At 43.5% G+C, this 576,716-nt stretch overlaps 3 protein-coding genes across 32 annotated transcripts; 2 read left to right on the forward strand and 1 right to left on the reverse strand.

Annotated features, from left to right (window-relative positions):
- Positions 1-9,924: 9,924 nt before the first annotated feature.
- Positions 9,925-467,461, forward strand: CADPS (calcium dependent secretion activator). 17 transcript variants are annotated; one of them, XM_036331680.1, is made up of 31 exons: positions 9,925-10,495; positions 118,148-118,261; positions 127,564-127,896; positions 205,451-205,531; positions 223,603-223,836; positions 228,507-228,628; positions 284,512-284,623; positions 291,795-291,934; positions 302,436-302,502; positions 313,179-313,287; positions 319,430-319,642; positions 333,165-333,301; positions 336,797-336,984; positions 352,058-352,159; positions 353,839-353,902; positions 354,468-354,591; positions 356,935-357,003; positions 357,872-357,889; positions 370,113-370,219; positions 375,161-375,181; positions 376,403-376,559; positions 377,337-377,478; positions 384,930-385,076; positions 388,372-388,527; positions 392,198-392,345; positions 398,831-398,905; positions 399,784-399,867; positions 422,286-422,318; positions 428,902-429,009; positions 463,045-463,149; positions 466,272-467,461. In XM_036331680.1, exons 1-31 carry the CDS (start codon positions 10,055-10,057, stop codon positions 466,449-466,451), a joined length of 4,131 nt encoding a protein of 1,376 aa, XP_036187573.1. In that variant the 5' UTR covers positions 9,925-10,054; the 3' UTR covers positions 466,452-467,461. The 17 variants fall into 17 exon arrangements, with proteins under 17 accessions (XP_036187573.1, XP_036187591.1, XP_036187574.1 ...); XM_036331681.1 differs by lacking the exon at positions 375,161-375,181 and adding an exon at positions 371,185-371,193 and having other exon boundaries at positions 10,055-10,495; XM_036331685.1 differs by lacking the exon at positions 356,935-357,003 and adding an exon at positions 324,426-324,437 and having other exon boundaries at positions 10,055-10,495; positions 466,272-466,451.
- Positions 467,462-490,381: 22,920 nt separating this feature from the next.
- FEZF2 (FEZ family zinc finger 2) lies at positions 490,382-494,196 on the forward strand. The gene is made up of 5 exons (XM_036333834.1): positions 490,382-490,631; positions 490,999-491,880; positions 492,217-492,351; positions 492,551-492,683; positions 493,548-494,196. The coding sequence occupies exons 2-5, from the start codon at positions 491,056-491,058 to the stop codon at positions 493,805-493,807; spliced, it is 1,353 nt and encodes a 450-aa protein (XP_036189727.1). The 5' UTR covers positions 490,382-490,631; positions 490,999-491,055; the 3' UTR covers positions 493,808-494,196.
- A 38,074-nt stretch (positions 494,197-532,270) lies between these two features.
- Positions 532,271-545,108, reverse strand: CUNH3orf14 (chromosome unknown C3orf14 homolog). Of its 14 annotated transcripts, none has more exons than XM_036331699.1 (6): positions 544,960-545,107; positions 544,274-544,352; positions 543,504-543,584; positions 541,743-541,866; positions 534,529-534,603; positions 532,271-532,668 (listed from the first exon to the last, which is right to left on the reverse strand). In XM_036331699.1, exons 3-6 carry the CDS (start codon positions 543,554-543,556, stop codon positions 532,537-532,539), a joined length of 384 nt encoding a protein of 127 aa, XP_036187592.1. In that variant the 5' UTR covers positions 543,557-543,584; positions 544,274-544,352; positions 544,960-545,107; the 3' UTR covers positions 532,271-532,536. The 14 variants fall into 14 exon arrangements, with proteins under 14 accessions (XP_036187592.1, XP_036187593.1, XP_036187594.1 ...); XM_036331700.1 differs by having other exon boundaries at positions 543,504-543,587; XM_036331701.1 differs by having other exon boundaries at positions 544,228-544,352.
- Positions 545,109-576,716: the final 31,608 nt, after the last annotated feature.

The raw sequence follows: 576,716 nt of genomic DNA on the forward strand, positions 1-576,716 counted from the left end.
GAATCAAATAATCCAGGAACATGAAAACATAGATTATTGTTTTCCTTCCCCTTTCCTCTCAAGTTGATTTGTTTTGCTTTTGCAAAAGAAAATAAGGTCAGGTGGCAGGAAAATTACTTTGGGGGATTTAAATCTACAGAATCATAGCAAAAGGAAATTTGTTCTCTCTGACTCAGTCACACCATCCACGTGCATAACTCTTCTCTGGTGTCCTTAGAATTGCAGACAGATTATTTAATAATTTTAAGCCCTCTTTTATGTTAAAAAAATCACCTTGCTTGATCCCCCCCAAATACCTCTGCGGATGAGGTAAATTCCTTAGGAAGCACCTCTTTGAAATATTCATAGTAAAATGTAGACAGTTTAAAAAGAATTCCTAATTCAGAACAATTAGAGGTGACAGCAGACTTCCTTTTAAGTTTCTGAAGTGAAATAAAAAAGCTTAGCTTTTATGGCATCTTTTTGTAGTAATCTGAAGCATGGGTTTTGTTATGTTAATGAAACACGTTACTATTTGAGGACTCACTATATTTTCCTTTCGTACAAAAGCACATTCAGAATCCAGACAGATTAGGTTAGGGCAAGACTACCTTTCTTTCCCATCACCATTTTATAAGCAAATCTACCCACATCCACCATATGTTAGTTGAGTTAATGAGAGCAATAAACAAAGAAACCCAGATTAGTGATGAACACAATCAACAGAAAACTTCACTTTGCTCTGAAATCTTCCCTTGTTTTTGTTATTTGAATGTTATTGCTAAACATAAGATGAGAATGCTTTCTTGTGTACTTCCCTTTATGTTCACAGACTTTCTGACTCACCGCTATTCATGATCAAACACAAATTTCACAAAAGGTTTAATTGCATCTAGACTTTAATAAATATTCTATTTGGGATCTGCAAGTAAGACTATAGGAAGGTGGGGGGATCTTTTTGTTATGCAAATGCAAGCCAGTGGAAGCTCTTTCTGAAAGCTATTTAGCTGAGCTCTCAGAGAGCTATGTTTGAAAGGCCTTTTCTTTCTTTTTTCTCCTAGGAATGTCAACCTCATTACAAGTCTGGTTATAACATCTTTATTTCATGGACATTTGGCAAATCAGTTCTTTTTGAGATGACTTTTGATAAAATATGTAATGATAACTTCATGTATTTTTATAAGCTATCTCAAATGCAGTTCTTTATTCAGGGATGGAAGGTCAAGTTCTTGATAACAGGATTTTTGCAGAAGTTTCTCCAAAGGACTTATCTCTCTGCAGAAGGCAATGTACATATATCTCTTTTTTTAGTGTTCCCATTCAGCAGGACACAAATTCATAGCCTCTATTTCCTGAACTTGTGCCAGACATTGTGCTAAGCATTTTAGATGGAGCATGAACTTGATTCACCTTTATAAAAACTCTATGCATTGTTGGTATGTTCATTGCCAGTTTCGAGGTTGAACTGAGAATCAAAGAATGAACTATCTTTTTTTCCAACTCACACAACTGGTAGAATCAATATTTGAACCTTAGTCTGTCTGACTCCAAAGGCACAACTCATAGCCTTTATGAAAATTAACTGATTTGATTTTCAGCTTGAGTATTTTTTTCTTGAAACAACTAAATGAATAAAACAATAGGTACAGAGACACATTTTATCCAGTGAGTCATGTCTATAAGAATAAGAAAATAAGCAAACAATGGCAATAACAAGGGTAATTGAGAGGACAAATAATGATTATTTGACCTTGGGACTTAATAATTATGGAATATAAGGTTGATATGGGGATGTCAGAAATTTGCTAATATCACCTAGAGGCCAAATAACCTGGGAAAACTTAGGGGGGAGAAACTCACAACAACAGGATACAATTTCTCTTATTTTTAAAAGAGTTACTCCTGTGAAAATTAATTTTAAAGTTACGTATTTTGTACCATGAATTTGGGCACAATTTTAATATTCATTACTTTTTATCACCCAATTGAAAATGTCAACAAGGAATTGAAGACTCAGTTGCCCTCAATAACCCTGAGTAGGTCATTGAGCCCCACAATGAAGTTACTCCATGAGTAGTCATTCCTGCCACCTATGACGTCTCCAGAGATTATGCATATGTTTGGGTGGGAAAGAAAAATGATGACTGGGTTTTATGGGATTAGTCAACTGACTGCCTGAAGGCATCATCACACATGTAAGGTTTTTCCTTTTCCTCAGATATTCTGAAGTAATCAAATGGGTAATGGCCACTGCATGGAAAATGTGCTGTTTTAAGGGTTAACAGTGCAAATGACTTGATGACTCATAGGCGGCTCGTTTTGTTGTGCAGTATAAATAATGATGTAAGGAGAGTTGAGGCCTTATCATTTAGGTCTAGCTTTTTGCAGTCTCTCTGCTGTGAGTTGACTTCCAGTGCATCATTTACTGCATTTTCTGTGATGAGTTGATTAAAATGTAGATGGACTTTCTCCAATCCAAGGAAAGTCTGTATACTGGTCTTTTTAGGGCATAAAATAACGTATTTTCCTCTGCAAGGAAAGTATTTCTATGGCAGTTGATGTGCCTGCTCAGATGTGCTCCATGGGTTCCCCTTAGAGTCCTCGCCAACTCTTCCAGCTTTCCTACTTTGCCCCTTTCCTTCATTTAACTCTCCTCTTTATGCTGATGTACCTTCTCAAAGTATAAAAGTGGACCAAGATATCAGAGTGGGTGAAGAAGGGGTGGTTATTACATCTGAACTGAAAGAACACAAGATCCACTACTTCCAAGACCTGTGCTGTGCCTCTGATGTTGACTGTCTTGGCTACTGCAGGTGTCTAGTCTTAAGCTGTCTTTCTTTTAAGGGGCAAGAGGTTTGTCACTGGCCTCAGTTAACTGTGTCCTCTTCCCCCGCAAATAGGCCCTCGACTTATTATTCACAATAAAAGTTTCATAGTAGTTAACTGCATCTCCACTAGCATACCAGAAGCTTACTATGGGCTAGAGTTTATTCTAAGCACATACATGCATTATCTCCTCCAAAGATATTGCTAAAGTAGTGCCAAAAATTCCAAATAAGTACAACTGGTGAAGAGAGATCCGCTCTTGAGGAACAAGTACAGGGCCCATCTGGATTCTTGGTTGCAGGACAATTAGGGGTATGACAGCCTGACCCTCTGGTGAAAGGTGGTAGCTTGAGTTATGATCTTGTATGGCAGCAATTTTCAACCTTTTTAATTTTCATTGCACATATACATTTTAGTTAATAAAATTCTGTAGCACATCATTTGTTATATTTTTTGCTGATCTAACAACAACAACAAAAAGGTATAATTCTGATTCATTCACACCAGATGGCTATTGTTGTATTGGTTGTTGTCATTTTCTTATCTGACTAAGGGAAAAGAGGTCAGTGCCCCTGACTAAATAGTCAGGTATTGCGTGTTTTAAAAATTCTCATGGCACACCAGTTGAAAATCGCTGCTGTAGAGAGAAAGGCAAGCTTCTAGCTCTCTCTGCCAGCCTGCTTTGCTACTCTTCTCTCTCCTCCCCTAGAAGAGCGCATAGTAATCAGATTAATCAGGTGATGTTTGCCAGTTGGGGCATGTTTATGCCAGTTGGGGCATGTTTATGAGCGGTCAGGTCACCATGCAATAAAGTACTCTGGCACCAGGTATATATTTTCGGCTTTCTTTTTCCATGTGGCTGAGCTGAGTGGATTCAGGGCTGGCAATCCTGGGCAGGCCCTTCTATCTCTCTCTTTTTGCAGGCATGCCTAAATGTACTAACTGTTATTTCCGTTTCCTGTACCTTAGCACTGAGAAGAAAGTGATACAATATCAAGAAATGAATTCTGGATAGGAAAGGCTGAGATTTTGTTTAGATACAAAGCCTAAAATATATGTGTAAGTCTATAAAGCCCTGGCCCTGTTGTCCTCATAATGGCATTGTGATTTTAATCTGCAACTGATCCTTGTATATCTCTCAGGAGCCACATGGATGAAAGAATGAAAAGACAGGAGTTACACTGGTTGAAATAAACCAAAACCCCATCATAATACAATCCAAGGTTTTCATAGAAGTCCCTTGCTCCTCACCATAAATTCTTAGGTAGGACTTAAAATGAAAAATAACAGTATGTCAGTATCTTCCTAAATATGCTTTTGAATCGGCTTCGGCTGAAATTTCTTATTGATGATAGGAGAGTAATGGCATTCTTACAAGCACTGGGCTGGAAGAGTGGGCTCCACTAAGAAGACTCAGTGTCACCCTAAGAAGAAGAGGAAGATGAAGAGGTACACTTAGGAGCAGAGCCCAGGCCATAAACTGAGATTCCTTTTTGCTAGTTTGGTTTGGCACTTAGGTGACTATACCTTGCTTAGAGTATTTTCTCCAATATGTTCACACCTATTGGCCCCTGACTCAGATGGTAGTGTTTTCTGGACCCATCCTTACTTTCACTTACGTTTCCTTTATTCATCAAGCTTCTCTGGATTTCTTACTCCCACTCACTTCCTTCCTCCAAAAGATTAAGACTCATATTTTTTGAATAGCCTAAGTTGAAAGAACTCTCCGTTTTCAGTTCTATAAAACTGAAACTTAATCATATGAAATGCTGATTTCATCATCCCCATTTACAATCTGCAGAAATCCTCCTAATCAAAAGCCACCATAGTTTGTGAAAATAAATACAACTGAGACAATCAACCCAGAAAACTATTTTGAGGTGGAGATGTAATGGCAACATTTACTCAGGTAAGCCAAACTGAAGAATTGGGGTAAGCAAAGCATTTACCTAATATATTATCATGTGGGAATAGCTATTTGGGTATGGATTTCAATGTATACCACATCTAGCTACTCACTTCTATTCAAATAAATTGTGTAGGCAAGAAATTTGGTTACCCTTGTGAATAGTTGATTTTCAGAATTCAAGTTAAATATTTATTGTAAAATACATTGTTCCATTTTTCCTTTTTATCTTTTTAAATTGATTTTTGAGGGAGAGCGCACACGTGAGAGAGAAACATCAATTTGTTGTTCCACTCATGTATGCATTCATTGGTTGATTCTTGTATGTGCCTTGACCCGAGATCGAACCCCACAACCTTGATGTATAGGGATGACGTTCTAACCAACTGAGCTATTCTGCCAAGGCTCTTTTATATCTTCTTAACTAGGAAAACCTTAATAAGGTGGTTTTCCAAGACCAATTTCTGTAATTATCATTATTTATTATTCCAAAGCATGTCTTACTGCTTGCAGTGAAAGATATTTTTGTGTGACTTGATTTTATTATTTTTAGTTTTATGATTATCCTTTAATTCCATCCTAACCCAATTCCTTTCACATCAGCAAGCATCACCAGATGATAGAGTAATGATGAAGAGAACATTTCAAAAACAAATAAACCACCTTCTAAGTCCCTGAAAATACTATCTAAAATAAGACAAGATCAATTAAATAAATTAGCAAGTGAACATTGTTTTACTCAGGAATCTATTTCTAGATTATTTGATTTTTTTAAATTTTAAAGTTTTAATTTTTTATCTTCACCCAAATATATTTTATTGATAGAGAGAGAAAGAGAAATATTGATCTGAAAGAGATACATCAATTAGTGATTAGTTGATTCCCTGGCAGGGAATCACACCAGCAACCTTTTTTCTTTGATGGATGGGATGATGCTCCAACCAACTGATCCACCCAGCCGGGACTTAATTTTTTGAATGTTGCTTTTCCATTCAATTAATTATGTCCAATTTTGGTCATCTCACTTATTACAAGTTCCTCTTCTACTAGTTGAAAAAAATATTTAAGCCTAAAATCTGTTGAAACATATTTTTAATATAACATTTAATTTAATTTTCATGTCATCCCATAGTAAATACTATTATCCCTTATTTTACATGAGGAATTTATATCTAAGTCATTAAATAATTTTCTCAGAATAACTCTGCTATTGGGATTGAGAGACCAAGAATTTAACCAACATAGGCATACCATAAGGTTCAAATTACCATTTTGGTGCTTGTGAGTTATTCTTTAAATTATAAATAAAATATTGATTGGATGAGATTATTACCCTCTAGATAACATAAACTTTATTGTGAGACTAAAAAAATTTCACTTGGCCAAACTCTTTTAGTAACAAACACACAAAAACATTAAAATAGGCATTAAACTCAGTTTTATTTCACTGAACCATGTTATATGAGTAATGTAAAGATGTGATTGTTTTTCACCAAAGTGTCTATCAATTGCCAAAGAGTTAGACATCCCCTCATACTTGTGGTCTTTTACATAATCACATCAAACACTTCAGAGGAGAATGGTGATAATCTAGGTCTAGATTAGAAAACCTTGGTTTAGTGTCTTATTTCCATTTCCTCTAGACTTTGCTCCTAGTTGGTGGGATTAAAAAAGCAATGCTATAACTACTACTTTCATGATATGGTCTCCAGATGGCTGACTAAAATTTATTCCATCACCTTGAGGTTATTCAAGTTATTCCAAGCAGAACTGGAGGAGGTGGGGTCAAACATGCAGACATAAAAGAGCTTATTTGAGGATATAAATACTTGTGCATATTGGAATCTTTGGTAGAATTGTATTTTTCTAAAATAAGAATATGGATGTTAACAAAAGGTAGATGTTAAAAGACTTTGAATGTGTTCTGGGGTTATTTTCTTTCTTGTTTATCAGAATTTGAATCTAGGAAAGCCGTATTTCTTGGTTAGATGCCTGAGTCCTGCTTGGTATATATGATCTTCAGTGGTAGAAAAGGGTTATGATAGCTCCAAGAACATTAACTTGTAAATGTAAAAGTATCTTTGAAAGGATATACATTTTAATAGACATCAAATAGACATTAAAAATTATAAAAGTATTTATTTTACAATATGTTAATGTCTATTTGAATATTTAATGTCTATTTGAATATATTAAATATAACATAGACAAATATAACGTTTTATTAAAGAGCATTATATTTGTCTAGTTTATGTTATATTTAATAACCAAAGCAGAGATTTATATGACTAACAAAGGTAGATACAGAGATTATATTTTAATTAGTTTAATAGGCAAAAAAACCCCACAAATCTAAAGGAACTTGTAAAAATATAAACTCATCCAGTCGGCAGATGTGGCTCAGTGGTTGAGCATCGGCCTATGAACCAGGAGGTCACAGTTCCATTCCCAGTCAGGGCACATGCCTGGGTTGCAGGCTGGATCCCCAATGTGGGGCATGCAGGAGGCAGCTTATCAATGATTCTCTCTCATCATTGATTTTCTCTCTCTTTCTCCCTCTCCCTTCCTCTCTGAAATCTATCTATCTATATATATAATCACACAACAAAACCTTATTATAGCATTTAAGAAGTTCCAAATGGTTCTGAAGACAGAAGTCATGATCACTCTCTATCTGTGTCTAAAAAAGATATGTTTGATAAATGGCCTTTTTCTGACCTTCAAGAGCACCCCTTCCACAAATCATCACATGCTTCCTATCTAACTAAATTCATTTGTGTCTTAAACATGATCCCTCCTTTTGGCCAAATGGGTTATTATTTCAGTTTTTTTTTTTCTTCTTCTTTGTTTCCCCCTTACCTGCCCACACCCCATCTCCATAACAATTTGTACCTCATTGGGTCCCTTGTTCTATCACTATGGCTTTGCAAATCACTTTTCCCATTTGTAATATCTTCCCTTTGCACCATCCATGCATATGGTTCCTTCCTTTAAAATGTAGCTCTCTTTTTTGAGAAATATGTGATTCTGTTTCTTTTTTTTTTTTTAAATATATTTTATTGATTTTTTACAGAGAGGAAGGGAGAGAGATAGAGAGAGTTAGAAACATCGATGAGAGAGAAACATCGATCAGCTGCCTCCTGCACATCTCCTATTGGGGATGTGCCCGCAACCCAGGTACATGCCCTTGACCGGAATCGAACCTGGGACCTTTCAGTCCGCAGGCCGACGCTCTATCCACTGAGCCAAACCGGTTTCGGCGATTCTGTTTCATTCTCAGTTACTTTGTCCATGCAAGCTTTTAGCAGTGTACTAACTTGGGTTTGTTGGTATGTTGCCTTGAAGTATGTGCTATCAGTTTTTTCACCTGTTTATGTTGTGTCTCCTAAAGGAGATTATAGACTCTAAGACAATGTCTTCTAAATATTGCGTCCACCCTAAGTGCCTAGAACAATGTTCACCCCATAAAAAGTGCTGAAAAAAAAGTTATTGCTCAGTTGTTTGGCTTGCTACATTTTCTGTTCCAGGGGAACCAGTACAACATACTTTGAACATCTTTTATGTCTTTAAAATTATTATAACGTGAAGACTGCCAATTGTAACCATTTCCACGTCACTGGATTATTTATTTTAAATTGGTAGAGAATGAATGATGACCACAAAAGTTATGCCCTTGAAGAGAGTATGGTGGTAACGTCAAATATATTACTTAACTTAAAAAACCAAACAGGGGTGGTTAGGGTTAAGTGGAAACTTAGGTTTATTTTTAGTTCTCAAAGAGACTAGTTAGGGCGCTTCACTTGAATATCAAAGCCTCTAGCGGACTCGTGAAGCATTTGAAGGCACATAAAGACAGATGTGATGTAAACTTTAAATTCCCACTACACATTTACAACAACTCCCATCAGTACCTACGAATAATTAGATCATTAGAAAATACATAAATATAGCCCATGGGGTGGAAGGAGGGGGATGGAGAGAAGTCTCTAGTCTAGATAGCTTAAGATCCAAGGGTGGGGAGTGTTGGTTTGTTTTCAATCCATCTGCGGGTCGCTGATTAGATTCAGCACGCTGGCCAGCTCCGCTCTCGGCGGATTTATTGGCCTCAGAGAGGAAGGAGCACAAGGAGGAAGGCACCATCTGCTGCTTTTGAATTAATAGATAACTGGGAGCCAGGGATGAAGACAGTGCGACAGAGTCATCATATTAGATGTTGATGCCAACGAGTTCTCTTTCTTTTTTTGAGGGAGGGGACTTTGTCTAATCTCGGGGTCCCCAGGCCTCTACCCAGATCCTCCAGCGAGCTAGAATGGAGAAAGGGCTGAGCAACCAGAAACCCTTCTCTTTCTCTGCTTGGCTCATCACGGCAAGAAAGTGTTCCCAGTTCTTGGAAATGAAGGATGTTCATCATAGCTTTTTTCGGGTTAGGCAAGACGGGGATTCTACTTAAATGAGTTGAGCTGCAAGGCCGATACACAGATCCGCTCTCCTCTGATCACTGTTATTTTAACGAGAGTGGGCGTATGCAAAGCAAATTGCTGGAGTCCGAGTTTACACAGGTGGGACCCATACGCTGCCCACGCCCCAGGTGCGAAGAAGACGGGAAAGGAGGTAGACTCTTTACCATACGGCATCTCGCTGGCTTTCTCTTAGTGAGAGCTCTGGATTTAGCCTCCTCGCCAACAAGTCATCACTGGGTAGCGCATTTCTTCCTCCCCCAAGAACTTTTGTCCGCGGGAGGGGGAGAGAGGTCGAAGCAGTGAGAGCTGAGGATCAAGGAGGAAATGGCCCACAAAAGGAAGGGGGAGAAGAGGGTAGGAGAGCGTTAGGGTCAGTGCTGAAGCTCTGAGACTCTGGGGTCGCTTGCGCTCTCCGCCTCCAGCCCTCTGCAGCCACCCTTTCCGCCACGGACACTGGAGAGTTAAGCCAATAAACACGTAAGCGCCGCTCCCTCCCCAATCGGCAAGTTGCCTCTTCGGCTCTTGGCTGCATCGACAGCTTGCAACACTCGGCATCTTTTCTGCAGGCGCCTCCTTCAGCGGCTGCAGATGGCATCCGGCTGCGGGCTCCGGGCTGGCCAGTGACTGTCCCCTTTGCCCACCGCGGGCCCACGGACGCACCTCTCTCTTCCCTTCCTCCCCTCGCGCTCCTGGGTTAGAGCGCAGCTCCGGATCGCCGGGCGAAGGAAGCAGTCGCGGCGGCCGAGGCTGAGCTGTAGGGCGCTCGCTCCCTGATTTGGGGAGAAGCGCCCATCCGGGAGAGCCGACCCCCGGCTGCCTCCAGCGCCCCCCATCTTTTGCACCCCAAGTCGGGGCTCCAGGGACCCCCTCTCCAGGCGGCACCATGCTGGACCCTTCGTCCAGCGAAGAGGAATCGGATGAGATCGTGGAGGAGGAGAGCGGCAAGGAGGTGCTGGGCTCGGCCGCGTCCGGCGCGCGCCTGTCTCCCAGCCGCACCAGCGAGGGCTCGGGCGGCGGCGCCGGGCTGGGGGGCGGCGGCGGTGCGGGCGCCGGGGCCGGGATGGGCGCCGGCGGCGGGGGCAGCGGCGCGAGCAGCGGCGGCGGGGCCGGGGGGCTGCAGCCCAGCAGCCGCGCCGGCGGCGGCCGGCCCTCCAGCCCCAGCCCGTCGGTGGTGAGCGAGAAGGAGAAGGAGGAGTTGGAGCGGCTGCAGAAGGAGGAAGAAGAGAGGAAGAAGCGGCTGCAGCTCTACGTGTTCGTGATGCGCTGCATCGCCTACCCCTTCAACGCCAAGCAGCCCACCGACATGGCTCGCCGGCAGCAGAAGGTAGGTGCGCCCGGAGGCCCAGCAGCCGCGCCGGGAAGTGGCCGGGCGGGCGGGCGGGGCGAACAATGGGAGCTGGCGGCGCAGCGGGCGGGGAGGAGCCGGGGTGGAGACCGCGCGCTGGGGAAGGGGCTGCGAGGCCCCCTTTCCGCGGCCGGGACCCCGGAGGGGCCTGGGGTGCAGCGCCGCGCTCCGGGCCTCCCCGGGAGCGCGGGATGCGAGCCTGGCAGGTCCTGCTCCGTGGCCGGGGAGGCGCTGGGAGTGACTTGCAGCCTGCGGCGCCCACAGAGGCCTGGCTGGCTCGCGGGCTCCCGGCTCTCCCCGGCGGGCGGCGGCTCTCCGCTCCAGGCCCGCCCTCCTGGGCGTGCGCTCGCCCGTTGGGGGCACCCGGCAGGTGGGGGCGCCCGAGTGGAGCCAGCCGAGCGCCTCTGTGCAGCGCTTGGCTCTCGGAAGCAGAGAGCTACCGCCGGGCCCGGCGAGAGGAAGCCAGCTCGGAAGGCGAAGCTTCCAGTCTCACCGGGAAGGGCACCCTCCTCCCTCCACCGGGTCAGCAGATCGCGACTGGGGTCGCCTAAGGGCCGTGGGGCACCGCTTCCCGGGGTGCCCTCCGATCTCCCGTCTTCTTCCTCACTAACCCCAAAGCAGGGCACCCTCTGTGGTCCTTCTGCCCGGGTCAGGCCTTCTACCTTCCTCCCTATGACCCTCTTTTCCTCCCAAGGTGACTTCGCCGCGACCTTCTGGCTTTCCGAGGCCCTCGATGCTCAGCAAAAAGCCTCGCAATTATGAGCTTGAGAAGCTTTCTGTGTCTGGGGCAAGGCTGCGGGCCGCCTTTGATGTGAAAAAAGCGCCTATTTCTATCTGTTGTTCTCCAGCCAGAGAAAGGAGGGGGGTGGCGCCTGCAGGAGGAGGGGCAAGAAGGGAGGGAAGGGGTCAGTACTCAGGTGGAGCGAGTCAGTGAAGAAAGTCAGGGATGTGTTTTGTCTCCTCCCTCCGTGAATGTGCAGCACGTGAGCTATCAGAGCAGCCAGTGAGGGCCCCGGGGGCGGTGTGCGCAGCCAGCTCCAGCCCCATCGAGGTTGTGAGACCAGTTTCTTAAAATAGTGAATTTCTGGTTGCTGCCAGTTAACGCTGAATTTTATGTTGCTGTAGTAGAGTCTGAGGTTTTCCTATATTTATCCACCCTTATCTTGAGTGAGCCCAGGTTTCTGTTTGCTTTGCTTACATATGTACACACACCCGCCAGCACTGATGATTTATTTCAGCTAGCTCAAGCTTGCCTACCAGTTTCATTAAAAATAAAACTCATTTCCTGGTTGAGAAATAGCAGGTGGACTACACACTCCATTCTTCGCCCCCATCACTAGCTCCTTGCTTTTTCCACCGGTATTTTGGACTACAGTAGAGCAAAAGTATCCTCAGAACAGTCAAAGTTTCTTGGATATTCTTTTAACATGGGGTGATAGGTCCACACATGGGGCCTGATATTTCAGGTTTCAGTTTGGAATTATTATGGTAACTGTCTTTATAGCAGGGGAAACGCCCTCTTTAAAATCTATCCCATTAATAAATCACCAACAACAACCAAAGATGTCCTGGTTATTTGGCAAAGAAAACTGTTGTGATTTACAGAAAAAATAAGAAACAAACTTCCCTTTATCAACCAAAAGGCTCTCGGGCTGTCCTTTAAATAGATGCTGACATCCAGCACTGGAAGGAGAGAAATCTGTTCTCCCAGAGACCCAGTTCTAAACAGCAGTCAGCCACCGGGGAAAGATTATCAGGAGGCTGGAGTCTTCTCATCTGATTGTACCTTTTATCTGAATCCATTCAAAGCTGTGCTTTTGAGGAGCAGTGGGTTTTGTTTTTACACATGACCTTAACATCAGAGAGACCACAAAACGGATTGGTAACACTGGTATTTGGTCAAACTATTTTTAGTTATTGCAACAAATTAGTGCTGATACACATCCTAGCAAAGCTGCCTCAGGACTGTTGGCTGACTTAGGAAGCTGGGTATCTATCTTCTTATTACAAGAAAAGCCAAACTTTTCCATTGCTAGAGTCTTTCTGGAATAGGATGTGTTGCCATTTTTTTCTCCCAGTAGAAAGCTTGGAACTTTGAATGAAATAATAATAAAAAAAGGACGCCAGCCAGTGGTGCTCAGTGGTTGAACGTTGACCCATGAACCAGGAGGTCCCCAGTTTGACTCTTGGTCAGGGCACATGCCCATGTTGCAGGCTTGATTCTCCAGTAGGGGACTTAGGGGAGGCAGGTGATTGATGTTTCTCTCTCAACCATGTTTCCATCTCTCTATCCTGCTCCCTTTCTCTCTAAAATCAATTAAAAAAATATTTAAAAATTTTTAAAATGACCCATCATTGAAAGTAACTAAAAAATTGGCATAATTACTGTGGTAAAATTCCAAGCCAACAGATAAGATTGATGAACTGAAATTAGTCTTGGAGAAATATAAACAAGTTGTAAACTAATTATGAGTTTGCAGTAGACTGGACATGGATGAACTAGAAATAGCTATGAAGAATGATGTAGAGAAAGAGAACAGAGTGACATGGAGGGAGAGAAAGAAAACTGCCTGTGAAAAAGAGTTGCTGAATTGGGGAAAAGAAGAGATCGTATCAAATCATCATACTATGTGCCTTCAACTTAGACAGTGTTATATGTCAATTATCTCAAAAAGCTGAGGATAAAAATAAGATCATATTATACTGCGTATGGTACACATTGCAAAACCAAAGAGTCTGTATTTATGATACTGGCAACCACTTCCCAAGCACCTACTACGTGCAGGGCACTTCACTTAGATCATATTTAAAATAGACTGCATTTTTTTTAGAAGTTTTAGATTTACTTAAAAATTGAGAAAATGGTACAGAAAGTTCTGATATACCCCTCACCTAGTTTCTCCCCATTTTTGACATCTTTCTGTAATATGGTACATCTGTTACAATAAAGAACCATATTGATACTTACTATTAACTAAAATATATAGTTTAGTCCGCTCTTCTTAATTTTTACCTAAATTTCCTTTTCTGTGCTGAAGTCATTTTAAATTCTCCTAATAACCCTAACAGCATAAGGGTAGCCATGCTCATTTTTAGAAGGAAAACAGACTCAGAGAGGTTTTGTAATTTTCCTAAAGCACTGTGCAAATAGGTGAAAGAGTGGGGACTGAAGCACAGGGCATTCTGATTCCAAATCCTATCTTTTTAATGAGCAACACCGGCCAGAGATATTCTAAAGTGAAAAACAGAACCCTAGCATCCTGAGGACATAAGTGTACTTCTTACCCAGGGTTATTTCTGTTTGAGTTGAGAGAGGCCTGCATCCCTTACGGCATCTATCAAGTCCGGTGATCCTCTCTGATCCACAACACAAGTTCCAAGCTTCCAGGGGACGCCTGAAACCATTTATGGTACCAAACCCTATATGTAATTTGTTTTTCCTATACATACATTCCTATGGTAAAATTTAATTTATAAGTTAGGCACAGTAAAGATTAACAGCAATAAATAAAAATAAAGTAGAACAATTTTAAGTTATGCAAATGGCTTTGGGGTCATTATTAAGTAAAAGTATTACTTGAACGTAAGCACTGTGATACCGTGACTGTCAGTCTGATAACCTAGGCACTACTAAATGACTAATGGAGAGGTGGCATATACAGCCTGGACACGCCGGACAAGGGGCGATTTACAAGGGATGGAAGGGGGTGGCATGAAGTCAACATGCTAACTCAGAAAGGCACATGATTTAAAACATGAATTATTTATTTCTGGAATTTTCCATTTAATATTTTTGGAGCATGGTTGACCACAGGTAGCTAAACTGCAGACAAGGGGGGCGTACGTGGGCAATATATACATTTAGGCACTAACCTCATAAAGATATGAAGGAGAGACATGTGAGCTGATACATCTGAGTGCCAGAGTGTTCACAGTCTTTCTATGTGGTTCCAGCTGAAAAAAAAAAAAGTATTTTAGCTCAGAAGACCAACAGGGAAGGAGCAGAGGCCGAAGGTGCCGTTGCTGGATAATTCTGATAGTTAATTACTTTGGTTTTACTTTTACTGGAAAAAAAGAGTTCCTGGGCATTCCAACAATTGTCCCAGTTAAAAGATGAGGCTTTAAGTGGACTATGTGAAGACATAGTGTATTATTTATAGGTGTATTTTTCTGGTACTGCTGTGAATCTAAATATAACATGTTGGTAGTGATAATTTATGACCAAAATCAAAACCTGACCATCATACTGGCACAGTGTACCATGTTTCAGGAGCTCATAAATGATGTCTGAAAGACAGTTCTGTACTTAGCTTTCTTCTTTTGTCAAAATGCAGAGTGACTACCTAGAAGTTGGCATGGCAAAGTGACACCATATGTTTGCAAATTCTGTAGTGGTGGTGATGGGCGGCTGCCTCCTGTGAAGTAGCTACTATAGATATTACCAAGGGAATGTAAAAGAAGGCACTGTAAGCAGTTGTGTACTGTTTAGAAGGACATAACCCACTTTTTAAAAAGTGGATAGGAATTATTTATAATGTCTGGATTACAAATGTCCAAAATGAATATTGTGTGCATGTGTAGGTTTGTGTACGTGTGCCTGTGTGTGTATGTATGTATGTGCTGAGAAAAAGAGGCAACCCTAAAATTGTGCCTGTTATATATGAACTCCCATATCACTTAGGAGGACTTTCAACCAGGTGAGTAGTAAGTTCAAGCTACTCACTTCCATGTAATTCAACTTATATCTTGCCATGAAAGTATGACTAATATTGACTCACTGTTAGCCATAGAAATTCATCTTTATTCACTTACTTGACATTGTTAGTTGGTCATGACTCAAGAGCCTATACCTTTCATAAAATTTAAGACCTACTGCTAGTTAACTATATATATATATTAGAGGCCTGGTGCATAAAATTTGTGCACTGAGGGGGGGGGATGTCCCTCAGCCCAGACTGCATCCTCTCCAATCTGGGACCCCTCAGGGGATGTCCGACTGCTGGTTTAGGCATCCCTCTCACAATCCGAGACCGCTGGCTCCCAACCACTCTCCTGCCTGACTGCCTGATTGCCCCTAACCACTTCTGCCTGCCAGCCTGATCACCCCCTAACCACTCCCCTGCCAGCCTGATTGATGCCTAAACTGCTCCCCTGCCGGCCTAGTTGCCCCCAACTGCCCTCCCCAGCTGGCCTATCCCCCCCCCCCCCGCAACTACCCTCCCCTGCTGGCCTGGTCGTCCCTAACTGCCCTCCCCTGCTGGCCATCGTGTGACTGTGGGCGCTGCCATATTTGAGGGCATGGCAGTCAATTAGCATATTCCCTCATTGGCTGTGGGTGCTACCATCTTTGCGACAGCATGAGGGTCAATTAGCATATTCCCTCTTTATTAGATAGGATATATATATATATAGTTTTTTTAAAATTAAGTTTATTAGGGTGCCATTGGTCAACATGATCATATTGTATTTTAAGTCAATACTAGTGATTCATCCATTCAGATATGTTTTGAGGCATTTGGATTAGCTCCACTACTCAGAATTCTTAAGGGTTGCTTAGTCAGTGCAATATATGATTTGCATTTCAGAAAATAAATATTTTAATTTTGAGAAAACGAAGTAACTATTAAACCAGATTACTTTTAAAATAATTACATGTTTCTCTCTTCATCAAGGAAAAGATGCATTCTTTAAATATGCTTTTTGGCAACCCTGCCCCGCACACCTCCTTGGTGCAATAGGCAGGAACCGTTATGCACTGGTAGCAGCAGAGGCAGTCTGAAGGTGCGAAACACTGCAAAAGTAATAAGAGAGGTTCTTGCCTCATTACACATTTGGAATAGCCGTCTGCTTCTCTAAAAACTAGACTGAAGAACAAAGGAAATTAAATATTTTATTCCAGAAGGATTTTACTGTGTAAAGTGGTAAAAGTCAAATGATTCAGAGATCTTTCCCCTCTAAAGGCAAATTTAATCCTATATAATAAAAGCCTAATATGCAAATTAACCAAACGGGGGAACAACTGGTGGAACAACCAGTATGATGCTCACTGACCACCAGGGGGCAGATGCTCACTGCAGGAGCTGCCCCCAGCCTGCAGGCCCCAGGCCAGCCAAGGCAGGTGCTGGCGGGGTCCCCTTCCCTGGCCAGTCGCCCCGCCAGTTGCCCCGCAGATTGGCCCTGATCGCCGGCCAGGCCTAGGGACCCTACCCATGCACGAATTTCGTGCGTTGGGCCTCTAGTACACAATAATAGGCTAGCCATGAAAATGTACTCGGTACTTGTGACTTGGGGCTAGGTGTTTTTACAACTTAAGCTGGGATGACCAGGAGAGTTCTATTAACTTAGAACTAAGTTTTAAGTACATGTTTTCCTTGCACTAAGCACTCTCCCAGGCTTGGTGGCTGAACTAGAAGATACCTGTGAGATATGCATCTGAATTGGGAATCTATGTTCTAGTTTGGAAGATAACATATATACATTGTCAAATAAGTTGATAATAAGAAAGTGTTTAATTAAGATGCTGATGACAATGCAAAAGTAGTGGAGAGATATGCATGCACACACAAGGTTGGATTTAATAGTAGGAACATATTAATTGAGGAAGTTAGATCTTAAAGAATTTGTATGACTTGTAAGCATAAGGAAGGACAGGTATTCCAGTCTGGAGAAGAGCATGAGATAGCAGAAGTATGGAAAGGAGTCGTTGCTTGTGGGACACTATTAGTCTGACTCTTTTAGCTCCAAGTGACAAAAACCTAACTCAAATGGTTAAATCAAGAAGAAAATAATGGGAAGGGGACAGATTTATTAGTGCATGTAATTAGAAAATCCAGTACAGAGGTGTCTGCCGGAATGGCTGGATCTAGGAGTTCAAATTACTTCTTCAACAGAAAAAGAAAGCTGGCTGATGATGGAAAATGATATATGTTAAAACCTGTGTCTGAGCTCAAACTCTGCAACTTGATTGTAGGCGAGTCATCTTCTGTCTCTGGTGTCATGTGTCATGTAGAATTGAGGGATGGAGAAGCTTCAGATATTATCTAATGTCCCCTTTATATATAAAAACTGATCATTTTTTTTCTGGATAATGAGGTTATTTATTACCAAGACTTATAATTTCATTCAAACTTGTATTTGGTATGTTTTTACATTACAAAATAAGGCAGTGTCTTCAAAGAATCTGAGGGGGGTTAGAAATAAAGTTAGAGTTCCCTTTGTCCAACTATCTGAATTTTCAGACAAGGAGGTGAGACCTTAAAAAGTTATAAGACCACAGACTAAATGAAAGATTGTAAGCTGTGGCCTGTGGCCTGAAAGTGACCCACAATTGTATTTTGTTTTTGTACAATGAATTTATTTTTTTTATTTTATTGATTTTTTTACAGAGAGGAAGGGGGAGAGAGAGTTAGAAACATTGACGAGAGAGAAACACTTATCAGCTGCCTCTTGCACACTCCCTACTGGGGATGTACCTGCAACCAAGGTATATGCCCTTGACTGGAATCGAACCTGGGACCTTTCAGTCTGCAGGCTGATGCTCTATCCACTGAGCCAAACTGGTTAGGGCTACAATGAATTTTTTAATTTTTAAAATTAGTTCTTGGAATTTAAAACTATTAAAATATTTCACATTTTAAAAATCTGTATTTCTGGCTACTCTTATAACTGGAAGATGTAGCAAAGCTGGGCCTAAGCTTTTATGAGTTTGCAAAAAGCAATAGAAATAAGATTACCAAGACATTACTTAAATAATGGCAAGTTGATCATTTTTAACTAAAACTATGCTTGTTCTAAGAGGGATACCACATAGATGGATGGATGGATGGATAGATAGATAGATAGATAGATAGATAGATAGATAGATAGATAGATAGATAGATGATAGATAGATAGATAGATAGATGCTAGGACTATCTGGTTCTTGCCAACATCTCTTCTCGCCACTGCTGCACAGATATTGACAGTCTGACCTTGGCACCTATAAGGCATCCAAAAAAAGAAACTGGAATTTGGAACTCTATGTTCCTGTTTCTGGCAACAGTTTCCATGTTAGGATCAGATTTATCATTTCTGCAGAATCAGAGAGCTTATGATCAGAATTACTTTGTTACTTTTTCACTTCTCAGTCCAAGCATGTGATAGGATTACTTCTCTGTCAATAGCAGGTGAAGAAAGGGGAATGAGGTTGGTCAATGGGTTGAGTTCTGATCATTGTTTTTGACAGACAATGGACAGTGAAGAACAGTAGCTAAGAGCATAGACTGTGAAACTCAAATGCCTAGGCTTGCTTCTTGGCTATCCTAACTGGCTGTGTGATACTGGCCAACTTACCCTCTCTAGGACTCAGTTTACTCAATAAAATGGAGATAGTAGTGGTGTCTTCATCACCGGGTACTTGTGAAAATTCAGTAAGATAATACAGTAAAGCTCTTAAAGCAATATCTGGCATGCGGTAAATGTTATGTGTTGTTATTGCTAAGTTGGTATGCACAATGCTGTTTTATTTTTATTGGTGAAAGGATTAAAACGTGTAATATATGTGGCCTACGGACCATAGCGAGCCTTGTTTATTACTGCCGCCACCATTGTAATCATCATTATTATTGCTATAATAAGCAGACATACAAGGCAGTGGATATGATTATAGCATTGGCTATGAACAAATAAGGTAGAAGGTACAATGCACCCCTATTCTTCTTTTGTTGAGACATTTCACTAACTCTGCAGTCTCTGGTGCAAATCCCTGGTCAGTTTTGTGACCTGGAGGCTATGTGACCTTGGACATATTTTCCAATCTCTTCAAGTCTTAGTTTCCCGACCTGTAAAATGGGGGGAAATAATGTTGAGTGTCACAAGAAAAAAAGCATGTTAATTGCTTAACAAGTCCTTAATATGGGGTAAATGTTGAGCAAATGTTATCAGCAACAGTTGAAATAGTCTTCTTGCATTTTTGTCCATCAATGCCCCAATGCTATTTTATACTACAGTACCTTTTCTCACCTTCTTCACCTGCCTTGCTCTTGTGTGTCCTTTAATTAACTCAGGTATAATCTCCTTCAAAAACCTTACCAAATCTTTATATTGGACTAAAAGTTCCCATAACTCCCTGGTTCATGCCCATGTTACACTGTACACTGTACATCCTGTACACTGTAATTAACTACCCTTTTGTGTGGATTCATCTCTTCCGCGACTGTAACAACCTCACAGACATGGACCACACTTTATTACTTCTTGATTCCTCATCTCCCCAAACAGTGCCTGGCACATAGTAGGTGCTTGTAAACATTCCAACTGTTTAAACTCTGCTGCTTTATTTCCCAGGGGAGATTCCAGGAGAGGAAGTGAAGGAGTCATAAATACAATCCGCCTCTATTAAAGAAAAATGACTTGCCCTGACAGGTTTGGCTCAGTGGATAGAGCATCGGCCTGCGGACTGAAAGGTCCCAGGTTCGATTCCCGTCAAGGGCATGTACCTTGGTTGCGGGCACATCTCCAGTAGGGGGTGTGCAGGAGGCAGCTGATTGATGTTTCTCTCTCATCGATGCTTCTAACTCTCTATTCCTCTCCCTTCCTCTCTGTAAAAAATCAATAAAAAATATATTTAAAAAAAGAAAAATGACTTATTTACTTTTATCAAAACTTCTCAGTGGAAAACATGAAGGGTAAATAAATTACCAAATGATTTCAAAATTATTTATGTTGCAGAAACATACCATCAATCACTTCCCCTTAGCTTCTTTATACCAACAACTGATAAATTTCTAGATTCATTTCAAAAAAGAAGTCTTCTTTCAAAAACCATAAGCGATTATGAATTTCTTGCAATGGCTGAATCCCAGTTGAACTTGAATCACTATAGTGCATTTTAAGTGGCCAATGTTAAGTCAGGAAGAGCCCAGGGGAGAACTGAATCTCTATATTGTAAATATGTTCTTTAGGATGTTTTATTTGCTTTAGTTTTTTATGAAGGAAAAAAGGGCAGTCACAGTATTATATTGAAAGTTAGGTGTTTTTAATATTATCAGTCTCAGTGTTGCCAAAGTTATAGAATAGAACCTACAAGTTCTATGTATTAAGATATAAGTAAATATGCTGCTTTTCTCTAGTTTTATTCTCTGTAGGGTCTTGGCACTATTTTATCTCTTATAAGCTGTTCTTACATTGGAGGTCTTTTATGATTTTAGTTAGGATATAAATAAATAATAACTATGGCATACTGTATTGGATAGAGGAATAAGAATATGATGGGTGTGAAATAGGATTTTGGCAAACATGTGGAGTGGTACAGTGAATCTACTGTGCCACTTAGGAAAGCAAATGATAAACATTGAAATTTTTTTGCAAATAATTATGCCTTCTGTTGCCCATGCAGGAAAACAGCCTTTTGGTGTGGATGATAGGCATGGAGTTGTTTAAGCAAATGAGTTAAAACATAGCTTGAACGTCTACTTTGGCGATTTTTCTGACAAGTACAGCAACTGTTGTCTATATGGCAGTGTCATAACATACTCTGTTCAAAACATTTCTTCGGGGCTCTTCCATATTCAATTTTTGTTTGTTACACATCATCGGACAACATTGTTTTGAGCTACTTATATATATAAGAAACTCACTCAATCCTGTAGGCAGAATATGCAAAGGCACTTTAGACAATCTTCCTGATCTCCAAAAACCTATCCATCTGGTTGAGAAGTTGAGGTGCACCAATTTAGAACATACCTTGTACTGTAAGTCAGAGTGCGATGAGTGTCTCAATCTTAAATATTGGTGTTCTTCGGGTCTCCATCCTTGGCTCTTGTTATGAGTTGTTTGTGTGTCCCCCCTGCCCCACCCTCCTCCAGATCCATATGTCTAAGCCTTAACATCCTTACTTCAAAATGTGACCTTATATGGAAACAAGTTCTTGGCAGATGTAATTGTTAAAGAAAAGTTTGTTAGGACCCTAATCCATTATGCCTGGCGTCCTTATTGAATAGGAAAATTTAAAGTAGACATGCACATAGGGAGAACACCGTGGGAAAAAGAAGGCAGACATTGGAGTGACACTTCTACAAGCAAGGGACACAAAAGATGGCCAGAAAACCACCAGAAGCTAAGGGAGAGGATACGGGATATATTCTTCCTCATAGCCTCCAGAAGGAACCAACCCTGCCTACACCTTGACCTCACATTTCTAGGCTCCAGAACTGTAAGAAAATAAATTGCTGTTGTTAAAATCACCTGGTCTGCGGCACTTGGTTACCTCAGCCCTAGTAAACCAATACAGCCCTCTTTTCATCTCTATACGGTCTCTCAGCAACCTCACCTCTGAACAATGTTGGTAGCTACTAATATTTCTACATTTCCATTCTCAGTGATCTCCAGCACAGGCCTCTCATGAGACCTCAAACCCATATATTTAGTCATTTACATCAGTGCTGCTGAAGGTGTGATCTCAGACTGGTCCTAGTCAGTGAACTGTTTCTCATGGGTCTATAAGAAGGTAAGGAACTTGCATTCAAATGCAAATCAACTCTGCTCTCTTCAGGAAAGTCTCCCTACAACAAAATCATCAGTTGAATAGTTTAGTGATGAAGTTGATGTAATTCCCAGCACTAGAACTTTATCTTGGTGAGGACCAATAAAAACAGTTCACAGACTGCACAGGTCTACAGACTAGGAAGCGCCCTGACCTCTAGGACACCTCCCCATGGAAGTCTTCAGACCACTCAATAATAGAATTTCTCACCAAGACTCCTGCCCCCTCTCTTTTCTAATTCAGTGAAGACAAACATATTGCCTTATGGTTGTGGAGTACCGTTCTGGTGCTACTATATAAGGAAGGCAGACATGTAAAACTCAACTTCAAACCTTTGCTGTTGCTCATCCTCACCACCAAAGGGTGCACATGTCCTGTTGATGTTCCTGCTCGGAAAATTGTCTTCTCTTTCTCCTCTTCTTCGCCACTGGTGTCCTGCTTTGGATCCTTATGACTATTTACATGGACTTTTGAGATAACCTTCTAACTGTTCTCCCTGCCTCCTTTCTTGACTACATTCCATCTAGCTTCCAGAGTGATCATTCTGAAGCAAAGATTTAATCGTGACCTTTCTCTGCTCAGAGTTCTTATGTAGCTTTTAGTTGCATGCACAGGACAAACTCTAAACTCATTTGCATAGTATAATTGTATCCTAGTACACCATCCAGCCTCAACTCCTGCAATTCTGTACACAACCTCAGCTTCAGCCCATTAAATCACTTCACATTCCTACACTGTGTATACTGTTTTGTGTGCCTCAGTGTCTTTGCACGTATTGTTTCTCCTGCTTGAAAAGCCCTTCCTACCTTGCCTTCCATCACTCTCCTAGGTAGACAATGGCACTCATTCATTATAAAGAACAGGACTAAATAGTGAGTATTGGATGTTTACTTAGATAGGTATTATTCTATTCATAAGTCTTAGCTCATTTAACCCTCACAGTAATCCTATAAGATAGGTATTAATAATCTCAATTCTCCAGATAAAAACAAAACAAAATAAGAGGCAAAGCAGTTAAACCTGCCTCAGACACACATTTAGTCAGTGGCAGAGCTGAGTTGGGGCCCAGGCAGTCTCAAGCCAGCATGCATTCTTAACCATGTGCTATACTTACTACATTAGGGCACTGAACACACCTTACTTCATTGTATACTTGTTTCTTTCTCCTGACTCTACAGAGATTTCATTTAGTATCCCCTGGTGACTGGTGGATAGCATATCACCTAATAGATGCTCCAAAAAATACTTGGTGCACAAATTCATGACTATTTAGAGAACAGTAATTTCTCACCATTTAGGTATGTTCATTAAGATGATCTCATTTCTTCTTTAAAGCAACATTTTTTAGTAGATGGAGCAGGAACTCTAAAATCATGTTTTGTTACAGGCAAAAGTCAGAAGGTCCAGAGAGGTCCCACTGGCTGGACAGAACTACTGAACTTCCACCTGGGCGTCCTAAATGCATGTAGGGCTCCCTACTGTGCAGTCAGGCCCAGATTCACACTAAGTATGGCCAGGCCACTGCTGACTTTTGAAGCTCAGACTCACACTTTCAGAAGGTCCACCTCAGCTCGTAGCAAACATGTACCTCACATCTCACATCCACTATCTTTTTTGTTATGAAAAAATTTGGGAATTTTCTGTAATCTTTGGAAACTATTTGACTACATAACTTGGTTAATAAATGACTATGATATCTGAGGAATCATGGTGTATTCACAGGAATCCTTGTGAGCTAAAAAAAGATCTCACCAACTGTTTTCAATTATTCCTACTAAATTTAACGATTAGTGAACTTGACATATGTTTTAAAGTCATTTAATTGAACATTTAGTAATTTCAATTTTCCAATTTTAGTTTTCCATTTGGGAAACAATACATTTTATTTAAGATCTTGGGCTTTTTACGGCCCTGGGAAGTTTGATGTCGCTGGTCGCCATGCATCTGTTGCTTAAGCCTTTGACGAGGATTAATGGGAGAAGTGGTTATTTGAGGTAAGTCTCAAACTGGGAAGATCAAAGGATAGAGATATGATACGTTTTGAGAAGAAAGATACTTTCAAGTATTCAGAGATGAGATCATGCAAAGCAAGTTTGAAGACCTCTGAACAAATACAATTGTATAAGATTCCAAAATGGGAGATAAAAGAAAAAAGAACAGAGGTTGGCTCCTGATGGTGGATGAACTCCAGAGTAAAAGGGCTGGTGGAAGGGGTGGGGGCTTTATCTTGTAGGCAGTGGAGAACCACTGAAGAATTCAGAGAGAGCAGCGACCTGACTAGTGTAGTGTTTGGAGATTGATCCAAGTGAAGTGTGTGGAGAGTATGGAGAAGGGAGAGAAAGAAGGAGCATATCCGTCTCCACATTATGAAAAAGGTCACAAATTATGCTGGAATGTTTTAGCCAGCCCAGGTTATCTTTACCATTTTGTGGGGAAATTTGTGGAAAATCTCAGAAAATTAATGCTATATGTAAAAGTGTCTTGAATTACTAGTTCAAAGTCATTTCATTAGAACAATTGTCGATTCTTGTTTTTGTTTTATTATAGTATTTTTTATGTATTTGTCATAATGTGTAAGGCATGATTGTTCCTTTCTCTTCTTATAATCTTAAAAATGCGAAGCACGGTGCCTGCCCTCTAAATTATACTTAATTTCAGTGCCCAATGTTCTGGTGCCTTCCTGTGCAGGTGCAAAAACATTCCTGCATAACATTGTGGAGAACATAATGTTTCTTGGACAAAGATCATAGAGCCAGACGTGGTGTAATTTCAGAAATGGTATATGTGATTCCATTCCAGGTTCCAGCTGACCTAGAGGATTCATATGGCGCTTAATATGGGCCCAAAAGGGAATGAGCCTCACAGTAAGCCCAGGTTTATATCAAGCTCACAGGAGGATAGAGGAGGGAGCCTGGCTGATGGTATTAGTAAGGAATCTGGAGCGATAATTTCAAGGTGTGCCCAACCAGACCAGAAGAGAAACTTGGACTTGTCCCTACCACTACAAACTGATGAGGTTTGCATAAAGAACCAGGGCATTGGGTACATTTTTCATCCCTGCCCTTCCTCATTCCTCAAGTAGAAAGATTTTGACCTTAGCGATGATTGGAGAAAAGTTATTGGATCACATTTATTAGTGGTATGAGTCACATCAAAAGGGTAGCATAAGGTTCCCAATAATGTTTCTGTTCTTGCACATCCTTGGGTACCATTATCTTTTCTGTCTTTCATCTGTTAATAGAAATGGTATGATTTGGAGGTGGGCATTCCGGGAGAGAAAGGTTATACACTCCAGCCCAGTCTCCTAAAGTTCTAATAATAAAGAGGGTTTTTATTTTCCTTTTGTCATTGCTAGGTGTGTGTGTAGCTCTCCTGAGAAGATAGGTACTTCTGAGTTACCATGTCATCACGCCATCTTTAAGGCCTCAGGACACCACATGACTTACCAGAGGTTGCATTGTATCTGAAGAATAGATACTATTTGAACATGAGGAGGCAGGAAAATAGGTACTCTAGGGACAGCATGAGCAAAGACAGAAGCCACACAAAGCTAGAATAAAGAGCATGAACCAGGCATGAGATTAGAAAGGAGGGCTGGAACCCGGTAGTGGTAAACATTGACTACTACTAGACTTTGTCAGTTGTCCTTTATTTAGGCAGCTGGAAGCCTTTAAAAATGACCAGTACCCCTGTGTAGCCCCACTGGAAATACCACTGAACTGAGCCATAAGGCCTATCAAAGATAATACAGCTATGGGTGACTGCCAAATGGCAGGGTGATTGGTCTTGCCATTATCTTGAAGTGATGAGTTTTTCTATGAGGCACTTGGAAGATTAAAATTTTTCAAAGAATATTGTCAACACAAGCAAAATGTCTATTTGCAAAGGACATGATTTGCTCCAGCATTTTCGCATGGCCAGGTTAGAAACAGCTTCCTATGAGCATGGAAAAATGGCCCCACATAATCTGCCAGTTTTCCTGTTTACCTGGCAGTGGAGAAAAGAAAAGGATTCTTTTCTTCTACTTACTCTCCACAGGCAGCCTATATACTGCTGTGTATTATGATTCAGCATTAACAGACCTTCAAAGGGAACAGACACTGGGTAAGATTTGTACTTGTTTTAATTAATCAGAAATACCTTCCCCAACCCTCCCCAGAAAGCAGCAGTTCTAAACCATTGTCAATCTGTCATTTAGTCCAAAGAGCTTTTCATATTTCCCCCTTCATTTCTATGCACTAAGAGCTCAAAAACTATCTTTTAGTCAATATTCAGTTAGGAGTTAAGTCGGAAGGCCGTGTTGAGTTCTTATAAAGAGGCATAATGTAGCCACTTCCTCTCGCCTCCATTTGCTTGTGTAGAAAACAAACCATAGTTTTTCACTTGTAGGTCTGATCCAACATAAGTTAAACATTATGCCAAATTAAGTGTTTACTTCCTTATAACTTCGTAGTAAATGACAATGTCAGAAAAGAGTTTTTGGAAAAGAAAACCAAATTCAACATTATATGTTGTGTATATGCCAAAACTTAGGAGGATTTATGACCTAGAACATTTCCTTCTCTGTTCACAGTAAGAACTCTGCATTTCTGTTTTGTATATCAGCCAAATGCCTTATATAATGCTTTCTCTAATCACGGTCCTTTGACCTATTCTTTTGTTTTCAGCACAATCGATTACTCAAGATTATTTTTGTCACTGAGCTATGGTGTCAGAAATAAAAATAATTTACTCCTAAGATTTAACAAAGATTTTCTACAAATATGATAGCAACAAAGATATTTAGAGGATACATTCTTTTTAAAAAATTTGATTTAAGCTAAATTTACCTGCCTACTTTAAATGCCTTATCTTTGAGAACAACCATCAATATGAGACATTTAAGTTGGATGAAAAGTTATACTTGTTCCATGACCTCAGATTTATATAAGCAACACATAGCATTCAAGTGATGTGGATAACTCCCCAAATTACAAAGTAAATTTAACCAATATAGCCAACCAATTGAAATAGTCTAATAAATAAAACTTTCAATTGTATCTTGTAAACATATATAGATATAAATTTATATGTCCTATTTTTAGTGGAAACTATTGGTATCTACCTATTATTTACACCCCAATCCTAAACAGAATTGCAGTTTTTTAGTTAATCCTCCCCATCCCCAATGTTAGAAATAAATGCAGATTAGTCCAAGCCAATCAACACATAGCATTGTACTGAATGTACAGTCAGCTCATGGGTGACCATGTGCCCTAAGTGGGTAGTGGATTCACTCATACTGAAGGAAAATCTTGTATTTTATGCTTGGGAGAAAAGTTTCACTCCTCCCTTGATGGACAGACCAAGGAAGCATGTGCCATCAGTGCTATTGCAGCCATCTTAGAACCATGAGGAGACACGATTTTGGCTGGAGTTGAGATTGAAGATAGAGAAGTAGTTGAGATTTGGTAATAACTTGAGTTCCTGGTGACTATATTGGGCCATTTTCTTATGTGTAAATCATTTTATGGTAAAGTTTTCTTTCCTTTTTTTTTTTCTATGAGGCTAGCATTACTCAATTTCCAAAACCATATAAAGACACTACAAAAAAAGAGAATTACAGGCCAATATCTCTGATGAACATAGATGCTAAAATCCTCAACAAAATATTAGCAAACAGATCCAACAATACATTAAAAAGATTATAAACCATGACCAAGTGGGATTTATTCCAGGGCTGCAAGGCTGGTACAACATTCACGAATCAATAAATGTGATACATCACATAGATTGCAAGACAAAAATCACATGATCATATCAATTGATGCGGAAAAAGCCTTTAACAAAATCCAATGCTCTTTTTTTTGATAAAAACTCTTAGCAAAGTGGGAATGGAGGGATCATACCTCAACATAATAAAAGCCATATATGACAAACCTACAGCCAACATCATACTCAATGGGCAAAAACTAAAACCATTTCCACTAAGAACAGGAACAAGACAGGGATGACTGCTTTCACCACTCTTTTTCAACATAGTATTGAAAACCCTAGCCATAGTGATCACACAAGAAGAAAAAAGAAGCATCCAAATTGAAAAGGTAGAAGTAAAACTGTCATTATTCACAGATGACATGATATTGTACCTAGAAAACCCTAAAGACTCCACCAAAAATCTACTGGATTTAATAAATGAATTTGGCAACATAGCAGGATACAAAATAAAAACCCAGAAATCAATGGCATTTTTATACACCAATAATGAACTCTCAGAATAAGAAACTAAAAACAAAATTTAATTTACGATTGCAACAAAAATATTAAGATACTTAGGAATAAACTTAACCAAGGAGGTAAAAGACCTGTACTCAGAAAACTACAAGACATTGGAAAAAGAGATAGAGGAAGATATAAACAAGTGGAAGAATATACCATGTTCATGGATCGGTAGATTCCACATCATTAAAATGTTCATACTTCCAAAGCATTCTATAGATTCAATGCAATCCCCATTAAAATACCAACAGCATATTTCACAGATCTAGAACAAATATTCCAAAAACTTATATAGAACCAAAAAAAAGACCCTTAATAGGTGCAGCAACCTTGAGAAAGAAGAGCAAAATTGGAGGAATCACAATAACAGATATCAAGTTATACTACAAAGCCACTGTACTCAAAACAGTCTGATAATGGCAGAAGAACAGGACAGGCATACAGATAAATGGAATAGAACAGAGAACCCAAAATGGACTCAAGTCATTATGTTCAATTAATATTTGACAAAGGAAGTAAGAGCATACAATGGAGTAAAGACAGTCTCTTCAATAAATGGTGTTGGGAAAATTAGACAGGTACATGCAAAAAAAAAAAGAAAGAAAGAAAGAAAGAAAGAAAGAAAGAAAGAAAGAAAGAAAGAAAGAAAGAAAGAAACTAGATCACCAACTTATACCATACACAATAATAAACTCAAAATGGACAAAAGAGTTAGATGTAAGTCATGAAACCATAAAAATCTTAGAAGAAACCATAGGAAGCAAAATCTCAGACATCTCTCACAGTAATACATTTACAGATACATCTAGGGCAAAGGAACCTAAGGAGAAAATAAACAAATGGGAGTACATAAAAATAAAAAGCTTCTGTATAGCAAAAATACCATCAAGATGAAAAGGGAGGGGGATGGTGGGAGAGGGGTAATTAACCAAGGGCCTCATATGCATATATGCATAACCCATGGACATAGACAATAGAGTGGTGAAGGCCTGGGAAGAGTGGGTCCAAGTGGAGGGGGTCAAAGGAAAAAAACAAAACACAAAGGGGACCTCTGTAATACTTTCAATAATAAAGATACATTTAAAAAATATTTTTATTGATTTTTAGAGAGAGAGAATGGGAGAGGGAGAGAGAGAAACATCAATGTAAGAGTGAAGCATTCATGGGCTGCCTCCTGCACCCTCTACTGGGGGATTGAGCTCCCAACTGCGCACGTGCTCTGACCAAGAATTGAACCAGCACCCTTTTGGTGTATGAGATGGCCCTCAACCAACTGAGCTACACTGGTCAGGGCTAAGGTAGAATTTTTTTTTACTTACATTCAAAATTATTCTACCCAGGCTTTTCAGAATAGGAATTCTGGAACTTGACTTAACTATGTAATTTATTTTGCATATTTAGATTCAGACATAAGTAGAAATAAAATCTTATTTACTGTGTAAGAATTAAAAAAACAAAAATAAAAATGAATTTTTTCCTTCTAACTCTATAATTTGACCAAAAAATTTGTTAATAAGGTATTAATCATGTATTACCACAAGGTTATTTTTTTATTATAACTAAGAGGCTAAAGTGAATTCAATAAAATATTCTTCCTCACTGTCTTAAATTGATTATTTTAAATATTTTTCAATAAACAATATAAAACATGTTTATTACAGAAAAATCAAGTAATATGGAAACATATAAAGTAGAATTAAAAGTAATCCCCTAGCACTAACTGGTTTGGCTCAGTGGATAGAGTGTCCACCTGTGGACTGAAGGGTCCCAGGTTCCATTCCAGTCAAGGGCACATGCCCAGAGTTGCAGGCTCTATCCCCAGTAGGGGGTGTGCAGGAGGCAGCCAATCGATGATTCTCTCTCATTATTGATGTTTCTATCTCTCCCTCTCCCTCTCTGAAATCAATAAAAATATATTTTCAAAAAGTAATCCCCTAATCCCACCACCCAAAGACATACACTCTACAAGTAAAATATATTTTTATCTTCATGGATATATATATATAGATAGATAGAAAGATAGATATAGATATAGATATATCTATATACATACATAAATATATAAATATGTAGATAGAAAGATCAATATTATATATACTTTTATATGAAAGTAATAATCCTATAAGTATACTTTTACATCCTGCTTCTTTGCACAAAAATAATTTTTTTTTCATGTTAGTAAATATAAAAAAATACAAGTCTTCTAAGTGGCTTGTAGCAATTTAGTTTATGAATGTACCATAACTTAACCAGTTGTCTGTTGATTTTTGTTCCTTACCACAGTATGTACTCTATAATGAGCATCTTTGTGTACGTATTTTTGTACACCTCTACAAATGTGTATGCCCTTAAATATAAAGAGTATGTTTATTTAAAATTTTGTTACTAATTTCCACAGCATCTGCTAATAGTTACACTCCCACTAGTGGGACATGAGACTGTCTGGTTCTCTACATTAAACCTAGACATCTTTTTTTTTTTTTTTCCAACCTTGCCAACCTGTGTGATGGCTTTACAATTTTGTATTGCATTTCCTTTTTTTCATGTTTATTGCCTCTTTTGATTTTTTTCTTTTATAAATTTCCTGTTTCTTCCCATCCATTTTCTATGTTAGCGGTATTAGCACTTGGTCATATCTGTATAATTTATGTTCTGTAATTTGTTGTTGGATATTGTTTTCTGTTTGTTATTTTGTTGACCTATATACATTTACCTGGACAAAGTTTCTTAATGCAGTGAAAGCTATCCACTTTCCCCCTTTGTGGCTTATGGGTTTCATGCAATGAAATACCTTTCCCACCTGAAGATTATAAAACTGTTCATACATATTTCTTCATGGTTTCATTTTTACCTTTATATTTTTGATTCATCTGATATTTATAATGGTGTAATGAATGAAGTATGAAAGCAACTTTTCTTTCCAAACAACTAGCCAGTTTTTTCAACATCATAGATTAAATAACCTATTTGCTCTCCAGTTATGTTAAATGTCTCCTGGTCAAATATGCTGAATTCTTATTAATAGTTGATTTTATTTTTGAGTTCTGGGTAGAAAGCCATTAACCTAACTTTACCTTCCTGTTCCAAAATTACTATGATTTTATTACTATACATTATGATAGGTTTTAGGGTATTTTAATAGGGAAGTTTCTTTTATTACCCTTCTTGAAAATACCCCTGATTCTTCTTCCATTTTTTTATTCTTTGAGGGAAATTTTTTTTTAATGATTCTCTCAGTCTAAATTAAAACCTGTTTGGATTTTGATTGAAATTCCATTGCACCTGTAGGGTAATGTAGGGAAAGCTGACATTTTTGTGACATTTATGACTAATCCTAAGAACTAAGACTATCTCTGCATTAATTCAAATATTTTTTAATATACCTTAGTTTATTTTTTATCTTCCAAAATATATGCTCTAAATATTTATTATTAAATTTATTTCTAAGTAAACTATAACATTTATTATATGTGTGCCCTTTCCTGCATTAACCAAAACCCCCCATTCCGTTTGCAAAGCATGGGTGCTCAGGGCTAATGGGCTGCTTCCTAATCCACCTGGCACTTCCGCTGCATCAGCTGAGATGCATGCTCAAGAGTAATTGTGTTTCCCAAATCTGATGAAGCTCGTTTCAGCAGTTATTATAATTTCATAATTTAATATTACGTAACTTAATAAGATATGATTGTGAAAGCAAAAATTGTGTTTATGTTAACCAAATTAATTGCTTTGAGAAGATTCAATTACATCTAAAAATGTCTTATTTTGTAGCTGAGCAAAACAGTACAATTTTGATGGAAAAGTAATAAAATCTAAAAATTCTTTGGTCAGATTACTTCACAATTTTTACAAATTTTTACTCCTCTTTAAGCAAATTAAAACTGAAAACTAGAGACCTGTTGCACAAAGAGATTCGTGCAATAGGCCTTCCTTCCCCTGGCTGCCGGCACCGGTTTTCCTCTGGCACCCGGGACCCAGGCCTTTGCTCCGGTTGCAGCGGAGAAGCCAAGTCTGGAGGCTTCTCCGCTCCGACCGCAGCCGAGAAGGCAAGCCTCTTCAGTCTTCAATCTTCAGTCGTCTTCAGTCTTTCAGCGGAGTCTTCAGTCTTCACTCCCTCCTGCATATGCAAATTAATCAGCATCTTTGTTGGGTTATTTTGCATACTCATCCTGATTGGCTGATGGGCATAGCAGAGTGACACCAATTTGCATGTTTCTCTTTTATTAGTGTAGATACTATGGGTGTGAATGAGGTTGTGGAACTTTAATCAGTGCCAGGGTGTAACCCTACATAAAAAAATCAGAAAATGAATAATTATAAAATTTTAAGTAAAATTAGATATTTGTTACCTTGTGTGCTAAGATTCTCTATTTCACTAATTTTTAAAAAATTAACCCACAATAATTGCATTGAGAAGAATTCTACGGTTGTTGTTTTTTGTTGGCATGTACTAGTACAAAAAATATAAACTTAAAAGTATTTTTTGCTTGTCATTCTAAATAATTTTAAGGTATTTTTCATGTTTCTTGATCCTGAATTGTTTCAAATTAAAATAATTTTCCTTGTTTTCCTACATGTTTACCTTTTCTTATAATTTCATTGGCTAACATTGACTTCTCTGTCACTACTATATATGACAAGATAAAATGGTGCGTACACTTTGGTGTACATATATTTTGAAACACTTAAAATCAGGACAATTCATTTTATTAGGGTTTATAGATTTCTTTGAAAATATTAGAACTTATATCTAGTAAAAATTCAGTTTTCCCCAAGAAAGAGAAATCCAGTTTTCATGCGGGGAGATCTGTTTATTGTGAATAGTGCTCATTCTTAAAAAGCTCATACTAGAATAAAAGCTTAATTAAATTCATTTGTATTAAATAAATATTTCCAGTTTTGAAAAGTTAAATAACTAGCATCTCATCTCCATTTAAATTTCACTATTATTCTACGGAAGATTTTATCATGCATTCATAGGGAAGTATTTTCAGGCTCAGGTAGGAGCTTTGTATTGGGAAGAAGATGTGCACCATTTTACTATGACTGCACAGTCCTAGACAGTCAAACGATATATGTCATCTTTTGCAAGGTGGACTTTTCCCACCTGTTCATATTTCTCACCCACAACCATGCAGAAAAGCTACATTTAAACTCCTGAGATAGGAGTTAATACTTGTATTGGTTTCCATATTCCTTGATAGTTGAGAACACTCAATCCTTATAGGCATTTCCCAAAAAATCCCCTTTGTCATTAATGAGTATTCTCCCTCAGAAAGGGATGATTTGAAGCTTGAAATTACACTCTTTGTATTAGAGACTCTAGAATAAAATTCCCTGCACCAGAAAAGAAATGATGAATGTGCCTGCCACCAGGTCCATGGATAGCTTGCTATGACCTTCACAGGGCAAAACTATGAAAGAAATGTACGGAGCAAGACTTATTGCTTTAACAGGGAGATTAGTAATTTTATTCTATAAATCCCAACCAAATAGTTTCTATCTCTAGTTTGCATACTTAAAGAAGTATTGAACTGTGGACTGGAGTTTTTAACAAGCAAGTAATTTTTAAAACTTTCTGAGCTGTGATTTTGATATTTTTGTTCATTCCAAATATTTTTTTTGAACAAATGGTCTTGAAAATGCTGAGATACATGACACCAAGAGAGAATTCAACCTTTCCACTTACTTCCTTTGTCACCTGTATTGTAGATGCTGTCTCACAACATCACTATATCCTTGACTACAGACCAAAGTCCTGAAAACAGTGTGACCGAGTGTGATGGTAGAATTGTGTTTTATTTTCTAGAGGTTCTTTCTTCTTTTTAGCCTGCCTATAGAAAAAAGGCGATAAAAGTGGCAGTGATCACTGTGATGTTTTTCTATTTAATTGGCAGTTCCTTTAGGAATTCAGTTCATTCTGTTTGTGCAAAATTAATATGTCAAGTGTAAGATAAAGTGTTTGAACCACTGCTCAGGCAGACTTCCTAGGGCTTGCAGCTCATTTACATATCACTGGAGAATTGGGGAAAAGATGCTAGAAGATATCAATCTGATATATTTTTTAAAATTTATCTTTATTGTTGAAGATATTACATATGTCCCCTTGTTTCCCCCATTGACCTCTTCTAGCCTCGCCTCCTCCTTCAGGCCTTCACCACAGTATTGTCTGTGTCCATGGGTTATGCATATATGCATATACTAGTAAGTTCTTTGGTTAATCTCTTCCCATCCACTGACCCTCACCCTCCTTCCCTCTGAGATTCCTCAGTCTGTTCCATGCTTCTGTGTCTCTGGATCTATTTTGTTCATCAGTATATTTTGTTTTTTAGATTCTACATGAGTGAGGTCATGTGCTACTTGTCTTTCTCTGTCAGTCTGATTTCTTTTAAACATTTTTTTAAAAAAAGTAACGATGGGATATAAAAAATATCAGTAACATAGCTCTGATCTGAGTATTTTAAGTTTGTAGTTATTTATTCATTTGATGCTGTGTAGATATGTGGATAAATACCTAAAATGTGAAATGTTAAATATAAAAATGTCATAGGGAAGAGACCAAGATGGTTTATGGCTTGTAAAAACTCCCAGAAGGAGGTGGCTTCTAACCTGTGTCCTGAAATATTCTGGAATTTCAAAAAGTGGAAATTATGATTAGCTTAGGCAAAGTCATGAGGTAGAGAAGTGCAGGGAATTTTTAAAGAATTGGGGTGATGTCGTTTGCTGGGGCATAGGAGATGCTTCAGGAAATTCAAAGTAAAATGGGGCTAATGAGTTAAATCAGGTGACCCTCAAAACTCAATGAATTCAGAATTAATATATGGTTAATGAGGATGAGTTACTAAATATTTCAAAATATGGGTAAACTGCTTACTCATATTTTAAAATATTTAAAATATTTTGGTAAACCTATGGAGTGTGGCTGAGGAGAGATTAGAGAAAAAAGGTCAAGTTAAGGAGTAAATGTTAACAATCTGTTGATGGGGCCATTATGAATTGAACTTGCCCCTGGCAGAAAAAAGAGACAGAAAGGATGGGAAAGTCATCTCACAGGCCGCTGGTGGGATTTTGTAACTGGAAGTGGTGGGTTGGGAACATTTTGTTATGTCAAAAAGCAAAGGCGTTACCAACAAAGCCACAAGACAATGAGGACCCTGCCAGAAGGATCCAGGAGTTACACTCTGATAGGCCAGAGGTGGGCCACAGAAGCATTAGTAAGGACAATAACTGAAACCGTTTGAACCTATTAAATGTATTCAAATTCATACGATTATGATAATACTAGGAAAAATAATTGTCACTTTTGGAAGATGCTAGAACACCAATTTTTGTAAAAACTGATAAATGAAGGTAAAAAGAAGCATTTATCCCGCCCTTCCTTATGACTATATTTTTGGGCAACCAGAGAAGGGAAAGTTTGTTCTTACAGAGTATTTCAAGTAACATATTGCAACTCCTAATTAATGAACAGGTCTAGGCAATGACCTAAGTGTTGACAAAAAAAGAAGACAAATAACTAGACATTATGTATCTTCTGATAGAAGCACAACACCCTGCTTATGGAGAAGTCTTGCCAGAAAATTGAACTTGAGTCTGATCAGTCATCTACATCTAACTATCAAAGTACAGAAAGTCCAAGTGAGGGAGGACTGTGCCCCATGCCAGATGGGGATGAAATCAGGAGAATTTGGGCTGTCAGAAACTCTTCAGAATAATATATCAGGTCTCCTTCACCACAATAACAAAATTGGAGGAAGAGATAGATGAGAGTAAGAGAAAGGGGAAGGAAGCAGAAGAGGAGGAAATTTTGATAGATTAAAAGAAATTTAAGATACATATCAACCAATTACATCAATACTTTAGGGCAGTGGTTGGCAAACTGCGGCTCAGCAAACTGCAGCTTGCGAGCAACATGCGGCTCTTTGGTCCCTTCAGTGTGGCTCTTCCACAAAAGACCAGCTCTTCCACAAAATACCGACTTCTGCGCATGGGCCACGAATTTTCAATGGCACTGTACATGCGCACACCCACGTGGTATTTTGCGGAAGAGCCACACTGAAGGGGTCAAAGAGCTGCATGTGGCTCGCGAGCCGCGGTTTGCCGACCACGACTTTAGGGCATCACAGATGAAATGGAGTTTGGAATTTAAATTCTCAAAATCCAGTTATGATGACAATAACAATCAAGAAAATTGTTAATGTTGATGAAATCAATACTTTTCCTCACAGCTGCATGTTAGGTCATTGAATGCTTACTATGGGCCTCAAAACTTAGAATTACATGTATCACCTCATTTGAGCTTCAAAACGACCCTAGATACGCATTAATTATCTCTTTTATAGAGGTAATGTGTTCGAGTCCCTGAAAGCTTATGTAACTTGCTCATGATCACAGATCTGACAAGTTGCAGTTTCTATGTGCACAGCTACATTTTCACTGCCCAACATCTGGACACTCCTATTTGGGGGACATAACAAAAATGTGAGTCTTGGGATATGGGGCTGTCTTCTACACCAAAATCTCAAAAGACCAGACTTCTGACAAGGCCTGAATACCTGGCCCAAGACCAATCTGATGGACATTTCTTTCTGAGCTGAAAAGTGTGGAACAGTTGAAGCAGAGGAATAGGAAGCACTCAGAATGCATTCTCCCCACAGTAATAGCATCCTGTATCCAGTGGGAATAATGGTGTCAGAGTTACAAGCTACCCTGCCTGTGACGGCGAGCGTCCATGACTGTCTCCAACTATGATCTGGCTCTTTTCTCAGGAGCCCAGCATTGGTTCGAGCCTGTTTTCCAAACCCATTCTGCCTTCCTAAAGACCCTGCAGCCTGCCCAATTGTTTCCAGTTAGTTCTTTTCTTGATTAAATTAACAGAATTAGTTTTTCTTATTTTCAATCAAGAACCCTGATTAGTTTGGCCAGAGTTTGACCACATGTTTGTATGAGGCTGAGCCTGTGACTTTGCCACATAACTAAATAAGATGAACAGTCAGAGAGCAGTCAGGTATTTTTCCTAGTTTATATATTATACAAAGAATCCATTTTTTCACTTGCATTAGTATGTTGAATAATCTCCTTGAGATTAATTTTTTTTTTATTTCAGAGAGGGAGAGAGAGAAACAACAATGGTGAGAACCATTGATCAGCTGCCTCTTGCATGCACCCCACTGGGGATCGAGCCTGTAATCCGGGCATGTGCCCTGACAGAGAATCAAATTGTGACCTCCTGGTTCACAGGTTGACACTCAATCACTGAACCACACTGGCCAGGCTCCCTGGAAATTTTTAAGTTTCTAGTTTTAGTCATTAAATTTAGTTCCAAGGTCATGGTAACTATAGATCCTTATGACGTCCTTAAATTTATACTTTAGGTTATTTGCTGTTCCCCTCCAACTTGGGTGCTGTGTGTCCTTGGCTTTGACAAGCCATTCGGAAGAGGGGGTTGGTCCTTAGTACAGGATAGTGAAAAAGATAAAGCGGAAAGGACAGGGGAATCTTCCCATGAATTGAACATGAAAAAAATCTGAAATAACCCACAGGCACAGGCAGTTAGTTATGTCAAAGCAGGTATTATCGGTCTGAATCAGATTTCCTTTGGTCACACATTTTAGCTTGAATTCTTGTTCTCAACAAGATGGTTTTGCTGTTTTATATTTCCCCTTTTATTACAGTTTTGCCAAGTCTAAGATTTCTGTCGTTTGTTAGCCTGGTGAGTTTTATACCTGATGAACCACAGTTGGGCTAATGGATGACAGGCTTGTTAACATTATCAGAAGAGGTCTAACCAGAACTCAGTGGTCTGGTGCTCCCCCTCCTTTCCTAGGCTGTGGAGGTAGAGGCTCAATAAAAGACATTTTAAAAGAGTATCGCAACAACAGCCACTCCTACGTAGAAAATGTCGACATTTGGCCCTGGGTCACCCAATCCCAGTTAAGATTGTATAGAGTTGCCAGGGCCTAGGTTTGGGCCTGAGAGGGGAAAATATGTACAAAGATCAAAGGTAATGCTTATTTAAAAGGAAAGAGTATTAATATATTCGTATTAATATATTAATAAAAGGAGTATTAATATATTTTTATATTCGTAAGCTCTGATAGAGACTTTTAATTGCCTTATAACATCCATTCTCCTCTTCTTCCTAAAAGCAGGGTCTTAATTTTCAGCTGAGGACAAAATACACTTCCCAGTCTCCCTCTTGTAACTGGATATGGCCTTGAACTAAGTTCTGGTCAATCAGATGAAAGCACAGGTTTCTGTGTGATTTCCAGGACATGGCATTAAGGAGGGGCCCTCCCGTCCTCCCCCTCCTTCCTGCCTGCTGTCTGGAGAGCAGACCTGATGGCTAGAGTTTGAGCAGCCATTTGGGACCATCAGGTGGAAATATTGCTTTGAAAATGGTGGAGCAACAAAATGGAAGTGACTGGGGCTCAGATGCAGTTGAGTCCAACTATGTACCACTCTTCCCAGCTTTAGTTTGCATGTGTGTGCACACAAGTACACACACACACACACACCCCTGCTATACGTTTACTAGTATGTCACTGTTATTTGGGGTCATTTAATAATTCAATTGTATTTCCATTAGAAATATAAGCATGAGATGTTGTCTGTCTATAATGTAGAAACATCAGATATATCTGTGTCATGGATGGCCATGAGTCTTCATTATTTACTAGAGGCCCGATGCATGAAAATTCGTGCAAGAGTAGGCCTTTCTTCCACTGGCTTCACTCTGGCACCCGGGACCCAGACTGCTTCCCTCTTCCGTACACCGGCAGGCACCTGGGACCTGGGCTGGCTTCCCTTTGGCCCCAGGTTTGTCAGGAAGGACGTTCAGAATGACATCTGGAAGATGTCCGGTCTAATTAGCATATTACATTTTTATTATTGGAGATTGATTTTACTAATAATGCAAGATACATGTGGTTTTAGACATAAACAGAATAAGGAAATAATGTAGACTTCTGTTTAATAATCACTGAAATGAATATTTGCCTTTAATACTTGGAAGATTAATTTACTTTAACTTGAAACAGCATCATTTGTCTCATGGAAAAGATCATTTTGATAGAATTACCTGATAATGTTTTTGCAGTTTAAAAAAATCGGAAATTAATTATCCCATGGAAAATGGATAAAAAACATTTCATTATACCAGAGTGATAGTGACACTAAACTTGATGATTAATCATCTTTTTATTTAAACACATTTGTCATGTATTTTACAAAGTGCCATGCCTTCCATGGCTAGGAAGAACATGAGTTCTCAACCAGGCTCCTTGGCTAAAGCTCAAAGAAACTTTGAAGCAAACTTTGGTTAAGTAGTGTGACCTATTGCAGTGCACACATATGTATGCCTAGTCCTGTCCATTACGAAGGGGAGTATAAAATTTTATCATAACTCTAAGCCAAAGCTATGTCTATCGAGTGAGATGGAAGCAATATATCATTATCAGAGGCCATGGCCATGAGGTCTACATTCCCAGCTAGCTCTTTAACTTTTTGTTTTTGACCTTGGGAAAGGCACTTAACTTCCAGAAGCCACAATGTTCTTATCTATGATATGAGTCACATATCTGCTTTGGTAGAATTTTTATAAAAAATCAGTTAAATGAGATAATGTAGGCAATGTACCTATTGTAATGCTAGGCACATCATTGGCATGCAATAAAAGGCTCTTATGATCATTATTATTTATATGGTGATGATGATTAACTAGATAATTGAGGTGGTCATGCAGAAAATTAAACACACAGTCTTGTTGTGAAATAAAAAACAGAATTATCTTGATTGGCTGTATATTGGACAGACTTAAAAAATCCTCAAAGTGGTTTAAAGTACAGATTCTGGCACTAGATTAACTGGATTCTAATCTCATCCCTACCACTTACCAGCTGTGTGACTTTGGGCAAGTTACCTGACCTCCCTGTGTCTCAGTTTTTTCATCTGAAAAATAGGGATGATAGTACTTTATTGGGGCCTAGTGAAATTAGATGAGATACTATTTGTGAAGCTCTTGGAACACTGCCTGGGCACTGCGAGGTGCTATAGTAGTGCCTGCTCTTGTTATTGCCAAGTAGATGTGCCAAGTAGACCTATCAACATTATGCCCTTTCGATCCAGGATGGACGAGGTCCATGTAGATTTTATCTTCTGTATAAAACTATCCTAAATATTTTGCTTTATTTCAAATAGGATTATCTGCTTCTTGGATGTGGTTTCATCTGAGGATATATGATGTCTAAATCTACATTCATGGCTAAAAGTCCATGAATATGAGAACTGTCATGGAAACATTTTTAGAAATGAACAATGGCTTTCATTTAAAGGAAATAAATCGGAAATTAATTATCCCAACTTTAATTTGTAGGGGGAGAGAATCATCAGGCAGAAGGACATAATATATTGATGTATTTGAGAGAGAACAGTATAGTTAGCAGACAGTTTCAAAGCTCCTTCTTAGGGAAGACCCAGTATTACAAGAGGATGCCATGTGACCATAGGATTTTCTATCTTCTATTCTTCTGAGAGGAATTATTTTATGTATTGGAGACCCATGTGCCAACATGAGTGCTTAATAGATAAGGATTTCCTCCTCTCCAATGAGATAGTAAGGTATTTGTGAGAGAAACTCATACAGACACTTTTTATTGCTGTTGTTAATCCTCACCTGAAGATATTTTTTCCATTGATTTTTAGAGAGAACAGAAGGGAGGGAAAGAGGGGGAAAGAGAGAGAAACATCAATGTGAGTGAGACACATCGATTGGTTGGCTCTCATACATGCCCCGACCCGGCCTGAGGATTGAACCTGCAACCCAGGTATGTGCCCTGGACTGGGAATTGAACCCACAACCCTTTGGTGCATGGGCCAAGGCTCTAACCACTGAGAAACACTGACCAGGCAACAAATTCATACAGTGTTTCAATGTGCCAATGTCCTCTCCACATGTCACTCTGAGGATTATACAATGAAAATCTCAGCTAGTGGCTTTCCTTTTGTTTGTTTTGGATGGAAAGTTTTTTTCTTCTTACTTACTCATTAGTTGATAATTTTCTCTCTCAACATTTTGTGCTGGTTGGTGCCTAATAGTGGATTTAGATGAGACTCAGAGGATATATTTGCTGGCAATAAGGGCTATTAGAGAATAGAATGTGTTACAAGGAGAAATTTCAGAATATCACTTAGTGCTTGGAGATGGGAATGGAGTAAATAAGGTTCCTTTTGCTCAAAAGTAAGTGGACTTTCAGATAAATGAATGCAAAGACTGCCTGGTGACAGTCAAGATTGGAGACACCAAGATTATTAGCTTTACAAACAGGGCTTCAACTAACTGATTCTACTGTGAGTTCCTGACATGGCCAGCATATCATAAAGAGTTAACATTAATCCAGAAAATTAGATATGCAAACACAAATGTGCATTATTTGGGACCCAGACTTTTCCAAATACCTTGGAAAATTGTCAGTCCTTAATTTGGACTTTTCAATATTTCCTATGAGTCAGTTCTGCTGGTAAGGATGTAAGAGTTCATATTAAAGTGTAAAAACTTAGTATAAAAAGTATTACTTCCTCAGCTTTGGTTTACCAACCAATTCCAGGGAGCCAGGCTATTAACTATATTAATTGTTTATTTACAATCTGTACACGTGAAGGCTACACACTTCTAGGCACACACACACAATATACACACACAAAAACAGGTTTTTGCTTTCTGGAAAGGAGTCTTTAAAGTAGATAGATGAGTAATAGGAAAATTAAGTTTTCACTCATATGATTACAAATATGTTGGCGATCTGGCTGTGGTGTTAAACCATGCGTTTCAGAGGTGTGACTGTCTTGTTAAATATTATGGAAAATTATTATTATACACTGTCTGATCTCTTGGAATTTAATGCCATTTAATAATATTATATTAGATTTATGTGTCTTTCCCACAAAGAAGTTAATGTTTCATAGGCAATTTCATTTTATACTCATTCCCATTGAGTTGGATGGAAAATTTAAGGCTGAGAGAGGTTAAATAAGAACTTGTGAGGCTCAGGCTATAAGCTAAAGGCAATAGTAATGCAGATAATTAGCCTTTTGTAGTTTACAAAGTAATCCATGTGCATCATCTAATTTAATCTTTATTAGTGACCTAGTCAGGACTCACTTAATACATTCTACTCAATTTGCTCCATCTCACTATGTCCCATACTGAGCCCATGATTCCCCCAAACATATCATTAGCTTGTGCTCACTTTCTTAATTTCAGAATCACCACACACCTAGTCACCCAAACCAGAAATCTCAATGGTTATACTTGAATGCTTCTTCCTTGCATCTCATGTATAATCTATCTTCAAGTCATTGAGATGTTTCATGTATCTTTCTTCCCGGTAGTATCTTCTCATCTAAGAACCTAGTTCATGCTTGGGCCTTTGTTCTGGCCATCCTTGTTTCTCTCTTTGTATATTTCAAAACCCTTCAGTCCCCACTCTCTTCTACCCATTCTTCACACGCACTGCCAGATTCACACCTCCATGGGAACCCTATAATGTTCCCTATGGGACAAGTCTTAGCTCCTCCCACCACTTCTCGTCCCTTAGTGTGGACTCTAGTACGATGAATCCACCTCAGCCCTTCACACTTTGCATTGGTGAACTCATCTCTTGGCCTTTGCTGATACTCTCTGCATATAAGACCTTTGCCATTCCCTTCCCCTAAAACACCACAGCTTTAAGCAAAGCTTTTCAGACATGTTGAAAGTCATCTCTTCCTGCAACTGAATTAGCATCTCTCATATATGTCCCCATAAGGCTCTGAATGTAGCTCTGTTGTTGAACTTATCAGCTAATTATAATTATCTCTGCTTATTTTGTACTTATCTACCCATCTCAGACCACCAGTTACTCCAGGGAGAAAGCATTATCGTACCTTTGTATTTAGAGGGCTCACCCAGTGCCTAGTACAAAGCAGGCCTTGAATGCTGAGCTATTAGAGCTGAGAGGCATCCCATTTGATATATTGGACATTTGGTGCCCAGGTTTCTCAAGTGGCTTGTTCATTCATTTGAGGGCAAGGTTTATTCAGGACCCAGGGATAAGCAGGTCCTTCTACATCCACGATTATGATGATGATGGTGAATGAACACTAACTATGTCCCAGGCACTTTTCTGAGTGCCTTATAAATGTTAACACATTTAATTATCTTAGCAGCAGTAGGGGGTACATTTTATTAGTATTCCCAGAGAGATTAAGCAACTTTCATAGCAATCACACAGTTGGAAATTAGGAGAGCCGGGATTTGAGCAGAGTCTGTGCCCTTAACCCTTTTGAAAACACACTCTACCAGGTACACAGTCATAGGGTTTTCATAGACTCCCTGAGGACCATCTGAGAATCCCTTGTTTGACGATCCCAGCTGAACAACCCTAATGTTGGATTTTCCTACTTAGGATATCTGAAAGCTATTTGATCTTCAAAGTATTGCATGGTTTATACTCTTTCCCTCCTGCCCCATGACTTTGATCTTTAAATTTATCTTCTAAAAACCAACTGTTTTCCCTCCATCACATTTTAAATTGTGCGCCCCGCCTCTGTCCATCCAGGGACATGTTTCTGAGGCATCTCCAAGTCTCATCATTCCATTTCCTGTTTGTTAGTGAGGACAGTAGTATGCACAGCCAATGAGACCAGTCCCTGGGCGGACCTCCAGGTGCCCCACAGGTATCATGTCTTCTCAAGTCCTCATAGATGCTGGCTCTCAGAACCCGCTCCTTGGTTATACACTTAAGGGAGCACGAGGATTTCTCACCTGTATCAGAAAACGACATCTGCTTTCCTGAAAGCTAGACCATTCATGCAAAGCCAATCCTCTCTGTCCACTTTAGCATGTCCATTTTGGAGGCTGTTTCACTAATGCCTGATTAATCCATCTTTAATCACTGCAGAAGCAAAGTCTACAGTTGTTGAGGGCTCATTATGTGACAGGACCTTGACTTTCATGCGTTATGTGGGCCACAGTTTCCCAGCATTTCACAGATGATGAAACTGAGACCCAGAGCAGCTAAGTCTTTTGTCCCGAGTCAACTCAGTTAGTAAGTGGTAAAGCAGACATTTACATTTATATTTGACAAAGTCCATACTCTTTGCTCTATAATAGCTTGCTCTGTGTTCTGCTCATGTTAATAAATATTTATTACTTAGTTATATCCTCATATACTGGCATTGAGTCACCAGATAATTCATTGTGAAACATGATGTAGGGAAGCTCAAACAATAAAAAATAATGCAACAAGTGTAAAGAGGTTGGAATATTGAGTAACCCACGCCATGAATCAGGGGCTATTGCACATTTTGCTTTGGCTATTGCACATTGCTTCTGGAAGATACATCCGGCACATAAAACTCCCCAGATTATTCCCCAGGCCTGGGCCCTAATTAGCACTCCTGAGGCTCTGACGTTGTAACTGAAAGAAACTGGCCGTACTCTCCACATCTTCCCTTTCAGGCTGATCTTCACATCAGGGCTGTTATCAGTGCCTTGGCCCATGGCTAATGCTGTGGTTTCTCCGCCTATTGGCAGGTGATGGGGAGCAGGGGGCGATGTTCTCTCTGTGGTCTGGGAACTGAAATGTGTGAGAGGAAAGAGCCCTAACTTCACAGTCAGATGTGAGTTCTCACCCAGCTCAGTCACATACAAGCTGTGTGATCTTGGGCAAGTTACTGAACCTCACTGAGCTTCCGTTTCACCATGTGTAATATTATTATTACTGTTGTATTACCTGGAAGAGGAGTTTTAGTATCTTTCAAATACTAAAAAATGATGAAGGGCTTCCCCTTGCATGGAAACAAGTTACCTACAAAAATATTTAATAAATTCAGGCTGAGCAGCCGGGTGTCCACATTGGCATAAAGATGGGCAGAGAAATTGAGTACTGTAGAGATCTTGGCATGAACAAATTTGTCCCTGATTCCTTTTTGTATCAAAAGAAGGTTCTAGGATTTGCCTCAAACCCTGGATTTCACTAGTTTCAGGTCCTACAGAGCTTCTCCACAGCCGTCAGGGCCCAGCTCCAACTCCTGGGTCTGGCAAACAATACTTTCTTATAATCTCACTCTAGCTTCTCCGATTATGCTCCCAAATGTACCTTTTACTTCAGTCCCATTGACAAACCCATGGCTCCAAAGATGCACAGCCTTCTCTATGCCTTTTTGCACATGCTGTTCCCTTTGACTATAATGCCCTTGATATAATATATGTATGCACACCTATGTATTCACAAGTGCACACATATATGTATGGGCTAACGCCAGCGCCACCAGGAACATTCTGGTCAGGTCACATATTACCTCCTTAAAAAGTCTGCTCCCTAAACCTACGTTCTGGGTGGCCAAAGGGCTTCCTTTTGAGATCCCTTTGAATTCAGTGCTTACCTTTCTCCTCACCTTATTTTTTTTGTAATTTTCTTTTTATTGATTTCAGAGAGGAAGGGAGAGATAGAAACACCAACGATGAGAGAGAATCATTGATTGGCTGCCTCCTGCATGGCCCACATTGGGGATTGAGCCCACAACCCAGGCATGTGCCCTGACTGGGAATTGAACCATCACCTCCTGATTCATAGGTCAACTCTCAATCACTGTGCCATGCCAGCTGGGCCTCCTCACCTTATTTTGATTGCCCTTGTTCCCCACCAGATTGTGCACTCTTGGGGCTTAGGGCAGTGCTCTGTTGCTTCAGTTTCTGTCATATAATAAAGACTCAATACATATTTGAATAGAAGGAAGGAAGGACTGATGTAGGACATTTTTTTGCTTAGTTTTTGTTTGTTTATTTGGGTCTGATTTAGGCTGATAATTTAGTAAGTTACTAGAGAGGGAAAATGCCTGATTTATCTTTGATAAATCCCATATATTTAGAGCAGCTATTCTCAAACTTTTACACACTAAATTAACCCAGGATCTGTAAAAGATGCAGATACTCTCGCCTCAGTACATCTGATAATCTCCCAGGTGATTCCAATGTGCATCCGGGTGAAGAAACACTAGATCAACCAGGAGGTGCTCAATAAGTGTACAGTGATTGAATCATCCAATCAATAAAGCTCACCTGGGCAATGTGTCCAAATACAGTTGTAGATAAATAAGGGCAAGAGAAGAATGGAGAGGAAGGGAAAGAGAAAAGGGCACCATTAGCTTTTGATTGAGTCACCTAATGAGTTTGACTCCTCCTCAGGAATATAAAATATTCTCAAAAATAATTTAATGTAGATGGTTTCAGTTTCTTCTTTCTCTTTCATTTCTAATTCCCTTGGGCATGGTCAAGTCTAGGTTTGGGATAGGGCAGCTGAGTGTCCCTGAAATGCTATGAGTGTACCTTGATAAACATCACAGTGAACAGGAGGTACCTGGCAGTTCCTCCTGTGAAGACCACAGGGCTCAATTTTGCTCCTTCTGCGACTTCCATGTCCCCCTCTGTGAGGTCTGTGCAGCTGCTCTCTCTTATAATAGGACAGCTAATGCCAACCTGCATAATTCATGATTACAGGTGTATACTGGTGATGATAAAGGATACTGATGTTTAATTTACATGGCCCGGATTTTCTCTTAAAGAGCCAAGCACAAACAAATCACAGCCTCAGAAATGAAAAGTAACAAGGAGGATGTGTTTGGGTGTCTTTTACAGAGATGATATAGGAAAATTGAATTTCAAGATGATATAAATGCTGTATCAAAATAGGGTTTTCAAAAATTCTACTCCTGTGGCATTTTACATGGAATTTTCTGGATTAGACATACCAATCTCTTTACCATTTTCTGATTATGTTAATTTGCTGCAAAGAAGCCTGTAATATCAGTTCTTTTTGTTTTTATTTCAAGATAGAACTTAATGGGAAAAGAAACTCTACTATCTTGTATATCTTTCTCTATTTCCATAAAACTAAAAAAAATGTGCTTTAACTTTCTTTTTACAGTTCGAAACCTACATTGTTTCTTATAAAATGGATTTACATTTTGCAAAGATTTAGAAAACTTTGAAATTAAATTATATAAAGATCTCTGCTTCATCAGACTTTATAATTTGTGTTCCAAACAGTGAGCCTTGCTCCTCCAAATATTATCCACTCTTCCAAGCAAATGGAAAATGGAGGTAAAATTCCATATTTGAATTTGATGACAGACTGGATATGATGCTAATCATTGTTACCCATTACCTGGGCAGCATATTTGTGTAAGTGGATTGTAATTGGGAGAGCATTGCAGTCTCTTGCCTTATTTTCCCACATGTCAGGGATGCCCCTTACCTAAACCTATGTTGTATCATCCTCCATAAGTTGGCTGAACTTACAATCTAATACAATGTTGATGCTCCCAGGGAAAGCAGATAGATGGAGGAGTAAAAGAAATACGATGATGATATTTATTGTACTAGTAGAATTTGGTGAGCCCTGACCAGGTCCAGCCCTGTGTTAGCCAACATGCATGAGAACTTGGAGCTACACCTTATAGGGACTCTACACACTACTATCATGACCCAATGTTTCAGTGGGGAAAGCTGAGGCATGGAGGAGGTAGATGGCCTTTGAAGCTGATTAGGGGTGGAGCCAAGATTTGACAGATGGTCTGACCCCAAAGTTGGTGCCTTTAACTCTATGCTTCTGACTCAGTTTGTCACTGAAGAAGGAATAACAACCAGTTGACTGAGAGGACCTCAAGAGAACCAGGATCAAGTCCGGACTTTCTGGAACCAGTGTGTGGTGGGCATCAGCAGTCACGTCTCTGTCCTCTTGTCTATAAAACCAGGGCATCTGCTCAAATGCATTATACTGCTCTTTAAATCTGAATGGCCCGCTATTGGATATCCCATCGCCATTAGGTGGGAAATGGTGGTTCTATAGGGTGGTGGGTGGGGTCAATGGAAAGCCAGCAGTGTGCCCCATTTATGGATGTGGGAGCTTCAGAGATGCCCAGGGCAGGTGCTTCCACACAAGAAGCAGGGCGTTTCCCTCAAGTGGCATTTCTAGGAGTGCCCAACCACAGGTGGTACCCAACCACACCTTCATGCTGCTGAGGAGTCCTCAAAGGCTCAAATGTGTTGGAAACATGACTTTTCTTTTTTAACTACTCTAGTGATTCTTGTTTCTCCTCACAAATCCCATGAGAGAGAATTCAGAAAATCCAAGTAAGCAGAACAGTGAAAATATGAATCGTTACTAATTGCATCAGTAAGAGATAATTCAGTGCACCTATTTCTAGTATGCTTTTTTCTGATCATTATAAACACACACATATATTGTGAAAAGTTAGATTATCCTATACACATGGTTGATAATCTTTTCTTTAATACTTTTTAATAACTGAAATAGTTTTCTAAAAAGCAATCTTATACATAACCCCACTATTAAACAGATAAAAATGAAAATGATCTTTTCGGGGAAGGGGTGCAGAGGAAGAGGAGTGAACCCACACTCAGCACCAACTTCTCTTTCTGTCTCCCTAATGCCCTCACAGGGGGATCGCGAAGCACCAGAGGCCAAAGCCCAGAACTTAGATAATGAACATCTCCTCCAGGATAAAATTAGTAAAAGGTAGTAGTCCTGGCAAGTGTGGCTCAGTTGGTTGGGTGTCATCCTGTGCACCAAAAGGTTGCCAGTGCAATTCCTGGTCAGGGCACATGCCCGGGTTGTGGGCTTGAGCCCTAAGGGGCATGCAGGAGGCAGCCAATTGATGTTTCACTCTCACATTGATGTTTCTCTCTCTCCCTCTCCTTCTTCTCTCTCTAAAAATGAACAAAGACATTTTATTTAAAAAGGTACTAGTGTGCATCATAGTTGAAACTATCATTTGTCCCAAATTTCAGAATAATAAGAAAAATCTGTGCTATGTTCTCCCAGGTTAGAAAAGTAGTCTAGACTCGCCCTAAGCCTAAACCATTAAAGAAGAAATGGGGACAGAAAGTACCGAGTGGTTTTCACATTCTTTTCTAATTGTAGACATACAGACATATTGAAAACACTCCCTACCTAGAAGCAGTGTCTCCAAAAATGAACAAGAAGTTGTTGGTTGTGTTGCTTCTTCTGAAAAGGTGGAGGTGCTCTTTCGTCTATCCAAGCGCGGATGCATCTGTAGCCCGCGAGAAGCAGATGGCCTGCTCCCTGTCCTTCAGTTCTGTGACTGTGAGGCTGGAAGAGTTTTCAGCAGTTGCGGTAGTTGGCTTCATCGATCATACAAGCCTTAGTGGCAGCAGCTTGTCTCTTTGCATTTAGGATCTATAGATACGAACTAAGCTTTGGGCTTTCACATCACAAATGATGATGAGCGGCGTGAGGAGAGACAGTCAAACGGATTCTGCCCCCTCTCCATTTCTTAGTCCTATGGGTGACACGGAGCTTCAAGCTGAATTTATGGAGCTAGGCGAAAGCTCTGCTCCAAAGGTGAAATTGATTCTCTAAACGTCCTCTGATAGAATGAAATCACCCTCCTGGCCACATTTTATGCCATCTACGGTAGCAACAGCATCTTTATCTCATGAATGCTTCTAAGACCCAGGCCCAGGGTTTCTGGAATCTGTTCTAACTCTGACATATTACAGTGTGTGTGGCCTTGGGCAAGTCATTTACACTTTCTGCTCTTCTGAGATCATGTGCTACCTTACTTATCCCTTACAGCTTAACATAAGGCACTTTTTGAAGAGATTTGCGTGGATTGGTGGCTCTCAACTATAGCTATACACTAGGATCACCTGGAGTATTTTTAAAAATTACTAGTACAAGCATACCTTCTTTTATTGTGCTTTGCTTTGTTGTGCTTCACAGATGTTGATTTTTATCTTTTATTTTTACAAATTGAAGGCAAGACTTTTCACCAGCAAAAAGGTTAGGCTCTGCTTTATTGCAGTGGTCTGGAACCAGTCCCACAGTACCTCGGAGGTGTGGTGTACCACGCTCCAATGATCCTACAGTACAGCCAGGATTCAGCAACACTAGCCTGACCAACCCATTCACAATTACACTCCCGTGTTTGCTGTTTTTCTTGTATAACTCTTAACCCAATAGATCCCCATTTTTTCTTTCTGCAAATAGCTTGCGTATGAATGAACTACAGGCTTCCTGAGAAGAGACCGATGCGTGCTTCACTTTGCATTGCCCTCATATCTTCACCAGAGGGAATCTGGGTTCAATAATTAGCTCTAAGACTTATTAGCCGTGCAATCTTGGACAAGATCCTTAGCTCTTCTGCATCTCTTTCCTTACCTGTTTCATGAGTGAGATACAAGTTCCCACGTTGAAGGGTGTTCTTGGGACCCAATGAAATTATGTAGATTAGGTTGTAGCACCTAAAAGGTAGTCAACTCAGATCAGCTGTGCAATAAATGTTTGTTTAATTTAATGCCTTTGGTGTAGTGACTTTTCCTTAGTTGCATCAACCATTTATTCACTCAACTAAAAATTTTTAGCACTTCCTACTGTAACTCTAGGTGTTTGGGATACAGTGGGATTTAGATTCTAGAACAGTGGTTCTCAACCTGTGGGTCACGACTCCTTAGGGGGTCGAACGACCCTTTCACAGGGGTCACCTAAGACCATCGGAAAACACATATATAATTACATATTGTTTTTGTGATTAATCACTATGCTTTAACTATGTTTAATTTGTAACAATGAAATTGGGGGTCACCACAACATGAGGAACTGTATTAAAGGGTCGCGGCATTAGGAAGGTTGAGAACCACTGTTCTAGAAGGTCATATCTGTGACCTTATTTAATTTTTACAAGCTCCTGTGTTTTCTTATGCTTTAATCAAATGAGACTCTGAAGGTTAAGGAGATGAAATGATTTCTCTAAGGCCTCACAGCGATTTGGTGAAAGAGCCTGCCTGCAATCCAGGTTTTAAGACATTTACCCCTGCTCATCCCCAAGGACAAAATCACCGTCTAACCAGTGACTGTGCCAATGTGGCTGTTGTCACAGAAATAACCGTATGTAGGAGATGAATTCGAGGTTGGCCCAAGTGTGACTAGTGACTCACTTTTTAGCTGTGTGAGTTTGGAAATTTTTTTTTTAACCTTTGCATTTCAGTTTCTTCATCTGGAAAATGGGAAGAATAAAATTTACTTCAGAGTTTTTGTGAGGATTAGGTATAAATAGTGTTGCCTGTTGCCTAGTGCCTGGCACATGGCACGGAGTAGATGTCAGCTATTATGATACTTATTATCATATCTACAGTTAAAAGTGAATTGTCTCTGTTTCAAAGCTGTCCAGGACTTTAGAGACGCTCCATAGCCTGCTAGCCTTAAAACGGTGGGTGTTTGTTATTAAGCAAATATCCTGGTTATAATCTTTGAAATGTACATACTTTTATACAGTTATGTCTAGGAAATGCACTGCCACTTGTGCATGTGAAGGAATAAATCCTCCCCAGGAAATTGGAACTGTTCCATGGCTGACAGTTGGTAAAGTCCACAGCTTGCATGAGCGTATATGAGGCTGTTATATATCCATTTACTGAAAGACTGACTGGATAATAAAAATGTCCTCCTGCATCTACAGCCTGGGCTTGGATGAGAGGACCTCTTGTGTGTGTTTGTGTTCTCCTAATGTAAGAATAATCTAATTGAGTCACCGCAGAACATGGGGAATATTATCTTAGGAGATTCACATTCAGCCCAGCACACCACATCAGTCAGCGTAATAGCTTTAACATCATCGGAAAGGCCATGGATTGAAAGATTTCTTAAATCATGCCTGTGCTGCTATAGACCCAATTTCCTGTCGGGAGACTTTGTTTATGACTGAGTGGAGTTGTGGGGTTTCTAATTAATTTAGCTTCTAGCACTCAGCATAGCCATTATCCCTTCACCCTGTCCTTCCTGTATTTACTCTTCTAGGGAAAAAACAAGGGGGGTGTGTGACAAAGACAAAAAGCACAAGTATTTTCAGCATTTCTCTCACTTAATGTACCAATTTGGTTGAAAAGCATATTCCAGGGGGTGGGGGTGGGAGGGAAGATGGCTAGCAAATGATTAAGATTAAAGAGGCCTGAGAGAAAGCTTTTAACTCAGATGGGGGTAATATTCTCTTTTATGTTAAGATGATCCTGATTTGTAAAAATGTCAGCACTTTGGTGACTTGCTGTGTGCTAGAATGGAGGGAGAATAATTTTCAAAGATGAGCTCTAGATGGTTCTTTCAACAGGTTTCAAAGATGAGGACCTACTAAGTGCCAGACCTCCACCAGAGCCATGGCTTTGTGTGAAGATGCTTATGTTCTTTTGTAATGAAATGATTGCAATAGAATGTGATAGGTTCTTTGAGAGAGCTCAGCACAGGATACTGTAGGAGAAAAGAAAGGGGAACCCATCCACCTGGTGGTTGTAGACAAGAGAGGAATGACATTTCAGTGGAGGAGATGCCCTTTTTTATTGACAACAGGTTGGCTATTGGGCAGAAATAGCTCCTGAAACTTACAATTAAATGATAGCTGAAAGTCTCCTTCTTGCATGAACTATTATTTGGTCCTATATGAAGAGCTGGCTGTCAGTAATGAGTAGAGTACTCTTTAATGTTGAGTTTGAAGCCTAAAGAGCTAATACCAGCTCCGTGAAGTTTTGACTTGTTCATTATTCTTGGCCCAAAACCCAAGAACCAAGAGTGTCTAGTAAATTGTAGGCACTTGGTAAATAGTTTGTGGATGGGTAGATGTTGTTCTTTGAGATTCAAAGTGTTTTCATATTTATCTGTTAATTCAATCTTCATGTGATATGGGTGAATTTATCATTTATCATAAGTACTTTTTTTATGCTTGGAAACTAAGGTCTCAGAAGGTGAAAACCTGTATAATTTTAAACTATTAGCCATTAGGTCCCTAAGATGCTGGGCTGAGGGACACACCCCTACCCTCATGCACAAATTTCATGCACTGGGCCTCTAGTGACTTATAAAAGTGTGACCCCCATCCCAATCTCCGCCACATATCATGCTCTCCATAGGATGTGGGGTTCAACTCCCCTAGAGCACATTTGAAAATGTGGTTGGATGGGGTGTGGTTGTGACAACAACTAGGCAGAGCTCTTGCCATTTAATGGGTGGGAGCCCAGGACTTCACTGGACAGTGATCTGGACAGCCCCACACAATGAAGCAGTGACCTGGACAAAACTTACAAGTTCTCTCTTTGAGAAACTGTGCTCTAGGCAATTTATTTACCCTCTGTGGACCTCCTTTTCCTCATTTGTGAAATGTTCTACTGAGCTTATAGGATTATAATGATCAAATGAGATAATATATGTGAAAGTGCTTTGTAAGCCCTAAAGCATTGTGTGCGTGGGAAGTGTTAGGGTAATTTCTCTAAGTAGCAGAGAGGCAAAGCTCTTTACAGAAAATTCTGAACTGTACGGCCCCATAATCTCCCTTTTTATTTTAACATGGCTTAATCTGGACCATCTGGGCCCAAAATGGTTGCTTTGATCCATTAAGACCTTTTGGTTCTCTTTATTCTTAGGAAAATCACTCAGTTTACCAGATGTGTTTATTTTTAATAGTGTCAACTATAGTGGTCATTTACCGGTAGCTAACATCAAAGCTATTCAAAATTCGAAAGAATTGTTTCCAGGTCATTTATGAAAAATGCACAATTGGAAAGTCTACATGGTGTGTACAGCTTAACTGCAAGGAGTATGAATTTAGTATCCAAAGGCAGCCAGTTTGAGGCCCGACCCCATCACATTCCTACTGACTAGGGGATCTTGGCAAATTAATTCACTTTTCTAATTCTCAGTTATCTATAAAATGGGGGTTTAAATACGTAGCTCAAGGGTGTTGTAAGGATTAAGTCATGTATCTTTAGCATAACGAATATGTCCAATGAAAATATATTTTCATCTTTTCAATCCTCAACATTTGCTTGAAAAGTGGCCATCCTGCCTGTTTTCACACCTCACTACTGATGAAAGCATTCATTCCACTTTTAGACTTCTGGTTAGGGACTACATTGTATGTCTGGTCAAGGGATGGTGAGATTCCTTCGTAAAACTGGAGGAAAAAAATAGGAAATAGCTTCCACCTTGCTCTGCAGTACACTGTTTGATCTCTGCTATCAAATTATGTAGTGGAATGTGAGCATGTCACATCAAGCCTCTCATCCAAACCATTAACAGCAGATAGGCAGTCAGTTGATGTGTCATTCTTGGCTCCCAACAACAGCTTAGGTGTATTTTTAAATACTCCGTCTGGCAGCTCGGGTTGGGGGTGGGGAGGTAGGGTGTGTGTGTGGGGGGAACGGAATAGGCAGCAACCAGCAGGTTTCATTCTAACAAAGATTCTTTCCCCACAACATGTCCACCCCTTTCCAGGAAGGAATGGGTTGAGATATGCTATACCAATGTAGCAGAGTGGCCATGTTACCTAGCAACCACGCCCAGGGTAGGTGCTAGACGTGCCCACCAATTGCTAGATCAAGGAGACCCTCCCTCAGAGTGTGACTTCAACGTGAGCAGAAGCATCTGGTCTCAGCAACTCTGTGAAAGGGTGAGATGATGTGAGAGCCTCTCTTTCAGCTGCTTGGGAGCAACAAGGACTTGAAGGCCCAGAAAGAATGACAGCTAAGGATCTAAGATAGTATGTCCCCAGGTTACTCTCCCCAGACCACACTTCCTGCTCTTCTTGCCATGACACCAATTTTTTTGGTACCAACTCTATTGAAGTATGATTGACAATTAAAGAGTATCTATATTCAGGTTGTATGTACATTCTTTTTAAATGTGTATGATGTGATGACTTGATATCTGTATACGCTGTGAACTGATTACCACAATCAAGTTAATTAACCCAACTAGTTTTTTACCTTTTGTATATATGTGTGGTAAAATAACTATAGCCACTATGCTATATGTTAGATGTCCAGAACTTATAACTGAAAATTTGTACTCTTTGATCAATATCTCTACATTTCCCCCATCTCCTAAGATGACACCAATTTTGTATATTTTTTTATTTTGAGATAATAGTAAATTCACATGCAGTTATGACAATACCAAGAGGTTCTATACACCCCCATTCCAAAACCACACCCAGCTTCTCCTAACCGTAGCACCTTGCACAGTTATGCTACAATATCACCACCAGAAAATCAATACAATTCATCAACCTTATTCAAATATCACAAGTGTTACCTGTACTATGATGCCACTTCTAAGGAAAATATAAACCTAGTGTCACAAATCCCATTTTAAATGAGTTTTTTATGATAACTCCGATTAATGGAAAACATGGCCAGAACAAAATGGTCTCAGAAAGGTCTCAGTAGCTCCACAGAATTTGTCTGTCTCTCTTGCTCTGTCTTCTACCTCAGTGTGTGTTCTATCACCTGGTTCAGAATTCTTGGGATGGAGTGAAGTGTTATGCCTCAAGGTCACATTAGGATGTAAGATAAGGCTTAGCAGCCCATGTTTCAGTTACTTAAGTCCATGGCCCGCATGTAGTCAGGATGCTGAAGTCTGAATTCTGTGAGGTTAAGAAATTTGAAAATCTGTTTGTCACCCTGAACTACTACTCTGCTGTTCATGTGCTGAGGGGTTCGGATTCTGGTCTGTCAGGCAGAGCTGCGGTAAAGGAAGGATTTTAACTGCAGGTGTACACATAGGAAGCACCATTACACCTTCATGCCTGGCAAACTGCTTCATTTCTGGGCAATGAAGCTATTTTCTTTAGTCAACAGTGGCCAAATATTGGAGGCTGCATGGGAAGGGTTCAAGGTTAGAAGCCTGAACAATTGGAGTTTCAAGTCCCAGTCCCATCATTGACCGGCTATGCAACAAATGACCTCACCTCTCAGCTTTGCTTTCCTCATCCATTGCAAATTGGAGATGGAGATGACAGTTTGTCCTCATAAGGCAGTGATGGGGCTTAAATGCTCTAAAGCCGGGGTTCTCAAGCTTGTGCACGCTTTCAAATCACCTGACGCTTTCAAATCACCTCAAGTCTGATCCCGTAGGTCCTGGGGGAGGCCTGAGAGTATGCATTTCTAACAAGTTTCTAGGTGCTGCTGGTTTGGGGGATCACACTTTGGGGAACCCTATGATTCCTTTGGGACCCCACTTTGGGAACCCCTAATATAAGGGATGTAAAGTGCCTAATAACATACCTGGCCATTGGTATTCACCCAGGGGAAGCTAGTTCCCCTCCAAACCAATAAGGAATGAGATACCCTCCACCCCTGCCCCCGCAAAAAAACCTCCAAAACTGAGTTCTTTGAATTTCTTGAAACTGACCCTCTGGTTAATTTGTAAACAAGCAATGTATCTCAAAAGGCTATGAAATTATCAAGCATATTTGACAAGAGTGCACAGCCATTTTTTAAATTTCCCAGTTTAGAAGGGCCTTTCCAGCTAAAAGCAAATTTGGGGTTAGGGGCTTCATGCTGGAGGTATGTGCACATGTGTGTGCCAGCATGTGTGTATGCACACACACTTCCTGGATATTTATGTGCCAGCCTCACCCAATACATACTGTTTAACCCCGTCAGGGCCCACCCTGCATGCCAGTTTTTGCCATGTGTATGTGGGAGAGAATGTGGGAGAAGGAAGCTGGGAAAACAAGTGTTCTTAGAAGAATTGCAAAGAACCTCTCATTAGAGCTGCAAGTTAAAATATTTCAGTCTCTGGGATATTCTCTAAATACGCCAGATTACATCAGTTCTTGATAGAATAAACTGTAGGCTATGGAATTGTCTTCTGAAAAAAAAAATAGTGACATAATTCACTTGTGCTATGAGTGCAAACAAATCACTCTAAATGTTATTTTCTTTGCCATCACTGATGTTTTTTATAAAGAGAGGGAACCCCAGGTGTGAACTGAGGGATTACTTTAATAATCTTCTGCGCCCTGTATCTCCTGACATCGCCTGCAACCGTTGGTCTCTTTTTACTAATTCGTCTTCCAGACTCCTTGTGTGCTCTGACTTCAGCATCGAAGAGGACACTCTCACAGTCTGTGATAAAACTCGGATTTATTGTGTGAGACTCAAACTGATGTCCAGATTCTAGGTGCTATTGAACCTATTGCTGCAAGAAATGGTATAATTGACTCCATTTTTAGCAGGTATTAGCTGTTGAATAGCCATGCATTATACAAACATCAGTAACTTCAGCTTTTTGTCCAATAATTGGCTGGGTTTTGAAATGTATCTATGAGGATAGACTGTATTTTTCTGAGGTTACAGCAACAGGTACCAAAACACAAGCTGCAAAATGTTTCAGAATCAGGAGATTTAAATGGCAATGCGAGCTCGGCTTTGGATGTCAGTTTGGATTTGGTTCTTTGTCCAAGTCCTCCTAATCACAGATTATTTCGGGCCATTTCCCCTGGTACATTATGTAATGTCTGCAAAGAGAAGTCGGATGGAGAACAGCAGCACAGCCATGGCAGAGAACAGTGGCAGGGTCACCGCAGGCCATCACTCAACTTTAAACCTGCCACCCCCTGAGGGCCAGCAAAGATGGAATTGCCTGATCCCCAGTCGGTTCATTCCTAGGAAAGGCAACCAGCAGAAATTGAAATCGTAATTGCTTTCCTTTATTCAAAGAAATCATGGATGAAACAATTAGTCAGATGAAGGCTCACCTCCTTCAGTGCACTAGAATAAATGTAGTCTTATTTTCTGATAAGACTGTGGTGCCAGTCAAAGGGATAGGCCTTTAGGGGGTGGAGAAAAGGGACGGCCTTAAAATGTATTCAAATTTTTAAACTGCAGCTGTGTGTTTTAATCTGGAGGTGCACATTAATCTTGCCCCCTCTTGACATCTGCTTTTCTACTAGCTACAGGCTCTCTGCCCCCAACCATTTTTCTTACATTATGGATGGGCTTGGAGAGCATTATGCTAAGTGAAATAAGCCAATCAGAGGAAGTCAAGTACCATATGATTTTACTCATATGTGGAATCTAACAAACAAACTAACAAACAAAATAGAAACATTCATAAATAGAGAACACACTGACAGCTGTTGGGGGCGGGGCTGGTGGATACTGGGTGAAAAAGGGAAGGGATTAAGAAAAAAATTCATAGTCACAAACAACAGTATGGTGATTATAAGAGTAAAAGGGGGGTGGGAAGAGGTAGGAGAGGGTGTAGGGGGATAAATGATGATGGAAGGAGACTTGACTTGGGGGGTTGAACATATGATATAATATACAGATGATGTATTACAGAATTATACACCTGAAACCTGTATGATTTTATTGACTATTGTTACCCCAATAAATTCAATAACAAGGGAAAAAATTAAAAAACAAAATAAATAAAATTTTAAAAACCCAGTTAAAAATAGTACTGCACTGAGTCACCGGAAGGGGAGATATAATTAAATGTAACCATTTGTATTTCCCTCAGCGAGGACAAGCTTCAGAAGTGTGCATAACTGTGGAATAGATGAGTCTGGTTATTTCATCAGAGATGCAGCATTGTATATTTACAATGTTTTTCCAGCCTGTTTGGGATTTTGTACTTAGGCTGTTCATTGATTTAGCAATGCAGCTGAGGGCGAAGTATAGGCTTTTAATCTTAGCAGCACAAGTATGCCTGTGGTTGAAGTTGCATCAGCTGAGTTAGTACAGCTGCAAAAGGCACATACTGTTTTCGCACAAGCTGTCATAGAATTGTCAGCAGCTATTAATTTTTTGAAAAGGTAATAGATATCCCTGGAGAAACCAAGAAAAAGTGGCAGAGTAAGTGGCAGGTCATTCCTCATGTGGTGACAGAACGTAAGCTTTTGTAAGTTTCTTTCTGACTGTCATCAGTCACAGTCTTGGGTTCATTATCTCAACCTTGACACTGGGATTCTTAATCTGCAAACCCAACTTCTTCCCACCATTTTCCTGCCTGAAAACAAAAGTCCCACTAGTCAAGACTGTATTTCTTAATGTTTCTATATCAAATGAACAAGCTAATGGGTCAGCTACTATACTGATAGAAATTTATCTATCTTTCCATCTGCCAGTGTATCCATCCATTCATCCATCCATCCACCTACCCACTCACCAATTTGTTGATTGATTCATTCAACAACAGCCTTCTCAGTCTCATGCTTGGTTCTCAAGACACCAGTTGTGAATAATAAGCACTTATTTCCTACCCTCATGAAGCTTACATTCTAACATGGAAGATGAATTTTAAATAAGGAATTAGACATTTTAGGGAATCTGCTAAAGAGACTGGCAAAGAAGATATGGTGGGCAGAATTCCAAGTGACATCCAGGGCCACTCATCGTGGTATAATTCTCTCTGTGTTTTATGTGGGTAGAACCTATGAATGTGAAAAGATACCACTCTTTGCTTATGTTAGATTATGGGGCAAGAGGGATATTGTTCCAGCGGGCCTGATCTAATTACATGAGCCCTTTGGACCAGAGCATTTTCTCCAGCTGGAGAGCAGAAGAGGAAGTCAGAGAGATTTCAGTCCTGGGAGGATTCGATGCTCCATGACTGGCTTGAAGATGGAGGTGGCCATGTGATGAAGGGTGTTGGTGGCCTCTAGGAGCTGAGAGCAGTCCCTGGCTGGTAATCAGAGAGGATAAACAGAGATCTCTTTTCTTCCTCTCCCTTCCTCTCTGAAATTAATAAAAATATATTAAAGAAAAAGTTAGGGTTCTACTCTATAATTTCTTCATACTGATTTGCAGAGCATGTTGAACAAGCTATCAGCACAAGGGCCTCAATGTAACCTCAAAAGAAAAGATTAGCAAAGAATTCTACCAAATTATTTAATAAGCCCCGGCCATTTTCTCTTTAAAGGAAACTCCAGATTTGGAAGTTGTTTTGACCCTTGCTTCATGATCCTAGGGTTAAAGGAGTAAAGAATCAGAGTATTTCAGGAGTCAAAAAGTTTCTACAAACATAGGCGTCTGAAAATGTACCTGTTGATTGGTTCTTTCCCAGGATGCTCTACTGCTTTAACACGCTAATAGAAAGATGACATGCAGTTTGCATCTGATATGAAAATGCCGAGTGATGTGGTTTCACAGAAAGTCATGCCGAGGCCCTTCCCTGTTCCTTAGGAAAGTGGGAAGCAGCTGATTGGCAATGCCCACCATCCCTGAGCAATAAAGCATCTTTTTCAATACTGTATACTTGGCCTTTCAAGATATGAGGTTCTGAAGTTAGCCAGAGAGCAAAGAGCAAACAAATTATGCAGTGTCTATTAAATATTCTGTTACCACAATGTTTAAAAAGGCTCATCAATCAACCTTTGATTTTCCATGTGAGTGGTAGCAGATATTTTAAATCCTCAGGAAGGAAGATGTTCAAATCCTCAGAGGCTCTAGGGACCTTCCCTGTCTTTTGTTTTTATTTCTGGACCGTGGACTATTTTGTGTTATTCTTAGTAGGTCAAGGTTGAGAAAGACCAAGGAAAGTTCAACCCAGATCCTTCGCTTCATTTGCAGCTCTGGCTGGAACATTTTGCTGAGGAGAAGGCCAAGGACAAACTGAGCTGCCTGCAGCTTCTGGGTCACTAGTAGATTTCCGTTAGCCTCTCACTGCAGACTGTGGAGATTTGAAAGCTGGGGGATTAGCACAACGTGCTGAGACGTGAAAGGAGTGATGACTATGTGTCAGCTCTGTTCGATGTACTCCAGGAGAAACCGCATTTTAAAAGCTCTCCTGTGTAAAACACGAGGCTTTCTGAATGCCCAGCGTCAGGTTCCTGCAGATAGCCGGGTCATCTTTCCCAGCAGTACCAGGAAGGCTTCAGTTAGCCATGCCTGTATTTTATTTATCTTTTTAAAAACATATATATTTTTATTGATTTCAAAGGGGAAGAGAGGAGAGAGAGATAGAAGCATTAATGATGAGAGAGAATTCTTGATCGGCTGCCTCCTGCCAATCCCCTACTAGGGATTGAGCCTGCAACCTGGGCATATGCCTGACTGGGAATCCAACTGTGACCTCTTGGTTTATAGGACAATGCTCAACCACTTACTCACACCGGCCAGGCTCTCTCTTTTAATTTATTTTTTTCAAGTTGCCACCAAGGGAAAAATTTACTCTCTTTTCTCACCCTGGAGTAACGTGCTTGCTCTAAATGACTGCCCTAAGCTGTGAATAGATTTTTTTAAGTTCTCTCATCACATTGTTTTGTCCTTTTGGCCATGCCTATATTTCTTATAAATTTGCTAAATGTTCATAGCAGGACAGGGTCTGAAGTCTATCATGTAATTGTTAAATGTATGGCTTTAAAAAAAATAGATTCATCTCCCATAGTCACTCTCCATGGGAGCTAGATGGGTGGAGAAAAATTGATCTCTTGTCCTGCTCAAAATGAAAAATGAAATGAGAAATGAACAGTAAATATTTTAACTATTCAAGTTCCACACGTCACCATCACAAGATAAATTTGAAGCTTTCAGAGACAGATGTCAGCTGTTCTGATTCAATCCAAAGAATTAAGTTATGACTAATCTCGCCTTTGTCAGTGAATTTGCCCACCTGAAGAAGACAGTAGGCCCAGGAGAGAGAAACAGTCAGACAGAAAGGGAGAAAACAAAAGACACAGATACACAGAGAGAACATGCCTTTTATGTAAAAGCCACATAAGTTGTTTTATTTCCTTAGAAATTCAAAAAGCAGAAGCATGAGGCAGCATAAGGTGACCAATCTTTAATAGAAACACATGTGGCAGGAGTATATGTCACCAGGCTTCTCTCTTACATATCTAGTTATTATTTTTTCTTTTTTTGTTGTTGGTTTTTTACTAAAATTTATCTTTATTGTTTAAAATATAACAGATGTTCCCCTTTCCCCTCCACCTTACTCCACCTATCCCCAGGCCTTCACTCACTATTGTCTGTCCATGAGCTATGCATGTCCTATATAATAAAAAGCTAATATGCTAATGGTCGTGACACCCTCATGCTGTAACAACCGATCAGCAGGAGGCTGCATGCGCATGCGCATGCGCGGTGGGGCGGAGCCGCCGCTTTGCTCCGGAGACAGGGTGGAAGCGGGGGGCACCCAGAGGAGGTGGGACCATCTTGTGGAGGGGAGGGCGGGGGTGAGAGTCTGTAGTGACCGCCTACCAGTCCTTTGCCACCCACCGCTCGCACTCAGAGCACCCGCTGCCCACCTGCCAGGAGAAGAGTGCAGCACAGCAGGCGGGAGGCTCCCACGCTCTCCTCCGGTGCTGTGATGGGGCAGAGCCGCTGCATTGCTTCGGAGATGGGGCTGAAACAGGGAGGCGCCTGGAGGAGGCGGGACCAGGCCGAGGTGACTCGCAGGACTGAGGGTGGGGCTTGAAGCGGCCAGAGAAGGCCAGAGGGGTCAGTGGCAGGGCCAGGTGCACTTGAGCTCTGGGTGGAGAGGTTAGGGTGTCAAGGCGGGGCAGCGGGTGGGTGGGTGGGGCGCGCATGGGTGGGCAGGATTGCACAATTTTGTGCGCCAGGTCACTAGTCTATATATTTATATAAAACCCTAATATGCAAATAGACCGAACAGTGGAACAACTAAACAGCCAAACAACTGAACAACAAGTCACTGTGACATGCGCTGACCACCAGGGGGTGTGTGAGGAACATGGTGGGCATTGGCCTTGGTGTGATGGTGGAACAGGTGAACAGGGGCACCAGACCAAGGCAGGGCACCAGTCGCTGTCATCGGGGCGAGCCTCTGGTGGTTACTGAAAATTCTTTGCTCCCATGCCTGCCCGGCACTTGCACCTGCTGCCAGTGCTAGCCCTGCTCACACCCACTGCCAGCGCCGGAGCCACCGCTCACTCAGTGTCATCAGTGGGTGCGAGCGGTGGCTGCTGGCTCCGATCACCCTCCAGGGCTTCTCCACCTCCCTGTGCTCCTAAGGGGTGATAGGGGAGGCAGCCGCCACTTGCACCCGCTGACGACACTGGCCCTGCTCGCATCCACTGCTGGCACTGGCCCCAATCGCTCAGCGGGTACGAGCAGTGCTGGTGCTGTCAGCACATGGGAGTGGCAGTGGCAGGAGTAGGGCTGCCAGCAGAGAGGGGACCAGGGTCCACGGCGGGAGGGGCCGGGTGGGGGCGTGGAGGATGGGCCGAGACCCACCCCATGCCTACTGCAGCTTCATGGTCCACAGTTCCTTTCAAGGTGCACAAATTTGTGCACTGGGCTTATAGTATGTATATAAGTTCTTTGGCTAATCTCTTCCCTCTCCCCACCTTTCCTTCTGAAATACGTCAGTCTGTTCTATGCTTCAATGTCTCTGGATCTATTTTGTTCATCAGTTCATTTTGTTCATTAGATTCCACATATGAGTGGGATCATGTGATACTTGTCTTTCTCTGACTAGCTTAGTTTGCTTAGCATAATACTCTGTAAATGCTATCAAAGGATAATGAATGTACAGAACATTACACAGATCTTACATGTACACACCTGTGTTATCTGCTGCATTCAGATCAAGAAGCAGATGTTACCTGTCCCCGCAACCCCCTCTCAATCACTTTCTCCACTGCAGGTCACCACTGTTCTGAGTTCTGGCATCATGGATTCCTTTTGCCTGTTGTTGGACTTTATATAAATGAAGCAAACAGGTGACATCTCCTTGTCTGGCTGGCTTCTGCCGCTTGCTGATTAGTTTGTGAGGTTCCTCTGTGTTGTTGCTTGCAGCAGAAGTAGACTAATTTACATTCTGTGTATATTCCATTAACTATGCCACATATGTTTAGCCATTCTACTGGTAATGGCCATTCAGCTATGAAATGTAATGTCCTTTCGTATCTGTTGTTGCTAACTAAAAAAAAATCAGAGAGGGTTTTGCTTTTATGAAAAAGGGCAGAAATTGAGAATAGCACTCAGTGTTTGTCAGGGAGTCATTATGAAGACAGGGTACCCCCAGCAGCAAGAGTGTCCCTGCCGGGTCCTGCCCAGGAGCTACACTCTGCATCACAGCATTAACGCAGCGTAGCTTTGAACTGTGTCTATGAGCACCTGTGCTTTATCTCCATTTACTCTGTGCATCCTTTAGCAAAATGTGACTTGGGTATCAGAAAAGCTTAAGAGAACTTGTAAGGGCATTACACTTAGCATAAAACTGGATGGAATTCAGTGTTTCGATCATGGTCTATGAAATAAAGACATTGTGGGTGCACTGAAGGTACAAGCATCCACTATCCATATTATTTTCACACAGAGAAAAAGAATCTCGACAGCTGCGGAGTTACTATTGGTTCTGCTAATAGCAAAGTGGTCCTGTAGTAGGCAGGCAATTGTTTCTTCACTTTATGCTATTTAGGCTTTGAAAACGTTTCATAGGATTTCACCACCTTTGTATAGCAAGGGCTGTACATATCTTTTGGTGAATATATACATACATATTTTTGTATGTTTTTATTGACTTCAGAGAGAGAGGAAAGGAGAGGGAGAGAGAGAGAAAAAACATCAATCACTAACTCCTTCATGCCCCCTACTGGGGCTGGAGTCTGAAACCCGGGCATACGCCCTGATCCGGAATCAACTGATGACCTCTTGGTTCATGGGACAACTCTCAGCCAAATGTGCAACATCTGCTATTTTTTCACCATTTATCTTAAGAACTATAGTCTTACAAAAATCTAAGAAACAGAAATTTAAGTGTTTTGTTTTCTTTACTTAAAAAATGTATAAATCTTCACTGGAAGCTATGTTTTTATTGATTTTTTGAGAGAAAGGAAGGGAGAGGGAGAGAGAGAGATATCAATATGAGAGCAAAACATTGATTGGTTGCCTCCCATATGCATCCCAATCGGGGATTGAACCCACAACCTGGGTATGTGCCCTGACCAAGAATCAAGCCCAGAACCTTTTGGTGTCTGGGACAACATTCCAACCAACTGAGCCACACCCACCAGGGCTAAGTGTTTTTTGTTTTGTTAAACTGTATACTTCAGAAGTGCAACAGAACAATTTTAAAAGGGTTGACTAGCTTTGCTAAGGGATAGAGCAAAAATAAGATAGAAGTAAATGCTTGACTGGCATAGTTTAGTGGTTGACCATCAACCTATGAACTAGGAGGTCACAGTTCAGTTCCCCGTCAGGACACATGCCCTGGTTTCGGGCTCTATCCCCAGTGTGGGGTGAGCAGGAGGCAGCCAATCAATGATTTTCTCTCATCTTTGATGTTTCTATCTCTCTTTCTCTCTCTCTCCCTTTCTCTCTGAAATCAATAAAAATATATTTAAAAAATAAAAGATAGAAGAAAAGCAAAACCTGTTTTGTGAAGTTTGTATTTCTGTGGAGCCCTCAGAATTGAGTTTGCTTTTGAAATGTTAAAATGTTTAGTGACTTATATTTTTGACTAATTGCTTTGATCTTTAAAGTAATGAAAACAGTTGAAAGAGGAAGAGAGTGGGTACTTTACGTGCTCAACACTTAAGTTTCTTGGAAATTACCCCTAATGATGGCAGAACACACAGAATATACTCCAGCCTCTTTGGAAACATATTCTCCCAGTAACAAATTCACATTGACATTTTCAGAATACGGCCTGCCAGTGTCAAAAAAATTGAAATTTGAGAACACCATAGTATAGGTCCTTTCATAGTATAATTTCTTCCTGAGAATGGATTAGACACTTTGGAAACTTATAGTCCTATATTGTGTAAAATACAGATTTAGAAGAATCAGAAAAAAAAAGTCATATAAATAACATTTTATATTGGTTACATTTTAAAATAATAATATTGTAGATATATTGGATTAAATATATTGTTGAAGTAAATTTTCTCTATTCCTTATTAAGATAGCTACTAGAAAATTTAAATTTACACATGTGGCCCACATTACATTTATATTGTATTTTTAACCTTCACATCACCAAAAACTAGTGGTTTGGCCCAGAAAATATTGGGTTTTGGTGGGATTAGAGAAGTGAGTTTTTCAAATGTGCTTGCTTTCGAAGTGCTTGCTTTCTACATCTACACAAAGATCCATGGCATGTGTGGACTTAGTTTGGTTGCAACTATATTTTGCCTTGTTATTTCATAGTTTTTATCCTAACCTTAGTAGACATCTAGTAAGGGCCAATTGTGTGTAGAGGTAAGAGAGCTGTGTTATATAGTCAGTGCCTCTGGTTGAAAATAAAAGTCCCACGTGTTTGTTTAATTCATTCATTAATTAATTCATTACATATTTATTAAGCTCCTGCTGGCAACAGGCAAAGCATGGGGATTGGTGATAAACAAAGCACAGCTTCTATTGGAAAGGAGCTTAGAGTCCAAGGGAAGAGAAAGACAAGAACACAGAATGAGTGTATGGCCAGTAGAGACCCTGGATGGAGTAGGGCAGCATTATGGACTCTGCCCTGTTTTAGATACTTCTACTCTCCTGTCTCTCCCCCTCCCCAAACAAGCCTGTTTAATTTCTACCAGCAAATCAGAAAACGTAGAGGGTCACCAACCAAGAGTGAGTGATCTGGGAAGGGGTTCTTACATATAGGTACATAAGCCAGTTGCCTGGAGAACCGTGCCTTTGGGCTGATGCTTTGGGGCACTGCCTCAAATAGAGTGATGGAGAATTCACTCCATCTCTTACACTTTACAGACGAGTTCAACATCAGTTCCCTAAAAGAATGTGTGTATGTTCTTTCAGAGATGGAGTGGTCACATTTTCTTGCCCCTGTGACTGCCTTGCATAATGCCTACAGGACCATCAAGGCAGCATGAGTGACTGGAGGCAGGGCATGACAATTGTTTTCTCTGCTGCCTTTACAATGAGATTGCGTTCATATCTGAAGCTGAGAGACGTGCCTTATGATTGCATCTTACACTGATCTCGAATATAAAAGAAGGCTTTTTGTTGATTCATTTCTAGCAGGAAGGAATTATTTCAAATTTCAGTTTGATGTTTCTAGATTCAGTTTTCAGCTCTGATTCACACTAGCTGATTAACATTGAGCATATTAGCTAGACGGTCTGGGCATCATCATCTCAGAGTTCAAGGTTAACTTACAAATGAAAGGACTTTTAAAAAGAAATTTAAAAAGTGAAGATAGCTTATGGGAACTATGAGATATCAAGCAGAATATCATTTGTATTATAGTGATCCATGAAGGAGAAGAGAAAGAAAAGGGGTCAAAATTATTTGAATAGTGGTTGAAAACTTCTCCAACCTGGAGGAAGAAACCAATGTCCAGATCCAGAAAGTCCATAAAGTTCCAAGGAAATTGAATCCAAAGAAATCCACACAGAGGCACATTAAAATGTCAAAAGTAATGATAAAGAGAGAATCTTAAAGCAGTAAGAGAAAAATAATCTGTTCCCTCAAGGAAATACCAATGAGACCACTAGCATATTTCTCAACCAAAACTTTACAGACCAAAAGAGGTTGGTGTAATATATTCAAAGTGTTGCAAGGAAAAAACCAAAACAAAACAAAACAAAACAAAAAAACAAGCAAAAAAAACCTTCCAACCAAGAATATTCTACTGGCAAGGTTATAATTCAGAATTGGAGATGACTTTTCTATATAAGTAAAACATAAAGGAGTTCATCATCACTAATCCAGCCTCACAAGAAATGTTCAAGATTATTTAATCTGAAAAGGAAGAGCAATAATTATTAACAGGAAAACATATGAAAGTAAAAGTGTCAATGGTAAAGGTAAATATATAGTAAAGGTAGTGGGTTAATACTTACAAAGCTATTGTGAGGGTCAAAGATAAAAGTAGTCAAAATAACTATAACTGCAATAATTAGTTAAGGGCTACACAAATAAAAAGATGTAAATTGTCACATCAAAATATGAATGGTGTAGGAGGGAGTAAAAATGAAGAGTTTTAGAATGCATTCAAACTTAACTTGCATTCAACTTAAAATACTGTTATATATGTTGTCTGTGTGAGCCTCATGGTAACCACAAAACAAAATCCTATAGTAGATACACAAATGCTAATGAGAAAGGAATCTAAGCATAATACTATGGAAAGTTATTAAGCCATGTGGGAAGAAAGCAAGGGAAGAAGAAAGTAACAGAGAATAACTACAAACAACAAAATGATAAGTAAGTACTCATCAGTAATTAAGTGTAAACAGACTGAAGTCTTTAATTAAAATATATAGAGTGGCTGAATGAATAAAAATATCAAGACCCATGTATATACTGCCTATAAGAGACTCACTTCAGATCAAAGACATACAGAGACTGAAAGTAAAGGAATGGAAAAATGTTTTATGCAAATGTAAACCAATGGTAAGCTAGGGTAGCTAGACCTATATTAGGCAAAATGGCATTGCATAATGATAAAGGGGTCAATCTAATGGGACGATACAACATTTGGAAATATTTGTGTAACCAACATAGGAGCACCTGAATATGTAAAATACTAACATATCTAAAGGAATATGTAATAATAGTAGGGAACTGTAATACCCCTTACATCAGTAGATAGATCACCCAGACAGAACATCAATAATATTGCTCTTAAGTAATACTTTACACCAAGTGAACTTGATAGTTATATACAGAACATTCCATGCAAAAGCAGCAGAGTACACATTCTTCTCAAGTTCATACAGGACATTCTCCAGACTAGATCACAAGTTAGGCCACAAAACAAGTCTCAATAAATGTAAACAGAATGTAATCATATCAATCATCTTTTTCAATGACAGTGGATACATCTAGAAATCAACTACAAGAAGAAAACCAGAAAAGTCACAATTACATGAAAATTAAACAACATGCTACCAAACAAACAGGTCAATGAAGAAATCAATGAGATATCACAAGAAAAAATATTTTTGTAACCATCTATGGTGGTTCACAATGAATAAACTTATTGTGCTGATTATTTTGCAATATATACATATAAAACTCATTATGAAACTTCATAAAATGTTCTGTGTTAATATCTCAATTTTAAAAAGAAGTGTATATCTTTTTTTTTTCTCTCTCAGAGAATCACTTTATTTTTTTTAGAAGTGTGTATCTTATCTGTGTATATCACATAAATTATCCTCATTTTAGAGAGAAAGTTACTTTCCAACAAAAATCAACTGTTGAACATTTAATAAACATTGGTCCTTGCTCTGTATGAAAAATCATGAGTTACCAACTACAGTATGATGCAACTGTTCAATTGCTTGAGCAAAAATACTTGTCATACCTATGAGAGAGGAAAGAGAGGTGGTCACTGGAGAAGGTTTCAGGGAGAGGTAGGTGAGCCATCCTTCTCAGCTGGGGTTTGAAGGATGGGATAGGATTGAAATAAGTCTCTGTAGTGCAGGGCTTTTAACAGTCACATGGCATATCCCTTTATCTACAAATATTGTTTTTTGTAATTATCCTATATAATAAAAGGCTAATATGCAAATTGTCCCCTCGAGAGTTCGACCACTCTCTATGACGTGCACTGACCACCAGGAGGCGGTGCGGAATGAAGGAAGGCCCCAACCGGCAGCCAGTAGCCAGGGGAAGGAAGGCCTTGATTGGCCCTGATTGTCGGCCAGGCCTAGGAACCCTACACGTGCACAAATTTCATGCACCGGGCGCCTCTAGTTTATTATATACATTAATACAACAGATGTAAATCCATACTGCCTCATGCATGCATTTTCTTGAAACTTGCAGGGTGGACAATGTGTACTTTTGAGAGAGGAAAATGCCACACAGCTGAGTCTAGTGCTGATTAGGCCATGCACAGCACCAGAGAAGTACAGGAGAAGGTCATTGTATCAAGTTGCCTGGTAAAAGTGGGTGGAATATGCAGAAGAAGGAGAGAGAAATTAGGTAAAAATGCCAAATAGTAAAGATCTTGTGGTGAGTTTGACTTGATTCAAGGGTGCTTTACATCCAACTCTTTCTGTAATTCCCATCTGTGATTCCTAGCTTTGGTTGGGTCATCAGCCTCCTTGAAAGCTAATGGAAACTAAAACTCCCCTCTCTCCATCCAAAAAAAAATAGATTGTGTGCATTCATATTTCAACATCTACCTTTTTACTTACAATGTCATGGGCTCTAGGTGAAGAAGGGCTGGTATATAAGCAATATGTAGTAATATAAATACCATACCCCATGTCTGGGTTTGGTTTTCCCCTCTAATTTCTTTGGTTTTCTTACTCAGGATCATTAGAAGTGAAAGGAGAGAAGGGAACTGGGCTTTCCTGTGTCCCTCCACCCCCAGCACTGTGCTTGGCACCCAACACATTCTGGGGTCCTGAGTCCTTCCAATAGCTTTCCGTGGGCAGGTTGCATCTGTACCTAAGGTCAGGGCGTGGAGTAGAGATTTATGTTTATCCTACTTAGAAATACTTGGAGAAAGCAAGACTTGCTGTAATAAAAGACAAAGATGGGCATTGCATAATGATAAAGGGGCCAATCTAATGGGAAGATAGAACATTTGGAAATATTTGTGTACCCAACGTAGGAGGATACCTAAAACTGCACATGAGAAAATGTCATATTGCCTAAGAACTTATGAGAAATAACATCTTGATAACACTGAGATTTTGCAGAAGTTGGTCGAGGAAAATGAGCTTTGGTAGAAAGAATGGCCAATGAGAAAACTCACTGTGGCAAAAAATCTTTGAAGTCATTGTGAATAAAATTGGGTAGATGAAACAAATGCTCATTAAAATTTTTCTAAAGGAATGAGCTCCCTCCTATGAAAATAATTTTGTTAAAGTAAAAATGAAAATGGAAAAATTAGAGATGATTCACTTGTGCTGAAAAGAAATTTGATTAAGGAATTCAATTGGCTTAATAACATTTACCTGAGAAACTCCAGCCTTGATGAAGATTCTGCAGTGTTGATTTAAATCTGATTAATGTTTGTAATCAAAACATTTGTGGCATTGAAATGGCAGGGTCAAACTCAGGGGCCAAAATGTCTTGTTTCCTGCGAGGTCCATTTTGTACAATAATGCACTGTGAGCTCTACTGTCTCTAAGGTGGAAGCATTAATAACTGTTTCAGATATTAAGGCCCATAGAAGTAATTCTTAATTTCAAAGTCCTTGACCAAAAAAGTGAATGAGCCCAGCTGGTGTGGATCAGTAATTGGGCATTGACCCATGAACCAGGAGGTCATGGTTCTATTCTTGGTCAGGGCACATGCCCTGGTTCCGGGCTTGATCCCCAGCTGGGGGCCTGCAGGAGGCAACCAATGGATGATTCTCTCATCACTGATGTTTCTATTTCCCTCTCCCTCTTCCTTCCTCTCTCTGAAATCAATAAAAACAAATCTTTAAAAAAAGTGACCAATTTTGGACTGCAGTCTTTGCTGTTGCAGTTAAGACTGTAAATGTTCAAGAAGAAATAATTGTGCTAGAATCTTATTCAGGAAGAGAGCAGATTCCTTGCCTGAGCAAGGACAATTTCTGAATTAGCATCATCTGAATTAGCGCCTTTTCAACTGGAGACAATTCTCTCTAAAATACTTGATAGTTCTTATGCTTGTTTTCTTTAAATTGCATTTGGTTGCAGTTGAGGTTAATATTAGTCAAATTTGACTCTACTTTGATTGCTAAATTCAGTAGCAGGCTCTGCCTTTTCCTGAATGTGTGGCCTTAAACAAGTTACTTAATCTCTCTAATTTAGTTTCCTCAACCTTAAATGGGAGCACACACACGCACACACACCCATGTGGTTATTGTAAGACTCATGAGAGGAAGACTTCAAGTACCTTGTTTTGAAGTAAATGCTCAATAAATTGTAGTCTTTACTATCACCACTGTTACTAGTATTGCACATTTTCCATGCTCACAATGTGCTTACCTGCTTGGTTTGATGATTTGTTCTCCGATTTGGTTGAAAAATTTCCAAGACAAGGGTTAGGCTCTGTTCCTTTATTAGCTCCTTTCATTCCTCTGTGTCAGTCTTCAGAATCCTAGTAAAAAACTCAGCTGGCTCACCCAAACTGGCAACTGAGGTATGCTGAAAGAAAGGGTTATTTAAGAAGAGTGGTTGCCTTGGCTGGTTGCTCAGTGGTTAGAACGTCAGCCTGCTGATCAAAGGGTCAAAGGTTCAATTCCAGGTCAAGGGCATGTACCTTGGTTGCAGGTTCCCCAGCCCCTGTAGGGGCATGCCAGGGAGGCAACCAATCAATGTGTCTCTCACCTCGATATTTCTCTCTCCTCTCCCTTCCACTCTTTCTAGAATCAATTAAGAAAATATCCTCCAAGAAGATTTCAAAAAAGAAGAAGAAGAAGAGTGGGCAGAGTAAGGGAAACCCTTAAGGCATGAACACGCTCCCTGGGGCTAGCAACAGCAGGGAGTCCATAGCACCCGTGGCTTGACAGGACAGGAGAGGAGGGCCACCCAATAGGAGGTGTGGCTTTAGATAAGGAAGCAGCAAACTGCTGACAGAAAGGGAGCCAGTAAGCAAATACTCCTACCTCCCTCTCATCCCATCAGAGGGCTCTCCCTCTGGAGCCTCTCACTAGCTGAGCCCAACAGAAAGCTAGGAGACAAGGACACTGGGTAAGACAGTCTGCAGAAATCAACATTCCTAAATGCAGGGGAAGGGAGGTGATTGGGTCTGAGACGTAAACCCAGATGAAGCTGCAGAGCCTCCTCTAGCCCAGTGGATTGATAGAGCTGCCGTCTATGTGGCAGGTGCTGATAAATGTTTGTGGAAGGAAAGGAAAGGAAAGCGCTTCATAAAATGTCGAAAAATCATCTGTAAATATAAATCAAGAAAGACTTTTCCTAGTAGCATGGAAGTTCGAAGGTAAGGTTTGGAAGCAGACCAACACAGGTTTGAATCCTGCCTTTACCACTTCTTTAGTGATCAAGGGCAGTGACTAAATAAGTTTAGTTCCGTCCTTAGAGAAAAGGACATAAGATTAATATCTACTTCATAGGCTGCTTTTGAGGAGTGAATGTGATGTATATAGTATGCCTGGTACAGAAAGAAGTGCTGAAGAAATGTTAGCAAATAAATTATGGTTCTCAACTGGGGGCAGTTTTGACCCCAGAGGACGTTCTGCAACATCAAGAGATATTTTTGGTTGTAACAACCAAGGAGGTGCTATTGGAATCCAGTGGGTAAAAGCCATGGCGCCTACTTGGCCATTTTAGCATGCCCGCCTAGGTTAATCCTCCACAACAAAGAATCATCTGGCCCACAATGCCAGCAGTGCCAAGTTTGAGAAACCCTGGCCTAGAATGTTTCCATCTCACATCTTCATCCTGGTTATTAGGGGATACTCATGTTTAAGACCCATGATTACTACTCCTTTTTCACTCTCAGTAAATCTGAGATTTCTGTCCTCCCCTCCCATAAAAAACATGAGGTGGTATTACATATATAACACTTCAACGCTTTGTGACATTTCCTTCACTATGTTAAATAAATGAATCCATAAATAAGGGAAACAGAAATCACTGTGAGCTGTTATAATCCGAGTTACAACTACTCAATATGAAAGCACTTGGGTCAAATACATACTATAGATTTCTAAGGAAGAGCAACGCAGAGCTATTTTAGGGGCATTTCAAACCACCAGGGAGCGATATGTTGGAACCCATTGTTGTGTCTGCAGCTGTAATCTCTGGTGAGGCCCTAAAGCCACAACTCTTAACAGTCATGGATCTGCAATAGGTCAGTGGAAGTAAACATCAATTTAAATAAGAATCACCCTGAAAATCACTTGGTTGTGTGTTTTCCTCTCTCTACCCAGAGTTGTTACCCATAACAACAGTAGACTTTACTCTTGAGAAAGTTGAGGTTATTAAAGCAGAATGTCTCTTCACCTCAAGGTGGCTCTGGGCCTTCACTATTTGCTTCATTTCCTCCAGCCTCAAAGGAAGAGTGCTCCTCCCAGTTATCCAATTCGTTTGTTCATTCATCAAATATTTACTCCAGGCCTTGGCCAGGGCAGAATGGTCCCTGTCCTCCTGGAGCATGGGGACATTAATCAATTAAGCAAACACATTAATAAGGTCTGCTTGTGACCAGGGCTGTGAAAGAAGCAGGGGTGATGATAGAAAACAAAATCTAGTCCTACTTGGGTAGTCTGAACAAGAAAGATCTCTTTGACGGGGCAACATTTAAGGCAAGGCAAGGCAAGAAGGAAGAGAGGTATTTCCAACTACAAGGCAGGGGAAGAGCCCTCTAGGAAAAGGCTAGAATGTGCAGGAAAGAGTTGGATGTGTTCAGGAAATAGACAGTGGGGAGTGAAGTTTCAGTGGTGAGAGGAAATGGGACAAAATCAGCTGGAGAAGAGAGAGCAGAGTCAGTGAAGATCTTTGAAGTTATTCTGAAAGGAGTGGGAAAATGGAATTATGTTAAGCTGAGCATCGACTTAATATTTGCTGTTTTTCCTTTATTTTTTTAAAAAGTCTGAGTAATGTTATTTTTATTTTATTTATTTTATTATTTCTTAATCCTCACCTGAGGACATGCTTAGAGAAAGGAAGAGAGAGAGAGAGAGAGAGAGAGAGAGAGAGAGAGAATGGTTGCCTTCTATACATGCTCTGACTAGAGATTGAACTCGCAACCCAGGTATGTGCCCTGACCAGGAATCAAACCAGCAACCTTTGGTGTACAGGATGATGCTCAGCCAACTGAACCACTCCAGCTGGGCAATCTATAGCATTTATTGTGCATTTCCTACTAGTACGGGTTGAGAGAACTTAAGTGATGGTAACTCCTTTAATACTCACTCCACCTTGTGAGATAAGTATTATTATACCCACTTTTACAGATGAAAAAAGAGGCACCAGAAGGTTATAAAACCCAAAGTTACATAGCTATATATCCAGGTTTCTCAACCTCTCAGGTGGGCAGGGGCAGGGTGTTTAGCAGCAATACTGCCCTCTGCCCTCTACATGCCAGTAGCAATTTGCCTCTTCCCCCAGTTGTGACTACTGAAAGTCAAGTGTCTGGCAGCTGTCCTGGGGGTAGGGATAGGAGGATAAAATCATCCTGGTTGAGAATCCCTGCTGAATAGAAAGATAAAAAATTTAAAACCCCTCAAACCCCCTCACCCAGTAATGACTATACTGATGTCTTCCAGGCTCCTTTCTAAGCTTTTTCTGTGTTTGTTTCAAAATATGGTTCTTGCAAAGATCCACCTCTGAGCAATGGCCCCCTCCTTCCCCAGCTAGTGGGTACTCGACCCCCACTCATCAATCACCCAGCGAGAGTAGTGATATGAAGGTGTGTGGCTGGGCTCTCCTGAGCGTTAAAATAGATCTTGAGCCTAACTGGTTTGGCTCAGTGGATAGAGCTTCAGCCTGCAGACTGAAGGGTCCCAGGTTTGATTCTGGTCAAGGGCATGTACCTTGGTTGCGGGTACATCCCCAGTAGGGGGTGTGCAGGAGGCAGCTGATCGATGTTTCTCTCTCATCGATATTTCTAACTCTCCCTCTCCCTTCCTCTCTGTAAAAAAAGTCAATTATATATATTTTTTCTCTCTCATGGATATTTCTAACTCTCCCTCTCCCTTCTAACTCTCTATCCCTCTCCCTTCCTCTCTGTAAAAAAGTCAATTATATATATTTTTTCTCTCTCATCGATATTTCTAACTCTCCCTCTCCCTTCTAACTCTCTATCCCTCTCCCTTCCTCTCTGTAAAAAAAGTCAATTATATGTATCTTGAATGTGGAAGAGTGGAGGAGATGTGCAGGCAGGTTAAGAAGCAGGCCAGTGTTCTCTGCCTCATGCCCTCGCCATCCATGAGGGTTCTTGCTCATCTCAGAAGCCCATTCAGCTCTAGCTGGTACCCTGAGGCAGTGCCACCTCTGAGTCAAAACTAGTGCCTCTTAGCAGTGCAGGGTTCTGGTTGATGATGATGATCTAGTTTGAGGACACAGAAGAGTGTATCCTTCTCTGGATCCGCGCCCAGGGCCAGAGCACAGAGGGAAAGGATGGCTGTGGTGTACTTTTGGGGAAAATGACATACCATAATGAGCTTGCTTCAGATTATTGATTTGAAAAATGTGAAGGTGCCTAACATTATGAGTGTCACTTAATAAATACCCATAAATGTTGGTTTATTCATTCAACACCTGGGATGTCAAGAGGGTGTGTTGAGATCTTTTCATTTCAAAACCTCCCCCTTCACCCAAGGTCTCTAACTCTACCACCTTCAAAGTTCATCAGCCAAAGATTTCCTAACTCATTCATGAAAATGTATTTGGTGTGTATCGTGTGCTAGGCAACATCGTGGAGTTCACGATATATTAGAGGAGGAAGAAATCAAAGAAGCACATGAGTAAATGTCAAATGACAACTCTGACCACCACTTCGAAGGGGTGCTTGGTACCTGTTATGGGGGTTGAGGGGGTTTGATCTAGCCTTGGAGCAGGGGAGTAGAAGGTGCTCAGTGGGTGTGAAGGCTGTTCATGAAGAATGAGCAGACATGAATTAGATGAGGAAGGTAGAGACAAAGCATGCACTCCAGGGCGTGAGTACTGCATATTCAAAGGCCCAGCAGACAGGCTGACTTTACCTCAGGAAGCCCAGCAGTGTGTCTTACAGGTTTGTGAGTACATACATACATGTGTGTTTTAATCTGCCATCACAGGCCGCTGCCCACACTGCATAATAGTAGGCTATAATCAAAACTCATGTGTCCTGTGGTTCAGTCAGGTTTAGTTTTCATGGACATATATTAGTTGCTACGCAGAATTGACTTTTGCTGTTTAGCTCGGCTTTGGAAGGCAAGTTTCCAATCTGAATGTCTGTCTTTATGAAAGCCTTACAGGATAGAAACCATACAATAACCAGTCAACACAAACATAGCGAACAGAGGAATGATGCATACAACATTGTGTCCAAAAAAACAAATAACTATTAAAAAAGGAGACATATATACTACTATTTGTAATACTTTAAACAATAGATAAAATTAAAAACAAAAACCCCACAACTAACTATAAAAAGAAAATCAGGACCCAGAAACATCCAGATAGGAAAGATGGTTAACACTGGAAGTACTATGACATTGTGGAAAGAACATAAATTTTGAAGTCTGAATTAGCTGCATTCAACCCTCAGCTTCACCTCCCATGGAAGCCTGAACAAATTGCTTGACTTGTCTGAGCCTGTTTTCTTATCTGTAAAATGGGCTAATGACACCTACTTCAGAGGGTCAGTGTGAGAAGTAAAGATGACTTATGAAAATCGCTGGCACATGGTTATGCTCAATAAACGGTAGCTGCCATTACTCTGAGTCATAATTTAAAGTTGGTACAGCTGGATTTCAATCATTGAACCACAGATTTCACTCAGAGCTTCCTGGTGTCCATAGCAAAACAGGAAAGTTTCAGGACTGACAGTGTTAATGAAGTAAAGGCATAGGAATTCCTCTTAAGACAAAATTGTCTGGGGAGTTAAGCATGAAAGAAATGTTTTACCCATATCTTCACTGAGGCCTCCCTGAACAACACAGGGACAATATCTTTTACATCATCCCTGTGTAGCAAAGAAATATAAATCCTATGCATTTATTTCTTTTTTAATCTTTCAGAGTAAGCCAAGGAGCAGTTGTTGGCAGGAATTATTTTTAATTCAATGTTATATATCTGCTAAAAAACATTCTTGCATTTTGTGGCATTTAATATGCAGATCATATATTTTTATTTTATTTTATATGCATGCATTTAAATAGTGTTTATAAAGCACTATCTCTCAAACTTCAAGTAAGTCTCAGAGACATGTGATAATGCCATTTTACAGATGAGGAAATTGGGGTTTAGAGTTCAAGGTTAGTCACAGAGATGGATCCAGGACTTGGACCAAGGACCATTTACCGTATTCTGTTCCATCCTGTCTTCTACCCCAGCCTGCCACCTTCACAAATAGAGCTGGACCGCATGCTCCCGACAGGGAAATAAAGGGCTTTGTATAAAAATAGAATGAAGGAACATTAAAGTGGGAGCTCTTGGCATAAAATTGTTTTATTACTAAGACATCAAAGAAGAATGTTTTGTAAATGAGTTTTCTGGGAGCAATGTTTTAATCTTTTTGTGTTTTTTTTCTGGCCTATTCCAAACCATTTAACTAAAATGACATAGATAAAAAAGATATCAAGAAACATTCTGGGAGATCATAGCAGCACAATATAGATACCAAAATGAATGGCTATTTTGAACTCTTAGCCTTCAAAGCAAGCAGAAATTTTAAAAAAAACACACAAAAAAACACCTGTTTAAATTCGCAAGGAATATGCTAACCTGCAATTTGTAACTTAAATGTAATTCTCTATTTAATTAATCAGCTTAACTCATACCCAGTAAATACAGTCAAATTTAACTGGAATTTAAAATATCTTCCAAGTTCATTTAATTTTTCTACATGATCCTTAGTGAGAGTATAATGAGTAACCCATGGTACATGTATTAAAGTAAATAATTAGTGCCTTCTAAGGGAGCAGTACTCCTGAATCATCCAAGGAGTTTCGCTTTCAATAAAAACTTTACTATTTGCTTTCAACATTTTTTTTCACTTAAAAGAATGATGATGATGTTGATGATGATCAAGAACTATGGAGGGCCTGAGATTTTACTCCACTTGCTGGCTAACAAGCTAACTTGCCAGAGATTCATAGATGCTGCAGGTGACCCAAACTCTTATATCCACGAAGAAGGACTTGCCTACTCCTGGCAGAGCAGGTGGCATGTGCTTCCTGTTGATACCAGTTCCTCTCGCTCCCCAAGTCTCACGGGGGTGACATGGAGGTGTCCTGGTAGATACTGCATAGTCAGTGGGTCTGTGTCATAGCTGAGGCAGCCTGCGTGTAGGAAACCTCAGACATCGTTGCTAGCAAATCTGCCCAACTTTTGTCCTTGAGGGAGACGGCACCTGTATTATCCTCATCAGGAAGCAAATCCTTCCTCCGCCCTGCAGAGAAACCCTAGCCCCATCTTCCAAAATATAAACATCCTTGAAATGATAGTCAAGAATAAAAGCTGTTACAAGAATTGTACAAACACCACGAGGACTCACTGCCCAACAACGATGATGGTGCTGCTGCTGGGGTAACATTTATTGAGCTCCTATTTTTCAGACATTGAGTCAAACCCTTTGTATAAATACTCTCATCTGACCCTCCTTACAATCCTAAGAGTAGACAGTATTATCCGCATTTAAATAGAAACATGGCGGAGACTCAGAGGGGTTTAGCAACTTTCTCAGGGTCACATATGCAGGAAGTGGCAGACCCAACACTTGAGGGCAGGTCTGTTTGACTCCAGAATCTGTGCCCTTATTCCTGACATTATCTCACTACTTAACAAAATATACTTCTACTGAATATTTGTTACAGAGGAAACAAGTTGCTGTATTGAAGAAGAAAGAATTTCGATTGGGTCCATGAAGGTCTTATCTTTCTTTTCACCAGTATGTCAAGGGAGAGTGCTTCACAGGGGAACTTATTGGGAGAGTAGGTGACAGAGCCCAGATCTGAGTGTGGGAAGTCTGTCTCCAGAGATGGAGCATTTCACAGGCTAATTAGCAGACCCTGGACAGATGAACCCTCAGTCACAAAAGCAAGAGTCCCGAGTCTGGGTAACTAGTCTCCTTATTTGATGCTTTAAACATCCATTTAAGAAATGCGCAGTCTTTCAAAACACAGAGATAAGTGTTGTCAACAAGGGTGTACTAGCTGTGAAGTGCTGCTCTTCTCCTGGGGAATGTGGGCAATTTAGAAGCACATGACTCACATGGGCTGTGCAGAGAGGGACCATTGCGACAGGAGCTGGAAAATGACAAGCAGCCAAAACTCGGGTGAACAGTTCTAGAGGGTAACGCCAGCAGTGTCTAGGGACTCGTGGCAGTGAATTCTCCATCAGCACATGGAGATTCTGAAATTTTAAGAGCCAGGTCAGATCATTCATTCATTCAACAATCTCTTATAGACCATCTACTTTGTGTGAGACCTTTGTTCCCGGTCTGGCCCTGAGAAGGCATTAGGGGCGAGTTAATTAAATGTTGGACCAAAAATAGCAGGCCAATTTTTGAGTTGATAATCTTGTTTGGCCTATGAATGATGTTATAGATATCCAAATGGCCCTTGGCAGAAAAAAGGTTCCTCACCCCTACAGAGGTGCTAGAGAATGTTTTATGCAGGAGAGTGAAATCTCCAGGGGAGTTGTTAAGTTCTTTAGATTTTTAAGAAACAACCTCAAAGCTTTCTTTCCTTGAGCTCCTGAAGAGCAGCAGTTTGCACTTGGTCAAATTAAGGGAAGGGGTGATGAAGTCCACGGAGGAGTTATATAAGAAGACAAATGCTGTGTTTAAAAGTCATTACATCTTTTTCTGCAGAAGACCTAAAGCAGAGTTTAGGCATGGGTATAATGGCAACTCTTTTTTTTTTATACTGGCATCATTTTCTCAAACTAAGAGATGATTTCCTTCTGATTAGAAACCATTTCTGACTCAACTTTAATGACCTTCATAAATATTTTATAACCACTCTGCATCGGCATATTTGAGAATAAGCTAGACTACATAATAAACTTGTATGTGTTAGTGCTGCAGAAAAAAAGTAAAATTTGAGTAAATGTAGGGAATCTATATATATAAAAGCCTAAGCGACTGTAACAACTGGGACTGAGTGACCAGTTGCTATGATGTGCACTGACCACGCTCAACACAGGAGCTGCCCCCTGGTGGTCAGTGTGCTCCCACAGCCAACCTCCCGCAGCTGGCCAACCTCCCGTGGTCCTTCCCCCTGGCTGGCCGGCCCTGATCAGCCCTGATTATGACTTGGCAAGATGGCCCCAATCAGCCCTGATTGCCAGCCAGGCCTAGAGATGCCACCTGTGCATTAATTTGTGCACTAGGCCTCTAGTGTTGGAATAAACAAGATGTTGACAGAAATTCTTTGGGTCAACAAAACATTGATAGGAAAACACTGGTCCCCATTAATTTAGTTTTAGTAATCGCCTACTAATTAAATAAATCCTAGGATATTTCTAAGCAATCTGCAGATGGCTGCTGCTTGGGTTGTGGTAGGGAGTGGCCAAGATGTGAACCTTGGCAAGCTGCTGATAGTGTCAGGCGTGGTCCACTTATCCAGAGATATGGGACACACTGAGTCCAGCTGCTACTTGTTTGAGAGATTTTAGGGGAGTCTGAAGCTTGAGCCAGAACAGAAAAGATGCTGCAAACAGCTTGGGTGGGGTTTCAAATTGGGTGGGGTGGGATCAGCTCTGAGGTGGGTAGGTCCCAGCACTTTTGCCTTGGAGAAAACTGTCCCTGAGTTCTTGCTCTGATGCCAGACAATTTAGTTCCTCCCATAGGTCCCTAGATCAGTGGTTCTCAACCTTCTGGCCCTTTAAATACAGTTCCTCATGTTGTGACCCAACCATAAAATTATTTTTGTTACTACTTCATAACTGTAATGTTGCTATTGTTATGAATCGTAATGTAAATGTCTGATATGCAGGATGGTCTTAGGTGACCCCTGTGAAAGGGTCGTTCGACTGCCAAAGGGGTCACGACCCACAGGTTGAGAACCGCTTCCCTAGATCCTTTCAAGCTGCTGCCCCAGCACTGGAGCTGAGAGGGAGTGTCTGAGTGAGTCCGTGCACAGGCCCTTTAAGAGGAACTGCCTGGGTCTCCAGCAGCCTCCCTGTCACTCAGCTACAATCCCCACTGAGTTTTATAGCCTGAAGTTATGGGGATTTCTCTTCCTGGTATTGGAACCCTGGGCAGTCTGTTGTGGGGCTGGGACCCCTCGCTCCTTAGGGAAACCTCCATAGCTGAGATATCCCTCCCGATTAAAAACACACCACATGTGTGAGTGTCAGACCAGCCCCTTCCAAGTCTCTGCCCCTCCTACCAGTATCAATGTGCTTTTTTTCTTTAATTCTCTAATTGTAGGGTTTCCATTCAGCCAGATTTCAGGCAGTTCGGAATGATCGTTGTTCTATATTTTAGTTGTAATTTTGATGCAGTTGTGGGAGGATGTGAGTACCACGTTTACGTACATTGCCATCTTGGATCCCCCTATAATAATGATTTTGAGGAAGAAAGTCATCAAACACACTCATGTACACACACACACACAACACATCAACACCCAATACACACACACACACACACATTCATGTTCAGGATTGTTTTCATTTTTCCTTTAATTTTCTTTGAGAATTGGATATCCATAAACATATCCATTTAAATTCTCTAAAAACCAGATTAACTCTTCTCAGTGTGAGAGAACCAAGTTTCCTGTAGCGAGGGTTAGGATGCATCAGGGGAACGGACCCCAGTTATTTGGAGCACTCACTTTCTAGCAGTGGTTTCTATCAAAACATCTGTGTTCTGGGTTAACAGTCATGCTGGAAAGGAGAAAGGGTGTTTAATGGGATGGTGCACTGCATATATTAGCTCAACTGCTGAATTTGTTTTTCCAAACTCTTCCACAATGTTTAACAGTTCATGGGTACATTTGGCAGCACCACTAAACCAGAATTTGCATAATTCAGCTGTGTTGGAGTCTTTCCAAGAAGACTTGGTTATAGACAATGCCAATGGAATTCTGCCTCACATAGATAACTCGGCTCTATCGCTAACAGAAACATTGGCTCCCAAAGATGCCAGGATAAAAAGCTACCAAGTAATGTCCTTGTTCCGAGAAATCATATAAGTAGTGATGCCGTAATGTACACGACAAAATTGCTTTTTGTCACTTGGCGTTCACAAGTGCTTGCCACATTTAGTTTGAAAGCTGAGTAAAACTGGGCAGGACTAGTTTGTAAGGAAAAGACTACTTCCAAACACTTTTTAGGCTGAAAACCTTTAGTCAGGTTTTTTGGGTTGTTTGTTTGTTGTTGTTGTTGTTGTTTTGTCACTTTGCTGAGTAGTTTTTTAAAGGCGCATGTATATTTTTATTTCATTCGCTAGTGGTGTCTTTCTAGTTTGTATTTACTGAGATACTAAGTACCTGCCACTCCACTGAGTACTATAAGTGTTCAATTCATTTCATCTTTACACATCCCTGTGAGGTTGATATTACTATTATTCCCATTTTACAGGTGAAGAGGAAATTTTGCTAGTAGGCAGCAGAGTGGGTAGCTTGGGTCCAGAATCCATGCTCTAAATCTCCGCTGCCTCCCCAAATTAGGTTATCAAAGTATTTGTTAAGTAAATGAATCACTGTGTATTTTAATTGGTCCTATGGCAGAGGATATGACCTTTAAAAATTAAACAATACACTATTATTCCAATACATTGATTACCTTATGCCATTTTACTTAATGAAAAATGTATCTATGTCCAGAGGCTCTGCCTCTTCCTACATGCTGAGTTTGGTGAGAATGACATTCCTTGAGAAGGTAGCATCCTTTCAGCATGGGCTCTCGTCTGCCGCACGGTCCATCTGAACAACTGGTCTTCAGAGCTGTGGCAGCTGCATTCTAAGAGCCTTGATAAATAAAACAGCAGCTTGCTGTGTGCTAGACATGTGCTAAGCACTTAATGTGTATTATCTCAATCTTCACACATGGTTTCTGTTGAAAGGGTGGGGAGGCACTCTCGGAGAAGTAGAATAACTTGCTCCTGGTACATGTTTAGAAAGGGGTGTTGTCAGAACAACTTGACCCACACTCATGCTCCTATCTTCATATTCTACTGCCCAGTGCCCATGATTGATACCTTCTTTATTTTCCCTGCTGTGCCTAATCCAGTGACTGGCACCATGGACAGATCCTGGTACCTGGCAAGGGAGCAGTTCTAATTAGCTGACTCATTGAAAGATCAGTTGGTTGCTTGATTAACTGATGGAATATAATGGAAAGTTGAACAGCCACAAGAGTCGTGCCTCTCATGTGTTATTTTGCATGTGAATCACCCAGGGATCTCGCCAAAGTGCAGATTCTGGATCAGTAAGCTCCAGGTAGGGAATGAGATTCCACATCTCTAACAAGCCCCTAGGTAATTGCTGCTGCTGGTCCATGGACCACACACTTCGCATTGCAAGGCTCTAACCTGAGCTGTCTAATGAGGAAACCACATGTTTCTAGTTATTTTTTAAAATTTTAAGTCGTTTTAAATTATAGTGACATTCAATATTATATGAGTTTCAGGTGTACAGCATAATGGTTAAATATTTATATAACTTACAATGTAATCCCCCCATAAGGCTAGTACCCACATGGTTATTACAATACTAGAGGCCCAGTGCACACGCTCCCGCTTGCCTCAGCTGGCCGCCCTCCCCATCCCATCATCACCCTTAGCTCTCGCCCTGCCCTCCGCTGCTCATAGCTCTCCGCTGTTAGTAGCTCTCCGCTGCTAGTAGATTGCGCCCCACCCTCCACAAGAGCCACTACTCATTTGGTCTTGATGCTATTACGGCATCACAACCACAGGCCTTTTACAATATAGATTATTGACTATACTAGAGGCCCAGTGCCCAAAATTTGTGCACTCAGGAAGAGGGGGGTCTCTCAGCCCAGCCTGTGCCCTCTCTCAGTCCAGGAGCCCTCAAGGTATGTCTGACTGCTGGCTCAGGGAGTGGCAGTCAGACATTCTTAGCACGGCTGTGGAGGCGGGAGAGGTTCCTGCCACCATTACTGAGCTCGCCAGCCATGAGCCCAGCTTCTGGCTGAGCAGCGCTCCCCCTGTGGGAATGCACTGACCACCAGGGCACAGCTCCTGCATTGAGTGTCTGCCCCCTGGTGGTGCATATCATAGCGAATGGTTGTTCCACTGTTTGGTCGATTTGCATATTAGCCTTTTATTATATAGGATTCCCTTTGCTATACTTTATCTCCCCCAAAGGTGAAGGGATTAAGAAGTACAAATTGACAGGTACAAAGTAGCCCCATGTAGCTATTTAGATTTAAAACAATTAAAATTCAATTTCTCATTCACACTAGTCACATTTCAAGTGCTAAATGGCCACATGTGGCTCTTGTCCTCATATTAGACAGACAGGTCAGCACTGCCATCAGCACGTTGGTTGGACTGTGCTTCTGGGGAAGATGCAGTTACTATAGAAAAAGAATCTATTATGAGAATCCCAAATACATTCTTATCTTAGTTCTTTGGCCTGAAAAGGAGTATCTTTTCTCTTCATCTCTTAGGTTATTGAATATTGCCCAAAGGGTACTGAGAAATATATTTATTTTGTTTAGGATTCAGTACATGTGCTTGAGAAAAAAAGTCACGGTTTTTCAAACAGGCAACCACAGGATTGTCCTGACTCCAAAGGCAACGTGTTCTCATTGGAATCCGAGCACCACGAGTGCTGCAAACCCAGCACTCGTTGGTGCTTTCTAGTCATAACTATGCCCTTTCCCCACACACAGCTGTGTCAGGGACTGAACCTCCATGGATGCCGAGGGGTCTAAAGGCCATGGTCATTGCCAAACTGAGTAAGGAAATCTTTTGATCATCAACAATTTCCTTAAAAATCATCTTGTCCAGTCCTGCCATTTGCAGGTGGGTAAACAAAGGCTCAAATAGGAGATGGAATTTGCAGTTAGGGCTGGTTAGAGCTGCTCTTAAGTGCATGGTGATATTTGCTGAACTGATGTGAATCAAGTCACCCCCCTTCCCACCACCCTTCCACCTCCCCCCCCCCCCGCCTCCTACCCACCCCCCTGCCACCACCAACTGGATTATCTGAATGACAGTGAGCAGTGAAAATAATGCTTTTACTTCTATTTCTTTGCATTCTGTCAAATATATACATGGAGACGTTGGAGTCAAAACAGATGGTCTGGAATGAAAATGAATAGGGCTATAATATTTGTAAACTAATTTCTTTTTTGTGTCAATGGTACTATTCATTTTAGGAATTTAGAAAATAGAATAAGAAAAACTTTTAAATCACCTATAGCAAAGCTATTCAGAGATACTACTATAAATGTGATGGTTATGTAGCTTTTTATTTTTTTGTGTGTTATTTATAAAAATAGATAATGTACTCTTTTTCATTATCATGAACCTTTTCCCAAGTCATTTTATAAGATTCTAAGTCTTTTGCAGTGGCTGACGTAATATTCCATTGTATGGTAATATCAAAATGTATCCACTTGAATCACAAATATTTCCTTTTGTTTATCATAAACAACCTTGTCATGAGCATAATTGTAGGAAACATTGACATAACTTTCTGTAGGATAAATCTGTAAAATTAAAATTGTTCATTCAAAATTTAAAAACAGATTTAAGCCTTCAGTGAAAGTTTTCAAACTTCCCTCCCAAAAGCTTATACTCATGTATCCCAAATAAAACATAAAAGTAAACTCCTGGAGCATATGAGCTATGGCTATTTTATTCAAGACTCTATCTATAGAGCCTAGAATAGTATATAAAACATAGTAGAACCTCAATAAATAATTATCAGCCCAGAGCCTGGCATGTAATGATGCTTCATAAATGTTAATTACAAGTATTACTTTCTTTAAAGTTGTTATAATTCTTCTCATTGCACACACAGTCTCAGTGCATGGAAACATTTTTATAGGTTTAGTTGGAATTATGTCTGAGAATAAACATAAAACTTCTGAAAAACTCCAACCTATTTCTTTTATACTCTCATGTGGATTGCTTCCTTTGTTGAATATCTCTAAAACACGTTCAGCTGGTTGCTGTCTTTTTTATTTTGTTTTGTTTTTCAGAAGCCTCTTTCGTGATAGCCAGCGTATTTTTCTGCCAGCGTATTTTCCTTGCTGTCACTGGATGTCTGCTCAGGCTCAAAGAATACAATCCCTGGGGCAAATGAGCTCAAGAAAAATACTATTGAATTTATGAAAAACAAGAAAATGATAACAATCATGCCATCTCCAATATGGTGCTTTGTAGAGTATCTGTTGATTGGCCTCACACAGTCCTCCCCCTTTAGGGGATGGATATAATGGGCTTATTAAAAACATTGGCTTTGGTTGGAACTTGGAGTCTGCTCTCCTGGTTCTGTGTCTCTCTGTCTTGGTTTCCTCAGTTGTCATAGCAGTGCCTACTTCTCAGGTTGTCAGGAACAGCCCATGAGACAGGGCACATAAAGCTGTTAACACCAAGTCTAGATCAGAGTCACATTCAGGAAGCGGTGGCTGCTGATACCAGAGCTGCCTCCCTAGCGGCGATGGAGAACGGAATGGACTTGACATTGGCTTCCAAATTCTAAGAGATTAATAGGCTAGATTTTGCTGAGCCAACCACTTGGGGAAATCTTGGCAAATTTTATCGAGCCCATTTTCCACTTGGAGAAAATGGGACCCAAAGTTGCATAACAAATGCTTCTGGCATGCCAGGAATCCAGAAAAATGTTGGAACTGGAACTTTAACCAAAGTGTCTCTATTCCTATGTCAAATTGCCTTATGTCTCCATGATCATCTTACTAAAGTGCTGGTGATATCATGATCATCAGGATGTTGACGAAAGTTTGCATAAAATGAGCACTTATTTTTGGCCAGGCAAGTGTGCGTTTATATAGTTTGTCATTTACTCTCATTTAATTGTCACAACCACCACCTATAGGTGCTATTATTCCCAGAAGCTGAGAAAATTTATTAATTTGACCAAGGTCACATAGCTGGGAACTGTATAGTTCTATCAATTCTATATGGAACCATAACCTGTGTTTTAACCAACACACTCTGCCCCGTAACACCAACCATCCAGAAACTAGTCTGCTCTCAGCGGAAATCAGTGAGAACATTGTTTCTGATCATTGAAATGACTGCCAAAGCACCAGGATTGACTATTAGCCAGATCAGATCAATATCAGAATTTCAGCTCTGTTACCCATCTGCAGTCCTGTTTAAGTACCGTGAAAAATAGACTAAACCACTAGCCTTTCAAACCTGAAGTTCTGTGGAATTTATCTTCAAAGGCTTCTTGGGAAAATGTCTGTGTGGAATCCTGCTTTTCTGTGTAAGAAGAGGTTTATTTTGCCTGCATTCATTAGCTTTCTGGTTGAGCACACGCAGCGGCAAGACAGCAGATTATTCAAACAAACAAGTTGTGCTGGCGAGCACAGTAATAACCTCGTGATTTAGATGAGGCCTGGCTGTGGGGAAGGCTCTAGTAGCAAGGCCTGCCACTGATTCAGGAGCTAGATCTGGACCGAGTGCACATGTGGTAGCTTTGCAGAAGGATAACACCCAGCTCTGTGGGTCTCCCAGGCCATTCTGATGGGTCTTTAAAACACATGGATTAAAGGCATAAATCCTAGTGAAGCAGACACTGAGAAATGAGTAACTTTCTATGAGTCAGCAACTTCCTGGGTATCCCCAGGGTACAGTGCATTCTTATCTCAACTTCCTCCTAACTCTGTTCTCACCTGAGGAAACCTAGGGATACAGATGCTGCATCGTGCAGCTGTACACGCAGAGCCTGAAAGGAAGCTGGAGAAAGAAATGTGGGGTGACAGGTGCTGGCACTGAACCTCATCTCATTTCTCCCAAGAGCCTCTTTTTTTTTTTAATTTGAAAACAAATGAAGGAAGGTAACTAGTAAGGAGAGGTATTGTGTGCTCTGCCCTTCAGTTATTTCAGAGTTGAATGTGTGTGGACAAACCATGTCATTCAAACTAGCCATGCCTTTAATAAAACTGCCAAAATAAGTTATGGCATTTCTTACACAACTGTGAGGATCCCACAAAGATGCACTAGAGACTACTTGAATTTTATTATTTAGGACATACAGCATGGATAGTAGAGACTAGACAGCTGGACTGTATCATGATGATGACAATGACAGGGATGCTAACCATGATGATGATGATGATGATGATGATGATGATGATGATGATGATAGTACCTAACATTTTGGTGTACCTACCATTGTGCCAAGGACAGAGCTACAACTTCATACATTACCTCATTTAGTCTTTGCAACACTTATAATGAAGACACTATTAATATATCTATTTTATAGACCAACAAACTGAGGCTTAGAGAAGCCAAGTTTTTGTCCCAAGGCCACAGAGCTAGGGAGCAATAAATCTAGAGTTCAAACTCAGACAATCTGACTCCAAAATGAAGACCTTTAATATTCTTGGTCTTCAAATATTTTTGAACACATATCCCATCAATAAAACTTTTTGAGGACACCCCCTCTTTATAGTTATTTATAACTAATATTATACTAATATACTATGTACACAATCATATATATAAAGTATAAATTTAAAAGAATGAACCACATTCTATATAATAATATAATAAAACCAAACAGATGAAATAATGTTTGGTTTTATTATATTTATCAATGAAAGAACAGTATTTTTGATCTCATAAAAGTAATTATAATTAATGTTTTGATGTCAGGAGTATGTATAAATATGCTTCAGTAGTTTTGAAAAATTTTATTTAATATTTATGGAATAATAATGCAAAGGTCCAGTTTTGAGTTTTTTTCCTTATTTGACCATGACTGAAGTAAATGCTTTAGAAAGGTCTTTAGGTCCAAATGGGAGGTAGGTGTCATTGGCTGCACTTTTTTTTTTCCTTTAACATATTCCATTGATCTTTCACAGAGAGGAAGGGAGAGGGATAGAGAGTTAGAAACATCGATGAGAGAGAATCATTGATCAGCTGCCTCTTGCACACCCCCTACTGAGGATGTGCCCGCAACCAAGGTGCATGCCCTTGACCGGAATCGAACCCAGGACCCTTCAGTCCGCAGGCTGACACTCTACCCACTGAGCCAAACTGGTTAGGGCTGGCTGCATTTTTTAAATCAAGATTTTTGTGTTTTGGTTCCACCTACCTGTTATGCAGAGGTTTTTGTTGAAATCCAGCTAGTAAGTTGCTGTCTTTCCCGATGACAATCTATTGTTATTTAATAAATATTGAGTCTTTATATCTTTTAAGAATTTGTGCAAAACTTACTAATACTCTTTGTTCAGAACCTCTAATAACTGACTAATCAGTTTTATAACATTGTTTCCAACCTTTTAAAGATATTTTATAGGTACATCAAGTTTATGGACTCACCCTGACATCACACAATAAAAGAATCATTTCCAAAAACAGTTCTGCTTTCAAATTGCTCTCTCTCCACTGAAGTAAAAAAACAAAAAAAAGTTTATCTTCATGTTCTAGCTGCTTGGTATTATGTGGCTGACCAGTGTGATGGCTTCAAACCGTCATTAGCATACGTCTCAAGACAGTATGCGAGGAAGGGCATGTTCAGTATTGGTGGTGATTAACCATATTTCAAATATTTTCCTCATAATCTTACATTGAGAAGAAGCTCGTCTTTGTTTTTACCTTGTAATGTGGCCGATGAGGAGTAAAGCAGAAGTGTTGATTCAGCCGTTTTCCTACTCACTTGTGCTTGTCTTATGGTCATGAACTTAACCTCCATAGGCAGAGAAGGAAGGTGAAAGCTGACAGGCCTCTGATGGCAGCACAGTGCATTCTTCTCTTGCATTTTCTTAGTTTGGAGAATGGCCAGAGATCTCCCCATTAGGAACTGGGTGGATACTGCACTTCTTTAAGAAGACTACCTTGTGCCAAAACCGGTTTGGCTCAGTGGATAGAGCGTCGGCCTGCGGACTGAAGGGTCCCAGGTTCGATTCCGGTCAAGGGCGTGTACCTGGGTTGCGGGCACATCTCCAGTAGGAGATGTGCGGGAGGCAGCTGATCGATGTTCCTCTCTCATCGATGTTTCTAACTCTCTATCTCTCTCCCTCCCTCTCTGTAAAAAAATCAATAAAATATATTAAAAAAAAAAAAAAAGAAAAAGAAAAAAAAAAAAAGAAGACTACCTTGCTATCAACCAGAAAAAAAATTGCTGGATAGCAAAAGCAAGGCTCAAGGTGTATGACATTTTAAAACCCAGTTTTTCAAAATGTTCAAAAACAGTATAAGCAAATGAAACTCATGGTGGTAGGAAGCTGGGTCTCAACCATATCATGGTGGAAAAGTTAAATTGCTTTAACTAACCCTGGTCATTGACATTCCCTGCCCCTGCCCCAACCACCAGAGTTAGAGCATGCACTAACTTAAAAAAAAGAAACCTGTTTCTAACTTATGAAAATATCAAAGGCATATGTATAAGTAGAGAGGTTAGTGTAATAAACCCTCATGTACCCAACACCCAGCTTGTTAATTGTTACTTCATGGTCATGAAGTTCCCCAGGCTTCCCTACTGAATTATATAAAAGGAAATCTCAGACATATTACTGTATCCATAAACATTTTAGTATGAATCTTAAAATATAAGAACCTGTTTTTAAATATAACCTATGGTACCATTACTATACCTGCTACATTAACAATGTCTCCTAATATCAACTACCAAGTCAGTTTTCAACTTTCCTAAAAGTCCCACACATATTTTGTAGTTTGTTCATTGAAATCAGATTCCAAAAATGGGAATTACATTGTAATTGACTGATACAGCACTTTTGTTTTGTTTTGTTTTTTTTGTTTGTTCGCCTGTTTGGTTTTTCCTCCAACATTTTGTAGAAGATCCCCGGTCTCAGAGAGTTTCCATATTCTTCGTTTTGCTGATTGCTCGCTCCCTGTTGGAATGATTTCACATGGTCCTCTGCATTCCCCATAAACTGGTAACATGACCCAGTGGATTATCACACTAAGATTTGACTCTTCTACCAGAATACCTCAGAGGTACTATTGTACTTCTCTCAGTAGTCACATAGTGACTAATTCCCTTTGGGGAATGTTATTAGCCCTCGATGACAATTGCTTAAGTGCATTATTTTATTGGGGGTTCCTACAGGGTGACAGTTTTCCACTATTTTTCATGTATCAGCTAGAACAAGTATCGAAAGGGAAAGTTTCCTCCATCAATTATTTGTTTACTCTGAGGTACAGATCATACAGGAAAGACAAAAAAAAAAAGAATATTTGATACTTACTCTTTATTTACATGATCAAAATAATGGTTGGTTTCTTAGCATCCTTGGAAGGTCACCAATTACATTTTTTGTTCTGTTCTGTCTTGTGTATTTTAGTACTATTGTGCTTTAAACATATGTGACATCACATCCTGTGTAGTCATTTTTTCTATCGAATCTCAAATCACCTATGGCCAGTGTGAGCCTTCTCTAACTGGTTTCTGAGTCCTTTTAACAAGAGCCCATAAGTCTTTGATGACTTCCTTAATTTCTGGTAAGACAAGGTTCATTGTGTATATTTCATGCCTTGGACAGGGAATCAGCTGAGGAACCCTCATTGGTTTTCATGGGAAATGGTATTTATAGGTCTCAACTCGAAACCATTTTCTTTTAAGCGTTGGCTTATTCCCCATTTAAAAAATAAAGTTGATCCTTGAACAACACAGTGGTTAGGGGCACCAAACCTCTGAGCAGTTGAAAATTCACATATAACTTTTGATTCCCTCAAAACGTAACTACTAATAGCCTGCTGGTGACTGGAAGCCTTACTGATAACATAAATAGTAGATTAACACATATTTTATATGTTACATGTATCATAGGCTGTATTTTTATAATAAAGTAGGCGAAGAAAAGAAAGTGTTATTAAGAAACTCATAAGGAAGAGAAAATGCATCTACAGGCTTTATACATATAAGTAGAGCCATGCAGTTCAAATCTGTGTTGTTCAAAGGTAAACTATATAAATGTGTGTGTGTGTGTGTGTGTGTGTGTATTTCTCTCCCTTTCTCTTAGATTAATGGTACCATATTTTACACACATTTCTCTGACTTATTTTTTTTCAAATAATAATATGTATTGGAAGTCATTTCACATCAGCATCTAAAACTATTCCTCACTCCTTTTTTATAATTATATAGTACTCCATTGTATGGTATGGTGATATAATATTCAACCAGCCCCAAATAATGGATATTTGCTATTATAAATAATGCAAATAAATAGATGTGCATATATCTTTTTTTAATGCATTTTATTGATATTTTACAGAGAGGAAAGGAGAGGGATAGAGAGTTAGAAACATCGATGAGAGAGAAACATCGATGAGCTGCCTCCTGCACACCACCTACTGGGAATGTGCCCGCAACCAAGGTACATGCCCTTAACCGGAATCGAACCTGGGACCCTTGAGTCCGCGGGCCGACGCTCTATCCACTGAGCCAAACCGGTTAGGGCTGCATATATCTTTTTTTAATTTGTCTCACCTACCTTTACCACCATGCCTAGTAGGTTAAGTTCATTACTCATGTCACACAACTAATAAGTGCTGAGCTGGGATTCAAACCCCAGGTTGCTGTTCAGATCCAGAACCCAGGTTTGTATTTGCTGTGTCTTTATTATCCCAAGACTAAATCACTGGACCTGGACTTATATCAGCTCAATGCAGAGGTACTGATGACTGCAGTTTAAAATTTACCCTGCCTTTGATTAGTAAAAGTAAGTGGAGGCGGGGCTAAGTTTTAAGAAGGAGACAAAACTTAGATCCACAGGGGAAAATAGAAGTTCCTGGGGGTGGAAAAACTTAAGGTGCACCATTCTTGGCTGTACTTGAAACTGGGGCACAGGCCAGAAGCACACAGTAATGAGACAGCTCACCCAGGCCTCAAACTGGCCACTTCAGTCATCTCTGTTCAAGGAAAGCCATACATTTTGTTGTTTGTTTTCTTTCTGAAACCATAGGAATATTCTGGATGGGGTGGCAGATGACATTATTAAAAAGATAATAGTCTAGATTATATTCAAAACTGTTGGAATAAAATACTTCAATACCAGACAGTTTCTGAGGCCCTTTTTCCTCTTGTCTAGAGTTTGGCCCCCAGGTAACATACTATCTCTGCTCTTTAAATGTGCATGTCTTTCTAGAGCAGTGGTTCTCAACCTTCCTAATGCCGCGACCCTTTAATACAGTTCCTCATGTTGTGGTGACCCCCAATTTCATTGTTACAAATTAAACATAATGAAAGCATAGTGATTAATCACAAAACAATATGTAATTATATATGTGTTTTCCGATGGTCTTAGGCGACCCCTGTGAAAGGGTCGTTCGACCCCCAAAGGGGTTGCGACCCACAGGTTGAGAGCTGCTGTTCTAGAGAGAGAAATTTAACGATCCTTTATGGCCAAACTTGGCCCATGAAGACATTTTTCCTTTGTTGACTACATGGAAACTTGTGAGTCAGAATTTACCTGTTCTTTTATTATACACTAAGAAATGGACATGAACGTGTGCCATCTATTGGGCATCCTGAAGATCAACTAGAATAGTGGCTCCAAAAGGGGAAGGTTTTCTGCTCTTTTTAAATCACTGTTGAATCCTTAGTGCCTAGAACAGTGATTGATACGTAGTGGCGCTCAATTAATAACTGAATGAATGAATACATGGATGAATGAATTTGGGCTCTGGAAATTTGAACAGTAAGTGCTCATGTTAAACTTTACAGATACTTCATTAGTCTGCCTTGTGCAAAAATTACCAAGGAGGAAAAATGTTTTTCCCCCTCAGTCTCCTGCCTTTGGATATCCTCTCCTTTCTCCAAAGATTTCCAACTTGTTCTAGAATGATGCTTCTCTTCTTCCCTGCCCTCACCACCAGGCCAGATCTTTCAATAGAGCCTATATCAGCTTAGTATCGGCAGGTCGGGGGCAGTGGTGGGTGGGAGAGTGCTTAGAGCATTAGGGTATGAATGACTAGAAATAGATATTTAGATTTTTGAAAGAGTTTCTTAGAACTAAAAAAAATCTCAAATTGTGAGGGTTCTGGGGAATCAAAAGGAGATGAAGTGTTTCAGTGAAGTGGATGCACAACCTTCTCTGGTCTCTTCTTGTTAATTTTTAAAATCAAAGAGGGCAGCCTTCCGAAAGGTGGTCTCTGAGATACAGAGACTTGGAGTCCCAGCCTCTGCATCCCCTTCCCTCTCGGGGCCTACTTGGCTTTGGGTCCCGGCTGCTATGGGGCGCCCTTGCTCACTCTGCTGCCATCTGCTCCCCACACAAATGCAGCATGTCTCGGCTCCCAGCAGTAGTTTCCCCCGAAGTCTGGTCCTCTGTGCCCTCTTCCATGGAATTGACATTGCTCTTTCCAGAAGCCTTGTCCCACATGGTCCCCTTTCTATTTCTGCTCCAAAATTCTCAGCTGCCCACGCTTGTTGTCAAGTGTGCCATTGTCCCTTCATCCTGGTCTGTCAGAGGCCCAGGAGGCCGAGCCAGCACCTCTGCTCTTCTCTGGGCTTCCACACCCAACTTCACAGCTGCTTGCTCTTTGAAAGAAGCAGGCCTGTGTAGGAACGGCTTCTCTTCTTCTAAATGGGAGTGTGTCAGTGGGGTGCCTGTCCTCGCAAACGCCCAAATTTCTCCTGCCCACAGATTCACTGCTCTTGTGTTTGGCAGCAGCCAACTCAGCAAGGGCTGATGGCTTTGTCTGCTGTGAGTCCTCAGAGCAGTAAACACTGCTGAGAGGGACTGTGGAGTCCCCCTCCTGGTTATGTGCTATGTGAGTGCAGTAGTGTGTCCTCTCACCCCCAGGAAAACACATCTGCTACAACGCAAGGTTCCCTGTCTCCAAAATGCCTCGTTTACATCAGTAGCCAGAGTCCCAGATCATGAAGCAAATTGGACCCTATTAAGCACCAACCAACTTTTTCTTTTCATAAATGTAGAAACTGAGTCCTGGAGAGAGTGATCAGGACTAACCCTCACTGGGTAGCACTAACTGCCAAGTCCTATGGTAGCCTTTATATATTATAAAAGCACTAGAGGCCCGGTGCACAAAAATTTGTGCACTCGGGGGGGCGGGGGTGGTACCTCAACCCGGCCTGTGCCCTCTCGCAGTCTGGGACCCCTCAGGAGATAATGACCTGCTGGCTTAGGCCTGCTCCTGGGTGGCAGAGGGCAGGCCCAATCCCTAGGTGCAGCCCCTGGTCGGGTTAAGAGCAGGGCCAATTGGGGAGTTGGGGTGCTGCCCCCTGTCAAGCACAGAGCAGGGCAGATTGGGAGGTTGCGATGCCACCCTCAGTCATGCTCAGGGTAGGGCCGATTGGGGGGTTGGAGCACCACCCCCTGTCACGCACAGAGCAGGGCCAATAAGGGGGTTGGGGTGCTGCCCCCTGTCACGCACAGAACAGGGGCCATCAGGGGGGTTGGGGCTCCATACCCTATCACCCACAGAGCAGGGCCAATCAGGGGGTTGGGGTGCCGCCACTCTCACACTCAGGGCAGGGCCGATGGGGAGGTTATGGCTCTACCCCGTCACATACAGAGCAGGGCCCGTGGGGGGGGGGGGTGTTGGGGCACCGCACCCTGTCACACAGAGAGCAGGGCTGATCAGGGGGTTGGGGAGCTCCCCCATATCAGGCACAGAGTAGGGCTGATCAGAGGGTTGGGGCACCTTCCCCTGTCATGAACAGAGCAGGGCGGATAGGGAGGTTGTGGCCCCAACCCGTGTCACACACAGAGCCGCAGGGCGATCAGGGGGTTTGGGCGCTGCCCCCTGTCACGCTGATCCTGGTGCCAGGAGGCCTCTCGGCTCCGCTGATCCCGGTGCTGGGAGGCATATTACCCTTTTACTATATAGGATAGAGGCCTGGTGCATGGGTGGGGCCAGCTGGTTTGCCCTGAAGGGTGTCCTGGATCAGGGTGGGGGTCCCCACTGGGGTGCCTGGCCAGTCTGGGTGAGGGGCTGAGGGCTGTTTTCAGGCTGGCGGGTGACTGAAGCTCCCAACTGCTCCTTTTTTTCTTTTTATTCTGGGCCAGCTTTAGCTCTGGCTCCAGCTCTGAGGCCTCTGCTGCTGAAAGCAGGTATCTGGTTTGTTTGGGTTCTATAATCGAAACACTGTATCAACTCCAGCTCTGAGATCCTGGCTGGCTGGCTGAAAGCAGGTTTCTGGGGTTTTGTTTAGCTTCTATATTTGTAACAATGTTTCAAACTGCAAGCTCAGAGGCCTGGCAAGGCAGACGGGGAATGTTGGTTTCCTCCGTCACTGAAGCAAGCAAGCCTTATGTTAGCTTCAAGCAGCCTGGCTGCCGGCCGCCATCTTGGCTGGCAGTTAATTTGCATATCTCCCTGATTAGCCAATGGGAAGGGTAGCAGACGTATGCTAATTACCATGCTTCTCTTTTATTAGATAGGATGTTTTCCAAGTTCAGAACATGGTTCGCATGCAAATACACAATAAGCATTTATCAGCGATTTCTTTAACTCATTGTTGAAAGTACCAGCAGGAGGGAACTGCTGGTTCAAAGAGCACTAGAGGATACAGGATTTATGAAGTCAGCCAGCAAAGGAATGCTAAAATAAGTTTGTTAAGTTATATGAAGAACTGGATACTGTCCTACAGGCCAATCGAACTGTAACTTCTCAGGTTATCTTTTTCTACCAGATGGAAGTCATTTGCAACTTATCAATATTCTACAAGTTAATCTCTAGGTTCACAGAGTCTGGACCCTCGTCAATAGAAACAAGTCAAACAAACTTAGAGTTCTTCTGAGAATGAGGTGACCTCTGCATAGGTATGGTAGACAATGCCCTGCACAAAAACAAAAAAGGTGACAGTCATCGTTTATCTTTATTTCCAAGTTTCAGGTATTTTTTTCTTAATAAATACCCAATTTAATCTCCAAGAATTTGAGATGTAAATATCAGCATCTCTATTAGACAAGCAAACTTAGAGGACATAGGTAAAATGCCCAGTCACACAGCTCCACGGGGCGAGAGCCAGGGGGAGCACCTGGTTCATCTTCGTTCCCCACCAGGGATTTTCAAAATACTGTGTCCCGTTGTATCTTACGGTATCCATTTACCTAACAGATATTGAATAAAGAACTTCTCTGTATCAGGCCCTGTGCTAGTGCACAAAACCGAGTGGAACAAACTCAGTCCTGCCTTTATAGGCACATTACAGTAGGGAGGGTGCATGTTCACAGATGATTGCAAGGGTGCTGAGAATCACAAATCCAAGCAGCCACAGGAGTAGAGAGCCATATCTGGGTGCTCGAAGGCAGATTCCTGGAAAAGGCGACGCTTCACTTGAATTTAGTATTAAAATTGGGATGGGCGATGGGAGGTAAAGCAGTTCAGGTAATACACTGCTGCACTGAGACAGTTTGTAGCTGGATGAATGCCTCCCAGTTTAAAAGTCTAGATTTTAAAGGCCTGAGATCTAGTTGTTCGACCTTTATCAGAACATCACTGAGCTTCCCCAGGAGGACATTCAAAGCCAACAGTTTGTTTATCCTGTTCAGAGAGGATAATGCACTGCTCCTTATCTCCACTGATCAGGCATTTCTAAGATTAGAAAATGCCTCCGTAGAATAAAGTGCCATAAACTCTGTGGGCTGTGGCCACCACAGACTCCAGTTCTTAGTTCAGCAATGAATCCCCTCCAAACAAGCAAATACTCTCAATGACAGAAACTCTGCACTGAAGGGAAATCTCATTCACTGTTTTAATTTACAAATAATTGGAAGTCTGTCTTGATGTTGCCCCTAAATCGGCTTCCCTGTGCCTTCTACCCAGTCCTAGTTTAACCTTCTGGAGCTGCCCAGACAAACCTAGTCTCTATTTCACATGAAATTGCTGAATAGTTAAACCATGCTAAAGAGAATAGCAAACTATCTGTAGTCCTTTACAAAAACACACCATAGTCTGTTCAGTTCTTAAACTTGCCTTGCAGTGACTCTGAACTTGGGCCGCGCATCAGGAGTGCTTGTGAAGTTCCTAAACTTGTTCATGCCTAAGTCTCCTCCCCCAGCAGCTGAGTGAGTGGGTCTGTGGTGGGACCACAAGCATTGATGTTTTCTACAAGCTTCATGGGTAATGCTGACATTAATAGCGAACCCCCAAATTTATTGAGTCTCTTGGCTACTACTGGGACTTGGAGTTCAGTGATTTAAATAAAAAAGGTTTCTCTCCTTAGGAGCAGTGGAGCAGGAAAGACAGACAGAGTCCATGCCTTACATTAACTTTAGAATAAATGCCAGGGGTCGGGAGGAAGGAGTCAGAGATGGGGCTTCTAGCTCAGGGGCGGGAGGAGCCATCACAGAGGAGTGGCCTTTAACAGCATTTGATAGGCAAGTAAGCTTTAGCCAAGTGAGGAAAGTGAAGGTAGAAGACAGCAGGAAAGGCCTTTAAATGACATTAATAGCCAACAAGGAATAAGAAATAAGTGCAACCGTGAGCACATGTAGAAAAATGGAATTTAAATTATTGTTAACAAATCATAGGGGCCATCTTCTAGACATAGTATAAAAGTCTGTTGTTTCCCAATTGTAGACAAATATTACAAAGAGTAAAAAAGTTTCCTCAAGGAGATTTCAGTAATATTCCATGCAGACTACCCATGTGCTCACCAGAGCATTAAATAAACACTGCTTGGCCTGGCCAGCGTGGCTCAGTCATTGAGCATTGACCTTTGAATCAGGAGGTCACGATTCGATTCCCTGTCGGGGCACATGCCCGGGTTGCGGGCTCGATCCTCAGTAAGGGGAATGCAGGAAGCAACTGATCAATGATTCTCTCCCATCATTGATGTTTCTATCTCCCTCTCCCTCTCCCTTCCTCTCTGAAATCAATAAAAAAATACTAAAAAATCATTGCTTGTCCATTATTAGGACAAATGACATCACTCAGGAAGAAAGTTCACCCTCTAGGCTGCTTCCCCAAACTACTTCTCGGTCAGGTGGAGCAAGATTAGATCACCGATGCCTTTAAAATATCAGTAACACAACATCTTGGGGGAGGACTGAGCCCTGATAAATACCATTTTGTGGAGCCAGAACTCATGTGTGAGTGCATAAAGGTCCCCGAAACGCCTGCACAGCCCCACTGGTTCCCACTGCCACGACGTGTAAGGAGATGGAACTCAGAAACGCTGGTGGCTTTTTATTCTTTCCTGCCTCTGACTTTCAGGACTAGCTCCAGCGGGAGGATTTCTGTTTTCCCCTGTCCAGGCTTAGGTCTGCATTACATATGCTGTTATGCTTGGCTCCCTTTTTATATAAACTCTGTGTGTTTCATTAGTATACTTTATTTGTTAGAGCAGAAAGTACAGAGTTCCCACATTCTGAGTATCCCCTTCCCCCAACACAGTTTTTCCTATTCTTAACATCTTGCATTCATGTGGTACATCTATATAGATAAAAGCCTAATATGAAAATTGCCCTCTTAGGCAGAAGTTCAACCTACCAGGTGCTCGACCTCTCACTATGACGTGCGCTGACCACTAGGGTGTTGTGTGGAATGAAGGAAGGCCCCGGGGAAGGGAGGCCCCAGCCAGCAGCTGGCAGCCACTAGGGACCCTGCCCATGCCTGAATTTCGTGCACTGGGCCTCTAGTTTGTTATAAATAGTGACCCAATATTGGTACATTCTTGTTAACTGAATCATTTGCATTAGGGTTTACACGGTGGTTCTAGTGTTTCCCAGTTCCAGGGCACCTTCTGACTTTGTCCCCTTTTCTTTGCCCCTCTGGATCACGAATCGAGATTGTTGGAGCAGGGTAAGGCCTCCACATCCCTCCCAGTTCCCCAGCAGCCTGAAGAGTGACCGCTGATCAATTCTATCCTCTCTCACCGTTCATGATGGACAGGACAGGTTCTTACCTAAATCAGTTTCAGTAACTCCATGTCACAGTTTGAAAGGTGATATATTAAAGTGGGGGTAGGAATGTCCGGCCCGAGAAATCATTTGGTCTGGCCCTGCCAAGGCATTAGGGGTAAGTTAATTAAGTGTTTGACCAAATATAGCAGGCTAATTTTTTTGTGGTTGTTGTTAATACTCACCTACGATATATTTTTTTCCCCCATTGATTTTTAGAGAGAGTGGAAGGGAAGGGATCTATGTGAGGGAGACATACATCAATTAGTTTCCTGACCCTCTGGTCTGCAGGCCAACACTCTAACCACTGAGCAAAACTGCCAGGGCCAGCAGGCTAATTGCCAACTGAGATTCTCAACACCACTCAAGACCCTTCTCTGCTCAGATGTCACAGCTAGCATGAAATGTTCTCCCGATTCTACGCTGAACTCGAGAGCTCATTACTGTTCCCTGACCCTGCATGCGCTCAAATCATGTCGCTCTCTCGGCTAAAACATCTCAGTGGTTGCCCATCCTACTCTGAACTAAATCCTGACTCCTCTCTCTGGCATGCAGGCCCTGCACCCCACTCTGTTCCCTGCCTCTCCGACATCGCTGGACCACTCTCCTGCTTCTGCAGCATCAATAGCTGGTCAAGTTTGTTTACTCACTAGGTCAGTGGTTCTCAAAGTGTGGTCCACCAACCCCTGGAGTGGTTTTCCTAGTAATACTGAGGCTTTATTTTCTTTTTGCCCAACTGTGTTGACAGTTGCATTCATGGTGCAAAAGGAATGGTGAGGAAAACTGTGTGTCAGCACAAAGCCAGGCAGCGCTGGCAGACTGCACTGGTCATTGCATCCCTCCTGCCATGCACTCGTTGTTTGAAAACTGCCAGGACACACTCTTGTAGTATTTTATATAACGAAATGCTAAGTAAACATCAAGTACGTAACAAAGGGCAACGGTTGTCTTCTGGACAGGAGCTTGTGTGACTGAGTTGTCAACTGAACATTTTTTCTTAAAAGATCTTTTTAAAAATATTTTTTTATTTGATTTCAGAGAGGAAGGGAGAGGGAGAAAGAGAAAGACACATCAATAATGGGAGAGAATCATTGATTGGCTGCCTCTTGCACGCCCCACACTGGGATCAAACCCGCAACCTGGGCATGTGCCCTGACCGGGAATCAAACCGTGACCTCCTAGTTCATAGGTCAGTGCTCAACCACTGAGCTACCCCAGCCAGGCGTCAACTGAACTTTTTAATGGAGCATCAGCTTTACTTGAAAGAACTACTGACAGACAAACTAAGGTCGTCAAACTTAGGTAGTTGGTAGATGTTTTCCAGAAATAAATGGAGGAAGCCCATTGCTTCAGCATAAACCAACTTATAGTATTTTTTTGCCGATGATAAAATTTGAACTATGAAACTCTGACGACTTTTTGTGATACCAATGGTGATATTAAGTAATATGATCATTTACATAGTGTATAATGAAATGTTTCAGTATTTTGAATATTTGTATAACTCAATAAACTACTGTTTTCCATATGCCCAATGTATGATATACATTTTTTAAACCATCCGTGGGTAAAAAAATTCTTTCAAAGAGCTGAGATATAGCAATAAGTTTTAATGTAATAGAGGACAAAAAGTTCATTGATGTGGTTTACAGTTTTACATTGCAACTAACATTTAAGAAAATGCCACTGGTTGAACGTTTATTTACTATCAAAGAAAACTACCCACGTGTCCTGGAAGGGCATTAAATTTCTCCCTTTTCCAACAACATATCTGCGGGGGCCATATTTTCTTCACACTCTTCAACCACAACAGCATATCACAGCAGACTGGATGTGGAAATGATATGCAAACCTAGCTCTCCTCTCTTAATCTCTAGAAGAGACTTGCAATACTGTAACAATGATGCCAGGCATTTCACTAACTTTTGCTTCAGCAAATACAGTGATTTTCATAAAAGCCCATTGTTTAGGTTAATAGGCAATGAATTTAATGTTATTTTAATTAATTAGTAAATATTTCAAACTCTAATTTTACTATCAATAGAGTACATATCAATAGACATGACATAACTTGCAAAACAAAGTAAATTTTAAGAGTATAAAGAGACTTGAAACCAAAATGTTTGAGAACCAAGGCAATTAGAATAACTCTTAATGAAGCCTCCAGGTCTAAAATCTATATCTGACCACCTGTCGGTGGTGAACTATATGTACTTCATTCAGGGGTGAACTATATGTACTTCATTCAGGGGTCGGACATTTGATCCATCTCTTAAACTGCTTTGCTGTGTACACCAGTGTGTAGGGCATTTTCTCCTAATCTTTTCCTCCTCTCATCCCATCTTCAATTAAACCATTAGCCCTACTCATTTTTTTTCTCTTGTACTGAGTAATTGTTTACTAAGAGAATTCCAGCTTCATCGATGTTTACATTTTGTTTCCAAGTTCACTGTCCTTTAGGACATAGAACCCTTTGTATTTTCTCACCTGCCCAAGTAAGTCTGTAGGAATAACATGACTAGTTGGTCTTTCTATCTATACTAATAAGAGGGTAATATGCTAATTAGACTGGACATCTTCTGGACATCCATCTGGACATCCTTCCAGACAAAGCCATGGTGGCAGGGGCCAAGGCAGAGGTGGTTAGGGGCGATCAGGCCAGCAGGGGAGGGCAGTTAGGGGTGACCAGGCTGGCAGGGGAGGCCAGTTGGGGGCAACCAGGTCTGCAGGGGAGGGCAGTTAGGGGCAATCAGGCAGGCAGACAGGTGAGAGGTTAGGAGCCAGCTGTCCCGGATTGCAAGAGGGATGTCCAACTGCTGGTTTAGGCCTGATCGGGCAGTCGGACATCCTCCCTCCCCCAAGGAATCCCGGATTGGAGAGGGTGCAGGCTGAGCTGAGGGACCACCCCCATGCACAAATTTCGTGCACAGAGCCTCTAATTTTCTAATGATTTAAAAATGTAGAGTTGGTTTTCTAAAAGTAAAGATATTCAGCTGCTGCTACCCTATTTTTTTTTTTTTCAATTAGCAAGAGCTTTTATAACAGATTTTAAATTTTTTTCTAAATAGCTCTTCCTAAAATGTGGTAGATGATCATACTTACTATTTTAATGATAATACATAAAGCCTATGATTTCACAGATGTCATTGCTTAAAACAAGTTTCAGCTTTTAAAAATATCATGTTATTTGAAATGTATTGAAGGCAAAATATAAAGGAAATAGTAGTACATTGGGATATGGAAAGGGCATACTCATGACGATGTTACGTGAATTGTTGAATTGGGGGAAACTGTGTTCCAAAGAGCAGTCCAGGGACACAGGCCATCAGCAGTCCCACCTGTAATACTTTGCCCCTCAACTTTCATTTCCGAATTAGTCAGTCATGATTTTCCATAAAGAGGGCTTTCAAACTGATTTTTATTTGCTCAAGCCAAATGAATAAAACTCACTTAAAATACCTTTTCAGAATAGGTTATATAAATGGATGTAATGTAGAAGGTGAGGAGAATTTTATGTAATTAAGTAATATTTGGTTAACGTGATACAATTTCTAAATTTCCCAGAAGTACGACTTCATTTAGGGTAGAACATATTTTAATCTAATTGTAGGAAGAGGAAATTTTAATTATTAAAAACTAGAGGCCCGGTGCACAAAAATTTGTGCACTCGGGGGGGAGGGGGGGTCCCTCAGCCCGGCCTGTGCCCTCTCGCAGTCTGGGACCCCTCGGGAGATAACGACCTGCTGGCTTAGGCCTGCTCCCGGGTGGCAGAGGGCAGGCCCAATCCCTAGGTGCAGACCCTGGTTGGGCTCAGAGCAGGGCCGATTGGGGAGTTGGGGCGCCGCCCCGTCATGCACAGAGCAGGGCAGATTGGGAGGTTGTGATGCCACCCTCAGTCACGCTCAGGGTAGGGCCGATTGGGGGGTTGGGGCACTGCCCCCTGTCACACTCAAGGCAGGGTCGATGGGGAGGTTGCGGCGCCACCCCCAGTCACGCACAGAGCAGGGCCAATCAGGGGGTTGGGGCACCGCCCTCTATCACCCACAGAGCAGGGCCAATCAGGGGGTTGGGGTGCCACCACTCTCACCCTCAGGGCAGGGCCGATGGGGAGGTTATGGCTCTACCCCATCACACACAGAGCAGGGCCCTTGGGGGGGGGGGGCGTTGGGGAGCTCCCCCCTATCAGGCACAGAGCAGGGCTGCTCAGGGGGTTGGGGCCCCACTCCCTGTCACACACAGAGCCACAGGGCGATCAGGGGGTTTGGGCGCTGCCCCCTGTCACGCTGATCCCGGTGCCGGGAGGCATATTACCCTTTTACTATATAGGGTAGAGGCCTGGTGCATGGGTGGGGCCAGCTGGTTTGCCCTGAAGGGTGTCCTGGATCAGGGTGGGGGTCCCCACTGGGGTGCCTGGCCAGTCTGAGTGAGGGGCTGAGGGCTGTTTTCAGGCTGGGAGTGACTGAAGGTCCCAACCGCTCCTTTTTTTCTTTTTTCTTTTTTATTCTGGGCCAGCTTTACCTTGAGGCTTGGCTCCAGCTCTTAGGCCTCTGCGGCTCAAAGTAGGTTTCTGGCCTTTGCTTACAATGTTGCGAATCTGCTGGCTGAAGTCCTGCGGTATTTGTTACAGAGTTTCTTAAACTGCCTGCTCAGAGGCCTGCAGCCGCAGTGGGGGAACATTGGTTTCCTCCAATGATCCTCCGTCACTGAAGCAAGCAAGCCTCATGTTAGTTTCAAGCTGCCTGGCTGCCGGCCGCCATCTTGGCTGACAGTTAATTTGCATATCTCACTGATTAGCCAATGAAAAGGGTAGCGGTCGTACGCCAATTACCATGTTTCTCTTTTATTAGTGTAGATTGAATGGACCGATATCAATTTTTGATAACCTTCAAGGAAAGGAAACAACCTAAGCATTGCTCTCAAACTTATGGCTTTTAAAAAAACTTCACATTTTTGCCATCTTTCTATAGTGAAGAAGAGCTTAAAAAACTGTTTTTCCCCAAATAATGATTTTTTTTTTTTTAAAAAGAAAAGGCATAGCTCATATTGTTTTGGTTGTAATACATAATGCTGACTTATACTTTAGAGAAGGACTTTATAATTGGAACATCTCCTTATATCCAAAAACAACTTATATTATTGATTGCCTATGCTTACCATGCTACCATTTTAGATTCATTCCCTTGGGACAAACATCGCTTCCCCCTCTTCTATAATACAGTTGCTGCTGTGATAGGAGGCATATTAACCAATAAAAACCTTAGTAAGTATGCTTTCTTTCTTGTCTAGAGAAAACCACATATATCCATTAGGCAAGAATCTGGCTGCAAGTAAGAGAAAACACTTGAACAAATGACTTGAACAAACAGTGATCTATATTTTCTCACTGATGAGAAGGCCAGAGATGGGTGTTTACAGACATGTGTTCAGCTCCTCAAATATAAAAGGACCAAGATCCCTGTGATGCTCTTGGCCTTTCCTTTGTGGTCACACACTGGACACCAGAGATCTAGACAATGTAGCTGTATTCTCAGCAGAAGGAAGGGCAGCAAGAAGGAAAAGGGTTATACCACCGGAAATGTTTGTTGTATGAGAATTTCAAAGTTTCTCTAAAAGACCCTCGACAGCTTTCTGCCTCTGCCGCATGGCTACTCATAGATGCATAGGCGATGGGAAAGAAGTTGGCTCTAAAATGGGAGGACCTAAGAAGAAGGGGGTAAAAAATGCCACATAAGAGTAAGTGCAAAAGACTAAATAAATGAGTAAAAGGAGCATTGAAAGAAGGTAAAATATTAATGAAAGTAAAAAGGAAAAATTAAGTCATAACAAAAATCTTCTTGTTATTTTTACTAATTGCGTCCTAACTCTGTTCTGTAGACAGTGCTATGTACCTTACATAAATCATCTCTTCTAGTCCTCATGGACATCCTATGAGGTAGATGAGAGTAGCTCCTAAGTACAGGGAAGGAAACCAGAGTTAACTGCTTGCCCAAGGACTTGTATCAAAGACACACTTTGGCCTGAGCTGGCTCTGCTTCCCCATCGCCTCTCCTGGGACCGGCACTGCAAACGTGCAGTTGTCTTCACTATGGGTTGGTCCTATTTCAAGCTGCTTGCTCCAGATGCTGCAGTTAATGGCAAACTGCCTGCAATTCAGTGAGACTTTCCGGGCCTTGCCTAATGGGTGGGTTGAACCACGAACGCCTGAGTAGACCTAGCAAACACTGCTGCAGCACTTCCTTCTGCAATGGTTACCTTTCATTTGTTCAGGTTTTCTGCTCCTGGGACTCATTAGTTCAAATCTGAGTTCTGATCTGAGGCTCCGTGGTTTCTATACATATTGAATGCTTGCAAATGGACTTCTATTTCAGGAGGTTCTGTTTGTAAACAGCTCGTAGAAGCCCGGTTGTCTTCTTAGCGTTGTGCCGTCAGCTACTCCGGGCCAATTATCTCTGAGTGTCCATGTAAGGTCACCTTCAGGGTTCAAGATTGTCTAGGTCAGTTAACTTTTACCTGGAGATAAATTCTATCCCAGAGTTATGTTCTTAGACTGATTATTTATGGGAGCTCCTAGGAGAGATTTCCATTCCCTCATGCAGTCAGCAGAAGTGTGGTAAGGAATCAAAGAGAGCATGTGATCTCTGACTATACCATAAGGAAGTTGAGGACTTTAAGATTGTACCTTGATGATTTTATATTTCCAGAACCTAACACTGTGCCTGGTGTATATTAAACACAGTAAATTTATGTATTCATTCAACAAATATTAGTTTAGAGGCCATTATGTGCTAGATACTAGAAGACATAGTTCTTGAACATGTGAAATATATGCTCTTACAGGGAGACAAGTAATGAAAAGTAAGCACAATTTTAAAATAAAAAACAAAGGCCCAAATGTCCATCAATTGGAGGACAGATACATTTTGGTAGAGTCATACAATGGAATACTGCTCAGTATGAGGATGAACAACTGTGGCTACCCCCAACCACATGGCAGAATCTGATAATGCATGACTGCATAAACATCAAGTTCAAAAATAGGCGAGACGAACCTATGATGGCTAGAAGTCAGGCTACTGGGCACCTTTGGAGAGGACCTTGGAGACATGCAGGAGCTTCAGGGGTCCAGCTTATGTTCTTTATCTTAAAGAAGAGCTGGTTCCATGGGAAAATTTACTTTGTGAAAATTCCTCAAACTCTGTGCTTATGACATATATTTTTCGAAATCATGTTATAATTCAGTTAACTAAATTGATATTAGAGAAAAGTGCTGACTATGATGATGGCTGTGAAGGCAATGCCTAGGGTCCAGGGCAACATGATAGGGATTAGCTTGGGGGACACTCCTGTAGGCAGGGTGGTCAGGGAAGACCTTCCTGGGAGATGCTGGGTAAGCTGAACCCCAAGAGTGAGCGGGTTGCAGCCATGGGGAGAGGCAGGTGAAGAGCATCCCAGGCAAGTGCTAGGGCACCCAGGCAAGCAAGGTTGGGGACACTTGAGAATAGAAAAAAGCCAGTTTGGCTGAAGCCGAGTAAGTGGAGAGCAGAGTGGGATGAGACGAAGCCAGGAGCCAGCAGAGGCCACATCATGCGGGGCCACTGGGCCCTTATCACTTGACGCTTCTTTGGTGCCAGGCAGTGTGCTACGATCCTTAAGTACATCATCTCATTTCCTTTTCATCTTTACAGCAGCCCTGGTCTAACAACTCCCATTTTATACATGAAGAAGCAAGGCTTAGGGAAAGCAGCTTGCCAAGGCCACCCAGCTTGGAAGTATGTGGTATCCCCAAAACTTGAACCCACATCCCTTTGAACACAAGCCTGTGTTCTCCTGACCCTGCCTCTGAGCACTGGTGTCTAGATAGCTACTTCCCAGCATGATCCATGTACCTTTAAGGTTGTGAAAAAAGCACTGATTAAGTTGCACACTCCACCTGGGAAGGTCTTGGAAGGAGCACATGGGCTAGATTTTGAAAACACAAATAGAATTTAACACAGGCATGCTTTCTTGAGGGAACAGTATGTGCAAAGACTCAAAGATGAGAATTAATCATGACAACAGCTAGTGTTTATTGAGATTTCATGTTGTTCCAGGTTCTGCAATGAATATTTTACTTATCTAGGTTAACCTCACAACAATCCTGTGAAGTCAGTATTGGCCCCATTTTACAGATGGAAAAACTGAGGTGTGGAGAGCTTAGTTTGCCCAGTGAACCACAGCTAGTAAGGTGACTACATAAACTGCGCTGGTTTAATCAGTGGTGAGAAAAGTAGGGAATGTGGACGGTTAGGTATCCAAACCTAGGCATGGACAGAGATCTGCCTCTAGAGTCTGTGGCCCCACTTCTCCCTCTGAGAGCTTGAGGTGTCCAGGGAAGTGGGGGATATTTGTGGGGCTTCATGATAGGCGTTCTTGAACCTGACTGAAATGATATTGCTGAAGGTCCCCTCTTTTTGAGACTTTTATGTTCTGCAATCTCTCCCTTCTGAATTTTCAAAACATTCCTTTGTGCAGTTTTTACCTGCTTTTTCCTCTCCTCTAGACAACAAGTTCCCTGAGGACAATCCCTTATGGCTTTGATTCCGCTGGGCCTGGGCCTGGCCAGTGAGATCAGAGATTGAGTGTGTTTTGATGATCGTTAAACCCCCAGGGCCCAGGCAGGTGATAGGTGCTCTGTAAATATTTCTTGAAAAATGATCACTTTGCTTATCGAACAAAAGGTTAGAGTGAGAATGGATTTGGTCTGAGTGAACAATCAATCGTCATCATTCAGAGGGTGTGCACTTAATTTTATTTCCATTGCTTAAGTATTTAGGAAAGCAAGGTTTATTGGTTTCCCTTCCCTCTCCTGCCCCATCACCCCATTCCATCTCACCCCCCAAATCACATGAAATTTATATTGACCCAGTCTTGGAAGGAATTCTGAGCAAGAAATTCTGTGAGGCACCTTAGTTGGTACTACACAGTAAAGATTTATAATCTAAGCCGGTTAAAGCTGGCCTGCTTAAAAGAAATTCATGGTAGGGTGTCACTTTTATGAGCAAATCAACTTCTGCTCAATATTTCAGTTTAAATGGTTTCAAGTACATACAAAATAACTATGAGTTTTCCATCCAGCTCCAATATTCCTGGTGAGAACACAAAAGCTCAAGTAGCTTAGAAGTGGGTTCATTCTGTGCCGTTGGCTCGTGCTGTCTAGTACGGTAGCCACTAGCACATGTGATACTGACCACTCGCAAGGTGGTTATTCTGTCCGGGATGTTCTGTCAGTGGCACATATACAGATTGCAGACATTGCATAGAAACAGAATGTAAGATAGCTCATTAATAATTTGTATAATGATTTTGGATATACCAGGTTCAATAAAGTATATTAAAATTCATTTCAACTGTTTCCTTTTACTTTTTAAAATGTGACTACAAGAAAATATAAAATTATACATGTGGTTAACAAATATGACTCTGATAAAAGCCTAACTCCTGGCCGGCTCAGTGGTTAAGCATTGACCTATGAACCAGGAGGTCACAGTTCGAATCCTGGTCAGGGTACATGCTTGGGTTGTGGGCTCAATCCCCAGTGTGGGTCATGCAAGAGGCAGCCGATCAATGATTCTCTCTCATCATCATCGATGTTTCTCTCTCTCTCTCCCTCTTCCTTCCTCTTTGAAATCAAGGAGTTGGGCTTGAGTTCATTTATATGGCTTTAAAGATGAAAGCATTTTCAATTGATATAGAAACTCATAATTTTTAAAAAGACCTCACATTATGTCATTGAATAGCTATTAGAATTATCACCATTTTCCAATGAAAGGTTATCTGCTTTCTAAGTGAGAAGACTGAGGAGGAAATGACACTTATTTATTTAAGCCCAGCCTCTTTCAGAAAGGCATTTCACTCTGGCCAATTCAGAGAACAGACACGGAGGTGGGTAGAACGGGGACTGGAATTGTCCTCCTCCTTCTACTGAAGTATCCCGTTCTCAGACAGTATCCCGTTCTTGTTATGAAGGGCAACTTTATAAACAATGGTGGAAAGAGCAAAGTTTTTAGCTGACTTTTTTATGTAAATTGGAGCTAATGAAAGGATATTGAAAGGAATTTATCTTTTGTGCACTTCATTCACTTATTTATTTAACGAGCACTTCATTTAGTGCCTGTCATGTGTAAAGCATAAGTTGGCCCTGGGGAAACATTGCTGAACAAAATAGTAAGACAAGACAGATCATCTAACAAATTCAGCCATAACTGACAAGTATTATGGACACATAATATATTTAAGTTAAAGGTGTACAATGTAATGATTTGATACGTGTATATTTTGTAAAATGATTATCACATTAAGATTCATTAACATCTCCATCCCCTGACATAATTACCATTTAGTATATTAGCTATAATCACCATGCTGTGTATTAGATCCCTAGAGCATGTTAATCTTTTACTGGATGTTATACCCTTTGACAATATCTCCCCATTTCCTCTACCCCGACCCCAGCTCCTGGCAAATACCACTCCCCTCTGCTTCTCTGAGTCCAGCTTTTTGTTTTTGTTTGTTTGTTTGTTTTGTTGTTGTTGTTGTTGTTGTTGTTGTTGTGTGTGTGTGTGTTTTGTTAATCCTTGCCCAAGGATATTTTCCCATTGATTTTTAGGGAGGGTGGAAGAGAGAGGAAAAGACAGAGAGAAACATTGATGTGAGAGCAACATATCAATTGGTTGCCTCTTTTATTAGCCCTTGATTGGGGAGGAGCCTGCAACCAAGTTACGTGCCCTTGACCTGAATCAAACCTGGGACCCTTGGGTCCGCAGGCCGACGCTCTATCCACTGAGCCAAACCGGCTAGGGCTGAGTCCAGTTTTTTCTAGTTTCTACATGTAAATGATATCATCCTGTATTTCCTATTCTCTGGCTTTTTTTAACTTAGCATAAGGCCCTCAAGTTTCATCCAAGTTGTGGAAGCAGCAGGATTCCCTTCCTTCTCGTGGCTGAATAACATCGACTTGTATATATAACCACATCTTCTTTATGTATTCATCTGTCGACGGACACTTAGGTTGTTTCCATATCCTGACGATTGTGAATAATGCTGCACTGAACATAGGGCTGCCACAATCTCTTTTTGGAACTGAGACCCATTTTCATTTACTTTGGCTATAGACCCAGACGTGGGATTGCTGGACCATGTGGTAGTTCTATTTTTAATTTTCGAGGAGCCACCATGCTGTTTTCCATCGTGGCTGCACCAATTTACATTCCCACCAGTAGCGCACAGGAGTTCCCTTTTCTCCACATGCAGGACAACACTTGTTATTTCTTGCCTTTTTAATACTAGCCATTCTAACAGATGTGAGGTGATATCCTCTGGTGGTCTCGATTTACACTTCCCAGACAATGTTGAATACCTTGTCAAGTACCCGTTAGCCATTTGTATGTCTCCTTTAGGGTCCTCCTCATTTTTAATCCGATTGTTTTTATTATACAGTGTATGAGTTCCTTATGTATTTTAGATAATAACTCCTTATCAGATAGTTTGCAAATATTTTCTCTCATTCCATAAGCTGCCTTTTCATGTGGCTGGTGGTGTGGTTTCTTTTGCTGTGCAGAAGCCTTTTTAAAAAAGTTGAACATGTAAAGGCTTTGCATTTATTTAAAATTTATTTTTAATTTTTGTTGACATGTAATATGACAAGTAATATTACATTAGTTTCATGTGTATAACATAGTGATTCAACGTTTATATACCTTACAAAATGATCACCACAATAAGTTTAGTAACCATCTGTTACCATATATAGTTATTATGATATTATAGACTCTGTTTCCCAAGCTGTGGATTACATTCCTGTGACTTATTTTGTAACTGGAGTCTTATACTTCTTAATACTTCTTAATACATCCCTTCCCTTTTTCCAGCCATCCCTCCAATCTCCTTCCCTCTGACAAACATTAGTTTGTTCTTTGTATCTGTGAGTTTGTTTCTGTTTTGTTTTGTTTGTCCATTGTTTTGTTTTTTAGATTCCATATATAAATGAAATTATGCAGTGTCTATCTTTCTCAATCTGACTTATTTCACGTAGCACAATACCTTCTAGGTCCATCAGTGATGTTGCCTTTTAATTGGATTCCTTTCTCTTCAGATTTTGTGTATTTTTATTTAGTTTTGGTTATGGTTACCATAAGGTTCATATACATCCATCTATATCTATAGCAATCTACTTAAAGCTGATAGGCATGTAAGTTCAATCACATCCCAAAAGCACTACATTTTTTCTCCCCCTCCACTCTTTATGTTTTTGATGGCATGTTTTATATCTTGTTTTGTGTATCCCATGATTATTTATTGTAGTTATAGCTAATTTTGCTACTACTGTCTTTTAACCTTCATATTAGTTTCTTAAGTGGTTAATTCACTGTGATTATTATATACTAGAGGCCCGGTGCACAAAAATTTGTGCACTCGGGGGGCGGGGGGGGGGGGGCTCAGCCCAGCCTGTGCCCTCTCGCAGTCTGGGACCCCTCGGGAGATAACGACCTGCTGGCTTAGGCCTGCTCCTGGGTGCAGCCCCTAGGTGCAGGCCCTGGTCGGGCTCAGAGCAGGGCCGATTGGGGAGTTGGGGCGCCTTCCCCTGTCATGCACAGAGCAGGGCAGATTGGGAGGTTGCGATGCCACCCTCAGTCACGCTCAGGGTAGGGCCGATTGGGGGGTTGGGGCACCACCCCGTCACACCCAAGGTGGGGTCGATGGGGAGGTTGCAGCGCCACCCCCTGTCACGCACAGAGCAGGGCCCATCAGGGGGGTTGGGGCTCCGTACCCTGTCACGCACAGAGCAGGTTCAATCAAGGGGTTGGGGAGCTCCCCCCTGTCACTCACAGAGTAGGGCCGATAGGGGAATTGGGGCACCGCCCCCTGTCACACTCAGGGCAGGGCGGATCAGGGGGTTGGGGCGCCGCCCTCTATCACCCACAGAGCAGGGCTGATCAGGGGGTTGGGATGCCGCCACTGTCACACTCAGGACAGGGCCAATGGGGAGGTTATGGCTCTACCCCGTCACACACAGAGCAGGGCCCGTGGGGGGGGGGGGGTGTTGGGGTGCCGCACCCTGTCACACAGAGAGCAGGAGGGCCGATCAGGGGGTTTGGGCGCTGCCCCCTGTCACGCTGATCCCGGTGCCGGGAGGCCTCTTGGCTCCGCTGATGCCGGTGCTGGGAGGCATATTACCCTTTTACTATATAGGATAGAGGCCTGGTGCATGGGTGGGGCTGGCTGGTTTGCCCTGAAGGGTGTCCTGGATCAGGGTGGGCGTCTCCAGTAGGGTGCCTGGCCAGCCTGTGTGAGGGGATGATGGCTGTTTGCAGCTGGTCAAACACCCTTCAGGGTGGGGGTCTCCACTGGGGTGCCTGGCCAGCCTGGGTGAGGGGATGATGGCTGTTTGCAGCTGGTCAAACACCCTTCAGGGTGGGGGTCCCCACTGGGGTGCCTGGCCAGTCTGGGTGAGGGGCTGAGGGCTGTTTTCAGGCAGACTGAAGCTCCCAACTGCTCCTTTTTTTCTTTTTTTTTATTCTGGGCCAGCTTTAGCTCTGGCTCCAGCTCTGAGGCTTCTGCTGCTGAAAGAAGGTATCTGTTTTGTTTCGGTTCTATAATCAAAACACTGTATAACTCCAGCTCTGAGATCCTGGCCTCACTGAAAGCAGGTTTCTGGGGTTTTGTTTAGCTTCTGTATTTGTTACAATGTTTCTTGGAAGGCAGCTATGCTCACCACTATACCACCAACGCAACCTCAATGTTTCTTAAACTGCAGGCTCAGAGGCCGGCAAAGCAGGCGGGGAACGTTGGTTTCCTCCATCACTGAAGCAAGCAAGCCTCATGTTAGTTTCAAGCTGCCTGGCTGCCGGCCGCCATCTTGCCTGGCAGTTAATTTGCATATCTCACTGATTAGTCAATGGGAAGGGTAGCGGTCATATGCCAATCACCATGTTTCTCTTTTATTAGATAGGATTAGAGGCCTGGTGCATTAAATTTGTGCATGGGGGAGGGAGTCCCTCAGCCCGACCTGCACCCTCTCATAATCCGGGACTCCTAGGGGGATGTCTGACTGCCTGTTTAGGTCTGATCATTCCTGCGGGATCAGGCCTAAGCTGGCAATCGGACACCCCTCTCGCAATCTGGGACCGCTGGCTCCTAACCGCTTACCTGCCTGCCTGCCTCATCGCCCCTAACTCCTCTGCCTGCCTGCCTGATCACCCCTAACCACTCACCTGCCTGCGTGATCACCCCTAACTGCTCACCTGCCTGCCTGATTGCCCCTAACCACTCTGCCTGCCTGCCTGATTGCCCCTAATCACTTTGTCTGTCTGCCTGATCACCCCTAACTGCCTCTACCTTGGCCCCCACCACTGCAGCTTCATCCGGAAGGATGTCTGGAATGACATCCAGGAGGTTGTTTGGCTATCCGGTCTAATTAACGTATTACGCTTTTATCATTATAGATTTGCCTTTATCAGTGAGATTTTTTCCCCCCTTTTCTGTATTTTTTTCTTTTTTTTATGTCTGGCTATGGCCCTTTTTTTTCCCCCTGGATAAAGAAGATCGTTTAACATTTCTTGTAAAGCCAGCTTAGTGATTTGGAACTCCTTTAGTTTTTACTTGTCTGGGACAATCTCCTTCAATTCTGAATGATAACCTTGCTGGATAAAATATTCTAGGTTGTAGATTCCTTTCTTTCAGCACTATCAACCACCACTCCCTTCTGATAAATCAGCTGATAGCCTTAAAGGGTTTCCCTCATATGTGACTTGTTTCATTCTTGCTGCCTTTAACATGGTCTCTTTATCCTTAACATTTGCCATTTTAATCACAAAATTGGTGTGGGTCTCTTTAGGTTCATCTTCTTTGGAAATTTCTGTGCTTCCTAGACCAAGATATTTGTTCCCTTTCCCAGATTATTAAAGTTTTCAAACATTATTTGTTCAACTATTCTTTCTACCCCTTTCTCTTTCTCTTCTCTTCCTGGAATCCCTATTATGTGAAATGTTAGGTCATGTGATGTTATCCTAGAGATCTCTTATACTATCCTCATTTTTTAAAAATTCTCTTTTTATTTTCCTGTTCTGATTGGGTGATCCCCACTAATCTGTCTACAAGGTCACTAATCCATTCTTCCATATTAACTAATCTGCTATTGATTCTTTTTAATATATTCTCCATTTTAGATATTGTTTTCTTTTGATTAGTTCTTTATTACATTTTTTATCTCTTTGTACTCTTCTATGTACTCTCAAGTTTTTTGAACATTCTTATGACCATTTCTTTGAACTCTTTATTACTTATCTCCTTTGCATTGGGTTTTTTTCTTGTTTTTTTCTTGTTTCTTCATTTGGGGCATACTCTTCTGTCTCCCTATTGTTTGAGTTTCTCTGATGTGGCTAAAATAGCTGAGAAAGTGGTCCTGAAAAAGTGGCCTCTGTGTAGGCTCTGATTTGGACAGTTTGGGCAAGCTGGATAGTTGGAATGGGTGCTGGAGGTGCCTGATATGACTTCTGGTCTAAAGGAGTGGGTTCCAGGTGGGGCACCCTGGAGTGTTTTGCTTCCTTTCCCTTCTAATCTGGGTGGGGCTACCTGATGTAGAGGGGGCTGCTAGGTGTGTTCTTAGCATGCCCTGTTGCTTTAACTGTCTGTGATCAGGGCAGGGTCTGGGCAGGGCTACTTTTTTAGCTCAATGTTCCACCAGCTTTGTCTTCCCTGGGTGGGACAGGTCTGTTCTGTGTGCATGGCTGTACTTCACTAGTCCTGTTCCCTCTCTAGGGAGTACAGCTCCTCATGTACTCAGTCATGCCCCTCATTCAACATGGCCATCCCTGTCTGTGTGCCCTGTGGCTTTAATTGTCCGCAGTCAGAGCATGGTCTGGGTGCACTACTGCATACCTGCTTCTCAGTACCCTACTAGCTCTGCCCTTTCTCCCCAGGGGCAGCCTTGTGTGTGCACAGCAACACCCCACTTACTCCACAGAGGGCACCCCTGAGTGTGGGTCCCACAAGGTTTTGCTAGCTCCACGCTTTCTTTGGGCAGGAAAGCTCCGCATGGCACGCAGCAGTGCCCACTACCTCAGCATTTGCTCTGGATGAGGAAGCCTGCAGCTGTGCACCACAGCATTGTGTCAGCGCTCCACTTTTTTCAGGTGGGGGAGCCCCTTGTGTGTGCATCTCAGTGCTATGGTGCCCCCTTATTTCTGCTTGTTCTGGTTCCAAGAGGGGTGCCTGGGGACATGCCACAGTGCTCTGCCAATCAGCCAGAGAAGCTGGAGGGACTCCCACCCACTATCCACATTCAGAAAAAATGTAAATAATGGCGCGCACCAGTCCCTCTTGTTCTGGGTTGTTCCCTCAGCTCCCGGAGAGCTCTCATGGTTTCCTGACCTTCTCTATGCAGTCCCTCTCTCTTGCTTGTTGTGCAGAAGCTGTTTGGTTGGCTCATAGTTGTCTGTCAGGAAGAATTGCTCAAAATGTAGGCATATGTTTAATATGGTCTTGGGAGAGGGTGAGCTCAGCACCCACCTACACCACCATTTTGGACCCACCTCCTATGCTGTCGCTTTTTAGTTAGATGTAGTTCCACTTGTTTGTTTTTCCCTTTTGTTCCAGAAAACCACTAACAAGACAATGTTAAGAAGCTTTTTTCCTGTTTTCTTCCAGTAGTTTTCCAGATTTGGGGGGATTAATTAATTAAGTCTTTAATCTATTTTGCGTTAATTTTTGTGAGTGGTTAAGATAGGGACCCAATTTTATTCTTCTGCATGTGAATATTCAGTTTTTACAAACCATTTATTGAAGAGACCATCTTTTACCCATTGAGTATCCTGGCTCCCTTTTCAAATATTAGTTGACCATATGTGCATGGGTTTACCTCTGGGCTCTCAGTGCGGTTCCGTTGGGTTACGTGTCTGTTTTAATGCCACCATTATACTTTTTGGCCGCTATCACTTTGTAAAGCAGGGCATTTCAGACCACCCGAGGTGCCTGTGCAGTGGTGTGTGGAACAGCCATCTCTAAAACAAACAAACAGCCCTGACTTGCTGCGGTTGCCAGTTTCCATGCTGTAATTACTCCCACCTTGGCTGATCTCTAGCTTCCAATAACATGTCACTGAATGTGGAGTTGAGGAGAGACATGGGCTAGAAGCCCATATATATCATCTCTACAATACACACCATACATGTAAATAACCCCAAAAGTACAGATCATAGTAAAATGTGATAACATAATAAAAAAGCAATGAATGTTGAGTATGTATTAACTTTGACTTTAATATGTTTATTTAACTGTAACTTATATTAATGTTTAGAAATGGCTGTGTTTAACAACTGCCTCACAAAATTCCTGCAAACTTAGCATTCAGCTCTCACATGCCTGTGCAGGCCGGTTCCGGCCTACCAACGGGCCTGGCATCTTCAGTGTAAAGAACCATGGTCCTTGGGTGGAACAAGTGCTCACTCTGGCTCTCCCTCTTTTTCTTCCAGATCAGCAAACAGCAGCTGCAGACCGTCAAGGACCGCTTTCAGGCTTTCCTCAACGGAGAAACCCAGATCGTGGCTGACGAGGCCTTCATGAACGCTGTCCAGAGTTACTATGAGGTAAGGCACCATGAGGAAGGATGGTGGGGCTGCTCAGGCCTGCAGCCCAGGCTCAGTGGGAACAACAGCCTTGGCCTTCCATAGGACCACTGATCCTGAGGCAAAGCGGTGGGTGATTGGTTACAGTGTTAAGGAATAATTGTATTTTATTTGGGGAGAACTGTAAAAGAAGCAACTGTTTACCAGCTGATTTTTACATCCAGCCCTGTGCTGAGTGCTGCACATGCAATTTCTTGCTTAATCCTTATAGCAATCTTCAGAGTTAGGTCCTGATATTATTTCCATTTTACTGATGAAGAGACTGAGGTTCAGGGAGGCCATGTCAATTACTCAAGGTCACACTCTTTAAATGCCACAGCTATAACTTGAAGTGAGTCAGGAGCCTGTTCCCTCCACATACAGCCTTTCTGAAGGATGTTAACATCTCCTAAGGACAGTGCATTCACTACCTTACTCTCCTCACTATTAAGATGGTGCTGTGAGTTCTTTTTGCAAGTTAGGACACTGTCCAAAATGCACCACTATTCTCAGGAGAAAACCGAGATGTGAGAGAATATATCTTGAGTATATATTACAAGTAATTTTTCACCTTTAAACCTCAGTGGTTTATTTATTAGTAAAGAGAATTTGGAATTCCACTAGTACATTATTTTAGCATTAAATATTTATTTACTTGTAAATTTAAGAATGGCAGTTGTCAGTGGTTACAAGGGAATGAATGGAAGATGTTGGTCAAGGGTACAGACTTTCTGTTTTCAGGTGAGTAAGTTCTGAGGAACTAGTGTACAGCATGATGACTGAGGTAATGACACTATTATAACTTGACATTTGCTGAGAGAGTAGATCTTAAATAAAAAGAAAATGTTAACTGAGGTGATGGGTAGGTATGTTAATTAGCTTGGTCATGGTAATCATTTCACTATATATGTGCATAAAATAATCACATTGTAATCTAAAAAAATCATGTGTACAATTTAAATATATATAATTTTACTTTAAATTTAGTAATTATTCTTAATGTGAATAATTGAATATTGTGAATATTGGCTATCATTGGTACATCATTAATGGCAAGTGGACATGCCATGCCTTCCTATTGGCAATGTTTAACTGACATACACATTTTCAAAAATGATTATTTGGTCATTGAAAGACATTTTACTTTATATTAATCTATTTCATATGATCCAAATATTCTCTGTGTTTGGAATCCTGTGCCTCAAATGTCTTACCCATTGTCAAGACTAGCTTAAAAGCATTACAAACTATCCTCTAAGCATGGAAAAACTTATGGGATGTTGTCATATGCAATTCGAAGTAATAACAATAAACTCTAAAATAAGTGTAAGGAAATCCAACAAACTGAATTTTTCACAATGGATTACTTTCTTTTTAAAATTATTAGGGAGCAAATTATTTCAGATCAGAAACATTGGTGCTCTTCCTTCCACTCCTATTAGAGCACGTGACTCCTCCTTTCACGGGGAGTGGAGCAAGACCACAATTAGACCCTGGGAAAACGTTATTGATTAGCTTGCCAATTAGTTTTTCATAGTAAACAGCCTTTGTCTTTATGATATTTGCTGAGTCTGGCCACAGACACATTTTACATGTCATTTCCTCAGTGAAATTTCTATGCGAATCTATTTTAGAAGTTGGGTTCATTTTTATACTTGTCAAATTTAAGTTTTTCCTTTACATTTTATAAGCAGTATCAATTATTGGCAATAAGGGCCAAACTTACTGCTTTACCTGATGTGATGTAATTTTTCGGTTGCATTTAATGGAAAGTGGAAATGAGATTTGGAATCACGATGAGGGTATGGCAGTGAATAACTTGAATATATTTTATAAAATTTCTGTCTAGAAACTGCCAGGAAATGAAATGAATCCCTGCCCACCCCCTACCCCACCCCCCCGCCACACACACACACACATACACACCCTTTCTTCAAGTCCTGAAAGCCAGTCCTGACCAGACAGAACCTTATCGATAGTTCATGTTTAAAGTCATTCACCAGTTTATAAATTTCAAGAATGCTCATCTTAATTAGAAAGCTCATTTGACTAATGACATAAATGAAAAGAAAGTGCCATTTCTATTCATTAATTAAATTTGAAAATTAGAAGTCATCAGCATGCTAACAAGTCTCTGTCAATTACCATTATATCTACAGTGACCCTATATTTTCTTCTGTACTGGCCAGTTTGTTTGAAATCACTTTTTTTTTAGTCTGATGAGAATCTAGGCTTGGAGAAATTATTGACTGTTTAATGTTGAAATTTGGGTGACAGGAATAAGGTGAGGTATGAATTGTTCACCACAGTCCTCAGTAAAGTTTGCAAGCCTTTGGGTCACATTTCCTGGGACCCCCTGCAGCACAGACCCCCAGGCAGGGGACAGGGCCTGTCTGCTCCCCTTCTCCCTTCCCTTTCCCTTTGCTCTTGGTGACGGAGAAGCTAATGTCTCTTCCTCTGCCCTAATCTGAAATGCAATTACTTTTCTGTCAGTGTCTGTCTTGGTCATGAGTCTTTGGATTACAGATGACAGACACCTACTTCAAACGGCTTCAAAATGAGCTTTATCTGCTCCAGCCTCTTGAAGGCCCAGGAGGCCTGGCTTAGCTGTGGCTCCGTCCTGAGACGCAAAGGCGCAGCAGCACAAGCATTTTCCTCCACACACTCGGCTTTGCTCTCGTCCATCGGCTTCCTGCTTAGGCAGGTTCGTTCCCTGCAGTCCCAGGAACACAGAGAACCTCTTTACTGAAAGTCCCAGCAAGAGGCCAGGTGACTTGGATGGAGTGACATGGGTCAGGCGTCTTTTCTGAAGCCGATCACAGTAGAAGCGGGGGGAGCAGACCTGGACGCAGGCCTAGGACACACAGCACCTCTGAGCCCGATGCAGGCTCAGTCCCAGCAGAGCCATCTGTATTGAAAATGCAATGGTTTCCCAATGAGAAATGAGGGTGACTTTTACCAGGAGAAGGGGGGATGTATGCTCGCCAGAAAAACTTCACAGGTATTCTCTTTCTAAACTCTTTCTCAAACACACACACACTTTCTCACACACATCTACTCTCACTCACATACACACACACACTCACACTCACACACACACTCTTGCTCACACACTCTGTCACTCACACACACTCACTAACACACACATACATCACACACTCACTCAAACACATATACTCACATGCACACTTGCACTCACACACTCACACACTTTCTCACACATACACTTTCTCTCACACATACACTCACTCACACACACTCACTCACATGCGTACTCACACACATACACTCACACATACTCTCACGCACTCAATCACTCACACACCCTCTCAGACACTCTCACTCACACACACTCACATACACAAATATACACTCACACATTCTCATATATACACTCTCACTCTTATACACACTCTCTGACATATACACTCTCACTCACACACATTCTCACATACACACACTCACACACACATACTCTCACACCTACCCCACCCACCATATCGCCTCTCCAGTTTACCAAGGTAATGTCATTAAGAAAAAATCTTTACTCAAAAAGTCCTGAGATTATTGCACTAGGCAAAGTCAAAGTCAGCGTCAGGCGTTGGCCTTGGGGTACTACAGAGTAACCGTTTGTCACACACTAGAGGAGTAAAGACAGTTTCCACCTGTGCCCATTTGCCCAGCGTGGCCCCGGCTGGCCAGCACTAACCGGCAAGCTGGGGGGCCTGGGCATGAGCGGGGCCAGGAGAGAGGGAGGCGCGGTTCTCTGAGGCTCTCCAGAGCATGCCGGCTTACTTTATCCTCTCCTGGTGGCCCTGACTGCCAAAGCCGATCACACAGCACAGCAGGTTAATCCTTAATCTCTTCCATTAGGGCTTTGAGGGCTGGCACTCTGAGATCTGCCCAGCAGCCCCAGCCTGTTCCCACAGCCACAGCCACAGCCACAGCCACAGCCACAGCCACAGCCACAGCCACAGCCACAGCCTAAGACACCGGAGAGCCACCCATTCCTCCAGGGGCCCCACGTCTTTTCTAACCCTCAGCTCCAGCCGCACTGACACCACCCACCTCCTTGGTTCCCTCACACGCTGGGCCTGGGCCTCAGAGAAGAGAGGCGGTGGAAGAGCTTTACAAAGCCGTCCCATTCGGATCCCACCTGGAAGGAAACGTGGGGTGTGGTGGGAAGTGAGGGCGGAGATCGGTGGAGACGCACAGGCACTCGGAGCACCGCAGCTGACATCGGGCGTCAGCCATGCCACTGCTCTGACTTCTGCTTGTTGTATCTTCTTTTTAGCCGATCTCCTCTAGCAAAGGCCTGGGTAGCGCTTGTCGAACTGCCTTTAATGTGTATCACAGAATTCTCCAGTTGCTAGCAACAGAAACGGACTGTGGTTAAATTAAGCCTTAATAATAATAACAACAAGAACAAGTGTTTGTTGTTTTTGCTATTAAAAGAAATAACCAAGCATAAGAAAAAATGGAACCGGAGCAGACTGACCTAGGAAGCCAGGGACAGAATATAACAGGCGCCCTGTCACTGGTATGAATCTACTCCTACCCCATTCCATCCGGTGGTACCCCACTCTGAATCTGAACCCCACCATCTACCACAGGTCATGGCCCCAGATGTGCATCTGAAGTTTGCACCAGGATCCCTTAATTTTTGGGAGGGATCTCTTTAAGATCCAAAGGTGCATTTTATTTTAGAAATTAACATTCATCGTGCCTCAACAAAGGTAAATTTTGTATTTTTTTCCATATAGAAAGACTTATTTTAAGTAATTATGGAAGTAAAGCATGCCAATTATAAAACTAGACAGTGTAAGAAAAAACCTAAAGGAAAATGGCTAGAAAAATACCTGTAATTCCATCATCCTAAACAATTACTATTAAATTGGGGTATATATCTCTTCAGATATTTTTATATGTCTGTGCACATGCCAATAGCTATTTAATTTCTGTATTAAGATATAAAATTACTATGATATATTAATAATCCACTTGTTTATTAGCACAGTAGTTTTCAAAAATCACACCTCTGCAAAAATCACACATATGACACCCTCATCAGTAGAAGGTTTTATTACCTATGATGTTCTTGACCCAGGGTCATGCTCCCATCCTCCTAGCCCACCTCACCCCTACCATTGAAATCTCCAGGTTAACATCATGGACATCTTAGATGCCAGTGGGAAAAATAGCTTATTTCATGGCTGCATGGTAATCTGTTAAAAAAAAATAGGTAACTTTAGTTACATTCTTACAGCAGACACCATGCTCACCGGTTGACACTCATTGTCTGGTTGAATTCTTTCCCATGTCCTACCAGGTCGGTAGCTATGATTCCCATTTGAGAGTTAAGGAAACTGAAGGCCCCAAAGATTAGGCTGCTTGCTTAGGAGCAAAGCTAGCAACTAGTAGAGTCAGGATTTGAACTCAAGTCCTCTAACTAGAACCTGCTCCTCTTGTTATTCAGCCATTCCCTAGTAGTAAGCAGGTTGTTGTGTGTGTATAGACCTTGTTTACTTTAACATCTAGGTCTTTTTGCTCTTTATTTTGGATAATGTGCTTTTATAGAGCAGGAAAGGGTCTCTCTTGGTTCCTCAGCCTGTCAGCAAGGAAGTGGGTGCTGGGCCAGCTTTGCCCCGCATCGGGGACAGTCATTAAAGTACCAGTGTGCTTGTGGGTTTCTAAAACAACCTTGAGGTTGCTTGGCTCTGGCGAGGGAGGGAGGGACTGATGGATGAGGGCGAGTCACTGAATTGATTGCCCTTCACCATTCCATATTTATTTGTTCATCTTCTGTCTCCCATTATGACCTCTCTGGAAGCTGGCAGAGAGGAGGGAGGATTTATGGATGTGCCGCATAGAACTGTGCCTGGGGTTGAAGTCCCTTGGAACAGCCGAAAACAAAACAAAATGAAAACACCAGGTAGCGCTCCCAGTACAAATGAGCATCAAGGGTGGTTTAGAGACACACGCGCATCGGTGCTCAGTGGCTGTACTCAAGACAGGGCGAGGCTGGCCCAGGCTCACGTCCCTTCTGATGGACTGAGAAGCCAAGACAGAGGATGTGCCTGGAAAATTAGTTTTCTGCTGCCACCCCTCTGCCCCTGGCTGTCTCGCATTTCATCTTCGCTGTCTCCTCAATCTTCAGCCTCCTTCCTCACACTCTTGATGTTCCACTCGTCTCCCCTCCTTCCCGGCCTGGCCATCATATCTCACCTCTGGACAGATGGAGCCCTCTACTTTCCAAAGTCCTTTCAGAAAGTTTTATCCTCATCCAAGAAGGCTGGCTGCATGAACACTGTGTGACAGGGAAGGAGAGTGGGGTTCATAGAGGTTAAGTGACACATATTTATTGAGTGGCCACAGGGACGAAGGAAGGGACTGTGTCAAGCCGATGATGTGTGCAGGATCCAGGCATCACCACTAATTATGGCTGCCAGCTGGGGCCATTTTCTTCCATTGTTAGCAGCTCCCCCAGATAGCTAACTTCAGTCCATTGTTGCAGGGACCAATATATTGTGCTCGCTGGTTTCGCCTTTACCTTCCTGCCCCATCCAGATAGGCTCTCAATAGGGTCTCTGCTTCGAGAAGTCTGCTTTGTTCTTATTCATTCACTCATTCAACGTAGTACCAACTGTGTGCTAGACACTGTCTTAGACACTTGAAGAAAAAAAATAGGAAAAAGCAGTTACAACTCCTGCCTTCCTCACACTCAGATATTAACCAAGAGTCACAAAGACAGATGACAAATGGCACCTATGGAAGGGTTTGGGGGCCAGGAAGATGGTGCTGAGGGCTTATGACTGGCCCAGTTTTATGGGACCCTGGTATGAACAGATGAAGAGGAGAGTGTGACTTCATTGTTCATTGTTTCCAAGTCACCTCTCATGCTCATTAGAGCTGAAACAAAGAATTAACCCCAGCCCCTTTGTGTCCAGGTGACCTCCACTGCCAGTCTCCTGGAGTTCTACAAAGCTTCCTGCCAGTTCCCTTGGCCCCTTTCAGGTCTGTTTTCCACATTAAAGACAGAAAATGTGAACTTGATTTTATGTCTTAGCTTAAAACCTCCAATGGCCTCTCAGTGCCCTTCAAATGAAGACCAACATACTGAATGGGGCCTCCCATGCTTGTGGCCACCTGACCCCTTCCTGCCCATCTTACATCGGTCATCCCTTCACCCCTCACAGCCATAGCCACACTGGATTCTTCTGTCCTCAGACACTTGGGGTCTTTACACATATTGTTCCCTGTCTCTGAAATACTATCTCACCCTCACTTCACTTAACATCTTTCACATGTCATTTCCAGGAAGCCTTTCCTGACCACACACTAGAACAGACTCCTGGGTTTAGGCCGGACCCCTGTACTTTCCCTGATAACACTTGTCCCAACTTGTAACGCTCTTTGGGTGGGATTATTAAGATGATGTCATGGAGGCTTGCGGGATGGGTCTGCATCTGTCTTGCTCACCATCGTTTCCCTGGCACCTGGCACAGTGCTTCCCACCTTCTAAGTGCTCAAAGAAAGAACACCAGGTTCATAAAGAAGAGTGTAGATATCACAGCTGGAAGGACAAACCCCCAAATAATATAGTTCAACTCCCTCAGTGTACAGATTAGAAACGGGAGATTCAGAGAGGGGAGGTGATTCACCCAATATCACACAGCAAGCTAGTGGCAGACCTGGCCTGGGACTGTGGTTTACAGCTCCTGCCTCCCCACAACATCTCTCTATTTGCCTCAAAATTTGTAAGGTCTTTAAGATCTAGATCTAAAACCAAGACACTGTGTGTTAGTTGGAGAAACCATCTGTATTAACCATTACAGAGTTTCAGGTGAATTCTTCAGCTCTTTACGGGTTATAAGGCCTAAGGACTCATTTGAACATTTTTTCTAAAGTTGATTTTTAAATGAACTCTAAGGTCTCAGCTGAGGACCAGTACTGGGGTGCAGGCAAGTGGTCTGTGGCCTCTAGCCCATGAAGCAAACCCGCAGCCCTCCTTTCTCAGTGAGAGCAGGGAGTCACACACAGTGAGCGCAGGCCCCCTGGCTGACAGCTTGCCACCAAGGGAGCCCTGGTGATGAAGCAGCAGCAATGAAAGGTGCCCCAAGCAATGCCAACTCGTGGCCAACAAGGGCGATTCCTGAACCCAGATGAGGAGTGAATGTTTGTTCTGCCTCTGACAAGGCACGTATGCTCCTCCAAAGGGTGACCAGGACACAGCTCACAGACGTCAGGAGGTGTTCCCCCACCTCCCCCTCACCCCCTGTGGATAGGAAGCAGCCGCTTCTCCACCTGTCTACACCCCAGAACCATGTGGCTGTGCTGGGCCCTGGAGTTAAAGCAAACTGATCTTAATGAATGTCTCGGTCCCAAGACCCAGGCAGCACCAACAGAACAATCCAGGGTTCCCCACCAGGCAGGGGAGCCCCTTAGGGAAGGAAAGAACCACAAGGCCGTGCATTTATAGTCAGCCAGTGTGAGTTACCAAGAGCAAGTCCCTTCCCCTCCCTGGAGTCTCAGTTTTCTGTCTGCAAAATGGACTTAATGTAACACCTGCTTTCTATGTGCACTTGCTCTCAAAGTGCCCGGTTCTGTACTGGGGACACATGACCTTGGGGGAACAAGAAGGACACAGTCCTTGCGCACAGGCGTTTACATTTTGGCAAGGGAGATGGACATTAAATACAGATTTGCTTAATATTTGTTCCATTTCAACAGTGATCAGGATCACTGAGAGGCTAAAATGAGCTGTAAGTAGTGGTTAGCATTTAAGTGCTATGTGGGGACATCGGGCGGATTGATTTACATATTATTATAATAACAACCACAACCCATTAGGCATTAATATGGGCTATTTTAAAAAGTGCTTATCATATATTAACTCATTTAATCCTCATTTTAAAATACCTGTGATGTAGGAGAACTATTATCCCCAGTTTAGAGATGAGAAAACTGAGGTACAAGAGATTAACGTGCTGAAAGAAACATAGCCACTAAATAGCAGAGAAAGAACCTAGGCAGCCTGGACTCAGAGTCTATATGCTTTATGCTGCCTCCCAGAATGTCACTGTCTCATTGATCCTTGCTAAGTTCTGCTAAGTACTGTTGTTATTCTCATTTTCCACATTTGAACCCCAAGCCAAACGTGTGACTTCTGAGTTTGCACAGCTGAGAGATGGTGGGGCTGTAACCACACGGGCCTCCTGTGACGCCTGTGAGCTGGTCTCCAGGACAGACTTTCTGATGTCTTTCCTGGCCCTGTTCTCGCTCAGGTGTTCCTGAAGAGCGACCGCGTGGCCCGCATGGTGCAGAGTGGGGGCTGCTCCGCCAACGACTCTCGGGAGGTCTTCAAGAAGCACATCGAGAAGAGGGTGCGCAGCCTCCCCGAGATCGATGGCCTCAGCAAGGAGACGGTGCTGAGCTCCTGGATGGCCAAGTTCGATGCCATCTACCGCGGGGAAGAGGACCCCAGGAAGCAGCAGGCCCGGATGACCGCCAGCGCAGCCTCTGAGCTGATTCTGAGCAAAGAGCAACTCTACGAGATGTTCCAGAACATTCTCGGGATCAAGAAGTTTGAACATCAGCTCTTGTACAACGCCTGCCAGGTAAGCTGCCTATCACCTGGGCGCAGAGTGGTGAGTAAGCAGGGCCACGTGATGACTTCCGTGTGCTCTAGACACCATTGCCTTCTTGGGACATTTCTTGATTTAAAAAAAACAACAACAATTAAAAATTATATTTTACAACTGCATTGGTAAAAGTTGAATGTAATTCAGGCTAAAACAGGATAGGATGGTTTTCTTCTGACTTTAAAAGGAATTAAAACATTTTGTGAGCCCCTAGAAGTCTCATGGGCCTTAGGTACTATGCTTAATGTATCTAAGGGTGAATCAGCCCTATGAGTAAGACCTAGCTCCCATGTGTCAGAAATTCAACAAGATCAAATTAATTGATTTTTAAGAAAAGATTGTTTTGCTTTAAAAACAGTCCTCTTGCGGAGCTTGTACATCCTCAGCTAGGGAGACAGTGGACCTCCCGCCTGGTCATCAAGAGTAATTATTTGCAATAGAAAGCTTCCAGAGGCCTGAGTATGCCAGGCCCCTGTGCTAGTTACACCAGTAATCTCTGCGTGGATCTGAAGGGGCTAGCTGAGGCTCTGCTTGGGCCCAGCTCAAAATGGGCTTCTGTTTTCTCTGAATCGGGGGTTGGGGGAGTGAGGTACCTCTCCATTATATTCCTGCATTCATACAACCAATATTTATTGAGTGGCAGCTTTGCAATCTCTGCAGATTTTAGTGCTTGGCACTTGGGAGCATTTGTTAAATGCACACGTCCAAGCCCCAGCCCTGGAAATGCTGCTTCTGCATTCTCAGAGCAGGGCCATGGAATCTGCATTCTAAACACAAGCCCCCCTCCCTGGTTATTTTGCTGCCCTCCCCTTCTGAGAACCATTAGAGAAACTGAGCCATGGCCTGGTTCACCTGCGCCAACGCTGCCCCTAAGGTAGGTTAAATGGAGACACTAGCGTATTGGCTAAGATTTGTGCCTTGCGCAGAATCAGACAGACCTTGGTAAATCTTAATATGACCCCCTCACTAGCTTATGGCTTTAGGGAGATAGTTAACCTCCCCACACATGAGCTTGGGATGGAATTATTATAAGGAATCAATGTGTACAAAGCCTAGAGCAGCACGGGGCACTTTATAAATGATAGTGGTTAAATTATTTTGTAGTCCATCGGAAGAGACAAAAAGTCAATGCAGTATCAGAACAGTGCCACAGATGATTGACATAAGAGCTACAGGATGTTGAGGCTTACTTTTTTTTTGCCTCCATGGCTACCTCCTAGTTCAAGGCACCAACATCTCTTGCCTGGACAACCACAGTGTCTACCCAACTGGTAATACTGCCTCCTCCCTTGCCCATGGTAACGTACCCACCAAACACAGCTGGGGTGAGCTTCTGGATCATGCCAGCCCTGTCCCCAAATCTTCCAGTGGCATCCTATCACCCGTAGAAGGCACCCCAACTCCTCTCTAAGGCCTGAGACAGTACATGAGCCAGGGCTGCTCACACCACTTTCCCCACATGCTTGCTCACGGGCCTTCCCATTTCCTTAGCACTTCACATTCATCTGGGCCTTTGCATTTGCTCTCCCCTCAGCTTACAATGCTCTTGCCAACACCTTTGCACACTGGCACAGCTTAAATGCCAACTTCTCCAAGAGGCCTTCCAAGGCCACCCATCTAAAGTTCTCCCGTGCCTCACACCTCACTGAGTCACTCCATCCCGTACACCGGTCCTATTTCCATCATCGCCTTTACCACTATTTTCCATTTCTTATTCATCAGTTTTTGCCTGTTTATTATCTGTTTTCCTCTCCCTGCTCATTTTTTCACCAGTTAGCCTCATTCACCTTTTTATTGTTTGCTAATATTTTCAGTACATGAAACAATTCTTGCACATAGCAAGTGATCAATAATTGCCTACTGAATTAGTAAATGGATGACAGCAGATTATTTTAACTGGTAAATAAGGTCTTGTTGTCCGTCCTATGGCTTACCCAGAACTTTCTGGGTATGTTAGTAAGTAGGAATCTATTTATCATTTCATAATATAATATGTACATTACATTTAAAGATTTTCTGACATCCTGTTTTCTCCTTGGCCACATTAATTCAGAGCACTGATTGCCAACCCAAAGGTAGAGGGTTTCATTGATGGGTCAAGAAGTATTTTAAAATTCTCCTCAATATATAATTAAATTGTTTTTTAATTTAAAATATTACTGCATCCCTCATGGTGTAGGCAGGTGGTATTACCATCTAGCGCCACCACTAACTCCACTGCTACCTTCTCCACCACAAGGAGGTGGGTTCTCAGAGCTCCAGAAAGATTGACAATCCCCCACCCGGGTGGTAAGTAAGATTAGAAATTACAGAGATAGTCAAGTGCTCCTAACCCTGACAGGCAAACAGCTATCCTAAGGATTAACTTTTCTTCTAATTGCAACAGTGTGTTATGTGTGTTTTCAGTTCTTGCTCAAATGTTAGCATCATTGGAATGAATCCATTGCTATACCATTTCTTATCTCAGTATTTTTGAACTTGTTGAATAGGGCTATGTGGGTAGACATAGTTTGTTGTATTCTCCTAAAATATGAATTAATTTGACTCATATTTTCAAAATCTTTCCCATGAGTTAGAAAAAAATACAATAAAAACTAATGGCCTCTATCCCAAGAATAATGATTGTCTTTAGCTAAAAGAGAATTGTGAGAAACGTACAGTACTTCTTGGGACAGGAATACTTAAGGCATTTAGTACTATATTCTAGTCTCACACCTAAGTCTGATTATTACTTCAGGGCTTCACATAAATAGAAATTAAGATAAAGGGCATATGCAGGTAATTCACACAAAAATAAATGAATCCTAAATATCTTATTAATTGTATGTTCCATGTCTTTAATAATCTGAATTATGTAAGTATATTGGCAAATAATACAAGTATTTTAAAAGAAAGATAACAGTGGTAGTGATAATGCATTGCAAATGTTTTAGAAATAGGTATTCTCATCACTGACTATTGGAATAATTTATTATTTTAACCTTTTTGTAGAGTAATCTGTTAATTTTCAGCCAACCACATTTATAAAGGGCAAACCTGTTGACCTAGCTGTTCTACCTCTAGGAACTGGTTATAAGCAAATACTCCGAGGTGTGTACAAGAGTGTTGAGTTAACCACATAAAAGAATACTTTTCAGCCAGTAAAATAGTTGTTGAAGAAGGAGGCTTACCACATGGGAAACATTCTCTGGCTCTTTTAAAATGGAAAACAAGACTATGACACAGAGTATGAAGGCTTGATTTTTCTTTTATGGTTAAAGAATTGGATGGTGAAAAACAAAATCCTAACTGCTTGTTTTTAGGGGTAGCATTGTGGTTGGTTTCTATTATTTTCATTTGTGCTTTTCTGTGTTTCTGAATTTTCTGCCTTAACCATATAAGTATTTTGTAAATGGAACCAAATAGCAAAGATCTCGGCAAAGACGCTATCAAAACAATGGGATAAGAAGAAAACAATCTGCATTGTTTTCTAGACTTCAGCCATTAATATACCGCTTCATACTTGTTGTCATTTCCAAGTCCTACCTGTATGATTACTTATTTAATTTTTCTAATTAAACCAACTCCTAAGTCACTTTTTAAGCCTATCTTTCTCTTCAAAAGTAATGAATGTAAGTAAAATCACAGCTTTGAAGTATTAGTTTAAAAAGCAGCCAATATGCATTAAAGCGACACCTAACCAGTGAAACAGAAGCTCTTCATTAGTCTGCCCTCATGTATCATCCACACACCAGTGATGTGGGAGGCATGGCTGGGGCGACCAGTGCCCTGACATGCTGAGGTTGCTGAGCCCCTGAGGCCATCCTTGAAAGTAGCCCCAGACTGACCAGAACAGCATTCATGTAAGTCTGCATTTCTCATGACCTGCAATCAGCTTTCAAAAATTATAGATTTGAGGCCCAGGCTAGGTAGCTCAGTTGGTTTGAGCATCGTCCCAATACATCAAGGTTGCAGGATCGATCCCCAGTCAGGGCATATAGAGGAAGCAACCAATGAATTCATAAATAAATGTAACAACAAATCAATCTCTCTCTCTCACTCTTTCTCTCTCTTAAGTCAATAATTAATTTAGAAAATAAATTATAGATTCATTTCCTCGCTTTCTCATATATCACACTGAACTCAGCAGAACTCTCTTAACACAGGGGAGCAAAGCTATAGAAGAGAAAATCACATGGCTTTCATTCTCACTCTGTTTAAATTGTTTTTTTTGTTTCGTTTTGTTTTGTATTTTCTGGACAAAGAAATTTCTAGGTGCTTCCAAAACCAGAAATGTACACATTTTCTTCTCACGCACGTTGCATTCCAGGAGAAGCTGTCATCTGACTTCTGCTGCTTCTGAAGGTTCTCCTGATCTCTGTAAGGTTCTTCCAGGAATTACAGTTTGCATCTCAAATGAGAAATGATGTTTATCACAGAGAAATTATCTCAGTTATATTCTACTTTCTATTGTAACTCGAACCATGTCTATCAAAACTTGTTAAAAAGTGAGGAGGCTTAACAAAGTCTTCATATTTGCATATGGGAGTTTTTACAGTCTATCTGGCTTATTTGAGAATGCTTGGTCCTATCTCATAGAAGCATTTGCTTATACTCAACATATAATCAATGTAAAATAACTGGAAACTCTTATTATGAAATCAGTGTTGTTTTTATTTTCCTAGACTCTGGGAGGAAGCAGTTAATTATGTCCCTATTGGGGCATTTGAGTTAAATTCTAAACCTAACAAAAAAAATAGGCTAGCCTCTTTGAGAATGACTAGAACACCTGGGAAATGAGACTAGGATCTTCTTGCGATCTTCATAAAAGGCAAAGTTAATGATGATGATGGTGATGATGATAATGATGATGGTATGTTTTTAAAGTTTTAAAAATGCCATGCACCATCCCTCCCATTCCTTTTAGCGGCCTGAAAATGAGTTGATTTGATGTCCAGTTGTACCAAGTATCTGCTACTTCTGACCCCTCTGCTTAACTGGACAAGTTATTCTTTTTAAAAATATATATATTTTTATTGATTTCAGAGAGGAAGGGAGAGGGAGAGAGATAGAAACATCAATGATGAGAGAGAATCATTGATTGGTTGCCTCCTGCACACCCCACACTGGGAATCAAGTCTACAACCCGGGCAGATGTCCTGACCAGGAATCGAACCATGACCTCCTGGTTCATAAGTCAGTGCTCAACCACTGAGCCACACCGGCTGGGCTCCGTTTGCTTCTTCTTCTCCTTGAAGCACATTTATCTTCCGAGATCAGATGAGATCGGGCGCGTTCAGGGTGGTATGGCCGTAGACAAAGCGCATTTATCTTGACCTGTGATCAGATCACGGTTCAATTCCCAGGCAGGACACATGCCTGCTGGGCTGGATGGGTTATTCTTAAGTGCTTCATTCTCAGCCGTGCACACATGTTCTCTTGAAAAACATTGCTGAGCTGTATTTTATAAGAAGGCAGGTCTACATCTCCATATGTTTTTAAATGCACATAAACTCTTCTTAGGGGAGCAACCCAGCTCATTTCCAAGGGGGTTTGTTTCTTCTTGTTTGGCATTTCTGATTGTCTTGTTATTGATCTCACCTGTGGCGCCTCGAAACATCAGCTGTATGACGCTGACCTTCTGCTCAGCCAGCATTTGTGCCTACGGGGCAGCAGGGATAACACGCTAATAGAAGATGGCAGCATTCTCTTCATTTATCTTCATGGAATCTCTAGAGATTTTTCACATAATCTTGGAGACTTCACTAGAGACACATGAGTTACAATTTTCCCCTCTACAAACACCTTTGCATTTTCAAAATTGAATTCCCCATCATTATTGATCTACTAATTTTCTTAACGTTTTATTTCCTTTCCCCCACACCATCATCAGTGTGGCCTTTGATGATGTGGTTATCTTATTACAGTGCCATCTTCCTTTGACTTGATAAGCACTTGGCAGATTTTCAGAGTGTTTATTAGACTCTGAAGAGAAACCTCAAATTAGCAGGCGTTCAACTGTGACCCAGATTACTGGGTTGTATCCATGCCTCATTGTAGAGTCTGTAATCCAAAAATGTCCAGGAGATCTATTTGTTGGCTGAGATTTTGCCACTTGGACTGGCCTCTATTTCTTAATCACTTTCCTTAGCCCTCTAAAACCAATACAGTTCTTTGCATGTAATGGTTTTTTAATTAATATATCACTGAAAAATGGGTTAAAATCACAGGGGGCTGGCAATGAGAGTCTAGTATTAACACTTTAATTTAACGAACCTTTCATTAGTCATAAATTCACCCACTCATTGAATATATATTTAAGCACCTACTAGACACTAGGCACCGAATGTCAAATGCTGGAGATGAAGCCTAAACCTCCCTACTCATCATAGAATGCCCCATGACCTAGCTTCTGACCATCTTTCTCTTTGCTAACCACAAGACACCTCCCAATGACCTTACAGCTTTTGTCCAGCTTAGATATTGTATTTGTATTGGTTGTATTGCTGTGTTACTAATGATCACAAACTCAGTGGCTTAAGAGAATACCCGTTTGCTATCTGACAGTTTTTTTTTAGGTCAGAAGTCCAGGCACAACTTAGTTAGGTTCTCCACTCGGGGACACAGAAAGTTAAAGCTAGAAGGATGGTTCTGTAGGCTGTCTTCTCATCTGTAGGCTCAACCAGGAAGGACCCACTTCAAGCTCCCTTACAGCTCATGTCCTTACAGCTGTAGAATTTTTCAAAGCCAGCAAGAGACAGAGAGAGGGAGGGAGGGAGGGTGAGAGAGAGACTCCAGTGCTTCAAATATCTGATTTCTAGATCCTCTTTTAAAAGAATCACCTGATTAAGTCAGGCCCACTCAGAATAATTACCCTTTTCTATTAAAGTCATCTGATTCAAGACTTCAATAACATCTGAAAAATCTCTTCACTCTTCTCATATACTATTGATCAGAAGCAAGACACAAGCTCTACCCAGAAAGGAGGAGAGACTATAATAGGGTGTGACTCACTGGACATTGTCTTAGGGTTTCTGCCACAAGTGTTCTTCCCCCATCTCGACGTTCTTTATATGGCTGGCTTCTTCAAGCATCAATTTAAAATGTGTCCTTTTTAGAGAAGCACACTTTCATCACTTTGCCTAAAGTAGGCTTCTCCTTGTTTGTTCTGTGACAGTGACTTGTTTATTACCATCATAAAACTTCACATAATATGAAATTACTTGCATATTATATTACTTATTCATTCTCTTATTACCTATCGCCGCTCCCGCCCTCCACCCGTGCACACACACACATCCATGACTATCTCTTTAAGAGAAAGACTCTGTTGCATTCACAACTATATGGCCAACACTCAGCACAATGCTTGCCACAAAATAGATTTTCAACTAAATCAGTAATGCAGAGGCCAAGGCATTTATGGCCTCCTTGGGCTTACATACCCACATTATATTCCACAAAGGTGTGTGTTGTTTGGCCATTTGTTTCTGGTAAGATAAAGTGCAGCAATGGGACAGGCATGTCAATCTGAGACCTGGATCCACCTGCCAATACTCCTATAGTATAGTGTGGATTTCACCTGAGGTTCACGGTATGTCTTCAGCCATGAGCTTTCCCTCTGGTCACACTCCACTTGTTTCTCCCAAAACAGGGTTGAAAAAAAATTAAATCTTGCTTTCCAAAATCACGCACAGCCTCTAACAGTCATTAGATATTTGATGGATTGCTGGTTTTCATTGGCTTTGCTTGCCAAGTGTACTTTAATTTTAGTATTCTTGGGATGTGGAAAGAGGCCAAAGGCATATACCCCATGAACATGTTCGCTTCTGTTCTGAGAGACAAAATTGGAGGGCATTAAAGATGTGGAGGGGACAGGGCCAGATAGAGTATTTAATTTCCCAGAGCAACAATTCTCTGAAGGCCCCATCATGATTTTTTTATGATGGGTCATCAGGAAATTCTTCTCTATAAGTTCTTCCTGGGACACGTGGCCAGATATTTCCATCTGGCTGCGCCTGCTGTTGCTGAAAAACTAACTGCAATGGGAAGTTGAAATTGAATGGCGGTGGGTATTCCTGCATCTGAGGAACACGGAAGTGGGTATTTTTATGCAGCCTTCAAAACTGCTATAGACATTTTAGCAATCTTCCCTTTGTTGCCAAAGTGGAGCCATCAATGTGCTCTTTTATTCCAAGTCTGTTCATAAGCAGTGAACCACAAAATTGTAATCAGAGGTGTTAAAGAGGTGTGCTTTCAGAAAAAGACATACAGAAATGGTATTTTCTATGCTTGCCATCTCTCACTTAATGATGGAAGCTATTATAAACCATCTAACACAGCTTTGCAAATAGAGATGTTTTCTAAGCTTTGTGACGTGTGCCACCCAGACCTCCCATTGCTAATGATTTGAATTTACCTTCTTCTCCCAACATGTAGCCTTCTGCTTCTCCAGTGACTCAGACCTAAAGTTTACAGAGACTTGGGGGGAATTGGGGTGTAGTAGACTGCTTACATGCTGTTGTTAAATGTTTCGCTTTGAACCCTTTCTGAGAATAAGCATACGCTCTCTGAGTTCTGTGTCCTTCCTGGCTAGAGAGTGGTCCTCATGGACCACTCGGGGAGGCTCTGTGACCTGTGCTTTGACCTCCAGTTTGAACATTAATGCTGCCCACCAAGTGGGAGCACTTACTATGTGCCAGGCAGTAAGTATAATCCTTTACTTATATTATCATATTTAAGCCTTATAATACATTTGTAAGCTAGATATTTTACCCATATTTTAGCAAGGAAAAAATAAAGACAGAGAAAAGTGGAAGAATTTTCCAAGGTCAGGCAGCTGTCAGCAGCAAAATCAGAATTTAGCTCAAGGTTGCATGACTCTAAAATAAAATCTTCAGCTCAATTGCTGAAAACTGTAGTGTTTTTCATCGATATAGGAAGTTCGGGAGAGTAAGTCGAAATTTTACTCATCCTGCCTATACGAATATGTGTGTGTTACTAAATTCTGAAAGCCTGGTCCTGTTTTTTCTAAAATCTATTGGGGTAAAAGGAAGATCAGTGGAAGACTCAATTCTGTGTATTAACTGATTATGATTTTAGTGGGAGTGTCTTCACTCAGTGGAGACCAATTAGGTTTGTGCTTGTTTCATTCATGTAGGTTTTATCTTATTAATGCTAGTGTTTTCTGGTTTAAGTTTTGAAGACAGACATAAAGCCCCACAGTATTTGGAGGATGGTTAAGATCAGATGTGTTTGTCTCTCTTGTCTTGTCCTTGCACATGTGGGATCCCGCCAACTCTGACTTTAAAAAGTAGCTACATGGCGGTTCACAGCATGAGCCCCTTCCTGGCAGGCCCAGGGACCCAGAATAAAAGCAAAGTTGCTCTCCGGAGGCATACCCACAAAAGCACACGTGAAAATTCAAATTACAAAGGTTTTAAATTAAGAATTAAGCCAGGGTGATCAATAGGTTAGGCTTTGTGGATCCTACAGTCTTTGTAGCAAAAGCAGCTCTAGGAAATATATAAGGAATGGGCATGTCTGAGATCCAGTAAAACTTTCTTTCCCAAACAGGCGGCTGGTAAAGATCTGATGCAAAGGCGGCAGTGTGTGGACCCCTGGATTAAATAAATATCACATTATAACACAGAACTTTTTATTTTCCATAAACTTACCCTTTGGATATAAGATGTGTTACCTTTTCAATCCAAAAGGTTTTAACATAAAACTTAGCTCATCATTGTGTAAAGAGTGGGAAGTGACGATTGTCTACAATGTCGGAACTGAAGACAATCGTTATAGAACACAGGAGCCAAGTACGTTCTGTCAGGTTCTTCATACACCAGACTCATTGCAGGCTCTGCTCCTTAGCGCTGTACACCTTGGACAAGCCACTTAGCACCCCTAAGGTCAGTGTGCTTGTCTGTAAAATGGGAAAAATAACAGGTTGTGTTTTACTGAATTTATTGTGAGACTATGATAAGTTAACAAATGAATCACTTAGCACCAAGCTTGGGCATATGCACATTAAAAAAAAATAGAATAATCATCCTTTATATTACTGCTACTTGAACCAAGACTTGGCCCATGATTGAGCATTTACCAAGTGTTGGTCTTTGTAGAGTTTCACAGCTAAAACCTTCAGCATAGTTATAATTTAACTCTAATATTGTACAGAAATTGAACACTGAACACCAGTCGTAGAAAATAGGACCCTAAAATTGCAGACATTTGCATTTGCATTCTGCCTCTACTACTTACTCTGTGTTCATGTGCCAGTTGGCTCACCTCTCTGAGCCTCATGTTTTGCATATACAAAATCAGATAATGATAGCTCCCACCTAAAATCAAATTCCTATGTCTTGGGAAAATTCCACTCTGTTGAATAATGATGTTTAGGACTGGGCTGGTTCTCTGGAATCAGTTCTTGAAATCAAACCATCAAATTGTGCTAGGGAAAAATCTTGCCTTCAAGAAGTATACAATGTAGTTGCAAGGGACAAAATTAATATGCAAGCAAAATCCATCCACAATACAAAGCCAATTTATAACATTGTAGACAGCTGTAATGTATAAGGGTAGCATAATATAGTAGTAGAGATAATGTTTGTAGAAATATCTAGGTATGAATCTAGGCTCAGTTATTTATAATCTATTTAACCTTTAGTGGGTTCATTAACTTTTCTATAAAACATAGATTAATAGCTACTGAGTAGAAATAAGAGTCACATGATAGAGATTCAGTAAACGTAGCCTGAGTTGGTCATGGTAGTTAGTTGCAATGGTGATGGTAGTAGTGGGGATGGTGATACAGTGATGTGAGCTTCAACATTTGGAGGGCTTTAGAAATCTCAGATAACAATGGCATTTGCTTGGTCAGTAGTCTCTAAATAGAGGAAATACTAGTTGAGCCGGGTTTAAATGATGAGTTTGCAGTTTAAGCTAAACGAAGAGAGATTATTTGAGATGCCTGCTATCCTCTTTTGCCCAGTGATGGAACAGAACATTTCCATCCTTACACAGTTCTTTGGGGCTGTTCTTTATCTTGAGCTGGGTGGTGTCTGCTTGGTACACATATGTCAAAATTAATCAAGGTGTATGCTTGAAATGTGTATGTTTACAGTGCCTGTGCCTCATGAATAAAATGTACTTCAAAATAAATATGCTATGCCTCATAAACTAAGGGGAAAGGGCACAGAGAAGAAATAGGAAAGAGAAGAAAAGGGGGGAAATCTTATAAATAAGAGCTATTCAAATTTGAATTTTAAATGTAATATGTAATGTGAACTCAGAAGGAAAAAAAGCACAAAATTCTGTATAAAAATAGCAAATTAGCATGACTTTAAAAGGAGATTATTTATCATTGCCTTTAAATTAGCTCCTTCTAGTTTGCAGGTTTAGAAAATTATCGAAACTGAAATAAAAACCTGAGCTCTCAAGCAAGTTTCCTCAAATTGGGAAGCATCCATGGATACTCTGGCTCACTGTCCTTGTTACATTTCTACGTAACTAATCTATGCTGCTAATTAGATTCCTCCATGAAGCTTGGTTTCAATCCTTTTCTGTTCAGCACCAGCATCTTTGTCTGTGTAGTGATGTGTGACCCCAACCATGGGCATATGTATGCAGAGTAATGAGTTAGATTAGAGTGGTCTGATTTCTGTTTTATGAAAGTTAATTGGAAGTGTAATGTTAATCTTTGTCGCAGAGCCCTGATTAACCCGTTGCCTATCTTGCATTTGCAATAGAGGATTCTTTTTAACATGGATTTGGTTTAAGATTATCAAGAAGCATAAGAGATAAGCAGTCTGAGAATTGTAGATTGAAATAGACGGTCGTACACTGGAGATAAACACATGTCCTCCATCATGTCTGGACAGAGCAGAGTGAATCGGAAGAGCTGTGTGACCTTAGGCAACTTCTTACCTTCCTTGAGCCTCAGTGTCCTTACTTCCTGCCTTTGCTGACTTCCAGGAGGAGTTGTTGTCTCTCTATCTGTTCCCACCATGAGTCAGGGCAGCCACTAGGACAGCACAGAGCACAGTTGTCCGACAACCCATTACCAGGCTCATCGTCTCCCTCTGCAAGACTGTGAGCATCTGAGGACTGTGAAGTGCATCTTGTTTCCTTAGCACTTAGGCCACTGCCTGGCTGCAGCATATCTCAAAAAGATTTACTGAATAAGTGAGACAGTGAGTGAATGAATGAATGCTGTAATATCTATTGCTATGTAACATATAACTCCAAATTTATACACATCTATTATCTCACTAGGGGCTCCGTGCATGAATTCATGCACCTTGAAAGGAACTGTGGGCCACGAGGCTATGGTGGGCATAGGGGCGGGTCTTGGCCCATCCTCTGTGCCCCTGCCCAGCCCCGCCCACCATGGCCCCCAGTCCGCTGTTTGGCAGCAGCCCCATTCCCACTGCCGCTGCTCCCACATGCTAATGGTGCTGGTCCCGCTCACACCTGCTGATGGTGCAGAGTGATTGAGGCCAGCGCCATCAGTGGGTCTGAATGGTGGCTACCAGCCCCGATCACCCCTCAGGAGCAGGGGGAGGTGGAAAAGCCCTGAGGGGCAATCTGGGCCGGCAGCCTCTGCTCACACCTGCTGACAGTGCCGAGCGATCGAGGCCGGTGCCGGCAGCAGGTGCAAGCTCCCAGCAGGACCATCGCATGCGGGAGCAAAGAATTTTCAGTAACCACCAGAGTCTCACCCCAATGACAGCAACCAGTGCCCTGCCTTGGTCTGGCACCCCTGCTCACCTGCTCCACCATCCCACTGCAGCTGACACCTGCCATGTTTCACACTCTGCTGCCTGCTGCAGATACCCGCTATGTCCCGCGCTCGTGCTTTCTGGTGGTCAGTGCACGTCATAGTGACCGATTGGTTGGTTGTTCGGTTGTCCTGCCATTCAATCTATTTGCATATTAGCCTTTTATTATATAGGATAGTTCCTGAGAGTCAGAAAGCTGGGCAGAGCTTAGGTGGGCCCCCTGTTCCAGGGTCTCTCACAGGCTACAGTTAAGGTATTAACTGGAGGCATAATCTTCCCAACAGGGGCTGGATCTGCTTCTAAACACTCTTGGTGGTTGTAGGAAGGATTCAGTCCTTGAAGGCTGTGGGACTGAGGCTTCACGTTCTTGCCACGTGGGACTGTCCAGCATGGCAGCTTGCACCAGCCAGAGAGAAAGTCTGCTAGGAAGACAGGAGTCGTAATCTTTACTAATGTGATCGTGGAGTGACATGCTGTGGCTTTAGCTGTTTGATTTGTGAGAACCAAGACACTAAGCCCAGACCTCACACAAGATGGAGGAATTACACAAGGGTATGGACACCAAGGTGGGGGTCATTGGGGGCCATGTCGGAAGTGCCCACTTCACAGGACTGTGAGGGAGCCCAGAGTGAGACAATGTCTATGGAGGACGATGTGCTCACTGCTTCCTCCTCCTGGATGGCCTGTCCCCTAGAATTCACTTCTCCCACATTCTCATCTTTCATGTTTCAGCTTAAATGCCACCACCTCCAAGTGGCATATTAAAGTCTGATCCCTAGGCCATTCTTTGAACCCAGCACCTGATTTGTTTCATTTCCAGCACAAATGACCACCCAGAATTATTTTATTTTATTATTTTTTAAAAAATGTATTTTATTGATTTTACAGAGAGGAAGGGAGAGAGATAGAGAGTTAGAAACATCGTTGAGAGAGAAACATCAATCAGCTGCCTCCTGCACACCTCCTACTGGGGATGTGCCCGCAACCAAGGTACATGCCCTTGACCAGAATCGAACCTGGGACCTTTCAACCCACAGGCCGACACTCTATCCACTGAGCCAAACCGCTTATGGCTAGAATTACTTTATTTTCTTATTGTTGTCTCCTAGTGAGCTCCATGAGGCCAGGAACCCGCCTGATCATCTCACTCGTTCTTATCTTACCAGTGTCCCCCACAGGGGAGGACACAATAAATATGTGTTTAAAAAACCATGTAATTTATTTACTTTGTAAAATTGGTGCCAGTAGGAGTCATCGTACCTGTAATAGTTTCCAGAGGTTTAGACTCTGAACAGTGCTGTCCTGGGGAAGGGGGCTCTTTACTGCACTGAGATTTGAGAGTGTGCATCCCAACCAAGCAAAGCAACTTCGGGTGCAAGTTATTAATAAGCTGCAACGACAAACTGGGATTCCCTCTGTTTGGGAGGTAAGACAATATTAAGACACTATCATACAAATGATACTGACATTTGTGTTCGGTTTCTGCCAACTCCCTTCCCTGCCTCTCCTCCAGGTTTCTTCATACCTTTAAAGCAACCAACAGCCTACACCCCTCTGGGGCATCCCTCTCAGGGCTGCATTTGGCAATGCTGTAATAAGTAACTACATGCCAGGCATTGCACTAACATTTTACATATGTTCTTCTCAACTCGCACTAAACTGTTATATAGAACACTGAAGGGCAAATAAGTTAAAATACAAAACTCAGGGCAACCAGATGTTGAAGGCCAAGCTAGTTGCACCATGAGTGTATCACTACCCACTCACCAGCCCTCTCCCCTCCCTTACATGTATTAACAACAAAAGGACAAAAGACTTGGGAGTGAACAGGAAGTCTGAGTCTCGTCTTGGCTATGCCACTAGCCTTCTTACCTTGGACGTGTCATTTTAAAACTCCTGTCGAATATGGCATCAATCTCTCTGAAGGAGCCCTATTAGAATTCAAGCTCAGGTATTGCCCAAAGGTATTTGACTGTCAGAGGCCTTAATCCAAATGGACATCTCATACCTATGTCAAATTCTCTTTCCTTCCAAGCTTTTAAACTGCAATGTTTAATGATCCGGAATATGATTTTTCTGTAACTTTTCCAGAGGACATCAGGGACTTGTATAACTTGGTGGCAAAGGAGGCAGCTTGCAGTGGAAAGACAGAGAGAAAGATGCTTGTTCCTGGACGCAGGGCAGGGCCAGGGATGGTCTGCAGAATCCTCGTGACGGAATGCTCATTGGCCCTAACATTGAACAGGGTCGCGGGTCACACTGTGCAGTGAGAAATGAGCTTGGTCCCCGTGGTGTGCACAGGCAGTATGGGAGCGGGACCTGGTGGGCGTGGCGTCACAGGGTGAGGAGTATGAGGGAAGCTCAGTGTTAGACCGCAGTAGTACTGACATTTCTGCTACGTAATTTGTTCTTATGGGGGCTGTGCATTTTAGGATGTTTGGCAGCATCCCTGGCCTCTAATCACTAGATACCAGTAGCACACACACCTCTTCGTTTGTGAAAACCAAAATGACCCCAGACATTTCCAAATGTCCCACCAGCTAAAAACCACAGCACCATCAGTAGGGATGTGGTAGGGCCAGGACTAGCGAGATGGATTACAGTAACAAAGAGCCCAGCTTCTCAGTAGATAAAAAAAGCAAAAGCTTGTTTCTTGCTCATACACCATGGCCACTGAGGGGTGACAAAGACCCTAGACTTCCCAGTTACTCAGAGGCTCAGGCTGATGGAGCAGCCAACATTTACAGTGTCTTAAGTTGCCATGTAAGAGGGAAAAGAGGACTGTTGAGTCTCACACCAGAAATCAAATGCTCATCCCAGTATTTATCTCACAATCCAGTGGGCAGAACTAGTCTCCCCAACTGCAGGGACATAAGGAAATGTAGCCTTCCCAGGGGCCCAGCAGAGAGAACTGGAAGTATTTGCCAAGTAGCATCAATGAGCACCACAGGTGCAAAGGAGGGCTCTCTCTTCCCTGCTGATGCAGAATGAGAAAGTGTTAAAGGCAGGACATACAAGGTTGCCCAGTACTTCCAGAAAACAACCACAAGAACAACACTAATGTAATATTAATTACAATTTGAATTGTGCTTATTATATGTAAGAATTTTAATTGTCATGCAATAACTCATTGTTGGCCCTTGAAAAATGCGAGGGTTCGGGCACCAACCCTGTGCTACCAGAAATCCACATATGACTTTTGACTTCCCAAAAACTTAACTATGAATAGCCTACTGTTGACAGAACGAAAGCCTTACTGATGACATAACCAGTCACTTAACACATATTTTGCATGTTATGTGTATTACATACTTTATTCGTATAATAAAGTAAGCTGGAGAAAAGAATTTGTTATTAAGAAAATTATAAGGAAGAGAAAATACATTTATAGTACTCTAGGTATTTATTGAAAAATACCCACATATAAGTGAACCTGTACAAATCAAACCTGTATTGTTCAAGGGTCAACTGTACTTTCATTCTTTTTATTTTACAGAATGAACCTGAGACACGGTGCTTCAGTAACTTGCCTAGAATCACATCACACAGCCAGTAGGCAGCAGGCCAGAGATTTGATCCAAGATCTCTCTGACACTGAAGGCTGAGCACTTAAACCTCACTTTATAAATCAATTCAACTGTTGTGCAAATCACTTCCTCTCACTGTTGAGTGGAAGGAGCAAGTTGCCTTTCCTGTAGCTTCTCCTCATCTTTGTGGTTTAAGTTACAGGTGTGATTGAGATGGATTTGCAGAATGTTGCATCCTTTCATTCCCTGATCATGCTCAGAGAAATAAGTAGAATGTTTCCAGACATTTGGAGGCAGCACTGAGCTCTGCATCCACTTGGGTACTAAGCAATCAGCCTCCTACACTAACTCACTCAGCAACGTGAACACGTAGGATGCTGGGACCACTCCACCTGAAGCAGGCCCAGGGCCACTCATTGTTTCCAGAGCCCAGAGGCTGAGGCCCAGATGCTTTTGATCCCAGATGCAAAAGGCAATAATAAAAATGACTAGCATTTGTGCTGGGGATTGTTATAGGTCTGCATTTTCTCATGCGGACAAATACTATTCACTCACCTATAACCATTTTAGAGATGTGAAACCTGAAGCTAACTAAGCAAGGCCACAGAGCAGGTTTTTGGAGAGATTCAAGACTTGATTCCAAATTTCAAGCATCTATCCACCCTGGTGGACTCATGAAGTTGCTTAACATTTTAATCACACACACACACACATGCACACACATGCATGCACGCCCCCATTTCTTCTAGTGTCTTTCCCATTCTCAAGTCAAACTTATAATATTTATTCCAAAGATAAAGGAGAATAAAAGATACAGATATATTTCACTTTCTTTTCCCTTGGTCTAAAACAGTGGTTCTCAACATTCTGGCCCTTTAAATACAGTTCCTCATGTTGTGACCCAACCATAAAATTATTTTTGTTGCCCTCAAGGGCATTTAGGGCCAGCAGCTGCCGCTCACACCCGCTGATGGCGTCAAGCGATTGGGACCGGCACTGGGCACCGGCAGCAGGTGCGAGCGGTGGCTCCAGCACCAGCTGTGGGTGCGAGCGGCGCCAGCGCTAGCAGTGGGTGTGCGTGGCAGCTCTGGCGCTGGCAATGGGTACAAGCAGGGCTGGCGCCAGCAGCAGGTGCAAGCACCGGGTGGGATCTCGGCACATGGGAGCAAAGAATTTTCAGTAACCACCAGAGGCTCACCCCGATGACAGTGACCAGTGCCGGCCTTGGTCTGGCACCCCCGCTCACCTGCTCCACCATCCTGTCATGGCCAACGCCTGCCATGTTCCGCACACGCTCCCTGGTTGTCAGTGCACGTCATAGTGACTGGTTGTTTGGTGGTTCCACTGTTTGGTCTATTTGCATAGTAGCCTTTTATTGTATAGGATTATGACTATGTAACCTGGGCTGTACATTGCATACCAATGACATTTATTTTATAAGTGAAAGTTGTGCCTCCTAATCTCCAACTTTTTCGCTCATCCCTCACCCTACCCAGCCTCTGGCAAACATCAGTTTGTTCTTCGTGTCTATGAGTCACTTTGTTTTGTTTTATTTGTATTTTGTTTTGTTTTAGGTTCCACATATAAGTGAAATCATATAGTCCTTGTCTTTCTCTGTCTGACTTATTTCATTTAGCATAATGCCCTCAAGATCCATCCATGTTTTCACAAATGGCAAGATTACATTATTTTTTAGGTCAAATAATATGCCATTGTATATATGTACCCCATCTTTTTTATCCATTCATCTATCAGGTTGCTTCCATGTCTTGGCTATTATAAGAAACTAGTGGCCCGGTACACAAAATTCGTGCAAGGGGGGTGTCCCTCAGCCTGGCCTGCACCCTCTCCAATCTGAGACCCCTTGGGGGATGTCCAACTGCTGGTTTAGGTCCAATCCCATAGGGCTCCTAACCATTCACCTTCTTGCCAGCCTGATCGCCCCTAACCACTCTGCCTGCCAGCCTTCTCGCCCCCAACTGCCCCCCCTGTTGGCCTGCTTGCCCCCAACTGCCTCTCCCTGCAGACCTGATCGCCCCCAACTGCCCCCCACTGCCAGGCTGCTTGCTCCCAACTGCCCCACCTGCCAGCCTGCTTGCCCCCAACTGCCCTCCCCTCCTGGCCTAACCACCTCTGCCTTGGCCCCACCACCATGGCTTTGTCTGGAAGGTCTCCCAGTCTAATTAGCATATTATCCTTTTATTAGTACAGATACTGTACTGAACTCAGGTGTGCATATATACTTTTGAGTTAGTGTACTTGTACTCTTCAGATAAATATCCAGAAGTGAAATTGCTGGATCATATAGTAATTCTATTTTTAAATTTTTGAGGAACCTCCATACTGTTTTCTATGGTGGCTGCACCAACTTACACTCCCACTGACAGTACACGAAGGTTCCTTTTTTTCCACACCCTCACCAACACTTATTTGTTGTCATTTTGATAATAGCCAGACAGACAAGTGTGAGGTTATATCTCATTGGGGTTTTGATTTTTATTTCCCTGATTTATTAGTGATGCTGAGCATCTTTTGATGCATCTGTTGCCATCAGTCTATCTTCTTTGGAGAAATGTCTATTCAGGTTCTCTGTCTATTTCTTTAGTCAGATTTTAAAAAATATAGAGAGTTCTTTACATATTTTAGATAGTAACCTCTTATTGGTTATATCCTTTGGAAATATTTTCTCCCATTCAGTAGGCTGCCTTTTCATTTTGTTGATGGTTTCCTTTGCTGTGTCAAACTTTAGTTTTCAATCCATATTTGAACGAACTATTAAAGGTCTTTGGTAATAATTATTGGTAAAGGAATGAGGATACAGTAGGAAAAGACAATGAGATGTGGCTCTTAATATTCCAAAAAATTTAAATGACTTTATTTAAGGAAAAAGGGATATGGGTGTTACATTGAAGAAAAAGGTTTCTCCAATTAAGCTAGCAACATATTGTTCAAGGTAATAAGGGAGCATATATCACCTCCCACCCTGTAGAAGTCTGAGAGTCCAAGCCCTGCTACATGAAAATAGCCAGAATGGCAAAAGGAACATGGACTTTGCAGGTAGCACATTCTGGGTCTGAATTCCAGCCTTATCATTCACTAGCTGTGTGAGTTTGAGCTGTGACTTCACCTTACTGAGCCTCAATTTCCCCATCTGCAAAATAAAACAGTAAAATGTACTCTCTTGGCCTTGTAGGGTTATCTACATAATTGAAGGACACAGAGCCTTCAATTATAAATTTATAAATTGATGAGTTATACAAGCACAAGATGATCCAAAATTGAGTGTATGCCACTTCTTAAAACCTACCCTTGCTATAGAATGTCCAGAAAAAGAGCCAGTCCAGCAGCTAGAATAATCTCTAATTTTAGTTTCACTCCAGGTATAGTCACACTAAGTATTTGGGGGAATTTTCTTTAGGATTTCCAGCAGATGAGTCACAGGCTCCCAGGACTGAAACAACAATGTTTGCTTCTAAATGCATGTTAGTCCTGTCCCTCACGACAATGCTTATAAAGGCCTCCATGGTATTTCAAACTCATGTTAATATCATCACTTGCAAAACCTTTCTCTAATGGAAAGGAGCGTAGGAAGCCCACATCCTTGAAGGTGCCACTTGAACAGGGCACTGGCAACTTTCTCAGGCAGCTGGTGAGGATGACAATGTCTCTTTTGTTTAAGAGGCTGTCCATTTTAGAGTCTGTGACTATTGCTATGGAGACAAATGTGAAATCAGAAAAAACTAGGTATTGGGCTTTAAAAATCAAAATTTCTTCCCAGATGTCCCACCAACTGAAACTGTTCTTATAGACCAGTTTTGCTGTTTGAACTTCCCTATAAATGAAATTATATATGTAATATATATTCTTGGGTATGCCTTCTTTTTCTCAGCTTAATGCCTATGAGATTTATTTTGACTATTGCAGGTTACAGTGGCTCATTCACATTCATTGCTCTGTAGTATTCCAGTATGTGAATGTACCAAATTTGATCTATTCTACTGTTGATGAAGATTTGGGTTGCTTCTGTTTGGAGCTATTAGGAATAAAGCTGTTCTGATCACTCCTATACATGTTATTTAATGGGTGTTGGGACTCATTTCTTTTGGTAGCTACCCAGGAGTGGGCTTCTGGATCATGAGACTGATACATGTATGCGGATGTTTATCTTCAGTGGATATTGCCCAACTGTTTTCCAAAGTGGTTTCACCAATAAGCTCTGCTACCAGCAATAAAAGGGAATCTGGTACTTCCCATTTTCACCCACAATTGGTTCTTACCAATGTCTTTATTTTTATTTTACTTTAAATTTTATTATGAAGATATAATATTAGCAAATGAAGTTGAGTTTGATGAAGGACTTGGCCAAATAACCAATGTTTTACATTTTGCCAGCTTTGACATAAGGCACTTAGAAATGATTAATTTAGAGCATAAAGGACCTTTTAGAAAAAAAGGACATAAAAATGATCCAGCTGAGTATTTTTCAAGTTTCTTTAAGCTGTAGAATATCTTCCTGATAGATACTTACCAATATTTTTAAAGCAACACCTTTAAAAAAAAAAAAAAGATTTGCCTTTGAAAATCTGTCCCAAGTCCTCATAACACTCCCGAATGCCTATCAGTACAGATAGAACCTGACTCTCTTGTGGGTGGTGTTTCTGATCTTACTGTGCCATTAAGAAAGAAAGAGAATTTTTATTTGAGAGTTTGGTTGTTGGTCATTATGAAAAACATAAAGGAAGCAGAAGGTTAATTACTTTGAGTGAAGGGTTGTTTTTGCTTTCTTTTGCCAGAATCCAGGATTATTTATCATTAGCTATTGATCAATATGCTTAATGGGTCACTTAAAGATATTGCACATCCCCTACATAACTAGAAACTGAGCAATCTTAGATCCTGTAATTAATAATGAAGCAAATTAGCCTTCCCGGCAGAGTGACCTCATGTTGTAAGTTGACTGCACGTCTCCTCCAGTGCAGACTGGGTCGATGGCTCCTGTCCTCCCGGTATTTGTGGCTAAGATCCGGTCTAAAAACCTCAAGGTTGTTTTTGTTTAGTCCAAGGAATGTGACTCTTTAATTTCAAATTTGAACATAGACAAGTCAAGAGCTTAAGTTTGGGAAAAGAGGTGTAAATGCATTACTTATGCTGTGAAGCGCTATGAAAGAAAATAATGTAATTATTCTTCCAACAGAATGAATTCAAATGCACCTCCGTGGACCCAAAGAGGTCACTTCTCTCCCTGTCCCCTCGCCTCATCAGGGTGGGCAGGCAGAGTTCCTTCCAATAGCTGCGGACAGTTGCTGCTCAGCAGCTCCATCCTGTTACCCCAGGAGAGAGCTTTAAAACACTGCACCGCCACTCCCTCGGCCTGTTTCTGTCCCCTGTCCATTCCTGGTTCTGTGCCTTTCATGTGGAGAGCCTGGCGCTCAAGTCCAGCTTCCACGTTCCAGCAGCCCGGCCTGGGAGACTGTCTCTCCGCCTCGGGGACCCTCTCTCAGAGACGGGGAGTGGGCACAGCACCTCCTAGTGGGGCAGTAAGTTTCAGGGAGGGATTCACAGTGCCTCCGCTGCTGCCCACGAGGGGCGATGGCCTGTGTCTGGGTTGACGCCTCCAGAGTATCTATTTAGGAGCAGGCTAGAGTCTGGTCCTCAGCAGCTCGTCCACCCTTAGCCACGCGGCTTCACACATGGTCTGAACTCCGTCATCATGGCAAACATGCCAGTGCTTCCTCCATGCCAGGCAGTAGCTAAGCATTTAAAACCTATTATTTAACTCATTTCATCATCAACCAACCCTGTGAGGTGGGTACTATTGTTATTCCTGCTTTACAGCGAGGAAACTGAGGCACAGAGTGAAAGCTTGCTCACGGTCACTTAGCCAACTAGTGCTGGAGTTACTGTTCAAACCCCAGAGTCCGGCTCCCGTTCAGGATATGTTCCCTTTGGACATTTGTAGAATAATTTATCTGGGCTCCAGGTTAAGAATGAAACTCACAGGGAAAGGTCCAGACTTGTACTGTCCCATGCAGTAGCCACTAGTTGCCAGTAGCTGTTAGAATTTACTAACAATAAAATTCAGTGCCTTGGTCACATGGCCCCATGTAGGTGCTCACCGGCCCCACGGGGCTACTAGCTACCATCTTGGATGCACAGCTGTGGAGCCATTCCCATCCTAGCCGTTCTGTTAGACTTCCGATTTGGAAAGAAAACAAGAAGGTTTTGAGGACACGATCAAGAATTTGGGTGTTGGGAGTCCACGAGATGGGAAGTAAAGGGAGACGAGTGGAACCTTCCAGGGACCGCCAGAGGGAGCCATCTCTGGAGCATGTGCTGGCTGATAGCACCGTCTGCAGGCGTGCGAGCCCTGGGTTCTAACCCAGGCTCCCCACAGAACTGGGGCCTCGGGCAAGTCATCCGGCTCCCCGGGTTTCCCAGAGTGCTTCACCCCATCCTGAGGATGCCAGAGGCTTCCAGAGGGTCAGCAGTGGAGTGCTGTGGTGAGATTTGCCTCTTAAGAAGGCGTCTTTTGGAGGTTCCATGGACCCGACAGACAGATGAACGAGAAAGATTAGTCAGGACAATAAGTTAGGATGCTGGTTTCCACACGCGGGCCTATGGCTTGGTGACAGCTCTTAGCAGAGTTTTCACTGATCCATCGAAAAGTGAGGCCGGTAAAGTGGTGTGTGTGTGTGTGTGTGTGTGTGTGGTGTGTGCTTGTGTGGTGTGTGCCTGACTATATATATACAGGCAGTCCTCGGGTTACGTGGAGCACTACGTACATCGTTTCGTGGTTATGTCGCCATCTCCCATTTATTTATTAAAAAAAAAAGTTCCGTCATTTCGACATATGTACATATGTGCTTTATGTTTTTTATTATTTATTTACCACAAATAAAGGTCAGGAATTATCTTTCTTTTAATTCTTTTTTACTGTTTCACTTCATTACTGCTGTGTATGTGCTCCATGTGAGTGTTGTAGGTGCTTATGTAGGTGGGTTCTGACTTATGGTGAAAATTGCGTTACGGCGCACCAAAGGAACAGATCTCCAACGTAACCCGAGAACCTACTGTATGTGGAGATTTTAACCATTCTAACTACTTTCTTGAGAATGCCTTATTCTTTGGAGATGACTGCTTTTCTACTTTTTCAGTGTTAGAATGCCTTTTGTTTATGGATATACTGCTCATCCTGTATAATAAAACCCTAATATGCAAATTGAACAGCAGAATGACCGGTCGCTATGATGTGCACTGACCACTAGGGGGCAGACACTCAACTCAGGAGCTGCCCCCTGGTGGTCAGTGCACTCCCACAGGGCTCCCAGAAGCCGGGCTCATGGCTGGTGAGCACAGCGGCAGTGGTGGGAGCCTCTCACACCTCTGCTTTAGGCGGGTGGTAAGGAGCAAGGGGTCTCAGACTGCAAGACCCCCGGGCTGCAAGATTAATGTCTGACTGCCAGCTTAGGCCCGATCCCACCTGGATCGGTCCTTAGCCAGCAGGCGGACATCCCCCAAGGGGTCCTGGGTTGCAAGAGGGTGCAGGCCGGGCTGAGGGATCCCCCCTGCAGTGCACGCATTTCATGCACCGGGCCTCTAGTAGTGTTATAATAGATGGTAGGAATTCTTTGTAGGTCCTTAGCAGAAAAAATAAGATGTACATCTATGCCTTGATTTACTTATTTTAAATTATTACTTTTAGTGCATGAGTCTCCAAACCTGGGAAGTGCTCAGTGGTGCCCATCACAGCAGAGCCAGGTGAAAGCTGACCTGTTAGGAAAGGAGTAGCCAGGTTTGAGAGACAGATAAGCTAGTGGAACTGTAGATGGGGGGAAAATCAAGGAGAATTCTCGAAGAGCCTGTGGTTTCTCCCTGCCCCTAAATGAAGCAGGGGTGTGAGGATTGATCTGAAGCCCCACTACAGGGCGTCCACTTCTTTGGTTTCGCCCCTGATCCTGGGCCCTCCTGAGCATGCGTCCTGAGCACACCCAGCAAGGTCAAGTGCACGCAGGGGAACAGCTGGCTTCCATCTCACGACCAGGAAACCTCAGGACCCAAATGAGGCCGCCTGACCTGTGATACTCTCTACCCCGAGCCCTTCCTCTGCCTGTTCCAGACACATGGCCCCTGGAGAAGCTCTCCAGAGCACCCCGAGAAATTGCGCCCTCCCTGAGACCACGGCTCCCACAGTGCCTCTCAGATGGAGCCCACAGAGGTGGCAAAGGGCTGCCAGACCCAGGAGCAGCCAGGCTTCCAGCAGCAGGCATTTGAGCAACACCTGCAAATTAAATTAGCAAGGGTTCCACTTCATCTCCTGAGCAGCTCAGCCACACCCCCAACCATCCCCAAGCCAAACTGACCCAGTTTGAAATTAAAATCAGGTTTATTTTTAGAGGGATATATTTTCCGCTTGCCTCAGTCTCCGTGGATGCTTTTACCATCTGGCCCCATAAACATCGGAGAACATTATCCCCAGAGCTGCTGAGCCCTTCAGAGGGCCACTTGAGAGATGGAGGCCCAGTAGAGTCTCGCTCATGCGATGCAGAGGCCGCCCCCCACCTCTCCTTACATTGCCAAAGCAGGGCTGGGGACAGCTGTGTCCCTTTTCCTCTTCTGTCTGCTGGCCTTGAGGCTGGCATTAGGGTTCCTTGGCCTGGAAAAACCTTCAAATTGAAGGTGCTTTACAGCCTGGTCACATTCGGGTTTAGCAGAATCTGCTGGCATTCACTGGAGACCTATAACATCTTCTCCTGATAAAAATCCAGCCGATATGAATGGCCTCTTTGCAGCCAGACTCAAGCATATTTGTCATCGTAACTGAAGGCTCTGTAATTTTCCTTTGTAGCACCTTCTGCAAGGCAATTTTTCACAGGACTGACTGGATAACATCTGGCTCTTTTCTCAAAAGTGTAAGCTTCCTTAAGGCCCCAGCCACCTCTCACATGCCCTTCACCAGCCCAGAGCCCAGTACTATAGTCAGTCCTCAGCAAATGAGTGAAGTCAGCTGCTAGACCAGTGGTTCTCTGCTGGGGAGTGTGACACCTATTGCCCACACCTCCGGGACATTTTCAGTGTCTGGTGAGATTTTTTGGTTCATCTCAGGGAGGGAGGGAAAGAGTACTACTGAAATCTGGTAGAAGCAAAATAACGCAATGCTGTTCAACATTCCACAGGACACAGGACAGCCCCACAACAAAACGACCAGCCCCACGTGTCATTAGTGCTGAGGTTGAGAAGCCTGTGCTGGATGAATCTGGTCCCAGTGGCTGTGCCTGCCCTGGTTGGCCTGCCCTCTCTGTGATTAACATCCTACGGCTGGGAGTAAGGCTGAATCAGACTCCCCTCTCACAAACAGGCTGGCGTTGCACGTTGATCTGACCTCCCTGAGCCTCATTTCTCCATCTGTCAACTGAGAATGAAAATATGACTCCCTTATACTGTTCTTGCAAGTTTGCTATCAGATCATTCCTATAAAACTTATAGAACCATATGTGACATATGTTTTGTTGGGTGCTGGGGCTGTCCAGCAGCTCCTGAGCAACAAATGAATGGATTATTCCAACACAATATTAGCTGTCAAAGAGAGGGCTAAGGGATGGCCTGGCCAAAAGAACCAGGCAGCCTCTATTGCCTGCCTCATTAGCCTTTTATTGTAATAGCAGTTTGATATAAAGTTTATCTTTTAGATACAATCAATAGGATGAGTAATCTTGGGAGGACACATGTGTTTACATTGTCCTCTAGGCAAGGTCATCCAGGGATTAAGCATAAGGATTCCAGTAAACACCCGGAGGTCTGCACATGCACAGACTTGTTTGGGGAGGTCAAGGAATAATTATGGGCGCTGCCTTTGACACTTTCCTAAGTCTTCCTTAAGTCAGAATTCTGATAAACAGGGTAGGCGGCCTTCCACACACTTCCCTTTTCTCAGAATATCCTCCTTACAACTTTCCAACCAAGTCTCATGCTTCCCCACAGTTGGGTTGTTGTCATTCTTATTTTTTCTCCTGTTACTATTTGAGCAAGGATGTTTGGATTTAGCTCTTACATCAGTCAGGATAAGCTACATTGTGCTGTAGTAACAAACAGTCCCAAATCACAGTGGCTTGAAAGACAATGGCTATTTTCTCTTTTGGGTTGTGTCCATCTTCGGTTGGCAAGGGGGCCCTGTTCATGATACTTACTCAGTAATTGTTGGCACAGCCCCATTTCAAATTATGTGTCCACTATGCCAGCACAAAGGAAAGCTCTGGAGGGTCTTGCACCAGCGAATAAAGGTTCTATCCTGGAAGAGACACACAGCACATGTGCTCCCAACTCAGTGGCCAGAACTAGTCACATAACTCCACCCAATCCTGACAGCTATAGGAAGTTGAGTGCTGCCATGTTAGCAGAAGGTAGGATGCTGGAAATGTTTGCTAATAGGACAAATGACCATTAGCATAACAGTAGGATACATTTTTTCTTTTGGCATTGGCTGCATTTTTCAGGATGTGTATTTTCCAGGAATGCAGCACCCTAATTTACAGATTACCCAATTACTTATAATTAACAAATACTTACTAATGGTGGGCCCTGTGCTAGGCACTGGGAATATAATGGTAAGCAAACCCAGATAAAAATCCCTGTACCCATGTACCTTACAGACCAAATTAATTGAAAGGTCTCAGCAAGGAGTTCATACTTATTAAGAACTCTGAAGGAAAGAAACGGAGCTCTGTGGGGAATGAGATATAGACTAGGAGTCAGGGGTAGCCTGTCTTCCCTCATGTTTGAGCTGTGTGTAAAGGCTGGGTAGGCATTCACAGGCGAAGCAGGGAGGGAGGGAGGAAATTTCAGGAGAGGGGACAGCACATGCAGAGGCCCCGGCCAGGCCAGGAAGGCATGAAGGGCTGAAAGCAGGGCTGTGTGACTAGAGCAGGATTGAGGAGGGCAGATGGGGCTGGAAGGGCAGACAGGGACCAGGTCATACAGATCTTTCATGGCCTGCTTCTGTATCTCCACCAGGAGCTGAAGCCTTTGAGGGACTTAGTGCACAGGACTAGTGTCCAAACCTAGATGGTGCCCATGAACTCCAAAGTGGCAAAGGAGTCCTTGTGTTTGGAAGGCTCCTGACTCCTGTCCCTCACCAGACGTGTTCTGAAATCACAGGCCCGTACCTCACCGGCAGCCTTGTACAGCAAGTACTCTGAGTCTCTCCCCAAGCCTGAAGCCCCGAGCCACCTTCTGTATAACAAGCATCCCCTTGTAAGTGCCCTTCTCGCAGTTAGAGAGGCCCCCCACAGACACTGAGGAGGAGGCTACACATCACTCATAGCAGGGCACCTGCCTGCGGGCAGCAAACGCCCCCCACAGGGCTGATGTACTTGTTCCCTCCTGTGAGTGTGAGGTGTACCCAGCCTGTCAGACATGCGGGATTGGAATGTGTTATCTCCTTGACCTTGGAGGGTTGGAGTTTCCAGATCTGCTGTCCAAACTGGTTCACTCACTGAGCCCAGCCCATCTCACATCACATCTGAACATGGACAAAAAGATGTGAGCAAGTCACTCCTCTGGGAAGCAACCAGGACTGGCAAAGTCGTAGCCTAAGCATCTCACCTGGCCATGCTTATCTGAGAGGAGAGGAGACACACAGCCTGGATGTTGCCCTTCAGCCTGGGACAGAAAGACAGCAAGCTCCCGGCCATTTCCCTTTGGGTTGAAAAATATAGTTTGGAAACTCTCTAATGGTGGAAATTGTTTAACCTCTACACCCTCAGAAAAAGTTCCTGGTTTAATGGGCTCTCAAACATTGAAATGGACAGGGTTGTTGTGTGTGCTTTTTTCAATGCACTAATTCATTTCCTAGCAGGGCCATCGCCCATTGAGTACCTGCAATGAGCCAGACACTGTGCTGGGCCCTGGCAAGGTGACAGGTGGGACAGGACCGATGACTTCTCTCTTCTGGGAAGCTTTCATTCTGGTGAGACAAGATGAATGAAAATCATGTAAATAAATATGATAATGTAGGGTCACGGAGGGGATGGGGCAATTTCTTTAGCTGGAGTGGCCAGGAGAAAAATCACTCTAGGGAGGTTAGGTTTGGCCTAAGAACTAATAATGAGGAGTCAGCCATGAGCTGGGCGGAGACCAGGCAGAGGGAACAGCAGGGAGAAAATGGGTGTGAGGTGCTGTGGCATATGGAGGACAGAGAGGAAGGCTGTAAGAAGTGAAGTCAGAGAGGTGGGCAGGACCCTGATCTCACAGGACCTGGTAGGCCATGATAACGAGTTTGGATTTTATCCCTTGGCAACAGGACACCATGGGTGACGTTTAAGCAAGGAAGTAGTAAGATTGTCTCTATGCCTGGATAAGGTCACTCTGGCTGCTGTGGGGAGACCGAGCTGAAGAGTGAACAAGCATGGATGTAGGGAGAGTAGGTGGGAATCTGAGCAGTGGTCACACGAGAGATGATGGTGGTTTGGAGATACAGAGAAGCTATCAGATTCAGCAGAAAATACAGAGAAGGGACCAAGAAGAATTGCTGCTAGACTGGACATGAGTATGAGAGCAAAGGAAATAAGGGTGGTCATTGGGTTTCTAAATATGAGTAACGGGGTAGATAGAGGTGTTATTTTCAAAGAGGAGAAAAGAGCAGACTTGGTGTAGGTGGAGCTAAAATGTCTCTGCTGTGTAAGTCAACTTTGATACTTTTATTAGGTATCTGAGTGGACATGTTTAGGAGGCATACAATTATGCCTGGAGTTCAGGGCTGGAGATACACTTGGCATAGTCTGTTGTATAATAAATGCCAAATACGACAGAACTAATTTGCATTGTTTTATCAGAACATTTGGCTTTGTTCTATTTTTTCAGTCAACAAATAATGTATTTACTAGGACAATATGTGATACTCTGTACTGAACTCTAGCAGATCTGATCTCATTTCATTTTTGATGGGCAAGTAATAGAACTCGTCATTCATCATTCTATCTGTCTAGTCTTGAGTGTAATGGGTCTGTTGAAAGAGAGCTGAATGAATTGGAGATATTGGCATATAGTAGAAGAAGAAAAATCAGTCAGTTCCAATGCATAGACTTTCTCTGGCTACATCTACAGAGTAGATGGCCCTGCTCCTGAGAAGTACTGAAACAACCTAAGATGGAAGAGCTGGCTTGTAGGCTTCCCCTGTGGACGTCACTGTCTCTGAATTATCTCTGCCTGCCCAGAGGTGGTCCGTGAACCACCAAGGTTGCTAGAATCTGCATTTATTCCACCAGGAGATTGGAAAAATAGGATCATTTGAAATAAGAACACTCAATTTTCAAGACTTTGTGATGCAAAATATCCACCAATTCAGCTTAAAAGTTAATCAAGCTATATGATAGAATTTAGATAGCAGATGATGAGGGACCACTGTACTCTTCAGATAATTGTAATAACCTATAAGTCTAATGTTAAAGGTAAAGATCATATCATCTCTCTGCCCCAATACTGTCAGTTTTAAAGGTTTTGGTACAGACAAGTGGTAGAAATAGCAGCCAAGTCTTCCCATTTGGGTGACAGTATCTAATGTAATTCCATTTTCAGAAAATGGCAAAGTGCTTTGATCTGTCAAGCCATGTAGCCAGCAAGAGATATAGAATGTTTCAATTTGGCATAAAGGTCTGACTTCACAATTAAATACCTATGATTCAATGAACTAGATCCAAAGCTTTCTGGAGTTTTCTAGAAAGTCTCCTCCCATGTTCTACTGGGTCTAGATTTACAATAATATAAATTGAAATGTTGTACCACCCATAGTAATCTATTGTTTTCTTATCTATGAACAAGAGATAAATGTGAATATGCATAGTCTGATAGTATTCTCAATGCTACACTGAATTTTAAATTACTACACAGAATATATTTTCCTGGCCAGTGTGGCTCAGTTGGTCGGGCATCATCCCAACAATATCATTCGCCAGCCATACAAAATTATCAACTTAAATTAGCCTGCTATATTTGGTCAAACATTTCATTAATTCAGTCCTAATGCCTTGGCAGGGCCAGACCAAATGATTTTGCGGGCCTCATAAGGCTCACAGGCCAACATTCCCCACCCCTGTCGTAAAGGAAAGTGTTGTCCTTTACCAGGAGAAAGAGACTTGGTCTGGGCAACAACACAACAACAACAACAACATGCCCGTCTCATTATCTCACAGAGTGTTAATAGGATTAAAGAATATAACACACAAAATTCCCAGCATCTGGCATTTGGGAAAGTTTCAGTAAATGGTGACCAGTATTATTATTGCAGTATAAAAGAAAATGAGCAACAATCCAGCCATGATACAAGGCTGTAGAATTCTCAGCATTGGCCAGGTTTGATGTTGGCTTCTTTGCACCCATTAACTTTATGACTGTACATCTTAACATTTTGGCCAGTTCCTCCTTGTACATAACGGTGATGATAATAACACGTTATGTCAGAGAACTGCCGAAGAGCACAATTTCTGACCAACTGTCCAGGACTCAGGGAGAGAGAGAAGGGGATTTTAGTGCCAGATATCTCCAGTGGAGTCCACAAAGGGAACTGAGGTAAGCTGCATACAACTCTAGTTTACACATTAAAAAGTGGTTTTTATTTATAATTCTATCTCATTCCAAGAGAATTTTTGCCTGCTCATATTTTATATAAGTAGCAATGATTCATCTTTAATAACATTAAAGATGAAAGCTTGTGAAAAGAAATTCAGAGGTGAGCAATAAGGTTTTGTTTTAATTCATCATCTAAGAAACATGTTTATAATCCAAACAGGGAAATGAGTAAAGAGCATAAACACTGAATAAATATAAACATACAATAAATATGTGAAAAAAGTTTCAACATTGCTAATCATTGAAGAAGTTAACAGTGTCGGATTTTTTTTTTTTTTTTACCAATTATATAAATATCAAATTATTATGCTGTACACAAGAAACTACCTAATGTTATATGTTTAATGTTTAATTAGTAACTTCTTTGCCCTGATAATTCACTTATTAAGATTAATCACATTATTTCCTATCCTCTATCACCTCAGGAAGAAATTGCCCAAAGACCAGTTCACCAATGTGGTGGAAGAGGTTAGAGATGGCAAGTCCAATGCTCTAGGATCTGAGTCAGTGATTCTCAAACCTACCTGTACGTTACAATCACCTGAGAGCCTTCACAAGACTATCAGTGGGGATGGGGGCCGGGGGGGGGGGCTAGAGGTCATGTGTGTTACTGACTGAGGGGGCCTTCTAGATAGCTGAAAATATTTCAGGTCTTGATCTGGGGGTGGTTAAATGGGTGTACCTTAATATAAAAACTAGTGGCCTGGTGTACGAAATTCGTGCACATTAAAAGGGAATTAATTAGAGGAAATATTTTAATATTGCTATTTGCCCTTTCTCTATAATAGAAGTGTCAGAGTTGTAAGAAAATTAATAAAATGTATATGAAAATCTCCCTCCTGTCAGAGTCTGGGGCACTCTGCGGGACCCAGAGTCAAGTCTCCGCACACCCGCTCACACCTCAAAATCGCATGAGACCCAGAGCCAGCCGGCCCCACCCCCATCAAGACCTGCAGGGTGTGGGGGCGGGGGGAGGGCCTCAGGTCCCCCAGCCCCAGTGTGAGGGCACATGGGCATGATGACCATTTGCATATTAGCTCTTTATTATATAGGATTCACTGAGCTGTAGATTTAAGATTTGTGCAGTTATACCTTTTTCTTAAAAAAAAAATCATTTCTGTTCTCAACTTTTTCATTAAGTGAAATAAAGTACAGGTGATAATTGTCACTATTGCGATGCTAGCATGTAACCTAAGAGGTTGTGCAGCTTTAGTGCCCATCCTCAGAATCACCTGAGGAGTGTGTTGAAAATAACGTTCCCAGGTTGCACCCCAGAGATGCTGATTCATCAGGTGTGGCCTGGGGCCTAAAGAATCTGCTTAAGGAACAATAAATAACGCAAGGTCTGGAACATAGTAGGTGAACAAACAGTAAATAGCTATTGGAAGCATGAGTAATTGGACCAAGCACTTCATATACAGTTTAATAATAAGCATCTAGTTTAATAATAAGCAACAATTCACCTGGCTGGTTGAGCCTGGACCTATGAACCAAAAGGTCATGGTTCGATTCCTGATCAGGGCACATGCCTGAATTGCAGGCTGGATTCCCAGTAGGGGGAGTGCAGAAGGCAGCCGGTCATTGATCCTCTCTCATCACTAATGTTTCTATCTCTCTCTCTCTCCCTCTCTCCTCTCTTCTCTTCTCCTCTCCTCTCCTCTCCTCTCTGAAATCAATAAAGATATTTAAAATAATAATGATAATAAGCAACAACTCTCTAACATTATGTATTCAATAGCACTCAGTTCTACACAGAAGAAAATGGCAAATTGGAGATGTGAAACAATTCATCAGGGTCCAATAGCAAGGGACTGGGGAGTCAGCTGTCTCTCACAATGACCTCAAGTCTGAATGTAGCTCAAGAAAAAATGTAGTTTTGTTTTTCACCCTGGAGGGACTGGTGTGATGGGAAGAGATGGGAGAGGAGGAAGTGCCCTGATTAATCAGAATATTTGACCCTCACCCCTCTGTGGGAGCAGGAGCTGGAGACAACCTAAAGAATGAAAGCCAGTGTTAACTGAGATGCTGGAAGACAGACTCTGGAAACTCTGAGTCAGCACTTGCAAGCCCTTCAGACGCTGGTGCAGTGAAAGGCAAGGTGTTCTGGCATCGGAGCCGGTTCCTCTCATCCCACAGAGCTTTCTCCTGGGGCGGAGCCCTGGCAAAGAGAGAGGCTGTTAGCTAGCTCTTCTGTCCACACTTGCTTTCTGCCCCACATCAGTCCCTCGGGCTTCCCTGAAAGTCAAAACCTACTTTCCACGCCCTTGCCCCTTTCTGTGTCCTGTTCAGCTTCTGCAGGTGCCACAGCTGCTTGGCTTGGCTGCATCACTGATCCAGCTGTGGAGGCATTACAGCAGGTCAGAGTGACTCAGCTGGGTTCTTCGTTATGTCTGCTTAGGCTCAGGCCTAGCAAAGACTGGGCAGGAGGTTCCATTTTCCTATGGGGCTCTACGTGCCCGACCCAGGCATTGGTGCCTCTCCGTGCTTTGGCTCTCCAAATAGATAACTTTCTCCTGAAAAGGAAGCAGTGTGTGAGGGAGGCAGTGGGCTCTGGGGCAGGATGGCGGGATTTAAATCACCACCTATTGACGTTGGGCAAGTTACCTGGCTTCTGGGTAGCTCACCTTCCTCCTCTGTGAAACGAAGATGATAATAATAATAGTGATAATAACACCCATCACATCACATCATGAAGATTAAATAAGATTTTGCACATACAGTACTTAGCACAATGATGGATGCATAATACACACAGAATATATACATCAAAAGTATGCGTGTATGTGTGTGAATGTATGTGTGAATGAATGTATACACACACATACACACACACACACACACACTGAGTGGCCAGATTATTATGGCCACCCCATCAATACTTCGTTGGGCCACCTTTTGCCTTCAATGCTGTGGCGATTCTTCTTGGCATTGACTCTACGAGCTGTTAAAAGGTGATGCGAGGAATCTGACACCATGCCTGATGAATAGCACTGTCCAGCTCTGTGAGATTTGATGGTTGTGGAACCAGCTGCCTGATGGCTCTTTTAACTTCGTCCCACAAATGCCCAATTGGATTGAGATCTGGTGATTGTGGGGGCCACCTGAGCAAGGTAAAGTCTCCCTCATGTTCTTGAAACCACTCCTGCACAATACGAGCTCTGTGGCATGGCGCATTGTCTTGCTGGAAGAAGCCATCTGCATTGGGATACGCCATCAGCATGATAGGATGAACTTGATCAGCAACAATACTTAGGGATGTTGTGCTATTCAGACGTTTATAATAATCTGGCCCTCTAGCAACTTCAGTGTGAAATTATAGCTAATTTGCCTACAAACATCAGGTGGTCATAATAATCTGGCCACTCAGAGTGTGTGCGTGTGTGTGTGTGTGTGTGTGTATCAATACACACACCAATATGCACTCAACAGCTAGAATTACTGTGCTGGCTACTTTTTCCTTCCTCTCCTCATCTTGACACTGTCTCTGTGCTCTCAGCTCTACTTATATCCAGTGCTGTTCAATATAAATCTAATGCATGCTAATGCATATTAAATAAAGTAAAAATAAGCAGGTAAAATTAATTGTAAGAATACATTTTATTTTACCCAATATAACCAAAACATTATTATCTCAACATATAATGAATATAGAAATTATTAAGATATCTTACCATTTTTTATGAAGTCTTTGAAATCTGGAATGCATTTTTCAGTTGTAACACAACTGAATTGGGACTAGTGTGATATTTCAAGTGCTCAATAGCCACGTGGGGTTGAGGCTAATGTAATGGACAGCAAAGCTTTACCCTATCACCATCCTTTATGAAAACTTACCAATCCAGTATTTCTCCTTCAGGGCCCATTATCAGCTTCTGATTCTTTCAAGAAGAGTTTATTAAGTGCCTATTATGAGTCAGACACTGTATTGAATGTTATGGAGGCAAAGGGACAAGTGTGTTGCTTTGGGGATAGTGTCCCCCGGAAACTCGTGTTTTGAAGGCCTAACCACCCGGGAATATAACCCTATTGGAGACAGAGTCTCCACAGAGGTAATCAAATGAAAACGAGGTCACTAGAGTGGGGTGGTGTTTTTATAAGAAAGGGACATCTGAACAGACACACAGGACACTACCATGTGGAGACAGACATTCTGCTGAGGGCAGAATGGGTAGGAGGCGATCTAGGAGGCCCCCTTCCATGCAAGGGAGGCTGATCTTACCAGTTTTCTCCCAAGCAACTCCTCATCTTAGTCACAGGAATAAGAGTTTTGTCACAGATTATTTTTAGCACCAATCTGGAGTCCAAAGCATCATCAAAGTATGAGTTTCTGGGCTTGATTAACTTAAGTGGGAATATTTTTTTTCTGTGTTCTTGGTCCTTCTACTTTACTGACTCTGTTGGGAGTGTTTTCCTCTCCAATGGGCTTTCAGAAGTGGAACAATGAAGAGAGAAAAGTCATCTTTCTGTACTGCAGTTTGTTAATTGATTAAAAGATTGCCAGTCTAGAGAACACCTACAAAGGCTGTAAAAAACAGGTGCTATTGGGTGCTATTTAATTCTGGATCCTTCTATGCCTTCTGAATTTTATGGCATCTTCTTAGAATTTCAGGAGTGCTGTGTCTAGTTGGTATTGGTTTTACACAAGCAAACCACACTCAGTAACCCCAGCACTTGTTAATGATGACAACTTCAATTTCCAGGTACAAGTCTGTCTTCATTAGCATTCGCTCCAGTTCAGAGTGCGCAGATGAAGGAAAATCCGCCAGACCTAATTAGGGATTTTAGTTGGAGGCAAAAAGTGAAAAAAGAAAACAGTAGTTGAAATAAATAGAACCCCAAAAGATACCAGCAAAACTCTTAGATGTCATTACATCATATGTGAGTCCAGTGAAAAATGGAATGAATGAAATTCAATGTACACACACACGAGCATAGCACAGACAAGTATCTTGCAGCTACAGTTTACCAGGAGTGTCTGGTAGGAAAGACTCAAAGACCAGGGAGTAAAAAAGCTTTATCACTCAGGCCAAGAGAAATGTCCTAAGCAACTAGACCAGTGATGGCGAACCTATGACACGTGTGTCAGAGGTGACACGCGAACTCATTTTTTTGGTTGATTTTTCTTTGTTAAATGGCATTTAAATATATAAAATAAATATCAAAAATATAAATCTTTGTTTTACTATGGTTGCAAATATCAAAAATTTTCTACATGTGACACGGCACCAGAGTTAAGTTAGGGTTTTTCAAAATGCTGACACGCCGAGCTCAAAAGGTTTGCCATCACTGAACTAGACCATGGTCTCAAAGCATCCTGTTTTCTTTCCTGCACCTCAGGTACAATGATCTGAAATGGTCCTCTTTGTTTCATTTTCTTGCTTATTGCCTTCTTTCCCCACTAGAATGTTCGTGCCAAGTGAGTAGAGACCTTTTTTGATTCATTCAGTGCTGCGTCCTTAGTACCGAAAATCTTGCCTAACATGGAGTAGGTGTCCAATATATGGGTGGAAGCAATGAACAGAGTCAATCAAATCCTGCTGCATGATGACCTAGTGTCGAATAGCCACAAGTTCCTCATGTTGCCAGGAAGTCCCTTGTGGACACCTTACTCTAGAGATGAAGGACTTGCCAAAGAAGATGCTTTGCTCTAATGATGGGTCAACTGGATTGAATAGTGTGTCATATGCAGCGACTAGGTCATGGGGAATCTTCACTCATCTTTCAGAATCATACCTTTTGCAACAAAGGGAAAATATGATCTGGCATTTCACCTCAGTATGATTTGCCTGCTTTTCAGCTTGGTGTTAACACGTTATGGGACCTCCGCTGGTATCCTGTCGCTGTGCCCTCGTACCCTGCAGCCACAGGTTCAAACCTATTGTAGAGCCCCCTAGTTCCTTTGGACTCTCCCTGGGGTCTGCTACTTCTATGAATTTTCTCTTCAATTTACCATTAATTCTACTGAAGAAAAAAATTGGTATCAGAATTCAATTTCAGCTTCCTAGCGGGGCAGGCCAAATGTCAGCCATCTTTGAGGACAGTGGAAAGATGTTCCCTGGAGATTTCTCAAACTCACACAACAGAGTTTCCAGCTGTGCGCTCTAATGCTACTTCTGTACCGCAAGTCAAAAAATGCCCAGCAATTTCCCTGAGATTAACCACAGAACCGTCCCCCATTCCCACCAAGAGGTCCCTCCTGGATTGAGTGACTTCTGGTAGAAAAGACCTACGCAGTTTACTACATTTTCAGAAATAATTATGTAGGGTCACTTAGTTGGAGGTGTGAACCATCTTAGCAAATTCCTAATAATATATTTAAAAAAAGTTCAATCAGGGTGTTTACACACATGGATTCATTTAAAGAACAAGCTGTCTTAATACCTTATAAATACTTCTATTGTCAAAATTTTGCAACCTTTTAATATGTTTGTGAAGTAATGGGGATTACCTCTACAGAGAGATTAGTGTGAGCAGAATGCTGACATCATAATGGAGTGACTGGGAGCATGGGCTCTGGGGCCAGGGTGTCTCAGCTCAGATTCCACTTGCTGACCATGTCATCCTGCTCAAGTGACTTCCCCTCTCTGTGCCTCAGTTTCTTCATCCATGAAATGAGGCTGTGTGGTACCTATTGCATAGGATTATTGTGAGAATTAAGTGAGGTAATTCGTTTAAAGTGTTTTAAATTTACATTAATTAAAATGCATAAAAGTTAAATCAATCACCTGCAGTAGCCATATTTTGGGTGTTCAATAGCTGTGTGTGACTAGTAGCTACAATGCAGACAAAACAGGTTCTTCATCTCAGAAAGTTGTGTGGGATAGGGATGGTCAGAAACAGACTTAAATCCTCTCAGTAACTCCTGCACTTCCTTTGCTTTCTTCCAGTCAGTCAGCACGTACTCTTGAATTGGAATTGTTATGTTCCCTTTTCTCTGTTCTCATCATTTACAATCCATTTATTCCTTGATGATACAGGTCAACTGGTCTCCCAATGACTCTCCTCTGTGGCATCCTCTAGAGCAGTGGTTCTCAACCTTCCTAATGCCGCGACCCTTTAATACAGTTCCTCATGTTGTGGTGACCCCCAATTTCATTGTTACAAATTGAACATAATTAAAGCATAGTGATTAATCACAAAAACAATATGTAATTATATATGTGTTTTCCGATGGTCTTAGGCGACCCCTGTGAAAGGGTCATTTGACCCCCAAAGGGGTCGCGACCCACAGGTTGAGAACCGCTGCTCTAGAGCTTCCCCAGGCTGAGCCCACAGCACTTGCTTCTTTCCTCCTCTGCTGGGCTCAGTCCACAGCATTGTGACTGGTCCCTTGGACCTTAGTCTCCACAATCCTCAAAAGCAGAAACCATGTTTTGTTTATTTGTGTGCCTCCCACAACCCTTGTCATGTAACAGGCATTCAGATGTTTGCATGAATGGATGAGTCTGTGAGTAAATGAACAAACCTCCTCTGCCAGGGACCAGGAGGCTATATCTAGTTCTTAGTCACTCTGCAAGGCACCCTGCTCTGAACTGCACCTGTGCCCGAGGCAGCGCCTACAGGCGTGAGCCTGGGAGCACCCGCTGTGAAAGCAGATGACAAGCAGGGCATCTCCTCCAAATATCACCTTCCCTTGGCTTTTCAGAGAGACTCCCCAGGAGTCTCATGGTCCCCTCAGAGAGCCCGGGAGCTATGCTCCTAGCCACATTCTGTTCATACCTGCACCTTTAAGTTTAAAGGGGCAGCTCTGGGCCCCTTTACTGGGATCTTTAAGTGCTGGAACCCCACCCCTCACAACCACCAAAACCAATAATAACTTTTCCCCAAAGTAGCTGCTCTCTCTCTTGTCCTAGAAGAATAATGTGAGAGAGAATGCAGTTTCTAGGATCCGATTATGGGTTCCCATGCTGCCTCTATCACTTACTAGCTGTGAAGCCTTGGGGACATTACTTAAAATCTGTGCTATGTTTTCCTAACCATAAACTGAGGATAATGATAGTAGATCCCTTATAGAGTTAGCATGAGAGTCGAGGGAGACAAAGCATGTGAAGTTCAAGCACATTGCCTGAGGCCTGGTAAAAGCTAAGTAGAGATTATAGTGTTAGTCCTAGAATTCCAGTTTAATGACACCAATGAATCATAGAACTAGCTCCCCAATTCTTCCCTTTAATTCAAAAAAAAAAAAAAAAAATCCCTAGTAGAAGTGGGCCACTATCAGGGATCGAGCGTTGATAATTATAATAATGAGAACTAAGATTTATGAAAGGAGCGTTTACTATGTACCAGACACTATACCAAATGCCTGGCCTGTATCATCTAATTTCATCCTTGGAGGAATCTAAGAAAGAGCAAGCAGGATGAAAACCACAATGCCCTTTCAAGCCCTGGTCCTAAAATCACAGAAGATCACTTCTGCTGAATTCTATTTTTCAAAAGCATGTCATTAAGTCCAGCCCACACTCAAGTAGTAGGTGGAGAATTAGGCTCCACCTCCTAAAGGGAAGACTTGCAGGGACTTTGTGGATGTATTTTTAAAACCAACACAGGCATAAGATGTGTCTGACTCTAGGTTGCGGTCTAAAAAGTGCAAAAGTCACTTCTCTGGGTTGACTATACTGCCCAATTTATCAGCTAGGAATCATGGGTAGAGATAGAAGACCCACCAAGATCACGTGGACCTTAGAAAAGGGTGGCAAACTTTTCCTCTGAAGGGTCAGTTAGTAACTATTTCAGGCTTTGCAGGCATGCAGTTTCTGTAGCAATGACTCGGCTCTGCTGCGATAGTGCAACATCAGCCACTGGCAATATGCACACTACCAGGTGTGTCTGTGTCCCAACAGAACTTTACAAAACAGACCATTGGCCAGATTTGTCCCATGGGTTATAGTTTGCCAACCCCTGGCCAGGACACTATTTATCAACCCTGGCTTTACAATAGACTAAAGTGGATTATTTTCTTAATGACCAATGTTTAGGCCACATCTCAATTAAATCAGAATCTCTAGGCATGAGAACCCAGATATCAGTATTTTCTTGAAAAGCTTCCCAGCCTGGGCCGATGTGGCTCAGCGGTTGAGCATTGACACAGGAACCAAGAAGTCTCCAGTTAGATTACTGGTCTGGGCACGTGCCCGGGTTGTAGGCTCCATCCCCAGGAGGGGGCGTGCAAGAGGCAGCCAAATGATGATGTTTCTCTCTCATTGATGTTTCTATCTCTCTATCCCTCTCCCTTCCTAACTCTCTAAAAATCAATACAAACATATTTTTAAAAGCTTCCCAGGTGATGCCAAAGCACACCAGCATTAAGAAGCTCCACTGCTGTGGGGGTGATCACTCCACTTGAGGAAATTGAGGCCCAGCAGGGAGAAACGCCAAACCCCAGATCACAGCCACAGAGAATGCCAGAGCCAGGATGAGCCAGTACTTGCCAGGAGAAGGGCTCCCAGGTTGCTGTGTTCATGTAGTTACTCACCATCGGAAACTCAGTGTGAGATGTGGCCTGCACAGGACACACCTGGGGTGGGGGAGATAGGGAGGAGGACCAGGGCTTCCAGAAGAATTGTGCTGCTAATGAGAAAGTGTGAAGGAACTTGAATGCAAAGACAAGAGGGAGGCCTGTATTCATCCCTTAATAACCCTGGGCAAGTAAATTCCCTTTCCAGTGCTCTCTCCTCTGTCCATGACATAATAGCAAGCATTTCTGAACAGCCATTGCATAACACAGGAGGCTAAGTGCTCTATGTACCTTCTCTTTCCTGACCATTGGAATAGCTCTATGAGGTGGCAATGTCAGGGTGTCCATTTTTGAAACTATTTAAGTAACTTGTCCAAGATCCCATAGGTAGGAAGTGATTGAGCCGGGATTCAAACTCATCTTTCTGTCTCTAAAGTCCATGTGCTTAACTGCCTATATCTCTCAATGTTCTTGTAAGGATGGAATCAGATAATCTGTGGAAATGTATGAAAAGCTCTGAAGCACTGTGCATATGGCAGGCATCAGAATAGAAGGTTGGTTTTCACATTCCAGGTGCTCTGAAAACGTTAGCGTCGTTTCCCCACGCAGAGTCCTGCTCTGGTCCACTAGCGCCACGGTCCCTGGTGGACGGGGAAGCTCTCCAGACCAAGGCCCCACTGAGACACAGGTGTGGCCACACCCATGAGTCCAGGCCACTGGGCATCTGTCTTCCCACTCCTGCCACCGGACACATTAATAGGATTGGCACCCCATCTCCATGTTGTTTGGGGTGGCCTGTTAGTTAAATGGAATGGCTCCCTTTGCCAACAGGCTTTTCCTCTGGCTGTGTCACCTCCCCTCCTAACAAGGTTGGGACCTGCTCTTTTAGGCTGTGGCAGTGCCCACGGCTGCCAGTCTGTCTGCCTGGACTAGTCAGGGCCAGTTAGGAGACACACTGGTTATTTGAAGAGAAGACTTACTATGAAAGATTGTTAGCTAGTTATAAAGTTGTTAACTAAGTAACTCAGAGGTGAAAAGAGAACGTGAAGGTTCCATGGAAGCTGCAGGAGGCAGCCATTGTCCCAGGATTTGGGGGCAGAAGGACAGCCAGCTATGAGCCAGGAAGCGGACACTCACCAGACATGGAATCTGCTGTTGCCTTGATTTTGGGCTTCCCAGCTCCCAGAACTGGGAGGAATAAGTGTCAGCTGTTTAAAAACTGCCCAATTTATAGCAGCTCCCATGGCTAAGAAACCCCTAAATTTCCTGGGTATTATGATTATCTACCATAAAAAGAATTTAACAATAAATTACAACTGCCTTTTTCCCTCACTGTGGTGAACACAATAGGGAATGGTGAGGACTGTGACCAACCGGAGAATGAACACCTCCCCTAACAGGGCAGCTCCTCTTGGGCACCAGCTCCAGCAGGATCATAGGCCCACTCTTCACAGGTCCTCTGGAGTTTCAACAGAAGCTAAAATCTCAACTGAAAAACATGTTATGGAACAATCAGAGCACATCTTCACTCTAAACATGGCAAATGAGGTACCTGCGTGGGCCTTTAGTCTGAAGAAGACTCGTACTCTTCCCTGATAAAATGCTCACTCCTCTTCTCCACCAGTGCTGCTCTTGGTCAAACAGACGTCATCTTTCTAAATTTGCTTTGAGCTTTCCTATCACCATACTTCGCTTCTGCTGTTTCCTTCACCTTGAATGCCCTCTCTTCTCATCTCCCATTGCCACGTTTTGAAATCCCATGCATTCTGTCCATCTCAGGAGCTACTTCTTCCTAGCAGCTTTTCTAGTTATTAATGGGGAAATGTATTTCATGGAAGAGAAACCCAAGAAGGTACTAGCACATTTGTGTGAACTGATTTATCAACGAGAAGAAGAATTTAAGGATTTGAAAGATTAGGAAATGGATCTGATACCTTTTGGTGACTTGGCAAAAAGAAATTCTTTTTGTCACGTTTCATGTTCAAAGGATTATACAAACACATCATCCAAATACAAATTAGTATGTTGTTTTTGTTCCAAGCCTTATAACTCTTCAAACTGAGAATGATGGGGAATTGACTACCTTTAAAAAACAGCGATTCAGTTACCACTCACGCAGCCCTGGGGCACTGACATTCAAGTCCAGTCTTGGCTGGTGCCCAGCCTGCATTTCTAGGCATCGGTTTTCTTCTCCTTTCACACTTTCACTGCAGTTAGAGGTCATTATCTCAAGGTGACATTCTATTCTCTTGGCATTATATCTTAATTATGTTTACATTATGATTTAAAGTTCATTGTGTAGTCTCTTTAGTCATAGTTCATACTATTCAAGTGTTTATAAGCCACCTTATAAACAAAAAAGATGTAATGGAGGATGCAATTTTTTTCCAGCTCAGGTGCAGTGTGGAAAAATAATTGTACTGCTTTGCCTAGAGAAAACACTTTACTGCTCAGATGAAGTCAAATGTCAGGCCTTTCTTATTCAAGATGTGGTCATTCTTAGGACCTGGACATTTTTCTATAAATAAAAATCATGAAGACTCTTGAAACCTGTCAAATCATAGCCTAGTACAAAGGAAGTCAAAAGAAGCTTTAGTTGTCATACTATTATTCTTATTCGCATTCTGAAAAGATTTTTTTTTCCTGAGACTCATTTGGAGAAAATTGCTGACCATGTCAACTCAATTCTTCTCTTCCTCTTTTTCACATCACCTCTCACTGCTACCATGGACTCCTTGGGGTCAGTCTTCCCAGGTCCCTCTGATGCTAGCCATTCTGAGGGCTGTGTGACCCACCTGCAGGCTGTTCATGAGAACAGGGCCCACCATGACATGGGGCCTCTGAGGTAGCCAGTTTCTACACTATCAGCCTGAGAAATGCCTTTCTGAAACCTGCAAGCTTCCCTACAACTAGATGACAAGAGATGATGACAAACTAGCACAGGACTACGTTACAGACAGCTAGGGAAGGAATTAAATGAGCCTTTTGGCTCGCTGGAGGCCCAGAAGAGTTGCCAGGGCTGGAGCCATGGAGCACCGCATACGGAAGGCAGGCCTGGAGGTGAGGGCCTGGATCTGCCTCCACCTTCCTGTTAGTAGGCGCTCCATAACCCTGGGTGGCCTGAATAAGACTGATAACCCAGCAACAGCTGCCACTTACTGGTCACTTCTTGTCAAGTCATTAGCCACAGCAATGCTGTTAGGCAGAGACTGTGATACCCATTTTTTATGAACTGATGGAAGCTTTAGATTAAATCCTAATCTCTCCTCCTAAATAGTCTCCTAACCACAGTGCTTTACGCCTCATCAATGTAATGTAATGGTGCACATAGCACAGTGCACAGTGCGTGCTCACTAAATAGTTATTGAATGGATGCATAATGGGGTTAGAGAAATGATAGACTGGCGTTTTTCTGTACTTTCCTGGGACTCAGTTTCCTCAAATGTAAAATGGGTTTGACTTACTTCAGTTGTACCCACTTCACAAATAGAATGCCCACACCTACCACACATCAGACAGTTCAGGTGAGATATAGTGTCTTTGAAAGTTCTTTATAATTAAAAAAAAGTATAATAATATAATAATACCTTATACATGTTCAGGTAGAAGTGAAAAAATGAGAAGGGTAACCAGGAAGATGCAGGAAAAACTTTTAACGCACAACATTGAAATTTAAGGACAAGATTTCAAAATGTACAATCTATATATATAAAAGGCTAAGTGTCCATCTGTCCATCAGACCGTTAGCTATGATGCACACTGACCACCAGGGGGCAGACACTCAATGCGGGAGCTGCCATGATGCAACTGGCCATTTAAAAATAAATGGCACCACAGGTCTGGCGCCGACAAACCAACACTCAGCTTCCCCCAAGTGGGACACAGGCCCCGCCACCACCCTGGAACAACACCCCACCAAATTGCAGCCAACGCTGTCAAGACCCCAATGCACAAAATGCAGCCCACAGCCCAGCCCAGAAACGGTTGCTGTGGGCACCCAGTAATGACGTCACATAGCAACATCTGGCTTCCTCTTCCTAGCAACTAACCTCCATGGAGTTTCTTCAACCCAGGAACAGGACTTGCTTTATAGCCAGGTAGAAACCTTTTACACTTTAACCAAATGTCTGTGAAGCGTTTTCACATGCCTCATCTCATTTGATCCTCACAGATCACGGAAGTCCTGGAGTAAGTAGATAGGAGACTCGGTAGAATCCTATTTTCTTTTCATTAGCTGGAAAACAGAGATTTAGAAAGTTTAGAAACTTAACCCAACTGAAAAGAAGTAAGAAATGGTGGAACTTGAAAATGATTTCAGATTTTCTCACTGTAAAGAATATAGTGAAACACTGCTACAGTTAAATATTTTACCTTTAATTCTCCCTGTGTGATCTACAATAATACTCTGCTTCTTGTTGATATTTACTGCTGTGCTGCTAACAATTACCTGAAAGAGAAGGTGAGGTGCTTCACTGGGCTGGAAAAAGTTTAGCTAAATCAGAAAGCGGGTCTAATTAAGCAAGTTTATTCTGTGTATATACAAGACTAAGTTGACTCGCGCATGCGCAATACATATACAGCTCTCACTGGTGCCAATCACATGCGTGTGTTTTGATCTGTCATTGTCAATCATGAATTTGGTTGACACTTCTATTATAGAGAAAGGGTGAATAGCAATATTAAAATATTTTTTCTAATTAATTTCCTTTCAATGTGCATGAGTCCGTGTACCGGGACACTAGTAGATAATATTAACAGAAGAAGTGGTCAGGATACCACTGAAAATTGAAAATGTTTAAGCCAATCCATCCTAGTCCTATCCTGGTACCCTGGGGTCTCACAGGCCTCCTTTCTTATTATTTACCTGCTTGCTACTTAATTTAAAAAGAAAGAAAGAAATTCCTTTAGTTGGCAGCGGTTAAGTGCTTTTTCTTAGAATTTGTAAACAGTATTCTAACAAGATACCTCTGGCTCTTGGAGGAAATCATTTCCACTGGAATCTGATGGCACTTTGCAGCATTTACTGGCCCGTATGGGACTTTTTCACAAACTCCCCAAGGAAGTCAGTGTGAACTTACAAACTATAAACTGATATTGAGGGCAGTGAGTGGGAACTTTAGCCATTTTAAATTGTCCACTGACATCAGCCCTTTAGAAAACATGAGCAGATGGGAGAGATTTGTGTCCCCTTGTAGGTGCCCCCTTAACCCTAATCCACAAACAAGACTGTTGATCCCTCTTCTCTGTCATAAACAAAGCCCCTGCTGCTTGAGCCGCAAGCCTTTGGCCATAAAGGAAGCAACATTCCTGATGGAAGTTCTCAAGCTGTAGTGACAGCTGCCGCTGTCCTGCTTGGTGGCACTCACAGCGAACACCACCACCCCATCCTGTTATTAAGAACTAGCATGAGGTCGACATCTTCTGGGCATCACTGTGTAGGAAGGAGCACGAGACCAAAGGGCATATGTGGTACAGCAATGGCAGATTCTCTAGTCCCTGGTGGCTTACAGTACATCCCTGCCTAATTCCCCAGTATGTTCCGGGACATCCCTAAGTGGAAGCTAGTCTCAAAATGCATGATGTTAAGTAAGTGGTGCATTTTGACACGTCCACTAAAATACAAATAAGTTGGACCTCATCTATTTTGAGCCGACAAGACAAGCTAGGCAAAGGACCATCTATAGTCCATTAACAGGACATTCAAAAAGGCAAACACAGAAAGAATAAAAGGATAAATCCTCAAGCAAATGCCATTTTGACCTGAGATTTCACTTGCTTCTGCTTGTCTGCAGACTAGTCAATTTTTATTACATTGTGACTTATAATGTACATGAACTGCAATTGCTAAGATAGAGAGAAAAAAAACGCTTCAGAAAATCAAGGGAAAGTCTCTCAGGTTCACAGTTAACACATACGTGTTTCTGTTGTTGGGACCAAACACACTTTCCTGCCCACTGAAGTCAGCTGACCCATTGCATCCTCCTCAGCCTCACTTTCTGAAATAACTTTAAATATAATTTTGTATTATTATTTTCTCTCTAGAAAGGCCATGTATTTTTTGCGCCTAAAATGTTATGTCAAGAAAAGTAAAATGCTCTTTTGTTAGTTAAACACATGTAGGGTGCAGGGTTTTTTCATTCACTCCATGCAGTTAACTTGTGTCCTCCCCCCATCTCCCCCCTGCACGCACCACCCCCCCCACCCCCACCCCCGCCCCCGCACTGCTCCCCATCTGTAGGCTTCTCACTGCCACCTTCAGGCCTGGTGACCAGGTCACTTCACACTAGGCTTCAGTTCACTAACTGCCGGGAGCCGGTCCATCCTTGCTGTTTCAAGGGACCTGGCATATATGGCATACTGTTCTTAATATGTTTGCTCACCTTCTTGGCACTATGTGTTTTAACCAAGGTCTCTGAGAAAGGTTGTTTCCCCAGGTAGGGATTTTCCCCTGAAGTTAGGGAGGGAATAAAACCTCTTAACTAAGTGCCAGGCGGGTAATTAAACACTTTAACTATGAACAATCATGCTTAAGCTACATAATCTTTACTCCCTGGAATGGAGATAAGAAACGCCCTAACCTTTGTAATAGAGATTGATAGGATTGAAAACTGGTATAAATACAGATGTAACAAGACAGCAAGACTCAGAACTTAGAATACAGAGCTTAGAAGACAGAACTTAGAAGACAGAACCTACACAGAACCTAGAGACAGAAGAACTTTGCTGGAGAGAACATGGCAAAAGATCCTGGACAGAAACTGGCCTCAGAACCTAGAGACAGAACCTAGCGAGAGAACATGGCAAAAGATCCTGGACTGAACCTGACTACAGAAATTGACAAAAGAACCTGACTAGAACCTGGTGACTGAACCTGGCTGGAGAACCTGGACAGAACCTGGCTGGAGAACCTAGCGAGGGAACATGGCTACAGAACCTGGCTGGAGAACCTGGAGAACCTAGCAAGAGAACATGGACACAGAACATGGCTGGAGATCCTAAGCAGAACATCTCTGGAGATCCAGACCAGAACTTGGCTGGAGATCCTGGCTGGAGATCCTGGCTAGGCTGCTGATCAACTGAACACTGTCTCCGTGTCCTTCCTTCTTCGCCGACTCCGTCCACACCTTTGGGGACCCCTAGACCTGCTGGGGTTGGACCCCAGCAACTAACCTTTAAGCTGAAATGTTAGGGTGAGATAATTTTGAGCCCCTTCTCTTCCAAATATTAGCATCATTATCACCACTCTTTGATTTATATGGTATATTTATACTCCACCAAATGCCCCCATAGAAAGTTTATTGATTGTTTGATCATGTATTCCTTTAAGTCTTTTATTTTTATTGATTAAGTTTAGAGAGAGAGAGGAAGGAAGAGAGAGATTTGTTGTTCCATTTATTTATACATTCATTGGTTGCTTCTTGTATGTGCTCTGATCGGATTTCAAACCTGCAGCCTTGGCATATCAGGATAATGCTCTAACCAACTGAGCCACCCGACCAGGGCTGTATTCCTTTAGTTTTGATCACTTGTGTTAAGAATATGTGTGTGTGTGTGTGTGTGTGTGTGTGTATGCGTGTATAAGTGTGTGTAAGCATGTCAAGTTTCACACCTGTGAGAAATGGTTAGCTTTGTTCTGCTCCATAACCACATCAAACCTTGGTGACCATCTTGCATTATAAGAACTGAACACAAGAAGTATTCATAGAGGCAAAAAACATCACTTCTCTACTTATCCATTTTTATAGTTTATTATTATGTATAACTAGTTTATGTTAAAATATTATTTTAAAAATCAGAAAACCACATTGAAGGAAAACAAACAGGCCCTAAAATTGTTCTTTTGTAATTTTCTGTCACTAATAACAAACAATCCCAAAACTTTGGCTTAAAATGCAACCACTTTATCATTTCCCCTGATTCTATAGGTTGGCTGGGCTTGGTTGGCTGGTTCTTCTGCTCTGTGGGGTAACAGCTGGGATTGCTGTGTCCTACAGCGCCCCCTGAGCTGGTACCTCACAGACGGCTTCTCTCATGGCGGCAGTTGGTGCTGTCCATCCTTACAGAGAGCTTCAGTTCACTACACACCTCTCCATGCATGGCAGCTGGGCCTGAAGAGGCAGGAAATAGAAGCTTTCAGCCCACTTAAGGTTTGGCCTCAGGACTTCCAGAACATAACTGAGCTACATCCTGTTGGCCAAGGCCAATCACAAAGCCAGCCCAAACTCAAGGGGCTGGGAATAGATTCCACCTCCTGACACCAGGAGTGGCCCATGACTGCAGGGAGGAGGCTTGCTAGAGGTGATTTTGGAGACTATTCCCTACTGTCACAGTTTTACATCTATGTGTCCACTACTTCTCTGCCCTCATGCATGCACATAGTTATGTTTCAGTGTCAAATGTAGATTTTTTTAAAAAGTACCACGGCAGAAGAAACCATCAATAAAACAACAAGAAAGTCCACTGCATGGGAGAACATATTTGCCAATGTTATCACTGATAAGGGTTTAATCTCCAACATTTACAGGGAACTCACAACTTAACAAAAGGAAGATAAACAATCCAATCAAAAAATGGGCAAAGGACCTAAACAGACACTTTTCAAAAGAGGACATTCAGGAAGCCAAGAGACATATGAAAACATGCTCAACTTCACTAATCATCCGAGAGATGCAAATCAAAACAACAATGAGGTACCATCTCACACCTCCCAGAATGGCTATCATCAACAAATCAACAAATGACAAGTGCTGGCAAGGATGTGGAGAAAAAGGAACCTTTCTTCACTGCTGTTGGGAATGCAGACTAGTGCAGCCACTGTGGAGAACAGTATGGAGTTTCCTCAAAAAGTTAAAAATGGAACTCCCATTTGACCCAGTGATCCCACTACTAGGAATATATCCCAAGAATCCAGAAACACCAATCAGAAAGGATTTATGCACCCCAATGTTCATGGCAGCACAATTTACAATAGCTAAGATTTGGAAACAGCCTAAATGCCCATCAGCAGATGAGTGGATTAGAAAACTATGGCACATCTACACAATGGAAAACTACACTGCTATAAAAAAGAAGGAATTCTTACCATTTGCAATGGCATGGATGGAACTGGAGAGCATTATGCTAAGTGAAATAAGCCAGTCAATGAAGGAAAAATACCACATGATCTCATTCATTCATGGATAATAAAGGACATTATAACCTGATGAACAAAAAGATAGATACAGAGGCAGACAAACATGGACAGACAAATTACAGTGGGAAGGCCGGGGAGGGTTACAGGGTGGGGAGGGGAGGTAAGAGATCAATGGAAGGACTTGTATGAATGCATATAAGCATAACCAATGGACGCAAGTCACTGCGGGGGATGGGGGGAGGGCATGTGCGGTGGGGGGAGAGGGGAGTCTGCAGGAAGGTCAATGGGAAAAAAAGGAGACATATCTACTACTATTTGTAATACTTTAAGCAGTAAAATAAAACTTAAAATAAAATAAAATAAAAAAGTGCCATGGCAGTTGCATTGAACAGCAGAAAATCTAGATCGGCTCTTCCTGAGGTGGTGGTGGACAACCTGCCCTCTATGCAGACTTCGCTGTGGCCGTGAAGTACCCCCCCACCCAGGGAACCCCAGACTCAGTAGAACACAATTCAGAAAACACCGACTCCAGATGGTGGACAGAACACATGTAAATACCATGAATCCCTTCAGTAGCCTCTCCAAACTAATAAGAACAAAGTGATGTAAGTTGGTTAATAAAATAGAGGTAAATGATTTAGCAACATCAAAGAAGCATAATCCTAAACCAGCAATAAGGAAATCTGAGTGCCCTTTTATACATGTATCCTTAAATGGCTCAGGAATTGGTGCCACTATGCAGCTCTGAAAATGGGGGTTAAAGAGAGAGCTACAAATAAGGACTTGTTGAAAGTCTAAGAAGCATTGCTACCCTCAAAAACCAGCCTCACCCTGCCGGGGAAAGGATTGGAGAGGGTAGCCACAGGGTCTCTGGATGGGTACACCAGGCATAGTTGACTGTAGATAAAATGGTGAATGGGGAATAACTGGGCAGATGCAAACTGGATGTTGAGATCTTCAGTTTTCTTCTGCTGCATAGCAACCGGATGCTGTAATTAGGTCTTTATCCTCTAAGCAGGAGACAGGAAGCATCATCCTGGGGACTCTGTGGCATTCAATAAGGTATATATGGAGATAGCAACATTGGAGATTGCCCCCAAGTAAGCCCCTCGATCATCCTAAGTGAAGCTCTGTTCCCAATACTTCTAACTAGATTTTTAGCTCCCAGTTCCCTTCTTAAAGGCAATCAGAAACTAATGGTTACCATGCATCTGAGCAAAGCCTCTAGCATGCAAGATAGAGACCAAAATGAAAATCAAAGGCAACTTGGAGGAAACATAGACCACAAGAGAGAAGAAAATGTCAACAGATGTGAACATCCTTGGTAGGATCAGAGAAGACATTGCAACCATGGAACAAGAACAGTGTGCTACAGAAAAAGGAGCATTTGGAGATCAATAAAGGACTCTTGGAAATAAAATTAAAAACAACTTTAGGCCGAAACCGGTTTGGCTCAGTGGATAGAGCGTCGGCCTGTGGACTGAAGGGTCCCAGGTTCGATTCCGGTCAAGGGCATGTACCTGGGTTGCAGGCACATCCCCAGTGGGAGATGTGCAGGAGGCAGCTGATCGATGTTTCTCTCTCATCGATGTTTCTAACTCTCTATCTCTCTCCCTTCCTCTCTGTAAAAAATCAATAAAATATATTTTAAAAAAATAAAAAATAAAAAAACTTTAGTAACATCAGTTAAAAACTCAATAGAAGAATTGTAATACAAATTGAGAAAATTTTCTAAAATATGAAGCAATGACTTAAAAAGATTTTCAAAATAGGAAAGAAATCATAAGAAAATAAGAGAATCAGTTGAGATTCATCATCTAAATGAGAGAAGTTCCAGAAATAGAGAACAGAGGAAATGAAGGTGAACAAGTCATCAGTGAAATAATTCAAGGAAGTTTCAAATTAAAAATTTTAGATTAAAAGGTTCCGCTAAGGGACCAGCACAATGGATGAAAACAAAGCGGTACCAGAGTGCTTCAGAGTGACAGTCAGAACATGTAGCTTCAGGAGAGGTGGGTGTGGACAGGCGGAGGGGAATAGACTTAAATAACTAAGGGTAATGTAGTAAGTGGGGCTTTTTGACAGTAACACTATAAGCTACAAAGCAAGGGAGTAAAGCTTTCAAATTGCTGGAAATAAATAGTTTCCTTTTTTAAATTTAATCCTCACCCAAGTATATATTTTGAGAGAGAGAGAGAGAGAGAGAGAGAGAGAGAGAGAGAGAGAGAGAGAGAGAGAGAGAGAAACTTCAATGGGTTGTCTCCTATACATGCCCCGACTGAGGATCAAACCTGAAACTTAAGGCCTTGACTGGGAATTGAACTGGTAACCTTTTGGTGCATGGATGACTTTCCAACCAACTGAGCCATCCAGCCAGGGTGAAAATAATAATTTTTAACCTTAAAAGCTACATACCCAGTCAAACTATCAATAAAGTTTAAAGAAAGAAGAAGGTATTTTCAGAAATGCAAGGTCTTAACAAAAACTTATGTCCCATGTATCCATTCTTTAAAAGCTGCTGAAGGGAGTATTCACAAAATAGGGAAGTAAACCAAGAAATAGGAATATTTAACATAGAGGACAAGGAGAACTAATACGGGGCAGGAGAGAAGTGAGGGGAATCCCCTCCTCAGATGAAATACAGGGAGATCCCAGGAGGAAATCTACGTATCAGTTGTAGAAGACAATTAGCCCTCAAAGAGCAGGTCAGAGAACTCAAAGAAAGGTTTCCTTAGGAAGATAAAACATGGGTTAACTGATGAATCTGAACATTTGCACGTCTCCAGAGGAAGGTTAGGTTCAGTGGAGAATCTGGGATTGAATAAGCAGGAAGTACATAGAAGCAATTATTTCCAAGGAACACAAAAAGTTGCTCAAGAAAAGTAATCCTAGTTCCCTAAGCTTCAGGTGTGAATAGCCATCACATAGGCATATTAATGCAAATCCCAACCAAGTCTGACTCGAGTCAGAATTCTTAACTATGCTATACTGAACTCAAAACCAGTTTTCATTTCCCTATCATCTGCTATGCATCTCCAGTTAAACATGAAACCAAGCCCTGGCCTGTTGATCAATGGTTAGAGCATCAGCCCACCGACCAAAGGGCCTCAGCTTCGATTCCTGGTCAAGGGCACGTACCTCTGTTGAAGGTTCCCCAGCCCCAGTGGGGGTGCGTGGGAGGCAATCAATCAAAGTGTGGTTATGAAAACAAAGTAATTTGTCATGTTCCTCATTTTGCCTTTGGTGATTAGGAATTCACAGTCCTGTTTTTGCTCAATTTCAGTGAGCTTCCTTAGCCTAAGTGTTTCAGTGAAATTCCCATTGCCACTTTTTCAACCAGTTCATGTCCTTTGCAGCCTTGTCCATAGAGGTTTGATGCATTCATGCCTTGTTGGAAACCACCTACTTCTTTTCTGGAGGTAAAGTAGGTGTATTGTAAATTAAAGGTAAATGAATGGGTGAATCACTTACCGTCTTTAATTGGTAGCAGAATTTTCAATATGATCTTGTGTTCTACTTTTATTGTAAACTACTGGGTTCAGGGACACAGGGCACTGAATAATCTTATCCTGCAATAGATTCATCTCACAGTTCCATCCACATCCAGCAGGAAGACAGAATTCCCCCCAACATCTCTCTCAGAAGAGTGAGAAAGTCTCTTACATGGAAAGCCTGTAGGAAATGCCATCTTGTGTCTTATTGATGCATATACTTTACATCAAAGTATGGTGTCTGTGATGCAATCACTGTGGCCAGGTGACTGGGAATCTGCTAAATGGCTTAAGCCAGGGAGAACCCTCACCTGGGGCTGAGGATAGTATTAGCTTCCTCCAAAGTGCATGGGCCAACTAGGAAAATTATGGGTATGGAATGAAGTTTAGAGTATTTTGACAAAGAAGCATTGAGGAAAGGAGGTTTGGTTGACACTTAGCTATGTTCTTTACTTGAGCAAGTGACTTAACTTTTCTAATCATCAGTGTGAATTGAAGATACGAATCCTTCTTTCCCCAGCAGCAGTGAGCCCATGAAATGCCCATATCTTGATTTCTAATACCATTTTCCTGTAAAAGTCACTAGGGCTCCTCAGAGAAATGACGAATTCTAGGGCTAGGGTAGGCAATATGCAGGAGAAACCTGGACTATCGAGGACTATCAAAAAGTAAGGGAGTGCTTAAAGCAAAGCTCCAACAATGGACATATGTAAAAGGGACACAGGAGCTAACAGAAAGAACTCCCAGTGGCCAAATATATAGCAATTATGACACAATAAATAATGCATTGGGTTGTTATAATATAAACCATATAATAAGTATCCTTATAATAAACAAATGACTTATTAAATAAATGGAGGATAAGAGACAAATCCCCCACACAGAAGAATTTCAAATAATTTATGTAGATACTACTCAAGGAGCTGGAGCATAGTCCACCCACTAAGTTTGGTTACACTTAGTGACTTACTTCCAATGAGAGGAGGATAAAGGGGAGAGAGAAGGAAGGTCACCGGACAGTGGAAAAACCTGGAAAATGTGACCTTAGCCAGGTTGATCGAGGTTGATCAATAAAGAGTCCCGTTGATAGCATGTACCCTCAATATAATATGCTTAGGATGGCTCTTCACTTCTGTGGTCTTCATCTTCAAAACCCATAAACACAGAATCCACTAGAAAACCTGGAATGGCCCAAATCTAAGATGTTCTAAAAATATCTAACCAGTACCGCTCAAAGCTGTAAGGGTCATCAAAAACAAGGAAAGCATGGGAAACTCTCACAGCCCACAGAAGTCTGAGACATAATGACAAATGTGACATGGTGTCCTTTAAGGGACCCTATAAGCAGAAAAACTAAGGAAATCCACATACAGCATGGAGTTTAGTTAATAATAATATATTGATACTGGTTCATTCATTTTGACAAATATACCATGGTAAAGTAAGATATTAACAATAGGGGGTCCTGGATATGGGGTACATGGGAACTCTCTGTATTGTCTTTGTAACTTTTCTGTAAATCTAAAACTAGCCTAAAAGAAAAAGTTTATCCTATATAATAAAAGGCTAATATATGCAAATTGACTGAACAGTGGAACGACTGGTCACTATGACGTGCACTGACCACCAGGGGGCAGACACTCAATGCAGGAGCTTCCCCCTGGCGGTCAGTGTGCTCGCATGGGGAGCGCTGCTCAGCCAGAAGCCGGGTTCACGGCTGGCTAGCACAGCAGGTGGTGGGAGCCTCTCCTGCTTCCATGGCAGTGCTAAGGGTGTCTGACTGCTGGCTTAGGCCCACTCCCCACCTAAACTGGCAGTAGGACATTCCCTGAGGGCTCCCGGATTGCAAGAGGGCAGACTGAGGGCCCGCCACCCCCCTGCCAGAGTGCACAAATTTCATGCACCAGGCCTCTAGTTTAAATATAAAAGACCTTTATGGGATTGTAGTCTCAATTAACTGAGTGCATGTGCACTAGAAAGCACCTAGCCCAATGTAGGCACTTGGTATGTTTAGTTGACTGGCCACTATCAGCAGGATTCACCCTTAATCCTTTCCATCTGTTTTCCATATAAGCCATATGAAACGCTAATGTAAGCTTCTCATCCCTCCTTCCCACATTTCCCATCCTACCTCCATCTTTAACCTTTCCAGTGGGTTCCTATTGCTTCTAGGATAAAGATAAATAACCTTCCCATAACCCACAAGACCCTCTGCAGAGACTTTTCATGACTCCAGGCACAGCTTGACCCTGCCTATCTCCCAGCCTTATCTCATAGAACTCACCCCTTGCCCTATACTCCAGCCACACCAACCTTCTCCCACATTCCCTCTGCCACAGGCCCTCTTCACATACAATTTCTGTCTGAAACGTGCTTCCCCACTTTATCCCTAGTTAACTTCTACTTATCTTTAATTCTCAGTTCAAGAGCCAGTGGGTCAGACTTCTTTGCAGAATCATGTTCTCATCCTTTGGAATAATTATCTACTTGTAATTTACATGCATGTGCATGGTTACTTGGTTGTTTGCATCCCTCACTGTTGTATACATTCCACGAGGGAAGGACCAGTTCAGCTATGCTCATCACTGGATGCCTAGCATCGAGCACCTTGCTTGGCACAATCTACATTTAATAAATGTTTGTGGAAAGGTGGAAGAGACAGAAGAAGGAATGAACTGCTTCTGTTACAATCCCTTTTATTTTTTAAATATATTTTTATTGGTTTCAGAGATAGAGAGAGGGATAGTTAGAAACATCAATGAAAGAGAAACATCATCTACCTGCTGCCTCCTGCATGCCCCCTACTGGTTTGAGCCCACAACCTGGGCATATGCCCTGACCAGGACTTATGAACTACCTGGTTCATAAGTCAACGTTCAACCACTGAGCCACACTGGCCAGGCATAATCCCTTTTAAAAACATTTTCTTCTCCAAAGATACAGATGTCTTTTTTTTTTTTTTTTTACCTTTTCATATTCTGTTTTATTCTACTTAAATGATGTTTGCCTTGGGCCTAAAATAATGAGCAAAGTGTAAAATTTACTTTGAAATTATAATCTGAATATTTTAAACATTTCATTAGCAAATAACTTGCCTTCTATTTCAATATGCCATTTTTAAGTTTTGCTCAGTTAACCTCTTAAAAATGGGTGCACATATGTAATAAAATCACTTAACTGATACTGACATCTTAAACCAGAATTTTGAAATGTTAAAACTAGTTTTCTGACCTCTCAGCTTCCAACACTGGTGAATGGCAAAGTGAGTGAGACTATTAATGGACTAGTTTGGCCTGGCCAGTGTGGTTCAGTGGTTGAGTGTTGACCTATGAACCAGGAGGTCACAGTTTGGAATTGTAGTCTCAATGAAATGAGATTAGGCCACATGCCCTGGTTACGGGCTCGATCCCAGTAAGAGGTGTGCAGGAGGCAGCAGATAGATAATGTTTCTCTTTCATTGGTATTTCTATATCTCTCTCCCTCTCCCTCTATCTCTCAAAAAATCAATTAAAAATGTACAAAAATAAAAATAAAACAGACTAGTTTGAAAGTCCTGTGACTTGCTGGGCGCTCAGCTGCCAGCCCCGGTTTGTGAAGCACTAACATCGAACGCGGGAAAGAAGTGCAGCTGGGCAGGTGCACACGGCAGTCACGAAGCTCTGGCGTCGCTGGGGCTGGGGCTGCGAGCGAGGATTCCCAGTTAAGCTCCTTGAGCATTGAAGTGTCTCACATCACGGAGACCGAGGGGTCCGTTTCTGGTCATTCACAGGCTTCCTTGGGGTATCGGTTCCTTGTGTTAAAATGGAAGAAAGAGTGGAAAAATAGCTCCTGTACTTATCTTTAAAGTGAGAGGGAAAAAGCTGAACTCTTCCCTTGATTCCAGAAAACTTTTATTGTGGTATCAAGGCATAGCCACAAAATCTGTGGACTGTGAAATAGGATTTCAATTATTAAAGAGGGAAGCCTCCACCTTTCCAAATGCCCTTCGTCTCATGTGCTGCTGAAAATAGCTCACTGCCCCCTTCTCATTGTCTTCTGCCTTTGAACTGCCAGTTAATGAGGCAGCCCTGCGATACATACTTTTCAATTCCTCTACAGGTGCAAACATGGGTGTCTCCTTCAATATGATTTTTCCCCGGCTAGGTCCTCTGGAGAACAAAAGGCCCACAATGTCATTCTCCCCTCTGTTTGTCCCTTCTTACCCATTACATGTCAGGCAGGACAGAAATCAGGGTCAAGCAGAGAAATTTTGTAGCTTGTGGACATATTGAAATGATCGTGAATCATTGAGTTGTGACTGAAGAATCAGAATTCTTCAAAACAAGACTGTGTATCAGGGGATCCAAGGGTAAGTGTTGGCTAAAAAGAATCCAGTGTAGGTTTTGTTCATGAAATCCATGGAGAAACCAGATACAGTTCCTGCCCTCAGCAGTGTCTTCTCTTATAGGAGCACTAGAGGCCCGATGCATGAAATTTGTGCAAGGGGCTCAGGCCTCACAGCCCTGACTTCATCCAGAAGGTCGTCCAGAAGGACGTCCGGAAGGTTGTTCATCTGTCTGGTCTAATCAGCATATTATGCTTTTATTAGTATAGATTAGATGTGTGTGCAATAATAGTAATACCAAGTTCCCCAGTGCTAAATGCTCTGAGAGGGGCCATCAGGAAAGCTACACACAGGAGGCTCATTTCCTTCTTTCTTTCCACAAGAATTTATTAAAGCACTAAGTCAGGCTCTGTGATGGTCGGCATACATCTGACAGGTGTTAGAGAAGCATGCTTCCTGGGCTCGGCTGCAGCTTTTCTCTGGAACAAGGGAGCTACAGCAGGCCAGGCATGGAACAGAGTGAATGGCTCCTGGCAAGGTGCCAGTTGAATCCCCACACCTCCGTGAAATGGCCTCTAAAACAGTGTTCCACAAATACCTGCCCAGAGTATTCTTGCAAATCTGGCACCTTCTTGAACAAATTTCTTAGCCACAGTATGGACTTCTGAAATTCCCATTCTTATCTCTTTCTTTCCTCAAAGTATTTCAGATCTCAGCCCGGCCGGTCATCTGGGGAAGAGTCTGGCCGTGAGGGGATTAGCATGCAGAAGTTAAGCCGTGTCAGCTCAGCAGCGTGCTCTAGGCCCCACCAACAAATACCGTGGCGAACAGACTGCTTGCCCACGGTCGCATCTGCAGCAGAGTCTCTCGCCCTCGGCACTGTTGACCGTCGGGGCTGGATAAATGCCTCCTGAGAGGCTGGCCTGTGCATGGAGGGTGTTTAGCAGCTTCCCTGGCCTCTTACCCACTAGATGCCAGTAGATCTTTCTCCTTCAACTCTGACAACCAAAAATGTTTCCAAACTTTACGAAATGCTCCCAGGAGAGGGGGTAAAAATCACATGTCTCTCTTCATCTGGTTAAAAACCAATTGCCTTGCCCTAGCCTGTTTGGCTCAGTGGGTAGAGGATTGGCCTGCGGACTGAAGGGTCCCGGGTTTGATTCCGGTCAAGGGCATATGCCCAGGTTGCAGGTACAATCCCTAGTAGGGGGCATGCAGAAGGCAGCCGATCAATGATTCGCTTTCATCATTGATGTTTCTATCCCTCCCTTTCTCTTCCTTCCGCTCTAAAATCAATAAAAACATATTTTTTTTAAAAAAACAACAATTTCCTATGGAGATCATAGTATTTTGTCAGAAAAATCTCAATCTGAGTCTTTTTTGAATTTAAGCCTATTACTGGGAGGAGACTATGGGCAAGGAAATATCTGATGCAGCCATCTCGTACATTATGGTGCCTAATATTCCAGTTTATGTTGAAGATTGTCTCCTGCAGTTCTGACAAGAAATTGTAGGTCCCCATAAAAATAACTGCTTCAGAGGGGTTTGCAGAGGAAGGGGTAGCAGCTCCAGTCCTTGGCTGTTCCCCAGCACTGACTAGCATAAACTGCCAGTACATATTGACTTAGAGATTAATTATTAATGGTAGGGGAGCTTATGAATTTTTCAGAATTTTTCCTTGTTGGGTGCAGCAGTCTGACTTCCTATCAGGAGCCTAAGATCCCTCCTACTGTCCTACATCAAAGCCACCGGCTGTCACCCAGGGCGTTATCTTGTTCTGTGCAGGCTGCCTGCATATGTTGACTCTAAATTTTTTAATCAGCCATTTCCAACTCAACTGCACACGTCAAACTGCAGAGACAGAATCCATTAAGCAGCATCTGAAACCCAGGGGCTGTGGCATCATGATGTGATATCTCTATGGCAAAATTTCACAGTCAGAAATTACAGGAACATATAGTTTGCTGAAATGTCAGCAAAATGCCTGCAGGAATTAAAAGGAGGTAAAACACCATCAATAATAATATTTCTGTACACTCATTTCAACTTTTTAGAGGATTTTTATACCTATTTAAATATCTCATTTTCTCTAAATCCTGTACTTTTACACACTCTCTTATTTTTATCAAGTAAAATTAATAGGTAACTGATTCAATAATCACTGAATCATTAGAGTTGATGATAATGACCATTATAGGTTGAATAATAAAAACATAGAGAAAATGTTTTAAAATTCTAAAACATATATATACCACATAGGCCAGCTTCAAATACTGAGGTTCCCTATTACATGGAGGATAAAATTGCTCGCTCTCTCTCTCTCTCTCTCTCTCTCTCTCTCTCTCTATATATATATATATATATATATATATATATATATATATATATATTGTGTCAGAAACTAGCTAAGCAGTTAACCTGAAAACTATCTGGGTTTCATTTCATGTTAAAACCATTTCTCAAAAATGTATTTTTCCACTCTCCTGCCTTCACAGACAACAAACATCTCGATTAAAGTTAACACTTTGCAAGTCAAATCTGTGTCAGGTATGCATGAAAAAGGCAGGGTATTAACCTGACACATGCAATTTGTATTGCTTTTTTTTTCTTTATTGATTAAGGTATTACATATGTGTCCATGTCCCCCTATAGCCCCCCACCCCCCTCCTTTTTAAAAACAGAATCCCCATTATGAATTTACTTTTTTTTAAAGTAAATTTTAAAGGGATTATTTAAATCTCTGACTAATTTTTTTTCATTTGATATTTTATAGTAATTTAAAAGACAGAAGGATATTTGCTATAATTGCTACAGTTTTTGCTCTGAAGGCCTAAAAAGCATGTCCTTGGCTAAGAAAATTCAACTTAGGTGCTTTTGAAAATATCAGCAAATTAAATATCCAGTCTTAACAGTTTCTTCTGAATTGCAAATAAATTTTAAAAAGAGGAGAAATAATCAGTCTTGATGGTGGCCTACCCCTCAAAGTGTTTCGTAGCCTGGGCAATTGACATATATTAGAAATAGACTGGATTGCGAGGAGATCCTCGGGCCATCTTGATTTGAACCTCTCCAGCACCAGATTGTGTATTTCAGTCACGACTGTTTTCATTTATGCTGCTTAAAATACTGTTTATTTGCAGGTTTCTCTCTCAGAGGGGTCGTTCTTTCCTTAATGTCTCTCCTTTAATGTCTTTCTTAATGTCTCTATATTCACCTTTCACAATGGAAATTTAATTATAACATGTTCTCTTGGGTTAATTTGAATTGTTGTAGAGTTGTCCACACAGGTCAGGTAAAATAGAGAATAGAACAATTTTCATATACTTAAGACAGACTTTATATTATAAGCACTCTAATCAGTATTTTTATGGCAGAGACTGCCGGGCTTCTTGTTCCAGTATCTAGAAGGGTTCAGCAATCTGGAGAAGGGCTGTGTGTAACTTAAATAACAGTCCAGAGACGAAACATAATTTTGAAAGGCATTATAGGGAATCAGAGGAGCCTAGCTAAAGAAACTAAGATCTTCTCCTCTCAGGACCCCTTGCTATTTATTAACACAAATTGTCCTAAGGCAAGGTGGAGATATACACTTCAAAGGGTAGGGTTAGGAGGTACAGAATCCATTGTCAGATTGGAAGAATTTGCCTACGGCTGTTCAGATGTTTGGCCAGTAGGAGGCAATAACATGTAGATTAAGATGCCCTGAGCTGTCTGGCAGCAAGCAATCATCCCTTTTCAGGTTTGGGGAAATGCCTTTAGCCATTCCCAACAGGCAATAACATATGTGATTCAGCCCTTGTTGAGTCCCCAAGTTCCATCAACCTTTTGATGAAACTCTTGCAATTATGGCATGCTGGAATTGGCTTCCGGCAAGAGCCAGTAATGCTCACAAAATGTTTTATGTCCCCTTACTTTTTCTAGCTCCCCCTACAGTTAGGTTAGGGCTGTATGACTGGTTCTACCCAACAGGCTGTGAGTTTCCCATGCTCTATGTTCCCCTGTCACAGTGACCCGGGAAGCCACATACTGAGATGGCAGGGTCACAAAATCGTGGTGCTTCCATCTTCCCAAGTCCCCCAGTGAGTGAAACGCAGTCCCTCATGATCCCATTGGACATGTAGAATAAGCAAGAAATAAACCATTGTTGTCTTAAGACACTGAGATTTCAGGTTTAATTTGTTACCATGGAATAAATTAGCCAATCCTGATGAATTTGTCCCCCTTTTGACTTTACTTTAAAAAATATTAATTTATATTTTTAGGGTAACACATGGCTATCCTTGCTTATGACCGACTGGGATTAATGACCTCAAGTTCATCGAAAACACAAAATCTACTTCTGAACACCCCCCCAACTATTTCTAACTTGCTGAATATGGCAAGAGCAGCAGTCATTGATATATTCCCACGAATAAGTGAAGAACTGTTGCCTGTATTAGAATAGATGACATCCTGATACCTTTGCTGATCTGTAGCACATGAGTGTATTGTGGGCAGGAAGCATTTGACATGTGCTGGCAATGTAACTTGGGGTATGCTTTGTCATTTCCTTTTTCTCATCTATTGGGAAATTTGGAATCTCATTTTTTAAAAAATCCTCATTTGAGGATATGGTTTTTATTGATTTTAGAAAGAGAGGAGGGGAGAGGGACAGAGAGAGATAAGTGAGAAAGAAACATTGATCAGTTGACTGCCGTACACACCATAGCCTGGGTATGTGCCCTGATGGGGAATCAAACTCTACAACCTTTGGTGTACTGGATGACGTAGCAACCAAGTGAGCCACACCAGCCAGGGTGGGACCTCATTCTTTTTAATACTACCTGTTCTTCTTGCCCACAGACTCTTTTAAAATAACTAGTAAATATATGTATATAATTGACCCAGCCAGTGTGGCTCTGTGATTGAGTGTTGATCCATGAACCAAGACGTCCCTGGTTTGATTCCCAGTCAGGGCACATGCCAGGGTTGCTGGCTCGATCCCCAATAGGAGTCATTCAGGAGTCAGCCAATCGATGTCTCTCATCGATGTTTCTATCTCTCTACCCCTCTCCCTTCCTCTCTCTCTAAAATCAATAAAACCATATAAAAATAATTTTTAAAAATATATTGCTACTTGGTTATGGATTTGACACCAGGAATTAATGTTCCTTTGACAGGTCTTAACCAAGGTGAAACACACCCTTTATAAATATTTTTGATTTGAACAATGGTATCACCAATGTAGACACACTCTTCAGGGCAGAAAAAAATGAGATAATGATATATGTGGGAAGACTTGTGAATACACCCAGTTTCTACCAGCTACTTATGTAATGATCAGCCTGGGACTAGAAATTAAGCATGTCTTGTATTTGTGACATGCCGCTCAAAGGTAACAGAGGTGCCTGTGACAGTTCTCACATACCCTGGAAATTATACTACTTGCCTTAATTTTAGTTGATGTCGGCAGCTCTATAATTTAGAGCTCTGCAAGTTTTCTACTGCCTGAGGTCTCTGTTACTTACACACACACACACACACACACACACACACACACACACACACCTGCATGCACATAGACATTCACTAAACCATAATTGTAGAAGCTGCAAAACTTGGTTTCACTTTGACCTTGTGAATAACTTTTATATTGCATCATAAATATTTGAAAATGAAGGTCACTTCCTCTTAAACAGCAGGCATTTTTAGCAAAAGCGTTCGATTTTATTAGTGTATAGAGGTGTTTTAGATATTATCAGCTGTTTCTGGATTTCCCCTGGGGCACATTATTTTTGCCAGTTACAAATTGCTTCTCACCATGACTTGATGCTGCTGAGATACAAATGTTGTTCAACAGCACAAAAAGGCATTTTATTTTTTACAAAATGTCAAAATCAGCTGCCTGAACAGAATTTCAGAAATTAGTAGTGATTAAATCCAAAACTAATGGCAATAAAAATAATAATTTACATTTGTTCAACATGATAATTTTGAAAAATAACACTTCTTTTCTGTTTTTTGAAGGGATTCTAAAAGTTATCCCTACTGGCTGTAGTAATAGTGAGATGGTTAAAAGCGTGCACTCTGGACTCAGAACTGAGTTCATACCCCAGCTCGACCACTTCCTTTAGATGTTACTCTCATCCCTCTGAGCCTCGGTTTCCCCATCTGTAAAGTGGTATTGATTGTGATAGGAATACCTAACACACGGATTAAACGAGACCGTGAATGAAGCACTCGCTATGATGCCAGGCTGCAGTCAATACTCAATATTCAATATTCAGTACATGTGAAGATGGACCAGCAGTGCATAGCAGGCATGTTCTGTGTTTATCCTGCTCTCACAGCTCATAGTACAATGCTGAGTACAAAGCAAGTGTTTAATGAATATTGTAAAGGGCGAGCTGAGTGTTAATATTTTCAGTTTCCAGATGAGGAAACTGAGGCTCCCAGAGTGTAATTGCCTCACACCCCTGTTCTTCACACCCCTGTTCTTCACACCCCCGTTCTTCACACCCCTGTTCTTCACACCTCTGTTCTTCACGCCCCTGTTCTTCACACCTCTGTTCTTCACACCCCTGTTCTTCACACCCCTGTTCTTCACACCCCTGTTCTTCACACCCCTGTTCTTCACACCCCTTGAGTCAATTACTCTGTTCCCTTTGCACCTAAATACTCAATGTCTGTGATACACCCAACGAGGATTTATTAAGCTTAAAGCATTTCCATTCAGATTTCTATGTAGGTCATGATTTGAGCACCTATTAAGTGTCAGATGCCGTGCTAAGTGCTTGGGAACATTTTTCTCATTAACTCATCAAAACAGCCCAGCAGCCCAGCAGATATCATTATCTTCATCTTAAATTTAATTTTGCCAATATCCTTGCTCAGCTGCCATGCCTCAGTCACTGGAGATTCTATAGGATAAAACAGACAAGGCCCCTGTCCTCCAGGCAGGCGCAGTCTTACAGAGAACATGCCCGGGAGCACATAACGCCAATGTGATGGGAGTGGTGAAAAAGGAAGTTTGGGATGCTATGGGGACCTAGAGAATGCGGCCTTGGCTGGGGCCAGGCAGCCTCTTAGGGGAGCAATATTGAGGCTGGAAGTCAGGTTAATGAGTACGTGTTTGCCAGACGAAGATGGCAAAGGAGGGCAGAGCGTGAGCATCAGCTGGGGGCCCTGAATGAATGTCATGTTTGAGGTCCAGAGGTACAGAGTGGCCTGAGCCTGGAAGGCAAGACCCAGTAGCGGGCGATAAGGCTGGAAAGCGGAGCAGGGCCAAATGGCAACAGCTCCCTCAGCTTTGATAATATCCTGGGACCGGGGCTTCTATTGCCAAGGAAAATGGAGCATGATCGAGGGGTCTTCAGCAGGAGAGTAACATGAGCAAATGCACGTTCAGAAAGATGAGCAGAATGCAGCGCTGAGCGTGGATTTGGCCCTTGCTCTCAAAATGTGGTTCGCAGCATCAGCAAACCCAGGAACTTGTTAGAAGGGCGAATTCTTGCATCTTACCCCAGACCCACTGAGTCAAAGCTCTCCCGGGCTGAGGCCATGATGTGTGAGAACCACCAGCTTTTGGTAGCGGTTCTCATTTTTTGCTGCGCATTGGAATCACGAAAACAGTTTTTAAAAATACCGATGCCCGGGCCCCAACTGATTTAGTTGGTCTGGGTGCAGCTGGGATGTAGGGATTTTCTTTCATTTCCCCAGGTGGTTGCACTGTGTAGCAGGATTGAGAACCGCTGTATCAGAGAGGATACAGGTAAACAGGTCAGTGCTCCAGGATAGAGACCATGGCAGTCGGGCCCAGGGAAGTAGATACACAGAAGAGATGGCTTCAAAAGATATTTAGAGGCGACTCACAGTAACGCGAGGATAAACCGACCTGGTCCCAGCATCCTGTCTTCACAAACCTCCTGCTTCTGCACATCCTGGACTTCAGTTGCCACACTCTAACCCAGAAAGGCAGTGCCCACTCTCTTCTTTGAATGAATGGCTCCAGTTCCCCGTGTCCCCAAGATAGTGTGGGTGAATCGGACCATCGCCCACCCCAGCTGTGAAGATCATTAAGATGACCCCCAAAAAACACAGCTGTGTCCTGCATGCTGGATCAACTGCAGAGACCGACAGCAACATCACTAAATGATAGCCTTGGCTCCGTGGACCCGCTCCGCGCTTGACGAGTATTGCCTCCATTCATTCTCATAACAAGCCTCTGCTCTTGGCATTGTTACTCTTAGCACTCCCACTCTGCAGAGGAGGCCGCAGACAGAGGTCATATATTGTCCAGTGTCATGGGTCTGTCTGGTAAGGGGCTGAGTAAAGACTTGAGCTCAGATATGACTGTTTCCAGTTCCTGGGTCCGTGACCACTATGCCCTACAGCTATTCTGGCCCAGAAGGGAGATCTAAGACATGTGACACTTGGAAGGTTTCCATACTGGACTGGCCAGCAATGTCTATAAAAGCAAGATGATACATCGCTAAAGAAATCAAGGGGGCTTCCCTGAAAAAAGGGAGTCTCAAACCAGCCCCTGAATGATATGGAAGATGGGGAATGGTGGGAAGGAGAGAAGAGGTCACTCCAGGGCTGGGGTGGGAAGGGAGAAAGCCTGGTTGAAAACTACAGGGTCATAAAGAAATGGATTGGTTTTCTGTTTGAGGTGTTTTTTATGTTTATTTGCTTCTTTCTCCGAGAATTACTGCCTTTGGAGCTCTTGTGTTCTATTTACTGCATAGCCAGAAGCCAGCAAAGACATAAAAGCAGTGACTCAAATGCAGAGGATGTTCTTATTGGCTGGCACACTCTGGAGCTCAAGCCTGCATTTTGCAATCAAAGAGACATAACACCCTTTAGAATGGAAACTTTGACCTGCTCAAGGTCTTCTCCTGGAGAGAAATTAAGGCATAATAAAAAAAGACACAAATAAAAAAAGATCTTATTTTAACTCTTCCACAAATGAGGTGGAAAATCCTTGGGGGATTTTTATAAAAACAGAAGGTAGCTGAGTGGGAATAGGGCACCAAACCACATTTTCACGACAGATACCCCTGGAGCAGAGCCCTGATGGAGACTCAGAGGGGGGCAAGGCTGCAGGTTACAGCAGATTCACCCCAGTTGTAATAATCTATACTAATAAAAGGGCAATATGCTAATTAGACCAGACATCTTCTGGACAAAGCCATGGTGGCAGGGGCCGAGGCAGAGGTGGTTAGGGGTGATCAGGCCGGCAGGGAAGAGCGGTTAGGGGTGATCAGGCCGGCAGGGAAGAGCGGTTAGGGAGTGATCAGGCCGGCAGAGGAGGGCAGTTAGGGGCGATCAGGCCACCAAGGGGGACAGTTAGGGATGATCAGGCCAGCAGGGGAGCAGTTAGGAGGCAATCAGGCCGGCAGGCAGAGGCAGTTAGAGGCGATCATGCTGACAGGCAGGTGAGCGGTTAGGAGCCAGTGGTTCCAGATTGTGAGAGGGATGTCCTAAACTGGCAGTTGGACATCCCCCAAGGGGTCCTGGACTGTAGAGGGTGCAGGCCGGGCTGAGGGGCCCACCTCCCGTGCATGAATTTCATGCACCAGGCCTCTAGTATTGAGCCCCTACAGTGTGAAAATGTCTATTATTATCACCATTGCAATAGTCCTGAGAGGGTATTATTTTAGAGCTACAGGTACAATTGCTCAGAGAGGTTGAGTACCCTGGCCCTAGTCACACTGTGAGGATGTGAAAGAAGTAGGGTTTGATTTCAAGGTTTTCTGATTCTAAAATCCATGCTCTTTGCTCTAAGGGCCATCCCTTCAGTGCAGGGCCAACTATCTCTGGACTACTGGCAAACTATTTATTCTTGTTTGTTTGTTTGTTTGTTTGTGGTTAGTAATCTTCACCCGAGGATATTTTTCCCATTGATTTGTAGAGAGAGCGGAAGGAAAGGAGTGAGGGAGAGACAGAAACATCAATGTGAGAGAGACACATCGACTGGTTGCCTCCCACACCTACCCAAACCGGGGCTGGGGATTGAGTCTGCAACCTAGGTACATGCCCTTGACCAGAATTGAACCTGCGACCCTTCAGTCCATCAGCTGTTCTAAGCACTGAGCAAAACCGCTTGGGGCAAACTATTTAATCTTTTGAAGCTTGGTGTCTTGCCTTTAAGTGGGGGACGCCTGTCCTGCCACTTTGTGTTATTATGATCTGAATTTGCACCAGTATGCAGGCAGCAGAACGCCAAGTGCTAATCTAATGGCTGTAAGATTGACAGAAAGCACTGTCCTCTGCTAAGTTCATGCACACACCATCTCATTTAACCTCTTACCAATCCTGCAAGGTAGTGATTACCATTCTTGTACCCATTTAGAGTTAAGGGAGTTGGGAAAAAGTTGGAAGCTAAGACTCAGAAAGATCTAATAACTTACTCAGCGTCCCTCAGCTTCCAAGGGGACAGGCACCTCTACAAGGGATTTGAACTCCTACAATCTCCACAGTGGAGGTGGACAAGGGGGAGACAGGCAGTAAGAGAGGGAGGAAAGGGATTGGAGGGGGCCCCCTTCATTGAATGCAGTAATGCAGCCACAGTCCCAACTTCAGCACGTTCTGGACAGGAGCGTGGGCAGCCACCGCCTGGCCAGGGACTGACACTGTCCCGGCTGTAACTTTCCACACTGCAGTGCAGCAGGCAGGCAGCATGCCCTGGAGCTGAAGGAGGGCAAAAAGGTGGAGCTGTGGATAGGAGTGACTTACAGGGAGGCGCCTCCCCCTCTGCAGTAGCTCTGGGCAGCCTCCTTCTGACACTGATCCCTGGGACCTGAGGGGCCGAGCTGGGAATGGAAAGGAAACCAGGGGAACAGATGGAGCTAAACCCAGGTGGGCAGGTGGCTTGCAATGCAGCTGCTTGGGCACACCTGCCTCAGCCCCAAGGCCCAGAATTAAGGGTGTGTTATCAGGATCGGGCCTGCTTACATGCCAGCAAAGTTTCGTTTTTTCCAGTTTCTGCACAGAATGGCATTTCCCGGGACACAGCCCCTGAACTGCAAGACAGTAGCAGCTTGGGAGTTTGGTCCCAGCTCTCTCACTGATGATTGTGTGACTGTGAGCAGGTCACTTTCCCTCTTTAGGTCACGGTTCATTAGCAGGTGAGGCAGTCATCAGAGCCTGCTATGCATTTGACACCAGGCTAAGTCACACCTATCACTGCCCTCGTGGAGCTGACAGCTAATAGGTAAATGCCAATAACGAGGGGAATGCATGTAAAGTTACAACCGTGGCAAGTGCTAACCAAGGAGAGGTGCATGGTGCCTGGGAAGCAGGTGACAGGAGCAACTCACCAGTTTGGAGGTGTCAGAGAGGCATGTAAAGCTGGGGGTGAAGGAGAAGTGATTAGCAGTCAAGGGGACACAAGAGAGTGCTCTGGGTGTGGGGAGCAGCAGGTGCAAAGGCTTGGCAGCAGGAGGGAGGGACCCAGTGGATCACCCCGAAAGGGGTGAGACGCCCCACAGGCCGCAGAGCTCGGCAGCGCCTACCCCCCAGCTTGAAGTTACTGCATCATTTCTAAAGCTGCTTCCAGACACAACTCTGGACCATTTTCACTTTAGTCCTTATGCTGAAGTGGGTCTGTTTGCTCTGAGGCTGAGTATCACAGACTTTTCCAGGAAGCAGAACAATTATGCAAATAATGCATAATCTGCCTATTTCTGCTTAAATTCTCTACACATTTGAATCATGCCTTCTCTTGGCTTGACCAACGGCTGCCTCACAGCCATAAAATGATGACTTTGAAAGAGTCTAGCGCAGGCCTCACCTCCATGTCATTGAAACATGTGAGCTCGGGGAATTCAGGCATTCCTCAGGAAAGCCCCCTGCCTCACTGTCCAGGTAAATCCTCCAGGGCTGGAGGTAAATGAGGGGGCGCTGCCCCTGGGCCCTGTGATGACTTCTCCATCACCCTAGAGGTCAGACAGGGCATTCACAAGTAGCTGCCTTTTTCCTGAGATATAGACCCATTTGCATAGCAGGGTTGCTCTCCTCCGCCCCTCACTCCCCTCCCCCCCCGGCCCTCACCCTCTACCCAGCCACAACTTCTGTCCATGGACACAAGAAAAGTGAAATACACACGAGAATTGCATAGATGAGCATATGCCCAAATGTGCTGTTGGGCTGCTCAAATGTACTGCACTTGGTCAGATGAGTTTGGGGGATGTGGGCCACTGGAGGCTGCCTGGTGTAGGCTCGTGGCTCTCCGGGAAGAGGGGAGGCCCAGCAGACTTTATCTGGCTACAGAACCCTTTCTCATTGAGCATCCGCAGGACTGATGTGCCCCCGAATATAACTTTGAGAAATGCTCATCTAGGTTTCAGACTCCTGGGACATCACCTCAGATGAAGGGATAGTGACAGAGAGGTCCTGACTCTGGCCCAAGATGCTCCAGCATGTCCACTCCAGGCTCCCCGGTTCCTGTATCTGCTTTCGTCCCTAAATCACAAACATCAGGGAGAGGAATTGGTACCTGATGAGTGCCACCCTAAAATAGGGCTAAACCTAGAAACTATTTGCTGAAGTATAGGACCTGCTATGTGCCAGGACCATGCTAGGTGCTTAGCACATGTATCTCATTTCATTCTCCTAGCAGCATGCTGAGGTAGGTGTCTTATCCCCGTTTTATAGACGAGGAAACTGAGGCTTACGAAACTTCCCCGTGACTTGTTCGATCCCTTTAAGTAAGGAAACCTCAGAGCCAAGACTCGACCCAAGTCAGCCTGATGTGCCTCGACGCACGCCTCGCGTGGTATCCTTTAGTCCTCTCAACAGCCGTGCGAGATAAACATGATTCCCACTTTGCAGCTGAGGAAACTGAGGCTCCGAGAGGTGAAGAAGCTTGACAAGGTCATGGCGCCAGGGAGTGAAATAGCTGGGCCCAGGCTCCGCTTCGCCGGTTCCCAGGCCGTGAGCTCTGCCACACGGTGTCCCTGCAGGTGCTGGCCTGCATTTTTGTCTTTGCACTGACTGAAGGGCAGAGCCGTAACCTGCAGGGATTCCCAAGCCTTGGGGCGGCTTGAACGGGTAGTTTAGGTGATACCTGTCCGTACTTGGGCAGCGCTAAATCAGTTCCCCGGGACTTTAAAAGAAAAGCCCAGCAAATAGGAGAGATCTGTAATACTATCAACAACAAAACGTATATTTTTAAAAAATAAAGTAAAATAAAGGAAAGGAAAGAAGCCCAGGGAGAGAGTTCCCTCTGTTTGGCTGCAAATCAAAACAACCAGACTGCCTCCGCCTGACCTGTGCTAGTGGGAAGATTATTTGCCTAATTAGGTAAAGAGCCTTAATGCCCATGTCCATGCTTTAACCCTAATGAGCTGGTAATGGGAAAGGCTTGCCCTTGGCCTGGCTCGCCAGCCGACCTTCCCCGCGGGGTGGAAAGGACCAGTGCAGCAGACGGAATCTTGTTTCCATGGAAGCGTGTTCTCTGGCTTTCTTGCCAGCACTTGAGAAGATAATTACTTGATTTCTCTTTATATTTTTGGATTTCATGCAGTGGGGCTGTCAAGCCCTTGGCTGAGGATGTCCTCTATCATGCCAGGCTATTTCAGGGAACTTGGGCTGCATGTCCGTTGTCATCTTCCCTTCAGATGGTTAGCGTCAGGCCGCAGTGTCCGCCTTCCACTCGTTCCTGCTAATTAAAGTCTAGGAGCAAAGGGGCTTGGCCTGGAGAACGTGAAAGAGAAACCAGGGAAATTTGTCAAGAAATAGGAGCCCCTGATCGCCTTCCTTTCCTGCGCAGACTCTCACAGGAAGACTTCAGATCTACATCAGGGGGTGCTCAGTCCCTTCTGACCTATTCTCCTCTGAATCTTTGACGCCCCATTGTGGCCCATGTCAGAAGCACAGCCAACATGAGCGGTCTAATAACACCAGGGCAGCCACCATTTCCCGAGGGTTTGCTGCAGGCTGAGCAGTGGGCTGAGCCCTTTAATATATCCATGTCTCAGTGAATTCTCTTGACAGCCTTAAGTAGAGTTATTATCCTGATCACTCAGATGAAGCACAGAGAGGTTAAGTAACTGCCCAAGATCACACAGCTACTAAGTGGCAGAGCCAGGATAAGGACACACCCATTGCTATCATTTCTTGGAAGTGGGGTAGGGATCTCTTACAGCTGCCCCAGAAACCAGGAGAGATCAGCCAGTCATGATAGGTGGCAAAGGGTAGATAATTTATATGTCTCCCCCGTCCTGCCCCCCAGTGGAGGCTCTGTGTGTGAAATCGGCCCATGTGTACAGGGAACAAAGTGAGAGCTTTGGGTTAGTTCATTGTCAGGACCAATTAGAACCAAACAGGGCATCTGAGAAGGAAGCCCCTGTAGCACAGAGCAAAGAGCTCCACTTCGAGGAGGGCAGAGCCCCTTTTAAATGGCTCATATCACTTTCCCAGCGGTGGGACCTGGGGCACGCTCCTGAACCTGACTGGGGCTCAGGCTCCTCATCTGTAAAATGGGGTACTAATCATACCTGCCTCATGAAGTTTGTGGGATTTCCCAAACTGCTCTGTGGGATATTTGTTTTCAGTGCTATAATTGTGTAAAAGGCAAAGCTACATGCAGTTAAATAGTTTTATTTACTCTAGAATTTCCCAGAATCTTTATTTTACTGACGTGTATTATAAATGTGCAGGAGGGAGCAGCATTTCCTGACCCCAGAGTCCTCTTCTTTGGAGAATTAACATTAACATCTGTTTCTTGGGATCCTTTAGAAAAGGCTGAAATATAGGTCATGGGGTACCTGGGCTTGATGTAAGCATCAATAAATACTAATCCGCTCTCTTTGTGCCTGAATTGTTCAATAGCCATATCTGTTCTTGATGGATTTAAAGTGTCCCAGAGGCAGGGTCTGGGTCTGCTTTGTTCTTTTTGGATTCCAGTGTCTTGGCATATCAAGACATTCAATAGACATCTGATGAATGAATGAGTAAATGAGTGAACCAATGAATTAATGAATGAAGTTTAGTGTAGACCTAGCATGCTCGTCTTCAATGCCGTCATTCTCTGCTGTTTTCTAGTTGCATCCGATGGGGCCGGTGGGAGAATTCATATGCCTCTGCAAAAGTTAGTAATGGGGATTGTTCTATTATGCTGTTTTTTCCTTTTAAGTTTTTAAATCATTTTTTTATTGTTGACACTAGAGGCCCAATGCAGGAAATTCGTGCAAGGGGCTCAGCCCTCACAGCCCTAGCTGCCTTGGCCCTCACTGCCCCGGCTTCGCCTGGAAGGTCGTCCAGATAGTGGTTTTGTGTTTGGTCTAATTAGCATATTAACTCTTCATTATATAGGATTCTAACAGATGTTCCATTTACCCCCTTTGCCCACCTCTACCCAGCTCCTGTCCCCCCTCACTCTAGCCATCTCCACACTGTTGTCTGTGTCCATGGGTTATGCATATATGTTCTTTGATTAAACCCTTCATCTTCTTTCATCCAGTCCCTCCCTCCTCCTCTCTTCTGATAGCTGTCAGTCTGTTCCTGTATTCATGCCTCTTTTTCTATTTTGTTCATCAGTTTATTTTGTTCATTAGAATCTACATATAAGTAAGATCATATGGTATTTTTCTTTCCAATGGGCTTATTTCACTTAGCATAACTACCTCCAGGTCCATGCATGTTGTAAAATATAAGATTTCCTTGATTTTTTATGGCTGTGTAGTATTCCATTGTGTAAATGAACCACATCTTTTTATCCACTCATCTACTGATGGGCACTTGGGCTATTTCCAGATCTTGGCTATTGTAAATAACATTACTATGAACATAGAGGTTCATGTATTCTTTCTGATTGGTGTTTGAGATTCTTAAGATATAGTCCTAGAAGTGAGATCACTGGGTCAAATGGGAGTTCCAGTTTTAATTTTTTGAGGAAACTCCATACTGTTTCCCACAGTGGCTGCACCAGTCTGCATTCCCACCAGCAGTGCACGAGGGTTCCCTTTTCTCCACATCCTTGCCAGCACTTGTTGTTTGTTGATTTGTTGATGGTAGCCATTCTGACAGGTGTGAGGTGATATTGTGGTTTTAATTTGCATCTCTGATGATTAGTGACATTGAGCATTTTTTCATATGTCTATTGGCCACCTATATGACATCTTTGGAGAAGTGTCTATTCAGGTCCTTTGCCCATTTTTTAATTGGATTGTTTGTCTTCCTGGTGTTGAGTTGTATAAGTTCTATCTATATTTTAGAAATTAACCCCTTATCTGATGTATCATTGGCAAATATGTTCTCCCATAGAATGGGTTGCCTTTTCATTTTTTATGATTTCTTATGCTGTGCAGAAGCTTTTTAGTTTGATGTAGCTCCATTTATTTATTTTTTTCTTTGTTTCCCTTGCCTTAAAGGTATATCAGCAAAAACATTGCTACAAGAGATGTCTGAGATTTTATTGCTTATGTTTTCTTCTAGGATTTTTATGGTTTCATGACTTACATTTAAGTCTTTTATCCATTTTGAGTTTATTCTTGTGTGTGGTATAGGTTGGTGGTCTGGTTTCATTTTATTGCATGTACCTGTCCAATTTTCCCAGTACCATTTTAATCTTTATTCTTGAAAGTATTACATATGTCCCCTTTTCCCCCATTCCAGTACCATTTATTAAAGAGGCTATTTTTTACTCCATGCTCTTGCCTCCTTTGTCAAATATTAATTGATCATATAGATGTGGGTTGATTTTTGGTCTCTGTTCTGTGCCATTGATCTATATGTCTATTCTTATGCCAGTACCAGGCTGTTTTGACTACAATGGCCTTGTGTAAGTATTGTGATACTTTCAACTTTGTTCTTTCTCATGATTGCTGAAGCTATTTGGGCACTTTGTGGGGGGGAGGGGGTGGATTACAGATAAATCTTTGGAGTGTTTGTTCTATATGTGTGAAATTGGTATTTTAATGGAAATTCATTGAATCTATAGGTTGCTTTGGGTTGTTTAGATATTTTAATGATATTCTCCCAACCCATGAATGCAGTTTATGCTTCCACTTATTCATATCTTGCTTTATTTCTTTCTTCAATGTACTATAGTTTTCCGAGTACAGGCCTTTTACCTCCTTGATTAAATTTATTTCTAGGTACCTTATCTTTTTGTTGCAATAGTAAATGGGATTGTTTTCTTAGTTTCTCTTTCTGATAGTTCATTATTGGTTTATAAAAATGCCACCAATTTCTGAATATTAATTTTGTATCCTGCTATTTTGCCAAATTCATTTAGTAGATCTAGTAGATTTTTGGTGGAGTCTTTAGGTTTTTCTATGTATAATATCATGTTATCTGAGAATAATGACAGTTTTACTTCCTCCTTTCCAATTTGGATGCATTTTATTTTTTCTTCTTGTCTGATTGCTGTGAATAGGACTTCCAGTACTATGTTGTGAATAGGACTTCCAGAACACTGAAAGGGGACATCTCTGTCTTGTTCCTGATCTTAATGGAAATGCTTTAATTTTTGCCCATTGAGTATGATGTTGGCTGTAGGTTTACCATATATGGCCTTTCTTACATTGAGGTATATTCCCTCTATTCCCACTTTACTGAGGGTTATTTTCCTTTTTCATAAATGGGTGCTGGATTTTGTCAAATGCTTTTTCTGCATCTATTGATATGATCCTGTGGTTTTTATCCTTCATTTTGTTTATGTGGTGTATCACATTTATTGACTTGTGTATATTGTACCAACCTGGAATAAATTCCAGTTGACCATGGTGTATGATATTTTCAATGTATTGCTGGACCCAATTTGCTAATGTTTTGTTGAGGATTTTAGCATTTATGTCTGACAGAATTCTCAACTTTAGCCCCTAACCAAGTCACATTGCTGCCTCTCAGTGAAGTGGTCAGATGCTTCCTTTGCATATGTATTTTGAACAAGACGTTTCTGAGTGTTCCCAGTGGATTTGCAACTGGTTCTAAAGAACTGTTGGGGTTCAGGGGGAATCAAATAGAAACAGCTCATTGGAGCTTAAAAACAACATCAAGGATATATTGTTTTCCACATGTATCTAATGGCAAGCAGAGACCAGTGGACCACTGGTCAGCAATGTGACTGTTTACAGAAGGTTCTCTTTATTGAGAACAGAATTTACAACTCCTGTTCTCTGGACATTATGCAAAAACACACAAAATTTAAGTTAGAAAAATCTTAGTTGGTCAAAGTCTAACAGATATCCTTACTGCAGAACTTCTCAGACACTTTATGCATTTCAACTGAGAATTTCCCCAAATGTTTTGGCCATTTTTCTGGAGCCTTCTAGAACCCTTTTTTCTGGAGTATCCAATAACACTGATGTTTAGTAGAACACCCTTTTGGAAATGCTACCATAGAATATATTGCCAAAAGTTGCAGTTTTGTGTTCTATGACATAGTCCTGCTCCTCAAAACTGTGGGAAGGAGAATGGAATAGAGTGATAAAAAAAAATACACAGCATAGCCTTGGCCTGTGTTCTTAGTGGTTAGAGCATCGGCCCATGCTCTGAAGGGTCTGGGCTTGATTCCCGGTCAAGGGCAGGTACCTGGGTTGTAGGTTTAATCCCCTGCCTGGTCAGGCCATGTGCACGTGGCAACCAATCGATGTGTCTCTCTCACATCAATCTCTCTCTCTCTCTCTCTAAAAAAAGTTAATGGAAAAATATTCTTGGGTGAGGATTTTTAAAAATGCACAGCATAAAGGCAGATGGGTTTCTATGTGTTTTGTAAAACAAAGACTAGCCATGATGCTTCAAAAGTATGACCAGACATTTTCTAGTGTTCTTCTTAGCAGCTGCCTCTTGGTACAAATAACTTCTTTCCTATACCATTTTACAGCATAGATGACATTATTTCTTTAGCATGAAACTGGGTTTTCATTTTCAAATTTCTGAATAAAAATATCATCATTTTCAAGTTTATGAATAAAAGTAGCTTTTGAAAGAAAGGAACTTAGAAAACATACAGACTTCCTATGCTACTTTTTGTTGTGAGTTAATATTACTAAAAAGAAGAATAAAGCCCATCCTGGTTGAATGTTATTCTTCCCTACTTATGAACTTTTACTCTGGTTAAAATAAGTAATAAATTACTGAACAAAGCAGACTCAATTATGGTGTGAAGGATGACACTAGGCTCATTTAGAAATAAAGGGAAAACTTCAATTCACAGGGCAGAGGTGAGCAGCTCTGGCCTGCCACCGGTTGTTGTACATAAAATTTTATTGGAGCACAGCAGTGCTCATTTACTAGTATTTACATACTAGAGGCTCAGTGCATGGAATTCATGCACTGGTAGGGTCCCTAGCAGCTGCCGGCTGCCAGCTGCCGGCCAGGGCCTCCTTCCCTCCCTCCCCGCCGCCGGCCTCACCCCCTGGTGGAACTTCCAGTCAAAGGGATAATTTGCATACTATGCTTTTATTATAGATAGGATTGTCTATGGCTGTTTTCACACTTCATTAGTCATTGCAATAGAGATATATCTATGGTCCTCAAAGCCTACAATATTAACTATATGGCCCTGTACAGAAATGGTTGCCAATCTCTTTCATAGATTCATAGAAAGATGTGGAAAAGATGGAGATTATATAACCACCCCCTCCATTCTATAGATGGGAAAATTGAAACTAGAGATAATAAGGAATTTTCCGGATTTATTTATGCTTGCATGTTCTAATCCTTACAGCATAATAGCTCTAACAACCATGGAAGACAAAAGATAGATTTCAGCTTAGACAGCAACCCCAGCTGAGTGGTAGTGGCCCTCGGGAGTGCTGGTTGGGAAGACTCAGTGAGAAGGAAAGCAATGGCTGACTGATGTTGCATGGTCCATCGGCGGGAGAGCAGAAGAATTTGTGCCATGGAGGCACTATGGAGGCACACTCTGCTCCACACATTATAGCAGTTCATCTCTTTCCTTGTATATCTGCTGTGTAAGCACTTTCTTCATTGGGCCAAAACAGAGGTGCTGCATGGGGCCTCCTTGAAAACACAGCTGCTTAGCAGTTCACACGTGATTCTTGTACAAGCTCATTCCGATATCTTTCTTAGCAACTGCCAACCACTTCATGCTCTGCCTAAAAGAATGTAACGTGGGATTTCATTGACACTGGACTTGTCTATTACAGGAATTTTTACTTTTAGTGAAACATGTCCATGGAGCACAGAGTGGGGGTGTGAGCTGGAAAGCCTTGAGTGTATTGGCTTTTGTGACACAGACTGAAAGTCTCCATGTTTGTGTTTCTCGCAGCTGGACAATCCGGATGAGCAGGCAGCACAGATCCGACGGGAGCTGGATGGACGACTCCAAATGGCAGACCAAATAGCCAGGGTAAGGACACTGGGGACATGTGCTGGGGGACCAGGCCGAAGTCCCCCACGGGAAGACACATTATGAAGAGTCATCAAGAGATAAAACTGAGGATGACCACGCTGGGCCTCCACCCTCCTTTCTCAGGGCAACTCTCCCAGACTTAGCACATGTATTTCCCAGACTCTATTCGTTACCCAAACTCCAGCCTCACCTTTCTGCTGAGTCCCAGATTGCTATTTCCACTGGCTAGTGAACATTTCAACCTGGACAGTGCCCTGGTATTTCAAATGGAATGTGTTCAAACTCTGACTCCATTCTTCTTCCTTTGACCACATGCATACACCTACATTTATCCCCCTTGCTAGTCTCTGTCAGGTACTATGGATGAAACCTCCTAATCATTCTCAACTTCTCCTTCCTCCCCACAGCACTCCCCACTCAACCACCCACCCAGTTCATTGTCTCCGCCTCCTAAATGTGGCCCCGATCTTGTACTGCTTTCTAGCACCACAGCTAGCACTTTGATTCAGACCCTCATCTTCTATTCCTGAATCTTAAAAATGGCCTCCTAATGGGTATCCTTGCCTCCAGTCCCTCCCCCTCTCCTGTCCATTCTTTATGCAGTTGCCATTATAAAACTTATATATGAACATTTCAAAACAGAGCCTCAAAAATCATTCCATAGCACCCCCTATTGTCCCCAAAACAAAACATTACCTCTTTAGAATGATATCCAAGGGTCTTAATTCATGGATTATATCCTTCCTTATTAACATCACCTCCCACATCCTTCCCACTAGACATCCCCATTCCAACTACGGAGAATGTCTCCCTCTGAAAATTCCAGGCCTTTCCCAGCCTTATTGCCTTGGTACCCACTGGTATTTCAACCTGAAATGACTTTCTTCTCTCCTCCAACTCAGCCTCCAGTACTCAACTTAAAACCCCTCGCTAAGAGCTTAGCAGTTGGTTCTTCCTACTTTTGTGCTTTATTCATGCCACATATGAACCTTTATTATAACAGTGCATTGAATGGTGGTGATCCGTTTACGTGTCTGAGCATCCCAGTAGATTGGGTTTTCCAGGATTGGGATTATATCTTACTATTGATGACTGTTTGCCTAAGTATTATCCCTATCCCTGCCATTTGTGTTATTATTAACAGTAGATATGCTAGCAGTGTGTATTGATTGCTGACTCTGTGTCAAGTATACTAAGTGCTTTACATGTACTATCTCATTAAATTCTCAAAGCTACCTTATGAGGACATTTCAGTTATCACTCCTATTTAGAGATGGGAAATTCAGACTGAGGAACTGTTAAGAGGCTACACTGCACCCTTAACTCAAATCTGAGTTGGGAAAAGGGTGAGGTTCTCAGCCCAGGAGCAAAATTTGAAAGTGGGAGACAAATGCATTCATAAAAATATATAATATTTTAATGCAATATTTATACTTATAATTAATACAGAAAACATCTATGAAAAAAACCAAAATACCAAAATATTAAATAACCTATCTTACTGGTTCTATGGTGGCAACAGGCATGTGTGCATGTGAGGGTAGGAGCTGTGGGAGAGGGAAGGGAGGATGGGCAGAGAGTGGAGCCTGGCATTCAACCTTTCTCTGTGAAAAGAAATATCTCAGGACGTGGACACAAGGAAAGGAATTCTACTGGAAGAGAAACTGAAGAGAGGTTCCAAGAAGCATGCAAAGCCCATTTGTGCTCACACAGTTTTATTGAAATGTTTTGTGTCTTGTTTTTGGACACCTTCAAAGTTTATATACAGTCAGTCTGGTGGTTAAAAATAGTATGCAGTTATGGATTTGGCTAAACGTAGTATAAAAGGCTCTTATGTTTGAAAATCCTGCTTAACATGGGAGTAAATATCAATAAGGCTTTAGAATTTACTTCTGCAAACTCAGTGTCTCCACAACAAATTATGTTGAAAATGGAGGTCATTTGCTCCATTCCCTGCCTTTAGGTAGCAATTACACCCAAGTATTCATCCCATTTAAAGAAAATCACGCACACACATACACACTTCAAAAACAAGATCATGGCACCTTTATTTTAGTTGTTTTGTTTACTTTGAGGTTTCACATGATAGTTTCAGAACCTAGTGTAGGCTAATTTTAATGTTTCAAAGACCATGGATGAACAACAGTGATCCAAGTTGCTCATCTCTGCACAGTAGATCAAAGAACTCTCTCTCCAGCCCACACCATCAGATATTCTGATACCAAGTAGAATATTAACAACTTAGAATTAGACTTTCTTAGGTAATGAAATAGGCAATTAAAGCGAATCTTGGTCATTAGTTATAGAGCACGGAGAGTAATTTCAAAGTAGATGGAAGCCCCCCCAACCGTTTAGGGTACAGAGGATTTGTATGAAAATCTGCCCACCGCAATCTCCTGTTCTGCTCGAAACAGACTGCCCTCTTCAGGGCTCATTCATGCCAGTGGCCCCTTGGCACAGTTAGTTGGTCCTGGAAGTGAGCTCTTCATCTAAGTGGAACCAGTCACATTTCTCAGCCTGCCCTGGCCATAGTAATTGGCCCAGCACTGGATGCCTGCCCAATGCAACTAAACCAATGAGTCCTTTCCCTGGGCTATGGACTACATGCCAACAGGGCTGTGCCTTTCAGGGGTAGGAAGATGTCTGCAGCTATTTTTAATTCTCTTATGTGGGGACAAGAAGAGGGGAGAGTGAGGCCAACATAGAGAAAGAAGCCGAGACAGGGACTATACTGAAATTCTCAGGATGGTCAAGTCCCTGTTTCTACTTATTCTTGAGACTCAGCTGCGGAACTGCTTTTCCCTCAGTTTAGTTGGATTCCAAGAAAAATACATTCTGTTTTTGCCTTAAACAAGCTCATCTCCTAAACATTGAATAAAATATCAAGATCTCAGATATTGGCTAATTCATGAAGAGATACTGAAACGGGCACCCTGCTCTCTTTCAGCACGCCTAGATTTTCCTATCTCCGGCTTCCCACTGGATTTTAGCGAGGGTGTGCAGCTCAACCCATATGGCTGAACATCAGCTCCTGTATATTTCATAACCAGAAATTCCTGGATGAGGATGTCATCCATGTAATTCACTCTGTTCTCTGAATTAAAAATGGGTAGAGCATTTTGATTGAAAGTTAGAGGCACCAACTAGAGGAAGCTTATGGAACAAGAGTGGATGAACTCTAGGGATTAGGAGTGTCTCACAGAGCTCATGGGCAAGATGCAGCCAAAACCCAGAAAGGAACTAGAACCAGGGCCTGCCAAGTGGTCAGGACTTCCCTCATCTCTTAAGTCTGTGTGTCCTGTTCATCATCCCTTCTTTCTCTGCAAACCAGCCTTCTTTGCTTCTCAGATGGGAACGTGGCTGCTACACAGCTCTCCGTGTTTCCAGTGTGGCCAAATAGGAAATCATTTAGCCAATCAACCTCTCTCTCAAATCTTCTCCCTATCTCCCTTTCCCCTCTTCTTACTACCACCTTCAATGTCATAATTTCAAGAGGCAGGCCTCTGATTGGCTGGCTTTGTTCAAGGGCCAACCCCTGGAGCCATTAATAATCCACTGTGGAAAGAGAATGAGGGCCTCACCAAACACTTGGATGCTGGAAATACGCCACTGAGGATGAGAGTGGTACCTAAGAGGTCAGGCTGTTGAGTGAAGTGGTCATTATAAATTGGGAGACACCTCAAGATATGCCCCAAATAAAAAAACTATGACTTACATGGTATTTACTATGTACCAGACTCTCTTCTAAGCATTTTGTATTTATAGACCATCTGACCCCCCAATAACCTTATGAAAACGATGCTATCATTATCCCCATTTCATAGAGGAGGCTGAGCAGAGATAGCAGAGGACTTGGCCAAGGTCAGCCGATGACCAGAATCTGCAGTCTTAACCACTGTGCATACATTACCATTATGATAAGCCTTCCCAAATTCAGGCCCTCAGTCTCCTCATCACCCCAGGCCACGGCTCCAACATGCCCTTCACCCAGGCCTTCATCTTACCTCATCCTGACATATCTCTCTCTCTCTCTCTCTCTCTCTCTCTCTCTCTCTCTCTCTCTCTCTCTCTCTCTCCCCCCCCCCCCCCCTCTCTCTCTGGTAACCAGTCCTTTATTAAATGTGTCAGGCTATCCGATTTCGCCTATACTTGAGAGTAGCTTTTGACCTGGGGCAAACAGTCCTGGAAGTTACAGTAATTCTCCCACTTTTGGCACATTGAGGAGTTTGTGATGTGCCCAAGCTCACTCAGCTGGTAGGGAGGAAGCTGAGTGCTTTAATGCCAAGTTTCATGCTCCTCTTCTGGGCGATCAGGTGACAACAGGAAGTTATGCCAGGACAGGCCTGCCCCAGGTCCTCTCTCCCTAGGGGTTGCCCCTCCAGGAAACTGCTTTCTCCCTTCCACTAAACTTAGCTGTGTATTCTCCTCAGCTTATCCAGAGGCCGAATGAAGCCACAGCAACAGGCAGAACTGGCTCCTGGAATTCTGAGTCCTTTCTACTTTGATTTCTTTGGAATCTGGAAAGGAGGTTGAAGGACCCAAGGTTGTTCTGCCCCCAGCATTCTCATCATCGCACACGTATGAAAGGCTCATGTTTGCCTTTTCTTCTTAGGAGAGAAGAACGCAAGGTGGCTTTCCCCTACCCACAGTCCTGACACAGTACCTATCAATTCCATCACACCAGCGCCCCACGAATTCTCAGGCAGGAACCGCTGCCCTCACCCGCACTGTGAACACCAGACATATGCTGCCTGCAAAGTTCCATGAGCACTAAATGTATTTTTTTTTAATCTTGTAGAAAAGACTTCTTAATCCCTATTCAAACGTTTTCCCAAATCCTCTCAGGTTGATAATAAAGGGTCCCCAAATTTCACCCAGGGATTAAGTCTAAGTTATTTAAACTGTGTGATCAGTAAATGACACTGGAGTTTAAACAGGCAGGTTGTGCATTGGTGCTGCTATGATATTTGTCAGTCCTTTTGGCCACATTTTAGGGTAAAATTCCAACACTCTTGGGCTAATTAGATAAGACAAACAATACAGCTTTTGTAGTATTAGTGGCAGAGGTCTGGATGCAAAATAGCATTGTTTTTTCAGGCTATCATTTAAATGTGAAGTTGCCATTTAGACCCCTATTCTCTGCAGAGAAAAATTTCCATCTCATTCCATGGTCCTGTTGCAAACATTGATGAGACTATGCCCCCAGGAAAGAAATAATATCCAAACATTTCCCTGATGGAAAAGTTCTGCTTCATACATTGCCAAAACTCAGACAATGGATTCCTCCCCTACCAGAGAAGGATGCTGCTCCTAGCTAATACATTAATTTTGCTGTACCCGGCATCCTCCCTGCGTCAGGAAGTGGTACAGTATCCGTGAGCACAGAGGGGCTGAGCTCAGTGTTTTTCCTGAAAGAATTGTATAGGGAGCATCTCCCCGACCCTGGCCTTTGTCAGGGAGCTAAGAACCCAGGGAGATCTGAGTTTAAGGAAAAGTCTAAATGCCAAGAGGTCGTCTGAAGTTTATTCCAGTGACGGGAAGTCCATCCAATTCATAAAAGCTGAGGAAGTAAGACCAAGCCACTCAAAGAAAGGTTTCAGTAAAGAAGCCAACCCAGGAAACTGTGGTACCTTTACTGCCAAGACCTTCGTTTTCTTTCTTAACACACTCCCCCCCCCGCCCCCTTAATTCACCCCTGCCCACCATCCACATGCACTGGTAATAGTGGAGTGGCCACACGCCTGCCCACCACCCACATTCACTGGTAATAGTGGAGTGGCCACACCCCTGCCCACCACCCACATTCACTGGTAATAGTGGAGCGGCCACACCCCTGCCCACCACCCACATTCACTGGTAATTGTGGAGCGGCCACTGCTGCGGAGGACAAGCTGTCACAGCTCTGTGCTGAATGCTGGGACGTGAGGCGATGCTTGGAGGGTCACTGTGCTGAGAGCCCCATCATGCTTACCTCAGCTCTTCCCTACTGTGTGGTAGCTAAGAACATGGTCTCTGGGTTTCAAATGCAATTCTACTAATGACTGATTTAACTTCTAAGCCTCGTTTTCCTCTAGAAAGTAGAAATAAATAATAGCACTAGACTCAGTGGGTTGTTTGACAAATTAAATAAGGTAACGTAACTTCTTAGACTAGTGCCCAGTACAGTTACCACTCAGGAAATGCCAACTAGTATCATGACCTTTACTACAGTCACCATCATTATTAGTGGTATTGTTGGCATTGTTGGTGGTAGCATGGTGCCTGATGTATATGGATATGCATATATGTATATGTGTATATGCTTATATGTATGTATATATGTATATGTGCATGTACATATGCATATGTATATGTGCATATGTGTATGTGGATATATATATGAGTATGACTATATGTGTATATGTATACATATATGGATACATGATATATATATACATGGACTCACACACATGCACACAGTCAGTGGTCAAAGGAATTAAAGTTATTATTTCTTACTCTTCACAATAACTTTATGAGATTTATTATATCCCCATTTTTAATGTGGAAACTAAATTTCAGACAGATTGAGAAAGCTATCTAAAGTCACACAGCTAGTAAGTAGCAGACCCAAGATTCAAAGGAGGTGAAATCATTTTTGCTGATGTGGCTGGGATATGGTTCCCTGGTGGCTTTTGTACCCCGCACATCCTCTGTTACCTCATGTGTCACACGGTGTCTGATTGGTTGCTTTCTGCCATGGCCCCTCATACCATTGCCTCTCTGCTGACTCCTTTGTCCCCCACAGCAACCATACTACCCGACACATGACAGGAAGCGCTTTAGAGATGGAATTGAATGACTGCACCACTGTTGGTGAGCTCCCGCGTCTAGGAAGTGTTCTTCTGCCACTTCCTTTCTTCTGATTGTCCACCAGGACATGTCATTTGAGCCCTTGGGGTCTCGGGATCCGCTAGAGTGGAGTACACTTGTTAGCTTTTACACATACCCACTTCATCCTCTGTGGGCAAAAATGCAAAGGCAGAAAAGCAAAGCAAATGGCCGACAGCTGTTAGCACTTTCAAATGCCATTTTTCAAGATGTTCCCCAAATCCCTCCATGTTGCCGAGCACACACTCGCCTGTGGGAACTGTCCTTGGGAGGCCTCCCCACTGAGGAATGTTATCAGCCCAAAACAAAAATAAATGTCCAGCTAACATTTTCCCTGGAAGACTGTTCACCCGTATGCTCTGTCTTTTATAGCGCAGAATGAAAAAGCAATCCTTTCGTTGAGGCTAATTTACTCTTACGCGTGGGAAAGTACAATCAAGATGGATGACTCTGTTTTCCTTATTTTGGCACAACTTCACGTTGAAATGTGTTTGTGATGGGTCTGCTGCTCAAAACTCCCCTCAAGAACCTCAGCTTAGGTTGACAGGATGCTATTTCTTCTCCAGGCTTACGTACTCAGGGTAGAAAAATGACCTTGTTGCCCCTTGCACACTTCTGTTTTCTGTGCCTTGTTTTATGATGTCATTGGGGACTGTCTAACTTCTGAGAGGAGTGTCATTCTTTGGATTTTTCCAATATTCTGCTGCATGGAAGTTTGGGGGATGCTAACTCCAGGCCACAGTGATATTGTCAGTGACCACTGGGTCTTCTTCCTAAGCTGCCAGACTGTAGAGTTAAAAGGCCTTGAGTAGTCTCGGAAGATGCTTGTGACAAAAGGACTGCACTTGATGGTAAGGTCTCTCAAGGTTGATTAGAAGGAAAGCACACACTTTGTAGACATGATGGCTTTTTCGCTATCTCCATGGCGACTTGAAGGCCAGCAGCTGCCAGTAGAAATCAGAGGTACCCAGCTGTCCAAGAATCCCAGGTAGTTAGGAGGTTTGTGCTCCAATATGAAGAGAAAAGAGAGAGGTCAGTGTAACAGCCCTCAGGCTGTTAGGATGTAGCCTTTGCTGTTTGGCCTCCTTTAACATAGCCCTCGAGACTATGAATTAACCTACCTCATTTTTCCCTTTACTCTCACAAGTGCCATCTTCGAAAAGAAATGGAAAATATTTTGTGGCCACGTACAGTTATGTACACCTTCTGAGGTTCATGGTTGCCCACTGTGTTTCCCATGGAAAGGAGAAAATAGCAGTGGCCCGGTCTCAACTAACTCATCCTGGTGGAAAGCTCTTCTTTGTCGATCAGATCTTAGCCCAAGGGTCACCTCCTCTGGAAGCCACCCGATTCTCTCAGGAAGCATTCACACCTCGGAGACTTCCATTACCACATCAGCTTTGCTGCTTCCTCGTAGATATTTCCCCCCACTCGCTGCAACCTCCAGGAGAACAGTCTGTATCCTTACATCACAATCATCTTGTGCCTAGTATTGGGCCAGGATGGCATTAAATGTTTTCCAAGTGATGATGGCCCAGCAGCCAAGTCCTCACATTTCCATCTCCTTCCATAAAGGGTACCCAAGTTTTTGAGGTGTCCTGATGAATCCAAGAATGATGAAACTCAAGCCCACCATGCAGAAATTTTAGAGAAATAAGACCTTTGCATTGAATCATGACGAGCTCCTGTTGAGCTCATCTGCCTATCATCTCATTTCAGAGCATCCATCCTGCTTCTCCCCTCACTTCTTCACTCACAGAATGTTCAGAAAGCACCACACAGTGGGCTGAGCCCAACCGTAAAGCAGGAAACAATTGCACCAAGAGGTTCCAGAAGGAATCGGTACTCTAAGGCTGCTGGGTTGGTTTCAGATCCTTTAGTCATTTACATGGAAAAGCAGAATCTCAGTGTTCTTCCAGATGTAGTTCATCATCTCTTCACCTGCTTCTCACTGATGAGTTTTAGCTGCATTGGTATTTACCATGGACATTTTGACAAGCCATCATTCATTTATTCAACTCATATGTATTGAATATCTACTGTGTGCCAAGCATCATTCTAGATATCAGGAATTCAGCAGAGGTATCAAGAGAGGTATGGTCCTGCCTTGTGGCCCAGAAGGACATACAAACATTGAACAAGTAAATTTTATAATATTAATTAATTATCATAATGTTACCAAGAAGGTAAGCTAAGAAATACAATAAAAATACAATAAAGGACCCAACCCCAGGGAAGTTAAGTTTTGAGGCTGAAACATGCAAGGTGACAAGAAGGCTGAGAATTACCTAGGGAGGAAAGGAAAGGGAAACACTATGACGGTCTCTGTAGGAAGAAGACTGACAGCAAAAATGTGCCTCTGAGTCTATATAGAGAAGCCCCTGTGTGAATCTGAGTGAAGCTTTATAGTGTCAAGGAAGACATACCCTTCTAGCTAACTAGGGAGCAGGGGGAATTATTGAAAGCAAAATTAGAGACTCTCAAGGAACTAGAGTGGAAAAGGAATAACTAGACTTTGTGGGAATTACAACACCAGTGGAAGTCAAAGCTCCTTTCCTGTGACTCTAGACATCTTATTCCCCACTCTTCTCTTCCCGCCTCCTCCTCTTCTTCTCTTCCTCTCTCTCTACATCTTTCTCTCTCTCCTTTGCCAGGGGTCTTATTCTGCTTCCACCAGGTCCAATATGGCAGCCACTCATGAATCTGCATAATCTACTGTTTCAGCTCCACCACTCACTGAAAACTCAATATCTCTCAGTTCAATTGTTGAGAGAATAAATCTGGTTGATCATTGGCCTTTTAATAGTACTGATTGGTTGACTTTGAATCAGTTACCCATGTAATAGACATATTATTTTTTGCCACCCAGAATTGGCAAACCTATTCAGATTCCTGTGATCTAGGTAGAGTTCTACCCCCAGCCTCGGGGATGGAGGACATAACTCATGCCCAAGCAATTCAGCACAGCATGCTTCTGGCCTTTGGTTCCCAGTATATACATAAGTCAGACTTTTTGGGAGAGAATTCTCAAATTAAAGACTCTCATCTTCCAGGGGCATTACAAGAGGAGATATTCACTCTTCCTTTTGTGATGGGGTGTTGTGAGGTCTGGATCTTTAGCAACCTTTTTGTGACATTAAGAGGAGCAAGATTGAGCATGGAGCCAACCCAGAGGAACCCAAACCAAGATGTGGAGTCAAAACTCATTCAGTTGTGGTGATGCCACCTGAGCGCTGATTACAGCTGGGTCTACCCCAGGACATTTTCAAGCCAATAGATTCCTTTTATTGTTCAAGCCAATTTAAATTGGATTTTTCTGTTCCTGGCAAAAAATAAATAAGTAAACAAATAAATAAATAAAAATTATCAAACTGATTTGTCTTGCCCCTCACCTGATCAGTTATAGAGCGTGGCTAGGGAGGGCTATTTGATGTTTCAAGTAGGAAATTATTATTTGAGAAGGTGATAAATCCAAAGTATATTCAAGGCACCTGGACAACCCTAGAGGCACGAACACACAAATAAATAGCACAACTAAGGCATATTACTGTTACAACTGAATCCATAAGCAAGGAAGTGAAAAATGATCTGTTTTGATACTGAATTGCTTTATATTCTTTTCTAAATAATATTACTCATGCTTTTCATTGCTTCATTAATTTTTTCAATTTTTTTTTTTGAGAAAAGTAACTATTCTTTCAGAAATAGCCACAGGTTACATTTGAAACATCTTAAATGAGCTCCTTTTGAATTATTTATGTGAGAACATTTCTATAAATATCCGGAAATAAGGTGTCTTTCTTTTTTTTTTTTTTTTTTTTCAGTTATCCTTTTTTTTTTATTATTATTAATTAAGGTATTACAAATGTGTCCTCATCCCCCCCATTAACCCCCAACCTCCCCCCCACACACACTCATGCTCCCATCCCCCTGTTGTCCATGTCCATTGGTATGGCTTATATACATGTATACAAGTCCTTCGGTTGATCTCTTCCCCTTACCCCCGCCCTCCCCTACTTTCCTTCTGGGGATTGATAGCCTGATTGCTGTTTCTCAGTCTTTGAGTCTGTCCCTTTTCATCAGTCTATGTTGTTCTCTATAATCCACAAATGAGTGAGATCATGTGGTATTTATCTTTCTCTGACTGGCTTATTTCACTTAGCATAATGGTCTCCAGTTCCATCCATGCTGTTGCAAAAGGCAAGAGTTCCTTTTTTTTTACCGCAGCATAGTATTCCATTGTGTATATGTACCACAGTTTTCTAATCCACTCATCTGCTGATGGGCACTTAGGCTGTTTCCAAATCTTAGCTATGGTGAATTGTGCTGCTATGAACATAGGGGTGCATATATCCTTTCTGATTGGTGTTTCTGGTTTCTTGGGATATATTCCTAGTAGTGGGATCACTGGGTCAAATGGGAGTTCCATTTTTAGTCTTCTGAGGTAGCTCCATACTGTTCTCCACAGTGGCTGCACCAGTCTGCATTCCCACCAGCAGTGCAGAAGGGTTCCTTTTTCTCCACATCCTCTCCAACACTTGTTGTTTGTTGATTTGTTGATGATAGCCATTCTGACAGGTGTGAGATGATAACGCATTGTCGTTTTGATTTGCATCTCTTGTATAATTAGTGACTTTGAGCAGGTTTTCATATGTCTTTCGGCCTTCTGTATGTCCTCTTTCGAAAAGTGTCTATCTAGGTCCGTTGCCCATTTTTTTATTGGATTGTTTATCTTCCTTTTGTTAAGTTTCATGAGATCCCTGTAAATGTTGGAAATTAAACCCTTATCGGTGGTATCATTGGCAAATATGTTCTCCCATGTAGTGGGTCTTCTTGTTGTTTTGTTGATGGTTTCCTTTGCTGTGCAAAAGCTTTTTATTTTGATGTAGTCCCATTTGTTTATTTTCTCTTTAGTTTCCATTGCCCTAGGAGCTTTATCAGAGAAGAAATTTCTTCGGCATATGTTTGCGATTTCGCTGCCTGTGGATTCCTCTAGTATTTTTATGGTTTCCCGTCTTACGTTTAAGTCTTTTATCCATTTTGAGTTTATTTTTGTGTATGGTGTGAGTTGGTGATCTAGTTTCATCCTTTTGTATGTATCTGTCCAATTTTCCCAACACCATTTATTGAAAAGACTGTCTTGACTCCATTGTATGTTCTTGCCTCCTTTGTCGAATATTAATTGGGCATAGTGGTTTGGGTTGATTTCTGGGGTCTCTATTCTATTCCATTGATCTATATGTCTGTTCTTGTGCCAGTACCAAGCTGTTTTAAGAACAGTGGCTTTGTAATACAGTTTGATATCTGGTATTGAGATCCCACCTACTTTGTTCTTTCTGAGGATTGTTGCAGCTATTCGGGGTCTTTTTTTATTCCAGATGAATTTTTGGAACGTTCGTTCTAGATCTGTGAAATATGCTGTTGGTAATTTAATGGGGATTGCATTGAATCTATAAATTGCTTTGGGTAGTATGGACATTTTGATGATGTTGATTCTACCAATCCATGAACACGGTATATTCTTCCATCTGTTTATGTCTTCCTCTATCTCTTTTTTCAGTGTCCTGTAGTTTTCAGCATATAAGTCTTTTACCTCCTTAGTTAAGTTTATTCCTAGGTATTTTAATTTTTTTGGTGCAATGGTAAATGGGATTGCTTCTGTAGTTTCACTTTCTGTAAGTTCACTATTGGTGTAAAGAAATGCCATGGATTTCTTAGCATTAATTTTGTATCCTGCTACATTGCCGAATTCATTTATTAAGTCTAATAATTTTTTGATGGAGTCTTTAGGGTTCTGTATGTACAGTATCATGTCATCTGCAAATAAGGACAGTTTTACTTCTTCTTTTCCAATCTGGATGCCTTTTATTTCTTCTTCGTGTCTGATCGCAATGGCTAGTACTTCCAGTACTATGTTGAACAGAAGTGGTGAGAGGGGGCATCCCTGTCTTGTTCCTGTTTTTAGGGGGAATGGTTTTAGTTTTTGCCCATTGATTATGATGTTGGCTGTGGGTTTGTCATATATGGCTTTTATTGTGTTGAGGTATGATCCCTCAATTCCTATCTTGCTGAGAGTTTTTATCAAGAAAGGGTGTTGGATTTTGTCAAATGCTTTTTCCGCATCAATTGATATGACTATGTGGTTTTTCTCTCTCAATTTGTTTATGTGATGTATCACATTTATTGATTTGCGGATATTGTACCATCCTTGCATCCCTGGGATAAATCCTACTTGGTCATGGTGTATGATCTTTTTGATGTACTGCTGGATCCGATTTGCTAGGATTTTGTTGAGGATTTTGGCATCTATGTTCATGAGGGATATTGGCCTGTAATTCTCTTTCATTGTATTGTCTTTATCTGGTTTTGGGATTAGGGTGATGTTGGCTTCATAGAATGAGCTGGGAAGTGCTCCTTCCTCTTGGATCTTTTGACATAGTCTGAGGAGGATAGGTTTTAGGTCTTCCTTGAATGTTTGGTAAAACTCCCCTGTGAAGCCATCTGGCCCCGGGCTTTTGTTTGCTGGAAGTTTTTTGATTACTGCTTCGATTTCCTCCATAGTTATTGGCCTATTGAGATTTTTAGATTCTTCCTGGTTAAGTTTTGGAAGGTTGTATTTATCTAGGAATATGTCCATTTCCTCCAGGTTGTCTAGTGTGTTGGAGTAGAGTTGTTCATAGTATTTTCTAACAATCCTTTGTATTTCTATGGGGTCTGTTGTTATTTCTCCTCTTTCATTTCTGATTTTGTTTATTTGGGTCCTCTCTCTTTGTTTCTTGGTGAGCCTGGCTAGAGGTGTATCAATCTTGTTTATCCTTTCAAAGAACCAGCTCTTGGTTTTGTTGATCTTTTGTATTGTTTTTTTGGTCTCTATGTCGTTTATCTCCGCTCTGATCTTTGTTATTTCCTTCCTTCTGCTTACAGTGGGCTTTTTTTGTTGCTCTCTTTCTAATTCTTCGAGTTGTAGAGTTAGGTCATTTATTCTCATTGTTTCTTGTTTCTTGCAGTAGGCTTGTAGAGCTATGAACTTCCCTCTCAAGACTGCTTTTGCTGTGTCCCATAGGTTTTGGATTGTTGTGTTTTCATTGTCATTTGTTGCCATGATGTTTTTTATTTCTTCTTTGATCTCACTGGTGACCCAGTCGTTGTTTAATAGCATGCTATTTAGTCTCCATGTGTTTGATTTTTTTGGATTGTTTTTGTTGTAGTTGATTTCCAGTTTTATGCCTTTGTGATCTGAGAAGATACTTGATATGATTTCAATTTTCTTGAATTTGAAGAGACTTTGTCTGTGACCCAATATATGGTCTATCTTTGAAGATGACAAATGTGCACCCGAGGAGAATGTATATTCTGTGACTTTGGGGTGAAATGTTCTGAAGATGTCAATTAATTCCATCCGATCTAGTGAGTCATTTAGGATTGATGTTTCTTTGCTGAGTTTCTGTTTAGAGGATTTGTCCAGTGGAGATAATGGGGTGTTAAGATCCCCTACTATGATTGTATTGCTGTCAATCTCTCCCTTGATCTTCTCCAGAAGATTTCTTACGTACTTGGGTGCTCCTATATTGGGTGCATATATATTTACCAGAGTTATTTCTTCTTGTTGGACTGCTCCCTTTAGTATTATGAAGTGGCCTTCTTGATCTCTTTTTATGTCCTTCACTTTGAGATCTAATTTGTCAGATATAAGTATTGCTACCCCGGCTTTTTTTTCACTTCCATTGGCCTGAAAAACTTTTTTCCATCCCTTCACCATCAGTCTGTGTGCATCTTTTTTTGTGAGGTGGGTTTCCTGTAGACAGCAGATATATGGGTCATGTTTTCTTATCCACTCATTTACCCTATGCCTTTTGACTGGGGAATTTAATCCATTTACATTTAAAGTTATTATTGATAGAAACTTGTTAGTCGCCATTTTTGTTCTTTACCGCTGCGTTCCTTCTTTGTTTCCTGTTTTTTCTATTTACAGCAGACCCTGTAGCATTTCTTGCATTGCTGGTTTGGTTGTAATAAACTCCCGTAGACCGTTTTTGTCTGTGAAGCTCCTGATTTGACCCTCAATTTTGATTGATAGCCTCGCTGGGTATAGTATTCTTGGATTCAGACCCTTCCTTTGCATGACTTTGTATATTTCATTCCATTCCCTTCTTGCCTGATGTGTTTCTGTTGAGAAATCGGTCGCTAGTCTGATGGGGGATCCTTTGTAGGTAACTTTCTGTCTCTCTCTGGCTGCTTTTAAGATTCTTGCTTTGTCGTTGGTGTTTGCCAATTTAATTATTATGTGCCTTGGTGTCGGTCTTTTCGGGTTCATTTTGTTTGGGACTCTGTGAGCTTCTTGGATTTGTGTGAGTTTTTTCCTCCCTATATCAGGGAAATTTTCTGTTACTAATTTTTCAAACAGGTTTTCTATTCCTTGCTCAGTTTCCTCTCCTTCTGGCACCCCTATTATTCGGATGTTGTTTCGTTTAGCATTGTCCCAGAGTTCTCTTAGGCTCTCCTCCTGCTTTTTAATTTTTTTTTCTAGAAGCTGTTCTGTTTGGGTATTTTTTTCTACCTTGTCTTCTAGCTCGCTGATGCGGTCCTCTGCTTCTTCTAGTCTACTGTTGATGCTTTCTATTGAGTTCTTTATGGCAGTGATGTCGTTTTTCATTTCTTCTTGGTTTCTCTTCATTTCCTCTTGGTTCTTCTTCATTTCCTCTTGGTTCCTACACATATTGTTGAATTGGTCTTCCATTTTTTTCATCCACCTTATGACCATTACTCTGAATTCTTTCTCTGACAGGTTGCTTGCCTCCATTGCCTCCATTTCGTTTACTTCCTTTTCTGATTATGCCTGTTTTTCTCTCATATTTGGGTTGGTTCTTTGTTTCACCATGATTTCTCTTCTCAAGGTGTTTGGTTATGTAGTTCTCTCTCTGCTGCGCTGATTCAAAGGCACAAAATACAACACAACAAGGCACAACGTACAAGGCAACAAACTAAATGCATTCACGATATTAATAACCCCAAATAAAGGTGACCCCCCGAGCAAAGAGAATTAGGGGATATAGAAGAAAAAAGAGAAAAAGATTAAAGAGAAAAATAAAAAACAAAAAGGAGTGCCGAAATGAGATTGGGAAAAGGGAGAGAAGAAAAAAACCAAAAATACAAAAAAAAAAAAAAAAAAAGTAAGAGAATGAAATAGAGGTGGGGAAGAGGCTATTTGTATGGGGAGAGCGAGGGATTGGAAATTAGATATATAAGTAGGGTGAAATTTAGACAGTGGTTAGAAAGAAGGAATAGGTAAAATCCAAAGCAGGAATAGGGTACGAGAAACAGGACAACAAAAGTGGAAAAGTGAGGAAGAGAGTTTTGGCTTAAGGGTAAATGTGAGCTAGAGAGAAATGATGCTAAAGGAACGATGAAAATAGTGTGTATAACACTAATCCCAAAATAAAATAAAGAAAAATTAAAAAAAATAATAAAAAATAAAATGACACTTGAAAAAATGGTAAAAGGATAGCAATAATACTGGTTAAAAAAATGTAGTAATTAAAAAGGTAAAATCAAGTGATGAAAAAAATAAAAAATAAAAAATAAAAAATAAATAAAATAGGTTCTTAATGAAATGGTGAAAAAAGAATTTAAAAAAAAAAAATATATATATATATATATATATATATATATATATATATATATATATAAAAATATTCAGAAGTGAAGGTGCTTCAGATCTTCCACTCTTCTTTTTGGCACGCCTCAGTCCTGCCAGGCATTCAGGGGAGTGTTGAACTTCCCTGCGATACACTGTCCCTCCGTGCAGTAAACCACAGACCTGATTTTAAGGCAGCTTCTATTTGTTTACCAGACTGCCTTTATTTGTGATCGCAGAAGAGACAGTTCGTGGCTCTGCCTCTGGGTGGCAGTGTGTCTGGATTGACCTCCGAGGCTATAAGTCCTATCAGTAGGGGTTTTTTTTGTTTGTTTTTTTTTTCCTCTATGGTATTGGGAACTGATTCAGGAAAGACCACTGCCCAGAGCTGGTTCCTTGCCACTGCCCGCTGTTTCCCAGGCTCCCCAAAAAGAACTTTCCCCTACAGGCTCTGTGAATGACCCCAACTGGGGAATCCCATGCACTGGGTTTAATAATCAAATGCACGGATCTAAGGGGAACTGTAACAAGAGCCTGATAGTTGTGCGAATTCGCAAGCCTCCACCTTCCAGGTCTGCGCACAGTCTCCGCGCGCAGTCTCCGCGCGCTCACTCACCCCTGGCACCAAGCAGCCAGCAGATTGGCAAAGTCCAAGGCTGCTCCCTTACATCCAGTCCAGCTATGGGCTCATTTTTCGCGTTCCCTTCTGCCAGCAGCCCTGTGGGGCCCCTTCCCCACTCGTGGGTCACGCTGGTCCCAACGGCTGCAGACTCTGTGGGGCGCAGATTCCGCCCCGCGCGCGCGCGAGCTTGGTCCTCCCTCCAACCCGAACTTCAAACCGCACCTTTAGGGGATGTCCAACCTTTCCGTGAGAAGAAGCAGTGCTAGTCTGAGTTCAGGCAGTGACGCTGCTTGAGATCCCTTGTTCCCAGGTTAGTAGCTGGTCTCTGGATGCCGGCAACAACCACCCAAGATGGCGCAGTCTCCGCTGCTTAGCTGGCGCACCAGGAGAGGCTTCAGCCGCAGTCTCCAACCGTCCTTTTTTTTCCTGGGGGTTCTCGGTCTTTCCTAGCTGCAGACAGTCTCTCAGCTGAAAATCCTCTGCCTATTCGGGCTGCATGTTACCCGTTTCAGCTGCTCACCCTTATCTGCTCCAGGACAAGGCACAGGACACGTCCGTTTATACCGCCGCCATTTTTTTCCAAGGTGTCTTTCTGACAACATAATTAAAAACAACCAATTGTATAAGAAAAACTGTTTCAACTGAATCCGGACTTGAAAAATATCACCCCATTTTTCTTTCCATAAATCAGAGAAAATTGGGGGTATGGGGGGGACTAGAACTATAATAAACCCTTACTTACTCTATGCTCATGTCTGTTTGTAACTATTAGGGATTATAACTAGAAGGCCGGCAGCTGTCTACTCAACTAGACTGAACATTTTTCTAACACGTGCAAAGCTCCCGGGTGGTGGGTACTATCCTAACTCTGGGCTTTAAGATGTAAACCTATGTAAATTGCTCCCTATTTATTCCTCTGTTCATATTTTGCTTTTTCTCTGCAAGGAACGCAAATTCCCCAAGTTTGTATCCAAAGAAATGGAAAACATGTACATCGAGGAGCTGAAGTCGTCCGTCAACCTGCTCATGGCCAACTTGGAGAGCATGCCGGTGTCCAAGGGCGGCGAGTTCAAGCTTCAGAAGCTCAAGCGCAGCCACAACGCTTCCATCATAGACCTGGGCGAGGAGAGTGAGAACCAGCTCTCCAAGTCAGACGTCGTGCTGGCTTTCTCCTTGGAGGTAAAAAGCTCTCGCCCCTGACCGTCTCCTGGCCCAGCAAGCACCGCGCGGTGATCAGAGGCCTCACAATCAGCTTGTGTGTTCCTTGCGCCCCAGGAGCAGTCCCTAAAAGCACTGCTTGCTGAGCAGGGGCCGGCTCATCAGCAAGCCGTTCCCTGCTCCCGGGAGCCCATGCTTTTCTCAAGGAAATGCAGCCTTAAGAACCACTTACTAAATCCCATCTCCCATTACTTGTGCTGTCTTAAACCAGTGATCAAGGATTTTGTAAAGAGCCATGCAATTTAGAAAGTTTAAAGTCTGGGCAACCTGGGTTGAAGTTATGAGAGAAGCAGTCGAGCATCATTTTGTGGTGAGTTGTAAATTGTCTTTCCCACCACCTCTCCTGTTGGCTCCGTGGAGAGAGCCTATGATTGCGGTGGAGCCTTTTCAGTTTACCTCACAACCCAAAGGAAAAACCCATTTGGGCCAGAATTCTGGTAGAATGCTCAGTATGTCATTACACTTCTCCATAACTTCTACTCTGCTGTTTGCTGTTCTGACATATCTGATCCAACATCATCCGAGTTCCCCAGAAGCTGGTTCAGACTGCAGACCCTATTGACCCAAATCTCTAGGGGGTGGGAATTTAAAGTGGTGCAGTCACTTTGGACATAGTTTGGTGTTTTCTCAAAAAGTTAAACATAAAATCAAGGTATGTCCAGTGACTCTACTCCTAGATACCTACCCCAGAGAACTGAAAACACACCCCACAGAAACATGCTTACAACAGTTTACAGCGGCATCGTTCATGAGAGCCAAACAGAAACAGTCTGAATGTGTACCACCTGGGGAATGGGTCAAGTTTTGTACATCCAGACAAGGGAATACCGTTCAGCAATTCAAGGGAATAAACTACTGATGTATGCTTTGATATTTTAAAAATATATGATTTTATTGATTTCAGAGAGAGGAAGGAAGAGGGAGAGAGAGTTAGAAACATGAATGATGATAGAGAATCATTGACTAGCTGCCTCCTGCATACCCCCTACTGGGCATGGAGCCCACAACCTGGGTGTGTGCCCTGACCAGGAATCAAACCATGACCTCCTGGTTCATGGTCCATGCTCAATCATTGAGCCACACCGGCGGGGCATGCTTTGATTTATTGAACCTCAAAAACATTCATGCTTAGTGAAATAAGCCAGATACAAGCGACCACATATTGTTTGAGTTCATTGATATGAAATGTCCAGAAAAGGCAGGTCTCCAGAAACAGAAAAGAAATTAGTGTTTCCTGAGGCAGTGGGTGGACACGGACATGAGGAGCCTAACGCTAATTTATGATGATGGCTGCACAACGTAGTCAATTTGCTAAAATCATTGCTTACACTCTTAAAATGGGTTCATTATATGATATATAAACTATGCTTCAATAAAGTTTTCAGAAAAAAGCATCTCTAGGCGAATGCAAGCCAGGAATGTGCATGTTAATGAGCTACCCAGGTACTTCTATGCACTCCCAAGTTTGAGACCCATTCATATCTTATTACAGCTCTACCCCCCAGGATTTTATGATGGCCCTAGATTTAGGGAGACCAAGAGAATAGATCAAATTTCTGTAGATGGAATTAGAATGTGTAAAAACTGAATTAATTTAGAACATCATTAAGGCTTGCTGTGAATTAACCGCAGGTAATTCGCCTGTGCGCAGTTTGGGTTGAGATAGCCACGTTTCAGTATTTCTGACATGCATTCTGCTGTCAAAAGAAGTAGTATTCGGTTAAATATAGACCATTTGTTGTGTGAAAAATGTCATCAGTGTAATTTCACAGAAACTTCCTTTCTTTCTTTTTTAATACCACTACCTGAGGCACTGCACGCTTTTTCTTAGGTGTCTTTGAATTTGATTATTGCCAATTAGAGGTGGCAATTTATTCCCGGCTGCTTCTTGTCGTTCTACAAAGAGGAGAAAACGTGCTTTATTGATTTGCATGAAGCTTTTAAATCTGTAATTTTATGATTCTTTACCAGTAGACAATATTATACAGCTGATTAGCTGAAATGCCAGTGTAGGCAAGTCCCCAGCCATCCTCACATGCGTACATGCTTCAAACAGGCTTTAACCAGTAATTACAAGCACAGAATAAAGCGCCCCAGGGCTCCCCAATGCTTTTAAATTAGAACACAAAATCGCACATCACACCAAAACGGCCAGCAAAAATCATTGTATATCTATTTGTGAGCATGTTTGGGGGACATAAAGACAGGAGGCAAGAAGAGGGAGAACGGCTGTCATCTCATTAGGGAAGGCTGTGTTTCAGTTTTCAGGTTGGAACAAGACAGATTTCAGGTAATTATAGAATTACTTGCTGGAAGGGACACCAGAGAGCAGTTAACTGCAGCAAGAGAACTGAGGTCCGGGAGGCAGAGTGGCATGGCCGTGGGCAGGGGGAGCTCTGATGAAAACTGTAGGAACTTAAAGAACGCCACTGTGAACTTGGGTTCTGCCACTATTCACTCAGTGATCCTCACAACAATCTTTGGAAGCATTTGCAGATGAGGAAACAAAGCTTCAGAGCGGTTAAGGAGCTTATAAATGATTGCACAGCTAGTGAAGATGCAGATTCGGGATTTGAACTCAGACCTTTTAAAATCCAAAAAGTGTGTTCTTTCTCCTGTGCCTACCATTTCTTCTCATTTCTATGATTCTTCCTCATGTAAAAATTTCCAATCCCATACATCATTTGGTCCTCACACAAAAGCCACAGCGAGAGAGGGCACATGTGCCCACTTTACAGATGAGGAAACTGAGGCTCAGGTGCTTGAAAAGAAAAGTGGAGTGACTTCCAGAACAAGTCACTTGCCCAACATCACATGAGAAGTACAATGGATCTTAGAGTATGACTCCTGGATCAGAGCAACACATTAGCATCACCAGGGAAATTGTTAAAAATAAAAAGTCTTGCCCAGCCAACATGGCTCAATGGTTGAGCATCGACCTATGAACCAGGAGGTCACGGTTCAATTCCTGGTCAGGGCATATGCCCAGGTTGCAGGCTCAATCCCCAATGCGGGGCATGCAGGAGGCAGACGACCAATGATTTTCTCTCATCATTGATGTTTCTATCTCTCTCTCCCTCTCTTCCTCTCTGAAATCATTTAAAAAAATCTATATATTTTTAAAAGTCTTGGGCCCCACCCCAGACCTACTTATCAGAAACTGGTGGTGCAGCTCAGTAGTGTCTGGTGTCACAAGCCCTCCAGGTGATTTATGGTCACACTAAGTTTAAGAGCCACTGGGCTAATAAGCAGCAAAACTAACTTGTGAATCCTGCCTCAATGCCAGCCTTATTGTACTTCCTGGAATCAAGCCCATACAGAAGTGTATGTGTTTGCATGCCCACATTCCCTCCTCGTGTAATGTCATTACCTCTTCGAGAGTATAATTGATTTTTTTCAATATACATTACTCATTCTAGATCTCTGATGCATGCCATTTGTTTCAGATTCTTACAACAGTGTCTCTGCCCTCGCCTCATTCCCTCCCCCTTCTCTGATAGGTGACAGGGCATACCAGTGACTAGGAGAATAACAGCAGGTGACTGATGAGTTTGAGGGTAGAGGTGGGAAGTGGAGGGACTTGTAAATCAAGACACTAGCCTTTTCCTTCCGAGTAGAACAGTGTATGCAGCTGCAGACTTGTTTTTGGTTTGACCCAGCAATGTTGTCCTGCACAAAGTTTGGGTATTTATTCCCCCCTTTTTGAATTATTATCAAAATTTCAAAATCAGATATCTGACTTGGATTCTGACCCGGATTTCCATTTTCTGGTAGGAAAAATGAGAGTATCTGGCAACAGTGGGCTGGGGAACGACAAGGCAACAAGGGCTATGATGATTATCGACTGCTCCACTTAGATGGAGTGTGCTCTCCAGTTGCCACAATCCCACTACTCCCTCTTGTCTCTGACTGTACTACTTAATGCTACTTGCCCTTAATCTTAGCACTTCCATCACCACTTATCCTATCTAATAAAAGAGTAATATGTAAATTAACCATCACTCCATGACAAAGATGGCGGTGCCCATAGTGGCTGGGGTGGGACGCTGGTGGCATTGCCCTGGCAATGCAAGCCTAGCATCCGCACACCGGCCGCATGGAGGGAGTGTAGGGAAGGGACCATGGGCCAGAGGCTGGGACAAGGAATGCTGGCATTGTTGCAGGCCAGGCTGAGGGACCACACACACCCCCCCCCCATGCATGAATTTCATGCACTGGGCCTTTAGTTTTACTATAAAGGCTAATGTAAACTCATGGGCCTGTGTCTCTGCCAAGTGCTGAATTAAAACCTAGATTATTTTTAAAGAAATAGGAGATAGCAGATTTCTTTGTGGAAATGGAAATAGATCCTGTGACTAACATAGAAAAGAGTAGCCATTTCACATTACCTGTCTGGCCCCTGTGAGCATATGAATTAGTGAGACTTGTCTTTCCATCTGGGAGGCAATAAGCTACACAGTAAGAATTACATCTTCATGCTAGACTGGTCCCAGCGTGGCTGGCAGAAACCTGGTGGAAGCCATCGGGTATGTGCTGGCTTTTTGGTAACTTCTTCTCATTCATATATTTCCTGTGGATGGTTCTGCCCATGGTCTTTGGCAATAACTCCCACTTTGTGTGATTGTTTCCAGGTGGTGATCATGGAAGTGCAAGGCCTCAAATCCTTGGCTCCCAATCGCATTGTGTACTGTACAATGGAGGTGGAAGGGGGAGAGAAACTACAGACGGACCAGGCCGAGGCGTCTAAGCCCACGTAAGTTTTGTTTCTCCACCATTTATTGCCCACAAGGCTGTGATCACGGGCTGCAAGGTCCGGTTTCCATGGAAAATTCTAGAAAGCATATACTTGGTTTATTTGTTAAACAAGATGACTTGATTACATTTTATTTGGCAGCCATAACCCGTGTTCAAGTTCCTCTAAAGCAGAGAACAGAAGGAAATTAGAGTAACAACCTCTTCTCTGGGGGCAGAGAGTCACGACTTCCATCCTTCAGTGTGGTGTGCAGGACAGTTGGACATAACTTTGTTTTATTATATTTTCTAAATAATGTTTGGTTTATTATAGAAACAATTTTTTTTTTCAAGATCATTATGTGCCACAGTTATAAATATATTAGCAAAGCAGTCTGTTACATTAAACCTAATACATTATTCCTATGGTCTATGCGTATTTGTCAAACTCTCAAATAGTCACTGTTATAGCCTTACAGTGCTTACACTTGAGTGTGGGCAACAGAAAAATAATCACACAAATTGATAACTACAAATAGTTATAAACGCTGAGGAGAAAAGAGTGCCTAAACCAGTTTGTGGGGACAGTCAGAGTAGGTTTTCCTTAGGAGTTACAAGCCAGTTGGACTAATATTATAAAAGTTGAGCAAGGACAGTGGGAATGGAAAGTGGGTTCCAGGAAGATTCAGCTTGTGCAAAGGCCCTGTGGCAAGGAGGAATTGAAAGGCCAGTGGAGCTGGTGGGCTGAGAATAAAGTATGCCTAAGCTGCCAGTGAGGCAGGAAGGGGACTCACGGTGAAGGACCTTGTCTGGCCATGAGGGAAAAAGCCTGGAGAAACATGAGTGATGATGATGAATTCATTTGAGTCAACAACTCTTAGAGCTCAAGGATTCTTGAGAGATCGCTGCTCTCTTCTCTCTCTCTTTCTTTTCTATCTCAATTAAGCCAGCTTAGACTAATGAGAATCTTTTCTTGTTGTTGTTAATTCATAAAGAAAGTCATAGAAGGAGAAACTCCGAACAGGAGCTTACTGCCTCTTCTCCCTCACAGTATTATGCGCTATTTAGCAGAACATGAATAACTTACCAGGATGTTCAAACAAAATAGTTCGAAGAAAGCACTGAATGTTTCCCAGACTGGAGAAAATATGAGGGCATTGTATTCCTTCAAGTGGTTCTTTGCATGAATAGGCAAAGGCTCAGATGCTCAGAAGCTGCATGAAATTAATGAGCATCTGCAGAAGGAAATGGAAACCCGTGCAACTTATCACTTGCCACCCTTCCTCCCTTTTTGAAACTTAGTTTCAAGCTGTAAATGAATGCAGTTTTTAAAAAACTATTATTGATGAAATCCCAACATTTCCCCCACTGTTGCCATGACCTGGTCATTATCAATGCTATTATATCATGCTGCGTTATTCGCATGTGCTTTTAAAAAGTGCCATATATCCTGGCTGGCTTGGTTCAGTGGTTGAGCGTCAATCTATGAACCAGGAGGTCATGGTTTGATTCCCGGTCATGGCACATGCCCAGGTTGCAAGCTTGATCCCCAATGTGAGGCATGCAGGAAGCAGCCAATCAATGATTCTTTCTCATCATTGATGTTTCTATCTCTCTCTCCCTCTCCCTTCCTCTCTGAAATCAATTTTTGAAAAGTGCCATATACTTGGTATTTCTGCCAACCTTTTAAGATGTTGGGCCCAATATAGTGTCACAAGTGAAATAAGGAAGGAAAAGGCTCTGATTATTCTAACAGGCTGTTGTTTATATGTGGTATTTTAACTCAAAATGTAATTCATATCATTTACTGGGTTTAAAGATGTCAGTTGCCAAGGAAAATAATGAGCTGAATTTCATGCCCTTGGGAATGTTTAAAACCAAGTTTCAAATTACAAATTAATATGGAATACTTGGGTCCACCTACTTGAAATACTCATATTTCACATATATATTCAGTCATATCCATACATGTACATCATTATGTCTGTATAAAGAAACATCTCACACTGAAACATTTTGCTTTTCTAGCTGGTGTATAATTTCTTTATTCCTCTTCAATCAGTGAGTGGGTATTACCAAAACCCCACTGAGGGTAGGTTGGTTGGTTGATTGTTTGGCTGGCTGGTTAGTTGGCTGGTTGGTTTCTCAATATAGTAGGAATGCAAGTCAAATCAGTCCACAGTGGATACCTAGAGAGTTGTGTTGAGAATGGTTCTGAAGCCAAATTTGTATTCAGAGGACAATAGCGCAATGATCTACTTATAATGTCTGCCATGCGAATGGAAGGAGTCTGATTGCCCTGTGTTTACCATTTCCTAGTATCCCGAAGAAGTAGACCCAGAGTTTGAAATCTGCCGATGCTCTTTCTTCTTTCTGTCTTTTCCTTTACCCTTTCTGTATGAATTCTCCTTATAACCTCTACTCATCTCGCATCTACATCCACAGTTTTTTCCTGTGTGTCTTCTTTGTCTTTTCTTGTCATAGCCCCGTTCTGGTAGCCTGCCTCCACCCCAGTTCTATCTGGAGGATAGATGACCCTGTTTGTGCAGGTGTATTTTTTTCCTCCCTCCCTCCTTTGGAGAATCCTCTCCATAATTTCTTTTCTTTGAAGCTTATATTTCTTCTCCTTTCATCCCCTCTTCTACTTACAGTTTCTCCCACTAGTGATCTCCAGCTGTCATCTCTGCTATTTGATTTTGATTATCTCAAAAAGTATCCTTTGGAGGGTTAGCTTTCATCTGTTCTAAAAATTCTTTCATCGTCTGGCAAGTTTAGCTTTTTTCCTGCCCTTTTCTTCTTCCAAACCTTGTCCTTGGCCCTTCTTACAGCCAGCTGATACCCATACTTATTTAGTCATTCTAAAACTAAAAATCCATTCAAGCCAGTTTTATTTATTACTCATAAATTCTACTGATGCTACTACCAAGTGTTTCACCCAATAACTGGAACACAAACATCTATTTTATCATGTATCCAGAGGAATTTGGCTTTTGTCTTTTTTTTTCCAAGTACAGTCATAAATCCAGGAGTACATTACATAACCCAGCTTGTCCAAGAGTGGACTTTTGGAACTTTAATGTATCGAATACGCTAAGGAAAACAATGGCAGGGAGAATGGCACTTTGGTCAAGTACTAGTAAGATTGGGAGATATAAGACATTACATCTCCCTGTCATAGTGAGTTTTTCATGGTGTATGTTGTCATTTCAAAGGCTTTGAAGATTTTGAAGATTTCTAAGAGTAAATAAATTGATTTATCAATACGTTTCCCAATCTTTTTTTAACTAACACCTATTGGCATTCATTGGAAATGCTGGTCTATATCCTACAAACCCAGTAATAGAGGGTGAACTTTCCTTCACCTCCTTTATCTATGTCTCTCCACTCGGAGCCCGGGCCCTGTCTGGCATGGTTATGGTGGATCAGCTGCACATAAGAATGCAGTGTTCATAAGTTAATTATACTTTTTGTTTGGGAAAAAAATGGTGTGTGTGTAGCCCTAACTCATCCTTCATTTTATCAATCTCCTTACAACATGTGGGCTATTTTCAAGCAGACTATATATCCTGGTTTTTTAATATAGAAAGCCAGGAGAAAATATGATCAAAAGTTTTTAAGATTTATATTTGTTTTAAACAATATTGCCTACATTTGCTCCACATTGTTTCTGCCTCTTATGGGAAACCATTGAGGGGGAGGCTGACGTAGCTGAAATCACGTTTTAGGTGAGCAACATCAGGAAGGCATGGCCATGGAGAAGGGAAATACTCGTGGATTCAAAAACCCAGATCGTTCTGTCCAGCTCCTTTGAAATAGAGCAGAGGACTCTTCTTGCCATGAGGCAACGTCTCTCAAAGTGTTGCATTCTCACCTCTGCTGAAAACACAGACTGTGTTAGGTGTTACCAACACGGCAGTGAGTAACAATCACGTGATAGGGAAGTCACTTTTTGCCCATTTCTTCTTAAGTTCTGACCAAGTCAAGGAGAATGTTTTGATTTGGTTCTAGTAAATCTTTAACACCTGCAGTTAGAATTTAATAGCATTGTTCAGTTCTCATTTGATAAAAAACGATTTCTGTGCTTGTCCTTGGTATGGTTAAAATGGAAACACGAAATTTAGATGTGAGGAGTGATCGGAAGGGTAGGCACCTGCATTCTCTCAACAGGTGTGCAGGCAATGCTCCACTTGTTTCTGACGAATGCTGGGACTACGGCCATGAGTATCACAGGTTAAGCCGTGGCCTCATGGAGCGTCCATTCAGTACAGAACAGGCGGTAGCAAAGGAACAAGTGAGATAAAGGGAAATAGCAGGCTGGGGTTGTGTTGCCTCTATTCATGGCTGGTGGTGCCCCTTTGTAGGTGGCAGCAGTGACATGGTTTTCTTTTCTAAAGAAATATATTAACATTTAAAAGGTAAGTTAATTTAAATAAAAATATTAAGTAAGTAATAGCACAGGTGGTACCCAGATATGATTAACAAATCATGAAAGTGTCTTGTGTTGCTATGTGGAAATTGCAAAGATTGGGAGGATGGTATGCAAATTACTTTGGGGAAATTGATGTAAGAAAACCTGGCGTAGTCCCTGAGTAGAAGGTGCGCTCCAAGACTCACTCCCATGGATTTGCACAGTATAAGTTACCCTCTAAAGAAGCATGCCCTGACCATTAAATACCAGAGAAAAGTAGGTCGTTTGGCTGAAGAGAAAGGCAATTGGAGTTAGCAGCCCAATACTGTGCTGACTTACCTGAAATTATATTCTCCTAAGTTGAAACCAAGAATGTCTTTTGGCATTTGATTATGTAACAAGTTCATTATTCCATGATAAGCATGGCTTCATGATGCGTGGATTTCATTATTGTCAGAAATTCAAAAACAATCAATGTTTGCTGCCACTTTCTGAGGGATAAAAAAAAAAAAAATACCTTAACTGGTAAATCTTGCTATAGTCCTGGCATTTTTCAATGGCATCTTATCTAATGAGACCGTATTTGTTTAAAAAGAGCAAAGCACAAGTATGTTCTGTGAAATATATTATTTGTCTAATGGCACAACTCAGAATGGGCTCAGCTTATTAACCCACTTATTCGTAGAAATGCAGTTCCATTAAGTCAATTAAAGTCAGAAAAAGGAAGTTGTGGCCTCCAGTTCCCTGCCTCATGTATCATCTTCCTAATGGTACTTCCTTTCTCAATACAACTACCTGGTAAAAACATTTTCTGTGTGTTGGGCCTTGCAATGGTTGAAATGCAAACGATGTCTTTCCTGAGTGGCTCCTTTGAAATTTGCATGTAAGGAATGATACTCTGCTTGTTTCTCACTATTGCTGGGGAAACAACCAGGAATTCCACAGGTCAAGCCATAGCCTCATGGCAGTACATTCTAGTAAAGGACATGGGCAATAGCAAACACATACATAAATATATAAGATAATGGAAGATTGTATTTTTGTTTTGAAAGAAATGAAAAGGCTGTTGCACTAAAATGCAATGGAGCTGGAGAGTACTCTATCGGCCAGGGAAGTTGCCCACAGTCGGTAATGCGTGAGTTGGTACCTGAAGGAAGAGAAGGAACCAGCCACTGGAAGAGCTAAGAGAAGCATTTTAGGCTCAGGGAACTGGAGGTGCAAAGGCTTTGAGGTAGGAGCGGGCTTGATGTGCTCCTGGACCAGAGAGGAGAGCAATGTGACTGGAGTTTAGTCAGCGAGGGGAAGCGTGCTACAGGAGGAGTCTAAAGAGTCAGGAGAGGCAGACAACCAGGACTTGCAGGCCTTCTCCAAGAGCATGGGGAGGATTTTAGGCCAGGGACACATGATTGGATTTTTGTCTGAACATCTGAAGCATCTTTAAGGACCAGAATAAACTTAGAACAGCAGCCATATTGTTCCACACTTGCAGCCCATACTGTTTGCCAGGTGCTGGTGTGAAAGTGGGGACTGATGCAGACGTGTCCCTTGACATCGTAGAGCCCGGGAGAAAAGCTGGCTGGAAATATCAAGTGCTGGGCCCAGAGTGATCAGTTCTTCAAGAGCCACCACCTGGAAGAGTAGCCTCCTCAAAAGCAGCTCCTGTCTGTCTGCCTGTCTCAAAACCCCATGCCCGAGGTCACAGTCCAGGAGACAGTTGTGTAGTACTGAGTGGGAGCTTGTCTCCCATTTCTCGTTTTTCCTTTCTGAGCAAAGGCTTAGCTTCTCTCAGGGTTAATTAAATCATAGATGGCAAAGGCCAGCGCTGACCCAGAAATTCAATTTTGCTAGGCTCCCTGAAGATATGTGAGTTGGGAAGAAGCAAAATTATAATCACAGTCTGGGATGCTTAGAGACTCTTCTCCCTGACCAGGAAGCTGGGTCCTCGTGAGCTGGAGGGTGAGAGTATGCTGGCGGGGAACACAGCAAACAGCGCAGGAGCCGGGGGACATGATGGGGGCTGGAGAACAAGATTTGCAGAAGGAGCTCCTCATGCTGCACCGACTTTGACAGAAAGTTGCCGCCTGTGTCATATAGGTCACCACGCTTTCTGGCATCACCGTGTGCTGAGAAGTGGCATCCAAGACCCCTTCTCCCTCAGCAGTCCTCTAGTTCTTTTCACCCACCTGATCCAGAGGAGACCCAGAGTGGCAGAACTGAAGGCAGAGTTCTCAGGAATTGCAAGTAACATTCAGTTGGTGAAACTTCTAGAACTGGTAGGAGTTCCAGAATTGGGTGATCGGGTGGTGGCTGGAGTTTGGCAGTGAGACAGTGATGCTTCATCCAAATGGGAGAAATCCTTGAAAGTTCTGATTTCATGGGAACTTAAATGGGTAGCTACAACACAAGGATGTTCTTGTTTTTAATTCTCACCCAAGGATGTTTTTTATTGATTTTTATTGACTTTTGTGCCAAGAATCAAACCCACAACCTACGTATATGCCCTATCCAGGAATCAAACCCAGAACCTTTTGGTGTATGGGATGATGCTCCAACCAACTGAGCCACCCAGCCAGGGCAAGGATGTATTTTTTAATGGCCCTCTAAGAATTAAGTGGCAATAGCTCATTGGCTGGCTCTCTGGTTTAGCTCTTGAATACTGTGCCTGAGCTTACTTGCCAATTATATCTAACTAGAGGCCCAATGCATGAAATTCACGCAAGAGTAGGCCTTCCTTCCCCTGGCTGCCGGCACCAGCTTCCCTCTGGCACCCGGAACCTGGGCTTCTCTCTGGCACCCAGGACCTGGGCTTTCCTTGCAGCCGCAGCTTCATCCAGAAGGTCGTCTGGAAGGACCTCCAGACTAATTAGCATATTATGCTTTTATTATTATTGATGCTGAGTAGCCTGAGCACTGAATTGATTGCACATCACTGTTCAGTGAAATCTAATTTGATACACTTCTCCTAAGTGGGAAAATCCACTCTACTTCTTACTTAGTGATCAGGAAGAATCTGGGAAGGGGTGTCATATAGCTACTTACCTGTAATAATGGGATGCAGCCCAGAAACTCTACATTCTCACTAATAAGAAAACAAGAGAGGCTTGGATTAGATTAATTGCTGCATAGAAGCAGTATGGCGCTATGGACCAGAGCATAGAATCAGCATAGAATAAGAAGCCACAGTGCTGGGACCAGGTCTCAGCTATGTGACCATGGGCAGGTTACCTAAACCTTCATGCCAAATTTTCCACATTCTTGTGAAAGCTATTTTTATCATGGCTTCATTCTTGTTTGGAGGGAAAATGGAGAATTGGAAAAAAGAGTGACCTGGATTTAGAATGGTGATCACTAACATTGATTCAAAATGTTGGGCCAGGTGCTGTACTAAGTATTTCATAGTCAGTGTCTTATTTAATGCTCTACCAAAACCTCTAAGATAGGTGCTATTGCTATTCCCATTTTACTGATGAAAATACTGAGGTCCAGAGAGGTTAAGTGATTTGGTCAAAGTTGCACTGATAATAAATAGCTAGCCAAGAATCAAACCCAAAGCCTGTACTTTTAAAATATATCCTATACTAATAAAAGACAAACATGCAAATTGACCATACTTTCACTATACCTTAAGCCATGCCCACCAGCCAATCAGAGTGACTATATGCAAATTAACCCAACCAAGATGGCGGCCGGCAGCCATGGAGCTGGAGCGAGCAAGAGGCTTGCTTGCTCCAGTGATGGAGGAAGCCAAGCTTCCCCGCCTGCCACGGCCTGGCTCTAAGCTCCACTGAAAGCAACAAAATTTCAATTATAGAAGGTAAATAAACCCCAGATACCTGCTTTCAGCCAGCGGTGGCCACGGAGCTGGAGCGAACAGGAGTGGGTTGCCCCTGGCGATGGAGGAAGCCAAGGTTTCCACAGGCCTCTGCTAAAGGCAACAAAGTTTCAATTATAGAAGGTAAATAAATCCCAGAATAAAAAAAAAAGAAAGAAAAAAAGGAGAGGCTGAGAGCTTCCATCGCTGGTGGGCTTGGCCAGCCTGAAAACGGCCCTCAGCCCCTCACCCAGACTGGCCAGGCACCCCAGTGGGGACCCCCCACCCTAAAGGGGGTGTGGCCAGCCTGAAAACAGCCATCAGCCCCTCACCGAGGCTGGCCAAACCTCCATGGTGTGAGGGTCCCCACTGGGGTGGACATCCTCCGAGGGGTCCTACACTGCAAGAGGTCATAGGCCAGACTGAGGGATCCCCACCCCCCCGAGTGCACAAATTTGTGTGCACTGGGCCTCTAATATATATATTGATTTCAGAGATGAAGGGAGAGAGAGAGAGAGAGAGAGAGAGAGAGAGAGAGAGAGAGAGCCATCAATGATGAGAGAGAATCATTGATTGGGATCCTGCAACTCGGGCATGTGCCCTGACTGGGAACTGAACCATGACCTCCTGGTTCATAGGTCAACGCTCAATCACTGAGCCATGCCAAGCCCAGCCCAAAGCCTGTACTTTTAACTCATTCCGCTACCCTATCTTTCTGAAAGAAATCACACCACTAAAAGAAAGTAATGTAATTAGCATTAATTACTCAGCACAAGTATCTAACAGGGCTCATTTCCTTTCCATAAACTTTGGGTATTTTTGTGGGTGAAATCACTGGACCTATGTAAAAGGTGATGAGTGTGCTGTGATGCAGTAGTGCTCTCACAGATGTTCCATCTCTGCAGACACTCAGCAGGCGGCATTCAGCCCACTTCCAGCAGCACTGCCAGGTGCTACACAGGCGAGCCTGCAAAGATGAGCCAGAGGTGGCCCCTGCCCTCAGGTGCTAACAAAGTCAGGGGAGGCACTGATGGTAATGATCACCGTCCTTCTTCATGGAAATCAGTATCAATAACAATTGCCCAACCGTTTATTGAAATCTACTAGATGCCCAGCACGGAGCTAGCTGGTACCTTATCACTAAGTCTGACAGACATGGTCCAAATCCCAGCTGCACCCCTCATCAGCTGTGTGTCCCCAAGCAAGTGGATTCTCCTCATTGAGCTTCGGTTTCCTTGGATTTGAAATGGGGACAATAATATAACCTGCTCCATGGCATTGGTGTTGAAAAATAACATGATCCATGCTCAGGGCAGAGTCAATGAATGGCATATTGTAACTTCTCAGGAAATATTATTAATAGTAAAAACCCACCATAACCTCACTGAATCCTACCGGGTACTGTTAAGAAATATATACCCACTAACCCCTCATCTATATATATAAAAGCCTAAGCGACTGAACAACTGGTCACTTTGATGCACACTGACCACCAGGGGGCAGATGCTCAATGCAGGAGCTGTCCCCTGGTGGTCAGTGACCTCCCACAGCCAACATCCCGGGTCGGCCAATTTTCCACGGTCCTTCCCCACTGCCGGCCGGCCCTGATTGGCCCTGATCGGGACTGGGTGAGACGGCCCCAATAGGCCCCCTGATCACCAGCCAGGCCAAGGGACCCCACAAGTGCATGAATTCGTACACCGGGCCTCTAGTTACATATAAAGAAAAAGAAGCGCAGCAAAGTTCGGAAGCCTGCCCTAAATCCTACAGCTCCTTAAACTCAGGCTCCATGACTCCAAGCACCTGGGAAGCAAATAGCAACGTCACCTGATGAGAAAGGGCGTTATTGCCAACATGCTTCCAAGAGGCGAGAACAGACCCTCGGGGTGACTGCTATCCATTTGCTGATTGGAGAGCTGATTCCCCAGGACAACAGAATGGGAAAGGGCAGGGTCCTCCCTGAGTCCCAGTCCAGAGTCACAGCACACGGGGCATCGGCCCCTACAGCCGGGCCTCCTCAAGCCCATTCTGTCAGCTTCTCTCTGGGTTGGAGCCTTTGTTCAGAGAGGTTAGAATGCTGCTGAGATCATACTTTCCCCGGGTTCATAAGTGCCGAGCCTCCCCCTGCGCTGTGATATAGAGCTCATCTCCCTGCAGGGATGCAGGTGAGTGTGGGGCCTCCGGGAAGACAGATGCTCTTCTTGGCATGAGGCCGACCATCAGGGTGTTTGGAAAATTCCGGGCCTCTGGTGCTTAAATTCCGGAGTCCTTCAAAGTTCCCAGGGTTCCTTGGTAAGGACTCGAAAGCTGCCCCACCTCTGTAGTCTCTGGTTGAGAGGGTTTGGGGTGGAGCAGCTGTTTCTGGGGGGCTCGCCTAGCTGGAATCTGGTTGGAAACATTTTAGGATTCTATGGAAAGTAAGGTGTAGCATGGGCATCAGAGCAAAAGCTTCGGGTGAGACAAGGCCTAGCTTGGATCCCAGTTGTTACATTGGGTAAGCTACTAAATCCTTCTGAACCTCAGCTGATGGCTGAAGTCTTGTTGATGAGGATGCAAATTTAATCATATAAGCAAAGCGCTAGCCACGAATGTAAAACTGTTATTCTTATGTTTATAATTATGGTTGCTGTCAGGGAAGCATGGGTAGAAAGGAAAAGAGATAGTACAGGCCACCAAAGTCAGGTGATATGACCTAAAGAAGCTTAAGGTGTTCTATCTCTCAATTAGATGCCCTTTTATAGTTTCCCTTGTAATGTGTTCATTTACATGTAGATTTCTTACTTGCACTTGGAAAAATCTGTATGTCCGGCTAGTTTTCTTACAATGCCTGACACAGTCAATAATACTCAGAGCTAAGCCTTATTGGCTAATGGTGAAGGGCTCTGGGAAAAATCAAAAAGGAGGCCCATACAAGGAATGCTACTCAGCCATAAAAAAAGACAAAATGCTACCATTTGTACAACATGGATATACCTTGAAAATATCATGCTAAGTGAAATAACTCAGTCAGGAAAAGCTAAGAACCATGATTTCACTCACATGTGGGATATAAAACTGAAACTCATAGTCACAGACAACAGTATGGTAGTTACTAGAGTAAAGGGGGCCAAATATATGGTGACAGAAGATGACTTTGGGTGGTGAGCGCACAATACAATATACAGATCATGTATCATAGAAATGTTCAGTTGAAGCTTATATAATCTTATTATTAATGTCACCCCAATAAATTTAATAAAAATAAATTAAAATTAAAAAAGAAAATTAAAGTGTTTAAACTATCCCTTTGCATGAAAAACATAAAATAAAATAAAAAGGAGGGCCATGTGATGGACTTGGAAATCTCTTTAGAATACTGATTATCATAATGATATAATGAGCAGAGAAATTTCTCCACCGTTCAAATGAGTACTAAATATTCAAAACAACAGAAATGGCTCCACACACAAAAACAGAAAAATCTGGAAAATAGAGTGAACCCAGTGTATGAACTCTTCTTGACACCAAACCACTGTCACTTTTTAAGTTATGAACAGAATACAGACACACAGACACAGACACACACACACCCCAAGGAATTGCTAGGTGCATCCCAAATTAAACTAAATCTATATAAACGTGGAGATATCTTGACATTTAGCAAACAGGCTGCCATGTGATCTAATTGAGGCAGGGTTTTATTGTTTCAGATTTTTTTTCTTTTGTAAATTTACTCCATAGATAAAAGGAATAAAAAGAGGGGTCTTGTCTATCACTAGTTTACATAGCAAGGAGTACCATACAATAATTGCAATGTCACTATTTGAGGACTATTAAAGGGGAATTGGAGGCAAGAATCTCGGCGTCTGCATCTGAAGTCCTAGATGCTGGGACTTCTGCCCTGCCGGGTGCTGTCACCTGCTCTTCTCCCCCGGGGTCAGTCATGCAGTTTCTACTCCAGGTACAGAGCCAGGCGATTTTCTGTTGCACTGAATGTGTCAGGGCTTGGGACCTGGAAAAGGCTTCTCTCTCCCTCCCACTTTCCTACCTTAGACCCCCAAACAAAACAAACCTCAACCAGCCTGTCCTCTAGAATGGCAGCCTCTAGAGCTCATTGTGATCAGGACTCATCTCCAGGGCCTGCCACATGACCCCACAAATACATGTAAATTGGGGTGAGAACCTGCTTACAGAGAGAGGAGCACATGATGCTAGTCACTCCATTCAGTCTGTCCTTCCTTTTTCTCACCCCTGAGTGGCTTTGATATGTAAACACTCTGAAAGGTGCAGGGGATACAGCAGGAACCAAAGAAGCAAAGGGCCTACCACGATGGTGCCATATCAGATGGGATGGGCAGATATTAGACGAGACCATTTTTAATCATTGGGTAGAGATGCATCTGAGTTTGGCTTTGGCCTACAGTTCAATCAACATCTACTCTACAGCTTTCTCCAGCCTCGCCTTTGGAAAGCCTAATAGTCAAATGTCATTTCAAAGTCATGTGTGGGATCTCTGCACTTGTGCCCACTCCATGATCATGCAACACATAGGTAACCCTCATGGCCAATGGGTGTGACAAATGTCTGTAACACAAGCAAGGCATGCCATCCTTCCTTGTTGTTCATACAGAATATTCATTTGAAATATCACTGAGCATTCCAAATGCATTTTTAAGTCAAAATGGTTAAATGTGCCTTATGTGCTGGAATCCTATCAGTCAGTGCAAATGCATAAATCAAAATGTCAACATGTAATAACCGACTCTATAAAACTGCTTATTTTATATGAAAAATATTAAGATTTTCAAACAGATGAATAAATAAGTAGATAAAATAATGTAACTTGATAGCTTTAGGATGAATATAATATCCCTTTTGAGCCAAGAAATCTTTATATAACATAAATAATAATGCAAGGCAGAAAGATTAAGATAAGGCTATGTTATAATTCTAACCTTTGCAGACCTGCTTGGCAAAGTAGCAATTATCACATTAAATAAAATAAGGTAAAGCTTACCTTAATCCATTCCTATCCAAAAGGAAGGAAAGCTGTCACAGTTAACAGTTCCCCACACTGCAGAGCTGACCCCAAAATATCCCCTGCACCAGCCCTCGAGGCAAAATAAACATCTACATATTTGGTGTCTATCCTAAGTGTGTCATATGAAGATGCAAGGGGGAGTTTTTAGCTGATAGTGCTAAGAAATTATCTTTCCTACACCATAACAGCAAAAGTTTAAATGTTGACTATTAAAATCTTACCTAATAATAGACAAACATGTAAATTGATCGTCCCTCTGCTACGCTCACCAGCCAATCAGGAGAGTATGCAAATTAACCCAACAAAGATGGTGGTTAGTTTGCATATGTAGGCATGAAGCGGCGGAGCGAAGACTGAAGGCTCCGGCCGGAGGAGCGAAGGCCTGGGTCCCAGGTGCCGGAAGAAAGCCGGTGCCAGCAGCCAGGGGAAGGGAAGGCCTGTTGCATGAATCTCTTTGTGCACTGGGCCTCTAGTTTTATAATAAAGTTGCAATGATAACTACATTGTTAATAATTTAATTGAATTCTTGTATTCCCAGAAGCTTATTCTGTGATCAATACTTTGGCCAAATATTTGCTTGTAACTCTCAGCTCACTCAGCATTCAGTCCATGTAGGGTCAGGGCCCTCAGCTCTGCTGTGATCCAGTGCAGATTAACCACGTCAGAGAGAGAAACTGCTTTCGTTAGATTGGCCAGAAAGCATCCCTAAGCAGTGACAACTGGTCAAGAAGGAACCAGTCTGGCAACGCGCATGCCGCTTAGAGAGAATGGAGAGTTCAGAGACCCTGTGATAAGGAGCCTGCATATCTGAGGGGCTGGGAAGAGTGAGCAGATTGAGAGGAGAAGGAATGGAAGGGAGTCAGCAAGGCCATATCCCAGGTCTGGAGGCCAAGGCAAGAGGTTCGGATTATAAGCCCGAAAGTAACCTGATGGCATTTCCCAGTAGTCTGGAAAGATCCCTCTGCCTGCCGTCTGGAGTGTGGCTATGCGGGGCATGGGCAGCAGTGGAAGCCGGGACCAGCTGGGAGGCTGCTGCCGTCCTGTGGCCTATGGTAGTGGCTGGTGGTGGCAGAGAAAGGGGAGTGAAAGAGACAAGTTCAAAACACACTGGGACCTAGAACCAAGACCCTCCTATGTCCCTAGTCTGCTCTTTCTCCAAAGAGAGTGCCACGCCCTCTGGAGGTTGCATTCTAGCCCCGGACAACGTGTAGCTCTTCTCTCATGAGTGTGCAATTGCTTATTACCCCCAAACCTGGCTTTGCACAGACCGCTTGCCAGTTGGCACCCTGTCGTTCCGGCGTCTCGGGGAATGACCTTGAGTGAGTGGAAGCCAGCCAGCGTCTCTTACAACCTTGTGGGCAATGGTGAGCAGCTGGGAACTGGGACAGTCAGTTCTCCAGCCGAGTCTTCTGTTTCCCACAAGGACTACTCCACAGCTGTACCACATTTGTTCTTTCTCCACATTTGCAGAGACGTGTCCTTTACAGAACGTTACATGCTGATATTAGGGTGTCATTGACACCAAACGAAAAGAGAAAATGAACACATTCGCTTCCCCCTGAAGGTTTCATTTGCTGCTTCGTTTAAAAGTCAGAGTGTACTGTGCTATGGTAATGCTTGCCGCTGATGGAGAATTAATGTGAAAGGATCTCAAGAAATCGCCTTCAATGGGTCCAATAGAGAGTGGTTCTCTGTAGATAATGGGAGTGTTGGGGTCTTGAAGGCTTTCAGGAGGAAAGTTCTTAATTGCATGTAAGTAGGTCAGGCTCGAGTCCAACTTTGCAGGGGACTCTCAGACCCAGGGCTCTCCTAACAGAGGCAGCTGCTGAAACATCTGGGCGGGAAGTACGTATGTTTTGCCTATACTTCCAACAACATTTTCTTTTAGTCTCTATATTGTATCAAACACTGGTCTTATTATTGGCTTAGTACTTAAAATTAGATCTGATGTTTCTGATCAAAAATCATTGCCAAAAACTGAGAGAAAGAGTAAGTAAGTGTATAAGAGTAAGTAAGTAAAAGTTAAATATTATTCATGATCACAATACCGGGCAATAATGATTGTAAATGTTTTGCTGGTGTTTTTTAGCTTGCTCTTCTGTATCTCTGAGTGTGGGTACACTCACCCACAGATATATTACATGATAGGTAACCTTCTATGGAAATCTTTATACTCACCTGATTGTTTCTTTTTGAGAAATTCCTAGAAATGGCATTATTAGTTCACAGCTAGTTATTTCCTTTGTGCTGGTGAGTAGGGTGACCAGCTCATCCTGGTTTGTCCAGGGTTTTGGTCTTAGCACTGAAAGTCAGTGTCCTGGGTAAACTGGCAGTTGGCCGCCCTGCCTGAGTGACATAGTCCTGGGGGAGAGTGTACGGCCGACAGTCACTCACTGAATGTATTGGTCAGAAGCCCTGTGCTTTCAGCTTCCACCAGGATGCTGCCTTTGTCTCTGGCAGCCTCAGAGAACTCATTGCCGCTTTTAAGCTTGAGCCTGGAATTAAAATGTGGGTAAATTATTTGTATACAAACAGCAAGCAAGTCATTGTGCGCAGACGAAGGTCACTCTCCAGGCTCCCTGAGCGATCTCAATTTGTCCACATACTTAAAAAGCTTCACTATTAGAATCCTATATAATAAAAGCCTAATATGCAAATTGTCCCCTCGGGCAGTCGTTCGACCGGAAGTTCAACCGCTTTCTATGACATGTGCTGACCACCAAGGGACGGTGCAAAACATGGTGGGCATCGGTGATGCGGTGCTGGCAGCAGGTGGCAGTGGAGGTGCTGCTGGCCCCAATGGGCCCCGATGAGAGTGAGACCATGGCGGGATGGTAGAGCAGGTGAATGGGCAGCACCAGGCCAAGGGGGAGTGCCAGGTGGGGCTGTGAGGCTGGGAGCATGAGCTGGGGCCCTATCTCCACAGGCCACCTGAGGGACCCCACCCATGCATGAATTCGTGCACCGGGCCTCTAGTTATTATATAAACAGCGAGCGTGGTGTTTGTACATTGAGGTGAGAACAATTAATGCCTTCGTTATATTTGTGCAGGATCTTGTTTAACGCATCAGGAGAAAACATCAGGATTACAGTACACAGGGAGAGACAATGAAACAAACATGGCTCATTTTCCGGGCCTTTTGCAATAACTAGTAACAATTTAAGTCCTTTTCTTAAACAGTTTGTTCGTTAATCCCTTCCCATTTCTTTAACCTACCAGGGATCTGGACATCTATTCATATTGTAAATATCTGCCAAGCAAGTGCTAGGATCAGGGTTAAAACCACTGGCTTCAACCGAAGTAACTGAATACCTAAACTTTTCTAGGGTCTGGGGAAAATGATTATATAGACAAACTATGCATGTATGAATATAAAAAATATATATAAAAATAATTTGAGAAAAAGGAGAGAGGAAGGGAAGGGGAGAGAGAGAAAAGGATTCTCCTTTTTGGCTTTTATTATCTCTTTTTAATATATACACACACAAAAGTTTTGACCCACATTTGAAATGGAAAATATTGAGGAACTTACAAAAGAGGATAAGAAGCCTACATAACCTTGAAGATACTCTAAGTCAGCGGTTCTCAACCTGTGGGTCACGACCCCTTTGGGGGTCGAACACCCCTTTCACAGGGGTTGCCTAAGACCATCGGAAAACACATATATAATTACATATTGTTTTTGTGATTAATCACTACGCTTTAATTATGTTCAATTTGTAACAATGAAAATACATCCTGCATGTCAGATATTTACATTACGATTCATAACAGTAGCAAAATTACAGTTATGAAGTAGCAACGAAAATAATTTTATGGTTGGGGGTCACCACAACATGAGGAACTGTATTAAAGGGCCACGGCATTAGGAAGGTTGAGAACCACTGCTCTAAGTAGAGAGGTGGTTAATAGGACTTAAACCCAAGTGGCCAGGGTGATTAAAACCACAAAGCTCTTGAAATTGCCATCAAACACCTCGTTAAAAAGTGGGGGTAAATCACACAAAACTTCAAGCCAGCAGGATTTGCACTGATTATTTAGACCCAAAGTGCTGATCAGAAGTGCATACTTTCTCTGCATGAGGTTAAACCTAATCAAGGTTGATGAGTGATTAAAATTCTTCAGACGAATACTTATTTTCAAAAGAAAATGGGAAAGCACCGATCCAAAAATATGGTCAGTTCAACTGAGCAAAGACCATGGTTTGGTGAGTTCTGCTGGCCATTGCCTCAGGTCTCCAGATCCACTTTGCACCTGATTTTACCTGCTTATTCTGCGCCCTGATTCATACGTCTCCCTACTTATTAAATAAGTAGTCGTTCACATAAAATGTGAATTCAACAATGTTCCAGACACAAGGCATAGGCCCTGCCCTCAGGGAGGAAACGTACACATGTAAACAAATAAGATGATTAAAGACAGAAGTAGGACTCCAAAAACAAAACAAAACAGGGTGATGTGATGGGAATGACTGGCTGGAGAGAAATCCCCTTTGGATGGCTGGCCACGAAGTCCCTCTCTGAGGGACTAGAATGGAGATTACAGTGTCAGGGGTCCAGTCATTGTAGACCAAGCACAGAAACATTTGAGGGAGAGAACAAAGCAAGTTGAAAGTGGGGTGGGAATCACTTGTGATGTTCCAGGGACAGAAAGAAGGACATTGTGTCAGGAGTTTGTGAGTAAGGGGAAAGTCATAAGAGAGAAGCAAGGTCCTTGTGGGCCATGAAAGGACTTCATGGACTTTGGATTTGATATTAACGATCGCAGGAATTCCTCAGACAGTTGAAAGCTAAGGATGACCACCGTGCCAGTTGTTAGGTGGGCGATGGATTGAGGGAGAAGTGGAGCTCTGAATAGTTTTATAATATTCTAATTGGAAGCTGAGTGATGGCCTCCTGGTGTTTGTTTACTTATGCTTCAGAAATTATATACATGGGTCGACTATTAGGCAATAAAAAGGAAGCAAGTGGTAACACATGTTACAACACTGATAAGCCTCAAAAACATCACAGGGAAAAGAAGCCCGATGCCAAGGACCACATGTTACAGGATCCCATTTATACGATTGTCCAGAAGACACACATCTATGGGGACAGAAGGTAGACTAGTAGGAGCCTAGGCTGGCAGGGGGCGTGGGACAGGCTGCAAGCAGGCACAGAGCCCTTTAGGGGGGAGGGTTACATCCTAAAATTGGATTCTAGCTGTGCCTGTGCAATGTTGCAAGTGTACTAAGAATCCTCAAATTGTACACTTAAAAGAGATGATTCATGGTATATAAATTATACTTCAATAAAGTTGTTATTTAAAACACTTATCAGGAAAAAAAAATTCATATTGTAGCTATCCAAGCAAGAGATGATGGTGGCTGAAACGGTACTGGCAATGAAGAAAAATAGGCATGCTTTGAGAATGTACAGAAAGGTTGGTGGTTTAATTAAGAGTGTGTGTGAGCCCTGGCTGGTTTGGCTCCGTGGATAGAGCATCGGCCTGCAGACTCAAGGGTCCCAGGTTCGATTCTGGTCAAGGACACATGACTGGGTTGCTGGCTCAGTCCAACGTTCAGGAGGCAGCCAGTCAATGATTCCCTCTCATCATTGATGTTTCTGTCTCTCCCTTCCTTTCTGAAATCAATAAAAATATATATATTTTTTAAAAGTGTGTGTGAGTGTGTGTGAGTGTGTGTGTGTGTATGTATGTGTGTGAGTGTATGTATGTGTGTGAGTGTGTGTGTTTGTGTGTGTGTGTGTGTGTGTATAGTGGGGTGAGAGGCATCCTGAGTAGCATCTAGGTTTGGGGTTCGAGCAACCAGACAGTTGAGGTGCCCTTTCCTGAGCTGCAGAAGAGCAGGTTATTGTTTGTCACCACACCTGGTAGGTCACCATCAGTACAAAGCACGTGACTGGTAGTTACTAAACTTCACCTACACAGAAAAGTTAACCAAACAGAAGATTGCGGAGCATCCTGTGCTGAGATCTCTCTCATTGTCTTGTACATTTCTGAGTCTGGGAGGAAATGACTGCCTGATGGTTAAGGGCTGGGGGAGTGCCTGTCACCTGCCGCCTTCAGGGCTGAGTCATGGCCCCAGCGGTGGATCCGGCTGAGGATGCGCTGAGGCGCCTTCTCTGTTGTCACAGCACAAACTAGACCAGAGCTTTCTCCCTACGTGGCAGGTGCATTGCTTTCCAACCCCGTTATGCCCTTGAGAGCAGCCGCACAGCAGAACACCTTCCTAATTGGTTTCTCCCTAATTGGTGACTCTGAAGAGAGGAGGAGGAACACTCTACTTCCCCTACTATAGAGAAGACCCGATATTTAGACATTATTAGCACAAAATGTGTCCCTGCAAAAACCTCCTCAGGGCAAGGAACCATCAACTGATTTAGGAACACCTTGCTCACCTGGGGCTTCTCAATTAGCATTTCACTGGACCAGTCCAGACTGGATATATTTGAAACCTCAGATAATAATGGCTTTTTAAGGAGAGAGGAATCCTATTTCATCCCACTGGTTGTTAAAGCAATGAAGGCAACACAGTCCAGATGCGGGGAGGGGAATAGAAGCACCCTTGAGTGACCTCTGTGGTCAAAACGAAATCACCAAAACCCACATTGGTTGGAGTCTTATGACTCTATACACTGATTAAACAACAGCTTACATGGTGACCATAAGTAATGTGCATATATACCATTTTTGAAGTCCATATCAGCATATAATTTAAAAGAAAAACATCAAATAATGTTCTGTTTTTAAGACTCTTAGATTTTCCTGAGAGCATTACTCTGTTTAGTAATTTCTATAGTTACGATATCAATATAACTGATGCCTTTTAAAGCCCTTGGTTTGAAATTTTCAGTTTAGTAAACAGGCCATAAAGCAGGTCTTATTTGCTTTCTAACAAATAAGGCCGAATGGCTTGCCCATGGGGATTTAAATCATAATTTACTTTTAGGTTTATTTTTATAGACAGGCCATAAGTACAATTCACAAAGCTGGATAAAACTAAGGCACTAGAAAATTAAAAAGAGAGATTTATTTTTTCCCCTTAAAATTGAGCTCAGTTGTAATTTAAAACTGCTTTAATTACACAGGATAATTGGATTAGGCAGGAGTTTGCATAGTTCGTCAGCATCCGAATGTGACAGTATTTGCAGTTCTGTTGAGAGCAGGGTGCACACACACCAACCCCCCCCCCCCCCAAAAAAAAAAAAAATGGAAAGAAAGTAGAATGTAATATGGAAATGATTCAGAGGAAGTAAGGACTTAACATTATGTAAAACTAAATCCTATATACATATTAATGATGAGTCTTCATAGAAAAATCTATTCCAAATATGGTTTTGTGAAGAATTAGGACAGATAGCTACTTTCAAGTCACCCTCCCTTTTCAAATCCAAGATATTTTTAACATTCACTGCACTTATATCTACAGTAGCATGAACTGCATTTTTCTGAGATTTTGGTCATTCCTGACCACCCTCTTGCCTTACCCGCACACCGCCAAAACTATTATTCATTCTACTAGAGGCCCAGTGCATGAAAATCATGCACTTGGAGGCGGTGGGCCCTCAGCCCAGCCTGTGCCCTCTTGCAGTCCAGGAGCCCTCAGGGGATGTCCAACTGCCACAGAGGTGGGAGAGGCTCCCACCACCACCACCACTGTACTTGCCAGCCGTGAGCCTGGCTCAGGGCTTCTGGCTGAGCGGTGCTCTGCCTGTGGGAGTGCACTGACCACCAGGGGGCAGCTCTGCATTGAGTGTCTGCCCCCAGTGGTCAGTGCATGTCATAGCAACCGGTTGTTGTGCAGTTCAGTCAAATTGCATATTAGCCTTTCATTATATAGGATATTTTTCTTTCAATCTGCTTCCATTTTTAAACATATTTTTTTCTGTTTGATGACAAATAGTTGCCGTAAAAACAACTTCAGTGGAAACAAAACGCTAGTAAATTCTAGATGGATTCTGTTCACTGAAAAAGGAGGCTACAAATGTCACCCAAACTGCCCTGTCTCCAAAACTAGAGGATGACACATCTAGACCTTCTCCTGCCATACAGACTCCTCCTGAGGTCAGCAGAGGAGTGGGAGAGAATGGCATCTCACTTGGCCACTTTGGTATCAGTGGGGTGTCTCCCGTGTCCCCACATGTTGCCAATGGAGGTGGGCTCTTTGGGGTGCCACAGGAAACAGATTTCCCGAGGCCCCCACAGGAGGATGAGGTATTGTGGAAAGCTTTATTTCTGTGGAATTAAACCCCTGAGTTTCCAAGTTCCCATCTCCTCCTGTCCCTCCAAGGAAAAGAACGATTTTGTCTTCAGCAGAGATAGGATCGAAGCCTTTGGCCAGAGTTTCTGCTTCACATTTGCACAATCCAGTCCAGCATCGGGCTAGCTTTTAGCTTGCGTTCGCAGCTGCAGTCCATTGTATGTGGGGTCCTCACGGCCATGAGCCATGCAGCTTCTAGGGCCACCTGGCTATGGAGGGAGCACTGGTGAGTGCAAGAAAGCAGGAGTGAAACAAGAAGAATAAGAGAGAGAATTCCTTTGTCTTGGGATTAATATCTTCCCAAATTTTTGCAGGAAGGCTTACAGTGGCCCAGCCTTCTGGCCAATTATTTTTGTTCCCATACATTATCCTGACTCATTGGGAATGCACCTGTCTTCCCCTTTGTCCAGTCCCGTTTCCCAGCGATCTGCAGGGAATGGACCCATGGTGCCCTGGGGTGTGTCAAATTGCAGCTTCCTGGTGAAGCTGCCCAGATGGCCTCGCTTGTGTCTGGTGTTCCCTTTGCTCCTTTCCTTGTCTTAATACTAATAACTAGCTAATTACAACATTAACAATATTTTCTGTCTCATCTTTGTGCCACTTAAAATCACCTCCAGGATACAAGGTCTACATTTTGAGAATCACAGTGCCCAGTCTCTATTTGTTATATTGTTAATTATACTCTGAATTTCTCTGGTTAACACTCATTCTAGAACAGGCCAAGCTGTTACTCGAACATTCTATGGTTTCTTTTCTGCTTAGTAAATCTTTCCATGACAGCTGCAAGTGAAGTGAATGAGAAACATTTAATTAGTGGTATTGTTGAATGCCCATAGTCATGACAAAAGAAAACAGTTTCCTTCACAGTTGGCTTTGTCTCCTAAATTATCTGAATAAAATAGCCAATGAAATTGTTAATTCCTGATGGGAAAACCAAAGAAAGTTCCATGGGAAAGGAAACATTTGAAATAGCTCCTTACTTCTCTCTGAATTTTATTTGTATATACATCCACATTTTAGTACAGCCTTAAAATAGATAAAATGACAACTATTGAAGAAGTTCCCTGGCTACAAATAAATAGAGTGAATAATTCTTAATTTGATAAATTCATTTTAGTATCTACAACTTATTTTGAGAGCGACACTACTAGATGCCAAAGATGAAAAAAAAGCAAAGCCAAGATTTTGCCCTTAGGATGCACACATACTCACAGGGAAATGGGTCCTGTATCTTAGTGATCAACATAAAATAGAAAAAAATTCCCTTCTGAGAAGAACTGTGGGCTCCTTCTTGTTGGAAAAACAAAAAAAAATGCTCCTGGAGGAGGAGGCGGCTTTTTGAAGTGGCCTTGAGTTTGGCTTTTTGCAAGTGCAGGGTTGGCGGGGAGGGCATTCCAGCAAAGGAAGCCATGCCCACCATCACCTAGTCTTAGAGGGGCAGGGCTGTGTGGGGAAGGGGTGTTCTAAAAGGGCAGAAAGCGGGGGGAAAGGAATGAAATGTGTAAATAGGTTGAGTCGCGGTGAGAAAGAGCCTGGAAAATTAAATCAAGGAGCAAGAACTTACAGAAATGAGTACAGTTAGAAGGAAACCTAGAGGAGAATGCTCAGAAGAAGGCGATCTGATGGGATCAGCCTGGTCAGGTGCTCAGCCGACCCGTCAGGTGTGGCTGCTGGAGGCCAAACCAGGGCATGGAGAGGGAGCCAGAGAGAAAGGGTTGTCCTCAACTGGACACTAGGCGCACCCACCTCAGAACAACCCTGTGAAGTAGGTGTTGTCCCCATTTACAAGTAACAGAACCATCAGGTAACTTGCCCCAGGATGGGAAGGAACTTGAAAATGCAAAAGAAAGTTGTTAGACAAATCTCTCTCTGGGAATTTCCAAATTCTCAGTAAAGCAGGAAGCAGTTCATTTAAAAGAGAAATGGGCAACTTTATCTCTCAACCCAGCCATAGGATGTTTTTTAAGGAACTCCTTAAGAGGCTGGAGAAGTTTTGGAATAGTTTCCTTTAAAAAAAAAAACAACAACGCATATTACCAGCCCTGATTTAAATGATTCTTTGCACAGCTGTGTACTTTGCTGAGCATAAGTCATTTGCATTTTTGGATTTTTTTTTTCTGGAGACAGATGGAAAGTCTAATGCAATTCTTAAACAACTGGAGCTGGAAAGGCTGTGCAAATGCACTGGGGTGGGGATGAGAGGGAAGGGAAGATATTCGGGGACCAAACAGTCAAGACCACCATCAGTCCTTCTGCAGACTGAGTATCTCTCTGAAGTGCCTACAATTCCCAGGCCACTGGATGAAGGTGACAGATCTGGGACCAGAGTATATCAGCCTCAGCACTCCTGACATTTGGGGTCAGTTAACTATTGTCCTGTGCCTTCTAGCAGCAACTCTGGGCTCTGCAATGTTTAAAAGCTATAAAGGGGAGAAGAGAACCAGTCTACAAATATATGCCAAGTAGATGCCAGGAGTACCCCCAACCCATTGTGACAACCAAGAAAATATCAACAGACTTTGCCAGGTGTCCCCTGGAGGGGCGGGCAAAGGCACCCCTAATTGAGAACCATTGATTTAGCTATTAATCCTTTTTATCTGTGATAGTAAACCACTTTAATTTATTTCTACTAACTAGAACCGCGGTTTCAGCAAATGATTGTTCAGCTGTGGGAAGTTGCAGTTTGCGTTCTTTGGCCTTGCAGGCAGGATCATCAGTGAAAAACTGTAGCAGAGAGTCTGGGTGCCTGGTGATTAACTCAGAAAAAAATGAACTAACTGGCCAGGACCAAACTCGCCTCATATTGTTGACAAATAGTGACCAAGAAGGCTAGATATTTGTTGTAAATCAATTTAGGGTTTTATGCTTGAGTCCTACGATCTTCTCACTTGCCCACAAGAAATAGAAATGCATTCCAGTCTAGTCCATTTCCTGATGATGTCCAGGGCTGGAGCCTAATTGACATGATTCGATCAGGGAAATGGAGGGATTGAGTTTCAGTATTAATGAAATACTCGGGAGTCATCAGCCACCAATAAAGAATGATCCAGTGGCACTTCCCATTCAGATACTCAGCTCCCTGCCTCTGCATCTCCCTGGTCTAACTTTCACATTCTCCAAAGTATGGCAGTGCTTCAGCCTCGTGTCTGTCCCTGTCATGGTCAACCCTAACAGCAGTTCAGCTTTATTGTCAATTAACTCTACTTGGTTGAATTAACAAGGCAGTTAAGAATGCAAAGAACCTAGTGCAGTGATGGTGAACCTATGACACGCGTGTCAGAGGTGACACTCGAACTCATTTTTTTTGGTTGATTTTTCTTTGTTAAATGGCATTTAAATATATAAAATAAATATAAAAAAATATAAGTCTTTCTTTTACTATGGTTGCAAATATCAAAAAATTTCTATATGTGACACAGCACCAGGGTTAAGTTAGGGTTTTTCAAAATGCTGACACCACGGGCTCAAAAGGTTCGCCATCACTGAGTCCTAGTGTGTTCTTCCACATTTTCACACCCGCTGAAATATTTCCACAGCAAATGGAAATATGCTTGCGAACATGGGGTGAAAACGCACTGTGGTTGAAGAAGTATTGGGGAAGCTCTCTGAAAATCTCTTGCCAAATCAGAGAAGCATTTACAGCTTGCCATCGCCATCTAGTGGCCAAATCCTATCATAACTTCATTTTCCACCTGGACTTCTGGAGTCTTTTATTTGTCTCACTCTTTTATTGGTGAACAAATGATGAAATGGGCCAGTATATCTGCACAACCCAGCTCAGAGATAAACAAGAAATAATTATATAAGAATAAGGAGCCAGGATCCCTAAAAATACCAGCAGCTAATGTTTGGCTCATTTCATTTGTAAAACATTTTCACATATTTTATTTCATGAAAGCTGGCTAAGACAAGAAAGCCTATACTTACCATGTTCTGGAAAACACATCAGATGTGCAAATGCAAATAGGACTGATTTTTCAGCTTTGGGAAGAAGTTTCAATGCCTCAAAATAAAACCTGCACAAAGGCCTGGTGCACCAGTAACAGCTGTGTTCATCTGTCCTGCACTGTGTTCATGGCACCAAGAACTCAGCCCGGCACGCTAGTATTTGCTGAGGGTGGGAGGAATGCGGAAGGCAGGTGCACTGAACTTCACTGCATCTCCCTCTCACACCCAAAACCTCTGGGATGTGCGAGGGACCACCTGCAGACAGCCCTGGGCCAGTGTTCCTGGGGATCCACACCAGCTCCAAGCTGAAACCAGAACATTGATTGGAGAGCTGCCCTTGTCATTCACTCTGAGTTTCCCAGTGAATAAGGGAAGGCTTATTGGTTTAGCTTCACTAGTTTCCACGTATTGTTCATTGGTTCATCCAGCCACATATCCACCCACCTGTCCAATAAGTGCCAGGCACTGTTCTCAGCTCGGGGCAAGACTCAATGAATAAGACAGAGAAGGACCCTACACTCATGAAGAAGTTCTTATTATTTGGGAAAGACAGACAATAACCAAATAAATAAACACAATTTCTGAGAAGGATAGGAGCTATGAAGACAGTAGACCAGGCTCATGACACAGAGAATGGCTGGGGTAGGGCCACTCTAGGTAGGATGATCAGGGGATGTCCAGAGAACACAGAGTTTGAGCTGGGACCAGAGAGGAGGGGTCCCATCAAGCTGCTCCCCTTTATTCTGTTCCCTACTTTAGTGAAGTAAAGAGAGAATGAGGTGGGGATCACAGCCTCCAAGTCACCAAAAGGGAGGAACCTAAACTCTTGGTCTCTACTTTATCTCTGGTATCCAACATCCTGAAAATACTCCGTGTGTGAATGAGACTGCTTTGATATCCTGCCTCCCTCCCTCTCTCCTTCTTTCTCTCTTCTCTTCTCCCCTTCCCTCCCCTCCCCTTCCCTAACCCTTCTAGTCCCCATCCCCTCCCCTCCCTTTCCCTGTCTCCCCCCTCTCCCCCTTTCTGCCAGAGCTCCAAGGTGAAAGTGCCTGGGCATGCACAGTTTAGTTAGCAGATGTTATGAGAAAGAAGGGCCTCATGGTAACATGGTTAGGAAACGCTGAATTACACAAAGACTGGTTCCTTTATGCAGGATTTCTCAGAGTCTTTATTATGAGCTTTCAAGAGGGCCCACAGCATGTAACATTTCCCAAACGTATGTGATTATAGAGCCCTTTCCCCAAAGAGCATCATGAATGGCTAATGTTTAGTGGGTGCTACTTTGGGAAACTGTATGAAACTAACCAATGCACCAGGAAATCCTTATTAGCTAATAGTTTTTGTTCTGGATAACCAAGGTCGTCTCTAAGGGATGTTGAAACTGGAGTGTCCTCCTCCTGTCCTGGTGTAATCAGGTAAAACTGATTGCTACTATGTAGGGGAAATTAATCAAATCACAGAAAAGGCTTGGTTAGAAGGAAGAAAGGCAGGCCATTTGCTGTGGGTGACACTGTTGATGGGATAGGTCTAGAGAACATGGAGAAAGGAAGACGTTAGAGCACAGATCTCCCTACCCTTCTCTGTCCTCCCGGAACTACTGCCAGTCAGCATCACCATGAGAGAATATCCCTTCCCCCATCCCAATTCCCCATCTTTCATAGGGGAAAGGCCTGGGGAAATCTCAAATTGTCAAACTCTCACTGAGTAATGTAATCATTTTAATTACCAATCACTACCATGGGCATCAGTTCATCCCAACAGCTATCACTTATTGAGCACCATGAGCCAGACACTGTTTCAAGAGCTTTCCACACATTCTCTTACTGGTATTTAATCCTCTCAGTGATGCTAGGGGGTATTGAGGAATGGTAGCCTCATTTCAAAGATAAGGAAACTGAACCTTAGAAATACTAAGTAATTTGACAAAAGTCACATATTTGCTCTATGGTAGATATGACTCCCTCTTTCTGATGTTTGAGTCCCTTTCTTAGCCACTTTGCTTTAATGAATTACTGTAGGATCTCTGGTGGGGTCAGCAGACCCTAGAGAGCTCCATTTATGTGGGTAGGTGGGTGGGCAATGGTCAGAGAAGCTGGGCTGAGCTCTTTAGCCTCTGGACCTTTTAACTTCCTCTTCTCCACAAGGGCAACTTTTGACTCCTGCTTGTAAAGTTAGTGTCTGAGCGATGATATAGAAATTGTCATTATTAAGAAGCAAAGCTATAAAAACGAACAATAAAGATCAGTGCTTCAATCAGTGATTCTTGTTGATTATGTAGTTGCTGATTTCACGAAGGCAGAGAGCCATTGTATGAAAAGGCATTGTACCTGGGCAGGCTTGCTACGAGAAGCTTAGCTCTATTCCTTATCTCCACCATCTTCAGGAATCGGTATTTGTTGCTTGGCCTTTGCAAACATTTACATTTGCAATCCTTGCTTCAGGGAAGATGGAGCCTTGGGCAGGGGAGTGATGTAATAATTATTGTGTATGTATGTACATAATGTGTACATAATGATGTAATCATGATTATGTAACATTTAGGAGCTGGAGCTTTGGATTCAGACACTCTGGGCTGGTGTTGATACAGATGTGGCAGACCACTAAGCAGCTCTGTGACCTTGGGGAAATCTCCTAATCCCTCTGAGCCTCAAGTTTCTCTTCTGTAAATGGGGACATAATAATGTCTACCTCTTTGAGGAGTTGTGAGGATTAAATGAGAGACAGTGAATATTATGAGTTCAGGGTAGTATTCTCAATGGAGAGTTCTCAATAAATGTTAGCTGGTTTATAATTTATAATGATAATTGGTCAAGAAAGTGTAGAATAAATAAATGAATTCAGCAAGATAGCAGGATACCAGAAACTCATGGCATTTTTGCACACCAATAATGAACGCTCAGAAAGAGAAACTAAAAAAAAAAAAAAAAAAAAAAAAAAAAAATCTCATTTACCATTGCAACAAAAAAATAAGATACCTAGGAATAAACTTAACCAAGGAGGTAAAAGACCTGTACTTGGAAAACTATAGGACATTGAAAAAAAGAAATAGAAGAAGATACAAACAAATGGAAGAGTATACCATGTTCATGGATTGAAAGAATTAACATCATTAAAATGTTCATACTGCCCAAAGCAATCTATAGATTCAACACAATCCCTATTAAGATACCAATGGAATACTTCACAAAACTAGAAAAAATACTCCAAAAATTTATATGGAACCATAAAAGACCCCAAGTAGCTGCAACGATCCTGAGAAAGAAAAACAAAGTTGGAGGGATCACAATACCAATATCAAACTATACTACAAAGCCATTATAATCAAAACAGCCGGTTACTGGCACAAGAACAGGCATATTGACCAATGGAACAGAACAGAGACACCAGAAATTGACCCACACCATTATAGCCAATTAATATTTGACAAAGGAGGCAAGAACATACAATGGAGTAAAGACAGTTTCTTCAACAAATGGTGTTGGGAAAACTAGACAGACATATGCAAAAAGATGAAACTAGACCACCAACTTACACCATACACAAGAATAAGCTCAAAATGGATAACATATTTAAATGTAAGCCATGAAACCATAAAAATCCTAGAAGAAACATAGGCAGTAAAATCTCAAACATCTCACAAAGCAGATTTTTTGCCGATACGTCTCTCAGGGCAAGAGAAATAAAGGGAAAAAAATAACAAATGGGGTTACATAAAAATAAAAAGCTTCTGCACAGCAAAAGAAACCACCATCAAAATGAAAAAGGAATCCATTATATGGGAGAGTATGTTTGCCAAAGATACATCTGATAAGGGGTAATCTCTAAAATATATAAAGAACTCATACAACTCAACAAAAGGAAGCAAACAATCCAATTAAAAAATAGGCAGAGGACCTGAATAGACACTTCTCCAAAGAGGAAATACCAATGGCCAACAGACATATGAAAAAATGCCCAGTCACTAAGAGAAATTCAAATTAAAATTACAATGAGATATCACCTCACACCTGTCAGAATGGCTATCATCAATAAATCAACAAACAAGAGCGCTGGCAAGGATGTGGAGAAAAGGGAATGCTAGTGCATGGCTGGTGGAAATGCAGATTGGTGCAGCCACTATGGAAAACAGTATGGAGTTTCCTCAAAGAATTATAAATGTAACTGCTGTTTGAACCAGCGATCCCACTTCTGGGAATATATCCTAAAAACGCTGCAACACCATTTTGAAATAATATACTAGTATGCACCCCTATATTCATAGAAGCGTTATTTAGAGTAGCTAAGATACGGAAACAGCCCAAGTGCCCATCAGTAGATGAATGGATAAAAAAGCTGTGGGGCATTTACACAATGGAGTACTAGGCAGCTGTAAATAAGAGGGATCTCCTACCCTTTGGGACAGCATGGATGGACCTAGGGACTATTATGCTGAATAAAAGAAGCCAATCTGAGAAAGACAAATATCACATGGTCTCACTTATTTGTGGAATCTAGTGAACAAAACAAATTGACCAACAAAATAAGACCCAAGGTATGGAGGCATGAAACAGACTCACATACCTTGATGTGGGGATGGGAGGAAGAGGAGAAATAAACCAAATAACTTATATACTTATATGCATAGCCCATGGACACAGACAACAAGTGGTGAAGACCTGGGGAGGTGGGCAGTGGCTGGGCGAAGGAGAGTAAAATGGGAGAAAAATGGGAGACATCTGTAATACTGTCAACAGTTAAAAAAAAGAATGCACAGAATAGTTCAGAATAAGAGGAGGCTGGGAGTATATAATAATTTATATGGAACAAGATAGGGTCTCAAAATCATGAGTTAAAGGGAGAATGGGTGAGGTACTAGAATACGGATTTTCAGGCTCTGTTCCATGCCTACTATGCAAAAATTTATAGAATGTTTATTTTTAATAACCTTCCTTGGTGGCTTTGCTGTTTGGCTATGTTTGTGGACTACCACAGAGTCTACAGTTCTTGTCAGCATGTGGAACAAGCAGCAGTCAGGCCTTTGATTAAGGTTCACAAAGATGAACAAATAGACAGGCCTTAATCTCCCAATCATAGATTTCCCCTCAATATTAGGTGGCCCTTGAAGGAAGAAAGGGTAATTACTCAGTTTCCTTGAGATGCTAACCATAGGCAAGTTCTTTTCTAGTTTGAGAGCCATTAATGGCTGCGATGCAACAGTGGTTCTTGGAATGACAATTTGAAAGTTATTATAATAGTGATTCTTAGTAGTAGTTACAAGAGTGAGTCTTCCACTCCGTAAAGGATGATGATAATGACAGAGCTCCGAGTGCTTGCTATGTGCCAATCACTGTTCTATGTGGCTTTACACCAACCATGTCATTTAGTAAAGTAAGCATTGGATTCCTGAAGAAAAAGAAGTCTGTGTTACTGTGACTGCCTCACAATATTGTGAGCAACCAAAAATATGGAACCAATGAGAGAGAGAGAGAGAGAGAGAGAGAGAGAGAGAGAGAGAGAGAGAGAGAGAAAGAAGAAGAAGAAGAAGAAGAAGAAGAAGAAGAAGAAGAAGAAGAAGAAGGAGGAGGAGGAGGAGGAGGAGGAGGAGGAGGAGGAGGAGGAGGAGGAGGAGGAGGAGGAGGAGGAGGAGGAGGAGGAGGAAGAGAGAAGGCATTTGTCTCTGAGTAAAATATTGTGATATGTAAATTCATTGAAAATGGAAATTCAGTAACCAATAGTGTTTTAACCTCTCCCCTCATAACTCTGTGACTTACATGGATAATAAGACAACTGCATGACTTCTGAGTAAGGCCACATAGCTGCACCACCCTTCCCAGATGGGGAGCAGAACCAATGCTTCACTGCCTTTCAGGGAAGCTCTAGTCCACATCCTCCCAAAGAAGATTGTCTTTGCCCTCTGCCTGCAAATGCCTGCCTCCCTCCCATCTGTCAGTAGCTTAGGCTCCAGCAGCTCGTTACAGGGCCAAAAGTCAGGTTGATTCCCTCCATTAATCATCCAAGAAAATTCATAGAACTATGGTCATTAATTCCATCACTCTAAGAGATGAGTAATTTAATTATCCATTATGATTGCTTATAATTTTTTATGAATTATTTGCATCATTAAAAATCAACATGAAAATGGAGATCTGTTTGGATCAGCAGACTTTTCTTTTCCTTCTGTCTTATGTCAGGCACAAATACTGGCGATAATTAGGGTGTTGAAATGTTCTCTTTTTTTTAATGGAGGATGGAAAAAAAGCTATATTTTGGTGAAGAGTGAGAGGAAATGCCAAAAAATCAGATAAGTGATACAAACGACTGACTGACATATAGTGTAGCTATTACTACAGCAGTGGTGTTGCTGGGCAGTTTACACATTTGATTTATATTCACACCTAATCATAATGAGTTAGATTGCAATTTGATGGTCATGCCTAGGGACCTTGGCATGGCCAATGCTTTATCTATAATAATCTATCGTGTTATAGCATATCTTGTCTGTAATTCCACATTTTTAAAAACATTTTTATTGATTTCAGAGAGGAAGGGAGATGGAGAGAGAGTTAGAAACATCAATGATGAGAGAGAATCATTGATTGGCTGCCTCCTGCATGCCCCCGCCCCTCCCCCCCATTGGGGATTGAGCCCACAACTCGGTTGTATGCCCTGACCAGGAGTCGAGCCTTGACCTCCTGGTTCATAGGTCGATGCTCAACCACTGAGTCACGCCGGCTGAGCTGTAATTCCACATTTTTGCATTCTGTCAATATCTTGCTCAGCTTGGGCTTCTATGAAAATCGCACAGACTGGGTGGCTTAAACAACAAACATTATTTCTCATGTTCTAGAGGCTGGGAAGTCCAGTACCAGCAGATTTAGTGTTTCATGAGAGACCCCTCCCAGGTTCTGTTCTTGCTTGGCAGAGGGTGAGAGAGAGAGAGAGAGAGAGAGATCTTCTCTCTGTGTCTTTTTAAAAAATAAGGACACTAATACCATTTATGAGGGCACCATCCTTATGACCTATTTACATCCCAAAAGTCCCACCTCCCCATACCATCACATGGGGAATTCGGGCTTTACAATAAGAAATTTGGGGGGATACAACATTCAAACTATAACAGTCTGCCTTCTCACAGGCAAATATTACGTTCAGTCCACCCCAATAGCTCCCCAAAAAGTCAAAAGTCTCATCTAACTATCACAAGGCCCTTGGATCATATTACAGCACACCTCAGCTACAATTCCACACTTTTTTATACTGTCAGCAACATTTATTGACTGCATACCATGTAGACACGATGCCCAGCACTGTACAGGCATCATCTGTTTGAATCCTTGCAACAACCTAATGGTGTAGGTATGAACACTTCTACTTTACAGGTGAGGTGCCTTTGAGAGTCTCCAAAACAGAGGGCAGTTTTTAAGTGTCTAATACCACAGATATTTATCATAAGATATGGTCTATCTATATAATCTATCTATATATTGTTATTATGTCCAAAATTTGTTATTTGAGGCAACTTAGGAACATTTATTATATTAGAAATATTTTTACTCAAATGTCCCTCTAACCCTATAAAAAATCCTGTAGAAAAATATAGACATCTTAAATTTTATGATACCCTGGCACCCTGGAAAATGATGTATCATCAATCTCTTCATAAGCATTAATTGATAATCTACTCTTTGTACACCACAATGTTAAGTTTTGAGGTGCTACAAAGATGTCTGACTCCCAGGTTCTGTCCTAATTAATTTGAAAAACCAAGTAATTACCTGAGCAGTTAAAAAAAAACTCCACAGAGGAACTAAGTAGTTTAAGATAGTTTAAAAAAAAAAGTCCCAAGGCAAAATACAGTGAGCTAATAAATGAATAATAGAGGCAATGAACACTGTGGCTCAGAAAAAGTACTTCAGTATGTTCCTTTGCTCTTCAATGAATGAAAACTTCATGCTTATTTGTTCAATCAATAAATACTTATCCAGCACCTACTGTGCTTGGAGTTCTTGCCAGCATGGTCCCCACTTTCATGAGCTCCCAGGCTGGTGGAGAAATCCCAAATGAAAGGCGTGATGGTATTTGTGAAGGGCAAAGTAGAGGGGCTAGGGGACCATACAACACGGGGGAGTGTTTAATGTGGGAAGGGGAGAGGGGACGGCTGTTCTGTAGCTCTGTAATAGCACCTAACACCCATGGAGTCGGTTCTTCACTATTTTATGGAGGGTGGCTGACTGGCCGCTGGATAAAGGGTAGAAACTTGTAGGTTTGGTATGGTGAGTGAGCTACCACAGGGCAGGCAGAGTTGGCCCGGGGAAATGGGTGAAGTTCATGGACATCTGCTACTTTTTCCTGCTGAACATCCGTGTGCCTCCTTCTGCTTAAAGCATTCCAGTTCTTCCCTGGGAACCACCTCTGCCCCACCTTGGCTCCTACGGTTTGGGTGCAGCTGACCCAATCGCATTTCCGTGGCTACGATGACTGGTTCAGAGGTGGATACCTGACTCAGGTGATTCAATGAGGTTCAGTCGCAAGACTTTGGCTAAATCCACAGGGAAGGCAAAGCTTTTTCGGTTGGGGTTACTATTCTCATAGAATGTAATCCATGAACTATTGGCAGCAGTCAGATTGTCTCCATAAGGAAGGAGTCTGCCTGAGGATGAGGGCAACCCAGAGGGAAAGAGCTGAGAGGAGAAACACTTGATGACATCACATGAGCGTCTGGATCCAGCCATGCCTGTAGGCCTAGACCCGTGGTCGGCAAACTGCGGCTTGCGAGCCACATGCGGCTCTTTGGCCCCTTGAGTGTGGCTCTTCTTAAGCCTTAGGAGTACCCTAATTAAGTTAATAACAATGTACCTACCTATATAGTTTAAGTTTAAAAAATTTGGCTCTCAAAAGAAATTTCAGTCGTTGTCCTGTTGATATTTGGCTCTGTTGACTAATGAGTTTGCCGACCACTGGCCTAGACTCTTCAGTTACATGGAATGATGAAATCTTTTCTCAGTCTAAGCCAGTTTGAATTATGGTTCTGATAATTGCAACAAAGATGGTTTTAGTAAAACAAAGCCCTGTCTACCTGTCTTTCTTCACTGCCCGCTCCGTTTCCAGTTACATCTTCCCATATTCCATGCATCTCTTCCTTTCATGTCTTCCTGCTGCCTGTGCTCAGAGCCTGGCATTTTTCTCTTCCAGCTGGGCTGGCACTACCCCATCATTGGAACATTTCTTGAGAACTCCTCTGAACCAAACCTCACTTGTCCTGAGTTCTATTCCTTCAGGTTCTTACAGAATATTGACTAGTCTGAAAACCCAATTTCCTTGACCTATCCATTTAACTCATTTACTGGCACCTAGTAAGCCCAGGCACTATATTAGATACTTCCATTAATTGGTAGAAAGGGTCTCTGCTCTCATGAACTAACAATGCAGCTTAGTTGTACAATAATCTAATCTTACTTGGATAATGATTACTAGGGATGGTCTAATGCCGGGATTGCCTAACTATGTCCATTGGGCCAACTATGGCCAGCTGCCTGCCTTTGTAAACACAGTTTTATTGGGGGCACAGTTATGCCCACTTATTTACACATCACGTGTGCCGCTTTCATGCTAGAATGGCAGAGTTGAGTAGTTGTGACGAGGACTGCCTGGCTTGCAGAGCTGAAGTATTTGCTACCTGGCCCTTTACTTTGCTGACCCGAGGTCTAGCCTGTTTCCTCACAAAGGTATCTGCAGCATGAATGGGACCCCAAGAGATCTGGTGTTTCCACTCAGTTCTGTTTAATGGTGGAGGCACACAAAGGGTAAACTTGAACTCTCAGGAGCCTGGTGGTACGGTCTGAAATGCTACTCTACAAGCAGCACATTTATTCAGTTTTCTGATTGAGAAAACCCCACACAATTTGCATTCTACGCCATCACATGGATGTTTGTTTCAACATGAAAATAATGTTTTGAATTATATCGGTAAGTTGACATGACAGGAAGATGCTCCCTGCTGACCTCTGTGACCTTGGGTGCCATGCACGTTCCAGCCTGAGAAGCCTGGCCTGCACACAGAGCACTTACCGTGTCTCTAATGCGGCTCTTGAATCACGGCTTGGAGGGGAGGAGGCTTCCCCAGGCCTCGCAGCCCCGCCCTCCACCGGAGAGAAGACAGCAGTCGGGAGAGGCCAGTGTCTCTTTGATTTTTGGCCCCAGCATGTTCCTTCTGCCCTTTTGGGAAACTGAACATTTATAAGGAGCTAAAAAACGTTTTTGGTGTGCTATTTTTTTTTTTAGGTTTTCTCGAAGCATTTCAGTTTTCCTCAGGAGAGGAAGCATGTCGGTACTGCTCATGGCACGGTGACTTATGCCCTCTCCCCTAGTGACCTGTCTTAGGTGCTCCGCTGTAATACGTTGAGCCCATCAATGTATTATTTGTGGACGGAGGCTGCTTAAGGATGCACCTCCTGGTTTGAGGTTATCATTATGGATTCTTTTGTGTCTATTTATTTGGCATGTTTGCTGGTAGGGAAATTGTTCTGTGTGGTCGGAGTATTGCATTTGTTAGTGATGCACAGAAAGGCATTCATTGTTTATTGGCTGGTACACACTTTTCTACCTTTGCCAGACAGACCCAGCCCCTCCTCTTGGCAGGGTGTGAGTGGCAGGCGGGCTGAGGGACTATTAGCATATAGGGGTGGGTGCCTAATGGTTCACTCATCAAAGGCATTGAGTGGGTCCCGCTGTGTGTCTGGTCTGTGCGGAGCCTGCAGGACTCACTGAATCAGTACCGCAGGCACTGCAAGGGGAGCATTCACCCCCTTTTACAGAGGAAAACACTGAAATTTAGTCCTTAAGCAACCTGACCAAGATCATTCAACTAAAGCACAACAACGATGTTAACATTTCCTGAACACTCCTTGCCAGGCACTGATCCGTACACACCCGGCATCTTGTTCCATGGCTGCAACACCGCCCGGAGCAGGCGCAGTCATCACTGTGGTGTGCAGAGAGGAAACTGAGGCCCAAGACGTTAGAGAACCCACTGCAGCCACCAGACTAGTAAAGGCTGAGCTGAGATTCAAGCCCAGACAGTTCGACTCCGGAGCCACTTTTCACAAACCTGCGCTCACCCACATGCCCACCTTGTTGGAAGTGTGAGCAGATACACACCTTCCGAAACCGTGTCCCTGACGGTCCTGTCCCTGGCGGTCCCGTTAGTGTGGGCCTCCACCACCGGCCAGAGTGTGCGGCTCAGGGCCCCACTCTGGGGGACCCGGGATGTGTTCATACCTGATAGGTTTTATTGAACCCTCTGGCCCAGGGCCCCACCTTCCCACTCTGAGCAGGAGCTCCCGGGTAGATGAGGAGCCCACTCCCTGGGCCCCTCTCAGGTGCAGGTGGCAGATTAGAAGGACCATGGACTGAATTTGGAGGCCCAGGGCCAGTCCCGTGCACTCTGAGCAAACTTCACTCTCTCTGGGGGTTAAACACTCCCCTCTGACCCCGCATCTCTGTTTCTTTCATTTACCTTCTGTCCACGTGTTGCAGCTTTTCCTGGGACACCTACATGAATACAAAGTATAGACAGATTTCTGGCTGTGGGAGCCAGAGTCCTCTGAAAAGTGGCCTTTGAATGTCACATTCTTGGGGGGCATTTCTGTGTTCAGAGGACCATTGCCTGGACAGGAGGATGGACGATGAACACAAAGAGGCTGCTAGTGTGAGAAGCAGCTGACAGGAAGTCAAGAGCTGTGGATGCCACCCAGGCGGGTCCGAATGCAGCCTTCCGTGCATGGAAATGCTTGCTTGGTTGGCAGAATCCCAATGCCCAAAGTTCCCTTTTCCTCACTCCTAATGGTGACCTCATTCTCCCCAGCCTCCCCACATTCAAGGCCCCTCCCCCTCAGTGCCCATTGGGAATAATTCAGCTCTCGCTCTTCTCTCCTCCTTCTGCAGTTGCCCCTACGCCCTAGAATTTCTTTAATTGGTTCCCTTGTGTTGTTATGCCCAATTCTGTGCTATTGCTCCAGCCTCCTGTCTTGCAAGTTCAGGGTAGAAGTCATTTGCCTGGTGCCCAGTGACTCATCTCAATTATTGACATAACAGTATCCTTCCGCAATAGATTTCTTATCTATTGAATTGATTTGGGTTAAAATAAGTGGAATCAGAGGGTTCAGAAGTCTAGAAAACTCTGGACCTGACCTGGAAAGCCTAGCAGGGGAAGAAAAGAAAAAAAGAAAGACCAGCAGGGATGGATGGGGAGGCCGGGGACGCTCTGGGAGAGTATCTGAAGTTGAGCAGCTACAGCAGGACTTCTTAGTGGGCTCCTGTCTAGACTAGATAATGTCCCCTGTGAAGCCCATTATCAGCACCACACCTATAGCCGTTTATTCAGTGCTTAGTGTGTTACAGACCCTGCGCCAAGTGTTTTCTGTGTTTTATTCCATTTAACCTCAGCATGGCTTAGGAATTGAAACTCTAATGAGTTTTCAGATAAGGAAGCTAAGATCTATAGAATTTAAATAGCCTTTCATGGTTACACAACATACAAGTGACAAAGAAGAGAATCCCAGCTGGCCTAGTACATTGGGGATATTCTATTTATGGGAAATGAAAATTACTCTGATATTAGAACTCTTCAATAGCACTATTTCAAACTGTATTACTTATTCCACAAGTATTTGTGAAGTGTCTAAAATGAGTCAGCATTAGTCTAGATACAGATATAGCAGAGAACAGAGCAAGCAAGAGCCCCTGACCTCCACAGAGCTTGGCCTCTATTGAGGGGAGACAGGCAGCAAGCAAACAAGAACATAAGTAGGATGAATGTTGGATGACAATACGTGCTAAGGAGAAAACTAGAGGGCAGGAGAATAAGGAGTGATGGTGCTATTTTATGCAGGATGCTCCGGGAAGCTCAGACCACTGGTAGGGTAACTTTGGGCAGAGCCTGGAAGAAGCTGACACGTGACTCATGCAGAGTGTTGCGGGGGTGCATTTCAGACATAGGGAAGAGAAGCTACGAAGACCCTAGGGTGGACATGTGCTTAGCATTTTTGAAGAACAGCAGAGATCAGTATGGCTGGAGTTGAGTGAACAACAATGAACTTGATAGAGTCAGAGGCAATGAAGGTCTAACTCGTGGACCCTTGGAAGCCATAGTGACAACTTTGTCATTTATTTTGACTGAGGTGGGGAAGCACTGGAGGGCTTTGAACAGAGGAGGGATCAGAGCTGTCTTACATTTTAAAGCAGTGGTTCTCAACCTCCCTCATGCCGCGACCCTTTTATCCAGTTCCTCATGTTGTGGTGACCCCCAATTTCATTGTTACAAATTGAACATAATTAAAGCATAGTGATTGATAACAAAAACAGTATGTAATTATATATATGTTATCCGATGGTCTTAGGTGACCCCTGTGAAAGGGTCGTTCGACCCCCAAAGGGGTCGCGACCCACAGGTTGAGAACCGCTGTTTTAAAGGATCACTGTCCTTGAGTTTTGAGGGACAAGGGGGAAATGCTGAAAAACACATTAGAAGGCTATTGTAATAAAGCAGGGGAGAGACAATGGTGGCTTGGACCTGGATGGAATCAGTGGAGTGGTGGAAAGTGGCTGGACTCTGAGTATATTTTGCAAGTAGGACCAAAATATTTTCTGGAGTCATAGATGACTTCAAAGTTTTGATCAGAACAACCGGGAGGCTGAAATGGCCAAGTGTTGACCTGAAGAAGACTTCAGGAGGAGCCAGTTTGGAATTGGGGTGGAGAAGATTAAAGTTGCGTGTTAAACATATGAAGTTGGAGGTGCCTATTAGACATCACTAGTTGGTCAGTGCAGACCAGGATTTCTCAACCTCAGCACTACTGACACTTGGAGATGGGTAACTGCTTATTGTTGGGGACCATCCTGGGCATTGCAGGACATTTAGCAGCATCCCTGGCCTCTACCTTCTACGTGTGCGTAGCAGCAGCCCTTCCCCGCCCCCCCCCCCCCCCCCCCCCACACACACACATACACCACAACCACTGATATAGCAACCAAACATGTCTCCTGTTATTGCCAAATGTACCAGTCTGGAGGGGACAAAACTGCCCCCATTGAGAACCACTCATGTAGACAGAGAAGAGATATGCAGACTGAGGCCTGGGTGTGCTCAGGTTTAGAGAGAAGATGAAGAAAAGCAACCAGGGAACTGAGGTATAGCCAGGGAGGTAGAGGAGAATCAGGAAAGGGAACTCATGTTCACTTGTTATGTGAATGAGTCTACGTAGTTATCTTGATGAAAAACCTCTGTAAACAAGTTCATCAAGGTGCATAGGATCTGGTGGTAAATATATTACAGCTGGTCATAACCCAGCTATGTCAAAGAAAGGACTTTTACAGCTGTAGGCATGGCCTTCTTCAAAAAAGCCTCCAAATTCAACCACTTGGGTTTTTAATGGGTCTTTTCAAGCACTGCCACCTTCAGGACCGTGTTAATAACTGTAACTCACATTACTCAGTCAACCACTGTGCTAGTGATTTTCCTGAATTCCATAATCTATTCTTTACAACAACCCCATGAGGTAGGTAATTTGAATATCCTCAGCCTACAGGGGAGGAAACTAAGGCTCAGAGAAGTTGTGTGTCTTGCCCACAGTCACCCACTCCTGAGATGAAGCCAAGACTCAAACCAGGCCATCTGACTATAGAGCCACATTTTTAAGCATAGATATTTAGATTTCCTTGCAGGCTACACCTGGCTCTACTCTCTGACACTCAGTTTTCTAAGGTGCTGAGTCTCAACATGGTGGAAACTTTAAAAAGCAAAACAGAGCACCTGACAAGCAGGAGCCATGGGACTGGAGAGCCACCAGAAGCTGCCGGGCCCCAAATGGGTCTCATTGCACACCTGGCTCCCATCTCTAACCAGGGAGAGAAGGATGCAGGAAGGAAGGAAGCAGGCAGGCCAATGTGACCAAAAAGAAAAGGCCCTACTGTACCCCTGGCCAGCGTTGCATGTGGTTAGAGTGTCGGCTTGGGAACGCAAGGGTTGCAGTTTCAATTATAGTCAAGGGCATGTACCTGGGTTGCAGGTTCCCAGGTACAGGAGGCAACCAATTGATGTTTCTCTCTCTCTTTTCACTCTCCCTCCCCCTCCCTTCCACTCTCTCTAAAATCAATAGGAAAAAAATATCCTCCAGTGAGGATTAACAAAAAAACAACAACAAAACAAAATAGAACAAAAAAAAAGGCTTTACTGAACATGATAACTGACATTGGTAAAGGTCTGGGAGGCACTGAAAGTTTTTACAACTATTATCTACCCAGGGGGCTAAGGAGGGTGAGTTTTGTTGCTGTCAAATCCATAGCAAGTGAGAAAGCCTAGGCCAAAGGAGAGAGATCGGCCCTTGTGTTGGGCCTTTCAGGCACCTTCCTTTGACTTTATGTCTCCCTGGTGTGAAGACAAGAAGAGCACATGGACCTCCCAGGTAGAAGCACGTGGCAGAAACGTCTGCCACACACTCAGCCTGGGCAAAGGACATGGAACTGATTTCTACTGGGAGGGTGTGTGCAAGTTGGCATTGAAGGAAATTAAAGTTAATGCTGGCTCTTATGAATTAGTGAGCCTTGGAATTTATTATTTCGGAGTGAAAACCAAATGCCAGGCATGCAGTTTTAGTTATACCATGGCCCCTGACCGTCTGGCCAGAGGAGTACCTTATCTGCTAGACTCAAGTAGATACAGTGTTTGGGGAAAAAATCATTTCCCAGGGTGTAGGAAATGATCCAAACCTCCAAAGGAAGTGGATTAACTCTAAAATAAAGATAGCTGCAAAATAAAAATAATGTTGAATTGTTTTTTAAAAGTAACCTTATATCTACTGGTTGACTGCTACTCAATGTTCATCCAGGTTTCTATTATTTTACAACATGTTTTGGAGTGCCTTTAGTATGTTCACTCTTATGTGAGTGGGAGTCCCGAAGTACGAGTAGCTGGGCCCTTGGGGGACCTGGGTGGTCAGTGCAGGAGAGTCGTATTTGACTGGCAGCGCAGGTAGTATCTCACTCCGCTGAGGCACGTTAGTATATCATGGTCTGGTTGAGTGGTGGTGATATTTCTCCACAACTGAGATTTGTCACTTTTCAAGAACAACTCTCTGCCTCCTAATGGGGCCCGTGCCATGCACTTTCCCCAATGCTTTAAGAAAACATCTCAGTCCTTACTGAAGGGCATCTGGCCAGCTGGCCCATCACCATTTCCCTTTGAGACTCCTGGCATTTGTGACCACTCCCAGTGCCTTCTCATAAATGTTGAACAGAGAGAAAAAATAACAAAGCCACAAGCCAGTCCCTGGAGGTAGAGACAAGCATGGCTCACAACAGTGTCCTCAGGGACCCCTCTCTGTGGGATGATGGGAACCCAGCCCATGAAAGTAAAACCAACAACAGCTCCCATAATCCCTTCTGTCAAAGGCACCAGGGAGGTCTCACAGGATGGGGCTGGCTAGGCGGAGGGCAGCCAAAGCTCTGAAAGGCCATCCCTGAGCCCCCCAAAGGCTACCTCTGAATGCCCCCCACAGCTTGGCTAGCCATTCAGATGGAGCCACACATGTCGGGGCACTGAGTGCTGCTGAGGCTGGCTTGCTGCTCATTGCCTCCCACGGGGGAGGCTTGATTGGAGTGCCTTTGATGTGGCTGGGCTTCCCCTGGGAGCACTTGACCACCAGTGGTTTGAGAGACAGTGGCTGCCTGCCTGGGCCTTGGAACACGTTGACACTCTCGCTCACTAGGGGCCCCAGATAGAGCCTGCGGCAGCCTTGGCCAGCACAGTCAGGCCTTGGGCCAGTTCTCACACTGGAGAGACTGCCTCATTTGACATTGCAAACAGCGTGGTTATTCTCTGAGGACATATGAGCTAGGAACTGTTTTTCCAAGCCAGCGAGGGCATTAGGCTGGCGTTTATTGAGTGGCTATAATAGACTTTCTAACTGTGTGAAAGGGCTGCAGAATGTGTCTGGGCTCCCGGGATGTGCTCTGCTAACGGAGGACTGCAGCCCAATCTACAGGACCAAGAATAGAACCAAGATGGTGTGATTAAGTACCAGATAAAGGCACTGTGTCCGTTAGCTATGGCTATACAACAAGCCATCTCAAAACCGAATGCCTTCAAACCACAGTCACTTATTTCACTCACTGAGCTGCAGATTGGTTGGGGTTGGCTGATTCATACGAGGCTTGGCTGGGTGGCTGTGCTTCAAGCTGTGGGTCTGGTTGACTTTGACTCCTGCCCTGAAGGACGCTTTGATCATGGGGATGACAGAGGCACCAGAGAGCCAGCCCAGCCACACCAGCATATTTCAAGCCTCTGCTTCCATCACATCTGCTAATGCCCCACTGGCCCAAAGAGTCACACGGATAATTTCAAAGTCAAGTTGTGGAGATATATGCTCTACGCAGAAGGAGGTCAAAGCAAGTAGTCACATGGACAAACCCAATATCAACGGGGCAGGAAGAAAACTCTCCTGTTAAGAAAGGCAGGAGAGAGGAAAGCTCTTGGCATAATGATCTGATCTAACTTAAGAGGAGGCCAGAGAAGAAAGATAAGTGGGACGGGGTGAGGGGAAGTATTCCGGGCACTTAGAGAAGGAAGGAAGTCCAAGAAAGTGAGGACGAGTTCTCAGCTCCTTCTCCTTCGCCAGAGGAAAGAAAAAAACAAAAAATCAAACCTGAATTCAAGTCCCAGTGTTATTTTGCCCAGACTGAGAACACAAATGCCATTGCTCAGATGGTTTTGGAACATCTCACATCTTCATGTTTGAGTCTAGTGCTGGCACTTGGCTAAGTTGTTCATGTATCTCTGCGATGTCACTGAATCATTATGGAAGGCTCATTGACGATCAGGCCGGGAGGCATTTTCTCATCTAATTCAACCAAGAGAATGCTCAGAAGGGAGCACGATTAATATACCCATTTTATAGGTAAGAAAATAGAGGCTGCAGGAGACTCAGTCACCTGCTCAGAGTCACTCAAGTAGAACGCGGCCCAGTTGGTGCGGAACCTAGGCGGCCAGACTCCAGACCCTCTTAATCCCGTGCTCCCTAGATGATGTGAACTGCCCTTTAGTGAAAACTTACACTGAACTCAGCGCTTCTCTTACTTCACTGAGATATAGGGAGCCCTGTCTCACTTCACTGAGAGATAGGAAGCCCTGTGAGGTGGCGTCTGTTCACATGTCCCTGCTGGAGACCTGAAAAGTGAAACGTGAGAGGCCAGTAAACTTGTCTGAGATAATAAAGCTGTTAGATGACAGAAACAAGTCCGTCTGCCTCCGAACCCTTCCCCGCTGCCGCAGCTCCCCCCTCCTCCCGTGTACATGACGGGCGTGGCCCAAGTGCTCTCTGGGCTCCTCTCCTCTCGGCTGCGTGTCTCATCTTTTCTCAGGTGGCTCACCCCCTCAGTGGAACTGGTTGGAACACAAAGGGGTTTGCAATGCATTTTCTCTTTTTTTCCCCTGGTCAAGTTCCTTTTTGCTTTTTAAACTTTATTTTTACTGTTGACACTATTACAGGTGTCTCCATGTCTCCATTTCCCCCCTTTGCCCACCTCCGTCCAGACCACGCCCCCCACCCCTCTAGCCATCAAGTGTTGTCTGTGCCCATGGGCTATGCATATGCTCTTTGGCTGTCCTCCTCACGTCTTTCATCCGGTCCCCCTGCCCTCCCCCCGACAGCTGTCAGTCTGCTCGGTGTATCCCTGCCTCTGGTTCTTCACTTTCTAATCCCCTCCGAGAGTGGCCTAGCGGACTGTCGTGTGGCTTCTGTGCACCCAGGAGCCTTCTGGAGGCTGCAAGATGTCCCAGGGCAGATTTGGGTTCTAAAGACACAGTTAACCACAGGGCTTCCCAGTTGCTTATGAAAATCACAGGTTACAACCATAATAACCAGCTCAGGTTGTAAAGTGATGACAGGGAAAAGCCCGGTGTGGGAAATTAGCGAGGAGCTGGCTGGCTGAGTCACAGAGAGGAGAAAGTGAATGAAGTATTCCCAGCAACTCCTTGAGAGCACCCGCCCACCTGCCTTTTCTTTCGTTCTTCCTTCCTTCCTTTCTTTCTTTCTTTTCTTTTTTCTTTTCTTTTTTCTTTTTTTTTTTTGCCTGTCATGTGGTGAGCAGTTCATTTTCTCTAAAGGTTTGGCTCACTGGATAGAGCGTCGGCCTGGGGACTGAAGGGTCCCAGGTTCCATTCCAGTCAAGGGCATGTACCTTGGTTGCAGGCACATCCCCAGTAGGGAGTGTGCAGGAGGCAGCTGATCGATACTTCTCTCTCATCAATGTTTCTAACTCTCTATCCCTCTCCCTTCCTCTCTGTAAAAAAATCAATAAAATTATTTAAAAAAACAACAACACAAAAACCCTCACCTCCTTTCACAGTGACGGGCATCTTTGGGCCACACTGTAAACTCCATCCCAGAGAAGGCAATGCTGATGCTCAGGCCCTGGGCCATGTGATGTGTTGTCATCGCTATGATTTAACCCTTGAAGTCCTCCCCACTTCATCCGCCCCACAAACCCAGGACACCCAACACCAGGCTCACCCCACCCCACCCACAGCACTGCATGCCACCACCCTCCCTAATCCCTTACCATCAGACTCACCCCGCCCTGCCCATAGCACTGCAGCCGCCCACCCTCCCTAGTCTCACACCCCCAATAGTGAGTTTTCCATTTAGATTTTCCTGTTGACCACCTAGATGTTTTCTCATGCCTCAGCCTTTGATGGAGAACACAGTCTAAGCTCACAGGGCTGGGTAGGGTCCTGAAATATCCAGATTCTGGTGGATTTCTGGTTTCCGGCCTGGCATACGTAGAGGGTAGAAGTCTTGGTTCCCATCCCCACACCAAGAAAACAGCTGAACAAACTGAAAATCAGCAACTCTTAGATCCACCAGAGAATTTAGGTCACGGGGCAAACCGCTGTCCCCAAATGAGAAGGGCAGCCAGCTGCGGCGGAGGCCGGGAGCGAAGCCTGCGGCTTGCACACACGGTTCCCTTTACCCGGTACATCACATTCCGCTTTCCACAGAAATGAGAAGGCAGGCTAAAAATAAAACACATCGGAAGAGACAGAGCACGCATCAGAACCAGACTCGGATCCGGCAGTGGTGCTGGGATTATCAGGCGGGATTTAAAACAGCTATGGTTAATATGGGCTCTAAGGAGAAAATAAAGTAGGCAACATGCAGGAACAGATGGGTAACATGAGCAGAGAGATGGAAACTCTAAGAAGGAATCAAAAGGAAATGCTGGAAATCAAATACCCAGGATCTGTCTTTAGGACAAAAATATATAGTAGGCCGCGTGATACCGGTCAGCAAACCGGGACTCTGCCAGTGGCCTAAGCCCACACATCTAAAGAGGAAATAAGGATTGGCACACGGATCTCCTGTATTTGAGTGAATCCTTGTAAATATTATTCCCCAGGCCTTCCACAGGCACCTGGCACTGCGCTAAACATGGAATACAACAGTTAGCAGACAGACTTGGTCCCTGCCCTTATGAAGTTTACTAGTATAGTATAGGGCAGGGGTGGGCAAACCTTTTGACACGAGGGCCACAATGGGTTCTTAAACTGGACCGGAGGGCCGGAACAAAAGCATGGATGGAGTGTTTGTGTGAACTAATATAAATTCAAAGTAAACATCATTACATAAAAGGGTATGGTTTTTTTTTTCTTTAGTTGTATTCATTTCAAACGGGCCGCATCCGGCCCGAGGGCCGTAGTTTGCCCACGGCTGGTATAGGGTTTGCTTGAACGTCCTCTTTAACCGTCCCAAAGAATGTAAGTCCACGATAATCAAGCATGGCTCCAGTTAACTTTCACCTTGAATCTCATCGCATATGTGTGCATGTGTGTGGAGGAATTCACAATTCAGGGAATTCATTTCTTCAGCAAATGCCCACTGAGCATGCTCCATGGTGCCAAGCACTGTGCTAGGTGCTGGGGATAAAGCAATGAGGGAAACAGAGATTCCTGCCCTGTGCAGTTTACATTCTAGCAGGAAGAGGCAAACAGGAAAACAAGGAAGTACAGGTGATACTGGCTAGCTGCTGTATTTAAATATCCCACCCACCCTCCTGGCACTTCCAACCTCCGTTTTCCGGTTTATGCTCTCCTGAGCAATCTATGATACACGTAGTAGGAGGTCTGAAAGGTCCGGTGATGAAGTGGACGTGGGGTGAAGAGGAGACGACAATAATGTTCGGTGCTGGCAGTTCCTGTGACTGTCGGGTGCCTTAGGAGAACAGATGTGAGGGAGGGCAGCTACACTGAGGCCTGTGCACATTGACTTCCTATTCCTGGGCGGGGGCACCATTGGAAATGTCAAGTAGGTGAACCGAGCCTTCATCTCTCCACCTCTCAGACAACCCAATTTCTTCAAAGCAAACATCTCATTTATGTAGGTAAGAGGTAGCCTAGCCTGTCTAGGACATTGGAGGCATCGCATCCTATCAATTCATTGACAGGAGACACCGCGATGGCACGATTGATCTGCTTGCATAGAACCTCCTGCAAGCGGGCCAAAGGTTGGATGCAGTATCTCCGGGCAAGTATTAACGCTCCCTCTCAGCAGCGGGACCAAGGCATGTTCATTCCCTCAAATGACACTTCTCCCTTGTTAAAGCCCACACTTAATTTTATGAACTAAACCAATTTAACACCCAGCTCACACGAGCCATCCACCTTGAATAAATGCAAATCCCGGCTTCGTGGCAGGAATTTCGGCCTTATGCTCAGCATCGCCATGGCAACTAATGACATCATCCCCGGGCACCAACCTGCACAGAATCCAATTCTCCAAGGGTCCTGCTTTGCTACGAGAGGATGCGTTCTTGGCTGGCTCACATGCGCCTTCATAAATATCACTCTGCTGTCAAAGGTTCGCCGGGGATGTTTGCTGTCATTTTGGGAGGTATATTCCCTTTGTGGCAAATGTTGATTTTTGTTCTTGAGGCGGGTGGGGGAAATTCTAATGAAAATTACTGTACTTGATTAGCAACATTTGTTGATAACATATGGTCTGATGAGGCTTCTGCAAATAAGAGGCTTTAAATAGTAAACAGAGATGTGACTGCGATGAAGCAGATGCTCTCCAAACACAGGGAAGGGCGCTTTGCCTGTGGATTTCTACCCCCCACCCCCCCGCCCCCCACCTATCCCCATCCCTCCGTGCATATTTATCTCCCCTAGTTTCTCCCCCAGATCAAAGTGTTCACTTTCAAAGCATGGCACTGTGGCATAGGCTTGGAGAAATAATGTGCTGTGACTTTAAAAGTCATCTCCACCCCCCAAAATATGAATTATCTGCTACTCATGTTTAGTATTTGGTATTAATAATGATGTAGTGTGACTAAGTGAGTCAGCCAGCTCAAGTGGGTCTGGAAGCAGCATTTGGGCACCACGTGTCTGAAATGCTGCGAAACACAATCCCAAATTTTCCAGCGCGCCAAGACAGCAGGAGAGAGCGCCACGAAGAGCTGCGAGCAGCAAATCGGATCGCCGTGGAGTGAGCTGCCCTTGTCGGTTCATCTTTATGCATGCGCTGGGGCGAGCACCCTCTGATCCGCTAATGAAAATAAAGCTATTCACATTCGACTGAGCCCGCGCTCTACCCGTGTATAGTAGGGGTCGGAAAGGACCTGGAAATAAATACTTTAGGCTCGTTGGCCATATGGTCTCTGTCATAGCTACTCTGCTCGTTTTGAAGCACAAAACAGCCTAGGCAACACGTAGACAAGCGGGCCTAGCCCTGTTCTAATAAAACCGTTTATGGGCACTACATGTCAATTTCAGATAATGTTCACATGTCAGGAAATATTCTCCTTCTTTTCATTATTTTCAGCCATTTAAACATATGAAAACCATTCTTAGCTCATAAGCAGGTAGTTGGCCAGACTGGGCTCATGGACCGTAGTTTACCAACCCGTGGCTTGTAATCCTGAAATGAAAGACATGTTGTGTATGCTTCCTGTGTACAGGATATTGAGTTAAACAATCTATAATAATAAAAGCATAATATGCAAATCGAGCGAACGACCCCAACAGCAGAATGACTGTCCGGACGACCTTCCAGATGACCATGCTATGACACCCACTAGTGTCAGGCCAGCCAAGGTGGGTGTGATGCCATTGGTCGGGTGCCCAGCCATTGCCGCATGATCGCCCTGCAGAGGGAGGCCCAGGCCACTGGCAAGTGGGGCAATTGATCAATCAGGGGGGCTCCACAATCATCCCAAAGAGGGAGGCCCAGGCCACTGACCAGTGGGCTGTGGCAGGTGGGCGGGGACTCCCTCTGCGAGGGCAATCAATCATGAGGCTCCTGGACTGTGAGAGGGCACAGGCCAGGCTGAGGGCCCCCTCCCCCTGCCCTTAGTACATGAATTTCGTGCACCGGGCCTCTAGTGTGTATATAAGAGCTTATCTCCTATTTATCCTCCCATGGACCCTCTTGGGTCAATTCTATTCTTAGCTCCAATTTACAATGTAAAGCCAGGGCTCAAACTCACACCTAGTGATGACTGTATTCATTTCTGCATGTGGCATCTCCTGAAGGAGAATATAAGGTCCCTAAGGGCAGCACTGCTATTGCGTTCACCTTCGGACCCACAGCAGCACCTAACACAGTGATCTGCACATGGCAGACATTCAGGGCATGTTTTCTACATGAAGGGAAAAGTGAGGGGCTAATCAGGTAGGATCCCTAAGCAGTGGAAGTCGGAGCTTCATCCCATGCACGTACGTTACAGGAGTGCATGTAGTACTTGGTGCATGGAGGCTAGTGAGCCAACTGTTCATCTATTTATTCCTCACCCTCGTGCAAAAGGTATTTGTTTTGGACAGGACACACGTGTCTCAATACTCATTTCTTCATATTTGGAGGTGCCACTGGGGGTGATGGCATTTCTACTGTCTGTGCTGTGTGCTGGTGGCACTGTCTATCATTATACCTATTGGCATCCACCTGGCTTCCAGGCCTTGGCCTCGTCGGGAAGCACTCCTTGACCTTCAAGGGCCTGTGCCTTGTTCCTCAGAGAGCTGTCCAGCTGTGCATGCTGCTCCTAGGAAACCCCGAATCCTCAGGAGGAGATAAAGCCCCCGTTCAAAAGAAGCAGTCACACCCTCGGTTATCTCCTGTGTCACTTCCTTCCAGAATCTCCTGAACTTGGTGCCACAGTTATTCTGAAATTGTCCCTTCTTCCTTAAACAAATACTTATTTAATGCCAGGCCCTGTATTGAGTGTAGGAGATTTTTAAAAATCATGCTATGCTCCCTGCCCCCAAGGTGTTCATCCTCTAAAGCAGCGGTTCTCAACCTGTGGGTCGCGACCCCTTTGGCAGTCGAATGACCCTTTCACAGGGGTCGCCTAAGACCATCCTGCATATCAGATATTTACATGATGATTCATAACAGTAGCAACATGACAGTTATGAAGTAGCAACAAAAATAATTTTATGGTTGGGTCACAACATGAGGAACTGTATTTAAAGGGCCAGAAGGTTGAGAACCACTGCGAAAGAGAGCCAGATACACACTCATACTCACTGTACTGCTGAGATGAGTTATGGGGAGGCAGTCAGCTCTGTGGTTTCATGCGTGAGTTTTGGGCTCAGAGACTCTGAGGTTGAATCCCAGCTCCGTGATAGCCTGACGCCCTGGCCCAGTTGCTAACCTCTCCAAATCCTAGTTCTCCTTTTATAACGTGGGGATAATAACAGAACAGACCTCACAGAGCTGTCAGAAGGATTAAATAGGATCATCTATCCCAAGCAATCAGCCCAGGTCCTGGCAAAGTCTAAGCACCCAGTAATTGGTGACTATTTTTAGCATTTTTGCAAGCTCGCTGTACCGTGGGAGTTCCGTGGTAGACAAGCTGGGGTCACAGCAGGGGATCCTCTCACCCACTGTCCTTGGCCTGCCTATGTTCAGAGAGAAGTCAGTCAGTTAACCTGCCCAACCATCAGCCTCTTCAAAGTCTAATTTTATTTCAGTTCGGGGAAACTTTAAAGAAGAGGTATTCATCTTAGTAACCAGTCAGTGCACAGCAAAGGAAAAGAAATGAGCAGAGAGGGACGGCCCGATGAGACGGAGAGTCACTGACCACTGTGGCCCCGCAGCCCGGTCGCCGCTTCCTGCACCAGCTAATTTGGCCGCAGGAATGTCGCGCTCTGTGACGTGTACTGGCCATGTGAATAGATCCAAACTGAGAGGCCAGAGCGGCCCAGTCCTGTTGGTCTTGAAAAGGAATTCTCCCACTGAGTTCACAGGTGACTGATGTTGACCAGATCAAGCCACCGAGCAGAGAGCTGGGGCAGGTGTGAGGAAGGCCGTACGGAGGCAGGGGTAAGAGCGGGCTGTGGAGTCAGACAGGTGTTTGCTCCCTGCCTGTGGCCCTTGGCTGGCCTCTCTGAGCCTCCGTTTTTTATCCGTACCGGGGGGGGGGGGGGGGGGGTGTAATTGTAAGCCTCTCACAGGATGGCCAAGATAAAATGCATGCGTGACTGTATAACATTTTTGAGGTAGGAATTTGTGCCTTGCACATAGTACTCTCTGAATACATATCAGCTCTTTTTAATATAAAGATAGTCAGGTCTCCCCATGGCTGGAAAAAGACAAAGAGTGGACCTTTTCATGACGTTTCTTCCCAAAGGGGGGAGGACAGGGAAGGATGCTAATAATTAAACCTCCTCGGCTCCTAAGAATAGAAAGATTAACAAGAAGCCAGGAATGGTTTTCACAGAGTTCAATGACTATAGTGAGGGGCAAAGGTCTCATGTCACACCAGTGGCAGCCAGTCCCTCCTCAGTCCATGCAGAACAGCCTCCCACTGCTGCCCCCCCTCCATCCATGCAGAACAGCCTCCCACTGCTGCCCCCCCTCCGTCCATGCAGAACAGCCTCCCACTGCTGCCCCCCTCCGTCCATGCAGAACAGCCTCCCACTGCTGTCCCCCTCCGTCCATGCAGAACAGCCTCCCACTGCTGCCCCCCTCAGTCCATGCAGAACAGCCTCCCACTGCTGTGCCCCCTCCATCCACGCAGAACAGCCTCCCACTGCTGCCCCTCTCCGTCCACGCAGAACAGCCTCCCACTGCTGCCCCCCTCCATCCACGCAGAACAGCCTCCCACTGCTGCCCCTCTCCGTCCATGCAGAACAGCCTCCCACTGCTGCCCCCCTCCGTCCATGCAGAACAGCCTCCCACTGCTGCCCCCCCTCCATCCATGCAGAACAGCCTCCCACTGCTGCCCCCCTCCGTCCATGCAGAACAGCCTCCCGCTGCTGCCCCCCTCCGTCCATGCAGAACAGCCTCCCACTGCTGTCCCCCTCAGTCCATGCAGAACAGCCTCCCACTGCTGCCCCCCTCCATCCATGCAGAACAGCCTCCCACTGCTGCCCCCCCTCCATCCATGCAGAACAGCCTCCCACTGCTGCCCCCCCTCCATCCATGCAGAACAGCCTCCCACTGCTGCCCCTCTCCGTCCATGCAGAACAGCCTCCCACTGCTGCCCCCCTCCATCCATGCAGAACAGCCTTCCACTGCCGGCCCCTCCATCCACACAGAACCACCTCCCAGCCATCCCTCCTCAGTCCGGGCAGAACAGACTGGAGGACATTGGACTCAGCAGCTGCACAGGCCCCACACTCACACAGGTCCTAATTTGGGTGAAATGCTCTGTTGTTGCCATCTTGAAATTCTCAATAATTTTATCTTTGAACTTGTGTTTGTAAGTAAAGTTTGACGAAACAATGGGATGTGCATTTGGGCAAAGGAAATACTCAGAGAAAGGAAAATGCTGCACATCTTGGTACCGTGAGTGGCACTTTTTTCATGCTTTTTGAATTAGGAGCCCCCCCTCCCCCACTTTCATTTTGTACTGAAAATGTAGCCAGTTCTGATTAGACTAGAGACTCTCTCTTTTTGCCTCTCCACAGGGCCAGGTTACCATTTTGAAACCCGATGGGTAAAGTGGGGTTCAGTAGTGACCTAACAACTTGAGGTGAGCCGAGGGTCAGGGTAGGAAGCCAAAAGCACAGCTGTGGGCATGGTGGGAAGGGAAAGCAGCTCAGTGTCCAGTGGCCAGGGGTGGTCAGGGCCGCCTCCAGCAGCGTGGCCTCCATCCAGCTGACCGGGTCTTGGAGGCCTCGCCCTGCCCCACGGTCCGAGGCATGTTGAATGCCTTGTGAGCTGAGCATCATTGGGTAGTAGCTGGGGTTCAGGCAGACTGGGCTAGTGCCTGCTGAGCAGGCCACAAAATCCCGCACACCAGGTCCAGGGACAGCATCCTGGGGATGCAGTGTGGGGAGCCCCAGGCACTGGGATCAGGGCTCTTGGTGGCTCAGTGTGAAAGCATCTCATTCCAGAACTATCCTGGTTTCCAGCAGGAATCTTCCTCATCCTTATAACCAACCATGATAAATGCCCAAAGAGATAATTAGCACAATGAATCATAAATAATAATTTAATGCTCATGTTTTCGCCTATTTGCTAATCATTAATAGTGCTTGTTGTTGATAATCATGACAATAATCAAAGTGAGAGCTGTAAATTAGGAATTGAGAGATTTGTGTTCTAGGCCAACTTAGTTGCAATTCACTGGCATAAGATACACAAGATCTTGAGTTTCTCCTGTTTTTTCAAGCCTATGTAATAAAGACAGAATATACAAATTGACCATAACTTCAGAACAAAGATGGCAGCATCCACAGCCAATAAGGAGGGAATATGCAAATTGACACGACAAGATGAGAGGCAGAAGGCGGCTCCGGACCGGAGTGAAGGCGGTGCTGGCAGCCAGGGAAAGGAAGGCCTATTCTTGCATGAATCTTCGTGCATCGGGCCTCTAGTTGTGAAATAGAGATGATAATTGCAGTCTTACTAGTTACCTTGTGTAGTAGGAAGGACAGTATCTGTCTTGCTTGCCCAGCAAAGGGACAGACTTAGTTAAGGAGTTTCCTAGATACGTGTTGAGTAGATAACACAAAACATGAGTGATCATCACCCTTAAGAGAATACTTCTGACATATCCTTATTCAGAGAAGGGAAGGCAGCCAAAATGTGTTGTGTTCTCCTCCTGTTCCAAGCCTGTTACTATTTTTCTCTGTGAAATTAGGTTATTTTATAGCTGAGTACATGAGATAAAGGAACATTAATTAATTGGCCTCAAGTCCTACAGTTTGTAAGTGATTAACCAGGATTTGAACTAAGGCTATCTGGTTCAGAATGCTGTGCCTTGTCAAGTCGCCTTTGCTCGGACAGAGATTGCCCTATCTTGGGGCTTGCTGCAATTGCTGACGATCAAAATTAAGACTTTCCATCTATACACTGAACATTCTGCTGTTGGGTTTGAAACCTGTAACTTCTTGTTCTGCTCGCGTCCTTGTCTGTGTCCTCTTCCTTTCTCTATTGTGGCTGTTACGCTTCCTCATGGTTCTTGCCCACACAGACCCCCATGGTATGGGCTCCCCTCCCCCATTGTTCTGGTGGTCTCTTGCCAACTCTCTCTAGAGCCCTCAGGTCTTTGAACTTATTTGAGTGCAACAGTGAGATTAGAAGTCAGATTTCTATCACTTACCAAAAAAAAAAAATGCAACCAACAAACAGAAACAAATAGTCAAGCTTGCTGTTAGTCAAAAAATGCCCATGAAAATGATAATGACAAAATAGGCCAGGAAAAATAAAGTGACTAGGGACATCCAATGATGGCAAGACGCCCTGTGATGTGCACTCCCATTCCCAGGTGGTAGAAGGACAGGCCCCACCTTTATGGAAAGCATTTTGGGAATAGGGGTCCCAAGACTTCACAGTATTCATGCTTATTGACACATAAAGAAATGACCTCCCACCTAGGTCTCTATCCCAAGGAAATGATCAGAGATGAAATAAAAAAGAAATGTCTATCCCAGTCTCAATCATAGAACAATGATTAAGTAAATTATAATGTATAATTAAGTTATAATGTACCAGTAAGGTATAGTATTAGAGAGTAATTAAAAAAAACAGCTAATGAATATTTTACAATATGGAAATTGGCCACCATAGAGGGCAAAATGAAGAAACGTCTCCATATAAAGTTTTATCTCTTCCTGATTCCTAGTTTTATAAAAATATATATTTGGCATCATTTAGACAAAAAGCATTAAGTGCATTCCAGGTGCTAAGCACTAGGTATGCAATATAAATAAAACACAGTCTCGGTGCTTACGGAACTTACAGAATCATAGGGGATTCAGCTATAAACAATCATACAATCAACAGTTAAAATCCAGTGATTGCCAGGACAGGAAATTAAATAATATGTTTAAGAGCATTTCACACTGGAGCCCAATTTACACCAGGAGACCATGGGCCATGTTCTCCGGGAAAGGGGTGTCCAAGCTGATGTAAGAGAGAACCAAAAGGAGGTGTGGTGGGAAGAAGCACCAGCAAAGGCAACAGCCCTGCAACAGCCCGAGGCGGCCCCGACAGACGCCCATGGCACTGCAGCGGGTGAATGGGAGACCACACCAAGGGGTCTGGATGGCATCTTGTGGGCATTGGAGCAGCTACCATGGGAGGGTTTAGGGCAGGGGCTCAGTGCAATGCAGTGACACTTCCAGAAGGTCAAGTTTCAGATACAAGAGTGGGTGGAGATGGCCCTGTAATAACAAGTAAGAATAATGATCAGAGTTGAAATAAAAGAGTAATGTCCATCCCAGTCTCAATAATAGAACAATGATTAAATAAATTATAATGTATCCATAAGGGGAGTGAATGGAGAGGCCACATTTGAGGGGCCCCTCCGGGGCTCCTGTCAGCCCCGCCTGGCACTCTACCCTGTGCTAGGTAAGCCAGGCTTTCCTCTGGGGTGGTCTGAGAAACAGATGCCCACACACCATGAGTGGGGAAGGGACTTTACCACTTCCCTCCTTCCATCTTTCATGACAGGCTGAGCTCCATCCACTCTCTATCCCACTCATCTTTGAATGCCAAGAGAAGTGAGGCTCCTCAGCACCCCACTTCCCACTACTATGGAAGTCTTGTTTTAAAGTCAGGTGTTGGCTCAGACCAAATGAAGCCCCATCTCAAAATCTGGAACTGCAGCTTCTAAGAACCAGGGACTCCGAGGATGCGAGGAAATATTCGTTAGTGGTTACCTGAGAGTACATGTAGGTATAGCGGGAGCATGAGGGAAAGTCCTCACCACTTGATTTCATGCTAACTCCTCCTGATTCCTCCCCGTGCTCCGTGAAGACCCGTGGCAACTTTCTGAGCATCTGTCTTGCATTTGCCTAACAAGATAATTAACACTTTTTGTCACTGTGGCAGCTTTGCAGGGGGTGGGGTGGGGGGGAATGTGACAGCCAGCGCCGCTTTGGTTAACCCTGCACTCCCCCGACCCAGGAAGAAGGCAGCTGAGTTTAGCATCGTCCGGGCAGAGGTCTCCACACTGACCTCTCCCGTTCTGTCCACAGCTGGGGCACCCAGGGCGACTTCTCCACCACCCACGCGCTGCCTGCTGTGAAGGTGAAGCTGTTCACAGAGAGCACCGGCGTCCTGGCCTTGGAGGACAAGGAACTCGGGCGGGTAAGTGCTCCCCTCACAGCCGGTATGCACAGAAGAGAGCAGGTGTCTCCAGGTCCCCCGAGGCAGCATTGCCAAGAGCTGAAGGACTGGCTTGGCCATTTAGATCCCGGTGTGCTCTCTGCATGGACGGTGCAACCTTGAGCAAGCAAGTGCTTCACCCTCTCCCAGCCTCAGCTTCCCTGCCCCCAATCTGGTCACCACAGTGCACGCTGCCGAAGACCAACTACCAAGCAGGGTCCTCCAACCTTCCAACCCACACCCCGCAGGCCAAAGCGCTCCATGCCCTTTACTATCCTGAAGTGAAAGTCTTAGGTGACTTAACAAACCGACCCACCTAACAATCTAAATCAACACAACATCTCATAAAGGGAGAATGAAAGGCAATGGCTCAATAATAGCATCATTTCAAGGTGTGAAATTATAAAAATCCGCTGTGGAGGTTGGCCACTCCAAAGCCTGAGCACCAGCGAACTGACTTATTGAATCGATAAGCAAGTGTTGGTAACAACGTTGCTTTTATTTCCCTGGAAAAGTGCTAAAAATACTTTGAGTGCATGGGTAACACATTTTTTAGGAGCTGGACTTAGTCAGTCATCAACAGGTTTTCCCACCTGCATTTATAGTCAGTGGGAATACTCAAAAGTCAGTGGGATGCAGGACAGCTCCCTATTGGAAAGGGTTATCTCACTCCGCTCCCGGATGTTTACTATCCCTGGGCCCACCATGCAACACCAACAGAGCTCAGCACCAACGATTTTCAACCAAAACAGTCCTCCCGCCCAATTTTTGAAACATCCGGTGGAAGGTACCACTCCCTTTGAGTACTACTGAGATCAGAAAGGCATTTTGTCTTGCATCTCAGCTATGGACGCTGCACCAAACAGCCAGTGGTCTTTTCAGGCCGGAAGTTAATTAGCTGGAAGGCTTCCATCACCCCACACTGCGGATAATAACATCTGAGCTCTGGAGGCAGCCTACAAAGGCACGGGTGATCCGGGATCAGGCTTCTGCCCGCCTCCTCAGCCCTTTGCTGCCACTGAGCCCCAGCATCTTCAGCCAAATTTGAGTCCCTCAGATAAACCAAATTCTTTCCCTCCTCAGGGGCCTTTCTGTCTGCCTGGAGCCCTGGCCCCACCTCCCGAATCTCTGAAAGGCTACCTCTTTATACATGCCCCTCCTCCCTCCTCGGACAGCCCTTGCTGGCTGTCCATCCTCCTTTAATTGCTACCGCAGCCTCTGTTCACATCCTCCACTGAGCCTATCACCACTGAGAGAAAGAGAGGAAGAATTTACAGAAATGTTTACCTCCGTCCTCCCCACCAGGCTGTGAAAGCTCCATGGAGACAGACACCTAAACGATTTTGTCTGCCACCCCATTCCCAGAGCCCAGCACATAGACTCTCAATAGACTTCATTTCCCACTGGCCGAATGGACAGTCCCTTCTGAAAGCTGTGTGACTTCAGCCAAGACTTCTGACCTCTCTGGGCCTCTGATATTTTATCTAGAGAATAAGAGAATACCCCAAGATAAGCACACAGGTGTGCGCACATCACAACGCCAGCAAGAACACATTACCCACGCTTCCTTCTCTCTTCCTTTGTCTTTTCACTTCCTTTTCTGCCTTTCATCTGTAGACCTGACCTGGAGTCATATTACTGGGACCCGCACCACAGATGGAAGTAAAACACAAAGCAAACAAAGCTAATACCAAAGGAGTGCTTCCCCCCCCCCCCCAAAAAAAGGAGGGGGATGAAAGAAAAGAAGACGTGTAGTGTTTTCTTTGAGAAATGACAAGTATTCATTTCTGCCCCTCGGGAGAGGCACACAGATGGGGAAGTCGCCTGCCTTTTATTTTTCTGCAAACTTCTTTTTCCATGAAGAATCGTGTCAAGAATCATGAGAGTCTCAGAGAGCTAGGATCTGCATGTTCGAAGGGACAAGCCCAGGAGCACTCAACCTGAGTCCAGGGAGGATTCCAGGGGACCCAGGAGCCCCTGGAAATTGTCTGCAAATAGTGTGGGGGGCGGGGGACGTGGACGGGAGGGAGTGGATATGTGCATTTTTCTGGACTCACTAGTTCAAAGCTTTCACCAGCTTCTCAAAGCTGTTCCCACTCAGAAAAGTTGAAACCACTGGGCTAGTCAAAGCCTTTCATTTTGTAGATGAGAAACTGATTCCTGAAGAGGCAGGAAGCTTGCCCAGAGCCCCCGGGTGTGCAGGGGCCCAGGCAGTGCTGGCCAGCGCTGTTCTACGCCCTTAATGTGCAGCCCCTCGTGCAGCCTTCACCATGGTCCCAGTGAGGCAGCTGCAGATAGCAGCCCTCCCGTACTGACCGGCGGCTGGGCCCGGGGGCGGTAATTCACCAGGAGTGATGTTGCCTCACCCAGGGCCGCTTTTACTACACCACAGCGTCCTCAGCCAAAGCACACTCCTCAGCTCTGTGGCCATGAGCTCGCCACAGGCCCCACACAGCCATTCTTTTCTTAATAGATCGTTCTCTCTTATATATTCCCCCGGCGACTAGTTTACACTTGTTCCTGCCACTTGCTCTGGAGCTGGCCTGCGGGCCCTCGTGCCAGCTGGGGCGCCCTCTGCTGGTGGCACCGCCACGGGCCGCAGCTGTGACTGCTAAGGGGTCTTTTTCAATGTGAAGTGCCTTGGAGCCCCCAGGAGAGTGTGTCTATGCCAGTGGTCGGCAAACCGCGGCTCGCGAGCCACATGTGGCTCTTTGGCCCCTTGAGTCTGGCTCTTCCACAAAATGCCACGTGCCGGCGCGCACAGTGTGATGTTGACTTAAAACTTTAAATAAAGTTTATTAAGTTAATTTTAGGGAACGTGGTGGAGTGAAAGAAGATGTAGTGTCGAGGATTGAGAAAGGTATGCTGAGATGGTTTGGACATACAGAGAGGATGAACAAAAGGAGATAGATGAAACAAGTATACAAGACGAGTGTGGATGGGAGAGTTGGAAGGGGTCGACCTCAGCGAACGTACCTCCATCAGGTTGAGGACGTTTTTAGCAAAGGCCAGCTTAGGAGTACCCTAATTAAGTTAATAACAATGTACCTACCTATATAGTTTAAGTTTAAAAAATTTGGCTCTCAAAAGAAATTTCAATGGTTGTACTGTTGATGTTTGGCTCTGTTGACTAATGAGTTTGCCGACCGCTGGTCTAGCTGTTCTTCCCAAGCGTAGCAGGACACCGCCACGTTCAAAATCCCAGTTCTACCTTCATTCATCCCACAGTAGTAACTTGTTTCATCTTTATTATGTTTCATTTTTATTAGCCTTTTTAATAAATAAATTAATTAATTAAAAGCCATGCAGGCTGTGAAAAAAATTAAATGGACATGTAGTGAAACCATTGATCCCTTCCACCTCACCCTAGTATCGTTTCCCAAAGAAAGAGCCTTGTTTTCAGTTTATTGTATATTCTTCCCCAAATAGCCTATGCACGTACAAGCATAGCATATATAGGCCTGTGTGCATATATCCCTCTTTAAAAAGGAGCACACACTAGAAAATTATTGTATGCATACTGCTCTGCACTTTGCTTGAATTATCAGTGTATTTGGAGATTAGTCCATGTCAGCCATATTGACTTCCCTCCTTTTTCATAGCTGCATAGTAGTCCATTGTGTGGATGCATCAGAATTTATTGAGGTTGTTTTCAGTCTTTGGCTATATAAACAAAGCTTCGGTAAATGACCTTCAATTTATTTCCTTGCACATATGTGTGTATCTGTATAGGATAAATGTCAAAAAATATTTTGCTGAATGAAATTTGAATTTTGATAGATACTCCCAAATTGTCCCCAAAGGAGTAGTATATGCCAACTGATACTTCTCCAAAAGGCACGAGAGTGACTATTTCCCCAAACCCATGCCCATACTCCAATACTATCCAACTGTTATGCATCAAAAATAATTGTGGCCCCATGTGTCCTGTCATTTGTACTATGCACAGAGCAAACAGGAACAATGGCAGGCAAAAACGTAACCTCAAAAAACGTAAAGGCTATGGACATAAAAACTAGGACTTAGAGCGCAGTGTGTGCGGGAGCCCATAGCCAGGGGCACAGTCCAGTCTGAGGGGTGGGGATGCCTTCCAGCCAGGGGAACACAGAGGTAGGGAGGGATATCAGGGTGAAACAGTCCCCTGGGAGCACCTGCCTGGGTGCCCAGGTTCCTGAGAGCAGCTGGGGCTGGCCGGAGTGCAGCTTACCGCTCCTGCACGGGGCCAATTGTGTTCCCACATCAGCGTCACCACATCAAAGCACAGCACACATGGCTGCGGCTGAGATGACGAAGTGCTTGATTAGCAGCCTGGAATGTCCAGATGAGGTGTCTGGGCTGCGCCAGGCTTACGTGCACCCAGAAGGACCCTAATAATTCAGCAAGGTTGACACGTACAAAGGAGTCGTCAACCGGTCAGGAGGGTGGGGATGAAGACAGAGGAGAATGCAGTGACCTCATCTCCCCATCCACGCTGGAGAGGAGGTCCCCCCAGAGGCCCCCACGTGGTAGAAGAAGTCTTTGTAGAGAGGCCAGTACTGAGCTGAGGCCATTTGCTTTGGCAAGCGGACATCATATTGTCCGTGGGAAACGCCCAGAACCATATGGTGGGAGGCCTGCTGATGAGCTCCGGGTGCCCAGGGCACTGCTCCCACTGACTTTGCCAAACGGGCAGGAGGGAAGGAGGCCCTGGGCCTGCTGTCTTCCGGCCCAGGCTGGGCTTCTCCTCTGAGCTCCCTGCACATCACCCCACCTCACCTCCCAGGAGAGAGGGTCAGCCTCGCTGGGATCAGCAGCCCTCCTCCCACCCTCCAGGCTCAGGTCTCAGGATACAGAAGATGACAGAGTTCTCTTGAGGGCAGGGAGTGCCCCCGCCCCCATGGCACCTTGTCTCATTTACGTCCAGCGTCCTCCAGCAAGTCCAAGGCCACTGGTGCCAGTGACGTGAACTTACACATTTGATGATTGAATCTTAGCTAAATTAACCCTAAATTAACAGAATGAACAAATGCCCAAAGAGATTCCCACAGAGGAGCTCTGATTGAAGGTAGTCCTAATATTCAAGCCTGGCAAGCAGCATGAAAACGGTGGCCTGCCCCCAGGCCTGCTCGCAGAGTTCCGTCACCACCCGAGACTAAGCGGCCGGTGATCACACAGGATCATGCCGGTCAGGACTATGGGAAATGCAGACTCACATCCCGTACCCTTAACGATCAGCCTTGCCCTGACCATATACAGCAAGTAAGGCTAATCATAGAACACAGCCACCACCATGCGCAAGACACTTAGACTATAGTGGTTTGTCTTTAGCCCACCTTTTAAGACGTCTGTATTTGTGTATGTTCTATGATATATGCAATTAATGTTAACACAAAGTAGACATATAAATGTGAAATATATATGGGTATATATTTTTACTGATATTTATATATCAGTGTATCAAATTTTCCCGTTTCGTTTTGTGTGTTTTGTTTGTTTGTTTTTAATAAACAAATTGGTTTTAATAAATAAATTGGTTTGTGGCAAGCCTGAGCTATTCTATCAGCACAATTTTTCCAAAGGCTCAGATGATCATTAGCATTTTTTTTTTAGCAAAAAAGTACTTTTAGACATAATGCTGCTATACATTTAATAGACTGCAGTATAGTGTGAACATAGCTTTTAGATACACAGAGAAACCAAAATCTTTGTGTGACTCACTTTGTTGCGATTCTTGCTTTATTTCGGTGGCCTGGACCTGAACCTGCAATATCTCTGAGGCGGCCTGTGTTCATGTTGACATATTTTATATTGATAGCGATACAGTTACAGACATTGGGCCAATCGTTCAAAAATATCTTACTGATGTAGGGCATGGTCAAAAACACGTTGGCAGCCTGTGGTCTGAAATATGGGGGTTTCTTTTATTTCAATCATAAGACATTGAGAAGACTCTAATTTTGTCTTTGGCAAAAATATACAAATTTCCCTTCATCAGAGAGAGGGAATTTAATGGAAAAAGGAAAAAGAAAAAGAAGAAGAAGGGTCAGGCTTGGAGTCAGAGGGTGAAAAATCAGCACAGCGAGGCCTGTGAAAGGGGCGGATGGTACTTTTCTGCCTCGGCCTATCCTCTTCCGAGCCCAGGCTGAGCTCGCATGACAGCGGGGCAGCCTCTGGGGGCCCCTCCCAGCCCTTCTAGAGGTGACAGAAGCCCAGGAGAGGGGCTGGCCTGCCCACTCCTGGAGAAAATGGCTTTGAAAGCAAAGCCAAAGCAACCAGGCCAGGCTGCCAGCCCAGAGGCAAAGCTCAGCCAGCCCAGCTTCTGTTGTCCTGTGTTTAGTTCCCGTTCCCGTGGTTGAGGGGATCTTCCAAATTCCGCTCCTCCCGAGTGCAGCTCCCCAGGCCCCACGTGGCTCCGGGGAACTCGTTCATCTTCCTGCAGAAGGGGAGTCACTGAGCTTCACTCACAGCCGGAGGCAGGGAGACCTGAGGCACAAGGCCCGCATGGCGGGCCATCCCCGAAGCCACTGCGGAGTCCGTCCCGGAGCCCACCCTCCCCGTCAGGGCAGAGCGGGCCTCCTGTGATGAGATGAAAGTGCCACTGAAATCGGTTGAGAAGTGTGACTGGCAGCAGGTCCCTTCCCTCTCTAAAGGGCACATTTCCCACCCGTCAAATAAGGTCCCCCCACCTTCCCTGCAGCCTCTGAGGGCTTCTCCTGCTGCGATGGTGGGAGGGATCCCAAAGGAAGGGAGGAGAGTGGGCGAGCAGTGCCCTGTGAGATGTAAGGTGTTTCTTCCCTCCACACCCGTCTTCTCTGGGAGGAGGATGATGGGCGAGAACACTGCTGCTGTAGTGCTTCTGAGCTTTGGAAAAGTGCGAGAGCAAAATCACGGAAACCACAATCCTTACTTTCAGAGAATTCGCCAGGGAGGGAGAAGGCAGCAGAGAACAGCATTTCTGTCCTCGGGCCGGGCGGGGTGGCAGGAGGCAGCCGGGTTGGGAGGCAAAGCCTTGGTTCTGAGTCCGATGGCCCGACCTGCTTCACATGACTGCCCTCCCTTGGGCGATGGAACCTGCGCAAGACACGCCTTCTCCGCAGCGAAGTTTCTCGTCCACCAAACATGCCCAAACAGCGCTTCTGTTCCCGGCTAAGACGGTTGTCCTTTCTCCCAACAGGTTATTCTCCATCCCACCCCGAACAGCCCCAAGCAGTCAGAGTGGCACAAAATGACAGTCTCCAAAAACTGCCCGGATCAAGACCTCAAAATCAAACTCGCTGTCCGAATGGATAAGCCTCAAAACATGAAGCATTCTGGGTAAGTGCTCCTTCTCTGAGGGGCAATTTTGGACACGCTTCTATTTATTTCTTAACATGTTTTCTAAATTAAAAAAAAAAAAAACCTGATCCTCAGAGAACCACATGGAAAGAAATACAAAAGATGCATGGGAGGTTATTAAAATACTTACTCTCATATTTACAGTTGTCCGCGGTCTGCATGGAGGATTGGGTCCAGGACCCCCCAGGATGCAATGGCGTAGGGCTTGCATGTAGCCTAGGCACATCCTCACATAAACTTTAAGTTGTTTCTAGATTACTTATAATTTCTCATACAATGTCAGTGCTATATAAACAGTTGTTATATTATATTGTTCAAGGAATAATGACAAGAAAAAGGGTCTGTACGGGTTCGGTACAGACTCAGCCATCTAGGCCTGATGACATAGTAGACACTGGCCACAACCTACCATTTTTAGAATATTTTTGATCATAGTTGGTTGGATCACAGGACATGGAACCCACGAATGCAAAGGGCCGGCTGTGCCATAAGCTTCCTCCGTTCTTAGGATCACTGCCCTGTGTTTGCCTCGGTGCTAACTGTCAAGATAGAACCATTTCCTTCTCCTCTGGACCGGGATCCCCAGGACAGCCACTGCCTTCCTAGACGCATTCTGGGTGATTCCGGCTTCAGAGGTTTCATTGGCTTCATCTACCTTGTCCCAGGCATTCTGATTTCTCAGCCTGTGACTCCCTCCCTTGCACCTTCGTTAACAACCACATACAGAGAGTGTGAGCGGTTGCCCTTGGTGACCTTCAAACAATCAACTCATATAGAGTCAGTTTTTCCCCCTTCTTATATTCCTGGCATATACATATTCCAAACTGTTGAATGGGAATTCTCCCGCATCTCTCTCCTCTTCAAGGTACACATCCGGGTTTCAAGCAAATGGTTGGAGAATTCTGTGGGGTTTCTGTAGCGCAGGGAGAAGTCGGCATCTTTAGCAAAACCCTGGCTCACAGCGGGAGACAGAGAGAGAAAAGTGAGGAGGGGAGGGCAGACCAAAGAGACAGGCCAAAAATATGAATGAATATCTGTCCTCAAAACTGCTCTTTAAAATCTTCCTTAAAGGGATCAGTAGCTCAACCCACATTCCTGGCTGTGGAAGCCTCATACCAGGAGTTTCACAAATACTCCCTCATGTCATCCCCAGAGCAAATACTTGGCATAGGTATTATTTTTCCCATTGGACAAGTTCCCACATTTTTTTTTCCTTGACTCTGCTGGAAATTGAACTAACTGATCTGGATTCAGGAACTTTTCTGTTGATTTATTTGTAAAATTATTAACATATTTCAGGTACCTTGATCCTATAGATGAAAGAAGAAATATGTAGCTCACTTTGACCTGTTCCATAGCTATTTAATATCACTAGACTGCCATTTAAAGATTACCCCTGCTGGGACGTATACCAGGAGGGCCTAGAATAGTCCTGGAAAGTGAACAGTGGGCACCTGGATACAGCACCATCAGAGCCAGCATGGCATGACCAGGGGAGCAACCTTAGTTGCACAAGGGAAGATTCAGGGAAAATGGAAATATTATGAACTATTTTTTCATTTAAACTTAAAATAACTTTACTGAGCCCCCTTGTGTGGGGGAGAGTGAAAGAAACTTTGAAGCAGTGTCGCTGCTTAGAGGGTTAGAGAGAGGAGTTTTTAAGAAGCCTGGCTGAGGCCATGAGTTGTATCCACTTTGCTGTGTGAAACATAAAAGGAAACTCAGAATTACCCCCTGGTTGGTGGACTGTGGTTCGTTGAATGAGCCCCTGGCCCGTTCAGAACAACTTTTCTTTATTGAATAGAAAAATGTCAGTAAGAACATCAACACCGCCTTTTGGCCTTAAGACATTGGTACCCGGGCATATTTGAGACTTAGCAACTCCTCAATGGCTTTCGAATTATTATCTTTTATATCCACGTAGTGTTTTAAGTTCAGGAAGTGCATTCACTTACGTGATCTCATTTCATCCCTGAAACAGCCTCACAAGGATTAGGTATTATTATCCCCCCCATCTTTTTTTTTTTTTAAGGCTCTTCTTTTTTTTTTTTTTTTTAACATATTTTATTGATTTTTTACAGAGAGGAAGGGAGAGGGATAGAGAGTCAGAAACATCGATGAGAGAGAAACATCGATCAGCTGCCTCCCCCCCCCCCCCCCCCGGACTGGGGATGTGCCCAGCTGCCTCCCACACCCTACCCCCCCCCCCCCCACTGAGGATGTGCCCACAACCAAGGTACATGCCCTTGACCAGAATCGAACCTGGGACCCTTCAGTCTACAGGCCGACGCTCTATCCACTGAGCCAAACCAGCTATGGCTATTATCCCCCCATCTTAATAAATGGCCTCTTTCTTCACCCAGTTGCTCAGACTAAGATCCTTGGGGTCACCTTGGTCTCTCTTTCTCTCTCACCCCCCATCTCATCCATCATCCAGTTCTCCTCACTCCACCTTCATAATGAAGCCAGAGCTCAGCCTCTCATCACCACCTCCACATCTCCACTAGAATCCAAGCCTCCAGCACTTCTCCCCTCACTATTGCACTCGCCTCATATGCAGTCTCCCCGGTGTCCTTGCCTTCCTGTAGTCCATGTAGAATAATTCTTTTGTAAAACACAAGTCAGATCCCATCACTCAAATTCTGGGGAAACCCCCACTGATTCCCCACCTCATTCAGAGTAAAAGTCAATGCTGTTACCATGGCTACGGGCCCTGTCTGATGAGGATTTCATTACCTCTCTGACCGTGATCACTGCTCCAGACATACTGGCCTCCTTGCTCTTCCCAAAGACTCCAAGTGGACCCCCACCGCAGGGCCCTTGTCCCCATGTTTCCTCTGCTTTGAATGCTCCTCCTCCCCCACGCAGATGTCCGCATGGCTCACCTGGGTTTCTGCATGTCTCCGCCCGAATGCCTTTCCGGGCCCACCTGTGCCCCCCTCTCTCTCTTACTCTGCTTTATTTTTACTAAAGACTTATCATCATCTCACATTTCATAACTTCCTTTATTCGTTTGTTGTCTGTCTTCCCCACTAGACTGTGAACTCCTTGTCATTAGGGACATTTGTCTTCTTTGTTCAAGGAAGCAAAGACAGAGCCTGACATGAAGTAAAAGTCCAATAAATTATTTGTTGCATAAATAAGTGAATGAATGAGCCCCCATTTTACAAATAAGGAAACTGAGGCTCAGAATCCACATTTTACAAATAAGGAAAAGACTTGCCCACGTCAGAGTAAGCCTCAGAGCCAGGTCTAGAATAGTTTTAGTACAACCTTAGCTACAAACCTGAAACTTAAATTCAATGAACCACGGTCCATCAACCTGGAGTAATTCACAACAATTCTGATTTTCCTTTTAGGTTTTAACAAATCCTTTTTTAAAAATAATTTTTTATTTATTGATTTTAGAGAGGAAAGGAGAGGGAGAGATAGAAACATCATTGATGAGAGAGAATCATTGATTGGCTGCCTCCTGCACACCCCCCATCAGGGGTCAAGCCTGCAACTAAGTATGTGCCTTGACTGGGAATCTAACCGTAACTTCCTGATTCATGGGTCAGGGCTCAACCACTGAGCAACACGAGCTAGGCTGTAGCTCCGCCTTTTAATGAGAATATTTATTTAGCCTATTTATATTTAATATAATTATTGAAAGGGTTAGGTTTAAATTACATTGCTGTTTGTCATCTTGCTAGTTGTTTTTTGTTTGTTCCATCTGATGTTTCCTTTTTCCTCTTTTTCTTCCTTCATTTGAATTAATTGAATGCCTTTATTATTCCATCTTATCTTCTTTATTACATTAGTATATAGAAATGCCAATTCGGCCAATTGCCCCTAGACTGTAATCTTTGGCACGACCACTTACTAGCTGAGGGCAAGTTGCTTACCTCTTTGGACCTCGTTTTGCTCAGCATGAAATGGAGGTAATGCTAGCGCTGGCCCCGAGGGTTATTGTGAGGATGAAATGAGTTAATAAATGTCAAGCATTTTGTGCAAGGTGAGAGCGACAGCTACAGCGGAGTCGGTGGTGGTGGTTATCATTGGTCTGTTTGCATTCGCCCATGCTTCGCGCCTTTCCTCAGCCAGGGTCCTGCTAGGCTGCCGCAAGACTGAGCCACTGGAGTCTCAGCGCCTCCCCGCCTTGTTCTCTCTCACTCCCCCTGGAGGTGGGGAGGCCTCTCGGTAGGAATCATGGTTTTTGTCTCACTGTGACTGCTCTTCTTAGAAAAAATCATCATAAAGAATTTCTCGGGGGGGGAAAGATTTTTCCCAGAGAAAACAAGGGCCTCCCTCTACTCCTGGACCAGGGCAGCACCAACCCCCATTTCTGGGCTTGTCAGTCACTCTGGCTCCTTTGTGAGGTGCTCATGGGCTATGTGAGGGGGCCACCTGCTCTTCTCCTGGCACTGGCTGCCCATCCCCAGGCACCCTAACAGAAGATACACAATAAAACATTTTCCCCAGGGATACCTATTGAGTGCCCGTCATGTGCACGCTAGTGCTAAGCACAGTAGGTGCTTAATAAACAGCTGAGGTCCTACTTCGCTTACAGTCACAAACACCACGTAAAGAAAACTGTCCCACATTTTTATACACCAGGTGCTGCCCTGCCGAGTAGTCCAGGGCAGGGGACCCTGAGGCCAGGGAGTCTTCCATGCATTTGACTGGGATTCCTGGGACTTAAGTTGAACCCAAGTGCACATTCCTCATGTCTCTTTTTTTAAAAGATGTTTTTATTGATTTTTAGGGAGAGAGGAAGGGAGAGGGAGAGAGAGGTAGAAACATCTGTAAGAGAGAAACATCAATCACTGCCTCCTGCACACCCTCTAATGGAGATTGAGCCTGCAACTTGGGCATGTGCCCAGACCAGGAATCAAACTGGTGACCTCTTGGTTCCTGGGTTGATGCTCTATCACTGAGCCACACTGGCCGGGCTTCCTGGTCTCTTGTTAGTCCTTTGTAGTTCACTCTGGCCTCTCATAGAACTAAAATGCCACAGGGTGTGGCAGGGATGTCAGTGGCCCACTGGCATGGGACTTACCGAAATGCTACAGGACAGAATGCATTAGAATCCTGATGCAAAATGTGACCTGGAGACCCACACCCAGACATGTGCACCTCACCCTGTCTCCCAACAGATAGGTGCCTGAGAGCAGGACATCGATTGAAATAAAGAAGCCAAAGGTGAATCCTTTGCAAAGATGGTAGTTACAGACTCTTTCTACTAGGACTACTCTTTCTACTACTACTACCACTACTACTAGTAGCAGCAAGAATAACAACACTCAACAGCAATGCCTAACATTATCAAGATCCTACTACACGCTAGTTAAACATTTGACATGCATCACCTCCACCAGCCCTCACAACAACCAATGGAGTAGGTGCTGTGCTATCCCCACTTACAGCCGAGGGAACTGAGGCACGGGCAGCTAAGCCAAGGGACAGCTCACGACAGGCCCAGGATCTCACCTAGGTGTTCCCACTCTGAGTCTGAGATATACCCACCAGGCCAGACTTCGGCTCACTGCACCACAGCGCTGGTTTATCTGTTCATAAACCCAGCTTTCCACATATCCAGGCGGCCTGGAGAGAGAGTCAGGGGCCACCAATGCCCACACAGACAGCTGTCCGTAGGGTGAGGGCCGGGGGCACCTGTGCGTCTGCAATGACAGGCTTCATCTGCCCCAGGTGCTTCCCCTTCTGTTCTCACAGCACACCCTGAGCGAGCACAGTGCAGGAGCCCACCAGCCAGAAGCAGGACGTTGCAGCCCTCAGTTTTCTCCGTTTGGACACCTTCAGGCAGGTGCCACATTAGCGATGGATTCTGAGGAAAACCTCCGAGGGGAAGCCCCCTCCACACAGATCACCCGCCACTTTCCACGGGAGGGCTGCTGCGTCTTCTCTGACCCACTCAGCTCGCCCACCTGGAGCCGTTCACCAGAAGTCCTCTCTCTGTGTGTCCAGCTGAAATAACTATTCCTGGTCTTATTTCAAGAAAGAAACCAAGCTTGTCCTCTAGGCCAGGAGGAGATGGTAGGGAAGAGGGTGCCCTAGAACCAGGCTGTTCCGGTTCTTGATTAAATTCTGCTGCTGCCATTCACCGCTGGGGCCCTAGGGAAGGTGCTTGAACTTTCTGAACGTCAGTTTCCTAAACTGAAAAGTAGGATTAATAGCAAATAATAAGTGTATGTGTTGTGCCAGTTATTGTTCTAAGCACTTCAACTCTCACTAGCTACTTTAATCCTCATGACTGCCTTTGAAGTAGGTACCACTGTTATTATCCCCATTGTACAGGTGGGAAAACTAAGGCAGAGGTAAGTCTAGTGACTTGCCCAAAGTCACACACAAACCTAGGCAGCCTGGCTCCACAGTCAAGCTCTTAACCCTTCCGTGTGGGTGCAATGAATTCCTGCAAAGTGCTTGGCATAGTAAAGAAGGCAAGCACAACTTCTCTCAGCAGTGCCTAGTGTTTTTATTCTGAAGAAAAGTTAGTGATTCCATGTGAGTTACATTCTATGGGAACCAGAGAACTCGTTTTCCTACTTCCATTCTCATCAACTAAAAGTATAAACGCTTTAGATATAGCAGCAGCGTTCATCGTTTCCAATCTCTTTATGTGGATTTAAGTTAAGGGGGGAAGAGAAAATGAGTAGTAGCTGCCAGTATAATTTCAGAAATTATGAGACTGTTACAACCTGGCAGTTGTTACTAAAAATATAAAATTCTCCATGCACTTTCTTTATTTGATCTTTTATTTCATCTATGTACATATGCCCAAGGAGCTCTCCTTTCACACATCTAGCTATTGTTTACTACAAGTAATGCTATGCTTTCCTCTGTACAGGGAGATATCCTATATCATAAAGCTCTAATATGCAAATTGACCAACAGCAGAATGACCGGTTTCTATGATGCACACTGACCACCAGGGGGCAGACGCTCAATGCAAAACAGTGCTCTCACAGGGGGGCGCCGCTCAGCCAGAAGCCAGGCTCATGGCTGGTAAGCGTAGTGGCAGTGGCTGGAGCCTCTTCTGCCTCTGCAGCAGTGCTAAGGACCCCTTCGGGGATGTCTGCCTGCCGGACATCCCCCAAGGGGTCCCGGACTGTGAAAGGGCTCAGGCCGGGCTGAGGGAACCCCCAGTGCACCAGGCCTCTGGTTTTATCATAAGGCAGCTTTTATTGGGCATCTACTTCCTGCCATGCCTCATGCTTATCCTTCTCAAGCATTACCTGCTTAATCCGCCCCCACACAACACAACCCTGGCCCTGTGTGGAGAACACTGAGTGGTTAAGCAGCTTGCCCAGCATCTCAGGGAACTGGCAGAACTAGCACTGGAAGGCTCCTCACCAGCACAGACAATAACCCTCTCTGTCCCTGTCCATGGCCCAGCCTCCATTTCTGCATGACTATCATAATACTAGAGGCCCAGTGCATGGAATTCATGCACGGGTAGGGTCCCTAGGCTTGGCCAGCGATCAGGGCCGATCGGGGCCCTCCAGCTGCTGCCTGGGGCCTCCCTTCACCAGCTGCCGGCTGCCTACTGGGGACTTCCTTCGTTCCACGCTGACCCCTGGTGATCAGCGCACATCATAGTGAGTGATCAGTCTCCTGGTCAAACTCCCACAGGGACAATTTGCATATTAGGCTTTTATATATATAGATATTACCTCAAGAAGGCTGAGAGCTCTGTCCAGGACAGCAGCGTGCTCCACATAATAACAGAGCCGACCCAGTTGGCTACAGGGTGACGAACAGCCATCCAACCGTCCCCACAGCCTCAGCCTGGGTCTGGCCCACCCCCTCTCATCTGCACACGGTCACCCTCTCCTCGCTGGCTCCCTGCTTCTCTTGCCCCGCCCATCGACAGCACATTCGCCACCACGGCCACTGGGGTCATCTTAAGTAGAAATATAACCTTGTCACGCCCCTGCCTAAAACCCTCCCTAGTTTTCCATCCTTATTTAGGATGAGTGTGTTACTGATACAAGTTCCCGAGTTAAAATGTCACTGCTGTGAAGTGAATGGAGTTTGGGGCCAGAGCAAAAGAGGGGAGACCAGGGAGGAGCCTATTGCCATGGCCCAGGTGGAGGTGACATAGTTGGGGAGTAGCAGTGGCGGTAGAAATAGGCGGGATATACTTTGGAAGGAGAACTTGAAAGACTTGGTGGTGCATTGCACGTCTTTATGCGATGTTTTTAAATCTCATCAGACATCATTATAAAGGCTGCTCTGGTTTCCCAAGAACATGGCATTCAAAACCAATTAAAATATTGCAAATACTTATTGACCCCCTGCCATACACAGTGACCCCTCAACTGTTCTGCAGTTAGAGACACCGAACCCCCGCACAGGCCCTTCACATCCGCAGATTCATCCAGGGTTGAAGTCCGCCAGAATCCGAGGGTGGGAAACTGCGGTTGGAAATGCAAAATTCTGTTTTTGGCCCACTGTTGATTGAATCTGCAAATGTGAAACCCTCAGATACGACAGACAGACAGTATTTACTGGGAAAAAAAATCTGTGTATTGGCAGACCCTCACAGTTCAAGGGGCAGGTCTGTCAGGAACTGCACTAGGAAATTGAAAAGGACAGGTTTCTGTGCCAGAAACTTAGAAAGAAAGGACCAGGTTCCTTCCCTCCAGGAGCTCCCAGTCCAGCGGGTGTGTGAGTATAAAGGCAGTTCTGTACTCGTACGTTACTGCTGCCGGCACAGAATTGACTTACGCGGCCCAGGAGGCGGTGACATCAAGTAAGGACGGAGACCAGGAAAATGTGAGTTCTAACCTCAGGAGCGGGGAAAAGGCTCTCAGGCAGTGTAACTGTGCAAAGTCACGGATGGAGGTGTGAAGCCACGTGGCCAGAATTACAGACAAAACGAGGCACCAGCTGAGCCTGGAGAGTTCACCGGGGCCAGAATAGGAAGCGCTACCAGGCCGGTCAGGATGCTGCATGTTGTCTCCAGAGGCGAAGGCTTCCCCGAGGGTATTCACACCGCTAAGGGCACACAGGATCACTTCCTGATGCACAGACATGCATGTATTAAACAGGTCCTCATGCATTTTAATGTGTGCCGCATAACGTATCATGGGTGTATCAAGGCTACAATGTAAAGTTTTCTTTCAAAATAAATGTATTCATGTTAAATAAGTGAAATTAAACTTTCAAGTGAATCATAGGATAAATAGGCAGGCAGATATGGGATAAGTCATGAAAGTGGAATGTGAGCGGCCAGAGTTTGGGGTTCCCGTCATGTAAATGGGGAGACCCACTGGAGTTTCAGCGGGGAGGCGTGAGAGCACTGCAGACGGTGGCCCTATCCCAGGCCCAGGAGGAGGAAATCACTGTCCCCTGCACTGTCCCTGGGCGCGGACCTGTGGCCGGGGCTGACGTGGTGGAGGTGGGAGGGGAGGACTGCGCAGAGGAGGAACTTTGCAGCAGGTGAATCAGGTGCACTTGGCGACTGAGGAGCAAGGAGGAGGGAACGGAGGCGCCAGGAGACTCCCAGGTTCTGGCTTGAAGGTCTGAGTAGATTTGGGCCACCAGCCACTCCCAGGGCCCCTGAAACTTGTCAATCAGCATCAGTTGTAATTAGGTGCATTGTTCTCTCTGCTCCGAGCGGAAATGCTGTCTGGTTCTTGGTGAAGTGAGGGTTTGGAAGTTGTCCGGTTGGTTCTGACAGCAGGTGAAGCCAGTCCTTGGCTGGGGTGTTTGGAAGTGTTGGGGTTTGACCAGCTCTCTCCTCACCTGGCCTAGCTGAGTCTGAAAACCACCAGCCTCCCTTCCTGAATCAGCGCCAGTTCAATGTGTAACAATCCGCAGGGTAATTCCTGAGTGAACTAGCAACACTGGTCTTAAAAATCTCCTGGTGGCTTTGACCTTGCCTCTGTGGTCCTTTTTAGTTCATGTTTCTGTATAAAGATGAATTTCCACCAACAGAAGAAAATTTGGAGAAAGGGGAGGAGTACAGGGAGGACTTTCTCTGTCGACTTAAAACTTCTTCCAACTTCTTCCCTGTAACGCATACACCTGCCTTTGGCAGAAAAAAAAGAATAAAAAAAAAGAACCTGAGGGAAGGTTTTCCTGAATGAAACTTGCTAAGAGGTGAAAGAATTGGTAGTTGTGAGATTTAGCAAGAATTTTTTTCTCTTTGCACCACACCTTTTAGGAGTTTTCCAGCCTAAAAGACTTTTAGCAAGTGCACAAATTAAGTCACAATGTAACTTTCTCAGGGTGCCTCCTGGAGCCCGTCAGTCTGAGGATGGGAAGTGACTTGGCTGCTGTTTCTCGCTCAGCTCGAATCTGCTTTCTCTTTCTGGGCCATGTGCATGTCCTTGGCTATGAGCACCAAGCCTCACGGTCAAGTGTGTTAGTGGTCCATGAGGTCCGAAAGGTTGGCAACCACTGGTTTAAGGACAACTTGAACAATGCACTCACACAAGCATTAATGCAACTGTGTCTTCTCCCTTTCCCTTAGGTATTTATGGGCCATCGGCAAGAATGTCTGGAAGAGATGGAAGAAAAGGTTCTTCGTGTTGGTGCAGGTAACTCTTCAACTCTAATATCTGCCTTCAGAGCCATCAGCTTTAACCCTGTGACAGGATTAACGGTGGTGTTTAATGGATGGAAACTACCTGAAGCACACAAAGCTCAAGCAGCAGCTCAATGAAGTTGTGCCCTTACAGATCCATGTAACCACCAATCAGGGCATAGGCACATTTCCAGAACCCAGGGTTCCCTGTGCTCCTTTGCCTATTTCTATTATATCACTTTAAAAATTTAAAAATCAATGCATTCTCATTAGTTTCTACTCTGATAATACAGAATTATATAAGACTAGAGGCCTGGTGCACAAAAATTTGTGCACTCGGGGGTGAGGAGGGATCCCTTAGCCCGGCCTGTGCCCTCTCGCATTCTGGGACCCCTCAGGGGATGACCACCTACTGGCTTAGGCCCGCTCTCCGGGGGATTGGGCCTAAGATGGCAATCAGACATCCCTCGGCAGCCCGGCAGCCCTCAGGGGGTGTCCACTTGCCAGTGGGGAGCAGGCCTAAACTGCAGTCGGACATCCTTAGCGCTGCTGAGGAGGCAGGAGAGGCTCCCCTCACCACCACTGTACTGGCAGCCATCAGCCTGGCTTGTGGCTGAGCAGAGCTCCTCCCATGTGAGAGTGCCCTGACCATCAGAGGGCAGCTCCTGCATTGAGCATCTGACTCCTGGTGGTCAGTGTGTGTCATTCTGCTGTTAGGGTCAGTTTGCATATTACCCTTTTACTATATAGGATAGAGGCCTAGTGCACGGGTGGGAGCTGGCTGGTTTGCCCTGAAGGGTGTCCTGGATCAGGGCGGGGGTCCCGCTTGGGTGCCTGGCCAGCCTGGGTGAGGGGCTGAGGGCCATTTTCAGGCTGGCAGGTGACTGAAGCTCCCAACCTCTCCTTTTTTTCTTTTTTTTTCTTTTATTCTGGGATTTATTTACCTTCTATGGCTGTCACTGGAACTGAGAGCCGGCTTTAGCTCTGAGGCTCAGCTCCAGCTCTGAGACCTCGGCTGCTGAAAGCAGGTATCTGGGTTTGTTTGGCTTCTATAATTGAAACACTATTGCAGCTCCAGCTCTGAGGCCCGGCTGGCTGAAAGCAGGTTTCTGGGTTTGTTTGGCTTCTATAATTGCAACATTGTTTCTTAGAGTGCAGCTCAGAGGCCGGCAGCGGCAAGCGGGGAACCTTGGCTTCCTCCATCACTGGAGCAAGCAAGCCCCCTGTTCGCTTCAGCTGCCTGGCTGTCGGCCGCCATCTTGGTTGGCAGTTAATTTGCATATCACCCTGATTAGCCAATGGGAAGTGTGTCAGAGGTACGATTAATTACCATGTTTGTCTATTATTAGATAGGATAAGTAGGAGAGGTGACCTCCCACCCTGTCTGTGACGGGGGACCCCAGGGATGGAGCAAACCTGCGCCTGTTTAGGGCATTGGGACACCAACATTGTTTTAGGAGAATTTGCTCTTTCTAAAGACACTAAGATACTCCTGAGAAAATTCAGAATATAGTTGGACTTTTTAACATCTATTTTTTTAAAATTTAATTTAATTTTTTTTTTTAATTTTCTTTTATTGTTTAAAGTATTACAAAGAGTAGCACATATGTCTCCTTTTTCCCCCCTTTTTCCATTGGTTATGCTTATATGCATGCATACAAGTCCTTCGGTTGATCTCTTACCTCCTGCCCCAACCCTCCCCAGCTTTCCTGCTGTAGTTTGACAGTCTGTTCGATGCTGTTCTGCCTCTGTATCTATTTTTGTCCATCAGTTTATAATGTTCTTTATTATCCATAAATGAATGAGTTCATGTGATATTTTTCCTTCATTGACTGGCTTATTTCACTTAGCATAATGCTCTCCAGTTCCATCCATACTGTTGTAAATGGTAAGAATTCCTCCTTTTTACATCAGCGTAGTATTCCATTGTGTAGATGTACCACAGTTTTCTAATCCATTCATCTGTTGATAAGCATTTAGGCTGTTTCCAAATCTTAGCTATGAGGAATTGTGCTGCTATGAACATAGGGGTGCATATATCCTTTCTGATTGGTGTTTCTGTTTTCTTGGGATATATTCCTAGAAGTGGGATCACAGGGTCAAATGGGAGTTCCATTTTCAGTTTTTTAAGGAAACTCCATACTGTCTTCCATAGTGGCTGCACCAGTCTGCATTCCCACCAGCAGTGCACGAGTGTTCGTTTTTCTCCACATCCTCTCCAGCATTTGTCGTTTGTTGACTTGTTGATGATAGCCATTCTGGCAGGTGTGAGATGGTGCCTCATTGTTGTTTTGATTTGCATCTCTCCAATGATTAGTGACTTTGAGCATGTTTTCATATGTCTCTTGGTTTTCTGAATGTCCTCTTTCGAAAAGTGTCTGTTTAGGTCCTTTGTCCATTTTTTGATTGGATTGTTTATCTTCCTTTTGTTAAGTTCTACGAGTTCCCTGTAAATGTTGGAGATTAAACCCTTATCGGAGATATTGTTGGCAAATATGTTCTTCCATGCAGTGGGCTTTCTTGTTGTTTTGTTGATGGTTTCTTTTGCTGTGCAGAAGCTTTTTATTTTGATGTAGTCCCATTTGTTTATTTTCTCTTTAGTTTCCAATGCCCTAGGAGCTGTATCGGTAAAGATATTGCTATGACAGATGTCTGCTATTTTGCTGCCTATGGCTTCTTCTAAGATTTTTATGGTTTCCCATCTTACATATAAGCCCTTTATCCATTCTGAGTTTATTTTTGTGTGTGGTGTGAGTTGGCGGTCTCGTTTATTGTTAGTGTGTTTGCTAGTTAACTACCTGTAGGGGAGCACTCCACTCTTCTTGATGCCTGGGCTTCCAGAAGCCTCAACTGACCCCCTATAACGATGTTTACAGTCTGGAATGTATATTTCCAGATAGACTTTTTTTAACCAAAAATAATCAAACTCTTCAAGTTGTTCTGCAGATGGCTTTTAAAAATCATTGTTTGCCCTGACTGGTTTGGCTCAGTGGATAGAGCGTCGGCCTGCGGACTCAAGGGTCCCGGGTTCGATTCCGGTCAAGGGCATGTACCTTGGTTGCGGGCACATCCCCGGTGGGGGGTGTGCAGGAGGCGGCTGATTGATGTTTCTCTCACATCGATGTTTCTGACTCTCTGTCCCTCTCCCTTCCTCTCTGTAAAAAAATCAATAAAATATATTTAAAAAAAAAAAAAAAAAAAATCATTGTAGACATTTCCCTGTGTTTGCACATATAGCTCTGGCTCTATTACCTGTAAATCTCCCCCCTTTTTTTTCTTATGATGGGAAATTTTAAGATTTACTCTCTCAGTAACTAGAATTTTCCTTTTTGATAGACTTCTGGGCTTCCCCAAATGGGACTATTATTAACCATGCAGCACAGAACATCAGTGTATACAGGTACAGCTATGGATGCAGATATTGATACTAGTAATGCATTAGTAATATTTAAATAGTATCTTTGCTCTCGAGTATTTCTTTAAGAAAAAAATTACCAAAAATAGTAATAGATGTCTTTGAAAATCCCTCCTTTTTTTGTTTGCTTTTTGCATCAGGATTTTTCCATTTCAGAGGAATTTTCCATTGCCTCTTTTTAATTGCAGGCTCCACCAGAGCATGTAAACTATAGTTCAATTTGCGGAAAGTTAATTTCTGCTGTACTCTGAACGACATCACAAAGTTCACCACCTTAATTTAGTGACTAAGGTGTTTATCGGGTTACTGTGTTGGCTCTAAGCACTGACTGGTATTTAGATCACTCTCAGTTCTGAAACCTCACCATGAGGCAAATACCTCTTAAGCCTTGAAAGTTCCACCAACCCTGGGCTCCTAAGACTAGACCTCCTACAGATCTACTCAAGTGCCTGCCACTGAGGCAAATGCTTCTCTGGCTGTAAGCAAGAGGTGATCTTTGCTTTCATATTGCTGTGGGGTGCAGCAAAACCTTAAAGTAAATTAGCCAAATGAAAGGTCTGGAATAATGTCAACCTCCAAAATAATCCATGGCTAAGCAATAAAGGAGATTTTATTTTGAGATTCATTTCCTCAGACTACCAATGGACCAATATCTATGGAGCACCTACTTTGTATAGGGCACATTGGTAGGTCGTAGAGAAAGACTCTGAGGCCCTGTCCCTCACTTCCAGAAGAACTCTATTAGAGCTCTTTATAGGCAAACAGCACAAACAGACTCAAGCTAATTATGATTTTTTTTTAAAGAATGTACTGGAAGACACTGAGGTAGTTCATGGGATTGCTGAAAAGGTTGAGTGACCAGTCCTTATTACAAACAAAACCAGTTCCAGAAGTCTAGGTTGTGGGAACCATGGCTAGCGTCATGACAAAATCAGCTCTGACCATTTTCCGTCCTCCTGTCTCCTCTCAAAAGCCAAACCTGAGAGAGAATATTGGGTTGGTCCAGCTTGGATCACGCACCCAACTTTTAGCAGGGGCAGGCGATGGCACTTTGATGATCAGGCCCACGGAGCTGTCTCCAGTGCAAAATCAGGATGCCAGTGCCAGGAGAAATGGATGCTGGGCGGGCAGGAAGAGCTGATGCCCAGGCTGAGGAGAGCACAATATAGATGGAGAGGCACGCTACACCCAAAGGAGCAGTGCTAAGTTATGGGTGGGTCTCCCCTCACTGCGCTCACGTGGCCCAGCAGCCTCTCTGACTTCCCTGGGCCTCCGCCTGGCCTCCCCCCCGGTACACTATGTGCTGTTTTAAGGCCGGTTCTGTTTCCGATTCACCTTGAGGTCCTTCCCTCTTTGCCCCACCACACACATACACTTCCTCCAGCTCAGTGTGTGGCGGGGCCATTCGGGGAAATAGTGGGAGGGGGAAGGGAGAGGAGGAGAAGAGCCTGGAGAGCGACAACTCCCCAGAGGAAGAGGGGCAAAAGGCCCTCTCACCATGTGTCCTAAGTGTTTCCCTCCACATCCTGCGCGGTTCAGGGTTCTGGTCTGGAAAAGGAGCCGCACAACAAATGAAAAAGAAAAGACATGAGATAATTTGGGAATATTGGGGGACCAGGGGGCAAGTCCAACTCAAGAGGAAGGACTTCCACTGTGCTCAGGCCTCACCAAGCTTTTTATAGTGAGCGGTAAACAAGGTAGTGGTTACCAAGGTTACACTGTTCTTGTGAGTTTCACTTGTTTACATGGTTCTTGTGAGTTTCACTTGTTTTTGTTCTTGTGAGTTTCACTTGTTTACACCATGATTATACTTCCTGCACTTCCTCAGCCCCTTAGCTTCCCAGATAAGATCTAGGGAGTGTTATAAGGTCAAGCCTAATTATGCTAAGAGGACTGTGCCCTCTAAGCTGGGAATTGTTTGTGACTTTGCCCACAGGTCAGTCGGAGGCTTAACCCTGTATCAGCTTCCCACAACCATGGTAGCGAGTCTCCCTTCCCATATTATTGGTCCACTGTGCCCAAAAGATTTCAGGTTAAAATCAGTTTTTGTTTGGTCTTAAGCCAAAGTATTTCTGAGATATCCACCCACCCCCCACCCTCCTGTTCAGCACCATACAAACCATAATATTCTGTGGTTCCTCTAGTAATGCTAATTATTGCTTATATTTACATGGTCCTCAGAGTTCACAAGGTGGTCATCCAGTTGGTCTGTACAATCTTTCTGTACTATAGTGAGTACAGCCTGGTCCCCCTTTTACATTAGAGCAAACTGAGGTCGAATGACTCGCCCAAAGCCCATGGCTCCTACGCAGCCAATGCAACCTAACATATGCCTTCAGGCTCCAAATGCCTTCCAAGACTCCAAGCACTTAGGTGGGACTGGTGCTCAGCGAGATTTTATGTGCATACAATTTCTAGAACTCACTTGTCTTACATCAGATCGAGACAATGTGGTCCCTAAATCCATATCCTGTTTCTGATTCTCTACAGGTAACATAATAGTTTTTAAAAACACATGCTGACAGTTCTAGCTTTCAGAAACGTTACTAAATCTAAACGAGATAAAATATCGACAAATAATGTAAAATGCCTTGGAACAGAGCAGTTGTCACCAGGAAACGATATTAACGTAAGTTAACCATGAAAATGAATTGTAAGACATGTAAGTAATTAGTTGAATGAGTATTTATTTTTCCCCACTCAGCTTCACAATTGTCCTTAAGGGCATGATATTCATATTCTGGTTGCAAATGATAAAAATCAAACTAGCTCAAGTTTTAAAAGGGGAAGAAGCCTACTGGTTAGTTAATTAAATTAGTAATTAATTTAAGGGTCTTCTGGCTAGGTCCAGGGCTCCATGGAGTCAACAAGACTCATTCTCTCTATCTACCATCTCCTGACTGTGCTTTCCTCTGAGCTGGCTTCACCCTCAAGCAAGCTCTCCCCGTGGAATAAACTCAGGAATAAAGTCAAGGCTTAGAATAGTTTAGCATCCCCAGAGGAAACAAAGTTTTTCACTCCTAGTAGTTCCAGCAGAGGCCTCTATTGAGCTTTCATTGGCCCAAAGTGATCATGTGCCCCTCCCTGCACCAGTCACTGCAGCCAGAGAGATTTGATACAGATTGGCCAGGCCTGAGCCTTATGTCCCACCTGCCCTGCCTGCAGCTAAAGGCCCTACACAGGCTGTATGGGCTGAAAATGGAGAAGAGGGAGTTACCCCACGGAAAATTAGGATTCAGTTACCGGAAGAAAATAAATGCTCTGCAGGAAGACTTTAAGAAATGCCCTAGATAATATCATCTCCATTGAAAGTTAATTAAACTGGGTCCCAGTGAAGTTAACTGAGCTGTCTGGGGCTGCATATGTAGAAAATAACGGGTCTAAGACTCAAATTCAGGTCTGTATGGCTCCAAAACCTACTCTCCCTCTACTCCACCCAGTGGCCTTCGTGTCAGTGTCTTATCCCCCTTTTACATTAGAGCGAACTGAGGCTGAATGACTTGCCCAGAGCCCCTGGCTCCTGGGTGGCCAGTGAAACCTCACACACGTCTGATATTTAGACTCTGGTTCTTCACACATAACCATGTCACATTAAAAAAAATGGTCATTGGTCCCAGGAGCTGTATGCTTCACATTATAAAAGTGTTCTCCATCCTCAGATCTTGGCTCTGTGATGTTTTAGTCAATGTTTCCTCATGAAAACCTTCCCTGACCACCCAACTACACCAAATCTCCAAGCTCTTACAGTACCATAGATCTCTTTTTAATACTTATCACCATTAATGTCACATTTCTGAGCTAATATAATTAATGTCTACCTTTCTGCTAGGCAGAGGGCAGGGACCACATCTGATGCTGTATATCTTTATATTCCCAGCACCCACTTACTACCTAAGTATTTGGTGAATGAACAAATAATTGAATGAATGAATGAATCTGCCATACAGAAAGAAGTCTTTTCTAAAATATATGTATGTGAACTTTGAGCAAGGGCTAGTGACCAGGGTTCAGTAAAAATGACAGCTGGATCATTCTCAAAGAAAGATAGTAAAGGCAAGAACAGGGGATTTAGACAAAATGTATTTCGTTAGTTGTATGTCCAAGTACTATCATCTCCCATGGGTGCTGGGAGGAAGAAGAGGGAGAGTCAGGAAGAAGAAAAGACCGACCCTCCTATCAGGACTCTAGTTGCTGAATATAATCGAAACTCAGGGCAAACTTAGAATTTCAAGACAGTTCCTACATGTTAAAACAGTGGTTCTCAAGCTTTCGTGTGCAACAGAAATATCTGAGACACTTATGAAAAGCAGAGGTTCCCGGACCCCAGATTCTGTTTCAATTGTTCTGACTTAAAGAATCTGCACAATTATAACCTTCCCCCACCAGATACACACACTCTAGGAAAGTGGCCTGTCCACTCTGTATAAAACATTATTGCAAACCTTTTCCTAGTTTAAATAATTGTTTGGCAATAAGCTAAGGGGTTCCTCGCGTATCTGAAGTTTAGCCACCTTTAAAGCAAAAGCAGGAAGAGTGTACCCTCAGGAGTATAGGGCTCCATGAAAAGGTGCGTTCCAGCTGCAAAATCCCAAACATGAAAATTGTAGTCCTTTATGCCCATCTCTCCAGAGAGCATTTCCAGATTCTGCTGGGGCTTTGAGGCCACTAGATCTTTATGTTTTCTCTTGTTCTGGTCCAGGCTCTCAAGCGGGGCTGGTTGACTCTCTGACTTCCAACGTGAGTTCTAGGCTCTTCTATGCTATTATTGCAGAGATGCTCACTATTTCATTAATTTTCTTCAAAATGCAGTGTAAGTAGAATTCTACTGTAACGTAAGAATGTGCATGTCATTGGGAATAGCTTTCGCTTAGTGATGTCTTGTGGATGCTTTAAAAAAATTAAAAAGCTCCAAACTTTTGCTACTCCTTCGCCCTCAAGCACTCTGAAAAAACTGAGGTTCCCCACAAACTTGAAATAAGCAGAAATGTTCAAAGATAAATCATTTTTTTTATCCCTTCCTTGATTTCCTAAAGTAAGTTGCCAAATCCCAAATTAAAATGGTCCTAATAAACCAGCTATTTCAGCCCAAATGTTGTCAGGGACAACTTCAGCCGTATTACCAGAAGGGGGCAGCAGTGTACAGCATTCCAAGAAGCAAGAAAAAATCAAAAAGCCCGGAGCCTATAGTCATAGTAAATGCATGATCTTGAAATAACACTCTTCTGTTGTGATTTTTTCTGTTCTCAAGTGAGTGTCTGCGACTCTATATTTGTTTGGCAAATCCTCGCATTAGCAAACTGTATCATCTGGTGTTGCCAGAGACAGGTAAAAATCCTGTCCGCTGTTCCAGCAATATCTGTAATTACGGTCACATCACGGGGGATCAGCTACTTATAGGACCAGTAATGGGTTGGAAAATCCTGGCGCTGTTCTTGGAGTAATACTATATGTAAGTTAATGAGAAGAAGAAGGAAAAAAACACCTTTATTAGATCATACATACTCAACTTCCTAGGAAAAATCAGACTCAGTTAGTGAATACCCACTGTGTGGGGAGTAAAACCAGGATACATGACTCCCTAAGCCAACTCTATATTAGAATGTCAGTGCCAAGTGCCAGGAAACTGTTTACATCAATGCATGTGTTGAGCATTTTCTCTGTGAGGGTCACGCACACTGTATAAAGCCCTCCACTGCTCAGAGAATCCCCCAGCACCAATAAGACGCAGGCAGAATACAGGTGAGGGCTCAGACTTAGATAGGTGACAGCTTATCAGAGCTGGGGTGGGGCGCAGGTCTGGGTGACCACCAAGTTTGCACTCTTAAATTTTTAAAATATCACTTTAAGAGAAGAAGGTGCTATCGTGTGTTCTGCTTATCATGAGAATAATACACATCCACTTATGAAAATACTCTTAGTGAGCTGGCTGTATGTTTCCCTTGAAGCCCACCAAGGCCTTGAAATACAAGGAACAGGTTCTGCAAACTCCATGCATTAGGATAAAGACACAAAGTCGTGCAGAAAGGTTTCATCAGAAACCGACAGAGGGCAGCAGCAGATAAAGCAGCCGGGAAACACGCTCCCTTTATCTCCCACTGGGATCCCCAGCCTTCTAGGCAGGAGGTGCTGCAGGGCTTGAGAGCGCCAATTTCTCTTGCCTTCAAAAAAAGAGAGAAACTTCACCATGGAGAAGGAGACTGAGAATGTCCCCAGCAGCGATCAAAGTTCACTTAGAACATGTCTCCTTTCATAAAGGGAACCAAGAGATGAGGGAGGTGGCACTTTTTCGCCAAGGCATTTGACATCGGGATGGTTAATATGCCACAAACCTATAGCCTGAAGCCTGAAGGATGCTCGCTCTCCCGCGGCTCCTGGCAGACGGGCCAGAGAAGTAGTGTCCATGCCGGGGCTGGATGCACCGTGGGGACAGGTCCTGAAGGTCGCCTGCAGCCGCAGGCCCACCCGGCACTGGCATCCCGCCCGTGTGGGTAGCGTGGGCTACATCCGGGACAGCGGCCAGCCGTGGGAGAGGGTGGCTGCACCATGACTGGCTCCCAGCAATGGCACGCTCATTGCTTATGACAGCATGTCACTCCTGCGTCTGTCTGAGACGAGCAGAAGACTTTTCAGAGGAACTGAAGGCTCTCCTTCAATGGAATGGGCAGGGGGGGGAGGGGAGGGGGCCGCGGGGGCAAATGGGAGGCTTGATGCTGAGAATTGGCCTGGAAAAATGAAATACTAAAAAATATATTAAAAAGTTGGGGCATAAATAAATAAAAGTGTAGTCCCTAACTTCTGACCAAAAGACCTGTGTTATGATGTGAGCTTGGCAGTCTCGGCTAGGGCCACGGTCAATTGCCACTATTTAACCTGCAAAAATGGCCATTTCGTGTGGCTTATCCCAATTAAAATAACAGCAGTGACGGCAGCAGTTATTAAGCAGTTACTGGGCATCAGTAACCGAGTCTACGTGCAATCCATGTGAACCTGTTCAATCCTCAAACTGAGTGAGGAGGTAGGTTCTCAGATTACATGCAGTCTACAGATGAGGTCACAGGGAACCAGAGAGGCTGAGTAACTTGTTCCATGCCACACAGCCAGAGGGGACAACACTTATTCTGAACCCCGCTGCTGCACACAGGGCCTCAGGGGAAAGGACATGATAAAGGCCGAGGTGTCTCCTGGGAAGGTCGGGGAAGGATGTGCTAAAGGCTGAGGTGTCTCCTGGGGAGGTGGGCTCCCAAGACCGGCCTCAGCGTCTGCTTCTCCTGCAGGTCAGTCAGTACACCTTCGCCATGTGCAGTTACCGGGAGAAGAAAGCGGAGCCCCAGGAGCTGCTGCAGCTGGACGGCTACACTGTGGATTACACCGACCCCCAGCCAGGTACCAGCCCCCCACCGGCCCTGAACCCACAAAGCCCCCCTTCCCAAATCAATGCCCCACTAGTATTTTGTTGGGGATTTACTTAATGAAGCCGTGTTCCCAGGGCTCAGAGGCAGGTGACCGGGACAGCCACGCAGTCCCTGGCCTGTGGAATTTCCATCTTGGTTGGGTAAATGCCATCCCAATCAAGAACGTTGGTTTTATTCAATGGATCCTTGTAAAATCAAAATGAAAACTATACATAAGCTATCCCCAAAAATGTCCACACACACTTTGAATAATTATAAAGGCAGTGTTTATTAAAATAACATTTCATTTTCAAAAGTAAGCTATCAGCTGTTAAAATGTATACACATTTTTTGGGGGACACCCTGCATAGATTTTTTACATAGTTGAGCCCACATCAAGTATATACTCTACCCTAGAATGCTAAAAAGAAATTCCTGAGAAAGAAATCCTATAGGAACACCAAGGACTGTATGTGTGTGTGTGTGTGTGTGTGCATGTGTACATGCGGGCGTGCATGCCTCTGTGTGTGTGTGTGTGTGTGTGTGAGTGTGGTGTTCCACCGGTGATTGTGTATTGTGGTTTTATCCTGTGTCCCCATGGCCAAGCCTGCTTTGTACACACAGATCTGCTAACTACACTTCCAGGCTGGCTGATGGCACGTGAAGAGATAGCGCTCCCTAAATGTCTTTTTTCCCCAAGAAGACACCAATCCACAAGCATAGCCATCAGGGCTCCTAAGCCTGTGTAACTCAGAGAACCACGCGAATAGTAGTATTTCTCCTAAGTTCTACTTCCTGCCCCTTCACACCTCTCCCCACCACCACCCATTTTATCTTCTTCCCAGAAAAAAAAAAAAATGAATAGAAATCAGCCTCAGAGAACCTTCAAAATGGGTGGGGGTGTGAAATCATTTCAGCATATTAATGAACAACAAGCACCAACAGCCCTCTCCCAGAGAAGTTTATTTTTATGCCAAATCTGCACAGGGAAGCATTTCCAACCATACTGCATTATTTGGCCCAAAACCTTTTTTTCTACTCCCATATTGCTCTCCCACATGCAACAAAATACACATAAAAGAAAAACAGAGTTTGAGAGAAGATGGGGTGTGAACCTGGGAGGGTGTGGCTAGGCAGCCCGTGGGCCCAGTCCACTTAGGGAAATTCGCACCCAAGGGACTTAGCCCGGCCGCATGCCCAGGAGGTGGTTAGATCCCCCCAGAGCCGACCACAGAGAGCCTGAGTTAAAGGCTCTGCCCAGAAATCCTTCATCACGGCTAGAACCTACTGGAGTTTGAAACAATGTCTCGGGACATCTCATTGAAAGGATGTGGCTCCTGCATTAGAAAGCCAACCGTCGGGTGTTCTGTCATGGTTTGCGATCTTCTCAAACCATTGAGTTCCCTTCAGTGAAATGGGTTCCACCTTTGCTGAGACCTGCAGGGTAAGGTGGGAGGCCAACAAGAGGGGGAAATGGTCACATCTTCCCACAGTGACTCGTTTTAAGCCAGTTCACCACTGTTCCCTCTACGTGATTGCACTTGGTCCTCACCCCACCCCCACCCCCGGCGGAGACAGGACCAGGGTTGCGGTCCTGTTTTGTAAAGGGAGAGACTGGCCTGGATGGGACCAGCCCACACCTCCTTGGGCACTTGGAGTAGCTGTAGCTGTCACGTTCTCCCGGAAGCACATCCTCTCCCCACAGGAGGGCGGGGTGGGGGCGGGAGGAGGCAGCTTTTCTCCCACCAGCCAAGGAATGTGTGCATCTATTAGAAAGCTTCTCTTCCTCTTATCACGTTGCCCCCGTGGGACATAATTTATAAGTCCCTTTACCAGTGATGTAAAGGAGAAGTAATTTGTGTTCTTGAGAATAATAAGCAGCAGCTTCTTTGCCTTGTGTGTGCCATGTCCTATTTATTTTCAAAGTAACATTTGATTGAAAATGAGATTTAAATACTTCTAATTGCCATAAGAAAAGTCTAACTCGGAATTTCTCAAAGAGCGCTTATTAGAAATAGAAGTTCCTGGGCCCCAAACCTAAGCTCTGACCCAGAAGAGGGGAGGGCAGAATCCTCATATTTCAACAAGCCTTGTGGGGCGTTTTATGCACAGTCAGGTTTGCCAGCTGGAGGTGGAAGGAAGGTACAATTTAGCCAGTGCCCACGAAGGTGTGAGGAGCCTCCCCAGCTGCCCCCTGAAAGGTGAGTGTGCGAATGGAGAGGATTCTGAGCCCATTTGCCCCCCAGCCCAACCCTCTTCTTGGCGTTATCCAGGCTGTCAGTGGGCCCAGCTGTGGAGTGTTGGTGGGTAGCCTTGTAGCTGTGATGTCCTCACCGTTGTATCATCCTGGGACCCAGTGGTCACCCAGACACGAGCATTCGCACTAAGTCAACTTTACCTTGCTTAGGGTCCTTGACATATTAACTCGGGGAATTGGCAAATAACTATGTAAGTTTTAAATACAGGCTACTCGTTTCAAGCTAAAGACAAAAACACTGCACTCTACCTTTCCCCGGGGGTGGTTCGGAGAACATGCGACAATGTCTCAATTCCTATTAGAGTAAGTGGTGAAGTTTTCAAATAAAAGGATATTCATTCAAAATCCTTCAAACCACTAAGTTAATTCTTTCACAGCTTTCCCATTGTAAATGGCCCCATTCCTGTGTGCTATTGGCCAGTCTCCCCCCCAGGAGGCGGCCAGCGTCCTGCGCCTGGTCAGCCTCCGTCCATTCCCGGAGTGTCCTGCTGTTCCTGACAGGACAGTGCCTGTGCCGTGCGCCACGGAGAGCCCGGGCACTGCCACACGCCCCATTTCGCAGATCCCGTCCCCAGGAACTGCTGCTTGTCGAACACTGTGCCCGAGGCACGCGTCCACGCTCACTGCGCTCTCCCCCTGGTTTCCTTTCATCCCGCGGCTCGGCTCCCTCCTTGCTCCCCTTGGCGTGGCCTGGTCTCCGTGTTTTCTGGAAAAGCTCTGTTGCGTTCCACTGCGGTCATGTCAGCACTGCTGCTGCTTTAGATGCTTCTCTTCACCCTGATGCCTCCAGGATGAGGCTTCCAGTGCTGCTGATGGCCGATCGCAGACAGCTGTCACTGTGTCCAGCCGTGTGGTCGGGCTGTGCTTCCCAGTGGTTACAGTCGTCAGCTCTGTGCATCTGGCCCTGTGGTCCGGCTGTGCAGCCCAGTGGTCACAGTCCTCAGCTCTGAAGTTAGATAGCTGGGACCGGAAGCTCACCTCTGATGCTCACAGCCCCGCTTTGAGTTCATGGGCTACTTACCGCCTTCTCTGTGACTCCATTTCCTCCTTCACAAAATGGGAATAATGGTACTTATCTCAGAGAGCTGTTGGGAGGATTAAATACAAATCTGAAAACTTCTTAGCATCCTTCTCTCTCTACCTGTGCACTTTGAGGCAACGTGTGGACTGCCTTTCTGACCTTAGCTGCAGCCCTGAGTGGAGGCAGGAGGCAGGGAAAGTTCCTACCGGTGGTGTCTACCCCCCATTCACTGACAGATCAAAGCAGCTCATTCCAAGGGAGCCTGAACCACAGCAGATCTGACAGCCACTCTCCTTTGACCTCCTTCATTCTCGCTTCTCAGGGCTTCAATCATCCCTCAAAGATCTTCCTCTTTCTCTTGCCCCCTCCAGAATTTTCCTCCTTATCATGTCATCCATCCACTTCATCAGTTTTCCCAGCTTGCTCACTGTACATTAGCTTACCCAACTTGCACGTTCTAAAAATCCCTCCTTAAAAAACTAGGAAAATACCCCCCATAATTATAACTACCCAAGATCTTTCATTAAAAATGCTGCACCATCAGACCCTCCATATAAAGGAGCAGCCCCTGCTGGTCTAGAATCCCTGGAAACTACGTGCAAAGCTGCGAACTTACACCCACTCGTGAGGAATGGACACCTGGGTTAGTATTATCACATGATGGCCAAGTCCACGCGTCACCTATTTCAGTGCCGAACGTCAAGCAGATTAGTGGCTGGGCCTTGCTGGAAATTTGGGGCTGCTAATCACGCCAATTACTCTCTCCGTTTTAACTGATAATTGGGGGGATGATAAGGAACCGGATGAAGACAGGAAGCTTTATATCTGGCCACTGAGTTCCCAGTAACCCCAAAACACCGGCTTTTGGAATATGTTGACAGACACGATGTAACTGTGGCCTGAGTTCAGAGAGGCTTCACCTCCCGTACTCTAAATGGTAACCTTGAGAACTGCCCCCGGGAAATGATGGGCCTACAGAGCATTCATTCACTCAAGAAGTATTTGTTGAGCACCGACTATGTGCCATGTACTATTCTAGGTACAAGGGACACATCAGTGAACAAAGCAGACAAAATCTCCCAGTCCATATGAAGTAAAGTCAGTTATTTAGCTTGTAAGGTAGTGATAGAACTATGGAGAAAAAAGAAGCAAGCTAAGAGAGATTAGTAATGAGGGGAGAAATCAGTGAAAGCTTGAATAAGAATTTGACATTTGAGCAAAGACATGAAGGAAGTGAGTGTGTGAATCACACAGACGTCTAGAGGAAGAGTGATCTAGGCACAGGAAACAGCAAGTGCAAAGGTCCTGAGGTGAGAACATACCTGGAGTGGTTCAAGGAATTGCAAGAGGCCAGTGTGGCCACCATGAAGTGAGTTCATATATGTGCATGAGAGAGAGAGAGAGAGAGAGAGAGAGAGAGAGAGAGAGAGAGAGGAGAGTAGAAGTAGTGGAGGGTCAACTCATGTGGGCCTTGCAGGCCTAGCCAGAACCCAGACTTTTCCTGCATGAAATGTGGAATCACTGGCAGGTTTTGAGCAGAGGAGTGCCGTGACCAGACTCTTGTGCTCAACCAATTACCCTAAACTCTAGAGAGTGATGATGGGGGCAGACAGAGAAGATAGGAGGCTATAAAATAATCCCAAATGAGAGGTGAGCATGGCTCGATTCGGGGTAGCAGCACCAGGGGTGGAAGAAGGGGCCAAGTTCTGGTATAATGTCCTAAAGAATTAATGGCCATGAGAAGTCCCCTGGAAGTGAGTAGTGAGAGAAAGTGAGCAGTACGGAGTGGGCTGTGGGCTTAAGCAACTAGAGCGATGCTCTCAGCTTTACTGAGATGGGGAGGCATTCGGGAGAAAGACCAGGAGTTCAGTATTGTATATCATAAGCATGGAGACGTCAAGAAAACCATTAGGTATTCAGGCCTGCGGTTCAAAGGGAGACATCCAGGATGGAGGTAGAAACACAGGGACCATGAGCATGTTCCTGGTATTTGAGAGTGGGTGGCATCACAGGAAGACAGGGTGTAGATAAAGAAGAGGTCCAAAAACAAAACCCCAGGATGCTCCAACATTTAAGAGGCAGGAGGAGAGGAGGAATCCCAAAGGAGACTGACAGCATCAGCCAGGGAGGGAGGAGGAAATCAGGTGGCCTGGAGCCAAGTGAAGAAAGCATTTCCAAGAGAACGGAGTGAGAGTCACATCTGGCTGATGAGTAGATGGATGGAATACAGTGAGGACTTTGAATTGACCATGGGATTCAGCAAGTCAGGGGGGGTGGGGGTAGACAGGGGGGACCTTGTCAGTTTCAGTGGGACAATAGCCTGCTTGGAGGGGCTGTGGGCAGAATAGAAGCGTGGTCCTTGCACCAACACCATCTGCATGGTCTGGAACTTGTTAGAAATGCAGACTCTCTGAATCGGAAGCTGCATTTTAACAAGATGCCCAGGAGACTCACACCTGCACGAAAAGTTGAGCAACCCTGGTAGCTATCCCCGCTGCAGTGAGGAGAAGGGAGAGGTCTAGGTCAAGAGATATTTTTGTTGTTGTTTATTTGTTTGAAAGATGAGAAAAGTAATAGTATATGTATAGGCAGATGTTCACCCAGCCAGTAGGCAGCCTGCTTGATCATTCTGGCCCCAGACAAAGATAGAGACAAAAGCCATGCTCAAAGCTGCCTCTTTACCATCATGGCCCCCCTCTGGCCAAGTGGGTGGCAGCCTTCCTTCCCACTAGAGTCAGATCAATTGCTCCTGCCCTCTCTGGCCCAAGGGGAAGCTGCAGAATCCACCTTTCTCGGGGCTCAGTCCGGCCAAGAACATTGAGCTCAGCTTAGTCGTTTTTATTCCTTTTGTTCCAGGTTTGGAAGGTGGCCGAGCCTTCTTCAATGCAGTCAAAGAAGGAGACACTGTGATATTTGCAAGTGATGATGAGCAAGATCGCATCCTGTGGGTCCAAGCCATGTACCGGGCCACTGGGCAGTCACACAAGCCTGTGCCCCCGACCCAAGTGCAGAAACTCAACGCCAAGGGAGGGAACGTACCCCAGCTGGATGCCCCCATATCCCAATTCTGTAAGTAGATCTGCCATTTGCTCAAAATAGTTCTGTAGAGGCAATCTCCAAAGCTGAATTAGAAGAACCTAGTTGCTTTAATATGAAAGATTCATAAAAATCATGTTTGCTGGAAAAAAACACACACTGAGTCCAGGGGGGAAAGTTGGGGCAAAAAAGTTAGATGAAAGTAATTTTAAAGTGCAATACTTGACACTTTAAGGACTAAACAAAGGGAAGTATATTTTAGGTGGATTTGTATCTCTTTGTGAGAGTTTGGAATTCGCAACCAAACATGTATTTGCTTGAGTCCTTCAAAAATAGTAGATTATGCATGTCCTTGCCTCATTTCTTCCTATGAAAATAGGGTTTGATTTGAAAACTAATGTAAATCTGCAACCTAGAACCATTTAAAAAGAAATGATAACATTACCACATGCAGTGGAAACAAACAAGAAAAACCAGGGTCCCTAAAATCCCATTCTGAGCTAAAACACCAGCACCCAAAAAGTGAAACCATCTCCTTAAATAGCCCTGGTTCTCTTCCAGTTTCTTCTCCTCTTACCTCTACATGCATTTTAATTTCTTTCCTCTTTGCCATGTCTTCTTGCTACTTGGAGAGTTGTTTTCTCTCCAGAGCCTTCTGATGCTCAGGGTCAGGGGAAATTCGGCTTAAAACAGAGAAGATGGCAACATTGGAAACACAAAGCACCCAATCAAATAATTCATTGTTGTTACAAACATTGACCCTAAATAGTGGCTTTTGCCTTTCCCTGATTATCAAGTCAATTAGAGAGAACGCAGGGACAAGTCATTTTTAGCTATAGTCATGGCGATGCCTTCCTTTAGCATTAACCCACCCATTCAGTCTGGTTCACTGCGCACCTACCTAGGTGATGAGACACACTAACGAGAAAGACAGACGAGGTCCCTGCTCTCAGGGTACTTGCTTCCCAGTAGAGGAGTCTACATAGCCAGCAAGTCAGCAAAGAAATCAGATACTTTCAGACACTGAAAAATACCATGAAGAATGTCATGCCCAGTGACTGAGTGAGGAGAGGGGATATTAGACAGCACATAGGAGTCTGAATCCAAATGATGGGGAGTCAGTCCCACAAACATCTGCAGCAAAAGAAGCGTGGCAGAAGGGGAAGCAAGTGTGAAGGCCCACAGCACAAACCCAGCTGTTAGCACGGTGCTCTGACATAGTCCCTCTCCTTAAGTTGCTCTTAAACGAAATGTGGATATGGATGGAATAATTTTGCAGCTACAGCAACTAAATAGAGATCAATGCTCTTGCCAATGAATTCCACTGCCATGTCCATTTCTGTCTAATGAGAATTTCCTCCTAAACCTTGCAACACCTTTGCTGATGGGGAAAAACTCTTTTTGGATGACAAATACTATCAATCAGGTGCTCCCAGGAATTTCTGTCTAATACTGATGATTCTTAAAGGAAGATGCATGCCCTGTGGAACATTGTAAGTAATCACACAGCCACTGTGGATTTTCATGCAAAAATTCCAAAACAATGAGGAAAAAGTTGAGGAGGGACTGGGGAGAAGGGACAGCCTTTTGACTAAAACCACCCCAACAACCCCACTTTCTTCTTGTGGCATTCAGGTTTCATAGCTATAATGAGAGCAGGCATCATCTCTTTTTAACTGTTTAGTTGTTAGTTGAGATAAACCATATCCAATATTTATTTAATTAAAAAAACAACAACACCTATGTGATGGAATTCCTCCTTTCACCTTGCCCAACAGGCTCCTTTTAAAAATATATTTCTTTAAATATGTTTTTGTTGATTTTTAGAGAGAGAAAGGGAGAGGGATAAAGAGATTGAAACATCAATGATTTTAGAGAAATATCATCGATATGCTGCCTCCTGCACGTCCCTCACTGGAGATCGAGCCTGGAACCTGGGCATGTGCCCCAACCAGGAATCTCACCATGAACTCTTGGTTGATGGGTCAGTCGATGCTCAACCACTGAGCCACACAATCCATTCCCAACAGGCTCCTTTTCAATACATTTGGAAATAACACACCCTCTGAAAGGGAGTTTTCTTGTGTATCAGCAGAAAAGTTTCCTAATTATAACCTCCATCCCATTCAATCTCATAAAACATGTATCTCAGGTGATATTTGGAAAATTCAAGTGTTATTTCCAAATAATCTCCATTTTTCCCTGAAGTCATTTCACCTTACATCCAGTGTGTCTGTTCTCTCACCTGCCCTGATTAAGACATTATTACTTGGTTTTAGCCCACTATTTCCTCACTAGAGTAGGAAAGAGGAAGGATGTTCAGGAGCAATACTGATAAAACAAGAGACGGCTGATGCGAGCTGTGGATGGATGTCTCCTCATGGAAACACTCAGGGGCTCTTGACTTAGATTTCCCTTTGTGGGCAGGACTCATTTGGCTTGAAGTTGAAGTGCTAGTCATCGGCATCAGCAGGAAGACTCGGTTGGGTACACAGGAGCTTGATGTATGTCACTCCCCCGTTCACGTAGGAACTTTTGTTAGAGAGCATGGAAGGTAGGCTTCGAGATGAGTGAGGTCAGATAACTCATGCCTCTGGGATTTCTCAGGACCTGGCTGGTGAAGCCACCTTCTTCTTCTCTATTAAAATGCCTCCTCAATCGCTGCCCAAGAATGGGGGTTCTCCAAAGAGTGTGAGGCCCAACCACACCCACCAGGTTCTGTAAGAACAAGGCCACTACTCCCACCCATGCACAGGTGCTGCGGGAGGCATTTTTCACACAAAAATGTGAATGGCCCCTATTAATCTGTGCAGCGCCCAATCTACACAGCAGTACACCACCACCCTGTAATGAGTGACAGTACACCACCACCCTGTAATGAGTGACAATCCTTACCCAGAGCTTAGCCAACAGTGTTGAACCCAGGAACCCCATAGTTCCTTTACTATCCCAGAAACAGAGCCTCAGTACTACTCCAGATTCAATCTATTTGCTGGTTCAGGCACTTCACTACTCCAGGGTATCAGCCAGTGAGGCGTCTGCTCCCATGACTTAGAAGCCCACAGAGGTAACAGGTCAGGATTCAACCAACCCCACTCCGCACCTGATCACCTGCAGTTACGAGTATATGAAACCCATGAGAAAGATCAAAAAAGGAACCAGGGATTTTACATTCTGTGGTGCCATGAGTGGTTATACATATACCCCCCAAAAATGGCTAGGGGTAATAATTTTATTAGACTTACATCACAGTTACTTCACAGCTGCATTTTATATGTTAAACTGTTACTATCAAAGAGATCAGTCAAACCTAAGGGCAACCGACTCATCCAGATTTGCCCACGACTTCCCCAGTTTTAGCACTAAATCCTGTGTCCCCAGGCCTGTGTCCTCAGTCCTGTGCAAGCTGGTGCAGACTGATCACCTGGTCCTACAAAGCCAGCTTAGAGGGAAATGAACAACAATCCCAGCACAGGGACAGGTGGGAAATGTTGATCCTCCACTTACCTTCTCAGTCTCGACACCCATTTGCTTTGTGTCTCATCACATACTTTAAGTCAATCACAGATTCTCTAACAAAAAGAGTCAAACAATCAAGTATTGCATTTTAAAAAGGTTTCCTTGGCTTCTGAAAGGTAAGGGTCATTGTTAAATACTTTATTCTGTACACACCTCATCAAATCCTGTCTCTGAATACATGCCCAAAGTATTCACCATTCCTGCAAGTAAATAATTCTTAAGAATGACTTTCAATGAGTAAACTTTGCAATTACTTTATTAGTATTTACATGGCAAAGGGAAGCTGCAGATAAATGAGAGAGGACTTTTGGTGTAGAAAAAAATAAACACTCCAGTCCTGTCACGTCTGTCTGTTCAAGGGAAACTCGAGAATGGAACATTTTACAGATTGGGAAACTTGGGAGTAATTGTGAGTTTATTTGGGTCTTTCTAAATTCAGTTTAACGAACTTCTGGGTGCAGTTTTTAGTTTTTGCCATTTCAAAAGCTCGATTTCAGCATGAAAAGACACGTCTAAGAAAGAGTGGAGTGGAGTATTTATATTCAACTGTAAATACCAGAAAAAATAGATCCTGCTATTCATTAGTTTGTATGACTCTACAATGATTTTGGGAGGGTTCCACCAAACCTTAACTTTTTTGTTCTTTTGTGGTTTTTTGATGTGTGTTGTTGTTGATTAATCCCCCACCCCTTTTTGGTTAAAACTTGAGAAAAATTAAGTCAGTGCCTAGTTAAGCAACTTTTTTAAACAACTAATTGCAATTTTCCAATTTTAAGGCCAATAGTGCTTACCTTGGAAACTATGTCCAAATCCATATTTGAGTGTTGCCACAATGTATTATGTCAGTGGCCTCTTATGGAGTCACCTGATCCCCGTGTTAGAGGAATGGAGAAAATCAGACCTCAGAGTGGGAGGGGGTGGTATTTTAAGCTTTGTATTTGGTCAATTGATTGATATATCACTTGCAATGAGTCTCATTTTAATGTCTGTTTCTCAATTAATAACTGTTTATCACATCATAGATCCCCAAAGTTCAGTGTTTTTGAGAATTGTTCTATTTTTGCTTCCACCTGAACAGTCTTCCACAGTTAGAGGGGTCTTGGTTACTGTTGGTTTGGGGGGGAGGGGTTAATTTTGGTTTTTGTTTTGTTTTGTTTCATTTAAGTTTTCTTGTTCAATCTTTGCTCAAACCCAAGAACTTTAGCTGCTAGGTTAGAACTCCTGTCTGCTTTCCTGAGCCTTGTTGCTAGTCTTTATGTTATTCTGGTTTGTTCCTTCTTACCCTGCTAACTTCTAGCTGGACTGAAGGGTAAGTGTTCCCCTATAGCTAGCACAGCTCAGATAATCAGACTAGATTATCTGACACCTGCAATGTGCTTCCTCCCTCTCCCTTATATCTTTCTCCTGTCTAGACTTTGTAGTAAAAGTTTTCATGTTACTTTCCTGACCTCAGGTTTGAAATGTAAGCTTCATACTGAAACTAGGATGCATGTGACGTGTGCATAATTGCCTCCTCTCCTTGGCTTTCATATTGGCATCAAATGATCCTCCGAGTAAAGCCAACGATGAACATTCCATTTTTTTCATTCCAAGAATATTAACATCACAACAAAATGGCACCTAATGCCTTTGTTTCATGGAATTCACAGCCACCTGACTGCTTAATGCCTGAAAACAGATCATCCTGCTCTCTGACACTGTGTTGCTGCTTTTGTTTTTTCCTTTCCCATCCCAAAGACCGGAATGGTCAGTGTCCCAATGGTGTGGTAACCATAGATGCTTTAACAACTAGAAAGGTGGGGTAGGAAACTGAACAACACTTTAAGAAATTGCAGAATACCATTAATAAAGTAAATGTCTTAATTGAACACTAAAGAATGAATTCTACCTGGCTTGAGGGTGTACTCTAAGTAAGACCCAATGGAGGGTTAATATTGAAAGAAGAGCAGTACTGCATGGGACTACCACACACGCAAACAGGAAACTACGGACTCGATTGTGTCCATGTCGCTTGTTCATGATCTCACAGTGCCAGGGAGGGCTTTGACTTCTGGTCTCAAATGTCTCTCTGCTACTCCCCCAAGAACAATGACAATGGTAACTTCTTCAGCATCACTTGTATTTGTGTTATTTTTTCTAAAAATACCCCTGAAAGAGCAAAACCTAAAACTTAGGAAAATCTTTTTTTTCACTATTTGAGTTATGAATAAAAGAGAGTATACAGTTTCTTTGTTCATGTAGAAAAACCTGACCACCAAAAATTGTGTTGAGGCAGACTTGACATTAGAGGGAGCTAGAAAAATTGGTCAAGAGAGCAGGCAAATATGTACTTGAGTATTTTGAATGCTAATTTAGAAGTCGTAGGTCATATCATTTTCCCTAATCATTTAATAATAGTCCTTCTTCTAATTCTTTTTGTTTATTGAATTTGCTTTCTTTTCCCCTTTATTTTTTTTCTTTTATTTTGCATAAATGTACCCTTGGCTAGCAGACAGATTTTTTAACACTCCAAGCAGATAAATAATGTAACTTTATTTCCTTTGAATGTGTGATGAGGCATTTTTAAGAGCTTACCATAGAATGTGAACTTAGTGGGAATTTAGGATTTTGCTTTACTTTTTTTAAAGAATGAAAGAAAGGATGGATGAATAGATGACTGAATGGATTTTGTTCTGCGTAAATTTACATGTATTTGCACAATAACGCATTGCTATCCTAGTAGATTTTCCGATACTCATTTGCCTTAATTCCTTTCTACGGTTTTCTCTTGAGATTTTTGCTATATATTCTTGTATTGTCAACTTGCAGTTGCTACATTGCAGGAGTGTGATATCAAAGAATTAATTCAATATTAACTTAATTTGCATGACCCCAAACCACACTGTAAATCAGTTTCCTTCTCATTGTAAAAGAAAATGAACTTTTAAAGGAATAAATCTCCACAATCAGGCCCCAAATTTTCCAAATACCATGATATGACCTAAATAGACCACCTTAAATGAAGCTTCATTTCTTTATTAACTACTTCAGGCACATTTAACATATTAATTCAGTCAACTAGAGAAAACTTATTTTTGCTCATGTTGTAGGGAATATAAAAACATCAAGTACTCTGCAAATTAATTGAAGATGTAATAACTACAGCAGGGAAAATTAAATATAATTTATTTATTTTGAAATCATTAACAAAATCTGTTATGATTTTTATTCAAAGCAGCTGTCTTAAAAAGAGTTATAAAAATTAACATTGAAATACACATCACATGTTTATCCCCTTGTGTGTACTGTGTATTGCCATAATAGAATTTTAAAAATCTTTATTGGTGAAAGTATTACAGATGTTCCCTTTGTATCCCCCAGTGCCCTTCTCTACCTTACTCCCACCCCCACCCCAGGCCTTGACCACACTATTGTCTGTGTCCATGGGTTATTATGCATATATGCCATAATAGTTTTTAATTCAAAGTTTCTGCAAAATTCATTTCTGCAAAATTCTTCATAGTTCTGAGGAAGCCATCCTCTCTTGGTCATGCCGTTAGCTTGATTTAGTCGGAGGGACTATGAAGGGATTAAGTTGATTCTCAAGGGCAGCAGGCATGGGAGGACCAATCTTTTGTTTGCTGCTCAGAGCTCAGGAGGGGCACAGCAACATCCCCTGGTTATTTGATCATGCCAAGAAAAACTCTTCTAGAAAATTCTGTGAACAGCCAGCTGCCATTAATCATTGTCACTTCTTTATTTCATGTCTTCTGATGAGGTTGACTACTGTCATTGTTCGTTATTGTCCAAACCATACATTCACTCTTGTACTGTCAAGCAGATATGACAAGTACACATTTTCCATATAAGAAAGACACAAAGTCACCTTTTAATTTGCAGTTTGGATTCACAGCGACTTTAGTTACATTAGCTATTCTCTTGCCTCTAGCATCCATCCGGAGTCACAACAGCCATAACTGTGCTCTGAATTTCAGAGATAAAACAGCTGCCTCCAGCCCATTGTAAAAGGGATTCATTAAGGAAAGGAGCCTCTCTCAGGCAGCTTATTAATACAATCATAATTATTCTCAACAGCAGACTTTTTCTCCAGCCCACAAAAAGTCCCAAAATATAATATTACAAAACAGAGAGATTGAACTTTTGTCTTCATTCTTTTAGCTGTTAGAATAATAGGAAAATCTCAATAGAGTGAAAAACTGAAAGCTCTATTATTCCCCCCAAGAAAATTACATTTGTTTGGTAGAACATATTGCAAACATATCTAAAAATTGTTATATCTGAAACAAAATCACATTATGCTTATTATTAAGATAAGAAATCATGAAAAAATATCATATATACATATATATATATATATATATATATATATATATATATATATATATTCCCATTGTGAGGGGGGAGGGGAAAGAACATAAAACATGACATGGTTGAGAATATCAAACATCATGATCAATTACAGAACACTATAAATGGTAGGGTGGTCGATCAGGAACATCACTTGAATTTAATCAATAGATTAAATGAGAGTATAGAACCTACATAATTGTAGCATTTTAGGAACAGGTATTTTTCCAACATTGCTTAAATGCCAAACCAAAATTGCTTCTTAGCAAACCTGGGTTAAAGGATTTGGTTAGTTTCCACTTGGAAGCGCTCCTTCCATAAGTCTCTGTGTCCATCAGCCTGCACTTGTGCCGTTGAGTCCATTGATAGTGCGCTAAGTTTCCGAGTGCAGTGAGGTGCCAGTATCAGCTTTACCCACCTAAGTCTACCCTGAAGTCAGTCCCCTATGCCCACGCCGTAAAGGACTTCGCACTCTTTTTTCTTTTTTTAAAAATATATTTTATTGATTTTTTACAGAGAGGAAGGGAGAGAGATAGAGAGTTAGAAACATCGATGAGAGAGAAACATTGATCAGCTGCCTCCTGCACATCTCCTACTGGGGATATGCCCGCAACCCAGGTACATGCCCTTGACCGGAATCGAACCTGGGACCTTTCAGTCCGCAGGCCGACGCTCTATCCACTGAGCCAAACCGGTTTCGGCAGACTTCACACTCCTGATGCAGTTACCCACCCAGAAGAGAAACAAGTAGCGTTGTCTGAAAGGTGTGTTGGATTATGCCCGAGCTGCAGGTCCTATACAGTTGCAGAGCCCATAGCAGTACATTTGGAGCCCTTGCCAACAGAGCACAACTTAGGAGCTGCCCAGCCAGGGCTGGTAAAGGTAAAGGGCAAAGATTAAAGTCCATCTGTAAAATGCAGTAGTCAATCGCTGATTTCTAAATGATGATGATGATGATGATGACGAATAGTAAAAATAGTAAGAGCATTGGTATGCATCTCCCTCAAGCAAGGGGTAATACAAACATCATTGGAATTTTAAGCAGCCCCTTGACTCTCCTAGTTCTCTAATTTGCTCACCCTACTGTTAAAATTCATTTTCATTCTGTTGACACCTGCCAAACATTGGCGAAGGAAGGGATCCCAAGGTGTCCCGGATTCAAGAATTAAAGTTCTTATACTTTGGCTCTGGGTTATTTCCCCCTTGTAATGTCAACATTGGAGTTTTCATTTTTTAAAAATCAACCAAATCCAATTGTTTGTAGAGGGGGAGACGGAGTTGCAAGGAGCATTTAACTTTTAATGTTTGGCACCGTAGGAGAACAGTCTGGGACAGTGCAAGAATGACTATATGGTGTTGCTTGGGAAGCACCCACAAGTTCTTTGAAACAGAATTTGGAACAGCTGGACCACTGCAGTGTTTTATTTTAAAATAGACAACATATGTAATGCATATGGTCCTAGACATGTATGGAGACACAGGCAGACAGTCTGAACGGTAGCCAAAGACACCTGCACCTACAATTCTGTTTCCTTCTATGAGATTTTTTCCCCTAAGAGCACATGTTCCCACTTTGGGATTTGCAAGATGCCATCTGAATCCCCATGTGTGTGACTCCTTATTCAAGTCAGTGGGAAGTTTCCTGGGGTGGAAGTGTCAGAATCAGTCCATTAGTGAACACCTCCGAAGGGCCCAGCTCCTCCGGGAGCTGGCAGGGGAAATTACAGATCAGAAACTTACCCCCGAGGAACGTATTACACACCAAGGGAATCCACAGAGAAACTGGAACATACCCCAGCGAAAACACAAAGACAGGACCTAGGACAGTGGTTCTCAACCTTCCTAATGCCGCGACCCTTTCATACAGTTCCTCATGTTGTGGTGACCCCCAATTTCATTGTTACAAATTGAACATAATTAAAGCATAGTGATTAATCACAAAAACAATATGTAATTATATATGTGTTTTCCGATGGTCTTAGGCGACCCCTGTGAAAGGGTCGTTCGACCCCCAAAGGGGTCGCGACCCACAGGTTGAGAACCGCTGACCTAGGAGTTGGCTCTCCAGGGGCCAGGAGGAGCGTAAAGCGGAGCGATTGGAAAGGACTCCCAGCTTCAGAGCAACACAACAGTTTAAGAAGCAGCCTGTGACTAACAGGAGCTTTAATTTGGAGACAACCCTCACTCCCTAAGCACATTAAAAAGATGGCTTTGGGAGCACGAGGACGCCTGTGCATTCACTCACAGGGCAGTGGACTGAGCACTTACCCTGTGCCAGCCCCCAGGTGCTCCCCCACCCCTTCTCATCCAGCCTCTCCACAGCCCCTGCGGGGAGACTCAAACACTAAGCTCAGCGCACAGGTGAGGAAAATGCCACTCAGAACTACGAACCTGCCTGCCTCCCGTCACGCTCAGAAAAGCAGAGCTGGCCTCAAAGTCAGTCTGGGAGCCCCGAAGCCCACCCACTTAGCCACCTGCTATTTTAGCTTCAATAAACTTGTTCCCGTTGAATTTAGTGTGTCAACATTCCAAGAATTCAAGAAACAGAAAATACTTGTTGAAAGAGTGCACTTATTTATTTTAATGAAATAAACTCATCATATTAATATGCATGTGCCAGGTACTAGTCTAGGTTCTGGGAATATAGTGAGAGCAACCACACACACACACAAAAAATTAAAAATTAAAAATCCCTGCTCGAAAGGAAAGTAAAAATCAGATCCCTTCCACTGACATCTTAAAACAGTATTCCGGGCCTCCACTCCTCTTTCTCTTTTCTGAATATAACAAGCTCAATGAAACTCTCAAAGATTCCACGGGAGCCAGCCACCCTTTTAAGTGCTCTTGAGTTGTTGGAACCGTTATTAAGATAAGGAGCCTGATTCTGAGTAAATGACGATTTTGTGTAAGCAAACCCCAGGGGCTGCTCCTTTTGCTTGCTAGAAATTGCCACCCCATTCGGTTCCATCCCACACATATAGAAGGTGTGCGAGGGAGCGTAAGGATGGCCAAACGACCGTGACAGCAGAAAGGGAACTGAAAGACCAGATCGTTTTGCACAGGAAGCGGGGGGTCAGAGACCGCTCAGCCAGCAGCCCGCGGCTATTCGGTAACAGAGCTTAAACTTGAATCCAGACCTTCACACCCGTCCCAGGCTCATCCTACAGGAGGGCCCAGAGAGAGAAAAGAAAGGAAGATGGGGAAGGAATCTGTGTGTGGATAGGGTTACTTTCTACAGAGAAAACCAGCGAAAGCCTGTTTTCCGGTGAGCCGGTGTTGAAACATAGAGCCACGATTGTTTGTCAGATGTGCTCTGGGCCGAGAGTTGGCAGGTGAAGGCGCACTGTGGTGGGTGGGGAGGCGGCGCGTGGATCTGCATCCAGGTCTTTGCGAAGGAGCCAAGTGGCCTTTTCAGATCCGTTTCCTGAGAGGGCAGCAGGCAAAATAGTTCATCGCGAAGTTTTCAAGAGGTTCAGCCCCAAAAGAAAGAGTCAGCGACGTGAGACACGTGCCATATTTTTTACCAGCTACAAAAGAGCCCCCTTCTCTCTGAGCTAAATGACCGGGGGCACCATCATCATTGAAGAGAAATAAGGTAGCTGAGCCAAACTGGCAGAGAAAGGGCCAGGCCGATGTATCAGCTTGCAGCTTCCTTCTAAGAAATCCCAGAGCAGGAAGCTGTGCTACCTAAGAAATGCCTCATCTGTCTGTTCCAACGGGGAGGCAGGGCAGGGCAGGGGGTGCCACCGGATGTGCAATCCATGCACCCCCGTTAGTCTCTCCTGAATTAAAGTGGCCGACAGGATGAAGCTGAGCGATGCAGAGATACCCCTGGGTGGCAGGAGTGCCATTCTGTGGGGAGGGGGGGGGGCCTGAAGTCGGAGCAGCTTTAACACTTGTCTTGGGCCAGAGGAGGCAACCCCCCCCCCCCCCCCCGCCACACACACACAGATGCACGCACACGCTGGAAGCAGCCAGCTTTTGTCCCCAGCACCAACTTCTTGGCCACCTCTCTTGCCAACCACCCCGAGTCAAGGGAGAAAGTAGCTTGGAGGCCAAACAAGCAAACAAAAGAATCCTAAACACAGCACCTAACCTCACATTGAAAGCACTTCCTTGAATACAAATCTGACAATGAACACAGCAACGAGGATTCTTTCAGATCCTCTAATATAATTTTTACACATGTGATATTCCCTCTAAAAGCCTGTGTTTCAGCCTCCGAACGGAGCGACTTGGCTATTAAAATACTCCTTTTTCACGTGCCTTCTGGAAACGTCGCTTCTGGGCGTCTCGGGCATAAACAGCACACGCTGCTCAAACACTGACCACTTGCTGCTTCTGTGAAAAATGACTGAGGATTTGAAAATTCTAACAATAAGGAGGCATAAATCTAACATTCCATGCATACATTGCTTAGATCCACAAAATCTATAATGTGAGGAGAAATCATCACTTTACATAAATCGTCATCTTAAATCATCATCTTAAAGTCACACTGCTACCATAACCCAAGTTTGCAGCCATTCCCCAAGCATGGAAGGGGGACAAAGCTGCCTGGAATGAAGGCCACATATGAAAATATTACCCAAACACCCTCTCGAGTCAAACATCGATTTTCCCTGTGTCCTGACAGCGTTCCTGGTCCCTGGCAGGCCCCCGCACTCCAGTAGAACAGCGCAGGCAGGGAATGAATCAACTCTTGCTTGATTTGAAACAAGATTCTTTTTCTCCACAGTCTGCATATCAGGAGAGTGAACACATGTGAGGTGGAGTGAGCTGACTCCTTTAATGTCTCGGGCCTTCATTCCTACCTCGTCAGGATCTGCTTGGATTCTCTGAGTTCTTTTGCCGATTGAGTGTAGAGTATTTTTGTTACACATATTGAGATTAATTAGTTAGCCCCTAGGAGGTTTTGCCTACAGCCTTCACCCTGTAAGGAAAAGTGTGAATACATTGAGATTACTAAATCACAATAAATGGCAGATCATAGCCCTTGTGGAGTACATTGGTTTATCTCTCCCATAAGCTTTGCTAGCTGAGCACACACACGCAAAGGCAATGTCCCCGGCTACCCCAAACTAAGTCCCCTTTAACTTATTCTCCAGGTTTCAATGAAAATCTTTTGTTATTATTATTTTTTTTTTAATTTTGGAGGGTGGGGACCCAAACCTTTTGTGAAACCAAATTGGCAGTGGGGCCCTGGAAGGGGTGGACACAAATATTGTCACTTTGCTGAAAATCAGCTTAACCCTTTTCCAGATAATCCCAATAATTGTAGAGAAATTGCTCTAGACATAACCACTGGAATGGCAGAATCTATTAAAAACCTACAGAGCTAAATAGGCTTTTAGAAGCAAAGATCCGATCTGCTTTCAGTGTTCGGTGAAAAGCAGGTGAAGTTACGGTCGTGTGCTTAGTCTTTAAAGAACGGCATAAAGGCACTGGAGTTGTGATCATTTGATAAACATATTGATGCCAATATATTCTTGCCTAAATGCAATAAACTCACCAGTAAGTGATGCAAGTTGACAATGGGAAGGTAAAAGGAATATCTGGGGGGTGTTGGTGGGAGGCGATGGGAAACAGCGTTCGTAATGCCTAGTGAATTCCTGTGTGTTTGAAATGTCAAAGAAAATGTGATGTGTTTCTCTAAATTGTGTCTCTCTCTACATGTATAAATGAACAGACGCAGATAGAGCTCAAAAGCATGGCATGGATGAATTTATCTCGTCCAACCCCTGTAACTTTGACCACGCTTCCCTCTTTGAGATGGTGCAACGCCTTACTTTGGATCACAGACTTAATGATTCCTATTCTTGCCTGGCAAGTATATTCTTTGGTCTACAGCAATTTAAACATGATGACATTTTTTTAAATGAAGTATTTCTTTACCTTGCTGTTAGGAGCTCTTTTCTCCAGCACAAAGCCCCTTTACGATTATCAATGTGTCCTTGATTTCCTGGGTCGAGGTAGTTTTCCTTCCCAAAGAAAGAAGTCGGCAGGAAGTTGTCAGTAGAGACGATCCAACTCCCCAGCCTCCCTATCTGAGCTTCCCCCTTTTCAGCTGCTACATGAGAAATGTTCCCAAGAGGGTAATCGAGTTTGGCATCTGCTGGTGGAGAACTTGTAAAACCCGACTCCGTTTCTAGACTTCAAGATCCGCCTCCCTCCCCATCCCAGAGAAGACCCTGTGCTCCTGTCTCTGAAAGGGATGTGTCCTTTCCGTTTATTTTTTGAAAGATTAAAGTGCTTTGTAAACACACTCCACTTATTTCGCATAAGCTCAACTGGTTTGGTTTGCTTGGGTGGGTGGCTTCTTTCTCTTAGTGGTATTTAGAGCATTTCACCCTTTGGGGGAAGTTTTCATGACGCGTTAGGCGTTTGGAAGTCCAGCTCCCAGCAAGGGAGCACGTTTCTTGCAATCCTGTTTTAAGCCCAGAGTTAAATCGGTTACACTCAAGAGACTGCTATTATGTCGTTACTGGATTCCCGAAGAGACATTTGTGGCTTTCTACTATCAAAGTTGGAAGCCTAAAAAGGGCCCAATTTCTTTTCTTCTGCAAACCATACATTACTTCATTGTTAAAAGGTAAATGTTATGAATCCCACTTTTTGGATGGGAAAGGTGAGGGAAATGATGAAATGACTTTACACAGAGGAAAAGCCTCTTCCCTGCTCCTAGGGTTAATATATCTGCAGATTATGAATGTGATACACTTCAGTAATTAACATGATATACTTACCATGTCATTATATTAGCATACATATGATGAAAATATTTTCCTTTTTAAGTGGCATAGCTGTATCCTAAATCTATTCCAGCTAATTTTTATTTTAAATTCTTTCTTTTTTTTCTGTACCTGAGGCCAAAATATTAAAAAGAGTAGATTAAAAAAAAAGTGTTAAAAAGCAAAGCAGTATTATGTGGAATAATTTATTAATCTGCATCTCATAAAAGATGCATTGATTATCTCAGGTTTGGAATCACTTTATCAGAAGAATCTGAACTTTGCCAAATTGGAAAGGGAAATATCATTTTGACTTAAAAAAAATAAAAAGGAAAAAAAAAAAGCTTACCTTGCATTGCAGGGCAATTTTTCTCAAATGTATTTCCAACGATTATGTGATTTTTAGCGTAATTATAAATTGCATACATGAAACTTGTAAGAATATGCCTCTGAATTTTACTCATTATCTTCACATATAATTTCTTTTCTCTTGAAAAAAATTTTTGAGGTGTATTATTTTCAGGACTTTATTTTACATCATTTTTTAAAACCAATTTTCTCTTTCACTGAGAAATTTATCACCAAGGAGACTTGATTTTCTAAAAAATAAAATAAATAAACCAGAAATAAAATTTTGATTTTGAAACTGTGTTCTATTAGTCATATATAAGCTTGCAACTATGCTCCCAAATCCAGAATTAATTATAATAGCATAAAATTGTTTTCTTCCCCATTTGCATACCTATATCTATTAATCATCATCCCAAAGTTTCAGAAAATAACAGCAATTAAAAAGCCCTATCTCCTGCCTCTCTATTTCATTTTCTCATTATTACAATCTTTTTATTTCAGTTAGTTTTGGAGACCGACCAGCAGGGATACATAAATTTTTCTGTGTCTTCGACTGAGTTCCTAATTGATATTTCTTCAACTCTTCTCAAAGCAGCTATTTTGGCATCTACAAAAGACGTGGTGTCATCCGAGTCGTAGGAAATATATTTTAATCTTTCACAGCCGTGTTGGTTCTAAGATTTAGCATTTGGGGTAGCAGATGGAGTGGCAAAGAAGTTGCCTATAGGGGCAGCCCACTGCCTCGACGACTCTCCCGCCCTCTGCAGTAACTTATCATTTGAAATAGGAAAGATGCCTTGTTGGATGCATTGCTGAGCTGCAGGTTGTCAGTGGGAGAGTCTGCAGATCACTAATATGAGATCGGAGGGTGGCAGAGGCCTCCCTCCCTGCGCTTCTGTGGCCTCTACCTGCACCCTGTCATGTTCTCCTTTTGCCTCTTCTCTCCCAAGACAAAGCAGTATTCAAAAGGTGACTCGGAGAAGACCCTCCGCGTAAAATTAACTTTATATTTAAAACAATCCTACGTTCCCAGCTCACACACTGCCACCTCGAGGGGTTTGTTTCTTGCTTCGGAAAAGTACTGAAACCAACAGAAGTCAGTCATTTGCTTCAGGCTTGGCCCAAGGGTGACCTTGAATGGCAAGTCCCTTGGCCTCTCTGAGCATCTGTTTCCTTGCGTGCCTAGTGCCCCCCAATCTGCTCAAGTCGGGGATTCTCTTTCATGGCGGAGTTTCACCTGGTTCTTCAGCGAGCAAATAAATAATAAGACAAATAGTTGCTGGGGGTGGGGGGGGGGGGTGCTAAGGCAGAAGCTCCTCTCCGTTTAACTGAACTGTATCTGACTACTTCAAAACTTAGTATGTTATTCTCTTTGGAAAAGTATCCTCATAATTAAAAAAATTTAATGACAGTTGACATTCAATATATTCTGTATTAGTTTCAGCGGTGCAGTATAGTAGTTAGACAAGGATGTACTTTACAGAGTGGTCCCCCATCCCTGACACTTTAAGTACCCACCTGGCACCATGCATCGTTATCACAATATTATTGATTACATTCCCCCCAAGTGTTTGCTTCCCAAGGGGAGGATTTCTGAAGTCCTGGGATGCATGCAGACCAGTCACAGTATTTCCCAATGCTCCCGAGTACAAAAGCCAGAAGATGCGGAGTCAGAGAGCTGAACTTGAGTCCTGCCTCTGTTTATAGTTTCTGTCAGTCACTTATTAGCGCTGATTCCATTTCCTCGTCTGTTAAATGAAGAGGAATCTTCCTTGTCTCCTCCACGAGGCTGCCCTGGGCTCTGCTGAAAGTTCCTTGTCAAGGATGGAGCACTGTCCCATTCTAAGGCACTGGTGTTTTTACTTGTCTTGTCAGTAATGAAGACTGCCCCGTGCCCACTCCAACACTCTTCTACGATGTACAGCTCAGTGTTGGAAAAGTGGGAGGCCCTCTCTGAATCATGCTTTCTGCTGATCAGACACCTCCACTCACTAGCCCTGAGACTCTAGGAAATGCCGTGAGTTCCCACCCATCGCCAGGGCCACCGGCACCTGCTCGCGGGGCTGGGATGAGGTTACACCAACAGCACCGCAGGGGTTAGCACAGCGGTGGGCACTTAATAAGCAATCAGCTCAGGCTATTTTTAACCCTCCACACTCTCCCCCAACTCTTGCAGCCCTCCCGAAGAACAGCAACAACCCGTATTTAAAAGGAAGTCTCTCCTTTATTCCCCAAACAGGGCTGGTTCAGTCCTGGCCAGGTGTTTGTGCTAGATGAGTACTGTGCCCGGAACGGAGTCCGCGGGTGTCACCGGCATCTCTGCTACCTCAGAGACCTGCTGGAGCGGGCGGAGAACGGCGCCATGATCGACCCCACCCTCCTCCACTACAGCTTTGCCTTCTGTGCATCCCACGTCCACGGGAACAGGTGAGCGCCGGCCGCAGGTCCTCCTCCAGGTCATGGTCCTGGTTTCTGCCTGGTCCTGCTTGTAGGGTCACCTCTACCTCTCTGCCCCTCCCCATTCCCTCAGTAGGGCACACAGACACAGGGAACCCAGAGAACGGAAGTGGCACTGGACTTGGAGAGTGGCCTATGAAATGAGAACCATCCGGATTCAGATCATGGCCTCTCCGCTCGCTAACAAGGACCTGGTGGTAGTTACAGCCTCTGTGCCACAGTCTCCACTCTGTAAACAGGACAATAATGTCCTAAGCTGGTTGTTGAGAGGATGCAAGGGCACAGAAAGGGCGCAGCACATGCCTGGGATCTGGTAAGGGGTTAATTAAGGTTCGCCTTTGCTGTTACCATCACTCTTTCCATAAATATTAAATGATTACCAACGGAGGGTCAGGCACTCTGGAGTACATTCAACATGCACGATGAACAGAAACCAAGCACCAAACAAGGGCAGAGGTGCTCAGAGACCGGTGCTCTGAGAAAAGGGGGTAAAATGTCCTCACAGCATTTAATAAAGGAACAGGACTCCGAGGGAGGGGCAGGTCGGCAGCAGGGCCTCCTGGAGGAAGCGATGCTCAGGCTGAGAACTGAAGCAAGTGTAGGAGTTGAGCAGCTCCAGGCAAATGCCCTGCACGGGGAGGAAGCCAAGTCCATTTCAAGAGCTAGAACAAGCAGGTGAAGCTGAAAGGCAAAGATAATCATAGGCGTTTGGTTTAGCCATCGAGCTGGGAAGAACGTCAGAGATCACCATGTGATCAGCCCCCTCGTTTTACAGGCTTTACAGACAAGACCAGAGCATCAGTTCTCCTAACTTTGTACAAAGTACTCTCTTCCTTTAGACGTTGCCCAGCTCCTGGAGGAAAAGATCCAAGTTCTGAATAATGCAAAACAGCAAATAATTTAAGAACGTTTGCATTTGGCTCTGAAGACGTGGAATAAATTTCAACACTGCCGCAGCCAGTTTACTAGCCCAATGCATGTAGCCTCCCAAGCCTGCCTTACCCCAGAGCACCCCACCCGGGCGCCAGGGAAGGCACCCCCAGGGGAAGCTAGGTGCTTCAGCCTGGCCTGTGGTGCAAAGGTTGCTGCTCTGGGAAATTCTCATGTGAGGGAGTCCTGAACTGACTGCATTTATTTCAAGTCAGAACCGTGTCAGTCATCTTCATCTTTGCAGGCGATACAACTCAGGAATGTCCGTGGGATCTGCTCCTTGCCCTTCCTTTCTCTAGTGGTGGTGGATTTTATCAAATGCACCTTTAGCATTTAGAGCTAGATAACAATAGCATTGTAGGTTTGCATAGTTAAGCGGGCAATAAGGTTTTCATCATCTGTCATTATGATCAGGTTCACTAGCCCTGCATATGACCTTTTGTTTGCACAAAGGATATTTTTTAAAACCTGATACCTGAGAAGTATCTGTGCATAATTCTGCTTTTTATAAATATGTACACTTTGATGACTATCTGTTACAGCCTCTTGGACTGAATTCTTGAGAGAGAGAGAAGTTGCATTATATTCTCTGGGTTGTCACACTGTATTCTACATATGTTACTGAATAAGAAAGTGTTATAAAATAATGAAGTGTTGTTGTAAACTCCCTGGTAAACATCATCATGAATTATGATACACATTGTCTGGATTTCATATTGTAAGACTGCCACTTGCTTCACAGTTAGGTTTATACATCTTGTCATGGAAACAGTTTGGGGTTTCTTATTTTCTTTTCAGTTCTGATTTTCCTTATGCAAGTTTGCATCTTTTTTCCTTATTATTTTGGTTTGAATGCATTTGCTCTTGCCGTTTGATGCATCCTTCTTTTTATTTCTTTTGTTTGTGCATGTGTGTGTGCTCTTGATTCTCCTGTGCTGGCCACTCTCTGTGCATGCCCCGTGCCAACACCCCCTCTCCAAAGTCAACAAATGCATGTGTACCTTAGTGGGCTGCCACCACACACAGACCCTGAAGGGAGCAAAACTCCCTCCCCATCTGAACCAGAGGCTAAAAAAGACACAAAAAAGGAATGTAAACGAAGAAAAGATTTCAAAACTCAGGCAAACCCAGAGCCCAAAAGGTAAGAAGTTACATGTGTATTGGCTTGTATTTTGCAATGTCTGTGACCTTCCCCTACACCCTCCCCCATCCACACCACAACCTCTACCTTAGCAAACAGCAAGCTTTTTGTATTCCTGAGGTCTCTTTTCCTTTAAGGTTTGCCAAGAGCACACTTTAAAATAATCCTAGCAATGGGTGAAAATACCATGTATTAGGGCTGAATTTGAGTCAGGTGTTTAGTGATGCTTAAAACATGTTCTTATTTTTAAAAACTAGTTGAGCAATATATAAACAGAATCATGACTCAGATTGCTGTTTTAGTGGCATCTAGTTAGGGTCCTGGTACCTTACCAAGTCATTCATATTAAGCAACCCGTGATTTATAATTTTGAAATTATGTTTCAAGAGCAAATAAAACGTGTTGGCATAAGATGGGTCTATACATTTATAGCGGCTCTATCGTTTTCAGCAAACTCCCCTCAGTTCCACACTAATTTGTGAAAGAAATTGATCTTCAAATACAATTTATAATAAAGTCACAAAGTAAAGCCTCTTAGTAGAATCACTTATATAATAAGCTCACCCTGAAGGCACTTTTAAGTTCTAAAATTGTGTTTATCCTCTCCTGTTTCCTGGGACCTTTAGGGACACTCTCTTTGTGAATTGATAAAATGGCAAATTAGTGGCTTTTCCCCCCTTAAAACTAGATTTACAATAATTTCCTGTGTTACCCCTGTGTCCTTCTTCACCTTCCCTACCCTCGCTCCAAATTAACACTAATATTTTCAAATGTCTTTGTTGTGGTTTTGAAACTGATTTTATGGTCCTGGCTGGCATTGCCAAGCCGTACAGAGATCACAAGCAGGTATGGATTGTGCATCAGGATAAATTTATCCACTGGAATATTTGTAAGCCCTGAAATCTATGCAGTTCGTGTATAGGCAGACAGATGACAATGCCAACTTTCACTTCCTGGAGCAGGTGGCAATCTGTCCATCAGTGTACCCAGGTCTAATAGTGAAGGTCACAGAAAGCCCTGATTCCATGTGGGCACCCGTCTTCTGAACTTGCAGTATATAAGGCTGGAGGGGAAGTGGAGTTTCTGTGTGTGCCTCCCTGTGGGGGTCACAAGGCAAGGCAAGGCAACCAGTAAGAAAGTGCCTTGAGAATGTGGCAGATGCCTGGAGACTCCGTCTTCTGTCCAAGGTGCTGCTTTGGGGAGTGATCAGAATGGAAACAGAACAGAGAGTGACTGGTCACCCTTGATGGAACCTGACCTAGTCGCTGGGCCATGAAAAATTATCCAAAAGGATCTTGAATGGTACCATGAGAGGATTGTGTGTGTCCTAGGGTCTATGTTTGCCTGCATTTTTTAAAGGAGAAGAAATCATAATATTCAGTATCAGTTATGCAACATTCTGCAGTTTACAAAGCGCTTTTATATATTCTGTCTCACTTGCTGTAACATTTTCAATTGGGCTATTTTTACATCCATTTTGCAGATGGTTAAACTGTATGAGTCGCTCATTGAGGCAGCAAACCCGGATGTTCTGAGTCCTAAGGTCTTTCTCTTTGCATAGATCAGCACTGTACATAGATTCTAAAGATCTGAGTATTAGAGCCTGTTCTGTGTATATCTAGGATTATTGTATCTCCTTTCTGTGCCTCAGTTTTCTCATCAATAAAATGAGCACACAGAATCATAGCATCAGTAATATCTCATCGATCTCTAATAGTATCTTCCATGGGTTATAATAACAAATGAAGTAGTACATTGTCAGATCTCATAAATAAGGTTTAATTAAAATAAGGACAGTTGCTGCCATTTGATAAGCACTCACTACATGCCAGGCACTATGTGGAGTGCTGTTTACATATATTATTTTATTTTATCCTTATTACATCCCGATAAGTGTTATTACTACCTTCATCTAACAGATGAGAAGTCTGTGGCTCAGATAAGTTCGGTCACTTACACCATAACAAATACGTGTGTGTGCCTAATGCAAGCAGGAATATTCTGACATGGAGCTTGCATTTGCACCTCCCTGCCTTACTGCCTGCCCTGCATTCACACTGTGTACATGTGAGATGCCAGCTTCAGCCCTTTGATATGAGGTTAAACATCTCAGGTGAGATGTACAGTAGTCATGAATTAATTTAAGAGTTTTCCATTTTTGTCCTAAAAATGTCGAAAGTCCATTGGGCCCTCCTGACAATGTTGGACGGTGGAGAAAGCCAGGGCCGTACCTGAAGACTAAGGGACAGTCTCCTTTGAACACTAACCACAGCCCTTGATGTGGACCATTTTCCTAACCTCTGGCACCAGGATGAGCACTGTTTGCAAGTAGAGATGTCCTCTATTCTTTGACCCAGATTAGGAAGGAATTCATGAGTCATGGGCACAAATGGCCCTTTCACTGGATTTAACTGAACAATAAAACCTATTTCTATTGTCACCTCACAACCAGCTTCAGATTAGATAGCGAGTTGCTTTTTACTTAATTATTAACTTTTTAACCTACTATTAACTCAGCAGCTCCAAAGGTAGAGGCAGAGCTCTGGCCTGCTGCAGCTGGAAATCATTAGTGAGTGCCCAGGGGCTGACGACCAAGTTTCTCCCACCTTCCCTGGAAGCCTGTGTCACATGTCTGTGACAACCTGTGCCTGTGTGAGTCGCAGACACCTAATCCAGGGGGGACGCTCTGGTCAGCCAGGAAGCTGTTTGCCCTCCAGCAGCTCATTCACCGCAAGAGGCGGAACCATCCGCACATTTGGCACATTTACACCATAGCAAATACGGGTATGAGCCTAATGCAGGGGTGGGCAAACTTTTTGACTCGAGGGCCACAATGGGTTCTTAAACTGGACCGGAGGGCCGGGACAAAAGCATGGATGGAGTGTTTGTGTGAACTAATATAAATTCAAAGTAAACATCATTACATAAAAGGGTACGGTCTTTTTTTTCAATAGTTTTATTCATTTCAAACGGGCCGGATCCCGCCCGCGGGCCGTAGTTTGCCCACGGCTGGCTGAATGCAATGGTGGTTCTTGACCCGGCATGATCTTTCCCCCAGGCGACTTCTGGCAATGTCTGGAGACATTGCTGATTGTCACACCTAGAGGGTTAGTGCAGTGGCATTGAGCAGGTAGAGGCCAGGGATGTTTTTAAATATCCTACAATGAACAGGATGGCCCCTGCAAAAAAAAGTCTTTCAAAACACTCCCAGGTGATGGGCTGAAATTTCTCCCCTCTACTTGGATTTTTTACACAAATTTAATCTGTGTCTAGAGGCATAACAGTTGCCACTACTGATTTTCAGCTTGCGCAGTGGTTCCCACACTCTAGTCTGCATATACATCTTTTCGGTCCCATCCTAAAAGAATTTGATTCAGCAAGTCTTAGATGGAGCCGGGCACCTGCACTTCTAATCAGTTCCTCCCGGTAACTGTAAGGCATTTGGCCTTCAGAGTCCACTGGTTTAAGGTCTTGGTTGTCAAGCGAGGCTGCACAATGAATGACTTGGGGAGCCTGATCAATGCTGACACGTTAGCCCCACCTTCAGAGGTTCTGAATTGATTACTCTGGGATATGGCCTAAGCACCATGCTATTAAATCTCTTCAAGTGATTCCTACAGGGAGCCATGTTTGAGGACCACTCATTGAGGGAACATTAGTTTGGGCCAGCTCTTTAAAATCGGACCTATTTTCTCTGAGAGGGAAAAGGAAAATATATGTTCAACCGGTTGCAGTTGGCGATCATGAAATCGACAGATGTAAATCACTGTTTCTTCTAACTTTTAAATCAGCTCCTAAGGTTGCAGTACTTAATTTTCACCATAATATTTTCAGTATTCTTTCCAGATGACATTTAGATTAGCATCACTTTGGTCACTGTCCCACGGTGACAAGGCAATCAAATGGCTCCGATGATGGCAACTTGCGTCAATGTTCCTTGGATCCCTTTAATATTGGGATGGGGAAATTTCCTCATTTACATTATTATTTAACGTTTCTTGAATGCCAGTGCTGCTCTTCACATATGGCCTGCGGAGAAAGTACATTGTATCAGCAATTAACAAATCCGTAATGCCAGCCGCTCCAATCCAAAGTGGGCTGCGTAGATTAAGGAGTCTGCAAGCAGATGTAAGAGGGAGGAGTCCTAAAAATCTCCAAAACGGTGTCCAAATATCCTTCAGCTGATGTCCGAGAAGCCAGGGGGCTGCCTGTGTGCAGGAGCCATGGGATCCCCGTGGGTTAGATCTGAGTGACTGGGCAACCAGATGGAACTCACTTTTCTCCTGTTACTCGACCAGGGTCCCTAAGTCAGCAAATGGTTCCATCTACCCAGTTGCCCAAGACAAAACCTCAGGAGCCATCCTTCCTCTGTCTTACTCAGCACATCACAAGGATTCAGTTATTCTGCCCTGTCAGCGCCCTTAAGTCTCTCTCAAGTCCATCCACTTCTCCATCTCTTCATGCCACTGCCCGAGTTCAGGTTGATTGACTCTCCCCTGGATACAGTGATTGCCTTATTGACTGTGTTCTTGCCTCCAGTGTTGGTCCTCGCTCCCCGTCCACGTCACACAATGGTTTCTTTTATTTCTTTTTGGTGGATTCCTACCTGGAGTAAACGAGTGCTTTTTGCATATTTTTATTTTTCCTTTTAGTCCGACCTCACCTTCCTCCCTCTCCCTCTCCCTCCGTCACATACACAAACACCTATTGTGGCATTATGCCTGGGGCTTGTTGACCCTCCCCTCCCCAAAGAGAGAGAGAAGGCTGGAGCAGGGGGAGCTCTGTTTTACTGATTTCTGAATCCGGCTCTTCAGTAGCGGGCAGGCATGCGTGGGGAACAGGGGTGCCAGTGACCCTCATATTTTGGCCCCTGTTACACGCTGAACATTATTGCACTTGTGGACAGGAGCTCCCGGCCGATCGGCCTTCAGGCTCTGAGCCGGTGTGGGCCCTGCTTATGGCTGAATCATGCCCTCTAAATTCTAAAGAACCAGCCTCACCTAATAGGAAGTACAGTGGGGCCTTGACTTACGAGTTTAATTCGTTCCGAGACCGAGCTCGTTAAGGAGCTCGTTAACTCAAATTACTCTGTCAACTCAATGCAAAAAAATCGGAGGAGAGACAGCTGGTATCTCAAAAAACTCGTTAGTCAGGACTCTCCTAAGTCAAGTCCCCACTGTACTTGTAAGGGAGAGAGGGGAAAAGTCCAAACGCATTTCAAAGAAAGTCTGCATCGCAGGGAGAAATTCTCTTTAGAGCTTGCATTGTGGCTTTTTATGTGACTCTCTTCCTGGGGAAATTTGCCCCAGGAGAACAGCAGAGTATCCAACTCAGACACAAAAATCTTATAAAATGTACTGAATTATCTGTCCCATCGGTGCAATCTTTCTGACAAATGTTCAAGTACTATGCATTTCCCTTCTAAAATTCCAATAGTGTGTCTGACCACTTAAAAGTCTACGCATTGGGTGTTCAGGTGGAATCTAAAGTCTAATTAGCTGTGTTTATCTGGAAATAAAGAAACTAATCTCTTCCCTTAATCCCCAAAGAGAAAAATCTATATAGTATCAGGTTTGGAAATTGGTCCTTCTCTGGGGAAAGAAATATAAACTCTCCTGCAATGCATGCATTATGTATCATTTTTCTATCATCTGTTGGGTTCTTGTTTCATTCCATATCTGGGCCTATGCTGGGCCACTCTGATGTCTGTCTTTGTGTCAATAGCATCCATGCTCTTTGAGATTGTTCAGTAGGAAAAACTTCTTGATCACGCCCATCCATATAATAGACACCTTCTGATATTGCTGGGCTATCGTGCATGTTTAGAAAAACAGTCAACAAGTCAGAAAAGACCTCGCTGTATACTTTCTGCCATCTCCAGGCGTCTTTTTCAAACTGCCCACCTCAAGGAGCGGCAATGCACATTTGTAATGTTATAGAAACTGCTCCTTGTTGCTTTGTATCTTACCCTTTGTGATATAAACACTTTGATGTATTTGTTTTAGCAGCATGTCTTGGCCCCGGGGCGTCCGGGCATAATTAAAAAGGGCCTGGGCTGGAGGGAGAGGAGAAGGAAAGGCTAAGGCTGGGCTTCCTAATGAAGCAGTGACCATGGGAGTGAGAGTCCTAATTACCACTCATCATTAACCTAGAGATTACACAAACCATCCCGATGCTGAGCGGGCAGGGAGGTCTCCTTGTGAAATGGCAAAGCTTTGGTGCTGTCTTGAATTTGTAGTTGTTAGCCACAAAGTAAAAGATTCTAGTCTAGGAGTAAATTCAAAGGTCATTCTAAAAGTTGCAAGGATAAAGAATTTCTAGAAGTCAATTAAAATAAAAGGAAGAGTTAAGAGAGTGTGTTCGGCCTGAGTGTCGTATTCAAGGATCGCAGCCAGGCACATCAGCGAGAGATTCTGTCCCACTCTGGCCCTTGCCACTCCGGGGTTTCTGGGCTGGAACAATTTCGTAGCAAATAGAATTGTTATCATCTTGTTTGAGGACATTTTCGTGGATCCGTAATGCAGTCTTCAGGCATGCATCCATTTGGAGAGAGAGAATATATCATGTTTACAGCGCCTGCACCAGCATATGTGGACATTTGCATTTGGAGAGAAAGTCTATTCCCACTTCAGCTGGAGTTTTACCCCTTGTTGGTGGTGATTGGGGCTTAAAGCTGGCTGTGTGTGGAGAGGTGGGCCAGACATTCTCTCCTCTTTTGTTGAATCCAGACCTTTTTTTTGACACCTGGATTCTGATGCAATATCTGAACACACCAGCCAGCGTAAGCTTGGAATTAATGTAGTAACCTGACTTCCTTGAAAAGATATCTGACCTTGCAAAGCAGGGTTTTGCGGGCCAGCTTTCGGCATAATGTGGAGACTGCCAGTGGGATCATTAAACGTCGGGAATCTGCTCACCTGGGTGTGTAAGGACTGCTTACCGACCCAAAGAGATAAGTTCACTTTCACAAGACTCACTGCAGCTCCTTTTCTTCCACTAGGTCGCTCATACTTAATTCCAAAGATCAAAATAAGATGTTTCACGTTAGAAGCCTAGTGCCTGGTCACATTGGATTAATCCTACGTTAGACGTTAATTAACAAGCTCTAGCTCAGGAGCACTAGGGGGAAGGAGAACAAGCTGCATAGCTAGTAACTTAAAGATGGGCAGCTGGGCTGGGGTAGTTTACAGCTGACAAGGGGAAGAAAAACAACTCCAGATATATTATTATTTGTGACATGGCTCAGGATGGGAGCCGGTGAGGAGAGTGAAGATGACAGAACTGGCGCTAACCACGGTGACAAGGACTTGAAGAGCAGCCGACGTGACATCTTTCCTATCATGCTGCTGAAAATGTCAGCTTTGTGAAGGACAGTGAGAAAATGGTTTGCCGAAAACTTGAAAGGTGGGTTCCGGAGATGCCGGCCGTGTCAGATGCGATATAGTCTCCAGTGGCCGGGGAGACCCACTTCTGGCCACAGTGATGGCCTGCAGGTGGCAAGGAAAGGGCCCCGCCTGCCACCGGCTCCAGAAATGCCTGCACTTGACCTGCATATTGTCTTGCGTTTGCAGGATCATGATACACAAGGAGTGAGTTGTGAGGCAGCGTGCAGTTAGGTGGAACCAGAGACCAGGAGCCACCTTTCCTTAGCGTGTGTGTGCGTGTGTGTGTGTGTGTGTGTGTGTGTGTGTGTGTGTGTGTGTGTGAGCACCTAGGTTGAAAGGTGCCAGCGCTTCCACTAAATTGGGAGCCTGGGAGGTGATGCTGGGAGCCACAGGGAGTGGGAGGGGAACTGGGATGGGGCAGTGGCAGAAAAGTCGGAAACAGACCACAGCTCTGGTTCTCAAGCCGTAACTGCCGTTAGAATAACTTGGGGGGCCTGCGCCATGACGAGGTCTAGTCCCCGCTGCAGACAGATGAGCCAGAGCCTGCGGACGGGACCAGAGCTCTCACTGTTCCAGAAAGTACAGCCAGAGCTTAAGAGCTACTGACTGTTGGGGATCGTCTGGTGAGGGCACAGCTGCTGGGCCAGCAAATCCACCTGTGTCTTCTCTTCTGTCCGTGGGCTGAGTTTAGGTCACGGGACAGTGGACAGTGACCATGAGAGGGAGGAACTGGCCCATGGGAAGGTCTTCAGCATCAACAGCAGGGAAATAGGCAGCTCAGTGTGCCTTCCCCAAGGTCCTCACAGTGCTGCCAAGGTCATTCCTCCAGAGGAAATTCGGGTGCTTTTAGGAAGTGGCAGTGGACGGTAAGCCACAAAAAAAGAGGCAGAAAACGCACCAGCCAGGACGCGAGAGGACTTGGGGTATTCAGGCCTCGACCTGAGTTCTGAGTAGACACATCTTAGCTGGGATTTACTGGCTAAGAGTTTAAGACCCAGCTCCATCTCTCCTCTCCCATTCTTTGTGACACCCTAAGTGTTAAAAGTATTGAGAAAGGAACCAGTTTTATGGCAATTGTAGACTCACCCCCAAATGTTTCCAGAAAACAACAACATCAACGTGGCTTCCGAGACTGATAAGTTCTTCTGTTTACTTCTCGGACAGCACGGCTTGGCGTGACCTTGGAAACAGTAGAAATGGCACTTTTGGAAGGGATTGCTAGCGTCCCCAAGGCACCAGGCACTTGGAGGAGACTTCTGGTTTTATTTTTATTTTTATTTACTTTTTAGATATTTAAATGCTATATTTATTTGTGTGTGTGTGTTAAATCGTCATCTCTTGTATTTAATTCACTCCAGTCCGAGGGAAATTGGGAACTCTGGATCAGAAATATCCTTTCAGCTACAGGAAGAGCCAGCAAAAAACATATTTCCCTGCTCTAGGGCAGAGGGTCTCAGTGTAGGTTCCAAACCAGCGTGGCCAGAGAACCTGTTAGAAACGCACATTCTCAGACCCCACCCCACATTTACGGAACCAGAAACTCTTGGGTGGGGCCCAGCCATGCGGTCAGGGCAAAGCCGTCCAGGTCATTCTGAGGCACTGCCCTAGGGAAGGGGTTTCATTGCTTCTGTGAGAAGTGCTCCCCCAAATATTGAACAGGACTTTTCAATTAATAGCTCTGTAGAAATCTTTCTAAACCTGTACAATTAGCATAGGCAATCTAAGGGTCCATGAAAAATAAGTTGATGTTTGATAGACTGTTCAACACTAATTATGTTTAAAAAAAAGGATATTTTTGCTCTTTAACTGACATGGTTACAACCTGTGATCTTTAACAAATTCTATTATTCCCTCATGTCTCTTCCTTTTGTAAAATAACATCCCCTGTTACCACTACCATTTCAGAGCAGTTCTGGCAATTGCAAACAAATTTGCATTTGTTGTCAAAATCCTGATTTTTTTTTTTTTTATCACCTGGGTTTTTGATTTTGGGAGTGTGTGTGTATGTGTGTGTGTGTGTGTGTGTGTGTGTGTGTCTGCACTACATGCCTTACAGATGTTGAGTTAGTTTCATTTATTTTAAAATAAAAGTATTCATACAGACATAGGCAATTAAGAAGCAAATTTAAGAATAGATTACAACAATAAATTTTAGTTATTTACTTTTTCTGAATAGTGAGATAACAGTTCAGAAAGGAGAGATTGTCGTGGAAGTGGGAGGTGCTATCTGACACCTTTAATCATTACAAATGTGAGTCATCAGAACAAAAGGGAAAATCATAATCAAATTTTACATTGTAATAATACCCTTCATAGTGAGAATTAACTGAGAAGGCCAGGCACACACAAAATGTTTAATTTTTATCATCTCAGATGCAAACCTGAAAGTTCCCTCCTAATTGCCTAAGTTAGCCATAGAAGACTTGTTAGTTAAGGAATGAATGATTTTATTCCGAGAAGTTTAACTCCTAATAATGGCAGCAGGCATCTCTGGGCTGCCCATTCTATATAATAAAAGGGTAATATGCAAATTGACCGAACAATGGAATGACAGGAACACCTGCGGCCCCTCACCCTGGCTGGCCCCACCCATGGCCCCTCACCCCAGCCAGCCCGCCACCGATGGCCTCCATTGGGGCAGGTTGGCTGGACCCCATCAGTGCACGAATTTGTGCACCGGGCCTCTAGTGTTAAATAGTTCCATGCCAAACCCCTCTTTGACTTGTAAATTATATTTAATAGCATTTTTCTCTGGGTTAATTCCCTGCTAAGAAACAAAAATCTTAAAATGCCTTATTTTTTCCAAATTGAGTATATGCACACACATGCCAATTGTATAAACGTGTGTTCCGTGTGTTAGTAAGTCAAATTTTGTGTAAACAAATTCCAAAAGCTACAGCTAAAAGAAGTTGTAGATTAAACATGAGACTTTAGCACAGAAAATGTCACATGTATTTTATGGGAGCCAATGAATTCAAGTTTTAACTACAGATTTTTTAATAAACTTTTTGAGATTTCTCCAGAAATTTTGAAAATAAGGGCACATTCATAGATTACCACCGCCTACCCAATATTTACCATTTTGCCTTTTCTCTTCCCTTAAGTTCAAGGGAGCTTTTATGAAAAAGTGGATCATAACAGGATTTTACCATTTAGCAGTGTTTTTTATAAAGTGTGTGTGGGGGGGGGGGGGGGGGGGGTGTTCTCATTTTTTTCCAGTGGGACATTTTCAGTATTTTCAAAGAAGGAAACTGACCAATCAACCCCTAACAGGAGGTACATTGCTATAATTTGCCAAGTCTTTTGTGTAGTCAGACTGGTCTAGTGTACAGGATTTTCCCAACTTATGCTGGATCCTTGAGAAGGCCTATAAATAAGACCATTTGTTTGGTCTCAAGATGACTTGCATTTGCAAACTGAGGAATGTTCCAATAGAAGTTTCATGGTGACGCACCAGTCTGGAAACTGGCTCAGGCAGTAGTCAAAACAAGTCACTACCGATATGGGAAGCTGAAGTCTTTGAATGGGTCAGATTACCCTCCGTCTAATTTGGCACAGATAAATTTGAGCTGTAGATACGCAGCGTCCCTTTGTATTTTCAACTTAAATGGTCCAAACCAAACAGGGAAAATGTGTGTGGATCTAATGCCAATTTAGAAACATGGAAATACCATGATTAAACTGAAATTCACTTATTTGTGCTAAGGTCTGTTGCATTAAAATGAGCAATAGTTTGCTAAGATTGAAAAACATCGTATGTGGCTTGTTTGGTTGTTGTTGTTTTTTAGCTTTATTAAGATATTGACAAATATTTGTAGGTGTAAGGTGTATGATGTTATGATTTGATACACAGATATATTGTAAAATGATTATCACAGTAAGGTTAGTTAACACCTACATCCCCTTACATAATTACCATTGTTTTGTGTGTGGTGAGAACATTTAGTATCTACTCTCTTATCAACTTTGAAGTATATAATAAGTACTAGAGGCCCGATGCACGAAATTCGTGCAAGGGTAGGCCCTTGCAGCCCCTGCTTTGCCCGGAAGGTCGATTGGAAGGTCGTCTGGATGGTCTTTCCACTGTTCAGTCATTCAATCAATTTGCATACTACGCTTTTATTATTATAGATTATTCACTAGAGTCCCCCTGCTCTGCTTTAGCTAGAAGTTTGTACACTTTGGTCAACACCACCTCATTTCCCCCACCCTTCAGGCCCCAGCAACTACCATTCCACTCTCTATTTCTATGAGTTAGACTTCTTTAGATTCCATATGTGAGAACATACAATATTTGTCTTTATCTGACTGACATTTCACTTAGCATCATGCCCTCAAGGTCCATTCATATTGTTGCAAATGGCAGGATTTTCTTATTTTTTTATGGCTGAATATTTCATCACACATAATAGCTTACATTTCCTTTATCCTTTGTTTCATATATATATGTTTTATATGTTTAATATGTTATATGCATATGAAATATATATGGGAAATATATATCCATTTATCTGTCTGTGGGCACGTGGATTATTTCTACATCCTGGCTATTATCAATAATGCTACTATGAATATGCGGGTGCAGATGCATTTTCAAGATTTCCTTTCCTTCAGATATACCCAGAAGTGGGATTGCTGGATCATTTGGTAGTTCTATTTTAAATTTTTAGAGGTTTCTCTATACCAGTGGTTCTCAACCTGTGGGTCGCGACCCCTTTGGGGGTCAAACGACCCTTTCACAGGGGTCGCCTAAGACCATCAGAAAACACATATATAATTACATATTGTTTTTGTAATTAATCACTATGCTTTAATTATGTTCAATTTGTAACAGTGAAATTGGGGGTCACCACAACATGAGGAACTGTATTAAAGGGTCGTGGCATTAGGAAGGTTGAGAACCACTGCTCTATACTGTTTTCCACAGTGGCTGCACCAAATGACATTCCCATCAACAGTACACAGGCGTTCCTTCTTCTCCATCGTCTTGCCAACACTTGTTATACTTGACCTTTTGATAATAGCCACTCCAACAGGTGCAAGATGATATTTCATTGTGAATCTGATTTGCATTTCCCTGATGATTAATGATGTTGAGCATCTTCTCACCTACCTGTTAGTCATTTGTATGTCTTCTTTGGAAAAACATCTATTCAAGTTGTCTGCCCAATTTTTAATCAAATTATTTGGGGTTTTTTGTTTGTTTGTTTTGCTAATGCTAGTTGTTCTAAATTTTCAAGAGAATTGTATTACAAAACTTTCCTAATTTAAAAAATGTTGGCAAATAGGTAAAAATTTTAAGAAACTATGAGACACACAGACCTAAAAGTTGAACCTCCAAGCCACTAGTTTGTACATTTTACCATTTCACAATAAATGAGCGACAATTTTGCAAATGTCTCCAAATGATAACCCCAAAACACCGCACCCCCTTTAGTAACCAGCTCTGAGAAGCAGGACTTCTCCTAAGGCTACATCTGTCATTGCCATTGTTCTTCTGAAAGAGACAGTTTCCTCCTGCTAGAGGTTTGATTTGATGGTGTCGGCACACGAGGTTCCTGTCACTTCATGCCATGTCTTCCTTCAGGCCCGATGGGATCGGAACTGTGACTGTGGAAGAAAAGGAGCGTTTTGAAGAAATCAAAGAGAGACTCCGAGTTCTGTTGGAAAATCAGATTACACATTTTAGGTAAGGATCTGGGGTAGAGGGGCTCCTTAGGAGGGGGAGACTAGGGGGGTTTGATTTACTGAAATGGTAAGTCAATCAGATACACATTGGATATTTAGAAATAACCGAATGAAAAAGCAAACCGATAAGACTGGATTCCACAATAGCTCAGAGACTTTGAAATCTTAAGGTCATTTTATTTCCACCAAAGGAACAGCCCCTTCTTGTGTAAGTTGACCCTGGTCATCAACCTAGTTTTTGTTTAATCCATTAAAAAGTTGTATTGGGCCCTAACCGGTTTGGCTCAGTGGATAGAGCGTCGGCCTGTGGACTCAAGGGTCCCAGGTTCAATTCTGGTCAAGGGCATGCACCTTGGTTGTGGTCACATCCCCAGTAGGGAGTGTGCAGGAGGCAGCTGATCGATGTTTCTCTCTCATCGATGTTTCTAACTCTCTATCCCACTCCCTTCCTCTCTGTAAAAAATTAATAAAATATGTTTTTTGCAACAGCATGGATGGAACTGGAGAGCATTATGCTAAAATATATATTTTTTTAAAAAGTTGTATTGGAAGTTTCTTCAGGTTTCCTAAATAAAGCACTGAAAGGCCTTGTGAACCACATCATGTGATCAGGGAAGGAAGGCAGTGGCACCCACAGGAGAAGCCGCCTTCCCCTCGGAGACAGGGCCAGCTGCTCCTCAGGGAAGGAAAGCTGATGGGCCTTGCAGGTTGGCTCTTCTCCACACCCTGGAGCCAGCAGGAGCGGCTGCCTTGAGCCTTGTGCCGTGTGGCCCACTTCTCCTTGGGACAAATCCGTCATTTCTAATGCTGCACGTGTGGTTCCGGACCCGAAGCCTGAACCAGTAACTCAAAAATAAGAAGCACATTTCTAATGGCATAATAAATACGTCCTTGTTATCAGGCCCTTCCAGATACAGGGGCTGGATTTTATTCTCAGAACAATTTTGTAAGAAAGTTATTGTGGTCCCCATTTAAACAACAAGTAAACTGAGGCTGAAAGAGGTTCAAGACTTGTCCCAGGCCAGTCTGAGTGTAAGTAGCCCATGCTGGTCCCTTTGTACCATAAGGAACAGTGTCCCAAAGGGCTGGTGACAGCTTAAAACAGTCAGTGGAATTCCTAGTGATATCTAACACAGACCCCCCCACACACACACCCCGGATATATCTTTATTGATCATTCACTACATGCAAGATGCATTGCCAATAATGGAAAATCCATTAACAATTAAAAACCACAAGCAAGGAAGGACAATTTGCAGAATCATGAATTTGTTTAAAAGACCTTCCTTCATTTTCCATATGAATCCTTTAGGGATTAATCTTACCCTCTTTCAACTAATATTTTTATAATGCTGGTCTCTAGAATAATATTTAAGGTCTCCTTTGAGCTAACAAATGGTTCTCTTCACAATAGAAATCTACGCAGAGCCTTGTCATCACCCTAAATATTCTTGTCTGCTGCAGACGTCTGCAGAGTCTCTCTTCAGTCATCATTCACACATACACATATATACATTATATACACACATAGATGGTGTGAATTCAGATTAACATAACACAACGTGACAAAATAGAAAGCACTTTCTGTTCCTCACAGAATGTCTATAGGAATCAAATTTCAGTATACTTCATGCTAAAGTGTAATAAATCGGGCAACCTGAAGAATTTTCTCTTTTTTAGGTACTGCTTTCCATTTGGTCGACCCGAAGGTGCTTTGAAAGCTACTCTCTCACTCCTGGAAAGGGTAAGAATGAAAGTCAAAGACGGATTCCACATATATAGAAACATGAACAAAATTATAATGGAATATTGTGGTTGAATGACCTAGACTGTAATTTTGAGGTATTGTTTACCATTCATCAAATATCAAAATAAGCCCTAACCGGTTTGGCTCAGTGGATAGAGAGTCGGCCTGCGGACTGAAAGGTCCCAGGTTCGAGTCCGGTGAAGGGCATGTACCTTGGTTGCAGGCACATCACCAGTAGGAGGTGTGCAGGAGGCAGCTGATTGATGTTTCTCTCTCATCGATGTTTCTAATTCTCTAACCCTCTCCCTTCCTCTCTGTAAAAAATCAATAAAATATGTTTTAAAAATATATATCCAAATAAGCATGAAGAAACTGCCCAAAATCTAGGTGTTTTCTCTCCAGACAACAAATAGTTGAATCTATTGAAGATATGTTCCTAGACCTTCCCTGGTTCGTGGACAGGCTTTGCCATTCTAACTGTGCATTTGAACTCTCTAAGAAATATAAATGAGTAACGCAGCTAATTGAACCATCTGAATAACCTTTCCTTCCCCACCTTAAGGTTTTGATGAAAGACATCGTTACCCCAGTGCCACAAGAGGAGGTAAAAACAGTCATCCGTAAATGTCTAGAGCAGGCTGCTTTAGTCAACTATTCCCGGCTATCAGAGTATGCCAAAATCGAAGGTAAGACTCCCTTCTGCCCTCAGGTTTTAATTTAAAACTTCATATGCCTCCCTGGGGAAGTCTCTCTCTCTTCTGATGGGCACCAGGAAACAGGGGTCCATCTGAGTATGTTAAGCTGAAAGTTGAAAGCACTCAAAATATGAAAATGTGAACTCTTCCTTGGATGTGGCCAAATAAATGAATGGAAGATCAGAGGCTCAGAAATCAGTCATTGTAGGGGAAGAATATTAAACGTGGGATGTTATCCGATAACTGAGGTCCCTCTGAGAGTCTGTGTCAGCCCTAAGTGGCTGATGACTTCCAATGAAAGAGTTCTGCGGGATTACTACCTGCTTTAAATAGAGGAAAACAAAGCAGTTTGTTGTCCACTGTTGATGGCATTGCAAGTAAAACAATAATTGAATAGAGCAACATCAAGATTTTGCCGAACTCTTTCTTGTCCCTTGAACTTACGAAGAGCTGTCTTTGGTAGCATTTCAAACTTGACGGCAAATTAATGTCCAGCCTTCTCTGATGGCTCCTAGTTAGCTTTTGATTTCATTTGTTATTGCTACATTATTGACTAATGTAGGGTGGTTGTCACCGCTGCCCTCTCAAGTTTTAGGGAAGCAGTCACTGATGACCAACTAATAACCCCAAAGTCACCTTGAGTAAACTCTACTTGAAAAGATATGGTTCTTTGGGACCTATTCATTTGCAGTTTATTAATCACTTTTCATTGTTACCCTGTTGGCTGCTATAGGGTGATTTGAAAACCACACCCAACTTGACCAGTGGTGTAAGTGTATAAATGTGGAAGTTCTGTGTGCAAAACTCAATGTGTTCGCATTCTGGAATCTGATGTTCTCTCACATGTGAAATGCCAGCAAATACCCATTGTTTGCCTTCAGGACATGACTGGGGGAAAAAAAAAGACCTAACCAACTACCAAAACCCATCAGTTATCCTGCCAAAGTCCTTATTTCCCTAGAGAATTAGGCTAAGATCATGTCAAATTCACAGTGTTCTGTACATTACATGTCTCCCTCTCTCAATTTTGTCTGTCTGACAATGCAAATTGTGTACCAGTGGTAATGAATTCATTGTTATGCATCCAGGGAGAAACACTTAAGAATTGGGCACTAAAAGGATGTTTATCAACTCTTGACTTGGTAATGAGTTACAAAAATAGAGGAACAAGAAGATTGGTAAAAGAGCTATATTAGAAAATAATTGTTCCAGCATTTACCTTCCCAGGACACAATGATTGGTTGTATTTGGTAATGCCAACTGGGCACCTAATAATTCTAGGTGAGGCCAGAGATGGGATGGAATCAAGAAACGTTCGGTTGCCATGGCTGCTGCCTCCTAGGGCTTGGTCTAGCTATTACTAGTCTTGGTAAGATCTGCTCTCTTCTTTCAGATAAATATATCCAAAAACAAACTTTAAGATCTGTAAGTAAAAATGCATTCATTTCCAAAGTAGATCAGCTGGTCTGTAATTTCCTTTTGTGCCTCAATTCTTCTTGGTTGTGTTAATTATCTTTTGCACTGTGACTTTTAGGTCTGGGGATTCTTTGAAGAAACCAATCTTTTTTTTCCAACTCTCTTTTCAGAGAAGTACCTCATTCCACACTACCTGCTCTCTTTGCTTCTCTCCTTCCTTGTTCGCGATTGGCTCAGCCACTTTTTGACATTATCTCTGCAAAAGTGGCTGTGACGCCAATTGCAAAGCATGCTGGGATTGTTAATTCAGACAACCCAACATCCTCTGGCTGCATGTATCAGGTTTTCTTTCATGAACATAGTCCACCATAGGCTGAGACATTGCAGCTGTAAAGATATTACTACCAAACAACTTTCTTTTACAAGGTTCCAATCCTACACTCAGAAAAGAAACCGTCCATTTTTACATTTGAGCCCCTCTGTGAGCACTGACAGCTTAGTTTCCAGAGAATTTTGGAAAGAAGTTGTAGTAATATTTGCTGGAGACTATGTTTATGAAGAAATACCTCAAGAGCCTTAGATACTAAAGTCTGAAATCCTTAGTATCTTGGAGCCTTAAATCAATGAAATTCTGTTTCCCTTTACTCATGATGTTTTTGGTCATTGTATTCTTGCAAACAATTCTAAAGAGACGTGTAAAATCATGGTCACAATCTCTCTCGTGACTCACGGCATGCTGAATGGTTAATCCAGTAGATCTCCGATTTTGAAACTCCTTTTTCCTTTATCCTGTGTTTATCCCAAAATACTCTGTGGCTATTTTCCTTTGAGCTAATGTAACGTTTTCCTCTAACCTATGACCTTTAACCTCTTTACCTCTGACCTAAGCCTCTTGCATGCCCAAATCCTCTTTTATAGGGAAAAAGAGAGAAATGTATGAGCATCCTGTCTTCTGCTTGGCCTCCCAAGTGATGGATTTAACCATTCGTGAGTACCTACCACTCCTCGCCATGCTGTCTTCACTTTTTCTGTTTTCATTATTTCAAGAAAATACAGATCCAATCAACTCACTCTCCTTGCTTCAAGTTGTTTAGCATTGGCTTGTCTGTTGATTCTGTCTGTGAAATCCAGTGTGAGAAGTCCAGTCACTTTTTATCAACCTAAAACAGGTTAGACAATTAAGCCATTTGTTTGTGATAAACTCAGATTTGTCCGTAAGTTTTTCAGTTATTCTCTGTCTGTGACCTGAATGCATTTTTACTTTGCTTGTGTGTAACCCCAATTTGTAAAGTGCTTGTCACTGGTACACAATAAAAAGGTAGCATCTAGGCCGGGAGCAATATGTTAGGTGTCAGATAAAGGACAGCTGGGGCAAAATCATGCCTTCTTTTCCATGTTTAACATGTCAAACTATTGTGGGTATAAGATCACATGAGGTGGTCCATTCTCTGTAAAAATGAGATCTTACATGCCTCCTGTCTCTTTTCTCTCAAGCTGAAAAGCTTTTCCTTGTTCTCTCTGGAGATTTTGACTTGTCCTTGTCCTCTAAGCTTTGGCTAGAACATATGACTTAATTGTCACTTGGAAAGTTCATGTATGTTTCATAGCTTGATTTCACATTAAACTTAATTTTACTAATTTTCTATTTGTGCAGCATTTTTCACCTCTGTGAAGGAGCCTTTTTTTGCTGGCCCCCACACTTCGGGGCGGTGGGAACCCAAGGGCGACCTTTTCTTCCAATGTCATATATCACACATAAGTGGGGGGCATTTTGGTCCACTTGCTCATTAATCCTGCATATGTGTTCTTGTTTCTCTCTCTCTTTTCTCCTCGTTGTGCTCTCTCTTTCAAATAGAGAATCAAAAGGACGCAGGTGAACCAATTGTATATGCATTATAAACTATCAGGATTGTTGAGTTATATTTAGTTTCTTTTTTTTTTTTTTTTTACGGCTCCTTAATGTATGTACTCCCAAAGACTGGTGTGGAGTTGCAATGATACTTAAGGAGTTAATTTGTGCTGTCTAAATACCCCTCATGCCCATTAGATGCTAACCTTTATAGAGTAGAATTTCCATGAAGGCATAAGCTTTGGAGGAACAGAATTCTGGTTTGTACAGAACCTTTCATCCTTGGTTTCCGGATTCCAGGGATTTGGCCTCGTGTGCTTTTTAAAAATAGCTACTGAACCAAACGAATCTTCCCTTTTGTTTTTCATTTCTTTTTTCTGTTTCCTACCCGACTGAGAAGTTTGTGTTCTTTGATGAATGTCTATCAGCCAAGATGGAGAGAGGTTGTCTTTGTGCTGTTTTGTGTGTTGTGTGGGGAGGCAGGGCGCAAGCACAGGGCAGAAGCTTCATGAGAGGAAAGCTCTTAGAAAATTCTCTGACTTTGGATGTGTTCCTCTTGTTTAGTCCAAAAACTTGTAAGCATTTTGTAAGGAAAGCTCTAATAAATGAAAATATAGTATTAACTTTTGTTTTTAAGGTCTAAAGGATTCTTAAAAGATTATTATTGTTTCATTGAAGTTAAACCTATTTCATTTAATCAAAGATGGACATATTTCAGATCAACTCAGAAAGCATTTTTGAGCACATGCCAAGCACCAGACTGGCAATAAGTATTTGAAGACTCATGAACCTATGTTCAAGACACATGTGCCTTTCTCTCCCGAGAAGGGAAGGTATTCATTCACTCATTCACTCTGTCATTCATTCAACAAGTTTTTAGGGGGCCCACCATGTGCCAGGTGCGGTAGTGCAACCCAGGGACTATGTAAACAACAGGGAGTAGCTGATAACCTTATGAAGACTGTGTGAAAATGGGTGCCTAGTGTCACTTACAAGTTAAGTATGCAGCTGCACCAATGTGTTATGCATAAGAGGTCACTGTCAGACAGACGCCTTGGAAATCTTCCCAAGGTTGGAAGATTGAACTGCATCTTGAAAGATGAATTAGAATCAGTGAAAGGGAGCTGGGATTGGGAAGTGGAGAGGCATCCTAGACAGAGTAATATGTGCAAATACATAAAACCATATAGCTAATAAAAATAGCTAATGCTTATTCAGTGTGTGTTATGTACCAGGTATGACTATTAAGTGCTTTATATATATTAAACTCATTTAATCTTCAAAACCCCTTATGAGGTGAATACTACTATTATTCCCATTTTAGAGAAGAGCAAACCGAGATACAGAGAGGTCAAATAACACACTTCTAGTAGAATAAGGGTAGAGACAGAATCTGAGTCCAGGCAGAGGCCACAGTCTTAACTACTCTGTAATTCAATGTGGTTGCAATGAAATGAAATGATGGTAGTAAAGGGTGCTAATGATGGCAATGTAGACAGGAGGCAAGATCTCAAAAGCCTTGATATGCCCTAATAATAGAGTTCAGATTATATCTCATGGTCCAAAGTTTTTAGCCTGGAATCCATGCCAACTTTTTTTTTCTATGCCAACTTTTGAAGGCATATAGATTTCCCAAAGGAAAAATTCCACACATCTCACATCCAAAGGTGATAGAGAGCCATTAAAGGCTCTTTAAGCAAGAAGGTGGCTTGGTGATTGGCACTTCAGGACAATCATACTGGCTTTGATGGAGAGAAAGGACTAAGAAGGAGGACTTGAGTAAAACTGGGCCTAAAAGTTAAGGTCAAAGCAGAGATGGGTTTGAAGCCTGGTATGTCTGAGGCTTCTAAGCAAAACAAATCTCAATCACAATCATAATGACTTCTTTCCGGATCTTTTCATCTTTCTTCTTACCCTCCCTCTCCTTTTTCAATTCCCTCAGAGGGATCTAAGCACAAATACATGGGTGGGTATTCAAAACCAACTGTATGGAGGTAGCAGGGCACAGCTGGAATACATGCCCTAATTGGGTGGAGTGTGGACAGCTAGGAGCCCTTTGCTCAGGCTGTGCTTAGAGAGGCTATGGGATTTGGCAGATGGCATTTTGGTGGACTTATGCTTTCTGTCTGGTGGCATTATTAAAAATTAAATATTCAGCTTAATTACAGTATCTCAAAAAAGTAAAAGGCTGCTACTCTATGAAAGAAAAGTTGTGACTCCTGCACATAAATTTATTATTTTAAATATATTTCCATTTAAGTCATCACATGTTCTGAACCCAGCAAGCTCTATGGATATACTACTATTGCTGTTTTGCCTCAATTCTTGATTAAATAATTGTATCATTTTATGAGCATCATAAAAATTCTATTGAAACTTAAAATAAAAAACTTTTTCTTCAACTATACCGAAGATTTGCAAAATTAGATTAAGAGATAGGTAGATAGATAAGCAGATGTAGATAGATATATAGATGATAGGTAGGTAGATGATAGATAAATAGATGATAGATAGAAGATAGATGATAGATAGATAGATAGATAGATAGATAGATAGATAGATAGATAGATAGATATAGATATACAGCCAGCCAACCCACCTTTGGGCAGCTAAGGACTTCATATGGAGAATCTGACTCCATCTTTACCCCTTTTACAGGAGAGGGAGTTGAGATTTGGAAAGGATAAGAGAATTTCTCAAGCAGGATTTGAACCAGATTTTTCTAAATTCAAACACCATGATTTTTCATCTCTTTTCTCACTCCCACCTTTCCAGTTGATGTGGTGGGCACTTGGATAGTTATCAATGAATGGATAACTTCAAAAATACCTACAACTTTTAATCCAGGAAGACTATCCAAAGGCAAAAAGTCCTTTCTGAGACCAGATCACTGCCCAAATCTTTCCATCGTGAAGTCTTCTTCAGGGCAGGTGAGATTTCCTGAGATTCCCAAAGAACTGCGAACTTTTTTCTCCCCAATTGACAGAAAACCCTCTAACGTAGGACAAGTTCACCCAAAGGACTTCCAAGCAGATTCTGTAGTGCTGAGGTTCAGTATCATTCCCTGTCTTCAGCCAAGCTTCCTACAGGTCCAAGGCCAGTTGAAGGAGAAGAAGAGACAACTAAGCTTGCAATCCTTGAACACATAGTGCAGAGCCACCTACCCGAGGGCAAATCCCCTCCCACCAAGTACCACCTCATGCTTCATGTCTTACACAGGAAACTAAATGTTTCCCTTCCTTCTTGTTTCAGGGACGCATCACTCAGGTTTCCAAGCCCAGATTATTTTGTAGACCAATACCTCATCTATGTTATAAAAAGTGAGGAGGGCAAGGAGGAACATGTTTCCAACATTGTCACCAAGGAGGGTCCCAGAGGAAAGAAGGAAGTGTTTTAAAAAAAAAAAGCCATAAACCAATAAATATAAAACCAGTGTCTCTTCTATCAGAAAAAAAAATAGATGCTGCTTCTGCTGCTGATGACGATGATGACAACTGTCCTTTATTGAGAATTTAGTATGTATTTAGTAGTTACATGCATATCTCAGTTAATTCTCACAACTCTATAGGTAGTATTTTATTACCATATTTCTTTGGCTCTAAGAGGCCATCAATTATAAGACGTGCCATTAATTTATATACTCCTAAGAACAAAACAATGCTGCCAACTAAATTGTTAGATGCCATCAAATGTAAATGCACCCAATTTCAGAAATGTTAAAATGTGCCACTTATACTCAATGAAATAAGAATTCACTCTTTGAATATGGAAATACAAAGAGAGAGAAATAGAGACATGTTAAGTGAGTTGCCCAAGCGTACACAGCTAGTTAGTGGCAGAGACAGAATTTGAACATGAGCATAATTCCTAAGCCTACATGTTGAACTTCTAAGCTATGAAACACCGTGATTGTTAGTGATAAAATTGTAAGACTGAAAAGGGGTTTCTCAATCATCTAGTCCCAAACAGTCACCTGAAAGACAGGAAAACTGAGGCCTAGAGGTTTCTAAATAAGATGGCAGTTAGTGACCCTAGTTTGGGATCCTGCACATTATTCAGGAGCCTTCACCCCCAACCAGGTGACCTTACCTTTCAGCCAAGAGACGATGGCCTCACCCCAGCCCATCTGGCCCGAATTTTCAGCATGACAGCTGAAGATGAACCGTGTCCACAGGACAGGATCCTGGATACACAGCTCCAAGAAAATGCCACCTCAGGACCAGCCTGGGCACCAAAACTTAAATCGCTATCCTGGCTCTATGAGCTTTTTAACCTCTTTAAGCCTCACTTTTATTTCCTCCCCCAAAGGGTTGTTGCAAAGATGGAAACACATATTCCGAAAAAAGCTATTAGCATAGTGCCTGTTAGCATAGTTAGCATCATTATATTTATTATCTGTTTATTATTATTTAAAAGAAAATGTCCCAATCTAAATGTGTAGCATGGGTATATTGTTTTATTTCAGAATTGGAATATAAAAGAATACATCTCAAACTTTAAAGTTCCTACAAGTCCTTGAGGATCTTGTTAAGACATAGCTTCTGAGTTAGCAGGTCTGAACCAGGGCCTGGAAACCTGCATTTCTAACAAGTGCCCAGGTGATGCGGAGCTGCTGATCCAGGGATTGCAATTTGGATGTCAGTGGAATATAGGAGGCAGTTGATTGATCTTTTTATCATTAATTTCAAAATAAAACATAGCACTGTAGCTCCACACATATTTGTTAAATACCCACTAAGTTCCAGGATCCATGCCAGATAACAAGGGAGTGAGCAACAAGCAAGAGCAGTCATGGTCCCTGCCCCCAGGGAGCTGACATTATAGTGGAGAGCACAGGCGTAAAACACGTAGTTACATTCTGCCCGTAGTAAAGGGAAATGCCAGGTGCTGCAGCGTCTTCACAAAGGCCAGGGTCTTTGATGCATTGCAAGGAGGACGTCATCCTGGAGGCCAAGGGCTGGTTCCCCAAGAAGGGGGCCCCTGGCCTTGTTTCAGTATTTGCCTCTATTCATCATCCTTCCAGATGCTCCAAGATCCTGCCCCAGAGAGCTTGTGGCCATATATGTGAAAGCTTATTTGGGGACTGGGTGGATATTTAATAGTACTATTAAAGCAGTATTCCTTCTAAAGCAAGTGACAAAATACACACACACACACACACACACACACACACACACACACACACACACACCCTCATATAGTTTAAGCAACAAAAGGGAATTTTTGACCAGTGTAGCTAGGAAATGCCTGGAGGAACTGGTCTCAGGATAAAGAATTTTAGTGTCTTTTAATCTCTCCAACTGCTGACAGGTGTCTTTAATATGACTGGAGGTCATGGTAGAGAGGTTGGGAACAACATGGTCACAGATAGCACCAGCTTTCATCCTAGCTAAATAAACCCTAAAAGAAAACAAGCTTTTCTCTCCAAGCAACTGTATAAAATTCCAGAGAAGGGTCTCATTGGCATGCTTGAGTCACATGTTAATCTCTGAGCCAATCAGAATTTCCATGACGGTGCCGGTGTATGGTTGGCCTGGCTTGGCTCACATGACTGCCCCTGTGGGATTCATTGCTTGACATTCACACCAGAACCACAGAGAGTGGAGGAAAGGCAATTCTCCTGAGGAAGGTTACTACACATACAAGAATAGCAGATATCCACTACTGACTGTGGCTATCCAGAATTAAGCTCACTTTCTTTAAGTGCAACAGCTCATTGTTAAGGACAAAGATACCAAATTAGAGAAGAAAAATACCATAATAGCATTATTTCTTCCTTGTAGATACAAATTATTTTAATTTAAATACAAAGTATTTTTAACTATCTGAAACCATTTTAAATTGCATTAAGACACCTAAAGTTGTTCTCGGGTTTGGAAGTTTAGGTTGCGCTCTTGACGATTCCCAATTCAGCTTAGCACATGCGTTAGGTAACCAGGGACTTTGGTTAGGAGAGAAGAGTAGCTGCATCCTGTCCATGCGTGCTGCAACACCGAGTCTTTGCTTTGCCGTGAAAGCCATGCACTGGCTGGGATCCACTGAGGATTTCCTCCCACCTTAAGGCCCTGCCCTGGGCAGGCTCTGTTCAAGCCCCAGAAACACATAATTCGCGGGGCATAGAGGGAGGGGGATGTGTGTATGGTTTGCTATTGTTAAAGGCCATACGTGCACAAGTAGGGGTATCGGCAGAGGAGTTGAGCTTTGTTATGAAGGCACCCTCTTGTTATGAAAGGGATCTCTTAAAGGCTTTGAGTAGGAGTAGGGCAGGCTCACAGGCATGTTTCCCAGAAGAGACAAAGACAACTGCAGTGAAAAGAGCAGAGAAAAGGAGCCCTGATCCATCCAGCAGTCTGTATTACCGTATACCTCGTACTCCCCTAAAGACGGAATCTTCTGAAAGGGAGTGATGGTCCCGCAAGGGGATCACTGTATGTCATTTACAGCCCCACTGAGGAAATGGTGCTGAATTGTAATGCTGCATTAAACATATGGCCCATGGAGCCATCCTTTGAGAGAGGCAGGGTCCCGGGAAATGTGCCGTGGCTATGTCCTTAGCTTTCTGTTCCTATCTAGCTCTTACCCACCCCGAGTCCCAAATCCTAGCAAATGGCTACGGGCTAGTGATTTGCAGTAATAGCACAATACAAACACTGGCATCTTCAGCGACACGTCCACAGATTGGAGCCTGTAGTAAGTGGGCTTCCATCAAGCACATCCATGTCTCACATGGAATTTCAGGGGCTGGCACTTCGCTCCCTGGAACCCGGATGCTCAGGTTATTGAAGGGCTAGTTGGAGTGCCTCTCACTCCTGGATGCTTCCCTTCCTTGGCTGAGCTGAGCACGCAGAGGAATTCTCTTTTTGTTTCCTGCAGTCACATGTAACTCTCTCTCTGGAAGCCAAACAGATTTAATTGTGTAAACATGAGCAATGGTAATTGGGTAAATGAAGTTGGAAACCAAGGTATGATGTTTTTGTTTTGCTCCGTGAGGGGGAAAAAATAGGGAGCTTGTGTTTCTATAGTGGCAAACCTCACTGTCAGAATTCTGGACAGACACTTGGCAGCCGGGAATCCCTTCACAACTTTTCATCAAGACCCATTGGCTGAAATATGTAGCTGTTGCCTGGCGGGTTACGGATCAGCCTGGGACCTTTCATTGTTCTATAAACCAGTGCAAGGGTTTCTCTACGCAGGCCCTGTTCTCTGGTGAGAAAGAGAGTTCCCATGAGAACTGCACACTCAGGTAGCACACATTCATTAGAAAGCCAGGAGGTGTTACTAGATTGTGTTATCAGAGACGTCCCTAACTTTCAACTCAGCTGTAGGCAGAAGACCAGATTTTAAGAAAAATTAAACAGGAGTACTTTTTTTTTTTTTTTTTTTTTTTTTAATAAAGGCTCAGTCGTTGTCCTCTTTTGAGTAGCTGTTATTTAAAACTGATTTTTCTAAATCCCATTTACACACAATCTTTCACAAACAAAAAGATTTAAATAAGAGGAGACTGCTACAGAATTGTTTTAGCCATGCATTCAAAACTTTGAGGTGACCCCGCAAGAAAAAAAATGTCATCAACTTTTGCTTTTAATCGATAGTTTTGCCAGAATATTGTATTTATTCGTATTGCGGATATTTTCACTAATGTCACTAGAATTACATTTTGCTATAAGCCCGCAGTAAAAATCATTTTCCCAGTAGAAAATTCAAGCAAACTTGGCAATGGAGTATGTCCCCTCTCACCGCACAGGCTGCTCTATAAACGGGAACTACTGGGGAGTGGCAGGTCCGAGGTTAATGAGGCGCTTGTCAGAGGGAGGGTGTGGGGAGCGGAGGGTGCCCTGGGCCTGTGGAAGGAGCGGCCATTGTTCCAGGATGTTTGCTGTGCTGATACTGTCAACCACAGACAGATGGGTCAAGTGCTGATTACGGCATTCTAACATTTGGAATAGCAAGTAACATATTTGATAAGCTGGCAAGCTTTTATATATGATTCAACCCACAATATAAAAGCCATGAAAATTCCAAATTGAAAATAATTAAATGAGCTGGAAACAAACAGATACTGCACATTTTCCCCCCCAAATGACAGATTTTGACATGTTGAAATTCCACAAAGGGAGCAAGAATATTCCCTAGCGCACTTGAACTAATAGCGGCCCTTCATCTGCTCTTGCGAGGCAATTAATTCCTGCCTTGGCACAGTATTGGCGAGAACAATAAACATTGGTAGGCACCTTAGGCTTTGCAGAGACCTAGCCCATGCATTGTTTTATTTGCTCTTACCAGCGACCCTGCAAAGGTACACCAAAAAGGTATTCGAATTCCCAAATTCTAGATGAGGAAACCGAAGCACAGAGAGGCTTAAGTAGAAGGGGCAAGGCTCTGTAGGAGGGGGAGCAGCATATGAAGGGGGAGACGCCGGTCTCCCAGCTATTTCTGCTCACCGGGAGGAGGGAGCAGTCTTTACCATCCAGGCGTCCGTGACTGTGCAAAAGTGTGTCTTGTTTCGGTCAGTGATGCTGCCGCCATCCTTCGCGTGCATCCCTCTGGATAAAGACGTCCAGTCTGAGTATTCAGCCAATCGGTGTCTCCGTACGGTGGTGCTGGTGGCACTGGGCAGAGTCCAGTCGTGTAACGGGGCAGTGACGCCGAGAAAGCAGCAGCTCCCCATTTGTGTTTTATCATCCTTGCTTGTTTGGTAGTTCTTTTCGGAGTTCGTCATCCTGCTGGTCACTCTTTGTGAAAGTCAACTTTGTCTCTTTACTTTTTTACCTTCTGTCTTCACCCACCTGAGCCGCTCCCCGGCCAACTCCTGGGCCTCCTCCGCCCACCCAAATGCAGACCAGCGTTTTATGTCAGAGGCTCAACGGCAGGACTAGGCCAAAATCAAGTACCATAAACTTCTCCCATTCCTTTACTCGGCAGCTTCCTAGTTTGGTTTGCTTTTCCGTTCGTTTTCCTTCTTGAAATGTTGTTTTGGTTTGGAATACTAAGCTGAGGCTCGGGCTCTCAAGTTCGACACCAGGTTTTGGGAAAGAGAGCATTTATTTCCAAATGTCCACATTTTTTTTTGTCTAGCGATGTCTGACATATGCAACATTTTCAAATCTCAATGTCAGCACAAAATAACATTGTTGTTGCATAACATTTTGCATGACGATTTCTTTCTATGTTATGAGCTTCAATTCTGTTGTATGAAATGTTTACTAAGTATATTGTATTTTTAGTTCCCCTTCAGTGCTCCAGCTAGTACAAGATTGGGTGAGAGGATATCGCAATACATTTCAAGACAGCAAAAGAGACCAAAAAAAAATCATTTCTAAGCTCAAATTTCTCCTTCACCTCTGTCGGGAGAGGAGGAGGTGCTAGAGGATTTTGCACAATCTTTTCTTTAAAGACAACATCTTAGAGAAGTCTCTTTTAGTGCCTTTTTTTTTGCCATTTAGATACTAAGTTAGCTATGCAAAGAAAGAGGAAAAGAGTGTTATGTCTCAATAAAGTGGCTTGATCTCCATACAGTGGAATTGCAGCTAATTAATGGTAAATGAAAGTCTGGCTACATGGGTTAATTGGAAGATCAAGCATTCTAGATTAAAGGATCCTTAACCTGCGTACTCTAATGGCTGCCTGTTAAAGTAAAACTGCAAAAGGTTTTATTAAACATACTGTCTGTATATATACATCAGGCATACACATGTCTGTGTACATGTGCACGCACCCAGAGAATGGCTGCGTGCACATATACACTTTATGTGTATCTATCGATATATATTGTAGTCGATCTAACAGTACTGCATATTAAAACAAACCTTCAGGTGGTCCTAGCTTAAGCATCTTGGATTTCTCCAAACATAAATATCATTCACGGTTTTTAAATGGAGGTGCATGAAAATATTGGTGGGAATTATTTCATTTCTACATGATATATCGTGTGCAGCCAAAATTCCCTACGTTTAGTAAGTATTCCACCCAAAAGGACAATGCTCCCTATTTTTAAAGCAAGAGATTTCAAAGTGCCCAAGCAGGACTTCCTGCAGACTTGTATTAATGTGCAGGCTTGTCTGGTTACTAGAAAATGTATGTAAGTGTGTGATGTGTGTATGTGGGTGTATGTGTCGAATGGGTAATAAGCATAGACTGAGGAATTTGCAAATTGATGTGTAAATGTATCAACTAAATAAAAACTAGTAGCCTATGCATATTTACTATCAAAATGCAAGCACCTCACTCTACACATATTACCCAAACATATATACACAGTATGTTTGTAGACATGCCTGAAAGTCTACTAATGAAATTATCATAGTCCATTTATGAAATTATAGACAGGCCAGGTGCCCCCAAAGCACACAAACCCCTCACTATTTCTCCAAATATTGGTTGCTCTGGCCCAAGCGTTGTGCTGTCAGCTCAGCTCCACACACCTGCCTGCTCTGAGTGTCGGGTAGTGGCTGCCTGACCTGCATATTTATGTTCCCTTCAGTTCCCACCTTCAGGTCCTAACTGTATCCAGCCACGCTGCCACCTGAGCACGGCAGAGACAATGGAGCTTTCCGCTGGCCCGAATCCAGAAAGCCCATTTTCACACTAGTCACCAGGCTCGTTTGGCTGAATTCCCTCAATAATCTTACCAGTCCCAGCCACCACTCTTAGCTCCCAGAGGGGCTGGGAGATTCATTTTGCATAGTGTTTCACTGAACTTGTTTTTCCTTTTTTAAGCCTAAATTACTGATCATTTGATATAGTCATCACCTATCTAACAAATGCACAAAGAGAAAATTATGGGGCACTTTTTTGTAAAGTTAAGACCAACTTCCTATGATTTTTTGTTGTTGTTAATCCTCACCCGAGGATATTTTTCCCATTGATTTTTTTTTTTTTAAGAGAGTGGAAGAGCAGGGGGAGCGGGGCGGGGGGGAGAAACATAGATGTGAGAGAGAAATACGGATTGGTTGCCTCCTGCACACGCCCTACCAGGACAGGGATTTATGTGCCCTTGACGGGGAATGGAACCCGAGACCCTTGGTTTGTGGGCCAGGGCTCTAACCACTTAGCAACCCAGGCCAGGGCCTATGATTCTGTTTAAACACCACTCCTCCCATAAACAAAACAAAACAACAAACCTTCCTGTGAAACATTAATTAATCTTCTCTAGCAAGGAAAATCCTGAAGCCAAAACACATCTGCTTCAATGAAGAGATGAAATAGTGTCAGCAGTCCTTTCTTGCACATATGTGCCTGCCTGTGGAATTGGGCTACAACTGACTGAGGCTTCAAGGTGCGAAGGGGTCTAAGCATGAAATACAAGAGCCCTGTGAGTTCAGACTGTTTGAATCCAGGCAATTTCATTGGCTAAGAAAACCCTTTATATGTTAAATATTACTTTTTTCCGCCAGGAGAAAAAGTTTGTAAGTTTGCGTAACGTGATGACATTGCTAAACTTTCATGAATTCAGCTCTATAAAGGGTGCGACATAAATCAGAGTTCGGTTTGTGCTTGAGTCAGCTAAAAAGAACCCTTTCAACACAATTAAAACTGAAAATAGAGAAAAACTTTGAGTCCATTGTTGCCACCTAACCTATAAGATTTCAGTTGTGCCCACCAGTACTAAAACGACCACTACTTCAGCCAATAATCTACCCCCAACACCCCTCCAACATTTGATCCTTCTACCTAATGGCCCAGGGATGTTCAGTAAATTTCAGTCTCCTCCCTGGACAACTTAAAACAGCAAGATCTGTGACTCTGCTTTTTTAAAACGAACATTCCAGTGCCCGTTAAACTTGCAGACTTATAATGAAAAAGATTCTGTAGTGTCACATGATGAAGGACAAATCCAGGCAACAAATGTAGCAGCAATCAAGATCAAGGTCCTGTAGCATCGTCCCCTCCGAGTAGCACAGACAGTGCTATTAGATAGAATCCTTATGCTGTCTTTAAAGAACGCGTGTACAAAATGTCACTCAATTTGAAATGTGCTGTCAAAGAAATTGTAGCTTAACATGCCAATTGGAAGCTGGAGCACTGCTTTCCCTTAATATCGATCATGATGATGATGATGATGATGGTGATGATAACAATAATATGGCTTTCTGGTTTGCTCACTACTAATCTTGTGGCTCTTAACATTTGCATGACACTTTTTTTAAAACATTGGTGACTATTCAAAATTTCTTATCCACTCGTGCTAATGGCCACCAAACCAGCCCGCTGCTTTCACCGAATTTTAACGCAGATTCTTGTACTCCAGAAAATGTAGGCCGGTTAATCACTCCCGCCAAAAAGCTCGAAGACACAATCCGTCTCGCTGAACTAGTCATTGAGGTTCTCCAGCAGAATGAGGAGCATCACGCAGAGGTGAGCGGCGCCTTGGGAAATGGCCCGGGTTCCTCAGCTGCGGCTGCGGAACTGAGGGTACAGGTGACGTGGGGAATGAGGTGCTTTAACCCCCTTTGCTTTCAACTGGCCTTGCCAAGAGAGTGCAAGTGGAAGGTGGGTGAGGAGAAGCCTGGGAAAGGCTGTTGAATACGACACAAAAGGGATCACGTGTTGTACGTTTCAGCTTAGGTTTTCAGATGTTTCTAGCGACAAGCCAAAGAGGTGAGTGTGTTTTTACAATAATATGCAAGCAGCATATGGTTATTGTCCGGAGCACGCAAAATACTTTTTGGTCTTTTGTGGTTGTTTTTGTTGCCACCACTGTTGCTTTTATTTCTTTTATTTGGTGTGTGGATCGCAGGCCACATTTTTGGATTTATCTTCATTTGTTAACCTCAGGTGACCTGGGTGGCTACACGCAGGGCCAGAAGCGAATTATTCTGTGTTGTTCCACTTGTCGATTCTCCAACATACATCTAAATAGATACAGCTTACTTTTTCTTACAGACCATTGTCAAAACTATGGTTTCGGTGATAATAATTATAAACCAAGGGATTTCAAGGCTAACTAAGTCCCAAACCTGTAAGGACTTAAATAATCTGATCCTCCAAGAAAGTGTTGAAGGTTCCATTGTGGTCCCACTGTGAAAACACTGCCTCCTTCAACATGGAGGCTTAAGATCATAGCTCTTTCTGAAAACAGCACTAATCTCACTCTTCCTCTCCATTCAACTCTACAGCAGAAGGGGAAGAAAAGGCAATCCATAACAGTAATTTCTCAAGCACCTAAAATGGTCATTCCTGCGACTAAATGAAATTGACAGTACAGTTAACTAATATCTAATACCCATAAGCCCAGTCATCCCGAATAATGCCTGATTTGCATATTTAAATTTCCTCCCTGTTTTTCTACTGTTCCACTCAATCGTGACTGATCGTGGCAGGGGAAAGAGGTATGTGCCTGCACCGAATGAGCCAGCCACCTTCTGTCGTAGTCTGTGCATGCCCTTCCGGTGCCCTGTCTTCCGATGGGACTTTCCCGGGGCTCCCGCTTTCTAACACTGACCAAAGGAATGTAACAGCAACTTGCAGGGGGCTGCTTGTGAAATGGGGGGCCCTCCACGCCAGAGGAATGTGGGGGGATCCTCTCGTGCGTGCATGAAGCAGTGGATACACCTGACCACGACTGCAGTTACATCCCGACACGTGCCCCCTTCCTGCCGTGACTCTGTCCTCAGCCTGTCCTGGTCCCTCTGTCCGTCTGTACCTACCGCAGATGAGTACTGAGCGTGGTAACCAGTAGCTGCCCAGAGTGATACTAATCTCCCTCTACGACTGTCTGTATGTGGACCGTATATACAGTATTTACATATAGAGAGAGTGCCACGGAATCGTTACTTGTCCGGAACCCTCCCAGGAATGGGGTGAAGACCCTCCAGATGGGTGTACCTAACTCCTGCTGCCCCAGCAACGCATAGCTGGGAGCGGGGAGAGGGGCCAAGCCAGCACCCTCCAAACAGAGGCCTAGGACTAACATCCAGACACATACAATTAAGTTGGGCTAGAACTGTTTCCTACTCTATCCCATCTGGTAACAGTTCTTTCCAGGTTGGGGGCATTTGGGGTCCAGGTGATGGTAAGTATGTTCTTTCCGGGTGTCTGCAAGGGTACCTCCAGAGGAGTGGCGGGCTCGGGACTGCCCTCCCCTGATAACAAACCAAATCACACATTTTTGAAGACACACACACAAAGAAGAAGGCCTTCCTCAGTCACTGTTGTACCTTTAATTAAATGAAAGAAGGAAAATGGCAGATGCCCTTGCTTTATCATCAAGTTCTTTTTGAGGCTGCTACAGGCTAAGAAAGGATGACTATTTTCCCAAATTACTCAAAAGAGACACCAAAGGAACGTTGACATTCCAAAAAAGACAGTTTTCTTTTTCACTTTTCCCCAAATACTTTTTCACGAAGGGCTAATCATCATCTGAAACTGCCCTGGCAACCATGATCACAAAAATAATTTAATCTTACACGTTCGAAAGCCAGCCAGGGTAAACATCAACTCAGTTCTGTTTTCATTTACTAGCTCTAGAAGTTAGGAATGGAGACTTCAGCATGCTTTGGAATTTGGAGACCCGGTTGGTTTTTAGACAAAAGTACAGGATTATTTCCTGAATTAGTCATTTCACCCAATCACAAAGCTTCAGCACTCACTCAGTCAAAGGCTACCTGTGTGCTGAGACTGAGGCGATGGCCTCCGTGCTTCTTTGAAGGACAAGGAGGCGGAGGCAGTCCTGGCCGGGAGCGCGGGCTCCGTGCCAGAGATGCTGGAGTTTGAATCCCAGTTACGCCTCTTCCTTGCTCTGTGATCGCGGCCTTGTTACTTAACCTCTCTTGCCCTGTGAGTGGGAGATAACTCTAGAATCGAGCTCACGTGGCTGCTGTGAGGATGGAAGGCTGCATTAAGCAGAGCATCTGCTATTAAGCCTGGTACATAGTAAGCACTCAGCAAAACTCTACTGTTGTGTGATGAGGAACAAATTGGTATGGAAGCAGAATGTATAAAAAGGACCATAAAAAGTACAAACCGAGGTGGAGAGCCCCAAACGAATGCTATAGACAGACTATGTTGAAAGGTGAGTGCGTTGGTTTCAAGGTGGAGTTGTCGAGACGGGCACCAGCACCTGTCTTCAAGGCTCACTGACAGATTGCGATCGTCTGGGAAGCTCTTAACAATTGCTGACGCCCAGGTCTTACCCCAGTTCCATTAGGTGGAATCTCATGGGAGGGCCTAAGTATGGTAATTGTTACACTGCCTGGGTGATTACAGTAGATAGCCCGGTCAAGAGCCAGGGGTGTAGCCATAGTAGGATTTGCCCTCGCACGCTAGAGACAAGGCTGAAGTCTGAACACTTTTTCTGCTGCCCGTACTCACTGCCACATCCTCTGGGTGCTCAAGAAACTAACAAATTACTAAATCCTAAGCACCATCTTGGCTGTGTAGCCACGACGTTTGGTGGCACCACAAATGAAAGTGACAAGCAGACTTGCCCTCGCACCAAAAATCAATAATCCTTAAAGCCATTTTAAATTCCAATATAAAGTAATTCAATGCCCCAAGAGATAAAATTTTCCATGGCTACAAACACATCACATGCACACACGTAGTGTATGGTTGCCGTGTCATGTTCATCTCTTACCTGCAGCATAATTCTGCTCTCAGAGCCGAAGTTATTCACACACACACACCACTACACTTTCATATTCTGTTGCTTTAACTTCCCAACCTCTCTCTCTATGTATATGTATGTATATGTATATATGGATTGTGGTAGTACACAGAGGGGTACATATATATTTAGAATTTGTGTACAAAAATACAGTGTGTTCAGTGTGGCTGACTGTACCCCGAAAGCATACATCTTTGCCTTTAAATAATGAAAAGCACTGGGTAAGTATTTAGACGCCGAAGTGTAACTTCTTCTTTTCTTTGGAAAAGATTTCTAAAGACTTTCAATGCCCACAGATGTTGAGTTAGCTCATGTACAAAAATAGTGTCCACCTGTCTGAGCAAACAAAACCAATAAGTATTGTTTTGGTTTTTAATTTTGAAGACTTGCCTTGCCCAATCCAGTCACACAGACTCTGCTCATTTTTGGCCATTCCTGCCCTTGCCAGAATCTTTCCTCCTTCTCGGAGGCGGGTTCAAGGATGAGGTTCTGAGAGAGTCACCTTGGGCGCCCAGAAACAGCTTCCCTCACAGCCGTGCATTTCAGTTCTCTCTGTCCCCTAGAACCCTAAGTCCCTCTGCCGGAATTCAGGAGTGAGCAATCCTATCACAGCAGCCATTGTTCTTTGCAGGGCTACCTACCTATATGATTATTCACACCACAACTGCAGACAATCGCTCGATCACTTATTAAATTCCAAGGAGGGACTGAGTTCTCTACAGATAGTAAAGGAGGTGCTGGTTATGGTCTCTGGTTTGCAACTTTTAAATAGAGGTGGTAAGAAACAGGTTCAAGGCTAGGTTAAACAATTTTTAATTTCAGGCATTTAGGGCTGGTGTTTTGTCCTGTCATGCTGGGGTGGGGGGTGGGGGGTGGAGAGAAAGCAACTCAGTCTCTCCAGTAACTGTTTTTATCAAATAACTAAAGAATAAGTAGAATAAGTACCAGCCAAGATTTCCATGTGCCTTTGTGAATTCTGTGAATATCCCGCATCAGGACGGATGACAGTCAGCCCTCCAGTTAGGGTGGGGGTGGGGCTCCAGCAAAGTCTGACAAGCAGAGGGTCTCTGCCTAAAGGCTCTGCTGGGAGAGCTCAGGGCGGGCTGGAGGCTCCCAGCCTCCGCTGGATTCCGCCAGGTAGTCAGTGAGCAAGCCCCACACCTCAGGTGGTAAACCTACAATAAAACCTCCTTGATTCAGACACAAACACTTGACATTTGTGGCAATGCCATTGCAGATGTGTCTCTTTTAATTTTTCTTAAGTAAAGTGTGTAACATGATCTCAGCTTTCTCTGGAAACTGTGAAGGCTCTTCTTACAAGTGTCACCTTGAGACCTGCCAAATTAAACCTTTGTGTCTTTGACTTCAATTTATATGTCAATTTATCTACGATTATTAGAAGTTTTGAAAAAGAAACACTTTTTACATTTATGATGCATTCATATAATACCCAGTGAGTACCTTCTACTTTGATACTCAGCCTGCCTTTGAAAGCAGCAACTACCTACTTTTAGGAAGCCCAATAATTTAGGCTTTTATGCTGACCGACTAGCCCTTCTCCTCTGCCATTACTCTGAATCAGTGAGGTTTTACTGTAAATTAAAATGGAAACAGCAGGTGTCTATTTCCAGCCAAGCTGACCTTGAAGAATGGTCCATGACTTGATTTTTTCCATTTAATTTGCAAACCAGCCACATGTTGATAAAGGAGAAGTAAGTAAAATGAAATCCCATGAAAGAAGAGAGGTGGACCGCTATTCTGCCTCCTAGTGGCTGTTAGAATATCCCCAAATAACGATAGATTACAGAAAAGCTTGGCTATTGAACAAACACTTTCATTTATGGAATTATTTCCATAATCATCATTCATGTTGTCAAACGCCTTCCATCTTTTTTTCGGTGAATGCTCCTGAAAGTGTTTCCCATGTAAATACTTTATGGTACTGGGTGGGGAGGCGGGGGACAAGACGAGGCTGGCGATGTTTTTGTTTTATTGCTGTCTTTGAAATCAGCAAAAAAAGGGCCTGTGACCGCCACTCATTCTGCATGCTCCCTGCCAGAACTGATTAGTCACCATGCATGCATGCCTCTGAATTGCATTCACATCTGGCCCAGTCCGATGTGAATGTCGCCCCGAGACCCTGCACAATGATTTCCAAGGACCCACGTGCATGAAAATGAGTTACTTCACTGATATTTTTTGGTTTTCAATGTACATATGTGTCCAACCCCACCCCACCTCACCCCCTGAAAAGTAGAAAAGTAAGTCCTCATCTTACTGGTTCCCAGAGTAAGCCTGATCTTCCCTCCAGGCAGGATACAAAACCAGAGGCTCCCCACTTACAGAGATTTTTGACTCAAATGTTTTGTGACAATTGCAACAATGGTTTCCTTTGCCTTGGTATGAAAGAGGAGTAACATGGCCAGTAACGTGGAGAAACACGAGTCATCGACCTTGTATGAGACTGTAGACAATTAAGCCCCACACGTGTAGACATAAGTGAACACTCATTGCAAATTTTCAAGTTAGACCAGCAGAAAACCCATAAACACAGTGAAGAAACTCCCAAATTCTAATACCTTCGAGCAAGAACCAGCCAACAACAGTGATGAAGAGCATGACCCAAAACATACCGAGTTATTGTAAACTGAACAGAAATTCCACGTCTGTCACAGCTACCGCTGAGGCCTCTGACCAGTGAGTGGGTCAGATGAAGGACCTCCTAAGGCAGGACTGGAATCCTAAAAAGCGTGGCCTTGGCAAGCTTAAGAGGCCCCGTTGAATCAAAAATGCTGTTCTCTTTACAATAAAACTACCAAACCCTGCTGATGCACACTTAACCTTGGCCAGCGAGGGCTTCACGTCCCATCTCACGTTGGGGAGTGAGAAGCTCATTGCCTTTCTGTCTGTTGTTTTTCTGCCAAATTCCAAAGGCCTTTGCGTGGTGGTCGGACTTGATGGTGGAGCACGCCGAGACGTTCTTGTCGCTCTTCGCGGTGGACATGGATGCAGCGTTAGAGGTGCAGCCGCCAGACACGTGGGACAGTTTCCCACTGTTCCAGCTGCTGAATGACTTTCTGCGCACCGACTGTACGTATCACCTTCGGCTGTTTGCCCAGCCTAAGTCGTGTGCAAATGAGCACCTTGTTCAAATGCGTTTTTCCCAGACACACTACAGGTTGGACACAGCTCTTTGTAGGTTTATTATTAATTCAAAAACAAACAAACTTACTATAGGTGATGATCTTTCTTCCAACAAATGTCCTGTGACAGGGAAGCCCTCTCTTAACCAAGCCAGAGAACCCCAGAGCAGTGTCAGGAGTGGTGTCCGTGGGGTTCTTTTGTTCTGGAACAAGCTAATTAACCTCTTCACATTTTTTTTCAATTTTTATCCAAAGTTGCTTTTTAGATGGAAAAAAAAAAGTTTAGCTAAGTAACACCCTAAGGATCTTGGAGTGTTTTACACAACACAGAGTCATAAAGTGGACCTTCCTGCCCAGGGACCGTGATGAAGGGAGGGTAGCATAGTCTCTCCTCCCGGTAACACCGTGGGAGGAAGGGAGTGGGTGCCAGGAACTCCTAAGAAAGTTGGTTGCTGTTTTGTTGCTTTTAAAGGAAAATGATTGTTTTTCTTTTTGAGAGGAGGGACGCAAATGGGTGAAATGTTTTAGAATTCCATTTTCTTCCCATGCAGATTGAAGCATGAAATTTGGTTCTGTTCCTGTACTTTTTTCTTTATCTTTTTTGGGGGTAGGGGCTCTCTTGGAAGCCATGGATTTAATGTCAAAGACAATCCTCTTTGTGTGTATGCTGTGTGCTGACAAAGCAACTGTGGGCCCTTACCAAGACTTTGCTTCTCTGTTCTAGATAATCTGTGCAATGGAAAGTTCCACAAGCACCTGCAAGACCTGTTTGCCCCACTTGTGGTTAGATATGTGGATCTGATGGAGTCCTCAATTGCACAATCCATTCACAGGGGCTTTGAGCGGGAGTCATGGGAACCAGTCAAGTAAGGAAACCTCTTTTGATACTATTGGAGTTTGGGTGCGAATAGCTGGAGAGTCATACAGAAGTGGATTAACGGTGTCTTATGGTTTTCAGTGTTAGCGTGACGGAGAGCAAACACTGGCTGTGTTTCCAACTCGGATGCACATGGTCTCTTTGGCCAAAGGGGGAGTGGGAAAGAGGTTGATAAATGTTTTATGAAATGAAATCTTTGTTTTATTTCACAGGGTAAATAAGGAATAAGGGATAGAACCCTGGCTGTGGTATTTGTACTATCTTACTCCAGTGGTGTTTCCCTAGGAGTTAATGTTTCCCAAAGTGTGTTCCTCAGGGTCTAGACAAGGGGTCAGCAAACTTTTTCTATAAAAGGCCATGTAATAAATCTTTTGGCTTTTCAAGGTACATGATCTTTGTCACAACTCCACTTTGCTGCTGTAGCGCCAAAGCAGCTATAGGCAATATGTAAAGGAATAAACATGTGTTCCCGTGAAAGTTTATTTGCAAAAGCAGGAGACTGGCCTGTGGGCCATAGTTAGCCATTCTCTGGCCTAAGCCTTTGAGACGTACCTCAAGAAAAGGACTCTGTGGCCAAATACGGTTAGAAACCTCTATGTACTCCACACCCTTGTCTCCTGGGGAGCCACGAAGCAACCAATCAGTGTATTTCAAAACTCTAACATAGTAATACAGAGCCTTGTTTAACTCTGCTTAACCCAGGGTTATTTGACCAGGGTTATTTTAATGGGATATCAATCTAAAGGACAAATTGCAGGAAGTCCTGTGGACTGTCAACTTAGCATATCCACAACTGCCTGGGGAATCTACTTGAAATGTCTAGCGGATTCACTGCCATCTCCACTCCCAGGCAAGGAGGAGGGCCGGACTCCAGATGCCGGAGGGCAGGTCCAGACTCTGCTTTCTGGGGATGTAGAGGGCTCCTAGATAGAGATAATTAATAAAGAAATTAATGCAAAATAGCTTTCTCAGCCCTCCTTCCACATCAGAGCCGGGGAGGAAATATCTTAGCTTACCCTACTGCGAGCAGGTTAATAGGCAGTAGCTCTTTATTTGCAAACACATACCAAGAAATCTGGAGTTGAGTTTGTTATTCTCAATTCCACAACAGTCTCTTACTATGGCCCTGTGACTTTTAACTCATGAGAATAAAACTGGGTCCCTTGATTAACAAGGGACTCTATTTTTTTAATGCTCACTGTAATCCCCACAGTTGTGCTTAAAGAACTATTGTGAAGGGAAAAGACTAAAATGTAGTAATATTCACATTTTGAAAATAGCTATGGTATTGAAATAGCATTTACTTGCTTGGGTTTAGATGTGGAGGCTACCACTATGGACACACATAGGAAGAAATGATTGGCATCCCGCACTGCTTCTTAAAGGGCCCTAGAGCGAGGGCCTCGCCCTCTACTTATTAGCCAGAAGGCTAACAAAGGCAATGAAACTGCTCTCTCATCTGCAAAACTGACTTTTAAAAATGTCCCTACTCGGTGTCCAAGAATTGTCAAGAAGTTCTGTGACAAGGTCACTAAAGCCATTTTATAATCTGTTCAGTTCTTCAGACACCAAGCAAATTACTGCTAATTCTTTTTTGAAGTGCTGACTATTCTTAATATTGTCAGAAGTAAAGACAGAATCAAACTGATTTTCACAGTTGGAGGTCTTACTGTGGGAATATTTTATTGGGTATTTTTAAGTGATTAACAAAATAAAATTTGAACTCATGGATCAGTAATTTAAAGGTCTGAAAATTAGTGAAGGATTAATAGTCATAAATAATAACCTGAGAATCTTTTTTGTTGATGTTTTTTATGTAGCTTTTACCATGATTGTGGTTTATCCAATTCATGCTAAATAGGATATGCCCTTCAGAGTATATAGAGATATTTGAAAGTGCCAACTAAAACATAGGCTAAATTAAAATTCATGGAAACCACACATTGTATTAGGGGATTTGTATACAAAGTGTGGATACCATGGGACAGATTTGCAGAATGGCCAGCAGGAAACGAAGGGGAAGGATCTTGGGGACATGCTTACGTGCTAAAAGGAATGAGTCTCTCTGTACTCCCTTCCATGTAAAGAGAAACGAAGTAAGAACAAACATTTATCTGACCAGCTAGGGGCTTGATAAAGAAGCAGAGATTTATTTTTCTTTGTGGATGTTTTTCTAAGTAAAGAATGATTTTTTGGAATGCTTTTCATCAAACTTACTCAAAAACAAGAAACTGACTTACATAAGTAGATTTGGTGTTCTCAATCTTCTTGAAGTTTGGCACATGATTCCCCAATATACACACATAGACCACAGCCCTTCTTTCAAACATTTGTCACACTCAGTTCTGTTCTTCCACTTTTCAAAAGTCATAAATATAGGTATCTGACCATAGGTTAAATGACTGCAAAGTGCACTGTAAAAGCTTCCTTCACGGGAACTGGTGTTCAAAATGTTAAGGAAAAATAGCACTCTGACAAGCTCGCTAAAAGCGGATTTTAAATATTCTTCAGATTTTCTTATTTTAAAACATGGCCATGTAAAAGCAAATAGAGATGTAATCATATTAGGGTTTGGCACAAGTTATTTGGCAGGAAGGGTAAAAGGCTCAGTCCTAGTGCTGCTTTCTCTAGAGCAGTGATTCTCAACCTGTGGGTCGCCACCCCTTTGGGTGTCAAACGACCCTTTCACAGGGGTCGCCTAAGACCATCCTGCATATCAGATATTTACATTACGATTCATAACAGTAGCAACATTACAGTTATGAAGTAGCAATGAAAATAATTTTATGGTTGGGTCACAACATGAGGAAGTTAAAGTATTTAACTTGAGTTAAATACTTGAGTTAAATACATGAGTATTTTAAAGGCCAGAAGGTTGAGAACCACTGCTCTAGAGGGATGGCCTTCCACCTCTGCAAGGAGAACAAAGGGAGACTCATCGCTGTTCCCATCAAGCCAGAGAGAGTCACGATTAGTACCTCTGTGCTTCGGTGGAGAATGTTAGCACTTAGCTGCTCGCCACAGCTGGAGACAGACAGCCTCTCCAGGCCAGGCTTGAGCTGGAGCCCAGAGCCCCCTCCAAGGTCTCCGTTAGGAAATGTCACTGGGCCACCACCCAAGCGGGACAGGTGTGCACAGCCCTCCGGCAGCCCTGAGGATCAGCTTTCGGTCCTAACTAGCAGATGGGCAACATTTCCACCAGCTCTTTAGAGTTGGTTCGCTGTTAGTCAAGTCATCGTGGAAGAAAATTTAGAAAGCGTCTAATCCAAAGCTTGCCAAGTCTAGTACCCTCTCCGCATACCCTCTCCTTGGCAGATCCTCTCTCGATCTGCAGGTGAACAGCTGCAGGCACAGGGAATCCTGGTGTCATTGGTTCCTGTTTCAGGCGGGGATGACTGAGTGGGAGAGCTAAACCCTGCTTCTTGATGTATATACATGGAAAATCTGGATTTCTCAACATGCACTTTCCCTCTCTCTGTCTGAGCTATACATATGGAAATTATTTTTTAAAAGAATATCATTTTCCAGATTGTCAGTATATTAATGAATAACAAACTGTCAGACCAAAGACACCTTAGCAATATGTAGATGGCCTGTTTGAAGTAGACAAGTTGTAGGCACGCAGTCAGACTCCCAACTCTGCCAGCAAAGTGCTGGGTCACCTTGGGCAAGTCAGCAGACCTTGCTGTGCCTCAGTATCTTTCTTTGAAAACCAAAGACTTTGAATTCCCAAGACTTTCCCAACATTAACCTTCTAGAAAATGTGATTTTCCATATTCACATTTAATCACCATTGCCTCTTTAGCACCTAGAACAGGGCCTGGGACATAGGTGTTCAGTGAGTATTTATTGATTAACTGACCTTTTTAGGGAACCATATAGGCTGGAAATTGTAAGGATACAACAGAAAAACTGTGGGAAAGGAGGAAGAAAAAGATATATCCCCCCCCCCCCCCCCCCGTTAGGGATAACAGTCTAGTTGGGTCTGAGCAATAAGCATGCAAGAAAAAAATGACTTTAAATGTTCACATGGTATTTACCAAATCACATAAGGAAGAGCTTAGCCTGGAAGGGGATGCACTTCCACTGAAGCTGAAGAGTCATGAAATAAACAGCTGGGAGCCTAGGATTCCAAGAGGCACAGAGGTGCTGGGAAACGGCATGAGCAGAGGTAGAAACACGGGGGCAAGTGAGGTGTGCAGTGGAAACTCCACGCCCTGTTGGGCCAGCATGGATTGTAAAGGAGGCAAGCGATAAGGTTGGAGAAATGTGTGAAGAAATTTTCCTTCTAAAATCCCAGGAAGTTTGAAACGTTATTCTCCAGGTTGTGCATTCTAAACGGGGGCTTTACAGCTCCCGGAGCTGGTGCCGGTTGGTTCTTAGAGTGGGGGAGGGAAGAAATATTTTGCTCTTGTTATGTACATTCACATACGTATATTGGTGCTATTAAATTTTCATGGGGAAGGCAGTCGGGTGGTTCGATGATGATAATGAATAAAAGATTGATAAATACTGCCCAAAACTCTGAGACTTCAAAGTGCCCATGCCTCAAAGGAGGAATAAGACTTAAGAAAAGCACAGAGAGAGACATTCGTGTCCTGAGCACCGAGAGACGACAAGATGTATTACATATATTCAGCAACAAATGGCTGATAACCTAGGAGACATCCGTATCTTACATCCGACCCATCCATAAACCTAAAGCTTCTTTGAGAGAAGACCCAACCATGTCGTCTCTGCAGGGAGACCAGTCTCGCTTATAATCATTTCCAGAAGCAAGGAATGACTCTCGCTCTAGTCATTGCCATCAGCAGAGATGATGAGGTGCCCACATAGCTGTTGCTTTCATCCATGTGGGAGCGAGCAGATGAGAATTTTTTAATTCAATGTTTCAGAGATGGGGCCCTTTGACATGCATGGGAGTGATCCTTTTTCAGCACATCCCCAAAATGAATGAGTCTAATTTTTAACATGTATCAGATGTGAGGATTGCAATTCACACTTCTACTATTCAGAGATATCCAATTATGATTCTCACAGAGAAGCATGATGGACTTTTTAGGTAGTTGCTAACGGGCCCTCTAAAATAATAATTGGTTATATCCATCAGCGGATCCACATGTATCTAATGCTTGGAATTGCCTCTCTAATTATTAATATGTTATTAATATCCAGATGAAATATTAGTAACCTTAGTAATGCACGATATTATTTTGCTAAAAGCAGAAATATCAAGCATGCTTCAGCCTTCTGAAAGCAGAGCATTATAATATATCACATGAAGGAAATGTTTTATGAGTCCAGCGCAGCAGTCCAGCCAAAATGTCATATTTTACAAGTACAATATGTTCTGATTAATATAAGTATTTTTTAATTTCTGTGTGCAAGACGAAGCTCATTTCTGATTTGTGTACCCACCATCCACCAATGTGTTTAAATTAAGTTGCTTTTGCATACATTTGTATGTTATTCATTTCTAGCTACTTTTAATTTGCTCAGAATTGACATTTTAACTTTCCACACTGCCATCTCTAAAGCTCTCCTAATTCCTCGATCATTATTCAGTGTGTGTATCATCTAATGATCACATGTGCTTATGTGGGCTTACACATGTCTCAGTGGAAATCGCCAACGGTTTTGTTACGTGGCAGCATTTAAGACTGAGAACCACCAGGGACTGAATTCAAAGGCAAATGCCCAGGAAAACAGAGAAACATGAACAGAAAGTACCATTTTCCCTTCTACTTAATTGTCATATTTAGCTTCTGCTTTTGACCATTTCCACAAGAGCACCCTTTAGTCCCAGGTAGAAAAGCACAATTCATTTTCCCACGTGTGAAGGGTAAAGGACACACGTGTGAGACACCTGTGTCCCTTCAGGAAGAGAATGCCAGGTTGGCAATTTACATTCTAGGTTTTTCCATCTATGAGCTATGTTGTCATTGTGAAAGAAGAACTTGTTTCTAAAGGGAGACACCTGCCCAGAATACCTACAGGGGCCAGATTTTCTGACTTGCCCCCCTGAGCAAGCCCAGAGGCGGCTCCAGCCCTTTCAAGAGTTCTGTTAGGCAAACACAGCTTGCCCGGGGCAGAGCTGCTTTGGCAAACTCGCTCTTCTCCTGCAAGATCCAAAAAGAAAGCCTCAACTCCTTTGCCAAAGTGCTGTCAACCCTCCTTCCACAGGAAGGCTCCTCTCAGATGCATAGGCTGGGCTCCACCGTGCCAGTGACTCTGGCTGGATGAACACCCTTAAAATGCCGCTACAGAGGCACTCGGTGCCAGCCTGGGACGGCGTATGACACAGTCCTTGGAAGAGGCACGGTTGACTCGAGTTGAGGTTATTGATTTGTTTTGTTTTCCTCTCTCCAGTCATAAGGCCCTTCCTCTCTCTTTCATCACATCATTTGATCGATCTTCGTTCGAGAACAAAAAGCTTCTATAAAGTCACACTTTTAAATGATTTATTCATTTTTAACTTAAATTTTAACTTCTTCTAGGAAAATACATCTTTAATTTTCACAAACTAAAAACACCTATAGAACAACCACACAGATCAAGAAACAGCCCCCCCTCAACACCCCAGGAGCCCCTGCCGTTCATTCTAAGGTCTCTAGCTCGTGTTTGAGGGCAGTCACTATAACATGAGGCCACATTTTAAATCCACTTGTGGCCAAAGAATGTACTATAGGAGCTAAATTTGGGTGTGTGTTCTTAATTTGCAATTTGTAAATATTTCTTCATTTTAATTGGACTTAATTTGAGAGGGGAAGTTTCCATGTTTTCAAGTGTTCTGTAAAATTATTTGAAGCCAGTCACTCTTGATACAATACCTTCATCTTTGCCATCAACTCAGATGCCCCATGGCACACACAGCTGTCTTCAGAAGTAGCGGTTGGAAAGAATTCTGTTTCTGTGCACCACCACCTGGTGGGTACATTTCCTGTTACATCGTGTAGCTAATATCTGACCCAAGGAACATGCCCCCATCAAAAATAGGTTACAAACAAAAATAAGAAAAATAAAAGTGCTCCGCCCTTTCTTTCCATCCCAGTTACTTCTCAGCACCCTTAGCCACAGCAATGCCCAGGATTCCACGAATTTCAAGTTTCTAGCACAGGCCAAGTTCTAGATGCTCATGGCAATGGACTTGGAAGCTGCAGACCCTGCATAAAGGCATTGAAATATGTGATCATTGTGGAGAGGTGTCCATGACTGTCCACGCTTTTAAGTCACTCTGTGGTTAATTTCTCCATTAAACTCTGTCATTTTCTCCGACTGCTGAGCCACACCACCGCTGCCCATCCGTCAGCTACTTTCTGAAGTGTGTCGCTGTTGTCTTGCTGTGGACTTAGCCAATTTATTTACACCTGTCGCGTGCTTCTGCCTCATCTGCATTGTCACTGTGATGGTATTTTTTCTTTCTGTCTGTTTCTTCCACAGGAGTTTAACCAGTAACCTACCCAATGTGAACCTACCCAATGTGAACCTTCCCAAAGTACCAAATCTACCAGTTAACATCCCTCTAGGCATCCCACAAATGCCTACTTTTTCGGCACCGTCATGGATGGCTGCTATATATGATGCTGAGTGTGTATTCAGTTCACATTAGATCTAATTTAAATTTAAGTGATCTTGGCATGGATATGTCTTGTTTATTTCTATACATCCCATATAACAGAGATGGAGAGGGATAATTAGACATATTTTGCTGATCATACAGAGATGATATTGTTTATTTCTGGCATGTGGCGTGTTTGTAAGATGTTTGCTATATATACAGCACTAACAATTTTTCTGACGCCCACTGAATGCTTGAGGACTATGTTTCACTTCCTGAATTCTTTTGCAAAAAGATCCTGCCCATATTTTGTTGTTTTGTTTTATTTTTAATACAGGTGGCATGGCTTTAGGAGTTATTCATCCAGAAATAGTCCAGGAAACCTCTTTCATGGGCTGACCCGTCATCTCTGGCCTGATCCAAATTTAAGAGGGAAGCACACCTACCTGAAGCTTTATTTTTTAAAAATAAAAATAATAATAATAAATAATTCCCAGAGACTGTTTAAACCAGAAAGTGTGTTTCTGGTGTCAGCAAAAGGCAGGCTATAGTAGCAGGATGTTGAGGGCTAAATGAAAATTTCTGAAGGGATCGAGCCCCAGTCATGTACGTAACAACACTTTCCAAGGTCATCGTGTAGCACTGAGCGCCGAGACCTAGGTAGCAAAGTCTCTAAATGGGAGACTGCAAGACTGAAAAAACAAATAATGAAGTTTTTTGGTAGCGGTACCCCCTGCGGTCTGAGTGTAGAAACTCTTTACCAATGCCAGGCCACGCGGCGTTGGTTTTCTTGGAGGCCGAGCCATCCCTTTCATGCCAGCCAGCAGGTCCGGGGAATGGAGGCTGAGCCGCCATTTGTCCCAAGGCTTCGGAAATGAATCCTCTCTTTCCTCAGCAAGAAGAAGATCCAGCACCTCTAAATTCCACCTCAGGGAAATGAAATGAGAACCACGTGCATGATTTAATAAGTGAAATAAGGCTTCGCGATTCTGTGCCCCCTTTGATCCTTTTCTTAGACCACAGCTAATTATAGGCCAGATAAGCTTTTTCTTGAAAGAATAAATTGGCACGTTTTCAAAGGGAAGTGTTATTATCAAAGGAATAAAAAATGATCTGAAACTGGCAGTGAGTTTTGAAACCTCGAAATCACATCCGTCAAGATGGCCCTGGACATTTCCATTCTCTGTGATGCAGGTAGAGCACAGGACCTGAAAATCACTGCTCTACTGGGCTCCTCCAACGCTGCCCATATTTTTTAAAAAACTGAGCTTGTTCACAAGTTCACAATGAAATCACAGGGTCAGTATGTCTGTTTCTCTTTTAAAGATGAATCACTACCTCTAAAACTTTATATCTGAAAAAAATCTAAAAAAAACACCATAAGTCATATTCATGCTAAGATGACTATATTAAAAGTTAGATTAGGTATTATCTGTTAATAATAAAAAATAAATATCTGAAAGCTTTTTACCTTCTTCTCTGCATGCTCTGTGACATTGTTTTTGAAAAGATATGAATCAAGACATTGTAATAAAGCAGATAATGGTCTCTGTCGATTAATTAAGGCATGAGTGGGAACACATTTTGGTAACTGCTCAGCAATCAAAATAATCTTGGTGCTATTGCCTTAACATTAACAGTTTATCTTAAAAATAAAAAGAAAATATTCTTTTCCTCATGTCAAAACTTAATAATAAGCTCTTCAAAGAAAAAGAAAAAAACCCTAGAAGAATTTTTTGAAACTCTGAAACCAGATGGGTGTCAAAATGTTGTTGTAATAAATACCAATTATTGCATTCATATGTACTTAATGATTTAAAACATACAACCATGCAGTTCCAAAACGGGGTTTAGACTAGACAAAGTTGGGGTTTCTTTTTCCCAAGCCTAGGATGGGGGAAGGGGGAAGGCTGAACCTCCATGGAGAAATAAAGCGTCCCCCCACTTTGGAGCAATGCGTATGGCAGTATCTGAAAAGAAGGCCTAGATTCTCAATCGCCCACCAGGAAATGCCTGATTCTATATCTTTTCATAATTCCAGTTTCCTCCTTTGCCACCTTTCATTTAAAGGTCGTGTCTCCATGTTACCTGCTCCTCCGTGTCAGATACGTCTACGTACTGACCTCAGACTGGTCTGTCCTTGAAAACATGTCCCTGTTGGTCGAGGCCGTAGGCTCCCTCTTGGCATGTTGGGAGCACCCTCCCCCCCCCCCCGCAGTAGCTGTGTATGCATTTATGCACTAGCTATATTTCTCTCTGAAGCATTAATTCAATGCAGCTGGCATCTGTCACAATAGAAACACCCACTCTCATCTGTTTCTATAGACGATGTCAGAACAAGTGGTAATGCATGGTGTGTTGGACATTTTATAAATTACTGTGTTAGCATTAGTGGTATGCGAGGAAGGGGGTGGGAGGTGGCCACCCCTCAGAGCTCCAAATGGGGTTGTTACAAAAGAGAAAGCCAGCCAGAGAAGGGCAAGAGGGTGAGAGATGGAGCGTTTCCCATACACAGGCTTTCCGTGGAGGCCCCAGGTAAAAGTTTCTTACACATCATTGTACAGAAAGGAATCAGGACCAATTCCTCCATCAGGACTGGGTAAGATGGTGCAATGGTTTAAAAAAAAACAAGCTTTGCAAATATCTCTTGTCCACTCACCTCCCCACCCCCAACCTCCTCCTGGGGCTGCCTATGCAACGGGCTGGTCTATTGGGATAATGACCAATCTGAACAGACGCATGGGTTCAAGGTATCCAGGTGGACTCAGCTCAATTTGAGTCACCCCAACTTCTCTCCAGCTCTTCAAGAGAGAAAGCAGGTCCTCGCTCACCACTTTGTTAGCACTGTCCCTTTAAACTCCAAGTCTGTGCAGTCTCCAAGAGGCCTCCATCTGGAGGGGAGCTGGGGAAATGCATGAAGCCCGAATTTTAATAACTGCATGTTGCCATGTAGTTATTATTTGTTGAGACTGACTTCCCCCTCTGGTTCGTGGCCTTCATCTGAATCATCACATGTGTTAATGTGGTTATTAAAAGAAGGCTGATTTTTACCATACACTGTTCTCCTGGCCGTGACGGGGCAATACGTCCCTCAGACTTCTCACTGGTCTGAACAATTGGCTGAACAAAGCCGCCTAGGTCATGTATGGTAAAACTCAAAATCTGCCGGTGGAGAATGCCCCCACCTCCACCGCCAACACGCGTCGTTTTGTATGTTGAAGCTACTGTTTGCCTCGAGCCTTCTAGTCCCAGTTGTCTTTGTGTCAGCGTTTCAGAGCCCAAGGCCAGTGGGTGACTCTTGGTTTTTTATTTTTACCCTGCCAGCAACGGATCAGGCACCTCGGAGGATCTGTTCTGGAAGCTCGATGCCCTTCAGACCTTCATTCGGGACTTACACTGGCCCGAGGAAGAGTTTGGGAAGCACCTGGAGCAACGGCTGAAGCTGATGGCAAGTGACATGATAGAATCTTGTGTTAAAAGGTAAGCCCGGCGCCTGGGCGGTCTCTACACGACTTTCCCACCACACACTGGCCCAGGACAGGGCTGATTGGCCATAACTTGGAGTTTTTTTTGAGAAAGTGATTGCTTATCAAAGTCAGTTGGAGTGGCGGCCACCCAAGTCCAGCTTCTGTTCACCTGCCCCAAGCAAAGGACGTGGCTGTTATTTCACTGAGCTCCCTAGGAAAGGCTCCATGTCGGTTCTTGTTTGTATCTCTGACATCTAGCAGCATCTGGCACAAAATACTTAGTAAACATATTTTAAATGTAGGAGTGTATGCATGGTGGGCAGCTAGATGGAAATCAAAGAAGCACATCCAATTCCTGAGCCAGCGAATCCAGTGCAGGAGCAGGAATCTAGTGAATTTCCAGCCATGTGGGCAGGACCTGAGCAGCATCATTCATTCTGTACATGTGAACCGAGCCTGTACTACTTGCCAGCTACTCGTTGTCGTGTGCAAAATCTAACTAGATACCAACAGGAGGGCATGTTGCCTGCTTTGTCCCCGTGGGATATGGGATTGAGGTGGGAAGGCTGCCCTTGCAGTCCCCAGGTGACTGTCCTGCAGGCAAGGAGAGGAAAAGGAGAGCAGCATGCATCCTTTCTCCAGGAACTGTTTGAGCTCCTCCTCTCCGCAGGCACAGGACTGTGTTCCCAGCGTGCCAAGGACTGCACCCTTCCTTCATGGAGTGTCTGTATCCACACAGCCTCAGATGTGACACCATTATCACCACCCTGTCTATCCCCAGACACATGTCCAAGTGCTTTTGCCAGTTCCCAACAATTCCATTATTATTCCTCATTAAAAAAAAAAAAAAAAAGACGGCAAGCATCACAGGCCACTTGGATTTCCAGATGTTGTGTAGTTTAGTTGATGGACCAGTTTTGGGAGTCAGGGACTGGGTTTGGCTGGGAGTGCTCGGAGTTCATCGTGTTATATCTTGGAAAAAGAAAAGGGATGTAATAGCATCAAAACTGGAACCAAAAGGCAAAAATGACATAGTCACAGGTAGGTGAGCTTCTTGGCAGGAATGGAGAAAGAGCAACGTGCTATGGAGAATCCTCAGGAACTTCAGTCCCGGTGATCCAGATTCTTCGCTTTGTCCTTTTCTTCCCGCTCTTGGAATCAAAGGCAGGCCTATGTCTCAACCCCAAGGTCAAAACGTTTCCTTAGGGTTTTGACTCTCACCATCTCCTACGGAGTCTGTCTCAATTTTAGGAAAAGCCAATCTTCTCCTATGGCTAAACCATCTCACACAAAAACTGCTCGTCAAAGTGGCTCCTCTGGCAAAACGCTCCCTGGGACTGTAGTGCATTAGAATGAAGGCCCACTCGCTTCTGAGCTGTGCATACGGTTGTACAGAAAGACGCGTGCCCTTCTCTGGAGAGCCAGTCTTTTGAATAGATAATAAGTAATAGGAGATGACATATAGGTGGGCTAGGGGTCAGGCTCTCAGAGAGTGTGAGCTCCTCAGAGGCAGGCGGTGTATCCCGTTCATTTTGAGTTCCTCACCCGTCCCAGGTCCCAGCATCATGCTTGACACATGGTAGCTGTTAAGTAAATGTTACCAGGAGTTGGTCACCTGCACAGGTATTTCTGACCCTGGTGTCCCTTCCGGTTAAGGCCCCAGTCTAAGCACAAACAAGACAAGAGCAAACATGAGTGGAAATATCGTTCCCAGGCAGCCAGAGTCGGAGGGTAAGACATGAAACAGTCCGGGGGTGTTTTAAGACATAGAGCCCACAGTCGTAGAGCCTAGAACCTTTGCTTTACTGTTTGGGACAGAATAAAGGGCCCCTGTTCTAGGATAACAGAGTAAGGACAGGATTTAATGGAGGTAAATATGCAACACCAAAGTCAATCGGTACTCCTCATTGCCAAGTTTCTAAGACATTGAAATAACTTATTTGATGATATCATCCACTTAGTGAACCTGACAGAGCCTCTAGTCTAGTCTCTATCAGGCGCTGTGCTCCACACAAAACCTGGCGCCCTAACTCTGCCCGCAAAGAGCATCAGCTGGGTTAAATGACCTCTCCATTCCTGCCTTTTGGCCCCGTAGAGCCCTCTGGGTCATATTAATTTTGCATTCAGCTTCCTGTTTTCACAGCCCCACGCTCTAAGGGCTATGAGCAGCTCTTCTGTGAAAGCAGATGATTACTTCATTCATTATAAGGAATCAATTTAGCATTTCCCTGTCTCAAGTTGGGCCGGGACTGGCCAGTGAGCCTCAGAAGATCAGCACAGGGACCTGTCCAACTCAGTCCCCATCAGGCCTCCTTTGCACAAAACCAGAACATGATGTATTTGCAGCGTAGCTTAAAATGATCATCGTGATCGGAAAGCTACATCAGTGCACCGAGTCCTCAGAAGCCAAGATACATTTATCTTTAACATGATCATATAATATATAGGAGTGCTTGAAGGCATTTTTTTTTTAGTAGTTTGCTTAAGAGCTGGGCTTCCAACCTTAGAAATTATACTTGGCTTCCCTCATGCACCCAGGGTGTGTTAGCAAGCTGGCACCCTCTCCGAGCTAGCTAGCTGTGTGGTCCTCTCTGCACTGTTAGGAAACTCCTACAAATGCCTCTTAAAGCGATGCCTTCCTGGGAGCTGTGCGATCTCCAGAACCTGACCGGGCACAATGCTGAAAAGATGCCTTGGACAAAGGACCTTTAGTAAAACCACTTACTAACCAGGTGCTTTTCTCTAAAGACACGTGATGAGGATGTGACCCGCTCCTCTGAAACCTTTCAAACCATAACTGGGCCCCTCTACAGGCTGATATCAGGGATTAAATCTCACACCTGTAGCACCAGCTGGCCAGGTCGAACCGAGCTTTTCCGGGAGCAGTTAGCACATAGCTGGGATCATAGTTTGACCTAAGTCAGAATGATGTCACAGTAAATCTCCACCATTACACAAGTCTTGAATTGGGAAGTATGGCATGACATTTTTACTTATAAGTATAATGTGTCCTTTATTGCAAAATAAAGCATTGACATGGCAATGCAAACAAACAAGCAAGCATAGTGGAAGTCCCCCCCTTACCACCTCTCCTAATTTCACTCGCCTCTGCAAAGGTAGTCATCTCATTTTTTAGTCTTTAAAGCAATCTAATAAGCTTGTTGTTGTTGTTTTTAATTTCAGCCTCTTTCAAAGCCAGGATAAAATTAATAAATAAATAAAACAATAAATGTCATTTAAGATTTTTTTTTCCCCACCAGGAGATTGTGAAGATTAGAAACTGCTTTCTTTTTTTGCGGGGGGGGGGGGGGGGTTTAATTGAAGGGATTCAGGGTAGGTAGTTGCCAGTGTGAGAGGACTTACATGTGCTATAATTGGGTTTTTGTTCATTCATTCATTCTCCTGCAATTAGAGTTCTCCATAGCATGTGAGCGACAGACAGAAATACGCCGAGCTACAGGTGTTCCGTGCACTGCCGAGAGAGAAGGGTGTGCGTGGCTGTCTCCCTGAATAGGCCTTCCTGAGCTGCGAAAGTCATTTTTAAAAGAACACATGTGAAGTCATTGTCGATTGAAACTGATTACAGCCTTCAATTTTCTTTTCCACTGACCTCTCAGAAAATGTCTCCTCCTCCCGCTGCCATCTGAATGCTGAATTGGTCTTTTCCTACTTTGTTTTAATAGAACCAGGATTGCATTTGAAGTTAAGCTGCAAAAAACCAGTCGATCAACAGATTTTCGAGTCCCACAGTCAATATGCACCATGTTTAATGTTATGGTTGATGCCAAAGCTCAATCAACAAAACTTTGCAGCATGGAAATGGGCCAAGAGGTAAAAATATATATATAGATAGATCTCTCCTCCCTTACAGCCCCCCCCCCCCACCATTGATTATGTAGAAGAAAACTTCACAAATTCCTTCCATCTACACTAGTCTGCTAACTTCAGAAATATACTCTAACATGTGTAGATTAAGCCACAGATGAATGTTTGGTGTCCATTTGTTAAGTAAATGTCCAAGGCTTGTGCTAATGAGCATGCTAGTCACTTGGTAGTGATTCTTGGCTGGCGTTGGAGTGGCCGTTAAGTTCCTTTAAGTCCAATGATGTTTGATGATCTTATTTATTAGGCTGGTATCTCCAACAGATGTTTGCCAGAATGCAAGTCATTTTCACATTTGAAGTGCATTTTATCACTTTGAACATCTGGACAGCAGGAGAGCTCTCTTTTTCGAATCTAGCATCTTCCAGGATCTATAATGTTGGCTCACCCTGCTACCCAGTCGCCAGCAGCAGGTTCTGAATTTTTAAGAAATCGCAGACTTTAATTTTCCTGAGATTGATTGTGCATCTTCCCTGACCAAAAGTTTAGTCCTTTGCTAAGTTTCCAGCTCCAAAGTGGTATTTAAAATGTAAAGGAGAAAGCAACAGCAACTCGGGCTTGATTAAAGACCATCGTGATCATTTTCCTCTGATGGCCTTACGCCAGCGAGATATTCATATACCAATTTAGAATTAATGCAAAAACATTTCTGGCAACTCTCGTGTTGTTGCCAATTGGCATAAATTGCTCCTAAATCAGATCTTTCGATACCAGCCCTACATGCTCAGAATTTTTTACTAAATTATATTTGCTCCTTATTCGTTATTTATTTTTCTCTTTCGGCACCTTCCATTTTTAAATGTGGGTTGGTGGTATTCTCTTCCTGGCAAGATCAGCTTTAAGCTTCTTTCCCCCCAGACCAGCCTCCTCCGCCATGTTTGTGAGCCTCTGCCCCTGACTGGCTTTCTGGTCGGGGACCTTTCCCCGGGGTTATGGTCTAGGCTTTGGGTCACATGGGAGGGGTTCTCTCTGCCGGTTCCCTTTGCTGCAGGCGAGCAATCTGGAGCAGCGGATCTCACTTCAGTGCATCAGGCTAATCAGAGAGCTTCCCAAACCCAGATTGTTGGGTCTCACCCCAAGAGTTCCCAATAGGTCTGGGGTGTGGTCCAAGAGTTTGCATGTCTAACAAATCCCCTGGTGATACTGATGCCACTGGCTGGTCTAGAGACCACACCGTAAGAACCACTGGTCTGGAGGTTCAGTAACCAAACCTGAGTGGAGAAGGGCTCAGGCAGGAAGGTCAGCATCCTGGGGAAGGCTCGGGCTGGGGACAGCCTCCTGGTTGGGGATCTCACCCGGGCTGTGCTGCCCACCAGAGCTGGTCGAGTGGCTCAGCCTCTTTGGGCCTCGGTTTCTTCATCTGTAAAATGATAGCACTATTCTAGTTCTATTCAGGCTGCTTTTGGCTGCAGAATCAGTTCTTCAGACCTTACTGAGGATAAAAAGGGGGGGGAGCATGTGAAAGGAATAAAATTTCTGGATGCAGTGGGGGCATCACCCACTCACATTTCTCTGGGCGACTCTGAACCATCTCTTGGGCTTCACAGAGCCCAGTTAAAAAACCTGTCTTGGATGGTCTCTAAGAATTGTGAGTGACTTCCAGAATCCTTCTCCTCCTGAATTTTTCTCTCTTTGGAGCTTTATTTTTTAAAAAATGAGATATAATTCACATACCATAAAATTGGCTCTTAAAGTATACAATTCAGTAGCATTTAGTATAGTCACAAAATTGTGCAACCATCACTACAATCAGTTGCAGGACATTCTTATCACCCTAAAAAGAAACCTGGACCCATTAGTATAATTCCCCAACCCTCCCTCCCCAGCCCCAGGTAACCGGCACTCTACTTCTGTTAATAAGGACTTGCCTATTTGAGCATTTCATATAAATGGAATATACTAACATGTGGCATTTGTGCCTTCTTTCACCTGGCAGAATGTTAAGATTTATACATGTTGTTCCAGGAAATTTATGGAGCCATTTCCCAGGAAAAAATACTTTCACATACAATTTCAAGGGACCCGGGAAGTTTGTCAGGCCAAACGAAAGACCCTGTTGGAAATATGTGATAGGAAATAAGTCTTCTGAGGGACCTTGCTCTGTGGCTGTGACCTTGAGTAGAACTTCAGTAAGAAGTCTCATGCAAATGGTCCCTCGTCAACTCTTCCCATCTTCTAGAATGGGGACATTTATCTCCAAAGTAAAACTGAACAGTTAGAACGACATTGGCCAAAGGCGATGACTTGGAACATCCTGAAATTGGGAGAATAGATGAAAGTTTAATTTTTTTTTGAGTTTTCACTTTGTGAGTATCTGATATTGAACTCCTATTATAGATCCAGTTACCGATGCCTGTTTTCACCTGGATTCCAATGCCCTCAAGGAGTTTTAGAATAGATTCTCCAGTTTTAAGTCACTTCTTGAATTTCATCACTGGGGTAAATTAGTAGCATCTAAAGGCAGCTGTTGAAACATTTGTTAACCATACTTTTCCATCTTAAATATTTATTTTTTCATTAAAATTTGCAAAGCACCAATAGAGAGGAAATTGTATATTAAATACTTTCTCACTTGGTCTAGAGTGTTTTCATCTCATTTCCAAGGTCAGATGGTCTTAACAGAAAGACAACATACACACAATCTGTTCCATGACAAGGCAAAATGTGCAGCACTGGGAGTCAAGTGGAATGATTTTCCCAGTGTGATTGTGAATTTGCAGCAACTTAGCTCATTAGAAGCAAAAGTAAACTTCCCAAACTTCCATGCCATTGAAGATTAGTAGTTTCCTTGCTATATCATGATCTAGGGCCCTAGAATATAATTTATTATTATTATTGTTGTAATTATTATTATTAATTATTATTATCAAGCCAATCCAAGAAGGCCAGCAGAAGGGACTGAAAAAAACACAAAAATAAGAAAGAGCGCTCTTTGTACCCAAATTGGATAATTCATCTGACTGCAAAAAATGTTGTGATAAGATAATCTAGTGGGGGTGGGGAGGGATGGTAATTGAACAATACCTGGTAGTATTTACACTCCTTCCTTGAGTATCACATCTGCATGGAGCAATTACTCTCCTGAGAAAGAGCAGAGAAAAGGCAGAGTACTCACTGATGCTCCAGAAAAGTCAATCAAATAAGTCTTGGAAGAAACTGATCAAAGAAATCCATGTATTTGGTAGTTACTTGTATAAGAATGAAGGCTACTTAGATAAATACCCCTTTGCTACCTAATAAGCAGAATAGATGTTACCCTGCCCTACTGTCCCTCCAAAGTGGGTGTTATTTCATTGAGATTATAATTGACATACAACAAAGTATGTAGGTTTTAGATGAGTTTAGAGAAATACACACATGTAGCTAGCATGCTAATCATTGGTTACGGCAGCAGTAATATTGCCTTGTAGCACATCTAAGTTTCCAAACCATGTGCCCATGCATTGTTTCATTACTTTGTAGTGATTTCTGTATTCACAACAGGGATAATTCTAGCCCCATTGTGGAAATGAGGAAATAGACTAACAGAAATGACATACTCAAGTTTCCTCTAGAAGTAAGAAGCAGAATAAACATATCGAAACATTTTTATAGCCCTAGCTGGTTTGGCTCAGTGGATAGAGCGTTGGCCTGCAGACTGAAGGGTCCAGGGTTCAATTCCAGTCAAGGGCACATGCCGGGGTTGTGGGCTTGGTCCCCAGTGTGGGGCATTCAGGAGGCAGCCAATCAATGATTCTGTCTCATCATTGATGTTTCTATCTCTCTCTCCCTCTCCCTTCCTCTCTGAAATCAATAAAAATATATATTTTTTTAGAAAACCCACTTTTTTATAAGCAGAATAAAAGAAATGTGGACAGGAGTGGTGATAATACTCGTACATTCTTAGATAGCGAAAGGGAGAGACAGTGGGAGTACCTGGGAGGAGTCAGAGCCAACTTTGGCATGGAAAACATGAGAGCAAGGAGAGATTCCCACAAACCACCGTGTCTCCATATACTTCCGTCTGGATTCCTTAGAGGAGGGAAGAGAAAGCTTGTTTGTCTTTCAGGAAAGACATTGTTAACTCCTCAGGACAGATCGTGCCTGGATCTTTCGTGAGTGATGCATAGAGAACATGCTCTTGGCTCTGCTTGCCATTTCAGCGAAGTTTTTTGAGAGAATGTTTCTGTTCTCAGTGATGTTCTTTGCTTGTTTAGAAGCTTCTCATTTAATATTTCATATTATATTATTTTTACCTATAGCTAACTTTTCTGAGTTAAATCTCATCATTAATGTCATAAATGTGAATCACTTATAGCAATCCAAAGAGAATCTAGAAGGCGCAGTCACGTGAGGGCAGGTGAGGGTGTGACTCGGGATCTTATCACAAGACCTAAAAATGAGTTGGGAGCCCTGTCAACATTCCCGGGGTCCTTTGTTTTGACATCTTTCTGTGTTTTAGCACCGAACTCTGCAGATAGTGTTTGCATTTAGCCCCAGGTTTCTGCCACTTCCTAGTAAATTCTTTCGTGAAGTTAGCAGCAGAGCCAACGTGGGTTCTGTTTACCGGGACTGTGCAACACGCACCATTTGCTTTTTCTCTCTCTCTCTAGTCAACTAAAAGGCAAGTAAAATGAGATGACTGAGCAATAAGACCATCTCCCCCTACCCTTGCTTTCTACTTTATGAAGTTCAACAAATAATATTGGAATTGCAATTATAAGTTGACAAAATGTTTCCACATCTAGACCCTCAGTACATCTTCAAACTAGACCTATGATTCTGAGAGCAGGACTGCCAGGAAAAAAACTTGACCCTGATTTTTTAATAGCCCTGATTGGGTGGCACCTGGTTGGTGCATCGTTCTGTGCACCAAAAAGACTATAGGTTCAGTGCCAGGTCAGGGAACATACCTAGCTTGTGGGTTCGATCCCCAACCATCCCATGTGGGCTCATATCCGAGGCAAGCAATCAATGTTTTTTCTCCTGATCTCTCTCTCTCTCCTGTCCTCTCTCTCTCTCTGGAATCAATAAAAACATATCCTTGAGTGAGGATAAATAAATAAATAAATAGTAATAATGAAACAGACCTGCTAAATATCTTTACACAGGGTGTGCCTCATTCCCATTACAAAATCATCAATAATTTATACTGGCTTCTCCCCTGTCCCATTGATCCTAGGTAGTAGTAGGATCTGTTGTGTGTGTGGGTTTTTTTAGTTGTTTTTTTTTTTTTACAGATGAAGAAACCGAACTATATTTTCTTAGGCAACATAACTAACCAACTTTGCACTGGGTTTTGTCTAGGTCTTCCAGTCACAAATAAAATCCCACTATGACTTGAGATGAATTAACCTCATTCCCACCCCATTGCTCCCTTTCAATACTGCTGATCGCCAGTTATCAGAATATCAAACCACATTAATATGGCTTATGATTTCCGCATATTTTCATAGCTTTCTGGATGGTTTGTTTAATTTTTCTTGTCTCATGTGCCCTATTGTCCTAATTTTCATTTGCATTGTTCCCTTTTCTTTCGATTCCTAATTACTCCTCCCTCTGAAAGTTTGCTAACGAGTGGGTAAGTGCATTTTCTTTCCGGAGAGCCGTGCTTGGCATTGTTGTTTTCCATTGAGGAAATGTGGAATAACTCAATGGATATTGAGATGCTCTAATAAATGTCAAGGAGCTGGCATACAGTGCTTTCTGTTGAAATCGCGTTTTCTTTCCTCCTGGCGTGTGCAGCAGATTTTGTTTGTGTGGGGTTTGTTTTTGCATTACTATTTAAATTTAATAACCGACAGCAGCAGTTAGAGAATTTGAAAAACTTAGTAGCAGTCTCATTAGTGCTCTAAGCCTGGGTCTGCTTGCCCATCATGGAGAAGACAAGTGGCAGCCACCAGGGCTGGGAAAGAGGCCCTGCCCGGGCGCTGAGTCAACACACTGAGATGGAATGAGGGGCGCTGAGGCATTCACCCCAAAGAGCCAAAGGTCTTAGAACAGTTTTTGCAAAATCACGCACAATGTATTGGTCAAATGCCCTTTGGAAGGGTGTACTTCCGAAGCCACAGCTCCCAGCAGTTTCCCAAAGATAATTTTCGTCCCTGTATTAAATTGTTGTGGTATCGTGCTTTGTACGACCCAGATCAACACACTGCTGGACTGTGAAGCCGCCCATGCCAGCTTTTGTAAACGCCTGTGTGTCTCTACACATATCAAAGCAATTGAACGCTTTGGGTGAGGAGCAATGTGCCTGATAATTTTTTTTAAGAGCTTCGAATATCTCCTCATTAAAGACACAGAGTCAGAATCTTGCAGCTGCTTCCAGGACTGTGGAGAGGGATGGGGTGGGCAGGCCAGGCTTTAGGTATGAATTGCGTTGTCTAAAAATTACCGGCGGATGCCATGCCATCACCTCCCAAACATGCTAATATTTGTCTTTCTGTGTTCTTCAGCATCAATACCATTCAAAAATAGACGAACTAATTGAAGAAACTGTTAAAGAAATGATAACACTCTTGGTGGCAAAGGTAATCTTCCGTTTCAGGTGAAATGTTTCGTTGTGAGCATTGCTTTGTTATGTCTGCATTCCCATTAAAATGTCACACGTCAAAAAGTTGAGCCGGGCACTTCTATTTCTCAGGAAACAGGATTGCGCCTCACCCAGCCGCAGCGCCGAGCGATTTTTCTGATGATTGCGAGCCGAGTGAGGACGAAGCGATGAAGTGGCATATGTTAACTTAATAAGAATTTGTCCCCAAACGCTGCACTAGGTTATGCAGGAAATGTTTGTTTTGTTTTTCAGCATTGACAAAGTTAGGTTTTTAAATACAGAAAGTTAAACGGTAATAAGGAATTCTGCCATCGTAGGCACCCCCTTCCCCCTAGTTTCACATGCAGTGAGAGTCATAATAAAGCAGAAAAGTCAGATAAAGCTATTTCAGTCACCCTCATGAATTCTAGAATTTTAACTAAGTAATGTTGAATGGGAAGACATTTATATTTGCCAGTGCTAAACTTCTGTTTCCCCCAAATTACTGATAAAATACAAATAAAAATAGATTGGATTAAATGTAGTGCTAATATGTAACATAAAGACGGCTTTGCGCAGTTTGGGATTTTGAAAAGTGCATTTAATATTATCGCATGCTATATGCAACGCAATAATATTTTGTCACTTTGCACTTCTGGAGCACTCTCTATTTGCAATCACATAATAATGAAGAGAAAGCCGGATAAGTCAAATATTTCTGTGTCGCGGCGTCTCCTCCGCTCCCCGCAGGCTGCGATCACATAATAGAAGGCGAACGTGAGCAGGGGCTCCGTGCTGGTTGGAAATGTTGCTCTTTGTCGTGAGCACTTCTCCTCTGGAACACTAATTCTTTTTTCTCTTTTGCGGTTTTTCTAGTTCGTTACTATCTTGGAAGGAGTGTTGGCAAAATTATCCAGATATGACGAAGGGACCTTGTTTTCTTCTTTCTTGTCATTCACCGTAAGTAACGAGGTTTACATCGTTTTCTTAAGGAAATATGGGTGCTTCAGATGGGTAAAATGAGCTGGCGAATGTCAGGAAGCTGACATGAGGAGGGTGCTGCCGTGGCACTTGGTTTGGATTGGTGTGTGTGTTAATTTCCGTCACCCATCAGCGTCTGCTGATCACACCGGGAGAAGGAGCGGGGCACTTCATAGCAGCCGCCACACCGCTGCTGCTTCATTTGTGAATATCCACTATGTGCACACTTGTATGCCTCTATATATTTGTATCCACGGAGAGTTGGCGGACTGAGCCCACCTTAGCTTCCTAGGTGAAAACACTTCCCGTTTCTGAGCTACCATTTCCTCGTCTGGGAATTAATTTTAGGGGTTGCAAATGGAGACCTACGGGTCAGAGAGAGCTTGGAAATATGTTTTATTTGGTCCTCGCCGTGTTGGGTACGCTTTCCTTAACTGAATTCGTTTCCCGCATTTAAAAATCAGAAGAATTCACAGAGAGGCCTGAATCCCAGGACTCTATGAAGTGACGGCCGGCAGCTTTATGAAGGCCTGTCTGTGGGCACAGCAGCCGTCTGCAGGGCTCAGTCACAGTGTCTCAGTCCAGCCGTTTTCGCCAGCTTCCTCGAGCCCCCTCCGGGCTGTCCTGCTCATTCATAGGCCTGCCGGGGCTTGGGGACACTTGAGTTTACACCCCTGGCACACATGATCGAGTCTGTACAAATCCGAGAGGCTCTCAGTCTGTGCCAGAATCGGGCATGGCCACAGAAGTTAGGTAGGTGGGGGGCAGGGGCCAGCCTAATTCTCTGGCGGTAAGTGGGGCGGGTGGCTGTAAGCGGACTGCTCTGGGGCCTGCTCTCCTTCCCTTGCTGTGCTAGGTGGGCACTGCAGCTGCAGGCCTCCTTGCCATCTCTGATGGCAGGGGTCTTGCTGGCTCTGGGACCAGCTGTTATCCTCTGACAATGCCATAGGAAAGGCCATTTAGGACCCACTATCTGAGACTTTATTTATGAAGAATTTCCTAAAAGGGCCTTGAATGCCAAGGCAAGGCCCAACACGGGATAGAGGGTAGGACATCATCATCTTTGGAATCCAACAAAATCGGATTCAAATCCCATTACCAATACTAACCAGCTGTGTGATCTTGAGTAGGTGTCTCATCCTTCCTGAGCCTCATCCTCTCTGAGGTTTGTTTTAGTTTTGGTTTTGGTTTTGGTTTTAGGGAGGTGTGCTATTATATCATTTTGCTGTGTGTGTGTGTGTGTGTGTGTGTGTGTGTGTGTGTGTGTGTGTTAATTGCAGTTAATACCAATATTGTGTGGAAGTAGGGAGTAAATAACGTCTTCCACAATAAGCTTCTTTGAGGATAATAATATAAGTGAAAGAGTTTAGCATAGTCCTAGCACACAGTAGGTCTCAAAAATAGCAACTATTATTAATAAAAGATATCTAATATGTTTATTATATAACACAGACATACATACACACAAGTTCTTTCCAAACATGCCCTTCGTTGGTCGTTCCCTAACCCATACATTAGATTTCATGGGAATTAAAGGAAATGTAGACAGAAGACATCTAAAACAATTCTAGACAGTATCCCACCCATCTGCATGCCCACCTTGATTTGATATGCAGCTCTGACCTTCCAAGGTGTGAGAATTGAACTCAATCCCAGAAAGCGTGATGACCCCAGTCCCAGGAATTTACTGGCAAAGGTGGGGTGGGAAGAGAGTGGTGACAAAAGGAACTGTATCTGATTTCACTCTGTAGAACTACCCATAATGTGTCACAGCTGAAAGAAAACCTACCCAACCCACTCCTTTGACAAACAAAGAAACCAAGGCCCAGAGAGGGGGAGTACTTTGTCTAAGGTCACACAGCAATGGGCAGCATGGGAACAGGAACCCAGGTTTCTGCCAGCTTCTCCCCCCCCCCCCCCCCCACCGAACAGCTTCCTGAAGAGAGTGGGATTCAGCTGGCACTTGCCTGGCACTAGAAGGCAGATGGGCAACTGAGTGGGGAAGATGCATGAGGAAGGATTCAGGGCTCACGAGTGGGAAAGAGTAGATAATCTTTCATGCCTCGGTGAAGTCATGGAAATGGTGAAAAGAGGCAGAATGAAAAGCAGCACTTCTGGAAGATGTTCCCCTGACTCCCACGGAAGACATCACTTTCTCGGAGCCTTTATTTTGAGCGATGGTTTTGACTGCACCCACCTTGACTCCGAAAGCTCCTCTGCCGCTCCCTGGGCAGCATCCCATCCACCAGAGGCCCCTCCCGAATGACAGCCTTCGCACGAGGACCAGTAAAAGGTGGTCCCGTGGCAGTGATACCACTGGGCCTGGCAGGGAGATTCTCACGGGAGCGTTTGAAACAAAGAAGACCTCGCTGAACTTGCAGGAGTGTCCCAGCCGGAATTGTCACCCTCTCCTCTCCCTTTTCTGAGACATGTTGCAGCCACAGGGCCTGCCTCCTGGAGGCCCCGCCACTGCAGGACCTTCCCTGCCTGTGCTGGCTGTACCTGCCCTTCCTGGGTGACTCTTCTCCCACACACGTGGCCACCCCCAGGCCAGAGGCACCCACTTATCGTTCACAGCGCGTGTTCTCATCTCCTGTGGATTCCCGTGTTCGAGACTGAGCTGTGCTTAGAGGCGGCAGGAACATCTCCGCGCGTGGATTCTGAGCTCCTGCCCAAATCTGAGAGGCCCCTGGAGCCTTCTGCAGCCCAGCCGCGCTGATTCCTGGGAGGAGTGCAGGGGACAGGGAGCAGGGCAACGGGTGTCCTGGGAAGAGCCATCGAGGCCCAGAGAACCAGGAGTCCTGGGCCCCGGACAAAGGCGGAGCCAGAGGGTGCCACCCTGGCAGGACCCCCTCCCTGGCTCCCACTTCGATCCGCTCTGCAAGTATTACTGCGCACTTACCACATCCCTACCCCAGCGGGGCTGCCAAGGATGAGCCATGTGCTCTGCCCCCCAGAAAGCTGACAAGTATCGACAAATATGCCACCCTTTCCCCCTCTTTCTCCCGCCGAGTGCCTCCTTTCCTGGGCTTGGTTTCGTGGTCCAAGCCAGACATTTTGGAAACTGCAGTGGCACAGAGCAGGCAGGAATATTTATTTCTCATCTCCATCTGCATTGCTTCCTCTCTTGGAGAGGAGCTGGGGGGAGGAGGGGAGGAGATGGGGCTTCTGGTGCCAGCCCCGCGCCCAGGCGCCCGCCCCTCCTCCCTCCCCCTCGGCAGCGGCAGCAGCCCGGCATTTAGGGAGGCAGGCGCCTTTGGAACTTGGGAAAGATCAGCCCAGTTGGAAGTCGCAATTAGCAACTATCCGCCCATTTCCCCTGCCTGCAAGATGTGCTTTTGTGTGGGCTGCCTGCCGGCAGGAGTCCTGTCTGTAGGTAGCTTCACGCTGTTCTTTTAGGAGGCCAGCAAGGAGGACGAGCAGGTGCCAGGGGCCCTCTCCCAGCGAGTTCACATCCTTTGCAGGGCATCTCCAGGCCTTAGCGAATATGCTGGTTCGCTCGCTCATTCGTTCATTCATTCACTTGTTCACCCACCCGGCATGTTGACTGAGCACCTCTGCGTCAGGCATCGTGCCAGGAGCTGGGGACACATGTTCTCTGTCCTTCTGGAGCTTACACTCGGGAAAGGAGGCAGACAGTAAGAAAGGAAAGAAAACTGTAGAATAGGGAAAGTGCTGACACCACATACTGGAAAGAGAGGGAGAAAGAGACGGAAGGTCGGGGATGGTGTCAATTCGCTAGGATGGTGGTGGATGTGGGCACTGAGCTGAAAGGTATAGGGCAGCCGCGGGAAAGGGGTGGCCTTGGGTAAAGAAGAGGAGAATCTTCTGGACAGAATGCCTGCGATGGCTTCGAGGCAGGGAGGCAGGCGGGATTTTTCTAGATACTATGGTGGTAAGAGAAACAGGATTTGGGGTTGAGCAGATGGAGGTGGGCCAAGGTGGAAGGTGGGGAGCTGTGATGCCCGAGGAGCTGGCTGCACGAATGAGTCCTGAGAGTCAGTGGGCACAGTAATGAGCCCCCGAGTGGGGAGGCCTGGGAACCCCAGCTCCGCCCTCACCAGGGAGCTCTGTGACCTGGGCGAGGAGACCCAGGCTGGGCTTTTCATTCCCTTCCGTGTACTGTGATGCCAGTGGTATGAGATGAATTCCGGAGTCTGAAATAGCTACGAGAGCTTAAGCGCTTGTTAAGTGCCTGGCACAGGGCTAGATGCTTTCAATAGATTTTCCTCGTGAATCCCCTGAACAATGCCATTCTAGAACAGTCTTCCACAGAGGATCAAACTGAGGCTCAGAGAGGGGAAGCCCTCCAGCTCAACTGGCATCTGCCCTTCCTCCCCAACACTGCAGCCTCCAAGGAGGAGTGAAGATGTGGGAGGAGCGCTCCCCCCCACAGAACAATTACATCAACTCCTCTGAAGCCCCCTAGAGTTCACCCAAGATCCCCCATCCACCAAATTCATTTGAGGTGGTCATACTATAACATGGAAGCCCCTTGGGACAGGATCCAGAACGTCCACTTTAGAGATGTCAGGGACCAAACCCCATTATATGTCCAATCTGCTAGGTCTCAACTTACCCTCATTCATACTTTATCCCTTTTTCAAGCATTTTTTTTTTTTTGCCACTTAAAAACAAAACAAAGTAGATGTGCTTCTTCTTGCTAGAATCCACAAAGGGCTGGGGTTAGCATAGATCCACCAGCAGCCTGGACTACTTCTGTGCAGGCATCTCGATGTCACACCACAGAACAAGACTGCCACCTGGTCCAAGCCAGAACTGGACCAAGGAAATACGCTTCTGTCTACAGACCATTTTGGTTGGAAAGCAGTTCAGATTTTAGTGTGGGTGAGTGTTCACAATAGTTTGTTAGTGTTGCCTTCAGTGGCATTCCACTTTTGCTTTGGGTTTGGGGAATTCCCTGCCTGGGAGAGATGGCTGTTTGCACTGTGGGCTGGTGATGGTGGTGCAGACAGAGAGGTCTTGGCCACCCTCAGAGGGTACCATCATCCAGTGATCAGATGCTGAATTCCTGGAGATGCCAATCTGTTGGTCTCTATATTTCAGAGTGGAGATAAACTGTGGTCGTAATAGCTGATGTTTATTGAACACATACTATGTGACAGGAACTGTGCTTAGTGATTTACTTTCTCATCGGATCCTCAAATTCACCCGATGCAGTAGACACAACTATTATCCCCATTTTACAGATGAGGGAAGTTGAAGAAGGTATGCAAAGTCACACAGCTACTAAGACTCCACCATAGAGTCTCCTGTATTATCATCAGAATGTTATTCCCATAGAAGCCCAGACACCCATAAGTGAAGTCAGTTAGTGACTCTTCCAGGAGACAAATTGATATCATTCCTAAAGGAAAGAGTCATCATTTTTCATATCTGACCAGAAAAAAAAATTATAAATAATTTAGCAACCAGTCAGTTTGCAATAACACTGAAGGAATAGACATTCAAAATTTCCTACTTCCTTTGTGGCTTTCCAGATAATCTTTAGTTTCATGTTAATTATTCATTCAACACATGTTTATTGAGTGCCTATTTTGTGCTAGTCACTGGGGGCTTAGCAATGGATGAGAGACAGTGTTTCTTATTGTATATTCCATAAGGGAGGTCTATTCTCAACAAGTAGTTTACAAACATGGCAATTATTCAAAGAAGGAGCTGATGCAATGGGACCATATCCAAAAGGGACCTCACCTGGGAAGCCATGAAGAAATTGACTAACATTTGAGCTGAGATCTAATACATAAGAAAAATTCCACCTGGTAAAGAAGAGAACAAAGAGGTTTCCAAGGTACAAAGACTTAGAGAAGAAAGGACTGGAAGTTCATTGTTATTTGGGGAAAGGTCAGGTCAAAGGAAAAAATGATGGGTGGGGTTACAGAGCTAGTCAGGGGACTGATCATGAAGGAGCTTACCCATGGTGATGGGATTTAAGGGTTTACACAAAGCCATTATCAAAATTGATTCAGGTGGAGAAGCTAAGAGAGGTCACAGAGAGACAGGCTACCTGTTATAAGTCGGTGTTGGGTCTATGGTCTTCCCTGATTTTGAAGACTTTAGCCACCATTGGAAGGCAAAGCTTATCTTGTCTAATGTATTTTGTCTGCATAGACCAGTGGTCGGCAAACTGCGGCTCGCAAGCCACGTGTGGCTCTTTGGCCCCTTGAGTGTGGCCACGAAGTTTCAATTGCACTGTACTTGCACGCCCGCACGTGGTATTTTGTGAAAGAGCCACACTCAAGGGGCCGCAGTTTGCCAACTATTGACATAGACCAACAAAGATCTGTGCCAGACTATAAAGCACTGATCCTCCCAACTTCTTTCATCAGCCTCTCCCCAATGTTTCAGGATTTGACATCGACTTTGGGGTCTATGACAGATAATTTTGTCACCTAGTGGGACATCATCCTCATTTCCATGTCATGGCTTGAAAACACAGTTGACAATTAACATACCTGCTGTCCAAAGTAACCCTTGGGAATCTTTTCAGAAGGAAGAAATAAGGATCCAAAGTTAACCATTTCCCTTAATATTCTTTGGTAGACAGATGTTTATCACTCAAAGTGAACATAAGACAAACACAGTATTTTCTTCAGAGTATGAGGTGCAAGCAACTAGGTCACAGAAATGTCAGCTATGGAAGAAGTACCTCATGAATACGTATGTGGCTTCAAATATGAAATAATTGTTCTGAAGTAAAAAGTTAGAGATTTTGACCTGACCTCTCAGCCCAGGCAGTGAGAAGCTCATCACCAGAAAGTCAGAGGGGGCCATGTGACTATGAAGCGCAGACTAAGAGAAACATGGGCAAGTAATTGACCATTTGTGAGTCTCGGTTTCTTCATCTGAAGAGTGGGAATGCTGGTGCCTACTTCAGAGAGCTGATGGGACAAATAGAAATAAAGCGAGCAGTAGGCCTTGCATGGTACCTGACATGTTGTTCACATGGACCAAAAAAGCGCCGTGCCCTACATATAGCCATTGTAACCGTACCTTCCACTTAAACCTGTGAGAAGGTTTAAATGGCCCTAGTGACTTTCACCAACAGTTTTCTCACCTGTTCAGTCCTTAGCATTGCAATCATTCCTCCTAAGCAACCCAAATTATTATCTATAACAGGACCAACCAAAATTCTCTTATAACTTCTATTTCAGCACATTTTACACTCAAAACTTTGATTCATCAAAGGTATCTTCCATTAAGCATAGTGTATTTTTAGCATTTCTTTTTATTTTAATTCTTCAAGAACTTTTCAGTCATACATGGTCTCTAGATCACCTCTCTATTAATCCAAATATTTCCTTAACCAGAATTCAATAACCCATTCTCCAAGCATATTTTGGATTGAATCAGATTTATCTCAATGTACTTGTTTGTTCAGTTCTGCCCTTATTAGAGTATAACCTTGAACATATTAATTAACTGCTGACCTCAATTTACTGACCTATACAATGGGAATAATAATATGACCTAAGATATAAAAAAGAAAAGGCCCTATCTTTGTTACCTGAAAGTTACTGTCTAAAGTGCATGCGCAGAAGTGACTTGAGATTTTTGTGGCCCAGTGTTTCCAGTGATGCTCTGGAGGACTGGATGCTCACTTCCGACTGCTGTGGAGAGTCAGTTCTCCACACCTCCCCCGTCTCCCCAGTTAGTGATGTCATGTTGGTAGCTTGAAATGGACTATTTGCACCAGTGAATAAGCAAACACTATCAGCCAGGGAGGCCGTCTCTTCCCCTCTTCTTCTCCTTTCTTTTCCTTCTCCAGAACCTTTTTATTAGTACATCACTGAGTGTTCTCCAAGCATAAGGTAGGTACCACCTGGCACCTGGGAAGATATCAGATGCCACAAAAACTCAGCATTAAATAACTCCAATCACACTGTGAGAGGGTTATTCCCTCTATAATTTTATTTTTATTCTTATCTTTACATTAAAAAGAAAGTTTCCATTGGGTGCTTATTTGTCTCTTTCACTTTCCTAATATGTCAAATCTTCATGTGTAAGAGAGAGAGAGAGAGAGAGAGAGAGAGAGAGAGAGAATAGGCCTTGGGCTCCACACCCTTAGCAGGCAACCTTGTCTAATGTAATAACTTTATTTTACTTATATTGTGTTTATTTTACTTTCTTTTATTGAAAGTGATAGTGATTTTCATGTGTGGCAGTGATATAACACGTGGTATTTTGTGGAAGAGCCACACTCAAGGGGCCAAAGAGCCGCATGTGGCTCGTGAGCCACAGTTTGCCGACCACGGACCTAGGCTGACAATAAAGGACAAGAAGTTGCTGGCAGCAGGGATTAAATTAGTTATACCCTCAAGTTCACACTGAGGCAGCCAAGCGGGGAAGGGCAGGGGATCCCTGTGCAGAGACATCACTGTTCGGTAATGACGACACAGCCCTCACCTGCCCGGCACCACGGCCATGCAGAGCCAGGCACACAAGTGACACCTGGCCCTTGTGCTCTGGAGCTTGCCTTCTATGGGCTCCTTCGTGTTGAGAGATGTTCAAAAGGCAAAGCAAAACCTGGAAGTGCCAGAGTGGGCAGAGGCCCCCACTTATAATCACATAAGAACAAGCCTTCCCGCCTGCTTAGAGATTTTACAAAATTAAAACTCCCCATCTCTACATTGAGTTTCTTCTAAAAGGAGTGTTTGCCACGTAGACGAGTAAAAAGGCAGGACAGTGCCGTTAGGAGGGCAAACCTGAAGCCCACAGACCCGTGGTTCCAGGCAGCTCCAGGATGCACCAGCTGAGGGTCTTTCAGGAAGGCGCTGCGCCTCGTTGAGCCTCAGTTTCCTCATCTGTAATGATCATCATCATGCCCACTGTAGTGAGGGCGAATTACTTACCAATGGCTTAGCCTTGTGCCAAGCAGGGAGTAAGCATGCAGCCATTGTTAAGTCTTAGCGGCATCCACAGGGTGGGTTTGAAGGAGCCGCGAGCCTTGCAGAAATCCTTTCTGGGAAGGGAGGGTTGGGACAGAGACGCGGGAAACTGGAAGGAAAACGGTCTACTTTAATCGGGCATCTGTTCGGAAGCCCCGGGGGGAAGAGAGATGAGAACATACACTTCCTGGACCCAGTCTCGGAACACAGCACCCTGAGCAACAGGAGACGTGAACAATTCTCCTGGTTAATGAGGCTGCGGCTCCTACTCGGTGCGTGGAACAGAATGCCTTTGTTTAATAGAGATCATTTCCCTGCCTCTGGCCCTGCGCCCCAGCAGTGCCAGCAGCTCTTTGTTTAAAGGAAGGTGGGGACTTTGAGTGGAGTGGTGGGAAGGGCTGTAGGAGGCATCATTACCCTCATTACTATGATAATAGTTTAATCACGATCAATATTTATGAACATGCACAGAAGCCTCGCAATCAGCCCAGCAGCCCTGCAACTCAGGGTTTCCGTGTTCTCGCCTAAGGATGCTTTCCAGGAAAGCTGGGCCCTCTCCCTCCTCCCGCTGGCTGCTCCGGAGCTCTCAGGGGTCGCAGGAGCCACTGCAGAATATCCATGGTGGTTGCATCAATAGTTACCGATGAGGTCTTACTTGTGATCGTAAGTGTGTATCCTCATCACTATAACACTTTTTGGTTTTCAAAGTACTTCCAAAGTCATCTTCAGACTTTGGTGAACTCTCTTGTGAAAAGGGTAGGGCAGTAGAGGGGGCAGCATAATACAGTAGCAGGTCCTTTGAGGTCAGACCCACTTGGGTTCAAGTTCCAGCTCTACCACCTTGTAGCTGTGTTCCCTGGGGAAAACTCCTTAAGCTCTCTGAGCCACAGTTCCTTCATTTGCAAAATGAGATGGCAAGTTCTTAGAAGAATTGAGTAAGATGGTGTAAATCAGGCATTCAATCACTGGTAAATACATCCGTATTTTTGTATGTGACTACGTATCACTATTAAGTATTTCTATGTTGTCTATGAGAAAGCAAAAAAAAAAAAAAATGCTTTCCTCAAAGTCACATAGACAACAGTTGAAAGTCCAGACTTGGCATCCAATACTCCCTAGTATCTGAAAAAAAATTTTAACACTCATCCCATTTAACACTGACAACTCAGGGAAACCTTATTTTAAAACATTCCAATGCTTGACTCTTATCTTTCAAATACGAATCCGAGTTTGAAAGCCAGTGATCATGTTTCTCAGCAATGGCCATCTGATGAGCTGCCCATAAAAAATGTTGGGTGTCACAGTTCCCACATCTGTGGAAACAGGGTTTCTAAGCCCTGGCCCTTCTGAAAAGGAAAACCCGGGAGCTGCGTGTCCATCTAGCACGTCCAGGCTGCTTCGTGGGCACAGGCTTCCCAGGTGGCGGAAATGCCGTTGGTCTTCCGCCAGCTCTGAGGATGGGTCAGCCCCTCCAGTGACAGAGCTCGGAGAATTCATCCCACCGCCTGGGACTCCAGATAGGCTTCCGGGGCTGTGTTTTCTGCATTCTCAGACAGTGTGGGAAGGGGCTCCCACTGTCACTGTCACTTGGCCCCAAGCAGGAGCCCCTGAGGTTTGCTCAACTGCTCACCCGCACGCACAGTCCCAGTACATCCACCCACTGGCACATTCTGTCTTCCCCGAGCAGTCGGTCCCTCGGTTGGCACTCACAATGCATTCTTCCTCCCGAGATGCACTTGAGCATCCAGATTATGTACCGAGGGAGGTGTCTGCTGGGCTTCGCTTGTGCCTTGGCAGAAGACACATCTCAGAATCCTGACTCCAGCCCAGCAGACAGCCTGGAGGCCTTCCTGCAGGATGCCCTTCCCTGAGTGTTAAGCATTCTATCACTTGTTTTGTTCTTTTCTCAATAAACTTTTATGAAAGAAATATAGAGTCCGGCATGGCTAAAAAAATGAAATAGGACAGAGGCACTTGTGATAACAGTTTTTTTAAAGACGACATCCCTCTGTCCTACCACTCTCCACCCTTAATCCCTTACCCCAGGAGGGACTTGTGAAACTATTTTGTGTTTATCTTCGTTGCTCTAGGTGCTGTCTTTATGTTGATGGATCTACAGGCTGACCCTCAATGTCATAGAGCTTTAGCCCACGTCACCATCTTCCCCTTCTCCTCCTCCTGTTACATGGGGTAGCATTGTTCTTCGCTTTACAACGTTAAATAATTCCCATCCACCTTTAGTCCTCATTTCACCCACAAAATGAAGCTGCAGACACCTACGCCCTTTCCTTCCCCTGCTTTCTCCTCCAGTTGCTCTCTGGGTCTAAAATGGGAACTGAATGACCATCTCTTCATTCTATCACTAAAAATGGATTCGTGTGTATTGATTGGTGAACATCTCTTGTGTCTAGACCAGCACAGTTCAGTAGGGCTTTCTGCAATGATGGAGATATTCTATAGCTGAACTGGTCAGTGCAATAGCCACCGCCACATGTGGCTCATGAGTACCTGAAATGTGGCCAGTACCACCACAGAGTTGAATTTTTCACTGTATTTTGTTTAAATTCATAAATTCACATAGCCCCCTGTAGCTCTTGGATCGCACAGGGCCAGACCAAGTTTACTACAGAAACCTGATTACCTGGAACAGCCTGAATTTCCAGCAGAAATGATAGTCATCACTGACACCTGGAAAGTCCTTACTGTGCCCTGAAACCTGTTCTAGGAACTCAGTTAACAACTGCACAACTTCATGGGGAGTCCTATTCCTCCCATTTTGCAGATGAGGAAAGTGAGGCGCAGAGAAGTTAAGTAATGTGCCTGGTACGTGGTAGAGCTAGAATCTGATGCCAGGTGATCCAATGCCAGAGTCTGTGCTCTAAACCACTTCCCTCTACTGCCTCCAATCCCCACCGGAAACTCCCTGTTTTAGGAACATCCATTTTCAATGGGTGTGGTCACGGCTTCTTCCATGTTATTGGCCCACATGGGCCACACGATGCTTACCGTGCATTTAGATGGAAACCCTGCCCACCCCATTTCTGCCACAAAAGGAGAACATAAACTGGAGGCTGAGGGGGGAGATGGGCAAGCAGCAGAGGGGCAGGAGCCGAGCCACAGGAAGCTTTCTGTTCTTTGGCCTGGTGATGCCAACAAGAGTCATCTAGTGGCTCACACGCACCGAGGGTTTGCCATGTGCCTTTATTATGTCCCTGTGCGTGTATCCTCCTCATTAATTTTTACAACAGCTCAGGGAGGTACAGATGAGGAGGCAGCAACCAAGGGGAGCTGGAATATAAAATGAGGTGGCTCGTGAGAAACACCGAAAACAGCCTGGCACCGAGTAACCACCAGCACAGGCTGCCTATTGTAGTCCTTTCATGTCTTTGCCAAGTCTACCCACTGGCCACGCTACACTGCCTGTACCTGTGTGAGTGGTCTTTATTGATCTCGAATGTTTTTTCCCTTTTCCCTGTTACTATAGTTTTTCCCAAAGCCCCCTTTCCAGAGCTCTTATTCATGCTACAATAGTAGCAGCCTATGCTTTCCTGCTAGAGTATGGATAACCCTGCCAAGGTGGGAAGTGCTTCCTATTCCACGTTCTAACCAGAACCTGTCTTGCACACCAGCCAACAGTCACAGGCATTTTTTCATTTTAGTTCCAGAAGGAATTCAGGAAAACCATCAGCCCAGCACCCTATTACACCAGGTAAAAGACGTGAGGCCAACGGGTTAGGCAAGTAGCAAAGGTCAGTCAACTAGTGAATTAGAATCAGAAATGTACATTTTGTGATTCTTCCCTTACCTTGCGTCTCCCACTTGAATCTTGTTCTATCCAGAAATCAGAAAGGTTCTACTGGGAAGGACCAAACAAGAAATATTCTGGCTTTAGAAGCCCCAAGGTCTCTGCCCCAGACACTCAACCTCTGCCCTGGTAGCATGAAAGCAACTATACACAAGATGTAAGTGAACGGGCATGGCTGTGTCACTGAAATGTCAATATCCTGTAATTTTCACATGTAGTGTTCTTCTGTGGATTTTCTTTCAACCATTTGAAAAATGTAGAGACCATTTGTAGCTTGTGGGCCATATGATAACAGGCAGCAGGCTGGCTTTGGCCCATGGGCCATCGTTGGCTGACCCTTGTTCTAGTCGGTTAAGGATAGATGGGAGCACACTTGGCAGTCAACGCCCAGTGAACCACAAGTGAGTTAAACACTAGTAATAATATTAGCCGATGCTTCTTGAGCTCTTACTGTGTCCCAGGCATTGTGTTGAGCACTTTACATGATGTCAATCCGTTTGGCCTCACAAGAAACCTCTGAAGAAGATACTATCATACTATCTCAGTTTGAAGATGAGATTATAGAAGCCTTGGGGAAATTAAATAATGCTTCCCAAGCTCATTCAACTACAGTGGGGCCTTGACTTACGAGTTTAATTCGTTCCGAGACCAAGCTCGTTAAGGAGCTCGTTAACTCAAATTACTCTGTCAACTCAATGCAAAAAACCAGCCGAGAGACAGCTGGTATCTCAAAAAACTCGTTAGTCGGGACACTCTTAAGTCAAGGCCCCACTGTAGTAAGTGATGGCACGTAGTGAAAACCAAGTACTGGCTGATCCAAAGCCCCCTGTACGTCCCACAAAGCAGGCCCCTTCTCCCTGATCCCAGGTGCCTGGTAGATAAGAAATAGATTTAGAATTTCATTTTCAGAACATCAACAACTTGAGGTAGTGAGAGGACTCTGCACATTATAACCAGACCTGGGCGTGTATTCCACTTCACCACTTACTGGTTCACCTCTTGAGAGTTGCTTAACCTCTCTGAGCCTCAACATCCTCATCTGTGGGGCAGGGATGGTGAATTAAGTCTTCTAATGCTCAGTGCTGATTGAGTTAATTATACCGAAGGTTCCTCGCACAGTACCCCACACGCATATGCTCAATAAATATCATTAAAGATCAGGTGAAAATCAGGTTGCTCATTATGGTGTTTTTAAAATTTATTTCTTGCTGACAGTATTACATATGTCTCCCATTTCCTCCATTTTTGCCCCCCTCCATCCAGCCCCTACCCCAGCCCAGGCCTTCCGCACACTATTACCTGTGTCCATGGCTTATGCATATATGCATATATGTCTTTTAGTTAATCTCTTCCTGTCTCCTCTACCTCCCTCCCCACTGAGATTTGTCATTCTTTTCCATGCATCCAAGCCTCTGGACCTCTTTTGTTCATTGGATTCCACATATAAGTGAGATCATGTGATATTTGTCTTTCTCTGACTGGCTTATTTCACTTAGCATAATGCTCTCCAGGTCCACTCATGCTGTTGCAAAGGGACCTCCTTCTTCTTTACAGCTGCAAAGTATTCCATTGTGTAGATGTACCACAGCTTTTTTATCCATTCATCTACCATTGGGCACTTAGGCTGTTTCCAAATCTTAGCTATTGTAAATTGTGCTGCTATGAACATAGGGGTACATATGTCCTTTCTGATTGGTGTTTCCGGTTTCTTAGGATATATTCCTAGAAGTGGGATTACTGGATCAAATGGCAGTTCTAAGTTTAATTTTTTGAGGAAACTCCATACTGTTTTCCATAGTGGCTGCACCAGTCTGCATTCCCACCAGCAGTGCAAGAGGATTCCCTTTTCTCCACATCCTCACCAGCACTTATCGTTTGTTGATTTGTTGATGATAGCCATCCTGACAGGTGTGAGATAGTACCTCATTGTCATTTTGATTTGCATCTTTCAGATGATTAGTGACTTTGAGCATGTTTTCATATGTCTCTTGGCCTTCTGTATGTCCACTTTCGAAAGTGTCTTTTTAGGTCTTTTGCCTATTTTTTTATTGGATTGTTTATCTTTTTTTTGTTAAGTTGTATGAGTTCCCTATAAATGTTGGAGGTTAAACTCTTATCAGAGATATCGTTGGCAAATATGTTCTCCCATCAGTGGGCTTTCTTGTTGTTTTGTTGATGGTTTCTTTTGCTGTGCAGAAGCTTTTTATTTTGATGTAGTCCCATTTGTTTATTTTCTCCTTAGTTTCCATTGTCCTAGGATCCGTATCGATAAAGATATTGCTATGACATATGTCTGATATTTTGCTGCCTGTGGATTCTTCTCAGGTTTTTATGGTTTCCCATCTTATGTTTAAGTCCTTTATCCACTTTGAGTTTATTTTTGTGTATGGCGTAAGTTGGTGGTCTAGTTTATTTCTTTTTTTTTTTTTTTTTTGCATATATCTGTCCAATGTTTCCAACACTGTTTATTGAAAAGACTGTCTTGACTCCATTGTATGCTGTTGTCTCCTTTGTCAAATATTAATTGAGCATAATGGCTTTGGTTGATTTCTGGGCTGGCTGCAGAAATTTTTAAAGCCAAAGGTCGTAGCCAATTTTGCCAGTCTCTTGAGATGGTGGTGTGGTCAGCGTTTCCAGGCAAAAGCGGAGAAATCAGCTCAGAGCCCCTGTGAGGTCAGACAAGCAGAGGTGGAGCGTAAATTGTTTCCTTGGCCGATTTTTTTCCCAAGAGACCGTGGGGAGAAAGGAGAGCTCGGGCAGTCGCTAATGCAGTGGTATCTGTTCAGACTTTTTCCCTCCCATCTTTGAGTCTGACCCACCAGATTTCTGTTTGCAAAAAGGGCCTAATCCACTTTTTTTTTGTCTGTGCATTGATTTAATAGTATCAAACCCTGAGGCCCGCGTGGTCTGCACCTGGGTTGCTTTTTCCCCTAATGAAGCCAGGGAAGTGGCTTAAGCCCCCGCCGCGCTTCCTATCAAAGCTTCACAATGATTAACGCAGGTCCCCTTGTTAGGAGCAGGCAGAAGAAAATCCCTTAGTCATCGGCATTGTGCAAAGCCCGGAATGGTGAGTGCTCAATGAAAAGATTACCTTGGGCACCTGAGAAATAATGGAAGAGCTCCACGGAGAACCCATTAAGCCTGCCTCCACACGCTAAGTCAGGTGGAGGGTCGGGTAATTAACTGGGACATTCGGGCCAGAGAAACCGTGTTGGACCTTCTGCCCTAACTGAGTCAGCACAGATAATTATTCAAATCCCTCAGACATGTTCCTGGAGAGGCCATTTTAGGTGGCATCTGCACACACACACACACACACATACACACACACACACACACACCAAGACTGGTCAATAGAAGTGGTTTGATGGTGTGTGTTTTTAACTCAATAGTAGGCATCCTAGGGATGGGAGGTCCAAAGCTGTAACTTATTTGCTGTGTGACTTCAAGTCACTTCCTCACTCTTTACCTCAGTTTCTTCAACTGTAGAAAGGGAATGTGTCTAGGACACCCCTGCTCTCAAAAGGTTGTTGTGAGGATGAAATACAACAAATGTTATATTCCCGGCTCCTCACCCAGCAAATCCTCAGCACTCAAGAAGGGTTACTTCCAGATCGTAATTGTTGGGTGGACACAACTCCTGTGAGTGTTGGAGAGATCGTGCCTTCAGACAGCATCTAAGGACAGGGCCCGGGACCGCGGAGCACAGCCTTCACCTGCAGCCACACGAGCAGGCTGCTCACTGTCGGCTTATCCCTGACCCTCACCCTCCACCCCTACAGCCGCCCCTGAGCTGCGTCTCCTTTTCGAATCCTTTTCCCAACACTGGCTGTCTCCAGCGGTCAGGTGGGAGGGGGCCCACGGATACTACTAGAGAAAGGGTAGTCGTCGTCCCACCAGAGGGGTTGGTGAGAAAGCAGTGAGTCTCAGGAAATGAAGTCACACTTCTTGCCTCTCCTTCGAGGGTACTTGGGTCCCTGCTTAGATAGGGTACCAGACCGGGTGTCAGGGGCAAACCCCTCCCATCCCCCCAAACCCCCCATGCCCAGGGCACATAGCTGGGGCCCAGAGAGGAATCACAGAGTACACTGGTCTGGGAACGCCCCTGGGCTCAGCCTCAGCTCAGCCATCCTGAGGGAGGGACAGAGGGCTTTGCTGTCTGCCCCAGGGCGTCAAGGGCAAGTTCTCCAAGGCATTGGGGTGTTCACAGAATTGGCAGAGAGTGTGCCAGACCAGGAATCCGCTCAGACACCTGCTGGTAAGCTGGGGAGTTCCCAGCGTCCTTTGTTTATGGTAGGAAATTGCCTGCGGTCTAGAGGTGGGGACGAGCTTTCTCTACACCAGTGAGCCAGTATGTCCCCTAATCAGGACAGGAACAGGTACATTTTACCGCGCGCCCAGCACTGTTCTGCATGCTTATCTGATTGCCTCATTCAACCCTCTCAGTGTCCCTTTGAGTCACATATGATGGCCCCATTTGCAAAGGAGGCTCAAAGAAATGAAGCAACTTGCACAAAGTCACAAGCTAGGAAATGGCAAAGCCCGAGTACTGACCAGCAATCCTGCCCCACCTCTTAGTCATGTCACTAGCAGGATTTCTTTTAAAGTTTTTTAAAAAGAGAGAGAAAATTACACACACACTTTTGAGAATCATGGATGGCGAAAAATACATGGTGACAAAATTCTATAAAGTAGGTAGTACTTTTGAAGACATTTATATTTTATTCATCAAAGCATCGACATGTGATGGAAGAGAGTTTTGTGTCGATTGTAAGGCCTGCTGTGGATCTCATCTGTGCTTGTGGGTTTCTAACCTTGGCGATAACTTCAAAGGCTGGGGGGCGGGGGGGGGGTGGTGGCTGGGCGGAGCTGGCTCTTCCTCTCTGTGTAGAGTGCAGCTGGTAAATACACATTCCTGGGGCTGCTTAAAAGAAATAATGCGTAAAGGTAGCACCGTGGACATTGGACAGGAGGGGTTCCAGGGACCAGAGCTCTGACCCTGCTTCTGCCGGTGCCCGCTCTGCTGCATCTCACCATACCTGCTGTGAAAATGAGCTGGTGGCAGCTGCCTGCCGCTCAAGGAGATGAGCGTGAGAGAACAGGACGCAGCCATGGAGGGAGCCTCGCACGGAGGGCTGGGCTCGCACCCAGAGCATCCCAGGCCTCAGCCGGAGCTACCCACAGAGCAGATTTCTGACCCGCACTCAGCTGGACTGAGATAGGTGTCCGCACCTTCTTTGGGCCCCTGTCATTTCACTCATCATCTGGACACTATGCGCTAGAAGGACCGTGGACAACACTCCACTTGCATTGCAGCCCTTGCGTCACTACAAGAAGACTATGGTTTTCTTTGCCTTTAGCCCTTTTCCTGCAGAATGCCTCTGCTTTCACTCCCTTACACAGACCCTTCCAGACTCCCCTGTACCCTTAACAACATCCTTCTTCAAGCTCAATGCCCAGAACCGAAAACGGCCCACCACATGTTTCTAACAATAATAGGACCACAGTTTACTCTGAGCCAGTTTTTCCTGTTGTTATGGGACTGGAGGAAGATCGATAAGACCCCATGCAAGTCAGCTGTTATCAGAGGAAAAAAACAAGCCTCTGGACCTGAAGGCGGTGCCCGTAGCTGAGCGGACGGCTTTCGTTCGTTGCACAGAGCTTGCTCCGTCTTCCCGAGCTGCCTGGGAAGAAGCAGGTTCTGACTGGTGTCATTCTCCGGATTGGAATGGCATGTTAGTGGTAAATGGAGAGTAGGCGTGTTTAAAGGTTGATCATTTCAGCTGCAGCAAAACTCCTACCAACTGCCAAGCACCAACTCTATGGGGCAAAGGAGGCCATTTCCCACTGAGCCATTATTTTGCCAGCACCTGCTCTGACCACTGATGCTTGAATTCCCTGCCCGATTCTGTCATTGGTGAGGAGATCAGGAGTTCCAAAGGGAAAATTGAGGCTCAGGGCTCCTGGCTTCTCCACCTCCTGGCTGAGGTCATTAGCAAATAAATTCTTAAGTTCTATGGGTTTTTTGTGTTCTCAGTCATAAATAGATATGATTCACAGCCCCCACTTTACAGGGTGGCTTAAAGAAGAAACTGTACAGCCCTAGCCAGTTTGCTCAGTGGTTACAGTGTCAGCCTGCAGACTGAAGGGTCTCGGGTTTGATTCCTGTCAAGAGCATGTACCTTGGTTGCAGGCTCAATCTCTGGCCCAGGTCAGGGCATGTGCAGGAGGCAACCAATCAATGTGTCTCTCTCACAGATATGTCTCTCTCTCTAATCCCCCTCACTCCCTTCCACTCTCTCTAAAAATCAATGGAAAAAGTATCCTTGGGTGAGGACTAACAACAAAATAATTTTTTAAAAACTATCGGCACATAAAAGTTCTTTGCAAAGTGGAAAACATCCTAAAAGTGTTAGATGTTATTTTAAATGGGGGAGACTTGGAAGAAAGGAAAGCTACCTTTTTGCCCAAACTAAAATCTGGAACAGGAATGGAGAGGAATGATTTGGGGTTTGAATAATTTAATATAAGTATTATTTGTGCAAAATCGGGAACGCGTCCCTCAAAGCTTTTAATGGTCCAGAGCAGTTTGCTTCTCCCACCAGCTTTGCAGGCAGCCAGCTTTATATAGAAACACTAGTGTCCCGGTGCACAAATTCGTGCACATTGAAAAAAATTAATTAGAAGAAATATTTTAATATCACTATTTGCTCTTTCTCTATAATAGAAGTGTCAACCAAATTCATGATCGACATGACAGATCAAAACACACACACGTGATTGGCACCAGTAAGAGTTTTATATGTTTTGTGCATGCGCGAGTCAACTTAACCTTTTATAGGTATAGAATAAGCTTGCTTAATTAGACCTGTTTTCTCATGTAGCTAAACTTTTTCCAGCCCAGTGAAGCACCCCAACTTCTCTTTCAGGTAATTGTCAGTAACACAACAGTAAATATCAACACGAAGCAGATTATTATTGTAGGTCACACAGAGAGAACAAAGGGTAAAATATTTAACTGCAGTAGTGTTTGACTATATTCTGCTCAGTGAGAAAACCTGAAGTCATTTTTAAGTTCCACCATTTCTTACTTCTCTTCAGTCAGGTCAAGTTTCTAAGCTTTCTAAATCTCTGTTGTCTTGCTAATGAAAAGAAAATAGGATTCCATTGAGTCTCCTATCTACCTACTCCAGGACTTCTGTAAGGATCAAAAGAGATGAGGCATGTGAAAACGCTTCACAGACATTTGGTTAAAGTGTAAAATTTTTCCACCTGGCTATAAAGCAAGTACTGTTCTTGGGCTGAAGAAACTCCAAGGAGGCTAGTTGCTAAGGAGAGGAAGCCAGGCGTTGCTACGTGACGTCATTACCCAGCACCCACAGCCACCGTTTCCAGGCTGGGCTGGGCTGGGCTGTTGTCCACATTTTATGCCATGGGGTCTCAGCTGTGATTCAGTGGGGTGTTGTTCCTGGGTGGTGGTGGGACCTGTGTTCCACTTGGGGTAAGACAAGTGTTGCTTTGTCAGCACCAGGTCCACAGTGTCATTTCTCTGTAAATGGCCAGTGCATGTCACGGCAGCTCCTGAGTTGAGTGTCTGTCCCCTGATGGTCAGTGCATGTCATAGCAACCGGTCAAACAGTCGGACACTTAGCATATTAGCTATATATATATATCGGCTTTCAGTGGCTTTCTTGATCTGGTCATTCCTCTGCTGTTCCTCAACCATCCTGAAGCCAGAACTGCTCACTAGCCTTCTCTCCTTCCTGCTACAAATTTTCCCCAAGTGCCCTTTCTAAGGTTCCAAGCAAGTCGCTGGGAAGATAGGCATGAGCAAGACGTGCCAATCTGTGAGAGACAGACATGGCACAAAAGTGCCTGGCCTGCGTGGCCATCAGGGCGGCAAAGGAAAAGTGTGGGGTCCGGGAGAATTGGTTAGACGGGGGCCTGCGGATCGTCTTGGGTGCTGGTGTGGCTCCGGAAGATGGGATGCTTCGCTCTCTCATTGATGAACTGATGTGCGCTCAGCCCTTTAATGTTTACGAAGCACTTTCTAATATTTTTTTCACCTGATCAGGCTCTCAACCCTACAAAGTGCACAGTATTAGCACCCTGTTGTAGAAATCTAGGAACCAAGACTAAGGCATAGAAGTGATTATCCCAGGGCCAGCTGGTCCTGCCACTTATGGAACTTCTGACTCTAAACCCTAGGCTCCTTCCACCACACACGTTGGCTCAGTGGCTTCTCGCCCCTGGGAGGTGATGTTTTTCAAAGTATCTCTGCGAAAAGGGCAGGTATCCTCCCCCGGGTACTTTGATGTGGGTGGAGGTTGTGATTTCCGATATGGATCACAGCCCAATGTCAAGGGGAAGCCTACCTGAGAGGGGAAAAGACACCCTAACTGCTGTGTGTGCATCGCAGCCTTTGTGGTCGCCCTTAACCCTGGAAACCCTCGCTGACCCCAAATACAGTCCCTTAGTCTTACCTGTGCGTAGAGGAGCATGTGTGACCAAATGCAAGTCAGAATGAGGCACATAGAACATCAGCTGGACTCCCATAGACGTTATTCCTCAAACCCCGCTATTGATTGGCCCGGGTTTGCTTAGGAATTTCACATCTTAGCTACTATTTGTTGCATGCTTACTATGTCCCAGGACTCTGTGTGTATGCACACTATGGCGGCAGCTGAAGTAGGCTTAGTAGGATCTCCATTTTGCAATGATGCGACTAAGCCTCAGAGAGATGAAGTAACTTGCCCAAGGTCACACAGCTAGTAAGTTGAAAAGGCAGAATTGGAACCTGCTCTGACTCCGAACACCATGCTCTCACTCTACTCTGCCAGACTACCCCTCCAAACACTGAAAATAAATTTCATAGCCACTTGCTGCCCTTCCTTCTGGGTTTTCTAGTATTTAAATCCAAGAGACACAACAGCACCCTTGGGACAGTTTTGGAAGGCTCTGGTACCCCTTCTAACACCCACCCACAGACACCTACTTCCCTCTGGGCTAAGGACGCCCACCCACCACATCCCTCTTCTTGAGGAGAGTTCATTGAAGCTGAGAACGGAAGGGTTCAATTCAGACAAACCTGCAGCCAAATTACACAAAGCCGAAGACTGACCCCGGCCTTAGGTGCTTTTCTAGACTGGGAAGCCCTCCACTCATCAGCTGGGGTTTAGCTACAGTCATTTTTCTCCCTTTTTTAAAGGGAGGGAGGAAAATGCAAAGCTCCCACCCCAGCTACAGAATCTCAGTCAGGAAAACTTCACTCTCTTTCTCTCTTTCTATTCCCTTTCTCTCCTTCATCTTCCTTCATCCTTCCTTCCTTCCTTCCTTCCTTCCTTCCTTCCTTCCTTCCTTCCTTCCTCACTCTCCCCTCCTCCTCTTCCCCCTCCTTCTCCCCGCTTCTTTTCCTCCTTCTTCTCTCTGTCTCAAACCACACACACACACACACACACACACACACACACACACACACACACACTTTCTCTCTCTCAAGCAATAAATAGCTATGGCTTGGGGGAAAATAGCAAACAGATTTTATTTTTTCGTACCTTCCCATGTTTCCTGGCCAGCTCCAGGTGCCAGCGTATTGTTGTAACTCTGATGGGGATTCAGCATTGAGCTGTGAACAATTAAACATAAACACCAGCCTCACTCCCATCCTCTTCTTTCCTTCTTAGGTGAAGGCAGCTTCCAAGTATGTGGATGTACCTGTGAGTATATGCAAATTGCCTTTGTGGGTTTGGTGGTTTTTTTGTTTGTTTGTTTATTTGTTTACTTGCGGGGTTTTGTCTTGTTTTGCTTTGCTTTTATGAGAAGTTTGATGGTGCTGTTTTCATTAGTCGCTGCTAAATTGTGTATCTTCCTGAACTGAATCGCCAGAGGGGGGAGGCCACCAACATGTCCTGGTAAAACTGTATCAGATGAGAAGAGGGCCCGGCTTCTTTCATCAGTGAGACGGGTCCTGTTTGAGGGTAACCCCAGTTTGCTCTCGTTTTTATTTTCATTAGTTTCTCTGACATATTTCAGTCAGTGGCCACTCACCTCCTCGCTGCATGCGCCCCTTGGAAGTAGAGTCATGACCTAGAAACGTGCACAGGGTGCCGGTATGTTTTAAAAACAAATAAATTCTGAATTTGTTCATTTCGGGGTCAACGCGGCAATTGTTTTAAGGAAACCTTCCCAAACTGTGTGATTAGTGCAGACCTCGTTAATGAAGAGAGCTCTCCAAGTTCACAGCCGAAGCACTCGAAGGTGCCCAGGATTTACATTTAAATTGAGGTTAAGTACGCACATGGAGGCGAGAGCGTGGGATTACCTGTGATGAACAGGACGCGTTTGTAGGCGGACTCTGCCCTGCCTATTAGCAAAATAAAATTGCAGCGATTTCAGCATATGCCAATGGAGGGGAAGGCAAGTGATTCTGCATCTCCGTTTCTAACAAAAGAGGTGGGAGTCTCTTATAAAATATTAAATTTAGAGAGCTTATCTCAACAGCCGCCAAGGGTCTCGGACTGAATGTTTCTCATTCTGAACGTGGTTAAGTGCCCTCCTTGTTCAAATACTTCTTTGTTACAATTTGTGTTTCTCTAAAGGGATTTATATTAACATTTAAATTCATTTCCCCAGGAAGTTGAGTGTGTAATGGTTTATTGGCTTATTCCTCACAGGTAGGCAAAATGGAAAATTGGAGTGAATTTGGCATTAGCATATATTGTTTGTTTAATGAAAGAATGTACAATCAATAATTGTGCTTTGAATTTATATAATATTTCTCATCGAGGGACCTCAGGCTCCTTCACAGAGATAATCCTTACAACGAGGGAGAGAAACGCTAAGCAATTTATTTTCCCTAGCCCCAAACTATCAACTTTCAGTTCACAGGGAGCAAACTACTCACATTCTCTGGGCCTGTTTCTCCCTCCTTAAAATAGGGATAGTAGTACTCAAGACACGGGTCTGCTGTGCAGCTTAAATGGCACACGTGTGTGGAACCCTGGGCGCCAGGCCTGGCCCTCATCAGACATTTCAGCTGCAGGAGCAGGGCACGTGGTGGGGGTGGGCGTGTGAGGCCCACAATCCAGTGCGGGAGGGTGGGAGTGGGGGCTGGATTTGCTGACTTTCGCTCTGGCCTGCCATGGTCTTCAACAGTAATAGAAACTGGAATTCTCGGCATGTAACTCAAAGATCTGGTGGCTGAGGTTTGTTTTCTGTCGGCCTCAAAGAAGAGGGAAGATCACACCAGCGAGGGTAGAACAGGTGAGGAGTAGGCAAGGCCCAAATACGCAGAGAAATCTGGTCGGGCAACTCAAATTGACATTTGGGGGAGGTCAGAAAAGTCAAAAACTGGCGATTTCCTCTGGTTCAGACTGACGGTACAGTTGAGGGGAAATGCACAGCAAAAGTGCCCTGCTCTGTAGTCATCCCGTGTCCAGGGCTGGGTTATGCTACAGCAGAAGCCTCGCTGGGCTCTGGGGGAACAACAAGAATTCGCCGAGTCTCCGCCCCCTAGGGAGGCATTAGAAAATGAAGCAGCATGTCCCCAAATGCGGCACACTTACCAGTGATGATGACAATTGCAGCCAAACCTTTTAAAGCACCCACTCTGCGCTGGGCACCTTCAAAGCACTTTACTTTTAATCTTGGTAACAACCCCACTTTAAAGATGAGGAAACTGAGGCCCAGAGAGGCTCCCTTCCTTAGGGTCCCACAGCTGCTAAGTGGGGGAGCTGAAATTTCTAGCAGTGCTCTCAACACTGTGCGCCTGCCAGCTGGTTTTGAGTAATTACTGTACTTTAGTTTTGGAAAAACTAAAAATCATGATGATTTTACCAATTATTATGGCTTAGAAAAAAAGATAAACTTTAAAATTAAGTTGATTAAAGTGTGCTTTATAGCAAATACTATTATAGTGATAGTGTAAATTATCATAATATAGTAACAATAGTATTACAATAATTATATAGCAATAATAGTATAAGTAATGTTTTGATAAACAATTTTAGAGAAAATAATAGTGTATAGAAGACATATTCTATATGTCCATTGTTTACATGTAATGAATAACAGTAATCATTTACTTCTCAAAACCACCCTCTGAGGGGTGATGTTTTCATCCTGTTCCACAACTGAGGAGAGGAGGGAGGTTAGTTGCATGCCCAGCGCCTCCCGGCCAGTAAGCAGGAGTGTGAATGGTCAGGTGCTCGCCCTTTGACTAAGTGAAGGGAGCCTGCTGGCACTGGCTCCCATGAAAGAGACTACTGTGTGCATTTCTTTCCAACTCTGTCTTCGATGAGGAAACATTAGCAGCACCAACTGGGCCATGGGAAGAGTATTTACACCATGGAAATTGGCAAGCACTACAAATCAAGGTCGGTTGTTTGTGTTGTTTGGTTTTGTTGTTTTAAAGAGCCAGTTTACCAACACACCAGCGGCCATCGCCTATTGAATTGGTGGTCCCCAAACCAAAATGTGCAGCAGTAATACTTGGCAAGGATTTTGGTCTTGTCTTGTTTTGTTTTCTAATAGCAATTTCTAGCCCCTCGTCTCCAGAGATACTGACTCTGTGGTTCTGGGATGGAGCCTGGAAGTCTCGTTCTCAAGCTCTCCACGTGATTCTGATAGGCAGGTCCAAGTCTGGGAACCAATGGGCTCCATCAGACATTCGCCACCTTGCCTACGGATTGGAAACACCTGGGGAGCTTTTCACACCCATTAGTGCCAGGTTGCTTGCCAAATTAAAACCATCTCTGGGGCGTGGGGCCCAGGCATCAGTGTTTTTAAAGCTCCCAGGTCCTTATCATCTGTAGCCGGCTTAACAACTATTGGATAAAATCATCTTTCAGGTTGTTTCTAGCTCTGAAGACTGAGTTCATTTGTGTTGCTCTGTGAGGTTGGCACGTGGTTCGCTGGTTTAGTTCTACGTGGGAATTAGTAGTTAGTTACCTTAGAGACCTGTCTCTTAATTATCCACATTAATGGAGAGAAGCGTTATTGCCAGTCATTGAAAACGTGGCACACATCCCAAAGCATCTCTTTGTCTTAGACGAAGTATTTGAACATGGTATACGTGGCAGGTTTGCATTCCCAAGTAGGGCTTGCTAAGGGTCCTGAAAAATCTGAATGTGTTATCTCAAACTCAGAAGTATCCTGGTAGGAATAAATTCTGATTTAAATGCCTTATTTTTTCTAAGCCACAGAGTGGATTCTTCGCAATGATATCTTCCACACGTGGATGGAGTTAACTACACAGAGATGAATGTATTTGTTGTTTATTTCATGTCCAAGCCACGTTTAAAATAAGCACTGTAATTGTGGGGTATTAAAACCATTGCCTAGCGTTTTCCCCACTGTTTGTAGATAGCAATGTGGTATCAAGCCTAATTTCTCTAATAGCATCGGTTGTTTAGCCAAGAAAAATTCCCATCTATAATTACAAGTTAGCTTGTTTGTGTGTAAACAGTTTTTATTTTAACCATTTGGTTGGAAATCTACTTAAAATGCATTACGCATCCACCCCTGCCGTTTTAAATAGGGAACTGGCCATACTTCAACGCTTCCTCCATGAGGGAGGATCACCACGGTGACTGTGACTCCCAGGGCCCCCGAGGGGTAGGGTAGCTTGCCTCTCCCAGACCCCAACTGGTAGTTACCCCACATGTGTGGAGCTACCGTTTGGCAGCCTTTTCCCCCATACAGGGCACAGGGAAAGCAGTAGTTCTCTATTACCAACTCACCCCTTGCTGGCCACCAATGGGATGGAAAGCAAACTCCTGGAAATTGGATGGAAAGCTGGTTAGAAAGGAAGATGGTTGTGAGTGGGGGCCTGAGGACTCTATTAAAAGAAAACTACACATTTTCCTGCAGAGATTTTGTCATTTTTATTTTGATGGTGGTTTCTCTGAGGCCCTTTTTTCTTCTTCTTGGTTCCAAAGTAGATTATAAAGGTAGGTAAGGCTATGAAATAATATAACATTCGGGGGCTCCATGTTTATATAGTAATATATGGCTTTTAAAGCACTTGAACATACTTTATTTTAGCTGATAATCATAATAATGTTTAAGATAAGTAGGGAGTTTTAATCCCGTTTTACAGATGGTATAACTAAGGCCCAGAGAAATTTAAATGATTTTCACAAGTTTCCATTTGTGGGGGGTCCAATAAAAAGCCCTCACTGACGTCATCAATAGGTTCTTGGAAACTGTGACTTTAAGTAAAATGACAACTAACAAAAACGATTTTAGCATGGCTAATGGCCATCAACAAGAGTCAAGTTCCTGGGGCATCTTGTCACCATTATAACAGAAAGACATGGAAGGAAACAACGTTAGTGGAGGACCTGCCGTAGAGAGACTGAGAGCTTTGGAAAGAAGGTGGGAGGGACTTATTTATTCATGGATTTGTTCATTCAGCAAACATTTACCAAGCACCTACTGTGTGCCAGGCATCCAACTATGTGCTGAGGATACAGTAGAAAATAGAGCAAATAAAGTCCCTGTAGTCATGGATTTTAGGTTCTAGTTGTCCCAGACAGGCTAAAGACAGTAACTAAATACATAGTACAATGTCAGATATTGGTAAGTGCTATGAAGGACAATTAAACACAGTCAAGAAATAGAGAATTATGGAGTTTCTTAACTACCTGGGGAGATGAATCATCCTGTGTGGGGTTTTTTAATCAAACTTTTTAAAACTTAATTGCCCCTTTGAGGATAACAAATGTGGTGAAAATACCAATTACTGTGGATCGCTGTTTCTATCACTGAGGGTCACTGATCTGTCTGCAGGCTGTGGCTTTGGGTCTTAGCTCTCCTGTGCTGCATGTGTCCTGGAAAAGGCCATGTCTGCCACTAGCAGCACCAGGAAAAGAATGGAAACAGTAATAATAAGTTTCTCAGATCCCCCAGGTAGGGGTCCCTATCCCCACGGAGATGCCTTTTGATACTGCCACAGGGAGAGGAGGAGAGAGGTGCCTTGAGAACGGAGAGCTATCACTTCCATCTCATTGGAGACCTCTATTGTTTGCTATCATGAAACTGCCGCAATTATAGGCCCGTCACAGAACCTGCTCAATCCATCCCATGAAAATTGCTTGAAAGTGTAACAGTTGACTGCTGTGGCTTTGGGTTGTCTTCATTGTTTTTCAAATTAATACCTTGTCATTGTTTCAGCAGGTGTTAAGAAATGTTACTAGCATCCCAGGGGCCAAGCATTGGCCCTTTGCATGATAATTGTTTGCTTTGTGTTTGAAAAAAATACAGTCCTACTGTTTCCAAACCTTCCTCATTTTCACCCTGGAAATTACACAGAAGTGTTAACTAACTTCAATTTGCAGTGCTTGACAGTCCCGTCTTGTAGGGAAATGATACTTTGTGATCTAAGGTAAATCACAGTAATGAAAGCTAATCTTTTTAGTTATTAGCGAACATACATATCTGCTGTGGAAATTTAAGGGGTTTGTGGCAGCTCTCCTAATGACCCATATTACAGTGTTTTAATAGGTTTCTTTGGAGATAACTTTGATTACGACATGTCAAGCACTGTGCTTTTTTTTTTTTCTTACAATAAATCATTTCCTATACTGTACTGTATGAACCACCTGCTTACCTTTCCAGAAAATCTAATTTATTTAAAAATCAAATCCTTTGCCCCTGCCCTTTTTTTTTTTTTTTTTTTTTTTTAATCCTTGGACTATAAGCCGCACCCAGGAGCAAAGACAAATGGTTGAATGTCTCCTGAGTAAGCTGATGAGGAAATACTACATACTCCGGTTAAATTACCCCCCAAATGTGACTTGGGTGGGTGGAAGGGGTATAGATTGAACTCTGATTTCTTTACTTAGCACTTTCTTAATGTCTTTTTAAAGGAAAGGGGGCGGGAAGGCTGTCACCTTTCTGATGTTACAGTAAGGAGAGACCATGGAAGACAGAGTATATGTGGGTATTTTTTAAAGGGGAAGAGGGCTCAATCTCCCCCGCCCCCCCTCCCCCCAAAAAAAATCCAGGTAATGTCTCTGGGTTACCCAGTGAATATTTATTCATTAGAGTATCTTTTCCAGGAAAAAAAACTTAATAGTAGAAAAATATGTATAAAACCCTGTAATCCCCTCTCCCTTCTTAGCCAGGTGTGCTTTCCAGAAAGTGCAGAAGGCTCAAATAGCCATTCTGACCAGTCCGGACTGTGAACAGCTGGGACATACACCACGGAGAGCTTGGAACTCCCGCAAGAGGGAGCGGGGAGGAGAGAGGAAAATGCAGGGGCGAATTCCATTTTCATGTTCTCCTGTTTCTTTGCAGAAACCCGGGATGGACGTGGCCGATGCCTACGTGACTTTCGTCCGCCACTCTCAGGATGTCCTTCGTGATAAGGTCAATGAGGAGATGTACATAGAAAGGTTATTTGATGTAAGTAAATGCCTTCTCCTCCTTGCAGACCAAGGAGGAGACCCTCCAAAATGTGACAAAATAAGAGACAGGAGGATAAGTCACATTTTGAGGACATGGGTTGGTCCCGACTCAAACAAAATCTTTTCCTCTCCCTCTGCCTTAGGCTCCTGTCTGTCCTGTGTCTGTTCCGAGCCCACCCTGGTGTGGCGCGTCTCAGCCCCCATCTGTGTGGCACGCGGGACGGCGCCCAGCCTCTCAGCCAGCAGGCTCGGTCCTGCAGGACGCTTGGGGGCAGCTTTCCCTGACTGGCAAAGACCTTTCCTGGTCATGGCTCTCCTCCTTGCAATCTGGCCTTGCTTTAGGGAATATTCTTGTGGGAGGGCGGAGCCAGCTCCCCTCCTGGGGGCGGACCCTCCAGGACACCCGCTGTGGCGTGCAGGTGTGCCTAACTGTGGCATTGTGACCACTTCAAAAAGGATTCGTTTCTGGGAGACTAGAGATCCTTACTTAGCCCTGGGTTTTGGCAAACGCTTATGTTAGAGCTGCTCGGTCATTTGCCGCTCTAAGCCAAGGTGCCCCCTGCCCACCCTCCCACTTGAAAATTTGGGACAAAGAGCAAATGCACAAAGAGCACCCACATCAGGCTGCCCAACCCAGACCAAGCTTTGGACACACAGATTTCCGACGGCTCACGGGGGCCTCGCGCTCTCACTTCCACCGGCACTGTGTCTGCACTCCCAAAGCAAGCCACTGAGCCCAAAGGAAAAAGGAATCTGCTTTGGTCTCCAATCGCCCACCTCTTTCAGGCCAAAGCAGCCGGGGCTGTCTGATCTAGCCAGATATTTTGCTTTGAGTTGCCACCGCCTTTGCCAGTGTAGCCCCGGCCAGAGTGCAGGGACGCAGACGCCCTTGTCTCGTGTGGCTCTAACCGTGCCGCCTACTTCTGTCTCGTGCAGCGTGAGCGCCTCCTGTCCAGGTTCCCGTGTTTTCGGTGCCAGCCCGAACGTTAATGTTTTGGTCTACAATGGGATCCGTGTTTCTATATTTCCCTGTGATTGTGTTCCGTTTACATTGCGTGTGTGTGTGTGTGTGTGTGTGTGTGTGTGTGTGTGTGTGTGTTCCGCAGTTCAGTGAGCTCATTGTTGGCACCGCTGAGGGAATTGCAGCTCCTGACTTTTATATGCCTTGTCTTCCAGCTCATTTGCTTTCCTCGTGTGTTGAAAGGCCCCTTTCTTTCTTTCTTTCTTTCCCCATCATCCGCTTTCTGTGCTCAATATCGCTCCTTCCTCCGCATCTCCTTTCTCCGAGAAACCCTTCTTACTTTTAATTCCCACCCGTCCCCTCTCGGGTTAAAATGGAACTTATCTCTCATGTCAAATGTTTTATCACATTATACGAAGTGGCACGAATCAGAATCAAATAATCTTCCTGTGTACATCTTCTAGCATGACCCGCGCCCACTGAGAATGCCTCATGCCTGCACTGAGCTCTCGGCGGGCCCTCCCCCTGCCTGCATGCTGCCTCTATGACAGGCCCGAGTCCAGAATGCCCGGGGGGACGGCCCCCCGCCCCACAGGCATTGAAAACAGGCCGGCAGCACCCTCGGGTCTGCGGTTAGGGGTGTGGACACACTGCCCATCTCCACTGAACTAAATTCCAAGCCACCCATCTCCCGGAAGCCTGGGGATTGTTCTTTTCAATGCCTGGGTGGCCTTTCCCCCATGATCAGTATCTTCTGATTCTCACGTTTGTGTGGCCTCCGCGTGCGTGTGCGTGCGTGCGTGTTCCCGCGTGAGCGTGTATGCGAATAACCTCATGCTCTCGCAAACTCTAAAACAACTGGCGCTAAATCTGATGTTTCCTCTGCAGTTTCGCCTCCTGCTCCATGAGCAGATGCCCCGCGCTGCCCTCTCTGTCTGTTTAATGAGAAGGGCAAGGGGGCGTTTTTTTGAAGGCAGCCCTCTCGAAGGCAGCCGGACAGGTTGTCCTCTTCTGTGACCTCCTTAAAGGGAAAGTGCAGCTGAATTATTTGAAAAGTAAGAGGCCAGGCGTGGCTCGCACAGATGGCAAAAGCAGACTCGTCCGACTACTGAAGAACGCAGGCAAACTCAAGCCCTCGGGCCTTTCGTGTGAATGAATACTGAAAAGAAAAATGAATAATGAAAAACAAAAATGAATATGTTTTTCAGAAAGCAAATTATGTTTAGGGCGATGCGAAAATTCACAAATGTTCCGGCCCCTTGGTGAATTCCACGCTGACCAGCGTGAAATGGCCTCAGCAACATGGTGAGAACCCCCACAATTTAGTCTTGGATTGTGCCGGTTCTGTTTTCCGGAGGGTGTCTGAGTTCCAGCCCTCTGAGGATCGCATTTTCCGGACTCCACCATCACAGTCATTGCCTGAACATCAGCAGCTTCTTTAGAGATAAATCTCTTTGCCATTGACTTCCTTACTTTTCAAATAACCTGCTCCCCGAACTCCCAGAACATTGGGACCAGGCAGCCTCACTGAGGAAGCTCAGAAAAGTTACTAACTCTGTCGTGGATTTGAAACATTTGTCGTTTAAAAAGCCCAAGTTGCTCAAGAAGCTTCATTACCATGCCGTGTCGGTAATTTAATTCAGGACTTACTGTTTTTCTATAATCTAGCAGCAAAACATCAGATTACCAGCATGTTTGATTATTTTCGGCTTCTGTTTCCTCAAGCATGGTGTTTATTTCTTTGCATATCTGCACTGCAGGGCCCTGGTGTCCACCGAGCTGAGCAAGGGGACAGGAAGGGGAAGGCAGAGTCTGTGAAACCTGCCACCCTAAATTCCTGCAGCAGCGGCCTGCCCTTGCCACGGCATTCCTCCCGACGGGGGTCCTGGGGCAGGTTTCTAAACAATTGGCAGAAACCTATTGAGAAAAACGTCGATCTGAGAGGTTTCTCTTCCAAATTGTTGCCTTTTGACAAATGGCAAAAATGAATAATAGACAATTAGCATTTTGAATGGGGGGGGGATCTATATCTCTGGGATTGTTTGCTGTTTGGGGGCTGTTGGTTCTGACTGTTGTGGCATTCTCTGGTGGTTAGTTCCTGCTGGCATCTGTCATTCCCAGGCGCGTTCTTAGGGATCCTGTTGTGTTTTTAGCTGTGTTTCTAAGTCTTGGTTTTATTTACCTGATAAGTCCTTTACGTTCTTGCTATTTAGTATGAGCCCCCTCTTTGGCGTTTTGAGAGTGCCTTGTGGGGAAGGCTGGGTGGCATTGGTGTGGGTTCATATCTGGGAATATTTGGACTAATAGCTGGTCGTTGAATGCGTGCCTCTTCCGTGTCAGCCAGGCCTTCATTTCAGTGCTCTCTCGGAGCTGGTTTTCTCTCTGCCTCGTCATGTACTTTTGGCTGGAACTGGGTGCTTGTGGGGGATTATCGGCATAGCATTTGGGGCTCTATATTTGAGGTTCTGCATTTTTATCTATTTTATTATGTAACGTAAGAACAGCTTTCTAAATTCATCTTCACTGTTTTTGTTTTTTTTTTAAAGCAGGCATTCTCTAGATTTATTGGAGAAATATATTCCGACATAATGTTGCCTAACCAGGTCTTTTTAATGCAGTGAAAGATTGCCTGTGTGTTAATATAATTGATTTACAGAGGCCTATAAAATACCTCCAACTTTTTTGGTAATGCCCCTAACTGTCCAAAATTAAGTGCTGATTGGAAAAGGGCCCTCAGACGGCTTTGCATAGTATTTCAGATATGCAGCTTTACATTTTTATCTGCATTTTGTCTTTTTTTTTTTTTTTTTCTAAAAAATGACCTGCAATTGTAAACTGGTTTCGGTTACTGCAAAGTAACAGTTTACAGAATTTTGAAACAAAGGCAAGAGAATATGTACAATAGCAATGAATTTAAATTTTATTAAAGATACTGAATTTTAAAAAGAGAATCAGATTGCTGTCAGACTCAAGGGGAAGCCTGGCCTCCTTGAAAATTATTGCTGACTTTTAAAGAAAATATAAAACATGGATATGAAATCATCTCCATCTTCCTACAGCAGCAAATGAGAAGGATCTCACAGCCCAAGAAATAAGTCAAAGGCAGCGATTTAAAAGCTCGAGTGTCCATAAATCATGCAGATGGCTCTCCCCCTTCTCTGGTGATTAATTCAACATCTTCCCCAAAACAGAAACATGCTTCTTGAAATTAGAGATCAGATCATCAAGAGAAGCACCTAAGATTTCAAGGTCTAAACAAAAATTAATTTCTTTTCTTTCCTCCTTGTACTTCTTGAAGACACAGACTGAGAAGAAAATCAGGATTAAAAGAGATTGTAATGCTTAGGGCGAATTCATCTGCTTAACCCTCCCAGGCTCGGAGATGAGTGATTAAAAGCCATCCGCACTTGGATGCGGTCCACACTGGGTTGCGCACCGCACTGGCTCCTGCACCAGGCCCGGAACATTTGCCTGGAGATGATACGTGGATTATATAGGTCAATTATACGCTTAATCTGCTTTCTGGAGGATTAGGTTTTCGCAGATTGACTCTGCGTTTGGCTTCTCCGTGGCAGTTACCAGATCAGGGAGGGGCGAGCTTCATGGCCCCGGCAGTGTCGGGTGGGGCGCTGCCTGGGTCCTTTGCCTTGCACCGATTTCCACTTGCTGTTCCATTTTCAAATCGTAGATGTGTCCACTTTAGGTGTCAGCACAATCATTGAGTGTGAATATTTCCCTTTAAAGAGGCAATTGGAAAAATGAAACCTCTGCCTATTAAAATAGACAGGGTGGGGCAAAAGGACGTTTATAGTTGTGAGTACCCCAAACAGAGTTCATTCTTGTATTATTATTTATTAATTATTGTATTATTTTCCAGGCTAGCCACTGTAAGCCTACTTGTCCCCCCCCCCCCCCCGGATTTGCTGTATTCGTGTGTGAAACCACAGATGACCTTATTTTAATAACCTTATTAAATCACAGAATCGCTCTCCTGGTGCACATACCAGTCAAAGTAGGAGTCCGTCTGCTTGAGGGAGTGAGTACGGAGGAACAGGCTACAAGGAGAACATGTTATTCTGTAAAATCTGCAAGGTGCCCACCCACTGTCCGGGTGAGGGAAACTGCTTCCAAAAGCGCGCCGTGGGGAGCGGTGCACAGGGCTCCGCAGTCAACAGGCTGCAGCTCTCGGGGCGGACTACACAGAAGCCAGGCGCTGGCCCCGTGGACGGAGAGAGTGCGTGGTCTCCCCTGGAAGCAATAAGCAGGCTTGACTGCCCCAAATGGGGACTCTGTGTAGTGACCATGGGCCCCGCTTCTGGAGCCTCCAGACTTCACCTCTGATCCTTACAAGCTGGGTGACCAACAAGGTGTTTAGTCTCTGAGCCTCGGCTTCTCCACCTACCTAACGAGATGATGATAAGCAAAACCTTCTCCCGAAGCTGACCAGGGTGAAAGGCTGTGCACCGCTGCAGCCCGGGCCCTGGGGCAGCCTCTGGTAAGTGTCAGCACCACCACCATCACTACCGTCTCATCTTCACCATCACTGAGGTGGGGTGCTTTTCTCAGACATCTTTTTCTTGTGAAACAAAACTCCACATCCGCCCTCAGGTGCTGTAAGAGCCTTGCTGTCCCTTTCAGACATCAACCCCCCGTTCGCATAGAATTGCTTGGCAGAGGGGCCTGGTGGCCCTTTTCACCTGTGGTAACACACCGTTCCGAAACAGGCAGGACAGCTGAGGTCAGGACCGGGGCTGTGAAGTGAGCCAGACAAGAGTGGAATCCTGATTTTGCCATTCTGAGCTAACTTCCGGGAAACTACGCAGCCTCTCTGAGCCTCAGTTTCCCCATCTGTAAAGAAATTGACTTCTTATAGTTGTTGGAAGACTAAATAACATATTGGGTGTAGACTGTTGTAATGAAATATTCAGCAAGTCTTTCATTGTCATCATCATCATCTCGTAGAGCTGTTCATTCCTTCAATAGATGTTGAAATGACCTAGGCCCAGCCCCTAAACCAGTGGTCGGCAAACTGCGGCTTGCGAGCCACATGCGGCTCTTTGGCCCCTTGAGTGTGGCTCTTCCACAAAATACCACATGTGGGCGCGCACGTACAGTGCGATTGAAACTTCGTGGCACATGCGCAGAAGTCGGTATTTTGTGGAAGAGCCACACTCAAGGGGCCAAAGAGCCGCATGTGGCTCGCGAGCCGCAGTTTGCCGACCACTGCCCTAAACTAAACTGCAGTACATTAGCAAATAAATCAGAACTGGCCTTTTGAATGCGAGGAGTTTGGGGGCGGGGCGAAAGGGAGAAGAGGTTAATACCTCTTATTATTACAGATGCAATATACATACCTTGTAGACATTCAGAAAATACGGCTAAGCAAAAATGAGAAAATGTTATGTTCCCAGCACCCAGAGATTATTACTTGAGTGTTTATTCATTTGGATCTTGTTCTGCGTGCTTATATACATTATGTACTTTGTACTAAAATAAGTAAGGAAAAAATTGCTTTTTTAAGTTAGTGATCTTCATTTTCCTTGTCAACAAATGTTCATCTAATACACTATCCATATTCAAAATTCCCCACTTGTCCCAAAATATTCTTTTTTTTTTAATCCTCATCCAAGGACATGCTTACAGAAAGGAAGAGAGAGAGAGAAACATCAATTGGTTGCATTACATACATGGCCCGACGGGATAGAACCCCAAATTGAGGTATGTGCCCAACCGGGAATCGAACAGGCAACCTTTCGGTGCACAGGGCAGTGCTCAACCAGCTGAGCTACTCTGGCCGAGCCCCACAGTATTCTTTACAGCTGGTTTGAGCCGACGAGGATCCAGGGCAGGCCCCACACCGCATCTGGTTGTGACGCGCTTTGCATTTCTTTCTTCCAGCACTGGCCCTTCTTTCCTGAGCCTGACTTGTTAAGAGGACCCGCGCCAATTGTTCTGCAGACTGGAGGAGTTTATTACTATCTAAACATAGAACTGATTTGAAGAGGAAAAAAAAATCTAGCTGAATTCAACCAAGTAGTTTTTTTAGACATAATTAGTAACTCAGCATAATTCAATCAGGGTTTTTAAAGCTGTCCTCTGTGTGTAAGAATTTCTGAAGCTAGTTTAAAAACAAACAAACAAAAAAAAAAACCAAAGACAGTAAACCCACAGAGGCCAGGACACAGGTTGGCCATGTGAAGACCTGCGGGGATTTTACTTCCTGTGTTAGGGAACAGATATCTGAGCTCGATAGGTAATTCTAAGGTCCATGGCAGGGGTGGGCAAACTTTTTGATTCGAGGGCCACAATGGGTTCTTAAACTGGACCAGAGGGCCGGAACAAAAGCATGGATGGAGTGTTTGTGTGAACTAATATAAATTCAAAGTAAACATCATTACATAAAAGGGTACGGTCTTTTTTTTCAATAGTTTTATTCATTTCAAACGGGCCAGATCTGGCCTGCGGGCCGTAGTTTGCCCACGGCTGGTCCATGGTCATGACCCAGTATTTCCTGTGTCACTGTAACTGCTTTGGTGAAATCTTGGACCAGTAACTTTGACATGTATCCCCCCTCCCCCCAGGTCGTGCGGAAGGTTCCTTTGTTAATTCTGCTAGGATTTTCCTGAGGTTATCATCAATCTGAAATTACGCCCTGCAAGTCGGTCTGAAGCTGAGCTTTCAATTCTCTTCAGATCATACTTTAATTGAACCATGGCCTCGCCCCTATCATCCTCAATTAGCAGGCTGAAGAGCACGCCCTTCCCTCTGCTAGGACTGCCTTTAGAATCTGCGTAATTATATACATTGGGACAGGAAAACAGAGCCAACACGGACCAGGAAAGGCAGCTGAGAAAAGCGAGGCCACTGATTTTCCACGGAATGTTGAATTCCAAAGTGAATTCTGGGAGTTAAGCCGTGTCCGGGGTCGAGCACTAGAGAATAATGTGGAGACTAGACAGTCAGCAGGCGTGAGCAGTGGAAGGAAAGAGAAGGCCTGGCCTGCCCCCTCTCGCCTGGCTTTTTACACTGTAAGATATCTGTCTGTAATAATATATATTACAAATATTTAGCCAAAAGGAAAGGGCGGCACGAAGAGAAGTTTCTGATCTTTGACATGACAGAAAGCAAGCTCATACCAGGGTGAGAGGGTTGGAAAGGAGTTCCGTATGCCATGCCTTGTTCCAGTGAATCTCACATTCAAACGTGAATCCTCTCTCGCCCCATGGCCGTCATAATAACACGTAAATAATAATAGTTCATTACTTTGCTTTTGGAGTTCTTAGATATAGAGCACATTTTTATTCCACAGGGACATGGGAATGTTTTTCTCCCAGGCCTGGGCTGTTTGAGGTTTCAGCGACCCTATGTACAGAAAAGATAAGGGTCATTCATCGTATTGGATTATTTGGATTGTGTCCAATGGGTTATTGCGATGCCAAGGGAATGGTTTGTTTTTGTCAGCATCATCCTTACAGGCTGACACTTCAGTGGCATGTCTTTAAGTAGTTCTTTTCTAATCCAGCTTCTTCCCCCTACAGCCAGTCATAGAAATAGGTCTTGTTTACTTTGGGGCAAACCTTACGTAAAACCAGTCTTGCAATTTCTCTGGAGCCGTGTGCAACGAAGAGTTCTGCTACGTGTCTTTACCGGAACAGCTCTCTGCGTTCCAGGAGACGTTTGGTGGATACGGTCCATTTCTTTTCTTTTCCAGAGGAGAATGTTCCAATATTCATCCTAAGAAGCCAGACTGATTGCTCTGTGACATTAAGGTCATGGTATCCTTGCTAACATGAACCATAGGATGCTTTTGTGTTTTAGGAAAGGTGTTTTTCCCCTGTGGCAGGCTTACAGCATGGAGGCGGTAAGGGACACTCTTACACCACACATGTGCACACATGCATGCACACACACACACACACACACACATACGGTAGTCATGGCGCATTTTGTAGAAGAAATATTATCACATTGTGTTGTAAGATACAAGATATAGTAAATCCTCAAATACTTCCCATGAATTAGCCAAGTAACTGTTTCTCTCCCTGCTACTTTCTAAAGGTGTCACTCTCTGACCATACCTAGACTCGGTCACTTGCTCTAATATTTTTTAATGAATGAATCTAAAACATCATCTAGGTTCTTGTTATTCAAAGTGTGGTCCATGGATGCTCAGCATCCGTCTCACCAGGGAGTTTGTATGAGGTGCCAGATCCCAGCCCTAACCCCAGTCCAGATGATTCCAAATCTGCATTTTAACAAGATCCTCTGTTGAGTCAAGTGAACATTAAACTTTGAGAAATACTGGATAAGATCAGTGACTGGATAAGATCACGACTCACAAGAAACAAAGTTTACATTGTAACCCAGTATGTGTGTGTACACACACCCACACACACGAAACAAAAGTTTCTGAACTGACATTTACACTATGCTACACTCTGATGTTCTAGTCCATCTTCGGAAAGATTGGTGGCAACCAATCAAAAGGTTCCACACGCAGTTATAGGTCACCTCCTTGCCCCAGTTCTCACCCTTGGCCTCACTGACCTTTGATCCAGGTGGTTCTTTGCTGTGGGTTCCCGCTTATGGATGGGAGCATGTGGAGCAGCGTCCCTGGCTCATACCCTCTCCATGCCAGGACCATCTCCCTCTCAGTTTGGAGGTAACAACCAAAAATGCCTCCAGACATGGCCGACCCGGGAGCTGGCTCGGGAGCCGTGCCAGTCTCTGAAGTAGACTGTGTTGAGGAGCTTGGTGCAATGGCTGGAAAAGCTTGTGAGACATTCCGACTCCTCCACCCCTCACCCCCCACCTCCCATTTCCCCTCTGAACAGTCCCACTCCGAGCCCAGGGAAGGACCAGGCAGCACAGTAGATCAGCAGTATGGATGCCCACTTGCCTCACTCAGTTGCTTTGCTTTGTATAATTCTACCTGGACCTTGGTGGTTGTTTTGTTTTTTAATTTTTGCTTCGACTAGGTGGCTACCAGTTACTTTTTTTTTTTTTTTTAATGAAAATGTGACACTAATTGACTGGCAAGACTTTTTTTTTTTTTTTAAATATATTTCATTGATTTTCCACAGAGAGGAAGGGAGAGGGATAGAGAGTCAGAAACATCGATGAGAGAGAAACATGGATCAGCTGCCTCCTGCACACCTCCCACCGGGGATGTGACGACAACCAAGGCACATGCCCTTGACCGGAATCGAACCTGGGACCCTTCAGTCCGCAAGCCGACGCTCTATCCACTGAGCCAAACCGGCCAGGGCCAGTTACTTTTGTGTGTCCAAAAACCTGCAAAGAAAGCTCAACTTGAATACTTATTCATTCCAAATTCCCAATTCAGAGGAGAAAGGTTAACGGGTTGATTAAAAATCCGGATGGAATCAAGTGATTTGCCTGCCGTGTGGATATTCCCACGTCGGAAGGCATGTGATGATAGTGTCACTTGCCATATTGGGCGCCTTGACTGCCTTTGGCAGATTTTTCACTCCGACCATCCCTGGACTAGTGCCAGTTATACCAGCAAACCCCCAGGTCTTGCCCAGGATGGGGGTATTATTAATTACCAGATCTGCATGCCAATTGGGACACAAAAGACCCTCTCGTTTTTTGTGTAAAAAAAATTTTAGAAAGAACAAATAATATGTAAAATAAGCAAAGTTCATTTCATGAGCTTTCTTATGAAGTTCTCTAACTCAGTGATTAAGGAGGAGAAATAGCATTCCCTTTTGTTCAGAAAAGTCATTATTCAGCATAGGAAACAATCCTGTTAAAGGGAAAGTGCCGCGCTAAGGTGCCTCGCTGGCTTTGGGAACACCAGGCCAGTGTTCCTCACCCAGAGGTGATTTGGCCCCACGGGGACATTCAGCAACAGGAGGACACATTTCTGGTTTCACAGATGGGAAGGTGCTGTTCGAGGTGAGTGAGGAGGCCGGGAGGCTGTAAGCATCCTGCATGCACAGGGAGGACCCCCGGCCAGGAATGGCCCGGCTCCACAGGTCAATAGCGTGGAGTTAAAAATTAATCCTGTCTTGAATGGTCTGGGCCCTTTGAGAGGGTCATTTTCCCACCCAGGGACACCAGTGACTGTCTCTGAAAAATACACTACTTGGCAGATTGCTCAGAAATATCAAGCCATGGCCGGTTTGGCTCAGTGGATAGAGCGTCGGCCTGCGGACTGAAAGGTCCCAGGTTCGATTCCGGTCAAGGGCATGTACCTTGGTTGCGGGCACATCCCCAGTGGGAAGTGTGCAGGAGGTGGCTGATCGATGTTTCTCTCTCATCGATGTTTCTAACTCTCTATCTCTCTCCCTTCCTCTCTGTAAAAAATCAATACAATATATTTTTTAAAAAAAGAAAGTAATTTTTAAAAAAAGAAATTAATATCAAAAATCCTTTTGACAAGCTTCATTCTAACTACCTTTTTAGGGCCTAAAAAATGAAAACCAAGGAGTTAACACCTTGAACTTAACACTCGCCCATGTGTGTTCCCACGGAGCTGCAGTTCTTCAACGAAATTCCAGTCGTGTTCGTTAAAGGATCACAGCAGCCCTAGCCAGTTTGGCTCAGTGGATAGAGCGTCGGCCTGTGGACTGAAGGGTCCCAGATTGGAGTCTGGCCAAGGGCATATGCCCAGGTTGTGGGCTCGATCCCCAGTGGGGGGATGTGCAGGAGGCAGCCAAACAATGATTCTCTTTCATCATTGATGTTTCTCTCTCTCTCTCTCTCTCTCTCCCTCTCCCTCTCTCTCTCCCTCTCCCTCTCCCTCTCCCTCTCCCTCTCCCTCTCCCTCTCCCTCTCCCTTCCTCTCTGAAATCAATAAAAATATATTTTTTTAAAAAACATTTTTAAAAAATAGGGATCACAGCAACTCTTCTACTGGAAAGTGACGCTGGAAGCGTTTAAGGAACTGGCTCCCTTACAGTGAACAGACAGAGCATAGGCAGTGGAGTGAGGCAGCCTCACGTCCCATTTCTGGGTCTGCCACTCGCTAGCTGGGTGACTTTGGGTAACTTACTCACCAAGCCTAATTCCCTCCTCTGTAAAATGGGGATAAAAGCATGGCCTGGCTATTTGAATTAGGAGGACTAAATGAGGCGATGCCTATAAATCATAAACCACAATGGTTGCCTCATAGAAATTACTCCACAAATGCTTCTCCTTTCATCCGCCACTGGTAGTAATAACATAAGAATCAGCGGGCACCCTTACCTAATACCAAGATAAGCTTTGCAGAGAGAAGAAAAGTGATACGTTCCAGGGATTCTCAGAGCCAGAGATGAATTGGTCAGAGGTCATGATAATAAGTAGCAAAGAGTCCAGTTGTATGCAGGGTCCCTAAAAGAACTTTGTTTTAAAGTAGAGGAAGAACCCAGTGCGATTGGAGCCCCAGAGGGCACAGCTCCATGGTTGGAGGACAGATGTCTAGGACTGGGGAAAGAGAAAGAGGGAGGGTTCTGTGCTCAGGCACTAAGCAGAGAGCGTCCCTGACCCACCAACACATGTTTCAAGAGCCTTAGTGGAGCTTCCCTAAGGAGAGGTCCTTTTAGAACTGAGACGAGGGATGATGTCACCCACCTAGGCGTCTGGATATTTGCTTTGTAGGCATTAGCTGCTCCATAGCCCTAAGGGCTAAATTCTCTTTATGTTCATAGGTATTGTCTTTTACTGTGTGCTTCCTAACCAGGGTGTGCATCAGAATAACTTGTGTGTTGTTGTTTTTAATCTTTAAAATGTCCTCATCCACGTTGTATACCAAAAATTCTGAGTCAGGAGATCTAGGGAAGGGCTCAGGTACGTTTTTTAAAATAATAAATAAATCCAAGGGTGTGATCGGATCAAGAACCACTGATTTAGGGGAGTCATCCTCCTCGGTGGGGGATTCTGTCACTCAGGGTATATTTGGGAATGTCTGGAGACAGTTTTGACTGTCACAGCTTGGTTAGGGGCTGGACGCTACGGATGACAGCGTGGTACCATTCTGGTGCCATGGTAGATGCTCAGCAGCCTACACTGCACGGGACAGCCCCCTCAACAGAGTTATCTGGCCCAAAATGTCAACAGTGATGAGGTTCAGGAATCCTGATTTAGGGCATAAAAGAAACTGAAAATATCTTTATTTCTATTACTTCTATAAATATTGTTCTTACTTTATGTCCTAACAAGACAACTCCATAACCTTGTTTTTTTAAATATATTGATTTTTTACAGAGAGGAAGGGAGAGGGATAGAGAGTTAGAAACAGCGATGAGAGAGAAACATTGATCAGATGCCTCCTGCACACCCCCTACTGGGGATGTGCCCGCAACCAAGGTACATGCCCTTGACTGGAACCGAACCTGAGACCCTTCAGTTCGCAGGCCGACACTCTATCCACTGAGCCAAACCAGTTAGGGCATAACCTTATTTATTTGTTTGCTTGTTTATTTAGCAACAGTAGGAAAAGATAGGGGAAGGTACTATTATTTCTACTTTTAAGATAAGAATCTAAGGTCCAGTAGAGCTCGCCCAGCACTCCAAGGCCCCAGGGACCCCATCCTGAAGCTGTGGTTCTTCCATCGCCCCCCTGAGAGCAGTGATATTGTTTATATTATTCACCGTCGCACCCCCAGTGTCTGGCATATGTCAGCTCTCAATAATTACTTGTTAATCTGGAATTGATGAATTCTTAGCCCCTTATCAAGGATAATTTCTATTTCCAATTCTAACTCAAGAATACTAAGTAGAGCCTTTAAATATCTCACTATTAATTATTGCAATTGTCACCTGATGTTTTTTTTTTGGGGGGGGGACCTTGAAACAATTTCTAAAATGTCTTAGTTCTGTTTTCTGCCTTACGGGGCATTTGAAACAGAATCTGATTCTCTGGGTGGAGATCTTTCAAGACTCTGGTTGTGCTCTACTCGCCCCTAGCATCACTCTCTAGACCAGCGGTTCTCAGCCTGTGGGTCGCGACCCCTTTGGCGGTCGAACGACCCTTTCACAGGGGTCGCCTAAGACCATCCTGCATATCAGATATTTACATGACGATGATTCATAACAGTAGCAACATGATAGTTATGAAGTAGCCACGAAAATAATTTTATGGTTGGGTCACAACATGAGGAACTGTATTTAAAGGGCCAGAAGGTTGAGAACCACTGCTCTAGACATTGGGTTAGAAACAAAGGGAATTATCCAGGATCACACAGCTAGTAACTTCCCGCTCTCTGAACACAGGCCTCTTTCTGCCACAACTCGTGTCTGAGAGGGTGGGGCTGAAATGTTCATTAGCAGGAAAACGTTCGGAAAGCTGCTCTTTTGATTCGATCCCAAAGAGGACTTTGGGGGAGAGGGAAAGGGCAGCTTTCTCCTAATAGGCAGATGCAAATAGGGAAAGACTGCAATTAATTGAGATAAATGGCTGTTTAATAATGACAACACTGATAACTTGGAGTTTCTCTTGTGTATATTTCCTGACTGTACATTGGAGACAATAGCATCGTCTTGTTAAAGATACTCTTTCTCTGACATGCCCTTAGCAGCCCCAGGAGGTGGGGAGCTAATGATTCTCGCTTTTGGCTGTAGAGGCTTGTAAGAGTTCATATTTATTAGGCCCTAGCTATGTACCTGGTACTGTGCCAGGCATTCAAATGTAATCATTTGTGTAGTTTTTATAACTTCCTGTGAGGCAGGTTTTCACAGATAAACCAGTTGCACTGGGAGGTCAATAACCACTACCTTCGGAAGCCTGGAAAGTGATCAATTCTGAATTAAAGTCTTCTTTTTTTTTCTGCTGCAAACTGGAAACCTATTCACAATGTGCTAGGAAAAAACCTACACTGTTCAAATATGTGCCCCAGACTCCCCCCCCCCCCCCCCCCCTCCACACACAGTGCTCTGCATCCCAGGGCATCCAGTGGACTCACTGCGATGGAAGTCGCTACTGCCCACATGGCAGGACACAAGACAGAAACGGCGGTTCCATGACCCCCAGTAGAGAGGGGCTTGTCCACTAACAATCCGGGGAGTTGTATAGCTCACTGGGCAGACCCCTTATGAAGAATTCAGCCCCGCTGGGGCAGGCCTCCTCCTGGATCTGAGGACACTGTCCCTGGGCTCAAGTCCCAGGAATGCCAGCAGAATCTGGACCTAAAGGTGGGAGGCCCCTAGAAGCACGACTGCGCCCCCTTCAGAGCAAAACCCCATCCTCAGCAGAGAGGGACTGTGACGCCATGGCGAAGCCTGCATCCCATATGTGCTGCAAAAACCAAAAAACCACATCCACCTAGGCCCCGCTGAGGGTGGGCTTAGCTTTCAGTCTGTATCTCCCTTGGTGTTCTGTCTAGGATCTTTTATCCCATAAGAATAAAGTTTTGTGGTTTATTGGGGTGGGGGGCAGGGAGGAGAGGAGGGCGATGAGGTGTGGATGGTAACACAATGCCATTACATCCCAGACGGCAGATAAATGGTTTAGGGTAGCAGCTGAAGTTCCTTAAGCAAAGCTTGGCACTCTGGTATTATTAAACAACATCACTCAAGACTTTCCTTCCAGGCCTGTTGACTCTAACTTGCCCACATAGCTGTTTTCAATGGCACTATGAGGTTTCACAGATCAGCAATACTGTACAGGAGGGCGAAGTAACCTAAAGTTACAGAATAGCCTGGTTATACAGTCTGTGCATCATACAAATGTAGTTGCAAGTAAGTCATTACGTGGTCATTATCCAATAATGCCTAAGGTGTCAGCAAGGTGAACATTTGCCATCGGGTATCACCAAAGTCCTTCCTGGATTTGTTACCAGCCAAAGCTTACAATAAACCATGTGATAAGGTAATGAAAGGGGGAGGAGGGAGGAAGGGAGGAAGGGAGGAAGGGAGGAAGGGAGGAAGGGAGGAGGGAAGGAAGGAAGGAAGGAAGGAAGGAAGGAAGGAAGGAAGGAAGGAAGGAAGGAAGGAAGGGAAGAAGGGAGGGAGGGAAGGAGGGAGGAAGGAAGGAGGAAGGAAGGAAGGGAGGGAGGGAGGGAAGGAAGGAAGGAAGAGAAGAAGGGAGGGAGGGAAGGAGGAAGGAAGGGAGGGAGGGAGGGAGGGAGGGAGGGAGGGAGGGAGGGAGGGAGGGAGGGAGGGAAAGAGTTGTTTTTCCCCCTTGAAGCTTTAAAGAGCTTACCAGATAGATCGTCAGCTGTTAGCCAGCTCTTGAACGTGGCAAATCCCTTGGCCTGTGGAAAGTCCTCTCTGCATTGTTTCTAAAGAGTTTGTTTATTCAAAATATGTCTGCTTTCGGCATCCACTTTCCCCAGTGAGTGGGCGCGGGGGCAGTAGCTGCGTCAGCACCGTCCACCCTTTAGGGAGGCTGGCTCCTGCCTGTGGCTGCTTGCACATCACCAAGTCCTGGTGACCCTGCACAGGGGACGGGGATGGGGACCTGACGAGATTCTTTAAAGGCGCCCCGCTTGGCTGGCACAGAACTAGAGAAACGGAGGCCTGTGTGCATTTGTTGGTGCACATTAGAAATGAATGTGGGCAGCCCGCTTCAAGAACTCACTGATGGCAAGATGCACAAAGAAATGCTTTTATGTGTTTAGCAGACTTTGTGAGCTTGGCCGGGCAAGGGGGTCTATCAAAAGAAATATGTAAATAACACAACCTGCTTTACAAAGGAAAAGAGAATAAAATTAATCCAAGACATCCGCGGGGTAATACTATGTTCTGCCCTTGGCTTTTCTTTTTACTACTTGAGTCAGATAGCCTAACAATCCAACACAAACTATGGCACGCTAAAAAAAAACCCACCCAGACCCGGGCCATCCCTCAGCCCCTGGGAGAGAACTCCAAATGAATCCTCAGCCCCACGCACAATATTATTATTAAATCTAACGTGATCGTAGCCAAATCGTTGGCTTGGGCACAATCCCCCTCTCCCCCTCCTTTTTTTGGGGGGAAAAAAGGGGGGTGTATTGGGAGGGGCGGGGAACCCAAGCCAATCAAAGTTAAAATAAAGTCTCTTTCTAGCAAGACTCCTGTCTATAACATGTTGTTCCTTATAGAAGTGGGATATGGTGGCATTTGCTTGATTAACTTGCTCGACAAAAGTGACAGCTGCTGCGGGTGCATGCGGATAAGCTGCACGGCGCAGTTCCGCCTTTGTACATCTGTCAGCAAAAAGGGAAGAATAAAGAGTGAAAAGAGACAAATTGGTCCCAAAAGACTCTCCATTCAACTTAGGAGGTTTGCCCCATTCAGGCGCTTGCTGTGCGCCTCAAGTACTGAGAGCTTATTCAATTTCATTCACTCTTTCGAATGAACCCACAAGTGTTTAATTTCTTATTCTGTCGCCTCAAAAAAAAGGGGGGGTGGCGGAGATGGGGGCGGGAGGCTTGTGGACAGACGCGGAGCATTCATGGCGGGGCAGGGTGATCCCGGCCGGCCCGGCGCACATTAACTCATGGCTGATGTGGGGTGTAACTCTGTGTGCTCGGGCCCTAGACCTGGCTGAGAGGTGGGAGGTGGAGGGGGGGCGGTCTGAGCCGGCTTCTCCTCCCTGCCCGGGGGTCCAAAACCAGCTGTAGATGCAGAGGGCACCCAGCAAGGTCAAGCATGTCCTGTGCAAAGACAGGCTTGGGGGTTCGTGCCTTCTCCAGGGATGGGTAGCAGGTTCCCCAGGAGGGGGTTGGGGTGAGCGATCTGGCAAATGTGGGTTGTTGATTTTTTTTCTCCCAGAAAGAGAAGAAAAAATAGAGTCACACGCAGTGAGAAGTAGTAAGAGGGGAAGATGGTTTCCAGAGATTAAAAATAAAGCAAGAGGAAAGGGCGCCATGGGAGGCAGGTCCCAGCTGCATGCGGGGAACACGTGTTCACGGCTCCGAGGCAGCACTGCGTCTCTTTCCTGAGCCCTGAGCCCGGGGCAGCGACACCTGCTTCCGGCCTCCCTCACTGGGGCGGTGGCTCTGCACCCCCAAGGTCTCCTCGGGGGTCTGAGAAGCCTTGGCCAGCCCTGTGTGATCATGCTCTGCGGTCACTTCCCATCTTTCTCCTGCCTTCGCCACTCCTCCTCCTCTGTTGAAACCCAACATTCCCTCCAGCTCCAGGCCACCATCCGATAGCATGCCTGCGCCCAGGCCTTCTCTGTTGACTGCCTTTTGGAAACCGCTCGGTGCCATCTCTGGTTCCTAAAAAGATGGTACCCCTTCTTCAGAAATCAGCCCTCTGAGAGCTCAGGCTGAGCAGGTTGACATAGAGCTCATGGTAAGGGGCTTAGAGGACTTTTATGTTTTAAACTGGCCTCGTTATAGTTGCTAGTTTTTGTTGCCTTGGAATTCGAGAGCTCTGGACGGTGCCTCCAGGATGGTACAGTCATGTCCTTTCATCATCTGCTGGGAGACCAGCTGGGTGGTTTGACCTAAAGCATTGATCTATTTACCTGAGCGTTTTCCATGTGGTAACATGGGAAACATGTGAATGCACACATCACGTGTGTTTTTATATTGAGGGCCACGATTCAACTACCCCAGCCAGGAGAACAGCTCCCTGAAAGTCAAGGTGAATTTTCCTGCATAAGAACTTCAACTTCGACTCACAAAACTCTCATGAGTCATAACTATAGGAAGTTTAATATGTGCAAATTATGAAATTAGCCCTAATGTGATTAACCAACCACATTTGTTTTAAGAAGACAACGCTGGCATTCCACTTGGTCTTTCTGTTCTGTTCATGAGTTACAATCCTTATTTTAGAGTCTGATTTCTATAATCGTTTCTATATGGTATGCAAATTTCTTGTTCAGTTGCTTACGTCAATCTGCTTGTGAATTAATGCAGTTAACTCCGAAGGCAGTTCCTGTACCTAAGAAGCAATCAGGGGGTGGGCAGATGCTGTTCGTGAATAATCTGAGTTCAGTTTACAGAATGAATCCCTCTCGTTACCTCGGCAGTCCCTGAATGCACATCAGAGAATAGTTTTCAGATCAATTATTCCCACTCCTCTCATGGATAATAGGTGGGAGGATGTGCCACCAAAACTAGAATTTTGTTTTCAAGATAATTGAGCGTCAAGTGATTGAGATGGCCTGCAAGTGTGAATTTGGATTGTAACTATACATTTTCTCAAAACAGTAGGTTCCTTTGAGAGGACAGAGGCTAAAGGCACGGGGGTCCATTTTCTCAATGCACAGGGAGGCCTAGGACTAAATCCCCAACATATCCAGAGAAAAATAGGCCCCAGAAAAAGGTATTGTTAACCAGAGTCAGTTTGTTAATTCGCAAACTGCACACCTGCCCTGGGCGGCCCAGGTGGCAGACAAGGCCTGGTCAGAAGCTGATTGGGGCTTAATCACATTGCACTCATTATTCATGTCTCTTGAAGAGAGAAAGAGCCTGAACTGAGGAAATCCAGGTACATAAGAGAGCTGTTTCTTTTCTCTTAAGTATCACAGTTCCCTTAGTCCGCTCACTGAAAGTGACATTTGCTACAAAACTTGTCTATTTAGCAGCAGTCACACGCTCCACTCCGTCCTGATTTGCTGTGATGGGTCCTGCTGACCAGCCAGGGGGCATTAGAACAGCTAGCGGTGGGCCGTGTTCCATTGTTCATTCGGGGCTTGACCACTGGTTACATTTTTATTCAATTACTTAGACGCCCAGCAGTCTCAGAAGTCAGATTGTGTACAGGCCAGCACAGATCTAATTTTGATACCGAAATTGGATTCTTTCTTTCAGGACAGGAGGGCTTGGGAGACTAATGAAGAGAGAGAGAAGGGAAAGGCATATTTTGCTCTTCGGGCACCTTCACTTCAAAGGTGGAAGAGTTTTGCAGAAAGTCATGCCTCACTCATTTAACTCGGTATTAAGTAGGGCACGGAGTTATAGGAAGAAGTTGTTATTAAAGGAGCCCCAGTTGCGTCAGGATCTCTGGAGAGTCGGAAGCAGGAAACATATAATGCAAATTAAAAACCAATTATTAGATATGGCTTCCTATGTTTCCCTTTCTCTCTTTTTCAGAGAGAACAAATTCATATAAATAGTATATGCTATAGAAATGTAAATGGGATTTAAAAAGTAAGTACATCTTGAGGTTGTTAGGTAAATTAGAGTTCGATATAAACTGCTTAGAATAGTGCTTGACACATAAATGCTCACTACATATTTACTCATTTTTTTATTGCTAATTTTTATTTTATCTCAGCGATTCTCAACCTGTGGGTCGTGACCCCTTTTGGGGGACGAACGACCCTTTCACAGAGGTCGCCTAAAACCATCGGAAAACATATATAATTACATATTGTTTTTGTGATTAATCACTATGCTTTAATTATGTTCAATTTGTAACAATGAAAATACATCCCGCATATCAGATATTTACATTATGATTCATAACAGTAGCAAAATTACAGTTATGAAGTAGCAACGAAAATAATTTTATGGTTGGGGGGTCACCACAACATGAGGAACTGTATTAAAGGGTCGCGGCATTAGGAAGGTTGAGAACCACTGTTTTATCTCATTATTATTGATAAGTATTATTATTAATGTCACTATAGAACTTTTTTTCCAAAGTGAATTCAATGGAACATAAGTACCCTAAGAGATATTAATAGGTGGCTCAGGAAAAGTGTTGTTGTTTTTTAGTCAAATACATTTGGAAAATACAAACCAAAGTCAAATGGAGATGTTCTTTTTTTACTGCAGGACTTCTCAGAGCATTTAATATGTTACTGTAACCTTATGAGTCTGATTGCCAGTCGTATTCAGACACAGTGTACAGAATGCCTGTATGTATTCACATACACATTTATGGGCCAGTGAAAATGCAAAGCTGGGGAAATCTACTCTACTGTTAATGTTATTTCCTCTTAAAAACTTGCAACCAAATCCCTCTGGGTGGTTTTGTCCTGTCTGCCTTTAGCCCAACTGATGTTATAAAATAGTAAACGTTCCCCATCACAAATGTTCGAGCTTGTGATGTTCTCCAATTTTCCTCCTCCCAAACTTTGGGGCCAGGAGCTGGAGACTCAGGCTGGCGCAGGGCTTTCCCGCAGCTGGGAGGCCGCTGCCTTTGATGCACAGGCTCTTTGCTTTTTAGTGGGCATTGTTCTGTGTCTTCATAATGTTGTTGAAGGCGTTCCCCAACCCCCCTCGAATCCACAAACTTCAGAACCACCTTGGATTCAAACGGTGAAAGGCCCTTACTCAAAATTTCAAAACATGTTCTTACCCTGGACAAAGAGGGGGGTAGCCTCTCTCTGGAGCTTTCCAGTCCAAGTTTATGTCACTATTTAAAGAAGTAAAAAGACACAAACTCTCTGGATTGGTTCAGCTGGGCTGGAAGCCCTGCACTAAGAGGTCACTGGTGTGAGTTACTATGGTAATTGAGTAGTAGCAGCAATAGTTTTGCTCTCATGAGCATTAAAGCACCTAATAATAGGCAAACAACAGTGGTTAAAGCAAGCAGGTAGGATTACTACGTTCCTTTGTCAGAAGTATATAATGTCTTGTAGTCAGTTTTAAAGACTTCTCAACCCCCAAATCCACCCCACCGTCACCTGCTGAGTAATTTTGTGTGCTTAATCTCCTGCCCTCAACTCCGAGATCTCTGCTAATTTGAGGCAAATGGGTATTTCTGACATTAAATAGGGCAGCAAGGAAGCTCTGACCTAGAAAACCGCATTCTAAAGCACCGAGAAAAATATTCCTTTCAATGATGAGGGGGGCGAGCAGCTTTCACTGAAACGGGCGGTTGCAGCCTCCCAAGGAAGGGTTTTTGCAGAACAAGAAAGAAAAGAGAAAGAAAGAGAAACTTGCAGACCATCCCCACTCCCAACTTCCCCCATAAAACTTGTCACTTCGCATTGCCATCCGCTACCCCAACAATAATCACTCCGTGCCTATTGCTAATTGCAAGCACAGCTGAGGCCCAGCGGGGAGCCCTTGCACAGTCTCAGGCCTTTATACGAGGCTCAATCTGTTGTATGGCACTTGTTCACACACAAAAAAACTACCAGCAAAGGCAGAAAGAGGCAGAGTCACAGGTTTCTTGTAATCCCTCCGCCTCCCCGCTGGCAGCCCAGCCCTAGAAGCATTCCTGGTTTTGTCCTCCTCTTTACAAAATCCGAAGTGACCTTAAGCTGTGAGCATGTCAGCTTTTGAATGTCGAGCTTCTTCAGGTGCATTAAGGAGCAGGAGGGGGGCTGCATCTGGCTTCTGTGTGTCTGTTTGCAGCATCCCTGGGGCGAGCTGGGGCTTCCTGTAACATGTAAAATATGAGTGTGAACTCAGGGTTCATGGCAAGGAACAGGAGGTCAGGCCTCCGTTCAGATCCAAGTAGACACACTGGGAGTTTGCAGCTGTTTTTCTGTACGTGTAATGACACCACCCCCTCCCCAGCCATCAGGCACCCAAACGCCGTTTTTTGATAAAATGTGCCACAATCAGTGTGCTACTTGCAGATTTATTCATATCAATTTTTTGCAATTTATATATTCAGAGACAAGATTGCTATTTCGGCGACTTTATGTCGGATGTGATACGTTTGTGTCTAGAGAGAAAGGGGGAAAGAGGTATGGGGCAGGGAGGGTGGGCAAGAGCAAAAAGAAATTAAGTCTGTTCCTTGGGCCACCAGCTGGGGTGTTGTCAAGGAGACAAAGCGTCCCGCAGGAGGGTCTGTGTCCCCCTTTTGCTCAGCGGTCACTTTCTGCCCAGACTTGGAGGTGGCGCATCTATTGCTTCTGGCCCAGAAGAAGGCCATGAATAGCTCCCGTGAGGAGGAGAGCGGGCTTGGGTGGTGGGGAAAACCCCTCATAGACAAGGCCACCTGAAGAAAGGCCTTCTTCCCATTCTCCCTCAAGGTCAAGAACAGGGGCAAGGAAACCTTGGCCTGGGCCTCCACTGGGGCTTGGCGGGGAGCACCCAGCCCTTCCCGAGTCCCTTGCACCCTCTAAATGACCAGGGAATTGAGCCCCGTGTGACATGCCCACTTGCAGAAATTCTCTTCCCTGCCCGAAGCCTCGGACTGTATTTCCACTGAAGGAGGACATGGTAGAGCGAGCACGGAGATTAAGCCCCCCAGCCTGGGGAATGAATGCTCCTCAGTGGGACGGTGCTAATTGCTGAGCTTGGTGCAAAGATCATTTCGAGGCGTTCGAGAAATACATGATTTTTATTAGTATAACTGTTCCATGTAGGAGTTATTCCTCAGCAAAGGGCAAAAGCTTTGCCAGCCTTGCATTATTAGCCTAATTCTACTTAATTGTTTCCAAGAATAAGGGCTCCCTGAGCACACATTCCAAACCTTAGTAAGTCGGTGGTGGTGGGAGTGATTCCTGGGTGGGGAGCTGCTGCCCTTTGGGGCTGAGGGACAGGGTGTCAGGGCTGAGCGCTGCTGGAACAAATCTGTGCTTGGCAAGTCAGGGGTGGGGGCTGGTAAGGGGAGTCTCCGTGAAGACACGAGGTGACATGACAGTGTAAAAATGTGCCCTTTTTTGTTGTTTGGACCCATTTCTCTATGAGGATCTCAGTCTTCATCTCGGGGCTTCATTTAATTCTGTTTCACAGATTTAGAAGTTGGCCCCATGGCATGTTTTAAATAAAGCAAATAAATGACTGAGCAAATGTACCAGATTTGTTCTTTGTTCTTCAGTCTCAAAATTTGGCCTTGAGAAATTGTCTCAGTCCTGGTATTAAATAAGATGCCCATGTTCATCTTACAAAGAATGTGGGGCATGTTGTGAGACACGGCTGTGTTTCCAGTTATTGCTCAATAACCGAGCTTTCTTAAGGACGGTTTCCTTTCCAGGGTGGGAAGTGACTTTTCAGTTCCCAGCTTTTTGCTCTAATTATAGCAAAATAAACATAAAATGTACCATGTTGACCATTTCAAAGTGTACACTTCCAGTCGTGTTAAGCACATTCACACTGTTGTGCAACCAGTTTCCAGAACTCTTTTCATCTTGCAACACTGAACTCTGTCCCCATTAAACAATAGCTCCCATTTTCCTCTTCCCAGCCCCAGGCTACCGCCTTCCCATTTCTCTCTATGAACTTGACTTTCCAGATACCGCGTGGAAGTGGGAATCAGACAGCATTGGCCTTTTGTTCACTGGCTTATTTCAGTTATTTGTACACTACCCTCAAGGTTCCCCCATGTTGTAGCATATGGAAGGGTTTTCTTACTTTTTAAGGCTGAATAATATTCCATGGTGTGTATATATCCCCTTTTGCTTATCCATTCATCTGTCAGGGGACACCTAGGTTGCTTCTACCTTTTGGCTGTTATCAACAATGCTGCTATGAAAATGGGTGTGCAGATATCTCTTGGAGATCCTGCTTTCAATTTTTTTTATTTTGCATCTGTTCTCTAAAGCTTGATCTCCATCTTTTTATAGAGCACTTACTTAGGTTGTGGGAATGGTGGCAGAGTGGGATCTCTGTTTGAGTTGACTCAGCTTCTGCTTGAGGGGGATATTAGTGCCTTCCTGTCTTTGGGTAAACATCTGAGTTGATTTGACTTGGCTTTTTCATTGAGAGGTGGCATACCATGTCCAGCAATACCTACTGGAAAGTATTAGAGAAGAAAACCTTCCAGAGACCATCGCATCTCCTTGCAGGTAACCACCTGCCATATTGAAACATGGCGTTGGGCAGGATGCAAGAAAATGTATGACTAGTTGGGTTTCATACAATCTGATTGATGCAGAGGCAAAAAAAAAAAAAAAGTAAAAGAAAATAAAACTCATTTCTAGTCTGGTTTTGGATAGCTTACTAAGATTGCCAACAAGTAGCTCTAGCCAGGTAGCTCAGTTGGTTTGAGCATTGTCCCAATTCCAAGGTTGCAGGCTTGATCCCCAGTCAGATCAAATAATGAATCATAAATAAGTGGAACAGCAAATTGAAATTCCTCTCTCTTTATCTCTCTCTCTCTCTCTGAAATTAATAGATAACAATTTTAAAATATATTGCCAACAAGTTAATCAAACCACTTATAAAAACAAAGAACGTGTCTTCCAGAGAGAGTCTCCCGTGAGCTTAGCTTTGAATTGTAAACTCTCCTGCTTGACTTGCTTTCAGAAAGGTCCTTCAGGCTCAACGTGCCTTATACGTCTCCACAGGCAACTAACTGATAGTGACAGCACTGGACTTGGGTTGGAAGACCACAGCACCGTAGGTCAGGAGTCCAAGTATGGAGCCATCATTTTGATCATTCATAAGAAATCTCAATACTCAAGACACTTGTTGGTTGGTATTTCTCCACATTTCAGGATTAGAGACTTGAGATTTGGTGTTGAATAGGTAACTACTTATTTCAGCGATTTTATACCAGTGTGCTGCAAGATTATTTAGTTAGGGACACCGTCTTCTCTTTTCCTTTAAAAATGGCATCAGCCAACACAATAGCCTCCCAGTGTGAATGAATCAAAATTATATCTTTTTCTGTCAGATTGGCAAATAATAGATTTTTGGTGTGCCACAGACTTAGTAATTGGTTCGTGTGTGCCATGAGATGAAAAAGGTTAAAAAATCACTGACTTATTTTAGTGAAAGATTAGTAACGTAATATGTAGGCACTTTTTAAGGAGGCTAAAATAATATTGCTCCCAAAAGCTAAATACTATATACATTCCTAGAGAAGAAGCAAAAATTTTGAGCAGTAAAGAATTTAAATTACATTTTAAAAGTTATTTTTTGTTTGCACGATCTCTTCTTAGAAGAAGAAGCTAAAGGCACAAGCATAACTGTATACCCTCAGCACCAGGTTATAGAAACCATAGCCAATGGGACCGTGGTTTTCAACAAGGTAACCAGCCTTCCCCATCAGGCTGGATGCATCAGACTTTCAGGGGATGCAGTCCAGAGTTTAGCACCTTAAAGAGCCACGGCACTGGGACAGTTGTACAAAGGCTTTAAATAGGTGGGGTTTCAGGCACTCAAAGAATTACAGATGTTGAAAAAACACCCTCAACTGCGAAGAACCTCTGGGACAGCCTTTCAGGTCATTCCGACAATCTGTAGCCTCTGGTTTCCGGGTCTTTGTGCTCTTAGCTGAGCGTCCTGACGCTGTGACTGGGAAATACCCATTTCTGGGAGCAGTTGTTCTGGTAAATCAGATCCTGGATTATGACAACACTCCAATAAGGCAGAAGCACTCAGATGACATGCCCTTTGAGATAAGGCCCAAGGGAGCTCTCACGAGTCCTGAAACCTGCATGCAGTCCTTCAGGGCTTTGCCCGCTTGGTAAGGAAGACTGGAGCCTGCAAGGGTTTCTCCGGCACCGCCTCTGGGAGTCCGAGTTAGAACACGAATGCAGCCACAGCCTGGCCATCCTTCCACCCGAGAGACACGGCTGTGGAATTGAGGCTCAGGTTGATGAAGCTGTGGGCACTTCGGTAGAAGCGTAAAGAAGCCATGGATGATGCTTTCACATGCTCTCAAATTGCCCAAATTGTAAGGAAGAAATATGCATTGAAAGCTTCAAACATAAAAGATTTCATTACAGTATTTCAATATATCCGTTTAAATAGGCTGTGGGTGTTTTTTCCTAACTAATTATAACCCACTTTGGTCACAAAAAGCAGAGAGAAGAACTTTGTCACATGGGTGTAGCACAAAGTATTATCTTCCTCTTTGACTCCTTGCCAACAAAGAAAATGCCCTTTCTCCATTAAACACTCTGGGCAAGATACCGAGTGGGAGAAAGGGTACTTTCCAAAGAAAAGATAAAACCCCTCCAGCATTCACAGTGCTTCTTCAGTCCGGAAATTCAGGTTGGTTACCAAGAGGTTACAAATGACGTGTTTGCTCAGACCTTTTTAGAATAGAACCTGCTCAGAAAGCTTTGCACAGCCCTGAGGAGCTTGTACTCAGGGAGGTGCGTTTTCTTACTCATGGTTCCGCTCATCACAGCGAACAATTGGTGCATGCCTGGCACTGTTGTAAACACTCCGCAAATATTAACCCTTTGTGGTCCAATTTTATTTTTGGAATTCAAACAGTCTGGTCCAAATTAATTGACGGGATTGAATGTTGAACCGGTTTGCAGTGTCGACCTCAGCCTCGACGTTGGACCTGCTCCTAGCGCCTGGTCTGTTGAGTCAGCCTCAACATTGGACCGAAAAGGGTTAACTCATTGAATCCCACAACCCTATGGAGTTTTTACTACCATCCCCACTTAACAGAGGAGAAAACTGAGGCACAGAGAGGTTAACAGGTTTGTGAAGAATCAAACACAGGAGAAGCCTGGTTCAAGGCCATTCTCTTAGCCACTAGGATGCACTGCCTCTCAGCTCTTGAGTCCAGGCTCCATCTCTTGCTAGCTGCTGGACCACTTTACTCTGTGAAGTGAGACTATCAATGACAATAAAGACTCAACTCTTTAGAGTTTGGCCAGGAGCTATCCAGGCATTCATTTAGTGCTTTGCCTGCCTGCAGTATAATGGCTGGAACATGCCAGTTTCAAAGGAAATACATATTTACAAGTGAACTAACAATAGAACTCACATCCTTGTGAATTTCCACCCAATTCATGCTTAAGATATATTGGACTGAGTCACAAGTTTTTGATCAAAAAAGGTGTGTGTTTGTGTATGATACAATTATTGCTCCTTAGGCCAAATACCATCCAGTTTCTAAAAGAGCTCATGTTTACGATATTGGGCAAAATATTGCCCTCAGTTATAGGCCTGGGAAAACATGTCTTGTTGGAAGTGTGTGCATATGTGGGTGTTTTTTCCTGAAAGTGATACACTACTGCATGCATGTCACACTCAACAAAATTTTTCTTTAAAGAAGAAAGCAGCACAGAAAGAGCTGAGTTTTGCACCACACTATTTTCATGAGACTGTCCATATTGTCCCTCTCATAGGGCACCCTGATAACATCTTCTTTAATTTCACAGGAAACTGAATTTCCCCAAGGCTCTACTATATTGCACACTCCCTATTCACTGACAATTTTAAAGCTTATGATGTATAAGTTTTCAGAATCAAAATTTTGATCAGTGTTAGAACTTTTTATCTGTAAAACTTTGTTAGGAAAATTAAATCCTTGAAAACTCAAACTGCCCACAGTGAGAATTTCTCACTTTTTTCCAGTAGCAATTGCTGAGTTACCAACCTAAAAGGAAGTAAGTCAGGCAGGGCTACAGGGGAGAAGAAAAAATATGTTGATTCTTATTACCAAATGGCACCCCTAACCCCCACCCAACTTCTAATCATGTCCCTTAACTGTCAATAGTGATTGACTCTCATCTCTCAGGTCTCTACAGCTATTGAGTAGTTTCCCATGGGAACCCCCCTGACTCCCCACACTGGGCTTAGCAACTTTCTAAGCCCATAAAAAGTAGAATCTGTTCAACACCAAGCCACGCTCTGGCTCTGAGACAGGTTCAACAGCATTATCCTACCCACACACTTCTCCTTTGAGAAGTTCCAAGCGGAATGACTTTGCCCGGGGAACTAGAGCTGTTTCTATATAAACAAGCCATTAGTTTTTTTAAAATATTGAGCTTAATAACAGGCTACTTAGTTATTTAATTTATCTATGCCCCCCTTTTTTACAGAGCTGTTAATAGTGTCAACCTCTTATGTAATTACTAGAGGCCCGATGCATGAAATTCATGCAAGGGGCTTGGCCCTCGCAGCCTCAACCGGCCCTCACAGCCCCCTCGCAGCCCCTCGGAGTCCCAGCTTCATCTGGAAGGTCGTTCTGCTGTTTGGTCTAATTAGCATATTAGCTCTTTATTAAATAGGATGTAATGCTTGTAGAATGCATAGTGTCTACATGTTGTAAGGGCTCAGTATTCAACAACTTGGTAGCTATTTTTATTAAGTGTGTGTGTGTGTGTGTGTGTGTGTGTGTGTGTGTGTGTAACCTTGTGTGAAACAGTACTTTGTTTAAAACAGTAGAGTCTGATGTCTTATAGAATGGGCTGGTCTGACAGGTTGTGTAAGTTAAGGGGTAAGTTACCCTCATGATTAGTGAGTATGGAAGCACAATGAATAGTTCCACCTCCTTTCAGCCTCGGTTCCTTGTTTCCATTGCCACTCGTGCGATACATGACTTGCTCTGAAAACAAGTGAGTCATTAACAGTAAGGTCTCTTTAGGACATCAAATTAACATCGGATGGGGATCTAAGGGGAGGTGACCATGGTCACTGTAGTGATGCTCCATCTTGCTGATTAGGGACCTTCCAAGTCCAAGTGAAGGTCCATTTTCTGCGACTCTATATTGTCCAGTGAGGTGTGAAGTATCTGACTTATCTCTCAACCCTGCAGCTTCTCTTAGAGATAAAGTTTCCAGGGGAACAGTGAACCCAAGGGTGGGGAGCAGGGAGGCATATGAGTCACTTCTCAGTTGCAAAATTTTGGAACTTCTCAGTTTCAAGAAATACAGGAATCAAAAAAAATAATATTGTAATACAGCATTTAAAAAATCAGAATTAATGCCAAAAATCCATGAGGAACAAACTATCAAAATATTCATTAAAGACAGTATCCAATCCTGTGCTTGCAAGTCCCTGTCTCCCTTGCTTCTCCCTAGCCCTGGTTAGAGTGCAGGCTGACACTGCAGAGGAGACATGTTATGTGTACAGGTGCTCTGCACGGCATGTGTGTTTGCAGGACAGAGTGTGTGACCTGGTACATCTGCATGTTAGTGACCTAAGCTTCTACTAGACATAAATCCAGAAAACGCCTTTGTGTTTCGTATTGAAAGTACTTATATCTATTCTATTTCTGAGAGTAATACTAGCATAGGTGGCTGCGTTTTGTTGAGTGCTTACTATGTGACAGCCACTCTGCGAGGCACTGTACATAAAGTAATGGTCTCTTTAATGCTCGCAGTAACCCTATGAAGTAGGTACCGGTATTCACACTGAGAGGAAAGTGAGTCAGAGAGTCAAGTCGCTTGCTTGAGCTTACCCAGCCAACGGGGGGCAAGCCAAGATGAAGCTGTAACTTACCCACTCGGGGTTTGAATCTAGATCAGTATACTTAGAAATGTGCTTTACGCCTCCAGAATGGTTTAGTCGGTTCGGGGGATGGCCTATCAGAATTGCATTGCCAAGAGCTCCATGTGTCCTTTAAGACTTATGCTTGCCATTCCAGAGATACTCATTAGGAATCATGTGCCCCTGCACCGCACAGCTTTCCCCAGTGCCTGCTCTGCTTCCCCCCTTGTTTCCTGGTATTTCTTGGGAGGAAAGAGAGTGAGGGGAGAGGGGGGAGGATGATGACGATGGTGATGGTGGTGGTGGCAATGTTGGCAGCATTTACTGAGGCCTTTATCACATGCCAAGTACTGTGATGCGGGTTTTATGCATGTGACTTCATTTAGTCATCAAAAAGGAGGAAAGGCTGGTTAATCCCCATTTATTGGTCAGAAAACTGAGTCTCTGAGAATGTAAGTAACTTGTCCAAGATCACAAACTCAGGCAAGAGACAGGTGAGGTCTGCGCTTTTACTGCCCACATTGTAGGATGGGAGGAAGAAGAGGTAAATGGCACTATATTAGATCGGCCTCCAGCTTGTCTTCGAGCCCTCAGAAGTGGTTGCTGCTCCTGGATCAGTCCCCAACTTCCCCAGGGCCCGGTTGTCCTGCAGGCCACAGCTATGACAGGCGTCCTTTCTGGTTCCAACTACCAAACCCTTCCAGGATATCCCCAGAGGGCATACTGTACAGCTGTCGAGGGTGCGGGGATTTTATTTCTCCAGTACTTTTTTAGGATAAAATAACCTTACTTAGGAAGTTTCCAATGAATATACCCAAGTTAAAAGCAGGCAGCAAAGGAGCCGCAATTATACTTAAATACTCAGTGCATGTCATCAGCTCACAATTTTTATTCCTAAGGATTTAGAGAACATTTTGCCAAAACTGTAGTGCCCAGGTGTTAGAATATCTCTGGAAAAGGCTTATCTGAACCACAGAGAAAACAAAATGGGAAGAACTAAAAATGTTGTATTAATTTCCTCTTCAGAAGAATCATAACAAATCTGCTGTATTAGCATCAGTCTCAACTAAAGCGAACCTGGCGAGTAAGCCCTGCAAATTGCATGAGGAAGCAGAGGAGCCACCCAGAGGCCAGGAGCCGGCTGATCACTGTTTAACAGCGGGCTTTCTGGGAGGGAGAATGCCCTGGCCTGCGCCGTTAGCCTATTTCCATGGTGTAACTATTCCCACCATGGCCTATTTCCTGCCTACCAAGGTGCTACCCTGGATGTGAAGCGGGGAAGAGATGCATGGGACTAGCTCTCCTGGAGAGCACACCATTGTTCTAGCCTCTCAGGGAGGAGTGATCAGATAAGCCACTATTTCAGTCCGTGCTTCATCCTGGAGAATTGGACTCGCTCACTGTGTGACCTTGGGCCAGTTGCTTCACCTCTCTGGGCCTTTGTTTTCTCCTCTGCAAAGGGTAATATGAAAGGTCCCTTTCCCCTCTGCCATTTTAAAGTTCTAGAAGGCAGTGACTCCGGCTTTCTCCAACATCCAAATGCCTCTAAGCGCCTTTGCAGAAAACCAAGTTAGCACCGTGCTGCGCCAAACGTGCCGCCAACTTCATCTCCTGAGCAGAAGGTTTGGAAGGAGCGACTTCTCCCTTTTGCCTCTTTAAATGTGTAGCCAATGGGGCATCATCCACTTTTTACACTTCTCTTGCTGGATGTGAGATCCAGGAGGAATGGATGTTCCAGGGCTTGCTTGCTCTCCTGGGGTGGGAATCTGTGCGTGTGATCCACGGAGCCGCTGCGCTCTGCGGGGCCGCCCCGCCACCCTTTCCGCAGTGGGGAGCGTCCTGATGGTGCTCTACCTTTGTGTGTGTTTATTTTTTACTCTCTCAAAGCCATTTACAAGAGGGGGAGCCACTCTTGTAAAACAGGGGTGGGGGTCGTTATTTTTTCCTGGAAGGTGGCACGTCTCTCAGCAGAGAGAAAAGGCATGTCGCCCAAGGCTTGCTGGCAGTGAGCGGAGCCAGCGCCGCTTTGCCTGTTGTCACAGCCAACGCAAAATGCCACCTCTGCCTGGAAGCCAGGGCGCCACATTCCTCTTTGTGTCCCTGAGATGAGCCATCGTAAGGCTCTGGGCTGGCAGGCCTGGCCAGGAGGTCATCCGGGCCCCTTGAAGGTCCTCTTTCATCCCCAGGAGCTGGGGGTGGAGGGTATAGACTATAGAGGGATTGCTCATAACTCTCCAAATAGGTTATCCAAGTCCCCAGGTTGCATGTCAGAAACAGCCAGTAAATGAGGTTTGGGGTGAACACAAGAGCATCCCCAGCTGCCCAGAGTAAGGTCACACCAGTGACCCAGTGACACCCCTGTCCCCGGGCCTCTTCCCAACAAGCCCAAATCCAGTGACAGCACAGGCTCCAGATCCCAAGGCAGGAGGTGCCAAAAACACCCCAATAACCACTACCCCCCTGAAAAAAAGTTTCCGTAACATGTTCTCACTCCTAGAGGGGAAAACCTGTCCATGCCTGAAGCAGCCTGACCCGGCAAGCATCCCTCCACGGAGGGGAGCGCAGATCTCAAGACAGAAACCCCCACCCCCGCTGCCTGCTCCCTGGGGAGGGACAGAAGGTGCCTCCCCCGACAGCGTCGCCTCCTGATCTTTAAAAGAGCAGAAGTTGGCGGCGAGGCTGCGGCGCTGCCTTGACTGGGGCGTGTGGTCTCTGATGGCGGCTGGGCTCCAAGGAGAGCGCAGTTGGCTCTGCCGAGGAAGGAGCCCAGACATAAAAGATCTGCGAGAGGCCGCTGAGCGCCATGGCTGAGACGCCGCCGCTTCTTGCAAGGTGAAACTTGGCAGCTCTCCCTCGCAAGTAAAAACCCAAATTAATTTTCTTTAAGAAAATTAAGTCAGAAACAAGGCTTGGGAAAAACTGTGAGTGTTAGGCATAAACTGATTTTGGATGATCTTTAGGTGAGAAAGGGTGGAGTTACCATCAGAAACATGTTTTTATTTATGCTTTTCAAATCCCCACTGGTGTGCAGTGTATGTGTGTGTGTGTGTGTGTGTGTGCATATGTGTGTATGTGTGTTGGTTAGCATGAGCGTGTGCATCGTCTCAATTCTCTAACCACTCTTCTTTTCTTTTTTTTTTACATCTTTTCTGTGCCCAGTTCATATAGATGCCCAATAAATAACTCCATAGGTCCATCCACACCTTTTCATTTTATTTGTAAATTGTTTGGTATAAGCGGCAATGCGTAATGAAACCTGGTGAAGTTTAAAAGATTAGATTTTTTTTCATACTGACACTTCATAACACTGTTCATATGTCTCCGAGTGAGATTTATGAATATATGAGCAGTGCTGCCGAATTAAACCGCACCAGAGACTTCCTGCTCCACAGGGGTGGCAGTCTAAAGTGACACAGCTTCAAGCATTTTTCACAGACAAGAAGCAAAATTTAACCCCCTTCAGGGGAAGTATGATTTCAACAGCTTGAAATGAGCTCATTTCTAGATGGTTTTTTTTCTCTCACCTTCCATAATTTTTTGGTGTTAAGATTAAAACAGATTGCACAGCCCATGTAAGGGCACGGAAGAGGCCCAGAGTATAATTTGGCCATTAAAGAGAAACCCTCTTTCATTGTCTTGATCCAAACACCTCAGCGAGGAAAATGAAAGTAAACTTGGTCCTAGATTTTTATAAGGCTCTTAACCATGATTCTTGGAGTTGTCCTTAGCAGACGAAGGCTGGATGTTTCAAAAGGTAAGTCGTAAGTGGCATCAGTTAGCTCAGTGGAGAAGCCCTATCTCCTGGGCACCAAGACAATAGCATTAGGAAATAAACAGAGACTTGAGTCTCCAGTGAGAAAAACTGACCAACAAAACGGAGAATCAGAAGAGAAAGTGTGATCTATATGAATTGATCATACAGTACATGAGGTGTCTATCGTGGAGGGATTCTGTTTTACATTCAGAGTCCAGACCCATCTCTTTTAGTCTGGTCTGGTCTCTTGAGATTGTGTGTCAATGATTGTTCATGATCTCTATGCTCTCGAATCCTCTTTAACCATTTTGTTTCCCCTTGGAACGGAGTGGGGTGCCTGCCCCTCTCTGCTCTATAAACGCCCATGACGTATTGCTGGAGAACTTTTGTCTCTCTTTTCAGCAATGGTACAACAGCTCCATGAGTGTGATCTGCACCTGGTTGACGGACCGGATGGACTTACAGCTTCACATTTATCAGTTGAAAACACTAATTAGGATGGTAAAGGTAAAAGAAAAGCATTCTTCTTCTTTGCAAATAGCTTACTGAAATGCGTTTCATTGGCACACTGCAGAACTTCCTTAACACAAGGCATGTGGGTTTACATTCAAACAAGATGATTTCCACAACAGTATCTCATGCAAGAAAAACCTCTCAAGTTATTGTGGGATGCATGGTTCATTTATTCCTCGGACGGCACAGGAAAATTTAAGAGAAAAGAATTTGACATGTTTTCAAGGCTGCAAAAGTACTTTATGTATTTGCCATGTAAAAATACCACAGGGGCCTTCGCACCCTTTGCATTATACTTTCAGAAGCTGACTTTTGGTTCCACCATGCTAATCACGTCAGTTACCAATTTTATTTATGGTTGAATTAAATACGTTTTTGCCACAATTGATTTAATAGAAATACTTACCTCCAGCTATTTCTAAAATATGTCCTGAGATCATTATCAGGATGCAAATCAATATTGTTCTGTCGTTAATTGAAGTAGTTTCTCTGACAATGCCTGTGTGCGACCCAATGGAAAGGCTCACAAAGGTGAGATCACATACCCTGAAAGTAGCTTTTCTCCTGTTCTTGCGTGTGTGCCTTGGACTAATGATAATTATTTCAGCGTGAAATCTCAGTGGTTTACATGAAATAATAAGATCACAGAAGGGGGTAAATACGTTTTTGATCATTTCAGTTTCCATTCGATGCTTCTCTGTAGCAGGTTTAAAAACAGTTGTATGCAAAAGTCTCGTTCAAAGTCTCTTTCAAAATATGTTAGCAATAAAAACGAAGCTGAATTTATATTTCTTAACAGTTTGCCAAAGGTCCCTCCACCCCTGCTACCCCACCCCCGCCCCCCACCTCCTTTTCTTAGTCTCCTTCGGATTAGCGCCATTTCACTGAGGTGCTCCTCTCCCCAGTGCGGACAAAACCAGCTACTGTTCTGTTGAGTGTAATTATTATCATCTGTGCGTGATCCGGCAGCGTCCACCCAGGGGAGGTTACAGCAGTGCACGGCCGCTCTTAAAGAATATGTCCACTCGAACTGTGCCCCAACAGAATTTTCACATTTTTTATTTCAGTTCCTTAAAGCAAATTCACTCAGCCATATTGTTTGACTACCTGGATTCCATTTTCTGGGTATACATTCTCTTTGGGGGAATTTCTGTTTGACCCTACTGAATAGACATGAAAAGGAGACATTAATTTTAATATTTTAAAATATCTTCCCACTACTAATATCTCCAGGTCTATATTGGGAATGTTGGAGTTAGCACTATTTTATTAAGAAAAAAAAATATGTCAGAGAGGAGGTTTATTCTTAGCCTTCTGGGGGAAAAAGACATGAACCATAGAGAGGGGACACAGAAACATCACTGTCAAAGGACCCCTTCACTTTTTTCAAAAGTGGGCCCGACCGCCCTTAACTAGAGCCTCAGTATGGGGGGGTGGGGGGAGGGGAGGCGGAACTCACCTCCTCTTTACAAAGTACGTTACCCAGAGTCTCCTTCTCCGAGGCAGACGTCAGAAGGTACCTGGCTTGCTTTCCCGCCTCTGTAGGTATCCACCCAGCCATTCATTATTCAGCAGCATTTCCTCATCCATCCAACATGGGACAAACATTAGTTGAACTTATATAGTACAAGATGGAGGACTGAAAAGTAATGAGATGCAGTCCCTGCCCAGCTGGAGAACACACTGCTCTGGAATACGCATAAAAGGGAGAACACTCAAGTGCTTTCCACCTTTTAAAACAATTAAGTTATGCTTAAGTATCCGCAGGATAAATGAAAAGTACAGAACAAATCAGGTTAACTGCCTGGTGCCTGGTACCTGGTACCTACATTTACCCAGCCTCCTGGCTTTGCCCCTCAAGGTGAAGACAGTTCAGGCAGCTACCTAGAGAGCTAGCATGTCCATCCACACGTAGGGTGACCTCCTAACTTAGTGTCAGAACCAGGTCACTTTTCAGGGGGAAAGCAGGTGCTATGAAAAGTCAGGCCAGGACAGCAGGTATAAGCTGGCCAAGTAGATATGGAGTCATCCTGTCAATCATCTTATATGATTGGCCTTTGCGAGCTGGATGCATTCGATAGTTAACTGTGCAGTCATTACAACGCATGACCTTCAGGAGGGGTTGACACTGGGACTGGGACACTATGCCTGCTTTAGAGGGCGTTGCAGTGTGTCCCCGGTCCTTCTCTCCTCCCGTAACAAGTTCCCCATGTCAGTAGGGAAGCAAACAGCAGACTCACAGCTAAATGAGATGCAGTGTGACGGGAAGAGCTGTAGCTGGAGAGAGACTCTCTCAGTGCAATTCCCTACGAAGGAGACGACAGCCAGATGCCTCTGGTCATGTTCAATTAACGCTAAGGGATTTCTAGAAAAACAGTCCGTGGGCTACCTAAGGAAATCCGAGAGAAACTGCCTGGAGGAACAAAGAAAGAGTCTGTGGTACAGTAATCCCAAACCAGTCATCTTGAAAGGGGGCCAGATTTCTTCCCTGAGACCCTGAAGTTGTGAGCGGGAGAGACGTGCTTCTTTCCCAAGGAGATGAGACATGAGTCACATGCCTGCAACATGCGGGCGAGGCTCTAGCGCTCCGTCTCCCGCAGTCCTTGCTGCGCCTAATAGGCTTCCCACACCACATGCCTATGTCTGTCTTGTGAGCGAGACAGAGGGCCATGCAGTTACGAGCCTCAAAAATACTAAAGACCAGACTGCAACACGAATCGCAAAATACCATAATCACTCGATCCATAATTTATATGCTAATAGCCCTTTACACTGTCTCTCATATCCTATTATAATACCGTAGGAGAAAGAACCAGACCTTCCCCCCCCCAAAAAAAAAAGGAACCAAAACAATTCTGGAACATTTCCCTTTGTGGAACTGAATAAACACAAGCTTATGTTCTTTGCTTTGTCTCATCTAATACAGTGTATCCTGTCACAGTGTCTCATGTTCTGTCACTCAACAAGCCTGTTTCGGTGCCAGTGCAATCTGAGCGTGGTGGCTTTTCATTTGACCACTCGTGAAGTGTGACTGCGGCTGACGGCCAGTGTTCTCACACCCCACCTGCTCTGTCCTGTCCCTCCCCTCCCTGATCCCTGCATCTCTTCCTCCCTAGAAAACCTACAGGGACTTCCGATTGCAAGGGGTCCTGGACTCGACCTTGAACAGCAAGACGTATGAAACCATCCGGAACCGTCTCACTGTGGAGGAAGCCACGGCGTCAGTGAGCGAGGGCGGCGGCCTGCAGGGCATCAGCATGAAGGACAGCGACGAGGAGGACGAAGAGGACGATTAGAAGGCCCGGGCCTGGACCCTGTAACCAATGCATGTCCTTAGTCTGTTAGTTACCCCCTTAGGGAATTTTCTGTCCCCCCCACCACACCCATGAGATGTTTACCAATACAATTGCCATTTTAGCTCTGTGGTATCAAGATTAGCAAATGACCTTCAAGCCCCCCCATCTCCTGACCCATGACTATATGTTTACAGCGATCTGGAGCACCATTCTTTAAGTCCTGTTCATGGAGAACACGTAGTCCCACTGCTAGGCGTGTCCCTGTGCCAGCAAAATCAAATGATGCTTCATTAACGTACCGTGTATGCGTTGACAGTGAATGGATGTGAGGGCCAGTTCACCCCATACTTTCACTTCTTTGTTTCACGTATGTGGATGTCAGTTATTTAAATGAATATAATAAATATTTAACTAAGACACATAGTTCCGCTTTGTTTTCTGAGAAACAAGAGGCAACACTCCAACAACCAACGTTTGGTTCTCTCTGTTCCCTTCAAGCTGAAAAATGAACCCCTGGCGACCTTGTTACCACCCTTTCATTTCTCCTTATAGTCAGCCAAAACAGGATGGCTACGTACCTGTAGGTTGATCCTCCTCATTGCCATGGCAAAGGTTATCCCACCGAGACTCCACATCAAGCACAGTTCAGAGCAACTGTCTTCTGTCCAACTTTATCCTATTACATGTTACATTATGCTTTTCTGTTTCAATAACCATGTATGTAAAAAACGGAGTATTTAAATTACAACCCTAGACTATACCTGTGTTTATAATAAGATATGGGTATTTCCCTCAGTAGACTGTAACCATGATTTCAATGGTTTGGTTCCACCTGTTTTTTATATCTGTCATGTACATTGCATTTTGACCTGTAACTGCACGACCCTGGGGTCCGCTGCAGAGCTTTCTTTCTGTGTAAACTAGTGGATCCATCCTGCTTTTGCCTTATATAAAGCCTACAGTTATGAAAGTGTGAACAACTGTGGCTTCTCAATAAAGAACTATTCAAACGTCCGAAGAATACACTTGTGAGTCTTTTTCCCTCTGTCTCCTGGAGGCAGAACTGAAACACATGAAGCGGGAAGAGGTGGGGACGGGAGGGAGGAGTGGTTTTCCTCGCGCACGCTCTCACCTGCTGGACTGGGTCGTTTTCTGAGCTCGTCTTCACGAGGGACAGCCGGAAACTTGGTGAATTCAGCCTCCACTGATGCAGAGTCTGCGGGCATTTGGACATGTTGGGCAGATTACACTTGCATTACAGGATAAATAAGGGTTTGCGAAGCAAGGGAGTCGTGTAAACGAGAGAAATGTTTCTCCTGTGCGCAGAGAAGGCCAACAAACTGTTTTTAAGCTCCACTGTAACAGCAGTGTTTGCATTCAAACAAAGCGTGTGCCAATTATATATGATTCTTATATATTTGTTACAGCATTTTACAGGGTGCTCTGCGATGTGGAGCGCGTCTCTCTTTCCCCAGCCTTGTCAGCACTGTACTCACCTGGGTCTGAAAGAAACCAAGGCGGCGTCGCCTGGTCTCTGTCATCTGTGATTGTCCCTAAGTCAGGCTGACCTTGCCCGGGGCTGACCGAGGTTTAGGCGAAATGACCGCTTTTCCAATAGGACCAGGCACAGTGCTCACCACTTGCTCTCTACAAACCAACCCCTCTGAATAGCACCGCCCGCTCTTGTTTAATCCTCGACGTCTGCAGGTGCAAACCACAGTACTCCTTGCCCTTGGTGGGATTATAAGAAAAACTCTCACTTGTTGAGCAGCTCTTCTCTGTCAGGCAATCTGCATCTATTACCTCATTTAAATATCACAACAAACTTGAGAGGAGAGGACTGTTATTATCCTGGTTGTAAATGAGAACATTGAAATGAGAAAGGTTAAGGTAACTTGCCCAGCCTTGGCCCAACTCCCTGTTGAAACGTGAACCCAGAGGACCTGGTGCTATGAGTGGTGGGATGCATCATTCAGGGGGGAACGATCTTTGCCCAATGGCACCACGTTAAGTCAGTGTGACAACATTTTTATCAGGTTATTTGTATTATGTTCTGAGTTGCAAATTAAAGCATATTTCCTGCAACAATGACAATTAAAAAAAATGTGCAAGTAAAGAGGAAGCATCTGCCTGCTGTATGAAAGTGGAAAAGAAAAAAAATGCGCAGGAACTCTGGGAGAGAGCAAACTGAGCGAGTCAGATAACTTACCAAAAGGCACGGTCCAGGAGGCATAAAGAGACGCAGTCATAAAGACTGTCTCCAAAACCAAGGTTAAAACATTTCCTTCAACAGGAGACTTCCTCACAGCCTCCCAGTGAGGGGCGTGGTGAGCAGTGGTCCCGGAAGGGGGCTGTGGGGAGGACGTGGCATCAGAAGAGATCAGAGAGGAAGGACTGGCCAAGGTTAAGTCACGATTATCCTAGACACTCAAAGCTGAGAAGGAGGCAGTGTTGGTATCTTGATCTTTCTTTTTTTTTTTTTTTATTCCTTTGGGACAAAATCTTAAGTTTTCTGTTCTTTGCTTTTCATTATTTTTTATTAAAATATAATAGACATACAGAAGAGTGCACAGATCTTAAGTGTACAGCTCAGTGATTTACCACAAACAGAACACACTCATGGAACACCACCAGGTCATAAACAGAAGGTAATGGACACGCCCAGGCATACCGATGCCCAGGCCCTTTCCCCATCTCTACCCCCTCCTTACTCTCCAGGGGTAACCACCATCCTGATTTCCAGTTGCATTCGTTGAATTGAACCCTTACATCATTAGAATCACAGCATATATCCTCTAGCGTCTGTTTTCTTTTTGCTCTACATTAGATTGTTGGTGTAGCTGTGGTTCATTTCTTTTCACTACTCTATATTCCAAAGTATGACATTACCACAAGTTTAGTTATTCATGTGAAAGTGTGTGGTTGTTTTTTAGTTTGGGGCTATTAGGAATAATGCTGCCACGAATTTCATTGCACATGTCTTTTGATGCAATTGCCTGGTGATGGGTAAAGGCATGTTCATTTTTAGGAGACACTGCCAGTTTTCCATGGAGGTGAACAGAGTTATACTCTCACCAGCAGGGAAGCAACATCCTGGCAACACTAGGTATTGCCACTCTTTTTAATTTTTATCATCTTGGTAAGTGGTGTAGCGGTGTATAATTGTAGTTCACTTGATTATAAAAATGGAGTCCATACATATGCTTTATAACATATGTATGAGCAGTGGGTTATCTCTCTTGGGAAACTCGTGTTTCTTTCCCTCCCCCTTTTTTTTATTTTAGAGTGAGGAAGGTAGAGAGTGAAAGAGAGATACAAACATTGATCATTTGCCTCCCGTATGCCCCCTGACTAAGGATCGAACCCTCCACGTAGGCATGTGCTTTGACTGGGAATCGAACCCTCGACCCTTCGGTGCACAGTGAGGCATAGAGGTGTTGATGGAAATGTTAACCTGATGGAAAACATTCACTGTACAGTGGGGCCTTGACTTACAAATGTCCCGACTAACAAGTTTTTCGAGGTACGAGCTGTCTCTCGGCCGATTTTTTGCTTTGAGTTGCTAGCTAAAATTCGGGTTATGAGCCAGCTTCAGATACCCCACCGCTAGTTGGCGCAGCGAACGTCACAGTGAACGCCACAACATCAGCCCAGCATCACGTGTCTCACTTGTTCACTGCTGATTTGACATACGAGTAATTTGAGTTACGAGCTCCGTCACGGAACGAATTAAACTCGTAAGTCAAGGCCCCACCGTATAACAATCAGGGCACATACTGATCAGCACTGCCAGAAACAGCCAGGCTCTCAACCTTCCTAATGCCACGACCCTTTAATACAGTTCCTCATGTTGTGGTGACCCCCAATTTCATTGTTACAAATGGAACATAATTAAAGCATAGTGATTAATCACAAAAACAATATGTAATTATATGTTTTCCGATGGTCTTAGGCGACCCCTGTGAAAGGGTCGGGACCCACAGGTTGAGAACCGCTGCATCTAACCCCTTTCTCTCATCAGCCAACAGGACCTTCCTAAAAGGCAAGTGCCACTTGTCCCTCCTTCAGTTGAAAGCATCCAATGGCTCCCCTCGCTCACAGAATGAATCCTAAGGTCACTAAGGTGGTGTGCACGGCCATGCCCACCCCTCCAGCTTCCTCTGTTAACGCTGCTCCTCTCACTCTGGGTGTCAGCATCCGCCACCATCTTTCACTTCCTCCTGTGCACCATGGTTCTTCCCACCTGGATCCCTCCCCCTCAGCACCTCATCTCATCCTTCAAATCCAGCTAAATTTGGCTTCCCCAGAAAGCCTTTCCAAACCCCACCCTCAAGTCTGTGTCCATTTCCCTGGCAAATACCCTAACACTGTACTTCTCTCTCTGCATTTCCATCACACTCTTCATGCCTGGGTATTTGCAGAATTGCGTGTTGCATGCAGCATTTCTCTGACTCAGGAAGGTGTGGCCTATGCCAGTTCCCCTACTCTACCTTCATTGCATTTACTAAATCTACGACTAATAAGTGAAATCTACACATACAAAACTGTAGATGATCTGATTACTATTCTCTTAGAACCTTTAGTCTAGGTCAGTGGTCGGCAAACTCATTAGTCAACAGAGCCAAATATCAACAGTACTTCTTCAGAATAGACTCACCCAGGCTGAAAATCAACTTCTTCACATGGGCCACCAAGTTTCAATCGCACTGTACGTGCGCGCCCGCACATGGTATTTTGTGGAAGAGCCACACTCAAGGGGCCAAAGAGCCACATGTGGCTCATGAGCCACGGTTTGCCGACCACTGGTCTAGGTAATATGAATCTTCAAAGGATTCAAGTAGATTAACTACTAGAAGATTCAGAGGGGGAGAAGGAAGGATGGCTTCTAGCAGAGGCGGGCCTTGAATAGCACAGAGAGAGGACAGGAAAGGGTGTAAAAGAAAGCAGAGAGAGCTGAGGGGATGTGCCGTTGGCTGAAGCTGTTTTCTTCTTTGATGCATTCCCAGTGCAGCTAGTAAACGCTCAACAAATACATGTTGACTTAAGACGGCAATGACTATGCTCAGTGTGCTAGAGAAGGTTTGTGCAGGGCATTGGGAAAGACTAGGGTGGGAAAGGTGGGTTCAGGTTTCAAAGGAGGACATTTAGTTTCACCGAGTTTGGGTTTGTCTGTCTGAATAACAGAGAGCTAACCAGTATTTTTATTTTTTCAAAATATTTAGAGACATTTTTTAAGTTTAAAAAATCAAATAGAGAAGAATTATATGAAACAAAAAGTTGAAGCCTCTTCCTTCCCCAACCCATTTCCCCAAAGTAGCCATTGCTAACAGATGGGCACATATTCTTCCACATATGTTCAAATCACATACAAGTATATTGGAGATATATATATATATATATCCACCATCCAATATCCAGTTGGATATACTTATATATTTTATGTATTTATATTTTTAAATGTATTTTCACAAATGGGATTCATCCTCAGCCCACTAAAGCAAATCAAATTTTTCAATTATCAAGGTAAAATCATTTTCATGTCTGCACATATAGATTTTCCATATTACTTTTCATGGTTGTGCCATATTTAAGGAGATTTTCTGGCCAAAGAAGAAACAAGAACAAAGTAAAGCAAATTGAAAATCCAGGAAGAAATTTAGGATGGATTGAAACACAATGGAGGAAATGACCATCTGTGGAAGTGACCCCAGAGACTGTTTGAAATGTGTGACTGAAGAATTTCTGAAAGCCCCCAAATTCAATCTCCACCTAACTGCACTGTATTATAATTATCTGTTCATGTACTCGTCTCCCCACTAGGCTGCCAGCTTCTGAGGTCAGGGACTATGTATCCATTTGTGTTTGCCAATCTGATGCCTTGGATATAGTAGGCATTCAATAATGTTGGTTGAATTGAATGAGTGAACATTGGAGGCACACTTGAGTATGATCAAGAACAAGAAAGCATAAACTAAATGTATTGCAATATACTTCATCGATAAAGAAACAATCACTAAATGAGGCAACTTTAGGAAAACCATCCACCTCTCACTATCATGACCTGAATTTCCAGTTAAGTATGAGCAGTCATGCCATGAAGGGTTCCATCATTGTTGTTTCAGCGTAAATTTTAGTAAGTTCATTTTACTTAAATTTTAAACTCCAAAATAAATGTGTTCTTCATGGCCAATTTCCATCAGCACATGATTTAAAAATCTGAACTAACAGCAAATTATGCACAATTCTGTAATTCTTGATAAACAAATTTTTTAAAAATTAATAGTCATCTTTTATTCAAGATTTTGTTTCTTTATTTAAATACTAAAATTATCATCTGTTTTCCTTCGCATGAGACCATGCATTTCATCCAAAGTTGTAAATCTGCATTTGTTGTAACTAAGCAAAACATGAGAAAAGGACCAGTGATGGTGCGACCTGCCAGCAGAGCTCTCTACCCTGACAACAGCACGCTGAGGTCAAAGAGGAACATTGCACGACAAAGTGATCACGGCACCAGCTAATGGGATGAAATGATCACCATTCACCCACATGACTGCAAGCTAAGGAATGTAAAGGCAACGATGAGCCAAAGAAGTACACAAATAAGATTTTTTTTCTTATTTCCTAAGAATTGATAGCGCGGTGGCAAAAAGCAACTGTAAACATGGTTAGGCTGGCATATTTCCCTCTGTCCATCAGAAACAAGTTGGCTTGTTTCCTGGATGGTGAATACAATTTCAAAGAATAAACAAGGCTTTGCTTAAATCTTCAAGCAGGAAACATGTAATTGAAGATGGTACAAATTTCAGAGAAAGTGTTGGAAATTTTGGAATGTACTTATAAGAAAATCAAAGGCAACCTAACAAGACAAATACTGGTGGTATTTGGTGTGTAGAAAAGTAAAGTTTATATGGAAGCTATGACTAAGTTTCAAATTTTAATGTCACTATATATTTTTTAATATATTTTGTTATTTTAGAGAGAGAGGAAGGAAGAGAGAGAGAGAGAGAGAGAGAGAGAGAGAGAGAGAGAAACATCAATCGGTTGCCTCATGTACATGCCCCACCACACCATGACTGGGGACCGAACCTGCAACCTGGGCATGTACCCTGACCAGGCATTGAACCAGTGACCTTTCATAGGCCAATGCTCAACCAACTGAGCCACACCGGCCAGGGCTTAATGTCACTATATTATTGTGAATGGGACTACTTACTGAACTATGCAACTCACTCAGTCTCCTCAAACACCTCCTGAAACAGGGTTTTGAACACAATAAATTCCCCCACAGTATCCTTTGGTGTAATTAATTTCATTGTGAATAAAAAGTACCCTTCAGAAAAATCAAATATCAAGATTTAGACTAAAAATTCCAGAGTGTATGGAGAATATTGACATTGCAATGTCCTTGGGAAGTTGAATTCTTTAGAAGATGCTCAGTGAAACCACCATCTCTAGTTGTGTGATGCTGAAAGTTGGAACTTCTCTGAAATGATGTGTGGCAGGGTGTGGAGGTGAGTTTCTCTCCAAAACTCAAGATAGTTCTGACAAAATAATTCCGGAGACATTAATGATCTCTGAATCAAGAAAGTAGATTTCCTTCTGCATTGATAGCAAGTAAAGCCATCTCTGATATACTTCTTTTCCAACTCTTAGTCAAATTAATTCTTCTACTTCACTGATTCTAAGATGAAACATTCTTCACTTTTAGCATCTCTGAAATTGGGATCTCTCCCACTGTCAGGAAACAAAGTCACATTGCATTTGCCCTCTGCGGCTAGCATGGTTGCATAGGAAGGCTGCTTGCTGCGCACAATCTTGGGTGAATGTTCCTTTGGAGAATGCAAGGAAAGGAGGTCTGTGTCCCAGGGAAGAGCCTTCCACACAGGGAACGGAGAGCAGGGGCAGAACTAGGGGCTGACCCAGGAGTGGACATGAAACACATGCCTCCCCCCCCACCCCACCCCAACCGCTCTATTAGAGAATGATGAGATGGAAGGGACCTAGATCCTGTTATAAAAAATGGAGGCTCAAACCACTCTAGTTAATCAGTGGTTCTCAACCTTCTGGCCCTTTAAATACAGTTCCTCATGTTGTGACCCAACCATAAAATTATTTTCGTTGCTACTTCATAACTATAATGTTGCTACTGTTATGAATCGTAATGTAAATATCTGATATGCAAGATGGTCTTAGGCGACCCCTGTGAAAGGGTCTTTCGACTGCCAAAGGGGTCGCGACCCACAGGTTGAGAACCGCTGAGTTAAATGTTCAAGTAAAGGTGGAAGCAGGGACCAGGACTGTAATCACTGGGTGGCTAGTGTGCAGGGGGGATGGAAGCTGAGGGCGGAGGGCCAGGCTTGCAGTCAGGCTGACCTTGGCGCCGATTTCAGACAATCAGCGGCAATCACTAGCCATCTGACCTTGGCCAAATTACTTAATTTCCCCCGGCCTCAGTTTACTCATCTGTAAAAAAGAAATAACCAGGATAATATACCCCAAGTGTGACCTACTGTTATAAACTCATTGGGTTACATGAAATGTGTTGATACATGTAAAATGCTTTTATAAAAAAAAAACAACAAAAACCTAAGAGCTCAGTAAATGTCAACTAACATTTTACTGTTAATTTCCTAAGCTCTTAAGAGCCTGCCGCACGTTTTAGGCTCTGAACAGATTACAGGTATGGTCCTTTAGAAGCTGGGCTCTGCTACGCCCTGTTCCTGTTCCACCTCTTCCCAAAAACCAACTCATAACCGCTGCACACCGGTGTTGAGTAAGGCATTCTTTATTTTAAATTTATCTTTATTGTTGAAAGTATTACAGATGTCCCCCTTTTTTCCCATTGATCCCCTTCACCCCTCCCCACCCCCCCATCCCCCGCCAGCCTTCACCACACTATTGTCTGTGTCCCTGGGCTATGCATATAGGAATAAAAGTTCCCCATTTACTAACTCCCCACCCACCCCTGCCTTCCCTCTGAGACTGGTCAATCTGTTCCATGCTTCTGTCTCTGGATCTATTTTGTTCATCTGTTTATTTTGTTCATTAGATTCCCCATATGAGTGAGATCATGTGATACATGCCTTTCTTTGATTGACTTATTTCACTTAGCATGATACTCTTCGGGTCCCTCCATGCTGTCTCAAAGGGTAAGATATCCTTCTTTTCTACAGTTGCATAGTATTCCGTGGTATAAATGTACTGCAGCTGTTTTATCCACTCATCTACTGATGGGCACTTGGGCTGTTTCCAGATCTTAGCTATGTAAATTATGCTGTTGTGAACATAGGGGTGCATATATTCTTTCTGATGGTGTTTCAGGTTTCTTAGGATATATTCCTAGAAGTGGGATCACTAGGTCAAATGGCAGTTCCATTTTTAATTTTTTGAGGAAACTCCATACTGTTTTCCATAGTGGCTTCACCAGTCTGTTTTCCTACCAGCAGTGTACTATCATTCCCTTTTCTCCACATCTTTACCAGCACTTGTACTTTGTTTATTTGTTGATGGTAGCCATTTCAACAGGTATGAGGTGATACCTCGTTGTCATTTTAATTTTCATCTCTCAGATGATTAGTGACTTTGAGCATTTTTTCATATGTCTCTTGGCCTCCTGTATGTCCACTTTGTAGAAGTATCTATTTAGTTCCTTTGCCCATTTTTTAATTGGATTATCTGTCTTCCTTTTGTTAAGTTGTATGAGTTCCTTATATATTTTGGGAATTAACTCCTTATCAGATGCATCATTGGTAAATATGTTCTCCCATGCAGTGACTCCCTTTTCATTTTGTTGATGGTTTCTTTTGCAGTGCAGAAGCTTTTTATTTTGATGTAGTCCCATTTGTTTATTTTCTCCTTAGTTTCCCTTGCTTTAGGAGATGTATCAGCAAACATATTGCTATAAGAGGTGGCTGAGATTTTGCTGCCTATGGTTTCTTATTAGATTGTTATGGTTTTATGACTTACATTTAAGTAATTTTTCCATTCTGAGATTATTCTTGTATATGGTGTAAGTTGCTGGTCTAGTTTCATATTTTTCCATGTACCGAGCAAGGTATTCTTGACACCCATGTCCTTTTGTACCATTTGATTTTGTGCCTTGGACAACAAAAATTTATCTCCCTTGTCTACATTTATGTGTACTCTACTTTCCTTTGATGTGCATCTCAGTAAATAGTTATTGAAGAAATGAATTAAGGAACAAATAAATTTCTTTCCATGGCTTTTCTTCTTCATCATCACTGACTTAATTTGGGTTCCCTAGAAACAGACCCTGAGAAAAGGATTCTAATGCAAACAGTTTTTTTGGAAGGTGATCCCAGGAAACACAAATAGAGGAATGGGGATGGACACTTGGGAAGGAAAGGCAGCCACTGGTAGCTGGGGATTGATCACCCTAGAGAAATGGGAGCCAGGCTAGAACATACATTTTGGAGTTATCCCTCCTGAGAGGTGAGAGAGCTGAGGTATTTATACCCAAATCCTTCTTATCATTGAGGGCAGCTGAGAGATGAGGGCAGGGAAGGTAATTCTCCAGGACTCAGGCCTGCAGGGCAGGTGGACAACGAAAACTGGTCATCACAGAAAGCCCTCAGGCAAATAAGTGCAAGAACAGCAGTGGGAAAATCAGGACTAGCTGCAATGAAGTGGTGAGGCTCAGGGGAGTGGGTACAGACCAACAGCCTCTCTTACAATCACTCCACATCCCAGGGCAGAGACTGTGGTCCATGCTGGCCTGAGTACAGAAAGATAGAAACATCATGTCTTATACCAGGAACGTTGCCTCACCAGTCTAGACTGGAAGCCCCCCAAGAGTAGTGAAATAAATTCCAGCCTTCACCACAATGGAATACAGTGGAGCTGGGGGAAATAGTGGATTTATATATGCTGGTACTGCAAAATATCCCAGATACATTGTTGAGTCTTTTAAAAAATCAAGGGCAACCTGGCCTTTAAAAATTTTGTAAGTAATAAACACATCCCATACTAATAAAAGACAAACATGCAAATTGACCATACTTTCACTATGCCTTAAGCCACGCCCACAGCCAATCAGCATGACTATATGCAAATTAACCCAACCAAGATGGCGGCCAGCAGCCACAGAGCTGGAGCGAGCAGGAGGCTTGCTTGCTCCAGTGATGGAGGAAGCCAAGCGTCCCACCTGCCCTGGCCCTGGCTCTGAGCTCCACTGAAAGCAACAAAGTTTCAATTATAGAAGGTAAATAAACCCCATATACCTGCTTTCAGCCAGCCATGGCTATGGAGCTGGAGCGAGCAGGAGTGGGTTGCCCCTGGCGATGGAGGAAGCCAAGCTTTCCACAGGCCTCCGCTAAAGGCAACAAAGTTTCAATTATAGAAGGTAAATAAATCCCAGAATTAAAAAAAAAGAAAGAAAAAAAGGAGAGGCTGGGAGCTTACATCGCCAGGGTGCTTGGCCAGCCTGAAAACGGCCCTCAGCCCCTCACCCAGACTGGCCAGGCACCCCAGTGGGACCTCCCCACCCTAAAGGGGGTGTGGCCAGCCTGAAAACAGCCATCAGCCCCTCACCCAGGCTGGCCAAGCCTCCATGGGGTGAGGGTCCCCACTGGGTGGACATCCTCCAAGGGGTCCCACACTGCAAGAGGGCATAGGCTGGGCTGAGGTGTAGGGAGCTGATATAGGGTTAAGCCTCGGACTGACCTGTGGGCAAAGTCACAAACAGTTCCCAGCTTAGAGGGCATAGTCCCCTTAGCATAATTAGGCTTGACCTTGTAACACTCCCTAGATCTTATCTGGGAAGCTAATGGGCTAAGGAAGTGCAGGAAGTATAACCATGGTCAAAACAAGTGAAACTCACAAGAGCAGTGTAAACAAGTGAAACTCACAAGAACAGTGTAACTTTGGTAACCACTACCTTGTTTACCTCTGACTATAAAAATAAAGGCTCAAGTTGCCTCGGGATCTTTCTCTGTGGCCTCAGCCAGGCACAGGGAAGATCCACGGAGACTAAGGAAAGCTAGAGAGTTCTGAATGCTGTCTCCGTGTAAAACATTCTTCACCGACTCCGTCCACACCTTTGGGAACCCCTGGACCCCCGGGGCTGGACCCTGGCACTGAGGGACCGACCCGCCCCCCCCCCCCCCTGCCCCGAGTGCACAAATTTTTGTGCATCGGGCCTCTAGTATATATATGTATATATAAACACACATATAAACATACACATGCGTTCAGGCTCTGCCACTCACCTAAACATGTGGCCTTAGACTAACCACTAGCACCCACCAAGCCCCATTTATTCCATGTGAAGACAGGGATAGCCGCCCCACCTGCTTTGTAGGGTCACATTGTTAGTGGAATAATAACAGTAATCGCTAATAATTACTAAGCTCACAGGGCCTTGCACATAGAAGGGAACCAGTAACTGGTTGCCTCGGGGAAAACAGACTAGAGCTTTCGGGTGGGAGGGAGACTTGACTCTCACTGCCTACTGTATTATGTTGCTTGAACTTGGTGTCAGCAGTTATTCTTACTGCATCCAAAAGTCATTGAATGAAGAAACACAAAACCCTGATCTAATAACCTCCTAAGTGATCAATATTAATGTATTTCCATTGGTTCATTCTTGTATGTGCCCTGACTAGAGATCAAACCAGCAACCTTGACACTCTAACCAACTGAGCTACCAGCCAGGACTTCACCTCTCATTTCTTCTTCTTTAATCCTTACCAAAGGATATGTTTTTATTGACTGTAGAGAGAGAGGAAGGGAGAGGGAGAGAAATATCAATGTGAGAGAGAAACTTAGTCTAATCTGCAAAGATAAACCAAATAGAAACTTCCCACACCGAACTGTGTTATATAAGCATGTGCTCCAATTTAATTAGGGGGACAGAGACTTCCTTGCCATGGCTCCTCTTTCATCCCCCAAGCCAGCTCTCACCTGCAGATCGGTGAGTTTCTCCTGGGCATTGCCCTGCACCACCTCTGCTTCAATCCCCAAGGAGGTGGGGGTGGGGGTGGGAATGAGGAGCGCTGCAGGAAATCTTTATTCCGGAATTAAAATAAATATCTTCTCAGTATCCAAGGAAAAGTCTGAGATGGCTCTCTTCTCTTCCGTTAAGAACTAGATACCTTTCTAAATATGAGTAAAGAGAACGAAAGCACCAGCCTACCTTCCAGAACGAGAGAGAATGAGAAGTTAGTCTGCCTGTTAACTGTCGTCAGGAACATAAACAAAAGAGAGCATGGTTCTTTTCTTTCCGTCCTTTGATTCATCCACCGTGTGCCTGGGTCCAGGTGGTGTGTGGCCAGCTGGTTCCAAGGCTGAGCTGGAGAGGCTGCTGCCTCCCGGAGGTCATGGGCCGGCCAGGGGGCTTAGCGCAGTTTACTCTCACAGGAATGTTGGGGGAGTGGCAGGAGGAAGGGCAGTATCTTCAGAAGGGAGCTTTTAAATTGCCGACACCATGTGATGCTGTCAACAAAACACAGTGTGGAAAAGTCCACAGGGAAAAAAAAATAAAAACCTGATTTGTGTTTGTTTTTTCCAGAAATAAATTACAAGGGAAAAAAGAGAGAGATGGAGAGAAACATATACATTAACAGACTTAAAGGCATGATAACCAACCATAATGTATGGGCCATAGTTTAAGCACAGGGTTATTATAAATCATGACATTCATAAGAAAATTGGAAATGTGAACACTGACAGGCTATTTGAAGATGTTAATGACTTATTAATATATTCGATGGTGGTACTTATTTATAGATAAAAAATATTATGCCTGGGACTTGCTTTAGAATCATATGAAGGGGGAGTAGATGGAGGGGTAGATGAATTAGAATTAGCCATGGATTGATCTTTCGGGGGCTAGGTGCTGATAGATGAGTTCATTATACTATTCTGTACTTTGTGTCTGTTCAGAACTCATAACCAGGCTTGGTTATTTTTTAACCACCAGTGATCAGTGGAAATCAGAGAGGTAATGAAAAGCTTGCAGTTCCCCGGCTGGAGAGAAACTCACATCCAACATGAAAATCTAACTCCTGTGAGTAAAGAACTTTGCGCCTTCTCTCCTCGTTTGTTGTGTGGACAGAACCCCTCTTTTTCTTGTTTTTTTTGTTTTGTTTTGTTTCTTTTCGTTTCTAGTACTTCCTCCCCCTGGAGCTTCTGACTCTTCTTCTGGGCGTGGTGAGAGATTCCAACTGGTCCCGCCGTCCTCAGCAGTGTCCCCTCCTGGCCAGGCAGCTTGCATTTGCAGAACATCTGGCCAAGGCCAGAGCAAGGTCCTTTGAGAGCCCTTGGGAGAGGCATAGAGCACCTTGGCCTCATTAGCTCACGGCTCCCCCTACAGGTCCAGACCTCCAGCTCCAGGTCAGCACCCACGTGCAGGGCCGAGGAGCTAGCTTGCCCCGGGAGGGACAAGAAGGTCTAGACGGAAGAGAGGGCACAGCAGCTCCCTTTCTCACTGGGGCTTCTGAAGAGCAGGGAGTAGGGAGGTTTCTCAAGGAAATGTTCAAAATCTGACGCAAGATGGAACCATCTGGAACCCAAAAATATGTGACACTGGCCTCCCCTGTCGCTGGACAGTTCTCTCTCACACAAAACTTATAAGTGAGAATGTTCCTAATAGGATATTGCACAAAATTGTGAACCATCCTAAGTCTCTAACAAAGGACCCTTTAACTCATGTTAAACCATATCGTGGAGTACTCCAGAGACATTAAAGGCATGTCTTGGTTGCATATTTAAAAGATGAGGAAATATTCAGGCTGTTTTAGTGTAAAAGCGGATTATAAAATAGTGTATACCATATGATGTCAACCTTGTAAATGCATAGAAAGAATATATGCCAGAGCATTGTCTGTGATTTCTGGGTAGTGGGATTTGCACAATTTTAATGGTGTCCTTTGTAATTCTCTGCTTTTCCTGAAATTTCCCCATTAATTGCCTTTTAATCAGAAAAAAACTCACTTTATTTACAAAAACAAGTGAAAAGCAAAAAAGGAAAGTTTGTTGTCCTGTCTCCCCTCTTGCCCCCATCAGACTGAAGGACCACAGTTATGAATAACACGGGTAATTTTAATAACAACAGCAAGCGTTCTCTGAGGGCTTTCCTTTGGCTGGTGCTGAACTCGTCTGGTCTGTGCATTTTCTCATTTAGCTCGCACCACCCTGTGCCGAAGTCCATGTTCATCCATCAAAGTGAGCAACTCAGGCTTGCAGAAAGGGTTCGTCACCTGCCTGTGCACAGAGCTAACTGCGGAGCCAGGCTTCTAACTTGATCTGATTCCAGAACCCACTCTGCCTCAAAGACACTCAGCCCAACAAAGCCCAGAAAGGAGTTTCATGCGGTGTCATAACATCTTAAGAAATGCTGTGCTCCAGGGAGACCCATGTCCACCGGGACCCGCATTCTCTCTCCAGAAGAGCACTGGGCAATGAGCTGCCAGGGGGAGTCTCCCCCCATATCATGCAAATGCCTCCAGAAACCCTTTGTTTATTAGTTTAGCCTGTGTCCTCGGATGGATTTTAACTTCACCATCAGGGAAGTTTTTTGGCTATGTTTTCTGTTTGTTTACTTTTCCCCTCTAATTTTGTCCGCTTTGAGAGTCTTGGACCATCCCAGCCATGCCCATCGTCCATGCCTCATTCCTGGAGCACGGTTTGCAGAAGGTATTTGTGCCTACCTCTTGTGTGCATGAAGGCATGTGAGCTGCATGAGGGCAGAGATTGTAGCCATCTAGTAAGCACTGTGTTCCTGGCATGTAGATAGTGCCCAGGATAGGCAGCCTCAAAGCAGGTGTGCTGGCTAACTAATGAATGAGTCATATCACCTTGGGTCTTCCCTCCTCTCCCTCTTTCAATACCAGAGAATTCTTTCCTTTTTCATGTAGCTACATTAGAGCGCCAGCTCCTACCTCCTCACCCCCACCTAATTGCTTAATTGTGGGTTCTTAACTTTCTAAAAGTGCCGACATCAGATTTGCCCCCAGTGCCACTGGCAGAGCTCAGCATGGATATGACTAAGGGAATGTCAAGTATTAGGTTTGATTTCTGTGTCCAGGGCTTTTTCCCACTAAGATAGGAAATCTCCCAGAGCAAAACTGTTAGTTCTGCTAACTGGGTCACTTGCCAGAGAGCCAAGATCCTGTCTTTCCCCCTGGTCTTGTCCAGGGCCAAGACCCAGCGAGTTGAGCTCTAAAGACTTGCCAAGGCTTTCTGTTAGTGCCAGTTCCTGCAAACACCCAGACCCCATCCTGCCTTCAACCAGACCCTCCACCTCCCAAGGCAGCCTGCCAGATGGTGTGTCTGGAAAGTCTGAAGCAGTTCCTGGCCTGAGGTTCTTCACCTGGAGCCCTCTGCAAAGAGTACAAGTCCAAGTTCAAAGTTGCCACCCCTCTGCTGAGGTCTTAGATGAGGAGAATGCTTCAAATGAGCTCCCCTGATTAAGCATTGGGCCCTGGGAAAATGGATCAACTATGCAAACTCTAAAGACAATGATGTTAGAAATGTAGATGCAGCTTGTTTTTAAAAGTCCATATGAAATGCCAAATAATTTATGTGGTTTTCTGGTTCAGAGAAAGAAACCCAAGATACATTCCTCAAAAGACAGGTGAGGAACAGTATCCCTTTGGAGAACTGAGGCGGGGGGATGCCAAGGCAGATAAATTTATGCTGATTAGTCGCTTATTTAACACATATCCTATATAATAAAAAACCAATATGCTAATTGGACCAAACAGCCAAATGACCTTCCAGACGTCCTTCTGGACGACCTTCTGGATGAAGCCGGGGCTGCCAGGGCCTGCTGGGGCTGCAAGGAGCTGCGAGGGCCAAGCCCCTTGCACGAATTTCATGCATTGGGCCTCTAGTAGAGATATAATAGGTATACAGAATGTGAACAAATAAATGTATTTAGCAGGTACATAGACATGTCTCAAATATATAGAAAAATATCCAAATAGTAAGCATACAAAGCTTGAAGATATTCATAAACCAGAACCCAGATCAGAAAATAGACCCTCACCAGCACCCCATAAGTCCCCTTCTTGCCCCCAAATTTTGCCTATTACTGAACTTAATTTAAATGGACTCATGCAAAATACAGTCTTTTGGATCTGGCTGCTTTTGCTCAATATTATATTTGTGAGACTCACTGATGTTGTTTAGTGTGCCTGTAATTTGTAGGTTCCTACTGATGTATATAATATTTCATTTTGTGAACATGCCACTATGTATTTATGACTTCCCTCTTGCTCGTTATTCAGACAATTTCCAATTTAAGACTATGACAAATACTGCCGCTATGCACAGTCTAGTACATGTCTTTTGGTGACATAAATACACATTTCTGTTGGGCATGTTCTAGTTATGAGTGGGATTGCTGGGTCATGAGGAATGCAAGTTTTCAATTTTAGTAGATGCTGCCAAACAATTTTCCAGTGTTTGTCCCAATTTACACTGTCAGCAGTTGGGGCTAGTTGTTTACCTCTGGTTTTTTAGCACGGTGGGTGGTTAGGAGTACAGGTTCCTAAAACCACCAGTTATGTTTCCTTGGACATGTTGTCTAGTCTCCAACAGCCTCAATTTTCAAGTCTCTGTACTGGGCATATCGATGATACTAGTATGAACTGACTTCATAGGACAAGTGAGAACTGTTGGGCGGGTGTGGATATTTAGCCTACTACTGTGTTTGGCATGCAATAGGCCCTCGGTAATAAGTAACCCACATGGGCCTAGTTTAATCTGCAAAGAGGGAGGGTCTGTGTGTGAGGGAGACAGTGGCTGGTGACAGAGATAGAGACTGACCCGTGCAGGGGGCGCTCTAGTCCGCATTTTTGCAGTTTCCATGTTGTTTTTACCTGAGTCAGACTACACACTCCTGGGGTGACCACGCAGAAGGAAGTCTTTACCCAGGTGAGAAGGTGGGATTGGGCTGAACACAGGAGAGCTCGGGAAACCTCAGGCAGGGAGGAGTATTTTCGTCAGCAGGCACACCTGTGAAGTTGCTAAGCAAGCCGAACTGAACAGAACCCAGAGATTCACTTGTAAAGCCACCCCAGCGTTTCAGATTCTCATCCACAGCACCAGCCAGGTCACACCGACGCCGACCGGCAAACTTCCAGAAGTCTGGGCGAACCTGGAATCAGGTCCTCTCACCCCATCACCCCTTCCCACCCCCCCCCCTTCCCTGTCGCCCCAACTCCAGCTCTCAGCACTGAACACTAATACCTTCCGGCAGGCTCCACCACGGAGTTTAGCCGCCCAGTGAAATAACGGACGATCCTAAGCAGGCTTCCCAGGGAGTCAGAAACCCCCATCACCCCAACTAGGCAGGGCCTGCCACTCACCAAGACTTGTTGTTGTGTGTGTGTTTTTATTACGTACGTGTTTTCATTTTATATTATACACACTCATATGTATTTGTATGTGATATACATTTCATGTGTAATAATTGTTCTCTATAAACGATTGTTTCCTTTGGGTTGCACAACAAAACCGCGTGGCAGGAGCAAAACAAGAAAAACGCGTTTGCGGGAGGCGATGCCTTCCCCACTGCGCCTATCAAAACGACACGTTCGCCGGCAAATCGCTGCGCCGGGTATTGGATCAGATTCCTAATCAAATGGCATTTCTAAGTAGAGGGTTGTCGATAGCAGGGCTATATATACAGATACACATAGAGATATACACAATATGCATGCATATGCATATATGGTAGATATTTAAATACATTTTAAATATCTGTGTGATTATATATGCATCCAGGCAGAGGCGAGAGCACACCTAACAGCAGGGCACTCTGCAGACCTGCCCTTTTGGGCGACTCCCTCTGGCCTAGGAGCGGGCTCGAGGCCCAGGTTTCCCAAGACGCAGTGAATGTCCTCTGAGAAGGTTGGGGGAATTCTGGAAACCACGATGCCCCGCTGCCCTTGGCTTCTAGGCGTCTCCCCTGTGTGAGGGTGAAACCAAGCCGGTGCATTGATTTTACAAACCAGTTCCCTTTGCAGAACAGCCTCTGGGTGTAGTGGGCCGGGCGCTGGGCCGCCCTGGCTGTGGGCGCCCAGCCTCCCGGGATGCGGGCAGATGCGGACGGCTCTGGCCCACCTGTCCCCGAGGCCAGGCCCGAGGCTGCTGGCGCGCTCCCCGCGGGGATCCGGGCCCGGGAGCTCTCCGGGCGCCCAGCCTCGCCTCGCCCGGGTATCTGGGGCTCTTTGTCTCCCGCACGCGCTGATCCTGCAAAGCGCGCACACCCCGGCCGAGGCCCCTGGCGCCTGGGACCAGCCGCCTCTGGCAAGCGGGTTGGAATGTTTTCAATAAAATGCTTCCTGGGGGTGGGAGGGGGGAGATCGCCGAAGAATTCGTCTTCAGGAGTTAATCTATTTTCAGCGTTTAAGCGCGGCACCATGTAAATCAGATCCTAAATGTCCCTTTAGAGAGGAAGAAGGAAGGGAGGGTGGGTGGTGGGAGGGAGGAAGACTTCTTAAACCATAAAGTTTGTTGAGTTTGGGGGCTTCTGTTTTGTTTTCCAAACAAGTTACAGAGAAGCGAAAGGAAGAGGAAATAACATCAGGTCTACTCAGCAACCTGAAGCCCGCTGGCCGCCCCCACGCGGCTCACCCCTGGGAGGGTGGCCTGGGACGGTGGCCTGGGACGGTGCGTTCTGTGTTGCAATCTAAACATCAGAAGAGAAAATAATGATAGTATTTTAATTAATATCGTCTAGAACTGAGAGCTACAAGCCGCCAGGACTGGAATGACACCTTTTTGGAGGAAAGACGCTTGCCTTTCCCCTGGGGGACCCCAGAAGTGATGCGAATGTGTGGACTTTGGCTCAAGAAAGGGCTTTTCCTCTGAGGTCGGCTTCCCCTTCGCCAGGCGTCTGCTCCGTCATGTGTCCTAACGGGAGGGCAATTTCTGGCATTAAAATTTTTTTAAAAAAAGCAAAAGTCAGCATTCCAACGTTTGGGTTACTGACCATAAAAGGGCTAGAGGGAGGGGGCAGGCGGGGAGGCTAGCCGGCCAGTCATACTGAATATGCTTCCCACCAGAGAAGCCCCAGCAAAATGGACAGACAGCCGCCAGCTGTGCCTAAACTGCGATTTCAATTAAAACACTGAGCTCCAGTCCTTGGGGCTGAGGCTGGTTCCCCCCTTGCGAGGGGTTGGGCCCGGGTGCGGGGACCCGCAGCCCCAGATCCCCGAGGTCGCGGTCGGGTCCGGCCCAGTGGAGCCACAGAAGCGCGGGGCTGGGCGCCGTGGGGAGAGCGCAGGCTGCCCTCCCAGCGAGCGTCTCCCCACCGCAGCCGGGTGCTGAGGCCTGGGCGCGGGCCAGATGGGCTGAGGGGAAGCGTCTGTCTTTCGGCTGCTGCACCAGGAACGAGATGGGCCCGGGGACGCGTCCTCAGGGCGGAGGGGGAGCCCACGGCGGGTCCAGGCCTGGCAGGCCGTGCGCGGTGGGTCCCGGCCCGCGCCGTCCAGGGAGGCGAGGCTGCCGGCCAGGGGCCTGGGCTCCGGAAATGGCAGGGGCGTTGCCTGGGAATCGCGTCCCTGTCCCCGGGCGCAGTGCGCGGAGGCCTAGCGGGCTTTGCGGGGCGGCCGCGCCCTCCAGGTCCAGTGGCTCTCGGGTCTCGCTGTGGACCTGCAGGAGCAAACCCCCAAAGTGAAGCTGTACACCAGTTTGGGAGAGAGCCTGAGACTTCAGTCTGCCACCACGATCTCGATTCACTTTGACGGGGAAACCATCGCTTTCAAAGACAGGATCACTTAGAGAGGGGGTGGTGGCGGCGGGGTTGGCAAGCTTTTTATTCCGTGAATGGATCCACATTCTTGAAACATCTTACCCCCGGACCTTCCTCTGGCCCTTCATGTCGAGTTATTTGGACTTTTTCCCTCACTGAATATGTGTAGGTAGAAAAAAGTTATATTATCTCAGAACCCCTCCATCAACTCCCTAAAATTGTGCAATTTTAATTCCTATGGTTGTCCCTTTTTTAAAAAAAATAAATAAAGCATTTTGGCCCTAAAGGGGGGCGGGGAATACTGCAGCTGAGGAGGAGTTTGGAAGGTTGGGGGCAGCAAAGTGAAATCTCAGCGCTCCCTCCTCCAAGCGCACGTCTCCCCAGTCCTCTGTTCTTCTGCCTGAAATCATCTCGTTTACAGAAAATATTTGTTTGCACTATTAGTTGGTACTGGAGTTAATTACTCAATGTGTTAACGTGCAGTAATATGTATAAAAGTAGGACCAGTGCGTATTGTGTGGGTGAGCTGTTGAGCGGTGCTTGAATAAACTGCAATTAGGGTTAGATAGAGATTAATTAACATGTGAGTGGCAAGGTGTAAAATAGTTTCCAACCCTCCACTTCAGTGTAATCTGCAGACAAGGGAAGGAGAAGTTTGTGGGAGCTAATTAAATACTTTCCTAAATGCCAGTGCATTCACCCAACCTTTGGAAAGACAGGCACATTAGGAGCAACTTGCTTTTACCCACGCGTTTTCTTTCTGTGGAGGTAGCACTCCTTTGTGGTGCCGGGCAGGAGATGGCTTCTGCCGGAGGGATGGCGAGGCAGGCTCATGGGAAGCCTCTCAGCCTCATCCAGCTTTCAGACCAGCAGATCTCGCAAGCTGCTTCCGAGATCCACAATCACCCAATTTGGAAAGGGGTTTGGGGTACGGGGCTGGTGGCTGAATGGGATTCACAGGAGAGTCGGGATAGAAATGCAGGTTCTGAGACTCTGTAGTGATACTGTTTCAATGCCGGGGTGAGTTGCTGGTTTGTTTCTTGTTTTGGTAGTGGTAGTGGGGGTGGTGGTGAGGGGGCGTTCATCTGTGTTATTGCTTTCACATTAACATAGGGGTGGGGGTACATTGGGTCTGGAATGCTGCCTCTCTGAGCACCGAAATTAAATGGGCTGTATGGACATGTTCCCCTCCAGAGGAATAAACCCCTTTCTAGCTTTGAAATCTGGAAAGGGGAGGGGTTGAGGGGAACAGACTCAGGACCGCAGAATTTGGGGGTACTTTCTGAGCTTGGCAGGGTGAGACATGAACCCCAGCAGTCCCCCTCTGGGCAGCGGTCCCTTGGAGACCTTTCTTTGTTCCTACTCCTTGCTCTCCAAGTACACTTTTCCTTTCCTTACCTACCCTGTGGATATCCTGTCTGAAAATACACCCAGAGGAGGAGTGGGCAGGAAAAGAAGTTCTGAAGGGAAAAAAGGAGTGGTTTGCCTGAAGTTAAAGCTAAACCTTTCCCTGCCCGTTTCCCTCATGGTTTTCCTGGGATGGTTTGCAGGAGAGGCCTGGGGTGGGATGCTCAGCTCCTCCAGGCCTTTCCTGGGTGAAAAGGGAGAGGGTTTGTGTCCACCAACCATTTCCTGGGCGCCACAAAATCCTGTGTCTTTGGAGATGGAATTCACTGTCAAACCCTCAACCCTGTTTGCTCATATTATACCCACCATAATCCTCTTAAACTCTGGTTGCGGCCACAAAGCTGGTGGTCTTGCAAAAGCTGGCAGGCAAGATATAATTGTCCCGAAAACAAAACCATCCAAAAGTTAAAAAAAAAACAACACCACGCACCACTCCCCCCCCCTCCTCCTTTCCCAAACCTCATTCTCTCCCTCACTCTCCTGCTAGCCGGCCTCCGCCCCATAAGAGCCCTCAGCCTCCACCACTTTTGTTGTCGCCAGGAGCATCGTCCTGTTGAAAGTGCCGGAGCGTCTCTGAGCAGTTTGTTGTGATACGCAGGTGGAATGGTCTGCAAACAGATGAATTCAGCCGCTCCAAACCGGCTCGGAGCGCGCTGCTTTTGTGCGCCAGGCACAAAACGCTGAATTCCTCCGAACTTAGTTGGGGCCTGTCTAGAAAAGGGCCTTTTCTTCCCTCGGCTTGTACCTCTGGCCACACTAAGTCTCTCCCGCCCCCCTCCAGGCCCCTTCCCTCTCCCCTCTGATAATCCTTCTCTTTATTTTAGAAAAACACAAAACCCGGTTCCACGCGGTGCTTTAGTGGCTAAAAGTGAAAGAGCTGCCTGGCAGAATGCAGCTCTATGAATCACTTCGGAAAATTGGTTCGACTGAATGGCCTTGGGAGGAAAAGCGTTTTAATAGGATCCAGGGGAGGTTCTGCTGTTTCAATCTGCTCCTTAAACAGGTGGAGATCGGACCTTCTCAATTATACAAACAGCAAGTACCCAGCAGCGGGGAGAGCTGCCCTCCGGATTCTCCCCGCACGCAGCCCTAAACCAACAGCAGAGCCGGGCTTTGCCGCCGACACCCGATCACAAATCAGCGATGCTGATCGATTAGGATCTCAAACAGTCCGCCAGCTGGCCGCGCAGCCTCCCGCAGCCGAAGGCAGGGGGCTGGCCAGGGAGGGGGAGGTGCCCCCGCCGGTCGCCCTGGTTCAGGCGACCTGGGCGCGCGGCCTTGCCCTTCCCGACGCTTCGGGGTCGTCCTTAGGCGGTGGGAGCTCGCTCCCGACCTCCGACGCCAGCCGAGGCCAGCTCGTTGTTTTTGCATAAATTAATATTTCCCCATTAACAAGTTCGCCCTCCAAACGCGGCGCTCGCGTCCATGCGCCACATCCTAATGAGGTAATTATCATTTGCGCGTGTTCGGGGCTGGCGCCGGCTCCGTGGGTAAATGGCAGTTTATTAGCGCGATGCCCAGCTCGGCTGCAGAGGGCGAAGGGAGACTTCGGCAACTAGATGGACACTCCGGGGCCCTCTGGGACGGCGAGACCAGGGCCCCCTGTCCTCCCCGCGTCCCCCAAACCTATAGGCCCCCAAAGTTGTGAATCACGCACGGAACTCTGCCTGGGTTTGGGCTCCCCCCCCCTTTTTTTTCCACCGGCAAAACCATCACGATTCCTCCCCCTCCCCCTCCCATCTCTCCCCTCCTTCCCGATTCGCGAACCGCTCGCACTTTCCCAAGGGGAGCGCGGGCGCCAGTTGCCTCCTTTTAAAGTTTGAGGGGCGGTGGCGGCGGCGGCGGCCGGCAAGCGCGGGGGACACAGGGGCCGCTGGCGGAGCCGCGCCGCCGCCCGAGTCATTCCACTTGAAGTGACTTCATGTGATGTCAGCTGAATGTAAAAGACAGTGATCTCACGCGGAGGGGAAGATGTTTGCCATCAAAATGTGACAGAGGAAACGCGCTGCATGGCTCGGAAGGCATCTCCGTGGCGGTGGGGGAAAGAGGTAAATGCCTGGTGGCTCTCCGGTCCCTGTAACTTTGCCCTTCACTGTCCAGCTCCCAGCACGCGTGCCGGAGGCCGGGGTCTCGGGACCAGCTCAGGGGGCTTCATTTGAGGCTCTTTTCTTTCTTTCTCCCTTTCTCTCTCTCTCTCTCTCTTTCCTAGTCCTTTGTAAACCCTCCCCTCTCCCCCTTTGAAAGTCCCGGGCAGGGCTGGTGGGTTCCTTGGCGCGCTGGATTGACGGGCGGTAATTTGGTACCCTTGGGTGCACTTTGTTCTGCCCCTGTTCATTTGAATGCAAATGGGTGACCTGGACCCGGCTAGGTGCTTATTAAACGGCGGTTTCCCTCCCTGCCCTTTCCGGAATGCAGACTTAGAGGAAAGAGGCTGCGCCCCGGCCCAGTCTGCACGGCTCGGCTCGGAGCGCCATGGCCAGCTCGGCTTCCCTGGAGACCATGGTGCCCCCGGCCTGTCCCCGAGCCGGAGCGTCACCGGCCACTTCCAAGACGCTGGCCTTCTCCATCGAGCGCATCATGGCTAAGACGTCGGAGCCCCGTGCGCCCTTTGAGCCCCGGCCGGGGGCCCTGGAGGCAGACAGCGGCCAGGGCAAGAAACTGCTCAACCTCTGCTCGCCGCTGCCCTGCATGATCCCCCTCCAGCCCCTGGGCTACGACATGCCGTCCAAGACGCTGCTCAGCTACTCCGAGCTCTGGAAAGGCAGCCTCCGGGCGGGTGGCGGCGGCGGGGGGGCTTCGGTGTGCGGCGCCAGCGGCTTGTGCAAAACCAACTGTGGCGTGTGCTGCAAGGCCGAGCTGGGCCTGGCGCCGTCCGCGCTGCCCGCGGGCAGGGTCATCAAGCCGCAGGTCATCAACCACGCGGTGGGGCTGCCGGCCAGCGGCTCGCTCTACTACTTCAACTACCTGGACTCGGCCGCCTACCCGCCATCTGAGCTTCTAGGCGGCCACCTCTTCCCATCCGGCCTCCTCAACGCAGCACAGGCCCCCGCCGCCCTGGCGGCGCACCCCAAGCTCTTTTTGCTGGAGAACGCCAAGTTGGCCGGCCTGGCCGCGGACAAGTTCCCCCACCCGGCGCCCTACGCCCATAAGGAGCGCCTGCCCGCGCCGCTGGAGCAGGTGCTGAAGGAGAACTCGGCCCTGACCGCCGAGCGCGGAGGCGTCAAGGGCCACGGCAAGCTGCCCGGTGCCTCCGCGGACGGGAAGCCGAAAAACTTCACCTGCGAGGTGTGCGGCAAGGTGAGGCCTGGGGTCCGTGGGGTCTGGGAGGTGTGAGCAGCGGCGGCTGCTTTCTTGGGGATGCCTGTCACTCCCCTTTCTCAAGTTTAGGAGCTCCCCAATAGCTGTCTACTTCAGTCTGGGGGCCTCAGTTTCCTGTTCTGTAAAATGGGGATGCCGTGGTCACTGGCCACACACAGCTGGCGAGAGCAGAGGGTTGGGAAGCCCTTGGCAGAATGAAAGGGGCTCTGGTTGGGGGGAGGGGTGTCGCTTGGGCCAGGTGAGCTGTGGCCTCCCTGGGCTGATGCGAGGCTGTCCCATGGACACACCACAAGGCCCCCTCGTGTCCTTCCATAGGTGTTTAACGCTCACTATAACCTCACCCGCCACATGCCGGTCCACACCGGAGCCAGACCGTTCGTGTGCAAAGTCTGCGGCAAAGGCTTCCGCCAGGCCAGCACGCTGTGCAGACACAAAATTATCCACACCCAGGTACGTGGCCCCGGGTCCAGCCTGGCCCGCGCGCAACACCCAGCGCCTGAGCGACGTCTTTGGGGAGAGGATGGCCAAGGGTTCCCCGTACCCCTCTCGGAGAGCCCGTGCCCCTCCAGGGGGCTCCTTCCAGGTACCCCCGAGGTGGTCTTTCCCTGCCCGGCATTCAACCTCACTGTGTGCGCGCCCCTCTCCGCAGGAAAAGCCTCATAAATGCAACCAGTGCGGCAAAGCTTTCAACCGCAGCTCCACGCTCAACACGCACATCCGCATCCACGCGGGCTACAAGCCCTTCGTCTGCGAATTCTGCGGCAAAGGCTTTCACCAGAAAGGTACCGTGCGGGGCGAAGCCCTCTATGCTTCTCACCTGGGTGTCGGCGGGTCGCGCTAGCGGAAAGGCAAAGAGATCCGGCGAGAGGGAGCGAGCGCCGCCGGCTCGCGCCGCCTTTCTTTGGAATCGGGTTGCGCAGGGTTGGGGTGGGAGCTCCGGGCGGGTAGTAGACCTCGCCGGAGCCTGGTCGGTGGCACGGAGACGCCGCATGTGGGAGCCGGGGCGTGAGGAAGGCAGGGGCAGAGGGGAAGAAGGTGGGAGAGAGTGTGTTGCCTTACAGAAAAAGGTTCCCTTTGTAGCCGGAACTCCCCTTTCTAATGAAAAAAAAAAAAAAAATCTAGGCAAAATCCACCACGTGGGAACGATTTAAGACTCGGGGAAACCGCTACTCTTCCCAGAACCCCAACCTCGGCGCTCCTCTTGATCTGCCAAAGCATGTCGGCTGTCCAGGCGGTAGCTGGGGGGCAAGAGGGGGTAAATCTTTTTAATGAGGGGGGGGGGATGAGGGCCAAAGCCTGGGTTCGAGAGAATTTCTTGGAGCGCAGTAGCAACCCACAGTTGGACCCCAGGTGTCTCTGGGGGCGCGAAAGTTTCCGGGCCGGCCCAGCCCAGCGGGGGGAACGCAGGGCGGGCCCCGGGGCCGGGGGTGGGGGGAGCGGGGCTGAGGCGGGGGCTGGGCCGTCCAGTCCTGTGAGCCGTGGGCTTGATGCTGACGAAGTTTGACAACTTCTTCACTGGGAGAGGTCGCGCCCGCTCAGCCCAGCGTCGCCGTCTGAGCGCGGCACCCGAGCCCACCCCGGGAGGCCCGGCTCCGCCCTCCCCTTGCCACCCCATCCCCGAACGTGGTTGTTGTCGGTCTTTGCAGGGAACTACAAGAACCACAAGCTGACCCACAGCGGCGAGAAGCAGTACAAGTGCACCATCTGCAACAAGGCCTTCCACCAGGTCTACAACCTGACCTTCCACATGCACACGCACAACGACAAGAAGCCCTTCACCTGCGCCACCTGCGGCAAGGGCTTCTGCAGGAACTTTGACCTCAAGAAGCACGTGCGCAAACTCCACGACAGCGCGGGCCCGGCCACCCCCTCCACCAAGGACCTGACGCGGACCGTGCAGAGCTGAGAGCTACGGCCTCGCCCTCCCTTCGACCCGACCCAACCCCCAGACAGATCACACCTATAAACTCATGTCTAAAATTAAGAGGGGAAAAACAAAACTATAGCAGAGAGGCTAAAGTCTATTTATCGAAACCAGCATATTTTTGGAAAGTTACACGTTTCCTCGATGACTGGCAGCAAGCAGCGTGGCTCCCACCTTTGTATATTCGGGAAACTTATTTAAACCCTGTGCGCCGAAACGTATTTAATGCCGGGCCTCGGCGGCTCCTCGGGCGGCGGGGGTGATGCCAGCCTGTGACTTGAACGCCGGGGAAGAGCAAGGCACCCTCCGCCGTCTTTCTACAGCCATGTAAATCCTCCTGTACATCCGAACACGGAATATATGCATATATGACTCAATAAACAGATCGTTGTGCGCGTTTTCTTTCCCGCCCCCTGTCCCCTCGCGGCGCGGCCAGCTCAGCAACGCCGAAGAATGAGAAGGAAATACGCGTTTCTAGCATTTCCCTGCCCAAATGCGACTTCCTCCGGGAGCTGGGACCACTGTGAGGCCAAACCGGTGTTCCTACTGCGCTTGCGCACTAAGACCCCCCCCCCCCGCGAACCCCCCACCCAAAGCTTGGGTGAAAAGGCCTCCACGCGATGAAATGTTTGTATTTGGTGACCGTTCCGACGCTTAGAATTCTGGGTGTTGCTTTATTTGGATGACTTTTTCTTAAAAGAGGGGTTCAAAGTGGCTGGATGTTGGGGAGCAAATTTGGGGTGCGTCCTCGAGCAAAGCGCCTCCTCGTGCGGGGTAAACAGTCGGGCACGAGCCCAGTCGGGGCGCTTCTGGGCTGGTCGCTTCTCTGGGCGACCTACTGGGGCAGCGGTCCCGCCCAGTCTCCCTGGAGGCGAGGCCTGAGGCCCAGGGTCCCTGCCCAGCCCGAGCTCCGGGGCTCCCTGGGCCGCGCGGCTGGTCCCGGCCGCGCTCCGCGTGCCGGGGGCGCTGCCGCGGGGGGCACCCCCTGAGCCGCCGCCGCCTCCCGCACGGATCCCCGCGCAGCAGCCCATTTCCTGAGTCGCTAGCGATCTCCTCTGCGCCGCCGAGCGCGCTGCTGAAATGATCTCACGCTTGCTTCCTAAGTAATGACCCAAATTAAGAGAGAAAACAGAGACCCTTCAAACAGCATTACATTAATCATCTAATCATTCCCAGGAGGGGGCCGGCCGCCGCGCCCCGTTTGATCCGAATCTGGATAATCAACGAGCTCGGATTACTGGCTGGGCGCGCCGACCCTCCTGCCCCGCCCCCCCCCCCCCCCCCCCCAGCATCTTAATATTCGCGGGCGATTCCGCCCGCGTCTCCTAGACAACGTCCCGGCGCGGGGAGGACGCGCGGCGCCGCCCGGCGTGCGCTTCCACCGTCCAGCCTGTCGTGCAAGAGCGAGGGCGGCGACGCTGCGCGGCTCCCGCGGCGGGTGGAGGCTCTTTGGAGGGAAAGAGAATTGATGAGGGAGGAGATCCCCAAGGAACTGTGAGCGCGATTTGTTGTCTGGCCATCCCGAGCCCGGCACACAGTAGGCGGTCAGTGCTCGTCTTGCAGCATTTCCGGGGCGCCTGCTCCTGCCAGGCCCTTCTTCCGAGTGTTCGCCACTCGCTATGGGGAGGACCATGCCCACGTTACGGACTGACTAGTGGAGGCAGAGATCCGCTAAATGACATGGTAGGGTTATGGGGACGAGGTGGGGCTGGGATTCGAATCCAGGCTACACGGGCATCTAAACGGCCTCCAGTCCTTGTCCTTGGAGGAGAAATCGTCAAGTGGGGACCCAAGGAAAGACGCTCCTGGCTGCTAGGTGGATGCTTCGCCCCGGTCGCCGCCAAAGGTGGGGTCCCGGCCGCCGGTGCAACCCGCAGACCCATTGCGCGGGGAAGAAGTGTCGGTTTTGTTTGCACAGAGGAAGGCGACAGCTTCCTCAGGCTGTCGCGGGGCTATTTTTAGTGCCTCCGATGCAGAAATAGGAACGTGTACATTAGAATTCCATTTCCTGAAAGGAGCGCGTCCTCCTTTCTCTATCCTCCCCCACCTCCCCAAGTCTGGGAAGATGCAGCCAGGGGAGGGGGAGGGAGGAGGAAGCGAGGAGGAATTTAAATGTTAGCTCGTTCTGGCTGCAGTTCGCTGAGGGGAGATTGGGACCCAGAGGGAGAGGCAGATTTAACTTCGAAATCTCGGTAGATGCCACAGCCCCCAGGAAACCCCGGGATGGGCAAGGACGGCTTGGCGGCCAAGGAAGTGGAAATACCGCCTTGCTTTTCCCAGACAGCTACCTCCAGGGCGGGTTTGGGGAGTCGGTGCCTACCCGGGTTCTCAGAATAGGTTTTATTAGCCCCGCCTTCTCCGCACAGCCCGCCCCCATTTCGGGGAGATCTTGGGTGCCCCTGACAGTGGTCTCCACCAAAATCCCTTCCTTCTTGCATTCCTGAAAGGATCCTTTGCAGATGTGCTTCTTGGAGAACGACCAATGGCCAGGACAAGCCCACATTCTTTCTAAGTAGTTCCAGAACTTTGGGCAAGAGGTAAACAGCACAAAATCTGCTGCAAAGGCACCCTCTTAGAGAACTGGGTTTAAAAGTTGGCCTGCGTGTGGAAATCGTGTTCAAGTGCTCCTTTAAGAAGAAAATATAAATGAAAAAATAGGTGGGATGCCCCCATCCGGGGAAATAACTTTCTAACCATCAAGTGAGAGAACTTTCTTTCAGAAATTCTTCTTTTCACAGGAGAAACACCGAAAGGGTCCCCAGCTCATAACCCTGGAGAGATGTGTTTCAGGTACAGTTCTGACGAGGGGTGAAGGGGGCCTGCTTGCCAACTAGACAGCAGATGAGATAAAAGCAGTGAGTGGGGCAGAAGGCCTCTCTCTCTCTCCGACTGCTCTTCTCTGCGGTGGCCGGGGCTCTGGGGCTAACCTGAGCGGAGCTTTGCTTACTCCAACCTCCTTGAGGTGGTTTCCTCCCAACCTGATTGTTACTTAACCTGTCAATCGCTCTCACCTGCGAAGGTGTTATTTCACATCTGGTGGTAATTGTGGGTAAACAGAATGATTCTGTATCTATAGGGCTTCGCTCTGCTTCCCACAGGTTTAAAGTCATCCCTCCCAAGCTTAAGATGCCCGTTTCCTTCAGATGTGGGGTGCAATCAAGGATTCCTCACCTGAAAAGTCCTACGAAGAGAAAGGGGACCTCTTGTCTGAATTACTGAATAGCTTTCACAGACAGTGCAGGTTCTGAAGGCAACACTCAGCGTTCTTAGTCACTATCTTAACGGGAGTCCTTCTTAGTTATTCACTGTGCATCGGAATTGATGGGTGACGGGCTCAGTGTTTCAGATTTCCCCCCTCTTCATATTAAACTGTTTGCATGACTTGTAGTTTGCAATGTCCGTAAACGACTTAAACAAGGTAGTCATCAGCTGCATATTAATATTCTAGCCTTGATTAAATTGAAGAGGCCACCCTTAAAAAATATTTGGGGGAAAAAATCAAATTGCGGGGGAGGGGGGATCCTGTCACAGACACAAAAAGACTCCAATTATCTTTTCCCCTACAAGATGTTTGTTCTGTCCATGACTGCTCACACTTCAGCGATCTTGCCAGCAAAACTCAAAAAAAAAAAAAAAACCCTCCCCTTGTTCCAAAGCCACAGCCTTGAACATAACAGATTGTACAGTCCTGTTGCCTTAGGCGGGTTAGAGGTTCCTCTCTGCAAAGGGCGACACAGAGAAGTTGCCAGCATCCAGACGTATTTGGGGGAGCACTGTGCTCCTTGCCTTGGCTGCAGAAGTGGGTCTGTAAGGTCCCCATTTTGCTGTTTGGCTCACAAGAGGATGGAGGGCTGCCTGAACCAGGCAACAAGGCATCCAGGTGTGCCGGTGCTGAATGGGCTGGGGGGGAAAGGGGAGGAGTGAGAGTGAGGAGTGGGGGGCTGCCAAAGAGGGGACAGGAGTCTTGAGAAAATGCTGGGAAATAAACAACCTCAAGGCAGCTGCGTTGCCCTTTTCCCTGCACTTCCCTCTCAACCGTCTGAGCAACCAGTTTGCTCCTAGAAACATGTTAATTGCCAACGGAGCTCATTAAGGCATGCACATGCAAAACACAGCAAGAAAGATTAAATGGACAAAAGCGCAATAATGAACTGTCAACAATCGGGCCCATCTACGAGACCAGGATCACTCAAGAATGAGGCATTTAGAGGCAACAAAGGATTGTCTGGGACAGGAAGAAAAGACGACCTAGACTTTTGTTTAGTCAACACAATTGATTACAAATGAGAGATTAACAGGATAGCTTCAGATTTTTTTTAAAAGAGGCAGAAAAGAAAAGTCCAATTAAGTCCACCGAATGTTAACTACATTGCGTTCCATGCCTAGCCCCAAAGAAATTCTCATTAAACCATCCCTGGCGATCCCTTTTGGAAAGTAATTTGTCTCCCTGATGGAGCAGAGAAAGAGAGTCGTGTAAAAGAAAGCGTTAGTTCTTGGCACAATGAGCTTAGGAGACACACTAGAAAGAGCCAAAGGGGGAGTTAATGAGCATCTGACAAACTGCTTGGATTCAGGCCTAGAGAACAGCGATGAAAAGATGAAATTGGCCAACAACTATTCTTTATATCAAACATAAAAAGGCCAATCTGAAATGGGGCTGCTCAAAACTGGTTGAAAGTACATCGCCCAAGAAAAGGGAGCCCTGGCCGGGCTCCGCGGTGGACACTGGACAGACAGAGGCAGAGCTCAGCAGGCCACCAGCTAGGAAACGGGCAAAAAGGCGGGCTCTCCACCACTGAGCAAGCGAACTCAGCCACCGGCCCTTTGGGAGGGGCTGATTTGAAGCTGTTGGTGTCCCTACCCCATACACTGGTTGTTTCTTTCACGAGTGAAAAATGTATCAGGCCAGCCTTTGAGGGTTCCCTAAAAGTTCTGGTAATCTGGTCATTCACCAAACTATTCCTCTCTTCTAGAGTCATAGCCCCCACCCCCAGGGGTACCATATCCACCAGTTCACATTCAGTTCTCCTCTCCCTCTTGGTGACCATTGAAAACCCTCCCCCCAGGTGACTGTCTTCCCAATTCTGCCTGGAGCAGAGGGGGCAAGGAAATGAAGGCTGATACAGGTCACAGAGTAGTTAAATTATTTCTGGGGGTTGTTCATCTGGCTTTCAGGGACCACCTCATCTTAATGTTTCCTTTTTTGAACACAGTAGACCAAGGGTATGGATCTGAGACAAGCAGTACATCTTAATCAATCCTAAACGTCCAGGCATCCACAGCAGAAGCGTTTGGGGGTTATTTTACAAAGTCCGGTACAGCCAGGTAGACAGAATCTAGTGGTGTGCTGGGGTTTTCAGCTGAGTCCATCAGCTAAGGAACCAGAACAAATTCTGTGGTTTCTTAATGCCTTATTTATTCCATTTGCTGTGGGATTGGTGCCATCTCAGATACTAGAGTGCAGCATTTAAATCTTGATTCTAGGTTTTGTATCTTCCTCTCAAATCCTTGGTAACAACTATCACATTTCTGAGGGCTTGGCTTGCACTTCAGGCTGTGCTCATGCTTCGTGGAAAAAATACATTGGTGTCTAGAACTAAAGAATGAGGAAGAAGAAATATACCAATTCAAAATAAAAACAGTCATCGAAGAGTAAAGACTAGTTCTGGTTTTCAAAGCACAGAGGTGTTATAAAATCTAGCAAGGTACATTTTAGGAATGAGACTTTTCTATTGCAGCTAGACTACAGGCTGCTATAACCAGTTATTCACCAAAGCATTCTGTCAAGGCCACGGACTGATACACCATCATTGTTTCTCTCCTTTCAAGGAAGTTTTGTAGTTTTAGGTTATATTTAGAGCTCTTTTTCCTCAAAGAGTTTCACTGTCTTCATTTTACCCTTAAAAGTGGGTGGGGGTGAATTGTGTAGGAAAGAAAAAATATCGATAGGAAGAAAGTAGAGTAAGTGGTAAGGAGCCTGATGTCTGACTGAGTTCAAGTTCAAATCCTAGTTCAGCCACTTATCAGGAAAAACAACTTGGTGTCTGTTTCCTCATCAGCAAAACGGGAATACTGAGTACCTGTCTCATAGGGTTGCTTTGAGTTACATGTATTAAATGAGTTAATACATATAATTAGAACTTAGAACAGCACCTGACACATGCATAGTAAACATTCCAGAAGTTAGCAGTTATTATTAGAAAAACTTTAATGTAGCACTTTATAAAGAAACTTCACCTGTGTTATCTTGCTGCCTTTTCATTACATATTAATATGTAGGTTTTCTTAGCCCCATTTTATTTATTTATTTATTTTTAATTTATTTTTTTAATTGCTTAAAGTATTACAAAGGGTATTACATATGTGTCTTTTTTTTCCCCCGCCCTTGACTATCCCCTGGCCTCCCCCACCCCCCAGCGTCCCATGTCCATTGGTTATGCATATATGCATGCATACAATTCCTTCAGTTGATCTCTTGTACCCCTCCCTCCTGTCCCCCAACTTTCCCCGGCCTTCCCGCTGCAGTTTGACAATCTGTTTGAGGCAGCTCTGCCTCTGTATCTATTACTGTTCAAAAGTTTATAATGGTCTCTATTATCCATGAATGAGTGAGATCATGTGGTATTTTTCCTTCATTAACTGGCTTATTTCACTTAGCATAATGCTCTCCAGATCCTTAGCCCCATTTTAAAGAGGAACAGACTGAGCTGCTGAAGATGGTACTGGGGACTCACACTCAAATGATTCAGATCGTCTGTGGGGCCACGGCTCTAACAGGAATGCGCATACGGGTCGCTTAAAATGCACCTGAATCCCATTTACTGAGAAGCCGAGTCAATAGCTCAGATCTCGGGCCCAGAAATCTGCATTTTTAACCAGAAGCTGTTGGTTCCCCAGACTGTACTTTGAGAAACACCGATTAGCATCTGTGTTCTTTCTACCTCACCATGATGCTGCCTTCGAAAGTTAAAATAACACCATGAGCTCCTTATAAATTAATTAGTACATTTGATCATTCAACAAATAGGATGTGAACACCTCTAATTGTCCGACACTGTGCTGGGTGCTGGCGTTACAAGGAAGAGAAGGGCACAGCCTCTGCCTTTGAGTGTATAGTTTTGTGCGGGAGGAAAATCACACAACAAATACCCCACATGAATCGTGGTTATGAAGATGAAATTGGGCATCCGATCAGTCTGGGTTGGGGTGTGTAGTGGACATCTGTTCTTTTTGTCTGCTGATCATCATTCTCCCGTCTGGTAACAACATCTAAATTCTAACGTTTCCTCTGGAGATGTCACCCCTCCCCCACTCTCAGTCCATATGGTTAAGGTGGGGGCTATTCCCTGCCTCCACGGTGAGCATGTGACCCAGGCCTGGCCAATCAGAGCACGGCATCTTCCCGGACTGGGCACCTGACCCAAATGGGGTCAATAAAAGTCGTACCCTGGGCTTAGGCCGGAGCAGAAGCCTTGCCCCTGGGGCGCATGAGCCGTTTGGATGTTAGCACGAGGATCGAGGATCGGTGTAGGCCTGTGTGTTACCATGTTAGGGAAGACCTTCCTGAACTGGTGTTAGAGGTGGAGAGGGAGCGGAGATGAGAACTCGCCCTAAAGACCTCCCTGGCCCTGTGGGGCGTGAAGCCCGAGGCGCACGTGGACTGACTTCATAGCTGTTTGCTCTACATGGAGTCTCTGCTCTCACCCTAAGACTCCTGACCGATACTGGCAGGAGAAAGGAAGGTCTGAGATGCTTCTCTGGAGGAAGTGATGCCCGAGTTGACTCTTCAAAAAGCAGACGGTGTTTGCTGTGGAGAAACGGAGGGAGAGCCCTCAAGCAGCCCAGGTGAAAGCCCGGAGGTGGGAGAAGGACGGTGAGTGGATGCAGCTTTGTGGGGTTTGATATGGCCGGCTGGTTTGATATCGATAGGTGTGACCTGAAGCCTCGTGCTACTCCTGAGCAGCTGTGGGGCTCTGGGCTAGAGGCTTGCCTTCTCTAAGCCTCAGCTTTCTCTGCAGAAAGAGTACAAAAATATCATCTGCCGCTCGGAGCTGTTAGGGTTCAATGTAATGAGGCAAGTCGAACACCTGATCCATTGCAGGCATTCGGGTAGATGATTGCAATTATCACCGGGAGATGCGGCACCTGGAGAGGGAGTGAAGGACTTACATCCTATAAGGTCCAGTGGAGTGGTCTGCTGGAGCTAGAGATGTCTTAGGGAGTAGATCAGTGCCCTGGTGTCCAATCAGTATCTGTCCAGCTACTGAAGCCTACCTATTTCTGGGTGAAGCAGGAGATGTAGGTGGATACTGTAGGCTTCGGAGTCGCATAGACCAGCTGATTTCAACACTCCCCAGCTGTGTGACCAGGGGCCCTTCCTCTCAACATTCTGAGACCCAGTTGCTTCATATTTTAAATTTTTAACAGAGTTGTTACAAGGATTTGAATTTGGTAATATGTGCAAAGTGTCTGTCACATAATAAGTGTTTAGTAAATTATGGCTATTTATTCTTACTAATTACTGCTATTACAGTGGTTACCATTCAAATAATTTTCAAATCCTTGGTCAGCAGAGCAAGTAGGACTCATTATTCTTTAGTAAATAACGCGTTGTAAGTGGTATGAGGGCAGGGACTGTCTTGGCTTTGTTCACTGTTGTGTGTCCAATGCTTAGCACATAGTAGGCACACTGAAATGAAGAATAGAGATCACTTCTCCTCCCATGGGCAAAAGGTTACCCTGCTCAGTCTTCTGAGTAGCCACATGCTCTCCCATCTGTAGCAATTCAGTCATAAAACAAATGTTTATTGAAAGCCTGCTGTGTACCAGGTACTGAGGTGGAGATATCACTGAGCAAGACAGACTTTGACCTTGTAGTTTTACATCTTAATGATGGGAGACAGGTGCTTCACAACCCATTAAAAAATGAAATTCAACCGAGTAAATGTGAAGACCTCTTTGGCTTTATTAAGTGATTCATGAATTGGAAAGCATCTCATCCAGCAACTAGAAGGGGCAACTAGGGGTTGTACAAAATGGAAGATTTTTATAGAAAGAAGGGTGGGGCATGGAGCTATTAACCAAAGAAAGGATTATTTTTAGACCAAAACAATGTCTTTTGAGGGAGGAGACCCTTGAGGGTTTGGTTTTTTGTCCCCCTTCTCCCTCCCCCCCCTTCCCCCATGCAGATCACGTCTTCTTTCTGTGGAGATGGTAAGGGAAATAGAGAGGGCCCATGTGACAGAGAGCCTTACTAGTGCTTGACCAGAAAATTCCAGACTGGTTGATTAATATATTTCTAGGAAAGGTTGAAACAGCAATCAGGTCAGCTATTAAATGTAGGTTTGGTGTCATTGGCTAAATCATCATGCTAAAGCACACGTTTTGCCATTTGGGGGCTGCGGTTTTCTCTTTAACAAAGCCAAGAAACAGGAATTAATTTCAGATATGGTAAACACCAGGAAGGAAATAAGAGAGTGACCTTATAGAACATATGTGGGAAAGGCTGCTTGAAATAGGTGGTCAATATGAGTGTTCGTGCAATTAAAGTCCCTGTTGCACCCAGGAACTAAGAAATACAACTCAAATTAGCCCGTAGGATTAATCCGCTTGAACTTCATCAAAAAGCTTCTCCTCACAGCTCCAAATTACCCATTGGTTGGCCCAGCTCAAATCTTCCTGGGACTCAGAAAAGGGGTTGTTTTCTAAGGTATGCTCAGAAAACAAAGGCTACCACTGGGCAGGGGCTACTCTAGGCCATTGACCCACATACCATTTTCCCACTGGTAATTGATCAAAGTAAAAAAATTTATAGAAAGAGATACTGCTGCCATGTTTTTAAAGCATGTGTTTCCCAGCCAAGTCTCCAGATGGAATCACCGAAGCAACACATCCTTGACTTAAATGTGACTGTTTAACAGTTATATTCGGTAGGCCATATTTTTCCACAGGGAGGTGGTTGCTTGTCTTAGGAACTTGAGACTCTTAACTTTTGGGTAAGAGCTTTCCAGGATGCCACTCTGTCTCTCACGCTTCCTGAAGTCACAGAAGTCAGAGACCTAGCTGTGGTGTCGCAGGAGGGGAATAATAGAGTGAACTATGGTGCAGCTCATAGAATCATCAGGTTTGTTGGAAGTCTTAGTGCCAATGACTGTCCCTAATGAACGATTCATAAGCTTGAGGTTGGCTCCGTTGTTTGTTTCTGCTTGACCATCATCCACTTCCCTTCTTCTGGTTCTGAGCATTCTGATTTTGCTTTGAGGGAGCTGCCCTTCTCCACTGAGCACAGACACTGGACTTGTGAAGAAGGCCTCCCATGACATGTCCACTGGCTGCGGGGCATAAGCTGGGATACACAGATGCTTTCTTTGGAGTTTGGCCCTTGAGCAGAGGGATAGGACTACACATAACAGATGCTCATTCATTCTAAGGAGACAGTAGCTCATCCTGTTGCTTACACATCCTGAGCTACCCCAATCCCTGCCCTTCCACAGCTGGTATTACACCTTCCCTTTGTTCTGTTATCTCCCCCGTAGCATTCCAGTGAGTTAATTTCCCACAGAAATTGGACAGAGTTGTTTTCTGTGGCTTCCAACCAAAGATGTTGACCAGTACAGTAATCTTCCAACCCATGACCTGCCTTCTCCTTATGGTCCTTGGAAACAACATCTGAAAGTCAAGATTGGAGTTTCCTGCCCAGCATTTTTATTGTCCACCAGGGCAACAAAACTATCTTGTACAGTCCCTTCTTCTAGTTCTGAGACTCTTTCAAGTTGACATGGACTACTTTGCTACATGAAAACATTTTGGAGGAAGGAAACCATATAACCCTACCCACACCTCACATTTACATTCTGAATAAAAAGGTCTTCAGGTTGAGTTAGGGCTAAGGCAAGCAACTCAGACAAGAGGGAAGTTAAAAACAATGATGATGAGATTTAGGGTTTTTTTGTTTTGTTTTGCTTTGCTTAGGAAGAGCTCTGGCTAGGGGTGGAGAAGGAATGGGGATATGTTTGTCGAAGGTACAAACTTCCAGGTAGAAGATGAATAAGCTCTAGGGAGCCAATACACAGTGTTGTGAATATAGTTGACAAGACTGTATCTTATACTTGAAAGTTGCTAAAAAAAAGTTTATCTTAAATGTTCTCCCCACAAAAAAGAAATGGTAATTATGTGATATGATGAAGGTATCAGCTAATGCTACCATGGTAACCATATTGCAATATATGTTATCAAATCAACAGGTTGTGTACCTTAAACTTACACAATATATAAAATCTATTTTAATAAAGCTGCAAAAAATAACAACAAAAAATAACTGCCCCCAAAAGAAAAAAAGTTTTCAGGAGATACAGTGGTTATTCTTCCCAGCACTTCCTGGTGCAGGAACAACGTGTTAAGTGTCGTCTGCTGAAAAGGACAACACACATCGCAACATAGATTTTCAGAAGAGAATTGGCTGAGGTCAAGCAGGGAGAGGCAAGGAGGCCGGCGTTCATTCTGGGGGTCTGAGCCTAGAAGTCTGTGCTTTGTTTATTGAAGAGCACAGATCCTAAAATCTGGTGCACATTTGGAGTAAGAAGCAGTATTGATTTACTCGTATTATTTGTCCCCGTTCAAAATGAATGATTATAAATTAACCACAAACCTATATATTCAAACAAGGTAGTCAATATAAATAGAAAAGCAATAGGAGAAAAATATGCCAGCTACAAGGATGGCTGAGAGGGAGGACTGGCTTGGACACACACCGAGTTTCCTGGTAGCTAACCCAAAAAGGGAAAGACAGTGGGTTCTATGATACTGATACTCTTCGAAAGACACCAGAAAACAAGTAGAATAGCTTCCTTGGTCAGATTTTCTTATAGATTTCCTTTCAAGTCACCTCTTCAATCTTGACTATTAAGAAGTATGTACTCATAAGCCTGCATATTGATCATGTTCTTATAAGTTAGCACCTCGAAGGTGCAGCCAACTTCAGTCATGGCACAAGAGTTCTTGGAGAAAGAAATGGAGAAGCCCAGGCTCTGACTATTGTGGCAATTCATGAAAACGTAGGGCTTTTAGTAAAACTGCCTCCTGGATGGAATGTTCTCATGCATTGTACATCCGCAGTAAAATCCGCAGGTTTTCTCTGGGGATGAAGGCGGAGTTGGATGTCTTGAGTGAGCCAGAGTAAACGTGGGATATACACTGTAGGTCTAAGATTAATTTGAACAAGATGCACAGGGTCTCCATGGTTTTCTTTCAAATCTATAAAATTGACAAAACCATTGTCTCCTGCAAAGGAATATTGTGATAGAAAAAGAATGTCCTGGTGTTTGCAATTGCATCCTCGAGGGTGCTTCATAGAACTCACAAGTGGCTGCTCACAGCTTATGGTACTCATCACTTCACTTCTGGTTAAATCATGGGAAATCAATCGCTTTAAGTCAATGTTATACATTCCATCTTCTGGGAAAAGCAATGCCAGTGTCTGCTCTCAAGAGAAAGGAGGTTTTAATTTCCCCATGAGTTGTGTTTTTTTTTGGGGGGGGGGGGGCAGAGGGAGGGAGGTGGGGTTGTTTTTTTTTGTTTTGTTTTTTAAAGACAGCTGATTTGCTTTCTGGTTTCACCTTTCCTATTGCTGTTTCCTTTACGCGGCCCATGGCGTGGTCTCCTTCCTCCTCCACCTAATTCTTCTTGTGCCTGCCTCCTTCTCCTCCTCAGAGTACAGTTTACTTTGGAAAGTTATTTCTTGGAAAAGGAGTTAAATTATCCAGACTAACTAGCCACCTCAGGTGGGTTTGGCCTACAAACTCTATCCTTGGAAAGGGCCTTGATCCCCACTCCCCCACTCCTTACTCTAGATGGTCTCCCTCTGTTCTCCCGCTCACCCCACATTTCCTTCCTTCTTTTCCTTCCTAGTACTTTTCACAAGTCACTGTTCACTTGTTCCTTTCTTGTTTGCTCCACAAGTACACTGGCAGGACCAGAATGTGGGGTCACGTTGTCACCAGTGTGTGTCCAGTGCCCAGCTCCGTGCCTGGCATGTAGTGGGTGCTCATCTAGATATGAGTGAAGTTATGTACCTTTTCCTCAAAAAACCACATGTTGGGCCCTGGCCCGTGTGGCTCAGTTGGTTGGAGCATTGTCCCATGTACCGAAGGATCTCAGGTTTCATTCCCTGTCAGGATACCTACCTGGTCGGGATATGTACAGAAGGCAACAGATGGATGTTTCTCTCTCTCTCTCTCTCTCTCTCTCCCTCTCCCTGCTCTGTCCAAAAAACAAACAAACAAACACAAATCAAGTGTTGAAAATGTCACCTAGATTTCAAAGTGTAACTCTCTCTGGTTCTATGCGCTCACTCAAACCGGGGAGCAGAAACTCAAACCCACAGAATGTATATTCTATCAGGAGGACAGGTGTGCGGCACTTACCATGCACAGGGAACTTTATGAACACTTTTTAATTCTCTCAAACCTGCAAGGCACATGTCATTTCATTTGGAGAAAAAGGCTCCTAAAGGCTCTAGCTTGGCCCAGCTGTTACCGGCTGAGTAGGCATTTGAGGTTGGATCTGACTTCCCAGGATGTCCTCTCCCCTTCGGGACACAGATAAACCAGGCACCCTCAGAGCTCAGGTAAACACTGCCTCCTTCCTCCAAAGTTCCAGGTGAGTTCTCGTTCCTCCAACCTCTTACAGCTTTTTAAAAATATATATTTTCTTTTATTGATTTCAGAGAGGAAGGAAGAGGGAGAGAGAGATAGAAACATCAATCATGAGAGAGAATCATTGATTGGCTGCCTCCTGCACGCTCCCTACTGGGGATAGAGCCTGCAACCTGGGCATGTGCCCTGACTGAATAGAACTGAACTCCTGGTTCATAGGTCGATCAATGCTCAACCACGGAGCCACGCCAGGCCGGGCACCTCGCACCGCTTTCCCTCTCTAGCTCTCCTATGATGTCGTGTTTTTCTATCCTGGGTCACCGGTTTCTTATTCACATCCCTTTACCAGGTGACTCCTGCAGCCTGGGCTGGTTCCAGCCAATGCCAGGGTCTCATCCTGTCACTCACTCACCTCTTCCTGCTTTGGGGACCAGCTGTGCCAGTTTCGTTCTGTCCTTGCAACAGGCCACATCCTTTGATCTCTTGTGCCCTTGAACATGTAGTTCCCTTTTCCCCCCAGGGTTACATTTTGCTCGCATCTTTAAGACCAACCTATGATATTTCCTCCTTGGAGAAGTCTCCTTAATGCCATGACACGAGAGGCATAAGCTCCTGGGTCCTTGATTTAGTTTTCAGCATCATCCCAACTAGAATTATTTTTGTGAGCAGGTTTACTTGCTTTTCTTTCTTTCCCACGTAGACATACGCTCCATGAGGCAGGAACCATGTCTGTCATGTTCATTAGTCCGTCCTCAGCACCCAAGTGTATAGCTTTGCCCACAGTAGGTACTCAACACACGTTTGTTGAAAAACACTGGATTGTGTCACTCTTCTCCTCAAAGCCCTCTAACGCTTTACCATCTACCACTTAGAGTAAAAGCCTTACTGTGACTTACAAGGCCTCCACCCCACCCCTTGAATTGGCAGCTCTGAACTCGTCTACCTTCTTCCCCTCACTCTCTACTCCAGCTACACAGGCCTTCTTGGTGTCCCCACACATGCCAGGCAAGTTCCTGCCTCAGGACCTTGGCATTTACTATACCTTCCTCTGGAACCATTTTCTCCATCATCCCGTTCTTCCTTCAGATCTTTGCTCAGGTCTTGTTCTCTAAGGGAGGCCTTCCCCTACCCATCTATTTGAAATGTGGAGCTTCCCCTTACACACACACACACACACACACACACACACACACACACATTCACACACTCATGCAGACACTCACTCCCACCTATTCCCTCTCCCCTTCTCTGCTTTATTCATTGTCTCTCTTCCCCTACTAGAATGTAAGTGCCACTAGGCAGGTGTCTTTATATGTTTCCTCACTGCTGCATTCCTCAGATCCCAGAACAGCACCTAGCACACAGTAGGTGTTCAGTAACTATGGCACAGGTGACGATCTTTCCCCTGCTGGCTTGGCCCATTGTTCTTCATTGCCCTCAGAGCCGGCAAGCCTCCACTGAATATTGCTTCAAAGAATGGATGCATCTGTTACTAGGTGCTAAACATGGTCCCTGCAACAGTAAGCCAGACACATTTGAAGAAACTGCCAATCTTCAGCAAACATCTGCAAGACCTTCAGAAAAATAATACTGAAATAACATTGCAAAGCCTTAGCTTTTTGCTTTCTGCTCTCATTGGTGAGTGTAGCTAATCATTAATGGAAGAAAATGATGCTTTTTCTTGCATCTGTTTTTCCCTCTCACTGCTGACGTCTCTCATAGTTTCCCCTCTGCAAACCCGGCTGCTTTTCACTGTAGACCTTCCCAAGGTGAGGAGTGGCTTCTAAAGGTGAGGCAGCTAAGCAACACTGGGGGCGTATAACCGTGGTTTAGCTCCATGATTAAGAGAGAGACAGAAAGAGTTGGAGAGGTTGGATGCATAAAGCGTTTTCCACCTGATTCACCCACAGCTAAGCGCTGCCCTTCAAGGGTGACCTCAATGAGCTTGGCTTTTTAGTATCTGCAGGTCACAGCGTGGGGAGGTGCCCCCTTCCCGCCAGCTGGGCTGTGTGAGTCACCATATTGGAGCTGAGTTTTCTGTTTTGGTTTAAGAAACAGCCCCTCCTCTTCGTGTAGAAGCCTTTTCCCTTTGGCCTGGATTGCAGGACACCCACCGTGGCCACCCGCTGAGTTCTTCCTCTGGTAGGCAATCTCTCTCTGTTCTGGTGCTTGGAGAGGTTCTTCCAGAGGCAGCTGACCAGCCTCCACGTCACCTGCCCGGCCGAGTCCCCCCTCTCGGCCGCCTCATTCACACACTTCTTGAGCACAGGGAGAGGAGGCCTCCCCAAGTTCACCCAGCAAAGTAGGATGAACACAGGGTGCTCTCTCGGTTCCCTGGCGTTAGAGGTTTGGTCTGCTCACTTTTATGTGACCTCGCTGTGCTTCACCCCTCACTCCTCTTCTGAGATACTCGAGGAAGATAAAATGTCTTATTTCCACTTTTTAGATAATTTAGGCAAAAATATTTGCAGAATCTGTATTTCTCTAATCACCCTGATTTAAAAAAAAAACACACAAAACAACAATTACATGTCATTACAATTTAAAAGCATCTGAGGGAGGCCTAATTAGAGAGTTTTTCTTTAGCTTATTTTATCAAGTATGAAAAGCCACAATTTTTTTAAGGACTAAAAAGCCATGAGTTTCTATAAAAACTCACCTTTTGTTCGTCACAAATGCCCTTGAAGCCAAATAATTTGTAAATCCTGTCCCCGAATTTGCTTCTGTGCTGCAGTACTTACATGGATCGATTTTCAGAAGTTGTAGGAGAGAAAATAAATTCTGTCTCCAAATGATGTTTATAATCTCAAATCTAAATTAAAACATGTCGATTCCACAGCAATAGTCACTATGGAAATAGAAACATATAGGCCTGGATTCTAAATCAAGAGAGTGTTTAGCTGGGTGGTATATATTTTCCATCATGTTTTTGAAAAATCTGTTACAGTGTATGCATTTTCAAAGGCTTGGATTCGATAAGCTTCTAAGAAGTAGTACATGTGTGGGTCAGATTAGAACTAAATGTACTTTGTATATTTTTCAAATGTAGCTTGTAATTTTTGGCCCCTTTATTAATGAAAATCCTGTTGAATTTTTAGACTTATTTTATGAGATTAAAAAAAATAAATAAAAAACATATAGGAAATAAATCCATGGAAACGTCAGCAGCAGGCAGATATGCCTACACATTATCTCCATTCAAATTCTTCTAAAATTCAAATGTTTTATTAAAAACACTAACAAGTATAGAATAAATTTTAAAGAGTTTAAATAGAATTGCCGCTCACATCTCCATTTACACCTAATTATCAAGCTTTATTTAGTTTTAGAAACTGTTTAAAAATATATTTGCTAGTTTAAAAAATTGTGAGCTTTAAAAAAACCCAAAGGTAATAATAGAAATAATTTATCCTAAAGATATATCATGCAAAAAAAAGTCTCTAAATTTATTTAGAACTTTTAGAAGTTAAAAAGGCTTTCCCCTCTGTTCAGATGAATGAACAATTTGCCTTCATCCTTTTAATTTCTTTTTAGCAAGTAATCAACAAATAAATAGTCCTTCAGACAGTAATTGTGTGCCTACTATGTGCTAGGCGATATCCTAAAATCGAATGTCACTTCTCAAATAACATGAAGCAAACATATGCTGTGATTTTTGCTTTAAATATCATAAGCCAAGCATATAACTTCTTTACATAAAATACATAATTATTCTCATTTAAAGGACTCAAGATGTTTAGAAGCAAAACAATTACCTTCACATTACCCTCTGGAACTTAATGGAAACCAAGTCTACCTACCTTTTCTTGCACCAGGCATGCCTTTCTAAAAAGTTAAAAATGGGCAGGAGTCATTATACACTCTTGGGGAAGACAGAGTGATACACCCATTCTACCAGTTCCTTGCCCAGTAATCTCATCAGTTTCACAGTGAGGGTGCCTAGCCTCCACTTCCCCACAAAAGCTCTCTTTTTTCCTCTCTTTCCCCCGGCCTTGAATTAGAGCAGCATCTCTCCCTCTGCTGATACTTAACCTCAGGCACCTGGTTATATACATGTGCAGTATCATGAAAGGAAGCAGTTCAGCCATCTTGTCTGCGTGCAGAACTTTAGCCATTTGCACATCCTTGTAAGTGTACAGCTTGCCTCGCAATTAGCCAGAATGCTGAGATCTTTCTCAGGGTCAGCTGCTGCCTGGCAGTCAGGCCTCCATGCACCAGGGGTAACGACCTGTGAAACCGAGATGTGTGAGTCCCCGCCCCCTTTCCTAACAGGGTTAACCTAGGCCAGTGATGGCGAACCTATGACACGCGTGTCAGAGGTGACACGCGAACTCATTTTTTTGGTTGATTTTTCTTTGTTAAATGGCATTTAAATATATAAAATAAATATCAAAAATATAAGTCTTTGTTTTACTATGGTTGCAAATGCCAAAAAATTCCTGTATGTGACACGGCACCAGATTTAAGTTAGGGTTTTTCAAAATGCTGACACACCGAGCTCCAAAGGTTCACCATCACTGACCTAGGCAGCAATTCTCTTGTCTACCTTTCTGCTCTCGCTATTCAACTTCACCCCATTTGCTAGAAAGTACCCCTAAACTTCTCAGACTTGCACAGTTAGGGTTTTTCCTTGATCCCATAGCAATTCATACACTTAGATTTTGTTTTTGAGCTGTTTTGGAGTCACAAAGATCCACTCTTGGTGGAAGTTCACAAATTGTTTAACAAATAATGGATGTGAAGTGTTCCCTGAAATTCTGAAAAGCTACTGTATCATTTAGAGCTCTTAGCTGCCAGTCACATGCACGTGGCTTAAAGGATGAGGAAATTGTTCCCTTTCCCTCTAATGAACTCACAAGGAGGAGCCAGCTCTGTGTCTGTGTGGCTTAGATGGGCTCTCCTCTGTGTGAAGTTTTCCTCGAGTTCGGACAGTGTCCAAAGGAACCATCTTCTGTCCTTGAGAGCAGGAGAAGCTTTCCCAGAAACCCTCCCGGCTGACTTGCTCTCCTGTCTCATTGGCCAGCATTTTATGGCATGTTCATCCTAAACCAATCAGCGGCAAGGAGAAGGGGATTAGCAGGGCTGCTTTAGATCAATAGGAGCAGATCCCTTGGTACCACCAGTTGGGGTGGGGCAACTTCCCCGAAGCAGGAAAGGCTCGGAGAAAGGTGGTATCTGAATAAAATCAAGATGCAGTTAAGAAGGGTGTGGAGGAAGCAGCAATATGGATGCTAAGACAATAGTGTTGAGTATATATGATTTTGGGGGAAAAGGCAAGAAAGGTATTCACAAAGAGTGGCATTTTAGAACTAAAGACACTTTACCCCAGGTTAACAAAAGGTAGAAAGTGGTATTTCTCTTTTGGATCATAGGGTGTGTGTGTGTGTGTGTGTGTGTGTGTGTGTGTGTGTTTAAATCCACATCTCAGACCAAGAAAAACAGTGGGTAGAGATAAATTTATTTAATGTTGGAAATTCCCACTTAGTACAAAAAATAGAATTTGTCTCTTAAAAATTCAGCAGCTTATATAGTTAACTTGCTTTGTGAATTAGCAGTTATAAGAAATAACAGAAATAAAGCACTTAAACCTCTGTGTCCAAAGTTCAAAATATTATCACTAGTGAGAATTAATTAGCTGAAGTCATCTGAATACTCTTTGTAATTTGTTTTCCTCTAAATGTGATTTGACATTTATATTAAACGCAGATTTTGGAAAAAAAATTTTGATGCTACTTGGCATATCTTTGTACTACGTTATGTGTTGCTGTAGGATTTACAAGATCAGCGTTGAGATGTCATCAGGGAGACTTGCAGCCTTGCACGGCGATAGACTATCTCTGGCGCCCCAAAGTAGCAGCAGCTATTTACATTGAACTTGAACAGTCAACTATGGAAATGTCAAGAAGCATTACATTTTGGGAGTTTGGAAACATAGAGGAGAATCAAGCTTTTCATTATTAATTTGCATTCAAGTGACCGCAAAGTGTCTTTTGGGTTAGAATGACTCCTATGGGCAGAGCAAAGACCAAGGTAGCTAGCAGTCTCACACATCACAAGTGCATCTCAAAATCAACTCTGGGGGTCATTACCTATATTCTTTTTCCCTTATGTGATTTAGTTAAAATATATCAAAGAGTATTTTATATAATAAGGGTAAGAGTAGATTCACTTTATTTGGACTTAATTTTTTTAATATATTTTATTGGTTTTTTACAGAGAGGAAGGGAGAGGGAGAGAGAGTTAGAAACATTGATGAGAGCGAAACATCGATCAGCTGCCCCCCTGCACACTCCCCACTGGGGATGTGCCCACAACCAAGGCACATGCCCTTGACCGGAATCGAACCTGGGACCCTTGAGTCCGCAGGCCGATGCTCTATGCACTGAGCCAAACCAGTTAGGATGAGGACTTAATTTTTTATTATGAAAAATTTCAAGCATATACAAAGGTAGAGAGAATACTATACTGAACCCACATGTACCCATCACTCAGATTCAACAACTGTCAAGATTTGTGCCATACCAGCCTCTTTCTTTTTTCGCTGATATATTTTATTTTATTTTATTTTATTTTATTTTATTTTATTTTATTTTATTTTATTTTTTTTATTGCTTAAAGTATTACAAAGGGTATTACATATGTGTCCATTTTATCCCCCCGCCCTAGACAGTCCCCTAGCCTCCCCTATCCCCCAATGTCTTATGTCCACTGGTTATGCTTATATGCATGCATACAAGTCCTTTAGTTGATCTCTTACCCCCCTACCTCCTGCCCCGCAACCCTCCCCGGCCTTCCTGCTGCAGTTTGACAATCTGTTTGAGGCAGCTCTGCCTCTGTATCTATTATTGTTCAAAAGTTTATAATGGTCTCTATTATCCATGAATGAGTGAGATCATGTGTGCTGATATATTTTAAAGCAGATTCCACACATTACTTCATTTCACTGCCATATATTTCAAGATGTATTTTTTAACTATAGATGTTTCCTTAGATAACCACAATGTGATCATTGTCATTCCTAATAAAATTAATAATTATTTGATATCCTATAATATCAAATCACCAAAACATCGAAATATTCCAATTTCCCCCAATGAACTAATTTTAAAAATCTCTCTTAATACAGTTGCTTTATTTGAAACATAAAACTTTTGTTTATGTGTCTATATAATCTGTGGAAAATTACAATGTGAAATAGATTTCTTAGTGTGGGTTCTTGTCAAAAACATTCTGGAAGGCCACTGCCAAGGGCACTGACAAGTTTTTGTGGAGGACTCAGGAGCAAATTTTTCTTCTTGTAGATGAGCAGTTTCTATAGATGCAAACAACAGCTCCAACAAGAGGTTAATATACAAAATATATAAAGAACTCATACAACTCAACACCAAAATACAAACAATCCAGTTAAAAAGTGGGCAGAGCACCTGAATAGACACCTCCCCCATGAAGATATACAAATGGCCAATAGATATATGAAAAGATGCTCAATTTTACTAGCTACTAGGGCAGCGGTTCTCAACTCATGGGTCACGACCCCTTTGGGGGTCGAACGACCCTTTCACAGGGGTCGCCTAAGACCATCGGAAAAACACATACATGATTACATATTGTTTTGTGATTAATCACTGTGCTTTAATTATGTTCAATTTGTAACAATGAAAATACATCCTGCATATCAGATATTTACATTACAATTCATAACAGTAGCAAAATTACAGTTATGAAGTAGCAACGAAAATAATTTTATGGTTGGGGGTCACCACAACATGAGGAACTGTATTAAAGGGTCGCGGCATTAGGAAGGTTGAGAACCACTGTACTAGGGAAATGCAAATCAAAACTACAATGAGATACCACCTCGCCCTTATTAGAATGGCTGTTACCAACAAGACAAGTAATAAGTGTTGAGGTTATGGAGAAAAGGGAACCCTCATTTGCTGCTGGTGGGAATGTAAACTGGTACAGCCACTATGGAAAACACTATGGCAGTTCCCCCCAAAATTAAGAATACAGTTAGCATATGACCCAGCAATCCCTCTTCTGGGTACCTACCCCAAAATCTCAGAAACATTTATTCGCAAAGATATATGCAACCCTATGTTCATTGCCACATTATTTACAGTGGCCAGGACATGGAGACCACCAAAGTGTCCTTTGATAGAGGAGTGAATAAAGATGTGGTACACATATACAATGGATTACTACTCGGGTACTGGAAGCCAATTCAGCATGTTCAGCAGGGCTGAATCATCTGGAGTGGTGAGGGCATTTCCCCAAACCTGAAAAGGATGCATTAAATTGATTGTTTGCTGCCAGATAGCTCAGGGCATCTTAATCTACATGTTATTGCCTCCTACTGGCCAAACACCTGAACAGCCGTGGGCTAATTCTTCCAATCTGACAATGGACTCTGTATATAAAACCCTACCCTTTGAAGTGTCTGTCTCCACCTCGCCTCAGGACAATTTGTGATGATAAAAAGCATGGGGTCCTGAGATGAGATCTTAGTTTCTTAAGCTAGGCTCCTCTGACCCCCATATGCATTTCAAAATTATGCTTTGTCTCTGGATTCCTTATTTAATTACACACAGCCCCTTCTCCAGATTGCTGAACTCTTCTTAATGCTGGAACAAGAACCCTGGCACTCAGGCATAAGAAAAGATGAAGTATTGCCATTTGTGACAACATGGACGGACCTTGAGAATATTATGCTAAGTGAAATGTCAGAAAAAGCTAAGACCATATGATTTCATTCATATGTGGAATATAAAACTAAAACTCAGACATGGACAACAATATGGTGTTTACCAGAGGGAAGGGGGGTATGGGATAGTAAAGGATAAAGGGGGCCACATATATGGTGATGGAAGATGGTTTGGCTTTAGGTGGTGGGCACACAATGCAATATCCAGATCATGTGTCAGAGAAATGTGTATACTTGAAACCTATGTGATCCTATTAACCCCAATACATTTAATTTTTAAAAATTGCCCTGCAAAGTGGCTTCAACTATTTACATTCCTACCAGCAGTATATGAGAGGACATTTCTCCCGTATCTTTACCGACACTTAATGATATCACACTTGGTTGCTTTTCCAATCTGATGGGTGAGAAATGGCATCTTGGTCTCATTCATATTCCCCTGATCATTGTGGAGATCTAGTGTGGTTTCCCACCTTGGCCAGTTGTAGCTACTTTCTGCGAAGCTCTTGCTCCTGGCTGCCCTCTCTGCCTGCTTCTTGTCTGGGCCTTGGTTCACTGTTGTGGTTTCTCTGCTCTCATTGTTTCTGGCTCTTTGCTGGTTTCTCCTCTTATTTTTGAGCAGAGCTACCTAGGTATTAACTTCTCTTTTAATTCAAAATATATTCGCCAAGTGCACTGTGATAGGTGTCGATGGTATGGTGGTGACAAGACAGGGTTTCTGCCATCGTGGAGCTTGCATTTCCATGGGAAAATGGACAGCATGTTAATAAGTGGTACTTAGTACAATGTCATGTACCGCAAAGAAGAAGCAGGTATGATGATAGAGGTCCTGGGGCATAGGGAGGAAGTGTCTTATTTTAGCCGAGGAGGTCATGGAAGGCCTCTACTGAGAGGTGAGATTGAAGCAGAGGCCTGAACGAAGGGTGGGAGAGAAGAGTCTCCTGAGGAGATGGATTGGCGAGTACAGAAGCACTGAGGCAAAAGTGAGAAACAGGAAGAAAGCTGGTGTGTCTGGAGCTCAGTGGTGTAGGAAATGACATTGAAAAGGGGGCCAGGATCCAGATCATGAAGGCCTTTGAAAGCCATGATCAAGATTCTTTATTTTATTCCAAGGGTAATGGGAAGCTTTTGAGGCTGGTGGGCAGTAAAGTGTCAGATAACTCTAGGTGCTCTGTAGTGAAAAGAGGGACAGTGTGGAATATGGAGAACAGTCACATGAGTATAGCAGTAGACCAGACAAGGATCTCCAGGATCCTGGTGATCAGGGTGCTGAGGAATAGTGTAATATAGGACATATTTTGAAGGTGGAGCCAGCATGACTTGCTGGTGGGTTATATGTATGGTGGAAGGGGGAAAAAGATTTAGGGGTGACTCCAAGATTTTGACCTGTTGCTGGAGGGGTAGTGATGGCACTTACAAAGATGGAGAACACTGTGTGTGGCTGAGGGCAGGTTTGAGAGGGAGAATCTAGAGCTCTGTATTGGACATGTTAAACTTGAGATGCTTATTAGATATCCAAGTATTGGGTGGGTATTCACCTCAAGGGAAAAATTAGAATTGAGAATATACACTGAGTGGCCAGATTATTATGACCACCCCATCAGTACTTCGTTGGGCCACCTTTTGCCTTCAATGCTGCGGCGATTCTTCTTGGCATTGACTCCACGAGATGTTGAAAGGTGATGCGAGGAACCTGACACCATGCCTGATGAATAGCACTGTCCAGTTCTGTGAGATTTGATGGTTGTGGAACCAGCTGCCTGATGGCTCTTTTAACTTCGTCCCACAAATGCTCAATTGGATTGAGATCTGGTGATTGTGGGGGCCACCTAAGCAAGGTAAAGTCTCCCTCATGTTCTTGAAAGCACTCCTGCACAATACGAGCACCGTGGCATGGTGCATTGTCTTGTTGGAAGAAGCCATCTCCATTGGGATACGCCATCAACATGATAGGATGAACTTGATCAGCAACGATACTTAGGTATGTTGTGCTATTCAGACGTTGTTCCACACGAATTAAAGGGCCCAAATCATGCCAGGAAAACATGCCCCAAACCATAACACTGCCCCCACCAGCTTGAAGGGTTGTACTCATGCATGTGGGGTGCATGCTTTCATGCTGTTTCTGCCAAATTCTCACTCTGCCATCTGCATGATGCAACTGGAAACGCGATTCATCGGACCACATGACTTTTTCCCAATGCTTGACTGTCCAATCATTGTGTTCCTGTGCGAATTGGAGATGTTTTATCTTGGTAACTGCAGACAGCAAAGGTGTTCGAACAGGCCTTCGGCTTCCATATCCCATACGATGCAGTGTACGGCTCATTTGCCTCCAAACGTCAGGTGGTCATAATAATCTGGCCACTCAGTGTATATCTGGGGGTTGTCTTCTTAGGGGTCATATTTAACACCGTGCACCGGATGATATCACTGAGGGAGTAGCTAGAGAAGGAAATAGGACCAAAGGCTGAGCCAAGGGCCACTCCAGTATCTAGGAGTCAGAGACAAGGAAGAGGAGCCAGTAGACAGGAGCTGCCAGGGCTCTGGAGACCAAGGGCAAAAACATTTCAAGAATGAGGGAGGGACTAATCGTGTCCAATGCTGCCAACAGCTTGAGAAAGGGCGTGCTTAGGACAAACTTTGAACTTAGTAAGATAGATGACATTGGTGACCTCAACTTGAGCAGTCTCAGTAGAGAGAGTGGAGGAGAAAATGGAGGTGAGGAGGTGGAGATGCCCCTCCTTTGTAAGTGTTGGGTGCAGCGAGAGCTGTCAGTATTGCTTTTCTGCTGTCTTGGAATTGGAAGTCCCTTGGCTAATTCCTATTCCTCTACTCAGAGCTATTTAAAATGAGCACTGTTTCCCTTTCTCTCCCCCAGATTCTTTACCTCCCCATGGTCGTCACCCCCATTTCCTTGGCTGTGTTAGAAGTCCTACCTTGGTCTTTTTATAACACTATACTTCTATATACAGCTGAATCCCCCGTAGACAAGAGGCTCTGAGGCAACCACGTTGTTTACCTGTATCCATAATTTCTAGTCCATTCTGGGTCTCACTAATATTTGTTGAATTGATCTTCACCTCTGATGCAATTTGAAAAGGGAGGAAGAGGTTAAAGGAAGTTTTGTTCTAATTAGAGGAGAGTCTGAATTTGATGATCATGTTGGGAATAAAGAAAAGACATCCCATTAGATGAGCAAGCAACTGTATAATTGATGCCATTTCTCATGACATTGGTATCGCCAGTAACAGCGGAGCAGAGCACTTCAAGAACCTGGTGTATCTGCTAAAAAACAAAGTGAATTTTGAATGAAAGTTAATACAGAGGTTTTTGCTCACAGCCTTTTCCTAGTGAGTGACAATGATGTCAATTCCAGTTTGGACTCAGCCTATTGAGTTTATCAAGTTAAAATACATGCTTCTTGAAAGCAGTGTTTCCTTTCAACCTAATTTTAACTGGTAATTGCTTCTCTGCGGTTTCTCCGGAGAACCTGTTGGTAAGGAAGAAGCAGAAACTAAGAATGCTGAGTCTTTAGGTATAAGAGGGGAGCCCCTGGTGTCACTAATGTCACAATGCTTCCATTTCACCATCTATAATTGGATGATTGATAGTATTGGTAATGTACTTTTCCTACAAAGATGCTTTATTACCGGTATTAATATTGCTTCCAATGATTACCAAGGTCCTTTGAGGAAAATCAAACCTTTTATCTCAATATCTAGCTTCTTTTTATCTTGTACTGAGAAAACCAGTGCCAAATTACTTTATCTGGCTTGCGGCCTCATACTGTTTCATCTTTAATAAGTGTTCTTACCAAATGTGCTTTAATTAAGAGTCTGGTCAAAATGCAAGTCCTAGTTTTAATATTCATCCAAAAATATTTATTGAGCATCCAATATCTCCTAGGTATTGGACTTGAATTTTGGATTCTAAAAATAAACACACATCTAACTACAACTCTGAGCCCTGGCCAGTGTAGCTCAGTTAGTTGAGCATTGCCCCATGCACTAAAAGATTGCTGGTTCAATTTCTGGTCAGGGCACATGCCCAGGTTAAGGGCTCGATCCCCAGTGGGTTGCATGCAGGAGACAGCCAATTGATCTCTCACGTTGATGTTTCTCTCTCCTTTCCTCTCTCTCTAAAGTAAATAAACACACATGTAAAAAAAATAAAGTGTCATCAATGGATACATTTAAAAATAAATACAACTCTGAAGTCAAAACAGTATTCTAAACTTTCACTTACCTTCTGAAGTATTATGTTGGAAGTAAAGTATGGGAACGTCAATTAACTATTTAACCTTAAGTTTCCCCCCAAATTTAGTAATTATAGTCTTCATTGCTAAATATTAGAGTAGATTTTTAAAAATGTTTGCAAAAGTTATTGATTCAGAGAATTACAAGGGCTCTTAGCATTGGTTTTCTAGTTTAATTGGTTTTCTAGGCTGTTCAATTAAATATAATGGAAGTCCCATATGTCATTTTGAATTTTTAATAACTTCTTCAGAAAAAGTAAACAGAAACAAGTTAATGTTAATATATTTAATCTAATATATTGAAAATATTTCAATATGTGAACAATGCAAAATTATTAGTAAACTATATTCTTTTGTCATACTGTCTTTAAAATTCAATGTGTACTTTACACTTGTAGCATATTTCCATTTGGATGCTAAATTTTCATTGGATATCTATTTAGATTTTATAACAATTAAAGTTGAAAGAGTTGTTTCAAACATACTTAAACATTTTTTTAATCTTTCCTCCTCCTCCTCTCCTTACATTTTTTTTATCCTCACGTGAGAATATGCTTTTTTGTTGTTGATTACTAGAGAGAGGGGAAGGGAAAGAAAGAGGAAAAAAACATCAATGCAGGAGAGATGTCAGTCAGCTATCTCCTACTACATGTCCCAACCAGGGATCAAACTCACAACCCAGGCATGTGCCCTGACTGGGAATCTAACCCTTGACCAGTGCACAGGACGACACTGCAACCAGCCGAGCCACACTAGCCAGGGCTAAACATTTTTCAATAACTGAAATTAAAGTTAAGTTTCTTAGTTGCACTAGCTTCATTCAAGTGCTCAGTAGCTACATGTGGTTAGTGGCTGCCATATTGGACAGGGTAGATACAGAACATTTCTACCATTGCCGGAAGTTCTGTTGCGTGACACAGGTTTAATTCAACTCACTGAGGAAACGGAGTGGCAATCACTAGCAGACCTGGGCCTAGAACCTTGTTTGTAAGGAGTTTTGTAAATATTAAAAAACAAGACAAACAAAAAAACACACACCCAGAACACCAACCTTTCAGAAGACAGGTGGTCAAATGAATTTCAACACATTGAGTTTGATGCATTGTTTATTGATAGAGAAGTTTCCAGGAATAAACCTACTTATATACACACTTGGTTGTCACACATAAGATTTAAATCAAATACTTACACCATAGAAGTGTTCAGGTTATGTTCAGTGGGAATTTTTTGTATTATGGCAACATATACAGAACATAACATTGACCATTTTAACCTTTTGTAAGTGTACATTTCAGTGGCAGTAAGCACATTCACATTCTTGTTGAATCATTGTCATCGTCCATCTCAGACCTTTTCCATATTCCCAAACTGAAATTCTATGCCCATTAAACATTAATTCTTCATCCCTCCCCCATCCCCAGCAACCATCATTCTACTTTATGTCTCTGAATTTGGTACCTCATATACGTGGGATTGTAGAGTATTTGTCCTTTTTCTGTCTTGCTTTTTTTACTTAGCATAATGTCTCAAGGTCCATACATGTTGTAGCCTATGTTGGCATTTTCTTTTAAATGCTGAGTAATATTCCATTGGATGTATATGCCACATTCTAAAGATTGAGATAGAGTTGACATATAACATTCTGTAAGTATAAAGTGTATGACATGTTGATTTGATACATTTATATATTGCAATATGATTACCTACCATAGCTTTAGCTACCACCTCTATACATCACGTAATTATCATTTCTTTTTTGACATGAGAACATTTAAGATCTAGTCTCTTAGCAAGTTTGAAGTATATAATTGTTGAATATAATCACTATGCTGTGAATTCGATCTCCAGAATTTATTTATTTTCCAGTTACAGGTTTGCACTCTTTAACAATATCTCCCCAACTTCCCCAGCCCTCCATGCCCTGGTAACCACCATACTACTGTTTCTATGAGTTTGACTTTTTTATATTTCACATATAAGTGATACCATGCAATGTTTGGCTTTCCCTGTCTGGCTTATCTCACTAAGCATAATACCCTCAAGGTCCATTCATATTGTCACAAATGGCAAGATTTCCTTCTTTCTTATGGTTGAATAATATTTCATTATATGTAGGGTGTCCCAAAATTCACGCAAGATTTGAATTTTGTGTGAGCATTAACAACAACAAAAAATCAATAAAAGCCTAATTTTACTTGGTTTATTGAATCAGATTCTAATATCTGTTGCCCTTTGATTTCAATCCCTTCAATTTGATAAGCATTACCAAGTACCAATTATGGCCCAGGAGCAGGGACAATGAAGACCAATGAAGACCACGGCTTTATGTATGTGCCAGCAAAGCCGTGGAGGCCATTTACCCGATGTGCTATTCCATACATAACCCTATACTGTATACTTTATGAATCAATAAAAAATTTATAATTTTTAATTATAAACCTGTGTTTTCTATCAAAATTCTTGTGTGAATTTTGGGACACCCTATATATAGATATAGAGATATACCATTAGCTCTTTATCCATTTATCTGTTGATAGACACTCGGGTTATTTCCATATCTTGTCTGTTGTGAATAATGCTGCAGTGAATGTGGGAGTACAAATATCTTTTCAATATCCAGTTTTCAATTATTTTGGAGAATATACACACACACACACACACACACACACACACACACACATATATATTTTCCAAAGTGGGATTCCATAGTTGTAATTTTGGGAGAACCTCCATACTGTTTTCATAGTGGCTGAATGCTTACATTCCCATCAACAATGTACAAGAGTTTGCTTTTCTCCACACCCTTCCCACCCAAAACTGGTCTCTTGTCTTCTTGATAATAGCCATTTTGATTTGCATTTCCCTGATGATTAGTGATGTTAAGCACTTTTTGATGTACCCATTGGCCATGTGGATGTCTTCTCTGGAAAAATCTCTATTCAATTCCTTTGCCCATTTTTTAATAGGATTGCTTGTGTGTTTTTTATTACTAAGTTGTTCGAGTTCTTTATATATTTTGGATATTAATCCATTATTTGATAGATGGTTTACAAACATTTTTCCCACTGTGTGTGCTGCCTGTTCTTTATTTTTTCTATACTTTTGCTATGCAGAAACTTTTTAGTTTGATATCGTACCACTTGTTAATTTTTGCTCTTTGTGCTTTTGGTATTTTATCTAAAATAGCATCGCCATGACCAATGTCAAGGAGCTTTTTCCCTATGTTTTCTTCTAGGCGTTTTGCCATGTCAGATCTTACGTTTAAGCCTTTAATCTCTGTTGAGTTCAGTTTTGTGAGTGTTGTAAGGTTGGGGTCCAATTCCATTTTCCTACATGTGGTTTTCCAGTCTTTCCAACACCATTTGTTGAAGAGACTATCCTTTTCCTATTGTTTCCTGGCTCCCTTGTCAAATATTAGTTGACTGTATATGCAGGGGTTTACTTCTGGGTTCTCAGTTCTGTTCTTTTGGGCTAGGTGACTAGTTTTCTGCCAGTACCATGCTGTTTTAATATAGCTTTGTAGTATACTTTGATGTCAGGAAATGTGATGCCTCTGGCTTTGTTCTTTCTCAGGATTGTTTCGGCTTTTGGGGGTCTTTATGGTTCCATATAAAGTTTAGGTTTGTTTTATCTAATTTTGTGAAAAATGCCATTTGAATTTCTATAGGGATTGCATTAAATCGATAGATAGCTTTGGGTATTATGGACATTTTAATGATATTTATTCTTGTTATCACGAACATGGGCTATCTTTCCATTTGTTTGTGTCTCTTTATTTTCTTTCAACAAAGCCTTACAGTTTTTATTGTTCAGATCTTGTTTCCTTTGTTGAATTTTTTCCTAAGTTATTTTATTGTTTTAGGTGATATCGCGAATGGAATAATTTTCATTTCTTTCTCAGATACTTCATTGTTACTATATAGAAATACAACTGATTTCCAAATATTGATTTTTATATACTGCAATTTTACTGAATTAATTGATTGGTTCCAACAGCTTTTTTGTTCTCTTTAGGATTTTCTCTATATAAGATCATATTATCTACGGATAATGGCAATTTTACTTCTTCCTTTCCAATTTAAATGCCTTTTATTTATTTTTCCTACTTGCTTCAGCTAGTACTTCCAGTACTATTTTGAATAAGAGAAGTGAGAATGGGCATTCTTGTCTTATTCATGATCTTGGAGGTAATTCTTTCAGTCTGTCACCATTGAGTATGATGTTAGCTGTGGGTTGTTATATGTGGCTTTATTATGTTGAGGTGTGTTCCTTCTATACCTAATTTCTTGAGGGTTTTTATCCTAAGAAGATGTTACATTTTGTAAATGCTTTTTATGAGTCATTGAGATAATATGTTTTTTGTCTTTCATTTTATTAATGTGGTATTACATTTATTGATTTGTGTATGTTGAATCATCCTTGTATCCCACAAATAAATCCATTTGATTATGGTATATGATTCTTTGAATGAGGTATTAAATTCAGTTTGCTAATATTTTATTGAGAATTTTTGCATCTGTATTCATCAGTTAGTGGTCCATATTTTTCATTTAGTGTCTTTATCTGGCTTTGGTATCATGGTAATGTTGGCCTCATACAATGACTTTGGGAATGTTCTCTCCTTTTAGATTTTGAAAAGAGTTTGGGAAGAATTGATCTTAATTAGTCTTTCAATGTGTGGTAGAATTCACCAGTGAAGCCATCTGGTCCTGGAATTTTTTTTTGTGCTGGGAGATTTTTGACTTCAGATTCAATTTCCTTACTGATTACTGGTATGTTCGGATTTTCTATTTCTTTATGATTCAGTTTTGGTAGGTTGCATATTTCTAGGAATTTATCCTTTTCCTCTAGATTATCCAATTTGTTGGTTATAATTGTTTATAGTAGTTTCTTATGATCCTATGGATTTTTTGTGGTATCAGTTGTAATGTCTTCTTTCATTTCTGATTTCATTTATTTGAGATTCCTCTCTCTTTTTTTCTTAGTCTAGCTAATGGTTTGTTAATTTTCTTGGTCTTTTGATAAAATTGGTTCTTAATTTTGTTGATCTTTCCTATTGTTTTTCTGGTCTCCAATTCATTCATTCAATTAATTGATTTTTTAGAGAGAGGAAAGGGGAGAGAAAGACAAACATCAATTTGTTATTCCACATATTTATGCTTTCATCGGTTGATTTCTTTGCAGCAACTGTTTTATTATTGTTGTTGTTTTTAAATGTATCTTTATTGTTGAAAGTATTACAAGTGTCCCCCCTCCCCCCCCCCCCATTGCATCCCCCCCCCCCTCTCCCCAGGCCTTCACGGCACTATTGTCTGTGTCCATGGGTTATGCATATAAATTCTTTGGTTAATCTCTTCCCATCCCCCTCCCCCCTTCTCTCTCAGATGGATCAGTCTGTTTCATGCTTCCTTGGTTGATTTTGTGCCCTGATGGGATGGAACCCGCAACCTTGGTGTGTGGGGACAACACTCCAACCAACTGAACTACCCTACCAGGGCTCTCATTCATTTATTTTTGTTCTAATCTTTGTTATTTCATTCCTTCTGCTAACTTTTGGCTTGTTGTTTTCTTCTCTTACTAGTTTCTTGAGGTGTAAAGGTAGGTTATTTGAAATCTTTCTATTTTCTTAATATATGCATGTGTCACTATCTAGAAATCCCCCCCTTTCTGAAAGTTTGCATTGCACTACTTCACTTCTATGAAAGACCTACATTAAAACAGTAATGGCTTATTTTGTAAAAGCAAAAATCCTCTTGAGATTTCTCTCAGTTAGCGAAAGCAAGTATTAAGGTAGTTGTTTTGTAAAAGCGAAGTGACATAATTCAAACTTTTGTAAAGCTGGGTGTGGGGGTGGGGGTGTGGGGGTATTTTTCACTTTAAGCCATTTCAATTTATGAAAGGCTTCATAGGGACACTGTGCTTTCAGATAGTGAGGGAAACCTGTAAATTTCCCCCTGAGAACTGCTTCTGCAACATCCCATCGTTTGGGATATGTGTGTCTATTTTCATTTGTTTCGAGATATTTTTTATTTCTGTTTTGATTCCTTCTTTGACCCATGGGTTGTTCAGGAGTGTGTTGTTCAGTTCCCACGTTTCTAGCTGTTCTCTTGTTGATTTCTAGCTTCATTCCATTGTGTTTAGAAAAGATACTTGGTATGATTTCTATCTTTAAATCTTTTAAGGTCTGTTCTGTGGCCTATGCTATGATCTCTCCTGCAGAATGTTCTGTGTGCACTTGAGGGGAATGCGTTTTCTGCTGCTGTTGGGTGGAGTGTTCTCTAAATATCTGTTGGGTTCACCTGGTCTAATATGTGACTCAAGTCCAATGTTTCTTTGTTAATATTCTGCCTGGGTGATCTACCCATTGCTGAAAGTAGATTACTGAAGTCCCCTACTATTATTGTATTATTTTCTATTTCTCCCTTCAGATATGTTCATATTTGCTTAATATATTTAGGTGCTCTGATGTTGGTTACGTATATATTTGTGGTTGTTATCTTTTTTCTATTTTCATCAGTTTATTTTGTTCATTAGATCTCACATATAAGTGAGATCATGTGATATTTGACTTTCTGTGAGTGGCTTATTTTGCTTAGCATAATCCTCTCCAGGTCCCTCCATGCTGTCTCAAAGGGTAATGGATCCTTTTTTTTTACAGCTGCATAATATTCCATTTTATAAATATACCACATCTTTTTTACCCACTCATCTACTGATTGGTATATCTTTTTTAAAAAATATATTTCCATTGATTTCAGAGAGGAAGGAAGAGGGAGAGATAGAAACAGCCATGATGAGAGAGAATCATGGATTGGCTGCCTCCTGCAAGTCCCCCACTGGGGATCGAGCCCACAGCCCGGGCATGTGCCCTTGGCCGGAATTGAACCTCGAACCTTTCAGTTTGTAGGCCGACACTCTATCCACTGAGCCAAACCAGCCAGGGCTGGGTATATCTTCTTGACGAATCAACCATTATCTATAATAATACAAGCATAATATGCTAATTAGACCAGAGGTCCTTCCAGATGCCCTTCCAGACGACCTTCCAGACAAAGCAGGGGCTGCAAGGGAAGCCGGTGCCTGCAGCCGGGGGAAGGAAGGCCTACTCTTGCACGAATTTCGTGCATTGAGCCTCTAGTCATTCTATAATGACCTTCTTTGTCTCTTGTTACTGTTTGTTGCTTAAAGTGTAGTTTGTCTGATAGAAGCATAACTACCCTCACTTGCTTTGGTACACCACATCTCATTTACATATTCATCCAGGTTCTTTCCACCTTTGGCTGTTGTGATTAATGCTGATGTGAATGTTGGTGTACAGATATCTGTTGAAGCAGGGAGGATTTCTTTCTTCATTATCATAAACCTACCTATTCATTAAGCTTACACAGTGTCCAAATCAGTAGCAGTGGAAACGCTGCTTCAATGGAAACCCCCACTCAAGATCTTTGAATAGAGAAAGAAGTCTCTTTGTTCTAGTCATATTTTCTGAAACTATGAAAACTGCTTTGTTTTCTTGCATTGAGAAGACATTTAGATCTTTATACTGTATTAGACCTTGTCACCATTTACTATACCAAGTATTACCTTTTGTTTATCACTACCTTCAATCCCATCCACCCACTGCCCCTCCAGAATGTAAATTCCATGAGGACATGGATGTTGGGGGGTGTTTGGTTTACTGCTGTATTTCTGGTGTTGAAACTGCACCTGCTCCACTGTAGGCAGTCACTAAGATCTGCTGAATGAATGAGTGGTGCTTGAATGATACCACCTCTGTGTTTACTGGATAGCATTTTAAAAGGCTTTCGATTTGGCTTCTTTCGCATATCTGAGTATTGGTTTGGGGTAGAGCATGCTACTACAAGGATATGTTTATAAGTATTATAGATCTTATAAATAGCTGGAGACAGAGCATGGAAAATAATGATGTTGCATTGGGAGACGAAACAAGATAAATGGAATTTTATCTCCCTCTTATTTGACTGAATTGCCCCCAAAGTGGACTTGTCTAAAACATTAAAAAAAAACAAACTTGTACATCAATAACCTGGACTCAGGTCAAAGCATCCTTACAGTGGAGGTTAAATGACCTAATTATCATCAATAAGATAAAAACACGCTAAATCACCACGTTCTAAAATAAGAACACTTCACTGTTTCCTCTCAATGGCTCTATTTATTGATTTGATTGTAGTCAATTCTAGACACTACTTTAGCAGAGTTTCTGTCCTTTGTCTGAGACACAAATTAGAGTTGTTAAAATAGCAAGAACTTTAAAATATTACTGCAGGCACGGAACCTGGTCCTTTTTCTTGCAAGCAAGGAAACTTGACTCTGAGAGGTAAGATGATGTCCGGAAACATTTTTTAGCCTCTGTCTTTGTTGGAGTCATTTAACCTTGTCTTGGATTGTAGTCAGTATATAATCTCAGTTCGTTAGAAAGGGAGTCACAATGCCAGGTGTCAAACCCACAAACCAATCCTCTCCTAATTGCTGACGTTTGACACATCTCCATGTTGGCCCCAGAAAACTCTACACGTTCTTTTATTAGCGATAGGGAATTAGATTTCCTGTGTAGACAAATTAACTTCTAAATTATAAGAGCAACAAAAACGCTACCAGTGAGAGAGTGAGACCCCTTGTTCCAACTCAAAGCTTCTAAAAGTAGTTTCTCTCCTCTTTCCCTTCTATGCATTTTCTACTTTTTTTTTTCTGACTGAACTCACCACGTGGTGATTGCCTTCTCTGAAGAGGAGACTTTGGTCGGCAACCTGATTAAAGTGGAGAGGTCAAAGCAGACTATTGAAATGAAGAGTGTTACAACCATGTAGCTATTATATTTGGGCAATTCTTAAAAAGGGGGAAGAAACTCTTTCGGGAGATTTAAAACTTTGCTTCAAATAAGACTTCAAAAAATAAAATAAAAGGATGCGAATTGGCTTAGAGTAAAAAGACATTAATAGAGTAAGGAAGGAAAATAGAAGGATATATTTTGTAGATAAACTAAATTCATGGTCTTGAGCATCACATTTTATACAATTAAAACTCATCTGATGGTGGTTTAAAGCTTAATATCTTCCTCTTTTCTAAAACTGGTGATTGCAAACTCTAGTTTTTCACATACCCCATCCTCCCCTCCCCTCCCCCCGCCTGTCTGCAGTGATCTCAGAAGTGACAAAATGACCTCCAAATAAGTTTACTTTTGATTTAATAACATATCTACCTTATTTTTTTGTTTGATGGAAATGGAGAATGACAAAAGTGTAAAGAAAGTGTAAGATTAGTATCCTCATCTAAGTCTTAAGTTGACAAAAGTTAAAACACCTCGTGCACAATGCAGAGAAAAAAGGTTTGCCTTGTATTTCATTCACGCTGCTCCCTACGCATCGGGAGACCAGATGTCTGCTGTCCAGGGTACAGGGCTTTTTTAGTTAGTGCTTAGTAAAATTTACTTTTTAAAGTCTGGAGAAAAACTGCAGCTTTTCCCCGATCCTTAGCATTGTATAGCTTAATAATTTCATATACTCGAAGCATTTCAGCAGAAAATGAGCTTTGACTATTTATAGATTAGCAGCAATCCAAGAAAGGCTGTGGAAAATTCTGGAAACGGCCTTTATTTTGCAAACCCATTACTAAAATAATTACATAGTTTTCATAAAGAATAAATAGTAAGTACAATGTAGGGTACGGAAAGGGGACTAAATTAGGGGGTGGAGGTGTGAGTAGTTGACATTTCTTTTTTCTTGTCTGATTCCTGCTAATTGTGTACAAAAATATACATTAGATTTGGCATTTCTCCCCTCCTTAAGAAAACAATGTTTGGAAATCCCTGTGTAAAGCTAATTTGTCCTGAGGAATATAAAGACCTTTAGTGGGGTATCCGGGTCCCTATGGGAATTTTTTTTATAAACACACCATGTGGTGCAATCTGTTACAGCCTACAATGGGGGGGGAGGGGGGAGCACGCTCTGTGGGGCCGGGAACAAAGTCATCTCTGGGACTTGTGGAGTATTAACTAAAAATGCGAGAGATGACACAGCTCACACCTGGAAATACCTTCCTCCCGCCCTAAATCCTAACCCAGCATACATTAAATGTATGCGCTCTTTAAAACTACTTAGCAAGTTAGTTTAAGGAAGAAAAACCTGAATCATTTTTGAGATAGTTAAATTGCCATTCATTTTGTATTTTAATCTAACCTACTGGTGATTTAATTTACAAAACCCAAAGGAAGTGTACGCTCAAATATTGGAGGACGTTAACGTCTCAACCACTGTTTAATTTTGGAATGCGCCTACTTGCTTGACACAATATTTTACCGTCTCAACAAATGTTTAGCCTTTTTTTTTCACTTGACTAAAGAGAAGTAAGTTTCACTTTGCCTCATTCACCTTCTTCTGTGCATATGCCGGGGAAGACTGGATGTTAAAAAAAACTTCCTCATGCTCCCTTCTCCTACATCGAAGTCTGTTTACCAACTCAGAGCTGCTAGAAAGCGCTGCATTCTCCTGCTAAGTCAGCTGCATGGCTAGAAACCAAACTGTAATGCAACAAGGGAAAAATTATTTATTTTCGTGGCAGAACATTCTTGAGGAGGTATAACATTTTTCTGGTCGCTATGCCAAGTTTTCTTTTTCCTTCCTTTCTCTGTCTTCCATTTTTTAAAAAAATATATATTTTATTGATTTTTTACAGAGAGGAAGGGAGAGGGATAGAGAGTTAGAAATATCCATCAGCTGCCTCCTGCACACCCCCCACTGGGGATGTGCCCGCAACCCAGGTACATGCCCTTGACTGGAATCAAACCTGGGATCCCTCAGTCCACAGGCTGATGCTCTATCCATTGAGCCAAACCGGTTAGGGCTCTGTCTTCCATTTTTAAAGGCTTTCAGCCTTTATGCTGATACTCTATAGTTATCTAACAGTTCTAATATTTTGTGACATTTTGTATTGTGACCCTGTAGATGAAATTGTCATCGGACTGACACTGTGCTTTTAGTCCCTAATTACAGCTGTTCACGCTGCAGAGAAGCATGCTAGCCCGCCAGTGCAGATTATGAAAACCACGTTACTGTTACCCACACCAGCACCCACTCAGCAGGATGCTCCCAGCATGGTAGGGTACGGGAACGTGTCGGCACAATGGGTGTTTCAATCTCGTTTGTTTAGTTTGTCCTATTATCTTCCTTTGAAAACACAAACCAGTTGGAACCATACAGTCTTTCGTTGGACGGTAGGTAGCGTAGCCTCCCGTCAGTAGCAGGAGCTGCTTCTATAGTTAGAGAAGTTATAACTTTTGTGTGCAAACAGCAGTGCACTGAGGAACCTCAGAGCTGTTCAGGGTTGTGACCCAAAGCTTTCTGACAGTTGTTTCAGAAATAATGAAAATAGAAGGGAGAGGGAAGGGCAAGTTTAAAGATGAAAAGGTGAGGGAGGAGCTGTTTGTACTCACAGGGTTGGCAAGTCAAAACCCAAGAGCCGTCCCCAGCTCTAGGAAGGTGTGCTTATCCCGAACCGAGTCCGAGCTGAGGTAACTGGCTACTGACCAAACGCTTTGTAGTCATTGTTCCTGCAGAACCTGTAGAGCTTTGATTATCGCCGAGGAGCAAAATCCTCTGAATCTATTTTCTGACAAATATTACAACACTGACGCAGCTAAGTGCCACGGTCTTTTCATTTGTTAGAAGAAACTAAAATAGTGAGCCTTGTCCCCATAATAGAATAACTGAAAAGTAAGGATTCTAGAAAATGTAAAGTCAGAACTAACAACTGGTACTCACTGTTTAGATGAGAATGACTAAATGATTTTAAAAAAATAACATACACAGCACTAATTTAGCAACTTATTTAATCAGCAGTCTGCCTTCCAATATTAGTTTCTAATGCTTGCCTGGATTTGGTCGAAAGCAAATTCATGACCTTGAGATAGTAGTGGGTCTCTAAGGGACGACCTGAGACTGGCCCGTAGATTCTCATGTCTTCACTGTCATTGAGGAGGTGATGGGGCATAAACATATACCCGGCTCCTCCGGCCTGCAGACTCTTTAATATTCAGCTGTACTAAACACGTCTTTAAAGCTAGTATGAGAAGAACTTATCACTGTGCCTTGTTCCGAATGGTATTTTCTGCTTCGTTTTGATTTTCAACACCCATAGGATATGGTGCTCTTCCTAAAAGAAACTGTTCCCATTTTGGAATGTAGTCTTCCACTGAGGCCCAGTAAAGAGTCTAGGAGAAAAAACATGCAAAAGAAAAAAACACATATCAAGCAATTGAACTTGGCTCTTCATAATAGTCTAAATGTTTATTCACTTAAATGTGTGTGTGCGTGTACACACATACATGTAGAATGCACTTCCTCTACAGAATATTTTATGTTAATTTTAGAAAAAAAAATCTGGCTACTTACTAGTGTTAATTTTCAAATTTCTCAGTAAAACCAGAGCCTGGCAGAATTACAGATTTCAGAACTTTATTGCGATTTTGCACGCCCTCTTGTGGCCAACTTTGTGATTATTACCAGTATTTATCTTTTATGGCTACAGTTGTTAAATGCTGTTGTTTAACGTTACAAATCCCATACTAAGTGATTACCCACACTAAAATTATTACAATAAAATTATTAAACATGAATTGCTTTAAAATTAACATAAAATATTTGACCTGGGATGAAGTCAGGAACCGAACTATAACTAGTATGTTACCATATAGGATTCAGGTGAATTGACCCCTTATTTGCATGGGGAAAACATAAAAATGCACTGTATCTTTTAACAAAGCACATGATATGACAGATTTTAATTTCTTTCCTTTTTTTGTATAATGAAAAAAAAACAAGATTACTTAACAATATTTTAATTCAACTAAGTTGGAAGTTGAGGGGCTGTGTGATTGGCCTGCCTCTAGCAGTCTGCAAGTTCTAGAAGCTCCTGCAACATCACCATATTCTGTGTGTGAGCTTTAATGGTTTCTTGGCTGACTGTCCTAGGGAGGTCAAGAAAAGTAACTGCCCACGCTCCTTGCCACGGGAGGGCATCTGGTATTAGGTCCTCACTAGCAATGTCACTTTGGGAAGGTCAGCCGGTTGGACAGCATTAAGAACCCGTAATGACTCACTCTGAGCATGAGAAAGCTCCAGGGGTTCTGAGAGTTGAAAGTGGCGAGGGATCTCCATAACCCTGCATGAGTGCACGTGGTCGGAGAAACAGCCTGATGACCTTAAACTAGAGGTCCACCTGCTGGGGAGACCAGCTGAGAGGAATACCGTGGAGGCCTGCCGGTGGTTGGGAGCTTCTCACCATTCACGGCTAGATGAACCCCTTTTGTGTGGGCCTGACTGAGTTAGGTGCTGGAGCCTTCAACAAAGAAAAAGACATGCCTAGGGCACAGTCTGTACCAGAGTGTTTTCTCTCCGTGATCACTGGCTTTTCTTATTACTCTAGAACACAGAAAATTGAGGGGCAAGTTCTCAGCCTTTAAATTTGAGTCGATTCTCATCCCTGGTTAGGCAAGCAAAATTATATTTGAGAAAGGTCATTAAAAATATCAAATCAAACTATTCTATATGTAGTTAAATTCCCTTTCATCAAAAATACATTCATATGCCAAAGATGGTTTATTTTTGCCAACCATCTTCCCAATCTGTTCTTGAACTGAGCAAAATAAAATAGACAAAAGCCACACTATGCTGCATAAAATGCACTTAAATCGCATCGGTTGCATGTTTGGTGAAGGGCTGAACTGCATGCCCCTTGTAACTTCGGCCAACAGGAAAGGCACTTTGGTTCGGCACGTTGGCACCGGAACCGTCAGTGCATATTGTCTGCCAGGGTTTAACGGGATAGTCGTTTCTAAGTGACTAGGTGAAAAGACACAGGATCTTTATAAAATTTTCACTTGAAAAAAATTTTTTTTAATTAAGATCTCATCAGTTACCTACTATGTACAAACTATGGCTCTGTGGACATATAATGATCAGTCATATTTTGTTTATTTTAACTGAATAAATACATCTTGGAAATACGCACATATAACCACTCGTTAATTTACAATGATAGGGTCGCTACCTTTGTTTCTTAGGATTCTCACCTCAAGAGACACCACTTCAGGTGGTGGAAGTGGGTGACTCCGGGTCTGCAGAGACTTTTCTGCAGCTTCTATATCCTGTAACAGACATCAGCGTTGAAAACATGCATTCACATAGCACGCACCTGCGGTAGCTACAGGGCTGTCCCAGCCCTCTCACCTCAGCTCTCCTCGGATATGGTTTCAACTGATGGAGGCACTGAAGTAGGAGAGCTGCTCATTGCTCAACTGACCATTTCAGATACAGAATGCAGGGCTTTTTTTAAAAAAATAAAAGGTGCGGGCGGGGGGGTACTTCTAAGTTCTGCCTTACCATTTTAAATAGTGTCAGTAATTTCTGCAAAACAAACAAAACAAAACAACAAAAAACCCCCACAAAACCTTTCTCTAAAACTGCTCAGAGCACCAACTTAGCTCTAACATCATTAAAAACAGCCAGATGGCCGAAACCGGTTTGGCTCAGTGGATAGAGCGTCGGCCTGTGGACTGAAAGGTCCCAGGTTCGATTCCGGTCAAGGGCATGTACCTGGGTTGCGGGCACATCCCCAGTGGGGGGGTGTGCAGGAGGCAGCTGATCGATGTTTCTCTCTCATTGATGTTTCTGACTCTCTATCCCTCTCCCTTTCTCTCTGTAAAAAAATCAATAAAATATATTTTAAAAAAAACAAACAGCCAGATGGATAAAATAGTCAAATATTCAGATACAAAAATAGTCAGTTACCCAGCCCCACACTGTACTAACCTTAAAAGTAAAGAGATCGATTCTGTCTGGATCATGTAAATTTTAATGACACATTCATTTGTTCAGTATTCCACTCTTGTAAAATTTTACACTTATGCAAATACTCCACATATTTAGAAAAAGGTCAGTAAGGTACCTTGGCAACAAGAACCTGTTCACTTTACTAGATTTTTAGAACTAGATTTCTAAGGTGATCTCGGGGCAGGTCTGACTGCTCAGCAGAATATCATTCAGCTGGCGGCATTCGAGCCCTGTGCTTTCATTTGGAGCTTAACTTGTAGACACGTGTATTTTCTCTTATGATTGTAGCAACACCAGGGTAATTAAACTTAATCCATACCCTGGGAAAGACTTTACCTTGATGCACGTATGAATTTCATGCCCAGAAACATAGCACCTCCAAGTTGTTCCTGAAACCTGTGAGTTCTGTTTAAATGAATGCTCCCATCAGCACCTGTGTGTCTGGTGCTTGCTTATGTTTGTCAGGTTCACAGAGGCCTTGGCTGAAGGCCATGTAAATTCTGTCTCTCCTTTGAGCTTGTGGAAAAAAAGGAAAGTTCTCTGATCCTGGTACAAGCATTGGAGCAATCTAAGTACAGGGCTGTTGGACAGACGGAGGGAGATGGAGAGGGCGTGGGCGTGGGGTGTGAAGAAGCCAGTGCTGAACAGGAGAAAAGAGATAGCAGATGGCAGCGGCGGGGAGCACGGGATGGGTGTGAAATGTAAAAGGGAAAAACAGGAAATTCCCTAAAGGGACTCCCCAAAGTTGCACAGCCATTGATGCACCTGCTGTCTAGAGGAAGGTGATTTGAAGGGGAAAAACATAAATTTAGGGATAAAAAGCCCATCTATTAGCATGTTGATCCCGTCCCAGAAGTTTACAGCTAAGACACATGCTGAGGAGATTTGATGCCAATGCTACAGCAGATAGAGAGCACTAACTCTTCTGTGATTACAGTGAGATTTTACGGAGTCCTGGGAAAATTATGTTTTACCTTTATAAGACAAATAGGATAAAATCACAACCCTAATTATGCCATTATTCTAAGAACAGTTATAAAGTTGTTTGTATTTTTTGTTAATCCTCACCCAAGGATTTTTTTCCTTTTTTGGAGGGGGGTGGGGGGAGAGTGGAAGTGGGGGAGAGAGAGAGAAACATCTGTGTGAGAGACACACATAGCATGATTGCCTCCTGCCACACCCCAACCTGGACTGGGGATTGGACCTGCAACCCTGCAGTGTGCAACCACTGAGCAACACCGGCCAGGGCATAGTTACTGTTAGTGGTAGATCTAGGTGTCACTGGTACCTGTAGACAGGATTATAAACACTTTTCTTAAAGATCAGAAAGTAAGGCCACCGAATCTCTCTCACAGGAGAGCAGCTCCGTACGGGGAGGCGCGCCCTGCAAGGCAGGCCTGGGCTAGGCACGGGACGGTCCCCTCTGCAGCATGTCCGCAGGTCATCCCCTCCAGAGGACTTCTTCCTGAGGTGGATTCACTTTGTGGGCTTCCTGCTTACCTCTCTGCCTCCTTTCTCTGTTATCCCAAGTGTGGGCTTTCTTAAGATTTGTGACATCTCTTGTCTTCTTTTCACTTTTGACTTGGTCTCTCCTCTTCTGCTCCAGCCATTCACGTACAAGGACGGATGACTTTTCTCCCTGGCCCTTACTGCTCAGTCTAATAAACCAAACTCATCATCTTACTGCTGAAGGTACTGAATGTATAATAGTGGGAATGCGGTTCACCCAGCTGCCCTTTATCTTCAGCTCTTTCACTCTCTGCCATTGAAAGTTCAGCGCTTCAGGATGTCTGTCTTTCCGAGTCATTCCCAATGCGATGGGCTTATTACACTTACCATTCAACAAATCCTTCCTGAATGCTTTCTTGGACTATGCCCAGACTACATCCCATTTTACTTCAGTCCATACTGAAATGGATTAATTTTGCTAAAAAACTTTAAATATATCCTTATCTAGATTAAAAAAATAACTGATACCCACTACCCAGAGGATGAAGTACGAATTTCTTAGCCTGACTGGCAAATGTCTGACTACACACTGCCAGAAGGAAAGGATCAGCAATTACACTTGAAATGATGCTTTATATGTGATGGAATTAATTTTAATAGCATTTTACTTAATCTATTTCATGTGATTTTATTGAAAGTGTTTACCAGAAAATCTAAAAGTACATATGTGGCTCTCATTCTGCTGCATAGCACAACTTAGGCGTATCAGTTCCTAGGAATTCTGGGAGTCAAAGAGACATACACAGTGATACCTCAGTAATGTAATTGGCAATACCTGGGCCCTGGAAACCTCTATGGGACAAATGACCCAATTTCTTCAACAAAGAAATTAAAAGGGCGGGAAGGCTTTTAGAGATTCAGGACTGCAATCAATCAATTAAAAATTGGATTTTTATTTGCATTTTTAAAGGATTATACTTTTTAGCTTAATTTTTTCCATCACCATTTATCCCCCATACCCTCTTCCACTCCCACTCCCACGCCCAACCCCACAGTCACCTCACTGTTGTGTTAATGGTGGATTTTATCTGGATCCTGATTCAAACAAATGTAAAAACATGTGTTTATAAGTGAATCAGGGAAATCTGAATCCTCACTGGATATTTAAAGAATTACTGTAAATTTCTTAGATTGAAAATGATATTGTGACTTTGCTTAAAATAGTCCTTCCCTTTTACTGATAAACACTGAAATAATACAGAGGTAATGAATTGGGCAGATGAAACAATGTGTTGCTGAAGATTGGCTTCAAAATAATCTGAGGAGCTGGGATTGGAGGTGAGGGGCATGGATGAGCACGATGGCTGTGTTTGAAAATTACTGAAACTGGTGATAGGCACATGGAAGTACATTCTTCTCATGACAATTAAAACACAAGCTTCCCTTGTGCATGACGGGGCAGCCAGTAGAGATGAGCGGACATGATCAGGAAAGGTCAGGCTCGAACACAGAAGCTCATGGACTGAGGTCTTCCCCTTCTCACAGACGCTCCTCCCTCCCCACCCAGCAACAGATATCGCCTTACAAATATATAGTGAACCCAGCTGGGGCTGGGCTGGGTTTAATCTTTTAAGCTGCTGGAGGTGCAATTTCTGGGATAGGAAAAATAAGACAATAAAGCAGGAGATACAGGGTCATTGTTACAAGGAATGCTTAAGTATTCACTTATTCATATTCACTTATTCTTCACTGAATTGGCGAAAATGAGAAATGTGAGGAGGAAAGAGGACCAGCGTGGACCTGTAAGTCACTGGCCATCCTGAGTGACAAGCAGTTTGTGGAAGGCTCCGTCAGCTGGCTAATTTATTTTTGCAAATGCATTTAGAGAAATTTTACTGAGTTTCATATTCATTTTGTTGGGATTTTATTACATTTAAAAATAGCCCTAGCTGGTTTGGCTGAGTGGATAGAGCGGTGCTCTGTGGACTGAAGGGTCCCAGGTTTGATTCCAGTCAAGGGCATATGCCGGGGTTGCAGTCTCGATCCCTAGTGTGGGGCATGCAGGAGGCAGCTGATCAGTGATTCTCTCTCGTCATTGATGTTTCTATCTCTCCCTCTCCCTTCTTCTCTGAAGTCAATAAAAATATATTTTAAAAAAATTTAAAAATAACTTTGTGACAACTGACCTTAGAAAAGTAATACAGCCCAATCAGGATTAAGGTATGCATCTCCACTTAAGTTTTCTCTTTAAAACGTAATTGTTTTTATACAAATCATGCCCTTTGTTAAGAGCATTCCCAAGTATTTTATAATTTTATTGCTAATGTGAAAGTTATCTCTTATATTTTCCAACTGTATCTATAGGATTGCTGTTGACTTTGTATGTTTATCTTTTATTAATTTTGCTCAACTCATACTAGTTTTAAAACAATTTTGGCTTTTCTTAGTATATAACCATACCATTTTAGAATGCTGGTGTTGTGCCTTCCTTTCTAAAAGTTAAAGCTCACTCCCTTTTAGTGTTTATTATATTGGCCAGAACATCTAAATAAGATCAAGTAACGGATGGTGAAATAGGTCATCCTTATTTTGTTACTACTATATTTATAGGAATGCTTCCAAGTTTTAATGGAACCATTTTTGATGCACATTCTGCACTAAGTACATATCCTGATGTAACTCAACCTGTTCTTGACAAAGGGTATTAGTAGTAGCTATTATGGTTCCTCATCTCTACATAAAGGAATTAGAATAGATTAGTGGTTTTCACAGTTCCTTAGAGACACAGCAGGGCAGGCAAAAAAGAGCTAAGTGGGTGGGGCTTTGGACCAAAGCTGTCCATTTTTATCTATTTTACATCTTTGGAAAAGTTATATGGTGAAAAAAAATTAAAAACCTTTAGATGACAATCTAATCTATATGCTGTTTAAAGTCTCTTCCAACTCAACATTCTATAATCAAGTCCTATTTATTTTACTTTCACAATAATTTTATAAGCCATTAAAATTATTTTCAAAGTTAAAAAAATATGAGAGAAAAAATAAAAAACTGTGTAAACAGTTATTCAAAATATGTAAAACAAAGACAGGGAACAGACTGTATCTGAGATGTAATAGGTGCTCAATAAATGTTTATTAAAAGACTGTTAGGAAATGTACAAAAATATATTAATTCCTAGATGGGCAGGATAAGGAAGTTATTTCATCTTTGCTCTTTCAAGATTTTTGCAATGCGAATATATATTATTTTGATAATCGGGGGTAAAGACCATATCACACTGGTTTCTGATGGCTATGAAACAGTTCATTATTTTCCTTCTGGATATGACAGTTAATTTCATACCTATTAGATCCAATCTCTCTGTTCTTGAAATCACGTTACATCTAAATAGCAGATGAATCCTCCTCAAATACTCACTCATACGTTTCTTACGTAAGTCTTTATTTTTCTTTTGCTCACACACTTTCACTCTGATATTATCTGTACATATCAAGTCTCAATTTACTCATGTGGACTCACAGTATCCAACCTTTTCCTGTGACTTGCCAAGCTAGTTAGCTCATGGCTTCACGAACGCTCTTAGGGCCACTCATTCTTCTACTCTTGGCTCTCCTGCAGCCATCCAGCGGAATGCATCGCCTTCTGCCTGTTTGCACACAACTCCAGCTTAGCCTCCTCTGAGACCATTAAAAGATTCGAGCTCTCCAAGATTTTTTACACTTAACTCCTAGAATATGAGTGCTGAGTAGTCCACATAACGTACTGTTTGATCATGTAAAGTCTCATTTTATGTGTGACAACTTTATATCATCAACTAAGCCTGTTAGCTTCTTGAGGTGAAGAACTCTGATTTATATTTATTTTGTGGTCCCCACTTTCTAACTAGAACTAGCTCAATTGTAAGGACCCTCTGGATATTCATCAAAAAACTTACTCATTAAAAGATGCCTGCAAACCAAACATTACCTGCACTTGCAGGAAGTAAGTGGCAACCAAGCCTTCAAGCCTCCTAATTAGTTTTTCTGACTTTTCACAGCAAATTCCAGATTATCCTATATTTTTCCATTTAAAAATAAATATTGCAAAAACCATTGGGCAAGTAAGACATATGGCAATATAGAATGCTTTGGTAGCACTATGGCTGTGACTTAAATTACTGTGGCTCAAACTGCCAGAAGCTGAGAAGATAACTGAATTTTCTTCTTCCTTTATCCTCTAGTGAGGACAGAAGATAACTATATCATGCCTATCGATGAAAATATTTAACAATAAAAACTGAAAACACTGCTTTATAACTTAAATAATATAGCCTTACCACCAAATGTTTTAGTCATAGGATCTCTTGGAAGCTTGACTGGAAGCAAACTTTTAGGGTTTTAATTATGGATGAAGCCATACAATTCTGGAAGCAAAGTATAGCAAGCAGCCAAAAATGTTACACATATGATTTTACTCCAAGTGGGCACATTGGCCAAATGGTGAGGCCCTGCGCAATTACACACTTTGACCACCCCCTCCATCACCATCAAAAGGGATCTTGAAAATCTGTTATGTTAGATATGAATCTGTGTGTTGACTGTGGCCCCAGTAAGGCAAAATCAAATCTTTCTTGTTTTTATGATGTTAAAATAGTTTTGAGTTGGATCTAAATACATTATAGGTACTTTATAGTATTTCAAGATCTCCCTACCAAGGAAAGATGGAAAGCTACGTCTTGTATTTATTACTTATTGCACAAAAGATGACCGTAAAATTACTTCTGTAGTCATTGATTTTCTGGTTGATTGAGAACATTTAGCTTAAGCAAGCTTCACTTTTTTTCATTTAAAAAATAAGAATCCATATGTTATTTATCTAACTAACATGGGTCTAAAAATAGATGATGCTTCATTAATTCTATTTATTACTCACAACAGAGACATTATATAAATCAAAATTATGAACTTCACTTGAAACCTTTTTGCAAAGGTGGGCAAAATCTCATACTCAAGTCATGGAAACTTACCTTTAAAAGGCGAAAATTCCTTTTAAAAGCAGCCTCAGCTGCTTGAATCTGAGATGCCTTTTCCTTGTTTTGATCTTCAAATTTACTCTCCATTTGTTGAAGTAACTTTAATCTTTGTGATACTCTAGAAAAAATGGAGATTATATAAAGTTCTTTTAGAAGGAGACATTTTATTGCTTGACCAATATAAAACATTCATTCCTTAATTGTACTTCACTTTGAGTTTAACCTATTTTGAAAGCCAATTTCTATGCCAATTAATGAGATAGTGAAGAACTTAGTAGTTTGTTAAGTCTTAAATCTTATTTTTATTAACATATATTGGTATACCATAAGTACATGCTTCTGTTTTTTTAGCCTCTCTGGTCTTCTGAAATTATATTAAAATGTGGAAATATGTTTTCATTTTTGGTGAAAATGCAAACTGTAATACACATCCCTTTGTACATACTTTGTATATGCTTATATATACACCTCCACACACACATACATTGATATAACTTGCTATACAAAACCTTCTGCTTAACACTTCAATACCCCTGAAGCTCATGTTACACATTTAGAATTGTGCTAAACTTCCATATGTTTGAAGAAGCAATAAAAATATTTTTTCCTCTTTTGCCAAGAGAAAGATGAGTGAGAGGCTGTATGTATGCATACCCACAAGGTAAATCAGCAATTGAAGAAAGATGTAAAAGTTGTACGTGAATTATCAAACTACTCTGTGATACATAATATACTTTAAAAGTTTCTCACTGGTCCAGTGCTCAGTTTACAAGCTTTTGGGCCTCTTAAATGATTCATAAGTAAAGATGTCAGGTGATAAAAAATAAGTAAGTGGTATATATAATAGTCTAGCCATTCCCCAAATAAATGTGGTGATTATCAAGAAACACTGCTTCATAAGGCTGTGATTGAGGGTAGAGCTAGAATTTGGTATTTGAACAGTTATTTTCGTAAGCAAAATTTCTTAACACATTGTGGACGGATCACGAGAATTCTCGCTTCATATTACACAGTGTTGTACAAAGTATACTTAAAAAAGATATTAGCTTGTAAGAACATGTAATAAATAACTTCAAAATGCAATGGGCATTTAATTTTAAAGCGTGCCTTTAACATTTATGTAAAACGTTTTTTTTGTACCCGTTCAATAGAAACCTATCTGTCCACTGGGTAAAACTAGCAATAAAACTATTGGTCCGCAATGTGTTAAAAGGCCAAGGAAGAGAGCCTGATAATTAATTAGAGGAAAGGAAAACATGAGAACCTGCAGTCAGAGGTGGAGAAGGCTTAATACCAAATCTAAGTGCAAGACTGACTATATCATTGCAGCGCCCAGTGCAGAATGAAAATGTGAGACCCCTTGTTAAAAAATACTCGGAATTTCAAGAGTGCAACATTAGGGAACTAAGCCAAGTGTGAGGGCTGTGGCTGCGCAGGGCACATACCCTAGGAAGTGGGCCCAGGGTAAGAGGCCTAGAGAAGAACATTAATTATTCGTGTGTAGCCTAGAAAGGGTGAGAGGAGGGGTGAAGTTATCTAACTATTAGTAATAAAAATAAAAACATATAGAATATAATTATACCTTTTAATTTTTGTTATTCTTGAGACAATGACATTCCCTAAGACCAAAATCTCTCAAGTGTCAGAAAATTGAAATGACACACTTTCAGATCTTCAAGTCTTCCTGTGCACACACTGTTTCACTAAATAGTGTAATTTATACATTTAGATTAATTAGCCTTGAAAAAAACTTACATTTCTTCATGTCTTTTAGAAAGGCGAATTTCTTGAGCGAACAAGGAAGTCATCTTTAGTTAAAGCTGCCTTATGAGCTTTCTGCTAAATAATAAAAACATTTAGTTACTTCCACCACATGTCCTCAGCTTTGCAACATTTGATCATTTTAGTACCTCAACCAATTGGTTCTCTCAGAAGGAAAAAAAAATAAAACTTGAGATGTAATAATGTATAAAATGAAAGATTGCACCTAAAAACATTTTTACTTACAATGCATAGTTTTTCTTACATCAGATGCATCTAAAAATACTGTGAATCAGGTAAACTCAACACATTTCACATTCCCCCCCCCCCCCCCCAACACACACACACACATTTTAACCTTAAACAGAATTCAAAACAAACACGCAGCTGGTACTAAGACTAGTAAACATTTTATTGAATCAACAGAAAGAAAAATATCTACTCTGTAAAATTCATCACAGGAACAGCATCCCTCATGCACACACACACACACACACACACACACACACACAAAGAGAGAGAGAGAGAGAGAGAGAGAGAGAGAGAGAGAGAGAGAGAGAGAGAGGCAAACAAGTATTAGAACCACTGAAAGCTCCCTTTGTTGGAAGACTGCCCTGTCCCACCATCTCTTTTCCAAACAGGAAGGTGTTTTTGTGTGTAACTGTGGGAAAGGCACCATTGGTCCCTCAACCTCACCCTGGCTGCTCAGGACTCACACCTGGGAGTCTGGGAAGGCCATTTCCATGGCGCATGAGCTAGCTCACCCTGGCTGAAGAGCCCGGGCCAGTCCAGGCGCAGGTCCAGCAAGTGCTCTGAGAGGCTGGGATCCTGAAGGCAAGGCATCTGATTGGGTGCAAAAGTGGAGGGAAAAGGCAGGCATAAAACTCCTTCCTGCAATGCAGCAGTGAAGCACCGGCTTTCCTAACCTTTATGAAATGACACGCTGACTGCTACTCGCCCACGTGCCCCGGGCTGTGGAGAGACTGAGTTAGGCGGGGAGGGGGCCAGGCATTCGCACACCGCCCCGCTGCCTGCCCTCCGCAGGCTTCCTCCTCCAGGGGCCATTGTCTTGCCTTCAGCACCAAGGACAGCAATCCCCCCCCCCCCCCCCCCCCCCCCCCCCGTCCCCACTCCTACCCCCCAGGACGGGGTTACAGATATTTCCCCCTAAAATCCCTGCAGCCCCGTCCTCGCTGCCCTCCTCCCAGTTCCCAGTGCCGCGCCAAGGACGTCCCAGAAAGTTGATCCAGGGTCACCTCTCTTCCGTGACGCCTGCCATCAGCACTTCAGACGAACCGCACAAGAATTCGGCCTTTTGAACCGAAGATCCGCGCGGTTTCGCAGACCTCAGCCCTCCGACCACCCCACGTCCTGCCTACACACCCACAGGCTCGGGACGTCCCCCGCACCCGGCTCTTCCCCGAGCGGGGGTCCCCCGCCCTGCAGACACCTGCGCCGCCGCGGGCCGCTCCGGCAAGTCCAGCGACCCACCCGCCGTGATGCGGGGGACCCCACTCTGACCTCTTCCGGAAAAGCACGGCGTCTGCGCACGGCCGGGTCTCAGGACGGGCCTGGGCGTGGCCACGCAGCCGTCCCCAGTGACGTCATCACGGCGTGATAAACGGCGCCTCGGAGCGCGAGGTCAGCGAGGTGGCGCCACTCGGAGTGCCCTGAGCCCTCGGAGCCGCTGGCTGGGAGGAGGGCCCCGGGAAACTGCTTTCGGCGCTGGCTCAGCTTCAGGGCCGTTTAAAATGCGATCTGGAAGTGTTCAACAGGCTTCGGAGGGCGCGGCTGGGCGCTTGGAAGCTGCAGTGTCACAGTGTGGATGTGAGGAAGCCGTCCGGACAGTGGACAGTCCAGCACGTTCCCGTGGGCGTGGCAGTCTCCCCGTGGGTGGCCCCGGCCCCTGCAGCTCGCACACCCAGAGGGGCAGTGGATGGCTTTTCCCGGCTTGAGCCTGTGTGCCGGTCGCTGTGTTTATGTGATTCTCCCATTCACCGAATCCCACTGGGATGGGTGAGAGGTACCGGTGTCCTCCCTGGGCAGGAGGAGAAACAAGCTTGGGCGCTTCTGTAGGTCCTGGCTTGAAGCCAGCAGAGAGTTGATTAAATCTCCCGCTGCCCTCAGGACACACCCGGGCTTCACCCCCGGGGGGGGGGGGGGGCGTAAGGGACAGCCTTACACATCCCTTCCCCTTGAAATCGCTTTGCGCGGGAGGTAGTGCTGTCGTCATCACAGAGGGAGCATGAGGCTCAAGAGGCGGAAAGCAGTTTTCTAAGGTTTCTGAGTTGGTAAAAGGCAAAGGGCTAGGACTCCAACCCAGAGGTCTTCTGTTCTTTTTCTTCCTAAATATCTACCTAAAACGTAGATCTCACGTGGGGACCATGGCTCTTCCAGGTACTTCCATAGACTAGGTTCCTCCTCTGTCCACTTGTTTCCTTGCAGAAGCACCGCTCCACCTCTTCGCTCTCTGTGCTCCTCCTGCTTTGTGTTTCTCCACCACACAGCACCATTCACATCTTTCTTTTCCTTTATTTATTTTTATTGTTGACAGTATTACCGATGTCTCCGCTTCTCCCCCTTTGCCGGCCTCTGCATATCTTATAGTCACTTGTTCAGTTGTTTACCAGTGTACCCCCTACTGGAATGTGAATGCCCTAAGAACAAGTATTTTCTTAGGAGGAAACTTGGATCTTCATTTTCACTTCAATTAAATTTAATGGGGTGACATTGGTTAATATTACATAGGTTTATTATCATAGATAGGTCATCTGTATATTAGACTATGAGCCCCTCACCCTGTATTTGACCCCCTTTTCACCCTTTACTACTCTGAACTCCCTTCCTTCAGGTAACCACCATACTATGGTCTGTGTCTTTGAGTTTTTAAAGATCAGGTATTTTTACCTTTTATTTGCTGTTCTGTTCTTAGCAACTAGAACTGCCTGACATGTAAGTGCTCAGTAAATATTTTTTGAATGAATAGATGAAATCCCCAAATGAAATTCCATCATGAGGTCATAGAGGTCTGTCTTCAGGTCATAGGACCTTTGACTTAGTTCTTCCATAGTTTTATTTAGTACACATGAAAAATAGACCCTTGATTGGCCCTATGTTCTAGGAATGAAATAGAGGTTACAAGGCATTCTTGTTTATCTTTTATTTAATTTAAGGATTTTCCTTAAGTTGGTAATGGGTTGCATGGAATAGGGAACTGAGAGTGTACATTCAATATTTGTATGTTGCTTAAAACAAACTTTGCTCAGAACTGAGAGTGTACATTAAATATTTGTACGTTGCTTAAAACAAACTTTGCTCACCTACTGCCTTAGAAATTTTCATGCAGGTTTTAGGAGACTAGTAGTTGAAATATTCTTAGTGTTTCACAGACCCTTAGAGGTTATCTACATAGACAGTGATAATTCTTCAGCCTCCAGAAAAGAACTTACTCTCTACTTAAAGGTCTGTGGTGATAGGAGGATATTTGGATTGCTATCTTCACTTTATTTGTTTAAATTAAACCTATTGGGTTGACATTGGTTAATAATGTTATATAGGTTTTCTCTCCTCAGTCATAGGCCACAGCTAAGCCTTTCTGTGAGACACAGAGCTAGGAAAGACGCTGGCAATTGCAGGCTATCTATTACTGTACAGCTTCTGTATTTATTAGATAAATTTGGGTACTTCCTGGGTGAGATATTCATGGTCTATTCTGTGAATTATTGCAATCTTCTGAGTAATACCTGGCCCATAATGGGGCATTCTGTAAATGTGTAGTGAGGTTTATATTTCCTAACCTTAAACTAGTTCTGTTCATCAGCTTGATATCATTGTCCCCTTAGCCTCATTATTGAGAAAGTACTGTCATCTTCTCTTCTATATATATAAAAGGCTAATATACAAAGTGTCCCCTCAGGAGTTCAACCAGGAGACTGGGAGTTCAGTCGCTCGCTATGATGTGCACTGACCACCAGGGGGCGGTGCAGAACAAAGGAAGGCCCCAGCCAGCAGCCAGAAGGCCCTGATCGGCCCTGATCGCCGGCCAGGCCTAGGGACCCTACCTAAGCAAGAATTTCGTGCACTGAGCCTCTAGTTTAGTCATAAATTCTATAAGGATATACACTGAGTGGCCAGATTATTATGACCACTGATGTTTGTGGGCAAATTAGCTATAATTTCATGCTGAATTTGCTAGAGAGCCAGACCATTATAAATCGGGAAGCAGGTTGTTTACCACAACAGTAGAAGTGATTTTTTTTTCTGAAGATATGGGTAAGCAACACGATTTAACAGCCTTTGAACGTGGGATATATTTGAACGTGAGTGGCCAGATTATTATGACCGCCTGGCGTTTGTAGGCAAATTAGCCGTATGCTGCATCGTATGGGATATGGAAGCCGAAGGCCTGTTTGAACACCTTTGCTGTCTGCAGTTACCAAGATAAAACGTCTCCAATTCGCACAGAACACAACGATTGGACAGTCGAGCATTGGAAAAAAGACACGTGGTTCGATGAATCACGTTTCCAGTTGCATCATGCAGATGGCAGAGTGAGAATTTGGCGGAAACAGCATGAAAGCTGCAACCCACATGCATGAGTACAACCCTTCAAGCTGGTGGGGGCAGTGTTATGGTTTGGGGCATGTTTTCCTGGCATGATTTGGGCCCTTTAATTCGTGTGGAACAACGTCTGAATAGCACAACATACCTAAGTATGTTGCTGATCAAGTTCATCCTATCTTGTTGATGGCATATCCCAATGGAGATGGCTTCTTCCAACAAGACAATGCGCCATGCCACGGTGCTCGTATTGTGCAGGAGTGCTTTCAAGAACATGAGGGAGACTTTACCTTGCTTAGGTGGCCCCCACAATCACCAGATCTCAATCCAATTGAGCATTTGTGGGACGAAGTTAAAAGAGCCATCAGGCAACTGGTTCCACAACCATCAAATCTCACAGAACTGGACAGTGCTATTCATCAGGCATGGTGTCAGATTCCTCGCATCACTTTTCAACATCTCGTGGAGTCAATGCTAAGAAGAATCGCCGCAGTATTGAAGGCAAAAGGTGGCCCAATGAAGTACTGATGGGGTGGTCATAATAATCTGGCCACTCACGTTCAAATATATCTCACGTTCAAAGGCTGTTCAATCGCGTTGTTTACCCATATCTTCAGAAGAAAATCACTTCTGTCGTGGTAAACAACCTGCTTCTCTATTTATAATGGTCTGGCCCTCTAGCAACTTCAGTGAGAAATTATAGCTAATTTGCCTACAAATGTCAGGTGGTCATAATAATCTGGACACTCAGTGTATTTATTAAAAATCTGTAAGATGTAGTCTCTGCACTCAGGAGCCTAGAACCTGTCTAGGCTCTTAAGGTATAAAAAAAAAAAAAAAAAAAAACCCTAGAGGATGACCGCTGAAAACAGAAAAAAGACTAATATTTATTCCGTGTTCATTCTGTACTAGGCACTTTGCATGAATCACCTCACCTAATTCTCTAACAACCCTGTGAGCAAGGGTACTGAACTCTTACAATCCCTGTTTTTATAGCTGAGAACACTGAGACTTAGAGAAATGACTTAAGATGACACTGCTAGTAAATGAACCCCAGTTTGTTTGGTGTTAGTAGCCAAGTAATTATGTATGTTGTATTGAGAAGGTGCAATTGAAAAGTATCATGCAGACGACAAGGGTGCTAGAGAAGAAAGAGAGCACTCTGAGTTGGAATTGTCTAGACGGCTTAAAAGACTGGGAGGTGGAATTTGAAAACTGGGTAGGATTTGGAGGTCTGGTTTTGTAATCCATTGTATCAGAGGGCAGGAGAAGGGAGGGTGAAGTCTTCTAAGTGAAGGAGGCAGAGTGCGCAGGAGTGTGTGATGAGACCACATCTGGGGTGAGGGCCAGTGAAAGGGAGCATTGAGAAGAATGTTTTCTCATTTCCCTCAGTGGTGAAGCTTTCATTTCTGGTGTCAGAGAACTTTAAAATAGAGGTTTGACAGTAATAAGGAGAAGGAGTTATTGGAGGTGAGACTGGTAAGTAGAGAATAGAATGAGGACAGAGAAGGAACCCTTGAAAATGGAAAAGGAAAGACAAGCTTTATAGAGTAAGATATAAAAGAATTTCAGAATCGTTGACAATTTCAATGACTCCAAATTACTATCAGTAAGTTCTGTTATAGTCTTTTTATACCTCCTTTGGGTTTACTCTGGATAGACAATTACTAAGAAAATAAAAAACTCATGCCTGAAATGGAGTTCGTTTATCTTCCTGTTGCAGGAAATCCCAGAAGAAATTTGGTAAAGTGGATCCAATTGCCTGCACGTCTGCTTTTTTTCACTTTGAAATAAAATCATTAGAATTTTACCTTTTTCCATAATTGTAGACTGTCCATTTTGCTATGGAAAAATATTCTACACTGAAAATATATCTGAAATGCTTTAAATTGGCCCTTGATGGATTTTGACCAGAGAGAATTTACAACCAGATGCCTCTAGAATCTTTTGTCAACGAATCAGCTATCAATCTAGGTCCAATCAGATAAAACTCTGCAACAGAGAAATCATTATCACAGCTGGTACCTACATTGTAGGTATTCTTGGCTGAGAGAACAAGGCCATACTGATAACCTGCCAATCTTAGTCATTTCCAGTGAGAATTTGCATATGCCTTTCCTTCTTGAGAGAGCAAATTAAAAACCTCACTAGTTCTAAAAGTCATTGAGAGAACATTAGCATTTTAAAATTGAGATCACACATGATAATTCTTAGCAAATCATGTGTATGTTGTGTACACAGTAAATATGTATACTTTTTTACTTCCTAAATATCAGTAATTTAAAGCTCACATATCCTTTTTTTTTAAGTGACACCCTGCTGTGTATAACTTATAAAGACTTTTTCCCCCACCCCATCGTCTCGATTTACCAGCAGCTCTCATTACACTCACTGGTCTCTCTAACTCTTTAACTCGGGCTTTTCTTGAAGTAAGAATTTTCTCTTTCATAGCCTTCCTGCTGATTCTTTATTTTCTTCATGATTTTTTTCCCTTTTGCTCTTAGTGTCCTGTGATAACCTTATCCTTAGTCTGCTATTGAGTAGGCAAGTAAAGACCTTAAATGCAGATAAATATCTCATGATCTCACTCATTTGTGGAATATAATGAACAACATAAACTGATGAACAAAAATAAATCCAGAGACACAGAAGCATTGAACAGACTGTCAAACCTCAGAGGGAAGGGAGAGGATGGGGTGAGATCAACCAAAGGACTTGTATGCATGCATGTGAACATAACCAATGGACACAGACAGAGGGCATGTGCTAGGGGGTGGGAGTGGCTGAGGAGAGGTCAGTGGGGAAAAAGGAGACATATGTAAAACTTCAAACAATAAAGAATTTAAATTAAAATAAATAAAATAAAAACCTTAAATGCATACTTGACTACTGGTGAGCATTGCATTCTGCTGTTCTTGTCTTTTTGTAATGCTCTGCCACTGAAGACTTTGCAGCAGCCATTTTTTTTTTTTAATCATTGTTTGCTATATCCATCACTTGAAAACATAATTTCCTTTGAAAGAACGAGAGTTGCAGTTTTACTGTATTGTAACTTCTTTGTTTCAGGATCTAATGATGTGTAAAATATTGTGTGATTTGATGCTTTTGGGACAGATAATTTTTTAAAAATCCATCTCCTTCACTTACATGATAATAGCATGAGAAAATGTTTTGAGGAAACCAAGGTGGCCACATAGGTAAACACCGGAAATTGCTGCCTTGCACAACCACTTCAAAAATGCAACTAAAAGACAAAACAGACACCATCCAGAACCACAGGAAGGCTGGCTGAGTGGAAATTCTACAACTACAAGGAAAGAAAAAAGCACACTGAGACTCAGAGGAGGTGCGGAAATAAAGTGCAGAGGTACAGAGGCGCATGCGGAGAGGGCTGGCAGCTGAGGTTGTCTTTTTCAATCAGGAGTGAGTCATAAGCTCCTGACTGCTCTGAATTCCAGTTCTGGGCGAGTCTCGGGGACCCAGACTCATATGGGGAGAAACTGGACTGTCTAGCATCGGGCAGAATTAGAGGGCGGCTTTATCTCAGAGGTGCTTGCAGGGAATACCGAGGATCACTGAGACCCGGGGCCTCTTAGGGCAGGGCTGAGGATCAGCCATAGCTGTTTGCTCCGCCCAGTTGATTCCCTGAGACCCCGCCCCAGCCAAGCTGTGCGCAGAGGCTTTTGCATATGAATGACCTGGCCCTTTGCAATCTAAAATTACCTAACAAACTGCAGCTGGGTCAGAGAGACCCAGAACATCTAAAAGAAGGCCCAAGGCCCCACAGAAGCTTGCATTGCTTCACAGCTGGGCCTCATCTGGGCACCTCCAAACCCCAAACAAAGAAGAGGAATCTGCAGATCTCTCCATAGCTCCTGCAGGGTAGCCTCAGGCAGAGGCTAAATTAGCACCTCCTTAGAGATCCAAGAGCCAGTGTACCCAGTGGTCAGAGTGAGACCATCCAGATTACAACTCCTCAGATCCATAAGGGACACACTCAGGGGGCAGACTCAGTGAGCACCAAAGCCCCAGTGAAGCAAGTCTTGCCCCATAAGGGTGTCTCCAGCACAGAAGTTCTCCCACCATAGACACAGCTGATTCTCAGCCAATTGGCCTGGAGGTCAATTCCTCCCAGTGATACCTACGACAATCAAGACTTAACTACAACAAGACTGTGCACACAGCCCACAAAGGGGTGCACCAAGAGTGTCCACCTCAGGTAATTGGGGAGGCTGAGCCACTGGGCCCTATAGGACACCTAGCACAGAAAGACACTCTATCAACACAGGGAAGCAGCCAAAATGAGGAGACAAAAAAACAGGTCACAAATGACAGAAATGGAGGAAAGCAAACTACTGGATATAGAGTTCAGAACCACGGTTATAAGATTACTCAAGAATCTTCTAGAAACCGCCAATAAATTTAGTGAGACCCTCCATAAATCTAGTGAGACCCTCGAGGATATGAAAAAGGACCAACTAGAAATTAAGCATACACTAACTGAAATAAAGAATATTATACAGAGATCCAATAGCAGACTAGAGGATCCCAAGAATCAAGTCAAAGATTTGAAATACGAAGAAGCAAAAAACACCCAACTGGAAAAACAAAAAGAAAAATGAATCCAAAAATAGGAAGATAGTGTAAGGAGCCTCTGGGACAACTTCAAGTGTACCAACATCCGAATTATGGGGGTGCCAGAAGAAGAGAGCAAGATACTGAAAACCTATTTGAAGAAATAATGACAGAAAACTTCCCCTACCTGGTGAAAGAAATAGACTTACAAGTCCAGGAAGCGCAGAGAACCTCAAACAAAAGGAATCCAGAGAGGACCATACCAAGACATCATAATTAAAATGCCAAGATAAAAAGACAAAGAGAGAATCTTAAAAGCAGCAAGAGAAAGAAAGTCAGTTAGGACCATACCAAGACATCATAATTAAAATGCCAAGAGAAAAAGACAAAGAGAGAATCTTAAAAGCAGCAAGAGAAAGAAAGTCAGTTACCTACAAGGGAGTACCCATAGGACTGTCAGCTGATTTCTCAACAGAAACTTTGCAGGCCAGAAGGGAGTTGCAAGAAATATTCAAAGTGATGAACAGCAAGAACCTACAACCAAGATTACCCAGCAAAGCTATCATTCAGAATTGACGGTCAGATAAAGAGCTTCACAGATAAGAAAAAGCTAAAGGAGTTCATCACCACCAAACCAGTATTATATGAAATGCTGAAAGGTATCCTTTAAGAAGAGGAAGAAGAAGAAAAAGGTAAAGATAAAAATTATGAACAACAAATACATATCTATCAACAAGTGAATCTAAAAATCAAGTGAATAAATAATCTGATGAGCAGAATAAACTGGTGAATATAATAGAATCAGGGGCATAGAAAGGGAGTGGACTGACAATTCTCGGGGGGAAAGGAGTGTGGGGGGTGTGGGAAGAGACTGGACAAAAATCATACACCTATGGATGAGGACAGTGGGGGTGGGGTAAGGGCAGAGGGTGGGGTGGGAACCGGGTGGAGGGGAGCTATGGGGGGAAAAAAGAGGAACAACTGTAATAATCTGAACAATAAAAATTTTAATTAAAAAAAAAAGAAAAAATGTTTTACCTAACTTTTTAACATTTCATGTGAATACATTTCTTCTTTCGCTAGAGCATCAGATCTTGTTTTCAAATCTGATTTTCCTTTTCTCAAGCATCCCTTTAGTATTGCTTTTCAGTAATGACTTTCTTAAATCAAAATCTGAGCAATTGTACTGGTGGTTTATTTTTACAAACCTCAAATTTGGATAAAGCGGCATTTTTTAACATAAGACTATTAAAACCTTTAGTTAAATACTTTTTGGGATTTGGCTAATTTCAATAATCATGTTTTGTTAGAGGTAAAAAAAAGAATTTCTTAGTATCTTTATGTATGGGTCTGCTTTTCTTAAGCTATAAGAAAAAATACAAATAGATGGCAATAGAAATAAATGGCAAATTAATTTTATTTAAACTTTAATGTATTTCCCCAAGTCCAAACGTGTATTTGTTTGCTCATTGGCTTGTTTATACATTCAAAAATAATGTTTTCATTAGATTAAATGTGAGCCTCACGTTTTAGTCAACTTTAAATGACCTCCAGCCGGTGGAAATGTTAATAGTACTTTGAAAAATTGGATAAATTATTCTTTTACAGTTTTGTTGTCTGAAGAATATTTGTTTGATATGAAATAGGAGTTGAACGTGTTGGCTTATTTGTTTAAATTTTGAAGAAAGGTAATGGAGGGGAAAAGAAATGGATTCATTTTAACTCTAGATGGCAGTTAAACACAGCTAACAAAGATCAACTTGTTTGAAATACAGGGACACAAAAATAGTAAAACATACACACATTCTGTTCTACCATCCAGTTAATTATATTCTCAAAATGATGTCTTGGATTGATATTACTAAACAAACATATATAAAGTGTAATTACACACAAGTGGAATAAATAGTGTAGGCCTGTAATTGCAAGATTTTTTTCAGCTAGTAATATGGCATACACCTGTGCAATGGTTTATAGTGCTCATATTTTATTTTGTCATTTTTACTAACATTTAATTCAGGGTAGTTCCATTTTATGCACAATTATTTACCAATATCAATTCAAACCATATGCCATTGGGAAAACTATTACATATTTAATGTCTTGAAAATTTTAAATACAATCAAAGGCTATTTTCATGAAGAAATGTGTTCTGTAAAAATCCACTCTGCCCGGCTGGCGTGGCTCAGTGGTTGAGCATCGACCTATGAACCAGGTGGTCATGGTTCAATTCCTGATCAGGGCATATGCCTGGGTTGCAGGCTTGATTCCCAGTGTGGGGAGTGCAGGGGGCAGCCAATCAATGACTCTCTCATCATTGGTGTTTCTATTTCTCTCTTCCTCTCCTTTCCTTTCTCTGAAATCAATAAAAAAATTATATATATTTTAAATCCACTCCAAAATCTGGGATAGATATTGATGCATGTACAGTTGAGATTGCTTTTACGTTACTTTGCTTATATTTACATATAAGCATTTAATTCACATTGTTAGCTTGTTGCTTTTTAGGGCACCAATGATGTTTCTGATAATATTTACAAGGGAAAGGAAAAGCTTGTCCGATCGTACTGTGTTCTCATCTCATGGTCTCAGCTGCTTGAATAGTCTGTCTTTCTATAGACTTGTAGAGGGCAACTCTCTCTGGTTTATAATCTACATTGATATGATGTCTGGTAGGAGAAGAAAGATTGAAAGTATACCTAATTAGGCTCTTCTGATTTGTTAGGTGGCTTAGAAAAGGATGCAGTATTTTTAAATAATTTATTGCAGATTTTACATAAAATAACGAAATCCTTTGGAGAGGACTTGATAGACTTTTTTATTTTCATGTATTTAGCAATTTATGCACTGAGTCCATTTCCAAACAATGGATTTTTGCAGAGGCAGCAGCTAATGCCCCGGGCAGAGGTCCTGCACAGGAGCCCCCCTACGGTTTATAGGTTTATCTTGGTTCCTCAGTATCTGCAGGGAATTGGTTCCAGAACCCCCGTGGATACCAAAATCTGCGGGTGCTCAAGTCCCTCTGTAAAACGGTATAAAACGGTGCTTGGAGTTGGCCCTCTGCAACCTTGGATTCCTAAATGTGGATTGAAAACACTGTTTTGTATCTGGGGTTGGCTGAATACCAGGATGAGAAACCCACGAATACAGAGAGCTGCCTGTTGTTCCGAAACCTTGTAGGCCTTGCACAGTGACGTTGTGCCTCTCAGCCACAGAGGTGGAGAGTCAGGGCCGCCTACTGCAAGGTGCACTTGAACACACAGATCCTGGAAGAAGCATTTACCTTTGAGTTGGTGGCATAAATGTTCCAAGAGATGGAATCACGCTGTGGAGTTACTGTGTCTTTGGAGTAATTCCCTAGACTTCAGACTCCTAATAGCAGGTGTTGGTTTGTGATAGGTTCTTGATAAATGCTCATTGAATATAAGTTGGCAACAGGATAAATGCTTTGTTTTTTAAGCAACATAAAAAAAGTCCCATGTTACTAAAAAAACTGAAGTAAAAGAATTTATCCATTTATTTCAGAGAAGTTTCTGCTAGAATTTTATAATGATTAATGTACTTGCCACTCATCTCTAATAGATTGTTGCCTTGCATGAATGCAAAGTTGCCAGAACTTCTGATTTTTCAAGTGAAGACAGAAATTTGGATTTTCACATGAAATCTTCTGATTTTTCAGTGTGAGCAACTAGTTCAAATAAAAACAACAAAGCAAAATATATACAGACTACGGGCCCAGTGCATGAATTCGTGCACCTTGAAAGGAACTGTGGGCCGCGAGGCTGCTATGGGCACAGCGGCGGGTCTCAGGCCATCCTCTGCACCCTTGCCTGGCCCCTCCTGCCACTGCCCCGGTTGCCTGCCTGCCGGCAGTCCCCACTCCCGCCGCTACCACTTCCGTGCGCTGTTGATGGTGCAGAGTGATTGGGGCCAGCGCCAGCAGCAGGTGCTAACGGTGGCTGCTGCCCCGATTGCCCCTCAGGAGCAGGGGTTGGTGGAGAAGCCCTCAGGGGCAATCAGGGCTGGCAGCCGCTGCTCACACCCGCTGATGGCGTCAAGCAATCTGGGCCGCCACCAGGTAGCGGGTGTGAGCAGTGGCAAGTGCCGGGCGGGACCGCAGTGTGTGGGAGCAAAGAGTTTTCAGTAACCACCAGAGGCTCACCCCAATGACAGCAACTGGCACCCTGTCGTGGTCTGGTGCCCCCACTTACCTGCTCTACCATCCCGCCGTGGCCGACACCTGCCATGTTCCACACTCTGCTGTCGACGCCTGCCATGTTCTGTGTGCGCCCCCTGGTGGTCAGCACACATCATAGCGACCTGTTGTTTGGTTGTTCTGCCGTTCGTTCTATTTGTATATTAGGATTTTATATATATGATACACCAGCGGAAAAATGGCTTGCTATCTTCAATTGTACCACTCTCATTTCTAGCTCATTATATTTTACATTTTACAAATTTGATTAACTTGAATCTTTTACTTATGGTTGCAATCCAATCATACTTTTTTTGAGGTTATGTTGCAGAAGACTGGAGAAAAACCAAGCCACGCTTAGAGAAAGGGAGTTACGTTTTACTATTAAATTCTGTGCAGGCCCAGAGAAAAATGTGCCTTTCAAATTCTGGGGCCCCCCAACATGAAGGAAACACCTCTATTTATACTTTTTCTAATCCTTTGTCTCCCAAATTTGGAATGAGACTTCCGGGCTTTCTGAGAAAGAAGGCCTGCGTGCTGGGAAGGGGCCATGAGACCATATCTCAAGGCCTGGCCTGGTGTCCACACTGACAACTCTGTCTGGGGCATAGTTTACGGCCCCTCTGGAATGGGAGTCGTCTTATTTTCCTTATTATTTAAGACAGAAGCCAGAATAGCAGGGTTAAAATTTTAAACAGCAGTTTTTATATAAGATGGATGCTTCAGTTATACTTTAGTTATCTTAAAATTAGATTTTGGGTTCTATCTCAAAGTCTTTAATTTCATATGCACCATCAGTCTCTTAGGTGATATCTACAGATACCTGCTCCTATCTTTTGCATTTTGATCCTTCCTAATTTTATTCTTGAAGAATAACCTTAAATTTAGTTTTGGGAGTAAGTCGCTCCAGGTACTTTGTGGCACTTACTTGGGGTCGAAAAATGCAAATAATAAAGAAATGTATGCACGCCTCTTCATGACTTTTCCTTCTTCTTTCTTCCTTTCTACAATCTTCTTTACAGTCAGAGTGATTTTTTTCAAAACATAAATCAGAACTTGTAACCACCCCCCCCCAAACCCTATAGTGGCTTCCCACTGCCATTAGAGTAGAACCCACACTCCTTCGCATGGTCCTGCTTGATCAGGCACTGCTTCCCTCTCCCAGCTCATCCTTACCAGGTCCCCTCGTCCACTCGGATTTGCTCATGCACACCAAGCACAGTCCTGTCTCAAGAACTTTTGCATTTGATGTTGCCTGTCCCCGAGCATCTTCCACAGAGCTTCATATATTCTTCACCTGTCATTCCCTGAGACAGTCCTTTCTTGCTCACCTTATCAAAAATAATCCCTTTCACCATCACTTCCTATTTTTTCACCTTATTTTTTATAGTACTTACCTCTACCTAGTATATATTTGCATGTGTGTGTATACACGTATATACATGCATACATATCTGGTATATTTGCTTACTTATTATCTTTCTCTCCCACTAAAACATACATTTCATGACGGCAGGAACCCTATCTATCTTGCTGATTGCTGTATCCTTAATACCTAAAATAGCACTTAGCCCTATTCTGTATATCAGAACTGTAAAATAAATGAATAAGTAAGACCTAGTAGCCACTGTGATATTCAGTGGTAGAAGAGAGATCTCAAGTTTAGAAAGGGCAGCAGAGGCAAAGTAGGGAAGTTATGTATCAGGCTCCTCAGTACTGTACATTTGACATATGTGCCCATCATTGTAGCCTATGACCTCAATCACTTTTTTTTTCAATTTTAGAAATTTGACTTTCTATATTGTATGGTAGAATTAAAAATGATATGTTAAACATGCTTTGTAGAACTACATTCATATAAATGACTTACTAAATTCATGGTGTGATTTTTGCATACAGACTATCCTATATAGTAAAAGGCTAATATGCAAATTGTCCCTATGGGTGGGAGTTCGACCCACCAGGAGTTAGACATGCGCTGACCACCAGGGGGCGGCGTGGAACGTGGCGGGCATTGGCAACATGGTGCTGGCAGCGGAGGCACTGCCAGCCCCGATGGGCCTGCCAGCCTCAATGGGCCCCAATGAAAGTGGGACCATGGCAGGATGGTGGAGCAGGTGAGCGGGTGGTGCCAGGCCAAGGCAGGTGCAAAGGGAAGCCCCGACCAGCAGCTGGCAGCCACTAGGGACCCTACCCGTGCATGAATTTTGTGCACTGAGCCTCTAGTACTGTGATAATACAAAATCTATTAGAAAGTTACTGTTTCTGAATCTATACTATAATGTTAACTCTGAAGTTTGCAAAATAATCCTGCAGATGTGCCTCATAATAATGCTTCAAATTGATATCAAATGACTACAGAGTCAAAGAAATAAAATTAATGACTACCGTAGTATTTTCTTTGTTTTGTATATCCTTTGCATATAGAAATTCTTGGTAGAGATGTAATTCACAGTAGAGACAACAGAAAATATGTTAACTTGTTAAAAGTATTCTAGCATTGTTGAGATCAAGGTTTTTTCAAGTAGTTTTTCTTAAAGAAATAATTTTGTTTTGCATGTGAACTTTTAATCTATCTGTGTAAGATAACTTGTCTAAAAAGATGATTTAGAAGTAACAATGAACATTATATTATTTCTCAAAGCTAGATGATTTTTTTTGGTTCAAATGAATTACAGCTGTTGAATACTTTCAAATTCCCTTTAAGATCACAATTTTGTTTCCATTGATAGGGTAAATATAGTCTGTTGAGAGTGCTTAAGTGAGTTTATGGAAAGTTCTGTGAAAATACCTATCTTATATAAACTTATTTTTCTGCCAATTTTGCTATATATAAGTATATCCATATAAAATGTCCACTTTAAGAGTAGACTACTCTTAGCATACATAGAAAAAGAAATACAAAGTAGTGAACTCATCTTCCTATCCCAGACCTAATTAGAGATTTTAACCCAGTTTCTGCTGGGAATAATGGTAAGCACTCTGGCCTTTACAGCTGAAGGCACCGGAGCTTGTGCTGACTGGCCAGAGGGGCAGAGTGGTGAAGTGGTGCTGTTGCCCCGATTGGCTGGAGGGGCAGTGTGGTGAAGTGGTGCTGTTGCCCCGATTGGCTGGAGGGGCAGTGTGGTGAAGTGGTGCCGTTGCACGGATTGGCTGGAGGGGCAGTGTGGTGAGTGATGCCGTTGCCCTGATTGGCTGGAGGGGCAGTGTGGTGAAGTGATGCCGTTGCCCTGATTGGCTGGAGGGGCAGTGTGGTGAGTGATGCCGTTGCCCTGATTGGCTGGAGGGGCAGAGTGGTGAAGTGGTGCTGTTGCACGGATTGGTTGGAGGGGCAGTGTGGTGAAGTGGTACTGTTGCCCCGATTGGCTGGAGGGGTAGTGTGGTGAAGTGATGCCGTTGCCCTGATTGGCTGGAGGGGCAGTGTGGTGAGTGATGCCGTTGCCCTGATTGGCTGGAGGGGCAGTGTGGTGAAGTGATGCCGTTGCCCTGATTGGCTGGAGGGGCAGAGTGGTGAGTGATGCCGTTGCCCTGATTGGCTGGAGGGGCAGTGTGGTGAAGTGGTGCTGTTGCACGGATTGGCTGGAGGGGCAGTGTGGTGAAGTGGTGCCGTTGCCCTGATTGGCTGGAGGGGCAGTGTGGTGAAGTGGTGCCGTTGCACGGATTGGCTGGAGGGGCAGTGTGGTGAAGTGGTGCCGTTGCCCTGATTGGCTGGAGGGGCAGTGTGGTGAAGCGGTGCCGTTGCCCTGATTGGCTGGAGGGGCAGAGTGGTGAAGTGGTGCTGTTGCCCTGATTGGCTGGAGGGGCAGTGTGGTGAAGTGGTGCTGTTGCACCGATTGGCTGGAGGGGCAGAGTGGTGAAGTGGTGCTGTTGCCCTGATTGGCTGGAGGGGCAGTGTGGTGAAGTGGTGCTGTTGCCCTGATTGGCTGGAGGGGCAGAGTGGTGAAGTGGTGCTGTTGCCCTGATTGGCTGGAGGGGCAGTGTGGTGAAGTGGTGCTGTTGCACCGATTGGCTGGAGGGGCAGTGTGGTGAAGTGGTACTGTTGCCCTGATTGGCTGGAGGGGCAGTGTGGTGAAGTGGTGCTGTTGCCCTGATTGGCTGGAGGGGCAGTGTGGTGAAGTGGTGCTGTTACACTGATTGGCTGGAGAGGCAGAGTGGTGAAGTGGTGCTGTTGCACCGATTGGCTGGAGGGGCAGTGTGGTGAAGTGGTGCTGTTACACTGATTGGCTGGAGAGGCAGAGTGGTGAAGTGGTGCTGTTGCACCGATTGGCTGGAGGGGCAGTGTGGTGAAGTGGTGCTGTTGCCCTGATTGGCTGGAAGGGCAGTGTGGTGAAGCGGTGCTGTTGCCAAATTACAGCGCATGGATTCTAGCTCCAAATTTCCTACCTGAGAATGCAGTTTCACATTGACAAGGAAGGGGAAATATTTCCTTCTTTCTTTACTTCACAGGATACTTGTGAGGGCCAAATAAAATAATGCATATGATGTGGTTTTAGAGGATATACACGATGAAAAGTATGATTTTCACTTCTGAGCAGCATTAATGATAAAGCAGACCTATTTTATTAGACTGCGTTACACAGTCTTGTTAAGTGTGGTAATATCCTTATTATAAATTGTTTAACTTAGGACATGGTTCTATCTTGTGGACTCAGTTTCCTTGATAACACAGCTCTGGTGTATTTTAGTTCCGGTTTATTCTGTAAATTTCCAGTTCATATACTTGGACTGGAAATTTACAGTCCAAATATATATATATATATATATTAAATCCTCATCTGAGGCTATTTTTTCCCTTTGATGCTCAGAGACTGGAAGGGAATGGAATAGAGGGGAGGGAGGGAGATTGGAAGGGAGAGAGGGAGGGAGGAGGGAGGGAGGGAGGGAGAGAGAGAGAGAGAGAGACAGAGAAGAGAAGAGAAGAGAAGAGAAGAGAAACATTGATGTACCTCTCTCACATCAATTGGTTGCCTACTGCATGAGCCTTGACAGAGGCCAGGGATGAACCTGCAACCCAGGTACCTGCCCTTAACAGGGAATCGAACCCACAACCCTTCATTACACAGGCCTATGCTCTATTACCGAGCAACACTGGCCAGGGCTCCAGTTCATATCTCTTCAAAGATAGTATTTTTCTCTCATCTCTGAAATAACATGAGGTGAATAGACTGATAATTGCTAAATTTATTTAGCATGTGAATAAAGGTATTTATGCATGTATTTAACATGAAAATAAAGGTTGATTTTTGACAGTAAATCTTGCAAGCTTATCCTTAGCACTACATTTTTTTTTTTTTTAATTAGGCGTTGTGAACTAATGTCCTCAGGCTTTTTAGACTCAAAAGAACTGAATCTTCATTTTTCATTCTGAAATTTATGAAAATTAACTCTCAAAAGTCACTGATAAGTGAATAATCTAAAGTTAATTTAAAAATGTTTTTAAGCCCACAGAGTAAAGTTTCTCAGGAGAGTAGAATTAACAAATCTATTGGAATTTGAAATATTTCTTGGAAGCACAAAATTATAATCCTATTGAATCCCCAGATATATGAAAAAGATTTGGTTATTTCTAAGTGACTGTTTAAAAGAGAGTTGTACTATTTGGATTTAAATTTTGTAATCATTCTTAGGGACACTTCAAGTAAGAGTGAGCCTTATATAAAGCTGTACTAGAAAATCTTATCTGTCTTGGAGAAGAGATATATGTTTGCAGGAAAATTGAAAAAAAACACACACCTGGATTCAGACAAGTAGCCTGTTTGTAATCTATCTTTGGCAGTACCATTATTAATATAAACTATACCTGCAGTGGCAGAGTAAAAACCAAACTCTTTAGCTTGATATTACGGTCTGCCATGTTATAGCTCTCATCTTTTCATCTAATTTTCCAAGATGAAAATTTTGTTTATGCAGGACTTTCTACAACATTGGCATAAACAGCCTGGCCTTTATTACCCACTTTGTCACTCAAAATCTATCCATCTCTTAAGGTTCAACTGAATTATCATTTTCTTCTTGAACTTTTGCTCTGAACTCCTGTGGCACTTACTTATGTTAATAAAACTAATCTATGTGAGACCCAATGATATACTGTTATGTATTGTTATATTCTTGGTACATTAGTATGTATGTGTATGTATATAGAGACTACATATTTTTTATATTATTTCTTCTTCTGTAGGGCTCGGAATACAGAGATGGGCATAGAAGTATGTTCACTGAATGCTAAAATGATTCTGCTGGTTGCTTTCCCTAGTATTAGAGTTCTTGGTTGGAAATCTGACTTAACATTTAAAGATGAACTGACCCCCAATCCACTCCTAGAAACTGGGGCATAGACTCTTGGAGCTTGAGTACTCTCTATGCAGAACAATACTCTCATTTTCAAAAAACTCTGACTAAAACAAATAAAAGTGTTTAACAGACTCTGTAGGAAACAATCTCTAGTCATTACGTATTCTCCTTTTACAGCTCTCGGTCACTGACAGCCCCCACCTCCCGGAGTTAATTATGAGAGGTTACCTACCAGCCTATTTAATCATGTTAAAGGAACACCACTGTATCTGAGGCTGTTGGGGGTGTTGGCCATGTGCTGGTCTAGTGCTGGTTTCTCCTTGCAGGGGAACAGGGATCTCATGTCTTCCATCAACTTTATCTTTACCCACTGCCTTTATTTTCTCAGGAAGAACTCCTGCTTAACAAGATAAAGAACAGATTTTTGATAAGTTGTCATCGCAAGAGTCTAAAAACAAAGTGCCTCATCTTACTATTAAAAGCTATAGGTTAGCTAGTCAGAAAGTTTCCAGGAGAAAGTCACCATCTGAGCTTTGCATAGGAGTAAAGGAGAGGGCATTCAGGTGAGGGGAGTGGCAGAGGTCAGTGTCTAAGTGAGTCTGTGGGTCAGTGGGTGAATAGATTGGGCTTGCCTGGAGCAAAGGTGTGAGTTAAAGAGAAGTATAAGGTTAGATAAATGGTAGCAGTCAAGGGAAGGTGATGATATCTTTAAACCAAAGTGGACATTTTGTGATTCATAAAGAGAACCATTGAGTGTTCTAAGGAAGATTTGGTTGATTTTTAAGAGAGCTTAATTAACAGAGCTTTGTACTTGCATTCTTTAAAAATGTTTTTGAATACAGTCGTTAAACATTCTCTTTTATCCCTTTTGCTCCATACCGCATGTGGCTTGTACATAGTCTGTGCTGCAAACTGAACAATGTGCAGTACTTTGATTTCTTTGGGTACTCTAAAGTGAGTTTCTGTAGACACAATGGTTATTCTCCAGTAATAGATTTAAGTTTTCCTTTTTGATTTCTGTTTCTTTTTTCTTTTTTTTGGTGAGAATAAGAGTTGCCAATATTATTCAATGGAGAAAGGACAGTCTTTTCAACAAATAATGCTGGAACAATTTAACTATGTAAAAAAAGCAAATAGTCACTACCACCACCGCCTTAGCAACAGCAACAACAACAACAACAAATCTACCCATAGATTGCACCGTTTAAAGTAATTAACTAGAAATGGTCTAAATGTAAAACTGAACAACAATGTATGTACCCACATGCACATGCACACACATACCTGCAAGCACATGTTCACATATGCAAATGATAATTTACAGTTCTGTTGTTAGCCAGGAAAATTAAGTTTTGAGTAGAAGGGAATGTTATGTTCTATTCTAGAAAGTTCACCTGGCTGTTATATTCTTAATAGACCAATGGGTTATGAGGGCAAACAAGGAGACCAGGGGAAGATGATTGCAATAATCCAGGAAAGAGCTGATGGTAGTAGCTTTAAAAAGGGTAAAAAGTAGCCCTGGCCAGTGTGGCTCAGTTGGTTGGGCCTTGTCCTGGGAATTGAGGAGTCACTGGTTTGATTCCCAATCAGGGCATCAGGGCATATGCCTGGGTTGCGGGTTCCATCCTGGTCGGGGTGTGGCTGATTGGTGTTTCTCAAATCAATGTTTCTCTCTCACACAAAATCAATAAGACATATTTTTTAAGGGTAAAAAGTGGTCAGACACTTGATATATTTTGAAGCAGAGATGATAGGATTTCTCAACTGATTGACTAAGCCTTCTGAAAAAAAGAGAAAGGATTCAAGGATAGATTCCAAGTTTTTCTTCCTGAGCAACCAGAAGAAGTTGCCATGAACTGGGTGAAGAAATCTGGGGAATTTGCAGTTTTTATGATTAATAGCTATGCATTTAATGTGTTAGATTGGAAATGCCTATTAAAGCCCAGCAGAGGTATTTATTTGTTTATTTATTTACTGAGAAACAATTTACAAAAATAATTATATATATTTAAAGTGTGCAATGTGATGATTTGATATACATTACAGGATGATTACCAAGATCAAGATATTTACACATCCGTCACCTCATATAGTAAACATGGTTAACTATGTGTGTTGAGAATGCTTAAGATCACTTTCAGCAACTTCCAAGTATACGATACTGTATTATTAACTGTAGTCACCATGCTATACATCATATCCCTAGGACTTCTTACAACTGAAAATTTCCAAGTGACTATATTTAATAGGCAACTGGATGTAGACAAGTCCGGAATTTAGAAGAGACGTACAAGTTGAAGTTGTAAATTTTGGTTCATCGTCAGATACCTGGTGCGTAAAGCCGTGGAACTAAGTAGGATCTCCCTGAAGAGATGGCCGGGGCGTGAGCACTGGCGCAGTCACACTGTGCTGAGGAGAGGGAGGGGTGCAGACGAGTGGAATCTGGGGAGAGGCTGGGGAGGGGGGGCCGGGAGAGGTGCCAGCGAATAGAGCGCTGAGACACCCCTGGGCCCAGGACTGGGGCAGCCATTCTCTCCGGAGCTGATTTCTGTTTCTATTGTTGCATAATGTAGACGTGAACCTGAGTGTAGTGTTCTGTGGTTTATTGGACTCTTTAACAAAGCAGCATAATCTTATCTAAGAGATAAATATGATAATATAATTATCATACTTGATCATTTTAACTCAGTTTTTTTTTTTAAATCCTCACCAAAGACATGCTTAGAGAGAGGACGGGGGCCGAGGGAAGGTGGAGAAAGAGAAAGAGAGGGAGAGAGAGAGAGGAAAAAAAACCCCACTGATTTGTTGCCTTCGGTGCATGCCCTGACTGGGTTGAGCAGGAATTGAACCAGCAACCATTCTGAGGTGCATGAGATGACACTTAACCAACTGAGCCACTCCGGCTAGGCTGACTCAGTTTTTGTTCAGTAATTTTACATAGGGATTGTACTAATCTCCTAAGCTTATCCCTGAACAAAATTCATTAACAACTCTTAGTTAGGTTATCATTAACTCATATTTGTGAAATGTCACCAGGAAAACATACTTACATACAGCAAGTGTTGATTTTCAAAAATTTGGGAAAACAAAAAAGTATACATAAGGTATGATTCTAAATAGAAATGTGTCCTACCCATTTACATAAATCATTTGGGAAGAATAACCTGTTTACTGGAGATTGAATTCTAGCTTGACAGTCTTTTTTCTTTCATCACTTTATATATGTCACTCTGTTATATGGATTCTGACCAGAAGGTAGCTGTAATTCCTGTCTTCCTCACTCTTAGGTAATGTGTGTGTTGTGTGTCTTCTTTAACTTTGTTTTCAGCACTTTGAATAGCATATGCCTAGGTGTGATTGGTTTGATTTTTAATTTTTTTTTTAATTCATCCTGCTTGGTGTTCTCTATGCCATTAGGATCTGTAGTTCAGTGTTACCAATATAGGAAAATCTTTCTTCTCCTATAATTCCAATAATATACATGTTACAGTATTTGATATTGCCCACGGCACTTGGATTATTTTTGTAGCGTTTTTGTTCATTCTTTTTTTTCATTTGGGGCCATATCTATTAACCTGTCTTCAAGTTCACTGATTCTAGTAAGTATATTGCATTGTGGTTTTAGTTGCATATACTAGATGACTAATGATACCAAGCATCTTTGATGAAGAATTTGTTCAGCATTTTGCCTGTGTTTAAAGTTGGGTTGTTTCCTTTTATTAAATGGCAGGTAATAAACAGAAATCAAGATATCTAGCTAGGTTTTTAGCTTGACTGACTGAGTAGATGTTATTGTTGTTTGTTTATATCAGAGGTTGGGAACGTCTGGCCTGCAGAAATCATTTGGTCTGGCTCAGCCAAAGAAGGAGGTGAGTTAATGAAATGTTTGACCAAATATAGCAGACCAATTTATAAGTTGATAATTTTGTATGTCCTGCAAATGATGATATAAATATCCAAATGGCCCTTGGTAGAAAAAAAGTTCCTCACCCCTGAGTTGGTAGAAGACTGAGGAAGGAGTAGGTTAGGGGGGGAAAAAATAAGTCATGCTTTTATCATGTTAAGTTTGGGATTCTTATTAGGCATACAAATTGAGATGTTAAATATTCAATTGGGTATAAATCTGGAGTTCAGTTATAGGTTGGGACTAGAGATATACAGAGGTAGTTATTGGCATATAAAAATATTTAATTCCTTGGGGTTGGGTGGAATGACAGAGGCTGTAAATGGAGAAAAAGGAGCTACTTTAACGGAAGCCTGGGCATGCCAGCATTTAGAGGTTGAACATAAGAAGTAAATCCAACAATGGAGGCTTGAAAAATAGAAGATGTTGAGGTAAAAGAAAAATCCTGCCTTCACACCCTGAGTAATTTTCACTTTCCAGAAGTACCTACGGGAGCCACAGTTCCGTGACCCCACGTGGTTCTCAGAACCTGTTTACCAGTGAGGTAAGGGAAACATCACAAGAAAAATCACAGAAACGAAGAGATGTTTCAACTTCTGAATTTTGTGTTTTTTGCTCAGTAGTTAGGCCTGACCACTTTATCTGCCACTGCCCATTACTCTCTGTCCTCCTCTCTGATTTAGCTTTTCTTCTTTGCCTTGACATTAGATTAAATATTATTTATGTATTTGTTGTCTATCAACTGTAAGTTCCATGAGGTCAAGGACTTTGTTTTGTGAACTACTGTATTTATCCCTAGCACCTAGAACTCCTTCTTGTACATAGTGGTTGTTGTGTAAATACTTGCTTTGTGCTGAAAGGAGGAGGTGGTGGATAAGCCCTAGCTGGTTTGGTTCAATGGATGGAGCATTGGCCTTCGGACTGAAGGGTCCCGGGTTTGATTCTGGTCAGGGGCACATGCCTGGGTTGCGGGCTCAGTCCCCAGTGGGAGGTGTGCAGAAGGCAGCCGATTGATGGTTTTCTCATCATTGATGTTTCTGTCTCTCTCGCCCTCTCCCTTCCTCTCTGAAATCAATAAAAATATATTTTAAAAAAAGAACTGTAGATAATGATGATGAAACCTCAACTTAAACAGATTGAGAGAATGGAAGAAAGGAATGGATCTTGTGACTATAGACAACTCTATCAAGAAGTTTTATAGTCAGAGTGAAACACCGAAATGAGATGGGAGTCAAAGGAGTCTTGGTATCAAGAGATTTTTCTAAGTTGGTGATAATAGAGCATATTTATATACCAAAATGAATGATTCAGTAGAGAGAGATAAGTTCTTCATTCAAGTGAGAGGAGGGATAGTTACACAAATGAAGTTCTCAGGAGGACAAGAAGGCAGGGCCCTCTATAAGTAATGGGGGACAGAAGGGTTGGCCTTACATAGGAGCAAGGACACTTCTGCTGTCACAATGGGGAGGTAAAGAGTGTGACTTTCAGATGTTAAAGATTACTGACTTTTGCCTGAATTATTAGAATAGGGCAGTGATGGCGAACCTATGACACATGTGTCAGAGGTGACACGTGAACTCATTTTTTTGGTTGATTTTTCTTTGTTAAATGGCATTTAAATATATAAAATAAATATCAAAAATATAAGTATTTGTTTTACTATGGTTGCAAATATCAAAACATTTCTATATGTGACATGGCACCAGAGTTAAGTTAGGGTTTTTCAAAATGCTGACACGCCGAGCTCAAAAGGTTCGCCATCACTGGAATAGGGCAACCCCAAATCCTTAAAGTTTTCTTTTTTCTTTTTCTTTTCTTTTCTTTTATTATTGTTTTATTGCTTAAAGTATTACAAAGGGTATTACATATGTGTCCTTTTTTCCCCCCACCCTTGACAATCCCCTGGCCTCCCCTACCCCCCAGTGTCTTATGTCCATTGGTTATGCTTATATGTATGCATACAAGTCCTTCAGTTGATCTCTTACCCTGCCCCCCAACCCTCCCTGGCCTTCCTGCTACAGTTTGACAATCAGTTTGAGGCAGCTCTGCCTCTGTATCTATTATTGTTCATAAGTTTATAATGGTCTTTATTATCCATGAATGAGTGAGATCATGTGGTATTTTTCCTTCATTGACTGGCTTATTTCACTTAGCATAATGCTCTCCCCTTCCATCCATGCCGTTGCATATGGTAAGAGTTCCTTTTTTACAGCAGCATAGTATTCCATCGTGTAGATGTACCACAGTTTTCTAATCCATTCATCTACTGATGGGCACTTAGGCTGTTTCCAGATCTTAGCTATGGTGAATTGTGCTGCTATGAACATATGGGTGCACATATCCTTTCTGATTGGTGTTTCTGGTTTCTTGGGATATATTCCTAGAAGTGGGATCACAGGGCCAAATGGGAGTTCCATTTTCAGTTTTTTGAGGAAACTCCATACTGTCTTCCATAGTGGCTGCACCAGTCTGCATTCCCACCAGCAGTGCACAAGTGTTCCTTTTTCTCCACATCCTCTCCAGCACTTGTTTGTTGATTTGTTGATGATAGCCAGTCTGACAGGTGTGAGATGGTACCTCATTGTTGTTTTGATTTGCATCTCTTGGATGATTAGTGACTTTGAGCATGTTTTCATATGTCTCTTGGCTTTCTGAATGTCCTCTTTTGAGAGGTGTCTATTTAGATCCTTTGCCCATTTTTTGATTGGATTGTTTATCTTCCTTTTGTTAAGTTGTATGAGTTCCCTATAAATTTTGGAGATTAGGCCCTTATCGGATATGACATTGGCAAATATGTTTTCCCACGCAGTGGGCTTTCTTGTTGTTTTGTTGATGGTTTCTTTTGCTGTGCAGAAGCTTTTTATTTTGATGTAGTCCCATTTGTTCATTTTCTTTTTAGTTTCAAGTGCCCTAGGAGCTGTATCAGTGAAGAAATTGCTTCGGCATATGTCTGAGATTTTGTTGCCTTTGGATTCTTCTAGAATTTTTATGGTTTCCCGTTGTACATTTAAGTCCTTTATCCATTTTGAGTTTATTCTTGTGTATGGTGTAAGTTGGTGGTCTAGGTTCATTTTCTTGCATATATCTGTCCAATTTTCCAAACACCATTTATTGAAGAGACTATCTTGGCTCCATTGTATGTTCTTGCCTCCTTTGTCAAATATTAATTGAGCATATTGGTTCGGGCCAATTACTGGGCTCTCTATTCTATTCCATTGATCTATATGTCTGTTCATGTGCCAGTACCAGGCAGTTTTGAGAACAGTGGCTTTGTAATACAGCTTGATATCTGGTATTGAGATCCCACCTACTTCATTCTTTCTCAGGATCACTGCAGCTATTCGGGGTCTTTTTTTATAAAGTTTTCTTATGTAAACACCTTACTCAGTTGTCAGAGAAGTTGTCATAGTAAATCATAAAGTTCTAGAGGGTGTCTGTATTCATATTTGGAATGTTTTTACAGTGTACTAAACCATGCCTTACATTGGGGGTTATAATAATAAAAGCTTAATATGCTAATTAGACGAGATGTCCTTGGGAACGACCTTCCAGATGAAGCCGGGACTGTGAGGGAAGCCCAGGTCCCGGGTGTCTTCCAGCTGCCAGAGGGAAGCCGATGCCGGCAGCCGGGGGAAGAAAGGCCTACTCTTGTACGAATTTTGTGCATCAGGCTTCTAGTGTTTAATAAATAGAAAATATGATAGGGATGCTAAGAGTAGACTATAGTCACTGCCAGCAGAGTAATCATAATCCACTCATTTTGGTGCACACTCTTCTTTTGAGACTTGGGTTACTTATGAATCTAACACAGAAAAATTTTATAACACTGAACAAAAGGGGAGCTCTTGAGGGAGATGAGGGTGAGGTTAGCTGCTAGTGTTTTATGTTTTCCTCAGTGTTCAGAATTTTAATTTTATTATTTTTAGAGAGAGGGAGGGAGGGAAAAAGAGAGACGTTGATTGGTTGCCTCCTGCATTCACACCCCAACTGGGGATTGAACCTGCAACCTGGGTATGTGCCCTGACTGGGAATTGAACCCACCAACCTTTGGTGTAGGGGATGATGCTCCAGCCAGCTGAGCCACACACAGCCAGGGTCAGTGTTCTGAATTTGAGGAGATATTTAGGCCTAAATCCTTTTGAAAATAGCAGGGACTCCTTCTCATTTTTTAAAGCCTGGGAGAATTTTTAAAAGCCAAGGGATGATTTTGAAACTATGTAGTCTGGGTGCTCACATGCATGCATCCACAAGAGGCATTTAAGAAGTGAAACAAAGGGAAGAAACAGGAAATGATTTCTCTGTCTAATGGAGGATATCTGATTATTAGTATGGTGAAAGCTTAAAAGTAAACAATATTATGCCATCTGCTGGGATGTTCTGACACAGAATCCAGTTTACATATTCTTAAGCAATGTGAGAATTTTGTGTCAACAAGAGGTGTCTTAATAAGCAATACTAAGTTCAGTTTAAGTGTACATAATTATCCATCTTTCCATGAAAAATTATTTTTAAAATCTAGTATTCTAATAGCAGTATAGCTAGCAATAGAAACGAAGTTCATCTCTTTCATAGTACTATACAATATTCTGTGCTTGGTGTTTGACAGCAAATGTTACTGTTTCACTTTTTTGAAATTATTTAGCTTTTTTGTTTAATACTCAGAGATATTTATATCCATTAGAAGAGAAATACCGAAGCTGTGGGCACTGTGTATGGTTGTCCATTTGTGCTTCCGCCACACTTGTTTCTGGACGGCAGAAGCTACGGATTCATCCCCATTCACCTGCCTTGCATCTGATTTGATGCTGTGTGTTTCCTCATCAGTGAAGGAAATGGCTCAATATTACTGTTTAATTGGGCAAGCCAAGGTAGTTGACTTTTTGTTTCTTGATTGACAAGAGATCTGCTAAGCAATTAAAAAATAGAGAAGATTATAGGATAATTATAATGGCTAATATTGACTCTCCCAAGAGCTTTAGGCATGCATCTTCTCATTGACTGCTCACAGCAATCCGATTCGGTAAACATTCATTTCTCGATTTTCCAGATGATGCAAATCACACATAAAGCAGTGAAGTAACTTATCCCAAATCACCCAGTAAATTACTGGGCAATTCTGCCCAGAAAGTGGCAGAACTGACTGGAACTCTTGGCTGTTTGATCCGGTAGCCCTTACTCTTTAACATTTTTTTTTTTCACTATGGGGAAATGTATTCCAGGTGTAACAAATTTAATGCAGAATAAACAGAGTTTTGGGAGCACAGTCTGTAAGTTAGGTAACATCCATGGTTATAGGCTTTACTTGTTTTCTCATCTCTACTGTTGTGCCAAGTAAATACCTTTGAATCAACTGAAGAATTAATTTTTAAGATTCAATTGTAATCTTTGCCTCATCTGACGTTTGAAGTGCCTTTGCCAGCGGGTTCACATTCTGTACAGAGTACAGTTAACACGTGGCCTGTGGTAGACATTTAGCAAATGCTTATGGAATGAATTCTAATGAGATGCTCAAGGTATCTACTACAGTGGGGCCTTGACTTACGAGTTTAATTTGTTCCGAGCCAACTCAATGCAAAAATCGGCCGAGAGACAGCTGGTATCTCAAAAAACTCATTAGTCGGGACACTCGTAAGTCAAGGGCCCCACTGTATTTAGAACATTCTCCTGAGCTCCACAAGGCCTATCGGTTGTTGCCACCAAGCCTGACTTTACACCATGCAGAAATAGTATGGGGAAGGGAAGAAAAGATACCAATTGGATTATTTCAAATTACCACAAATCAGTTAATTTCCTATATTTCAATTTTTAAGTAACATGATTATTAAATTCAGAGAAACTTCTGGTCTATCTTTCTGGCAGACTTCATAATCACAAAAGCCAATTTTGTGATTTTTCTGGTACCCAGCTCCGAGGTCCTACCTTCTGGTGACTTATGCTATTACACCAACACAGGCAGAAATGAAGCATGTCTCCGAATCCAGACATGATTAGTAATGACTTGTTCCTAAATCTTAAGTTCTCAACAGTCTAAATTCACTGTCAGAAAATGGAGTTTTGGGTTAGTGGCTCTTTGCACTCTTGTCTCTTTGCCCCATTCTTGGTAGCAGAAATGAAGCTTCTTAGTCTAGGGTTATATTCTGGACAGAAAAAGCCATGGGGTAGAGAATTGATTTGTCAGTTATTTTGAGAGCGCCGAATCCTAACCAGTAGACCACCAGGGACTGTGATTTGTCAGTTATTTTGAACAGTCAGAGCTGCTGCTTCATGGAACCATCTTGGGTGGACTTAAAGTAATAGTGGTTGAGCACTGACCTATGAACCAGGTCATGATTTGATTCCTGGTCAGGGCACACTAGATCACCAGTGTGGGGCGTGTTGGAGGCAGCCAATGATTCTCTCTCATCGATGTTTCTGTCTCTCCCTCTCTGAAATCAAATATATATATTTTAAAGAAGTAATTAGGCATGTGGGAACCCCGTTCGCCCCATGCTGCTTGGAAAACCAGCTGAGATGGAGAATGGTCTCAGAATTCTTATGTGACTACTCACAGGATCTAAGCAGGTTTAAATGACTGATGTTGGGCAGACACAGGTGATGGAAGAGATGCAGACTCTGGTGAACTGGAGAGTATGTGCCTCACCTGAAAAAGGCAACCAACTACTCCTTCTCTCCAGCTGTTACTCCAGTTTCAGCACATATGGGGTCCCAGTGAGTGTAATTTGAGGAAGACTAGGGTTATATCATCAGAGATTCATTTTTTGTGTGTGCTGAAATTGGTCTTTCTTCCAACTAGCACTGGAAACTATTAGCACATTATTTCTTAAGTTCTATTACTTAGGGAGAATGAAGTATCAGCTCTTTAATCTCTATGGAGAGGAAAATTGGAACCGTGGTATTAAGAATTGAATTCCTGAATGTGGGGCCACCTAAGGTTAAAAAAGAATGGTGGTTTAAAGCTGCCAGTTTCGGGTCCCTCTGTTTGGAAATATCAAAATTCCTTGTAGTAGAAGCAATTGTACTGATCCTATATATTTCAGATTCTCCAAGTCTTTCCAGTCTTCATCCTCACAGTAAATATTAAGAGGGAGAAGTTGCTACACTGGGGGAAATAGTAATTCTTAGCAGTCTCATAAAGTGAAAACAGTTTAATTCATTATGCAGCTAAAACTTTGTCATTGTTTAGTCTTTAAAGGAGGAAAAACTCAGAAATGACACTTCTTTTTGGCTTTCTGGCTGTGTAAAGATGACGCCAAATATTCATTGTACTAACATGCAAACTAAGATGAAGGGTCAGAGGGTGTAAATGGGATTTATTAAGGGAGACTAGCAACCTGATTTTTTGATAGAGATATTTTCATGAAATGCTCATCACTAATGAATACATCAAAAACCATACTTTATTTTATGTATAGCAATACAATTTACATATTAAATAACACTATAATAGAATGATTTGATATAGTTTTAAACAGAAGGTAAAAGGGAAAAATTTCAGGTTACAAAACCCCTCCCCCTGGAACAAATTAAAAAAACCCCAAAACACTTTTTCCAAATGGGCCAATGCAGCGAATGTCTTCAGTGACTATGTCTAATTCCTATTGCACAAATGGTCAATGGAATTAAAAAAGAAAACCCAACTCTCACAACCACTGCCTCAAAGAAATAACACGTGTTGGATTCTTTTGGAATGCAAAGATGGTTCTTGCTACTTCAATACACAGAAAATTGAATTCACATATCCACCACACAAAAAAACCCCCCAAAACAAAAATCAAAAACAAAACTATGACGGAGTTGAAACTAGAAAAAAATTCGCTTTATATGAAAATATAAAATTCTATGATTATATACCATAGATACAAAGTTCCCAGAAGATGCTTATCCAAGCAACAAAATATTTACAGTCTTAATGATTTTAGCTATTTCAAAATGAAGTGAAGGAAACACGAATCAACATGAAGGCTAAGTGATTTTTTTTGTTTGTTTTTAGTTTTTAGAAACAATGGCTGCTTGCTAGTTTCAAATGTCTTAACAAAAGACTCACTACCCCAAATGTTGGAGAGTTGCTACATTTTATAAAATCGGCTGTCTCCTTTTCTGGAGATGTTTATTTCTTAAAACTCAAGATATTTTTCTTGAAATTAATTATCCTCTGTAGAAAATTCTTCCCTTTGCAAATATTTAACAAAAATACTAAAAACAGTTTAACAGCTAAGACAAAGTAGAGGCCAAATATCATTATTACAATTCCTTCCTATTTGTAGCATGCCTTCTTTCTAGAGATAAGTAAAGCCAATATTGGATGCTAAATGGCAAGATGTTCAGGGGAAGTGCAAAGGGGTAAGTGAAATTACAGCTGTTAAAAAAAAAAAGCAGGCATTTCCCTTCATATAAAAATTCACTGACACCATTGGAACATAAACTTTGGAACATAAGGAGCTGAAATGCATTTTCCAGTATAACTGCTAAATTCTTAAGACAAACTACATTTTTATTATTATTTCTTAAATTATGATGAGTTTGGGTTTCTTTATTTTTTATTTTTGCTTTGAATCAGTACTATGTATCTTTGGTAAATTGGTACTATATTTTAATTTTTAAATACAGTATATAAGCATTCAAGAAAAAATTCATAACAAGGCAGTTGTGCTGTGTCATTAGGAAATAATTAAGGTTAGTTGATTTAAATATGTCACTCTGGGCTAAAAACTCTCTTGAATACCATTACCTTCTCTGACCCTGCTGGACTCTCCAACTTGAAATAGACTAAAAGCTCCAATGAATAAAAATTCAGAAAACCAAGTCAATTGATCTGATTCTTCCTGAAATTCAGACGTTAACTTTTTTGTATATAAAAAAGATATTGTGGCTTTTGGATGCAAGAGAGTTCTCCTGATGGAAATAAGGTGTCTTTTCTCTGATGTCCAGCACGGCCGCTTGGCCTGGTCATTGCAATTCAATTTTGTGTGATGTGTACATTATGTTTACCTAGAGCTAAAGTCATATACCCAGTGCGCTTACTTTATAAAATAGCACACATTAATTTGCAAAAGCTATCGCCTTTCCCCGAGTGCAGTGGTGATAACTTTGTTAAGCCATGTGCTTATGTTTCAAAGAAAATGCCATCTTTGAAGCTCTGCCCTGGAAGAGCTGCAAGCATGCCTCCGCCAAAAACAAAGGAAGAATAGGCGGGTACACTCTGTGGGGAAAGGGAGGAACTGCGCGCGCATCACTGTCCTCAGTGAATGCTTGGATCGCTTCGGCAAGATGGGCACATAGCAATTGCTCATAGCTCAGTGGGTCAGGATTTGTAGACTTTGGTTCAAGCCCGCTGTAAACAAGCAACTGGCTCACAGAGAACTTCTAAACCATCCTGGCAATGTTTCTATTCTATTTACTAGCTCTCTCTTTTATCATGATTCTGATGGCCATAAAAGAGAGGGTCACAGAACTGTGTTGGAGGGTGTGCAGTTCCATGAATTGAGACCTCTGTAAATAGCACAGAAGGGAATACTTGCGGTGTGTCTCCTAACCAATGTCTACTTTTATATTAGGAAAAAATTACTGAGGGATCATGAACCCCAACTTGAACATTACTTCTGAAAGTCAAGTCCACTGTGCCAACTACTGTAGTTAACTCATGTCAGTACTCTATACAGCCAAAGTAACCTACTTAATTGAC

Source organism: Myotis myotis, unplaced genomic scaffold (genome assembly GCF_014108235.1).
Source record: "Myotis myotis isolate mMyoMyo1 unplaced genomic scaffold, mMyoMyo1.p scaffold_m19_p_13, whole genome shotgun sequence".
In the NCBI taxonomy this organism is placed as follows: Eukaryota; Metazoa; Chordata; class Mammalia; order Chiroptera; family Vespertilionidae; genus Myotis; species Myotis myotis.

Excerpts from the sequence above, each read along its gene's own strand:
- CADPS (XM_036331680.1), top strand. The coding sequence starts at position 10,055 with ATGCTGGACCCTTCGTCCAGCGAAGAGGAATCGGATGAGATCGTGGAG. Across the intron at positions 302,503-313,178 it reads GGTTCTTCGTGTTGGTGCAG|GTCAGTCAGTACACCTTCGC; the intron begins GTAACTCTTCAA and ends CTTCTCCTGCAG. Across the intron at positions 353,903-354,467 it reads CTCTCTCACTCCTGGAAAGG|GTTTTGATGAAAGACATCGT; the intron begins GTAAGAATGAAA and ends CCCCACCTTAAG.
- FEZF2 (XM_036333834.1), top strand. The coding sequence starts at position 491,056 with ATGGCCAGCTCGGCTTCCCTGGAGACCATGGTGCCCCCGGCCTGTCCC. Across the intron at positions 492,352-492,550 it reads ACAAAATTATCCACACCCAG|GAAAAGCCTCATAAATGCAA; the intron begins GTACGTGGCCCC and ends CCCTCTCCGCAG. Across the intron at positions 492,684-493,547 it reads CAAAGGCTTTCACCAGAAAG|GGAACTACAAGAACCACAAG; the intron begins GTACCGTGCGGG and ends CGGTCTTTGCAG.
- CUNH3orf14 (XM_036331699.1), bottom strand. The coding sequence starts at position 543,556 with ATGACTTCCTTGTTCGCTCAAGAAATTCGCCTTTCTAAAAGACATGAA. Across the intron at positions 534,604-541,742 it reads GGAATTTTCGCCTTTTAAAG|GATATAGAAGCTGCAGAAAA; the intron begins GTAAGTTTCCAT and ends TGTCTGTTACAG. Across the intron at positions 532,669-534,528 it reads CTGAAGTGGTGTCTCTTGAG|ACTCTTTACTGGGCCTCAGT; the intron begins GTGAGAATCCTA and ends TTTTTCTCCTAG.